The 576716-nt window shown below is 41.4% G+C and overlaps 4 protein-coding genes across 29 annotated transcripts; 2 read left to right on the top strand and 2 right to left on the bottom strand.

Annotated features, from left to right (window-relative positions):
• Positions 1-6697: 6697 nt before the first annotated feature.
• TBC1D4 (TBC1 domain family member 4) lies at positions 6698-181333 on the bottom strand. Of its 7 annotated transcripts, none has more exons than XM_030566539.1 (21): positions 180173-181333; positions 77734-78327; positions 75856-75945; positions 71542-71646; positions 66538-66670; positions 64030-64121; positions 62381-62491; positions 61000-61119; positions 51511-51585; positions 50117-50343; positions 47708-47845; positions 32314-32474; positions 31178-31387; positions 28478-28480; positions 25488-25646; positions 24479-24637; positions 22896-23140; positions 15850-16009; positions 13056-13225; positions 10986-11162; positions 6698-7121 (listed from the first exon to the last, which is right to left on the bottom strand). In XM_030566539.1, exons 1-21 carry the CDS (start codon positions 180647-180649, stop codon positions 6888-6890), a joined length of 3840 nt encoding a protein of 1279 aa, XP_030422399.1. In that variant the 5' UTR covers positions 180650-181333; the 3' UTR covers positions 6698-6887. The 7 variants fall into 7 exon arrangements, with proteins under 7 accessions (XP_030422399.1, XP_030422390.1, XP_030422408.1 ...); XM_030566530.1 differs by having other exon boundaries at positions 61000-61122; XM_030566548.1 differs by lacking the exon at positions 28478-28480.
• An 18737-nt stretch (positions 181334-200070) lies between these two features.
• Positions 200071-208250, bottom strand: COMMD6 (COMM domain containing 6). 2 transcript variants are annotated; one of them, XM_030566608.1, is made up of 7 exons: positions 208177-208250; positions 207347-207405; positions 206637-206702; positions 206434-206510; positions 205849-205906; positions 203597-203749; positions 200071-201261 (listed from the first exon to the last, which is right to left on the bottom strand). In XM_030566608.1, exons 1-7 carry the CDS (start codon positions 208223-208225, stop codon positions 201211-201213), a joined length of 513 nt encoding a protein of 170 aa, XP_030422468.1. In that variant the 5' UTR covers positions 208226-208250; the 3' UTR covers positions 200071-201210. The 2 variants fall into 2 exon arrangements, with proteins under 2 accessions (XP_030422468.1, XP_030422460.1); XM_030566600.1 differs by having other exon boundaries at positions 205738-205906.
• Positions 208251-211582: 3332 nt separating this feature from the next.
• On the top strand, positions 211583-280036 carry UCHL3 (ubiquitin C-terminal hydrolase L3). 5 transcript variants are annotated; one of them, XM_030566651.1, is made up of 10 exons: positions 211668-211763; positions 212006-212017; positions 212424-212515; positions 230790-230918; positions 242382-242538; positions 243125-243210; positions 243795-243842; positions 269720-269795; positions 277801-277859; positions 279812-280036. In XM_030566651.1, exons 4-10 carry the CDS (start codon positions 230844-230846, stop codon positions 279893-279895), a joined length of 585 nt encoding a protein of 194 aa, XP_030422511.1. In that variant the 5' UTR covers positions 211668-211763; positions 212006-212017; positions 212424-212515; positions 230790-230843; the 3' UTR covers positions 279896-280036. The 5 variants fall into 5 exon arrangements, with proteins under 5 accessions (XP_030422501.1, XP_030422482.1, XP_030422511.1 ...); XM_030566622.1 differs by lacking the exon at positions 212424-212515 and having other exon boundaries at positions 211612-211763; XM_030566661.1 differs by lacking the exons at positions 211668-211763; positions 212424-212515 and having other exon boundaries at positions 212015-212036.
• A 19922-nt stretch (positions 280037-299958) lies between these two features.
• On the top strand, positions 299959-497514 carry LMO7 (LIM domain 7). Of its 15 annotated transcripts, XM_030566674.1 has the most exons (34): positions 299959-300031; positions 300717-300787; positions 360917-360987; positions 367179-367248; positions 403345-403451; positions 444308-444338; positions 444766-444879; positions 445360-445558; positions 447860-448112; positions 448524-448823; positions 449153-449446; positions 449759-449896; positions 450308-451027; positions 452327-452356; positions 455325-455442; positions 456979-457121; positions 458566-459016; positions 459787-460104; positions 465182-465296; positions 467828-467989; positions 469082-469272; positions 470762-470822; positions 471926-471982; positions 474149-474174; positions 474504-474608; positions 477886-477978; positions 479619-479950; positions 481627-481692; positions 484133-484179; positions 488920-489139; positions 490428-490727; positions 492272-492380; positions 494027-494129; positions 496740-497514. In XM_030566674.1, exons 2-34 carry the CDS (start codon positions 300719-300721, stop codon positions 496760-496762), a joined length of 5436 nt encoding a protein of 1811 aa, XP_030422534.1. In that variant the 5' UTR covers positions 299959-300031; positions 300717-300718; the 3' UTR covers positions 496763-497514. The 15 variants fall into 15 exon arrangements, with proteins under 15 accessions (XP_030422534.1, XP_030422562.1, XP_030422553.1 ...); XM_030566702.1 differs by lacking the exon at positions 299959-300031 and having other exon boundaries at positions 300637-300787; positions 469163-469272; XM_030566693.1 differs by lacking the exons at positions 299959-300031; positions 481627-481692 and having other exon boundaries at positions 300637-300787.
• The last annotated feature ends 79202 nt before the right edge of the window (positions 497515-576716 follow it).

A 576716-nucleotide genomic window follows, 5' to 3' on the forward strand; every position in this document is an offset into this window, starting at 1 on the left:
CAAATGTAGTTTTGGTACAAAAACTGACACTGACTTTCCAGGTTGGTGGGAGAAACTTACATTTTAAATGCTGCACAATCTCAGATGGCATTGGGTTATGATGGCGCAAGACAACGTTAATTAGTTCAAAGTATTTGGCCTTGAGCTTTTCTAGTGGCACCAAAAATCTAATTCAACTTTGTATTTGCTCCACAAATACTCAATGAAAATGACATGTTTCTTTTTATCATCCTCTATATCAATTTTAATAAAGTTCTGGGAGAGTCTCTGAGTACTGAGTCCAGTCCTCCTAATCTACATCATATGCTTTCATTTTTCCATATGCAGCCATTTTTCTCCGCAGTAAAAAAAACGTTTTTCATTTAGGCACACAGTATGTAGAGCTTGCGGCCGTTGTTTTTAGTTTATCCTTGTTGCCAACATAGTATATGGAGATCCAAGACTGATTAGAACTGGAAAAGGAAATCTTTTATTCTGGTACAGGTTCACAGACCACTAATCAGCCTACATCTTGGGAAAACTTCCTCACACAATTGTTGGAAAAAATTCAGTTGACTCTTAGGGCTTTTTAACAGTAAATAGCAATTCTCACCTTGGCCACCAGGTGGAAATAAGCATACCAAAAATACTTACATTATAGTATTCATCACTGAGCATTTCCACATTCACCACACTAGCAATTCCTAACTTGATTGCTTAATTTTGCAATCTTGCAGTTCTTTAATATGGTAGTTTTATATGTAATTGGCCAAGCATATGGAAGCCCTGCACTCAGCTTGATGGCAAGTCTCCATCAGTATGTAATGCAATAACTTTTGAACTTTGCAACTGATCAGTTGCAACATTGGAAATGTTCTAGGCAGTAGTAGGCAGAACCTCACTGATTTTGGTGAAAATCAGAAAATGAGAAGGGGAAAATGAGGGACAAACAGTGCCTCTGGCATTGGGTTAGCAGAGTGACCTCAACCAGGATATCTGTACAGATCAAAGAGGCTGAGTGAAGGTAGCCATTAATACTTTCTAGCATAACCCCCCCCCCTCATTTTAGCTTTGCCCATTGTCCCAGTAGAGTTTAAAATGCTGACATGCTGAATGACATATTTCCCAGGCAAAAGAAATAATGGGAGAGGGGAATAGAGAGTAGAGGGCACAGAGTCCCTCCCCCACCCATCCACAAGCTCGCTAGGAGATTAATATTGCAAGGGAGATGAAGCACCGTCATATACTGATGGGTTCAATAGCTAGCATCAATATTAAAATCTAAACTAACTACAAAATGTAGGATCAGTTACAATCCTTTACGTTACCTAAAATCAAATTTAGTGCCATCAAGGGAGTGTGGATGCAGAAATCTTCAGGATCTGTGCAATCATCTTTAATAACCTGATGCTGAACCAAGCTGAAGGGGACAGTGGGCACTCAGAATTTGGACTGTCTCAATATGCCCAATTTAGACAAAGTTCTATATCTAATGTCCATGAAGGAAAGACACCAAGCTGAAGGGACAGTGAGTTGGTTCATTATGATGTCTGGTCCAGTGGCAGACACGAGTGGCGGTGGCTTCTGAAGATGCTAAATTCTTGTTCTAGGCAAACAGATGCAATTTTTCATTCTTAGCTGGGATACAGCATTTAAGTATGCAAGAATGTGAATGTCCTATTGTAGACAACTGGGTGCTTCAAATTGCTAGACCTCAGAACCTCTATTATACCCTAGAACGCCTCCATTTAGTCAACTCTGAGCAACCTGGGCAGCATTGCAGTGAGCAGGTTAAGAAACAAGGAAGCCTATCTAACGTAATAGAAGGGATGACCACCACGCTGAAGTTTAACTGAAGATAACAGGTCACTATTCCTGTTTTCAAAGAGGCCCTTCTTACAGCTGGTTGAAAAATGCCCATGTTATTATTTCAAAATGTTAATATTTGTTTTTCAACAAAAAAGTTACAAAACAACTCTTTGGGTTTTTCTTTTGGGTAAAAAAAGTTTGGTTTAAAAGATTTTGGCTGTCAGTTCCATTCTTTTCCCCTAAAAATTGAAAAAAAAAAAAAGGTCAAAAAGCCAATTTTTTCAAACACAAAAGGTTTTTTAGAAAATTCACCCAGCTCTAGTTCTTTTCCAAGATCGCAGCTGGTGTAATTAGAATCCTGGCAGAAGTAAGTAGTTTTCAGTTATAGCTTGTGATCTAAAAATATTTAAACCTTTACAGCCCTTTCAAGGTTCAAGAATTTAGAGTTAGCTCCTCCTAGATGCTGCATGATGTAGTGCTGAAGATACAGTAGCTGCGTTCGTCCTTCTGACCTGCTCTCAGTTAGAGCCACAGCATAGTATTTGCAAGCACTCTGCTACCTGGGCCGCCACATTTCAGGTAAGATGTAGAAATGATGTTCTTATTGTTTGCAGTCAATAAGGATCCCCAACACTTTTCCCCAAAAAGGGGCAAAATCCAGTGCCTGTTCGTATTATATTAGCACTCCCAATGTGTTACATGCTTTCCAAGTATATAGTGAGGCACGGTCCATATCCCAAACTCTTTGGCAACGTTCAGCATTAACAGACTGAGTGGCAAGATGGAGCACTTTCTCCAACACTTCTTACCTTAACTTCCCCATACCATCAGTTTAAACTGCATGAGGCATCATTCACTTCCTGTGGATTTGGCGTGCACTGATCAATAGTTTCAGAATATCATATTAGGAGATGTGTGTGTGTAACAGGTGAACATGTGTGATAAGTGAATGTGGCATACAGGTTCTTTAAACTAACAGTAGCTTTACACATGAAAGTAATAAACTGTACAGACATTTGTAAAAGGGATGCTGTAAGTTTAAAAATCAAGGGAAAAATGCTGCTCTGCTACATTCATACAACATCTTCCACTGGCCTGGGATGGCAGATGCAGCAAGTAAACAAATTGGCCCGGCCTTACCCTGGTGAGCTGCGTGCCAGAGGTTGCTGACCCCTGCTTTAAATTATTAAAACTAAAGGAATTAAAAAAAAATCTAGTTTATTTTTTGGATTTCCCTCATCTTAGTAAAAATGGACTGGCCATTTTCATTTTCTGATCCCCATGCATTAGCTTTGCAAATATTGCAAGAAAATGTTTATGCAATATGCTCAACTCCTTTATTTATTTATTTTCTGCAAACCAGGAACACCTTTTTATTGGTGTTAGGTTTTACTGTTTATTTCAACTCATCTACCTTTTGGGCCTAAACTACTAATTAGATTTAAATAAAAAAAACCAAAAAAACCAAGAATTGATAAAAAGCTAGGAATTCAGGATGTAAACTATCACATAGTGATTTGTTATAAATATACACACTGTGATAGACCCAGGCCAGCTGGGAACAGCAGAGTAGTCCTGTCGGTATCCAGGAAGTGGGCGGGCAAAGCCCGCCTGCTGCTAAAGGACCTTCCCCCAGCCTAAGGGGAGAATCCACAGGTCTGTGATACCAAATGAGTATGGGGGACAACTAATGAAAAAAATAGGATCGAGAGTGAGGTAACAGCAGAGTAGTAGAAGGGAGATATACTGGCCACTGGATAAGCAGTTTTCTGTTCCCTGAGTGACCAGAGCAGGGGCTGCTCCAGGCTAATGAGAACCCCTGACTCCAATTAACCTGCTAAGAGTCAGGTGAGGCTGTTAAGCACCTGACTCTAATTAAGGCCCCTCTGAAGCTAAAAAAGGGCTCACTCCAGTCATGCCAACGAGAGCCAGGGAGCCAGAGGAGAGGAAGTGCAGCTGAAGGGCTGGTTAATGAAGACACCCTCAGGTCATTGGTAAGGGAGCCCTAAGGTAAGGGTGAAGAAAAGAGAAGCAGGAGAGCTGTGGGGAAGTGGCCCAGGGAAATGTAACAGTTATGGCGGTGAAAGGTCGGCTGCCAACAGCTGCTGCCATTAGGGTCCCTGAGCTGGAATCCGGAGTAGAGGGTGGGCCGGGGTTCCCCCCAGCCCACCACTACAGGAACACCTCCTGGGAGGAGAAGGCAGGCCCCTGTCAGGACAGAAGGCTAAACTGTTTTGGTAGGAGGCTGCAGGAGCAACAGAGACTGTGGGAGTTCTCTCATCAACCTCCTTGCTGGCTTATGATGAAAAGGGCTCAGTAGACTGTATCCCTGGCCCTAGAGAGAGAAGGGCTACATCAGGGGTTGGCAGCCTCTGGTACATGGCTCGCCAGAGTAAGCACCCTGGTGGGCCAGGCCAGTTTGTTTACCTGCTATGTCAGCAGATTCAGCCGATCACAGCTCCCACTGGCCGTGGTTTGCCGCCCCAGGCCAATGGGGGCTGCGGAAAGTGGCGTGGGCGAGGGATGTGCTGGCCGTGGCTTCCCACCAGGGGCTTTCCTTACAGAAGTGATGACCTCTGTTTGAGAAACCCTGGGCTAGAGAGATTCAGATTCCTTCCTTTGAATTAAACATAGTTATCACTCCTAACATGTCTGTCTATTGAAGGAATTCAGGCTTTGAAATTTTGAAAAATATATTGCTTGTATAATTTAAATTGTCATTATTTGCATTTTTCCTGTGTCCTTTTGCAAATCCTGTTTTTCCACACACACAGACTAGACCAGGGTTTCTCAAACAGGAGTCGCCGCTTTTGCGGGGAAAGCCCCCGGTGGGCCAGGCCGGTTTGTTTACCTGCCCTGTCCTCAGGTCCAGCCCATCTCGGCTCCCATGGGCCACGGATTGCTGCTCCAGGACAATGGAAGCTGCTGGAAGCGGCGCGGGCTGAGGGACTTACATGAAGACAGCACTGTTCCAAGTGAGAAACTGGTACTTGAAATGTGGAGAAATGAAAAAGCCAGAAGCCATGGAAATGCAGCAAAATTACATTTATTGGAAATTCTCCAGGCATCACATGAAAAAAATTGATATATGTGAAACAGAGGATAAAGCACATTCAGTGCATCTAAAAAAAAAAAAATAGTAGTATGTATCTCAATACCCTTGATCTTGTAATACACTACTGCAGTTCCCTGGGATTAGTTCTGTATATACATATTAGCTAAAATTTACTTTGAACAAACTGCAAAGAATTGCCTCTTCACTTGGCATTTTTCCATCTGGTGCAATGAAACATTATTGAAATACCAAGTCAGATTCCATGTAATTTTATAGACAGCGTAAGAGCTTGCACCCGACTGTAATAAGAAAGATAAATACAGTGATTGAATGAGTACTACCAAATCAGAAAACCACCGTGGAAATAAAACTAAACCCTGCAGCAATGAGCAGTGATTCTGTTGCTCTTTTTTTCCTTGAAATTAACATTCAGCATTGTGAGACAGAAAGCAGCTACATTCAACATTTGCTTTCCAATCAGTCTTACACATAAATGACACTTTGCTGAATTTGGCACTTTGCTTGATTTTTATTCTTAAAAACAAAACAAACAAACCAAAAAAAAACCTGCCTGGAATATAGCATAAATGGTAAGATAACATGATCCATTTTAATGTTCAAGTAACAACTCTGACATGAATTCCAAAATACATGTCTACTACATACAAACCACCTTCTTGCAGATTTATACTAATCACAACTGACTTTTTCAAATCTGTAGGCATCTTACTTATCATCCTTTCGTTGACATACATACACTAAGAAATGACCTGGGCTTACCATCCTCTGTCTAGGACAGATTCACTCATGACAGGATAATTAAAATAAGTTTACAAAGTGGTGGTAACAGAATACAGGAATAGCATGAAAGCATTAAGCTGCATTTATAATACCTCCTTTCAAATGTGTGTTTCAAATCGATGCTTTAAATTGAAAGGTACATGACATTTAAAGTCTAGCTAGCTAATCCTCTCCCTAAACAGTTTCACAGCACAAGCCTGAAAATTATCTGATGTATGGTCTTTATCACGATGTGTTTGGGGATTCAGAATGTTTAGAAATCCTAGCTCCCCACTTTATCCAGTGCCTCATTACACCTCCCACCCCCCAAAAATTAGCCATATACCTGTTGGGGGAACCAGTGAACTGTGTGACAACAGAAGGTCTTACAAGGTTTCTTTTGCAATTTGAAAACCGTGTCCAGTTTTAAATATATTACCACAATATGTCACCTGTTGGAAATTAAGCTCAGAGTACAGACCACTCTGCAGCCCTATTTCCTTCCTTCAACTTCTACTGTCAAACTCCTGGGGTGGGAGAGGCAGGAAGGGAGGTAACAACCATTTTCTGGGTCTTGCTTTTTACTGACTTTTCAGTCTTTTGAGTTTTTTAGGCATAACTGTGACATAATGCCTGTCAATTTCAGCAGGTATGCAGGAATAATGTCCTGACTGGCACATTCCAGGCAGCATATGGCATTATAATTCTTCCTATAAGAGCCACACGGTGACAGTCAGCCTTAGTTATTGTTATATACACACGTCAGTAGAATTAATGACAGACACACAAGTTTACACAGAATTCCACAAAACATGTGAAACATGCTGTTCTTTGGAGGAAAAAATACATTCATCTTTTTCAAGTATTATATATATCTACATATATAGACACATTATCTTCATTTTGCTAGAAGACAAAAGATATGCATCTAGAATGAAATTTTAATTTACCACCACTTTGGGTTTCATTAGTGAAGTTCTGACCTTTTCCTTTAAATCAACACTAAATATACATCTACTTGTCACGATTAAATGCAACAGTCCTTTATTTCCCATTATGATATATACACACACAACCATTTAAAAAAAATCTATTTTGATAACCTGGGATTTGCATAATGAGAGTGACAAGGCCCATCCGCTGCTATGAATGTCCCAGCACCGGTTTTAGGCAAACCACTACTGCTGCTTTCTGAGTTTTTATAGCAGCACATATATCTTTGCTTTCCCTTCATATCTGAAATTCTACCACCTGCAACTCTTACTTATGGCTTATTTCCTTGCTTTGTTCTATTGTTTGGGTTGGCATTTACTTCCTTCAGGAGCAGTTCGCAGTCGGACAGTGCTTCTGCTGGCACGTATTTACTTATTTGCTCAATCGTCTTTTGATATGCCATCTTCTCTTGTTCCAGAGACTGGATTAAGCTCCGCATTTTGTTCTCTCGAGACAACAGGTTTTCCAGGTTGGATTCCAGACTCTGAATTTTAGCATGAGCTAGCTGTAAGAAGTAGGAAGAATAATCGATTTACATGATCTTCTAAGAGATTCAGATGAAGACCTTTATTACCATATGTGGTTGTACCCGTTTGCCTCCATACAACTCATGGACATAATGTGATGATCTGCACAATTGTGTGAGATTGTGAATTTTCTGTATGTATCTTTACAGGCTGCATGTTTTTGTCTTCTATCCCTTGCCTTTCACATGCTAGACTGAAATTCCAAAGGGGAGGGATATAGGGCTGCTAATGGAAGGTCATTAAATTGGGATAGTCCTCTATTCAAATACAAACATACTAGACAACAGACTGGCTCCACCCAGGAGAACTGGTTTGCCAAGAGAGCGGTTGCCTGGTAAGGAAGACACCTGCTAAAGGCAGGTGATCTGAGAGTCACCTGACAGAGGAACTGGAAGGTTATAAAAGGGAAGGAACTGATCTATTTAAGGAACTCTCTCTGCAGCATGGGGCACAGGTCACTTGCTGGAAGATTCTCTGCACCTTGAAGTCTTTAAACCATGATTTGAGGACTTCAGTGGCTCAGACACAGGTTTGATACAGGAGTGGGTGGGTGAGATTCTGTAGCTTGTGTTGTGCAGGAAGTCAGACTAGATTATCATAACGGTCCCTTATGACCTTAAAGTCTATGATTCTGTGAGTCTATTTGAGGTTTTCAGCCATTTGGATTAGCTCAAGCAGAGGAAGGTTACTGCAAGAGTCTGAAAAGGCAGTGGAACCCTACCCACCTGAACATGGATCAATCTGCAAAGGAAAGGTGACCTAGACCGAGGGGCACTGTTTGTGGTTTTCTATATAATCTGGACACTGCATATTTCTTGTGTGATTAAGCAAAGAGCAATGGTGTTAGAATTCCTTATAAAGTGTCTGAGATTCATCTGTTACACTTGGCAGCTCTCACAGGGGGATGCTAGACAAAGGATCTGCATCTTGAGTGTGCCTAGAGGCCCCAAGACAGCATTCAGATTCTGAAGGCTTAAAACACATGGGATCCAGCTGCTGGATCCCCTCACAATAGTCTCGTGAGTGGCCAAGAGGAGGTGCTCAAATGAATCTGTCACGCCTATTTGTACAGACACTGGTTCCATCTCCGAAACAGCTATTTTAAAAAATATTTATCTACATACCATGGCTTCCTCCTAGCCTGACGCTGCCCAAGGAACAGTTCAGATTCTAAGGATTCTTTGAAAGCTCTCTATGGGGGGTAGGCAAACAGAGAGAACTCAGATGAATAACTGTCGATAATAAGAAGTTGCAGCAGCAACAGATAAAGACCCATGATTCAGCAAATTCTGTCCACAAGGAACCAACAGAAAGCAAATCGGAGCTTTCCAAGATAGTACCAAAAGGAAGAGACTGACATTCTTGGCTTTGACAGGTCCTAACAAGCTAAGAGACTTCTATTAAAAAAAAAATAATAATAATAACTGGGATAAGAACAGTTACCAAGAGAATCTAGATATCTGATATGGAAGCCATGTTCCCTTTTCTAAGTGAAGATGGAGGAGGACTACATGTGTGTACAGTATAAACCAGATTTCTTCATGGAGGAAAGCACAGGACCATGAACAGTGGTGAATGTTTCTGGGAGAAATGAAGGAACCCTAACCAGATACTGTGACCGAATGCACCCTGTATTCACACCCTACACACTATTGTAATAATCTTTGTACAAAATTTGCCTTGTGAGGTATCATTTGAAAACTAAACTCACTGGTCAATAATATCATGGCAAAATGCATGTAGCAACATTATATGCAAAGTTATGAACAGAAGCTACGAACATATGAAATTATGACTCAAGGTGTTTACCAGACAAGTCAAAGGAAGCAGCCACTGGACTTTGGAAGAGATCCAACACAATAATGTGGTTAGCCCCATTGCTGGGAGCATGCGGTCAGGGATTCTACCTTGAGCCAAGTCTAGTTTAAATTTTAGTAAGAGAAAGCATTTTATCTTTTTCTCTTGTAACCATTTCTGATTTTATATTTGTACTCATTTAAAATCTCTGTTTGTAGTTAAATAAATATGTTTTATTCTTTACTTAAAACTAACCGAGTGTTGTGAATTGTTTAGGTAACTCAATTTCAGGTAGAAAACTGTTGGATATTGTTCTATTACAGAAGCAATGGACCTAAAATATCTGAACTGCCCAGGAAAGGGCTGGACAGTGCAGAACATACATTTTCGGGGGAAATTTGAGACTGGGAGTGTGTTGGCATCACCCAGAAAGTGTTAACCAAGGCTGATGGAAGCCAGAGTCTGACTGGAGTGTGCTGGCAGGCTGCAGTAACACACAGACATGCAGGGTGTGACCAGAATGCTGGCAAGCTGATTGTGAGTGATCCAAGTCGGAAGCTACAGCAGCAAAGCACTGCGAGGCACTCAACATTGCAGGGCAGGGGTGACAGACCCTCACTAGTCTGGACTGTACCCCAGAATGTCAGATACTATATAAAAAAAAAAAAGGAAACATCAGAAACATGACAGATCTATACACAGGGTAGGATGGTTATAGAGGAACAAGAAAGCAGATGGAGGAATGTTGTAATTAGGTAGAATAATAGAGATATGTACAAGGAAAACATCTATGGCGCTTGTCAAGTCAGTCACCAAAAATAGCTATTCTACCCTTTTTGGAAGAGAAAGAGCAGGAACAGATTGAGAACAGGCCAAAGACAGACACTAGTCCAACCAGTAACCAAAACCAAACTGAAAAAGGACCATCACAAGAAAAGAAAGGTGCAAGTGATCCTGGTCAGCAGATTTAAAAAAAATCAGGGCTGAGACAACAATGGCCCACAAAAAGGTTCATAATAAATATCACAATAAAGGTGCATGATAGCTGGAAAAATTGTGGGGATTTTCCGCTGAATCGTACACCTGGAAACAAACAAAACCAAGCAAAAGAAGATTTGATATCCCAGAATTATAGGGTTAGAAGGGAACGTAAAGGTCATTTAATCTAACCCTCTGCCAAGATGCAGGATTTGTTGTGTCTAAACAATCCAAGACAGTTTGGTTTCCAGCCTCCTTTTGAAAATCTCCAGTGAAGGAGCTTCCACAACCTCCCTAGGCAGTCTGTTCCATTGTCCTACTGGTCTGACAGTTAGGACATGAATTTCTTCAGTGATCTGAAAATGAAAATAGAACTGAAGATGAGGCCTTCTGAGATCCTTCCAGTGCTATATGAAAATAAATAAGTAGATCGCTACTAAAGATTAACTGGTCTGGTCCCATGGAAAGAAGGGTATTGTATTTTGTAATAATGCAAGATAATACAAAGGGGGAAAATAATCAAAATCCAGATAGCCAATGGGAGGTATGAACTTAGAATGAAATCATGCTTTAGAGTTGATAGGGAACATGCAATTGTATCTAAGTTTGCGAGGAGACAGTCAGCCAAAGCCCAGTGTGATACAGAGTATGGATGAGCCAGACATTTGCAAACTGAAGAAAAAACAAAAAGTGAGGGGGCTGGAGGAACTGATTTATCAGAAGATTAAAAAGGTTGAAGATGTACAAATTATCCAAGAGCTAATTAAGAAGGTGAGGATGGACATAATCTACAGGTATTTGGAGAAAGTAAACATCAAGAAGGAAGAGGAATTATTTAAATGGGTACAGAGGACTACAAATGGCGTAAAAAAACCAAAACATCTAAAATACAAAACAAGAACTTCTTGACTGCAAAAGCTTTTAGGCTGTGGAACAATCTCTCAATACCAAATTTTTAAACATTTAAGAAATTGATTTTTTTAATGACTTTAAAAGAAAATTCCCTGTTGGCTGAATTTTAGGAAAAAAGTTAATGCATGGTGATCAAATTATCTTTGGCTATTTACCTCTAGCTTCTCCAGCAAGTCCATATTTTGCCTCTTTAGCTGACTGTTGACCCTCTCCAGTTTCTCCAAAGGTTCACCATCATCACAGGGATTCAAACCTTCCTGCAGCTCATCCTGTAGTACATGGTACTCTACTTCATAGGCATGAAGTTGTTTGGAAATATCCATCTCAAAAACCTACCAGGAGAGGGAAAAAATAGTTTTGCTTACAACAGGGAGCATTAAATTCATTTGATTAATTGGCAATTCTACTTGGTAATTAAAATATTAAGTAAACCTTCTAGCCTAGACTTCATTGCCCTGACTAGAAAGGAACAATATTCAGGAAGATTTAATTGGGTCATTATTTTACGGTGGCCAAATAATGACACCAAATGAGAATACAGCTGATCGGATGTCAGGTTCTCAGACCCTGTAGAATTATTGTGCTGACTCATCCAACAGCCAGACCATGTGGGTCTCATCAGCTCTAATTCAGAAATATAACAGGTGAAGAGGAAGATATTCAAAGACACAAGTGAGAGTTAGACATCCAGCTTTCATTGACTGTACAGACCCTCTCCTGTACGGACAAGAAGGATGATCCAGTAGTAAGAGCAGTAGCTTAAGACTTGGAAGAAATGGGTTCAATTCCCTGCTCCATCACAAACTCCCCATATGCCACTGGGCAAGTCACTTAGCCTCTCTGTGCCTTAGTTCCCATCTGTAAAATGTGTGTGATAGTACTTTTCTCCTCAAAGGGTTGTTGTGAGGATAACTTCATTAAAGATTGTGATGCACTTGCACATTACAGTAATGAGGGCTATATACACACCTAACGGATGGACTGCCTATCTGAGCCTTTGAAATACAGCTTTAGAGAGGCTCTAAAGGAAGAGAGAGACAACGGCTAGAGAGTGACACCAGCCTTGCAGGGGAAAGTCTTAGAAACAGTCAGCTCAGCAGAAAAAACCTCAGGCTCAGATTGACGTTTGCTGTTTTTCAGGTGACTCAAATCTAAGCAACTCTAGATTGTGTTCATTACTGAACACAAACATACTGAGTGACTTCTCCCTCTCATTTAGAGATATGCTTAATACCTGATAACCCAATGAAATTAATGACGATGCATGTTACTATTATGTCTTATTGCTTTTTATCATATATTGTTAGGCATAGTAAGAAGCACACATACCAATTCAATGTTCATGGGGATAGTAAGGCTCTAACATGGTAATCCCAACCAATGAGGTCAGGAATTTGAGAACCATGTTTAAAAAAAGCATACTAGAGTAGAACAGATAGGCTGAGGCATGGGTTGGCTAGCGTTGTTTTCTGGAAAAAGATCCTTTCCCCATCGATCAGGGAAACTGCTAGCAACAGCCATGTCTGAATGGGTTGTTGCTAACATGATTTTAAGCATAGTGCTAACTAGGTCATAAGGATTTTCTAAAATTCTCCCAGTACTTCAACGAAAGCTGCTCTGCGAAAAGAAGTTAGGGCTTGTTGTTAAGATATCGGACTGGGCCTGAGACCTCTTCCCAGCTTTATCACAGACTTACGATGTGAACACCTCTCAGCTACAGCTGCCCTTTGGTAAAATAGGAATAATAATAATTCACAGGGTGTTGGGATGATTTAAGCTTAAAAAGTTTTTTAAGTGCTCAGATGCAGCCCATATAAATTTCTAGATAAATGACGTCAGAAAATCTTCAGTTTAGATACAGCCTCTCTCTCTCTCTCTCCTCAGTGAAGGCTGAATTTTTCCAGTGACTGTTGTCTCAGACAAGAGAGATCAATTTATCCAAAATACCATTTATTTATTTTTTGCCACTCGCTCTTCGTTAGTGATGGATTTTTTTTTCTAAATCAGACTAGAGGCCATCAAAACTATAAAAAATTGATATGACCTACAGATTACAAGTATAGTCTAGAAAATGATTCCTTGAATTTAGTGTCATAGCAACTGAGAGGGGATCTAATTGATATTATATAAATTGAAGTAAGTAACTCATCATTAGCAGAGACCCCTGGATTCATCTTAGGGTTAATATCTTATAAAGAAATAAGGGGGAAAAACCCCAACCTTACCTGGGTAATAATCTTTTCCATTTGAAGCTTAGTCATGTCTGGGATAGTGCCTTTAAGGAAATCAACAATATTCTCAAAACTCTCACATTCCATTACAAGTGCTTCTTGGCTGCTAAGTAGACTCAGAGCTACCTTAAATATGACTTCAGTTCCTTGAAGAAAGATAATGTCTAAAACAGAAAAAAACTGTAAATATATTGAAAATAAGGATTAAAACTATTTGGGTTAATTTTTGTGCTGGGATACTTTCCTTTGCCTTTCTATATTTGAGCAGTAGTAAATTGTGGAGGGAAACGAATATAGAGTCCATCATATTTTGACTATGTTATTTTCGTTATTTAGAAGATACCAATATTTCAGTATCAGCTTAATAAATGAAAAAAATGTACAAAAAATATTTTACTGCCCTTTTACAGATGCAACGCTTTAGGGAAAAAAGATTGTACGCTTGTTGGACAAGCACACTCTGAAGACCTATGAAGTGTGAAAGGCATTTGAGTATTGTTATAATGTATGTGATATTAACCATATTAAGAGGAATGTATATTGTTAATTTAAAAAAAAATCCAAACAGACATTTATTACTAGGAGCTGATCATTAAATGCAATACAGAATGACATAGTTAAGAAATGACTTATCCTACTGTTCACAAGGTAGTAAATTGCTACTTCATTACTGGAAGCTCCTCAAAAGGCTAAAAACCCTACTCATGTATAAAACCCATAGCAATGCTTCAGTTGTCTATAAATTAAGGCCCTGATCCTGCAATCTGATTTGCTTGGGCAGATCCTTATGCCCAAATGGGGAAATGTCTTAGACCCACGGAAGTCAGTGGAATTTTTGCCACTGACCTCCACAGAGCCAGGATTTCACCCAGGGAGTTTAATTAATAAGTAAGCTGGGCTCTGCAAGGGTTCATGAGTCTGAACAGATGAGATTGCAGGGGTGGGAACTAAAACAATGTTTCTGGTGTAGATCCAGATGCTGTACCTTGCTATATTTATTTAGGGAACAATCACCTATGATCCTCCCTCCAAAAAAGGCAACTCCCTGACTTCAAAGTCTATTGGCGCAACAAATCATGAGAATACTATTTTTAAACAAAATGCAAAATAAACCAGAGTACTTATTTTTTACTATTTTGCTTCTGTTAAGACAAGCATGAATGAATGAAAAAAGTATTTAAACACTCACAATCATTATAGAGAAATAAATGAACCGACACCTAATTTTCTGAATTGGCCCCAAAATAGGAAATAAAATCTTAAGTCTATTTTTGTTATAAAATCAAAAAGAGAAAAAATATTAATGACTTAGGAAAAAATAATTAAAAAACAAACAATAGGATAGAAATTAAGCAGACACTTTGAATTGAAAAAAAAAAGTGCAGAAACACTTCACAAATGCTACAAAGGAAAAATCGGAAACAACTTACTATTGATTTAAGAGAAAGTATGTGATATTCTTCTCATTTCTTGATAACTGTAGTATATTACAGTATCTAGATATCTGTTGTATTTTTAGACAAACTCCCACAAAGTTGCATGCATAAAAAGTAATTTTTGAAATGAAGAAATTTGAAAGTATTATTCCTAAGCTATTAATAAGATGCAGAAATTCAATGTGAAATTCAATGTGATCCTATAAACATTTACTACCTTGAGTAGTTCCAGTGAAGTTATTGTAACGAACACTGCCCTATAATGCATCAGACCCTAAAAGGTTATCTAAATAGAAAATGAAATGTACTAAAGTTGAAAACGGTTTAATTTTAAATAATACCTGAATAGCTAAAATATTCATGAAATCAAAACTGAGTATAGTGTTCAAGTTACTGGATTCAATAGCTTACTTTAATGAAATCTACAGAAAGAAATGCAGCGAACTGAAAACCTGTTGTATCATACTTTTCTCCATAATGATACAATTCAGAGTTTAGAAGTCCCAAAACAAGACTGTACCTCTTGAGATATACATACTGCTCTTGAGTAATCCTATGCAAAATAGGTTTAATACTTGTATCATCACTAAGGCTACGTTTTAGTCACAGGTATTTTTAGTAAAAGTCACAGACAGGTCATGGGCAGTAATCAACCTTGGCAGAGGTGTGGCTAGGCAGCTCTGTGTGCTGCCTCTGCCCAGAGCCTGGCTTTGCAGTTCCCATTGGCTGGGAACCACAGCCAATGGGAACTGCAGGGGTGGTGCCTGCAGGCAGAGGCAGCATGCAGAGCTGCCTGGCCACGCCTCCGCCTAGCAACTGAGAAAGGGAGATGTCGTCGCTTCTGGGGAGCTCCCCAGGTAAGCACTGTGCAGAGTCTGCCTCACCTCAATCCTCTGCCCCCAACCCACACTGAAACTCTGCTGTGGGGGAGCGGCACACGGTGGCCCAAGACGTCCCCGGAGGAAACAGCCGCTGCAGAAGTCATGGAACTCATGACTTCTGTGAAACTCGCAGCCTTAATCATCGCTGTTAATGAGTTAAGTTTCTGATGTCTACTTGACATTTAAAAGTAAAGTTTTTTTTAAAGTGGTAGTACAAGTGACTAAAAGCTTCAGCCTTTAAGTCTTTATACTGTAATAATTTCCTGTTGCCCGTTTTTTCCTTCAGTTTAAAAACTTTCACTTTGACTTTATTTAAAAATAATAACAAAAATTGTGGCTGACAACTGGAACAAGTTATCTGGCATTATCTATTAGTATATAAAACAAAGTGCAAAATATTCCCATGAATGTTTTCCCTTACATTATACAGGATATTGTGCTGCTTATGACGGTGATAAAACACTCTCTTACCAAAAACTCTGGCTACAAATCCTAATGGAAACTGAGAAGCAAACAATGTGAGAAACCAGGGTGCAGCATAAAGACTGGGGCTGATTTCATTCTCTTCAAGATGATTATAGAGGTCTCTGTGATAATCATGGAGGAGTCTTGAAAGTTGATACATCTGAATCTATAGTAGGTTATGAGAAAGAGATAAAAAAAATGTTGAGCTCTTCTCCAAATTTTTCAATCACTTCACAATGCACTTCAGGTGAAATCAACCCCAGCACAGAAGGCCCAGTAAAGTAGAGCATAAGTGGAGTATAAGCCCTGTGTGGATCCTCTACCTTTGGGTGAATTTCAGTCTCAATGAATTAAAACCAAACACTTGAAGTAAGAAGGAGCAGTTTGAGCCAGACCATTTACTATTGAAGTACCATCTAAATTCACAGATTCTAGATTTTAAAGGACAGAAAGAACCATTATGATCTAATCTAGACCCCTGTATAACAGGGCATAGAACCTCATCCAGCAATTCTTGCATCAAATCCAATACTCCAAATTACCCTCCAGGTCAGCCCTCTCACAAAAACAAACCCCAGAGAAACCACCCCATCCCATTATGGATAATAGCCCAGTGGTCGGGGCACTCACCTGGAATGTGGGAGAGCCAGATTCAAATCTCAGCTCTGTATGATTTAGAGTACTTGAACCCAGCTGTTCCACACCCCATGTGAGTGCTCTGACCCATGTACTATTGTATAGAATGCGGTAGGTCTCACTCTGTCCCATTGGAGCTTTTGCATTTTGGATAAATAGTTAAATATTCTTTGTGCCAGAGTGTGTGTGGGGGGGGGGAAGCGAGTGATTGACTATAGCCCAGTGGTTCGGGCACTCACCTGGGATGTGGGAGAATCAGATTCCAGTCCTTGCTCCAAAACAGGCAGAGTGGGGATTAAAATCTTGGTCTCCCACATCCCAGGTAACCACTGGGCTGCTGGATAGACTGGGATAGATGGACACATGCATGACAGACAGACCCCAAAATTCTCACCCCATCTGTCTTTTGTGTGCAGCCCAAACCAGTAACTGTGCTCAGAGCACACCTACTGGATTGGGTCCTGCATACGAAATAGGTGGGGGAACAATTAGTTTGAGAATCTTGCTGGGGCTTAGGTATGAGTAAGGGCTCTGAGCAGCTCATTAGCTGCAGAGGCAGTGCCAGAATTTAGGTGACTTTGCACATAGCTACTGGCAGAAATGTGGGTCCCACAGGGATGTAGGTGCCTACAAGGTTAAGTGGCAGCTGAACGATGGTTTTGAGAATGTCAGTGGCACCTTAATGTTGGATTTAGTTGCCTAATTACCTCTTTGAATCTAGCCCTTAAGAGACTAAATTCAACAGGCTTTCAGCAAGTCCCAAATCCTGATGTCACTTTTGAAAATGGGATGTAGCCTATTTAAGGTGCTTCTGAAAATGTTACTCCTTGTTCCTCCCCAAGCAAGAGATGTATTAATCTAGAACTCCTAGAATTCAGTGGGCAAAGGAGAATAATAGAACAGTTAGCAGTGACCTATAAATCCATCAATAATTCTTTCTATGGGAAAAAAATATTGTTCACATCTTAGTAAAGCCTTATGCACGTAAACTATGCAAGCTTTCTAATCCTGCCCAAAACCAAATGGGATTTGGTTTTAACTACATGTTCCATTTAATTTGCTTTTGATCCTCTAGCTAAATCATCCTCTATAATCTCTTTAGCAGAGAAAACTTGTGTATTTTTGTCTAAAATAAGCTATTCACCTAAAAGCCAGTTCTAGTTATCAAAAGTCATTTTTCTTTAATACATGGAAAACAAAGCTAGAAATGATAACACTCTCACATTAAAAAATAAACAAGAATGAGCATGAATGTTCTTCTTAAAAAAGAGGAATTTATGGATATATGTCCATCCTATTTGAGTCCATCAGAGTTCAGACCACAGAAGTTGCAATGGACAAAATACTTTTCCCAGATAAAGTAATTCTTTATTCCTTTTCACACTCTTTGCTTCATTATAAGAGAACCAGCCTGTAGTTTAAAAATAATTTGTCTAAGACTCAAAAAGGAGAAATATTTCTCTTATTTATTAAATGGTACAAGTCCTATGACTGGGGCCTGTCCTGCCCTACCTCTACCTCCTGCCTCCTACCGCCCTCCCCCTCACCCCCCCCCCCAAAAAAATGGGTTAACTCTCAAAGGTATCTACCAATGCGTTGCAGATGAAGGGATAGGGGAAAAATTAACCTAAGTTTTGACTATTGTTTATTAGATGGCCATTGCCAGCTATATATCTGATCGCCAAGCCATTCAGTCAAAGGCTGTCTTCTTCTAGATCTGCCACTTTCATACTTTGCTGAAGTTACACAAAACAAAATGGAAGTTGGTTTTGTACATCTCTGAGCCTCTATTTTCTCAGTTGTGAGAAGTGCAAACCTCATGCTGTCATTATTTCTGATTGCTGTGTATTTACCACCTGCTCCCAAGGTCTCCATATTCTAAAAAACACATTCACTGAGTCAGAACAGACATTGGGAAGAGATATACAGTGTCATCAAGCATAAACCTCACACTATGGTCTGAAATTCCTCCTGCCGAAATATGGAAAAGACAACTCCCTCTCAATGTAAAATTGGCCCAGTCAAACACATGCAGTGCAGGAGGAAGCTCAATTTGAAACTCAGACTTCAGCTTTTGTATGTGAAAAAGTTGAAAATATGACTACTTCTCCCTGTCTGTAGCTCAGACAATTCAAGCTTTAAGGAGAGAATAGGGTTTTGCATTCACTAGTTAGAGCAGCATTCCATGAAATAAAGCACTAAACACCCAATGCTTTCTCTGTGAGCCATATGCAGAGACAGTTCAAGGTTAACTAGGGCCCATATCCACCAGGATGTAGACTAGAAGGATGAATTAGGTAACACAGAGACAGACTAGATCCTTTTCATGAGTCTCTGAAGCAAATTTGTAAGTGAAGGGTCTAACAGCGTGCCCCTCCTACTTTCAATACAGCAAATTCACTAGCCATTCCAGGAAAGAAAATAAATGCATGAATTGTCAGACTTGTCTGAGGGCATATAACGTATGACCTGCTGCTTTTCATTCACCATTGAATAATGGTTCAATTTATGTTCAATAATGAATTATTTCTAATGCAAGCATATGATACCAAATAGATTCAAAGTCTACTTAGTGGAATTACTGCACCAGGTTTCAGTTTTTGAAGCGTCACAAAAGTTCCTGTTTCAGAAAGCTAATAGTCCAAGGCACTCAAAGACAGCCACAGGGTTTTTTAAAAACTCATAATAAAAAAGATTATCAAACTTAGAATACTACAGTTTACATAGATTACATAGAAGAGGGCTCTTTCCTAAAGAGGGGCTGAATTTTGGATAACCGGTTGTTCAGTATGTTTTTAAACTTTGTAGCCTAAACTTTACATTTTTTCATTGAAAATGTATAATATCTATGTGAATACTACAGAAGTGTGCTGGTTATAGCTTGATGATTACACATTTTCCCACATTTCTTCTCTCTGCCATTTTTATATCAGAAAAATCTGTGAATTGATATATCATTTAGAATAGCCAGAAGAGATAATGTCCTATCAGTAGCCTAACTGACCACTGGATGTCACTGCTGATCTAATTTGAGAGAAATTTTATTCTGAGCAAGTTCTGGTATAAAATGCTATAGCCAGTGTGACATGGGCAGGAGTTGTGCATGTTTTCCCATATAGTACAGCTGTGATAGAGCTCATGAGTCTTAACTCACAATTCCCTTGCAAAGAACTTAAGCCTCTCAACTGAAAACTGCCAATCATACCAAATTAGGTTGTAGCTTCAAGATGCAGGCAAATGTCTGCAAAAGACTGAGATGAAACTGAACCCATGCTTGCAATGAAAGCAGAGTTCAGAGCTCCCCTTTCTAAAGGTGAGAGCCAGTTACTCAATGGCCATCTAGCCTCCTTTAAAAAGGGTCTAAAATGTAATCTATCCAGGTGGAAGCCAGAAATTGAGACAGTTTAGTTGAGAGAGGAGACAAATTAAAAGAAAACAGGATGGAAGAATACAAAATAAATTAATAGTACAAGACCATAGATCAGGCACTTCTGTTTACTTTGTCTCACATTACAAGAACAAAGATATGTTCCATGTAATTGAAAGGCACCCGGGGAATTACATTTCTAACAGTGGTCAGCATTTATGAGGCCTATTACAATTACTCTATGTGGGAACCAGTATACTTGAAAAAGTTATCTTTTGATGAATAAGCTGCAGTCTCAGGCCTTTAGTTCCTTTTTTAACATTAGATACAATTGCATTCCACTGAGTTTGAGATAGTTGTGTATCCACATCTCTATTCCAACTCTCAAACTCTCAAATTATCAATCTTTGGCAGAGGCTTTTTGGGCCATAAAATTGTAAAAGGACACCACTGGCCAAGAAAATCCAGGAACTTTCCTCCAAAACAATAAAAGTTCTGGAGGTTCTGGAGCTCCCAATGCATCCTGTCCAAACACATTTGTAAGTAAATGCTTTAAATGGAGATATTTCCATAATCTGGAACAGGGCACACCAAATTGTTGCTGAAGATCTACAAATGGTTTAAATTCATCATTGTCAGTTAGCTGCAACAAAGTTATAATTCCTCTCTCCATCAGATCTCTCCACATTAAGGTTTTGCCACTGATATTAAGGATAGGACTGCCTCTACATGGATGGAAGCAGAGCTTTCTAGATAATTTTGACCAAGCTTACCCCACCACCGTCACTGTGGGAGCTCTGGAGCCATCAAATCCGTAATAATTCGATCCTACAATGCCTGAAAGGGGGAGAGGGTATACCAATTCTTGTTCAATCTGAACACAAGGTGTGGTCCTGGGTGACCAGATAGCAGGTGTGAAAAATCGGTATGGGGGTGGGGAGGTAATAGGACCCTATATAAGACAAAGCCCCAAATATCAGGGAAATAGGGACATCTGGTCACCCTAGGTTCACATGGTCATATTTAACAGCCACAAAGATGCCTGGTTTAACAAAAAGGATATGATAATTTTCCAAGTTGGGAAAACAAAATTCTCCCAGACATATTTCTTTTATGGATGTCCTGGAATATTTTTGGTGATCAATATCCATAAATATTTCATAGAAAAAGACCGTCATTGAAAGTCCTAATTTGAAAAAGTACCTCGGTGCGTGTACTTGTTAATGCATAAGATTTCTGATTTCCCCTCAAATTAATTTTATATCCTGAGAAAAGTTCAAACTTATTAATGGTGTTTAGAAGGCTAAGAATGGTAACCTTAGACTTACATACAAATATAAGAGCATCCTTTGCAGACAGCATAGTTTTGTGCTCTGTTTGGCCTACCGTGATACCATGAATATGTTGATTTCCTTGGATGGCAATGGCTGAAGGTTCTAGAGCTAAATCAGATGGAAGAGGAGAAAGGGGGCAGGCCTGCCTCATATGTCTCTGTAATGGAAAAGGGGCAGAAATGTACTATTGGTAACTACCTTAGAAATTGGGTTACAGTATAAAAAAGTTTAATCCAAGCAAACCCAAACTTTGCTAACACATGACAAAGATAGGCCCAGGCCTCATAAGAAGTGACAGCTAAGGATTCTTTAGAATATCCCGACGCAGCAATATCATCAATCAGTTGAAGCAAATTATCTGAGCTATGCCTTCATAACGAAGGAAGTTACCTGATTTATGCGTATGACAAGTGAGAGACCTTTGTCCCGTCACATAGCAAGAGCTTTAGCTAAAATCTTAGCATCACAATTGATTAAAGAAATAGGCCTGTAATTACTACATAGTCCAACATCTTTCCCAGATTGAGGAATAACTGAAATTACAGCTTCTCTTAGAGCAGACAGGAGAGTTTGCTCATTCTTGGCCTCATTGAATATTCAATAATCTAGGTGTTTAATTCAATTGGGAACCCATCTGTGCCAGGAGTCTTTCCAACCTTCATTTCTTTGATAGCCAGAGTTAGTTCTGCGATTTCTAGAGGAGCATCTAAGAGTTCCTTCTAACAGCCAGGTCTGTGGCAGAGACAATCCACTAAAAAGTTTGTCTAGGGCATCTTTACGGATTCCCTCCAGGTAAATATAGTTTTGAATAAAAAACTTTTGAAATTGTTTATTAATGTCTGCCTTGTATATAATTTACTGCTACTACTGTGATTAGCAATCTTATTTCTGTAAGCCTTTTGCTTAAATCTATATGCCAACAGCTTCCAAGCTTTCTCACCAGATTCCCAGTAGTTTTGCTTCAAACAAAATAAAACAAAATGTAACCTTTTGGGACAGAAGTTTGTTGATTTCATATCTCAGATTGATGAGAGATCTGGAGCTTCTCTGGGGAGGCTGCACAAGGATAGTTTTACATCCAACACCTTAATTTCCTTCACAAGGGTATCAAGTCTATGTTCTCTCCATTTCTTTTGAAAGGTGGCATAAGAGATGATACAGCCTCTGAGGAAGGCTTTAAAGGCTTCCCAAAGTGAAGTAGCAGTTGGAGCACTTTTTTTTTAAATTCTAAATTCTGCTGGATAGAGTTAACAAATGATGTAACAAAACAGAGGCATTTAATCTTCACCTTTTAGTTGGGGGTGTCCTTGTTTTTACTTATTCACTGCATGAATGCAGGGGCAAGCAGACAGATAAAAACGATCATGGTTTATATGGGGTTTGGGGAGTGGTTGTTTTTGCTTTCTTTTGTTTTGTTTTTTTGAGGAGAGGGCAGAAAAATGAGCAGGAAAGGAAGGGATGAAAAGAAAAAGTTTCCAAATGGAAGAGTATTAGGGTTTGTGATGGGAAGAAGTTGACAACTCTGAAGCTTCTATATCAACTTCTAAATGAGAAAATGAGAGGTTTGGCAAGGATAACTACATGCATTTTACTCACCTCTAGCACTTATCATCCCAACAAACTGCAACTTTCCAAGTATCAGAACAGGCACAACCTCTCGGAAATCCTACAGCAGATTCAAGTTTAGTTTGTTTTAGGAGAAAGGACCAACTTACCTGCAGGGACAGCATGTCTGGCCTGTACTGTTTACGGAAGCCAAGATCATACATGAGGAATTTCAGCATTTCAAAGGCTTGCTCCTCACTCATGTGTAGAAGCAGTACTCCAGCCACAAAGCTGATACCCTGGCAATAACCCACTTCCTTGTCCAGCAAAGAATAAGCTTTCAGGAGATTAAAGAGTGACAGCTGCCCTGCTCCCAGTTGGGTAGAGAAGTAAGGGTGTGTAGGGAATGTCCTGCCTGGCATAAAAATAAAAAAGAGAGAGGTATTTAATTCTCAGTTCTCTTTGCTAGAGAGACAGAAATCCATAAAACTCCTCTCCTCTGTATTTGCAGAAGTTTCTCTTATCAAGCCTTCCCAGAACATATCCTTAGAATTAGATTTAAATTATTAAACAAAATTTGGATAATTGGTCATACTTTCTGACTAGGGCAATGTCAAAGTTGTACTGAATAAAACCATATCTTGGGTAGTTCTAGGGCACCCATTGCTGCTGTACCTAAGCACTGGATAATTATTTGTTATACACTTTTTTTTTTTTAAAACAGAAAAAAAAAATCAAGAGAGGTTCTGGAACCTATTGTTTTTTCCCCCAAAGTTGTACTATAGATACTTCAGGTTAGGGCTAGGTTCAAGCTGCAGGATCCAGTTCTGTAAACCTGTGTTACAGTGACAAAGTCTGGCTCTTTAGCTCAAAGGTAGACACTCATAATTTCATTCTGGACATTTCCAGTCCAGTCCCTGAAGTCAGCCTAGATGAAGGCCATCACACTGACTCACACATGAATTTAATATTTCTAGTTCAGTAGCACCATGTTTCCAATCAGATCCCATTACGCTAGATGCTATACAAACACACAGAAAGATAGTCCCTTACAATCTGAGACAAGTAACATACGAGAGAGTGGGGAAGAAAAGAGAAGATCAGTTACATGCATTTGTAATTAAAAAAAAAAACAAAAACAAAACACAAAACAGTTGAATTCATGTTCTCCAAGAATAAATTATTCTTAAGGTTACCCTGATCTCCTCTCTTCCTTTCCCCCTTCATTTTTATTTGCTTTTCTGTCATCTCCCTCCAACCATTACAGACTGTTCCATTGCTTTCTCACAAGCCTACATAGCCCTGTCCTCTCTTCCCACAGCCCTGTTTTTCTTTTCATCCTTCAGGTGAAATCCTGCCCACAACTGAAGTCTCAGTGAATTTTACCACTGACTTCAACAGTGCCAGAATGTCATCCTTCAAGTTCATAGTTCGTTCCTGCTCCACTCCAGTCCATTTTCTTCCCACTCTGCAGTTAGCCTGCAAAATGCACTCACCAAAATCCATGGGTAAGTGTCTCTCATTGCAGACATAGTGTGCATACAGCACGAACAAAAGGAGCAGGAGTGTTCAGCAAAAACAACACTGCAGGCAGCCTAGGCAGAACGTATGTTCATGTACAGTAGCATCTTTCTTTCTGTACCAACATGAAACTCAACCCAAAACTTAAAACTAAAAACAACATTTTCCAGTCACCTCAGCAATAGGACACAAAGTACACATTAGAGTATCTATCAGCCACTATAAAAAGTACCTAGATCTACAAGGATAGCATGTTGCTGAGCTGTCAGCTGCTTCAAGAGTTCTTTGTAGGAGATGTCAGGAGGTTGTTGTTTGCTTGGCAGTCTATGTCTTACGCGATGTTGTACAGCTAGAAATTGCCAAATTTCTCCCCGACGGTTTTTTGGTACACCTAAAATCAGAGGGGAGAGAAAAATGCCCTGAGCAGCTGAATATTCTGAAGGCTTTTTATCTAGATAAAACAGAAGTCACTATTCTAGATAACGTCATACAATGCATTATAGCTAAGGTTCCTAACCCGAAGGCTGAGAACCACGATAAAGACTTAATCTACCTGTAATTCACACTAAGAGTGTAGTCGTTTTGTCACCACGTAATGGCTAGTTCCCACAGAGGTTTATGAGTCTATTACTGACTTCAAGCTGATGGACTTAGCCTTTGTGCTTAAACAACAAAGGCTCATGATTTTAGGTCCAGATATCTCAGATTCAAATCCCAACTGGGGCATTGTATTACAAGGGGTAACCCATATGCGAATTGTCAGGGTGAGTATCCTCAGACAAATGTATAACCCACACTGAGGCACTGTGGCCCCCTGTCCCCTGTCTAGTCAATGTACACAGGTTTATGAGTCTGCTACAGCCTTGAGCTAAGGAACTGGGTTCTTCATCTCAGAGAGTAGAGGTTCATGCTTTTAAATCCAAAGGCCCTGGGAGAAATCCCCACCAATGTTAACCTATCTGGGGACATCACCTTACATACAGTAGTACAACTATATAATCATTCACTTGATCTTTCTGCAACACTGTCTCAATATATTGTAGGCACAACAGAATCAGTATATGTTCTCATTGCAAAATAGTTAGCTGGAGTTTGAAAAAAAAGGCAACAGGCAATTTTTACTGATTTGGTGCTATTGGAACAAGCTTACTGAAGGTAGATTTGGTTTAAATAACCTTAAAGACTGAATAAAAAAAGTCTCCCAAATGTCCCAGCCAAAATACATCCTACATAATAAATACCTTCTTTCAGAGTGGTATGAATATCCTCCATGTCACATCTGATTTTGGCTCTGCAGTTTAATAACTTCTTATCCCAGATATTTATGACATCTTTCTGACATGTACCAACTTCAAGGTAGTCCAATTTAGCTTTTCTTGATTGGAGTTCATCTCTACTTGCTGGAATATTGAACATGAGGGAGAGTATATGAGAGATCATATCAGAAATCAAATATCTCAATACAGCTACGGTAATATCCAGAATCTCTCTTCTGTTACTGCATAAGACACTTTGAATCAATGGATGAATGATAGGAGACTGACTTTAAATGAACTGCTGACACATATGACTCATATTGCTGAATAAAGAACATGATAAACTCACAAACCAACATACAAGAAACAACATAAAAGAAAATAAAAAAAGATGTGTTTCCTCCCATTCCCACAACTGTGCCTTCTCTTAACTTTAGCAAAGCTTTGCTGAGTGAAATTAATATTCTGCAACAGAATCCTCATAATACTTAAACCAATGTTGATGGAATGAACAAGGGATCGTCTTTCCATATTTCAAAAGACGTGATCCTGAATTCTGCTGATGATGGAGAGGTATTTATCAGTTGTCTTTCTGTGGCTAAATGTCGACATCTCAGCAACAAAACTGTGCAAAGCAATTTATCAGATAGTTTTTACTTTGCGTATTGCACATTAAAATAGCTTCACTGTGAGAAATCTCTGACTCTGAATGCTCCTTCTGGAACTATAAGAACTTTGGTAAAGTCTTTTTAGGAACTTCTCTTTTAAATGACAAAGTCAAGATCATCATCATTATATGGTCCCACCAGCTACACTGTTCATAGTGGTCCTAATTGATCAGGGGTGGCCAACCTGTGGCTCCGGAGCCACATGTGGCTCTTCAGAAGTTAATATGAAGCTCCTTGTATAGACACTGACTCTGGGGCTGGAGCTACAGGCACAAACTTTCCAATGTGCCAGGGGGTGCTCACTGCTTAATGCCTGGTTGTGCCACAGGCCCTGCCCCCACTCCACCCCTTCCCTCCGCCCTTCCCTGAGCCTTCTGTGCCCTTGCTCCTTCCCACCCCAGAGCCTCCTGCATGCCATGAAACAGCTGATCAGGAGGTGTGGGGAAGGAGCGGGAGGTGCTGATCAGCGGGGCTGCCAGTGGGTGGGTGGTGCTGGGAGCAGGGTGGGAGAGCTGATGGCGGGCTGCTGACATATTCCTGTGGCTCTTTGGCAATGTACACTGGTAAATTCTGGCTCCTTCTCAGGCTCAGGTTGGCCACATCTGTAATAGATCATGACAGTTTCAAAACAGATGCTTCTCACCGCAATGAGGTTTTTATTTTGGCATCTTTTTCCCTTAACACCATCGCTCAGAGTCACAATGCAGGATAGCAGAAAGTGGTAAGAGTTTTTAATCTCCCTGACTAAGGTGCATCATTTGCTAAATCCAGTCTGATGCTCTACCACCTACTCTTCTCATTAGGTCCTGCCTTATGGTCATTTCTTCTAGCAACTCCTGGAGACTCACTTTTCTAAAACAACTGTCAGGTAATTCTGGATTTTCAGGGAGGCCTAATTTCGATTTCTACCTGGGAATGTCACAGTAGCCCTTTTACTGCACATTTGTTAGCAAGTGGAGGGTTTAATGCGCACACCGTGCTACGGATATTGAGATTTAACCTGCATGCAGTTCCAGAGTCCAATTGTTGCAAATAGAGTCTTTGGTAATCATGTGAGCAGGTTACATACTGCATTATTGCACAATATGATCCCTCATGGATTCCAATAACTCTTAAGTCTTACACATTTACCATGCTCACTGTTGGAAGGAAGTTTACATGGTTCACTGAGGAATCATGATTCTTTAACTGTTTTTGACTCAGATCAGAATGATACAAACCAACACTGGGGATTCTATGGGAACATAGAACTTGCAGAGCCAGATCTGTCCCTCAAACTAGCTACTCTATTTCCAGAAATGGCCAATACCCGATGTTTCAGCAAAATGTGGAAGAAACCCATGACAAGCCTCAGTTAATTGGGACACACACAAGTGCATGCAGGATTAGAAATTAATGTCTAGGCCATTCCACAAGTCTAGCTGCCGAGTATCCCCAAGTGCTTTATAATTTATCATTTTTATCTGACTGACGACGGCCCTATAAACAATTCTTGTAACCATCTGTATTGTGGTAGTGTCGAAGGCACTCAGTCACTTTGTGCTAGGCACAAAGCATTTAGGAGAGCTCCTACTTCAACAAGCTTCAATCTAAACTTGGATATTGTCCCTGGATTTTTTAAAAAAGTTATCTTTAGGCAACAACGGTTGTTCTTCAAAGGCAAAACAACAAACACTGTTTTCATGCAAACTGTTGCATAAATGCAAGACCATAAGAATGTAAAATTCCTGTGCTGCCAAAAAGGCATTCAGTTCTGGCACCCTTATTTGGAGCAGAGTACCACTCAATGTAAAACTAGCCCCACTGAAATCAGTGGGACTGCATGTGGAGTAAGGCACTGCTCAGTGAGAATTGGGCAGCAAAATTAGACTTCTTATAGATTTAATGGCTCACTACCATCCTCCTCAAAATTTTCCTGCTGTGAAATCACCTAGAAATATTGTGTTTAAAAAAGTAGCCTTTAGCCCAGTGTTTCTCAAACTGGGGTGACACTTGTGTAGGGAAAGCCCCTGGCAGGCTGGGCCAGTTTGTTTACCTGCTGTGTCTGCAGGTCCGGCCAATCGCGGGCTCCCACTGGCTGCAGTTTGCTGCAGCAGGCCAATGGGGGCTGCTGGAAGTGGCGACCAGTAAGTCCCTTGGCCTGCACTGCTTCCAGCAGCTCTCATTGGTCTAGAGCAGCGAACCAGTAAACAAACTGGCCCGGCCTGCCAAGGGCTTTCCCTACACAAGCAGTGACCTCAGTTTGAGAAACACTGCCTCAGACACTATCAAAATTAAAACAATGGGTATTTGCTTCACAAATCTTACCTTCTGCAGAACAAACAGCTATTAGCATTCAAATCTCCTCGAAGGCACAAAGAACAGTGGGAGAGATTCTGTTAATATTTTAATCAGTACATTTAATACAACACATTAGCAGACAAGACCCGCTGAGAGCTATTTCATAAAGGGGTGGAAATTGCACATAAAAAACAAAGCAATAATCATCAGCGTGATGAATGTACAACTAAGAATCAGGCTGCCACTAGATGTTTCAGCCCATTCTAGGTTTATGTCTATATTTTCTGAAGTCTGTAATGGGTTGTAGTGTTGGGAGACCAACCACCACTTGAATCAAGGTATAATAATGAAATACCCTGCTCACTTCAATGTGCATCAGCTTTCAATAGGTGCTTTCCACACAATGCCACATGTGCTTGGACAATAATATGCCAACCAAACAAATGCAAAATTAACATGGAGACTGGGAAAATTTCCAGAACAACCTATACCTTGTCTCAAGTCATCCTGTCTCCTCTAACACTAGAAAACCAGTGCTTATGTTCCTTAAGCAAAGTCTTCTACGTTTACTTGGTGAGATTAAGTCTGATGTATTGGCAGCAATGCATTTTCAGCTGACAAAACTCCACAAGTCGGAGAACCTTTTGGGTTAAAAACTGGAATGCAGTTACTCAAGCACCATTACTACACTGTTATTTTCTAGTTTTCACCAGGGAGACCAGACATGCACATTTAGTATTAATCATTAACTAAGAAAGAGGCATTAGCTTTATGTTCTTTACTCTATAAACCACTTATTTCTTTAGCTGTTTTATCATTTGTTCTTGCAGAGGTCAGATTAGTTTTAAGTGTTTGTGATACCTGCAAGGTTTGAGATTTCAAGATACAAACAGCCCTTGCTGCAATACAAAGAATCTAAAGGAATAACCAGTGCTTATTCATTGTGGCCTCTTCTCTTCCCAAACACAGACTAGCAGGTTGCTAAAACAATAGCCAAGAATAAAGGATTTGGTTGGACTGGCCATTCTTCAATGACTAAATAATCAGTAGATGTTCCCTACAAACCCTATGTAGTTCAAACAGGGAGGGTAACACACTATGCGCCAAAGCAGTGTATTCAAGGGTATGAGTTTGCAGTCACATGGAAAGGCTCCTGATATTTTTTTCCTTCCTCTCCCCCAGTATCCTTAGCATGGACTGGTGCCTATATGGCGCACTAAAGAAAAGGAGAAATGGGAGGTGGGCATGAGACTTTCACAAACGAGGATGGTAAGGATATCTATGCTGAAAGAATGAAACTGCAGCATAACGCCAGCCTCTGGAAACTTAAAAGACTGCACAGGACAATATATGCAAATTACCATTTGCAGTTTCTTTAGGGCAGGGGTAGGCAACCTATGGCACGCAGGCCAAAGGCAACACACGAGCTGATTTTCAGTGGCACTCACACTGCCCGGATACTGGCCACCGGTCTGGGGGGGCTCTGCATTTTAAATTTAATTTTAAATGAAGCTTTTTAAACATTTTAAAAACCTTATTTACTTTATATACAACAATAGTTTAGTTATATATAATAGACTTATGAAAAGAGATCTGGCACACGAAACCGTAAATCAGAGTGAATAAGTGAAGACTTGGCACACCACTTCTGAAAGGTTGCCAACCTCTGCTTTAGGGTAAAGGCACTAAGTGTAAAATTAAATCTTTTTTGATTTCTACACGTTTTACAATTAGACCAGGATGTTGACTACTACCTTTTGTAGAAGGAATCCTGAATAACAGCAGTAAGAATCTTGGCCAAAATATTGAAAAATGAATAGAGTGTGCGTCCAACTTCAGACTCTTATCCGGACCTGATTTTCATGAAGTGCTAAGCACTCGTCTTCTGAAAAATGAAGCACCTTTAGGGTATCTTAAGTTGGGCACTCAAAAAATGGAAGCACCAAAATACTAATTGCTTTTGAAAATTTAGGCCCTTAATTACTTCTCTGATAGAGTAGGGAAGACTGGAAAATATACAAGAAACATTCTGCTGGAACATCATATATGTTTTTATGATGTATAACACCTATCTGGACAGTGCAATAGGAAATCATTTGCTACCTTGTTGAAATGAAGGGAGCAGTTTACTGATGTTTTAAGTATTCATGCCAACTTGCTATAAGATGAAAGAGGAATTAATCCTGTACGGTGGTCTGGTATTCCAGAATCTGGTTGCCCAGGATATGTATAGCAATGGTTTATATTAAATATATACACACAAGTATGCTGAATCTTACTCTGACAGAAAGCATGTTTTTAAATTGCAAAAATGACAGATAAGCATGTACTTTTACAAAGAAGGGGAACTTGATGGAGAATGTACTGCAGTATGCTATATCTTTGCTCCATCTCATGAAAAAAGAGTCTGTTTAAATCACGGAAGATTTTGCCTCTATGCCTTTTTTTAAACGACCAGAACAGTAATTCATATGCCAGCTGTGTCATCTTTTAATATGCCCTAACTTTTCAGGTATTTTAATCACTAAATCAAGGAAAAACTGCAAGTTTTGCATGGAACAGCAGCACTTCTAAGACTGTAAACCTCAGTCTTGCACCAATTCTATTTCTGAAACTACTGCATAACTTATAATAGCACTGGCCCTGATTTTTAGTTGAAGTCAATGGGAGCTGCTTGTGGTCTGGACCTCTGAAAACCAGGCCCAGTTGTTTCTCTGAGTGGCTAACCTTCCAGTTTCTGGTTTTCTTTTTCCATTCGAAGCAGTAGGATTTGTTGATGGATAGCTTTTCTCCACAGACTCTGCAACTCTTCCGATTTTTTTCTCCCACCAGCCTTATCTGGGGCATCCTCATTTTGCAATATCAGAGAAAGAGGGTCCTCCTCCAAGGCTGGAGCAAGAGGGGACAGTGGCAACAATTCATTCCCCTCAAGCCCATCTGTAAAGAATCACATAACTATCACTGGAAATCCAAATTACATTGGCTATAAATACCACAGTGAAGACAGCAATTTCTACTATCATAGTCAGCAACAATACACTGATTATAAGCTAAAACCACACTTTTCTAACAGTAGAGGCAACATTTTAAATGAAGCTTTAAGGTCAACAGCTATGTTGAGCACCCTTCCACAAAATTCCCTTCAAGTTACAAAGGGCAGCTTAATGGCTGACCACTCCCACTGCGTCCTTATTACCTCTTTCTACAGTTAAGCTTGTTAACTGCCATAGTTTGCTATATGTTCCACCTAGCAGAGATGTCATGTTTTTCTCTCTGCTATCACATGGTACTCGTGCAATAAATCTATCAGTTCATCTACAATTGCTGAATCTAGAGAACTTCTGTAGTGGATCCACAGCTGTGAAGAATGATATCGGAGCCATATTAACTAGCCAGAATTTTCATTTTTTAGAAGAAACTAAATGCACTAATGCATGAAAGAGACCAGTAGATTAACATCTAGAACTGAAAAAGAAAGGAAATAGGGAAGGGTGCTTAACATCCACACTGTGTTCTATTTGGGACAGCACACTGTCAAAATGCTCTCTTCTTAAAAATAAATATCCTTGTCTCTTATATAAGCAGGGTATGGCAATATTTACTGAGATATTTTGATCACTTAAAGGCAGTTCTTGCAGTTTCTCTGCCCTTGCTGGCAACTATAGCAGAATGCAATTCGTTTGCGTCTACTGATAGAAACACCAGTTCGAAACAAAGACGCAAAGCCACCCCAATGAGATATTTCCCAAATCTGGTTCATGAAGTACATTACAATGTTGCTTTTTGTTAAACATCTACTTTTCTTTCCAGGAGTAATAAGCAATAGCATGTGCGCAGTTTGCCCTCTTTGAAGGCCCACAGACCTTGATGCTGCATTGTTGAGGGAGATTTGTTCATGGGTGAAGCAACCCGCAGGAAGATTCGCTGCCGCCAGGAGATGCGGCGGGGGGTAAGAGTGACCCCACTGGCATTCAGAGACTCGTTGCTGCAGACAGACGAGGTTCTTTTCCTTCCCTCCCCATCACTGGAGGAAAACAAGCAAAGAGCGCAACCAAACCATCAGCTTAAAAGCAAAGTTGATAAAGGTACAGCACAAAAACACACACATGCATATGCTGAGTCAGTGTTAGGCAGATCAAGATCACAGACTACAACCTGAACACAACTGCCAAATGATGCTGCAAAATTCACTCCAGACAGCAGGGAGAAGGAGCATTAGTACAGAGAGACAGTGCTTAGTCTAATGTTCAGAATTAAACCTTATCATTTTTCAAAATTCCATTTGAAAAACTAAGAGACATTCAAGTGCAGGAAAATAAACTAATATTCAGCCTTGAAATGGCTGCAATTTGTTTTCCTTTCAGCCTAAAGAGGATCTGATGCAAAACATCAAAGTGAGGACATCGCTTGAGCACAAAACCCAACAACTCATTTAATTGGCAGGACAGACTAAAAGTAAGCAGGCTCATGAGGCCAAAGGTGGAAGTGCTTATAGCTTCAGGCAACCCCCCTCATGCATCATTCCCTCTTCTCACTCATAAGGGAGATGGCTGGCAGTGACAAGGAACAAGGTGATGACTAGAGAGTGCTCCCCCTCTGTTGCCACTAAAGGGGAGTCTGCATTCTCTACCATCATTCCCAGCAGAAGGAGCAGAGGCCAGGAAAGCAGGGGAGAGACAGATCCTGTTGCAGTGCTCCAAAGGAGACTGATCCATCTCACCCTCAACTGGCACATAGAAATGGGCCACAGGAAGCTAGTTGAGCAGATAATACTGATGGAGGAAGAGGCAGCAGAGAGCAAGGAGGAGCAGGAGATTAGAAGGAAACTTTCCCCTGTGAGGTACAGTGTTCCCTCTAATTTTTCCCTACCCATGCGCAGAACAAGTTTTGTTATGTGCTCCAATATGTACATGCTGTGTGAAATCACCTCCATACTGGTGCACATAATAAAATTCATGTGGTGGGGTCGGGCTGAGGGAGTCGGGGTGTGGGAGGGGCTCAGGGCTAGGGCAGAGGGCTGCAGGAAGGTGAGGGCTCCAGCTGGGGCAGCGGGCTCTGGGGTGGGGCCGAGGATGAAGGGCTTGGGATGCAATGGGGCTCCCTGGGTCTACAGTGGGGAGAGACAGGGCAGGTGCAACCACTGGGTGAACTAGGCAGTGGCCTAGGGCGGCAAGTGGTTCGGGGCACCCAGGGCAGTCCTCAGGCATAGACAGCTGGGTAGGGCACCTGAAAATTTGGGGCACCACTGGGTCTTAGTGTCCACCCTCCTGGTTTTCCTATCCCTGTTCTGACCCTTCCTGCAGGCAAGTCTTCCTGGGAAGGGGATCTAATAGTTAAAAGAGAAAAAATCTCCAGCCTACCAGACCTATTAGCACAACATTGAAACTGTTAAAGAGGCATTCAAGGGGTAATTAAGACATTTAACAGGCATTTGCCAACCCCCAGGTATCTACTGTCAGTTTCTGAATGTACTGACAAAAACAGTTGTGCATGACTAATATTTACTCAGAACATGTCAGTCTACAGGACCTTAGTTTAAAATTTGCTTTAAAAATATTTCATTAGTGAGTTGGTGAAGATTGTAAAATCACATCTCTAAAAAATCCTTGCATAGATTTTTAGATGCACAATCATCTTTAGCCTTAAATGCTTGGATCTTCAGACATATGGTTTTTTAAATAAATTCTTCAAAAGACCATCCTTATCTAAAATACACATTTTAATTACTATAGTAAAAAAAACTTACTTCCAAAGTCTTCCTGTCCTTTCTGTCCATCCATTTCTCCCTTCACCACCACCCCAACCCAACCAATTGAAGGAAGCAACAGCCCTTTGCTTCCAGGTAGCCGGACAAATTTTCCCTCTCTTTAATTCTGACTATCTGATGAACTAGTTTTAAGCAAAATCAGTACCTTAGTAAGATATAAAATCCTTTGTTATGCCTAAAATCTTTGGAAACATATTTTTTAAATTGGTGAAATTTCATAAACATGTGTATTGTTGTGGAGATTACACACAGTAAATTAGTGTTCCCTTTTTCGAAAAGCAATGCACATTATTGTGAACACACTAAACCTCTGTGACTGATTAATTTAAAATAATGTCTGTTTCAATGAGTTAAATATGTTGTAATCTGGAATGATTACTTAATGAAGGCTTAAGAGTACATTTAAAATATAAAATCAGCTTAGAAATACTGATTAAGAAAATGTAAAACAGAGAAGAGCTGTATTATGTTTTCCATAATATTTAATGTTGTATTCAGCAAGACAGCTGACTCACCCTTACTAGAAAGTTTTTGCAAATAAATGTCTGACAAACTTCAGGGCATATCAAAAAACCTGTGACTGACATTTTTTATTCCCAAGTTTAGTGCTTTTAATTAGGTACCTTCTGCATGTCCATTATGCGTGACCGAGAGGGTACAGGGGTCTCTGCGGGGAACTGTGACTCTCCGCCACCGTGAGGCGGGCCGGGCGTCTTGTTATTCTTTCTGCCTTGTCCCTCCACCCCTGCCCCTGCCCCCGTTGGGCTGCAAGCTCAGGCTGCCATCAGGCATAGGGGCACCAGTTTAATAATACTGCATAGGGCCCCATAAATCCTAAGGATGGCCCCGGGGGTGCCAAAAAGCAGTGCCCTGCCTCAGAAGGGAGGAGCCGCCTTCCAGAGACACCAGTGAGCCAGGGTGTCGGCTTGTGGGGTGGCAAGCTGCAACTATGGAGGAGCCAGCGCGGTGCAAGGGGGCAGGAGCCCTGAAAAGGCAGCGGCGGCATTAGTGGGGAGCAGCCACGCCCCCCGCCCCTCCTGCCCAGGCTGTGGCCTTGCGCCCCCCCAGGGGGCTCCTGCAGGCTGCAGCAGATGCATGCAGGCAGAGGTCCTCGTGCGCCCCCCAGCTCCCCCCTCACCATGCTTGGGCATGTGAGCTGCTGCCAGGTGCAGGGCCCTGAGCCTGCCCTGGGAGGGGCAGTGGTGGCAGCGGCTCACACTCCTGGGAGCCGCAGAGCCCGAGCGCGGCGAAGGGGGAACTGGGGGGTGCACGGGGGCCTCTGCCCGCATGCATCTGCTGCAGGAGTCCCCATAAGGAAGCTCCTCCCCGCTGGCACAAGCCCGGCAAAGCCAGTGAGTGGACTTGGGACGGGGGCTGCCAGGGTGGGGTGCGGAGGGCTCACGGGGGGGGTGCACCCTCCAGGGGAGTTCAAGAAGCGGGGGGGGGGGGGGGAATCTGGTCTGGGGAGCAGCCCCTGGGCAGGCTGGCCCCTGGGGTCTATAAAGGCTCGTTGGGCTTTGCCCCTCAATGAACCGATGTTATGGGGGGATGCAAGGTGGAAGTTTCACCTAGGGCGCAAAATAGCCTTGCACCAGCCCTGGGGAGAAAGGGGGGAAAGTGCCTGTTCTCTGGCTGTGGAAGGTCTGGGCCAGGCTGGGTTGAGTCCGGGGGCGGGGCGCCTGTCCCTTGGCCGCTGCAGGTCCAGGGCTGAGCTGGGTCGAGGTCAGGACCGGGGGGAGGGGTGCCGTGACAGATCCAGTCTTGGGGAGAGGCATCTCTCCCTGCCGCAGCCCTGAGCGCCTGTGTGGCACTTAATAGTCAGTTGTGCAGTTGCACAGATTAGAGGGAGCTTAGGTGAGGTAGTTATGTTATAATTGTCCACTATGGTGCTTAAACACCTCTCTCTAAAGCATCTGGCACTGGCCACTGCTGGAGACAAGGGGTAAAATTTTCAGAAGCACTTAAGTCAGGTAGGAACCCAAGTCCTGTGGAGTTTCATGATTTGAAAATTTTCCCAGGACACTGAACCAAACAAATCATTGGTTGAATCCATGAGGGTATTGAATATATCCAGTGTTCCTATGTTCCCAAAAAATCTTGGCTGACTCTGTTGCAACTGATCCTTCCCTGCACTCCTTCCATGGCTCAGCACATGGCAGTTACACTGGCCTGCAGACACCTACTGCTTCATTTGCCAAAGGCAAATGTACAAGTCAAACAAATCTTTACCAATCTTAAGTATTTACGCAGAACACTGCTCGGACAAATCACTTGCAATAGCAGCTGATAAGAACAAATAGCACCAGCCATCCTCAAATGGACTAAAGACAACCCTTGACTACAGAGATGTGACTACACTCCTGGAACAGTCTGCTGGAACACACTCAGCAGAGGGTGAAGAAGGGGTAGAGTGGACCATTCATCTCAAAGAAGCGATGGGGTTTCTGTACAATATGGAAGTCCTCTAAAAAGGGGGATGCCAGAGATTTGCCTGTGCTTGTCACAGGATTACCATGCATTCCATCAGGGTTCTGTTGCAGCACCTCAGAATAATCTGAGATATTCTTCCCTAAAGAAGCTGGGTGGAGTTTCTCAAAGAACACCTGCATAGGACTCTGGGTTACAGAAAGTCTGCAGTCCTTTTCCAGTGCTTTACCCCACACTGCCATCTGGGAAAAGAAGAAGACAACCAAAGCCTCAATATCAAGATAAAATTAAAGGGTTGTATTTTAGAGGTTTACAAAGCTAGCAGGGCAATATCACAGGTAACTATCACTGTGCACTCAACCAGTGGGGTGACAATGCATCAGGAAGACAGGTTGAAAGTGTCAAATGAGGAATACTGCAAGGCTGCAACTTTTATCATGATGGGTTGTCAGGACACTACAGAACATTGCATCTACAGATGCAGCCTTTAGCAGGAAAGTTTTAAAAGAACCAGATCTACAGCAGGGCGGATTGACCTGAGAATGCTGTTTAGTTTTACTGGGATTGTCTGCATGGGGGGTGGAAGAGCAGGGGATGGCTTTAGGTGTGGGAGGGTACATGAGCCTGTAACCTGAGCCTGGAAGAGGGGTGGGGTGAGTCGACACCTTTGCCAGGGAAGCTGGACAAAGGGAGAGGAAGAGGGGGAGAGAGTCTGCTGGAGGGGTTTTTGGATTCAGTTTTGGGCTTGCTGGGAAGAGGCAGAGAACTCCAAGTCTGGGGTCCAAGATCCTTGCCCCCCCCAAGAGGGACCTGTCTGAGGGGTGCTTGTTGTACCTACAGGCCCTGCTTGGGACTGTGTTCCTGTCATCTAATAAACCTTTTGTTTTACTGGCTGGCTGAGAGTCACGGTGAATCACAGGAAGTGGGGGCCATGACTCCCCCACACTCCATGACACTTATATAATTTTGTTAATCCTCCATGGATACTGCTGCTCCAGACTCCTGGATCTATAGAAAAGGGAGGGCTGACAGGTCAACAAGTGCTCACTGTAATACTTAGGAAGTAAGTCTGTAATGGAATGTTACAACAATTTGCCATTTGTAATCAGCATCTCTGACCTCTCAACTGGTAAAAAAGAGAAAGCATGCAAGTGAGCTAGACCATGTCATATTAAAAGCTACAGTTATGTTAGCTATGTTGCCCTAAGCAACATGCTGAACCAAGGTCACAAATATGTACCTTCATCAGAGCCAGTTCTGGTTTGGAAAACTTCAGTTTACTGAACTTTAAAACAGAATGATTATGCAGTTTATCATCTGAACAAAAGGACCACAATAAGTCTGTATGTACCCAATCTATCCTGTTTTTCATTTTATCTGTCCATTCATGGACTGCAGGTTCAGCAGAGATTTATCACCAGTTGGGCAACTCTTGTATCAAATATTGTAAACTGAACAATGATCCATTGTAAAAGCTAGGATTGGGTTTTGGATTAGCTAGTGTCACATCCTACCAAAACAAACACAGAAAAAAACTGGGATTTTTCATTCTGTGGCCCAATAGTTGCCTTACACATCTGCTGTGGATAATAAAAGAAGGAATACTATTTCTATTATATACAACTACAGAGAATGTTATGTGAATACTAATCTGAATGAGGTGATGAAAAGAGTAGTCTGAAAATCATGACATGCAACTGCAGAAGATACAATTCATTTTGGGCCAAAATCTGCTCACTTTATGAGAGCATCAAAGACACAAGTCATGCAGGTAAAGCAATAGGATTCGGGTCTATTTATTAATTTGTTATAGAGGGATTACTAAGGATGCAAACCACAACCACTATTTACATTTAATGTTTGCATCATGCATTAAAACAAAGCTAAATCATTACAGATCTTACAAAAATGTAAGCTTGAGAACAAGAAAAGAGAAGCATAACCCCTTCTGTTTATCATTCTTTATACAAATAATAAAAACAAAACCAATATTCTAGCGCAAGCACTCAAAAGCGGGATGCAGGTTGGGGACATGCAATTCTGGGGCAAATGACTGCGAAGAAAAGTGAAACATCACAAGTATTTAATTTACAATAGTTAACATGCATAGAAAAATTAGAGGTGGAGAGGTAGCTACCATACATTTTAGTCTATGATTTAATATCGCACCTTTCTGACCTTCAGTATGTACAATGTGATGAGTTACTTGTGCTTCACTGGTTGTTTCTCTGTAGACAAACATGGCTACCATTATGCACTTCACACAATAAGTCTCACATCCTTAGACACTTAAGATAATGTTGGTAATTATGCATTATCTTCCAAAATTCCCCTGCAATTCTGAATGACTCTTTTAGTTTCTCATTTCCTTTTCCAAAAACAATTGACTATTGTAGAGGTAGTTGGTGTCAGACTTATGCACACAACTTGAAGCATACAATGGGATACAAGTTGCTATTTAAAAAAAAAGTGTAGAGTATTTTTTCTGATAATCCCTCAAATAAAACAAAACAAAACAAAACATAATATAGAGTGCCTTGGACTTTCTTAAATTCTACTTTGATAGTTTGCCTCTCTGAGCTAACAGGACCTAAATTTAAAAACTGATCTGAAAGGCATGTAAGGATGTATTATAGGGTAACAGGAAAAGTAAGTAACCCATACCTCAAATAAATATTAAATGTTATTTATAAGCTCCACCAGTAAGATGAGCAGATGGAACCAGAAGCTGGCCAAGCTGGGTGCAGAAATGGTCAAATCAGCTCTACCATATGTTCCCAAACTTTCAAGTATGTGGTGATAGATTTCTGTATTGCTAATAATGTTCAACTCAGTATCTAGGCCTACTGGGCTGGAATCTGCTCTCAGTTACACTAAAATCCAGATTAGCTAACTTCAGAGGAGTTACTTCAGATGTGTAATAGTCTAGCATTTTAGTACCTAGGTTAGGCAGGTGCATGCTGGAGGTCAGAAGGATCAACACCACTATAGTCACTGCACTCTGAACTCAGTGGGCAGCCAAACATTAACTCCCAACTTCCCTCAGAGGGAGAAGTTGTCCAGGCATGGACACAGATGCTAATGGCTAGGGTCCTACCAAATTCACATCCCTGAAAAATGCGTCACGGACCGTGAAATCTGGTCTTCCCTGTGAAATGTGTCTTTTGTGTACTTTTACCCTATACTATGCAGATTTCGCAGGGGAGACCAGCATTTCTCAGGCTGGGGGGTGCTGCCCAAAAGGGAGTCATAGGGGAGTTGCAAAGTTATTGTGGGGGGGTCCCGGTATTGCCACCTTTACTTCTGTGTTGCTCCCTTCAGAGCTGGTTGGAGAGCGGTGGCTGTTGGACGGGTGCCCAGCTCTAAGGCAGTAGTGCAGAAATAAGAGCAGCAATACCATATCATGCCATCCTTATCTCTGCACTGTTGCTGGCAGTGGCACTGCCATCATAGCTGGACTTCCAACTAGCAGCCACCGTTCTCCAGCCGCCCAGCTCTGAAGGCAGCACCACTACCAGCAGCAGCGCTACCAGCAGCAGCGCAGAAGTAAGAGTGACAATACCACCCCCACCCCGCATAATAATCTTGTAACACCCTTCCCCCCAAAAACCACCTTCTTTGGTGTCAGGACCCCCACAGTTACCACACCCTAAAATTTCAGATTTCAACATCTATGCGGGTTACATCTCTGGGAATAACTGCAATTATCATGCGCCTTTGGCTGCCTTGCCTGCGCTCTGCCCACTAAATTCATCAACACTGAGGCTCAGGCTACACTACAGAGTCCTGCACTTAGGACGGACGAATCCCAGGCACCACTACAGGCTGGGGACAGATTGGCTAAGCAGCCATTCCCCAGAAAAGGACCTGGGGGTTACGGTGGACAAGAAGCTGGATATGAGTCAGCAGTGTGCCATTGGTGCCAAGAAGGCTAACAGCACATTGGGCTGCATTAGTAGGAGCATTGCCAGCGATCGAGGGAAGTGATTATCCCCCTCTATTCGGCACTGGTGAGGCCACATTAGGAGTATTGTGTCCAGTTTTTGTCTCCCCACTACAGAAGGGAGGTGGAAAAACTGGAGAGAGTCCAGCGGAGGGCAACAAAAATTATTAGGGGGCTGGGGCACATGACTTCTGAGGTGAGGCTGAGGGAACCGGGCTTGTTTAGTCTGCAGAAGAGAAGAGTGAGGGGAGATTTGATAGCAGCCTTCAACTACCTGAAGGGGGGTTCCAAAGAGGATGAAGCTGAATTCTCAGTGGTGGCAGATGACAGAACAAGGAGCAATGGTCTCAAGTTGCAGTGGGTGAGGTCTAGGTTGGATATTAGCAAACATTATTTCACTAGGAGGGTGGTGAAACACTGGAATGGGTTCCCTAGGGAAGTGGTGGAATCTCCATCCTTAGAGGTTTTTAAGGCCCGGCTTGACAAAGCCCTGGCTGGGATGATTTAGTTGGGGATTGGTCCTTCTTTGAGCAGGGGGTTGGACTAGATGACCTCCTGAGGTCCAATCCAACCCTGAAATTCTATGAGTCTATGAAATCATGAAATTTACAATTATAAAAATCCTAAGACCATGAAATTGACCAAAACGGACCATGAATTTGGTAGGGTCCTATTGATGGCAGTATGGCTCCAGAGACTGCTGCCATGGGGATAACAACAGGCCAGCCAGCAGCACGGAGAACTGAAGCAGCAGGTTTTTGCAGCTACCGGGGTTAAGAAGCATTATCCTTATCTCTGTGATCCATCAAACTGCATGTCAACCTGAGGGGAACATTCAAGGGAGTCTTCTAAGGCTTTAATCACAGGAGGGTACCATTGGGCCTTACAGGGCAAATACTTTTACAGGATGGAATGCTTATTCAGGTTCTACTAATACCCCTCCTGGTAAAAACACTAAGGGTGATCACTGTAGTTCCAATTTCAGATTATGCTTAGTCAATAAACATCTGTTAGGAAGAAACTTTTCATAGGAAACAGGGAGGGAAAAAAAAGAAGATTTGTTGCATTTTTCAAAGTGAATCGAAAACAAGTTGCTTCAAGAAGGGGTATTTTATAATTGCTTCAAAAGCTATGGAATAACCTCCCTCTACTCCCAGTTCTTTTCATTGTATCATAACATGTGCACTAGTAAAACTAAAACTACAACTGCATGCTATGCAATATTAATAGCCCACCCACACTTAGGCATGCAGGGATTTGTATAAGCAATTAAAATACATTGCATTTTCAAACATAAGTAGGTAATATCTGACAGTATAAAATGTTAAACAGCCAAAAAGTAGAATCGCTAGAAAGGAAAGGGTTGAAGAATACTGCAAACAGCTGAACTAAAAATGTGGATGATGTTGCTGTGGCACCTGAACAGTTCTCATTAAAAATGTTCAGCATGCATTCTCATAGTAAAGGTTCCATACATAAAGATCTCAATTTGGAAGTCATGCAAATGCAAAGAGATCCCTAAAAATTTAACTGACTAAAGTAAAATAATTTTTTTTTTTAAAAATTTGATATGTTGACTCTTCCTGCCCCCCTGAAAAAGTGTTTTGGATTTTGCTTATAATGGTCCTTTCTGTGTCTAGCAAGCACAAACAAGGCTTCTGGCAAGGTGAAGCATGTTTGTATGTGTTTAGTCATTGCCTGCTAAAACATTTTCCCTAAAGCATGACTTAAAGCTCTGGTTAATATACAGTACAGTATTCTACATTCCGTTTCTACCAGGCACTCTTCACAGCTCACTTCTAAATAAAAATGATTATTCTCAGTAAAACTGCTGAACAAATATACTCTTTGATCCTCAATACTGAAATCCTTTGCATATATATAAACCCAAAAAATGAAATTAGAAATACAATGAAATGCCTCAGACATTATTAGTTTGTACTTTAACTCTTTAACAGATAGAACATAATGTGAAGATAGCTGCCTTGTAGAAACAGAAGGTACAATACTGTATATTAACCAGAGCTTTAAAACATGGGCAAAATTTCAAGTGTCTGTCTGAAGGATCAATAACCCATTTTCTCATTTTGGCAAACTAACTATATTATATTAAAGCACACAAGTATATCTGCTACCTCTTTTTATTAGGTACTACATGCTAGACAGTACATGTTATGTTGAAACTAGACAGCTTCTTGAGGTATCTGTTATGTATGATACACTTTGTAACTTACTGCTTATTTTCATTTAACTGCAAATACAAACTGTTCTTCACTTATCTAAAGCTTACTTTCAAAATAAATCTGTAAAGTATCCTCCCAAGATTGCTCTCCCAAGAAATAAGATCATGTTGAATTACAATACTTACCTGAATTTTTTTGTACTTAAATCCCTTCATTACGACTGACCCAGGAGTGATTCTTTACTCTTGCTGTTCATGTCAAGATTTGCATTTTCTTCAATTTGCTTTCACTTCACTTCAGCTTCTGCTTTTCTTTGATGCAACTAACTAAACAGCAGTTGGGCAAATAGAGAACCCGCTTTGCCGTTTGAAAACTAAATGGACAAACAATCCCAAATCCAGTACAAATGATCACTGGAATTTAAATTCTTGCGACTTGGGCTAGCATACGGTTAAGAAATAAAGTATTCCTCCCTCAGGGGACCAAAAAAAGTTGGTACCCACCATTTTCTCTCTCTATTGGTTATATTTGCTGTTAGTTATCTTTATTCTGAAAGATGATTTTTCTGCTATTTTGTTCAGAGATTGCTCCTAAATCCTTTGCTTTTCTTAGTTCCTAGAGCACTAATAGTTTATTGTTAGCAATGAAATATTTCAAAAAGAATTGGAAATCATATTAACTAGCATTTAAACACTGGTAACTCAATGGTAGCCAGTAAAAACACACAACAGGTAAAACAGCATGCTGCTGGGACACAATTTAAACTGGTGAGCTCTAAACTGCAACTAGCTTCTTTCCTTGTTGCGAAGTCCACGTAATTATTCATGTCTGGTACAGAAAAAATAAGAATCCATACCAATAGTCTAGCCATCAGGAGCAACCCTACAACAACAAACCAAAGATTCCTGAGATCAAGGAAAGAAGACAAACGAAAAACCAGATTTTGCTTTCAAGCTTCAAAAGGGTTAGTCAGTTAAAACATCCCCACCCCCACACTGTTAACACCTAAAAATCGTCTTAAACAAAAAGAGCTCTGAGTACAAATTTTACCCTAAACTTGCACTTGGGCAGAAAGCACTTTACCACTGCAAGCAAAAATCTTTCCATATTGAATTCTGAGAGGTTCCGAGCACTAGCAACTTCCATTGAATAAGGCAGAGTTGTGGGTGTTCTTTATGACTTAGGAATTGTCTCTACAAAGCTAAGACAACTGTTAATGGACAAACCCTGTTAATAATGAGGAAAGTCTGAAGAGCCTTACTCAGTCTTCTAATGAAACCAAGTTTGAAGTATGCTGGAATAAGACATGGATAAGGACCAATGGATTTGTTCTAATGATGGCATTTTAATATAGTACTTCCAATAACAGTGCATTTTATTCTAAAAGGGCCAGATTTTTAAAGGTATTCAGGTGCCTAGTGAAATTTCCAAAAAAGTGTTAGGGCAGTGTTAGGTACCAAGGTGATTTTGCAACTCTCATAAGGTGCCTAAATACCTTTTAAAACCTGGCCCAAAGTGCTAAGCACACATTAATGTTTTTTGGTAAAAGCCAGTAATTATCATCAAGATACTTTCACAAAGGAGATACGTTTGTTGTGGGAAACAGACATTAGGCCTCTAATACCTCAATACAATTTTTTTTTAAATTGACCACTGGTATAGCAATGAAGATGTGAAAAACGAAATACTCAAGAGGATCTCATTTGTGTATCTTTAATTCTCACTTTGGTACCACATAAAATAGCTGCACAGTTTAAGCAGGACTGCTTTTTATTCAAACAGCTGTACAGTTTAACTGGTATTCATTGTATTTGAATAAACCCATCCAACTACTATAAATCAAACATAGCTGTTAAAATTAGCTCTGTAAAAAGTAAGCTGACACACTCCTGCAGCCCATTAAGATTTGCAGTAGAACTGCCAGTAGCACAAAAACAAAACAAAACAAAATCAAGCTACATATAAATTTACATGTAACCTCAAATTGCATAAGAGGAAGACTAACAAGAATTTCCCCAGTGCCATCTATATAAAACATGTCGTCAAAGGTTCCAAAAGATGTGGCAGAGGATACTCCATTTTCTTAATATGGAAAAAGGCATCATGGGCTAAGATATACATGAAAAACTCCTATTGATCTTTGCAAGGATCTCTCTTACAACAACAGCCAGGTTTGTGAAAAGATACAAGTGTTCTGAAGTTATAATTAAGGGCCTTAGAAGTTCAAACAAAATCGACAGCTTTTTGCCTTTCAAAGTATTGGTATTACACTACCTGTTTTATTTTAATATGAAGTTTCCACCCATCCCAGTTAAAATTAAAAAAAAAAAAAAAGCAGACTTTTGCTATGTGAATCTATCAAGAGAGAAAGTTGTCAGCACAAAAGTATATATATCAAACCACAAGAAAGATGTGAACTTCCTCTTTCATGCCTCAACCTGATGGCATATTGTGGTGGTTTCAGTAACACAATTGCAATGTGAATCAAAAAATCTAATCCAGGAAGAGAACGCCATTTGGATGATACACTTGGTTCTCTTTAAACCAATCCAAATTATATGGATTGGAATGTTTGGGTGACTGTGGATTGCTACATAGCTACTTTATCATCATTCAGTTTTAACCGCATAAAGACTAATATCTCATTTTCACAAACATACACTCCAGATCAAAAAAGGAGAGGACTAGAAAGAACAGGATGTGAAATGTTTTGCAGAGCTCAGAGTAATGCAGATGAAACACCATCAGTACAGAATTTTCTAATAAAATTTTCATTTTTCCCCACTGTCTATTTATATTAGATAGATAGATACACACACGAGATAAATCATAATGCTAGAATAGCCACTAATTTTCATTTAAAAACTCCACACTACAGTGCACAATATCCTTTGCTAATGTATTCTTCAAAGTGGTGTTTTACAAAAACAGATTTTGAGACAGAGGGCCACATTCTGATCTATTATACTAGTGTAAATCTGAAACTACTTCATTGACTTCAATGGAGATTTTTACACTAACATTATTGAGATTAGACTCTGGCCCACAACATAACAGAAGAATAAAAACTGACTTCTGGCAGTGACCGTATCTCACTCTGTGTAGAGTTAGTATTCACCTTTCCCCAACCTCCAGAAACATACGTTTATCTGTAGTAAGCCTAGGGAAGGTTTGCATTGTTGTTTACATTTACATGGCCCTGCTTTTCTGTCTGTGAAGTAATAAACAAATACATCTAGTTTGAGGTAGAATTGTGGGATTTATGGAGACTCCTCAGAATTAACCAAAAGTAGATGGAGGATAAAAGACTGTTGAAACCTACTGTCTAACAAAGTTATAACTCCCAAATCTATCTACCTCAGTGAAATAGAAGTAGGATTCTGAGTCCTATGAGAAGAGGGCACTTCATTCATTTTAAAAATTAACCTAAATCAATATATTATTGGAAAACTATGCTAAAGTAAACCAAGGTAAAATGATGGCACTGAGTCAGGATTGTAAAGCTCCAATCAGGATTAGGGCCTCTCTATGTAGAAACTGGATAGATATGCAACTAGATAGCATCCCCTTGCCCCCCAGAGTTTATAACCTAATACAAATGAGTGATTACAAGTTTATTAGAAAGCAAGTGGGAGGATTATTTCCTTTAGTCACCCCAAAAACTTTAAAAGCAACTTCCCCTTATGCATCACATGACTCGACATTTATGTGTAAACATTCTGTCTGCAGACTGACAAATTTCAAATCGGGATTTGACAATAAACCATCTAAGACAACAACTGACAGACATTGGTGCCTGTGCAGCGGAGGAAGGTGGGGGATGGACAGTCAAGATAGCTCCTGTCTTGGCCCCAACAAGAGATTGGTCTCTTCCTCACATCAAGGGGAATCAGCAGTTGTTGCAAAAGTCTGCAGGGTGATAGAAGAAAAGCTAGTAAGTAATGGAGTGCACAGAAGGCTGCTTGAAAGTAGGGTGACCAGACAACAAGCATGAAAAATCAGGAGAGGGGGTGGGAGGGTAATAGGATCCTATACAAGAAAAAGACCCCCAAAAAAATCGAGATTGTCCCTATAAAATCGGGACATCTGGTCACCCCAATTGGAAGAATGGGGACTGGGAGAAGAAAAGGAGTCTGTTTAAAAAGCAGCTGCAAAAATCATGGAATCAGAGCAGGCAACCAATATCTCAATCACTACAGCTCTGATTCAGGAAAACACTTAAGAATTTGCTTAAATGCTCATCTGAATGAGGGCCTATGCTTGCAAACGTAAGGTTTTGTTTCTTTGGTCTATCTAGGTACTTATGTGGCCTTTTTCACATTGCATCGAAAAGTCCTTCCCACAGCATCCTCTTTTAGACAGTAAAACCTTCAGAGCCATGATAAGTTTGTGAAGCATCTAGTAGTGAATGATTTGATTAATTACTGAATGAAACATTGTTAACAAGGTACCCCCTTTCCTACCACACATCAAGGCTGCATGTTAGCAAGGGACTAGCATATTATGCATGTTTTGTGGCTCTCCCCCCTCATTTTAAAGCTTTACAGAATGTTTCATGCTGGTGGTTAGCCAAACATTATGACACTTTCCATGTTGTCCCACATAGCCCAGAAAGGAGAAATTAATCAGTGAAATGCTCACAAAAAATCTTATGTACTGGTATTACAAATCAATGCAGTAGTTTTACAGCACGACTACAACTGTAACTATACGTTGTTACCCCATGAAATTGGATGTGCTTTTTTTACTTTTAATAAGCATTTCTATAGTCAGTTCATCAATTCAGATCAACTATTTAGAAAACCTGTTAGAAAAATGTTAGCACGAGAAGTGACATGTTTCAAAACACCAAAATGCCATTTAGTTGACAACTCCATGTCATAAGCCAGCTGCACCAAAGAACACTCTGCACCGAAGGCACAAGACACTCCTCTCACCTCTTGGAAAGGTCATTTTCTGACTGCTGGAGCAGCCTGCCTGAGCTCTGGTAAAAGCTTTTCAGGAAAGAGGGGGCAGAGAAGGAAGAGGGAAGTCCATTCTCACTACAATATCGGCGTCGAGCTACAGGCACAGGACTGAGTGCAGGCAATAAGACAAAATGGAGCAAATATGTCTAAATGTGCTGGTTACAACAATTCAAATACCTGCATCAGTTATAAATACTGGGCCAGCTGCTGCCTTGACTTACACTGACTGTGGACCCAACAAAGTCAATAGAATTGTACAGGATACAAGTTGGGGTAAAAATTGGCCTCATAAATTAATCAAATTAATGCATTATGATAAAATTAAAGAGACACCAGAATGAAACTAAAGTACAGACAGCCAAGAAGACTTCTTTAGTCTTAGTTAATCTCAACAAGACAGAGAAATACCCAGTGTTTGTAACGTACTTCAGTGGTTCTACTTTTATAGCAAAACTTGCTTTCATAAATAAAAAATACCAAGAAAGATTAGAGTGGGAATGAACCAGGAAAGTGAACACATTATAGAGAAATTTAAGAAGAATATTTTCTCAGCATATTTAAAAGGTGCAAACTTCTTCAAGAAAATTCAAGTGCAAGGTTACTGTAGAAATTGTTACTTAATTACTCAATACCAATTTAAAAAATTTTGGAAGATTGAAATCCTACATATATGTTACAAGGAAGACAAATCACAACACATTTCAATAATTAAGGAAAAAATAAAACCTATTTGAAGACATATTAGAATCATTTTGGTTGCTTTGATATAAATATTTCTAGCTGATTACTCATTGTGACAAAGTAGAACAACCTAAGATCAAGTTGTTGTGAAGCTGTTGTTTTGACTGGAAGCTTGCTGATCATGCAACTTAAGTCAGTGATTTCTTGAAGACTATTGTAAAGCAGTTAAGTCAGCAAGTCTTTAAATACTAATTGCTAATGTTTCCTGTTTGCACACACCATCATCTTGGTCAGTGGAAAAAAAAATACTGAAATTATCTGCCAAACACAGGGATACCATTCTGATGAACTCATTTCAAAGCTTCTTTTTCTTGCTTCCTCACCCCACCTCTATATGAAACAGAACCAACTTCATAAGTAAGAGTCACTTGTGGTTTTAACCTTGTCATTTGAATAAGCACATTGAATGGAACAAAGAATTGCTAGCATTTCACCCAACATGATTTTTAAAAATATATTTCTAAAAATGTAAACCTGTGTAAAATGTAGAGGCCACCTCAGTCGTTTGGGAAAAGAATGTTACCAGGTAAGAGGAATCAGAGTGTAGGGCAGCGGTGGGCAACCTGCAGCCCATCAGGATAATCTGCTGGTGGGCCACCAGACAGTCTGTTTACATTTGCACGGCTGCCCGCAGCTCCCAGTGGCTGCGGTTTCCCCTTCACGGACAATGGGAGCTGAGGAAAGTGGCGCGGGCCACAGGGATGTGCTGGTTGCCATTTCCCGCAGCTCCCGTTGGTTGGGAACAGCGAACCACAGCCACTGGGAGCTGTGGGCAGCCGTGCAAATGTAAACAAACTGTCTGGCAGCCCTCCAGTGGATTACACTGATGGACCATGTGTGGCCCATGGGCCACAGGTGGCCCACCACTGGTCTAGGGCCTGAGCAAATAAAGAAAGACTGAGTGATGTTGAGCTTGTACGCTCACTCCTGGACATGGGGAGAGTAAAGGAGTATCCAGGAAGAACTGGAAAAGAATTGTGGTGGCTCCTTCTGACAAAAATGAAGGAACCATGATTGTCTCCAATGGGAGCACCTCCCAACCATGCTAGCTGGAGCAAAGGTCTCCAGAGTAAAAGGAAAAGAGTTTAAAAGGGAGACATTTGGGAAAGGGCACTATGGAGCCTACACATGCTCTCCTCTCAAAAAAGTTAAATATAGCTCACAATGTGGTAGTAGTATTGAATTCTTACAACCCTTTCCTCAGGAGGTTTAAGTGACCTGGTGGGAGACAAGGAAAGGCACTGGAGCCCTGCCTACATTAGAGCTCCTGCAGTGTGGCCACCTGTGAAGCTGAACTGATGGGAATTTTCCATCCCCTAAAATTCTCTAATGTAGACACAGCTCAAAAGATTAAGTGGTTTGCCCAAGGCCACAGAGCCAAGATGAGAACTGGCTCTTTGGTTAGTTAATTACTGTCTGTGTATCAACTGAGGTACAGCAACAAATACTATTGCTGTAGAGAAATTTTCTGAACAAATTATGAAAAATCTAAACACTGCACAAGCAGCCTATGTGAACATTAACAACTGTGGCTTAAATGCGTGGATGGGCATTATTTATATTATTCATTTCATTCTATTTTTCCTTATCAGAAAAATCTCTGAAAATGCTTGTACACATTTGAATGCCCAAACTCACCTGCTCTGCTCTACAGAATTCTGTCTCAGAAGTGGAGATTTAACACTCTGGGACCTCCCGTCCTGAAAAGTAATCCTCCTCTTGGCATTGGACGTTGGATGGCTGAAAGTATGCGCACGCCTTCTAAACTGAGGAGAATCAGAGTCCTCTTCGGGAAATGGCTGCCAGACCGAGGACACGGGGGAAGCTGGAGGAGTGGCTGGAGGAGAATCCCCGGGTGAACAGTCCTGAAAGGAAATCAGACAGGAGTGACACTTTCCCCCCTGCACTGTACAACTGGTAACATAGTAAACAAACCCTACAGCTCGAGGGTCTGGAAGAACTAAAGCCTCTCCTCTTCTTGGTCATGGCCTATTGTATGCTAATTATCAGCTGCGCAACCAACACCAGACATCCTTTGATAATTAGCTCTGAAATAGCCATGTCCTTTTTAAAGCAACAAAGACGATGCACACAAAGCATTCATAATAGACCAGTCGCTCCTCTCTTGAACACCCTTTGGCTACTAACAATTGCAACTGCTAGACTTCTAGCTCTTTCAGGAAAAAGAAAGTATGGAAAACGTTCACAGCCAAAGCTGGTTTAAACTAGCTTCCTCGACATATCATGAACATATTTCCTGCACTGTCAAAGCAATATCCTGGAAAAACAGATTATTATTACATAGACAGATTCTGAGTAACAGCAGCAGGAAAATCAAATAATAAAAGCTGTTATGGATCCTCCTTCTCCTGGAAAAACAATCATTCATTCAAATGTGTGAGGTAAAAGGAAAGACATTAAAAACAGGAAATAAAATAACAGTGAACATAACTGGCATTACACATGGGGTTTTCAAGTACTTAAAAAAAAGATTCAAGCTTCTCTTTTATTCAGTAACAAATAATTTGTGTTTCAACAGCTTTATGTACATTTTAAAAAACAAACAAACAAACAAAAATGGGGACTGTTACCTAGTTTTATGTTCACAGTTTGAATGTGGTAAAAACAGCTTTTTTTACTTGAAAAAAGTAATAGAATTTTTTTAAATTGTGTTTTCTTTTTTAGTTTAAACATCCCACTGAAAAAAGTTATGAAACAGAAGCAGACTATAAATTCCCTGGTTTAGCTTGACCACAAAAGCAAGTTAAGTGAAGTTTAAAAAATAAACAGCCAGCATGAATGAAAAAGAGCAAGATTTTCTTTGAGTTTGAGCTTTAACAATAATGTGGTTTAGAAAACTGAAATAAGATGCATACTATGTCCAGAGAGGATTATCCTCCACTGTAGATATATCTCTTTGTAATATACATTTGTTCTTTATGTGCCCACCTTGAAATCAAAGGAGAGTTGCTGTGTTACTGCTTCAGCATTAGCCACAGCACATTCCAGTTTTACTTAATTTTGTTACATACCCTGTCAGAAGTAAGGCTGCTGCACCGTTCAAAGCTGTCCATGCTGCCCAGACGGCCTCGCATTCTGCTAGCTCCCTGCAAGAATGAGAGTGTTCCATTTTATCCCAAGTTTTGTTCTTCATAGTAGGATTAAATAAATTGTTTAAGAGACAACTGGAAAAAAACAGCAGAGATCCTGCAGGTAAACAGTGAGGTGCTACAAAGTGCTATCTACAAAAGTCCACATAATAACTGCATGTACTATTCACCTTAATCTAATCCAATCTATCCTTTGATTTCAGAGCACTAAATTCACTCACTGATTTTTTAAATTAGTATGCTATGCAATGGGTTTAAATATTAAATAAAGTTATTCGCAAGGAAAAAACATTAAATTTTATCTTAAATTTTGATGGCATTCATGGATGGATTATAAAATAGAAGCTATAAATGTTTGCGATTTTTATACACATGCATTACATATATTTTTACATTCCAATCCAAGATGACTGCACCCAGAGTAAGCCTCAAATGTAAAGTCTATCACATGTTTACATCTGTATAGTACAGTTCCATCATCTCAGAGTTATATAGTGAGATTTACAGTCCATCAAGCCCCCACTCCATTATGAAAAATGATCACTGGTCTCTTTTTCTGCAGTGAAGAATGGAAAGATTTTGAAGAGTAAAAATCTGTTGCAAGTAAAAAGAATTGCCTGCTTCCACGTCAAGGTTTTTGACAAGGAAAAATAAGCTACTTCTTGGCAGAGGCAAGGAAGAATTTCTGCTATCCCCTAAAGGGAAAAAAATACAACAAACTTTAGGAAGAGGCTCTGATTGCAATAAGGACCAAACAGGGGTATACTCCAAATAGGGACATACCTATGCCTCATCTTCCTGAAGGCAGTACGTGTAGTGATTACCAACTTAGTTTAAACATGCAAAGTCACAAAGAGTTATTTTGAAATCTAAATAAATGACCTACTGCAATCAAAAACAGCTACCAGAAATGAGATACATTTTTTTTATTGGATTCCTGTCCATTCAAACCCACAGAATCTCTCTAATAATCATTAAGATGTTTCTGGAACCTGTCTCCTGCCCTCATGTCATTCCAAAAGAATCTTTTCTTATTTGACAAAACAATCTATACGTTCCTCAAAATTTTCAGACTTAATTTGTTCTCCACCCACTCAGAACCTTTAACAGAGGTAGATTCTTCTCATACAGGGCTTCCTCTCCCATTCCCGGTTCAACAACCCTCTGGAACAACCAGACTGCACCTAATTCCCTGACTCTTCAAATCTTGTTTTGAGAATGATAGATTTATTTGAGTGGATTTGGAGTCACAGACCTACAAATTCTACTGCGGATCTCCCACTCTTCCTTGGAGGTAAGTGATTCCATCCTACACTTGTGTAAGGTTCCTTTCTTTTCTTCCACACGCCATTTACAATTGGTGTTAGCATAATCTATTGGAGAACAGCATCATAGAACTGTAGGGCTGGAAGGGACCTCAAGAGGTTATATAGTCCATCTCCCCTCTACAAGAGGACCAAACATATCTAGACCTTCTCATCTCTAGACTAGACCTGCCCAATTATTCCATACTTTCCCCTAAGAGACACGTTTTCTAAACCTCTTATTTTTGTTTTTCTCTTCTGGGCTCTCTCCAATTTGTCCACATCTTTCTTAAAGTGCCATGCCCAAACACCCAACATAGTCCCCCAGATAAGGCCTCACCAGTGCCAAGTACAGCAAAACAATGACCTACTATGTCTTACATGACACTCCTGTTAATACACTCAGAATGAGATTGGCATTTTTTGCAACAGTGTCACACACTACTGATGATCCTCTATGACCCTCGCATTCTTTTCTGCAATTCTGCTATCTATCCAGTCATAACAACTGTATTTACTGAGAATAGTCAGTGAACACTGCAAGCCTTTGGATGAGCCTCAACTGGAGTATTGTGTCCAGTTCTGGGCACCGCATTTCAAGAAAGATGTGGAGAAATTGGAGAGGGTCCAGAGAAGAGCAACAAGAATGATTAAAGGTCTTGAGAACATGACCTATGAAGGAAGGCTGAAGGAATTGGGTTTGTATAGTTTGGAAAAGAGAAGACTGAGAGGGGACATGATAGCAGTTTTCAGGTATCTAAAAGGGTGTCATCAGGAGGAGGGAGAAAACTTGTTCACCTTAGCCTCCAATGATAGAACAAGAAGCAATGGGCTTAAACTGCAGCAAGGGAGATTTAGGTTGGACATTAGGAAAAAGTTCCTAACTGTCAGGGTAGTTAAACACTGGAATAGATTGCCTAGGGAAGTTGTGGAATCTCCATCTCTGGAGATATTTAAGAGTAGGTTAGATAAATGTCTATCAGGGATGGTCTAGACGGTATTTGGTCCTGCCATGAGGGCAGGGGACTGGACTCGATGACCTCTCGAGGTCCCTTCCAGTCCTAGAGTCTATGAGTCTATGAAATATATGATCAGAGTACATTATGTTACATTGTTTTATTATCTGATGGGAATGGAAATTCCTCAGCTCCTGAAGCATGCTACTTTGATAATTAATCAGATACACAACAGTAAACCCATTTGCTTTCTCTCATGCTGTTTTTGACACCTGAGAGAAGCACCCCATAAACATCCACAAAACTAACTCACTATCCTTCTTCAAAACACTCCTTTTTTCTGTGATGGCTACAAAACTGTAACAGGCTGCTGGTGTGCTGAGACCACAGTCTATCATGCTGACCAATATTGTCTCGTGTTTTTTTTTTTAACTGCCCCATCTGATCTGACTATATTTGTCTATTATCTCATTTTATATGGAGATTGTAAGATCTTTGGGACTGTCTTTTTGTTCTGACTGTATAGCACCTAGAACAATGGTCCTGGTCATTGACTGGGCTTAGAGGTGCTACAGTAATACAATAATAAATCAATATTTTATAGAAATTGTTGGTAGACTTAAGGCATAGTAGCTCCTCTTGTTGTACTCACAGCCATAGGTAATGTTTTACAATGTCAAGAATTGCTTCAGGTTACTTTTTCCTTCCAGAGCTTTAGTCCTGAAAACCACTCTCGGTGCCATGGATGCGCAAACTACCTCCTAAAGCCTGTTACTAACAGAAAGGAATGCTGGCCCTGAAGCATCTCTCTTCAGTGGCATATCACGTAACAGATATGAATGAAAATTCTGTGAATTAACACATTCGTTTAGTTTAGGGAAGGGTAATGTTGTGCTTTTGGCATTAAAAAACACATGACTTCTATAAATATTACATTTCTGAGACAGAGAAAAACCTTTGTTTTCTTAGTCTGGTATGTGCACGAGCACCAAAATTCAAACTATATTTATGAGGTTTGAGGTCAAGCACAGGTTATATTTATTTTTCTGGGATGCACAGCTATGAAGCCACAGCTTGTTTTCAGTTCAGCCCTGGCAACTTTCAGAACATTTCAGCAAAGTAAGCCAATGAGAAAGACACATACTTTTGAGATTTTTATTTTTAATAAAACAAATAGGCTTCTCATTTAGAGTTAGACTGTCAACCCTCTACTGACATTAGTGAGCACCTACTCACTCAAGCAGCACCATTGATGCCAATGCGACTAGCTGGGCGAGCAGCTGTTCACAATCCTGTCCTTACATGTTGCTTGAGTATTTTATAAGTATATATTTCTTAATCCATTATGACAGAGACTTTACAAGTGCATCTTTAAAAAAAAAATGAAAAAAACTTTGCACGTACAATCAGAGGACGAAGAAGGATTTTACATTCCATGGATTTCTTGGTCTTTCCTCTTTCATGATCTACTAATCAAATATGTGAACAGATTTTCTGAGACTACCAACATAGCAACTTTCTGAATAGAAACTTAGAATTTGTTTTTGTGACAACTGCAGCAATGTCCTGTATTATCCTGGACAAACCTTACTGAATTAGGTTTAATATTTCTGAGTTCATCGCATTAAAAATGAAAATGTTTATGTACTGCTGTGGGATTGTATGGAACTTCTTTAGCAGGAAGACAGGATTACTGCAATCTCTGGAAGACATGAGGCACTTCAAAGGATTTTTAGTGACAACCTTTGTAAACTGGATATCCTAGGAAATACCTGGGGATGAATCCATCCTTTTGAAACTATGCCCTGGGGAGAAAGCTCAATTCTTTGCTAATTACCTTCTCCTGGAAACTCCAGATCAAAGACCCCTGAACTGTGGACTTAACATGTCATGAAGCTGCTTGTTCTGAGCTGAAGCTGTGATGAATGTGAAACCACAACTCCTTGGGTGGTGTTTTGAAGGACTGCTCTTGCCAGAGCTCATATTAGGGTTGTGTTGATCTCATGCAAGCTGATTATTATGTTCTGTTACTGTTTTTAATGTGTTTTCTCTGTAGCGCTTTTACCTTAAGAATAAAATAGGCCTGCATAGGAAGTGCTGTGTAGTAACTTATTAACTGTTGGCAATCATTCTGTTATTAGGGAACAGAAGGTAAGAGAAGATTGCTTAAGGCAGCCTGTCTTTGCTGAGAATGACACAGTGGAGGCAGGAAACTGTTCAGCCTGGAGATACTCTAGTCAGAAGGGAAAGAGAGAGAAAGACACATCTCCACCCAAGATTGCTGATAGCTTGGGAGCCAGAAGCCTGAGAACAGTGTTCTTGCTGTACCACAGAGGGGGAAAAGCAGGTGCAGTTGATCTGAACTATCACCGTTTTCCTTCCTAGTTATAAAATTACATAAATCTTTTGTTTACTAAAACTTTACAATAAAGAGGACAAGTGATGTCATCAGTTTTTACATCATGGTACAGTTAAATGACTTGAACCATTATTAGGGCCACACTGTGTTTTTCTACAGTGTCTTACACAGAGAGAGAGATGTTTCCTGTCCCAGGGAGCTTACAATCGAACATGAAACAAGCAGCAGTCTTTTAAAAGGTAGACGGCAAAAAAGAGAAAGAGAAGTTACAATGTATTATTTTTAATAATTTTTATTACAGTAGTGCCTAAAGCCAAGTCCTGGATCAGGGCCTTGTTGCGCCAGGCACTGTACACACGCAACAACAAATCCCTGTCCCATATCCAATTAGATGCAATGTCCTTATCAATCTTTTCCAATTCTTGCATTAATGAAGCCATTGCTGGAAGTGCAAGGAAAGGATTCCCTGTGGACCCATTTCTAGTTTTTTTGGAAGATGCTCTGCAACATACTGATTGTTTTTAATCTATTGTAGTTACATACAGGATACATTTTTGGCACCTAAAATTTGCAGTTTTATTTGGTCATGTAATATATTCATCATATCAGATGAGATTGGACATGTGTAGGTCCATCTCCTTAAATAAACCAAACTACCATATGGATTACTTTATGCAACCCACAGACTCCAGAAAATTCATTCTGCTATATACTATGCAAGGCACTGCTTTATATCACAATGACCCTGCTCAGAAGAGAGACATACCATATTCTAAATGGTGAAATAAGCAATCATGGAGAAAAATGATCTTACCTATAGAGCAATTCTTACCAGTGGTTTCTGTATCTTTAGTAGACCAATTAGAAAACAGCCTACTCACCCCTTGTACCAGTGTAGTGGAAATACTTTCTCACATTGTGAGCTACAACACGTTAATGTGCCCACATACCTGACTGAGTTATGCAGTTAAGACTATGTTTCATAATATTTATTGGGTCATTCCTAGATTCACGTTCCATCTCCAGACATATGTCTGTTCAATAGCAGCATCCCCTAGTGAAGCACTGAACTATCAGAGCCCAGAGTACTCCCCCCGCCCCGTCATATGCTCTATGGGCATTAAACATACAAATAAAAGATTCAAAGCACACAGCACTGCTGTTACTGTCACTATCTGACGATACTTCTAACTGCTGAAATTACTCAGATCTTTCACAGATCATTCCCTCATACTCAGGTCATGGCTTCTAGGATGTCACAATTGCTACTCAACTTTCCAAACATCTTCAGATTAATCTGATCCAAGAATTCATGATAGGTATGGCCCCAATTCAACAAGGTTCTTAAACACATGACTAACTTTAAGCACAAGGACTACAATGGGCTGACTCACATGCTTGAAGTTAAGGGCTGAAGTACCTTGCTGAACTAAGTATCTCCCATTTGTAGTCCAACTAGTTCTGATGGCCCAGGCAATACATTTAGACATATCATTGTCAGCACAATAGTTACACCTCACTAACACAGTCCATCAGGATTTACGGCCCTCGGTCCAATAACTCCTAGACCTTCCTCCCTTGTTCCTCTTTACATCTCTTCTCTCTGCTCCTAGCCTGCCTGCCATCATTTAGTTAAAGTGCTTTTACCAGTCTGAGCTTAAATAGGATTTTAGAACACCACACTGTGGGGGGAAGAAGGCTGAGGGGAGAAGAGAGAAAATACTACCCTACCTTTTAGAATTATTCAGCTTTTCCAATTGTTACTTTGTTTAATTGCACATTGCACCTTGGCTAACATTAAATGATGAAATGAGATGCCATTCATCAATATCCGGGTACCTCTGATTGTATGTAATATAGCCATAATCTTAATATTTTGCAATTTTTGAAACTGATCGTGACACAGTGAGAGCCGTAGCACCCAGGTCGCTTAGCTAATTGTGTGACAGGGAAGATTAAAGGCTTAACTGGAGGCAATTAACCTGTCATGGTGAGATTGTTGACATATGTGGGCAATGACTGGGCTAATGAGATAAATCAGATCAATAAGGGACGATATATATTTGGCAGGAAAAGACAGTTACCTTTTCTGTAACTTGTCTTTGAGCGATTGCTAATATCTATTCCATAATAGGTGTGCATGCTCACCACGTGCATCGGTGCGGAAATTTTTTCCCTAGCAGTACCCGTAGGGGAGTGCCTCTAGCAACCCCTAGAGTGGTGCCTCCATGGTGAGGTATAAAGGGCACAGCATGCTCCCCACAACCTCAGTTCCTTCTTGCTGCCAATGAAGGTGCTTCAGAACTGCTCTGCTCCAGCTTTGCTGCAGCTTCGCTCCAGAACTCTTGTTTGTTCAGTGTAGTAGAACATGTAGTTAGGGTAGCTGAGAGAGTGAGCTGTGTGCGGTAGAGATACGTGAGTAGAAGGCTCCTCCTAATACCTGCCCGTACTATGCTCTGCGAAGCTGGGAATCTAAAGATAAAAGCTATACCTGGGGAAAAGAAATGGCTTGTGTGCATGTTTGAGTAAGAGGCTGTCATAAACAGATAGTTAAGGGTTAATGTCTCTTTTACCTGTAAAGGGTTAACAAACAGTGAACCTGGAACACCTGACAAGAGGACCAATCAGGAAACAAGATACTTACAAATCTCGGTGGAGGGAAGCCTTTGTTTTGGGCTGTTTCATGGGGTTTTTGTTCTCTCTGGGTTCTGAGAGGGACCAGACATGTAAGCAGATATCTCCAAATTTCTGAAACAGCCTCTTCTGTTCAATTTAGTAAATACCAATTAGGAAGGCGGTTTAGTCTTTTTGTTTGGTTTTCTTTATTTGCAAATGTGTATTTGCTGGAAGGATCGTATCTCTGTTGCTGAAACCTGTATTTGTGCTGGGAGGAGGATTTTCTCTAGTGTCTATAAGCTGAAAGACCCTGTAACATTTGTCATCTTGATTTTACAGAGAAAACTTTTACTTTTTTCTTTCTTTTATTAAAAGCTTTTCTTTTTAAGAGCCTGATTGATTTTTGGCTATCTTGTGTAAGACCCAAGGGAAGGGAGTCTGCACTCACCAGGGAATTGGTGGGAGGAAGGAGAGAAGGGGGGAGGAAAAGCCCAATTTCTCTCTGTTTTAAGATTCAAGGAGTTTGAATCACAGTGATTTTCCAGGGTAACCCAGGGAGGGGAAGCCTGGGAGAGGCAACAGTGAGGGAAAGGGTTTACTTTCCTTGTGTTAAGATCCAGAGGAACTGAGTCTTGGGGTTCCCCGGGCAAGGTTTTGGGGGGACCAGAGTGTACCAGGCACTGGAATTCCTGGTTGGTGGCAGCGCTACAAGTACTAAACTGGTAATTGAGCTTAGAGAAATTCATGCTGGTACTCCATCTTTTGGACGCTAAGGTTCAGAGTAGGGGCTCATACCATGACAGAGGCAACCCAAATGGGCCAGGCAGTGCGGCACACAGGCTAGCTGAGGGAACCCTGTGACACTGGCTTTGCAGAACTAGAAGCTATAGCGTTCAAGTACTTATTTCATGAAGGAAAAGAGTTACAACAGACTACACGTGATGCTGTTTTATTACTGCTCTTTCAGAAGGGACTGACTCTGTTTACTTAATGAATGTTGTCACACAGTTCAGGGCAACTGCACCTGTATTTCCCCTCAAAGGTCCAGCAAGGGCAACCATTCCCAGACTTCCTGCTCCCCAGCTGTTGCCTTTCTTGGGTGGAGATCTGCACCTCACTCCTTTCTGACTGGAGTGTTTCCAAGCTGCACAGTTCCCTGCCTTCATTGCGTTATTTCCAGCACAGACCTGCTGCCCAAGCACAGTTGCTTGCTTTCTCTTCAGAGACAATTAACAGTGTGACTACCCCGTCACTGTAAGTTACCATGCCTGTTTTTTTCTTAAGGTAAAAAGTACTACCACAGAAAACTTGCAATAATAAGAGCATCCCAATCTATCCTGGGCTCTGGCAGGAGCAGTCCTTCCAAATCCCATCCAAGGAATTTCCTTATGGCTTCCAGTCCATTACAGCTTCAACTCAGAACAAGCCCCCATCTTATGGCATCTCAGCAAGCCCAGACCTTCCAACCCTCCCTTCAGGATTGGGGCCCTCAGTGAACTAGGAATCCTGTTCGTCTGCTGGATCACAAGATGATTCCGAGCCTGTTTAAAACCAGGCTATTTATCCAAAAATCCTTTCTTTGTCAGCTGGTCCTTGGAGAATCCCGTTTGAACTAATATTAGCCTACCTCTTCAGCAGGTCTTTCAGCATCCCCCTTGTCCTAGGAGGAGTTACATACAATTCCATAACAATGGCATTTTTAACATAATGGACCCCAAAAGGTATTAACCCTAAGTCACTAAGTTTTAACTTAATTTAGTAAAGTTTATTCCATAAGGTTTACCCAGGATATGGCAGGATATTGGTCAGTCTGTCACAAACATAATGCAGAATTATGATTAAACTACATTATATTGTGTCTCAAAATAGCTGGAAATCTTGCAACTTAACTTTGTGCACTACTTGCTGTTGATGGGAACTCAACACATTTTCATAAATATTTGCTAAAAGACTGTCTCTGCTTCTGTGCATGTGTGCTCTTCCTGCACTTAACATCAACATAATCCAGCCAAATTAAACCCATAGGAAGCAATTAAGTTTCATGCATATGATTTTAGCTTGTCTAGTTTTTAGTATAAATCTGAACTATTGTTAAATATGAAAACAAACAAACACTGTATAACCTTATCATTAATGATATCTGCAAGAGCTGTTGACAATGAGCTATTAATCTTACCCTTGAAAAGATATTTTCCAGAGAACTAGTCAAGGATTTCTTGGCCTTGTTTTTCAGAACGTCGAGTTTAAACCGGCCACCGCTGGCAGTGTTTTCTGGGATTGCACTGTTTGAAATGTTCTGCTGAAGTAAGCAAGAACACTTTTTAGCTTTGGTAGGACTCTCGGCAATTGAAGGCCTCTGAAAACTAAAACTAAACCTGATCATATAACAAGCAATGTGCCCTTTACTTAACATAACTAGCCTACAGGACAGGGGTGGGCAAACTTTTTGGCCCGAGGGTCACATCTGGGAATAGAAATTGTATGGCAGGCCATGAATGCTCACAAAATTGGGGTTGGGGTGCGAAAGGGGGTGAGGGCTCTGGTTAGGGGTGTGACCTCCAGGGTGGGGCCAGAAATTAGGAGTTCAGAGTGCGGGAGGAGGCTCTGGACTGGGGGAGGAGGGTCTAAGGTGGGGCTGGAGATGAAGGCTTTGGGGTGCAGGAGGGTGCTCTGGGCAGGGGGGTGGGATCAGGGCTGGGACAGGGTTTGGGGCATGGGGAGAGGCTCAGGGGTGCATGCTCCGCGCGGCACTTATGTCAAGCGGCTCCTGGAAGCAGCAACATGTCCCTTCTCTGGGTCCTACGTGGAGGTGTGGCCAGGCAGCTCTGCACACTGTCCCATCTACGGACACCACCCCTGCGGCTCCCATTGGCTGCAGTTCCCAGCCAATGGTAACTGAGGGGGCAGTGCTTGGGGTGGGGGCAGTGTGCAGAGCAGAGCCCCTGGATGCCCCTACAAGTAGGAGCCAGAGGGGTGCCATGCCACTGCTTCTGGGGCCCCCGACCCTACTCCCTGGCTGGAGTGCTGGAGGGAGGCCATGCCGCTGCTTCTGGGATTTGCATAGAGAGGACCCTGACCCTGCTCTCTGGCTGGAGAGCCAGAGCGGGGCAAACCCCAAACCCCAGCAGGAGCTCGAGGGCCGGATTAAAACACCCACCCCTGGCTAACTTTGTTTTTTGTTATTTATTTAAAAGAAATGAAGCATGTGGCCTAAAAAGGTAACGCTCTGTATATTCACCCCTGTACTACAATTATTTCTTACTGTGTTTAGGCTGGCTAAGGTTTTTCTGGCACTGCTTATATTGTACTAAAGTCTGCAACAAAAATTACCTGTCTGCTTTTTCCAAGGGAACAGAAAAACAGAAAAGCAACCCCAAACATAAACTTTAATCAAACATGCCAAAATGAATTAAAAACAGTATAGTTATGGAAAACAGATAAGAAGGAGTCCTTGCTCATTCACAATATAAAAGGCTCAGTTTTCCCTGCTGTACTGTAGCTTAGCGTTATCTAAGGTTGTATTTGAATAAAGAAAGAAAATAAAGTATAGGCTGTACCAATGGTGCCTCGCCAATATGGACGTGCGTCTTTTGTTTAGTTTCACACAACTGTCGCAGATGTAAGATCACAAGCTCATTTTCTTCCTGGTCACTGACAGGCTTCATTTTCTGTCAAGAATAGACAAATAAATAAAACATCTCTTTCAATACATCACTTTTGCTTTGATATCTGATTAGAAATACTATGAAGGTTCTAAAGGTAAGATATTCCTGATGCTCCGGATGCCAGCAAATTTAGAATATGCATTACATATACACTATCAATACCATTCAACTACTTCTAATAACAACTTGTACAAAAGTTTATGTAGCACTATACAATCATAAAAGTAGTTAACAGGCACAACTTTCAAAATCACCTAATTGGCTTAGGACATAAGTCCCATTTTCAAAAGTTGCCAGGTGCTTTTGAAGAAATCGTAGAGGTGCCTATCTGCACCCTTACCTCAGACTTTTAGAGCTATTTACGCATTGCTCCCATCAGGATAACAGTGCTTAACTGACTTCGGAGCCTCTGTCTCATATAAAGTCAATGGGACATGGCTTAAGTACCCGCGTTACTTTTGAGAAAGAATTAGGTATTGCAGAATCTCATTCTCAAAAGTGATGCAGATACTGTACTTAGAAGCCCATGTCCCATTGACTTTAAATGAGGCTTAGAATTAGGCATTGCAGAGTCTCAAAGTCTCATTTTGAAAATGAGCTCTAAGTTCATTTTAAAAACAAGACAGGCTCCTAAGTCAGTTAGACACTGCAGCATGGAGTGAAGCAATGACTAAAATGAAAATGGGACTTGGGGGAAGATTTTCATAAAGTGCCAAAATGCTCTTACACATTGAACCAATTCTTCATCTGCACATTAAATATACTTGCTTACAGAGTCCTGAAGCAGGACTGGGATCCCAGGGGTTCTGCAGGACCTACTGCCATAATAGCTGGAATAAAATGTACTTTGTTGCAGGTGGGATTGGGTGGGCAAAAAGCCCCAGACTGAGGGATAGGATTAAAAAAAAAAGAAAGTAGCCCCACTTATATGATGAGCCTCCAGAGTCAATAATCATGCGTAGATAATTCTAAGAGGAATTTTGGAACCATGTATTATTTTATCTTATATTAGAATCGCTTTATCTCTAGCCTTTTTGTTTTTATTGCCCACATCACTTCATTATTTGAACGTCTCATATACCTCAGAACTCAGCCCCACATCACCCCACAAGATAGGGAAGTATTGTTTTCCCTATTTTACACATGAGGAACAGAAGCACAGACAGACAAAATAACTTTGCCTATGGTCACATGAGAAGTTTGTAGCAGAGTTGAGAACTGAACTGTTCCCATACCAGCACCTTCTCAAATCACTTTAGACTGGAGTATACTATTGCAGTACAATAGTTTTGAGAAATGAATTAATGCAGAGTATTAAGCCCATGCAGATGACTAAGAAAGAAAGCCAAATACAGCTGAAAGGAAGAACATGGGTTCGGCCCAATTTAAAATATAGTCCACTGATCACAGAAAAAGTCAGCAACCTGAGCACAAAACTTTGCACACACGCGCACATACGCTAAAAAGATTTCCAGAATATGAGAGAAGTCAAAACCTACATAGACATGGGAGGGACACATGAACTGCGTTGACTTTATTACCTGAACACGCTCAAAAATGTCTGCTTGCTCATTATCAGTAAGTGATGACAGGTGTCTCTGAATTACAAGTTTGGCTCTTGGTGGGTAAAGACCTTCAGAAAAAAAAAATATTAAACAGAGCCTTTAACAACTACTAAAACTACATTCATTCACCAGATTATCCTATGATTCCTATCTATGCTGCTATTAAAACTACATAAAGATAATACACTTTTAAAATAAATGAAAGATGAGCTATTTTAGAAGGCTTTCAGTTAAAAAGCTATTAACATATCTACAAAGTACTTTTCAAATTCTATTAAAGTACAAAACTCTTACTTTGTCTACTCTCACTAGATCATACTGAGGTAAGAATTCAGTGCCTTATAAAATTGGGAATCCCATCTGGGAGGGATTTGAATAGAACACAACAATGATAAGTTCTAGGATCCCGTATCAAGATGCAAAGCTGTCCCCCTTCCTCCCAACTTGCCCCTGTCCCCATCTACTTTTCTACATTCAAGTCAGACTGCTTCCTTCTTCCCCGCAATGCTTTCTGAGGTCCAGAAGGGGGAATCACTCAGGAGAAACTGTCTATTCACTCTCAGTTCCTGAACCACAGCAACTTTAGCAGCTGGGAGTAACAACTTTAGCAAAAGGTCCAGGGCACACTATGCTCTGTGAAAGCAGCAATTTTCAGAGGTTTATAACCCAGCCAAAATTGGGTGGATTTTCACTTGGGAGAAGGTCCCAGACAACCTCCATGCCCCTGCTCCAAAGAATAAAAGCGCTAGAGCTTCTTAACTTAAAAGATAAGAATTTTTAACATTGGCCAAACACCACATCTCCCCCCCCCCAACGTCGTTCTCAAGCCGCTGAACCATTTTATTTGAAATTTAAAAAAAAAAATGTTTAGACTGGTGCAGACACCCACCATGGAGGATTTCAACCTGAATAGTTCAAGTTTGGCAGAGTTATAAGCAACTGAATATTGGGTCTTTTCAGAAAAATTGTTAGGCCTCCCTATAATAAACCCTTTGGTTCTGTCTGAAGCCCACCATCCTCAAAAATAAAAAAAGAAAAAGAAAAACACTGTAGCAAAATATTTTACAATTACACCTCTACCTCAATATAACGCTGTCCTCGGGAGCCAAAAAAAATCTTACCGCATTATAGATGAAACCGCGTTATATCGAACGTGCTTTGGTCCACCAGAGTGCACAGCCCCATGCCCCCGGAGCACTGCTTTGCCGTGTTCTATCCGGATTAGTGTTTTATCGGGTCACGTTATATTGAGATAGAGGTGTACTTTGGGAAAGATTTTCAGAAGTGACTGGTGATTGAGTTGCCCAACTTGATAAACATATTAGAAGGTCCTAATTTTCAGATGGTCTATGTTCTGTACTTTTTAAAAATATTGGGCTCTCAATCTGTCTCAAGTTGAGGTATCCAAAAAGCTGAGGCATCCAAACTCATAAGTCACTTTTGAAAATCTAGGTGTTGGCTTCTTTTCACAGTTCTTCCATGGGTATCAGTGGGATGAAACAGCAGCTTATGCATTTGTAGCTTTTCATTGAGAAACAGGGAATTTCCAACTAGGATTTGCCACTTCTGAAAACTCTAGTGTTAACACAGACATTAACCATAAAATTGTATTTCCTTGCCAAGACTTCTCATGCTTTTCACCCACCAAAGGGAACTAATAATTCTAAGTGATAATCATTTTTATTTAACAAATACAAATTTTGTGGTGTTTATTACAATATCTCATACAAAGACAGACAAGTCTGTGTGTGAACACACCACTACTTTTTAGTGAATAGAGCATATCATACTTGATTATGTATGTTGGTTCCATCTGCCAGCTTATGTCATTTTTAATAACCATTCTGTCAAATATTAAAAAGCCATACTGTGGCATAATTAACTGTCATTGAAGTCAGAGCTATGTGTGCAGATCTGAAGTCAGGCACTAGCCCTAAATTCTTTATTATCCTTTTTCAATTTGATATTAACCTCATATTTTATTAACATATTTCACCTAATAGAACAAGGTAATGAAGTACATAAAGCAATCAGCCCCATGAGAAAAATCATCAACAAGATTACAAAATAAGAAAAAGAATAAACAGAAAGAAAGGCTAAAACTTCAGTTCCAGCACTACTGTCCCTTCATTTACTACCATCGAAGTATGGTTCCAAATATGTTCAGAGCACTATGTTGAGAATTTCTATACATACTAAAATAATAGAGCAGAAGGAAGGACAAAAACAAATACTTGAGGAAAATGTAATATTTATGGCAAGAGCTTTAAGGGGCTAGCTGGAAAATACTTATTGTGATAGCCACCACTTTACTCAATTTATTGGCCATTTATCATGGTCATGAGAATTTTTTTCTTCTTTAACTAAACTGAGATTCAAGCAATTAGGTAGGTTTTAATTAAACTAAGAGCTGATGCACGGTGGTGATTCTGGAGTGAAAACAGAAAATCTTCTATATGAATTTAAAATAAACGGAATTGCTACCTTCAATTCTTTCACAGAGTTTATGCAATGAGTGCATAGGACAGGCCTCACACAGTTTAATCTGAGTCTTGGCATTCTGTAGAGCGGCAGCAGTGCTAAAGGCTTGTTTCAGGGTAAGCATTACCTCATCAACCTAGAAGGAAACGAACAAACAAAACAGGCTAAGAAAAGTCTGGGTGTTTTACAAGACAGTATAAAAGTGAAAATATGTCAGATACATCATATCAGACTTTTAAGTCATTCCACAACTGAGTTCTTTTATATTAGGAATGTTGTTTCCTGTTCATATTACATACACTGATCTATCATAAAAGTTTAGTAGTCTAGTGGTCAAGAGAACAAGGTTCTATTCTTAATTTACTACTGATTTCAAGAGGATTTTAGACAAGGGAAATTGAAATCAATGGGAGTTAGGACCTTTTGAAAATCCCACTAGGCACCTACATGACTATCTACATCTTTAAGTGCCTAAACACCTTAAAAAATTTGGCCCTTAGGCACTTTTGAAAATTTACCATACAGATCTCTAGATCCCTGTGGGAATCTAGTGGCCTATTTCTGAAATGTTGCACATTCACAGCTCCCACTGAAAATGAGACCCCCTGGGGGTGGAGGAAAATCAGGCCATAAATATGTAACTAAGCATTCAGGCTTGAAAATTGGGTCTCTTACTGCACCCAGAGATTACAACTTTTTACCTTCCAGTAGCTGCAATGAGCATATTAGGATCTCCACTTCTGCCAATTTGCCTCTATGCAATTTACATTTTAGCTTGGTTGGGTACATAACATGCAGTAGGTGATCCTAAGAGTCAGGGGCTTTTGTTGTCCCCTCTTACAGAGACAGTTATGTATGGCTTTTTTCCTAAAATAGTTTTCATTTGTCCTGATACAAGTCTCTATGAACAAAATGCTTTTGATCTGTTGCTGCAGTTATATCCTGTTGGTATGTCAGAAACTTTAGGGACAAGCCTATTTATTCTCTTGGTCCCTCACTCACTTGGATCAAAAGATTTGAAAGACAAGCTATAAGTTCCTTTGTCACCAACAAGTAAGCCTTATGTATTGTGTTCCAGACTCCAGTCTATGCCCTCCTCTTTCCTCTCACTGCATCACAAATACAGCAATGCAGCGTTCTCACACACTGCAGCACTGGGTAGGGCCAATCTCTATTTTACATGGGAAAGAGGTCAGAGCTGATCATTTTCTCCTCTACTGGGATAGATATTCAAATGCACTTTCATCCTTTGTAGACAGACCTCTCAGAGTCTCCTTCCCCTTTATATATTTAAGGACACACTGCTATTAAAAGCAAACCAGCCCACTTCTATGTTTCAGCCTGGCAGAAGAAAATTGTGTTGAAATTTCCTGTTCAGTTCTTAGAGGGCTTTCAAATATTGTACTTTAGATCTAGTCCTTTGCTGCCATCTATCACTTCTCTGTGAAGCACGTTTGTGAGGGATGAAATGTGACTGCATGTTCAGGTTTCTGTCTACAAGTAGTCTGCTAACATTCAACGTAGGATTATAAAAGTGTTCTGTAGATCATCAGGTCTCCAGCATAATTGTTCAAGCAAAGCTTTGCATGGGCATGGAGGCTTGAATTAGTCAGTCTGTGTGCTGTGGCATGTCATTTAATGTTTTTAAATGAAAATTATTTGATTAATGTTATTGATAGTTTCTGAGTGGGTTTCTCACATCTCACAATTCAATTTATTCTTGTCCTGTCACTGTAAGATTTCATGAGGCTCGTGGAACGTAGACATGACAACAACAGCAAAGCCTACTAGTCGGCTTTTCCGAATGGCAGGGCTCTTTTCCATGGCCTCTGCCCATTAATAATATTACGCTCAAGTAATTATTTAACTCTTAAAATATGTGAGGAAGTTGAGGAGAAGGGTTTTATTTCTTTGTAAACCAACTCCTTTCTTTTAGGTCACCTGTGTATTATCAGGGATCAAATTAATCAAAAGATCATATGAAGGCATATTTTTCTTTAAATGACATTCTGCTGGACATTCAATAGGTTCTCTCTCGCCTCAAATTTTGACAGTGAGTCAGATCCTCAGTTGGTGTAAAGCGGCATAGTTCCATGGACTCCAATAAAGCTATGCTCAGACACCACTTCAAGCCAGAGCTGCTGTAGCATCCCCCCGGTGCCCCTACTTCCAGCACCAATGGCAAATGCTGGTGTCCACCAGCTGAGGATCTACTCCTACATCAGGGATTCTCAAATTGGGAGTCTGGACCTCTCAGGCGGTCGCGAGGCTCTTACATGGGGGGTTATGAGCTGTCAGCCTCCACCCTAAACACCGCTTTGCTTCCAGCATTTATAACGGTGTTAAATATACAAAAAAGTGTTTTTAATTTATAAGGAGGGATCGTGCTCAGAGGCTTGCTATGTGAAAAGGGTTACCAGTACAAAAGTTTGAGAATTATTGCCCCACATTGTTTGAAGCACTGCTAAGAATGCTTAGCCCCATAACTGCTGTGGTCCTCCATAATGCTCAAATAATTAGGAATTGTTTAGTGCTCTGAAGTGAGTTAGAGCTGGTCAAAATTATCTCTGTTAAACACATGGATCAAAAATTTGAATTTAAATGAAAAAAATGTTAAACATTTCATCATTTTCTTTTTGTTTTTCAGGCAGCTAAAGAACTGGTTCAATTTTTTTGATTTTTGAAAATTGTTTAAAGTAAAAAAAAAAAATCTTGAAAAACATTTTAGAGGGTTCCCTTCCCTCCCCCCCCTTTTCTTTTCTAACTGGCTCTAATTATGAGCAGTTAGGCCCTGCTTTATTAGGAGAAATAGTGCATCTCTTCTATAAATTCATGGCATTTTACCTTTCACTTTGAAGCACTAATAAGTTAGAAAGCCATTAGTTAATATGGTTTCTTTGTACCTGACATTAAGAAAACAGCTATGTGCAGCTTGAAAGCTTGTCTGTTTCACCAAACAGAAGTAGGTCCAATAAAAGTTATTACCTCAACCATCTTGTCTCTCTCTCTCTCTCTCAGAAAATATAGCAAAGACATTACTTTATATATGTCATATCTAACAATTGAGTATGCTGAGTCTTGTAATCACAATGGCTAATTGACTGACATCTTTTATATCATACATTTCAACGGTCTATTATGCAGAACAATTATAGATCTAAATTTCTGCTTCAAACCTAATGTTCCTATTTCATTTCTCAGAATAGTTAGGAATAAAAAGAAGAGCAACCACATTTGGAAAATGGAAGGATGTGCGTAGCACAGACAAAGAGTGTGACAACTTACAAGCATGGACCGGAACTCTGTACATCCAAGTTCCATTTCCAGCTCTGTTACTAATTTGGCCCCAGTTCACCAAGGTACTCAAGTACGTGTCAATGGTTATTACAAGAAGGAGGGAGAAAAACTATTCTCCTTAACCTCTAAGGACAAGAAGCAATAGGCTTAAATTGCAGCAAGGGAGGTTTAGGTTGGATTTTAGGAAAAACTTCCTGTCAGGGTGATAAGCACTGGAATAAATTGCCTCGGGAGGTTGTGGAAACTTCATCACTGGAGGTTTTTAAGAGCAGGTTAGATAAACACCTCTCAGGGATGGTCTAAAATAACACATAGTCCCTGTCTTGAGTGCAGGGGACTAGATTCGATGACCTCTCAAGGTCCCTTACAGTTCTATGATTCTATGTCTCAACAGATAAAAATGTGCAAAGTTACTTATGGTCAGATACTCAGCTAAGCCTTTACCTAGCCACCATTTGTGCACTCAAACACATACACTTGAATTTTGCCACTGTAAATTTCTGTGCAAATTCTAACACCTGGACATGTCCAGATACTAAGTATAGCCACGTGTACTTGTACCTGTATATAGGCGTGCATTCACAATAGAGTGCAGAGACTGAATTGCTGAGCCTCAGTTTACCCATGTGCAAAGTGAAGAATCATTAAAAAGGGGACAGAGAACAAGACGGAGAATATATTATTGCCCTTATATAAATCGATGGTATGCCCACATCTTGAATATTGCGTACAGATGTGGTCTCCTCATCTCAAAAAAGATATACTGGCACTAGAAAAGGTACACAAAAGGGCAACTAAAATTATTAGGGGTTTGGAACGGGTCCCATATGAAGAAAGATTCAAGAGGCTAGGACTTTTCGGCTTGGAAAAGAGGAGATTGAGGTGAGATATGACAGAGATATATAAAATCATGAATGATGTGGAGAAAATAGATAACTTTTCCTTATTTACTTATTCCCATAATACAAGAACTAGGGGCCACCAAATGAAATTAATGGGCAGCAGGTTTAAAACAAATAAAAGGAAGTTCTTCTTCACACAGCGCACAATCAACTTGTGGAACTCCTTACCTGAGCAGGTTGTGAAGGCTGGGACTATAACAGGGTTTAAAAGAGAAATAGATAAATTCATGGAGGTTAAGTCCATTAATGGCTATTAGCCAGGATGGGTAAGGAATGGTGTCCCTAGCCTCTGTTTGTCAGAGGGTGGAGACAGATGGCAGGAGAGAGATCACTTGATCATTACCTGTTAGGTTCACTCCCTCTGGGGCACGTGGCATTTGCCACTGTCAGTAGACAGGATACTGGGCTAGATGGACTTTTGGTCTGACCCAGTACAGCCGTTCTTATGACAATACTTATCTACTTCATACAGCTGCAGAGATTCAGGGATTATTAAGTGTTTTGAGATCCTCTGATGAACGAGGTTATCAAAATGTGAAAATCTGAGAGCTTATCTACACTTACAGTACCGCAGTGCACAGTAGTGCCTAGTGATGATGCTACCTACACCAACCAGAGAGCTTCTCCTGTCAGTGCAGGTATTCCACCTCCCCAAGAGGTGGTAGCTTTTTCTCCAGGAGAAGCCATTCTGCTGACATAGCACTGACTACATTGGGGGTTCAGATTTTCCACACCCCTGAGCGATAGGATTATAGTGGCATAAATTGGTAGTGTAGACCAAGCCTAACTGTTTATGTAAATTACTTACCAAAGATTCACTTGCACACTGGAACACGTAGCAAACATACTGGTTTATCCCAGGTTCAACTGATTCCCGACAAATAAAACCAAAGTGATCAACATGTTGTATACCCTGAAAATTTTGTAAAAAGCATTAGTGAAGTATTTATTTTAAAATGTATTTTAAAATCAGTTCAGAAATACAGTGATAATTGTATTTCACTTCTTGCCAGTCATCTCTGAGATACCACCACTTTCCCCATACTGAGCATTTGTAGAGAATAAGAAAGCTGCACAGTCGCAGATATCAAGTATGGCAATTCTCTCTTTTTTAATGGCTGCCACCATCTATCAAAGAAAAAAAGTCATAGGACTTCTTACACACACAAAACAAAATAAAAAATAAAAACAAAAAATACAAATCCTAAAGCAATAGCGGTGAATAAGGCTCAATTTCTTTCCTCATGAAAAAATTTGACCTTAGCTACATTTCTCTTTGACTTATTTCATTCAAATCAGCCCTATCTTCTCATCTTACAACACTCACATATTTTCTTAAAGTGAGCCCCTAGGAGACCAGTTCCCAGACTCAGCATAAACAGTTTTAACACAAATCTAGGAAGAATTACAGCAAAATCTATTGCTGTCTTCTGAATTTTCTCATTTCCTTGCATAGGGGAAGGTGTATGGGGGAGGTGGGATGACACTTGCGTCACTGTACCTGAAAATAGCACAGCAAGCTTGTTTGTTAACTGTACTCCCAGCACTGTTCTCTAACAGGGCGTCTCGACTTGTCATACCAACGGGACATGTGATTGTTTATCGTTCTGGGTTACCCACAAGGTCAGTGAGACTTAACAAGAAACCCACACAGCTGTCCGTGATATATATAGATATATTAAAATTTTTTATATCATTTATATTTGTGGCTTGGTCAATTATATAAATTCAGGACATGCATTTTCCAGTCTGAAATGAAGCACCCTAGTATACTCATGCCACAGAAAAACACATTTACTAGGGCAGAAGTAAAATAACCCTAAATACACTCTTTAGAGACTGCTGCTCTCTTTCATTTTAATCAGTCTTAAGCTCATAACAGTAAATATTCCAAGCTATTACATTAGCTAATAAATCTACAATAAGGGAAAGACTAACACAGGGTGTTTAACAGTGAACAAATGCTGATGAGCTCTGTGTAACCAAGTACTTGGCCTGAATAAATTAATATTTCATTTCTATGGACCATAAGAATTCTCCAGATTTTGTTTTTATTTTTTTGTTTTGTGTTTTTTAAAATCAACGCTTTCACTAATGCCACAGATGTTTTGGAAACACAGAACATTTTGTTAGCACCTACACCTCTACCCTGATATAACGCTGTGTTCAGGAGCCAAAAGTCTTACTGCATTATAGGTGAAACTGCGTTATATCGAACTTGCTTTGATCTGCTGGAGTGCGCAACCCCACCCGCCGCAGCACTGCTTTACCGCGTTATATACAAATTCATGTTGTATAGGGTTGCGTTATATCAGGGTAGAGGTGTATTCAGTTTAGTTCTCAACAAGGCTTTTATTTTTCCCCACCCACTCAAGCCATGTTCTAGTGAAAGATAAACACCAGCATGAAACATAGTCTGAAGTGATTTATTGCATACAAATGCCCAGTTTGGAAGAAGTTGTAGATGTCTCTCTAATATCCTGGGTCTGACAGGGTTGAGGTGAGTGAGGTAACCTTTTACTGGCCCAACTTCTGTTGGTGAGACCAACTTTTGATCTACACAGAGCTCTTCAGGTTTGGGAAAGCTGTGACACTAAGTACAAGGTCCAACAGATAGTTTAGCATAAGTAGTTAGCACACAGCCTGAATGTATGTGCTAACTACTTATGCTAAACTATCTGTTCGACCTTGTACTTGGCTGTGATGCTTTGACTGAGTTTCCCAGACCTGAAGAAGAGCTCTGTGTAGCTCAAAAACTTGTCTCCCTCACCAACATAAGTTGGTCCAATAAAAGACATTACCTCATTGACCTTGTCTCAGTTAAGAAGAAAGCAAGAACAAAGAGGACTGTCTAAGATACCAGGCCAGCTCCTACCATACTTTAAATATCAATTACTTCACTGCCAGTGTTGTTCTCCTGAGCTGCCCATGGGTTCACCTGCTGTCTACCAGGACCCTCACGGAAACTAGCAGCTGCCACTCATGATACTACCCTGGTAAACACGGATTTTGGACCCAGGGCATCCACAGGTTCTCTTCTTTCCTACCTCTCCTTCTTGTGTGCCTGCCTGATCTATGTATGCTACAAATACTATTATTTCATCTTTATCATTTGCCTACGTAGGCCAGATTTCCCTATTCCTCTTGCAGTCTCCTTTTCCCTCCACTAGAAGCAATAGTATACGCTAATCCCAATTTTAATTTGCAAACTATGTAGCCATGCAACACAGATACAAGGGAAGATTTCGAATAGTGTAATTTTAACATCTGAAAAGAGTGCTTTGGATCAGATGCTGGTCTAAGAACCCTCAGAAAATGCATTTGGAGACCTTTAATAGCTCTTGAGCTCACCCCATGGAATTCCCCAGATGCAGATTTATCATGAAACAAACAAACAGTGCGATGGCCTGGGGCCCCCAAAATGCAGGACAAATCTCACACTGCTCCCAAAAGCAGCAGGCTACTGGCACATCTCTACGTGCCCCTGGTGGGGGGGAGGCAGCTCCACAATACCCGCTGTCCCCTCCCCCTAAAGGGCACACAGAGACATGCCAGCAGCAGTGCAGCAGGACTAAGGCGGCTCCCTGTCCACGCTGCCTCCCTCCCTCCATGCAGTGCTGCACCCAGAAGCGGCCAGCATGTCCCTGAGCTGTGTGTGTCTGTGTGTTGCCCCTGCCCTGAGTGCCAACTCCATAGCTCTCATTGGCCGGGGGATGTGGCCAATTGGAGTTGTGGGGGCAGCACCTGTGGGCAGTGGCACGCAGACACACCCTGGCTCCCCTCTGCCTAGGAGCCACTGCCAGAGGGGTATGCCAGTTGCTTTGGGAGCCACGTTGCACAAGGTAAGCACTGCCCCCCGACTCCTCCTGCACACCAACTCCCTGAGTCTCCACCCAAACTCCCTCCCAGAACCCAACCCTCTGCCCCAATCAAGGTACTTCACTTTATTTTCATTTACTTCCTATTACTTAGGATATAGGAGGAGGATGAAGGAAAAAAGAATTAAAAATAGGGGAGGGGGAAATGAGAGAATATTCTTTTTCTTGGCTGTGTCCCCAGAGGGGCTTCCCAAAAAATGAAGCTGCACACAGGGCTCCACTAACTCTAATTCTGCCACTGGAATTCCCAACTTTAGAGTTGCTGCTACTACTAAATTATCCAAATGAGGCAGAAACCATGGCTCTGTCCCAAAACCATGGCTCTGTCTCAATCTCAGCTGCAGAGCTAGTTCCACACTGGGGAGAGGCACACACTTTGTATCCTGTCCCAAGGCGGCAAAACAGTTGTACTCCTCTTACTCGCGAACGCCCTCACTGAAACACAATGTCCCCACTGTAGAGCACCTCCAAACTGGAGACTTCAGGCTACTGACAAAATTGAACCGAGTGGCCCCTTCCTTAACAAAATTCACATCGAGCTGCAGGTGAATGATGACCAGAACTACCGCTACAATTCACAGAAATTCACTAGTCCTGTGTACGTCTTTAGATTGTGAGCACTTTGAGGCAGGGACTGTGTTTTCCTTTATGTTTGCGCGATTCCCAGCACTTTGTGGGAGCTAAAACAAACCAATAAGTGGCATTTGGAGGCACAGAATTTGAATGACTGCTGCAAGGAGGGGTCACCCCTGTCATCTACAATGGTAGCAACTGGATGATTAATCGAATTTTAAAATCCATCTTCCTCCAGTGCTGTCACCAAAACTATACTGTGGTTTATCACTTCTAAACTGTAGCATGTGTTCTTCTCATTCAAAACATGATTACCTCAAACATCACTCTATAGTTTATATTTAACATTTCCAAAGTACTCTGGTGGGGACGAGGGGGTACAGAATAGCTGTCTTACCATGTTTTCATTAGGGTTCTATAGAGAAAGCCAAAAATCTAGTTGTACAGGTGTTAACTAAAACAAAGGTATAATTGTTTAAAAGAGACATATGATATACAACCACTATGTTTAAGGATATTCTGTATTGTGTTTTCATTTAATCTTCTATAATCAACAAAAGCTTTGATTGCTTCTTTCTGCTGCTCACTGACTAAAATAAAGCCATCACAGTATCTCCAGAACAAAAAAGCCCCATCCCAGATGTACTGGAAGCTACCCAATAAATACGTACCTGAGAACATGAGGATATATCTTTAAAATTCTTTTCAAGCACAACAGATTTGGTGTCTGGGCTGATGAGGTTAATTTCAAATCGTCCAATCTTGAAAATAAAATTTAAATCAGACTGTTTTATAAGGCACAAATGAATAATACACCAAATAAAGTTCAATAACTGGTCAAATTCTGCCATCCTTGCTTTAGCTCACGGGTAGGCAACCTATGGCACACAGGGCACGCGAGCTGATTTTCAGTGGCACTCACACTGCCCGGGTCCTGACCATCAGTCCAGGGGACTCAGCATTTTAATTTAATTTTAAATTACGCCTCTTAACCATTTTAAAAACCTCATTTACTTTACATACAACAATAGTTTAGTTATATATTATAGAAAGAGCCCTTCTAAAAACATTAAAATGTATGACTGGCACGCAAAACCTTAAATCAAAGTGAACAAATGAAGACTCGGCACACTACTTCTGAAAGGTTGCTGACCCCTGTTTTACCTATTCACATTGAATAGTAGCTTACTCAGTGAATGAAGATGGCAGAATTTAGCACTTATGGAAAAAGGCAAATAGGGAGGGGAATTGCAGAAAATTTCAACAAAATGGCAAAATATTCAGTTTGGGGGTAAAACAAAACCAAAAAAGATTGCAGGAAGCAGACACAGTTCATGAAAAGTTTTATTCCAACAACAGCCAGTTTTTGACCAGCCCTAATTAAAGCTCTGTTAGACTGACCTGAAACAATCAATCAATGTAAGTTACAAGACTTATTAGACCAAAAATAACCATCCAGATGAGTTTTTTTAAATACAAATACAACAACAGTTTGGGTTTTCAGTTCTTTGCTGTTGTTGTTTGTTTGAAATAAAGGTGATGCATTTAGCCTCTTTTTAATCAGTCATCAACAAAAACAGATTATTTGCTGCAGTGAATTTCCCTTCTGCTTTCTCATGAACTGCTCCCCTATGGAGCTTGAGGCGTTTTTCAGCTAAGACCTTTTCACCACCAGTGATGGGCTGTGGGTTTCTAAATGGCAATATATTTCCTCATATCCGTTAGTGTTTCTCAAGAGGATGAAAATGCAAGTCTGTTCTCTAAAATACGGGGAAAAGAAAATTCCTAAGCATTTAGCAGCCTATCAATTTAAAAAGCAAAAGATCTTTGGTTTTTATGGATCACTTGTCCTAATAACTTTCTCTTGTTTCCTTAGCACATATGTTCTGAAATCTTTAAATGAACTTCAGGGGAGAGAAAAAAAGACTAAAGGGTTTGGGGATGAAGCTATTGAGCTGATCTTAGAAGTATAATTTTTCAACAGACTTTTTGCAAGACAGACTGTTCCTATTCTGGAAATGAGAAACTTCTTAGCATCACTGAAATTTATCATAAAAAGATTATGAGTCAAAATGCACTTTATTTTTCATAGCTTTAACTGCTTGTTCATTTTAGTAACACAAGAGGGAGATTTTGTTCACTCTGTTAAACAATTTTATGGATAGAGAAATCAATCCACAAAAGGGCTTGAAAGAAGTCTGAGTACTAGCATCAGATTCTAAGACAAAATACACTGTTCTCTTAAATATTATGTTTATATTGTCAAATTAACAGATAAGCAATTATATTCCCTTCAAGTTTACTAACTTATATGATTTAAACTTTAGCTTCCCCCAAAATAACTGGGATAAAAATTATTCAATATTGTTTAGAATTTCCCAGTATGGTTTCATGTATTGTAATACAAAATAGAAAACAAAAGTTTTTTGGCTTAACAGAAATAGTTTGCATAAGAAGTTTCAATATGCAGCAGTGACAATAATGGTGTAAGTCAAGCTCTCCTAATTCTATTGTATGCATGAAATTGCAGGTACTGCTATGGAACCTACCTGAAATAACATTGTTCTGTTCTTCTCAGAGTCAGAGGGTTGAACATGACTGGGTGCACTTGCATGTCTCCTGCGTGGCTGTGTTTTCAGGCTGGTATCATGAACCCTCCTTTGCATAACTGCAGTGACGCTGCTGCACCGAGAGCGGAATTCCTGCTGCTCATCAAAGCCAGAATCCTCCAAAATTCGCTCGGGGAAGGAGACACGGGTGCCAGCCAGGTTGGTCTGGCCTCCAATTGTAAGGATCCCAGTGTTCCCGGTGGTGGTGCTTGTGCCATCTAGCTCCTCAAATGGACTATCTGACAGAGAAGCTGGCACGTCTCCTTCATACAAGGTTAAGTCTGAACTGGAATCTGTGCTCCGCTGCTCACTCAACAGTTTCAGGCGCTGGCGCTCATGTAGACTGAATTTCTCAATGCACTCATCAATTAGAGTGGAGGGGGCTTTCTTATGGACCACAGTCACCTTTCCACAGTACAAAACCTCAAATTTTTGGGAATTGTAGAAGGCATCTTCACTATCCTTACCAGGCTTGGCATCCTCTTTCAGGGCTGCTTTGGACACTTGCCTTATGCTGCTGATCACATCAGGAACCTGGGTGACAATTAAAAATCTTCATAAGGAAACCAGACATTAAAGACCAAAGTCACAAATGTCCAACATGCAAGCCCTTTAAAAATGGATTAGAATTCGACTCTGAATAATAGAATGCCAGAGAAAATCATCATTATCCTCAAGTGGATTTGGCAGAAAAGGCTTTGTTAGCACAGCCCCAAGGATGTTCCGAATAAGATTTCAGTCTTAGGCAACAGAAATGTTCTTGCCAGTAACAGTTTAGCTACTGCAGTATGTGCCACGAACTTCATGCCTTGAAATATTTAACGAGTCATTCCTGAATCCTGTATGCACCATTTCAGATGGGTAAACAATGTCAAATATTTTTCTAGAGCCTTACAATTAAGCTACTAACAAACCCTTTAATATAGTAAGTCAGGCATACCAGCTCCAAAGTCTAATTGTGGTGCTTTGTACAGTCACAGATGAAATCATGGGTTTGATTTCCTTGGTAGCAAGCGCACTTCCTCAGATGCATGCGTCTGAGGAAGTGGGTATTCACTCACGAAAGCTCATGCTCCAAAACGTCTGTTAGTCTATAAGGTGCCACAGAATTCTTTGCTGCTTTTACAGATCCAGACTAACACGGCTACCCCTCTGATACGTGGTAGCAAGGTGTACTGTGCAAGGCTTCACATACACAAGGCAATAGAGCAAGATGCCTACATTTCAGGGATATTGATCATACACATGAATTTTGTGGTACTAGTAGGCTACATTCACAACTTACATTATTGGCCACAACATAATTAACTACACTGGAGTTGCAAGTGCTTATCTGAAAATCCTGATTTTTCCATCAGTTACTAACACCTGGTAGCTTTACTAACTAGAGTGAATTTTTCCCCCTTCAGTATGTTAATTTCTTTGAGTGCTCCCAGTTACATTTTGGCCTCAAATGCACTTTGAGCAATGTATGGCAATGGTATTCTTACAGAAATGTTTAACTGTGGAACTTGCTTCCTATTTCTATTCAGAAAACTCATCTGCTACAGTGTTTAATACTATATTCAAAGAAGTATCTCATCACCTTTGAAATTGTTGCTCTACATTATGGTTTACTGTAAAAGCCCTCTGACACCCTGATCTAAGCTTTCAGATCATGAAGGATTAATCTAACTCTTGTCATGAGGTACCAGCTGTTAAAATTTGGCTCTGCAGGGGGAAGGTTGGGGGGGGGGGGGGAAGTTGATGACAATTAGACAAGATAGTAATCAGAATAAAAATTTAAAGGATCACACTTCTCATCTAGTTAGTTAGTTACGGTTTTAGTATTGATAAATCCTCTCAAAAGTACTTTCAAATTTAAATGTTTCCAAGTGCAAGATGACCTACAATGGACAAATGAAATGAAGTGGCTAAACTATTAAGGAAATGGAACATTTTCTATGCTTAGTTTCATATGGCTGTTGTAGCTCCCGTTGAGCCCACAGAAAGAAACTACTTATGAATAGGTGTCAACTGATCTTTCAGATTTTCTGGAGGGGACTGTTTCCTCATACTCCAAATAGCATTTATTTACGTTACTTAAAAGTACTATACTGACAACATTACTAAATTACTTGTCAGCAGTGCTCTTCAGTCCACCAACGAAAATAGTAGATAGACCAGTACAAAACTTGCAGGGCTAGAAGTACGTCCTAGCACTGCTTCCAGGGTCAATCTATGGTGCTGAACTTGGTCATCCACATACAAATAGACTTTACTCTAACAAGGACACCCACCAGAGAAGGTATCTCATGAAATTTCAAGTCCTTTGAAACACTACATGTTAACTGGAAGTAAATTGAAAAGCTGTTTGTCAAGAAACTGTGAGCTTCATGGAATACTGAGTACTAATGATAATACTGCATAGAAATGGAGACTGAAAAAATAAGCTTACTCAGATGTGTTGTAATGGAGAAAGATCATTGTCTGTGCGCTAATATAAAAAAATACCTCATGTCTAAACTGGTAATATGGACTTTATCAGAGGGGTAGCCATGTTAGCCTGGATCTATAAAAGCAGCAGAGTCCTGTGGCACCTTATAGACTAACAGATGTTTTGGAGCATGAGCTTTCGTGGGTGAATACCCACTTCGTCGGACGCATGTCACAAGCTCATGCTCCAAAACGTCTGTTAGTCTATAAGGTGCCACAGGACTCTTTGCTGCTAATATGGACTTTGAACACTTTATATATCAAAATACTGCCAAGTAATAAAGGGACATAAGCCAAAGGGAATAGGGAGTAAGAGCTTCAATGAGAAATGTGCCAGACCAACCCCAAAATGTTCACCAGTCAGCATGAGTGCAGGAACGGGCACATAAAAATTCAGTTTACAACTTGTAGGCTTGCTTAGCCAATCTAAGAGTATTATTTTGAGCGAAGTCCTGCGAGCTCTTAGAGAATATAGAATTAGCATGCTGTATTCTCCTTCATTTATTTACTTTTCTAACTTGTCTAAAGCTGGATGCAAGATCGTTATCTTTTGGAATTATTGACAGGTTATTTGGGGATAAGTGCTAAGAGCCATTCTTCAAAGTCTGGAAAACAAGACTCAGGAGTCAGAAGTCTGACTAAGGCCTGGTCTACACTACGCGTTTAAACCGAATTTAGCAGCATTAAACTGATTTAACCCTGCACCCATCCACACAACGAGGCCCTTTATATTGATATAAAGGGCTCTTTAAACTGGTTTCTGTACTCCTCCCCGACAAGAGGAGTAGCGCTGAAATTGGTATTGCCATGTCGGATTAGGGTTAGTGTGGCCGCAAATCGATGATATTGGCCTCCAGGCAGTATCCCACAGTGCACCATTGTGACCGCTCTGGAAAGCGATCTGAACTTGGATGCACTGGCCAGGTAGACAGGAAAAGCCCTGCGAATTTTTGAATTTCATTTTCTGTTTGCCCAGCATGGAGCTCTGATCAGCACGGGTGGCGATGCAGTCCCAAATCCAAAAAAAGCTCCAGCATGGACCGTACGGGAGATACTGGATCTGATCGCTGTATGGGGAGACAAATCTGTTCTATCAGAGCTCTGTTACAGAAGACGAAATGACAAAGCATTTGAAAAAATCTCCAGGCTATGATAGACAGAGGCCACAGCAGGGACTCAGCACAGTGCTACATGACAAGCGTAATCGAAAGCCGAAGAATCAAATGGACGCTCATGGAGGGAGGGAGGGGGTACTGAGGACTCCAGCTATCCCACAGTCCCCGCAGTCTCCGAAAAGCATTTGCATTCTTGGCTGAGCTCCCAATGCCTGAAGGGTCAAAAACATTGCCCGGGGTGGTTCAGGGTATATCTCGTCAATTTACACCCCTCCCCCTGAAAGAAAAAGGAAAAAAAAATTGTTTCTTGCCATTTTTCAATGTCACTGTATGCCTACTGCATGCTGCTGGTAGATGTTGTGCTGCGGCGCTGAATAGCAGCATTCCCTCCCCTTCCTTTCCCGATGGCAGACAGTACAAAATGGTGGAAAACCATCATCAGCCCATGAGTGCTCCTGGCTGGCCACAGTGAGGTCGGCCGGGGGTGCCTGGGTAAAAATGGGAATGACTCCCTGTCATTCCTGGCAGATGGTATAAAATGCTGGGTAATTGTCCTCATCATAGCAGCTGGAGCCTGAGCTCCATCAGCCCCCCCACCCCTTACGTGTTTAAAGAAAAGATTCTGTATTCCTTGGACTATCATAGCACCGGGAGACTGCGCTCCTCTCCCCCGCACCCTTTAATGTCCTGCCTGGACTATCATAGCAGCTGGAGGCTGCCTCCCCCTCATTTTATCTCACTAAAAAGTCAGTGTTTCTTATTCCTGCATTCTTTATTACTTCATCACACAAATGGGGGGACACTGCCACAGTAGCCCAGGAGGGGTGTGGGAGGAGGGAAGCAATGGGTGGAGTTGTTGCAGGGGCACCCCCTAGAATGGCATGCAGCTCATCATTTCTGTGGGATCTCTGGGGCTCTGACACGGAGCGGCGGAGCTCTCTGGCTCTCTAGTAGACTTGCCCCATATTGTAGGCAGGACTGACTATTTTTAGACAAAACATAAAGAAGGGAATGACCCGGGGACCCATTCCCATTTTTGTCCATGCGCCCCCGGCCGACCTCAGCGAGGCTAGCCAGAAGCACCCATGACAGCAGCAGACGGCACAAAATGATTGTAACCATCATCACCAATTTCCAATTGCAAACCATACAAAATGATTGTAAATTGGTGATGAGATGACGGTTATCAATGGCAGACGGTGCAATAGAGATGGTAACCATCTCTGCTACCTTGCAAAGGCAAATGAATGCTGCTGTGTAGCACTGCAGTACCGCATCTGTCAGCAGCATCCAGTACACATACTGTGATAGTGACAAAAGGCAAAACAGGCTCCATGGTTGCCATGCTATGGCGTCTGCCAGGGCAATCCAGGGAAAAAGGGCGCAAAATGATTGTCTGCCATTGCTTTCACGGAGGAAGGATTGAGTGATGACATTTACCCATAAACACCCGCGACACTGTTTTTGCACCATCATGCATTGGGATCTCAACCCAGAATTCCAATGGGCAGGGGAGACTGCAGGAACTATGGGATAGCTACGGAATAGCTACCCACAGTGCAACGCTCCAGAAATCGACCCTAGCCTGGGTACATGGACGCACACCACCGAATTAATGTGCTTAGTGCGGCTGTGTGCACTTGACTTTATACAATCTGTTTTACAAAACCAGTTTATGTAACATCGGAATAATCCCGTAGTGTAGACATACCCTAAGAACAGAAGATACATCTCTGAAAGCTGTGTCAAAGCAGTGGGCACAGAAACTCTGTCATCAAGGACTGGGGCAGGATGCTATATTCCTTCAGTTGGTACGTGAAGGGTGAGGAGAGACACAGATCAAGATGCGTCTGACGAAGTGGGCATTCATCCACGAAATCTTATGCTCCAATACATCTGTTAGTCTTTAAGGTGCCACAGGTGTCTTTGTTGCTTTTTACAGATCAAGATGGGTGGAAGATAACAGAGATGTAGTCATCAATGAGAACAAAGACCTCTCATACTTTTGAAAAATGTTGGTTTAGAAATCAAGTTAAAGATACTGTACTGTACATTACCACAAGTTCAGGCTTCAAAAAGTGTACAGTGAAATTTAAATGGCCAAGTTTCACTGTATGGGGGTTATGCTGCATGTGATCAGTATATACCAGAATTTGATAGATAAAATACCTTTAAACTAAAAGGGAGGTGCACTTTTAAATCGGTTGGTATATGAAAGGATTTTAATCATCTATAAATATTTTATTAATTAATCCACTACATCAGACTGGGTCTAGTTTCTAGTGTCTGAGTAAGGAGAGAGGAGCTGTGATGTTTTCAGTATGCTAATGATTCTCAGCTCTGCATCTCCCAAAGTCTGCATGAGACAGCGGCTTGAAAGCAGGTGAACTAGCTGCAGCTCAGCCCAGATGAGGCAGCTCTGAAGGCCAACCAGAAGAAAGTACAAAAGTTTAATCAGGGGGACTGTTGTGAGGATGTGTGACTACCTCTTGTACTGCAGGTTTCACTTACAGTTTAGAGCTCATATTAGAGCAGAAGCTGCTGCTGGATTCACAGAAAGCAGCTGTTGTGAAAAAGCACAGTCTCACCCCTCCTGCGCCTAGCAAGGCAAATACGATCTTCCTATGGGATATGGATCTTGTAGGCTACTGCAATGCACTATCCGCAGGCTGCACCTTAAAACCATATACTGTAGAAACTAAAGCTAGCATAGAACATGGTTTCAATGCTCCCCAATGGGAGCATCTGACACCAATGCTCCACCTTAGCCAGAGGCCAGATTTATTAAACATTTTGGACATGCTCCAAAATATCTTTGTTCGCAGGTGTAAGAGTGCAAGCAGGTAGAGAGAGAGAGAGAGAGAGAGAGAGGGGTTAGATATGGGGCTATTACAGGCCTTTTGGAATGGAGGGTAAATACCTTTTTTGTGAAGAAAGTATTATAAAAGGTGTGTGAGTATATATATATATTTATATACACACACACACACACACACACACACACACACACACACACTTTATAGATAGATTTGTATTTTGTATAGTGTACTTTCAAATGGAGTGCTCAGAGCTTTGGATAGGAACTTTAATCTATTGATTTAAGTAAAAGTTAGGAATCTCTCTGTGCTTTACAAATACGCTTTCATGCTGGAATCCTTACTTATCTCAGTTTAACTACCCATTATGGTATTAGATGAAAGCATATGATCATTTTAAAGACAAATATGGTGGGGAAAAATACATGTTAAAACTTACTGGCAGCACTTGCAAACAAGTTCAAGTAGCGTTTGTGAAAGTTTTAGCTGTAGGTGTCTAGCATGAATATCATCAAGTATGTAACAGTTTTGCTTGTCGTTTTTAAAGTGGCAGAGCTGATAAAGTTTAGACTTTGGAGATTACTAGTTTTGATAAATGATGCATGCTGCAACGAAGAAAACAGCACAAAGGAAAACCATTGTTATGGCTCTAGAATGGGACAAGTAACTCCATGGCAACACTGGATCTTCTTTTCAAGAATACAAGGGACAAAAGAGTCCTAGTAGACAAGAATCCTGAAGGGAGAATAAACTGCATTCACTGAATGGAAGAATGGACCCCAAAGCAAAATATAGCAGAAAATCAGAAAAGGTTTCCAGTTTCCACCAAAAATTAATTACAAGCAGGTTATTCACAAAGGTTCAAAAAAAAAACAAATTCATACTTGCTACATATTGGCATAAAAACGGCTAAATGGGTTTTTAAACTTCACTGTGAAATACACCATTACCTCGATATAATGCCACCCGATATAACATGAATTTGGATATAATGCGGTAAAGCAGTGCTCCGAGGGATTGCACACTCCAGTGGATCAAAGCAAGTTTAATATAACACAGTTTCACCTATAAAAAATGATAAGATTTTTTGGCTCCCAAGGACAGCGTTATATCGAGGTAGAGGTGTATATAGGGAAACTGTAATGCCTTATTAAGTTGATTTCTAACTTCATAAAGCTTCTAATGGGAATTTAAACATCACGAAGGCAAACTGTCCCAGTTTATTTAAAAAAGCAAAACAGAAGTCCCCTATTCTTAAGATGTGCAAGAAACTTACAATATAGCAATACTCAGTCTGGTTTAATGTATTGAACACCTTCTGTTGTTAGTAGAGGCTACTCAGCTCTAAATTGAAATCACACATACACGCAGAGCTTTAACTTTACTAGTAGGTCAGATATATTTTCTACACAATGTTGTTGTAGCTATGTCAGTCCCACAATAGTAGAGAGACTATGTATTTTCAAAATAGGTTTGTGACAAGGTGAGTGGGAAGCAGAAAGAACGCCATACATCACCATTCAAAGGGTGGTACCTTCTGGTTTCGATCCCAGTTGAATAGCTGAGGCATTCTCAAGCTACACTGAAGTAAATGACAATGTTTTTAATGAATAGGAGATACCTAATAATAGATTTCTGCTATGAATAAAAGTACAGAAAGTTTCTCCCACTACAGAAGCTGGGAGTAATTTCACTACATTTTCTCAGACAAACTGAGCTCATTATATCATACTCCAGCCAGTCACGAGGCTTCTAGACAGTAACAGTTGGTGCTTCAAAAGCCAAGTGTTTCCTGATTTGGCACTGGAACCCTGGAACCCAAATCCAGGGCTACATAGGATTTGAACAGCCACATTTTTATCTTAAAAAACAAAACAATACATGTTCTGTTTACAGTTACCAGGAACAGAGAAAGATTGGGGAAATAATGGCATCAAAATCATATTTTTAGGGAACTTGTACAGACATATTTACATAACACTTGTGAGAGTCTTTTTATGAGGCTTTCAACCTCAGATTAAAAATTCACAAAATAATTAAAAACCAAGAGAGTGCCAGTATAATGAAACAAGCAATGAAACCATATGATCTGCTGAAGCTAGAAAACTTTCAAAAGAATAACTGGTGAAGATGTGAAATTCTTTTATGTTCATATTCATAGTCTGCTGCACAGAAGCAAGTGAAGACATTTTACAACCTAGGGCTAAAGCAGGCAAGGGCAAACTTTTTGGCCTCAGGGCCACATCTGAATATGGAAATTGAATGGCGGGCCATGAATGCTCACGAAATGGGGATAGGGGGAAGGGAGAGGGTCAGGGCTTCAGCTGGGGATGCAAGCTCTGGGGTGGGGCCATGGATGAGGGGTTTGGGTACAGGAGGGGGCTGTAGGCAGGGATCAAGCGGTTCAAAGGGCAGGGCTGGGGCAGGGGTTGGGGTGCATGGGGGTGGCTCAGGGGTGCAAGCTCCGGGTGGCTCTTACCTCAAGCAGCTCCCAGAAGCAGCGGCATGTCGCTTCTCCATCTCCTAAGCGGAGGCACGGCCAGGCAGCTCTGTGCACTGCCCTGTCCACAGGCACCACCCCTGCAGCTCCCATTGGCCATGGTTCCCGGACAATGGAAGCTGTGGGGGTGGGGCTTGGGGTAGAAGCAGCATGCGGAGACCCTGGCTGCCCCTACGCATAGGAGCTGGAAGGGGAACATGCCGCCTGCTTCCCGGGAGCCACACAGAGACACAGCACATGCGGAGCAGGGCAAGCCCCCGACCCTGCTTGCCGACAGGACCTTGAGGGATGGATTTAAAGGTCTACTGGGCCAGATGTGGCCCATGCGCCATAGTTTGCTCACCCCGGGCTAAAAAGTCTACTCAATTACACTGGTGCAACAGAAGAAGATAGAATTTAGTAAATCAGACTTATCTAAATGAATCATATAAATTATACAGTAATAAGGAAACCCACTTTACAATTTACAAGCTACATCTTCATTTCAAATTTGAATCTGCATGCTAAGAAGTAGAATATAGCAAAATTATTTTTTTTATTTCATGGCTAACCAAAAAAAAATCTGAAGAAAGTTTGATTCATTTAGAACCCAAACTAATTTTTTTTTTCAATTTCTCACCAAAGCAAAAAAAAAAAATTGTTAGCCAATGTAAGGTTTTTATTGAGAGCCTGCATGCCACTGGTCATCATAACCGGGAAATATATGGAAGAATATTATTTTTAAAAAGTTATGTATCTATACTGTGTTCTTAAAAGTATAAAAGAGAGACAAGGTGGGTGTAGCAATATCTTTTAATGGACCAATTTCTAGGGGTGTCAGAGACAAGCTTTTGAGCTTCACAGAGCTCTTCTCTGTGAGGCTCAGAAACTTGGGACCAACACGACTACAACATTGCAAACAACATTCTTAAAGTCTGTTAGGCCTGGTCTACACTGCGGGGGGAACATTGATCTAAGATACGCAATTTCAGCTACGAGAATAGCGTAGCTGAAGTCGATGTATCTTAGATCAACTTAGAATCACTTACTTCATGTCCTTGCGGCGTGGGACAGATGGCCGCAGCTCCCCCGTCCAAGGCAGGCGGTAGTAGATACTTATCACCCTGGCTGGTTATTGTGTATTGTGTCTTACAATGCAAGTCTATTTGCATAGGGAGCCACCAGCTGATCAAGATTGCAAAGCCGACAAGAGATCACAAAATCTGAAGGAAGAACACACAGCAGGAAGGGTGTCCTGTTTATGACTAAGATCAAAAAATTAGTCTGGGGTATCAGGACAATGCAAGAAGTCACATGATATCCTTCACCTAGGGGACAAACTGCCAAGCTGCCTTATGAACAGAGGATCACAGCCAGGTTAGCTATTACATTTTGGGAAAAAGACTTTGGGTGAGCTAAAACTTCATTACACAGTAAAATGTCTCAGTTAAATCTAGGCTCTAGAAAATACTTCTCAAATCTCTATTCTTTGTTCATTAAAGAACTACCCGTTTTCCCTATTAACACATCTAACTGATGCGAGTTAGGCAGAGCAGTAATCCTGAGGTGAAGCTGGTAAGCTGGGAGTACTGTTCCATTGGGAGTGGTGGATCTGTGAATTCTCTGAGTGTCCAGTGGACATGGGGCTGGACACTCCAGGTGGGGTACTTGGAGGATTCAGGGCCTGGAGTGTCCCTAATTCGAACTTGCAGAGCCTGCATAGGCTGAGAGGGGAGTGATTGCATTGCCTGTGAAGTCCAGGAGGTGACCCCTGGCTGGAACGGACAAGGCTTCCTCATGCTAAAAGGAGGTGGTAGCAAAGAGCCTCACAAGCCTGGGCTCCCCCAGGAAGCAGCAACCCCTTGCCCTCCACAAAATGCATTTTTCGGCAAATGCACTGGTCACCAAAAAACCTTCACTGAACTCATCTAATAACCCTATTGGCAACCTGACTGAAGTTACTCAGTGTAATTTTCTGCTTCCTGTCTGTGGTGCAGATATAACTCTTCAAAATACAATTCCACATAGTGAATATTCAAGTCTTTTGGAAGTCTGAAACTACAGAAACCTGCTATATAAAACCTCCAAACACGCTCCGGTCAGTACTCAAAAGTATTGCTACTTATTACTAATTGTGCTGCATTCTTTGCTAATAGCCAGATAAAGGCCTAAATACAGAACTGGTTAAAATGATTTAAATTATACATCAGTAATTTGATGTAATTTATGTTGAGGGGTGGAAAGATGAGGTTGTTTGCGGCGAACCAACCAACAGGAGAGGGATGAAGGATTCCTGTGTTAGATGTTGGTTTTGAAGCCTTCCTCTTATTTTTTGTACAATCTTATTCTTCTACTCCTCATTATATAAAATACAGATTTATCAATATGCAAAGTCTCCTTTTATATCATACAGGAATTTGGGCAGTAGCTGTGGTACAAATCAACAGAAACAAATACAGATCAGAACAAGTATCAAGAAATGTTTGCCATCACCTTTTACTTTGTTCTACTGTCAGTTTGGACTGACAGACAGACAGATAACAAGTCCTGTGTTTTAGGTTAAAGAAAGAACACCAAGGTGCAGTATGAAAATCCAAATGCAGAGAAAAAAGCCCAAGAACTAGGGGTGTGGGTTCTCTGGGATGAGGGGTTTGGGCAGAGGTCTGGGGGCAGGGATCAGAGTTTTGGGGTGCAAGAGTGGGCTCCAGGCTGGGCCAGTGGGTTGGAGTGCAGGGTCCCGGTGGCACTTACTGCAGCTCCAAGGAAGCTGACGCCAGGTTCCTGCGTCCCCTAGGCACATGAGCAGCCAGGCAGCTCTGAATGGTGTGCATTGCCTTCACGCACTCAGGGACCATCCCCTGCAGCTCCCATTGGTTGTGGTTCCCGGCCAATGGGAGCTGCAGAGCCGGTACTTGGGGCAAGGACAGGGAACTGGTGGCCGCAGGGAACTGGTGGCCACCTTCAGTTGCTGCACGGAGCTAGGGCAGGCAGGGAACCTGCCTTAGCCTTGGGTTCCCACTGCGCCACCAACTGGACTTTTAATAATCCAGTCAGCAGAGCTGACCAGAGCTGCTAAAGTCCCTTTTTTGATGGGGTATTCTGGTCAAAAACCAGACACCAGGCAACCCGAGCTTTGCCCCTGGCTTCAAGCGGATATGTTTCTATTCAGGTCTTAACAAAACCGCTTCTCATTTGTGGGCAAGAACTGTTACACGGAGACGTGTCTTCATTATACTACCAATGCACACTCGCACAGTGAGGTTCTACATGCTAAGATAATACAGTCTATTTCCAAAAGCAGAGCTGAGTACTTCTACCATGCAAAAGGGGAAGGGGAAAGAAACATTTTAAACAGGGAAGCTAGAAATTTTAATTGTCATGAAATACTTATTTTAGCTCACTGGTGCATTTTGATACTGTCTGACTGATGCATTTTGATTTTAATGCAACTCTGAGCACAGTCAGACTGTAACTGCTGTATAATATAAAAATCAGACAACAGTATTACATGATTTGCCTCTGGAAACATATGTAAAGCAGCTAGCTTATTTTGAGTGGACAAAGTAAGGCATGTTCCTTCCTCAGAGCTTTTAATCTAAATAGACATCATAAAGTATATAGACTGTAAGAGAAGGAAGTCAACAGGCAAAAGGGATTATTAAGGAGGAAAAGAATACATGGAAGAGGTGACTACTTGGCTGGATGAGTAGACATTGGGTTCTCTCTTTTAAACTGTTTAAGGAAGTACTGTGGCAAACACTATATAGACCAACATACCTAGATAAATTGTTAATAGTTTTCCAACTCTTTACAAGGAATATATACAGAAATATTTCCTTACTGGGGATTCTCTCAATTCTTCCCTCAAAAAGTTCCCTCAATTCTTTCACTCAGTATTTTGAAATTGGCAGCCAGTTTTTGAAATTCAAGTTATATTACTCTCCCTTCCTTCAAACAAAACCAATCTTCCTTTAAGCAATGTTTAAATCAACAGAAACATGTGTCCCACTGGAACAGAAAATGACTGTAGTACTTTAAATACAAGTGTCATATGTGCACGATAGCATTATTTAAATAAGTAAACATCTGAAAAATTTTAAACTATTTATTTTGAGCCTGTGGAAATAAATTCAGGATTTGATTTCCAAAACAGATAAACACTGAAACCTCTCCTTTTCTAAGGGTTTAAGAGTAGCTCATTTTACTTGAAGTTTCATACTGTATCTCCTCAGTCTTATGTCCTCTCGTTTTCCTTCAGTTTTTGAAAATTTTGTGCTTTCATATCTTACACTAGATATTAAATATACACATTGCTAGTGAAAAACAGAGCATTTATTGTTTTCCTTTTGACCAAAGATGCAAGTATGTCATGCTACTCTCAGCCCTCTACCACTGCTAGCATGTGTTTGCTTCTTTAAATCCTTACCTTTTCAGAGATAACTTTTTTTTTTCCAAATTGATCTCCTGAATGGCTAATGCATACGCTGCATTCCAAGTCATAAATTTTGCAAGGGAATGATCCCACTCGGTCCACTGTTCATTACATAATAATGGTGCTATACAGCCAAACTTTATTGAAGTTGTAAACCAGGGGTCGACAACCTCTGGCACACGGCTTGCCAGGGTAAGCACCCTGGAGGGCCGGGCCAGTTTGTTTACCTGCTATGTCCGGAGGGTTTGGCCAATCGCGACTCACACTGGCCACCATTCGCCGCTCCAGGCCAATGGGGGTGGCGGGAAGTGGTGGCCAGCAGATCCCTCGGCCCGCGCCGCTTACCGCAGCCCCCCATTGGCCTGGAGCGGTGAACCATGGCCAGTGGGAGCTGCAATCAGCCAAACCCTCCAGACGTGGCAGGTAAACAAACTGGCCTGGCCCACCAGGGTGCTTACCCCGGCGAGCCGTGTGCCAGAGGTTGCCGACCCCTGTTGCAGAGTAAGCTAACGGGGCATGACAGACAGACCAAAAGATGCATGTATTTTATAATGAAACCGTTATATCAAGATATCAAGGCCCTGATTAAAATTCATCTTCTTACATGAAAAATTGGAAGGTGAGGATTCAAGATACTTCCTGAAAAGAATTGTATCAAAATATTCCTTCCATTCAAGGTAGGCATGGATCTTATTTCACCCATCTCTCTCTTCCCTCCTCCCACTCTTACAGCTAGAATTTCATTAGCATTCCAAGAAAGATAGGTCTGAGACAAATTCACCCCTTATGTACATGGGTACAATTCTGACTTCAGTGGATGCCATCAATGATTTGGTGCCCTTGCATCTTACTCATTATTCCCCTCCTGTCAAAAAGGATTAATGTGAAGAAAAATGTACCATGTGAGTATAGCAAGACCTTCAGACTCCTCATCATCCTCCAGGGATCTCACGAGGCCAATATATTAATGTTGGAGATGCTCTGTTACTATAAAGATGGCAACAATACAAAGCCTTAAGCAGACACAGGACATTCTCCAGTTCCTAGAAAAGTCAGAAACTTTTCCAGTGGAATCATTAACTGTGAGCCTCCACAAAAGGCGAGTAATTCACCAGTGATTAGTAAAGAACTTGGCTCCTCAATCCAAAGAACAATTTCCTTTGACTACTTTACCTGCACTTGCAGAAAGTGAGTGATATCCTTCAAAATTCATCAGTATGTGGCATCAGAGGACCTGCATTGCTATTAGGCAAAGAAGTTATCTACCAGGAGGGAAGCAGAATGCAGAGAAAGAATACTAAGAAGCAGATGCAGACTCTTACTGAAATGCTCACATTTTCAATGTTATATTATGAACTGCATTGCCTAATGACCTTTAAAATAACTTCCCTCTGCCAGGTAAAGTATGTTAACATCTGCCAGTATTTTAAAAATCTTCCTATGTACAACTGTGACACAAGCCCTCGCCTATTAGAAGTTGGGATGATCCTGTAATGTTAAAAATTTACTCAGCTACAAAGTTAATGGCTGAGTTATTACAAACATAGATGACAAGAACATGATACTATAATTTCTTCTGAAACCACTAAAACAGATAGCAAGTGATATAATTCAATGTCAGCATAAGCCTTGTACTGTAACCAAATAACAAGACAGCTATAAAGTTGATCTTGAACAGGGCATTTTGAGCCACATGGGTTCCACTAACAAAAATTTATTATATATATATATATTATATATATATATACACACACACACACACACACACACACACACATACACACACTCTTCCACATTTTTAGCAGATTCTTGCAAAATAGCCCCAAGTGTTGAAACATGAACAAAAATATTTGAGTGTGGCAGTTATTTCTCACTAGGTTGGACTTGCTTCAATAAAACCCTCAATGATTGTGGAGTTTCTATCAGAGGCAAAGGAAAAATCAAATTAGTGATAATGCGCTGTTATTCAATCCGTGATGGAACACCAAAAGCTAAGTGATCTCATTCAAAAACATGATAATCTAGTTACAGCCTTCAATCACTGATTATTATTCCTAAAGTTACCATAGAAAGACTTTCTGAATTGCTCTTAAAGTTAATTGTGAAAGAAATTTTAACTAATACATTTAAAATGAGTTTGAAAGTTCAAAATTACTTCAAGCAAGTCTGCTTAAAGATTTTTAAATGGAGAAATATTGGTTTTTAAATGGTTTTCAGTGATCAAAAACTTGGCCATGATATCATATAATTTTATTTTGTTTTGCTTCTTTCATGGAAGATAAGTTGCAAAGTAACTTTACAGGGTTACTGTAAATCAGTTAGAGAACTGATCAGCAGGAAGAGGAAATGAAGAGTTGCATGCAAAGGAGAGGTGCTACATCTATAAAAGTTTTGAAATGAAAGGAGTTGATGAGACAGACACTAAGGTCATTCCACAGAGAAAGAGACCTATAGGAGAAAACTCTTGCACCAAGTATGAAGAGTTTGTGGATGGCCAAAGGATATTGATGGACAGGTGAAGGAAGTGGGATGAAGAAAGAAGAGGCAAGTTCCTGGGAAGTCTTAAAATGGAGCACTACAATAGTCTGAGACAATTCCTTGTGCAGTTCTATGACAAAAAGGTGCACCGAAGCAAGAAGCATTTGTAGTCAGCACTCTGTAGTAAATACCAGTCTAGGTGAATATTCAAACATTTAGTGCACAATAGTTAATACTGAGATCACAATTGCACAATACTTTAACAATCTATATGTCAGCACTCACTATTCCAGGCAGTCTGGTCTCCTCGTGGTTCAGGGATTGGCAAACTTTGGCATGTGGCTCACCAGGCTAAGCCCCCTGGCGGGCCAGGCCAGTTTGTTTACCTGCTGTGTTCGCAGATTTGGCCGATTGCAGCTCCCACTGTCTGCGGTTCGCCGCTCCAGGTCAATGGAGGTTGTGAGAAACGGCAGCCAGCACATCCCTTAGCCCGCACCGCTTCCCGCAGCCCCCATTGGCCTGAAACGGTGAACTGCAGCCAGTGGGAGCCGTGATTGGCCAAACCTGTGGAGGTGGCAGGTAAACAAACAAGCCCGGCCCGCCTGGGGGCTTACCTGGGCGAGCCACCTGCCAAAGGTTGCCAATCCCTGTTGTGGTTAGTTCTCCACACTATCGTGAAAGATCCGAACTTCTTCAAAGCTTCTGGATTTAGTCATGCTTCCTAGTTCTGCCAGGGATCAGGTGGCTGCAAAGGTCGTGTCCTGAGAGCTTGGTGAACCAGTATGCCACTGATGTAATATGGCAAGTCCCATGTTCCTGTCTAGACATGGATCTAAAAATCCATTTTCCAAAACAAAAAATAGTATGTTATAGTTGTTATGCTAGATTAAACAGCAGCAATTGCATGACATTCCAGTGTGGTCTTTATTTTGAAGCATGCTGTAAATGCCATAGACCTCAAAAGAACACTCTTTGCAAGTGGCAGGGTGGTGGTTGATATGTTTTTCAGAATGACAACAACTGATGTAATGGTTTTCACACTACCCAGGCAATTACCTCAAGTAACTTAAGATGTCAAAACCAGATGTGTGGGTTTTTCCAGTACAAGCCACAATCAAGAAACTATTATAATTGTTTTCTTCCTACAATTATTATTATTCAGTTTCACTTACAGTGTCACTTTGGATGGTGAAACACTTGGCTTGCTGGTCTATATCATGAACATTGGAATGAGGTAACTTGCTTATTCATAAACTGAGAAATTACGATGAGAATTGAGCCATTTATGAAAATGGGAGAACACAAGGGAAGACGAATTTGATGAGATCTTAACCAGCAGAATGTCATCAGAATTTTCATCTTGTGCATGTCTGGAGATCCTGTTCCCACTGAAGTTCTCACTAACTTTTAGCAAGTAGAACTAGGCCTTTAGTAGAAAGAGTCAAAGACTGAAAAATAAGGTAGAATTTCATTGAGACAACAGTTGACAATGAATGAACTCTTTCTAGAGCAGTCAAATTATGTTTCGGAAAGTTACTTCCTAATGTCATATCTAGGAAGGCATGGAATGCCAACCTAGCTGGATTTTAAGGCTCTCTTTCACTAAGTTTGCTGCCTAGACTTTCTTCAACAAGACTATTAAGCATTACTGACCACAAAAACAAGAAATCCTTAGAATAGAACTATTCTAAAATTTATTTCAAACCCAGACATGCTATTATAACATTTTCTCTTCTGTGATCCAGCTTTATGACATATGTTTCAGGTGTTTGAAAGCCAACACCACCAGAGATCTCAGTTGGCACAAAGGAGAGATTATTAGCATTAGCTGATAAAAGTGGAACTCAAGCATGCATGTCTTCAAGTTACAGCTGTGACACTGCCCGGAGGCCCCCATAAACAAGACCAAGACTTTTTTGTGATTTGATGTAGTTAGACAATTACCGACAACCACTAATACACACACTGCAGGACACTGGACTTGTAGCCAAGTGGGGGGAGGGGGAAGAAAGAGACCTACAGTACTTAATTAACTGGGTTTCTAATACTTTACTCCTTTACCATATTTGGCATAGGACATGTGTGTTCTAGTATCTGCTTCTTTCACAAGTCTCAGGAATCTGGGTCTAGCCCAACACAATTCCTAGGGGAGTGGGTTCCTACACTGTCAAAATAAGAAATGTTCTTTCACAGGCAGCTGAAATATTACTGACATACTGCAGCTAGCTTCTTAAAAGGAAATTTCAAAAAACATCAACTGAATTTAACAGTTTAACAGCATTACTGTTTGAAGTGTTGTTGTAGCAGTGTCAGTTCCAGGATATTAGAAAGACAACGTGGGTGAGGTGTATCTTTTATTGGACCAACATCTGTTGGCAAGAAAGACAAGCTTTCAAGCTTTCACAGACCTCTTCTTCAGGTCTGGATATAGAAGAGCGCTGTGTAAGCTCAAAAGCTTGTCTCTCTCGCCAACAGATGTTGGTCCAATAAAAGCTATTACCTCACCCACCTTGTCTCTCTAATGCTTAACATTAATCAAACAAATCAGCAATACTGAATAAATCTTCAACCATTAATGATCCCAACTGGAAAACAAAAATTGAAGAGATAAAAGAAATGGAGGTTAAGTCTAAGAAATAAAAGGAGCATAAAGATTCACAACCTGCAGAAGGAACGTGACGTGCTTGACAGCCACAGTCTATATCAATGCTACATAACAGCTGTTTTCTGCTTATTAGTCAGATGCCATGAAATGCACATCAAGGTAAATTCTAGACACTTTACAGAATTCCTACTCCACACGTATACTTGTGAAAACTACTATTTTTTAAAGGCTGAAGACTATCTGGAGTTCTTGGGGAGGGGAGGGAGAGGGGAGGAGTAATGGCTCTATGCGGTATCAGAGAGCAAAATTGTGCTTCACTACCAAGAGACAGGGACAGGCCCCGCAGCCCCCCCCCCCTAAGAGAATACAGTATTCTATAGTATGGCAACTTTTTTTTTAATGGAAGGGGCCCCCAAAATTGCTTTGCCCCAGGCTCCCTGAATCCTCTGGGCGGCCCTGGAAAGAGACTTTCATTTTCACACCACTATCTCCCCAACCATTTTTTTAAAATGACTAACAAGTTTTAATCTGTTCTTTGGCCTATTCTGTATTTGTCTATAAAAGACAAATATGCTGTGTTCATTGACTTTATTGGGATCCATGATCCTTTCACAACCTGTCACATACTTTAAATTAGATGCCAGATCTGTCAGCACCTGTGGCATTAACGATCCCAGGATCTTCCTACCAAACGTGATGATTCAAAGATTCAGCATGTATTAACATCATGAATAGCCTGACTTAGGATTGCGTAAGGATGCAACTATGACAGGTTGGGTCACAGAGACCCCCTTGGGACTGTCACCTGACATGCTGAAACTACCTCTGAGCCCGTTTTCTCTGCTGGCTTGGGACTCCAGAACCCTGCCCTGTTGAGCCAGACATGCTACTCCACTGCAACACAGACCCAGGTCTGGTCCACGCCCCCAAAACTCCAGACTTTAACCAAAAACTGCTCAGCAAATGACCTATCTCCAGCACCCAGATACTCCGTTCAAAATGGGATCCAAACCCCAAATAAATCCATGCTACTCTGTATAAAGCTTATACAGGGTAAAATCATAAAATTGTCCGCCCTCTATATCACTGATAGAGAGATATGCACAGCTATTTACTCCCCCAGGTATTAATCACTTACTCTGGGTTTACTAATAAACAGAAGTGATTTTATTAAGTATAAAAAGCAGGATTTAAGTGGTTTCAAGTAATGACAGATGGAACAAAATTATCAAGCAAAATAAAACAAAAACACGCAAGTCTAAGCCTAATACATTTAAGAAACTGAATACAGGTAAATCTTACCCTCAGAAATGTTCCACTAAGCTTCTTTCACAGACTAGATTCCTTCTTAGTCTGGGCCCAATCCTTTCTCCTGGTACAGTTCTTGTTAGTTCCAGCTTAGGTGGTAACTAGGGAATTCCGCATGACTGGCAGTCCCCTCTGTTCTGTTCCACCCCCTTTTATACCTTTGGCACAAGGCGGGAATCCTTTGTCTATTTCTGGGTTTCCGTCCTTCCTTCTAAATGGAAAAGCACCAGGTTTAAGATGGATTCCAGTATTATGAGACATGTTCACATGTCCTCTGAGACTTCATTACTCACTGGCTGGCACCCATATACAGGAAGGTTTACAAGTAAACAGAGCCATTTACAGAGGTGAAAGTAAGCCAGTCCGGTCCGGCATACTGGCAAGAGACAGTGCGCCGTACTGGACCAGCTTCCACAGGCCAGTGATTTAAAGGGCCTGGGGCTCCCAGCCGCCGCTAGTGCAGCAGTGCCCCGGGCCCTTTATATCACTAGAGCCCTGGGGGTTCCCAGCTTCTGCTGCTACCCTGGGCCCCAGGGCACCACTGTGGTAGCAATGGCTGGGAGCTCCTGTCCCTTTAAATCACTGCCAGATCCCCACTGCTGCTACCCCGAGGCTTCAGCAGCAGGGCTCAGATGCCGATTTAAAAGGCCCGGGGCTCCGGCCGCCACTACTGCCCTGGGCCCTTTAAATTGCCACCAGACCCCGCCGCACCCCTCGGCTGCTGCTGCTATCCTGGGGCTCCGTCAGCGGGGTTCTAGCAGTGATTTAGAAGGCCAGGAGCTCCCCACAGTGGCTGGAGCCCCGGCCCTATAAATTGCTGCCTGAGCCCTGATGCTGGAGCCCTGGGGCAGCAGCGGCAGTTGGGCTCCATTGGCAATTTAAAGGGCCCGGGGCTCCCAGCCGCCACTACTGCAGCCGGGGCCCCGAGCCCTTTCAATCTTGATTTAAGGGGCCTGGGGGGTCTAAAGGCCCTGCCTCCTCCAACTGAGGCCATGCCCCTTCCAGCTGAGGCCTTGCCCCTAGCTCAGGACTCTGGCGTACTGATAAGTCCTTTAAGTTACTTTCACTCTGGCCATATACAACCAATTGTCCTACTTAATGGGAGCCATCAAGATTCCAAGCCACCATTAATGGCCCATGCTTGCCTAGTTACAATAGGACTTCAGAGTAATACTTTATATTTCTAGCTTCAGATACAAGAATGATACATTCATACAATTAGGATGAACACACGCAGTAGATGATAAGCTTTGTAATGATACCTTACAAGAGATCTTTTGCATAAAGCATGTTCCAGTTACATTATATTCCCATTCCAAGCATATTTTCATAAAGCATATGGAGTGCAACATCACAGCAACATAGCTTGGGGCTTTAGATGGTATCTCTTTTGAAGCTAACCAGGATGAGGGGAATTTTCTGTTTTTCTCCTCATCACTTAGTAGAATAAAGGTCAGAGGATTGCCCATATTGCCTTGGTATATATTAATGATTGTAAGTGGATATGTTTCACCTTTTATATATACAGTCATGGGACTGTAAAAGGACACATTGGCACCTCAGGACTTGATTATTGAATTTTAATAAGTATTTGCCTAATCTTCAGTTCTCCAACTGGCTATAATTTTTATATCCCAAAGCAATACAGTGCTGACTGCTGATTTTCTCTGCTATGTTGGAATACAGTACATTTTCAACATGCACTTCATTTCCACCACACTTTGCTGTTGCAGCCTTTTGAAAAGCAGCAAATAATTTCCTCCAGAGATAAGCAGCAACTGTGATTATCTATGTTAAGCCATATTTCTATATCCTGGCTGTTGAGTACTGGAGTGTATACGTGGCCATACTTTTCCACCTTGTCAGAAATTGTTGTCGTTGCTAGATTCCCAGAAGAAGAAAAATAAAATAAACTAAGAACAATGCCATTGGTTTCATTCTCCCCAAAAAGAAATCAAATAAACCAATCAGCAAAACACTCCACTTGAACAACATCTACTCCTTTGCTAAGATAAAGTACCGGTAAATAGAATTCCCAAGAAAAAAATCTGCAGACCTGTTGACTGAGGCAGCTAACAGACTGACCAAACTGTATGACTAAAGGCCACTTTTGACATCTACCAATCTGGTGTGTGGCTTGTCCAGATTCATTCAAGAGGAAAGCACTTATTGATTCACAATCAGACAAGTACACATTTTATTAAGGATCATTTGAAAAAGACTCAAAGGAATAAAACATTCCTAGTTCGTTGATAATTAAGCCTTGGGGCTTAAATTAATATCAGATTAATATTTGTCCATTATATCAAAATATGAAGCACCATTAGCCACTGCCAAATTAGACAGATGGTGGACTAGGTTGACAGAACTGTCCTTCATGAAAGAGAATACAGTTTAGGTGTGTGTCAGGAGGGGAGGAGACTATTGTGAGACGTTTTTTTAGCATGGAACAAGAGCTGCAGAAAAAACAAAAACACATCAAGCCTTACAGAAATTAGGAATGAAAGTGTTATACTTAGTACGGATTTGAAGATTTACAGTGTAGTGGTTTAAAAACAAACAAACAAACAAACAGTCAAACATCCATGAGTTCTGTTCCCAGTTCTACTGTCTTACATCTTCATAATATGGGGGAGGGGGATAAAAACTTCACAAATGAATTTGCCATCAGAATATAGTTGCTGCAAAGGGATGTTTGTAAAGCACTTTTGAGACTGAAGTGACAGGTGCTCTGTGCATGTACAAAATATTATTCCAAGGATGTGAAAGTAATAAAAACGTATGTTCTCTGAATTTTGCAAAAGTAGAGTACAACACCATAAGATAAAATGTCTCATGAGAGGCACTAAAATATAATCCCTGTGTTAAGGACTCACTAAAATGAGTATCTCTGAAAAGAAAAAGAAGATCATCAGTGGGTTTTAGTTTTTAATTTGTGCAAGTTACTGGATTGATAGGCCTAAAGTCTGTAGCTTTAATCGCAGTTAAAGTAACTTTGCATTCTTTCAGAACAAAGATTTGCAGAAGAGTGCTAAGCCAACTTCTTAGCTGGTTAGTGGTCAGCTGTTCTGAAAATCAGGCATATATTTAGGTGGCTAAAAGGATTTAGGAGCCTAATTTTAGGCATTCAGATTTGAAAGGATTTTAGTCCTTAACAGTTCAGATAGTCAAAGTTTTGATCTGTCATCATCTGCATCATGGCTAAAGTATTAACAGGGCACAAGAACAGAAGGCGGAGGAATATGAAATAAAATAGAACTGAAATATGTACATAGTTAAAAAAACTTCTGCATCCAGACCCGAACGCTGACATGATTCAGGCCCCATGCTACCTGTTGTTGCTTCCAACTAACTTTTCTATTTGCTTTTTCTTCTGCAACTACCATACAGTGATATGAAATGGAGGCTGCAAGCATCACATGCTGTTAAAGTCAGAATATTGGAATACAGTTTCAATTGTAAAAAAATAAATTTCTAGTAAATTATTAATTAGACAGCAGGCTACCCACAGAGGGAGATTGCTCTGGAAGGGAGCCTTTCTAGGCTTTCCGTAAGATTAATTCCTAACTATGCTCATTTACTTGTTGCAGGTTCCTGATTGGTTGGTTTAAGGATTTCCCATGAAGATGTGGAAAAATTTACCACACAAACAGACTTTTTCTTAGTAAAATTCAGGATGCTGAATTCCCACACTCCAGTGTCCATGAGACAGTTCCATATTAGACCAAGTTATCAGAAAATACCAAAGTTCTGTAAATTTCTATATTATGATTTAAACAGAGAATTATTGTGGTGTATTATCACATACAGTATATGAGATCTGTCTATGACATGTTCTATGGAAAGACAATATATTTCTTTTATGATTTATAAAACATTCTGTTCTTTTCATTTATCCTCTAGGAAAGAAAGAAACATCAGCTCTGGGTTTTGAGACGTTATTTATGTACTCACACAAGAATGAGAGAGATTCTCCCCTCCCCCCAAACAGTACTTATTTATATTTTATAACCTTTAATAAACCTATCTGTGAACTTTTTAGTATTTCACAATAATGCTCATTTACATCCAGGCTAATGGAAAACAAAGTTGATAGATCTTTTAAATTACGAAAAGTGTTGTTTTTTTTTAAATTAAAAAAAGGCAGACAGAGAGGTGGAGAGAGAGGGCCAGAGAAAGCAAGGAGATGATATTTGATGGAGGGGAACAATCCTCCTCCACCTATTTCTACCAAGTTATTCAGGTTTCTGTTTAAAAAAGTTTTAACATGCTGTGACAGGGTATATAAACCCCACAGTAAGAGTGAAAAGGTTAAGGAACAACTCTGAGCAAAGACAACTCCACCATGCCATCCCTGCAGGCCATACTCCAGGTGGAGGTGAGGCTTAAGGCTCACCAGGCAGGGAGAAGGACCTGCCGAGTAGCTCCTGAGAAAGGATGCAAAGCTGTTACACTGAGAAGAGAGGAACTGATCCATCAGACTGACTAAAGACACTGCATTTGCTTTACATTCACTTGGTTACAGACTGAAAAGCTTGAACTACAGAATAGAGGGTAGAAGTGGAGGACGGTCTTAAGATGTGCCTAAGTCCCAGACCTTAGCTACCCCTCCCTCATAGGGCCCTGGGGAACCCAGTGGAGCAGGAGAGCCCAGGCGCCTCACCGCCCCCTAACCACTAGGCATCACTTCTGTCAAATGCCTACAGTTACACATGCTACACATCCTGTTTTCTGGGATTAGGGTAAAGCTTATGGGACAACAAAACAGACTCAGGAGGACTAAAAGCAGTACAAAGTTACTTTAAACACATCACCCTCCTTGGGAGGTTGACTGAGCAAATAGACAGACAAATCCAGGACAGAAATTTTAGTAAGAACCAACTATGACCTAGTTAAAGTCAATCAATATCAACAGGAGGGTCACATACCATGATTAAAACGTATTTTATTAAACTTATGTTGACTGCTTGAATTAAGATTTCAGATCAGTTTCCTACTCTGAGAATTGCTGAATCCACAAAGTTCTCTCTGCTTTTCATATTTTTAAGTTGAGAAACACAAATATAGAGAAGATATTTAAAGAGCATATAATATTCAGATACTGGCCTGCCAGATAGTTTAAACAGCTCCAGTCCCCATAAATCACACAGAGTTAGAAAAGGCAAACTTGATGTAGAGGAAGACCTAAATATTTGTGAAATAAACCAATTGGAAGGATGAAAGAACTCAGTGGTTAGGCTAGCAAATCACACTGCTGACAAAAGTTCTCCTGCTTCTGTGCTTCTAAGGTCAGGTCAGAACCACCCAGGCATGCAGGAAACTCAAAGCAGAGAATGGAGGACATGTAAAAGCAGTAAAGAGTCTTGTGGCACCTTATAGACTAACAGACGTATTGGAGCATGAGCTTTTGTGGATGAATACCCACTTCGTCAGATGCATGTAGCAGAAATTTCCAGAGGCAGGTGTATATATTATATATCTTACATATAAACACACACACACTTCTCGTGGATATTCATCCATGAAAGCTCATGCTCCAATACATCTGTTAGTCTATAAGGTGCCACGGGACTCTTTGCTGCTTTTACAGATCCAGACTAACATGGCTACCCCTCTGATAATGGAGGACATGCTTCATGCTTCAGAATGCAAAGGATGTGAAAAACAAGACTTGAACGCATCAGACATAAAAAAAGAAAAACCAGAAATACAACATGGGTTGGTTTGACCTTCCTCTGCCAAAATCCTCCCAGATGAACATCACCCTTACTTTGAAAGAGTTTACCTTTAGACATGGGATAGTTTTTCCATTTGTAGCCCAACAGAAAAGTTCTGATAATCAGACTTCACTCGAAGTTGCCTCCTGGCAACTTTTTGATTTACTTTTCTAATGTTTCAGTACAACGCACTTTGAGGATTTTTATTCTTTCTGGATATAAATTCTCATATTTATAGTTGAATATAAAATGGTTCCTTAGTTTGTCAACTTTTACTGGGTTACGTTAATACCTATACATCTAACCCATCTGGGTTAATAGCTTGCTAAATAATATTTAATTGAGGTACCAGTGTATATGACTCAAAGATTTTTTGAATACTTGATTTTTGTTGTTTTTAAAATGGATACAAATCTTCCACCTCCACCAAACGAGTAACAAGGAAATATAGCCAAATGCGATGTTCTTCAGTTTATTTTGTTATCATGGTATACAATATTAGCATTTTATTCTCACTGCCTTGTTTTGCATGATTTTAGCATACTAAATAGTAAACTGGAAAAAAAATCACTCTCTTAAATGTAAGCTCAGTTTCATCTATGGTAATATTTATGTAATTGTTGTTCACACCCAGTAGCGTAAAGAAAAAAAACTCAGCCATTGCCTCCCACCTCCAATTATTTGACTGGAAACTATCACTGGCTCCAATAGCAGGTCTACCTTAAAATGGGGCTTGCAGATGAAAGAGAGAATATAGATTACTATGTAAAAGTAGATAGCTTTATAATCCCTGCATAAAATGCCAGTTTTTCAAAAGCTGCTTCAAAAATTGTTGATTAAATTCTGCAAAGTTATTTTTTGAGCAAGCATTTACAGAGATGTCATTGGCAGGTTTTCCCTATGCAAAAACTTGATGTAAAACTATGGCCATGTAAACCAAAGGCTGCTTTGAAAAACTTCCCTGAAACACTTGTTTCAAAATCTGAATTACAGTATCTAAAGATTTTTAGATTAAAGGTCACACTGAACACTGGAAAGATCTGTTCTATCTTGCACAAGAAACCCCTTTCACCGTTCCTTTAAGAACGAACGTGTATTTATTACTTCACCGCTTATATGAACTCTACCCTACATTTTCTAGCAAAACATGCACTGCTGTTGCGTGATAAAGAACTCAGCACCAACCTGTGAACATGTTGACTGAACAACTTTAAACCCTCTGGCAACACAGGAATACAAGCTGGTTTTTTTAAACTACTAAATGCTGGTTAAACTCAAAATGAACAAAGAGAAAACAAAAACCAATACACAGAGCTGAGAAGGTAACTCACCATGTCCTTGGCTCTCTAGTTCAGGGATAAACATTTGCAAACAAGCTCTTCTGCCCACTATGCATGGCACGTATTGATGTGAATCTAGAGAGCTCCTAATAACTTCAGCAAGAGATATTTAAAGTTTCTCATTTAAATTAATAGTTTAGCATAACTGCATACAAGGTGGAAGAAAGTCAAGAAGAGGGAAGTAAACTCCTCCAAGATCAATTTACAGTACAATTCACTCCCAAAACTTTCAACCCAAGAACAGCAGCACAAATGAAACCAACATAGGAAGTTAAGTTATACTGTCACAGACCACCTACCCTTTACCTTGCCCTTTCACTGTTCCCATCCATCCCATCCTCAATCAACTTTCAAAATCAAAGCAGTTAAAGAAGCTAGGAAAATAAGATGTAGGACAAAATGTTTTAAGAGAGCCTAAGTAACTTTAGGAGCCCAAAGCCCATTTTCAAAAGTGACATAAGCCTTTGGAAGCTTACATGTGACTGAGGTAGTGGAATTTAGGAGCTTAAATTCCTACATCACTTTCAAAAATGGGAACCATGTTTTAGAAAACATTAACCATATCTTTTCTCCTTTAAAATATTTGTAAACCCTCCCGTCCTCAAATATAGAGCCATTTTTTATGACAGTGACATCCATTCACTATTATGCATTCTTCTCAATATTATTTAATTTATCTAATCTCTGTTTTGGGGGAAGAATAAAACCACTGCAGCAAGGCAAATCTGAAAATAAAGTCCAGAGCACTCACATTTCCTCAACCTCCTCCAATCTGGTTTGAAACCTCAATATATAGAGGCTATACTGGTCTCCTTTTAGTGATGGACAAAGATTAAGTGTCCCTATGGTTTCCTTTTAGTTCTATGACACACCTTTGATATGGTTGATCATCAGGCATGTCTGTTACCTACTCTGTTTGGCTTGACCCATGAAGTCCCACCCCTAAAGAACATTAACTGATGCAGAATGCAACAACCTGGCAGCTACTTCGCAGTGCTTCTTGCAGCATTACCCTACACTTTCGCCCTATGAACAGCACGGTATTGCTAAGGCTGCTGATTTGTTTCTAGATGCACTTCGGTGTTGGTTGTGCTCTATCTATGCTTTGGGTCCTAGCTAGCTTTTGGCCTCATTCCTCATGTTTTATGCTGACATTTGTGATTACCTGAGGTGCTTGAACTAATAATAGCTCCCATATTTAAACAGTTTGGCAATGGCAGTGAGGTTCTTTGTGACTTCTCCAAAACTGAAAGGAACAAGCAAACAAAACAAAACCCCATCCCCTCAATGCTCCAGGCCAATGGGAGCTGCTGGAAGCAGCCGCCAGTACGTCCCTCAGCCTGCGCCGCTTCCAGCAGTCCCGATTGGCCTGGGATGGTGAACCGCGGCCACTGGGAGCCGCGATTGGCCAAATCTGCGGACACAGCAGGTAAACAAACAGGCCTGGCTTGCCAGGGGCTTTCCCTGCACAAGCAGCAGAACAAGTTTGGGAACCACTGCTTTAATTCATAAGCAATCTCTTCAAATGGCCTTTAAAAATTAACTACAATTAACACTTCCTAACGCAGGTGTTTTCCTCATGGATATTCTGTTAGGAAGCTATGAAAAGGAACAGAGGATGGAAGATTCTGCTCCCTTTGGGAGAGAGCACTGCTTGTTTGGGGGAGAGAGGGGAAGGTGCACAAGCGCCCCAGTACTATGGTAACAGGCACTTTACAGATGAATGTAGCTATTTCTCTCCACACATTCCCTGCTCAAGAAAAATCTAGTTAAAGTTTATAAAAGTAGCCTTTTGAACTAGTCTAAAAAATTCTACTGTACATGTTAAACTAGGGTAGGATGAACATACATTATGGAGCTTGCTTACCAACCATAGCCTCAATCCTGAAGTTGGATTTGTGTGAAAAGGACCCTTGTGCAAAGATGAAGCTCAGCTGACTAGTAATAGGCCTTGGCTACACTGGCGCTTTACAGCGCTGCAACTTTCTCGCTCAGGGGTGTGAAAAAAACACCCCCCTGAGCGCTGCAAGATACAGTGCTGTAAAGCGCCAATGTAAACAGTGCCGCAGCGTTGGGAGCCGTGCTCCCAGCGCTGCAAGCTAATCCCCATGAGGAGGTGGAGTACGTGCAGTGCTGGGAGACCTCTCTCCCAGCGCTGGTGCTGCGACCACACTCACACTTCAAAGCGCTGCCGCGGCAGTGCTCCCGCAGCAGCGCTTTGAAGTTTCGAGTGTAGCCATACCTATAGTCTGCCAGTGCAGCTGACTGTAGCACCAACACACAGAGGCCATGTCTACATCTAAAATTTTGCAGCGCTGGTTGTTACAGCTGTATTAGTACAGCTGTATAGGGCCAGCGCTGCAGAGTGGCCACACTTACAGCAACCAGCGCTGCAAGTGGTGTTAGATGTGGCCACACTGCAGCGCTGTTGGGCAGCTTCAAGGGGGGTTCGGGGAACGCGAGAGCAAACCGGGAAAGGAGACCAGCTTCGCCGCGGTTTGCTCTCGCGTTCCCCGAACCCCCCTGCAAACCGCAGGGAAGGAGACTTGCTTGCTCGGGGTTCCGGGAACGCGAGAGCAAACCGGGAAAGGAGACCAGCTTCGCCGCGGTTTGCTCTCGCGTTCCCCGAACCACCCTGCAAACCGCAGGGAAGGAGACCTGCTTGCTCGGGGTTCCGGGAACGCGAGAGCAAGCCGGGAAAGGAGACCAGCTTGATTACCAGAGGCTTCCTCCTTCCACGGAGGTCAAGAAAAGCGCTGGTAAGTGTCTATATTGGATTACCAGCGCTGGATCACCAGCGCTGGATCCTCTACACCCGAGACAAAACGGGAGTACGGCCAGCGCTGCAAACAGGGAGTTGCAGCGCTGGTGATGCCCTGCAGATGTGTACACCTTCAAAGTTGCAGCGCTGTAACTCCCTCACCAGCGCTGCAACTTTCTGATGTAGACAAGCCCAGAGTTTAAACAAAAAAGTGTGGAAGAGGTTTAAACAGGAGGCATTTTACTGCTTCAAAGGAATTCTTTACTTTGAGCAGCCTAGCCAGAAGAGAATGTGTTTTGCCCATGTCTGAGTTATGGTTCCAGGCATGTAAGATCAGAAAAGGGCTCAAGAGTTTACTCATGAACTCGACAAGCTGAAGTACTTTTCTAGGTTATAGAGAGAGGTCTTCTTGCTTAACAAAGAAGTTTAGCAACTACTTTGGAACACAAAAGGGATTTTATACTTCCAACTAAGCTCTCAACAGGTTTATACTTTCTTTACCAGAGCAAGCCAAACAATTAGAGGCAAAGCAGTAAAAATATCCCTATCATTTTTTTTAAATAAAGAGTTAATTTTTTTTTATATCCAAGATGACATTAAGTGACTGACCAATTTTTATTCGGTTGTTAAAGAGACAGGCAATTATTTCTTAATATGGTATTATATGCAATTTTATTCTATAATATACTAATAGTTCTACTAGATATAATCAAGCTATAATATAAGCTTTCATGTTTTCCCTCTGTCTTCTTCCCTCTCCCCAAGATATTTGATTCTCCTTGTTTTCTGTGGTTCAAATATTCTCCTTTAAAATAAAGATCACAGAAAAATTAAAATAATGCACTACTATTTTCTTCCATTCCATCCACCAGTTAATTCCTTTGTGCCAAATAGTTTAAGGTACCTTTAGTTGCATGTCAAGGTTTCCTCAGGCACCATAGTTTTTGCCAAGCTGCAATAGCTCAGACAAGAGGGCTCTCTTGCGTCCAGTTTAGGATTATTATAAATCTTACAAAATAGTTTACAAATCACTCACTTGGAGATTTAAAAAAAACAAAAACAAACAAAAAAAAAAAACCCACACACTCAAAGTCAGAGATGTGGGTTGAGATATGCCATACCTCAGAGATTTCAGTGATGCAGAAAGCCAACATCAAAGTCAGTATGTTTTAGGCAAGCCTTACTGAGTTTGTGCACAACTACTCAAAACTTTGAAGGAGGTGAGTCGGAACAGTAACTAGAAAGACAGCAATAAAACATGCAGTTTCCAGAAAGGACTCGCTGCAAAATGGCACCTGTAATTTCTGCCAGATATTTTCTCCCAGAATCCCTGAAAATACTTCCAGAAAGTATAGTTCTCCAAGTCCCTAGACATTACGTTAAACATAGGCATACTACTGTACTACAACTTCTCCAACTGGGAAGTATGGTAACACTGTAGCTAACATTTTTTAATATGTTGGCCTATTAAAAAAACTACAGATATGTTTGTGACATAAACAGCATTGATTTGGATTGGTGTGATACACAAAACAGGAGTACTCTGATTTGGCAATTCCTTTTTAGGGGTGGGTTTATGGGTCAAATTCCCAAACGGAAACAGTTTCTGGAACAGAAGGTATTAGTGTGTAGACTGCTTGTCATAAGCAGATAGTGAAGGGTTAATATAACAGGAGTACTTCATGTCTCTTTTGCCTGTAAAGGGTTAACAAGTTCAGTGAGCCTGGCTGTCACCTGACCAGAGGACCAATCAGGGGACAGGATACTTTCAAATCTTGAGGGAGGGAAGTTTGTGTGTGTGCTGTTAGTTTTTGGTTGTTGTTCTCTCTCGGTTCTGAGAGGGACAAGACGTGCAACCAGGTTTCTCTCCAAGCTCTTTGATACAGTCTCTTATGTCCAGAATAGTGAGTACTAGGGAGATAAGGCAAGTTAGGTTTATGTTTGTTTTCTTTATTTGCAAATGTGTATTTGCCTGGATTTTAATTTGTATTTGTATACTTAGGCTGGGAGGGTATTCCCAGTGTCTATAGCTGAAAGACCCTGTAACATATTCCATCTGAAACTTACAAAGATAATGTTTATTGTTTTTTTCTTTCTTTAATTAAAAGCTTTTCTTGTTTAAGAACCTGATTGTTTTTTATTCTGGTGAGACCCCAGGGGACTGGGTCTGGATTCACCACGGAATTGGTGGGGAGAAAGGAGGGAAGGGGGAGAGAGAGGCTAATTTCTCTCTGTGTTAGGATTACTTTCTCTCTCAGGGAGAGTCTGGGAGGGGGAGAGAGAAGGAGGGGTGAAGGTGCATTTTCCTCTCTGTTTAAGATTCAAGGAGTTTGAATCACAGTGAACTTCCAGGGTAACCCAGGGAGGGGAAGCCTGGGAGAGGCAACGGTGAGGGAAAGGGTTTACTTTCCTTGTGTTAAGATCCAGAGGGTCTGGGTCTTGGGGGTCCCCAGGCAAGGTTTTGGGGGGACCAGAGTGTACCAGGCACTGGAATTGGTGGCAGAGCTATAAGTACTAAGCTGGTAATTGAGCTTAGAGGAATGCATGCTGTTACCCCATCTTTTGGACGCTAAGGTTCAGAGTGGGGAATTACACCATGACACTGCTTTATCTCAAAACCACAGTCTTTGCTTCTTAAAAAGGTGGTGGTTCTTTGTTTGTTTTAAAAACCAACTAAATAAACAACAAAAAAAAGATTCTACTTTGTTTTCTGTTTTAGGCACTGCATGATGCATTTTCTGTTTCAATGAGCTTTCACTTTAAGGCAAGAAAAAATTAAACCTTTCACCTCTCTCTCTCTCTCAAAAAAGATTTAAGTATGGTTGTCTAAATTTGGTCATTGGGATTGCTGGGCTACATCAGCAGGAGCTATTTTCTTGTTTACACTTTAGTTATAGCCTCCAATTCCTTGCACATTTAACAATCCTGATGCGAAAAAGAGAACGCTTGTGGTAATGGTGGCTTCCACATCCTCCACCACATAAACTCAAGTTCATTTTCGAGGAAACACTGCAGAATTTTCAAATTCTAATCTGTTGGCTAGTTCAATTTTAATTGCTTGAGAACAGGGAAATACAGCAAACTAAGGCCCATAAACAAAAGCCTCATCTAATCACATAAAACAGTGGGAGTATTTGTTCTGTGACAACTCAGACCTTTACATTTCTCAAAGGAGAAAAGCAGCTTGTTTAGTGATACACTTTATTCTTACAAGGCCATTCAAATGAACAATATTTCAAACAATCAATTCTCCCAGTACTTCACTACATCCCCTTTTAAGGAAACTCAGGGCAAAAGAACTATGTTTAGATTACTATTAAAGCATGTTACACAACACAATATTAATCATGGTTTTTGAGACTGAATGTCTGATTTTAACATTCCTAGTAGTGTCTGGATTTGCAAACACTTCAGCATTACACTAGTCGGCTAGTGCATGAAACCCAGACAGACAACAGCACAAAACAGACCACTCTAGTTTCAAAGTGTGAGCTGAGGGAGATCTAAAAGTAAAACAAGCAGCATGAACTGTGAGAAGATATCTGATCTTTTAAAATGGTGCACTTCAATAATCTAAAATATTATCCAAAAGGCTATTATTAAATATTCCTATTACAATAATGCTCAGAGGCACCAATCCAAATGACGGTGTTAGGCATTGGCTGTACACAGTCCTGATCCTGAATAGTTTACAATCCAAAATCCCCAACCCCACAATTGACTGCACATGGATGGATCCTTGCACTGGTGCAGAGCCCCACTGGAGTAATTGAATGGGGCACTGAGCTCAGCATAAGGGTTTTACAAAAGTAAACATTTACAGGATTGGGGCCTAAAATATCGTTAAGGATGAGAAGAGAAGGAGACAAATGCATACAGTTTTCACATATATACAGATTCATTGTTTATTTTAGGAACTTTATTTGAGATACACAAGTCCCTTCCAACCAAAGAAGTGTACAAAAGTGTATATCCATGTTCCTGTACCTGAAATCTTCTCTTATAATTATAGACTTAATATAGATGAACATAGGCAATGCAAGTTTTCCCAAAGAGACTACCAATCATTGCAAAACCTTGACAGGAAACCCTGAAGGGAGGCAGCACATAGTCGACTGAAAAATAAAAATCACGCTGAAACCAGTGGTTTCCCCAGGAATTGAAATTTGGGGTGGGGGTGTTCGAATTTACAGGGGGGGGGTGTCAGGACCAAAGAGATATGAATAAAGTAAATGTTTTGTTAGGATAATGCAAATTTAACATAAGGATAATGCAAGTTACACCAAAACATAACAGGTCTAGATTACTAAAACCATATAATTTTTTTTTTTTTAAAAATACATTTAAAATTGACTTTTGAAAAGTAAGCCATCATGGGATAAGAGGGAAGTCCTCTCATGGATCAGTAACTGTTCAGAAGATGGGAAACAAAGAGTAGGAATAAATTGTCATTTTTTAGAATGAAGAGAGAGAAATAGTGGTATCCCTGAGGGGTTGGTACTGGGACCATTACTGTTCAATATACTCAAATGATCTGGAAAAATGGGTAAACAGTGAGGTGGCAAAATTTGCAGATGATACACTATTCAAGATAGTTAAGTCCCAGGCAGACTGCGAAGTGTTACAAAGGGATCTCACAAAACTGGGTGACTGGGCAACAAAAACGGCAGATGAAATTCAATGTTGATAAATGCAAAGTAATGCACATTGGAAAAACAAACAAACAAACAATCTCAACTATACATACAAAATGAAGGAATCCGAATTAGCTGTTACTACTCAAAAAAGATCTTGGAGTCATTGTGGGTAGTTCTCTGAAAACATCCACTCAATGTGCAGCTGCAGTCAATGATTCCGAACATTTTGTTTGCTTTTTTAAAAAAAACAAGAGTACTTGTGGCACCTTAGAGACTAACAAATTTATTTGAGCATAAGCTTTTGTGGGCTCCAGCCCACTTCATTGGATGTAGCCCTGTCATAAACAGATAGCTAAGGGTTAATGTCTCTTTCACCTATAAAAGGGTTAACAAACAGTAACCTGAAACACCTGACCAGAGGACCAATCAGGAAACAAGACTTTTTCAGATCTGGGTGGAGGGAAGTTTTGGGTGTGAGTTCGTTGTTCTTTGTCTTGGGTCTATGCCATCTCGGCTCTGAGAGTGATTTTTCTATCTCCAGGTTTTCTAATCTTCTGTTTCCAAGTTGTAAGTACAAGGATAGTAAGACAATAGGTTTATATTGTTTTTTTTGTATTTACATGTGTGTAGTTGCTGGAATGTGTTAAATTGTATTCTTTTTGGGTAAGGCTGTTTATTCATTTTTTTCCTTTAAGCAACTGACCCTGTATATTGTCACCTTATTACAGAGACCATTTTATGTCCTTTTTCTTTCTTTTTATATAAAACTTTCTTTTTAAGACCTGTTGGAGTTTTTCTGTAGTGGGGACTCCAGGGAATTGAGTCTGCAGCTCACCAGAGAATTGGTGGGAGGAAGAAGTCAGGGGGAAAATCTCTTTGTGTTAGATTTACTAAGCCTGACTTTGTATACCCTCTGGGTGAGGGGGAAGAGAGATTAGATCTCTCGGTACTTGTGTTTCCAGGACTGGAAGCAGGGAATCTCCTAGGGTCGTCCAGGGAGGAGAGCCTGGGAGGAAGAAACAAGGAAACAAGAGGAGGGGGTTATTTCCCTTTCTTGTAAGACTCAAGGCATCTGAGTCTGGGGGTCCCCCAGGGAAGGTTTTGGGGAGACCACAGTGAGCTAGGCACTGTATAATTCCTGGCTGGTGGCAGCAATTACCAGGTCCAAGCTGGTAACTAAGCTTGGAGGTTTTCATGCTAACACCCATATTTTGGAGGCTAAGATCCAGATCTGAGAAGAAATGTTATGACAAGCCCACAAAAGCTTATGCTCAAATAAATTTGTTAGTCTCTAAGTTGCTACAAGTACCCCTGTTATTTTTGCGGATACAGACTAACATGGCTGCTACTCTGCAACCGGTGTTCTTTTAAGAAAGAGATAGATAATAAGACAGAAAATATCATATTGCCTCTATATAAATCCATGGTATGTGAACACCTTGAATACTGTGTGCAGATCTGGTCACCCCATCCCAAAAAAGAGATATTGGAAATGGAAAAGGTACAGAGATGGGCAACTAAAATGATCAGGGGTATGAAACAGGAGGAGAGATTAAAATGACTTGGGAATTTTTCAGCTTAGAAAAGAGATGACTAAGGGGGATATGATAGAGGTCTATAAAATCTTGACTGGTGTGAAGAAAGTGAATAAGGAAATGTTATTTAATCCTTCCCATAACACAAGAACTAGCAGTCACCCAATGAAATTAATAGGCAGCAGGTTTTAAAAAAACAAAAGGAAGTCATTCTTCACACAACATCAAGTCAACCTGTGGAACTCTTTGCCAAGAGATGCTGTGAAGACCAAAACTATAACAGGATTAAAAAAAGAACTAGATAAATTCCTGGAGAATAGGTCCATCAATGGTTATTAGCCAGGATGGGGAGGGATGCAACACCATGCTCTGACTGTCCCTAGCCTGTTTGCCAGAAGCTGGGAATGGGCAACAGGGGATGGATCACTTGATGATTACCTGTTCTGTTCATTCCCTCTGAAGCACCTGGCCTCGACCATTGTCGGAAGACAGGATACTGGGCTATATGGACCATTGGTCTGACCCAGTATGACCATTCTTATGTAAAAATTAATAATAAAAATGTTTAGTACAGAAACTCCAACATAATGACCTCTCAAGATAGCAACAATGTGAAATAACAACCTTGGCAAACACTGCATTTTAAAAATCTTGGCCTACTAGGAAACATATTTATATAAGTTTCCATTCCCAGTCACAAATCTAGCATTCTGGAGCAAAGTCACTAAAATATAGTCCAACAAACGTTTATTTAACGCGCCCCTTATTTAAGCTGTCAGAGGTGCTTTCACGTGAGTACACCTCCCAGGTGGGGGGCAAGAAAGCATCTTGCTCGTTCCTCCAGCTGCTCACTGTTCGCTCTGGCAATGACTGTTCGTTGTGCCACTGTTCACTCCACCAGTCTGTTGCCAATGGCCCTGCGCAGTCACCTTCTGCTGCCACCTCCCACTGTGACCTCTGCGAGTTGGTCTCTTAAGGTTCCACCTAGCTCTCAGTGATTTCAGCTGAGCTCTCAGTGGGGGAACCTCGCTGCTAGTGCAGTCTGGGCTGTCTTTTACACAAAAACACTGTCCCCACAGGAACACTGTCCCCACAGCAGGACTAAACACTTAGACCTGATTATCAGTTATTTCAGCTGTGGTCACTTAACAGAACAAAAGACTATCTATGGAGCCTAATCAGCTCAGTTTTTAAACAGTGGAGAGGGACAGGTCCCCACCTCTCTCTTGATGCCCTCAATCAGCACAAGCTAAGTACAGTTCTACTGCCCTTTACTCACACAATAAGAACAACAACATTTCATTCCTAACTCCACCCCCCTGCATTCAAGTGATTTGTAACCTAACCCCAGCCAAAATCTATCACTTGGGCAACACAGCTCTGTTTGCTGGCTACCTAGGTAGATTAGGTGTGAATGTAAATACAATCTGGTCCTGAAGCCTTTCGCCCCAGCTTATCATTAGCTGTCAGGGAGAGCTCATTTAGACTTTGCTTACAAATCATCATTTGAAATTATTAGGTTGGCCAACATCACTGAAATGAATGCACTGACATTGTCATAAAAAACAACGGCTGTATAAGGAAGCTAGTCTATGTTCATACTTTTCAAATCTATTATACTTTCAGATAGACATATTTTATCATACACTGTATATGCTTTTAAAGTGTGTATTAATGTTTCAATTTCAATTCAAATTTCCAAACAACGATTAAACTGGCATGTTTCAGAGTAGCAGCCATGTTAGTCTGCATCTGCAAAAACAACACACGTACTTGTGGCACCTTAGATAGAGATTAACAAATGTATTTGAGCATAAGCTTTCATGGGCCCACTTCATTTGATACATAGGATGGAACTTATAGTGAGGAGATATATATACATACAGAGAACATGAAAAGGTAGGAGTTGCCAACCAACTCTAAGAGGCTAATTAATTAAGATGCGCTATTGTCAGAAGGAGAAAAAAAAAAACAATACTTTTGTAGTGATAATCAATATAGCCCATTTAAGACAGTTTAACAAGAAGGTCTGAGGATACTTAACATGAGGCAATAGATTCAATGTGTGTAATGGCTCAGCCATTTCCAGTCTCTGTTTAAGCCTAAATTGATTGTATCTAGTTTGCATATTAAAGTTCAGCAGTAGTTGGAGTCTGTTTTTGAAGCTCTTCTGTTGCAAAATTGCCACCTTTAAATCTGTTACTGAGTGGCCAGAGAGGATGAAGTGTTCTCCTACTGGTTTTTGAATGTTATGGTTCCTGATGTCAGGTTTGTGTCCATTTACTCTTTTGCGTAGACTGTCCGGTTTGGCCAATGTACATGGCAGAGGGGCACTGCTGGCACATATCACATTGTTAGATGTGCAGGTGAACAAGCCCCTGATGGCGTGGCTGATGTGATTAGGTCCTATTATGATGTCCCTTGAATAGATATTTGAACAGAGCTGGCATCAGGCTTTGTTGCAAGGATAGGTTCCTGGGTTAGTGTTTCTGTTCTGTGGTGTGTGGTTGCTAGTGAGTATTTGCTTCAGGTTGGGGGGCTGTCTGTAACCGAGGACTAGTCTGTCTCCCAAGATCTGGGAGAGTGAGGGATCATCTTTCAGGATAGGTTGTAGATCTTTGATGATGCGCTGGAGAGGTTTTAGTTGGGGGTTGAATGTAACTGCTAGTGGTGTTCTGTTATTTTCTATGTTGGGCCTGTCTTGTAGTAGGTGACTTCTGGGTACTCTTCTGGCTCTGTCAATCTGTTTTTTCACTTCAGCAGGTGGCTATTGTAGTTTTAAGAATGCTTAACAGAGATCTTAGAGGTGTTTGTCTCTGTTTGAGGGACTGGAGCAAATGCGGTTGTATCTTAGAGCTTAGCTGTAGACAATGGATCACGTGGTGTGTCCTGGCTGGAAGCCGGAGGCCTGTAGGTAAGTATAGTGGTCAGTAGGTTTCCGGCATAGGGTGGTGTTTATGTGACCATCTCTTATTAGCACAGTATTGTCAAGGAAATGGACCACATGTGTGAATTAGTCTAGGCTGAGGTTGATGGTGGGATGGAAATTGTTAAAATCATGGTGGAATTCCTCAAGGGCTTCTTTTCCATGGGTCCAGATGATGAAGATGTCATTAATGTAGTGCAAGTAGAGTAGAGGCATTAGGGGGATGAGAGCTAAGGAAGCGTTGATCTAAAATTAGCCATAAAAATGTTGGCGTACTACAGGGTCATGTGTTGGGGAAATTTGGGGGGGGGTGTAGGGAAATCACTGGCTGAAACCCTTACAAGTAGAAGGCTCAAGCAGAGACCAATAAGTTACTGAACATTGGGGGTTATGCCATGTTAGTTTCAGAATTAAACATCCATCTTGGTATCTGCTAAAGAACTCAGCTCATGATTAATCATAAGACAACATGCTTTAAACATAACCTGTTCTTGTCTACAGTTGGCATCAAAATTGTACTTAACATCATGCTAGTAAGCATTCATGTGTTAACAAGACATTTCCCCCCTAGTGTAGGCATGACCTCTGAAGATCACATTTATAAAGTGGCTATATTTTTTTTTTCAAAATGAAATCTTAGGTTCTGGAACACAAGATGGCACCTCTTTCACAAAAAAAATACGAAAGCACCAAGCCACCAAAAACTAGCCCAGTTTATTAGCAGGTAAATAGGCCCAATGGTCTGATGGGATGTTAGATGGGGTAGGATCTGAGTTACTATAGAGAATTCTTTCCTGGGTGCTGGCTGGTGAGTCTTGCCCACATGCTCAGGGTTTAACTGATCGCCATATTTGGGGTCAGGAAGGAATTTTCCTCCAGGGAAGATTGGCAGAGGCCCTGGAGGTTTTTTGCCTTCCTCCGCAGCATGGAGCATGCTGGAGAATTCTCTGCACCTTGAGATCTTTAAACCACGATTTGAGGACTTCAATAACTCAGACATAGGTTAGGAGTTTGTTACAGGAGTGGATGGGTGAGATTCTGTGGTCTGCATTGTGCAGGAGGTCAGACTAGATGATCATAATGGTCCCTTCTGACCTTAAAGTCTGAGTGGGTTTCTGTACAGCCTCTTTACGTTTGCCTCGGTAATCTGAGGAAATATGCTGATGCCATTGCCCCTGGTGAACACCTCACCACTGATATTTTTAGTACAAAATCTTTATGCACTTGCACAATAAAAATTTAATATCTCCTGTTCTTGTTACAAGTTGTCTCTGCTATAATAGAACAGGTTTTTTTTATTGAATGTGGATACTTACTGTCAACACAGCAGAATAGGCAGCAGGCAGTATAACCAAAATGTCTGTTATATTGGAGGGGAGGAGCTGGACAAAGGACTTTGTGGGGGTGGGCAGAGAATGGGGAGGGGGAGGTCACGGATTGCAGCTGCAGAGGGGGCAGGAAATGAGGACAGGTGGGAACCAATCCAAGACTTGTGCATTTGAGAAAAATCTGTATTTTACTAGCCCCTTGGGGAATGGGGTGGTAAGTGGCAACTTCCTGACCACAGGGCATACTAACATGGTGTTTCTAAAGGCGAAGTGCAGAGCACAGGTACCTTGAGCGCTGAGTAGGGTGACCAGATGTCCCAATTTTATAGGGATAGTTCTGATTTTGGGGTCTTTTTCTTATATAGGCTATTATTACCCCCCATCCCTTCTCCCTATTTTTAACATTTGCTGTCTGGTCACCCTAGCGCTGAGAGAAAAAGAAATCTGTGCACTGCCAGGGTTACCAATGAGTGGATTCCGGGCAATTCCTGGATCACGAAATTGCTGAGGTTTGTGGGAAAGCAGATAATACACCATGGCATGGTGATTGATGACTATAAGCTGATTTGGGTGGAGACGGTTGGCTGACTTGGCATCAAGTTTTTTCTACTCTGCATAGTCTAACTGGCGACTTAAGAGGTTGTGATCTACCAGATATTGTGCTGATTCACTCAGGCAGAAATGAACTGGGACTTCTTCCAGGTGTATACCTCATATGGTGTCTGACAGCATATTTGATCACATCAGAGATTTGTGTCCATGAGTTCTCTCTGAGTTGGCTGAGCATCTGCATAATTACTACAGTGACCATATAAAAGCTATAAATAAAGTGCTGGAAGAACATTAATCAGGAAATTGGAGGGTTCATGGCTGACCAGAACATGTACTCTGTATGGCACAGCCACTTCATTGAATTGAGTCTCAGAAATGTGGTACATCTATTAGACAAGAGAGTCATAGGATCTTTCTTTCAGGCATAAAACTGTTACTATTTTGGAACAGAAATTTAGTCTGATTTCTCTTACTGGCTCAACCACAAACTCCACCTTCCAACCATTGTGAACACAAGCAGCAATGCCATTCCACTGTAACTGAGATGTCCTTTGCTCTGGGCACTTCAAGTGAGTTAGGTTATAGGAGGAGGGGAAGCAACAGTAATAGAATCCCTTCTGTACCAGGAAGTGAAGACTTCATTACATTCTGTGCTTGTGGGGAAGGAGGGAGATGGCTGTGTACTGTGGTGGGGAGGGGGCCAGGCTGGGAGAGGGAACACAGTGTATGAGTTAGAGGCATGGCTGGAGACATGTGCCAAAGGGGATTCATGGCACCCAGCTGGTGGCAGAGGAGGCAGGTGGACTGGCTGGCTGGGTATGCATATTGCAGAACATGCTATGTACAACTGCCTAAATGACTACTAATTCCTACCAACAACATGTCTTTTTCTATTTAAAAAAAGAACTGAGAAATTAAATTGCAAAAAAACACAGATTTAAGGTGGCTTGGTGGTCTGTCACCCCCTTGCAGAACAATGAGTTGAGCAACACTTCTGGAAACCAGGAAAAGCTAAGTTAAGGTTGCCCATACAACCTTAACGGGGGGGTGGCAGAATAAAAGGTACGTATGTTAAAAGGGCGCATTGGGACGTTACCGAAAGAGGTCAGAGTTAAGGTCGCATGGGCACTTCCTGGTTTTCAGAAGTTTGAGTTTTGCTCAACTCAGTGTTTTGCAAGGCAACCACGTAACACCAAGCAACTTCAACTTGGTGTTAACATAGATTTTTGCTACTGAATTATAAAATTATTGGTTTGGTCACAAAAGAACATAAGAGCTTACACCATGGTATGCTTCTTTTCCTTGATCTTCTGTTCTCCTCTTGCTTCCCATGCCTTTGCTGTTGTTCTAACGACAGCTCATTATTTAGTGGAGGAACTGCCACATCAATGGGAGCTGTGGCCCAACCCGCATTGCTTCCCGCAGCTCCCATTGCCCAGGAATGGCAAACCATGGCCACTGGGAGCTGCGAGCTGCCGTATCTGCAGACACTTAGGTAAACAAAGGGTTTCGCAGCCCGCCAGGGGCTTACCTTGAACAAGCCGTGAACCAAGTTTGGGAACCTCTGATCTAGGTGAAAGTAAAAGCCAATCAAGAGTTTCCTTTGTGAAACGATGTATTCTAGTTTGGAAATTAACCCTCTGACTTGACATACAAGTATAAATGTAAGCATTCTAAAAGGTGATACCCAGTTGATATAAAATAATTTTTAAAAAAGTCATTAAGACAAGAAGTCACCTATTCCCTGTAGAGACTGTAGTTTCACCAGGACCTTGTGGATCTGAACGTACATTATAAACATAGGGTTACCAGAGAGCAACTGTGAAAAAATGGGATAGGGGGTTGGGAGGTAATAAGCACCTATATAAGAAAAAAGTCCCAAAAACTGAACTGTCCCATTTTTAAAGAGACATCTGGTCACCCTATATAAACACAAACTATATATAAAAATATATTAAAAAATGGAGGCTTAAAATCATCTTAACTAAATGAACAGAGAGTGACAAATATTTTATGCAAAAGACCTAAAATCAGTTGTGCTTTATGATTAACCAATGTCCCTTGATGTGACAATTCCTTCCTAAATAATGAGTTGTCGTTAGGACAACAGCAAAGGCATGGGAAGCAAGAGGAGAACAGAAGACCAAGGAAAAGAAATATACCATGGTATAAGCTCTCAGATGGATACTGGCAGTCAGTGTTTTGATCTTAGTTAATCAATTTAAGTATAACTTAAGGTAAAACTCAGCCATCTCCCTAGATTTCATGCTTGCAGAATTAATGGTTCACATAGATATGGCAGACAACCAGAAGGGATGACCTGAGCTAGCACACACACAGAGCACAATATCCCATCTATGGATCAAAGAAGCCTCCCCTGCGTGAAAGAGTATGCTCTGTACCACCTGATCATGTAGCCAATGACTTTGTAAAGAATATAAAGGAAAGATTAGCTAAAAATTGTATTTACACTTTCTTGAAGTGTCACAAAATATCACATGCTGTGATGAGTCCTTCTTGTGTCATTAAGGTATCAAACAGACCTCTATTGCGCACACAAAAACTATGTTACAAGAACATTAAAGATGCAAAGTAAAGCACTCAAAAGTTAGGATGTGATCATGTAATTAAAGACTGTATCATACTGCATAAGCATACACAAACCTTAATTCTGGCATTTCTGACACAGTCCCAGTCTCTTCTGTAATCAGACTAGATAGATGATCTAATGCAGTGATTGGCAACCTTTGGCATGCGGGCCGGGCCAGTTTGTTTATCTGCCACATCGACAGGTTCGGCAGACCACGGCTCTCACTGGCTGCAGTTCGCTGTCCCAGGCCAAGGGGGCAGCGGGAAGCGGCGCAGGTGAGGGATGTACTGGCTGCGGCTTCCCGCTACCCCCATTGGCCTGGGATGGTGAACCACGGCCAGTGGGAGCCACGGTCTGCTGAACCTGCCGACAAGGTAGGTAAATAAACTGGCATGGCCTGCCAGGGTGCTTACCCTGGCAAGCCGCGTGCCAGAGGTTGCCGACCCGATATATATGAATCCTCAGCTCTTAATTACATCCACCCCGAGGCTTCTTTGTCCAATCTATTCCCCCTGCCCCACCAACCTCGCTCCCTCTGCACTGAAAAAATCAGGCAGTTTCTCCCTCCTCATTTCCTGGGCCCACCAGGATCGGATGGGGTTTGAGAATACAGGAGATAAACTTTCTTGGCTCTCAGTTCCAGTCTCTCATTCCAACCCAGAGCTTCAATTGCATGAAAATTACATGTTCCAGCCTGGGCCTGAGCATCTCAGTGCAGACAGAACCCTCTGAGTTTTTAGCTGCAAAGCTCCAACACGTCTCCTGCCTTGTGCAGGAGGTCAGACTAGATGATCATATTGGTCCCTTCTGACCTATGAGTCTATGAGTCTCCATTAAGCATTTGCAAACAGATTCTTCAAACGCTTATAACTTGGCCAATATGGGCACATTTTCACGGAGATGGCAAAAAGCAAACCCCTGACATAAAGGCATCCTCGCCAAATTTCCAGTCTCTGCTCCACAGCAGGAGGGTACTAGAGTTTCCTAAAGAAAAGGTTGCCAGAGTTTAGCATAGCAAGCAAGGGGAGAGGAATGTGTTTTTCACCAACCTCATTTTCAGAAACAGCTAAAAACTGTTTTGGTTCAAATTCTCCAAAAAATGTTCAGTTTAAGGCATACACCTTGCATCTGAAAACAGGGTCTTAGAATAAGAAGTGTCTGACCACTAATAACCTAGAATATGGGGATTTTTGTGACAATTATTTAGGAAAAGCATAATGGTTACTAGCAAGCCATTTAATGTAAATACATTACAATGTATTTCAGTGTAAATCATTAGTTCACAAATTACACAAGTTAGGCCTTCATGGCTTGTGTACTGTTTCATGCCATAGCACGTGTTGCAATACAGGCAAAAAAAAAAAAAAAGAAGTTTTGTCTACAGATTCATAACACAAAATGTAGTCGTTTCAATATGAACTGATTTTTGGCAATAAATTTGTATAAATTTAGTGTTTAGCAAAGGTACCAGACTTCTTCTATTTATCTAGTACCTCTGGCTGGACCAGACATATCATAAGGACAGCCTCTGGTGTTATTCCAACACTTCAAGTGCAAACTAGAACCAGAACTGCAGCTTCAATTTACTTATTGCTATAATCTGAAGGCTGCTGGGAGGCCTTTCAGCCACTAGCAATGAATGCTGTATTCAAACCAAGAAACTATAACAAAAAACTACATATTCCGTTACCAACCCAGAGGCTCTTCACATTCTTCATTCCACATATCTTTTTTAGAAAAAAAGAGCTCTGATAACCAGACTATCACTTCTTGGTCCTCTGAATATCTCCATCTATTTCTAATAGATCATCACACTAATACTGGAACACTTAAATTTCAAGGACTCATTCTGCAGAACACCAGAAAAGGTTACTTGGACCACTGATGAGCCACAGACCATAATCTGAGAACCACTCCCCTGAGCCTCAGCACTTCTGTTTTACTTTTTTCAAGAGCAAGATTCAAAATAAGGCCAGGAACATAATAAGGCTGTCTGACTGGCAGCCACATAATTCCTATGAATGTCATTCGAAAACCAAACACTTTTTAGCTTTCTGCATTACACGTGATTCACATTCAGATTAATAAACCACACTGTAACTAAGAGACAGAAACTGAAAAGCAAAAAAGCAATTTTTTGGATGAATAAGTGTTTGGTGGTGATGTATTTTTACTTAATTTAAAATAGAATTTGATAAAAAAATTTCTGATCAGATTTCTTTAAAAATCTAAATTTGCCAGAAGGGCATGTTAGGGAAAAAAAAAAAAAACTAAAAAACTACCTTTCATTAGGTCTTTCTTTTTTAAAAACATAAAACTATCAGAATATAGGAGTTTTTAAAAGCAAGAGCATGTTATTAAAACAAGAATTCATATTATGCAGGCAAAGTGTGTGAAATGGAAAGATCATAACCTGAAAAGTAGTTGAATATCGCTTTAAAAAAGAAAGCAGAAATTCCATGTTTAGGGCCAAGTTGCAAAAGGGATTTCAATCATCATCAATTGTGGATGCAAAATTGGGGCAATTTGGCCCTTGATTTGTTTTAACAATGTTAAAAAAAATCTCTTACTGAGGTCTAATGAAAGAAGGATGGTGAAATTTTCACAATTCAGTAGAAGGTGTTGATAAGCAAATTAGATGAGCTCACTTATACTACAACAGGATTTAACCCACTAATAGAAAGTCATTGAAATCTAGCTAGCTAATGTGCAAATCTTCTAATCTTATCACTGAATAAACAAAATATCTTAAATTACAGACAATATTCCCACAACAAATTACTTAGTTCTTTGACTAACAAACCCTGTGTTCAGCAGGATAATTAATTTGATGTATTACATTTCACTTATTTAACACTTTCCTGTACTAGCCAGTTAATTTTCCCCATCAATAATTTTATATACATAAAAAAAAATCCTTACCTTAAAGCACTACAGCTTTGCTATATAGAATAAGCTCTATCAGAAAATAATCATATGAGAAAAGTCCACATGACACATTCTGTGCAAACAATCTTAACAGACTTAAAACTACACACAATTCTCTTAACTATAAAGTGATTTAGACTTTCTAAAAATGCAGTCTTTCAATGACTATGGTCATGACAGGGGTCACCAGATGATGTTAAAAAGTTCTGAGAAATATCCGTCTTTTTTTTAAAAGCATGCAAGCAGATTTTCAGTCTTTGAAGAAAACTCTGCGTTGTTCATTTTTGGGTGCAGTTTCTTTGAGGGAGCTGTGTAAGAAGCAAAGGTATTTGCTCTTAGCCTTAATCTCTCTAATAAGAGTCAATTCTTGAGGCATTCCCTGATTTTCAAGGAGCAACTCTGCTTGCTCTGAGATCTCTGAAAAAGGATTATCTGCATGCCGTTAATGGCCACCTCTTTTCAAAGACTGGTATACACATTGTAAAATAAGATAAGCTGTGCTATATATATGTCCAGACTCTTAGTCACTGGTTTCTCTTCCAATAGGATACTGACCTGAAAGGTCTGCTGACACCTGCTGCTGCTCAGCAAAACAGCAAGTCATTATATAATGGGTTCAGAAATAATTACCTGAACACTTCACAACAGAAACCATTTCAGAAGAAGCTGTATGCAACACTGACATTAGCTGCCACCAGAAAATTACTTGCCAGATTTTGCTCTTGAAAATGATAAATTGAGGGAACAACTGTCTTACTCTACTGTGATATAGAACCATAGACTATTAGGGTTGGAAGGGACCTCAGTAGGTCATCTAGTCCAACCCCCTGCTCAAAGCAGGACCAATCCCCAAATAGCCCCCTCAAGGGCTGAACTCACAACCTTGGGTTTAGCAGGCCAATGCTCAAACCACTGAGCTATCCCTCACCCCATATTATTGTTGCCTCAGTGATTCACATTCTGGCTCAGAGATCTCTGTAGCACTGCCAACATTAAAAAAAAAAATAAAAAAAAAAAAGAGAAAGAAAATCTTGCTAATGAAGTACTAGTGCTGATCTAGGTATTCGACATCTTGGCTTCAAGTACAAGAAGCTTGATAACAGGACAGAACAACCTTGCAAGAATATAAAGATAGTTTAATTTGCTCAGAACAGGAATCATGGAACATTGTTAAAGTTTTTTCTTGTGGGTAGAGCGCTCATAGTCGACTTCTCCTGGCATGCTGTGGACTCAGTTAATATGCTTAACAAACTTCATATCGGGGCAGGAAAATTAAACCAGTGCATCAGGCATTTGATGAAGTAATCTTATGCAAAATCCTACAAATGATGAGCCATGCACGGTGTCTTCTAAAGCTTGAAAGGAAGTATGTAAACACTTAGGTAAGAAATAAACAGGCTTTGGAATACATTATTATCTCAAAACAAATGCTGAAGTCAGACAAGAGATCAAGTCAGAAACATAAGTCACATAGGGTAACGAGACTTGTTATTAACCAGTTCCTAATTAAGAAAAGCTGTTTTTTCCCTGGACTATTTTACTAAGGAATCTCATACTAGTTTAAACCTTTAATGCAGGGGTAGGCAACCTATGGCACACATGCCCAAGGCGGCATGTGAGCTGATTTTCAATGGCACTCATACTGTCCGGGTCCTGGCCACTAGTCTGGGGGGCTCTGTATTATTTTAAATGAAGCTTCTTAAAACATTTTAAAAACCTTATTTACTTTACATACAATAGTTTAGTTATATATTATAGAGACTTACAGAAAGAGACCTTCTAAGAACGTTAAAATGTATTATTGGCACACGAAACCTTAAATCAGAGTGAATAAATGAAGACTTGGCACACCACTTCTGAAAGGTTGCCGACCCCTGCTTTAATGCAAAGGGACTGAAGCATTATTTTAAAGTGACCATTAGCATGGCCCAGAGGCAGAACAAAAAAGTCACACATGGGTTCCAAACCCTTTCCTAACACTGGTTCTTCCTGCTCAGAAGTGCAGAAGGGGTCAGCCTGGTTCATCTAAAACAAGGCTGAAAGCTCCATGAATTGTTCAGCAATGCCTCCTTCTTCCTGAAAAGTCAGCTGAAGAAACTGAAGTGACAGGTCATAGAGGGTCATAAAGAGCCAGACTCACCAAAGGTGGTTCTCTGTGTCAGGGACATCCAAGCCTAGGAGACAGTTAAAAAATAAAGAGGGAATGGAAAGAGGAGTCACTAGAGAGTAGAGCCTTCTCCCGACAATAGAATCAAAGATTATGCCCACCCCAAAAAAAAAAAAAAAATCAAATCTCAAAACAAGTCCACCACACAGGTGATTGCCATTAAGCATAGAGAGATTTTTCACATATGGTATAAAAGAAAACAAATATATACCTATTTACTGAAAGACTGCCATTGTAAACTAAAGAAAATCCATAACATCTGAAAGTTATTTTGTCATGTGTTTCCACAAAGTCAACCCCTTGGGTCTGGAAGAGAACACAGCTCCTTGAGAAATAGATTTCTGCTGTATATGCACACACTAAAAGTTCACACTGCATGCATATAACTTGCAGAGGAAAAATAAACATCAGACATCAATTTGCAATCCATCACCAAAAGCTTTGACAAAAAAATTTCTGGCCAACTGCCAAGGCACTGCCAACTTTTTTCCTCCTCTATTTTTTTAATACAATTCAAAATAACTACTTTAGCTCCTACTGTTTGTCCTCTGCTCACCATAGTGAACCGCTGTTTTTCTTGCTGTGCCATGAACAATGAGATCTACTCTTATGCCCAGAACAGTACTTGACTCTGAAACCAACTCTGTTTTCAGCATGAAATTAACTAGATTCTGTAGGATTCTGGACAGACAGAGGGCACACAAGCCTGATTGAGCAGGAAGAAGGACAGGAGACACTGGACGCGGTTTAATTAGGCCGCAACTTTAACATGCTGCAACAGTCTCATTTCCTTTCTTGTTCTCTAGATGACATGTTGCCAATAAAACTTTGTTCACATAACTGAACTAAAACAGACTTTTCTGTATATTTCAGAAAAAAAAAAATCTAAACCAGATCTAAACAACTCAAGGCTGCAGTGACCAGCAATATATGTTATTGTTCTCTATTCTTTACACTTGTACTGAAATGCTGTAACAGTGCAGTTTAATATTTTATTTAGGATGGAGATTCATTCACTTTGTCTTACTGCACCTTTATGTTTAAGGTTTAAGGTTATAAAATGATAACATACAGCACAGAATATATTTTCTTAACTTTATATTTTCATAGTTTTATTATGGCAATAGCAGGAAAGGCAGCTATTGCATGGTCATCAGCTTTTTGGTTTTGTACAAGGATTTCTGATTATCCAGTCATTATGAATATGACTTTGCTTCATGATTCAAGTTTACCTGTCCATCCTTGTCTGACAATCACTGTTTATACATCCATACTTTGTTCATTTTAATATTTTTAAGTACTCATCATGGTGGCAATCATTCTTTGCATCAAAGTAACACTACAGTCTACAGATAGAAAGTTTGTTTTATTTATCTTCAGTAGTTTTACCTGTTCAGGCATGTCACTCTTTAGAGAGATTAAGTCCTAGTGAGAGGAGCGGGGGGTGGGGGGAGGAAAAATAGATGACAACTACAAAATGGGGAGCACAACAGGCATATAGGAAGATACTAGAAACATGCTTCAGCCATTCAGCCATTTTAACTCTGCAGTCTAGTGAGTTAGGGAAGACAGGTGACAGACAGGCAGTGTAGTCCAATGGACAGGACACCCGATGAACTGATGACACCTGGATTTTATTTTGGAGTTGAGATCTTGGACAAGTTACTACATCTCGTCGTGCTGTAGCTGCTCCTTTGACACTTTGTCTATTTAGACGGTAAGCTCTTCAAGACAGGAGTAATCTCTATGTAGTTGTACAGTACCAAGCACAGTGAGACTGTAACCTCATGCATCTAGGCCCAGCTGCAGGGCCGGCGTTTCGATTAGGCAACCCTAGGCGGTCGCCTAGGGTGCCAGGATTCGGGGGGCAGCATTTTGTGCGCTTCCCACAGGGCACACGGGAACTTTCGGTTCCGCTCTCGTTGCGCTGCTGAAGAAGGACCTTCTGCCGATGTGCCGGGGAAAACAGCGGCAGGCAATTGAGCAGCTCAATGACTGCTGCTGTTGCCTGCAGCATTTCGGCAGAAGGTCCTTCTTCGGCGGTGTGACGGGAGTGGAATCGGAAGCTCCCGTGCGCCCTGTGGGAAGCGCACAAAATGCCGCCCCCCAAATTCTGCCTAGGGCACCAAAAGGTCTGGCGCCACTCCTGCCTCGCTGCAGTAATATTAACAACAAAAAAATGAAATACCAAATAAGAGTGTGTAACTAAAAAAAAAACCCCACACCAGAACACCAACACACTGAAGCACACAATTAAGCACAAAAGCTTGTGACTCACAATAAAAAGTTTTCAATGTATAACTAATATATAACTATCTGTAGTGGTTAAAATGTAGCATTTTTAGGAAGAAATTTAGCACTGTTGATTGTATTTGGATTATTACAGGTCAAAGCCTTTTAATTTGATTAAATCACTTACAATATCATTAAAATACATGCTACCTCAGGCTAAAGGAAATTAAGTCAAATTTAATGGGTTCATTTGCATGTAAATATCTGGAATTTCATAGCAGTGCTGTTTAGACCTTGGAAGACAAATGAAAGGCTGTGTGCAGTGCTTCTGACATGGATACATTGTTTTCCTGTATGCTGTGGAAATAAGGAGATGGAAAATAGGTAGCATCAAGGCTAAAAATGGAAACAGCATTTTAAGACTACTTCTGATCTGAAATACTGCCTCTAGTGAGACAGGAGGCAATGCCTCAGGAGGAGCCAACTCAAAAAGACACTGAAGTGATAGGAATGAACTGATGGAAAATAGGGAGTAAGATACTTTTACATTATAACACTTTCATATTGCATCAGTCTAAAATTTTGTTAGAACCTTACCTTCCCAAACTCATAGGATACAACACTTACCAATGCTTCACTTTTTCACGTGACATTTATTTTTCCTTTTCCTCGCCCTCCCTGTTTTTCATTCTAAATCACTTGTAGAACAAGTTGCCAACTATATGCTTTGCTACTGGACCTCTTTGGAATCTTAGCAGCCTTTAAGTATTCCTTTCTTGGACTCTCATTTACATTATTTTATTAAGTGGGCCTAAAGGTCCTTCATTTCAGAGGGATAGCTCAGTGGTTTGAGCACTGGCTTGCTAAACTAAGCATTGTGAGTTCAATCCTTGAGGGGGCCACTTAGGGATCTGGAGCAAAAATCAGTACTTGGTCCTGCTAGTGAATGTAGGGGGCTGGACTTGATGACCTTTCAGGGTCCCTTCCAGCTGTATGAGATAGGTATATCTCCATATAACATTAGAGGAAAGAGTCACTGCATTTGAGGGATGTAGCACAGTTCAGGATACCTGGCTCTTAGAGGTCATACTGATTGGCACAGTAAAAATAGTCCGACAGATTAGAGACAGAGCCAGGCTTGCAGATGGTCTGCAGTGCTTGACAGGTAGTCTGACCTTTAGACCGTGTGGGTTATGTGCAGGCTCCTTCAGATTCACTATGGCCAAATTCAGAGAGGATATAAAATGATGGTGTAAATCAGTGTAAGGTATGGAAAGGTCGTAACAGGAAAAAAAAAAGAACAAACAAGAGATGGCAAAGAAGGGGAATATACATTAATTTTAATATTTTCCTGCTACAACTCCACCCTCTGCATGTAACACATACTACCATTTACATCACTGAACTTCAATTTGGATTCTATGCCCTGTCTCTAAAAAGAGGGCCAACAAAGTGCAGGCCCTGAGCAAGGCTGGGGAGGTTTACAGAGGTTGATGAGGTAAGCTATAGCAGGCTATTGAAATACTGCATAGCAGAAAGTCAGACACCTTTTGCAAAACACTGAGAAAGTACTAAGGTATTAATCTTTGATGAACAGTCTAATTTTTCAAAAAAAATCATTTTCTTGTTTCTTCATGTAGGATTCTTATCTTTCTTTCTTCTGAAGTCTTTAACTGCCCAGAATTAATATTTCTTATTTGTTGCAGTCCTCCTATCAGGGATATATGAATCTGTCCCTCTGGGGACATTAAAAATGTATAGTGTGGAAGCTGAGACCAACTGGTACAGACGTGACCACAGCAAAGTGGAAGTCTTGCCACAGCACAATCGCATATTTGCCATAATTGCAAGATTAGCTCTTTGTGCAGCTAGAGCTCTATTTGTCACTGTCAAAGCCATAAGGAACTCCTTGTTTTGTTATGTTTGCCAATCTTGCAGGAACAAAAATAAAAATACAACAGAAGAATGGTTTAGGTTCCTGTGATCTACAGTGGCTGTTGCTATTACCATCTTACAATTTTGCTTAATCCACACCAGGAAAATAATTTAGATAGCTAAGAACAAAATAAATAGAGAGATCTGTCTTCAATAAGGGCCAATCCTGTAGTTCTGCCTGAGAGACGGCTGCAGGATAGGGCCTACTGGTTCCAGTTTATACATAGTATCAGGTTTCTCATGATTCCAGAGGTAATAGTGAATATACTGTGGCAACAAAGATGAAAATTGTGTATCTGATGAAAACTTGCCAACTTGCATTAAATTTGGTAGCCTATCAGAGATGCATTTTTATGATAAAAGTTTACTGTTTCATAGCACTGCTGGCATTAGAATTGGGAATCCAGTTTTTTCATCTTTTTATGACAGGTCCAGTGGCAGTGAAATAAAACCTCGCATATTTTCACACTACGTTGAATTGAAAAGAGCAATGAAATAAGAAATATTTCAATGAGACCTAGGATAATTTAAGTTGTTTTTAAAGCACATAACCTATGCCAGGGGTCGGCAACCTCTGGCACGTGACTCGCCAGGGTAAGCACCCTGGTGGTGCGAGCCAGTTTGTTTACCTGCCGCATCGGCAGGTTCGGTGGACCGCAGCTCCCACTAGCCATGGTTCACTGTCCCAGGCCAATGGGGGCAGCAGGAAGCAGAGCAGGCGAGGGATGTGCTGGCCGCGGCTTCCCATCACCCCTATCAGCCTGTGACGGCGAACCAGGACCAGTGGGAGCTGCGGTCCGCTGAACCTGCCGACGTGGCAGGTAAACAAACTGGCCCGGCCCACCAGGGTGCTTACCCTGGTGAGCCGTGTGCCAGCGGTTACCGACCCCTGCCTTAAAGCAAAGAATCAAAGAAAAGATTTAAGTGCCAAAGTCTGCCTCCATTACTCATGTGAGTAGTCCCACTGTATTCGGTGAGTGAACAGAGGATTTGCAATATTCTAAGTTCCTTTTGCAGACAATTTTCTGATGAAAGCAAAGTGGGGTACCGGGCTGAATTACTAATGGAACACAATGTAAATCAATGGAGATGCCAGTCAGATAACTATGCACTGTGCATATACCTCCCTTAGAGTATTACATGCAGTATTATTCACACTCCAATTCAGATAACTTGCAAAAGCCCTACGTCTGCATAGTTTTAACTTTGTAATAAATAAAAAAAGCTTTCTAAATACAGATTAAGTTTCCTTACTCAGTGTTTGTGACTTCATCTGGTGAGAAATGGAACTGCTTTGCTGAAAGGACTGAAAAAAGGTTTCTAGGTTAGGTATTATATTACACCATAAGATTCAAAACTCTTTTCTGACTTCATACAGCAATATTCCTCATTGACTCACAGGCAAAAGTCCCTATTCTTCTTATATCAGGGCTCCATGAGGCACTTCCCACACTCCTCCCTGCCCCAAGATATGGACATCATAATCACAATGCTGTCCAAATTAGAGTACTGCTCCTTTCTTCACTGGGCTTGGCTACACTTGAAACTTCAAAGCGCTGCTGCAGCAGCGTTTTGAAGTGTGAGTGTGGTCCCAGCGCTGCACATACTCCACCTCCTCATGGGGATTAGCTTGCAGCGTTGGGAGCACTGTTTACACTGGCGCTTTACAGCGCTGTATCTTGCAGCGCTCGGGGGGGAGTTTTTTCCCACACCCCTGAGCGAGAAAGTTGCAGCGCTGTAAAGCGCCAGTGTAGCCAAGGCCCCAGCAGTCTTGCACTGTGCAGCCCTAAAAGAGACCTAAGTATGCTTAAAGGAGGCAGAATTCCAGACCTCAAGGACTAAGGATGTAAAGAAAGACCTATCACAAGGTAATGATTTAACACTAGTCCTGATTCTCCTGTGGTAAAACAACAGGTGCCAAATAGTTTGATACTATTAGAAGTGAAGGAGACATCTCTGAGACAGTGACCTTCTAAACATTAGATGAATATGGAAGAGAGTGGGGTGAAGATGATGGAGGAAATGTATACCTATGCTAGTAAAAAGGATTTGAAAATACTTCATGGGCAAGAGAAGAAGCTCATGAAAATGAATGTCCTGTCCAATGTAATTAAAAAAAAAATTATGGCTGTACTATGCCAATTCCAGAAGTTAAACATTAAATTGAATAACTTCTTAATGTCCTTTGCCTGGAATATAAAGATACTTTATTGATGCAGACACATTTAAATTCTAGACTGAAAAATAAAACCATCACAGGAAAAGAACAGACAGTACAGGACACGTGAAAAATGTGGGAGATATCTGTATTAACTGCACAAATTTTACATATGTGTATCTATGGACTCAGGAGTCACTGTGTTGTGACTGGCTCTATGGATCTCTATGGGTTAATTCCAGCTGGCACTCTCTCCAGATATCCAAGGACCCAGCAATGACTAATTCAATTGCCTGGTGCTCAAAAAGACAATACAATGAATCTATTGTTTGAAAACTACCTGCAACCCCCTCTGGAGAAATTCCAACTAGTCTGATGAGGTTCAGGATCTCTGTTTGAAACCTCAGGAGATCTTCAGGCAAGAACTCATGAACAATAACAAAAACAATTGAAATGGATAAAAAGACAGGCTGTGACCTGAGGAATACTCACTGTCAGACTGTTAGAGATGCTGTCTGTCTCATCCAGCTCCAGTGCTCAGGGTGCCTGGATCAAGTGGGACTAACAAACAGGCATGGAAGGCTAAGTTTAGGCAAGACAATATGCATGTAGGCTTTTGTTGTTTTAACCCCTTTTCTTTGTTGTTTTCCTATGGACAAATAAATAATGCTTGTTTTGAAAAAGCTATGCTGTGTCAGTACAATTTCATACTAGTCACAAATCCCTGGAGAGAGGCCTTTAGCAAGGGCCAAAGCCAGTTGGATCTGCTGAGGTAATACAGTTGATAAACAGGGTGTGCTGTTCAGCTGGTCAGTGCAGTCCAAAATGGGTTGAATCACAGGATAGGCCTGTGTCATGGTACAATTCCTCACTCTGAACCTTAGCGTCCAAAAGATGGGGTACCAGCATGAATTCCTCTAAGCTCAATTACCAGCTTGGAACCTGTAGCGCTGCCACCAACCAGGAATTCCAGTGCCTGGTACACTCTGGTCCCCCCAAAACCTTGCCCGGGGACCCCCCAAGACCTAGTCCCTCTGGATCTTAACACAAGGAAAGTAAACCCTTTCCCTCACCGTTGCCTCTCCCAGGCTTCCCCTCCCTGGGTTACCCTGGAAGATCACTGGGATTCAAACTCCTTGAATCTTTAAACAGAGAGGACAATTCACCTTCCTCCCTCCTTCTCTTTCCCCCTCCCAGACTCTTCCTGAGAGAGAAAGTAATCCTAACACAGAGAGAAATTAGCCTCTCTCTCCCCCTTCCCTCCTTTCTCCCCACCAATTCCTGGTGAATCCAGACCCTGTCCCCTGGGGCCTCACCAGAATAAAAAAAAAAAAACAACAATCAGATTCTTAAACAAGAAACTTTTAATTAAAGAAAGAAAAAACAGTGAAAAATTATCTTTGTAAATTAAAATGGAATAGGTACAGGGTCTTTCAGCAATAGACACTGGGAACACCCTCCCAGCCTAAGTATACAAATACAAATTAAAATCTTTTCAGCAAAATACCAATTTGAACTCCTTCCAGCCAAATACACATTTGCAAATAAAGAAAACAACCATAAGCCTAACTCGCTTTATCTACCTAGTACTCACTAGTCTGAACTTATAAGAGCCTGTATTGGAGAGATTGGAGAGAAACCCAGTTGCACACCTGCTCCCTCTGAGCTCCCAGAGTGAACAACAACCAAAACTAACAGCACAGTGGAAGAACTTCCCTCCCTCAAGATTTGAAAGTATCCTGTCCTCTGATTGGTCCTCTGGTCAGGTGACAGCCAGGCTTACTGAACTTGTTAACCCTTTACAGTCAAAGAGATATAAAGTACTTCTGTGCTATTAACTTTTCTTATCTGTTTATGACAGCCTGTCACTTGGAAAGAGTGTCCAGCGAGAGAGAGAAATCAACGATACAGCTCACCTCTGAACTGTAGTAGATTGTTGGAGAAAGAGAGTTCAGAGAAGTAGTAAGCAGCTAATAGATTTTTTAAAGTGTGATGGTTGATGTTCAAGACATTACAAGATTTGTATTTACATTTCAGTGTTGTGAGGGAACCCCAGGTCTACTGAAAAAATGCTGTTACTATTGTTCATTATGAAAAACAACCAAGCTGTCCCTGTGAATTACTTTTATAACAGTTTAAAGCATCATCCATTTTCACACCTTGAAATTCAATTTCGTCCTGAGGAGGAATGAATAATCCAGCCCTATAACGTATAATGTACAGTTTTGTCTGTAAATTAACTTTGGAAGTGTGAATGAGTTCTCAAAGCATATTAAATTAAGTTGTTAGTCATAATCTGTTTTATTATTTACATTAATTCATTTTATGAATTAATTCATAAAATGAAGTCACCGACATCTGTGTCTTTTTTGCTGCATTCTGTCCAGACAGCCAAAACTCTGATGTAGGTCCTTATTATTCACCTCTTTATCACTGTAAATTCCTTCCTCTCCAACCTCTCGACACACATATCGACTCCCACCAACCCACTCACAACACAGCTGCTGAGATCATGTTCCTTGCCTGTTGCTTTGACTACCTCTCCCCATCTTTGTGGCTGTCCATGCATCAAGTTCACACTTGTCCTTACCTTCAAGCTTCCTCATGTTTGTCCGCTCTTCTCTTATTGTGTCACACCCCTACTTCCTCTGCTCATCCTCATATTCCTATTTGGCAGCTTATCATAAATTTCTCTTTGCATTCTTCCATGCTACCCTTTACATACGGAACACCTTCCCTGAACTGATGCATAAGTAATTACATTCTGATCCTTCAAATCTCTGGTTAAGATCCACCTCTGCCATAGTCCCTGTAAGTAGTAGGCCAGTTATCAATGGAGAGATAGATGGACATACAGAACTATACTTGCATTTAAAATAGCAAATAATTGATTGTATTATTGTTTCCCCTCCTCTCCCGCCAGTTCCCTTTTTGTCTATCACTTGCCTTCTTAAGTTGCAAGCTCTTAGTGGAAAAAGATGATGTCTTATTTTGTGTTTGTGTTGTAGCTAGTACAATGGGGCCCCTGATTTCAACTGTGGCCTCTGACTGCAACTGTAATACAAGTATTAATTATGTAATAGGATACTTTGGTCTCAATTTGCCATTCAAGACAGCACCTGCAACAGCTCACCCATCAAAGAGGCATCAGGCATGTGCTACCATATACTAACATAAAGCCAAGAACAGATTGGCTTTACACTTTCAACCTCTATGGTGCCCTATGCCTGTGAAATGCCTTGACATGCTTTACAATAAGTTAAAAAAACAACAGCAACAACATCTTTTTTAACTATGTTCAGAAATTTTCTTCTCACATAATAGTTTATAGGAGAGAGAGAGAACTCAGTAGGCAAAGAGAATTGTAACATTCTGAATTAAATAAATAGGAATGTATGACTAATCTTCAATCTCTGTTAGTCCTGAAGACTTATAATAGGTGCTTTGATGAAGGCTTCACACCATGCTAGTAAACATTTAAGAGTTCTTATGTCTCAGGGGAGGACGGCATTTTGTGAAATAGTTAGCATTGTTTTAGGGTTTTTCACATTTGGTTCTTATAGCACAAACACACTCACTATATTTGAAAGTCCAGCTTTAAAGAAGACACTGACTATGTGCTCTTGGGATCGGAGATGGCAGCAGACTAATCAATTTTAGAGACAGAAAGGTTTTAGCTGCATTCAATTATTAAAGTTAGCATTGTCTAAACTAGTTCAAGGTTTTATCTCCTCATGAGATAGGACCCTAGGAGTCAAGGGAACCTAGTTCTATACCCAACCCTGGTGCTGACTCTAGGACTATAGGCAAGCTAATAGAATGAGGCTAACAAATTCAACAGTCTGTAAAAAGGAGATTACATCTGCACGCTTTAAGCTCCTCAGACCCTTTGCGATAGTGAATTATTATTTCAAGCATTATCTGAAAACAAAAGCTGAAACACCCCAACTTTGTTAGTTGCTGAATACCCTGATGAACATAGTAGAAAACACTTCAGTGCATTTGTACTCCAAATATGCTTTTCTTCCCATATATTTTGTAGACTATTAAAGAAACACTTCCACAACAATCACTTCTAGCTCTATGACATGCCTCAGCATACGCTGTGCTTGACACCTAACAATCATCAGCATTTGAACAATGAGTTTGTCTGTAGAGGCAAAGACTGAAATTTAGGGGTGGACTTGCACATACCCTTTGTTTTCACACACATACTCTTCCCACACTTACTGCATTTTTGAAGTTACCCCACAGGGGACTCCAACAGAAGAGAATTGTTCCTATACTGCTGGTTTTATTATTATTCCTATGCTGCTGGTTTTGTCTACATGGGGAAATTGACTGGCAAAGCTATTGCAGAATAGCTCCTCCTGTGCACACTGTATTCCAGAATCAGTCACTTTATTCCCAAGTAATTACTCCACTTTTTGGAGCAATCACTCTGTAACAGTGTCTCCATAGCGGGACATATGGGGAGCTATTGCAGAATAACTCATTTCACAATAGGTATTTAAACAATTTCTCTATCTAAACAAGGTCATAAGGACACATCAGCAGCTCTAGCAGGCAAACAAACAGGTGACTGAGAAACAGAAATAAAGAGAAAGGTAGAGAAACAAATGGGGATAGGGTTTTAATTCCTTGTTCAGCCACCGATCTCCTTTAATATCTTGGGGAAAGTTCTTCTTCTTCCTGCTTCCATTCCCTCATAGGACTTCTATCCTTTACAGGTGTGTTGCCAGGCTAATATTAACTGTTTACAAAGCACTTTAAGAACTTTGCACGGAATGTGGCATAGAAGTACTAAAAAGATGGAGGCAGATGAAAGCAGTGGGGAAGATGTCCCACTATTCTAGTGGTAGCCCATCACCATGACCGAGTTTGATCCCTGCTGCTTGTGCCAGCAGTGGGAGAGGGAGGGTTGTCAGAGTTCTGCAGAGGCAGCGTGCATAGCTCTTGAGGTAAAAGAAAGCTATACTTGCAGTTAGCTAGTTGAGTTACTGAAGGAGTAGCACAGAAAGACTGAAAGAAACAGCTTCCAGTTCACTCCTCTAAAGGAAAAGTCATTGTTATGAAGAAGAAAAAAGAGGAAAAACTAACAGATCCTGGCAGCAACCGCTATAATGGGAGAGAATTAAAGCATGAACAACAGCTCTCCAACTAACAGGTGGGGGAGAATGCTGAAATGAGAAGAGGCTAAAAAAATACATATAAAGTAATGGATAAAGGGAAAACTAGACATTCACAAAGAAATTTTTAAAAAGTGCTTAGAAAAGTGTATGCAAGTGTCTTGGCTACTAACCTCCTTAGTCATTTGGCATAGCTGATTTCTCTCCTCTTTTTAAGTGAAAAAGATGGTGAAGGGAAAATCCCACTGAAGTTAACAAGATGAATTGTAAGGAAGCATTCCTCAAATAGTCAGCAATTTTGCACTTAATGTTTTTATTTAAAACAACATTAAGAAAAAAAATGTATAAAGCTTTGAGCCACCAAACCTAGAGAAGTTAAAACAATATCAATGTTTTGTTTATTTTGAGGGACTTTGCAGCTAACAATAGCAGGCTTTGGATTAGGTTGCTGGGAGGTTCCCCCCCAGCTTTGTTTTGAGGAGTGGGGGAGAGTGCCTCCTTTTGAGAGTAGAAGACAAATCACACTGAGGTGGTGGTATTCTTTATCAGCTGTAGCTGATAAAGGATAAGTTAATGAACAAGAAAAGTTCCAGAGTTAATTTGCCAACAAGCAGAACACTTTATACTAAATACTTGCTCAGCTGAGATGACTACCATAAACTGATACATTTTCCCCCCCAATCTGTATTAGCCCTCATAGCTTTATAGGTATCATACTCAAAACATGGGATACCAGAGCAAGTAGATACTTAAAAACTTACTTTAGGGAATGCTCTTCTTCTGTTTCTAGTTATAAACTGAAATATAGCATACGCTTCCATCTTATCATGAGGATAAATAAATGCAGACAGGCTCCTTTTTAAGGAAGTTTACTTTTACAGAGCATGCCCAGTGGGTTCTCCATTGTCTTCTGAGGGAATGCTGGTAGTGGTCAGACCCTAAAAGAGGTGGAGCTAGGGTCCCATATATTCAGCACCAGACAGCAAGTCCCACATCAGTGTAAAGGTAATATGTGAAATAAGAGAAATTGATGTTTTGGTTAAAGGAAGACTTATGAAAAGGGAGCTCCTTAGAGTTATTTAGCTATTAACTTTTCTTCCTGTATGCTGTATTTTTTACAATTGTTGTATGTAGTTTTCTAGATATTAGATTTATATCAGAAACAACTAGTCCCTCATTCCTTAACCTGACCTGAAATCTTATCACTTGGTGTACTTAGTCTTCATGCTTCTGTTAAAAAAACACAAAACTACTGTTGTTTTTGTGTTATTTTACGGAGGTTTCCTTCTTAATGTTTGGATGACTGCAAGTCAGAGAACTGACTTTACTCGCTCAGATTTTTGTGCAGATGCCATCTAATACCCTGATGCAGTAAACTACTTCATACTAATTAGTCCTTATACTGCAAATTACTTCTTGCAAACTTAAGGGCCCACCATTGTCCTTAGAGATGAACTAAAACTAGTGTTAAGTGTGAAAGTCCTAAATCCAAGTCTCTCTCCAAAACTTAAAAACACTAATTCTTACTACCTTTTAAGAATGAGTGTGTCTAAACTCTGAATAATACTTGCTCATTTGTAAGAATTGGTGTTCATGCTCTAGCCCTTCATGACTTGTTTTATTTCTCCACATCACCCTAAAGTGCCTCCAGCTTCTATGATCAAGCTTACAAGAACTCAAGAGTCTCAGCTGGTTAGACTGCTCTGAAAAAGCCTCTGTTGTCAACGAATAAAACTGTTAAATAAATTCATGTTATCCAAGACTTTGCTTGGCCTTTTATCTAATTTCTTATGAGACTTGATTTGTAATATTCCATATATGGTTATATTAGTTCTCTGCTGTGATTTGACTGGTCATTGGAGCCCATTGGCTCCAGACTTTTTAAATAGGGCTCTCTCCAGGGAAGTGCCAGTCTTAAATTTTTGCTTGTGTGTGACCCAACTGAGGAATTACTTCCTTAAATGTACTTTTAATCAGCCTTCATTGGTCTGATATGATTGTTAGTATTGTTAAAACACTGTTGTGTGCCTGTAATAACTGCACTGCATAAACTTGAGTGATAATGAAAAAACTCAACAACTTCTAACAGCCTAGAAATTAGACTAACTCTAAACCTTTTCCCCAAAGGTACAATCTTGTTTAGACAAACTGATTTAATCCCCGTCTTGATACATAAGATCCTAATCATGCAAACAGTTTGTGGCATGCTCACCTTTACTACCATGAGCAGTCCCAATTATTTCAATAGTCTCTTGTCTTGATGTCCATCTCTGGAAATAAGTGGTCACTTATTTATACTTATGTATGTATTATCATAGTTTAGGTAATGAAAAATGGACACTTCAGGGTTAAACAGAGAACCAGGCCTAAGATTTGATCACTATTTTACAGAAATTTTACATAGAAAAATCTGGCTTTGGAAAATTGAGCAGCTATGGAACAAGATTGGTAAATGTGTGTGTTTGTTTGTTTTGTTTTTTTAAGATAAATTAAGTATGTATAAGCAAATTGTTGAAGTCAGACTTTAAAAAAAAAAAAGGAGTAATACTAATGTTTTGATTTTTCAGAATTGTTGACCACCACAAACCTTATAAGAGTCAACAGAAACTGGTGCAAGTCTATGAAAAAAAATAAAATAAAATCTGTATTATTTTGTTTTCCTAATGTTAGAATAAACTCTTAAGCAAGAGATGGGAAGATTTTAATCACTTTCCATCGAAAAGGCAGGCTATAGCTTTGACACTTCAATTACAAACTCAAGTTTCCATAACCTACAGTAACTCTAAATAAGGATAGCTCTGGCTCTAGTCTCATTCAATTTTATACAGCAGTTTCGGAAATGGATTCTCTCAATTTAGAAGGAAAGAAAATCATGTAGCCCTGGTGGAAATGAGCTTGATTTCTTCTGGGGAAGGGAGAAGGCTTTTTGTTATCTCCTATTATTTTTGCTCCACTTAGTTTCTGTCAGGTTCTTCCAACTACTGAAAGATCCACCTTTAGGATTCTGCAATGAGCTTGTAACCCCCAAAACCTCTCAATGCCAACCGGCAAAGGGTGGGTTCACTGTTCTAGAACAGCAGCTCCTATCAGACCTGGCAAGCTCATGCACATAACACATTGCTTTCATGGCATGTATCCATAAAGAAGGTCATGTAAGATCTTAAATGAAAGCCAAGAGCATGCTGGTCATTAATATCTTTGCATAATGTATGTACAGATGTATGAAAATATATCCTGAGAATCTTTATCAAGGTATGAATCATCAGGAGAGAGAGATTTTCTCAGGCCAGTAGTATTTTTGTCCATACAGTGAACTGACATGTAAATTAAGCATTGTATTGTTTCACAATGGGCCTCTCATCACTGTCTTTAACTGAATGTCAATAAAGATTCTTTCACAAGGATGTGAAGTCAACATGAAAAACAAGCAATGGGGGAGAAGTGATGTATCTGGTGCACTTAAAAGGTTTGCTGGACTATAATGGGAGGACAGGACGTTTTGAGGTCCATTTACCAAAAAAAAACCCTGAAGGGCATGGGTTGTCTATGAATGCTTGGATCCTGGTTTTGACTGAAAACCAGCACCTCTGTCAAAGAATACGTGGGAAAAACTCTATTTTATTAAATAGGAAAGGTATCCACTGATATGTATAGACCCAGGATTGTGTTTTGTTTTATGGGTGTAATCATTTGTTTCCATGTATTATCCTTACTCACTATCTCTTAAATCTTAACCTTTGATGATAGGCTTACAATTGTTTCACTATAAATATATTTGTGCTGTGATGTTATAAAGGTTCTGAGTTGTACCAGCAGGGGCGGCTCCAGGCACCAGCGCACCAAGCGCGTGACTGGGGCGGCCTGCTGGTTGCCATGAGGGCAGCAGTCAGGCTGCCTTTGGTGGCGCGCCTGCGGGGGGTCTGCTAGTCCCGTGGTTTTGGTGGCAATTCAGCAGCTCGTACACGAAAGCCGCGGGACTGGCGGACTTCCCACAGGCATGCTGCTGAAAGTCACGTGACTGCCGTGCTTGGAGCAGCAAAATACATAAGAGCCGCCCCTGGTACCAGTCAAGCTGCGAGTACACTGTTCCTTTGGGGACAGCTTACCTGGTAATTTGTGAGTGTGCAGTGACAGGATACTGCAGGGGGACACTTCAGAGGTGCTCATGGGTAGGGATCTGGCATAAGCCCAGTGAAGACTGCTTGAGTGACTGTGACAGTGTCAGGGAGCTCATACTTAGCTGCCACAATAATGACTCCTTTTTTCTGGAGATAAGGTGGTAATAAGGTGACTAAGTCCTGGGCACCCCACGAAAGCATCATAGAGCTCTGTTTGCCCCAGTATACAGCCACACTGGCTTCACTGGGTCCTTACTACTCTGACAACCTTAAAAATTCAAAGAGAATCACAATTGCTCTGCTGTATTGTAAAAGATCCTGTTTCAAATACTGTCCCCTAACAGCTAGTCTAAATAACCCTTGAAGTTAGAAAATGATAAACTATGGAGATGTAGCTCACAGATTTGTTTCCCAGAAATGCACTGAAAATCTTGGGATCTTTTTTAGTATTCAACCACTAGATTTAATATCAGAGGAGTAGCCGTATTAGTCTGGATCTGTAAAAAGTGACAGAGTCCGGTGGCACCTTATAGACTAACAGATGTATTGGAGCATAAGCTTTTGTGGGTGAATACCCACTTTGTCAGATGCATGTGGGTATCCAATATGTCTGTTAGTCTATAAGATGCCATGGGACTCTTTTTGTAGATTTAGTAGTGTACTGAACTGCTCCACTTCAGAACTGATAGGTGCCTGCCATACTACATCATAGAGATGAAGTGCCAATTTATATTAAAATTGTACACATGCTTTCATCAGCAATGGATCATCTAAGTTGATTTTACTTGTCAATTACTCTTACAGAGCAGCTATATTCTGAAAAATGGTTCTGTAAAAATGGCAGCATGAGTTGACTCTCTGTAATTTCAATAAGGAATGTACTCTTCTTACAAGTCAGGCTGTTACTTCTAATTGCTAATCCTGCAAACTCAACCTGAGATTTAAAAGTCAAGTTGTGTTGTTCCTGCCTTTTACATTTTATTAAAAAGAAAAATTTGCAGGCAAACTTGTACTTTCAATTATAACAGTACAGTCCCCTGACCACCAATTCTACCTTTAGTCATGTATTTATTATTTGTAAAAGCAGCAAAGAATCCTGTGGCACCTTATAGACTAACAGACGTTTTGGAGCATGAGCTTTCGTGGGTGAATACCCACTTCTTCAGATGCGTGTGTCATGCATCTGAAGAAGTGGGTATTCACCCACGACATGCATCTGTCAACCCATGACATGCATCTGAAGAAGTGGGTATTCACCCACGAAAGCTCATGCTCCAAAACGTCTGTTAGTCTATAAGGTGCCACAGGATTCTTTGCTGCTTTTACAGATCCAGACTAACACGGCTACCCCTCTGATACTTTATTATTTGTGTTACTAATGCAAAAAGGACAAAAAAAAACCAACAGTCCCTGTCCCAAAGAGTTGGCAATCTAAGTATATTAGGACAGATACATAGAGGAAACAATGAGACAATATTGGTAAGCACGATAGGCTGTGGTCTCAGCACCCCAACCACTGTCAAGAAGAGTTTGGAAGGAGGATAATGAGGTAGCTTTGCAGATATTTATAGGAAGCACCTCACAAGCATGTGGGATAGCATGGGGAAAAAGCATTAAGATACCTGTTTGAAAATTTAATAAATGGATGTGATCACTGACAGCTTGATAATGAATGAGAGATGAGCAGGGTAGTGGGGACAGACCACGAAAGGCAGTGAAAGTGAAGACAAATAGCTTATGTTTGATGTGATATAGAAAGTGTAATTAAAGTAGAATTAGGCCTTGCTATATGAATTCAGCTGATTCTGCTGATCTGTGGGGGAGAACTGACTCCAACTCACTCTCCCTCAGCTTTTTTGGCCCTTTGGTGGCTAACGAGTAAAATAAAAAAATATATTTGTTTTTGTCGCTAAATAAGCAGAGAGGGCTCTGAATACACACTGAAATCAGATCAGTTGATTGAACTGGTGCTATTTTTCCATGGTCACTTCCTCAAAAGTAAAACCACATTTTCAGGTTTCCATGATCTCCACCACCTAGCCTCCTGAATAAATGCAACAGTTGTGAGTTGGAGCACTGGAATATAATTTAAACTAAAGTGTTTCTATCAGTGTCCTGTAGTTGTTAAAGACCTGATCAGTGTGACCTTAACTTCCATCTGTGAGAAAGTACTGTAGTTGATCATGCCTCGCAGGAACTTCTAGACCCAGGATTCTATACCCCAATCTCTTTCACTTGATGTCAGACCTGGAACAGGTCAAATCCTGCTTCCCCACTCAGTAAAAATAAGGAGCAAAATTTCTTGCGTTCTCAGGCTACATTTTGTTGTTTGTTTTTAAAGCACGGTAGGATCCTAAGTCTTCTGTCAACCTAGCTACTGTCTCTCGGGGAGGTGGATTACCTACTCTAGTGGGAGAATCCCTATTGTCGGCATAGTGTCTGTACTGAAGCACTACAACAATGCAGCTGTGCCACTGTAGCATTTTAAGTGTATACATACCCTTAAATGAGAGGTGCTATGGTATAAAAGCAAAGTTTTATGCTTGTGGTTTAAATAATTGATTTATGTATTGCAGTATGTTTAGGAGGTTTCCATATCTATCAGCAATACAACATACTGTAAATTACAAGTCATTGTGGTCAGGTTACTGCTATAAATGAACTTGTTAAGAGAACGGATGCCTTAGGTACTGATAGTTGGAAAAGCCACACTCTCTAGCTCAGTTATCTGAATCTGGCCCAGGTGGGGAGGGACGAAGTAATTCTCATTGCAGGTTCACTCATCTCCATGAAACAAGCTGATCTCAGTCAAGTTTTTTGTGGATAAATATTTACGTCACATTTATTCTCTCCTTTTCCTCTAAGCCTCAACTCAGAGGCCACGGACTGAATGAAGTTAGAGGTGAATTGATATTTTCTCTCTGTCAGGTTTGAGGTACTGTGGGGTAATGTAGGAAAGCTGATACAGCTGCTGACATTCTACTGATTCTGTGGACATAGGATTTCAATCTCTAGAATTACAGCACTTTTTTAGGAGCACAGAGTTTACTTAAAAATAAGGGTCTTGTACAGAATGGATATTTACCTTGCAGCATTTTGTGATTTAAAAGTGAAGAATACAGGGAAAAATAAACATTCCCTGTTTTTGTTTTGGGGTAACTAATAAAATGCACATCTTGATTTGAACTTCTTCAGTAAGTTACATGGTACATTGCATTATAAAATTCCTGTTTAGCTCGCTAGTTTTGAGAGCTACTTTCTAAAAATATTTCTTAATCTAACATAAGAAATGTATTGGCATAAACTCCTTTGAACAAGTACTCTTCACAGTTGCAGAGACTGAATAGGGAGAAAGCTTTTTACAATGTTATCCTGCAAAACACTAACAGCATGCATTCACATGCAAGCCCAGATTTTTCAGAACACTGGTTGTCTCTGAATAGCCAAAAAATCACTGTAGAGATCCATTTCCCCTAACTGCAGTTTTAATATAGTTATGTTATTTTTTCCAGGAACTAATATCAATATAATATTGCTAAAGTATTGGGTGTCATCTTGTAGTTATATGCAGGAACTTAAGTTGCAACATACAACTAAATATAGAAGCGAAGTGAGTATAAATAACCTAAATGGAATTATTTTACCAGAACGATCTTGCATACTGGGTATGTCTCAATTTGTGCTGCTTTGATTTAAAAAAAAGACATTCTTTACATTTATTTAGCTTAGGTTTTATCTAGGCAGGAAGATGTTCTGATGGTTCTTGAACTTGTGGAATGACAAGTGAAAGCCAAAAAAATGAGAAAGGAAGAGATCTGTACCAAATGCATAAAAGTTACACCAGTTTAACAAAAATCATTTTTTCAAAGAGATTATTAAACTTTTGCAACTCTAAGGCGTAAAACTTTGGTTTTTTTAAAACACAGATTTAACTTCAAACAGGTAACATTTTGGAGAAAGGAAGTCCTATTTAAAGAAATGGTGCCTTGCCCCTTCAATGAGGGTGGGAGAACTAACATATATCACTTGACACTGAAAGCTCTGTCAGGTAAGCCCACACTTGGAAATAAAGAATTTTAAGGCTGCCTTGGTCTCTGAACAAAATGAGCCTAAGCCTATTTTTTTAAAATCTTTTGCATGTCATCATTTTAAACTGGACATCTCAAAAGAACTTTATGATGACTTAATGTTTTTCCATGGCAAACTGATTACTAACAATTTAGTCCCTGTAGATCTAGTTTAAAATGTCTCTATCAAAATTGTGCATGCACTGATTTGCAGGGCTCCTTGAGAATGCTTTTTTTTTTTTAAGCAAACACACTGATATGTTGAAGAAACCTGCTGTGGTAAAAGATAACCGTTATGCTCTTCTTGATACAGGAGAGAGGGAATCGCTCCCAACAGTTAAGGAGGTGAAGCCTCGTAGCCCTAAGGCTGGGAGGTCTGCTGCCACCACTGATAAGAAACGTAGGGTAGTGGTGGTTGGAGACTCTCTGCTGAGGGGGATGGAGACACCCTTCTGTCGCCCTGACCGTTCATCCCGGGAGGTATGCTGCCTGCCAGGGGCCCGTATCCAAGATGTTACAGAGGCATTGTCGAGGATTATCCGGCCTTTTGACTACTACCCCATGCTACTCATCCATGTGGGCACAAATGATACTGCGAGGTGTGACACTGAGCAGATCAAGAGTGACTACAGGGCTCTGGGAGTACGGGTTAAGGAGTTTGGAGCGCAGGTGGTATTCTCTTCGATTCTTCCTGTTGAAGGTAGGGGTCCGGGCAGAGACAGATGCATCGTGGAGGTGAATGACTGGCTGCGAAGATGGTGTCGCCAGGAGGGCTTTGGCTTCCTCAACCACGGGATGCTATTCGAGGAAGGACTGCTAGGAACAGATGGCGTTCACCTTTTGAAGAGGGGAAAGGCCTTATTTGTGCACAGACTGGCTAACCCAGTAAGGAGGGCTTTAAACTAGGTTCGACGGGGACAGGTGAGCAAAGCCCACAGGTAAGTGGGGAACAAGACCTGGGAGATGGCTTGGAAACAAGAGGGAGCACGGGCTATAATGGCAGAGAGGAAGGAGGGCCAGGGCAAAGCTGGGAGGCAAGATCAAACCAGTATCTTAGATGCCTATATACAAATGCAAGAAGTATGGGTAATAAGCAGGAGGAACTGGAAGTGCTAATAAATAAATACAACTATGACATTATTGGCATTACTGAAACTTGGTGGGATAATACACACGACTGGAATGTTGGTGTGGATGGGTATAGTTTGCTCAGGAAGGATAGACAGGGGAAAAAGGGAGGACGTGTTGCCTTATATATTAAAAATGTACACACTTGGACTGAGGTGGAGATGGACATAGGAGACGGAAGTGTGGAGAGTCTCTGGGTTAGGCTAAAAGGGGTAAAAAACAAAGGTGATGTCGTGCTGGGAGTCTACTACAGGCCACCTAATCAGGTGGAAGAGGTGGATGAGGCTTTTTTCAAACAACTAACAAAATCATCCAAAGCCGAAGATTTGGTGGTGATGGGGGACTTCAACTATCCAGATATATGTTGGGAAAATAATACCGCGGGGCACAGACTATCAAATAAGTTCCTGGACTTCATAGCAGACAACTTTTTATTTCAGAAAGTTGAAAAAGCTACTAGGGGGGGAAGCTGTTCTAGACTTGATTTTAACAAATAGGGAGGAACTTGTTGAGAATTTGAAAGTAGAAGGAAGCTTGGGTGAAAGTGATCATGAAATCATAGAATTTGCAATTCTAAGGAAGGGTAGAAGGGAGTACAGCAGAATAGAGACAATGGATTTCAGGAAGGCGGATTTTGGTAAGCTCAGAGAGCTGATAGGTAAGGTCCCATGGGAATTAAGACTGAGGGGAAAAACAACTGAGGAAAGTTGGCAGTTTTTCAAAGGGACGCTATTAAGGGCCCAAAAGCAAGTTATTCTGATGGTTAGGAAAGATAGAAAATGTGGCAAAAGACCACCTTGGCTTACCCTTGAGATCTTGCGTGACCTACAAAATAAAAAGGCGTCATATAAAAAATGGAAACTAGGTCAGATCACGAAGGATGAATATAGGCAAATAACACAGGAATGCAGAGGCAAGATTAGAAAAGCAAAGGCACAGAATGAACTCAAACTAGCTATGGGAATAAAGGGAAACAAGAAGACTTTGTATCAATACATTAGAAGCAAGAGGAAGACTAAGGACAGGGTAGGCCCACTGCTCAGTGAGGAGGGGGAAACAGTAACGGGAGACTTGGAAATGGCAGAGATGCTTAATGACTTCTTTGTTTCGGTCTTCACTGAGAAGTCTGAAGGAATGTCTAGTATAGTGAATGCTTACGGGAAGAGGGTAGGTTTAGAAGATAAAATAAAAAAAGAGCAAGTAAAAAATCACTTAGAAAAGTTAGATGCCTGCAAGTCACCAGGGCCTGATGAAATGCATCCTAGAATACTCAAGGAGTTAATAGAGGAGGTATCTGAGCCTCTAGCTATTATCTTTGGGAAATCATGGGAGACGGGGGAGATTCCAGAAGACTGGAAGGGGGCAAATATAGTGCCCATCTATAAAAAGGGAAATAAAAACAACCCAGGAAACTACAGACCAGTTAGTTTAACTTCTGTGCCAGGGAAGATAATGGAGCAGGTAATCAAAGAAATCATCTGCAAACACTTGGAAGGTGGTAAGGTGATAGGGAATAGCCAGCATGGATTTGTAAAGAACAAATCGTGTCAAACTAATCTGATAGCGTTCTTTGATAGGATAACGAGCCTTGTGGATAAGGGAGAAGCGGTGGATGTGATATACCTAGACTTTAGTAAGGCATTTGATATGGTCTCACATGATATTCTTATAAACTAGGAAAGTACAATTTTAGATGGGGCTACTATAAGGTGGGTGCATAACTGGCTGGATAACCGTACTCAGAGAGTAGTTGTTAATGGCTCCCAATCCTGCTGGAAAGGTATAACAAGTGGGGTTCCGCAGGGGTCTGTTTTGGGACCGGTTCTGTTCAATATCTTCATCAACGATTTAGATGTTGGCATAGAAAGTACGCTTATTAAGTTTGCGGACGATACCAAACTGGGAGGGATTGCAACTGCTTTGGAGGACAGGGTCAAAATTCAAAATGATCTGGACAAATTGGAGAAATGGTCTGAGGTAAACAGGATGAAGTTCAATAAAGATAAATGCAAAGTGCTCCACCTAGGAAGGAACAATCAGTTTCACACATACAGAATGGGAAGAGACTGTCTAGGAAGGAGTATGGCAGAAAGAGATCTAGGGGTCATAGTGGACCACAAGCTTAATATGAGTCAACAGTGTGATACTGTTGCAAAAAAAGCAAACATGATTCTGGGATGCGTTAACAGGTGTGTTGTAAACAAGACACGAGAAGTCATTCTTCCGCTTTACTCTGCGCTGGTTAGGCCTCAACTGGAGTATTGTGTCCAGTTCTGGGCACCGCATTTCAAGAAAGATGTGGAGAAATTGGAGAGGGTCCAGAGAAGAGCAACAAGAATGATTAAAGGTCTTGAGAACATGACCTATGAAGGAAGGCTGAAACAATTGGGTTTGTTTAGTTTGGAAAAGAGAAGACTGAGAGGGGACATGATGGCAGTTTTCAGGTATCTAAAAGGGTGTCATCAGGAGGAGGGAGAAAATGTATTCACCTTAGCCTCCAATGATAGAACAAGAAGCAATGGGCTTAAACTGCAGCAAGGGAGATTTAGGTTGGACATTAAGAAAAAGTTCCTAACTGTCAGGGTAGTTAAACACTGGAATAGATTGCCTAGGGAAGTTGTGGAATCTCCATCTCTGGAGATATTTAAGAGTAGGTTAGATAAATGTCTATTAGGGATGGTCTAGACAGTATTTGGTCCTGCCATGAGGGCAGGGGACTGGACTCGATGATCTCTCGAGGTCCCTTCCAGTCCTTGAGTCTATGAGTCTATAAATTACATGGACTTGTACATATATTGATAATATGAAAAAGGCAGACTAAATTTTGACCCTCCTTGTGTTAAGTCTTTTAAAGCACCAAAAGGATACAAAATAAATATGTCACAGGATCATGGCATCTAACTTGTAGCTATGATGGAGGAAACACTTTCATTTTAATCCTTTATAACAGATTTACAACTTGGGACAGGGGAGGAGTGCTTGAGCTGAAATTTTTATTTTTTTTTGGTTCTTCCCCTGAAGGTGCTGCATTTTTTTCCTTGATCTAATTGCCTAATTTGAGTTTATTGCTTAAAAATGGTTTTGCCTATTTAAAAATGAGTGCTGTTTTTATGCTGATAACTCAAACAGCTTTTTAAAATGTTATTCTCTGTACTTAGTTGTCAATGCTTTTGACTTCTGAAGAAATGTGGCTTAGAAATAAGTGTACTTGCTGACCAATTATATGTTGTGATCTTATTGCTGGGGGATGGGGTGGTCACCTTTTACAAGAGAATTTCAAAATTAGAACTTTTCAATCATTCTATTTCTTACTGTTACTCTTCTTCACCTTCCTCCCATTTTTATACTTATTTAGTGCATCTTACTTTAAAATTACATTGGATTTATAATAGGACCCTGATCCTGACTGGGAGTATAGCGAGTTACCATGATGCAAACAATCAAAATGAAAAAAAATTTCAACCTCTGGACTTTTCTGGTGTACATCAACAAGAATTCCAATAAATGGCTTTATGTGTTTTCAGTATTTTTCTGTTGCCTGATTAATGGATGATTAAACTTTCAAATATAGCAATACATTAATAGTCCCCCCATCCATTTTTTTTTTTTGTTCTTGTTTTTTTTACACTAAAGTTTGTAATATACTCCTGGAAATTCCACACTGAAATTGTCTCTGATGACTGAGCAATTACATTTGCATCACTTTTTCCAGCATTTCTTATGGAACAAACTATTATGGCTGTTAACATTCTACTTATGTAGCACCTTATGGTCTTAATCATATGACAAGTTGTGATTGATTGGTCTCCTGTGCTGAACCCCAGTGGTATTTTGAGTATGCACAACAGTCCATTCACATGGAGTTCTCTGGAAGATCAAATGCTTAGTGTGTGTGTGTTGCTATTAAGCGATTTTAAAAATGAATACACACAGTTTATGCCCAAAGGAGTTTTTATTCTAAAGATGTACCATGCCAAGCTTGCTATTCCAAAACATCTCTCTATTCATCATCTTAATTGATAATTGTTGCTATGCAACCAGCAGAAGTGCAACAATGGTAGGGTGGGGGGGATTTAAAAACAAATTCCTCATCAAATCATTGTAATGAGGCAAATCAGATTTCAGAACTAAAAACCAATTACTTTAAACTCCAAAGCAATTTTTAAAAATATTCCTCCTCTTACCCTAGGCTTTATGTGCCAAGTTTTGGCCAAAAGCAGATTTTTACAGCTGATTCAAGAGCCCTTACAAATAGAAGTAAAAACCAAATGCTTGGAAACTCAAGGGTAAACAGAATTTTTATAAACACGTGAATACACAACAGGCAGAATTAAAGGGGATTTCAGAAAAAAAAAGGCCTACACAAAGAATGGATTCTCCATCACACTATAAATTCCCTAATGGTGCAGCTCTGTAGTTGTTGATTTCTCACTTACAGGCTTCTTAGCATACAATGGACCCGTGACAGGTGTAGCATCAAGAAAGAGCTCAAATGGAGACTGCTTGATGAAGAGAAGGGAAAAAAGGTGAGTGAGATTTTAGGTAATACTGATTAAATTGCTCATACATTTTTTTTAAATGTTCTGATAGAATATTCTAAGTCTTTATTAGTAATAGAAGTATCAAAATAGTCACATTTTCTTTTGAAGTCTTTTATTCATATTTGGTGCCACTGACACCAGTTACTACAATATCCATCAGAACCAAACAAGATAAATATGCAAATTTCAGAAGGGAGGCAATATAGGTGGATTCTGAAATTGATCATCTGAAAATATTTTTTTTTTTAATATTTATTAATGGCTATAAGCACATAGCTGTCTTGGGTGTAGAAGAATGAAGAACCCTCAGCTGGGGGCCAGGACTCTATGCTGATAGGGTATGGCTAACGGAGAGAGACCAAAGTCAGCTGGAGCCCATCAATCTGTCTCTTTCAAAAACTCCAGGCTAAAGTCCTGGAAGACAAGCTGTCAGCTGCTGGGAGTGCCTTGAAAGTCAAGACAGACTACAGAGAAATCCTAAATGAGAGATTTTGGGTTCCTTTATTATTATTATTTTTTAATCCTGCTGATAAGGAATTTGGGACTTATTCTGATCCCCTCTTTTCAGGGTTGAGCTCAGCTTTTCTTAATCATGAGACAAGTGGATTTTAGGAACTCTTTCTCTAATTCTGAAGAGGAAACTTTGGGAACATCGCTACTGAAGACACAACTTGTATTTGTAGGGTTTTTTTTGTTTTCCCATATTGGTTTCCTGGGGATTCTTTTCATATGCAGAGCCATTCACCCACTGGACTTATGCAGTAAGTAAGGAGGAAAGAATGGTAATTTGTACTTATGTAAATTACATCTCCTGGAAGCTAGTACAGAGTAACTGAAGATATCAATACATTTCAAAATGGTTCTATCAAAATACTGCTCTTTCCACGAAAGAGCCTACTCCCAACCTTAACTCAAATGACAGCTTCTAATGAGGAATCAGAGTGCTCAGTTTCAGAAACACACAATCACCCAACAAGCTTCTATAATTTGAAATGGAGAGTCTGACGTTTTCCTTCCACTGAAAAGGTTTCTAAAATGTCCAAAATTCTGCAGCACGTCAATGTGCTACTTTATCATCAGGACAAACACAATTATTTTTTATTAATTCTCTATGGTCTATTCTTTAGATTGATAGCTGAAATGCAATTTCAATAATCTGCTCTATAGAAAATAAGCTTGCTGTGTGAGAGAGTGAGAAAATGCATGTTTTTACTTCAAGATTTTCTCCACCCACTGCTATAATAGAAATATTCAGAATATTGCTTTTCAAATTCCAGAATAATGCAATCCTAGACAATAGTGGGATACAAAAACTACAATGCCACATGTATATTATATAGCTGCACAGGGTCAGCCACACACAAGCCTAGTGTCTCCCTAAAACTAGAATGACTGGAGATTCATCCTTTACTATGCTGGTCTCCAGACTATGCTGCACTATCTAGGCATACCTGATGAGAGAGGAACTGAATTTCAATTTTACCTCTGAATGTTCATTTTGTTAGTTGAAATGTGATTTATTTATTTTTTTAGGCATAGTTCAATGTTGTAATTGTAGAGGTTTGTAAGAAACTTCACTCAAAGACCTGAATAGCTTGATTAGAGCTGTTGGGTAAATCATGTTTGTTTTTTTAAAAGCCCAAGACTAAAATTGGCTGTGGTCTATTGTATAATGTATACTGGAGGAGTCAGCTGTGTACATATTAAGACAGTCAAGCTAAACTCGAAATATTGCATTAGAAATACACTGAATGACTCAGAACTAGAATATGGATCATATCTGTTCATTCTTCAAATTCAGCGTTAGTTACTATTAAGTAAAAGCTATTAGATTCTGACTGCTCTGTAATGTTTGTGAAAATAGTGGCTGGTCTCACACTTGATAGTATACATGTACTCACTTCAAACACTGCTGGCAGTTCAAGTAGGAAAAAGTCTAAATGTAGAGATGACTAAATTACCCTCTCACCACCACCAGCGATCACTCAAAGTCTGAACTGAAATATTTTTACAAGTTTACATTGGAAACTTTGCATGGCTGCTATCTATGTCAACCTGTGCTGTGGATAAATGGAGGCTTTAAGCTCTGGCAGTCCAGCTCCTTTCACAAGAACTAAATTTAAATTTTAAGAAGATATAGGTATATGCACATAATTTCACACATGCACACACCTGCTTTTTAGTGCATATATTAGGCTAAATCCTAGGGAACTAAACTATATAGACTTTTGTATATTTTTAAATATAAAACTAAAACACAATCATTTCCTTTCTGACCCTTTGTCTGCACCATGGAAAACTTTTCTAGTAACAGTGAAAGGATTTAAAAATGAAGTTATTAGCATTTACACTACAAATTTTCAAAATAGCAACATGATTAAGTCCACTTATAATGTACAACTGCATTTAATATAAAGTTTGTTTTGCCCAGTATGCAAAATTAAGATGTTTTGGTAATGGTAGAGATGCATTGTCTAATAAACCTGCCAGCATATAAAATTTAACAGCTCTACTGTTGCAGAAAATACAGTGTGTGTGTGTGTGTGTGTGTGTGTGTGTGTGTGTGTGTGTGTGTGTGTGTGTGTGTGTGTGTAAAAAGAGAAGTGGGGGGACATGAGCTTACACATTTAAAATATCCTCCTAGCCCTCAACATGAAATCAGGTGAGTAGGGAGCCTTGCACTTGGTGCTCATCATCAAACCCGTATCACCTACTTTTCTTTCATAGCTCAATTTTTAACTAGGGCCTGCAACAATGGGTCTTTAGAGGAGCTCACCCACTTTACACGCAAGTTTTCTTGACTGCATAGAACAAGTGCTGAGATTACATTGCCTTTGATCCATAGTCATAGACCACAGCTTGAATTACAGCTTCTCTAGGGATGACCCAAAGACATATGGTGTTGAAACTTGCTCTACAACATGGAACATGTGCCTGTCCTACAAGGTCCTCAGCCATCTACTCCTTGTTCAGCAACAGGGTAGAAGGCACTTTACCCTCCCCATCCCTGGAGATGTTCTCACCTGGTACAAAAGCCTCCATTCTTGGAGCCTCTCCAATCCATTTGGACAGTTTTTCTTTCCCAATCTTCATGGCCTGTCACCCCCGGTGGCTTGCTGTCTGCAGAGGCTATAAAGCTGTCTTGGCTGACAGCCATCATTATTAAGTGTGAGGTGGTCACTGCTTGAGGTGGTGCCAGAGACCATGAAGCCTTTGCCTGCAAGAGTATTACTGGAAACAATCAATACTTCTAAATCATGACATGGGAGCGGTGCTATCTGCTCAGTGCTTAGAGAAGATTGGAAGCAGCTCCTCCCTGATGTACATCGGTAATTAACATGAGGGAACTGTAAGATGGCCTCTCACCCACATTTGGGTGGTGTGTGTTCAGATGACAGTTCCTTCTACTGCCTGCCGGTTCAAAAAACAGAATCTAATCATGGATAAGTGAAACTTGGCAGCTGGGAGGCACTGGTACTGAAAGGCTTTGCCTCTTGCATGAAAAACAATGTGGCTTTTATTCTCTTTTTTTCTGTTCAACTTCAGAACAGTTAACTCTGAATGAGGTATACAAAGACATTTAACCCCCACCTCTTCTTTATCCAAAGGATGTTTACCTATATTGCTTTCCCATGGTTGGGCACACATATCTAATCCTCTAGGCTTTGGCAAAGGTAAACTGCTACTTTCTGCAAGGAAAGTAAAGAGGACTGCTTCCATGAATCAATGCGCCAGGAGAGAAGTCAGAAAGATAAATCACGCTTCCTTCTAATCTGCCCTACTGTCTTTCCACAGAACCCTTGCCTCTTTCAGTACACAGGATGGATATTGCTCACTTAATTAGCCTATTCAATATTTTGGTTTGTTATTATTGTTCGATGTGTGGTCCCTAGGCCTTATTTACTGCACACTACTCACACACTGTTCTGAAAATAAATAATTTTCTCATTTGCTTTTCGATGTCACTAATTACTATTGTTCACAAACATGCATTTCCATGAGATGTGAGGTGGTATTATCCCTATTTGTACAAATATGAAAGTAAGGCACAGAGATTATGGTCAAAATTATCCACTAACTTTGGGTGCCCAATTTGAGATACCTAGGACCTGATTTCTAAGAGTACTTAGCTTTATATAGCACTTCATATGTACAAAGCACAGCTCCCATTGACTTCAGATGCAGTTGTAAGTGTTAAGCACTTCTGAAAAATCTGGTTTAAATTACTTGCCTACTATCACGTAGGAAATCTTTGGCAGAGGCAGGGACAGAATCCAATTCTCCAGGGCAGCATTCTACTGTCTTAATGATTAAGCCATCCTTTCTCCTCCTACATGCCCCTGCGTCAGTCACTACAAGCTGTCGAGGGTTCTCTACTTAGTGTCCCCTTCCCGTTCCCTGATTTTTACCCTATGACTTTCTATTCCTATCCCTGTTTTTTCAAGTTGTTCTCACAACTCAGTTGTAGTCTGAGTTTGACCCCAGCAGCTAATGGGGGGGGAAGATGGGGGGCTTTAGTTTTGGGCAGGCATAGACCTGCCTGCCCCCAATAGTACAAAGAGTACATACCTTCTCCAAGCCGCCAGGGATTCTCTACTCCATGTCCCCTCTGGGTTCCCTGATTTTATCCCTTTGACCGTCACTCCCGGCTCTGTGTTTTCCATTTGCCCCTACTATTTATTTGTGGTTTGGGCTCAATGTCCCCCTTCCACTCATTTGATGAGGAGGGCCTTTAGCTTTGGGCGGTCTTTGGCCTGCTATCTCCTGGCAAATACAACAGGTACACACCTTCTACAACAAATTAAGCAGGTGTCCTATAGACACCTTTCTCTTTCACTACGCAATCTTGATTCATCCTCAGCATGTGCCAATCCTGTGCACTGAGGCAGTGGTCATGTAATTAACAGCACATGTACAAGGGAATGTATCTAGATTCCTGGCATTTCTTAATTTGAGTACTCGAGTTTGCAATGTCAATGCTCTTTTAACAGTTGTGTGTATATTTGTGTTTAATTAGTTATAGAATATGGAGGAAGTGAAACGTAGGAAAGAAATTTTGTCCAGCTAAAGTTTTATTTCTATGAACCTTACATCTTTGACTCTTCTGTTTGTTTTGCAATGAGGAAAGGGGATTTTCAGCACAAGTGAGCATGACAATGTTTGGTATAATCAATGTGAACAAAATCAAAATATAAAACATACTTCTAGTGTGTGTAGTCTCAAAAGTGACAAACTGTACAATATCATTGTTTACAAAGACACATTTCACAGTGAAGAGCCCAATGCAAGATTAGGCCCAAAATCAGATTACTGACCCCTGTAGGAAAGTCAGTTGCTCATTGCCAGAAATGAGCGAGGTATTCATAGCATCAGATAAATCATCAATTAACAACATTTCATTGGAATATTTTTCATAATTAGTTGAATGCAGGCACTACATAATTAAGTGAAACATTTCTTATTTAGTGGGGGGGAAGATTCAAGAAGCGTCCCCAATTAAACCATGTTTCAGAATAGCTGATAAATGGATAAAAACATGAAAACAGAGATCAATCTGCATGTAGACTCCTAAAAAGCTTTGCCTAAGGGAGTTAAAACTGGCAATAGCATCTCTTATGCTTTGTAAGACTCATCTAATAACAGTAAACTCATGTGGAAGTTCATCTTTTTTAAATTACCCTCAGCAAAATTCTAGCCTTAAAGCCTAATCCTGCAAGCCTTATTGGCATGAATAACCCCACTGAACGTCAGTGGGACTAGTTGTGCAAGTAAAGCTTGACAGCACAGGCACTGACTTTTGTTTTTGCGGGTGGGTGCTCCTCTCCGCCTTGTCCCCATCCCATGCAAGCAGTGGGTAAGGTTGGTGGGGGCGGAAGAGGCCAAGCAGGGGCGGGGCCCTGGGGCAGAACGGGGAACAGGGCTATGGTCCGGGCACTTGGGCCCACAAAAGAAGCTGTTCACAGGATACAGTAAGTGGATTTAAATACAGAAGAGTTTGAGTATGCATTTCAAATAATTCTAGATAAAGAATGTGCCTAGGTTTGTGTTAACATGCTTAAAAAAATCCTGGGGTGTACACGTAACGAGATCCGTGCAATGACTTAGTAGCTTCTGCTGTATTGAAGTAAGCTGAAACAATAATCAGAACACTTTTAAGGATAAGTATTTTGAATTTGTAGCAAGTTGACCAGAAGAAGAAAACAGAAAAGTTAATCTTCAGCTGCTTTTAAATCAGCAAGGTGAAACTAAAATGTCTTCTGAAATAAATTCTCAGGCCTTGATATTGAAAATCAAATCAAATTGGCTTTTTAATGTCAAGGAACAAGTCTGCACAACTAAGCTGGTGTTGGCTTTAGGGTAGTAGCTGATCCAATTAAACTTTCCAAAGGTTAAGAGTATAGTTATCTTCGTTTGCTTTTGCACAGCAGTTCAATGAAGGTTCTGGGAAGCAAAAGCAAAACAAACTAGATAACCAAGGAAACCACCAGATCGTTCAATTACATTCATGCAATAACTGGTATCTCTTAGCAGCTCTTAAGTAATTTATTATTGGCTCAATACCAGTGTTTGCCAATTGCAGAAAACGATATAACAAGTAATTTGTTCATGTTGCACTGCATTCCTCCTCTGCAGAAGGTGGCTTAATATCAGATTTTTTCCATGAAGTAGAAGTATTTTACTTACTTTCTTTCCAGAGTAAAAGCAAGATGGAAGTTACCATTGCTATGTTTTCACTTTGTAATACGTTATGAATGGCTGTATGAAGGGAAATGAAATTTCAGTTATCTGCTTTGCATAATGTTGACTTAATTTTAAGTCTAAAAATACCTTAGTCATATGACTGACTAAACCAACAGTAAAAGCAGCAAAGAATCCTGTGGCACCTTATAGACTAACAGACGTTTTGGAGCATGAGCTTTCCTGGGTGAATACCCACTTCCTCAGATGCATGTAATGGAAATATCCAGGAGCAGGTATATATATATGTGTGCTAGCAAGCAAGCTAGAGATAACGAGGTCAGTTCAATCAGGGAGGATGAGGCCCTGTTCTAGCAGTTGAGGTGTGAAAACCAAGGGAGGAGAAACTGGTTTTGTAATTGGCAAGCCATTCACAGTCTTTGTTTAATCCTGATGGTGTCAAATTTGCGGATGAACTGAAGCTCAGCAGTTTCTCTTTGAAGTCTGGTCCTGAAGTTTTTTTGCTGCAGGATGGCCACCTTAAGGTCTGCTATAGTGTGGCCAAGGAGGTTGAAGTGAAGTCCTTGCCCACAGGCAACCTGCCAACCTGAAACATATTCTCACCAGCAACTGCACACTGCACCATAGTAACTCTAGCTCAGGAACCAATCCATGCAACAAACCTCGATGCCAACTCTGCCCACATATCTACACCAGCGACACCATCACAGGACCTAACCAGATCAGCCACACCATCACCGGTTCATTCACCTGCACCTCCACCAATGTAATATACGCTATCATATGCCAGCAATGCCCCTCTGCTATGTACATCGGCCAAACTGGACAGTCGCTACGAAAAAGGATAAATGGACACAAATCAGATATTAGGAATGGCAATATACAAAAACCTGTAGGAGAACACTTCAACCTCCCTGGCCACACTATAGCAGACCTTCAGGTGGCCATCCTGCAGCAAAAAAACTTCAGGACCAGACGTCAAAGAGAAACTGCTGAGCTTCAGTTCATCCGCAAATTTGACACCATCAGCTCAGGATTAAACAAAGACTGTGAATGGCTTGCCAATTACAAAACCAGTTTCTCCTCCCTTGGTTTTCACACCTCAACTGCTAGAACAAGGCCTCATCCTCCCTGATTGAACTACCTCATTATCTCTAGCTTGCCTGCATATATATATATATATATATATATATCTGCCCCTGGAAATTTCCACTACATGCATCTGACGAAGTGGGTATTCACCCACGAAAGCTCATGCTCCAAAACGTCTGTTAGTCTATAAGGTGCCACAGGATTCTTTGCTGCTTTTACAGATCCAGACTAACACGACTCCCCCTCTGATACAAAACCACCAGTGGTATAACCTGTCAAATACTCTTTTAAAAAATGTATATTGGACCTTGACTATTAAGAGATTTTTGAACACATTAACAGAGCATCTTTTTCTCTGTTAGAATTGAAATTCACCATGACTGTGTGCTTAAGCTTTTCACACACACAGTTTAGGAAACATATACTTCAACTATCATTCAATTCAATATACAGTTGTTACCAAATCTCAGATAAAAAGCAATATCAATAATAAGAAAAGGAAAGAGGTCAGCAGTCTATAGTCTCAAGTTTATGCTTCTCCAAAATATGAAAGCTTACACTAGGAATTTGAAAATAAGCTTAAATGTTAAATTGATGCTTTCAGATAAGCCTTACTACACAAATCACTGTTGTGCCTAGTGAGCCCACTCAGGGTGTCCTTGTGCTAGGGATGGCAGATAAACAGTGTTGCCAACTCATTTTATCACAAATCTTATTTGTTTTTTTTGTTTTTTAAGGCCCCAGCTCCTCACATCAAGTGACTGTGAGATGCTCGTATTTCATTCATTAAAAAGGTTCTAGCCCTGGGGGTTTCGGAAGAAACTTTTAAGTGTGAACCCTAAAGACTGAAAAACAGATGAGTAATAAAAATCCCAAACATTTCTAAAAAAAAAGCACATGATTTGGGGGGGGGGGCCTGCCTCATGACTTTGAATGGTTAGAGTTGGTAATATTGCATGAAGTAAGGAGAGTCCCTACCCCAACAAGCATACCATCTTGGGTTGTGACAAAAGCAAAAGGTGGATGAACTAGATGGGGAGGGCAAGGAGAGGATGACAAAAACTATATTTTGCACAGTAAGCAGTCAAGTATTTGGTACACATACCTGAATAACAAGATTGAAAAAGATTCCAAGTGTTCTGCAGACATGCCGTAAGAAAACTGTAAAGTCCCTCCAACCACACCAAAACTTCTAACCTGCCCCTCTGACATCTCAAGAATCAGAAACGTACATGACCTATTTCCACGTATAAGCAACAGAGCTTGTTGATGCTGGTAAAAATACTTACAGCGGGCAATCAATTTCTCAATGGACCATGAATGTTTGCATGGAGATTTGTCTTTATAAAAGATAATGGGCAGCAGCTTGTGGTCTCCAGCCTTATTCACTTTCAGGTTAATTCATTATCTAAAAAATGTGTAGGAGTAGAACTGATAAGCTCAGTCTCCTGAATCCCAAATTCTCCATAATACAAACTGGCTTGACATCAAATCACCACATCATTTGTCCATAACGATACGAACTTTACAAGCTTCCAGAGAATCCACTTTCCATGGTTCCTTCCGCTTTGCACACTCATTGATAGTGTTCTTCATGTTCGTGGGGTTTGTGGATTGTTTGTTTGAAATTCTCAACACAATGCTCCTTGTTACCTTTACAATAATGGTTCTGTTAGCTTCCAGGTGTTTAGCTATGAGGACACACGATGAAACCAGAGTTCAGTAACCAGATATAGCATTTGGTTGAAATGTTTTTGCCATGTGTACCAACTGCTCACTTTGAAAACCGAACAGACCCATCTGCATCCCAGCAGTTGCAAGATTGAGACATATATGTTCTGAGATTCTCTGCACAGTTCCAAAAAGCACTGAGCAGCATGTTCAGATTCAGTCAATCAGGAATCTGTCATACCTCTGATATTAAGTAGAGTGCCACAGAAGTTGGTAGATGGTTAGACATTTTTAAATAGGCAGATCATTACAACAAAAGGTTACCGGTTATTATTTTACTAAAACAGTTCTAGACTATCCTATTTCATCACACAGCAGGCTATTCTAGGATTAATAACTGACATATAACAGGCTGACAGAATGTGCCTGAAAATCCCACCCTGTTAGTCCATGGTGATCCTGCTGAAAAGTGGTAAATGGATTTTCCTGATACACTGTTGCAGCTGGCTTCTGACCCCAACTGAGTGGCTTTCTAGAGAGAGGTCAGAGAGTGTAGGCAGGGCAGTCCTTAGAGGAACCCAGAAAACAACTAAACCTCAATAGAAGGCTTGGACTGTATTTTTTTTTCTTAAATAGTTTCATCCTAAACAACCAACTCACCCCTCCACAAGAAGGGTAAGTTTTGATCCACTACAACTTGCATGAACTGTCTTTAGGCAGTTCTGCACCTCATTCCAATCAAAGTATGGCAAAGTAAATATAGATTCACTCCTGGAATAGGAAAATATGAAATCCATACTTTGGTTCCATAAAACTAGCCCACCACAGTGCCATTAGGAGGGTGGCAGTGATTTTATCTAGAATAAATTCTGTATGATACAGATTTAGCTCCCGATTACGGATGAAAGGGAAATATCTGTACAACTAAAAAGAATGGACTAACCATTAAATGCAATTTAGGAAATCCTGGGTTTTGGTTTCGTACAGACTGTAGAACTTTTCACATCTTCAGTAATCTAACCCTATTCAAATGCATTAAAACTGATACCTCAAAATTTTCACTGACAGGGTGCAACATGTAGCAAATTCAAGACCAAAAAGCATATGGGCAAAATGTGCTTATCCAATGTAAATAAATATATCCTGTGCTGAGCATATGCACACAAGCTGTGGTACTGTATTTCCATGATGAAGACAGTTAACTGTTTCCGCGATCCTAATGAGTATTTTGAGTTTTTTGAAACGCTAAGAAAGGATGTTGGTACTCGACCAAATTATTACCAAAATTTGTAGTTTTCTGCTGACGGCCTACTGCATATGTAAACAGAGCACAAAAAAAAAAAATGTGCAGCAGGATGTTGATAGTTTTCACAGCAGCTGGATTAACTACATACAATCAAGTATCAGATGGGATTTTTACATAAAATCAGTTTTAAAAGGCTTTTTCAAATTTGTCTAAATAAATTGGACAAAATGCACAAATCCTATTAGGAAGACATTTGGGTGAAATTTCAAACTTTAACCCAGGTTATTTAGGTTTAATTTCAGCAATTCCAAAATGGGATTTTTTAGAGTGCATCATGCATTGTCATAGTGCTTGGCAGGGGATGTGAGAAGCAGTAATCCAGATCTATACAGCCTGTCTGAGGCATACATTTTCAGAAAGTGATGAGTGCCCACCCTCTGCAAAAAACATCAGGCCCCTTTAAAGTGTCAAGATGGGTACTCAAACTGCGGCACCCAGAGTCACTAGTCACTTTTGGAAAAAAAAACTTAGGCCTGAACATCAAGAAGCTATATGGAATTAGGGCCAGCTTCTTTTCAGCACTGCTGAAAAGAACAAGAATGAAAGTAAAGAGTTTAAGACTAGGATTTATATATTGATTTGATTTCAGATTTAGCATTAAACACATTTTAATACCAATTAGACCAATACTTTTCACTACGTGCAAATTTCTTAATAGGGTATTTTACACTACTGTATTAATCTGTCTCCAAAAGCACCCTAACAATCTGAATAGAGAGATGTATAAGATAAGTACAGTCAACCGTAGAATGTTGGGGACGTCAATGTCTCACTGTCATCCTCAACGAAGAATAAAAGTAAAAGGATGAGATAGTAAGTCATGTAGATGAAATGCAGGACTGGAGCTGAATGCATGCAAATACCAGAAGCATACATTTACTCTTCTGGGCAGGAGTCCATATTTCTCAATACTCCTGAGTATAATGCAGCAATATTTCTAAGTAAAGAACAAGTTGGTTTGCCCTGCTTTGACCTGTTGTTCTAGGTTATCTACAGAACTGTTCTTTATACTTCACAACACTTTATTTTCTGGAGTACCTTCCATCAAAAGGTATCAAAGGACTTTAACTCATGGTTTGTAAATCTCATAACAGCCCCCTAAAACATGGGCATTATTTTTACCTCCCTCCCTCTCACATTGTACAGATGGGGAAAATGAAGCACACAGAGACTAAGTGCCAGGACGTAAAACCAGCTCTCCTGAACCCCCATCCCATGTATTAACCACTATGGCTTGCTCTGTCTCTCAATCACTTTAAGTTTCCTCAAAGTAGCTTCATATTGCACACATACGCGTTGCAAATGTTTTGCAAACGCCACGAGTGTGTTTTCATGAAGAATTCAAGAAAAGCATGATGTGCTGCTCCCAGTGAAACCATCAGTTGACTCTTTATTTTGGCAGGATTTACTCCCCCAAAATGCTCCTTAACAGTAGCCAAGCTCTTGCCTCTATTTATAGCATATTAGTTCACTTCAAAGGGCTCAGCCCCGCAGTCCTTCTGCAGGGAAAGCTGAATGACTCTCATTGAAGTTTTGACTGCAAAAATCAGGCTGTACGTTTTTACAAGGCCAAAAATTTTGAACAAGTCTATCTTTTAAAAAAGAAAGCCTTAGTCATAAACCTAACCCAGAAAGTAAGATCTTACAATAGCAAAATAATTATTTAGATGGAACTGACAGAACAGTACTTTCTCCTGCAAAGCTGAAAATAAATATAGGATCCGGTTATGAATTATTAGGTCCTACAATATAGGATAGACCAATAGGCCACTATTGAGGCCATATCTACACTTGGAGCACTTTACCAGTATACAAATATTAATATAATATACTGGCAAAGCGCTACAAGCATGGATGCAGCTATGTCAGCACAGTTGCACTTTGTGCTGATACAGTAACTGCTCCCCCAGGAGTGAAACAAATTATGCTGGCAAAAAGTGCAGCTTTGCTGGTATAGTTGCATCTATGCTAGGGGTGTCTGCTGGCCCAGCTATGTCAGTCAGAAATTCAACCTGTTCACACCCCTCACCAACACAGCTATGCCAACAGAAGTCTGTAGTGTAGTTGTGGCTCACAGAAAGTTCACGTGCAAACACAGTTCTGACTGCTCACCTATGAACTGATATCTTAACGCTTTTAGATTACCGCAGTGGTATTCAGTGCAACTTTGAGTTAATTATGTAGCTGGGAATAGTAGTCCTCAGAATCCACACTCAATGCTATCCCTCTAATCCTGATGCCAGTAATAATGAATATAAAAGTTATCTCCCAGGCTGTGTCTACACTTATGGTGGCATGTAGAATCCAGGCACTACACATGCAGCTACATACCACAATGAAAAGCTCTGGCAGCAGGAACAGACTAGCAGTTCCCTGGTGCCAGAGCCTTTCACTGTGGCAGTGAAAGGCTCTGACAGCAGGGAGGCAGTGGGAAGCTGCACTGTTAAAAATAACAGTGTAGCATGGCAGCCACTACTTGGGTGTGTTGAGAGCCATGTAGAGTATACATCCTGTGATTCAGGTGTGTAGAGCTCTATATTTTCTTAAGCCATGTCTCACTGTCTACACTGCTATTTATACCCATGTTAGCAAGGTGTGCGGTATCCATAACCTGACATGCTGCGCTAAGTGTAGATATAGCCCCCAACTCAGACCCTGATTCCACAAAATCATGTGCACAGGTAGACCCCAGTGCCTGCCTGCAGCCCTGTGGACTTCAACAGGGCCCCAAATGGGTGTTGAGGTCTGCCTGCACAAATCAGCTTCCAAGACCAGTATGTTACTCAACTGTCATATGTGAAAGTTTATGTAGCTAGAATTTCTCATATGCCTTTGTCTCTTCTTACTCCAGCAGCAGACTGACCAAAAAAAGGAAACATCAGGCACATGTAACTATTGTTCCTTGCTAGCAAAATACAGTTATTCAGATCTCATCTAATTTCTCCTTTTGTTTAAAAGTCATATTGTAATTGAGGGTCACTTACAGCTTTTAAGTATAGCTCTGAATCCAATGCAAGAAGTGAGATCTAAGAAAACATTATTCATTGTATATGACATATCTTTAAACCTACCAACGTTTCATGATGTTACTACATGTTTAGGGTAGCTTTAAAGAAAATAACCCACAGAGCACTAACTATCCCCAGAATGCTCCTGGGAGAATTTTTTTTTTTTAAATGTATACAACAGGAAACCCCAAATCAACGTCACTGAGTACAAGAATTGCAATTAACATCAGCATTAAAAAAATAGAGTATTTATTAAAATCCTGCTAGAAACAGTTCTGAACTATTTTGAAAAGCATCACTAGTATACCCAGAGAGTAACAGTTCTATTTCCAATTAAATGTTTTTAGACACTTTACAGATCACTCTTTATACAACATGGCTTTAAAAATGTGTTATTGAGCACAGTGGTAACTAGGTTTGTTTCATTTTTTACTTATCATGAAGTTGGTTGGTCAGATAGAAAGAAATAGAATGGCTAGAAAATAAAACCCACTGTTAAATAAAGTAACCACAAAAAGGAAGCCTTGAAGCCATACCCGGGGTGGAGAGCAGAATTATTTTTTTAATATTCCAGTTTTACCTAAATTAGCAGCTTGTAGATTTTTTTTCATACTGTTCTATAACTCACTGAGGTTTTTCTTTCATGACTGTTTAAAATTAATTTAGTGCTTATGAAAAGTGCCAGATAACCAGCCCTAAAGATTGAAGTCTTATTTATCCTCACCAGATACATACAGCATGGGCAGAACAACGAAGCCTTTACCAGGCTACCCTTCCAATGTTCCCTAATACAGACCAGGAGGGATCATTACCAAAGCTAGGTCTAAACTAGCCTTTTTAAAAAAAATTAATAAAGAGAAATCAAATCATGGACACTATGCCAAAGCAACCAAGTAATTAGCTGCAATGAAGACACTGGGGCATTAGGAAGTGGGCTAAAGCTACCAATTTATTTCATACAGCACCAACAAGCCGAAGTGTGGAATGACTTTTGGTTACTAGGCAAGATTTGAACATGGTACTTAAAGTTGAGAGGCCCTGCATCCACTGATTTTAATTCTTTCATTTGTCCTTTGTTGCATCAGTCAAAGTAGTGCACACCACTGCTCTGAGCTGATTCAAACTGAACTAACATGAGGTATATCTGGATAACTGCTTATCAAATTATGAAAGCATTAAAATCTTCAATCTCACAGAACACATTAATCAAATATTTACTGTCAATTTAAGGCTTGTAAAAAGTGTTAAAGATACTGAATACTTAATGTTTAAGTTTCTGGGTTATGATGCTGCATTACTCCATGTTCTAGTACAGGGGTTGGCAACCTCTGGTACGCAGCTCGCCAGGGTAAGCACCCTAGCGGGCCATGCCAGTTTGTTTACCTGCCGCATCAGCAGATTCGGCCAATCGTGCTCCCATTGGCTGCAGTTTGCTGTCCCAGGCCAATGGGGGCAGCAGGAAGTCGCGGCCAGCACATCCCTCGCCCGCACCACTTCCCACGGCTCCCATTGGCCTGGGACAGATCAGCCGACGAGGCAGGTAAACAAACTGGCCCAGCCTGCTAGGGTGCTGTCATAACCTTAGTCCCAGATTTGGACCTTAGCGTCCAAAATATGGGGGTTAGCATGAAAACCTCCAAGCTTAGTTACCAGCTTGGACCTGGTACTTGCTGCCACCACCCAAAAAATTAGAGTGTTTTGGGGCACTCTGGTCCCCCTGAAAAACCTTCCCTGGGGACCCCAAGACCCAAATCCCTTGAGTCTCACAACAAAGGGGAATAATCCTTTTTCCCTTCCCCCCTCCAGGTGCTCCTGGAGAGATACACAGACACAAGCTCTGTGAATCCAAACAGAGTGACTCCCCCTCTCCGTTCCCAGTCCTGGAAACAAAAAGCACTTTCCTCTTCACCCAGAGGGAATGCAAAATCAGGCTAGCAAATCCAACACACACAGATCTCCCCCTGATTTCTTCCTCCCACCAATTCCCTGGTGAATACAGACTCAATTTCCCTGAAATTTCCCAGAAAAGAAAACTCCAACAGGTCTCAAAAAGAAAGCTTTATATAAAAAAGAAAGAAAAATACGTACAAATGGTCTCTCTGTATTAAGGTGACAAAATACAGGGTCAATTGCTTAAAAGAATATTGAATAAACAGCCTTAGTCAAAAAGAATACAAATCAAAGCACTCCAGCACTTATATTCATGCAAATACCAAAGAAAAGAAACCATATAACTTACTATCTGATCTCTTTGTCCTTACACTTAGAAACAGAAGATTAGAAAACAGAACTACTTCTCCAAAGCTCAGAGAAAGCAGGCAGCCAGAAAACAAAGACCTCAGACACAAAATTCCCTCCACCCAAAGTTGAAAAAATCCGGTTTCCTGATTGGTCCTCTGGTCAGGTGCTTCAGGTGAAAGAGACATTAACCCTTAGCTATCTGTTTATGACAGGTGCTTACCCTGGCGAGCCACATGCCAGAGGTTGCCAACCCGTTATAGTACAATCTGCTAATAAGTAGCTGGATTCAACACACATAGCACTCTGCTAGGATACAAGCAGGTGCTTGTTTCCTGGGTCTCCCTGCCCCTCATCCTGCTGTTCCTTTTTTTTTTTTTTTTAATGTGTGTGTAGGATCTGGTCCAGGAGAAGAGAAGGGGGCTGGACTAGATGACCTCCTTAGGTCCCTTCCAATCCTGACATTCTATGATTCTAAGCCATATGTTGTACATAAGACAAATGAAAAGCCATCTTGCAGCAGGATAACAACATTACCTTCCTTCCTTGTTTCTGAACTTGAATGAATATCAGAATGACAAAACGGCAGCTTGACCAGGAGCAGCGCTATGAGATAACTGTCAAACCTCGCAAAATAATTCCATATGGTCAAGTCTTCCTCGGCAGCCCAAAGCAGTGATCATAACGAATTGCATCTAATGAGACACTCCTCACTTTGCAGAATTCACCACTTTACATAAAGATAAAATGGGGTGGGGGGAACCACAGGAGAGGAAAATGGAAACAAGTACTGTATAGGAAAAAGGGGAAAAGTATAAATAGCATGCACTAAAAGCTACTCTATCTGCTAGGGCCAGCAGATGTGCCAGTAGGATGGTGGGATGAGGGAGCTGTAAAGGAAGTTAAGAAGTTATGCTCTGATTCTGCAGGGATGGTGGGTAATGAAATATACCCTTCAGTAACCACTGGCCAGTGGCATTTCAGACAGATTTTTACCATATTTAAATCCAGGCTGTTACCTGTGCCAGTAGATGTTTTTTAAACACTTTGCCCCATCTGCACAGACTGGCCAAACTTTGCTACAAAATATTACTTTAAACTGAAGGGGTCTTCTAATGTGTAAAAAAAGCCAGTGTAGATTGATTCTCCTCCTCAGGAGGAGGCCAAATAATAGTCTACACAGAGCTAATGAACCTACCCTATCTTTCTTCATATGGCTCTATTTTCTAGTCATTTATATTACCCTTAAACACCTTCCAGGGGCATATGACATTCTACCAAGTCTCACCTATGAAGTTATCCCTTTTTTCCTTTTAAATATAAGAAGTCTTCTTTTCAGTGACCCTCCTTCCCTTCCAACTGACAATTAGATGCTGGTGGGAAATTGGAGAGGGGAAAATGACAACTGATGAAGGCAGCAGATGGGAGTTGGCTTTAAACATTTTCCTTCCTCCTGCAAGCTCTCAGTAAACATACCAGGTTAGATAGCAGTAGGAACAGCTGGGAACTTATGTGAGGATTTTTAAATATGTTGTTTAACCACCTTTTTGGTATTTCCTCCATTTGTCTGTCAATGACAAAAGGTGACAAAGGCCGTGATCTTTAGTTATAGGACTCTAAAACTGGACTCCTAAAACCATATGTAGGCATCTGCATGATTTTCAAAAGTAATTAATTCAATACTTTTGAAAGTCAGGCAGGTATATGAATATGGATTCAGAAGCCTAACTTTATGTTCCAATATTGAAAATCTTAACCAAACTCTTTTTTTCAAATATAAAAATAGTTTGCCACCATACTGTCACTTCACTTTACAACTGAGGCTCTCTCTCTCTCTAGTTAAACACATGCTTTTTTTACTTCTGACAGGCTGCAATCAAAATGTTGTCTGGCAACAGAACAATTTTACACTCTGCCATAATGCTTCAGTGTTCATGTTTTGTAGTAAAGGTTCTCAGCTTCTCTTCCTGCATCTTCCCCAAAGCCAACACACTTGAAAAATCCCTTCAATTTTGTCAGTGAAAGCAAAGTTAGGGTGAGGGGCACCAGGGAGGCCACACCATTAGTATGACAGACCTCTTCTTTCCCCTAACTCCTGCCCCAAGCACACTTTGGATATGTTGACAATGTAGCTGGAATTCCCAGCTTAGGCAGGCATACAAGCTCTAGCTCTACTTGAGATAGTGTGCTAAAAAATAGTAGTGTGACCATGACAGCGCGGGCTGCAGCTCAGACAAGCCACCTGAGTACGTGCCTATCATCTCAGATAGGGTGGTACTTAGGCACCTGTCCCAATCCACTGCCCATGCTACCATGGCCACAACTGCTAATTTTTAGTGCTCTAGCTGAAGCAGAACTAGCATGTGTACATCTGCAAGAGCTGGGAATTACAACTCCCCGCTGCAGACAAAGCCTATGTGGCTTATCACAGTCTACTCAACAGTTCAACTATACATCTTACTTCAGGAAGAGTCCTTCAAAACCAAGAACCACCTGTTTATCATGTGTAAAAAAATCTAAATCCAGCTTCCAAACCTCAACATTAATACTAACCTGTGCAACATTCAGTCTCATTTGATGTGAATGTACTTTCCAGGCATTTAATTTGATGCAAGCCATGGGATGTTTTAAGGCGAGGATATATAAATCAAAGTGACAACATACAAAAAAATTCTAAATTTAAGGGTCACTTTCCAATATAATTACAGCTTCTTGTTTATTTGTTTGTATAAGAAATGTCAGGGTAAAGGTCTCCTGGGGTTAAGATAAAAGCCAAGGTTTTCTCCTGACATTTAGTTTCTCAGCATCAGCCATCTTACAGAATTGTTCTAGTGCAGTGCCTTTTTTTTTTTTTTTTTTAAATTTTATCAGACAACTAAGGGCTTGGCTACACTGGAGAGTTGCAGCGCTGGTGGTGGCTTTACAGCGCTGCAACTCACACCCCATCCACACTTGCAAGGCACATCCAGCACTGTATCTCCCTGGATACAGTGCTGGCTGTACTCTACCTCTGCCTGGAGAATAACAACTGCAGCGCTGGTGATGCAGCGCTGTTCTGCCAGTGTGGCTACCAAAAGCACTGTTATTGGCCTCCAGAGGTATTCAGAAGTATCCCAGAATGCCTGTTCAGCCACTCTGCTCATCAGTTCAAACTCTACAGCCCTGGCCTCAGGTGACCCGCCCTTTAAATGTCCCAGGAATTTAAAAAATCCCCTTCTGTTTGCTCAGCCAGGTGTGGAGTGCAATCAGTGAATCTTGCCAGGTGACCATGCCTCCATGTGCCAAATGAGCCCCAGCATGGAGCAATGGCGAGTTGCTGGACCTCATCAGTGTTTGGGAGGAGGAAGCTGTGCAGTCCCAGCTGCGCCCCAGCCGTAGGAATTACGATACCAAGGGCCATGCTGGAAAGGGGCCATGACCGGGACGCGGTGCAGTGCAGGATTAAAGTCAAGGAGCTGCGGAGTGCCTATTGCAAAGCCCATGAGGGAAACCGCAGCTCTGGTGCTGCCCCCACGACCTGCCATTTTTACAAAGAGCTGGATGCAGTACTGCCAATCCGAGGACCATGATGGACAGTTCAGAGCAGGGAGAGGAGAGGGAGGTGGGGGAGGGGAGGAAACCGAGAGTGAGGGTACTAGGGTAGGGGGAGACACCCCGGAGTCCCAGGAAGCATGCAGCCAGAAGCTCTTCTCAAGCCAGGAGGAAGCTAGCCAGTCGCAGCAGCTGGAACTTGTTGGTGAAGAAGAAGCAGAGGAGCGGGTTCCCAGTAAGCAGCTTTTATTTTCAGGATGGAAATGTTTTGGGAGAGGAGGGGGGGTTATGGCTGCATGCATGCATGCCTAGATGCGAATAGCCCATTGATGTGGTCTATCACGTCACGGTAATCAGCCTCAGTAATCTCTTCAAAAGTTTCTGCCAGAGCGTGGGCAATGCACTTGCGCAAGTTTATAGGGAGAGCCACTGTGGTCCTTGTCCCAGTCAGGCTAACGCGTCCATGCCACTGTGCCGCGAGGGGTGGGGGGACCATTGCCGCACACAGGCAAGCTGCATAGGAGCCAGGGCGGAATCCGCATTGCTGTAGAAGACCCTCCCTTGCTTCCCAGGTAACCCGCAGCAGTGAGATATCTTCCAGGATTAACTCTGTGGAAAATGTAGGGATAGTGTTCACTGCAGGTCCCCCCGCAGCTCTCTGCTTTCCCCAACACACAGAAACCCCAGTGCAGCCCTGAACCAATAGGTTTCCCTTCCAAGGTGAGCCGCGGCAGCGAGATGGCTTCCAGGATTAACTCCTGTGGAAAATGTAGGGATAGTGTTCACTGCAGGTCCCCCCGCAGCTCTCTGCTTTCCCCAATGCACAGAAACCTGAGTGCAGCCCTGAACGAATCTGTTCCCCTTCCCAGGTGAGCCGCGGCAGCAAGATGGCTTCCAGGATTAATTAACTCCTGCACTCATTACCCCTTACTCACCATGTCTTCGCTGCTGTGGGCTCTCTGTGCTGTGTTTGGTATGTGGAAATTATGCTAAAGTGAGAATGCAAACTCCTTCACTGTGATTATACACAACGCTGCCTCTGTTAAATGTTTCAATTTTTGTCTTTTTTCTAATAACAGTGTCCTTGACTACTGCTACAAATGGATTGGCCGTATCACAGACTGCTGAAAAGCTACAAAACCTGAGGAAAAAGCCACGAAAAAGCAAAGAAGACATGGTGAAAGCAGTTATGAATCAGTCTGCCAGAGAAAGTAAGAAGCTGCAGGACTAGAGAGAGAAAATACAGCACTGGAGGGAAAGAGAAAGCAGGAGAAAGGAATTGGCTAAGAAGAAAAGCACAAAGCAGCTGATAAGCCTCCTGGCATGCCAAACGGACTGTATCCAGTCACTCGTAGCCATGCAGGCAGAGCACTACCATGCTGCTCCCCTCCCCCAGTTCACAAAGCTCTCTCCCTTGTGTCCTAATGTCAGCTCCGAACCCCCTTCTCCAGAATCCAGGTTCTTACCACCACCAGCTGCCCCCAACACCTGTACGTTCACCCACCAGCCCTGAGAACTACGACCTTTACCCTCTGCACTCAATCCCCATCACCATGCAGCATTTTCATCCTGAAGTGCATCAGTCATTGCACAGCACTCCAGTCAGGACCTATTCAAACCTCTGACTGTACAGTTCATGACCCTACCCCCCTGCCCTTTTCCTTACTTTCTTTTCAATAAATGATTTCTTGGCTTTTAAAACAGTTTTTATTATTGCAGAAAGTGAAAGATACCGTACCCCAAGGAAAAAACAGGCACTGCAAATCATTGTAACCATTACACTTCATTCCCATGCAAGGCACCAAACATTACTGTTGGCTTTCAGCCTCAAATTCCTCCCTCAAGGCATCCCTGATCCTTGTAGCCCTGTGCTGGGCCTCTCTAGTAGCCCTGCTCTCTGGCTGTACAAATTCAGCCTCCAGGCGTTGAACCTCGGAGGTCCATTCCTGACTGAATGTATCACCCTTCCCTTCACAAATATTATGGAGGGTACAGCACGTGGATATAACCGCAGGGATGCTGCTTTCCCCCAAGTCTAGCTTCCCATACAGAGATCGCCAGTGCCCCTTTAAATGGCCAAAAGCACACTCCACAGTCATTCGGCACCGGCTCAGCCTGTAGTTGAACCAGTCCTTGCTCCTATCAAGCTTCCCTGTATACGGTTTCATGAGCCAAGGCATTAACGGGTAAGCAGGGTCTCCAAGGATCACAATGGGCATTTCAACATCCCCTACTGTGATCTTCCGGTCTGGGAAAAAAGTCCCGGCCTGCAGCTTCCTGAACAGGCCACTGTTCCGAAAGATTTGTGCATCATGCACATTTCCAGGCCAGCCTGTGTAAATGTCAATGAAACGCCCACGGTGATCCACAAGCGCCTGGAGAAGCATAGAGAAATACCCCTTCCGATTAATGTACTCGGATGCTAGGTGGGGTGGTGCCAGAATAGGAATATGCGTCCCATCTATCGCCCCCTCCACAGTTAGGGAAACCCATTTGTGCAAAGCCATCCACAATGTCCTGCACGTTCCCCAGAGTCACGATTCTTCTTAGCAGGATGCGATTAATGGCCCTGCAAACTTGCATCAACACTATTCCAACGGTTGACTTTCCCACTCCAAACTGGTTCGCGACCGATCGGTAGCTGTCTGGAGTTGCCAGCTTCCAGATTGCAACAGCCACCTGCTTCTCCACTGGCAGGGCAGCTCTCAATCTTGTGTCCTTGCGCTGCAGGGTGGAGGCGAGCTCCTCACACAGTCCTATGAAAGTGGCTTTTCTCATCCAAAAGTTCTGCAGCCACTGCTCATCATCCCAGACTTCCATGACAATGTGTTCCCACCACTCAGTGCTTGTTTCCTGAACCCAAAAGCGGCGTTCCACAGTGCTGAGCATTTCCATGACTGCCACAAGCAATTTAGTGTCATACGCGTCAGGCGACTCAATATCATTGTCAGACTCCTCACTGTCACTTTGGAGCTGAAGGAATAGCTCAACTGCCAAATGTGATGTGCTGGCGACCCTCATCAGCGAAGTCCTCAGCAGCTCGGGCTCCATTTCCCACAGAAATCGCGCTGCACACAAACTGTTGGGAGACTCACGATGGCACCAAACGTGGATGGAAAAACAGTGACTGATGGGATGTGAAGCGTTGCACCATGGGGCGTTGGGACAGGAGCGGAATGACCCGCACCCTTCCATCCCCTTCCCACAACCTACGGCGCCAAAATGGGACGAGGTGCTCTGTGGGATAGCTGCCCACAATGCACCACTCCCAACAGCGCTGCAAATGCTGCAAATGTGGCCACACTGCAGCGCTGGTAGCTGTCAGTGTGGCCACACTGCAGCGCTGTCCCTACACAGCTGTACGGAGACAGCTGTAACTCCCAGCACTGCATACCTCCAAGTGTAGCCAAGCCCTCAGTATGGCCGCACTGCAGCGCTTTCCCTACACAGCTGTACGGAGACAGTTGTAACTCCCAGTGCTGCACACCTGCAAGTGTAGCCAAGGCCTAACATACATCTGAAGTGGTCTACCATTTTATCTACAGCCTGTACAGCGATTACAGAGCAAGGATCTGGGTTACAACGTGGCTGCCTGAGGGTATGGCTACATTTGGAATTTCAAAGCGCTGCCCCGGGAGCACTGCCGCGGCAGCGCTTTGAAGTGTGAGTGTAGTCAGAGCGGCAGCGCTGGGAGAGAGCTCTCCCAGCACTGCATGTAAACCACATCCCTTTCGGGTGTAGCGTGCAGCGCTGGGAGCCACACTCCCAGGGCTGCTGCCCTGATTACACTGAGGCCATGTCTACATCTAAAATTTTGCAGCGCTGGTTGTTACAGCTGTATTAGTACAGCTGTATAGGGCCAGCGCTGCAGAGTGGCCACACTTACAGCAACCAGCGCTGCAAGTGGTGTTAGATGTGGCCACACTGCAGCGCTGTTGGGCGGCTTCAAGGGGGGTTCCGGGACCGAGAGAGCAAACCGGGAAAGGAAACCAGCTTCGCCGCGGTTTGCTCTCTCGGTCCCGGAGCCAGCCAGCAAACCGCAGGGAAGGAGACCTGCTTGCTCGGGGTTCCGGGACCGAGAGAGCAAACCGGGAACGCCGCGGTTTGCTCTCTCGGTCCCGGAGCCAGCCAGCAAACCGCGGGGAAGGAGACCTGCTTGCTCGGGGTTCCGGGACCGAGAGAGCAAACCGGGAACGCCGCGGTTTGCTCTCTCGGTCCCGGAGCCAGCCAGCAAACCGCGGGGAAGGAGACCTGCTTGCTCGGGGTTCCGGGACCGAGAGAGCAAACCGGGAAAGGAAACCAGCTTCGCCGCGGTTTGCTCTCTCGGTCCCGGAACCCCGAGCAAGCAGGTCTCCTTCCCCGCGGTTTGCTGGCTGGCTCCGGGACCGAGAGAGCAAACCGCGGCGTTCCCGGTTTGCTCTCTCGGTCCCGGAACCCCGAGCAAGCAGGTCTCCTTCCCCGCGGTTTGCTGGCTGGCTCCGGGACCGAGAGAGCAAACCGCGGCGTTCCCGGTTTGCTCTCTCGGTCCCGGAACCCCGAGCAAGCAGGTCTCCTTCCCCGCGGTTTGCTGGCTGGCTCCGGGACCGAGAGAGCAAACCGCGGCGTTCCCGGTTTGCTCTCTCGGTCCCGGAACCCCGAGCAAGCAGGTCTCCTTCCCTGCGGTTTGCTGGCTGGCTCCGGGACCGAGACAGCAAACCGGGAAAGGAAACCAGCTTGATTACCAGAGGCTTCCTCCTTCCACGGAGGTCAAGAAAAGCGCTGGTGAGTGTCTACATTGCATTACCAGCGCTGGATCACCAGCGCTGGATCCTCTACACCCGAGACAAAACGGGAGTACGGCCAGCGCTGCAAACAGGGAGTTGCAGCGCTGGTGATGCCCTGCAGATGTGGACACTCTCAAAGTTGCAGCGCTGTAACTCCCTCACCAGCGCTGCAACTTTCTGATGTAGACAAGCCCTGACGCTTTACAGTGCTGTATCTTGCAGCGCTCAGGGGGGTGTTTTTTTCACACCCCAGTTGCAGAGCTGTAAAGTGTGAGTGTAGCCAAGGCCTCAGGCTCCTGACTCTGCCAGACTACCCACAATAGTTTTTATCTCACCCTTACTTTATAGGCAAAATGCTCCATTATTTCTGCTTTGCCTTAGGCCAGTCTAGTCCCATTAACTTAAGCAGCAACAGAACAACAGAACACTGAAGCTACTGATCACGCTACGCTATACAGAGGGCTGTACAACGGAAAATTTCCTTCTTCCCAGCTATGCGGTCCTTGGGTTATATTTGAAATGCTGGAGAAGTGCACACTTTGATCACTCTTCACAAGGATTTTTAAATGAAACCTAAAATGTATGGTATCATTTTTTAAAATGTCAGCTAAGTACTTGTCTAAGAAGGAATGCCATTGTTGTGCAAGAGTCTTCACTACTAATTATCAATCATAACTATCAGATTGTTTACAAATCAGTTGTATTTGGTACTATACAAGTTACCAGTCTTGTTCATGTTTCATGCAGAAAATGAGAGTTCTACTTCATCATGTGAAATAGCAAATCAGACCCTGAACCTTTTAAGGAAGAAGTATGTGATTTAGGAAATTTAAAAGGATTGTCATATACCATTAATATTTACATTCAGACACCACATCTAAAACAAATATGCCTGCTTTGTATATTTCATTTTGTGAGCTCAGGTGGGGTGTGAAAACTTTGCTGATCAATGTGAAGTTCTCCCAGATGATGAAAAGAGGGAAGTAGGGGCTGCTAAACCATCAATTTCTGCAGATTTTAGATTCCATTCATTTTATTTTTTTGAAAGCTTCTAGTTTCAGTAGTTGCGAAGAAAACATTCTAAATATAAAGTGAGACAGTGCTGTCATCTTAAATACTCAGATAACTCCATGCCTCCTAAATTATTCTCAAGTGAAAGCTGTGTGAAACTAACAACTCTGCTATTCAGTAGCCAGCATTGAAATTAACAAGAATCCTAGTCTATTTCAGTCTGCTGTTTCTTTGGAAAGTTATGAGCAGTAGCAAGCATTGCAGCTCTTCTGAAAGAGAAGAGAAGAGCAGCAGATTTTTTCCTTCCCAAGCCCATCAATCAGAAGGTTCTGGGACTCTTCCCACTCCCATTTCCAGCAGCCAGAGAGCAAAATACTGAGACCCTGCACAGAGGCCAGGGACAGAAACCCTGTAAAAATCTCAGTATTCACCATCATGCTGACAGCTGAGAACTTCTGGGCTAGGCTTCTTGCTAGAGTACTATCTCCGAATCCAGGTAGAGCTCTCCCTCCACCCCATATTTTTCAGATCTGCCTAAGACTAGTGGGTGTTTCAAATGACACCCAGTGACATTTTTCAAGATCTATCTTTAAATCTTCAGCAATCGTAAATAACCTTGCCAGATCTCTGCTGCAGTACAGAACTGGCCTTTATGGAACAGGTGCTTATGGCAACATTTGTTACAAAAATAGAAGGAAGGAGAAAGAAAGGAATTGTACTAGTGGTACTGTACTTCTGAAATGGGATTCTGTGAGCGGGGAAAAAAACTTCACTGCCAGAAATGGGTGAAACTGGCTAAAAAAAAAAAAAAAATCCTTAACATATGATTGTGCACCCTGAAATTTAATTTGTTTGTGTGAAATTTCTAGACCACTGGTGCAGGTGAAAAATCTACAAAGGCTATGTATTCAAATATTCACTCTTTTGAACATTTTACTGTGGGTGACTGCTGTTTGTTACAATATGGAATGGTGTGCCTGCACCTTCCAGAGGCTGTGTGGGCTAACTAGTGGACTGAGCAACAGGCTGGGAGCCACTAGCTTCCATGTTCTGTTCCCAGATGTGTCATTGTTTGGTCTTAACTACAATACTAAGCACTGCCCTCTTGAAAGTCAAAAATTACCATTTTACCTTTACAGTTCATAGAAAGTTGGTTACTTGACTACACTAGTGGAAAGACTACGCTACACTCTGACTCCTTTCCTGCACTCCAGAGTAACTTGACCTGTTGTTCGCACTAACAGTCAAACATTTACAGCAAAAGCAAAGAAGTCTTGAAATAGGAGCATAAAAAACTATTTAGGGTAACGTACTCCATAACCACCACACATCTCAACTATTCCAGAGAACTGTGGTTGTATATTCTACAATCTTCTGATAATATCCTTGCGGTTTCTCAAGTGTAGAACTTGTAATTCTAGGAGGAACACTGTGCTTTTCCAGGTCAGCAACTCACACCCCATTCTCTTCGCTCAGAGCTATGGTTAACTGCTTAAGATCTGCACAGACTTGGCAAATAATATGTTAGCTCAATCTCTCCCACTGGCAGCGGAACTGGGGAGGGAGACGGCTTTCTGCCTGATCTCCATCACGGCAGGCTGAATCCATTAACATGCTTGAAGTCCCACAAATCATAAGGCTGGCCCTGCATCTACGCCAGTTAGTTCTATTCTTTGTCTTCAATGCCAAAACTAAGTAACCTCCAACTGGTAATGAGTTTTATTTTTCAATAAGTGATCACTTACAAAAAAATCTTACTTCTAGGATATATCTTAAGATGACACATAGTCAAAAGTAGATAAGTGTTTTATAGTAAAACTTGTTTCTGTTAATAACTTCCTCCCACAGTATCCATTCTAATTCCCTAACGTAAGAGTGCTTTACCTATACATATTTTTTCTAAATTTAATTCTGTGTTTTCTTCTGTAGAGCACAGTGGAGAATCTATAGAGAATGATCCATAAAAAGTAGCATCCAAAATGCGAATGAAAGAAGTAAGATGCATGTATACATGGAATAATACTGAATGGATATGTTACAACCCCCATTATTTCCCTTCTGTCCCTTTAATAATAGGACCAGCATGGACCTATATAGGAGATGCACTTAATGATTCTGATATACCATTCACTCAAGTAAAAGAGAATCTTTCTGTTGACTTTGATGTGTGCTGCATCAAGCCCTGTATACGAATTAGTATCATGTATACTCCTACACTACTCCACATTAACTACTTCTTTAATCTTAAGCACTTAACCTGCTGAAACCCAAGTTAGTATTCTAGAACCTTGGCAGTTTTACACTCCTCTCTCTCTCACCCCCTTGCTCCCTTCACCTAAAAAAAAAAAAAACTGTTCAGTAGCTCTAGATGTGTTGATTAAATGGCTTTGATAGACTCCAGGGCATATAACCAGTCATATTCCCTCCACCCCCATATACTTATGTAAACCTCTGGGGGAGCTGCTCATGTTGCTCAAATAAAATACTATCACTGAAAGATTGCTTTCCTGCCATTACCATATTAACATAATTATCAACTCTATTTGTCAAGGATGCTATTCCCCACATGATCACCATAGCCAAGAGAAAGGAGTCCTCTGTGCATTAGATGCAACAACCAAAGCTTCCTACAGAGCCTGCAAAAATACATACTTTCAGCTAGCTCTTTCAGTTGGCACCAGCTCAACAATGTCCTCTCCCAGATATTACTTCTTTTATAAACACTCCTGAAAGTGCCTGGCACAGCCAGGTGTCTTTACCATGACTTGAAAGAGAAATATGGCCCTGTTGTCACTTACGGTGATCTGTAAAGAGCAGACAGGGCATATAGTGCTGGCTATTCTGCTTGTTTCTAATGGCTTTGCCACAGATTAAGGACAATTTAAAATACATTAAATATTTTTACTTCTCTTCAGAAGCAATTGCTGTGGTTACCACAGTGATGTTATGTGATTACGAATGAGACCAGTTGGTCCACGAGAAGGAAAAGGTTGAGATGGTCCACTCTTTGCATGACCTCATTATGAAAAGATTGAGAAGCCCTGAACTAGCTCGTGGGCATGCACTACATTATGGAACAAAGTAGATACAAAGTGTTCTCCCAACAACCCTCAACATTATGAAGCCTGCTGCTCACCTCTGTATTAATACCCCCCAGGGTGAGCTTAGTGTTAGAACCTGAACTATGATTCATACACACCAAAATGCAGAGTTAACCAGAAGCTTTTGTGAACAGTCCAATATTCCTTCCACTTTAGACAATGAAACCTTTGAAAAGACCCTCTACCCACAGCCCCCTGGAAAACCTCTCTTTCCCTAGTCCCCTCTACTGATCCCAGGGACACCGCTCAGAATACCACTGCCTAGATCTCAAAGCGCTTGGCAAAGAAGCCATATCCATACCCTGCTTTTCTCTATTATCCTCTTCGACAGCGCAAGTGCCCATATACTAGTGGCGCCTGAAGGCTCCCCATGTCTACAGTCTCTGAAGAGCAGCCTCTGTATTCCCCACCACCCTATCGTCCCCTGAGAAGCCTCCTACTCTGGGCAGCCCCAGCACTTGCCTGGTTGGGGTCAGTGGCCCGGAAGACGTGGCAGGCCACCAGCGACTCGGGATTGTCGGGCTGCGCCTTGATCAGGTAGGCGAAGTAGGTGAGGTCGTGGCTGTTGTGGATGAAGCGGGAGATGTGCTGCGCCTTGTGCTCGAAGATGAAAACGGCCGGGTTGGCGCTGCCCGGGCTGCCGCCGGAGGTGGCGGGGACGCAGCGGAGGTTCGGGGAGCCCAGGAGCAGCAGCACCTCCCGGGCGGGCACCGAGCTACCCAGGGGTCCGCCAGGGTCCTGCCTTTGGCTGCACCTGCGGATCTCGGCCATCAGCCAAGGAAGCATGGGCAGCGTGGTCCGTCTGTCCAGGCAGGACCAACCCACATACCACAACTTGAAGCGCTTCTCCCCTATCGCCCTCCCTGCGAGCTGAGGCTCCGGCTGCGGCTCCAGCTCCAAGGGGTGAGAGAGCGGCTCATCCTGGCCCTTCTTCTCCATGCTAAGTCCCCTGACAGCAGCCGGGGGGTGCAACGTGCTGCGGAACAGCCTCCAGCCGCTGACCTGGGCAAAGGGAGAACGGCCCCCAGGTGCAGTCAGAGGGGCCTAGGCAGGCACAGCTGATCCGTGGAGCGGGGACCCCCTAACCGTGCATCCTGCTCGGCTTCCCCCCCCCCCCGCTACACTGGCAGAGCAGGACTCTGCGGGAGGTGCTGCTGCCCCTCAGCTTTCCTACGCCTGAGCTCGCGGCTGTCACACCCCCTCCGCCCCGCCTGGGCGGTTGCTGCTGCAAGGTCCCCGGCGAGCCCCGCTCTGCAGGCACTGGCACGAGCAAGCAAGCGCTGTTCCTCGCTGCTGTCCCGCCGCCACCGCCTGGCTGGTGCAAAGCCTCCGCCTCTTTCCCCAGCCATGCGGGGTCAGCACCAGTGCGAGCGCGGAGGAAGGGAGGGGGCTGGTTCTCCCTCTTCCTAGTGGCTCTGGGGGTGGAGGGAAGGAGCTATGCTCCAGCCCGGGCTCTCCACTCGCAACCCCAGCCATGGAGGCGGGCACTTGCCCGCCCCATAGTCAAAACAAAACCAAACGTGGCCTGTCCACTCCCCCTCCGCCACCGCCTCCTGGCGCTGCGCTTCCGCCCGCCCCGCCAGGTGTAAGAGCAGGCTCAGCTCCGGCTCCGAGCGCGCCCTTCCTGCTTCTGCATCTGCACATGCTCGCGCTCCGCGGGTAGCCCAACGAGCATGTGTGAAGGGCCTGCACATGCCCACCAGGAAGGAGAAGCTGCTGCCTTTACCAGCGCTGTACTGTTGCCTCAGCTTTCCTGAAACCCACAGGAGCAGGCTGGGAAGGGAGGGACAGGGAAGAGATGGGATATGTGGAGGGGGTGGAGAGCTGAGCTGAGAGGGAGCGGAGCAGATCCGAGACGTTGCAGGGAATAGAAGAAAAAGATTATAAAAAGATGTATAGGCTTTAAAATTTGGATCTCTATTTCCAATATTGGAACCGAAAACATCGAGAGCGATAGAAAAAGTATATTTAGATTCAGGCCCCAATGCGGCAAGCTGAGCTGTGCGGGAGGATCACTGAGGCCTCATGGATCAGGGCCGTGCTAACTATCTCCTTGTGCCTGAACAGTTTCCCCCGCCTCCCCCCCATTAATGCGACTAATTGTTTTGTTTGCAGTATTGTAAGACTTGCCTTTGCACACCCCACACAGTAAGAAAAAGATTTTCCTGTAAAAACGAACCCAGCTAGTAAAGAGCGGTACATAATACAGCAGCATCTCACTGCTGAGTGATTTTCAGGTCAGATTTCTTTTTTTCTTAAATATTTTCATTTTTGTGAGCGTTGGATTTTTTTAGGCTTAGTTTTCTTGTTATAATGATACCTCTTTTGATGTCAAGTTGCCACCTATTGTAAATGTTAATTTTTTTTTTTTTTACTTTAAGACACATATGGACAATTCCTTTTCAATCCCATACCACCCTTGTTCATAACACTGAAATATTTTTCTTGACTATTTCCTTTTGTACATATTTGTGGTATCAAATAGCAATAGTTTCAAGCCCTAGTTAGTTCATAGTAATATAGTGTAATGGTTATCATCTTGACCAACGCAGTTGCTTGAACCAGGAACTTCTGGAGCTGAAAGCTTAAGTGTCTACAACTTGAGCTGAAGAAGCAGTCTTTAGTGCTAGGGAATTCACCAGCCTTACATACTCTGTGACTCAAGGACACGTAACACACATTGAACAGTGGATTATTATTTATTATTTGCATTACTGTAGTGGCTAGGAGCCCTAGTCAAGGACTACTTTGTGCTAGGCACTGTTCAAACAGAACAAAAAACAGCCCCTGCCACAAAGAGTTTGCAGTCTTTAAGACAAGAGACAACAAATGAATACAGATAGAAGGGAGTACAAGGGAACCATGAGACAATATTGAACAGAACTACAGCTAATCAGAAAGGGAGAAGGCAATGCTAATAACATACATCAGAGGGATAGCAGCGTTAGTTTGGATCCACAAAAATGAGGTGTCCAGTGGCACCTTAAAGACTAACAGATTTATTTGGGCATAAGCTTTCATGGGTAAAAAAAACAAACAACCATTTCTTCAAATGCACGAAGTGAAAATTACAGATGCAGGCATAAATATACTGACACATGAATAGAAGGGAGTTACCTTACATGTGGAGAACCAGTGTTAACAAGGCCAATTCAGTCAAAGTGGATGTGGTCCACTCCCAATAACTGATGAGGAGGTCTCAATACCAGGAGAGGGGAAATTGCTTTTGTGGTGAGCCAGCCACTCCCAGTCCCTATTCAAGCCCAAATTAATAGTATTAAATTTGCAAATGACATATGACTCTAATAACATATGAATCTCATTGTTAAAATATAATTCCAAAAGTGGCTGAGATTGGAAAAGGTGCCTCCTCCGAGCAGCAGCAGCAGCAAATCATATCTCCAGGAAGTCTTTTCAATTAGGAAAGCAGAAACTGCAATTATTATTGTTTGCTGGTTTTCCCAACAAAATAGCATTTTGTATTTTAGATACAATTAAAGGGTGTGCCTTTCATCTCCTAAGGACATGCTCCAGTTTTACTGAATGTTTCTCTAAAGCAGAGGGTGAAGACATGAGGAAAACTAAAAATGTGAAACTTGAGACTGAAATTCTGGGGTTTATTCTAATGTGTGCATGTGTGTGTCTTGGTACAGCATCTGTAAAATAGACAGAAATTTCTCTTTTTATTACTGTTGCTACCCCTTATGTAAAGCTATTTGGTTTAATGTTGCATTTGGTTGACTAGCTTAATGTGAAGTTAGATTTAGTTATTTTGATCCACCCAATTTATTTTTAGTGCTAAATTCTTTATAAACCTATATACATTTACATAATTATCTCAAAAGTACCAGTGTTTAAGTTCTCAACCTTTAGTCCAGCTACCATAAAGTTTCAGTTTTCAAAACCACTCCTTTCTCTTCTCAACTTCATTCTTTTACACATCTTTTAGCATCTAGCCAGGCCCTTTCCTGGGCTTCGCCACTGAATGTTTAGATGGTGCAGCCAGTGATGCAATGGTGAGTGACAGGTGCCACTTAATAAACCTGTCTCTCCAGGAGAAGCTCCAATGACTTCAGGCAGAGGAGTGCCTATGGCTGGAGTAGTAGAACCCCTGTGGGGAAGGAAATGTCCCCAGAAAAGCAGATGAGCCTGAATTTTGTTGGCCAACGGTATCCACTCTATTGGGACCATACCCATCTAAAGAAAAGGCGCAGTTGCGGATGCAATAAGGTGGGTGCTTTCTTCAACTCAGAGCAGTGTTCCTGCTAGAAACTGCAGCAGGCCTTGACCTTCGTCTTGCAATTGGAATTCTATAATTCTTGCCAAGAGACAAGGTGGAGGGCCTATAGCAACCCCTTCCTTCTTTGTTTTCTCCAGGCATATGCGTTGAGGGTCTGTGTTCAACAGTTGCTCGTTCAGGTAGAGAAGGACCCAGGTGTTTGGCAGTGGCTCAGATCTCCAATCAGCCCTACTTAGGGGTGGCTTGCTTGCCCCAATCTGGGGAAGACACTAGGAATGGTGGGTTAAAAAGCTCCCTTCCAACTTCTTTCCAGGCTCTAAACTAAATCAGTGCTTGCTGCAATGTTCATACTATGTTAACCAGACTTGAACTGGAAGATTCTGAACTTTGGAAAACAGCCATAACTGATAGAGAACTACATCAATTGGGCATTGATATTACAGCCCTCAGTGAGACAAGGCTTTCAGAAATTGGATCAGAGAAATGATGACTTCTATTCATCTGGGAAACCTGACAATGAACCAAGGATACACAGTGTTGGATTTGCTGTCAAGAAGTCTGACTTCAGTGCATGTGCCCCTCTGGTACCTATCAGTGAGAGGATCATGCAGCTGGACACAAACACAAACTCAAGAACCTGACTCTTCTGTCCATTTATGGCCGAACACTTGATTATTCCAAATAGCAAAGAGAGTTTTAATAATTTGTTCCAGCTGACAATAAGAATGTTTTTTCCAGGGACAGACTCGCTTGTGTGGGTAAGAATTGGGAGCACTGGGAACACATCATTGGTCAATACAGCACAGGTAGCCGCAACAAAAATGGCCGGCTGTCCTTGAGCTTTGTGCCTCTTGTGAGTGGATAGTCTCAAACACCTATTTTGCTGGCAGGTAGCAGCAGCCACAGAAAGGTCACATAGAGGCACCCTCACTCAGCACACTAGCATCAGGTTGACCTTATCCTGATCCGTCACAGAAACATTTGCCAAGTATTGCATGTTTGATCAATGCATAGTGCTGATCGTGACACAGATTATGCTCTTTTGGGGCCAAGCTCCAACTGCATCTTAAAAAGATCTGTTATGCAAAGCGAAAAGTTAAACCTTGCCTCAACATCCCTAACATGAAGGATTCTGATACTTGTGTAAAGTTTCAATGTGCACACGAGCTTGTTTTTGAAAACGATCCACCTGATTCCCCTGATTTTGACATCTTGTGGGAAAATTTTAAGAATAAGACAGTGGCTACTGCCAAGGATGTCTTTGGCACAACAAAGAAAAAATATCTTGATTGGTTTGCAGCATCTGAACATCTGCTGCTCCCACTTATAGAAAAGAAAAAGCAAGCTCATCTAACTTTACTTCAACAACCACCTAAGGCCAGAACTCTCAAGTTTAAAGAGGCTAAGGCTGCAGATCAGAAAACCGTCAAAGAAAGTGCCCAGAAGTAATGGCAAGACCCATGCAGAAAGATTCACATCTGCTGTGAAATAGGGTACCATTGTGGTACCTATAATGGAATTAAAGAGGCCCTTGGTCCATCTTGTAAAAAGACTGCAAACCTGAAAGTGAAAGATGGTACCATATTAACTGACACTCAAAAATTACTTGACCGATGGACTGAGCATTACAAAGACCTCTACTCAGAGGATGTCATTATCTGTGACACTGCCTCAGGGCAAGTCTACATGTACACTGCTACATCGGCTCAGCTGCACTGATGCAGCTGTGCATCTGGTGAAGATGCAGTATGCCAACAGGAGAGCGTCTCCTGCCGACATAGCGCTGGTGTGGACAGCACAAAACTTGTTGCTTGGCGGTGTGTGTGTGTGTGTGTGTGAGAGTGTTTCACATCCCTGAGAAACATAAGTTATGTTGACTTAGGCTGGAGTGTAACTTGCCTTTAGCTGCCATTCCCCAGTGTAGGTCTGGCACCTTGATGATGCTTTCACCAAAGTAGTAATCACCAGCTTCCAACAATGTAAGAGCTGGACCAAATACCAACTCTTGAAGATGTAGAGAAGGCTATCAAAGAGATTACGCCTGGGAAAGCAAGAGGCAACGATCAGATCCCCCGCTGCCTTTAGGAGCTCTGAAGGTAGGAAGCTTGCAAGTCACATCTATGCGCTTCTCTGTGCCAGTTGGGAAGAAAGCCATATACCCCAGGATCTATTAGTAGATGTTTTGTGTGTTTACATGTATACTGTTTAGAGGTTAACAATTTAACCAAACAGTTCCTGTCTATAGCTGTATTCTGTTAATTCAGAGATCAAAAGCAGATGTTAACATTTAAATGTACTGATATCACTGTCTTAATTTCTCTTTGAAGTGTACAGCAAATCACCTGCATATTGTGGGAAATACACATTGTCTTATGTTAATCCATGTAATCAATTAGCAGTGATGCTTAGGAAATAGGTGAACAGTAGGCTTTTGAAGTTACTGGTGTTAAGAGGCTGCAAACACCTCTATAAAAACCTCATGTGACCTGATTCTTTCATCTCAGATCTGCTTATGCTTTATTTGGGGGAAATTTGAGCCATAAAACAGATCTCCAGTCCTATCTGGAGTTTCTATTTCAGATGGGAAAATTCAATATCTTCCATTGGTTGCAGTGTTGTTGTAGTCATATTGATCCCAGGATGTGAGATACAAGGCAGGTGAGGTGTCTTTTATTGGAGCAACTTCATTTAGATACCATTAAGATGTCTGTCTTCTGTTTAATGAAGCAAATAAGTTCTGATCATAAAGAAGATTCAGCCAATCCCTAATTAACTCAATATGCTAGGTCTTCACATGACACTACATCAGCCATCTCCATGCATCAGTCTTGGATTTCCACTTCCTCAAAACCACTGTCGCAGAACTTGATCTTGCAAGGTGCTAAGAAACTGCAGGTCTGACTGACTTAAATGGGACCAAGCCTTAGCCAGCAATGGTTGTTTTTAGCTGCATTTTTAAGTGTGGAAAAAAGTATTAAGTAAAAACAACTAGACAAAGATGTTTGTTTATACTCCTATATTTTATGCATTACCATAATATACCTCTGACCAGAATACCTTAATTCTGTGATATGTCCGTTAATAATAATTGGGATATCTCCTTATCTATCGCCCATCTAGAAAATAACATCCCTCAACTCACATGTATTCCAAAGTCCAATCACTTATTTGCATTATTTTGAACTACATCGATTTCATCTTTAGTCTCGGGTCACCTTCAAGTAACAGCTAAGATCTGAACATTTTTTTCACTAAACTTTTTATTAAATTCATCATCTGATCTTGTTCTAAGAGGCTGTTAGGCTGTCTAACTTTGGCAATTATTATTCCAGTATCATAGAGTAAGCCTGTGTTCCCAATCAGGGCATTAGACATGAATTGTGTTGCCGGAGAAGACTGTAGTGCCTTTTCTGCAGTTCTGACAAGGCAGATTTTTAATCAATGTGTGAATCATGTTGCAGATGTGTATCACTATTATGATTTAAGAAATGAGTACAAGTGTTGAAATTATACTTATATCAGCACTCCACAAGTCAGTATATTCAATTTACCAATTGAACCACTCAACATATATTTGTTCAAAATAAACATGAAAAATGAACCTGATGGAACTTTTATTGCACAACTGACACTAATCTTGCATGATGACAACATTATGATTTGTTCTGCCAACAAGAACCATTCCAAAGGAGATTTAGGGAAACAGGAATGACCAAAATTTATAAACCACGAGTAATTATCTTTGGCTGAGGATCACAAGTCTTTAAAGCCCCAGGGATCCTAGTTAGGATTTCTATGTTCAGTGTATACACAGTCAGTTTTAAAATAACACTAATGAAAACACATGGTTATCACATTCTAATATTAAACGTTTGCTTCAAGGAGGCATTTAACAGCAGCAATGTTTTCTGACATTATTTAGTCAAAGATGGCCCCATGAGCCACATTAACGGTGCAGACTTCGAGGCCACCAAAGAGGAATATTAGCTTTTGTTTACAAAAGAAAGTTTCTAGTAAATACAGCCGTAAAAATGTAAACCAATGCAAAGCATTCTCAAAACTACAATACCCGCATGAGGAAATAAGGAAACAGATCAACAGGGCCAGACGTGTACCCAGAAGCCTCTTACTGCAAGACAAACCCAAGAAAGAAACCAACAGGACTCCACTGGCCATCACATACAGCCCCCCAGCTAAAACCCCTCCAACGCATCATCAAGGATCTACAATCCATCCTGGACAATGATCCCACATTTTCACAGGCCTTGGGTGGCAGGCCAGCCCTCGCCCACAGACAACCTGCCAACCTGAAACATATTCTCACCAGTAACTGCACACTGCACCATAATAACTCTAGCTCAGGAACCAATCCATGCAACAAACCTCGATGCCAACTCTGCCCACATATCTACACCAGCGACACCATCACAGGACCTAACCAGATCAGCCACACCATCACCGGTTCATTCACCTGCACATCCACCAATGTAATATACGCCATCATATGCCAGCAATGCCCCTCTGCTATGTACATCGGCCAAACTGGACAGTCTCTACGGAAAAGGATAAATGGACACAAATCAGACATTAGGAATGGCAATATACAAAAACCTGTAGGAGAGCACTTCAACCTCCCTGGCCACACTATAGCAGACCTTAAGGTGGCCATCCTGCAGCAAAAAAACTTCAGGACCAGACTTCAAAGAGAAACTGCTGAGCTTCAGTTCTGCAAATTTGACACCATCAGCTCAGGACTGAACAAAGACTGTGAATGGCTTGCCAACTACAGAACCAGTTTCTCCTCCCTTGGTTTTTACACCTCAACTGCTAGAACAGGGCCTCATCCTCCCTGATTGAACTGACCTCCTTATCTCTAGCTTGCTTGGTAGCATATATATACCTGCCCCTGGAAATTTCCACTGCATGCATCTGAGGAAGTGGGTATTCACCCATGAAAGCTCATGCTCCAAAACGTCTGTTAGTCTATAAGGTGCCACAGGATTCTTTGCTGCTTTTACAGATCCAGACTAACACGGCTACCCCTCTGATACTTGAAACCAATGCAAGTTAATTATAAGGACTTAAAGGAACAAGTAGCTGGACTATTTCTGCAGTAGAAGGGTGGGGAGGTCCAAAACATCACCCACTCCACAGACACCCACCATACGTAATATGAGGCAGTAATGTTTAGAGTAGATTCCAAAGAGTCTTCCCACTAACTCTCCCAAAAATGTTTAGCCTGGCCTTGTGTATGCACCTGTGATCCTGGTGGGTCTGTGGAGTGGGAATTCGGTGAAATGCTATTTTGCAGTACTCCCCTCCAAAAAAAGAAAAAATGCTAAGGTTAGCTTTGCTTATTAAAATTTTCAGCCCTCTCTGACTCTGGGAGTAAACTGGCTGCTAGACGGCTGCCACACACAGGTATACTTTTTTTACTGCTGCAGTTGCAGCAATTGCTGCAAGGAGAACTCTGCTTCTACATTCCCCACTATTGCTGTTTGGAGCACATGGGGATACATCACTTAATCCCCATGCCCTTCTTCAGCCACTTGAATATCATATGAGGAGGAAAAAGAAAAGAGGAAGGACCAAAATACCAACTGCTACACTGAATGGAAGTTCTGCAGCTCTTGCAGTCCACTTTTCTCTGCCAGTGCTGCCTAGCTGCCCAGCCTCACCTTGAAATTTAGGCGGGACCAGGAGCCTTGATCCCCATTCTGTCTCAAAAGCAGAGGGCATTAGCATCTCTGTCATTGCTGCTGCTCTGCCAAGCCATCATGAGAAGCGTCCCTCAGGTGCTGAGGTGGATAGAGAGTTGAGAAGGACGAGGTAGAAAGACTGGTGGATTGGGGTGAAGTATGGGATTGGGAATAGATATAAGTAACTAAAGCTACCATTTATAAAGTTAGCAGTTGGCAAAAGTTACCACATTATTATATTAGAAGTGCCACAGTGTTTTCCTATACTTAGACTAGGAGATACAGATGGTAATTTTGTGGCAATGGTTAGTACATGTTAAATTGTTATAGGGGGTGCTGAAGTTGCAATACTTCTGAGAATAACTCAGAGGGCAGTGAAGAACCGTATCTCTTGAAGTTATATGGTGCTGGTCACCATCCATTTAGTGCTTGGAAGGGACTGGACAATATTTTACACAGCCACTTAGGAAGTAGGAACATGCCAGCACCTCATATGGGATGTATAACTTGTTTCCTTTGCCAATTTCCTACACATGGTTTAACACCACTGAAGTGTGGATGCAGTATTTAAGAGAAAAACTTTTGCTTGATTAAGAGCTATGCCAAACCAATGCAAGAAAATATCCACCTAGAACATTAGGGATGAAATCCTGGCCCCTTTGAAGGCAATTGCAAAACTCCCATTGACAGAGCCAGGATTTCATGCTAGAACCTTATCCTAAACACTAGGTTCAGCGGTAATTCTAAATGGAACTAAGCTGGGAACAGATGTAACAGTGCCATCTTCAGTAGTTGAAAGTAAAAACTTAGAGAGGGCAGTAGGCCTTAAAATAAACAACCTGAATAATACAATATGCTAGAAAAATAATAGGATGGTTAAATTTCATGAGTGTAGGACAAAGAAATACAAATGTTATTCCATAACATTGAAATATAGGAAAAAAGTATGTTCAACTATATAAGCTAAACTACAGCTGTAACTCTTACACTTTAAAAATAAAATTAAAAGCCAGGTATGTTGCATAACTATTGTTACATGTAATTTTCAGTTACAGTATATCATTTACTGCAATACATAGTATTTATTTTATTATCAAGGCACTGGATTTTTATTAGTATTTGTACATTGTGTGTGTGAATTTTAAATAAATTTAAGTAAGCAACAGGGAACATTTACATAGGTTTCTTCAGAAGTGATCCATATATAGTATACTACAGGTACAAAATCCTGAAAGAATGCAGGACCCACAGGCGTACAAGATAGATAGTTCTCTTGTGTAGTTTTGGGTTTATTTGTATTAGTATACTTGGGATAAAACTATGAAATAAGATAAAACCAAAGGGAAATTTAGGTTGAACATTGGTAAAAATTCTAAAAATAATCTGTTAGACTGAGGAATAGTTTCCCAGAAGAAACAAGGAGCACCAAGACAGACATTTATAAATAGTGTGATACCTTCTTTCAACACCAGTGACCCACTGTTAACATCAACTTTGCCAAATAGTAGCAGAACTGTGGATCCCTACAGAACAATTTCCCTGTGGAGGAGAAATCAATGACGTGGAGTCTGGGTATATTGCAAATGTAACTTGCTTTATTTGCATCTGCACAGTAGTCTTGTAACAGGTAATTACAAACAGCATGCAGGCAATCAATTCCTTCTTCCAGAAATCTCAGCCCAACCCCCCTCACCCTCCCAAGAAGCTAGTCTATCTCAGGAAATGCCTCCACCTATAAAGAATAAAGCAGAGTGAACTCTCCATTGTCTGCTACAGCATCTCTCAAAGGACTACTGCACTGCAACACCAGCACAAAGGTACTTAAAGACTCACTTATTTACATAGAAACAGTTCTTACACTATGTGTAACAGCACCACCTAGTGACTGTTACCATAACATGATGCAAGCATATGCAACATTAAGATGTAGTGCCACTGCAAGTGGACTAAAACTAGTGGTTCCCCTGCCCCCCCCCCTTTTTTTTTTAAATCAAAAAGTGTATTAAAACTCATTGCTTCAAAACTGTATGCTACTTAACTGGACCTTTGCACATACAGTATGAAGTTAATAAAATATTTCCATTTTACATTACAACATGCCATTGTGTACAGCAGGGATCAGCAACCTTTGGCACATGGCTTGCCACGTAAGTCCCCTGGCGGGCTGGGCCGGTTTGTTTAGCTGCCGCGTCCGCAGGTTCGGCCGATCGCAGCTCCCACTGTCCGCGGTTCACCGTCCCAGGCCAATAGGGGCTGCGGGAAGCGGCGCAGGCCAAGGGATGTGCTGGCTGCCACTTCCAGCCACCCCCATTGGCCTGGGACGGCGAACCGCAGCCAGTGGGAGCCGCGATCGGCCGAACCTGGGGACGCGGCAGGTAAACAATCCGGTCTGGCCCGCCAGGGTACTTACCCTGGCGAACCATGTGTCAAAGATTGCCGATCTCTATGTAATAGTAAAACTGTTTTGGGAAGTCTGACACTCATTCTTAACAAGAATTTACTGTAAAAGCAGCAAAGAGTCCTGTGGCACCTTATAGACCAACAAACGTTTTGGAGCATGAGCTTTTGTGGGTGAATACCCACTTCGTCGGATGCATGTAGCGGGTATTTACTGGGATGCCTGGTGAAACTGGATGGAGTTTGTCCTGTACCATTCTCAGCTACCTGACCAGGAAAGGTAACTAGAAAACCTGCAAAAGCTAATAAATACAGTAACTCCTCATTTAACGTTGTAGTTATGTTCCTGAAAAATGCAACGTAAAGTTAATCCAATTTCCTCATAAGAATTAATGTAAATGGGGGCAGGAGGGGGCACTAAGTTCCAGGGAAATTTTTTTCACCGGATAAGAGATTTTTATATATCACACAAACCCAGAGTTTTAAACAAACAATTTAATACTGTACACAGCAATGTTGATTGTGAAGCTTGGTTAAGGTGGTGGAGTCAGAGGCTGCAGTATTTCCCAGGGAATGCCTTAGTGCTGAATGATGAATTAGCACTCAGCTGAGCCCTCAAGGGTTAACACCTTGTTAATGTAGTCTCACTCTACAAGGTAGCACAAATGGCGAGGAAAGGCAGCACGGCAGACAGAGAGACACCCTGTGTGTGTGTGTGAGAGAGAGAGAGATGCGCATTGCCCCCTTAAGTACGCTGACGCCACTCTAAGTACATTGCCTTTTTAAGTAGATGAGCAAGTTGAGACAGTAGCTGCTGCTAGCAAGCTCCCCCTGTCCTGAGCCCTTTCATGTCCCCCCATCCCAGCTCTCTGGAGATGGGGTAAGCAGAAGCAGGGGGACCAGACATTAGCACCCCTTTGCTCCCCCCTCTCTCCCCACACAGCAAGCAGGAGGCTCCCAGGAGCAGCTCCAAGGCAGAGAGCAGGAGCAGCACATGGCAGTGGGGGGGGGGGGGGGGAGAGAGACAACTGAACTGCCAGCAATTGATGGCCTGCTGGGTGGCTGCTGCACAGGGAACTTAGGGGAGTGGGCAGCTGATGAGGGGGCTGCCAGTCCACTCTGGTTCCTAGCCCCCACCAGCTAGCTCCAATGGACTGCTCTTCCTGCAAGCAGTAGACAAAGCAGGCAGCTGCCAAACAATGTTATAAGGGAGCATTGCATAACTTTAAATGAGCATGTTCTCTAACTGACATGCAACGAAACGTAAACTGGGACAGTTTTAAGTAAGGAGTTACTGTAGTAGCTTCTGACAACTGACAGATAATATTCAAATTCCCAAACTGACCCAATCACTAGTGCGAAGAGACAAACAGCTGAAAGCTATTAACATTAAGAGTATCCCATGACTCTCAGTTCAAGAGGCAGTATATTCCCCACCACCACTGCCTTAAAAAAAAAAAGAAAAGACATTTTGGACAATCTGCCAGCATATTCTCAAACTGCACTGTGTTATAAGAGGCTTTGATATGGACATATTCAGAGTCAAACAGTCATTCTTTTATACAGCAATATTTTTTCAGGCAGCTAACCAAGTGCACATATCTGCTCTAATTCAAATGCTGCTTAATGAAATGGACCAAATGGGCTTTCTCCATTTTGATTTCCAATTGATCAATTGGTAAGCAGTTTGTTCCAGAATTTTATGAGCAGACTAGTAAACCATTTGCTAAATTAGGGCTCAACCTTGTTTCCATTAAAATCAGTGTCAATTTTTTGCCACTGACTTCAATGAGAGAAGTCTGCTGAAATAATGAACTTAGATCTTAAAAACTGTTCTCTTACAACAGAAAATTTGATTATAACCCAATTTCTATTTAGCAGGTAACAAACAGAAGTATATAAATCAGAAACTGTTCAATATAACATATTCAGAATAACACCTGAACAAGAAGCCTGGTTTTCCAAAAGGTCCACACAGCTAGCAGCCTCACTGCTATCCTTGGGACCTTCTAGATCAGGGATCAGCAACCTTTGGCATGCGGCTCGCCAAGGTAAGCCCCCTGGCGGGCTGGTTTGTTTACCTGCCGCATCCACAGGTTCAGCTGATCAAGGCTCCCACTGGCTGTGGTTCGCCGCTCCAGGCCAATGGGGGCTGTGAGAAGTGGTGGCCAGCACATCCCTTGGCCCGCGCCGCTTCCCGCCGCCCCCATTGGCCTGGAGCGGCGAACCGCGACCAGTGGGAGCTGCAATTGGCTGAACCTGCAGACGCGACAGGTAAACAAACCAGCTGCTAGGGGGCTCACCCTGGCAAACTGTGTGCCAATGATTGCCGATACCATGTTCTAGATGCTTAGGCTTTTTGGGATCAGGCCTCTCGCTTAGATGCCTAAATAAAGATTTATTCTTTAGACACCCATTTTTGAAAATCTTACCTACTGTAATTTAAGAAGGGAATGTAGAACTGGACAGTAAGAAGACTCATTAAAAAAGGTAAGGGGGAAATGGAACTAGTTATTCTGAAATTCAGAAGTAGTTTCTTTTAAAGTGTCTTTAATAAAAAAAATAAGGGAAGATTGACAGCTAGGAAGTAAGAACTTCCAAAACGTAAAATTTTTATAAGGAACAGGTAAGGAAATATAAACCAGTGGGTCCAGAGAACACACATCCAGCATTACACTCATTAGCCAATAGCGTAATTGAATCATTGACTGTTTTTTAAAAAGTCCTGGAGAACAAAAGATTTTTCAAAAGACTGAAGAGGAAGTGGTGTCAATCTTCTAAGGAAAGAAAGTGATTCTAGAAGTTACCCTCCACAAAGTTTTACTTCAATCCCTCAAAGTAACCTGAAATATACTTAGAACATGATAAAAATCTGAATTTCTAGACCATTAGCGTCAAAAACACTAAGCAGATTAGCTTCCTTAAGAACAAGTCTTCCCAGACGTAATTGCTTTTTTATTTAAGAGAATGTGTGGTAGCAACACAGATTTCACTGTTTTGCTTTTAGTAAAGTATGTGGTAGATCTCCTGCCATCTGACTCAAAATTAAATGAAATTGATTAGGATACACATTACCACATGGATGGAAAATGGCTGAAGGACTGTAAATGAACGGTAACAACAGGCAGTTCAAGTCCCCCTTCTGCCTGAGGAGAAGGATTTGAACAGGAATTGCCACTGCTCAGGTGAGTGCTTTAACCACTGGACTGTAGAGTCATTTTCACTCTCTGTAGCCTATTTAATTATTAAATGATTTAATTGAAATAGAACAACTTCAGTAGGAAAGACTGAAAGGGACCCACATCAGAATATGCTACAATCCAGTAATTAAAAGCACCGCCGATCCCAGTTGAAATTCCTTCTCTTGATCAGCAAAGTACCTTTATGGATCTGGGCCCTACTAGCTGAAGTTACAGTGGATAACTAGAAGAACTTTGCACTCCTATGCAAAAGATTAGAAATGGTCTTTCATATTAGTATCAGGAAGGAGAAATTAAAGAGAACTAGAACGGTTAGAATATATGAGCAGAAAAGTTTATTAAACTTTGAGGATAAAATACAAACTAGTACTTCTGAAGAAAAATAATCCAGAAGTCATTCAAGCAGCAGGAGAAACCTGGAAAGAGGAAAGCTAGAAAAAAAAAAAAGCCAGGAGCGATTTCAATTATATAACTATGTGTTCACAATGCAATTTAGAAAGAAAGGCAATGCAATTTTGGGGATCTTGACTAACACCAAATGGAGCCATATTTTTGCTTTGGCCATGACTAAGATGAAACTAGGACACGCACAGGAACAAGTAGGCAGAAGGGTAATCTAGGCCTTAATGCGTATGCTATTTGGAAAAATATCCTCACTGTCCAACAAAAGTTTGCAAGTGTGGTAGTGCTGTGAAGACGGAACATTGTTTACTTTCTTTACAACAGCAACGTTTCTCTTCCTCCACCCAACCACATTTCTTTCAATACTCTGACTTCCTGTTTTGCATAAGACTGATATTCCCTGCCCTCCCCTATAAAACGTTAAAGTCAGACAAGAATTGAGCAATGCTAATGTGGCCTTTTATTCAAGTCCAATTAAAAAATAATAATAAATCTTTAAATGCAGACACTGTTCATTTAGGTCTCCTATGCCTCCCCCTTTTCCAAAGGTGCTTTCTTTCTTAGGAGCTGGGAGTGGGGGGAAGAGAGAGAGAGAGAGAGAGAGAGGAGAGTGTGGTCGACCCCTGCTCTGTCTCATGCCCCACCCCCACTCCATGCTTCCCCCAAACCCCCACCTTTCTGTCCCCCACTCCTACTCCTCCCTTCAAGGACCTCCTGCACACCCCTGAACAGCTGATCACAGTTGGCAGGAGGCACCTAGAGGGAGGGGGAGGTGCTGGTTGGTGGGGCCCTCTAGTGGGTTTGAGGTATGGGTGGGGGAGGGAAAGAGAAGCTGATGGGGGGGTGCTCTTGGTAGGTGCGGCCCACCCACTCTTTTTTTTCCATGGATGCTCCAGCCCTGAAGCACCCACAGCATCTATGCCTATATCATTTTCCAAGCTCAAATAGTGCATTTCCAACATATTTATTTCTCAGTGGTGTAAATAATCCTTGTAGTCTTTGTAATTTAGCTTTGAATTCCATTTTCCTAATCATTTCAGTGTGTGATCAGCAAGCTAAACAGATGGAAGAATTTGGCAAGTTTTGCCTAATTCAGTATGGAAAGAAGTTGAGTTAGAAGACTACCTGTCTTGTTCTATTAATAAACACAATAAAAAAAAATGTTTGTCTCCTCAAGGGAGTCAGGATAGACTTTCATGCAACAAATTTAAATAACCACTGTCATGAACAAATACAGACCAATTTAAAATTTGTTATCCAAATATTTAATAACAGTTTGTAAACATACAAAAATATGCATGGTATAGAAATCTGTATTAAAATGGAAAGTAATATTAAAGACAAGATGGGATTCCTTATTTTGCTACAAATCTGATTCCACAGACACAATAGTAAAAAATTGCTTTTGTCTAACTTGCCAGTATCGCTATTCCACACAATTCAATGTCTAAAACAATTTAAGTATTTAATTGCTCCATTGTTTAATGCTGTAATTCTTACAGATGACTGAATAAAACATCTGAAATTTGCCTCAATACCCAATTTTCAATCACCATCTATTTAAAACAATATAAAATCAAAAAGGCGTTCACTGAGATTTATCAGAACAGTCATACCAAACACAGGCTTCCGGGGTTCTTCCAGCAAGTTTCAATACCTTGGCATGCAGGGACATTTCACGAAGTATTCATTAATGTTTCTGGCATTACGGTCTCAGGTTGCCATAACGTGACAGTTTTAGACTCAGACTTTAAGGTCAGAAGGGACAGTCATGATCATCTAGTCTGACCTGCACATTGCAGGCACAGAACTTCATCCACCCACTCCTGAAATATAACCTCTAAACTCTGGCTGAGTAAGGGTATGTCTACACTACCTGCTGGATCGATCTATCAGGGAATCGATGTTCCACGTCTAGCTAAGACACAATACATCGATCTCCAAATGCACTCCCCGTCCACTCCAGAACTTCACCAGTGTGAGAGGCGGAAGCAGAGTCGACGGGGGAAAGTAAGTCTACCTAAGTCGATCTAAGATACGTCTACTTCAGCTACGCTATTCTCGTAGCTGAAGTTGCATATCTTAGATCGATCCACTCCGCCACCCCCCAAAGTGTAGACCAGGACTTACTGAAGTCTTCAAATCATGGTTTAAAGACTTCAAGTTATACAGAATTCACTAATTTAAACCTGCAAATGACCCATGGCCGATGCTGCAGAGGAAAGTCAAAATCCCAGGGTCTGTGTCAATCTGACCCAGGGAAAAATTCCTTTCCAACCCCAAATATGGCGATAAGTTAGACCCTGCATTTGTAGGCAAGACCCTCCAGTCAGATACCTGGGAAAGAATTCTCTGTAATAACTCAGAGCCCTCCCCATCTAATGTCCCAAATTCAGCTGTTGGGGATTTTTGCTACTGGCAGTCGCCAATGGGCCACATGTCATTGTGGGCAACTTTATCATTCCATCGCCTCCATAAATTTATCAAGCTCAGCCTTTAAGCCTGTTAGCCTTCCAAGAAGAGTAGTGGGGGCAAAACTATTCCAGATGCTAGTCCTCTGATGGTTAGAAACCTTCGCCTAATTTTGAGCCTAAAGTTGTTGGCCAGTTTATATCCATTTGTTCTTGTGTCAACATTGGCTAAATAACTCTTCTCTCTCCCCTTGGTAATTATCCCTGCAATGTACTTACAGAGAGCAATCATATCTCCCCTCAGCCTTCTTTTAGTAAAGCTAAACAAGCCAATCTCTAAGTCTCCTCTCAAGGCAGGTTTTCCATTCCTCTGATCATCCTAATAGCCCTTCTCTGCATCTGTTCCAGTTTGAACTCATCTCTTTCTTAACATGGGAGAACAGAATTGTGCATGGTATTCCCAATGATGTTTCACCCCGTGCCTTGTATAATGGTACTAACACTTCCCTGTCTCTACTGGAAATAAGGTTGCTGAAAATTGCTCCAATTGCACAGGTCTGCCACATTGTGAAGAGAGGTAAACAGAACTGGTAACCAAATCTCTCAATCTTCACTTGGAGAAGCTGCTATTCATGCTAGTTTAATGTTTCTGGACAAAAAGGCATCAATAACCGAAGTGTCTTTTCTCCACTCATGTTCCAATGTCAGCACAAACACTGTCAGCTATACAAAGTCTGACTAGAGTTTGTAACCGCAATTTAAGTATCAAGTGTCACCCCAAAATTCCTGGTTCAACTTTTTACTTGTGTTTTATTTTACTTTTCTGTCACCTATGCACATGTCTAAGAACAGTCCCCCAAACTCTTAAATGCAGTTACCTACAAAATAAAATAGGTTCCAATTACAAACACCAATTTAGGCTCTTTTAGATGTCCTTCAACTGACCATGTGATGAGACTCTCTGTACCATCTCCCTGAATGCTTATAAAAAGTGGGCTTTGTATGCCCACCCAGGTTCTGGCAGAATGAGGCAGGAAGTACATTCTAGAGGCCGTACAAGCAGATCAATCAAATGCCACATGCGTATGCCTACTGATCTGAACTACACAGACAGTCCCTCAAGTATGGTCCCAAACTACTTAGTTTTAAAAGGTTAAACCCATCATCTTTCAGTTCATCTGGAATCCAGTGCAACTCTGAGTATTGGTGCTATACTCCCTGCATTATGCTCAAAGGAGCAGATACACTCTGCACAGCCTTGAGTTTGAATGGTTCCAGAGTGGAACCACAACACAGAGTGCATTGCAATCATATTGTCCTGAGGTGACAAAAGGCAGCGATCAGGATAGCAAAAGCTGCATCAGAAAGAAGAGCTTGAACTATTCTAGCCACTGCTACTTGATCTTCTAAAAGCAGCTCTTGTTCCAACCACGTTCAATATTGTGAAAGTAGGTCAAATGGTGGATGCAGCCCCTCTGTCAGTAGCACAGAGATGATTGTTGCCAATTTTTTTCCCCATTGCTTGCCTCAGCCTATTTTAATCTAGTCTAATCATCAAGACTAAGCCTGAGTCAGGTAACCCTCCTCCATTCTGTTTTCATACAAGACTTATTTGCTCCACTGCACAAGTAAAGCATGATCTGATTTGAACACCAGCAGCATACTTATTATGTCAGAATATTTTGTTTTCAGTATGTCTAATTCCATTTAGTTGTAATCCCCCATTTTAAATTCTTCTGTTTATATGAAGACACTCAAAAATGGAAAGCCAAATTATTCCATATTTGAAGTTAATGCTCATTCTTGATCACAGATGGCCACGAAGTCAGAATTTTACTGCTGACCAACAGGACAACCAGTCTCTGGACAGACAGCAATGCAGTCCTGTGGACTCCTACCAGAAAAAGTACACCTCTACCTCGACATGGTGCCGTCCTTAGGACCCAAAAAAATCTTACCGCATTATATCGAATTTGATTTGATCTGCCAGAGTGAGCAGCGCCGCCTCCCGGAGCACTGCTTTACCACATTATATCCAAATTCGTGTTATATCGGGTGACGTTATATTGGGGTAGAGGTGTGCTGAAGCTAAGAGACTGTCAGACTCTTAATATTGTCGTAAGTGATGTGTTTAGCTCAGGCTGACCTTTCTTGACTTCAAATTTCCAGTTCAGAATACCAAGTGATGCAACTGCATCAAACTTCCAGTTTAATTAGGAAACAAAACTCAGAATAGTAAGTAAATGCCACAAGTTTAAAGTTGGATTTACTATAGAACATACATAATGTTCTATATGCAACAAAATAATGTGCCATCAACTGTATCTATTTGCTATTTTTTGAACGCACGTTCACTTTTAAAATTTAAACTTACCTACAAATTCTCCTTAGTCAATGTTAACTTCCCTGCACAGAACTAAGATTTTAGATCTTTGTTACTAGAGATATTTACTGCAATAGGAGAGATGGTAAATCTAGATTTATGGAAATATTTCAGTGGTACTAATCTTACATTGAAGTAAAAATAACTTATTAAATAGAATGATGGAAGATGTTCTCCAGTAATTAACAAAAGGGAGTAAACGTTAGGCTTCCAACCTACTTGATATAACTGAAATTTATCAGTTCAGTGACGACACTATTCTTCATGACTAACAATATGCTTGCTGACTGTAATTTTATGTACTCTGATATAATTGATTCCATGTGCACATCAACAGCATGATTTTAGAGAAAAGTGTAAACATGGGGTTTACACTTCTTCCAGTAGTTTCCTCAGTTAGCATTTTGCTGGGTGTTTCCACATTGCAGAGCTTATATACGGTACATAGCTTCTGCTGCTGAACAGTAGGAAAAGTTTTAGGTTGTGCCATGTCCTTAGCTGCGTAGCACAATCTTCTGCCTGAATAGAGCTAAATACACTTTTACTCAGATTGCCACCTTGCAAGTTTGTTCTTTCATATATTTAGAAGAAAAGTTACATAAAAAAAAGCTTTCGGTGTGATCCAAAACAAAAAAAGAAAAAAGGAAGCTGTTGGAAAATATTCTGACAAGACCATGAGAATACATACCTTACTTAAAACATTAACACAATTACTTGTGCAAGATAGGAAGGCTTATTAGGATCAAGTAAAGTGTGTCTTTGAAGTATTTAAACTGTTTCAAGAACAGCTGCCATTTCCTTGAAATGTCTGAAGAAGTCCTGAAAAAGAAGACGCAATATTAAACGGCACTTTAACAATTTACATTGTAGTTAAAGCCAACGTCTTGTTGGAATTTTTTCCTCTATGTTTACAAGTAGCACCTAAGATTACAGTATCTGAAATATAAGAACTTTATTCCAATTTGCTTTATGCATTAGTCACTTTGTGTAAAGTCACTTTCACTATAGTCTAATGCCATATTTGTGTGGCTTTGTCTGATATCTTTGGGAACAGGAGAGAAAAAAAAATGTTTTAAAAGTTGTAAGACCACAGAAATTGGCAGTAGTAGTACCTGAAAGTACTTTTATTCCTAGTTTGAAATAACCTAGATATTCAGTTGACAGTGTCCCTTTCACATAGCAATTGAACAATATATTAAATAGTTTCCAATCTACAGAACTGAGACACTAGTGGATCTAGAGTCAGAAAAAATCACCAGTCATCCCTTACCTTTTTAATACATTTTTCACTAATGTGTTTATCTATCATTAGGGTTGTAGAAGTTTAGTTTCAAAACAAAGGGGGATGTAATGACCCTTCAACATAATTGAACTCTGATAAGCTAAACAAAAGCTCTCACCACCACCCCCAACTTTGCAACTGTAAGCAAAGGAATTAAAGACCACCAATCATACGACTGGTGTGTGTGTTGGGTGGGGTGGGAGAAATAGTATGATTGGACTGGTGTGCAAGTACGCTGTGACTGAACAGAAGATATAGCAATAGTAGAATATAGTGGGGCATCAGAGCTGGAACATTTTTGGGGGTGGGCGAGGGGGGAAAAGGAACCACCATATCATTACTGCTGTTAAACCAAAATTAAACCATCCTTTAATGACTGTTACAGTAGGTCCTCAAATGCTAGCAAAAAAAGGAGTGTTCAATATTTTATGTCAAGAGCCAAGATTTTTGCACCTTAGAGGAACAAAATCAACTTGACTAGTCATTTAAGAACAATGTTTCAAGTATTACACCTGCCAATTTTTGTGGCTTTACAGCCACGTTTTTTACTTCTAAGTTACTTGGTTGTTGTGTGAAAGACTCACACAGTCAAGCAAGAGAATATGACTGACTACCTGATTATATGGGAGACCACGGTGAAACCAAAAACTACACATATGCTGTTGCCAAATACACCAAGTAAACAAACCAAGCAGACACCTTACCCCCCCCGCCCCCATTTATAGCATTAGCAACAAAAACCAACACATCCCCCTACCTCAGAGTGAAGTGCTACTTTTTAAATGGCATTGTTCTTAGTGATTTGTGCTACTTTTTTACTTTTATCAATGTAAGCATGTAAAATGTAGGTTATATAATCACACAGAGGTCGCTGTTCAGCATTAGGAAGTCCCTTGCAGCAAGCTCAACCAATTGGAAGTCGACTTTCACTTCTCCATGTTTATTGCATGGGCAAGGAAGAGCAGCAGGAGAAGAGACTTAATTAGCGGCTGCTGTCAGAAATGGTTCCAAAAGTTAGTGTACATTCAGCTATGATGATTCAAGTGATTTGGAGATCCAGGTTTGTTTTGAAGAAGTGCAACTCTTCTAGCAATTTAATTTTATTTTTTTTATAATTAAATGACAATTCCACTTCATGAGGACTATGTACAAGTCAGTTATGTTTAAAATTTGGGACCATCTCACCAGATTAAACTCTCTTAAAGAGCAGCTAATCCTCTGCCTCTTTAAGTACCGTAAAAGAACCCAGAAAGCTCTTATTAGGCCCAACCTTAAAGAAATGCAAAACAATTTTTAAGGTTAAGGATTTATCACACACTAGGTCCTTACCCATTTGACCTTGGCCACTTTAGATGATCTCATAGAACCCTCCAAACTCCCAGCAACTGACTGCCGGCACTAACTATTGCTCTAAGCATTAAGGATTTTTTTTCTAAAAGTTTTGTTTTAGGCTTTAATTTAAATTTCAGTTTTTAAGGCTAGAGCAGTCCCACGGACCTCTTGAGCTTCAAAACACACTCAGTGATTGCAGGAGAGGCAGCTGGGTAGCAAACCAGACAGATCATCAAGTGAGTTAACATACTAACGGATCTTGTAGTCTTTGGTTACAAGTTTACTCATTGGAATGGGATAGTTTTGATAAGGGCAAAGCAATTTTAAACTTGGAATTCTTAAGTCAGAGTTCTTATTAAATTAACAATCTTTGGGTTCAGTTGCTTAAGCAAATAGATTTTTAATCTCATCTTTCCATTGCCACATATGTAATTAAACATCACAGAAATGTGCTGTCCTACATGTAAACATTTGCATTTCTATTAAGAAAGCAGTGTTGTTTGCAACTCTTTCTGAGAAGTACGAAACTGGATTACAAACCTGGAACTGTGGGATTGTCATTTCAAAAGACTTGCTCATTATCTGGCCCGAAGGCTCTGCCACTTTTAGTGTCATTGTAACGTAAGGGTACTTAAGAGACCTACAGCTGTCAGAGCTCACTGCCATTCCCAGTTTCCACCGAATATCTATAATCTGCAGAAAAGAAAGAGCAATCAAACTGTTTTTAAACACTTCCAATCAATCCTACAGTCACTATACTATACTCAGGGTACACAGAGGTCTTCCAGGGGGTACATCAACTCATTTAAATTAGTTACCTTGTTTTACAACAGGTTACATAAAAAGCACTAGCAAGTCAGTACAATACAAACTAAAATTCATACAGACAATGATTTGTGTATACTGCTCTATATACTATACACCGAAATACAAGTACAATGTTTTTGTAAATAAATCTTCTCCTTGGGCTGCCACCTTGACATAGTGGAAAAGCGTGCGTATATGTAAGACCCCAAGAGCAATGGCGTTGAGAGTCCTGTACTCCTGGTAGGGTCACTCATTGCAGTAAAGTCGAAGGCAAGGTACCAGACAAAGTGCAGCCTAACTCAACACAACCCAGTATAAGACCTCAATGGCAGAACAGGCAGATGAAGCAGGATTACTTCTCAATGGCTGCAATAGAGAAGAAACCCCCAGTTGTCTCGGATTTCTTTGCCACCAGACACAGGTGCCTCTTCTGCCAAGATCTATGTGGCTGTTGGTGCACAACGGCTCCCCCACATTAAAATATTCAAGCACAACATAAGTTTCTGAAAGAAGTATTCTTAACTAACTCTAGACTACCTCCTAAATTCTTGATGAAGCCATGAAGATTACAAAGAATACAGCCATAGCAAAAAGATTTCATATAGGTATTAGTACAAAGTCTTGTATCTCTCATCAGGGACTTAGGCGTGATGTTACCCACCCATCTTTAATTGAAAAAGAAAATTAAGGTAAAATCCTCCTGCCATGAAAAATTGCACTGGCAGCAGAAAATCTGCATTATTATTATCAGCAGAATTACTGATTTCTGATTTTTGTGCATGGAAGTCCATAACATGACCATAGCAGTTTATATAAAGATCCCACATAAGTATTAATGTAAGAATTCATATCAGAATGTTTTGCATTAGTACATGAATGTCAAATTCTTATTGTGCTATACACTAAGTAATAACAAATGTTGTTAAAACTCATGGAAATTAAACTATTAGAGCTCCCTTTTAACTCACCAACAACTGTGAGAAACGTAGTTTGAACAGACTGTCACTTTTAATTGTATGAGAATCCAGACAACACTTTTTTGTAATTAAAAGTGCCAAGTGTGTTTAATGCCAGTCACTTCTTTCAAGGTATAACATATATTTCAATTAAAACCTATATACAACTTCAAGTAGAAATCTATTTATGTTGTCAGAATGAAAATGCAGTATTAATAGAAGTCTTCTAAACTTGTTGGAAAAAATATTTGAACCACCTAGCTCTACATGTTTCTTAAGTATTTGTAACTATTTATAGGTATTAAGGGGAAACTAATACAGTGAAACCCCGCTATAATGCAATTTTGGGGTCCAAAAACTTTGATCGCACTAAATGCAGGGTCGCAGTATAGCAGGGTTTGTCAGTGGTCCGCAATGCGGTGCATTGATGTGCACCGCTTAGTGCCCAACAGGGGAGAGGAGCCACGGCTCCCCGCCTGCTGGGGACAGAGAACTCTGGGGCTGCGTACGTCAGTTCTCTCTGTCCCCGGCAGGCAGGGAACCAAAGCTCCTCTTGAAGCCGGAGAGAAGCCGTGGCCCCATGCCTGCCGGGGACAGAGAGCACCGGCGCCCTCAGCCCAGAGTTCTCTGTCCCCAGCAGGCAGGGAGCTGCGGCTTCTCCCCCCACCATGGTGTGGGGGATCATTGGTACAGTACCGTACTGTATTATATCTTAAAGGGGAGCCAACCTGTGATCACGTTATATGCGATTTTGCATTATTGCAAGGTTTGACTGTATTAGCCAGGTCTAATATCACAATGTGCAGGCATCCAACAGTCCATTAAATATATTATTTGCCACTTTTGCAGCAGTATCCGCCATGAAGTAGACATTTTTGGAAAGTTAATGCTATTGAATCAGAAGTCTGAGCTAGTTACCTGTCCCACTGTTGCCATATTTCTAGCATCTTCTGACATAATGATAAATTTACCCTGTTCATTCCATATATGGCGAATAACCTGAATGGCATGTTTTGGCAGCGTACTCATTGCATTACCCAGACCAGCGGAGAGTTCTTCTGCAGACAGGTTGTTTTTGGCCGCTGTGCTGTAGACAGATTTTAAACAAACAAGATCTGTAGGTTTTTGTAAGAGTGATGCACAAGAAATCCAGATTTTTTTTTTTTAAATAGGCAAACATTTACATTAGTTTTCTCTGTTCATGAATATTATTTTACACTGTAGTAATTGTGTAATGCAACCTACACTCTCTTTTTGCAAAGGACTTTACTTAATCTCCCCCAAAGTAAACTGTGCCAAGAACTTGCATGCAAGGTCCCCACAAGGGAGCAAATTTCCTCTCATTTATGTATACCCCATATATTTTTAATATGCATAAAAATTCTAAGTGGAAAAAAAGATTTTTTATTTCTGATTTATGAATTAATTAAAAAAAGTTTATACAAGTTTTCAAACTCCTTTAGATCCTCTCACATACTCAAAGTCAAAATTTTCTGGCTCCTCCTCAGCCTTAATTTATACCCTTCCACCTTTTATGATCCCCCTCCCCTTTTTTTATTCTATAATGAAAGAATAAAATTAAAAGAGATGTAAGGAGGATGGGTTCTTGCTTACCCGAATAAAAAGGAAACAACATTAATTATCTCTGCCAGGTCAGCAACATTCATTTCAACTCCAGCTGTCTGAAGTCTCTAGAAATAGAATGGTTGAACACAAACAAATGTAAGTCTTAGAAACATTCTATAATTCACATGACATGTAATATATGATGAATGTAAGTGATCTATTTTTGGATGACCACTAATCATAAAACTTACCTGGCATAGTTCTACTGTATCTACACCTGGGCTCTGACCATGAAGATGCTGAATAATTCGCTCACACTACCAAAAAAAAAAAAAAAAGTTACATGAACAGCCAATCACTAGTGAAATTATTAAAATATCTCATGCTTTAAAAATATCTGTAGAGAGCGTGTACACCTGGAGTCATGTGATTTCAATACATAGTGGCCAAGTGAACAAGCTTACTGTGGTAATATACAAATAGTCTGCTACACCACTTTACATATATACCGAGTAAAGAGGAAAAGGATGTATTAAGTCAGTGGCAGCTGCTAAAACTACATTTAAATACCATCAAACCCACAAGAGTGAAAATATATGTTCAAAATTTTTAAACCACTAGCCTACCTGCTTTGCACTGCTTACAAACACAGAGCTGTAACTAAGTGATACAATGCAGCACTAAGGGTGTATTTTTCATGATTTCATAGAAAACATGAAAGGGATTGTTTCTGTAGCTGTTCCCGTGTTCTTCAAAAGCAAAGATCAGTATTTTGTAAAAATACAAAATTGACTCAGTCTCACTAAACACTAAAGGATGGGTTCCACTTACGTAAAGGTAGGGGACATTACTATTACCCTATCAGGGAAATTTGCACTCAAACAGCTAGTAACATAACCACTACTTCAAACATTTTACATTACACAAAAGCATAAGAAATAAATATATAAATATTACTTACTAGCTCAGCAAATAGATCCTTAGGTATTAGTTTAATAATATCAGCAGTACTGCCAAAATCTGAAAAAATATAAACATTATTAATTAGCTGTGAGTCCTTAAAAAAAACAACAACCTCTCAGCTCATGGGAAGACTCTCAGGTCAGCCCCTCTGCACTAACAGTGTTTGCATTTTAAACAAGATCTTCGGTCAAGATATAGGAGTTTATCGCCAGATTTCTGCTTCAAGCAGAAAAACTAACCCGAATCAAAAAAACCTAATGACATCATTAAAGGTAAAATTTAATAAATAAATCCATAGAAACATAGATTTTAAGGTCAGAAAGAACCATTATGATCTCTAGACTGACTTCCTGCATAATTCTCAGAACATTATCTGGTATATCTGCATTAAGCCAATACCTTGCACTTGAGCTACAGCACTACTTTTTTTTTTTTTAAAGTCAGTCCTGACTGAAAGACTGAGAATCTACTACCTCGCTAGGTAAATTGTTCTAATGGTTAATTACACTCACTGTTAAAAATCGGAATCCAGAATTATTCGGTTTCTTCAAAGAAGTGATAGCCACATAATGGCAAGCTCAGAGATAGTCTCGTGTGTGTGTACACAAAACTCCAGCCCCATCTCCACCTTGTGCCCCACCCAACTCCCCCTCCATATACCTCCCTGCTGCCCCCATATAGCACCCCACTGCCCCGTGCTCCCCTTCCCTTTTGCCCCAGCAACTCCTCCCTCCCCACCCGCATCCCATCAATCTCTTCCCAGCCCTCAGACCACCTCCACCCAGAAACGTGCCTCTGCCTCACCCTCCCCTCCCCTCTCTCTCTCACCAAGGGACTCCAGGGACCGCACACCCACCACTGCACCTCTGGCTTCCATCCTTCCGCCCGGCGACCCCGCCAGGCCGCTTCCGCTATCACCCGCCAGCGGCCACCCTCATTGGTTGGCACCTTCAGACCTACCTCCACTATCCAATCATCAGCCATCTTCCGCCGCACTTCGCGCTTATCGGCTGCTGGGCCCGTGGTCCGCCCCGCTCCCGAGCTCTCATTGGTTGCTCGTTATGGCGTTTAAATCAAGCGCGAGCGAGTGGAGTCTGCACGAACCACGCGGCCCCGGAGAGGGCGTTTGTCCGGCAGCTGTTCGTGTGTGTGTGGCTCAGCCTGTCTCGCGGGGCGCCTGGCCTGGGCCTCCCACCCTGTGTCCTTTCACCCTTCCGTTTCTGGCGGCGCTCCCGGGGTGACAGGGCATTTCTTCCCACACACGTTTAAACTTCTTGTATGAGACTCCAGATTTCGGGCAGTACCGTCACAGAATCATGTAGGGGCTGTCGCCGAACTCCGTGCTGCAGCAGAACAATGTCTTCATCTTGCCGTGGAGTGGCAGCATGGTGTTGTGGTCCTGCACTACACGTGCAACGCGATGCTGTGGCACAGTCAAATCACAGCGCCGTCTGATGCACCGGGAGTCATGTTGGTGTCACGAAGCTGCATCAGTGTCAAACCAAATTTGAGACCCTTAAAATATGTCACACCTGGCCTTCAGGATATGCGGAAGACCTGCCCAATTCAGTACAGTATTCCCAAAACCAAAATAGGTCAGAACCCTGGTTATCTTCTCAAAACTATATGTCTAATATATGGAATAACCTGACATATATTCCTTATGATGCAGATTTTACAGGTGTTCCATTCTTAATTTGCTTTTAACGTTATCATATTACCACGATATCAAAATCATGAATTTGAGATGATTTGTTCATATTGAAAATGAACTGATTGGTAAAACTGTAAAACGCTGGCAGTGATGGTTAATCTGCATCCCACAGTTTTGCATCATATTTAACTAAAGCCCCTTTTAGTCAAACTAGACATTATATTTTGCAACCCCAGTCCTAGGTTTGCAATTATTGTGCAGCATTATGTACTTGTTCATTGTTATTAATAAGAAGCACTATACATATATGGATCAGATTCCTGTTTGGTCTTGCCATTTCCCTTCCCAAATATATAATTATTTGTATTTATGTTATAGGAAGGTGGAGATTACACACCTCCATAATCTCATAGTTATCAAAACACCTGCATTGTGCAATTCAGTAAGGTTCTCTTATTCATTTTAAACAGGGGCGGCGCTAGGTATTTTGCCACCCCAAGCATGGCAGGCAGGCTTCCTTCGTTGGCTTGCCTGCGGGAGGTCCCCAGTCCCGCAGATTCAGCGGCACTCCTGCGGGAGGTCCACCAAAGCCGTGGGACCAGCAGACCCTCCACAGGCATGCCGTGGAAGGCAACCTGCCTGCCACCCTCAAGGCGACCGGCAGAGCGCCCCCCGTGGCTTGCCACCCCAGGCACGCGCTTGGCATGCTGGAGCCGCCTCTGATTTTAAATCCATTTGGTCATTGGCTCAAATTGCTGATGAATTGTCACTTACTCACTTTCCCCATTTTTAGTTCAGAACTCTTTATTCTGACTGTGGCTAGGAGTCCTGTGTCCTCTGACGTTTGTTATCCACTCTTGCTGAGTGAGAAGATTGAAATTATTTGTTCGTAAATCAGAAAGAACCCCAAGTAGATCCTCTGCTCTCTTTGGCACAGAGAGATAGACTGGAATGTGAGTTTTTGCTGATGCTTCCTGTTGCCAAGCAAACAGGGGAAGCAAGTGAAGATGTGTCCTAGTCTAGATTCTTTCTATTTATTTCCCTCTCACAAGACTAACAAGACTGGGAAAAAGCTCTCTGCCTAGCTTCCTTCCCTAGCCATCTGCTTCATTTGATCCCACTATCTTTGCGTACCAGATATCACCTTTGAATTTGAAGTTAATGGGATTAATTCAGTGAATAAAATTAAGCATATGTGTAAATCTTGGAAAGATTGATGTATAAAATGACAAAAAAAAAACAAAAAGGGAAAGGTGTACAACATAAGCAGAGAGATGACAGATTCATGTTATGCTTTATTCTATGTGTTTATTTTTAATATGTAAATATTTGTTTTATTACTGTTACAAACACTTAGGTTTATGGAGTGACCATGCTGGTTGAAGATCAGGAAGAGAAAGGGATTGTTCAGATAAGATAGGGATCTGTGTGTGTGTATATGTGTGGTTCTGTGAGGGCATCAGTCATTGGGTTTGTGTGGGGATGTCAGTCACTGGGGTCTATGTGAGGGGTTGGCAACCTTTCAGAAGTGGTGTGCCAAGTCTTCATTTATTCACTCTAATTTAAGGTTTCACATGCCAGTAATACATTTTAACATTTTTAGATCATTTCTTTCTATAAGTCTATAATATATAATTAAACTATTGTTGTATGTAAAGTAAATACGTTTTTTAAAACGTTTAAGAAGCTTAATTTAAAATTAAATTAAAATGCAGAGCCCCCTGGACCAGTGGCCAGGACCCGGGCAGTGTCAGTGTCACTGAAAATCTGCTCCCATGCCGCCTTTGGCACGCGTGCCATAGGTTACGTACCCCTGGTCTATGTGTATGGATGTGTGTGGTTCTGTGGGGGGTCAGTCTCTGAAATGCTTGTGTGGAGGATGTCAGTTACTAGGGTAGTTCTGTGTGGGTGTCAGTCATAAGGTGTGTGTGTGTGTAGGAATGTGAGTGGTTGAGGTGGGGGTGTCAATCACTGGGGTCTCTGTGTATCTGAATGTAAGTCGGTATTTTCAGTGTGTCAGTCTCTGGGGTGGTTGTGGGGGTGTCACTCTCTGGGATCTGTGCGTGGCTGAATGTATGTAGTTCTGGGGGTGTCAGAGTATCAGTCTCTGGGGTGACGGGGGGGTGTCAGTCTCTGGAGCTGTGTATGTACGGGGGGATGGGAAGAGGCTGTGCGGCGCTGCCTGTCTCCCCGCTACTAGCTGGCTTCGGGGGGGGGGGTGCGGCGCTTTGCGTGGTCACCGCGCCAACCGCCCGCCATTAACGTCGCTCGCTGACTTAGGCTCTCGGCTTCGCTCCACCTGCTGAGCCTGGCCGAGCCGGGCGGCGAGAAAGAACAGAGCCCCCCAGCAGCCACGAGCCGCTCCACCCGCCGCCGCGCACCGCCAGCGGGGCAGGAGGGCGGGCAGACTCCGGCCGCGGCCGCGGCCGCGGCCCCGCCCCTGCCGCGGCGGGAGAGTCCATGTTCCGAAGTGTGTGGGGGTGTGTGCGTGGAGAATCTGGTCGGGCGACAAACTCTCTCCCCCCCGCCTGGCCGGCGCAGTGTCCGCCCCTCTCGCCGGGCCGGGGCCGCCCACTCCACAGCCGGGGGCGGAGGCTGACGTTTCCCTCCTCGCTCGCTGTGGTGCGGTCCTGGGGCGGGGCAGCAGCGGCAGCCACGTGAGGCGCTGTCAGTGCCGGGTCCTGCAGGTCCGCGGAAGGAAGCGCTCGGAGCACGCAGCATGGAGCCGCACCGCTGGCTGCCCCTGGAGGCCAATCCCGACGTGAGTGTTGGGGGCGGGGTTGGGTTTTTTGGGGGGGAGTGAGGGGGAGAACCGGGAGACAATAAGGGGAGGGGGCTACGGGGTCAGGTGACGTGGGGGGCGATGGGGGAGGGAGGAGACGATGACGGGGTGGGGGGCTGGAGCTATGGGGAGGGGATGATTATAGGGCACAGAGGGGACTTTGGTGGGTGTAACTGGGCTGATGTGACAACTTACTTGCTTTTTTTCTGTTTTATTTTTAGGTCATTAACCAGGTGAGCACAGGGGCAGCAGGTTTGTATAATTTTTGGTGGTGTCCAGAATGGATCCAAGTCTCTCCCCCCACACACACCTGCCTAAGGCTCTGGGAGGGAGTTTGGGTGTGGGAGGGATGAGGGGTTGGGCTCTGGGAGGGAGTTTGGGTGTAGGCTCTGGGGTGGGGCAAGGAGTTGGGGTGTGGCCTCTGAGAGGGAGTTTGGGTGCAGGGGGTTGGGCTCTGGGCTGGAGGTGGGGGGTGGACCATGGGAGGGAGTTTGGGTGCAGGCTCTGGGCTGAGGCAGGGGGTTTGGGTGTGGCACTTACCTTGGGCCGCTCCCAGAAGTGACCCACCACCCCCTTGACAGCAGCTCCTAGGTGGGTGGGGGAGAGGAAAGAGAGGTCACTGCACTCCATTGCCCGCAGGCACCGCCTCCACAGCTCTCATTGGCTAGAGTTGGCAGAGTCGGTGCTCAGGACGGGGGCAGCACACAGAGACTGCCCACTAGGGGCCACAGGTATGTGCCAGCCGCTTCCGGAAGCAGAGCGGGCAGGCAGGAAGCTACCTTAGCCCCGCTGCACTGCCAGTGATGGTGGCAGGGGTCCTGGCCCCTTTTAAATCACGCAGGGGCGGCTCGGGGGGGGGCATTCCAAAGGAGTCACACAGAGGCAGCAGGCGGAGTCGGGGGTGAGACCCAGCCCCTAACTTTGGTGGAGCCGGGCCCCTCATACTCTCGTATTGGTGGAGCATGGGCACCATGGGCCCCTACAACTCGCCACCCCTGGGTGAGCAGCTTTTTTTCATATAATAACCAGCCCCTTCTCTCTCCACCAATCCCTTTACCATCACACCCAACTCCTTTGGCTTCCCTGTCATTAAAGGACCGTATCCCCTTCACAGCCACAACAAAGTCTGTTTTACCCCCATGACCTTTTGGTAGGGCCTCCCATAGCCCATTTGACCCTGGTGGGGTTTCTGAAGAAGTACAAACATTTTTATTTTCTGTGTGACAGTCCTAAGAGTGCAAATAAGAGAGGATTTTTAAAAAAATGTGAAAGCATTGAATTAATTATCAAGGTATTTCCCACTGTTCATACATCAGTGTACATATTTGGGTCCTAATTCTGGGCTTGGTTGGGTGTGCACTTCTGTATTAATGTAAAGTCCAAGAGCTAGCCCGTGCAGATTCAGTTCCAGAACTGGAGACATAGTCATGTTTTGCTCGGAAAAATGTATGTGAAAATTGCATTGTTTAAAAAATATATCTGTACCTTGCTTCTCATTCTGTCATTTTTGCTCATTTTAGTGTCGGAAATAAGTTTTTGGTTAGGTTTTTTTATTCTGATTTCTCTTGTAGAACCAACACAGCTAAAGTGAGCTCTGTTCTACCTCATGCATCAGGAAAATGACTGGCTAAGTTCTGTTTGTAGGGCCACCTATGTAGCCCTTAGTTGCAGCTGAGAATTCCTTAATAAAAGCAATAGGCTTGCCAAAGGCAGTGTTTGGCTTGTATATATCTTTTGCTATTAATGATGGTGTTTGAGCCAAAAGACATAGCTTGACTTTTGCAGAGTAGAATCACATTTTTAAAATTAGTGGGGTGCTGAAGTCCTATTACTCTGTGAAGTAATCCATTGTGTACCCTGAGTTGATCATGTACCTTGCTTTTTATGTGTATAGAATGTTTAATTTTAGAAATTCCATAATAATGAAGTTAATTTGTTGGAAGATGCAGGACAGGGAAAGTGGCTACTAGATCATTTTTTCAGGTTATTTCCATGTTCCCTACTAAGCAGTTTTTATGCCAATGCTTTAATTTCGGTGCAATGACTTGACAAAAATAGTTTTAAACTAAAATGTCTGAGACTGCACCAGATGTTCTCTGCTTTCCCCCTATGCTTCTAGAATCTTACAGCTTAGTTTATTTCAGGTTTTGTAATACACCTCTACCCCGATATAACGCTGTCCTTGGAAGCCAAAAAATCTTACCATGTTATAGGTGAAACCACATTATATCAAACTTGCTTTGATCCACCGGAGCATGCAGCCCTGCCCTCCTGGAGGGCTGCTTTACCGTATTATATCCGAATTCATGTTATATCAGGTCACGTTATATCAGGGTAGAGGTGTATATAAACTGGATAGCTGGACTGAATAGTCCTTCTGACATCCAAGTTAAGTATCTGGTTACTTTCCAGTTAGAAAGAAAAAGGTGAAAATGAGACAATAAAAGCTTTAAGTTTACAGGTTTGATGCATCTGACATGCATTTAGCATGCACGAATTCAGCTTTACGTGGTTGGCAAGAACAAAAAAAAGAGAAAAATAACAATTTAAATACTGTTCCTGTAGTGCAGGCGATTCCACCTGCCATTACACTCAATGTAATTTTGACTATATACGGTTTTTGCTTTACATGCTGACCGCGGAACGTAAGCCCAGCGTAAGATGAGACAGACCTGTATAAATTTTTAACAACTCATAACTATAACAATTGGAAGCAAAAATGAGAGAGAAGCTTAACATGGTATAGCTTGGGACTAGCTAGCAGTGATAGGATGAAATTGAGGGAAAATTAATGACATTTTTCAAAATGTAGGAATTGTGCCATCTTGTATTTAAAAACTTAATTTGGCTTTTGCACATTTAAAAAAAACTAGCAATGTCTGAAAATGAATTTCTTCCATGTGAAGACTAACTAATGGAAATGTCTGTTTTCCTTTGTAATCAACAGAGGAGCACTCAACTTGAACTTTCTTTTAGGAGTTTCAAAATTTAAAGTGTTGGTGGTATACATAGCTTTGTTTTAAACTACTTCGTTTTTGATTATTTCATAGGCAGGGGAGATCTGTGAGGTGTGGATGATGATGGAGGATACATACTTCCCACTTGAAGTGCTCTTCTCCCTTTATCTTAGCCAAGAAGGGAGGTTTATTTGCCATTCATCTGCTCTTTATTCTAAATGAAACACATTCATTAAGTAGTGAGGAGTAACAAAAACCAGGTACAGCTTGAATGTACTAATCCTATCTTGCATTATTAATCTAGTTAGCTTGTTTTCAGGACTTCTGCTAGATAAATTTGCTTAATTTTCGATGAGTTTTGAGTTAGAGTAAGGTGAGAAGGGGGAAAGAAAACTGTTTTCAGTAGGTGTGGTGATGGTGAAAGGGACTGTGTCCAGGAATGTGAAAACGGTTAATAAAATGTAGATTCTTGAGGGTTCATACCTACCATAACCTATAATTCTTGTAACTTATAAACAAAAACATTTTACTTAAAATAAATTCTCCATTTACCAATATGCTAAGTACATATGGAATGTTTCCTAAAAAATGTTCAGAGTGACATGTTTTCCCCACTGAAATGAAAGCGAAGGAAGGTCTGATCCAGAGGTTGGCAACCTATGGCATGCGTGCCAAAGACGGCACGCAAGCTGATTTTTAATGGCATGCTGCTGCCTGCCAGAGTCCCGGCAGACAGCAACGTGCCATTAAAAATCCTGCCCGGCCTGGCCCGATCTTCTCTGCCCTCCACTCCCCCTGTCCCCCCCCTCTCCCCGTGTGGGGGCAGGGGGCAGAAGCTTGGTCCTGCTGGCTCCCCTGCCTCTTTCCACAGTGTGCTGGGTTCCTGCCCCTCCTCCGCCTCTCCATCCCTCCCTCCCTGCTGGCCAATCAGCTGATGGCCCTTGCGAGAGTGGGGGTCTGGAAGGAGCATAATCAGCGTGCTTGCTGCTCCTGGCGGAGGCAGAGAAGAAGCGGGAGCAGGGCTTTGGGGAAGGGGGTATGTGGAATAGAGGAATATCTCCTGCAGGCCCCTGCTCCAACCCCGCCTCACACACACCCAACCCTCTGCCCTGAGCCCCGCAGCCCCGCACACCCCCGAGGCCTGTGCCCTGAGCCCTGTGCCGCGCACTCCCCCTAGGCCTCTGCCCTGAGCCCTGTACCCTCTTCATACACACCCAGCCCTCTGCTTGACTCCTTCACCCCCCCCACATCCCCAGCCCTGACTGTCACCCCTACACATACTCAGCCCCCCTACCCTGACACCTTCACCCCTTCACATGCCCCCAGCCCTCTAACCTGACTCTTGCACCCCCCACACGTACCCAGACCTCCCCACATACCCAACCCCTCCCTGAGCACCAAATGGGAGCTCATGCACATACCCCTCCTCCACACACACATTCCCACCTGCACCCCTCGCACCAAATGGCAGCTGCCCAGATAAATACCCCACACCCAAACCTCCTGCCCCAACCCTGAGCCCCCTCCCTCATTCTAGCTCCAGGCTAGACCCCTCATTCCCAGCCCTGTTCTCAGTGTACTCCCACCCTCACCTTGGTGCCGAGAGAGGAAGAGAATGGGCCAGAACCAGGGAGAAGGTAGGTACCCACTGTATGTGGGCAGGGCCGGGATCCGAGACTGACAGCGGGCTGAGTGGGTCTGGTTTCCTGGCTGGCAGGAGCCAGCGAACGGAAGCCCTGAGTGGCAGTGGGCTGCCCACTGTCGGTTTGGGATCTCGGACGCTGGCCCCGCACAGCCCACTTCCGATCTGGGGTTCTGGCTGCTGGACCATTGCCAACTGGGGTCCTGGCCACAGGCCCCACTCAGCCCACTGCCGGGCTAGGTGAACAGAAGCTCAGACCAGCAGCGAGCTGAGCAGGTTGGTGGTATGAGATCAACATTTTTTATTTAATTTTAAATGAAGCTTCTTAAACATTTTGAAAACATTGTTTATTTTACAACACAACAATAATTTAGTTATATAATATATAGATTTATATAGAGAGACCTTCTAAAAACATTAAAATGTATTACTGGCACGCAAAACCTTAAAGTGAATAAATGAAGACTTGGCACACTACTTCTGAAAGGTTGCCGACCCCTCGTCTAGTCACTGGGTGAGTGGTAGCTTCTATGAAATAAACTCAATCTACATAGAAATATTAATTTAGGATACATTTAATATTGTGGCTACTGGTGTGTGTGTGTGTGTGTGTGTGTGTGTGTGTGTAATTTGAATGTGTCTAATATTTGATAGAAAAGCGGGGTTTGAAAGCAATTATACTTAATATCAGGAGACTTCCAAATAACAAAATGAAATGACTGTGGAATAGTTTTTATACAGAAGTGCTGGAATTCATACCAGACTGGAAAAATAACTAGATAATACAGTACATTGGCTAACCCTACATTGGCAGTGAAATGGACTAGATGACTTAACTATTCAGAAGGTTAGAAATGAAGAAGTACATGAGTTGCATTTGTAAGGACTGTGTAGAATTTTTTGAGTCTGATTTTCAGCCTAATGACTGAAAGAACTGAACAGATAATCTAATTTGTTAGCCACACTGGGTTTTCTAGATAGAATTGTGTTGTTCACACAGCAGTCTGATGCTAATTAATTGTTCATTTCTTAGAACACAAATATTTTCCCTGCTTTCTCTATTTTAGTTTTCCATATTTCAATGAACTCATTCAAATAAAGAAAACATTTTGTGCATCTTTAGAAGAGGCAACTTCAGATAAATTAGATTTACTGCTTAAACAGTTTCTGCAGCTATGTGTCTGGAATTCTCACCTGTTCAGTGGTTGAAGTTTATTTACAATTTGTATAGCAAATCTGCATTCTTAGAATAATTCAGCTCCACCTCTGAAATGTATCGTGAATGGCATGAGTAGTAGATACCTGTGTCATAGTAGCATCTTCTTTTTTACTAATATTACTCTGTACAAGAATAGGGTGTTACCCACATAATTGGACAGGAGTTAATCATATGCTGCTTACCTAAAATTCCTTTTCAATTTCAAATAAAGTTGAGTTTTACTTTTTTAAAGGGTGGGGGAATTCAGAACCCAGCCTTGTTAATTATTGGTGCGGAATGACTCATGTTATTCCATAGGATGTAAGGATGAGGATACTTGTAGGTAGCCACAAAGTTCGTAAAGTGCCCTGTGATCCTTCAGAATGATAGATATTTTATGTCTATAAATATGGTGTACATTTTGGCAATGATTTATTATATTTATATAATTATTGAAATCTTTAGGCATAAATTTAAAGGTCTTACTCAGTTACTAGAATATTTTTGGAACATGCTGTTGTGTGGTTTTGTTTAACTTTAATGCGGTTGCTTACATAAGTGGCTAAGCAATATAATAATGTCTATTAAATCTGAGGAATAATATTCACTTAGTTTTACCATAATGTAAAAATAAAGAACTGTACACTTTAAGCAAAGCCATGTTTTTTCTTTAACAAGTTTTGAGGAGATGTTGGTAATCGTTTTAACCAATCAAAATTAATTTCAATAAGTAACTAAAAAGAGAGATCTATTAAATCAAGGTAATTTTCAGTAACTTTTAAAATAAATCCACCCTTGCTTTATACACCACATATTAATATCGCTTTCTCAGTGCCTTGTAATTTAAGAGACATTTACAACCTAGTATTTTGTCATGTGAATTAAACTTATCGAGAATATTACAAATGAATATGTCACAGTTACAGGCTATGGGATCCAACATAATGACTGTCAATTTCTTCTCCCATATGGACAGGTTGCTGCACTGTGCAGTTCAGGAAAACATTGTATTATAGTGGTGTTAGGAGCTACCAGTTTCTGAAATGCCTATTTAAATTGACATCTTGTTCCTTACACTATCTATAATGTGTAGGTATTGGAGTATTGATCTAAAAGATTAGAGATCAGATGGTAGGAGGTACCTTCTTTGGCTTTGAAGATATACTCTGTAACATCAATCACCTGATGGCACATCGCCACCAATAAGTAGCGCTATACTTCAGAGATGCAATTCAGTACAATCAGAGCTCCGTACTTACATTGCTGGACCTCTCTAAAGCCTTTTCCATAATGGACCACACGTTACTGCTAACCCACTTACATGCCATATCAGGAATAGATGGCCCAGCACTACAATGGCTCCACTTGTACTTCTCTAGCAGAACATGGAGACTGGTGATGAGGTAATCCTCCCCTCTGAAAGCCCTCACCTGCAAGATCCAATATGGATCTATATTATTCTTGCTTCTCTTAGTATCTATGTGAGACATCTGGCAAAGATGAGCCATAATGGGCTTAGCTGCCAACGCTATGCTGATGACACTACTCAAAGCTGATGACACTGTACTCAGTAGTTATCAGTAAATTGTTGACTGTCAAACTTGGAGGATGTATAAAGTGGGATCCTGCAGGGATCTTTCTTAGGTCCTGTACTAGTCAATATTTTCATTAATGACTTTGATAATGGAGAAGAATATACTTATACAACATGCAGATAATACCAAGCTAGATGTTGAAAGCACTTTGAATTCTAACCCTGTCCTCCACAATGTTCTTGGAGAATTGGTCTGAAATCAATAAGATGAAATTCAGCATAGACAAGTGTAAAGTACTGCATTTATAAAGGAAAAATCAAATGCAAAAACTTCCTTGCCAGCAGTACTACAGAAAAGAGGGTTATAATGGATCATAAATTGAATATGAGCCAGCAAGTGATGTTGCAAAAAAGGCAGGTGTCATTCTGGGGTGTATTAAAATGAGTAGCTTAGGCAAGATGTGGGAAGTAATTATTCCTCTCTTCTTGGTATTAATGAGTGGCTTTAGCTAGGTACTTTGTCCAGTTTTGGACACATGCTTTAAGAAAGATTGTACTAATTGGAGTGTCCAGAGGAGAGCAACGAAAATATTTAGAAAACATGATCTAGGAAAGGTTAAAAAAACTGGGCATGTTTAATCTTAAGAAAAGAGGACTGAGCGGTTGTGAGAAGCTTGACAATTTCCTGCAGTATCCTAAATGAACTTTATTGAATTAAGTTACAGGTTATTGAATTAATTTTAATAATTTTGGAGTTAATTTATATTAAAATGCAGTTATGTATGTGTTGTAGTGGAACTGTGGGTATTTCCATGGAAATGGTAAATAGTAGAACAACAAGGGGTGATTAGGTAAACTCACTCAGGTTGTAACATCTTGAGAGAAGCCACCTGTTGGAAAGATATGCATATACTAGTTCAAACTGGATTCTCCAGGGACCAACAGACAAAGAAAGGGTTTTTGGATAAATAGCCTGGTTTTAAAGTGACTGAGGACCTTCTTCTTTATCCACCAATTGGACAGGACCCCTGGTCCACAGAGGATCACAATCCTTCAGGCAGGATTTGAAAGGATTGGGCATGCCAGAATTTAAGGTTAGGGTTGAAGCGTATTAGTGTGTGTGTTTTCTCTATTATGCTTTTTACCTAAAGAATAAAGTGTGCTTGGATAGGAAGTGCTGCATAGTAACTTATATCTGTTGCCAGTCACTCTGTATCTCTGAAGAGACAGCAAGCAGGAGTTCTTAGGTAGCCTGTTTTGTGCTGGGAATTGTACAATGAAGGCAGGGAACTGTGCAATTTGGGAACACCGTGCTAAAAAAGGAGAGACACATGAGTCTCCACCCAGAAAGGCAATGGCTGGGGAGATGGAAAGTGAGAGTGTGTGCCCTTTCTGAACCACTGAGGGGAAATACAGGTAGAGTTGCCCTGAAATGTGGCAAGGGATTTAAGTCTTCAAATATGTAAAGCTTGTTATAAAGAGGATGGTAATCAATTGTTTTCAGTGTTCACCAAGCATAGAACAAGAAGTAGCTTAATTTGCAGCAACAGAGATTTAAGTTAGATATTCTGAAAACTTTCTAATCACATGGATAGTTAAACACATGAACAGCTTATCAAAGGATGTTGTAGAATCCTTGTAATTAGAAGATTTAAGAATGGGGAGGACTAGGTATGCTTAATCCTGCCCGAGCGGTGAGATGGGGGGATGAATGGACTAGGTGACTGTGACTGATTGCCCTGGGGTGTCACTGAGCCCCCCCAGTCCACCAACCTGGGCTCTGTCTCACCCTGTGCTGCTGTGATAAATTGTCAAGCTCTCCAAACTTGCTCTTGCACGAGCATAAACACAGGTTGGGACACACCCAGCTGCAGTACTTAACAGGCTGCTGTGACCAGCTCTGCATGGGGGGCTACAGCTAAGGAACTGCCCACCTGCTCAAGAGCACGCCCCTCTCTGGAGTGTAAACCCAAAATTACAATGTCTTGCGCTGCACAGAGATCTGTACAGCATAAGCTCGTGAAATTCACCCCCTCTCTCAGTGTGGAAAGGAAATATACAACAGCTTTTTGCCCCAAGTTATGACTTCCACACTCTGGTTTGTAGTAAAGCAAAAAATATTATGAGCTGCAAAAGATAGATTTTAAGTGATTATAAGGAATAGCAAACAGATCAAAGCAGATTACCTAGCAAATAAACAAAAATGTAATCTAGGCTTAATATACTAAAGAGATTGGATCTGAGTAGCAAATTCTCACCCTAACTGTTGGTTCAAGCAGGCTGCAGGCTCTTAAGGGGAAAGCTGCACTTGCTTGCATCTTAAAAACCCAAGGTGTTCCTTTCACAGGCTAAAATTCCCTGTTAGTTTGGGTCCAGCACTTCCCCCCCCAGTTCAGTCCTTGTCCCTCAAGTGTTTCCAAGAGTCTCTTTGGGACGGAGAGTGAGTGAAGAACCACGATGATGTCACTCCCCTTAAATAGCTTTTGCATATGATGGGAACCCTTTGTCTCCAAGCTTGGTTCCCACGTCTTTCAGTGTAAAAACACTGGCATTCCAGGATGGAGTTGTACAGGTGATCTGGTCACATGCCCCTGTAGTGTCATAGAAGCCATGACTCGGAGGTTGTTTGTATCATCTTCAGGAAGACTCCACGGTGGGAAATTAGCTTCTTCTAAGACCTATTGTTTTCCCTAATAGTCCATTGACTTGAATGGGCCCTTTCCAGCCAGCCATCTACACTGACAGTCTTTTGCCTAGTAGGCATTCCCCAGGTGTAAACACATTTGTAATAGATGTATAGACAATATTCCTAACTTCAGATACCAAAATGATGCATGCATACAAGTAGGATAATCATATTCAGTAAATTGTAACCTTTTTCATAATATCTCAGATTCCTTATCTTGCACTAAATACATCATAATTATTCCATACTCATATCACAATAATATTACCATGAAAAATATGGGGTGTAATGTCACAGTGACCTCTTAAAGTCTCTTCCAGACATCAGTCTGTAGAAATTTAGGGATCTTATTCTAAACTATTGCTATCACCACCACTACTAAAATATTAGAAAACCCGCAGCTCTTGGATGATGATCAGCTGACTCAAGCTGAACCCAGGCAAGACTGAAGTGATGCTGTCTGGAAAGGGAAAAAAGTTATCTTCACCTTCCATTGAAGACATGCAGCCCCTATTCATCAAAGTGGTGTGAATGCTAAGGGTTCCTGTTTGACTCCTTTCTAAATTTTTATGACTAGGTAGCATTGGTATCAAAAGTTCTTTCTTTTACCTCCAGCTTGCCAGGAAACTTTGTCCGTTCTTTCCAGACAGTGACATGGCCACAGTGATCCGTATATTTGTGACATCTAGTCTGGAATATTGTAATTTTTTGCATCTGAACCTGAGTGTATGTGACACACAGACTATAGCTGATACACAATGTAGCCACCCTTCTTCTCCATGGTTTAGGCTTCTGTAACCACGTGATGCTTATGTTCACTGATTCATAGTCAGTCTCCAATGTCAGTTCAAGGTTTTACTTCTGATTTTCAAAACAATCAGTGGATCAAGCTCCAGGTGCGTTAAAAACAGAATTCCTATTTATGAGCCACTGTGCAAGCTATGCTCCTTTGGGACATTACAGATCATAAAGCCCCAGATCAAGTTCATGAGAGTTGGGGACAAAGTATTTGTGATCAAGGGGAGTCCAGTTATGGAACAAAGGTAGAGTTGATCAGACAAATTCAGAGTCTAAGCATCTTTAGGAAATGCTTCAAAACCCTCCCCTGTGAAAAAGGCCTTTCCACCACTGCAACACTGACTCTCAGGCCCAGTAAGCCCCTGAAAAAAATAAAAAGAGAAGATTAAAACAAAAAACCCTACCCCATTTAGAGATTCTTATCCCAAAAGGAATTCCAGAGACTCCATGAAGTTCACTAGAGATTTGGTTATTGCTATGATATTTACATGGAAGAAATTCTTATACTACAGTGATGGGTTATAGTATAAAATCTTACGAAATATAGATAAATACATATCTTAATATTTACAATGATGTCCTTCTGAAGACATTAAGTAGTGATTTAAAAGAAAAAAAACAAGAACCTTCAGCCAAACTCTACATTAAATAAGAATAATTCTCATTTGATTTTTGTAAATCTATTCAAAGTTCCGAAATTTCTTCTCCCATATCTTCCTGTCCCCAGAAATACTTTGTAAGATATATCCTTCTTGTGCAGTTGGGTTACTGCATTTATCAAATAAACCCCTTATAATAACTTAACCATTAGTATACCGCTTTCTTAACTTAAGCTCTTTACTACTTCCCCAGTTGGTGGCAATAAAAAAAGTATTGGTGTTTCTCTTAGATACTTACACTATAATATTTGTGTGCTTCACAACCTCAAATGCATTTATTTTTAGAACACCCCTGCGAAGTAGGAACATACTGCTGACCCCACTTTACAGATGGAGAACTGAGGTAATGAGACTGAGGGCCAGATATTATTTTTTTGAGGTACTTAAGTGACTAAAGATGTACATAAACATCTAATAGGCTTTTCAGGTGACTTGCCCAAGGTCAGATGGGAAGTCTGTTGTAGAGCAGGGATTTAAACCTGGGTCTCCTGAGTTTGAGGCAGCACCTTTATTGTTGGACCATTGTTTGTCTACCCCTGAATTATCCTTCCTCTAGATCTGTCTATAGGCATGAGGGAGGCAGAACAAATTCCAATGGCTGGAAGTTGAAGCTAGACAAATTCAGAATAGAAATGTCACAAATTATTTTAACTAGATGTTCATAATGGTTCCTTCCACTACTGTCACTTTAAGTTTGTGAAGGGGACTATTTCACAATCCCTCACAGTTTGTGACAGAGTTTAGAATAAATCTTTTAGGAAACTGATCCATCTGACGTAACTGAAATGTTAACTCATTCTGCTAAGTATGAATTCATTTGCCTTTGAAGCTGCTGCAGTAATGTATCGGTAGTCTCTATTGCATGCTTAACATTCTGGCTTTTCTGCTTTTTTTGCTTTCACTTATCTTTTGTTTCTATGTCCTTGTTTCCACTTAGTTGTTGTTTGACAGTCTCTCTTACAGCTATGACTTGGCTAACAGTCTGACTCTCATGCAGAACTAGCACTCATCTTAGTGAATGTCATACAGTATAATGAAAAGCCAGTGTCTTCCTGGTACAAACAAGTGAAACTGCTTACTGTACCAGATTACACTGTAGCATGACAGAGAAGATGGGATTTTTTACTGCTCTACATTTCTTGGATGAAAGGATCTGTAGGTGTTGCATGTTTTTATAGTACATAGTAAATAACACACAGCTTATTTGGAAAGGTAGGCTGAACAGCACCAGGTCCATTATACATGGTGGTCTAGATTATTGTGACAGCCCTTCTGTGCTTGACAGAAGGGTGGTGGTGAGAAACATGTGACTTTATGCTCTAATCTTCAATCTTGGAGTTATCATGCCAGTTGCAAGACTCAATATAGAGCAGCCTCAGGGCAGCTGCAAATTATGCCCATTTGTAACAGCCTCAGAGTGTTGTTACAACTGTCAGGGATTAGCTGGACATAGAACCTTCCTAGCCCCAACTCCTGTGCTGGGAAAGGGGAGAGAGAAGGAGCCATTCTGCTGGCTGTGTGCTTGCTAGTGATTTCCCCCACACTGAGAATCTGCAGGTTAGGTCACTTTTCCATTTGCTTGGTGCAGTGCAGTAAAACAGGCAGAATGAGGGGCATCAGCATATTGAGTATTAATTGGACTCTTGCTGGACATATATTCCAGAAGTACCTCTCCAATTGCGAAGAGGCAGGGAGTTGGTATCTCTTTAAAGAGTGATGCTGCTTCTACTCAGTGATGAAACTGACACAACTGGAAGTATGAGTGTTGTGAAAACCATTTCATTTGTTGATGCAAGTGAAAAGCTTGCAGTTTTCTCATTGATCCTCCATTGCCATTTTAAATGTACTTTCAATTCTAATTAGGCTATTCTTTGTGTAAATTCTCATGAGGTCCTGAAGCATAGTTTTCAAGCACTATTTAAATGTTTTGGTACCTCTGAATTCTTTAAAACAGCTTTAAAAAAAACTGGACTATTGGACTAGTCCACTTAAAAGTGAGCTGGTTGCTGGAGAAGGGTAATATTCTTCAAACGAGTTTTACTTGCTTTACCCAGTTGTTGCATCATTGGTTACAACATAGAACTAAAACAGCTGTGCAAAACCTGAAATGGTAATGTAGAACTGAAAGGCTATGTATATCACGTTAGCAGTCTTTTGAGCCATGAATAATTCATATTATACATCAAATTAAGATATAGATATGTACAGCTAGTATTTCAAACAACCAGAACAGCCCAGATTCTGCAAAACCTTATTCATGAATAGTTCTTATTGTCTTCAGTGAAATTGGCAGGGTTAGGCACCCAAATTTCTTTTAAGAAGGTTTGTAAGTGATTTTTCTCCCTCCTGTGGCTTTCTAATGATATCACATTTTAAATATGGCTAGGTACAATAACTCCTTACTTAAAGTCATCCCAGTTAACGTTGTTCTGTTATTATGTTGCTGATTAGTTAGGGAATATGCTTGTTTAAAGTTGTGCAGTGCTTTTTTCTAACGTTGTTTGGCAGCTGCCTGCTTTGTCCACTGCTTGCAGGAAGAACAGCCCATTGGAGCTAGCTGGTGGGGGCTTGGAACAGCAGTTCCCCTGTCAGCTGCTCACTCCTCTAAGGTCACTGTGCAGCAGCTGCCCAGCAGGCTATCAGTTGCCATGCAGTTCAGCTGTCCCACCCCCCCACTGCCATGTGCTACTCCTGCCCTTTGCCTTGGAGCTGCTCTCAGAGACTCCTGCTTGCTGTGCAGGGGGGAAAAGGGTGAGGCTAATGTCAGGGTGTTCCTCTCCCCCTGCTCCTGCACCCCGCTTACCCCTTCTCCATATAGAGCATATACACGCTTTATTAGATGCTATAAAGTGGACTTTCTGTCCTCTGCAGAGGCCTCCTTTGGCAGAAAGGTGCTGCAAGTAGTGGTCATTTTGGGCAATTAACTCCAGGAAGTCTTCCCTATCTCATTCTGTTTTTCTTATTCCTCATGTCTGTTCACTACTTGCTACTTCCCATACATATCAGAATTGTGGGAGATGCTGAGCTGCAGAATGGTAAGTTTTTTACCTGATCATTTCCTCTCTGCCAGCAGTGTCTCCCATAATTCTGCTCTCCCTTTAGGCTGATTCCCCACAATCGGGCCCTGCGCTTTAGGCGCCTTTTTTTAATTTTAAATTTTTTTTTACATACCTGGCGGCGGTCCAGGTTCTTTGGCGGCACTTCAGTGGCAGGGGGTCCTTCACTCACTCCGGGTCTTCAGCGGCATTTTGGCAGCAGGGGGTTCCGGAGTGAGTGAAGGACCCACGCCACCAAAGTGCCACCAAAGACCTGGACCACTGCTGGGTATTTGAATCGGGCCCCGCAGTTTCTAAAGCCGGCCCTGCCTGGATGCCTTCCTAGCCAAGGGACAGTATTTAATTTTGGTAGTTATGCTTGTAGGCCATAGCCTATAGTACATAATTTATGAGTTGGCATTGAAGCTGTTGTTACTAATCATATTGTATGAGTTTGTACACAGCTTTGGAATGAATCATGTGGCAGCAGGCTGGAGAAGAGTGTGTGGGTAGCATAGGCTGTGCTACAGCTTTGAACTGTCTCCAGAAACTACAGACAGGAGGGGAATAGCCCACGTATATCAGAATTGTGGGAGATTCAGCTAGCAGAAAGGAAATTGTAATGTAAGACATTTACCATTCTTATGTATCCAGCACATTTAAGGTAGTTTAATTATATTTTTAAGTCTGTTTTTTGCATACTGAAGTCCAGTTTCATCCAAATAAAGATTGACACAGATTATTAATCTAGTAGATAAAAATACATCATGCATTACTTTCTAACAGAATTAAAATGTAAGAATTAAGTGTGCGTAAACTGTAAAATTGCTTAACTTAAATGTGCGTAAACTGTAAAATTGCTTTAAACGTGTATAAATACATACTATTCTCCTGTTTTAAAAAGAAAAACAAAACCAAATTCAGAGTAAAGGGTATAGTAATTGCAAATCAAGTAGTTTAAGATAATGCTTTAAAAGTTACCAACCAATGAGAATCACCCTTTCTCTGGGAACATAACTAAAACATCCAAATGCAAAGTAAGACTAAACTTGATTATTTAAACCAAGGTTTCCTGATTGTTGATTTAAATCATGATTAAAATCAATTATTTAAATCATTTTTACTTTAATCAATCCACTATGTCTAGAGTCTTTTATACTTCCTTTTTAACTCTGAATCTGGTCTCCACTTAACTTATAATGAGAATTTTGGCTAATTGTTCTGCACTATGAGATGGCAAGTGAGGATGTTATGATAGGATAGTTTAATTTGGACAGTTGATCTTGGATCATCACCAGATAAGTCTGCTCAATGGTCTGCGGGGAGATGTTGGATGGGATGGGAACTGAGTTACTGCAGAGAATTCCTTCTTGGGTGCTGGCTGATGAGTCTTGCCCACATGCTCAGGGTTTAGCTGATCGCCATATTTGGGGTCGGGAAGGAATTTTCCTCCAGGGCGGATTGGCAGGGGCCCTGGAGGTTTTTCGCCTTCCCCTGCAGCGTGGGGCATGGGTCGCTTGCTGGTGGATTTTCTGCAGCTTGAGGTCTTCAAACCAATTTTGAGGATTTCAATAACTCAGTCCTGGGTTAGGGGTTGTTATAAAAGTGGATGGGTAGGGTTCTGTGGCCTGCCTTGTGCAAGAGGTCAGACTAGATGATCATATTGGTCCCTTCTGACCTATGAGTCTATAATATTGGGAATAAAACGTTTAAAATGGCTACATGTCTAAGCTTCCCAAAACAGTGGGTGTATATTACATTTTCTTTTAACAGCTGTCATTTACTAAAAATGGTTGGAAGTATTTCATTGCTTTTCCTTCCTTACTTCCTCCCATACATCCTTACAAATAAATTTAGTCTTGTGCACTCTCTTTCTCCAAGGGATAACAATCTTCTCTTATATCTTCAAACATTGGTAATGGGTACCCTGGGCTTCCTATGATGAAAGACACCCACCGTGCCTCCCATCCAGTGCAAGACTAATTTTAATCAGTATTTAAATAAGTTTTCTACTTTATTTCAAATAATCAAGGAATAACTACAGTAAAAAAAATACTCATACTTTTCTTCGGGGGGGGAGAAGGAGGGGACGTGTAAACATCCCAGCCAACATCCTTGAGCAAAAAAAAGTAGGTCAGATTTGAATAAATCTACATAAGTGTACCTACCTTTTAATTAATGTAAATAAATTTGCATAAATATATATGTACCCAGTGGGGGAACTGTGCTAGGGAGGAGAAGGCAGGGAGATGTTTTTAATTTTGTCTCCCCCTTCCTTCCTGCTCTGCTTGCATTATCATGTCATTCCAAAACACCCCCCACTCTAAAGAAACCCAACACAAATCCTCATCTTCAGACAGCTGTGGGGGGGAGAGTTTAATGAAGCTTTTCAAAACACCTCCTTGGTGGGCCTCTCAGGCCTGAGTTTGCAGTGTTGGGAGCTACAGCAGGAGTTGCAGAGTTGCATCTGCTCCCCAGCCAGCATTAAGGACACAAGTTCTCTAGCCTTTCAGCAGGAGAGGGAGAAGAAGCACTAGCCTCCCCATATTTTGAGGACCAGCTTGACCCTCAGCATGTGGAGGGGCTATTACTGGCTGCCCTTCCCCTTCTCCTGCATCCTGAGACTGCAGTCATTTGAATGAGATTTCTCTGTAGGTTAGGAGCAGATCTGTAGGAAGGTGTGAAAATCCATAATCTACATGGAAACCATGTAGTCCCTGCACATTCTAAGGGACAACCATGTAGGTCTGAAAGTTAAATAAACGACTTTTCTAGAGTATGGAAGGAGTGTTCCAAGATAGGGCACTGGCATCTCACAGTGATTTGCTTAGAATAATACTGTGGCAGAACAAAGTCGCTATATTTCGTCTGTCATAGTAACAATTGTTTCTGAACTGTGATTTGATCAAATTCATCTAGTAGTCTCCTCCTTTTCATGACATCTAACAAAATTGTCAATCAGAATGGCAAATATTTCAAAAGTATTAGAAGATTGTGTGTAGGTTCTGAAATCCTCTGTATTTTAGGACTAGACAATTGGAACTTGTTGATAGTTATTTTAGGCTATGTCTACACAACTACTTTTGTTGATAAAACTTGTAAGTCAGGGATGTGAAAAATCACCGACAACAAATTTCACCAGCAGAAGTGCTGGTGTGGACAGTGCTATGTTGGCAGGAGAGGCTCTCTTTGCGACATAACTAGCACTGCTCATTGGGGTGGTTGAATTAGGCCAGCAGAAGAGCTCTGTCCTGCCGGCAAAGAACAGCTACACAGGAGAACTTACAGCAGCACAGCTGTAGTGGAACAGTCACTTGTTAGTGAAGGGGAATGATCTGGGATTCTCAACTGAAAGGATCAGAACCTCTGTTAGAGGCAGGTTCAGCTTCCTTATTTTTTTAATGGCTAGACAAGCGGTGGTTCATGATCCAAAAGCTTTTTTTCTGTTGTAATGTGTGGTCATGGTATGGGAAAGGTTGAGTACCACTGATCTAGAATCTAGTGAATAGCTCTGAAGAAACAAACTGAGAACTATATAAACTGCATTGTTATGGCCTGGCTTTCATTACGTTCTGTCTAAGGGTATGGCTACCCTTGAAACTTCAAAGCGTTGCAGCAGCGCTTTGAAGTGCGAGTGTGGTCGCAGCGCTAGCACTGGGAGAGAGCTCTCCCAGCGCTGCACGTACTCCATATCCTGATGGGGTTTAGCTTGCAGTGCTGGGAGCCGTGCTCCCAGCGCTGCAGCGCTGTTTACACTGGCGCTTTACAGCGCTGTATCTTGGAGCGCTCAGGGGGGTGGTTTTTTCACACCCCTGAGCAAGAAAGTTGCAGCGCTGTAAAGCGCCAGTGTAGCCAAGGCCTAAGTAAAATGGGTACTTTATGCTGGTTGCCATAGGGTTATTTTTATTATATATCATCCTTCTTGGAAAATAACACCTTTAGAGTGTTCTCCGTAAAATACTCAAACATTAATCTCTTTAGTGAAGAAGGTCCTCTTAGGAGTCAGATTGCTCAAGTCAAGTGACTGTAAATGAGTTACGTGCCTATTAGCATTGAATATGGTATCCTTTGAAAAATATATTGGAGGGTTGGGGGGGAGTTCTTAAATCCATGCACTAAACTTTCATCTATTACAGATCCATGTGCTCCTCTGGGATCGTCCTTGTCTCAGTGACTAAAATACAACTTGAAAAATTGTTGGCTTGAACATCTACTTTAGCCCCTCCATATGGCTGTTTAAATATAGTGAAAACTGTTTATGCCGTAACAATGGCTCCTTGGTATATCTTGATTAGCAAAGCACTGCACTGCACTTTTTCAGTTTGTCAGTCATTACAATTTAACCTCACTTCATCCTCCTGTTTACCTCTCGAATATCTTGATCTGCACAAAGTCTATTAAAGTGTATTTAACTTCACAGGTGATCAAACATGCTTCTAATAGATTATTTATTAACAAAACTGTTTAATACTGTGCATTTTTCTTTTCTTTACTAGTTTCTCAAACAGTTAGGTATACATCCTGACTGGCAATTTGTAGATGTGTATGGTATGGATCCAGAACTACTTAGCATGGTGCCAAGACCCGTCTGTGCAATGCTACTTCTCTTCCCAGTAACAGAAAAGGTAAATATTTACTATTGATACTTAGTAATTCAAAATCAGCAGATCAATCAAAATGCCCCATCATACATAATATGAAATCTGTAATTCTCTACGTCAGTGAAATAGTTAATGAGACATTAAAAAAACAACAAGCTTTCTTCAAAGTTCCTCTGGTTTGTGATACATTCTGTTCTTGTCAAATAAGATTATTAAACAAAACTGTACAATTGCAGAAATATTAACAATAAATGTATAAACAAAGGAAATCTGATATTGCTCTCAGTAAGCAATAGATGTGAATGATATTTTAAAAGATTTTGAGATCTTCTCTTAATGGAACTGCAATATTTGTGTTTCCTGTTTTAACATTTATACCACATTAAAGCATGAACAAAGTGGTAAGATGGAATGTGGAAAATGTGGAAAATATCAAACAGCCATTTATAAAACATACATTGATTTTGTAGTATCATAATACAGTCCAAGCTTCAATTACGGTCTGGAGAAGCCTGTAGCTCCAACATAGCTTTCGTTTCTTGGACAGGTTGGGCATGTTTGTTACTGAGGCAGAATTGGGGGTCATCTTTGTTTCTGATTTGTGTTTTTGTCAAGAGGAGTTAAAGCAGGGTGGGCAAACTTTTTGGCCTGCGGGCAACATCGGGGAATAGAAATTGTATGGAGGGCCATGAATGCTCACAAAATTGGGGTGGGGGGTTGGGCTCTGGGGTGGAGCTAGGGATGAGGAGTTTGGGGTGTAGGAGGGTGCTCTGGGCTGGGACTGAGGGGTTGGGAGGATGGGGGGAGGAGGATCAGGGCTGGGGCAGGGGTGTGGGAAGGGGTTTGGGTTCTGGCTAGGGGTGTGGGCTATGGGTTTTTCCCCTGGGTTTATTTGGGTTGGGGAAAATAAAAATAAGTTTCCTTAACTGAACTTTTGTCCAGTGTCTTACCCCATTCCCCAAGATAAGAGAGTTAATCCATTACGAAAATGCTGTTATGGTGTCATATCAATGGACTACTTGTGGCTAGTTTGAGTACTGTACCCATAAGTGTGAAAGGACATGAGTCCTAGAAAGATCTCTTTTATGGCTTCTGTTTGTCACTTTTTTCACTCTACTATAATTTAATCTTAATTTGTTCAGGTTTTCAGGAAAAATAGTGCCTAGATATGTGTGACATTCTGCTGTCCAGTCCAGACCAGTGAGGTGTTGCCTCACCACCTGCCCTGCAACCTTGGTGCTTTAGAATGCTCTGCTGTTGTAACTACCCACCTGAGGCCCTCACAAACAGCATGCAGGTCACACCTAGAGTGTCTGTGTGTGATGGGGCACACTCACCTTTTCCGAGTGCCTCCTGTTGGCTGGTTGTGGAGCTGCAATTATCTTTTTCTCCTGGTGTCCTGCAGGTTGGTTCAGTGGCTCAGCCCTCTGCTTAAGTCTCACAGTCAACAACCCAGGGACCCTACAAGCAGCAGTTGCACACTGCTCCTTTTAACTCTGACAATTAGCTGCTACTGTTTTCCCTGGGCTTCTTCCCACTGGGTCTCTTCCCTCTTAGGATTACTGTTCTCAGGTTCAGTCTCTCCTTTCAGAAAGCAAAATGCAGCCAGAATTCAGCTTCAGGTTATCTCTCAAGCTTCTGTGGCCAGAGCAAAGCACCCTTCCGTATCATTCAGGTCCCACCTGGAAACTGACCTACTGAGGCCCTGCAGTCTTTTACCTGAGCCTGCTGGGCTCTGACTGGCTGCTTTCCTGCAGCTTTTCTAGGCAGGCCTCAAGGACCCTAGGGCAGGGTATGGTAGGACCACTAGGCCTGCAGCAGGGGGCCTCAGAGGGCCTGACGCACACTGTGTGTAATTAGCAAAGAATCCTGTGGCACCTTATAGACTAACAGACGTTTTGGAGCATGAGCTTTCATGGGTGAATACCCACTTCATCAGATGCACGTAGTGGAAATTTCCAGGGGCAGGCATATATATGCAGGCAAGCTAGAGATAATGAGGTAGTTCAATCAGGGAGGATGAGACCCTGTTCTAGCAGCTGAGGTGTGAAAACCAAGGGAGGAGAAACTGGTTTTGTAATTGGCAAGCCATTCACAGTCTTTGTTTAATCCTGAGCTGATGGTGTCAAATTTGCAAATGAACTGAAGCTCAGCAGTTTCTCTTTGAAGTCTGGTCCTGAAGTTTTTTTGTTGCAGGATGGCCACCTGAAGGTCTGCTATAGTGTGGCCAGGGAGGTTGAAGTGTTCTCCTACAGGTTTTTGTATATTGCCATTCCTAATATTTGATTTGTGTCTGTTTATCCTTTTCCGTAGCGACTGTCCAGTTTGGCTGATGTACATAGCAGAGGGGCATTGCTGGCATATGATGGCATGTATTACATTGGTGGACGTGCAGGTGAATGAACCGGTGATGGTGTGGCTGATCTGGTTAGGTCCTGTGATGGTGTCGCTGGTGTAGATATGTGGGCAGAGTTGGCATCAAGGTTTGTTGCATGGATTGGTTCCTGAGCTAGAGTTCCCATGGTGCGGTGTGCAGTTACTGGTGAGAATATGTTTCAGGTTGGCAGGTTGCCTGTGGGCGAGGACTGGCCTGCCACCCAAGGCCTGTGAAAGTGTGGGATCATTGTCCAGGATGGGTTGTAGATCCCTGATGATGTGTTGGAGGGGTTTTAGCTGGGGACTGTATGTGATGGCCAGTGGAGTCCTGTTGGTTTCTTTCTTGGGTTTGTCTTGCAGAAGGAGGCTTCTGGGTACACGTCTGGCTCTGTTGATCTGTTTCCTTATTTCCTCGTGCAGGTATTGTAGTTTTGAGAATGCTTGGTGGAGATTTTGTTGGTGTTGGTCTCTGTCTGAGGGGTTAGAGCAGATGCGGTTGTACCTCAGTGCTTGGCTGTAGACAATGGATCGTGTGATGTGCCCGGGATGGAAGCTGGAGGCATGAAGGTAGGCATAGCGGTCGGTAGGTTTTCAGTATAGGGTGGTGGTAATGTGACCATCACTTATTTGCACCATGGTGTCTAGGAAGTGGACCTCCCGTGTATATTGGTCCAGGCTGAGGCTGATGGTGGGGTGGAAGCTGTTGAAATCGTGGTGGAATTTTTCCAGAGTCTCCTTCCCATGGGTCCAGATGATGAAGATGTCATCAATGTAGCGTAGGTAGAGAAGGGGCGTGAGTGGACGAGAGCTGAGGCAGCGTTGTTCCAGGTTGGCCATAAAAATATTGACATATTGTGGGGCCATGCGGGTGCCCATAGCTGTGCCACTGATTTGGAGATATATATTGTCATCAAATTTGAAATAGTTGTGTGTGAGGATAAAGGCACAGAGCTCAGCAGCCAGTGGTGCTGTGGCATCATCAGTGATACTGTTCCTGACAGCTTGTATTCCATCTGTGTGTGGGATGTTCATGTAGAGAGCCTCTACATCCATGGTGGCTAGGATGGTGTTTTCTGGAAGGTCACCAATGCATTGTAGTTTCCTCAGGAAATCGGTGGTGTCACGGAGATAGCTGGGGACTGGCGACTGTATGCTGGTGGTGTGTTGGTGGCATAGGGTCTGAGTAGACAGTCCACATATCCAGCCAGTCCTTCAGTGAGAGTGCCAATGCCAGAGATGATGGGGCGTCCAGGATTTCCAGGTGTGTGGATCTTGGGTAGTAGATAGAATAACCCTGGTCGGGGCTCTAAGGGTAGGTTGATTTGTTCCGGGTGTTAGTGTAGGGAGCGTCTTGAGTAGATGTTGCAATTTCTTAGTGTATTCCTCAGTGGGATCTGAGGAAAGTGGCCTGTAGAATTTGGTGTTGGAGAGTTGTCTGGCTGCCTCCTTTTGGTAGTCAGACCTGTTCATGATGACAACAGCACCTCCTTTATCAGCCTCTTTGATGATAATGTCTGGGTGGTTTCTGAGGCTGTGGATGGCATTGTGTTCTGCACAACTTAGGTTATGAGGCAAGCGATGTTGTTTTTCCACAATTTCTGCCCGTGCACGTCGGCGGAAGCATTCAGTGTGGAGGTCCGGACTGTCATTTCGACCCTCAGGAGGAGTCCATGTGGAGTTCTTCTTCTTGTCCTGTTGGTGGGAGGGTACCTGTGTATCAGTGCGCTGTTTAGTGTTGTCCTGAAAGTATTCTTTGAGTCGGAGACGGCGAAAGTAGGCTTCCAGATCGCCGCAGAACTGTATCATGTTGGTGGGGGTGGCAGGGCAGAAAGAATCCCCGACATAGCACAGACTTTTCTTCTGGGCTGAGTGTGTAGTTGGATAGATTGACGATATTGCTGGGTGGGTTGGGGGTACCAGCGTTGTGGCCCCATGAGGCAGGTAGAAGTTTAGACAGCTTACAATCCTTTTTCCTTTGTAGAGAGGTGAAGTGAGTAATGTAGATCTCCTGCCTTATTCTAGTGAAGTCCATTTGTGTGAAGTGAGTAATGTAGATTTCCTGTCTTATTTTAGTGAAGTCAGTTTGTGTGGAAGTTTGGTTATTAATGAGAGTCTCCAGGTTGGAGAGCTTTTTTTTGATGTTTTCCTGTTTGCTGTATAGGATGCTGATCAGGTGGTTCTTCAGTTTCTTTGATAGAGTATGGCATAATCTCTCACTGTGGTCTGTGTAGTATGTAGATAGCAGTGGATTTTTTACCTTTAGTCCATTTGGTATGATGTCCATCCGTTTGCATTTGGAAAGGAAGAGGATATCTGTCTGTATTTGTGCAAGTTTCTTCATACAGTCCCCAGCTAAAACCTCTCCAACACATCATCAGGGATCTACAACCCATCCTGGAGAATGATCCCACATTTTCACAGGCCTTGGGTGGCAGGCCAGTCCTCGCCCACAGGCAACCTGCCAACCTGAAACATATTCTCACCAGTAACTGCACACCACACCATAGGAACTCTAGCTCAGGAACCAATCCATGCAACAAACCTTGATGCCAACTCTGCCCACATATCTACACCAGCAACACCATCACAGGACCTAACCAGATCAGCCACACCATCACCGGTTCATTCACCTGCATGTCCACCAATGTAATATACGCCATCATATACCTGCAATGCCCCTCTGCTATGTACATCGGCCAAACTGGACAGTCGCTACGGAAAAGGATAAATGGACACAAATCAGATATTAGGAATGGCAATATACAAAAACCTGTAGGAGAACACTTCAACCTCCCTGGCCACACTATAGCAGACCTTCAGGTGGCCATCCTGCAGCAAAAAAACTTCAGGACCAGACTTCAAAGAGAAACTGCTGAGCTTCAGTTCATTTGCAAATTTGACACCATCAGCTCAGGATTAAACAAAGACTGTGAATGGCTTGCCAACTACAAAACCAGTTTCTCCTCCCTTGGTTTTCACACCTCAACTGCTAGAACAGGGCCTCATTCTCCCTGATTGAACTACCTCATTATCTCTAGCTTGCCTGCATATATATGCCTGCCCCTGGAAATTTCCACTACATGCATCTGAGGAAGTGGGTATTCACCCATGAAAGCTCATGCTCCAAAACGTCTGTTAGTCTATAAGGTGCCACAGGATTCTTTACTGCTTTTACAGATCCAGACTAGCACGGCTACCCCTCTGATACTGTGTATAACTGTAGCCTTCCAGCACACTCCAGTCGCACACTCTTTCACTAGCCTTGGTTACCACTTGCAGGGTAACACTAGCACACTCCCAGTCGTAAATTTCACCCCAAAACATGTGTTCTGCACTGTCCAGTCCTTTCCTGCACAGTTTGTATGTTCCCTTACAGGGGCAACGGACCTAAAATACTATTGATCAGTTTGCTACTTGAAATGGAGTTACCCAGGCCTGGTCTACACTACGGGGTTAGGTCGAATTTAGCTGCATTAGGTTGATTTTAAAAATGAATGCGTCCACGCAACCAACCCCGTTCCGTAGACCTAAAGGGCTCTTAAAATCGACTTCTGTACTCCTCCCCGGTGAGGGGAGTAGCGCTAAAATCAAATTTGCTGGGTTGAATTTGGGGTGGTGCGGACGCAAATCGATAGTATTCGTCTCCGGGAGCTATCCCAAGGTGCTCCATTGTGACCGCTCTGGACAGTACTTTGAACTCGGATGCACTAGCCAGGTACACAGGAAAAGCCTCAGGAACTTTTGAATTTCATTTCCTGTCTGGTCAGCATGGTGAACTCAGCAGCACAGATGACCATGCAGTCCCCCCCAGAACCATAGAGCGTAGAATGTTTCTACGTTCCCCTTATCGTCTCCGTCCCTGAGGTCATCGCAGATTAGAAGGCAAAAAACCTGCACTTGTGATGACATGTTTTCCGAGCTCATGCAGTCCTCCTGCACTGATAGGGCACAGCTTAATGCATGGAGGCATTCAGTGACAGAGGCCAGGAAAGAATTGAGTGCGAAGGCAGGATGCGATGCTGAGGCTAATGGGGGAGCAAACAGACATGATGAAGCGTCTGTTGGAGCTGCAGGAAAGCCAACAAAAGCACAGCACCCCTGCTGCATCCACTGTATAACCGCCTACCCTCCTCCCCATGTTCCATAGCCTTCTCACCCAGATGCCCAAGAACGAGGGGGGCGGGGCTCCAGGCACCCAGCCACTCCACTCCAGAGGATGATGCAAGCAACAGAAGGCTGTCATTTAAACAGTTTGATTTTTACTGTGGCTACAGTAAGCAATGTGGCCTTGTCCTTCCCTCCTCCCTCACCCCCACCTACCTTGTCTGTTATCTCTCTCTTTGTTATTTTAAAAAAAAAAAGACATGGTTTCAAAACAATAGTTACTTTATTTCAAAGTGGGGAGGATGGATGGCTTATGGGGAATTAAAATCAACAAAGGTGGCAGGTTTACATCAAGTCAAAACACACACAACTGTCACATCAAAGCCTGACCAGTCATGAAACTAGTTTTCAAAGCCTTTCTGATACGCAGCATGCCTTGTTGTGCTCTTCTAATCGCCTTGGTGTCTGGCTGCTCAAAATCGGATGCCAGACAATTTGCCTCAATCTCCCACCCCAACATAAACGTCGCCCCCTTACTCTCTGAGATATTATGGAGTACACAGCAAGCAGCAATAACAATGGGAATGTTGGATGTGCAGAAGTCTGACCAGCAGTGCCAGCAAGTTTTTAAGCGTCCAGAGCACGTTCTACCACCATTTTGCACTTGCTCAGCCTATAGTTGAACTGCTCCTTACTACTGTCCAGGCTTCATGAACGGATCCCCCAAACTTGTTGCTGGGGAGCAGGAGAGCAGAGTTGCAGCAGAAGCGGTGGATGATGACGGTTAGCAGTCCTACTGCAATGTCTGCTGCGAAGGCAAGGAGCTGCTGCTATGTAGCAATGCTAGCTGCTGTAGGTGCTTCTGTGTCGAATGCTTGGAGATCCGGGTAGGGCAAGGTACGTTGGCCAAAGCAAAAGAGCAAGAGCCCTGGAGCTGTTACATGTGTCAACCACAGAAGTGCTGTGGGGTCTTGCAGCCATACATTCCAGTCCAGTCGGCGCTGTAAGACTTCTTCACCAGTGACAAAGGACAGGAATATGATGCACTTAATATCTAAAAAGGCCCTCACATTTCCCTTTATAACAGAATGTCACTCATTGCATTGGCTACTTGGATCACAGCAGCCCCCACAGTAGACTTGCTCACAACACCACAGTGATGGTGATCTGAGCGGGCTCCATGCGTGCCGTGGTAACTGCATGGGTAACCCAGGAAAAAAAGGCGCGAAACGATTGCCATTGCTTTCACAGAGAGTGGGGGTGACTGATGGCATGTATCCAAAACCATCCACAACAATGTTTTTGCCCCATCAAGCATTGGGAGCTTAACCCAGAATTCCAAGGGCAGAGGAGACAGCAGGAACTGTGGAATAGCTACCCACAGTGCACTGCTCCATAAGTCAATGCTAGCCACGGTAGCGAGGACGCACTCCACTGGCTTAATGCCCTTAGTGTGGGCATACGCAATCAACTGTATAAAATCGGTTTATAAGAATCAACTTCTATAAAATCGACCTAATTTCGTAGTATAGACATACCCCCAGACAATTCAGTTTGAATACAACACTAGATTAGCTTTTATAAAAGAATAAGACACATTTTATTTAACTACGAAGAAATTTTAAGTAAGTACAAGTATAAGGCATTATAGTCAGCAACGGCTACGAGAGAAATAAAAAATAGAACACTTTCTAGTAACTAAAACTTAACAAACTAGTCTTGGTTCAAGGAGAAATCCTTGCCACATATTTCCAGCAACAGGGCTGAACAAATTATCAGCTCAGAACCCTTCCCAAAGGTCTGGGGATTTTTGTCGTCTTCAGCGAAAGGGTGAGAAAGGAGGATAGAGATAGAGAATGAACACCTGGGGTGTGTTTTCCCCTCCATTTTATAATCCAGTCACCCTGGAAATGCCTTTTTCTGAGGGTTACGCCTAGATAAAGTTCCTTCCAGCTGTGAGGATGCAGACATGAGGTCTCATGGTGAAAAATCTTGTTGTTTGTTAAAATCGATCTGTTCCAACCCCTCTTCATTGCCAAAGAATGGCTACTTGACCAGTGATCACCAGTCAGCTTTGACCCTTGGCTAGAGTTGTGCGTTTGTCCTTTGTCTTCAAGAAACTCCCCACTCCCCAGATTTGCCTGGTTAAACACCGTGAATCAATTTCAGCTTATGTTCATAACTCTACATACAATGTTGCTATGTATATTTCACCATGATATAATTGTCCAGCGAGTTTTTAGTTTTCAAATGATACCTCACAAAGCATATTTTGTACAAAAATTATTACAGTAGTGTGTAGGGTGTGAATACAGGGCTGCTTCAGTGTACATTGTGGTATATATTAGTGTGACTTCTTTTTGAGCCGTTCTACTTTTCCAAATGGGTGCTGCTTCTTGTTGTCGTCAGATCCTTTCTTTATTTTCTGATATTTCCACATCTCTCAATCAAGAGCCTTTACATCAGTACTAGTCCTTTGACAGAGGGAGACTGAATAAACCTATGTTTAGAACTGTTAATGCGCCTCCTTGAGGCCTCACAATTAGTGCTGCATAGCTTGCTTTGGTAGCCTGGAATGCTTACCGCAGAGAAGGCATTCTTTCCTTCTTGAAGGCCAACCTGGCTGTAATGTGTAATATTCCTAACTTCTGCTGGCCAATTCAGTGAGTAATAGTGCCCAGAAATTGAATATGCCTTAAGAACATTATTGCTAGTTCATTGTACCCAGAAGTAACTTTTTAATCCCATAAATGCATTTTTGTAGGGTTCTGCTTAAAGACACGTAATGGATTTTTTTTGCTGCAGCATTGCTGTAAAAAAGTGCACAATAGAGCATTTTAGGCATGTATAAACCTGATATGGCTATTTCCTAAGAGATTTATAACTATATTATTTATTATAGCCCTCTTTATTTCTCTGATTAACCAAGTAGTTAAAGGAGGGAAGCATCATATTTCCAGAGCGAACAACATTCCAGCAGTAAATAAGAGAATGGAATGTTCTGTAATTGACAAAACCAGCTGTCTAGTGCTTTCAGATTTGCTGTGCTGACTGATAAAAATCAATCATCAGGGCAGCATATTGAAAAGGTGGAAAGACTTAAAATCAGGATGTACCTTCATTCTTGTAGTCCAGATTGTCTATCTGATAACCCTTCTACTCTGTTCTACTTGCAAACAGTTGTTTCTGATTTATTTGTTTTACCAGTTGTTGTAAAAGCACAGTGTATTTTTTTTTATACTTCTTTATTGGTAAACTTCGCAGCAGAGTCGATTACACCAAGAAATGAAATGATACTGTAATATGTGTATACTGGGCTGAAAATCAGCAAAAAAGCCTCCCAATTCCATAGTTGTAGAGTACTTTTTCAAAGCAAAACAAACTTTTTTGGTCCTAAAGGTATCTTCTCTTCAGCAGAAATCCGGAAACTTGTACTGAGACCCAGAGTTTGCTTCATTTTCTCTGAGAGGTTCTCAGTAGCTCCAATTCCTTCAACAGTGTCTTTCCTTCTGAATGGAAGGAAGCTGCTTATATCCTTTCCCAGCCAGCTTTGGTAGAGCGACCTGCAAACACCACTAGACCTTGAACTAAGACTTCCAGTAGTTCCCTACAAAGGAGAGTCCACCCTAGTACCTAGGAGCTCCATCATCATACTCTAAACAGCAGAAGTAATGGTCTGGATATACACCTCTACCTCAATATAATGCTGTCCTTGGGAGCCAAAAAATCTTACCGCGTTATAGGTGAAACTTTGTTATATTGAACTTGCTTTGATCCACAGGAGTGCACAGCCCCGCCTCCCGGAGCACTGCTTTACCGTGTTATATCCAAATTTGTGTTATATTGGGCGGCGTTATATCGAGGTAGCAGTGTACTTCCTTCCTGAAACCATTTCTTCACTCCTTGTTGGCTACCTTCTTTATCCCAAAGGTCTATACCGGGGTAGGCAACCTATGGCACACATGCCGAAGGCAGCAGATGAGCTGATTTTCAGTGGCACTCACACAGCCCAGGTCTTGGCCACTGATCTGGGGTGGGGGGGCGGTCCTGCATTTTAATTTAATTTTAAATGAAACTTCTTAAACATTTAAAAAAACTTTATATACAACAGTCGTTTAGTTATATATTATAGACTTGTAGAAAGAGACTTTCTAAAAACGTTAAAATGTATTGCTGGCATGCGAAACCTTAAATTAGAGTGAATAAATGAAGACTCGGCACAGCACTTCTGAAAGGTTGCCGACACCTGGTCTATACAGTAGTTGACAAACTCGGGAATCCTCTTGTGCACCCCAGGATGCTTCCCTCACCACCTGTTAAAACATGAATACATGTATAAATTTTTCAGATTACACAACCAAACTCTGTGTCATGGAGTAAACTGAACAGAATAAACAAAATTGTTGTTGTCTTATTATTATTTATTATTATTATTATGGCCTCAGAAGGCCCATTTGCAAAGTTCAGTACCACTCTAAAACATATAAATGACTCAACTTTTTCCAGAAAAAATAGGACTGTATTGGAGCTTCTACAGTGCTTCATTTTTTCCCTTTTAGCATAGTTATTTATTGTACTCTAGTTTGCTTGCCATAGATCTAAAACTTCCATTACCTACTCCAAGGCCTTTTGCTGGATTGCAGGGAGACATAGGAGGCTGTGGTAAGGGGGACTGTTTCTCTAAAAGTGAACCTAGCTCATCTATCTTCATTTTTGAACATTCTTAGCATAGCACTAGATGGCGCAAAAAGTTAAGTGATTCAGAATATTGGATAAAAGACACTGATGTTTGGCTGGTGACAAATACTGATTTAGGACTTGACTCGCAGATTTATACAAGTGAATAGTCTCAGGTACAAGTGAGACTGGTCATGTGGATAAAGGCTGCAATCATTCACTCACTTCTGTTCTGCTTTCAACTACTATTAAATTTTAATGGAGCTTTGTTTTTGCATGGGAAATTTGAAATAGTTCTACATGCAAGACAGTGTTGATTTTCTTTTCCAGTATGAAACATTCAGAACAGAAGAGGAAGAGAGAATAAAAGCCCAGGGACAAAATATCAGATCATCAGTATATTTCATGAAGCAAACCATCAACAATGCTTGTGGAACAATTGGACTTATTCATGCTATTGCAAACAACAAAGATAAAATGAACTTTGGTAAATCTTTTCTCTTAATATACTTAATATAATTTTTTGGAGGGTAGGTGGCGCAGTACTCCCTTCATAGTGTTGACTCTACGTGAAAATTCTTTAAAAGACCCAAGTAGAAATTTGCCATTTGTCTTCTTGTCTTAATTATACAGCAGCAATACAACACAGACTTTTGTTAGTTGGTAGTCATTAAGAATTTTCAGTAATACAAAGGACAGTAATACAGCACACAGTTAAATGAATAAAATACAACTCCAAATTCAAAGTAGCAAATACCGTATTAATATTTCACACAAGAATAAGAGTCTGGTGACTTTTAAATTGTTTTGTCATTGTATGCAGTGGAATAGAATGTGTTGCATTACAGGCTTAAATCTCCTGTCTGGATGTAAATAGACTGTATGCCTTGTGTACAAGCTTTTTGACAATGTAATGTTTAGTATTAGCCTAGAAGAAAAGTAAAGAAGAAATAATACAAATCAGAATTGTTCCTTATGTTGTAACCTTTCAGTTTTCATCTATTTTTCTAAGTTGCTGAGATCAGAGAGAGGAATTGAATGATTTGATTTGATTTTATTTATTTATTTCTAAGAATCAGATTCCACATTGAAAAAATTCATGGAGGATTCGTTACATATGAGTCCTGAAGAGAGAGCCAAATATTTAGAAACCTATGAAGTTAGTATCTTTTTTCTTTTTTTTAATATAGTAGAATTGTTAGCAGGAATAGTCTTGCATCTAAGCCCTGATCCAGCAAACACTGATGTGCTTAAATAGTCCCCTTGTTGTAAATAATGCTGCTCACGTGTTTAAAGTTAAGCATGCGCTAAAGTGCTTTGCTAGATTAAGACATGAATGTTTTATCATAAATGTTGCTTGCTACTAGTGGGGAATTAGTAATCTCACTAACGTGGACAACTTTAACAAGTGTTATTTGATTTTTCACTTTGCATGAAATAGCATTACAGTTTTAAAAAACTCTTAACACTTTTCTTAAAACACTTTTAAAATACTGTCTTTTTTTAAAAAAAAAATTGAGATCTTGAGGTTAGTTAATGTCTAATCAGTACTTCCAATAGTTACAACCCTAAAAAATCTCACACTGTACTATAGTATATAACACAACTTTACTCTACTTTGATGTAAACTTCCATAACCTACAAGTTAAAATGAAGAAAATGGAATGCGTCTTTAAATACCTGCTATTTTAAGAAATTATTTTTTTCTTTTGAAGCCTAATTAAACATATGTTCTAATTTCAGGCTATTCGTGTTACTCATGAATCCAGTGCCCATGAAGGTCAGACTGAGGTATTCCATTTTTTAAACTTTTTTTACTAACATAATGTTTTTGACAGAATGTTTCAAGTTATTCTGAATTCAGACTTATGGGGAAACCATAAATTCTTTCTAAATAGAGGTTTTCATTAATAAAGTATTTTTATTACAGTTTTTTTGGAAGATGAAAAAACTGTGTCAGAGAATGAGCTAAAAACCTTGTTTAAAATCTATTGTCACCACCTTACTTCACCAAATTCGAAACACAGCTTTCCAAAGCAGAGAAGAAGATTCAAGACTGACTCCTGAAATAACTTTGACTGGAATAGATATGATTAAGTAATAAGCTGGTGGCTGTCCACAGAGTTTGTCTAATCTAAGTAAAAGCAGGCTGTAGAACCCTGCAGCACTTAGAGTATAAGCTCTAGGAAACCTGTACATGTAATATGTGGAAAATTTTTGTAGAAGACTGAATTCTTAAAATAACTGTAAATCAGGAGCTTTGGTTACCTTGCTACTGTAACCTCAAAGAAAATTTAAGTGAAGTTGACTTTGGCATAACGAGCATTGCATAAAGAATGATATGATGATGATGATGATGATGATTTTGGGTTAAAAAAGTGAGTATTTGCAGCTAAACATCACATGACCTTCTCCTGTATCCCTAGGCAATGATCCAGAAGATAGGTCATTGGACTAGGTGTTGGGAGGTCTGAGCTCTGTTTTGTTCTATTACTGACTGCTCTGTGACACTGCATAAGTCATTTCACTTGACCTCTGTTTCCCCATCCATTCTTTGTTTTTAACAATATTGTAATATCTTTGAGGCTGGAACTCCCTTTCAGTCAGTGGCTAGCACAACTGAGCCCAAGTCTCAGTTGGTTCACTTCTCTAATACAAATAATTGATAAAGGCATAACATAAACTAATTGTAAATGCACAATTATTATAAATACATTTTCTAAGACTCTTAATATGAGTAAACATTTTAATTATAATTTGAGGGGACACTGTCAAGCACCCTAATTGGGCACCAAAGTTTTAGGTGACTAGAAAGTGCTGTATTCTGCTAGAAAGTATCATCCTGACTATAACAGACATAGTCTTCAGCTTGATTTTCTCAAGCTGTGAATACGACATTTACTGCATTTGTTGTCAGTGTCAAACAAATGTGGGCTCTTGGTGATCTATAATTAGTTGTGTGCAGAGCTTTCCTGTGGGATCTTCTGTGTGTTTAACTAAATACTGTTACATAGCTGTAATGTAAGTAGCAGGATTTTTGCAAACATATTTTAATTACATTTTAGCCCCTCACAACTAACCTCCAAATCCTAGTCCTATACAACATTGCTTAGTTGTATCTTGGCTTTACAGTATGAGATACAGCTTTCCATTCCTCTAGTATAATCTAAAGTACTCCCAGCAAGAGTAATTAGCTGAAGTTGTGAAAGCTGTCGAAGAGAATTGTCTCCATTTAATTTCCACCTTAATAAAGGTATCAAAATGATATTTTCCTTTTCTTCATATGCAATGTGGCACTGGCAACTTTAACCTGAGTAGTTTATGCTGATCAGACAGCAGATATCGCTGTGGAGCTATGCTCTACTAATACGCCTCCAACTTGTGAAGTATTAAACTTTACAATCAAAACTATTCAATAATACTCAGAGCAGGAAGTAGTTGCAGAAGCAGAGAGCAGTTAGAACTTACAGTAACATGATTCATTCCATTTTTGTTATTCATCTAAAAATGAAGACATTTCCAGGAGAAAAGGCATATCTAAAAATATTGGTTGACTTCCACTGATTTTGATTAAGAAATTGCGATCTGTTGGGCTGAAAACTATTGCAAAATTTTCACAAAAACATAACATAGTATCATGTTTAGATATTCCACAAACACAGTTACAGTGATACACAATTATCGTTTAGTAGGTGTTGTAAAATGATTTGTGCATTTTTGCCTAGCTGCGTATGGTTAACAGTGTACCCTTGTAGTTCAAGCATGCAAAAAGGCCTTTTCTAATTTTAGTGCTCAGTAACTTTGTAACGTGGCATTTATTTATTTTTTTTAATTGGCTGAATGAATATGGAGGAAACCTAGATGAGCCATTAAAATGAGTGAGGGATTGATAAATGTTACATTTTAAATGCTTTCTTTCCTGCTAAAATCTAAAGCATAATAAGATCACTTCTATGCCTATCTTGTTTGGTTCTTTTTTTCTGTTGGAAGCTATTGAGAATGCTTAAGAGCCTAGTATATCATTTTTTAAAAGTGTTACTAGTTGCTACGGAAGACAGAGGAAAATAAATAGAACTCTAGATCAAAATCATTGCAAATATATAAAATGCCATTGCTGTTGTATTGCAAATGCCTCTTAATTGTATCAGAAAAGTTGTGAATGTGTCTACAACAGGGGTCGGCAACTTCTGGCACACGGCTCGCCAGGGTAAGCACCCTGGCAGGCCGGTCCCATCTGTTTTACCTGACGCATTGGCAGATTCAGCTGATCATGGCTCCTACTGGCCGTGTTTCACTGTCCCAGGCCAGTGGGGACTATGGGAAGCGGTGTGGGCCGAGGGATGTGCTGACCGCGGCTTCCCAGAGCCCCCATTGGCCTGGAGCAGCGAACCATGGCCAGCGGGAGCCGTGATCATCTGAACCTGCCAATGCGTCAGGTAAACAGACTGGCCCGGCCTGCCAGGGTGCTCACCCTGGCAAGGCGCATGCCAGAGGTTGCCGACTCCTGATCTACAAGGTTATGTCTACACTACGAGCTAGGGGGTGTGATTTTCCCTGTTTGTATACATGTACTTGTGCTAGTTCTTACCAGGCTAATGCTAGTATAAATAGCATTGTCGCCACGCTAGCAAAGTAGTGGCAGTGGAAGCATGACTGAGTTGTGTGTATACACTTGGCACTAATTTCGGGTGGGTTTGTAGTCAGCACAGCTCAGTCATGCCTCTGGTGCTGCTGTCAGTGCTAATGCAGCTACACTATTATCAATATTCATAGTAGATCATTGAGTGCTAGCACAAATATATAATATGAACAGGGGAATTGTACCCCAAGCTCATAGGGCAGACATAGCCTAAGAGTAATAGTATGAGAGAGATTATTTCTCGATATGCTAAACTGAAGAGCACCAAAAATTAAGTTCATCCCAGAAGAAAACATTACAACTCAAACCACCATTCTGTATTTTGACTAGGGATACATAACATGCATGAGAAGAAAACAGTCTAAAGCAGTACAGAAAACCAAGTAGTGGAAGCTTTAATGGTGTTAGCAAAGAGTTTAAAACCAAAGTGTGGGAGATGTCTTTATAAGGCTTAAGAGAAAATGCAGGAAGCAGTGTGGGCTGAGGGATGTGCTGGCCGCAGCTTCCTGCCACCCCTATTGTCCTGGGACGGTGAACCACTGCCAGTGAGAGCTGAGGTCGGCCCAACCTCCTGATGCAGCAGGTAAACAAACAGGCCTGGCCTGCCAGGGTTCTTACCCTGGTGAGCCGTGTGCCAGGGGTTGCTGACCCCTGCACTAAGCCAAAAGCCCTTATATGCCCATCTTGAATCGAAGGCAGGTGAGAGAGAAATATATAGACTAACAAAGACCCGTGATAAGAGAACTAAAGAAGTGGTGAGATCCAAGTAATTAAAGATAAATGTAGAAATACCTTAATAAATGAAAACCAGATTAAGGAACAGTGGAGAAATTGCGTTGAAAGGCTTATGAATGAAGAGAATCCAAGAGAACCATGCCATATGATTAAAATCAAACTGGTGGCATCAATCCAGGAAGTAGTTGCAGAAGCACTGAGCAACATGAAAAATTAAAAAAAAATTCTGCCCTAGTGACATACCAATAGAAGTATGGAAGGTGTGAACATATTGACACAACAGTTTAATTTTGTCATGAAGACTGAGATGATGCCTGGAGAAGAGCACCATACCAATTTATTAAGAGGAAAGCAGACATAGCAAGACTTGGGTAACTAATGTGACATTCAGCTGGTGAGCTACACACAGAAGAATTGGGAGAAAGTTATGGATAAGAGACTATGAAGAGAAGTAAAGGTCACTGCCAGTCAGTTTGGATTTTCTTGCCAGGCAAGTCAAAAATGGATGTGATGTTTGCTTTAAGATTGCTTGTGGAAAAATATAGAGAAAAGAGGAAAATCCTGCACATAGCATCAATTGATCTTTGAAAAATCTTATGACCACATTATGAGAGTGGTCATCGGGAAGGGTATGAGAAGGAAACATATACCTGAAGGCCGTAGGTAGACAGTGAACACGTTCTAGTAATAGAGTATGTCAGGGCTCTGCACTGAGCCTCTTTTTGTTTACACTGATGCTTGCTGCACTTACAGAAAACATCCAGAGAGTGGCACCCTAGTGTATGCTTTTTGTAGATTGATGTGCTCATGGGGGAGAGCGAAGAAGGGGAAGAAGATTTAAAGATATAGAGGTGTGTACTTGAGAGAAATGGCCTGAAAATCAGCAGAAATAGAACAGAGTATATGGTTTGTAGATACTTTGCAGGAAGACAACAAAACTGTATCAGTGACAGTCTGGAGGGGCAGCCACTATCAGTTATGAAACTCAAGTACCTAGTTTTGATAGTACAGCTGAACTCAACAACAAACTAATAAGCAGAGAGGCATGTACTAAGTGGAGAGAAATGAGCAAATTCATCTTTAATAGAGTGCCTATCAAATTGAAAAATAAGTTCTACATGATGGTAATTAGGTTTGTACTTGTGTATAGATCCAAACGCTGGGCACTGATGAAGAGGCAGGAGCAAATCTTAAATACAGTGGAAATGAAAAGGTTAAGATGGATGCTTGGAGTTAGAAGAATAAACCATGTTAGGAACAAATGAATTAGGGGAAGAGTGAAGATGATACCAATTATAGAAAAGCTGAGGAAATCCAGACTTACATGGTTTGGGCATGTGAAAAGATCAGACGAATATATAGGAAACAAGGTGTTAATCTTAGAAGTAGAGGTAGGAGAAGGGTTGGAGGACCCAAAATAGATAGATGGATGTTATACAAAAGGGTTTGATTAGCTGCAAAGTTTCTGACAAACTGCTTCAGGAAAGACTGGAATGGAGAAGGACTCAGAGCCAGCCCCATATCAGTGGAGCTAAGGGGAGGAGGAAAAGAGAAGACAATGACAGTGGGGAAAATATACCCTAGTATACCACCTGTTATGGAAGTACAGAAATAATCTCCTACTGTTTGACATTGTACCACTTCTGGTTTTCTTGTATGCTTCCTACTTCAGGCTACCAGGTGACAGCTTCAACTACAACTGTGCATGTTTGGCTAAGAAAGATGAGAGAGATCCTTGAACTGAGTAATCCTTGAATTGTTGTGCTTTGGTTGCTGTGTAGTGGCAATGCTTCTAGTGACATCGCATAACTTTCCGTTGAAACTTGACCAACAGTTCTGGCAATGAGAAATTTAATTTTGGAAAATCAGAATGAACTGCTTTTAGTTACTCGTAAATTGAGAGAATTGGTCTCAAATTCACAGTTCAATTATGGATTCAGCATTGTGACTAGGACCAGTATTTTTTAGAGAGATTGTAGTTGTAGTAACTCTGAAGTCTCTTGAAAACCAGTAGTTCAGCTGGACTTCTTCCTTATCTTGAACCACGACTGCCAACCCTGGGCTATAAGAGGTTTTTTAGCATGCCATCAGAACTGTAAACTTGTTTGGAATGTAACATGCTCAGGCTTCAATTGTGATCACTGTGGTTAGCCTTGGTAATGGTAAACTAAAGAGTGAAGACATTCCGTTTTCAACCATTGTGAAATGTAGGCTTTCCAAGATCTTTGGTTTCCTGGGTTATTATGATTTATTGGTTGAGAAATAACATGAAGGAGCTTGCCATTATCTTTTTCCATGGAGCGTATAATGGTATTTTGTGTATTTTGACATATAGTCCCATGTTTTTGCTCTTTTTTTGGTGGGGGGAGGGGAGGGCAGGAACCCATATGACCTCCTTAAGGAATGGTTTTGCAGCTTCTCCAAGGTTCCAGTGATACTATTGCTGCCATTATAAATATGGGTCATGATAGTGTTTTTTAAAAGTTTTAATACTCTAAAACGTACCCTGTAAAGGAAATGAAATTTTAAACATTGTATAGCATGACCAAAATATTCTTAGATATAAATTGTTTTTTCACTTTCTATCTTACATTCTTACTGAAAGGTTGGGTATACATCTTCTCTCTCCAACTATCTAGAATACAAGAATAAATATTTACAATTACTTTCACTCAAACTCTGATTCACTGTGTTCCACGGTCCCTTGCATTACAGTGGAGTATTTGAGAGAGAGAGAGATGTTCGGTCCAACTCTGATACTCCAGTTGCAGTACTGGAAGGAATACAAGTAACTTCATTATTGTAATAAAAGTATGCTAGTATTGAGCTAGCACCCGGTTCCCCCATCCGAGCCCAGAGCCCACTCCTGCACCCTGAACTCATTTCTGGTCCCATCCTGGAGCCTGCACTCTCAACCAGAGCCCTCATCCCCTCCCACACCCAACCTCAATTTCGTGAGCATTCATGGGCCACCATACAATTGCTATTCCCAGATGTGGCCCTCGGGCCAAAAAGTTTGCCCATCCCTGCCATAGAACCTCAGCCTCTTCAGGAGGATTCCAGGTTGATTTGACTGAAATAACTTCTAACGAAGTTTACAGTGGAGGTGAATTAAATATGGAAGGGTATTTAGGACTTTAATCTGGACACTACTTATTTTCAAGGCCCTGTGTCTGAGGCCATTTGTCTGGCTCAATAGTACTGTCAGGTGCTTTTCAAAATATGCTTACCTCAGTTATGGACTGGATTGTAAATTGCAGGGAAATACACTGTTTAAAAAAAAAAAAAAAGTTTTACCAGTTACAGAACCTGTAAGTAATTCAGGCCAAAAACTTCACGTGTTGGAGGGATGCCTTCAAAATTGTAGAGATGTTGGATTTTAAATCTGCTATTCTTAAGTACCAACCTGTAATATTTCCTTCTGTCTTCATTACAAGCAGCTATTCAGTAAGCAGATAGAGCACAGGTCAGCTAACAAATCTTCTTCCCAGCAATATTGTGCTTACTTTGATATTCCCAGTGTTGATAGAATGAACTTTTTTTTATGCTGGGAAAAATAGTTGATGAAATAAAAGCTACACAATCGATAGTAAAATGTTGTAATTAAGCTTTCCTAAGTAGTTAGTTGGATAACTAAAAATAATGTACTCTTTATCTTCAGATAGTACTATTCTGCTGTTAAATAAAATGTGATACATTGCAGGATAACTGATGCAAAAGCTGTTTTTAAGCTTCAGTTTTGAAATTCAGTTATTTGATAAAAGTGTATTAACTATATGAAGATTAAGTTCAGATGTCGTCTTCGATGTTCTCTAACAGCTTTCATTGGAAAGTGCATGTGGAGATGTTTTTAACCCAACAGATGTTCAGTAAAGGTTTAAAGTTGTAAAATGTATTTACATTAGCTACTATATGGATTTTGTCACTGTAGTGTCTGAGTGCAATTTGGGAAGTTTGTGGGGAAAAATAACATTTTGAGGTTATTTCTCACAATTGGACAGCGTAGTGTGAAGTATTCTGTCCCTACATGTGTTGAAATATTCAATCTGCTTAATGTAATAGCTTCCAACCCATCAATTTAAGTCTTCAAACAAAATTGTGATAAATTGTGCCCAGTAGTTTAATTATAAATACGTGCTTAGAAACAATTTTCATTTTGATCCAACATTCTAATACTTCTTAAAAGGCACTGTGCAAACATTGAAGAACACAATGCCCATATACAGTAGGTGTATACACACTATACAGATGGGGAAACTGAGTCTCAGACTAGTTAAGTGACTTTGCCAAGGCTTGCCAATGAATTGGTAGTGGTGCAAGAATTAGAATTCAAGAGTTTGTGGCTTCAAGTTTTGTTTTCAGTCCCCAAACTGTGCTGTCTCAACACTACTACCTTACAATTTGAGAGAAATTTCTAGGTGCAGGGTAGATATCCTTCAGAGAACTTGAATTTCATTGTACACGTCATATTTATTATGCAGTATTATTCTAGTATCATTCTTATGTTTCACTTCTCAAATACGATCATCAGCATTTAAGTGCATTTTCCTCTTGGGAATAAAAACCTTTTTCTGATTTTTATGTTAGTGAAGTTGGAGGCAACTTAATGTAAATCTTGTTGACATTTAGGTGGTAGTATTATGTCTGAAACATTTTACAGTGTGTTCCTATATTAACATACATACTTATTCAATAAGTCTGTGTATACAAAATCTGAAATTAAAATTAAACTTTTATTCCAAATTTCTCATCCGTGGTATAACACAAATGATATCAGCTCCTGTGATGATTCTGTGATTCTGGAGTCTATTTGCCACAGATAACAAGTACACCAGCTTTTTTTTTTTTGTCATTTTAATTTGTAGTTTCATGAAGGATTTTAACCCTCTAGAATTTTCAGCATTTTGCAGTAAGGTACTTCAACTACAAATTCTTTCATCTTGTGTAATTGCATAGCCCAAGAGTCTCCTGTTTTCCTTATGCTTGCTGATTGCTATTATGGGCCTTGGTAGAGGATACCATCTAGAACTGTGTTTGTGGCTTCCAAATCGCCAGTTAAAATGGAAATGTCATACTTAATGGAATCCTTAATAAGGAGGTGTTTTGGAATAGCAACAGTCAAAATAATCTGTATTGGCTCTTTATATTAAACAATAGAGAGCTCAGATCATTTAAACAGTAGATGGAATTTAAAAATATCAGACCTTATAAAAATATTTTAAGATACTTATGCATTGAATTAAGTGACTGCAGAAAGTAATGTTCTTAATCAAATACTGGCAATCTGCCTTCTGTGGATTTCCTGATACCTAGTAGTCCAGACATCACTCTTGTCTAATTACTCTTTTTTTTAAAAAAAAAAAAACCCTTAAACTTTTCTTTGATAGGCCAAAGAAATTCAAGAGGCAAGCTGATCATGATCATGAGGTCCGAATACAGGGAGAAGCGATCTCATACTAGAGGGCTCTTTAATATAGCAGACAAATGCATAACAAGATCTAATGGCTGGACATTGAAATTAGAAAAAAATGAAACTGGAAATAAATTGTAAATTGACTAACAGCTTACCAGGGGATAAGGTAATTCTCTATCACTTGTAGTCTTTAAATCAAGATTAGGTACATATCTTTCTAAAAGATCAGACTGTTTGGCATTAGGGACGAATTACTTAGTGAAATTCCATGGACTGTTATTCAGGAAGGGTGATTATATGGCCTTAGTAGTCAGTTGTCCCTTACAGACTGGAAGAAAGGGAAGATGTGAGGGATGTGCTTTAATTAGACTGCACCTTTAGTAATTTAACTCATTTGGGAATAATTCAGACAGCACACATCCTCATACCTTCCAGTACACCCAGAGGGTCTGGATGGCTGCACAGCAAGTTCCAGCAGGTAGAAGGGGATGCCAGATGAAGATTTGAGCCCTGAGAGTGTGCTTAGGAGACCCCAAGATTGGGGTAGCATCTGGGCTTGAAATACTCCTGGGATCCAGAGTGGCAGGGGCTTGGATTCCCCTTACAGTAGTCCTAGTGGGAGGCCAGTAAGGGGTGTTCCCTAAAATCTGTGACATCTGGTCTGTCTGCAGGGCCAGCCTTAGTGGTGAGTGATTCTGGGGATTGCTCAGGACGCCATGATTGGAGGGCACTGTCCAAGTGCTGCAAGTTGGCGGGCCGGGGCTGCTGGAGCGGGGGTGAATGCAGGCAGTGCTTATCTTATAATGAAAGAGGTGCTGATGCTCAAGCTGGGTGGCCAGAGAGCAGTCGCTGCTGGCCAGGCACCCAGCTCAGAAGACAGCGCCACTGCCAGCAGCAGCACAGAAGTAAGGATGGCATGGTATGTGGTATTGTCACTCTTACTTCTGTGCTGCTGCTGCTGGTGGCAGCTGCTGGTCAAGAGTCTAGAGGTGCTGGGGCTATGAATTACAAGCCTAGATGTGCTGGGGCTAAGTCTCAGCAAGTCCCAGCACAAATTAAGCACTAAGTGTGAGCAAGCCTGGGTCTGGAGCCCCTGGCCAGCCAAGCGGGGCATGGGCCATTTTGCCCAGAGCTGCTAGCCTGGTGGGGAGGCACATGCAGGAGGGTTTGCTCCTGTGGAGCCCCAGGTTCCCCGTTTCCAGGGGCAAGGCCGGGGGCTGCACACTTGCTCTCCTCCTGGTAGGTTGTCAGGGGCAGTATGGCCAGGGAGCCTTTGGACTTACAGACTCCTCCCTGTGCAGACCTTCTGGGCTCCAGGGCCAAGAGCTGGTCCTTGCGCCCTGTGCCCCATGCTGCTGTTCTCAAATACAAAGAAAGGGCGCCAAAATACAAGTTTGCTCAGGGTGCTAGTCTTCCTAAGGGTAGCCCTGTCTGTCAGGAACCAGATTCCCTATGGAATGAGTACCTGCACCAGACACCTACCACTTGTTAAGTTGCAGCTACTTGGACTGTGTCAGTGACTGGGACGTGGGCAGTCTTAGTGGTTAGAGTAGGAGTCCATGCTCAGCACAAGGACTGGTAACTTGGAGTGAGGCAAGGCAGGAGCAGGGCTGGGAACAAGCAAGCACAGGAGCTACCCCTGCTGCTGCTGGGCTCCAGAGCTACTCCTGATTCTTCCAATCAATCACTAGTTGTAGGCAATCTGGCAGCCTACTAGATACCTACTGCACTTGGTTGCCTGGACACTGGCTCTGCTGCAGGTCCTGCTTCCTGACAAACTATGCCTCCCAACTTATCTAGCTAGATCCTGGAGCTGCTTTGGGAGGGTGGGAAAAAAACACTCCAGCCAATCTGGCAGTGAGAGAAAAATTAGTTTCCAGTTCCAGAAAAGTCAACAAATATGATGCCTACAGCCAGCCACAAAAACCCAGTCTACTTTGATCCTATGGGTAGGAGGGTAAGAACTGCTGATCTGGGCATGAGAGCACATTAACCTCTACATGGTGCACAGGCAGATAATGGCTTACATGAGTCCTTCTGACAGGCCCCCAGCTCAGGTGATGTCCTCCCCTCCCATCCCAAAGGAAGGGGAATCCTTAAAGGAGCCATGACCCCATTCTTCCTGCTTGACCAAAAAAAATTCCCTTGCCTTTATAGTTTCCCATGTTGCATTCTGGCCTTAAAGCCCATTCAGAAACACTTACCTGAATTTATTCACAATGTTCTTAAAACAAAAAAAGGAACAACTGGGAAACTCAGAAATAAGTGCCAGTCATTGAGAATGGTAAGATGATTTAGTTGGGAATTGGTCCTGCTTTAAGCAGGGGGTTGGACTAGATGACCTCCTGAGGTCCCTTCCAAGCCTGATATTCTATGAAGGGGGAAAAATTCCTGCTTCTTAATCAAAAGTCCCTTTGTCTTAAGTCTTGCCTTTCTTAGACTGTAGGATTTAATATAAGGTGTATTTAAAATAATGGTAAATGAAGGAAAAAAGGTCATAATTGAGTCATGCAACTTGCCTAAGAATGGTTTTATATAAACTTTTGATTTACGCTAGCAGTTTTAGTAAGTCTTGTATGTAAATCTCAAAATATTGGGTCAATCTCTACTCCTTTAAACAAATATCCAAATTCAGCATCCCTTATGGGTTGGCATTACCAGTGTTGTCTTGACAGCTTTTATGCTATAAAAATACTACACTGTATTTTTTTTCAGAGCAAAAATATACATACTATAAGGCAATTTCCTGTCAACTGTGTTTACTCAGCCAAAAATAAATTCATGCCCCATAATTTGTAAAGCTTTTTGTTGTTGTTGTTTGTTGTTATGTTGCTAGGTAAACAATTACTATACTTGAAGATTTAAGAAAGAAAATACAAACCTCTATTACCAAAATAGGCAAGAGATTTGCAGAATTCAAAATCTTCATAGTCTGTTGTGGGCATTCCATTGTGGAGGGAGGGCACTGAGGTCTGGAGATATTGAGATCTTGATCCTACAGCTTGTTCTGATCAGCAGACTCGTGCCTCCACATGTAGGTCCATTGACTTTGGAGATCTCTGCAAGAAACTATGGGAGTAGTTCTTCAGGATTTGATTAAAGATTTTGTGTATTTTGCTGTGTTCTGAAGCTTTGTGGTCCTTCTGATATGTTATAAACATTTGAAGTATTTTCCTAACTCAACAGCAATCTTTTATCTCAATACCTGTTTAGCATGAAGAGCTGAGAAATCACAGTAGTGTAACTGAAGCATAGCAGCCATCAGCTCCTGCAAACTTTTCCCTCACCCCACAAATATTGTCTGATTCTGCTGTTGGATTGTATCAGTTCCCTCTTCCTTTAGCTGGGTATTCATTCTCCTTTCCTGTAGAGCTGCTAACATCTAGGGCCTGATCCAAAACACATTAAAGTTATAACTTCTGGATCAGACTCTAAAGCAGACGTTGGGCAAACTACGGCGGCCCACGGGACCGTCCTGCCCAGCCCCTGAGTTCCTGGCCGGGGAGCCTAGTCCCTGGCCCCTCCCCTGCTGCCCCCTCTCCCTCACACAGCCACCCTGCCATGCTGGCCGCGCTCTGGCCCGCCGCTCCCACTGGGCAGTGTGGGGAGCGCAGCTGGCTCTGGCTGAGTGTCGCGGCTGCGAGCTCCTGCTGCCGGTAAGGGGTGGGGAGAAATGGGGTTGGGTAAAGGAGCGGGGGTCCTGGGGGGCAGTCAGGGAGGAGGGGATGGTTGGATGGGGTGGAGGTTCTGGGGGGCGGTCAGGGGATGGGGAATAGGGAGGGTTGGCAGTGGGAGTCCCGGGGGGCCTGTCGGGGCAGGGATGTGGATAGAGATCGGGAGGGCAGTCAGGACAGGGAGCAAGGGGCTTGGATAGGGGGTCCCAGGAGAGGTTGGTCGGGGGACAAGGAGCAGGGGCGGGTTGGATGGGTTGGGGGCTCTGAGGGGGGCAGTTGGGGTGGGAAGTGGGAGGGTGTGGATAGATGGCGGAGGCCAGGCTGTCTGGGGAGGCACAGCCTTCCCTACCCGGTCTTCCATACAGTTGTGCAACCTTAAGTGGCCCTCAGGCCAAAAAGTTTGCCCACCCCAGTCTAAAGGTAAGGAGCATATTACAAACTTCTACATGACTCTTCCCCCTTGGCCCTAGGGTGACCAGACACAAATGTGAAAAAATGGGACGAGGTGGGTGGTAATAGGAGTCTATATAAGAAAAAGACCCCAAAATTGGGACTGTCCCTATAAAATCAGGACATCCAGTCACCCTATACATGGCCCAGATGCTGAAAATCCCATGACATCCCAGCTATACTCATCTCTGAGTGAGTGAGGTTTGCAGTTGTACTTAGTGCTTAAAGGAAGAGTCTATTTGATTGCTTCTTGCTCTGTTCTAAGTGTGTAAGGCAGTGGGTAAGGCACAGAAATTTACTGGACCCTTCTTTTGTGGGAAAATCACAGAATGAATGTAGACAAAAAAAGCAAAATGGCAGGAGGAAAGTTGTAAAAGCAGAAGGCAACACTGCTGTGGATCTGTGACACGGGATATAAGCATCAACTTGACAAAAAGGAAAATTTCTATTTTGCAGCTATTTGCATAACTAACTAATCACATTATAGAGTGGGCCTTTGTAATCCATTAGGACTGTTTAATACTTAGTGTACTATGTTGAATATACGCTTATTGACTGTATCTTGTGGAATTACATCTTGTATTCTGCATACATACATATTCTGTAAAATGAGAGACCGTTGTGCTTGAGTCACTTTGTTATTTCTTCTGTGGTCTTTCTTCTAGTAGCAACTATTTGAATCATTTAACATATTCCTAGTGCTTCCAAAGATATGAAAAAGAACAGAACCAAGATTTCAACTTGTGTTAATGGTAGTACTGCCATTGACCTACTTTAGAAGAATAAGTTGAACATGTATCAAGTTGCATACCTTACCCCCACAAGCCTTTCCAGTTTGCTATCCTTCTACATTAGGAATGTGCCAGTATGGAAACTTGGGCTTGCGCTGCAATAATGACTTAATCCACTTTAATCAGAACTATACCATGTGGTTTTCTTCTAAAATACATGAAAAACTGACTTTTGGGCTGCGTATATGAGGACAGGATAGATCCTTTTGTGTCTTCTAATCTCTCCCAGAAGTAGTAGATACGATTTCAATCACCTTCCTCCTTTCTTCCAACAATTGATCTAGGATACATTTGTTAAACTTGTCTTCATTTTATGAAATTTATTGGGTGTGAATAACTCAACTGTTCTGTCGTGTTCATATCTGTCTAGTGGGGAATTTCTTCAGATTTGGAACATATCGTTTGTTAATTTCCATTCTTTGTTGTCCTATTATTGTTCAAATCCAGTCCATTCATATGCACGAATCTTCCATGCTGATGCTTATTAAAGCAATACACAATACAGAAAGTTACAGACTTTGCAGTAGCCTAGACCCTAGATATGTTAATTCAAGTTTAAGTGGGTTAAGTTTTTTTTAATATTTATGAAGTCATCATTGTCCTTGCTGTCCTTACCATCATTGTCATTGCAACCTCAGTTAAGCCTGTGCAGAACGAAGGCTTCACCATTGTATCACTCTGCATCTCTCTCCTAGGTCAAACATAACCATGTAGGTCCTGCACAGGCTACCAATGCATCAATCCGTCTTCATTGTTGGCAGCCATTGATACGCCTTCCTGTTGGGCTCCGTTCTGTTGTAAGTGTAGTCCAGCTTCAGTCTCTACACAGCTGTTGCTTTTTCTCTTAACCATTCTTAGGGCTCTTTTCCCTGTGGAACAGCAAGCATGCATCAGTCCATGCTTTGCCTCCTAAGTTTTTTTTGGGGAAGGTGTTGTTTTTTTATTTGAGATAATCTGGCGTTTGTGAGCTATTTTTCCAAGTACACAAGAAGCTTGCCCTTTATGGAACTGCTTGTTCTTCCATAAGCTCTTCTTCAAACCTCTGTGTTCTTTACCTCATCCTTATGGTCTTTCAGTTGGTTCTGCTAAACGCACTTCTTAGTAGCTTCTAATTCTTTGCTATACAGCGTGATTTCCCCTTCCTGTGGTTTTATATCCTGAGCCCATTTTCCTTCTTATTTTCAGTTTTGAGCCTTGCTTCACAATCCTTTAAGTGTTTCAGCAAAGATGAAATATCTTCTGTAGTTCTGAGGTGGCTTAGATACTTTCTCCCTTGACATCCTATTATTTTAGCTGCAAAGTTTGTAAAATTCACTTTTCGGTTGAAAATTAAAATGTTCTGTTAGATGGTGGTTCCTTATCAAATATTATGCTTCAACTTTTTTCTCTTCATTCAGGAGGCTTGAATATTCTTACACTAATTGTTCAATCTATATTTGTTTATTTAATATGCAACGTTTTTAGATAATTGGCTGGTTGACTGACTGAACCCTCAAAAGCACTAAATTGAAATAGAATGGTGGAGTGGAAATTCACAAAATTAAAGCCTACTACTTTCCAACACATGAAAGCTACATATCCTGAGATGGATGCTACCAAGTTACAAATGGGATATCTATCTCTCTGTTTCAACCAGTATAATCACATTGCTGTCACACTGCTAGAAATTTGCATTTGATTAATGTGGATTCTGACTAAACTGAAATAATTCTGACTGTGAGTCAACTGTAAACTAAATAATTCCCCAGTCCGAATAGGGATATGGAAATTCTTGTTGTTGTTGTTTAATGGCACAAACATAGTCACCTACAAAATACTTCCATTTCTTTTAGTGTAATTATTTTGTTCATTATGATTTATATACCTCAATGTTGAGTCCCTTCCCCATGTACCTTTCCATTTACTTGGAGAACTACTCTTCAGATACTTTATTTTATTCTGTGACATAGATATTGAGTAGCTCAGACTGTTGCAAATCAGTGTTTGAGAATTTTATGAAACTTTATAGATTTTTATATTCAGGGCTTTACCTGGTTTCTAACAAATATAATTTGAGAACGTTATTCAATGGAAAACACACAAATTAAAGGAAAAGAGGTTATATCCCCCTTGGCCTTCTCATTAGCATTGGTAAATCTGTGCCATTCATCGGTCTTAGTATTCAGTGAGGAATATTTTTACCTTTAAGGTTTTTTTGTATCTTTGTCTAAAAGTTGCTAATGAATATTTGTATATCCCCCCCCCCAATAAACATATAACGAGTGAAATCAAGGATGCAATTAAAGCCATTTCTAGTGCAACTAGTATAGTACATCGAGCCTAAATGTTTTTGGATCAACAGTGTTCACTCTTTGTGCACATGGGGAATCCAATCATCTATTTCATTTACTTGGGTGGACACGCACACAATGAGTTCCACAGGTTGACTGCACATTGCAGGAAGAAGTACTTCCTTCTGACTATTAATTTTTGTTTGGTGACACTAGGTTCTTGTGTTACTGTGAAGGTAAAAACTTCCTTATTCACTTTCTTCACATTATTCATGATTTATAGACTATTATATCTCCCATTAGTCATAGCTTTTCTAAGGTGAGCAGTCCCAGTCTTTTTAATTACTCTTTGTATGGAAGATGTTCCATACCCCTAATCATTTTTGTCCCTTTTCTGTACCCTTTCCAGTGCTAATGTATCAGACCTACATACAATATTCAAGGTGTGGATGTACCATGGATTTATATAATATCTATCCCGTTCCTAATTCTATTAGCTTTATTTTTGACGACTGCTGCATATAGAGCAGATGTTTTCCGAGAACTATCCATGATGACTCCAGTCGTCTGGTTTAAGTGATAGATTACATATTACAGTTAGTAGTTCTGCAGTTTCATATTTGAGTTCCTTCAGAACTCTTGGATGAATACCATCTGGTCTTGGTGACTTATTACTGTATAACTTATTTATTTTTTCCAAAGCCATCTCCATTGACACCTCAATCTGACATTTCCTCAGGTCTCTCACCTAAAAGGAATGTCTCAGGTGTGGGAATCTCCTTCACATTCTCTGCAGTGAAGACAGATGCAAAGAATTGACTTAATGTCGCTACAACAGCCTTGACTTCCTTGAGTGTTCTTTTAGCACCTCAGTCATCCAATGGACCCCCACTGCTTCTGATATACTTAAAAAAAAAAAAAAAGACTTGTTTTTTTTTGTCAATATTGCTAGTTGCTCCTAATTCTTTTTTGGCCTGCCTTATAATAATTGATTTGCCAGAGTTTATGCTCAGTTATATTTTCCTCTATAGGATTTGACTTCTAATTTTTAAAGGAGGCCTTTTTGCCTCTAATCACCTCTTTTACTCTACTCTTCAGCTATGGTGGCATTTTTTGGTCCTCTTCCTGTTTTGTTTGCTTGTTTTCGTTTTTAGTTTTTTTTTTAATTTGGGGTATACATTTAGTTTGCTTCTCTATTATGGTGTTTTAAAATAGTCTCCAGCAGCTTGCAGGCATTTCACTGCTGTGACTGTTTCTTTTAATTTCCATTTTAAGTAGCTTCTTCATTTTTGTGTAGTTTTCCTTTTTGAAGTTAAATGCTACTATGGTGGGTTTCTTTAGTCTATTCCTCCCTACAGGGATATTAAATTTAATTACATTCTGGTTGCTGTTAGCAACCTCCTGGATATCTGTTGGAAATTTTGCTACCAACATTCTTTATTCTCATTGTTTAACACATTGTCTTTCTTCCAGTTACTATAGCCTATTATCAGGGGTTCATCTCTGACTTTACACAACCGGGCAGGTTTTACAATGTTGTCCAAGAACCAGTCTTTTCTTTCCATATTGCTAAAACTTACAATCAGGCCATTATCTCCTGCTTTGTGATCTCCCTGACGTTCCACAATCCCCTTTGAAGTCTTTTCCATATATGGAACATTTGTCCTGAGCTGGTCCACAAGGCTGTTACCCTCAGGCAACTCCCCCAAGAGATACATATTCCCACCAAGGAGTTAGTCAACTAATAAAGATTAGGCAGAGGAGCCAGTTAGAAATCTGCTGTATCATGATAATAAACAACCTTGCTTGTATATTCTGTCCCGTTTGCTTCATCCTCCAGGTATGTCTGTTGTCCTTATAGTTTATAAGCTCTTTAGGATAGAGACTGTCTTTTCTCTCTCTCTTTTTTTATCTTATTTTTCAGAACTTTAGCATATCCATACAGACACATTCAAATACAATGACAAAGAAAATATAACAGGAATATGAATTTAACAATATGAAATATTCATAGATAAATACTCCTGAGTATTATTAGAAATAATTCCCTAACTTCTCCCCATGACGCCTCTCAAAAATGAGAAGCACAAACTGATTCCAGGTACTTTAATTCCTCACTTAAAGTCATCTGGGTTAACGTTGTTTCATTGTTACGTTGCTGATCAATTAGGGAACATGCTCATTTAAAGTTATGTAATGCTCCTTCTAACGTTTGGCAGCTGCCTGCTTTGTCTACTGCTTGCAGGAAAAGCAGCCCGTTGCAGTTAACTGGTGGGGGCTTGGAACCAGAGTGGATTGGCAGCCCCCTATCAGCTCCCCCTGTCAGCTCCCTGCTCCCCTAAGTTCCCCAGGCAGCAACTGCCTGCAGTTCAGCTGTGTCCCTCCTCCCACTGCCATGTGCTGCTTCTGCCCTCTGCCTTGGAGCTGCTCCTGAGACTCCTGCTTGCTGTGTGGGGGGAGGGAAGGAAGAGGGGGGCTAATGTCAGGTTGTCCCCTTCCCCCCTGCTCCTGCACCCTGCTATCCCCATCTTCCGTAGAGCAGGGGAACATACCAGGGCTTAGGCAGCTGTGATCTCAGCAAGCTGATCTAATTAACAAGGCAGTACTTAAGGGAAATGCGCATATCGCCCTCCAGTTCTGCTGCCTTGTATAGAGAGAGAGTTAGCCCTTGAGGGCTCAGCCAATTGCTAGTTCATCATTTAGCAGTAAGGGAAGTATCCCACCCTCTGACTCCTCCACCTCAACCAAGCTTCACAGTCGTCACCACTGTGTACCAGTATTAAATTGTTTGTTTTAAAACTTATATACAGTGTGTGTATAGTATGTGTGTGTATATATATTTAGTCTTTTGTCTGGTGAAAAAATTTCCCTGGACCCTAACCCCCTCAGTAAGGAGCACTAAATAGGGATGACCATGTCACATGCTGTTAATGTGTGTACAGCAGGAAGTATATTGCAGAAGTCAGGAGTGAGTGTGTCACCAGTTGCGTGCACACGTATGAAACAATGCTTGTCAGTTGTGCTGGTCTTGGTGCCTGTTTAAATCCAACAGGATATCTCTGTGTTCCATTTTTGGAAACAGATGAACAGCAAAGGCCAAAACATCAGTGTCGGGTGACCTAACTACTACAGTTCCTTTGACACCAAGAGACCCTGAATCATCCTTGTGTCCACTTCCTCCCTAGTACTGTGTAAGTCTTGGGCTTTTTCAGCACTTCTACTGGGGATAGATTTTGCTAATTTCCTTTGGAAAAACCTCCAGCAAGAGGGGTGTTTGTGCTGTGTGTATGCCTGTGCTCTCAGGTGCATTTTGAACCATATCTTTACAGAGAAATTTTACAAGTGACTGCTTGTTCGATGCCACGTTTAGAAACTCTTTCCATTAAGACCACCAATCAACTGGCATTTCTTGCATCCAACTTCAGATCCTGTCCAGTGCTGATATCTCTCAAAAACTTCAGTTACAGAATTAGGTTTGTCAGATCCTTTAGGACTTGCCTCTAACGCCTGGTCTACACTACACGTTTAAACCAATTTTAGTAGCATTAAACCAATTTAACCCTGCACCCGTCCACACAACGAGGCCCTTTATATCGATATAAAGGGCTCTTTAAACCGGTTTCTGTACTCCTCCCCAATGAGAGGAGTAGTGCTGAAATCGGTATTGCCATGTCAGATTAGGGTTAGTGTGGCCGCAAATCGACGGTATTGGCCTCCTGGCGGTATCCCACAATGCACCACTGTGACCGCTCTGGACAGCAATCTGAACTTGGATGCACTGGCCAGGTAGACAGGAAAAGCCCCATGAACTTTTGAATTTCATTTCCTGTTTGGCCAGCGTGGAGAGCTCACCAGCACAGGTGGCCACGCAGAGCCCATCAGCACAGGTAACAATGCAGTCTCCTGAGAATTGAAAAAGAGCTCCAGCATGGACTGCACGGGAGGTACTGGATCTGATCACTGTATGGGGAGAGGATTCTTTGCTAACAGAACTCCGTTCCAAAAGACAAAATGAAAAAACATTTGAAAAAATTTCCAAGGCAATGATAGAGAAAGGCCACACCAGGGACTCAGTGCAGTGCAGAGTGAAAGTTAAGGAGCTCAGACAAGCCTACCAGAAAACCAAAGAAGCAAAGGGAAGGTCCGGGGCAGGGCTGAAAACATGCCGCTTCTACACTGAGCTGCATGTAATTCTAGGGGGGTCCGCCACCAGTTCCCCAGCCCTGTCCGTGGATTCCGAGGTGGACGTGGTAATCTCAGCCATGGCTGAGGATTCTGTGGACAGGGAAGATGAGGAGGAGGAAGAGGAGGATGAGTTTGCAGAGAGCGCACAGCGCTCCATTCTCCCCAACAGCCAGGAGCTTTTTCTCACCCAGACAGAATTACCCTCCTAGCCCTCCCAAGCCACTAGCCCAGACAGTGAAGCCACGGAAGCGACTTCTGGTGAGTGTACCTTTGTAAATATAAAACATGGTTTAAAAGCAAGTGTTTTTAATGATTAATTTGCCCTGAGGAGTTGGGATGCATTGGCAGCCAGTACATTATTGGAAAAGTCTGTTAACATATGTGGGGATGGAGCGAAATTCCTCCAGGGACATCTCCATGAAGCTTTCCTGGAGGTACTCCAAAAGCCTTTGCAGAAGGTTTCTGGGCAGGGCAGCCTTATTCCGTCCTCCAGGTAGGACTCTTGACCACACCATGCATGGAGCAAGTAATCTGGTATCATTGCATGACAAAGCCTAGCTGCGTATGGTCCCGGTGATTGCTGGCATTCAAGCAACATCCGTTCTTTATCTCGCTGTGTTATCCTCAGGAGAGTGATATCGTTCATGGTAAGCTGGTTGAAATTCAGGAATTTAAGTAAGGGGACAGAGATGGCCATCCTACTGGGCTGTTTGCCTGTTGCTTAAAAGAAATCCTTCCTTGCAGGTAGCCAAGCAGGGGAGGGGGGAATGGCTCTGAGCTTTTTTGTGTTTGGCTAGCAGGGATCTTGCAGCAATAACAATGAGGACATTGGTTTGGCTGAGGTCTGAGCGAGTCAGTAATGTGCGCCAGCACGCCTTTAAACGGCCAAATGCACATTTTACCACCGTTCTGCACTTGCTCAGCCTGTAGTTGAACAGCTCCTGACTACTGTCCAAGCTGCCTGTGTATGGCTTCATGAGCCATGGCATCAAGGGTAGGCTGGATCACCCAGGATAACTACAGGCATTTCAACATCCTCAACTGTTATTTTCTGGTCTGGGAAGTAATTCCCTTGCTGCAGCCATTTAAACAGAGTAGTGTTCCTGAAGACGCGAGCGTCATGAACCCTTCCTGGCCATCCCACTTGGATGTTGGTGAAACGTCCCTTATGATCCACCAGTGCTTGCAGCACCATTGAAAAGTAACCCTTGCAGTTTACGTACTGGGTGCCCAGGTGCTCCAGTGCCAAGATAGGGATATGGGTTCCATCTATAGCCCCACCACAGTTAGGGAATCCCATAGCAGCAAAGCCATCCACTATGACCTGCACGTTTCCCAGAGTCACAACCTTTCGTAGCAGCAGCTTAATGATTGCTTTGGCTACTTGCATCACAGCAGCCTCCACAGTAGATTTTCCCACTCCAAATTGATTGCCGACTGACCGGTAGCTGTCTGGTGTTGCAAGCTTCCAGAGGGCTATTGCCACTCGCTTCTCACCTGTGAGGGCTGCTCTCATCTTGGTATTCTGGCGTTTCAGGGCAGGGGAAAGCAAGTCACAAAGTTCCATGAAAGTGCCCTTACGTATGCAAAAGTTTTGCAGCCACTGGGAATCATCCCAAACCTGCAAAACTATGCGGTCCCACCAGTCTGTGCTTGTTTCCTGGGCCCAAAATCGGCATTCAATGGCTCGAACCTGCCTCATTATTAGCAGGATCTCCAAAGCGCAGGGGCCCGTGGTTTGAGAGAATTCTGTGTCCATGTCCTCATCACTCTCATCGCCGCGCTGCCGTAGCCGCCACCTCCTCGCCTGGCTTTGCAGGTCCTGGTTCAGCATAGACTGCACGAGAATGCGCGAGGTGTTTACAATGTCCACGATTGCAGTCTTGATCTTAGTAGGGTCCATGCTTGCTATGCTATGGTATTTGTACAATTCACCCAGGAAAAAGGCGCGAAATGGTTGTCTGCAACTTTCACGGAGGGAGGGATGAGGCTGTACCCAGAACCACCCGCAACAATGTTTTTTGCCCTATCAAGCACTGGGATCTCAACCCAGAATTCCAAGGGGCGGGGGAGACTGCGGGAACTATGGGATAGCTACGGAATAGCTACCCACAGTGCAACACTCCGGAAATCGACACTAGCCTTGTACATGGACGCACACCGCCGAATTAATGTGCTTAGTGTGGCCGCGTGCACTCGACTTTATACAATCTGTTTTACAAAACCGGTTTATGTAAATTCGGAATAATCCCATAGTGTAGACGTACCCAAATATCAGCAGCCAGTTCACTGAATGTGTGGAATTTTGTCTCCAGCCATAATTTGTATGACAGCCCTGGCACCTATGATATACGCTGTCGTTTCTTTGTTGCATGCTCTTAGCTCATATATTCTTTCAGCTTAAGCCTCCAGCTGCTGCTGTAATTTAGCTTTGCCTGTTCTGTTCATTATTCCATGAGCATGAAAGAGGGACATAGGCACAGATCCCACTGGGTGACTAATAACAGTCAACACTGAAACATTGTCTCTGGATTTTGCTAATGACAGGGCTCTCCAGAAGACAGTTTCTGGACTGATGGCTGCTGTGATTGTCCATCTCCTTCCTTGCCAGACTAAATGTGGTCATCTTGGCCATGTCTGCAAATGTTTTGATGCTAGATTTCTTGACTGGGCTGAAAAAGCTACATATCCCATCATAATCAAGTGCACCTCTCACAAATCTCTCCATTTCTTCTTCAAACCAACATTTGCTATTTTCAGTAGAGACTCTTGTACATTTACTGCATCCAGTCTAGTAAGTATGTCGATAAGCACCTCTGCATGTGATTCAGGGTCTAATGAGTTTGCCAGATTATTGATGACATGGTTGGTAAGAGCTGTAACATGCTTTTCATTCCTCTTCATTGCAGAGGCTTGGACTTGTTTGTGGCCTTTGTCTTCACTACTTCTTTTTATGTCACTTCTTTCTGTCATAGCTTTTGCATATTCATAACATGAAGCTGTGTATTGCCATCTCTAACACTAATACTGACCTGTGTGTAAGAGTCACTAAAAACTCATTTCTAGAATATTTCAAAGGCTAGTACTGCATTCATAGGCAATTAGAAATTAAAACAGGTTACCAGGCAAACTAGACGGTACATAGTATGTACATAAGCTTACAAATGGAGAAGCATTATGTTAGGAATTCATGTACATTTATATCTACTCACTGTGCAGTACAAACTATGGGAACAGAATGTACTGCTATTGATGCACAGTCTTCAGTGTGGATCTGATCTGATCAGCAAATTTCAACTGAAAATATAGAAAACTATTATCACTTGTGAAATACTTTGACAATTAAGAATATAAGATGTGAAAACATTTCATGTTAATATACTGCAAACAGTTGATATTTGCCATTTTTGCCACATGTCAAATAGCTTCATTTCGGGGCAGAGGGGATCTTTCCCATGCAAAAACAATAAAAAAATATTTTAATACATTGTTGTTCAGTAGCTTTGGCCAACAAATACCACACTAAGCTGTTGAAATTAACTGAAACCATAACAAGGGTAGTTGTCATGTTAGTTTTTACTGGAACTGTGCAAAAAGACACTTTTTAATTTTGAATACCATTGTTTCACCTTTTCAACAGGCTTATGGCACCAACTGACAGCTCCACATCACACCTAATCAAAATGTACATAAAATAAGCTTTAAAATGATGTGGATTTGTATATGAAGGGTACATTAAATTCCAAAAATATGACGCTTTTTGGAGAATTTCCACATGCCTACAGATTTTGAAATGACTAGTGCAGGGATCAGCAACCTTTGGCACACGGCTCACCAGTGTAAGCACCCTGGTGGGCCGGGCCAGTTTGTTTACCTGCCGCGTCAGCAGGTTCAGCTGATCACAGCTCCCACTGGCCGTGGTTCGCCGTCCTAGGCCAATGGGGGTGGTGGAAAGTGCCGCGAGCCGAGGGATGTGGTGGCCGTGGCTTCCCACCACCCCCATTGACCTGGGACGGCGAATCGCGGCCAGTGGGAGCCGCTATTGGCCGAACCTGCTGACATGGCAGGTAAACAAATTGGCCTGGCCTGCCAGGGTACTTACCCTGGTGAGTCGCGTGCGAGAGCTTGCCGACCCCTGGACTAGTGGCTTCCAGCCACCAGAATCCAGTAATAGTGACAGCAGTTTGAGGCTTTGGAGCAGAGGGCAATTTGAGAAGATAGACTCTTTTCCTTCCCCCTCCCTCCAAACTCCCAGTGCCCTGAAGAAGCTAGAGTTGCATGTTTTAAGGAATAAAACTGTTCAGACATAATATTTTTAATCTACAGCCAATAGAAAATGACTGACTAGAATATAATATTACATTTAAAACAAAACTACATTAACAGAATACTAAAGTTGCAGAATCAATTCCTCAGAAGTTAGCAACTTCCAGAATTAAGGTTACCTGTGCAACTTTAATTCAGCCTCCTTTTGAGTATGCATTGTGATACAGTCTTTAATTACAAAAACATACTTTTTCCACAGGGCCTCTGCCTCTTTCATCACACAGGATGGTCGGGGCTCAGGGAATGAATTAGGGGTACATAATAAATAAAGCTGTTGTCTGTAGGATTCCTGCCTCCATTTGTTGCAGAAGTTAGACATGAATGGTGCAGAGATTGCAGGAAGAGGAAGGATGGTCTCATGAATAAGGCAGTTGATTGTTCCCCCAGATCACTGAGTTCTGCCTGTCCCTCTGGCACAGAGTTCTTGTATGGTAGTAGGCATATCACTGAAACCAGATTTTTCACAAGTGGTCAGTAATTGTGTACACTTAACTTTCTGAGTGCTCCGTTTGAGATCCTGGAGTCTGACTTGCAGAAGTGCTGAAGAAACAAAGCACTTTAAGTTTATGTTAATGGGAACTGGTACACTGAACATATAAAGTGCTATATAAAATGCTAAATACTTAGAAAAAAGAGGGCTTAGTAACCTAGATATCTCAAAATGGAAACTCAAGTCAAAATAGGGGACATGACAACTTTGGTCTTAATCTCTCTGTACTTCAGTTCCCCATCTTTAAAACAGGAATAATATCACCTTGATATTGACTGTGTGAAGATACATTTATTCAGATACTTGTATTTAAGTTAAACTGTATAATTGCTTAAATAAATGTGTTAAGATATAGTATGTCCTCCTGGTTAGCAGAAAGCACCAAATTTAGTGTAAAAGCTATATTTAGTTGCATATCAACATGTCTGATTGGTTACTGACCAATGAGAACCAACCTGTCTTTAGGAAAATACCTAAAAAATACAAATGGAAAAAAAAATAAACTACTTAAATGAAAATTGCCTGACTGTTGATTTAAATCATTCACTTTAAATCAATCCAACCTGGTTTTTAGGGCTTCTCGGCTACCAGTCCCCTCCTTTTATAGGTCACACGCTTTCTATATTGGGGGATTGTATTTTTAGTATCATAAGAGATTTGGTGTTCGTAATATTATACTGTTTGTTTTCGTACAGGCACCAAGCATTGATGAAAAAGTAGATCTTCACTTTATTGCATTAGTTAACGTAGACGGTCATCTCTACGAATTAGGTAAGAACACTTTGTTTCATTGCTCTGGAAACAGGTCAGTGTGGTGAACTCGTCCGTTATAATCAAGAATATTACCATTAAAGTTACAGTAGATCGTTTGACTTTGCTTTAAGATAGGTTCAAGTTGTGTTAGCTGTATTATAATTATTTCTTGTGTTTCTGCCAAAAATAATTAAACATTCTTTCTGTTGATTTCTCCCCCCCTCTCCACCCCAAGAAAAGAAGGTTATGTAATCAGGGCCAGATTAACTTTCTCTGGGCCCGGTGCCAGACATATTTTGAGCCCCCATGGGGCAAGGTGCAGGGGCAGGGGGCTGGGATGCAGTCTCCAGAGTCAAGGCAGGCTGGGGGCAATGGGGCACAGCGCGGCAGGAGCAGCCCCCTGCTGCAGTCCCCCTCAGGGGAGTGGGCTTGGGAGGGAGGAAGGGGCAGAGTGGGGGTGGGGCTGGGGTGGAGCATGGGTGGGAAGGAGTGGGAGTGGAGCAGGGGTGGGGGCATCTTTCTCGTTGACTCAGCCACTGGGGGATCGAGCTGGCTGAGGTCCCTTCTGATTTTGGGCCCGGCGCCATGGTAAACCTGGTACTGTAGATAATATAAAGGGCAGAATACAAACTACCATTGCTGGAAACTCGTCTGACTCAGCAAAATTATGGTCCTAATCAGGAAAACACTTTTTTACTTGAGTTCTGGGGGTGGGGTTGGGATGGGGGATTGGGTGGGGAGTGCAGGGAGGGAGTGTGGGGGCTTGGCTTCTTTGATGAATGTCATTGAATTATTTATTATTTTCTTTGATTTTTTTTTTTTCATGCTGAACAGTGCAAATTATAAATTCTGGCTAGAGCCATGTTACTGAATACCAGTATAGTCAGAATCAAAACGTGCTTTGTGAAGGATAGCATACCAATAGATATTAATGCTCTGTAATTCATTCATCGCAGGGTGATTTTAAAAAGTTTGCTTCATATTAAATAGATAATACTTCATTTGCATCTGAGCATTAGCTTCTGCATCTGAATTATTTTTCACTATTTGTTTCTGTGCTGGTTGAGCAGCACTAAATTCTGCTCAGATATTCTATAATGCTCCTAGTCTAAAGCATGTTGCTGGGCAACCAGATTTTGCTGTAGACACTTCTGAAAACTAGTTGAAGTAGTTTTTAAATAGGTTAGGATGAAAATTTCAAGTCACACAGACATCTTCCCAGTATAATACTCCAATACAGTATAGTGAGTGTACACTTGCCGTATTTCATCTGACTACTTTACTTAACTTTTTAAAAACATATTCTTAATGAAGCAATGCTCTCTCACATTTGCCTCCAAACTATTAAAATGTAGTAGAAAGGGCATGTTCAGAATCAATATGAAGGTGACCCTAAGAATCATCACCATCAGCTGTACTTCATGAATGATGTACAATGTTCTCCATAAAGTGTGTTTTATGAGCGTATATTTTAGATGCTAGTGACTAACACTAAATAGTGCGGTAAAAGCTGTACGATGCATCACAGATAACTTTTGGCTTTAAATTTCAAAATATGATTTTTTAAATAATGATTTAAACATTGTTTTAAACTCTCTCTTCTCTGAAGTTTTGTGTCACTCTGTCCATGTTGCCTTTATATTTTGTTGTGTCATTTACATGAGTTTAAAATCAGTGCAGAGCATATGATTATCAGCTTTGCATATTGTACATGCTCTAAGAATAACTAAGTAGGTATGCTTGAATTAAAAATGTGTAAGATGTTGATGGTACAGTTACACAATAGAATGCTAACACCACTTCCTTTACAAATACATAAATAACATCTTTACAATAACCCTTTCCTGTACCACCATAAGAGATTAAAAATGTATTTTCCCTTTTTCTTATTTCTCTAAATTATAATAATCTGTAACTCTTCTCTTGTTCAACTAATTTATGGAAGTTCCTAAAATCTGTAATCATTGTGATTCCTGTAAATCTGTTCAAATAATTTTGGCTGAGTCATCAGCGTTAGCCACGGTGGTGATTATTTGGACTCTGGCAGTCAGAAAGCTATGGAGTGCCACATGAACATAAATGCTCACACGACTGCCATCAAAAACATGATATTCATAGATAAATTCAAATGCTTTTGTGCCAAAATGCTTGTAAGAATTCAGTCAAAAACACAGCTTGCGAAATACAGTGGCATTCAGTTCTGTTTTCTGGAATGTGCTGAGGATTTTATCTTAAAGTTGCAGCTTCAGTCATTTCTGCTATGTACAAGAGGTTAGTCATTAAAGTAAAGATAAAAAATGCTTTAACATATATTTCATAAGAGCCTACTTAGCTTTTTTAGGTTAATTATAGGTTAGAAGTACTGCCAAATTTAAGAAAATTATGGCAGATTTTTAAAAAATGGTTTGAGAACTAAAGAGAATTTGGCCTGGCAAGCTCAGTAGGCCACTGCTGCGGGTGCTGAAGTATTTCATGCCTTAACACATGTTTAGACATTCATAGTTTTTCATAAATAGCTTGAAATATTTGCATAGTAAGCAACAAATGAAAATATTTGTTGAGAAATACCACACTTAATGGACACTGTTACACATCACAGTTGCAGGGTTAACTGTACCTTTGTCTCCTCCAGGGTCTCCTCAAGGGCACCCTTTTAATTCTCAGGTCTTTAGCTGTCACCTCTGACTGTGGGTGGGGACCCATGTTCCTCTGCCTCAGGATCAGAGTTTTAGATTAGTCTCTAGCAATTCACTGCGTTAATCCCAGCATGCCTGACTTTACTCCAGCGCCTGCAGATCTCCTCTCTTCCAGGAGCTATGATAACATTTACCAGTGGTTTCACAAAGCACAGTACATTTACTTAGAACAACAGCATTATAAAGGAAACATATCATAAAACAATAAATGGTCTGTATGCATGCTAAGCTTACCAGCTGTCACCCATCTTCCATGTGGAGCCCCTAGGAGGTTTCAGAGTTCTTCAAACCCTTCCAGCAGGGTTTTGCCCTCTTGGTTGAAGTCTGTCAGTTCATGGATCAAATTAATGTTATTCTGAGTAAGTTCAGGATGACTCTATCATTTTTCCTTCTTGGTTTTCTTGCTCTCTTAGACCTACTCAAAACCAGTGTATATAATGGTACAATATATACAGTTGTCTGTCTCAGGATTTGCAGTAATTCTTTCCCAAGGATTTTAATTCTTGCAGGAAGTTCTGTAGCCCACCCCTATTGAACCAGACTACAATCCCTAATTCACAGAGATACACATACCATTTTATAGCTATAAAACTCTTTGAAACTGCCCCACTTTCAAGGTCTCATGTCGCATCTTCCCCAATGGAAGGTAACAGTACAAACTGAGCCACACATTTTTTCATAAAAAATAAATCAGAAGTTTCCCAGTTCTGCACAATACAGTTAAAGAAAAAATTGAAAACTTTTGTAGCCCACTTCTGATATGGTGCTAAACTAGTATTGTGAATCACGCCTACATTAAATGATCAGTATTAATTTTACTGTATTTCTGTGGCTTATATATCCTGCTCTTAATTGAGTGTAATACTTCAGTTACATGTAACTTGACCTTTAACCCCTTCAGAATTGGTGGGTTTGGAGTTCCCTTTTTAGTGCTTACCCCAGAAACCTTAGTTTCGTTTGTCAGAGTATAAATTTGTATTCTCCTTTGAAATGACTCTGCACATATTCATTCCACTTGAAGTGTATGTGCACCTGTAGTGGAGACTTTTACCAGCAGTACCACTAAGTGGTGCATATGCCTGCTCTCCTTTTACACTGAGCTGAGAACATAAAAGGAATGTGTCCGCCACCTCTCTCTCAACTCCTTCTCACTGCCCATGGTGAGAACTGGAGCTCCTCATAGTTTTTACTTTGGTTCTCCAGCTTTAAATCTTTAGTGCATATAGTTCTTATAGTTAGCCTTAGAATACTTAGTATAGTTACTAATAATTTTAGGTAGTCTGAGGCTAAAAATCACTAACCTTTAAGCAGTGTGCCACATGCCGGGCCATTATCCCTGTCATGGATAGGTACAGAAGCTGCTTAATTCCTCTTGGAGAGAGGCATGTGAGGGCTAGATGCCCTATTTGTACCTCTTTCCCTTTTTTAGTCCTCTGTTAGGACTAAAAACCAGGAATTTTATGCCTCAAATTTCACCTCATGAAGGAGACTGTGTGCCTCCTTGGAACCAGGCACCCATCACAAGATGATGGACTCTGAAACTATGAGAAATGCTTGTCCAGCAGCTTCAACTTTGAAGCATAAATCTGGAGAGAAGCATCACTTTTCCTCCTTCCTGATGGCCTCTTTAAAGAAATTCAGGCATTCTGACTTGGACAAACAGTCAATGTTCTGATCTTCTCTGCACAACAAGGCTTCCAGTAAGTCCTCCGGTGCTGAGTTGAAGCCTTTGAATAAGCACAGATGCTCACTGGATCCATCTGAGGTGGCACTGTCAACTCTGGTTCCTCTGGGGTTGTTGAGACTGATGCCTACATCTTTGCTGTGTCCTTTGGCTCCACTAGAAGAGCACCTGGCTGTCCTGTTGTTTTCAACTCCATAAGCCTATCTTTCCATAAGGGATCTCCTTTGTGTCTTATTACCTGAGTTTCTGTTGCTGCACCTGGATTTGGTCACTGTCAGCACTGTTGATGTGTGGTATTCTGCCAACATACTCTGTACAGTACTTTATGCCAAACGCTGGCACCAATTATGACTTTGGCATTCCAATCACCTCTTTGTTCGGCTTTTTCGGACCAGATGGTCTCCCTAATATCAGTGCCCCCCCCCCCCCGACCTCAAGGGTGAGTACTCCTCCCTTTCCAGATGATTCCTACATCTCCTCAGACTCTGAGCATGAGGGGTCTGTATTACCATCAAAGTCTTTTCATTCACTTCATAGACCTTAAAGTCTATGAGACCTTGTCCAAGGGTTGCGAGGCAGAAGAAACAGGACTGGTACTCTCATAAAGAGGCTCCTGTACTGTATCCTCCATGACTCTACAGGTCTTTACCTGCTCCAAAGGAGTCTGGACCTCCATTGGAGTTACAGTCCAACAGGAGATCTCAGTCTTCATGCAGGAAACCTCTAGAGAGGCTCTTTCCGCCATCCCTCTGTTGGCTGTACTGGATCCTATTGAGGAAAGGGAATTAATGGAGGAATCCCTAGGTGTGCCCTCCTATCCCCATATTTCATCCTCTTCCTTGGACAAAGCCATCACCCTGGAGTCAATATTCCCTTCTCCAGAGGGCTTTAAAGTCTTTCAGGACAGAGTTGCCCTTCTCATTAATGGAGCCCAGCTAGAGATGATGAACACCCTCGGGCAAACCCCAGTCCCTATACCACGTACAATAAAGCAGCTTATTGGCTGACCAACATTCCCTGAACATGTGGACTTGCATACCTGCATGAGGTCAGTCGAAGTCTGCAGGTCCATTCACCAGTCCACTGTGCAGAGGGGATCACTTTCTGTACTCCATAAATGACTGACTCTGTCTACCAGAGCTGGGAAACCCATCTTAGTCAATTTTGAGCACATGCTCTCTGTACACTCCAGGAGGTCTCACTCCACATAAATATGAGGACCTCAGAGCTATTTATCAGGCCTGCAAGATGTTTATGTTCACCACTAAGAACCAGGTGATACAAGTTTTACAGACAACACAGCTGCCATATTTTATCTGAACAGGTAGGGAGGTGCAAGTTATGCCAGAAAGCCATCCACCTGTGGAATTTATGCATCAGAAATGTCTTCCTGAGGTTATTCCACTTTGCAGGAATGAGAAACATAATTGCAGATTCCTTCAGCAGGATTTTCATAGACCAACACAAGTAGTCAATCAGAAAGGACATTGTCCTCCAGATCTTCTACTAGTGGAGTTCCCAATAATAGACTTTTTCGCAACCAGCCTGGACCACAAGTGCAGGATATTTTGTCCAGGACATGCTGCAGCCCATATTCCATCACAGATGCTGTCCTCCTCACCTGATCAAGTCATCTCCTATATGCATTCCCTCCAGTTCCTCTCGTTCCCAAGGTGGTTAGGAAACTGAAGAGAGACAAAGCAGCGTTAATCCTATTGGAACCAGTCTCACCAAGGCATTACTGGTTCATGGATCTACATCAGTTTTCAGTCAGATTACTGATAACTTTGCCCCTAGTCTCAGAACCAGCGTAAGTCTCTGCATCCCAACCTCCAATCTTTTCACCTCATGTAATGGATGAACTTTGGTTGAATGTTCACAAGAGATCATGCTCCTGAGATCTTCAGGTCATCTAGATGAGCAGCAGGAAAGAATCCACTAGAGCGATGTACATACAGAAGTGGAGAAGGTGCTCTGTTTGGGCACAATTTCAACATTTACTGACCCGTTACAGAGAGATCTCACGTGTATTGGACTATTCATTGCACTTGAAATCATCTGGCCTATGGCCTATCAGTTAGTTCTGTGAGATTCCACTTGGCAGCAGTATCTGCTCTGCATCCACCAGTGGACAGGTTTTCCATCTTCCAGATTTATTTTAAAAAAATTTTGTCCAACGTCTACCCACATGTGTCTGATCCAGTACCTTTATGGAATCTTAACCCAGTCTTCTTTAGACTAATGGGTTCTTCCTTTGAACCTAGGATGACAGCCTCACTATCGCTAGTGTCTATGAAGATGGCATTCCTAATAGCAATCACCTCTGCAAAGGAGAGTTTTGGAACTTTATGCTCTCTTAGCTGCTCTTACTTTCACAGTTTTTCATAAAGACAAAATTTCTCTTAAGCCATACTCTGTTTGTCAAAAGCAGTTTCAGCTTTCAACCTGAATCAAACCATTCGTCTTGTGGTGTTATTTCCAAAATCTCGCTCTTCCGAAGAGAAGCACACCTTAGATGTTCACAGAGCTCCAGCATTGTGTCTGGATTGCACTAAGTCCTTCGGAGCCTCTCTCCCAGGCTTATTGTAGCCTACAATAGGAGAGTTAGGGGCCAAACAGTAACAGCTCAACAAATTTCTTATTGGGTTTCTGACTACATTAAGCTGTACTACAACTTTCCTAAGATCTCCTCCTCCTCCTTTTCTCAGGACAATAGCTCGCTTTACTAAGGCTCAGTCTACTTCATCAGCTTTTCTGAGCAACATCCTGGTAAAAGATATCTGCAAAGCAGCAATACCTTTTTCCAGGCATTACTATCACTCAAATCTTCAGTAAGTTGGTGCTACAGTCTGTTTCAGGTGATCCAGTGTCTCGTCACCTGTAAGGGAACTGCTGATGAGTCATCTAAGTGGAATGTATATATGCACAATCAGTTGAAGGAGAATAAACTGTTACTTACCTGTATAGTAACTGTTGTTCTTAGAGATGTATAGTAACATACATTCCATGATTCTTCCTCTTCCCTGCTATTTCAGACATTATATATACAGAAGTGTGAAGGAATGGAGAGGGAGGCAGTAAACATGCCCCCTTTATGTCCTTGTCTCAGCATATGAAGAAAGCAGGGGTGCATTGTGTGCATATACACCTGAAGAGGAATGTATATGTGCACAACACATCTCAAAGAACAAAAGTTTGTGTACAGGTAAGTAATTTTTTTTTGTTGGCTAAATGCACTAAAGAACTACATTTTTTTTTTCAATGAGCTATTTGGAAAACCCAAAGAGCTTAAACATTACCAGCAACAAAATAATTAGAACTCAAGGTTTCCTCTTGGCCTGAAAGTTTTGTGTATTAAAAATCTATGTTCAACTAAAAAGTGTTTTATTATTTATTGTCACTAATTCTTTGTAATACTGTAATACTATTGAAATACTCGGTGTAGAGGGGAAAGTGCTGAATAGTTCGATATTACAATTAGTATGCTAAGTTTATGAAAAACTGAGCTGATCTTGGCGGCATGTTCTTCTATGAGCAGGGAATTATTTAATGCTTTAGATTTATGTTCTTGGCTTTTTCTCAGACAAGCTTTTCAGTTTTCATTTTACAATTATATTTTGTATAATTGCGTGTATTCCAACAGATGGGCGCAAACCTTTTCCAGTAAACCATGGACAAACTAGTGATGACACTTTTTTAGAGGTAGGAATAGAAAAATCCTTTAAGTTTTTGTGCACTTGAACTTTATGCATTTCCTGGGTATGTAGTTGGGTGAGGGAAGGGATAAGAAGAAAAGGCCTTTAATTAGTTCTCAACCAGGAGTATTTCAGAATACCCATGCCATTACTTCTGTGTGTAACGGAACATTTTAATATGGCGGACAAGAGCTGCTTGAGCAGAAATCTTGTATGGGTACTATGCCCATAGATCAGGTTGCTTTTTCTCCCATGTTGAGGTGGTGGTATGCTTCTGCTGCTCTCAAAACATGCATACATGATGGGGGAGCCCTGAAATGACCAATCTCTGAGGACTTTTGAGTGAAGATATATTGTTTTTCTTCCCCCTTATAATTTGAGAGATGCCATGCTAACAAAGTGTGCACTCTCTCTTCCAGCATTTATAGTCTTTGCCCTTGTTCTCAACCCCTAAAATTTGTATCTACCTATTCCCTTCTAACCTCTTTTATCTTAAACGTACTTGCTCATTGCTGATTTAATGTGCTACTCCTGGGGGTAATTCTGCACTACAAAATCAATAATTCTGCACACTGTATTTTAAAATTCTGAGCAATTCTGCATATTTTGTGAAAAACAACACAATATAATCATGCCAGTTTCAATTATTTTGGTAATTTATTTTAAAATATCTGTCAGCAAGTATGTCTGTAACAATACAGACACACACACAAATTCCCCCAGAAGTAGAGAGTTAAAGAAACCTCTACGACAAACCGGTTCCTGCTTCTCTGCCTCTTCTCTCCCAGAACCCAGACGAGGGGCCAGACACACCCCCTTCTGCCCAGAGCTCAGCCATGGGGCCCTCCCTGGCCCAGAGGCTCATCCCCTACCCCCTAGAGACCAGCCCCCAGACATTCACAGAGCCTACCCTCCTAGAGTCCAGGGATCCAGATGGAGAAACAGCTTGATGATGCTGGGTCCCAGGCTTGCATGGAGTTTCCTGTGCACCACTGCCTCCTTCCTTCAGGGGGTACTGGGAACTGCAGTTGCTGGGAATCCTCCAACTTGTCTCTCCCCACCCCCACCCTCCCTTCCTTGTCTTCTATTTGTGAGCTGGGCTCTGGGTCCAGTGGCCCCTAGTGGTGGCCAACATCTCTGCAGCCCATTTCTGTGGGGGGAAAAACAGAAATTCTGCACACCCAGCATTAATGTCTGCAAAATTTTGCATTGCACAGTGGTGCAGAATTCCCCCAGGAGTACACCACGCATAGCAATCTAAAATTTGTGGTCACTTTACATAACCTTTGGGGAAGCAAGAGGCTGGAGATGCACAGGCTGCTTCCTTTAAGCTGTCCAAAGCCACTTTTTCTTAATTATACACAGTGTGTGTGTGAAATGAGTGCATATTCTCCTTTTTTTATTCCTTCACATGCCTCATATTTTCTAACAAAAATAACAAGTACTGTGTGGTGCCCTCTCAGTCTAGATTAGACACAGGAGTTATTTATAGTCTTCCACTTTCCTAACATATAAAGCTGGTGATGTTGCTTAAGAGTTCAGTGACATCTTTAGGTGAAGGAGAAAAGTTTCTGAATGCAGCAGTACTACTAAAGGCAAATATGAAGAGAAAATTATCCAACTGCCTCATCTTTTGAAATGTAACCCATAGTGTTCCAGACTGTTAGAAGCAACAACTACATAAATCATCATAGTTCTTGAAGTTCAAAACACTTACACTGGGCACAGCAAGTAATATTTAGCCATGTCAACTCAGATCAGAAATTAATTCCAGTTCAGTTTGACACAAGGTAAAGTTTGTGCAGAAAGTGAAAGAATCACAAGGGACATAACTGCTGTAAATCATAGTTACAATACTGCATTTAATTCATGTGCCAATTGCTTTTTTTTTCTTTTTAGTAAGTGTGTTTTATATAATAAGTGGTGATTGTGTGTTTTCATATCTTATTTTTTAAATAGGATGCAGTAGAAGTTTGCAAGAAGTTCATGGAACGTGACCCAGAAGAATTAAGATTTAATGCAATTGCTCTGTCTGCAGCTTAATTATCCCATTTGAAAAAGCTGCCCCACTAATATATTGTAACAAAATAAAAATATTGCCATATATTATGTACGATTTTTGATACTTTCACTAATATGTTGATGAATTTGAGATATGTGGATTAAATCTTGAATTAGTCTTTACTGCATCTTGTTGCTTGTTCCTGTATCTTACATACACCAAAGATCTTTCATGAACTTGACTTTCATATTTCCTTTTAGTTATTTTGAATTATTCCCTATGATATTTTATCCCAGTTCATCAACTGAGTAAAGAGTAGATAACCAGAAGACCAGAACTGAACGCATGAATTCAGACACACTTCAGGGAGTACATTGTACATTGATGAACAACGATAGAGATGCAAAATGTTGGACTCTTGGTTTTTCAAACGTTTTCTAATGATAAATTAACATTAATACACTTAAAGAACTTTTATTCAGGTCAATCAGAAAACCAAAAAGTAGTTTTCATTAAAATATTTATAAATGCAAAGAGATTGAAGAGACTTTTTCCATACAGTTACCATCAGTTAGTAGCCATAGCTGTTTTTCTTTGGATAGTGACTGTGAAATGCTCAGGGTGATTAGAGAGACTATTAAAATAAAAACTCTATTATAATAATAATAGGGGATTTCAATTATCCTCATATTGACTGGGTACATGTCACCTCAGGGCAGGATGCAGAGAAAGTTTCTTGACACCTTAAAAGACTGCTTGGAGTAGCTCGTCCTGGAACCCACCAGAAGAGAGGCAATTCTTGATTTAGTCCTGAGTGGAGCACAGGATCTTGTTCAAGAGGTGAATATAGCTGAGACCGCTTTGTAATAGTTACCATAATATAATTAAATTTAATATCCCTGTGGCAGGAAAAACACCACAGCGGCCCAACACTGTAGCATTTAATTTCAGAAAGGGGCACTACACAAAAATGAGGAGGTTAAACACAAATTAAAGGGTACAATGCCAAAAGTGAAATCTCGAAGCCGCGTGGAAACTTTTTAAAGACATCATAATAGAGACTCAACTTAAATGTATACCCCAAATTAAAGAGAGAACCAAAAAAGCCACGATGGCTAAACAACAAACTAAAAGAAGCAGTGAGATGCAAAAAGGCATCCTTTAAAAAGTGGATGTTAAATCCTAGTGAGGAAAATAGAAAGGAGCATAAACACTGGCAAATGAAATGTAAAAATACACTTAGGAAAGCCAAAAAAGAATTTGAGGAACAGTTAGCCAAAGACTCAACAAATAATAGCAGGGTTTTTTTTTTTTAAGTACATCAGAAGCAGGAAGCCTGTGGGGCCATTGGACGATCGAGGTGCTAAAGGAGCACTCAAGGACGATAAGGCCATTGCGGAGAAACTAAATGAATTCTTTGCATCAGTCTTCATGGCTGAGGATGTGAGGGAGATTCCTAGACCTGAGCCATTCTTTATAGGTGATAGATCTGAGGAACTATCCCAAATTGAGGTATCCTTAGAGGAGGTTTTGGAACAAATTGAGAAATTAAACAATAAGTCACCAGGACCAGATGGTATTCATCTAAGAGTTCTGAAGGAACTAGAATGTGAAATTACAGAACTACTAACTGTAGTCGGTAACATAATTTAAATCAGCTTCTGTACCAGATGACTGGAGGATATCTAATATGACTCTAATTTTTAAAAAGGGCATGAGGGGTGATCCTGGCAATTACAGGCCTGTAAGCCTGACTTCAGTACCAGGCAAACTAGTTGAAACTACAATAAAGAACAGTATTGTCAGACATATAGATTAACATAAATTGTTGAGGAAGAGTCAACATGTTTTTTTGTAAAGGGAAATCATGCCTCTCCAATCTACTAGAATTCTTTGAGGGGGTCAACAAGCATGAGGACCAAGGGGATGTAGTGGATATAGTGTACTTAGATTTTCAGAAAGCCTTTGACAAGGTCCCTCACCAAAGCCTCTTATGCAAAGTAAGCTACCCTAGGATAAGAGGGAAGGTGCTCTCATGGATTGGTAACTGGTTAAAAGATAGGAAACAAAGGGTAGGTATAAATGGTCAGTTTTCAGAATGGAGAGAGGTAAATAGTGGTGTCCCCCAGGGGTCTGTTCTGAGACCAGTCCTATTCAACATATTCATAAATGATCTGGAAAAAGGGGTAAACAGTGAGGTGGCAAAATTTAGATAGATAATACAAAATTATTAAAGATAGTTAAGACCCAGGCAGACTGCGAAGAGCTCCAAAACTTGTAGCATGTCTAGATTTTGGTAAGCTGTTTATTAGACCTTATCAACAAAACAATTTTTAACATTGTCAAGATGTATTTTCCCTAATCTCATTCTTGAAAATGGCATTGAAAGGCCTTAAGAGTTCTCTCCATAGGCATGCTCTTGCATGTCTAGCTGAGTCATAAGATGTAGTCCCTGACCCTTTCAATGGGTTCATTGTACAGTTGACGTCCCTTGATGGGCCATCAAGCAGGCTAGGCAGTGCTGATGCCAGTCTGTCTGGGGGAGTCACCTAGATGCACAGCACAAGTTTGGAACTACAGACCTAGCATACATATTTATAATTTACAATACAAAGATGATACAAACATTATCATACTTTGCAAGTATAACATTTTTGCAGATACCTTACATGGCATAACTGGCACAACTCATTGCAATTTTACAGTAGGGATATTCATAATATCCTAAAGTGTTCCCCAGATTCCATACAGCATCATACTGCCATACTCTCCAAATGTGGAAACATACCATACAAATGTAACTGACAAGGTAAACTTTACAAATACTGCTAATACTGTATTAGTCCCAATGCAAGTCTGCTTACTCTACTGCAAGTGACTCCAACCTGACCCTTTTTTAGATTCTCCCTATTGGAACTACTGAATGTCAAATATTAGATCAATGTGTCTGGAAGAGTGTGGAAAGGCTTGCTCGTAGGTGTGGTATCATCTTCATTGCTTATTACCCCCAGTTCCTTCCTGAACATAGATTTAACTCATATTGTGACATACCAGGGTACAATCTAGATTAATGAGCAGCTGTATCACCCCTGCCGTGCATCTTTGGTTGCCTTGCAATGCCTTGCTGAAATAGCTCCCACTTTGGTCATTCACAAATACCTTCCAGCATGCAAGCAATACCCTGAGTATCTGTGAAACTGCAGCCTGCCAGCCACAGTAGGGTTACAGTCTGGCTCTTAGCAGCCTTGGTTATACTGCAGGGTGACCCCAACACACACTCAGTCCTGTAATGCCCATCCCTCTCCTGGACAATACAAAGTATGTTACTTCTATAAAAATAATATGCCAGCTTATTTCAAATAATTTTTCAGATACTTCAATTTAAATACACTGGATTCAATAAAACAGTAAAACAAGTTTATTAACTCCAAAGAGAGAAATTTTAAGTGAGTACAAGTAATGAGGCATAAAAGTCAGAAATGATTACAAGAAAAATAAAACAACTTGTACTTAAACTGTTAAATTCAAAGCAAAGTTTTCTCACCACGTGCTTTCAGTAGTCTTACTGACCAATTCATAGGTCCGGACCTCTTCTCCTAGAGCCCAACAAAGGTTCAATGAATGCAATGGGCAGGGAGAGAGAAGGAGATCCCTTGGGCTGTTTGTTCCTCCTTTTTATAGCTTAATTCCCTCTCTTGAAAAACGTTTCCAGCTGCGTGCCAGGAGACAAAATGTGTGTGGAAGGATGTTCCATGCTGCTTTTTATCACCTGTTTGAGCTTCCTTTGTTTCCCTTCTTTCTTGATTACTCTGTTTACTGCTTAAATGCAAATTAAGCAGGCCATCCATTCCATGGTTTAAGACAGACCTGTTTGCCAACCTCAGTTTGGAACACGTGTTAACCCCATATAGCAGAATCTTATAAATTCATATACAATGTTGCCACACATATTTTATCAGGATGATATTGATCAGCAAATTATGAGTTTTCAAATAATACCTTACAAGGCAAATGTGACTGTAGTGCCCAAAGGGGCCACACTGAGAATGCTTATTTAGGGCAAACTGCAAGGAACAGGGCAGACAATCCCCAAATACTGGTGGTTTATTCTAAAATTAGATTCACCAAGCCAGTAACCAAATAGCTTCTGTATTACCACACTGGTTACCAAGAATCCAAACTACAGTCCCCTTTAAGCAATCCAACTTTTAGCTCCCATCCAGACAGCAAATTTAGCGTAGTGAGATATTAAAAATCTTATTCAGCAAACTTAAAGTTCTATCAGATCCAAGGGACCGGACACATTGCCCACCGAGTCAATGAATATTTCAGATCTTACCCAAATACATGCTTACAGCCAATTCTTATGAATAGGGGTGTCAAGTGATTAAAAAAAAATATTGTGGTTAATTGTGTGATTAAAAAATTTCGATTAATCACACAATTAATTGCACTGTTAATAGAATACCATTTATTTAAATATTTTGGATGTTTTCTAAAATTTCAAATATATTGATTTCAATTACAATACATTATACAAAGTGTAGAGTGCTCACTTTATTTTGATTACAAATATTTGCACTGCAAAAAAAAATAGTATTTTTCAATTCATCTAATACAAGTACTGTAGTGCAATCTTTCTCATGAAAGTTGAACTTACAAAGGTAGAATTATGTACCAAAAAACTGCATTCAAAAGTAAAACAAATGTAAAATTTTAGACCCTGCAAGTCCACTCAGTGCTACTTGTTCAGCTAATCGCTCAAACAAATTTGTTTATGTTTGCAGGAGACAATGCTGCCCACTTCTTGTTTACAATGTCACCTGAAAGTGAGAACAGGTGTTTTCATGGCACTGTTGTAGCCGGTGTCACAAGATATTTATGTGCCCGATGCGCTAAAGGTTCATATGTTCCTTCATGCTTCAACCACCATTCCAGGGGACATGAGTCCATGCTGATGAAGGGTTCTGCTTGATAACAATCCAAAGCAGTGCGGACCGACACACATTCATTTTCATTATCTGAGTCAGATGCCACCAACAGAAGGTTGATTTTCTCTTTTGGTGGTTTGAGTTCTGTAGTTTCCACATTGGAGTGTTGATCTTTTAAGACTTCTGAAAGCATGCTCCGCATCTCGTCCCTCTCAGATTTTGAAAGGCACTTCAGATTCTTAAACCTTGTGTTGAGTGCTGCAGCTATCTTTAGAAATCTCACATTGGTACCTTTTTTGTGTTTTGTCAAATTTGCAGTGAAAGTGTTCTTAAAATGAACAATGTGCTAGGTAACCATCCGAGACTACTGTAACGTGAAATATATGGCAGAATGCGCGTAAAACAGAGCAGGGGACATACAATTCTCCCCCAAGGAGTTCAGTCACAAATTTCATTAACACATTTTTTTAATGAGCATCGTGAACATGGAAGCATGCCCTCTGGAATGGTGGCCAAAGCATGAAGGGACATACAAATATTTAGCATATGTAGCACATAAAAACCTTGCAATGCCAGCTACAAAAGTGCCATGCAAATGCCTGTTCTGACTTTCTGGTGATATAAATAAGAAAAGAGCAGCATTATCTCCTGTAAATTTAAAAAAAATTGTTTGGCTTAGCGATTGGCTGAATAAGAAGTAGGTCTGAGTGGACTTGTAGGCTCTAAAGTTTTACATTGTTTTGTTTTTGAGTGCAGTTATGTAATAAAAAATATATATATTTGCAAGTTGCACTTTCACGACAGAGATTTCACCTCATACAATAGTGTAGTGCATTGAAAAATATTATTTCTTCTGTTTATCATTTTACAACGCAAATATTTGCAATAAAATAATTACATTTTGATTTCAATTACAACACAGAATACAATATATATGAAAATGTAGAAAAACACCCACAATATTTAATAAATTTCAATTGGTATTGTCAAACAGTGCAATTAAAACTGTGAGTAATCACAATTAATTTTTTGAGTTAATCACATGAGTTAACTGAAATTAATCAACAGCCCCACTTATTAACTAAATCTAAGATTTATTAATAAAAAGAAAGAAGAGAGTTGCTATGGTTCAAAGGTCAATATACCTACAGATATGAGTAAAGTTCTTAGGTCAGTTTCATAGCAGATATGGTAAGGCTGCTGATTTGTAAAAGTCTTTCTGGAATTAGTTTAAAAGGTTATAATCCAATAAGTAGTCCACATGCTGAATTTGTTCAAATTCTTCCCTGAGAATTCCAGGGTGAATCCAGAGTTACGTGGAGAACTCAGGCCTTGGCTACACTGGCGCTTTAAAGTACTGCAACTTTCTCGCTCGGGTGTGAAAAAAACACCCCCCTGAGCACTGCAAGATACAGCGCTGTAAAGCGCCAGTGTAAACAGTGCCGCAGCGCTGGGAGCGCGGCTTCCAGCGCTGCAAGCTAAACCCCATCAGGATGTGGAGTACGTGCAGCTCTGAGAGAGCTCTCTCCCAGCGCTGGCACTGCGACCACACTCACACTTCAAAGCGCTGCGGTAGTAGCCATAGTGTAGCCATACCCTCAGTCTTGTTACTTAGACTTCACCTGTCAAAGTTTAAGTTGATCTGAGATAAAGAGGATCAGGCCAGAATCGTTCTTTATGGTTGCAGCCAGCCATCATCACAGCAGGGCCTTTCTTGGGTGAAAAATAGGTAATGTATGTTGTTGCTTTGAAGCTAATCTCTGTTTCCTATGCATACATAGGTAACTAGTTGTATTCATTAGCATACAGCAATTAACCATTTAAACAGTTCACGGGTAGTTTACCATGTGGAGTTACACGTTTCAAAGAGAAATGAGGACAGTAACATTATTACACTACAAGTTCCATCTATAGGATAATATCCCATTTGGATCTCTGAATCAACAGAATATAGTCATGAAGCATTATGAGACAGGAACAGAACTTTAGCATCTACAAGCTAATTAGTTCTTCTTCGAGTGATTGCTCATATCCATTCCAGTTAGGTGTACGCGCCGCGCGTGCACATTCGTCGGAAAACTTTTACCCTAGCAACTCAGTGGGCCGGCAGGTCGCCCCCTAGAGTGGCGCCACCATGGCGCTCCATATATACTCCTGCCGGCCCACCCGCTCCTCAGTTCCTTCTTACCGCCCGTGTCAGTCGTTGGAACAGTGGAGCGCGGCTTAGCTGACCTCCACTTCCCTAGCTACTCGTTTTCTCGTATATAATTATGCAGTTATAACACTTTTATATATATATTTGTATGGTTATACGTGTTTTCTTTGCTAACATGGTTAGTTTAGTTAGCGGGGTTCAGGAAGTAGCCCCTTCCATGAGCCCAGTGCCGGAGCCATGCATGGCTCACCGGGTTTTAAAAAGGGGCCCGGCTTGCCAGAAGCCGCGGCCGAAGAGAGATCTACATGACTCCTGTTTGAAGTGCCTCAGGGAATCACACTTGACAGATAAGTGCCCCATTTGCAAGGCTTTTAAGCCGAGAACAAAAAGGTGCGGGACTTTCACTTGCCCCTCCACCTTGGGCGCGGAGCGATGTTCAAGCGGCGGGCAGAAGCGCCTCCTCGGCACCGGACCCCGCCGGTACCACCAAGGCCTTTCGGCACCGACCGTCGCCGGCACCGATGTCGACTCGGCACCGCTCCCTTCTTCCGAGGTCGAGAGAGTCTACGATTCCTGCTGGTGCCTGGCGGCTCCCCGGCACGCGCCGTGGTTGAGCCCCCTGCTCCCGCTACTTCCGTGCCACCTGCATCGCAGCCAGAGAGCTCGCCTCAGTTGCGTTATCCGGCACCGTCACCTGCAGAGGCACCGATGACTTCGGCTCCGTCGATTCCAGTCCCCCAGGACCAGGGAATCCGGTGCCTGGCAGCTCCCCGGCTCGCGCCGTGGTAGAGCTTACTGCTCCTGCTGCTTCTGTGCCAGCTGCACCACAGCTAGACAGCTCGTCTAAGATGGCTCGCCCGGCACCGACGACGTCGGCACCGTCGATCCCGGTCCCACGAGGGCCGTAGAATCCGGTGCCTGACGGCTCCCCGGCACGCGCCGTGGTTGAGCGTATTGCTCCTGCTGCTTCCGTGCCAGCGGCACCGCACCAGAGAGCTCGTCTAGTCGGATCGCCCGGCGCTGACACCTGCTACGGCACCGATGACGTCGTCACCGTCGATCCCGGTCCCATAAGGGCCGTAGAATCCGGTGCCTGACGGCTCCCCGGCACGCGCCGTGGTTGAGCGTATTGCTCCTGCTGCTTCCGTGCCAGCGGCACCGCAGCCAGAGAGCTCGTCTAGTCGGATCGCCCGGCGCCGACGCCTGCTACGGCACCGATGACGTCGTCACCGTCGATCCCGGTCCCACAAGGGCCGTAGAATCCGGTGCCTGTCGGCTCCCCGGCACGCGCCGTGGTTGAGCGTATTGCTCCTGCTGCTTCCGTGCCAGCGGCACCGCAGCCAGAGGGCTCGTCTGCGTCGGATCGCCCGGCACCGACACCTGCTGCGGCACCGATGGCGTCAGCACCGTCGATCCCGGTCCCACACGGGCCGTAGAATCCGGTGCCTGACGGCTCCCCGGCACGCGCCGTGGTTGAGCGTATTGCTCCTGCTGCTTCCGTGCCAACGGCACCGCAGCCAGAGAGCTCGTCTACGTCGGATCGCCCGGCACCGACACCTGCTGCGGCACCGATGACGTCGGCACCGTCGATCCCGGTCCCGCAAGGGCCGTAGTATCCGGTGCCTGACGGCTCCCCGGCACGCGCCGTGGTCGAGCTAATGCTCCGGCTGCTTCCGTGCCAACGGCACCGCGGCCAGAGGGCTAGTCTAAGTCGGATCGCCCGGCACCGACACCTGCTGCGGCACCGATGACGTCGGCACCGTCGATCCCGGTCCCGCAAGGGCCGTAGAATCCGGTGCCTGACGGCTCCCCGGCACGCGCCGTGGTTGAGCTCCTGTTCCGGCTGCTTCCATGCCAACCAAAGCCTCTGAGGCACCGACAACATCGGCACCGTCGATTCCAGTCCCACAAGGGCTATCGAATCCGGTGCCCGACGGCTCCCCGGCACGCGCCGTGGTTGAGCGTATTACTCCCGCTGCTTCAGTGCTGACGGCACCCCAGCCAGACGGCTTATCTAACTCGGTTCTCCCGGCACCGGCACCTACCGAAGCTCTGATGACCTCGGTACCATGGATCCCGGCCCCACGAGGGCCGTCGAATCCGGTGCCTGACAGCTCCCCAGTACGCACTGTGGTTGAGCCTGCTGTTCCCTGCACGCCGGAGATGTTACCAACGGCGAGGGCTCTCAGTGCCATGACAGAGTCAGTGCTGCCTGACCCGGGCACCGCCGGTACGGGTAATACAGTCTCTTCAAGGGACTGTCCCCTGTCAGTACAGCAGAGCGGCACCGTCCATGATCACGGTCCCGCAGACACTCCAAATCCTGTCGGCACGCCGGACACCACTGGCAGTCCCGGTACTGTTTTCCTCGGTACTGGTCACACTCGCTGCACCGGTCGGTATCCCGTTCGCCGACCCGCTATCGGCACCGTTCCGACATCTGGCACCGGGGCAGGTACCTTGACTCCTGTAGCTCTTCTCCGAGCCTCGAGATCTCGGTCGACCTCCCGACACCGTTCTGGTTGCGGGTCTGGATCTCGTTCCAGGTACCGATACGCCTCCCGATGCCGGTCCCCGGTGCCGAGTTGGGCAAGGTCCGAGTGAGTCAGAGACTCGGCCCGTGCCTTCTTTTAGTACCTCCATGGCCGTCCGGACACGCATCCGTGTCATCCTATATGCGCAGATTTTATGCTCAGGACCACGATCCTGATATGATGGCCAGCGGGCGCCAGCCCCGAAGCAGAAAGAGCCTTGGCGAATGCAAGGTGTACTCTGCAGGGGCCCTGCGCCTCTGGGTAGCAAAGCAACAAGCCTTGCTTAGCTGCAATAATTATAGCACCTGGGTGGAGGAGTTTCTCCCTCGAACCTCCCACCTAGAGTTCGCTACCGTCTTGGAGGACGGGGGAAAGAATTTACCCTTTGTTGGTAAAGGCATCTTCGCGGCAGAGACAGCCCCAGACTGCGAAGCCTGCTGGACAATAGGGTCCTAATGCGTTTCAGCATGTATACGCCTGCGACCAAACGCAGGCCTTTATGGCCCCAGCCGCCATACTCTGTGCCTAGCCAGAGGCAGAACTCTGGAAAACGGCAAGGCCAAGGTGGTCGCAGACAAACGTCAGGCCCCCTAAAAAGCCAAAGTCAAGGTCCCTCGCAATTACCACTGGGACCAAAGACGGACCTTCCAAGGTTCGCCGGAGGGCGGTGTACCAGTCGCAGGACGGGATCCTGATCCCGCTTTCTCCTGGCATGGCCCCAGTTACTTTTAGATCGCTGGGTCCTGCGCACGATGGAGCATAGGTACCACCTTTAAATTGCTCCAGCCTTGTCCCCCCTTCAGCGGACGAAAGGGGCTAGGGGTTTTACTCCCGTTATGCCCTAGTCCCCCACTCGAACACAGGTCTCAGACCTCCCTGGTCCTGCATGGACTCAACCGGTTTGGGATAAGGTTGAAGTTCTGCATGGTATCCCTGGGAACCATTATTCCATCCTTGCCTCCTGGGGGCTACTATGCCGCCCTGGATAGGAAGGACGCGTACTTTCGCAATGCCATCTTCCCTCTGCACGGGAGATGCCTCCGCTTTATAGCCAGCGGTGAATACTCACGGTTTACGGCCATAGTCGCCGCCTACCGTAGCTATGTCGGATATGCGTTTTTCCGTATTGGGACGATTCGCTTATCCGAGGAGACTCGGACACACAAACCACTCAGCCCGTGGGCATCGTCACGGTCTTATTCACAGATCAAGGCCTGATGATTACTATAGAGCAATCCACTCTGGTTCCCACGCAGAGGTTGGGCTTCCTAGGGGCTATCTTGGTCTCCTACCTAGCCGGAGCCTGCTTATCACAACTGCGGTTTTAGGCGATGGCATCAATCATCTGAGGTCTGAAGGCTTTCCCAACGACCTCAGCTCGTTCTTGTCTCAGTCTCCTGGGTCCATGGTTGCCCGCAAGTTTGTAACCAAACACGCCAAGCTCCGCCTCCGTCCTCTCCAAGTCCGGCCCACCTCGGCGTACCGCTTGGACAGGGAGCCAATGGTCATGGTAGTCACCGTTCCCTCGAACGCCTTAGGCTCCCTAGAGTGGTGGCTAACTCCCTCCTTGGTGTGGACAGGATGCGGTTTCATCCGCCCCAGCCCTCACTGCCCCTGACGGCGGACGCATCATCTCTCTGCTCGAGTGCTCATGGTCACCTCCGAGCTTAAGGCCTTCGGTCTTCTAGGGAGCTGGCATTCCTCATTAATGCCCCAAAATGAGAGTAGTCCGCCTGGCATGCCAGGGGTTCCAGCGGCAGCTGCGAGGCCGTTGTATCTCGGTGTTTACAGCCAACACAATGGCCAGGTGCTTCATAAGCATTCAGGGGGGACATAGTCCTCCCCCCTTTTTTGTCAGGAGGCCATCCATTTCCGGGTCTTTTGCATGGCCCACTCGATGGAGCTGGCGACGTCCTTTCTCCCAGGCGTTCGGAACGTCTTATCTCTTTGACTCAGCAGGTCTTTCCTGTCTTACGAGTCATCACTCTGCCCCATGTGAGGCGTCCCGCTTTCCGGAAGTGGAAATGGTTCCTCACACAGACCTGTTCGCTCACCGCGAGTGCAGGAAATGCCAGGTGTTCTGCTCCTTCCAAGGTCTCTCCTCGGAATCGATCTTGGACGCATTCCTGATGCCGTGGAACGGCCAACTGCATTATGCCTTCCCGCTGTTCCCACTGGTTCGTTACGTCCTGCTCAAATTCCGCAGGGGCGGAGCGTGCATCATCATGATCACTCCAGAGTGGTCCAGGCAGCACTGACATACCAAGTTGCTCGGCCTGTCAGCCCAGACCTCATCACTCAGGGCAATGACAGGCTTCGTCACTCGGACCTGCAGCCTCTTCGCCTCACGGTGGCTCCTGCGTACCTGAGTCGGGGTGACAGGCAGCCTTCCACCTGGTCAACGTACCGAGCCAGGTGGAAGCGTTTCCTTTACAGCTGCAGTACGCTCGATCTTGCTCCTGCTGAGGTCTCGATCCCCTCTATTTGGCCTGCCTCTGGCCTTCAGCGGCAGGATCTGGCGGTATCATCGCTGAGGATACTCTCAGCAGCCATCCCTACCTTCCAGCAGGCTAAGATGGACGTTCAGTGTCCCACGCTCTATGGGTTCGAGGTCCCTCAAGGGCTTGGAGCGCTTGCACCCTCGGGTGCGCCGCCCAGCCCCGCCCTGGGGCCTCAACCTAGTCTTGGCCAGACGGGTCTCTGAGATCAGAGCTCTTACGAAGGTTCCACAAAGACAAGGTGCAGTTATGACCGCACCCGGCTTTCCTCCCTAAGGTGTTTTGGCCTTTCATGTTACCCACAGCTCAACGCAATGGGCATAACCGTTGCACTCCTTGGACATCTGTGGAGTGCTCGCATTATATTGTGCTGACAGAATCATTTCCTAAGGTGCCCCAGCTCTGCCCCGGTAGCGGGCCAAAGGGAGGGCTTGCTTGTTTTCCTCTCAGAGGATCTCATCTTGGGTGATGGCGGACATCCCCACTTGTTATGATTTGGCTCATATTTCCCCAAGCCACATCACCGTGCATTCTACCAGGGCTCAGGCTTCATCTGCTGCCTTGCTGGCTCGTGTTTCTACCCACGAGACCTGACGCGAAGCTCCATTGGTCCTCGGTCCTTACCTTTGCTTCGCAGTATGCCCTGGTTCAGCAGTCAAGAGAGGCTGTAGCCTCTGGCTCGGCAGTTTTATTCTGCCACATTTCACTCCGACCCCACCGCCTTTGTAAGGCTTGGGATTCACCTAACTGGAATGGATATGAGCAATCACTCGAAGAAGAAAAGACGGTTACTCACCTTTGTAACTGTTGTTCTTCGAGATGTGTTGCTCATATCCATTCCGCACCCGCCCTCCTTCCCCACTGTCGGAGTAGCCGGCAAGAAGGAACTGAGGAGCGGGTGGGCCGGCAGGAGTATATATGGAGCGCCATGGTGGCGCCACTCTAGGGGGCGACCTGCCGGCCCACTGAGTTGCTAGGGTAAAAGTTTTCCGACGAATGTGCACGCGCGGCGCGTACACCTAACTGGAATGGATATGAGCAACACATCTCGAAGAACAACAGTTACAAAGGTGAGTAACCGTCTTATCACATTGTTAAACTTCTAACAAAATATAAGTAAATGTAGATAACTACAATTAGTGTCTAACCTTTCATTCTCTAACAATATAAGCAAATGTATTAAAATTTCTAGTCCACTTAACATGTCTTTGATAACTATCTGCAAGGAATGGCCCTGTTTATCATTGCAATACCTCCTGTTAAACTGGTATGGGTCATACACTGCTTGACCAGTCTGTCAGTGTTACAGCATACTTGTACAGAGATTTTTACAATGGTGTAGGGTGTGAATACAGGGGTACATTCTGTCACAGTGTGGTATCATCTTCATTGTTTATTACCCCTAGTTCCATCCTGAACATACATTTCACTTAGATTGTGAAAGAAAACTGCTCTGCCTTTTTCATTTGTAGTGGAATCTGAAATGGCTACCTGCACAGGCAGAAGTCATGCTACAGAAATGTGTCACACAGCACAAGTGCATAATGATTCTAGCTGTAATGGTACAAAGCCTCTACTCCATGAAATTGCTTCACATCAGAGAACTATCAGGAGTATTGACTCTGTAGCCACCATGTGTGACATATTTCCAGTGGGTGACAATACCTTACCTGAATCCATACATAGATTACTACCTCTCATTTCATTGTCCAGAGCCAATGGTAAGTTTGAAGTTAAACAGTTTGGACTCTCAGCTTCCATTCCTGCAACAGCTCTGTAATATTTGTACCTTTTTCTCCTGTACCATAATTTTTGCACAATGCTGCATATAATGTGATTGGAAGAGTTGTATCAGTAATAATTGTAAATATTACAGTAACAAAAACACCACAAGCATGTGAACTTCCCTTTAGAAAGCCCAAATTCTGAGTGCAGAAAATTTGAAGATGCTTCAGCAAACTTAGAGAATATACTGTGTTGGAATTTGTTCCATGAATCAATGTCCCTAAATTCTGCCACATTTTGTAGCAACTTCACCTTAAGGTGTATAGGGCCACTACTGCTGAAACCCTAAAGCTTGTTTCTGACCTGATGCCTAAGTGAAGCTATTTCTACTGAGTTCAGTGTGACACAGGTGAAGTGTAGGAGCCATTTGTTCTCCTTTTACTGCTTGCTGCAACAAAGGTGAAAGATGTTCCTGGACCTTGAAATAACTGAGTTTCTGGCAAGGTATTATTCTGGTCCTTTTGGTAAAGAAGATTTACCTCTAGATGGCATTATCTAGTTGATTCCACTTATTCCTGAAGCTCCCTGTTGTATCCTCTCTGTTAGTTGCTGAAACCATAATCTTACTCTATGTTTTAAGTCACTTTTGCCTCAAGATCCTTTGCTTGTCCTATTAGTGTGGCGTCAATGCCAGCTTCTTTCACTATTCAAAATCTCAGCATATATAAACTGCTATTGCACTGTGTTCCCAATGTATGATGACTGGGATGGAACTGCCTTTACCTCTTACAGTGGCAACCTAGTTGTTCTGTGGTGAGTGTTCTTGGGAGAGTGTACTGTGGCACTCTCCCAAAAAGTTGCTTGGGAGATATGGACAAAGATAGCATGTCTGGTTTGCCAGCAAAGAGAAAGTGACCAACATGCAGTATAAAAGGCAGCTTGATCCAAAAGACTCTCAAACTGGTCTTTTATTGAGTGAGAATTTCAATAAAGAAATCTTAAAAAATGAACAGATGCAGGTACTTGTACTTGGTTTAAATGGTGCAAATTATCTGTTGTCCCACTACAGACCTGTTGCTGTTCACCCAGCTTGAAATGAGGGAAATTGACACATCAGGTACTTGTTTATTAAGGCCCCATTTTCTCCCAGCTACCGTGTTAACATCATAAAAAGTCTGTGAGAAATGTTGCCTGTGCATCTAAAACTCTGATCTAGTTTACAGCTAGAGATCAAATATATTTTGTGGAGCAGCCAAAATTAAATTTATAATTATGATATATGGATTAGGACAATTTGCTACCTTTAGTGAAGTTGTACCAATGCTAGTCAAACAGAAGCATGAATAGATATGCTAAAAATCCAATTTGTGTATCATAGATTTGAATGTAAGGGATCAGATTTCATAATAGATATATTAGAAAGAAGCTCATAATACCTTGAGGCAGGCAATTTGATTTTTTCAATATGCAACTGACTGAAATCCAAGTATGCTTTTTACATGCAAACATATTTCAGTAAAAATGGTTGGAATTTCTCTCTCTCCTAACAATAATATTGTTCATCTAGTATGGTATGGCTTTCATTTATGTATACTCCAAAAACTTTTATCTAAGGAAGTTTTACTGCTTTCAGACTAGCCATACTATCATGAGTTAGTCTATTTGTTAACAATTAATAGGAGCTGAGGATTCACAGTACTTTGTAAGATCTAGCTTTAAATGATTACTATTTATGCTTGGTATACAACTAAGTTCTTAAATGTATTTAAATCTAAAACCTTGATGGATGCTCAGTCTTTGTTTAATCCTGAGCTGATGGTGTCAAATTTGCAGATGAACTGGAGCTCAGCAGTTTCTCTTTGAAGTCTGGTCCTGAAGTTTTTTTGCTGCAGGATGGCTACCTTTAAATCTGCTATTGTGTGTCCAGGGAGGTTGACGTTTTCTCCTACAGGTTTTTGTATATTGCCATTCCTAATATCTGATTTGTGTCCATTTATCCTTTTCTGTAGGGACTGTCCAGTTTGGCCGATGTACATAGCAGAGGGGCATTACTGGCATATATTACATTGGTGGACGTACAAGTGAATGAACTGTCCACTAATGTAATATACGCCATCAGCTCAGGATTAAACAAAGACTGTGAATGGCTAGCCAACTACAAAAGCAGTTTCTCCTCCTTTGGTTTTCACACCTCAATTGCTAGAAGAGGACCTCATCCTCCCTGATTGAACTAACCTCGTTATCTCTAGCCTGCTTCTTGCTTGCATATATATACCTGCCCCTAGAAATTTCCACTACATGAATCCGACGAAGTGGGTATTCACCCACGAAAGCTCATGCTCCAATATGTCTGTTACTCTATAAGGTGCCACAGGACACTCTGCTGCTTTTACGGATCCAGACTAACATGGCTACCCCTCTGATATCCTTAGTAGATACACCAAGCAAATTAACTCCCTTCTATTGCTTAAGGGGATTCCTATAGGTCAGGGTTGAAGCAGAGTGGTGAGACTGTAGGGAAGCTTGCTACTGGAACATGCACCATAATCATTGTGTGTATAAAATGAGCAGTTCAGACTCCAGTACAGAATTCAGATCCTACCTAATGTAAGTGGTAAAAAGCCCTCCCCCTTCCTCAGATATCAAATTAACTGGCATCTTTTAGAATCAGTTAAAACCCTCACCTCCACAACATTACACTCATGATTAAGTGTATGAAATACAACATAGATTAAAGAAATGGAAAATGTCCATTCAGGACTGGCTTAGGGGTGGACAGGCTGGCTGGTGTCCCAGAGCCTGCTCCAGAGGAGTCCATATGCAATGTTTGGTGCCTGAGACCCACCTGACTGCCAAGAGCCAGCTTGGCTTATAGAGGCAGTCGGCAGGCGAGCAGAGGCATCTAGAGAAGGCAAAGGAATCCAAGCTGCGGGGGGGAGCAGTTGGACAAACAGCCAGGTCACTCCTTTGGAACAGGGATGCCCTTCCTCCCCCTACTCCACGGCCTTGTGCAGCCGCTGCTCCTGTTTCCCCACTTCTTCCTGGCCAAGCTGATCACTGGAAGCATCCTGTCTGCTGTGTAGAGCAGTGGAGGTGGAGAGGAGGGCTGATGTCGCAGTTTGCCCCTCCCCCTGCCCGTGTATCCAGTCTCCACTGAGCTGGATGGCAGGAGATGGGGGAACCTGTCTGTGTTGCTGCCTCTCTGGGTCTGGAGTGGGAGCTGCCAGTGGCTGCTGGTGTCTAAACAAGCCTTTACGCTCCTGACTCTGAGTGATTTCTTAAAGATATAGCGTACTGACACACTCACTCAAGCACACACACACTGTCTCTCACATGCACACACATATGCTCTCTCACACACTCCCCTCAACAGACACACTCATATGCTCTCTCTCACCACTCCCCAACATACACTCTCTCTCACATGCATGCTATCTCTCCACACATGCACGCTCTCACACACTTCCCCAACACTCACATTATCTCACATATTCTCTCCCAAAACACACACATACTCACAGTCTCCCTCGCACAATCCCCCCAACACACAATCTCTCTCAGATGCACTTTTGTATTATTATTATTGTTGTTATTTCTTGGTACTTCCTTTCAAAATGTGCAATGCACATATATTCTCTGTAATTTTATTCTTTCAAAGTTCATTAAGGATTACAGTACTGTTATTTTATTTTATTTTTGACTGGTCTGTGCATTTCATAATGTTATTTCTCTCTTATGTTTAAATTTAATTTTTTGAGTAGTGAGTTCTAAAATGTCTAACCCGTCCTGGCTAGAGTAATTATTATTACTTTTATTACCATATTGTGCTTTGTCATTCATTATTTAAAATGGTAAAACCAACTAATAGTGTCCTTCTATAATGTAAATTTAGCTTGTACAAACCTTAGCAGTGCCAGTTTAAAAAAAATAGCTAAATACATAACTTTAGACACTAGGAAAGGGTGGGCAAATTACGGCTCAGGGGCCACATCCGGCCCTTGAGTTTCCACCGGAGAGCAGGATCCGGGGTTCCGCTGCTTCTGAGAGCTGCTTGAGGTAAGCACCGCCCAGAGCCTGCACCCCTGATCCTGCGCCCCAACCCCAATCTCCCTCCTACCTTCTGAACCCAGCTTGGAGCACCCTCCTGCACCCCCAACCCCTCAGCCCCACCCCAGAGCCCGCACCTCCAGCCAGAGCCCTCACCCCCTGCTCCCAGATCCCAACACCCTGCCCCAGCCCAGAGCCCCCTCCCACACCCTGAACTCCTCATTTCTGGCCACACACCAGAGCCTGCACCCCCAGCTGGAGCCCACATCCCAACGACCAATTTTGTGAGCATTCATGGCTTGCCATACAATCCGTACTCAGATGTGGCCCTTGGGTCATAAACTTTGCTCACCCCTGCACTGGGAAAATGAAGGTTGCTTATTTTTAAATTGTATTTTTAGTTATATCTGTAATATAACTTAAAATTTGTACAAAAATGTGGTTCCAAGTCTGATACTAATAGTAATGATGGAGTCAAATGTTAGTGACTTATGTATACGATTGTGATCAATAAACATAAATGCCAAAATAATTAGAAAAATAAATTCCCCCTTCTTAATAAAAGAGGAAAAAAATCCTTAACTGAGTATGTTAAAATTAAGTAAATACGTTTTTAGTGGAGTGAAAAATTGATTAAAACAGAGTAGATAATGGCAGTAACACAGAGCGTGCCAGAGAAAGTAAGCCAATTTTATTTATATTTATTTATCTCTTCTAAAGATAGTGTACAAAGTATTAAATTTGTGTTTCTGATATCTGTGTTAAAGCTCCAGGCTTGGGATTGGGCTGTCTTCATGTATTATCTCCAGATTGTTCTAAATTTGCATATAAATTTAAAATATGGTTTAATAGGTGTTTGTATATATATGTTCCCTTTCTTTCTATAGGAATTAGATAAAGAGTTTCAGTCAGCTAATTTCTAAGATGCTATCTGCGAAAAAAAGAGTTTTTAGGGGCTTAAGTAGCTCCTGGATAAAGTTGCCCCTGGTGAGCTAGGAGTGGCCACAGGGCTCTGGGAGAGCCATGGGCTCTGGCAAGATGCAGCCCCTGCATGCAGGCCAAGCAGCAGGAACCTCAAGCCACAGCAACAGTGCAGAAGTAAGGGTAGCAATACACTATATACCATGCCACCTTACTTCTCCACTGCTGCTGCTGGTGGTGTTGCCTTCAGAGCAGGGCACTCACTCAGCAGCTACTGCTCTCCAGCCACCCAGCCAGTGCTTAATTTATGCTGGGGCTGAGCCCTGGCACCTCTCTCAATTTAAATTAAGCATTAGGGGAAGGCAGCAGGGCCCAGGGGCGCCAAATTACAAGTTTGCCCAGGGCACCATTTTCCCTAAGGCTGACCCTGTGTCCACCCTAACTAAAGGAGTTCAAAGAGTTGTTATGTATCAATTAGAGCTAAAAGGGAAAAACCTTTCAATTTGAAACGCAGGGGGATGGGGTTGGTGGTCCCAGGATACTGGAATCTTGCCTCTGGCATTTTTACTTGTGCCTTTGGTGACAACACAAGGAATGACTGACAGAGAGACAATACAGAACGCCGTCCCCTTCCCTTTGGATTGCCACACAAGTCCTTACTCTCTCAGATTCAACAGGAACAATGATTGCAATCTGTACCCTAACACCACCCTAGCTCCCACGGGTGATAACCGACATGGGCCCTACGCATCTGCACTTCGGGCTTTTTGGAAGAGTGTATGAGGGCTGAACAGTAGCTAACAGCTTAGCACCATTTCATGCGAAAGGAATCCAAACAAGTAATCCGTGTTTGGAGCCCGGCCCGGCAGTGCCTGGGCTGGGGGTGGCCTTTTCTTGGCCAAGGAGGCAGTGGCACACCCCTGCTCTTAGGAAAGACCCCTGGGGCTTCTTGGCTCCCCAAGCAGCGCAAGGGAAGCGGATGTTCCTTTTAAGGACTTTAGGAGAAAGACGCGCCCTGTGCCTATAGCAAACTGCAGGGCACTCAGGGTCTCTCCACCTGGGCACTCGGCTGAAGGTGCGGGGAGGAGGGCTACTTGCCGGGTCAGTTCGGGAGCGAGCCCCGCTTCGCTCCCCTGGCGGCGCTGCGCGGGGAGGGGGCGCTGCAGAGCACCTGCAGGCGCGGCACAACCAAGGTGCCAAGGCGAGGCCGGCGCGTCCTCCGGGGGCGCTTCTTTTACCTGCCGCCAGGTGGGGTCGGGCCGCTGCGTCCCGGGAGCTAGAGGGACGCTTGGAGCCGGGGCGTAAAGAGCGGAGCCGCCAGACTGCGCTGCAGCGGGGGCGAGCCGGTGCGGGCGGGTAGCCGCAGGTAAGAGCCGCTGCGGCTGGGAAAGCGAGAGCGGGGCGAGGTTCAGTCCCCGCTCGGCATTTGTGGGTGGCGAGCGGCGCCGGGAGGTGCGGCTGTCGGGAGCTACCCCCGGTGCGTGCCGGAGCCGCTACGCGGGGCGTGGGCTGGGCGTATGCAGCCAGCCAGGGCCCCGCTGCTAGGGCTGTGGGGGGAGCCCCTCCGCCGCCCCCCCCCTCCAGCCAGGCTGCAGAGGGCATGTCGCAGCCCCGGCCTTTCCGGACACTCATCCCGGGGGACGCGGAGCTGAACCCCTAACCCGGGCGTAGCGAGTTCGTTCCCCCGCGGAGAGGAGGCGGCGGCTCGCGGCCCCAGGGCTGGAGCAGCAGCCAGAGGCTGGCTGACATTCTGGGGGTGCTGGCGGAGGGGGGAAGAAGTGCGGTTCAACAAACTTTCCCGCCCTCTTCTCAGCCCCCCCCCGCGCCGGCTGCCTCGGGGTGACTCGGATTTGGTCTCCAGACAGCGGCTTCTTCAGATTCTTGTGGTTTTCGGAGCCTTCCCAAGCTCCCGGGGAGGGGGCGGGGAGGAGCCGACGGGAGCGTTCAAAAGCCCTAGCGGAGTCTCCAGCTCCAGTCCCACCGAAGCGGCGGCGTTGCTGGGGGTTGCCACTGATCTCTCGCTTCCTCACCTCTTTTCTCTTGGTTCCCAGCTATGGAGGGGAGAGAAGATGCCGAGGGCAGCTGCGATGTAGCTTTTGCTGAAGCTCAGAGATGGGTGGAGGTGAGAGCATTTTTTTTTAAATTGTCTTGATTGGTTGCCTTGCTTTATAGCTTAGGTCTTATACACTAGCTGCTAAACATTCCCCATAGACCTGGGGACTCCCCTTCGCTGATGCGGTGGCGTCCAGCGCTGATGGCACTTAGGCGCTTGTAAACTTTAGCGTTTGTCCGTCTCTAACTGCTGGAGGAAGACATGCCCACTGCTCTTCAAGGTGAAGGTATCCCTGCTCCCGGCCTTGCCACACGGGTTATGTTTGTTTTCCACTGATGCTGTCTGGGGCGTTTCAAAGGAAACAATAGGGTCCGCATTCTTCTAGTAGAGAATCTGATGAGTTCAAAGCCTGGGCGGCGGGAGAAGGAGGCATCTGTGGGCAGGACTGAGGTTGTCTGACCCACTTGGTTTGTGAGAGCTGCGAGTTCAGAGCAAGTGACTGAAGAGAAGCTACATTGTAAACCGAAGATGTTTGGTTTTTTTCATGTATTTGTTTTAGGGGGTAGTTGAGGGAAGCTTGGCCTGCAAAGGACTTGCTTACAAACTTTCTAACTGCGTGAATAGCTGCAGTTTATTATAGGTAGAATGTGTTATCAAAAGCTTCCCGGTTTCATAACCAGTTAAACACAAAAATAAACCCTTCCATTAAAGGATACCAGGGCTTTACTCCTCTGATTACCATTTACAATTTTTTCGTTCTTTTCCTGGGACAGCTAGATCTAATCGCTCCCCCCCCCCAGTCTACTAGAAATTACGGGTAACCTATGCCTGTGTGAGTTGTAAACTCAGATTCTTTGTTAACAGAACTTTGTTTATGTATAGACTGATACCAGGGATTCTCTGGCTTATTCCTGTGGTCACTGTACAGAACAATATGTAAAGGGAGGGTTGTTCAGTGGATGATCTAGAGTTTACATATTGCTAGTGTGAATTACAGTGATAAACTACACCAATCGCATTACTCGCTGACATACAATTGCAAGGTATGTGTTCAAGGCAAGTTTACTGTTTAAGATGAGTACACTAACTTTAGTACATTTCTGTAAACTCTACAGAGGCCAGTACTCTGGCTCCATCTTCAATCATTTTGTACATTTATAAAGAACTCTCTTTTTTAAGTGTATATAGTAACTTATAATTTTTTGACTGTACACATTCTTCAAAATACTTATTTTTTAAAAAACTAATTAGTCAAAGAAACACCTTTAATTTTTCCTTTGCTTACTTGTCAAGTCCTGGTTTCAGCATTCTCTTTCCTGTTTGCAAATTGATGACATCCTAGTGCCTAAAACTATGCAGAGGTTGCACAGGCTTATCAATTCAGGACATGGCAAGTAAATGAGATGGATTTTTTTAAATTAATGTCTAGTTTGCATCAATTTAGGGGTTTAAAGTAATTTTTAAAGCATTTCTGTACTCCTGCTTTAAGAATAGCTATTTTAAAGTCAGTGCAGTTTATACTTAATTACATTAACTCACTTGAATAAAAACATATTTGAAAACCTAACTATTAAAAAAAAATTTCCATTTAACATTGGCTAGTCATACCAACTGAAAAAAGTCTTCTCTTCTACTGGTAACAGCAAACAGAGAGGAGTAGCAAGTGTTAAGTATTCGGTGGTACTTGCATAGTGTAAAAACAGAGCTTTAAACTTCTATTTAGCTTGTGTGATGTAATATAAATATGATTTGCTTCTGAATTATGAATTCTTTCTTTAGCGCTTAGTAATCTGACCTGCCTGGATAACATTCAGATTTTAATATAACATGTTTTCAACACCTTTATTATAACCTATTTAAAAAATCATTTTATGTTCCAGGCAAATGTAAATTTAAATGTATTTACTTTGAAATTCAAGCTTTGCTTTAAACCAATTATAGTCTCTTTTGCTATCTATTGTTTTTAATTAAATCCAGTTACAAAAAATACAGAGAAATCACTTGGTACTAGCAACTTTGCCTATATCACTTAACTTTATGGGGCCAATAACTAAGAGAAAAGTTTCCTGATAAGATAAACTTTCAACAGTATTACACACTAGGGAACTTTAGTGTGAACCAATAGGCCAGTTACACAGATCAGTCAGCGTTCAACATGTTGTTGCACGTTAGAATTCACACCCATCTAGTGTGTATTGCTGCACTGTGTAGACAAGCCCTTTGATCTGAAACTTGTGTTTGGTTAAGTTAGTACAAACAATTCCTTACTCTGTGAAATCCTAGTGAAATGCAGCAACATGAATCTATTAGACAGTAACATTTAAAAATAGATCAACCTAGGTGGATGCTGTTGGGTGCTCTACATTTCTGAAAATCAGGCAGGTTTGCAAATATGTATCCAGGAGCCTCTAGTTAGGCTTCTATTTTTGAAAATCTTGCCTCATCTTTAGAACAACAATTTTCTTGCAGTTTAAACTCAGTTTCTTTGTTAGAAATGTTTGCTTGCTTTGAGGCGTTTTTTTTTCACTTTGCAGTCTTTTTACGTGATGAGGAGAAGAACAAAGGAAAGGTGTTTAAAGTAGTGCTAATGCTAGTAAAGGGAAGAGGTCACCTTTGACCACTGAGAAACAGTACATTCATTGAGAATGCAGTAAAGGACATATATATTTCACCAAGTGCAATTTTCAATGAAATCTGGACAGAGTTCCGTGTTCTAAAATGTTTCTTTGCTGAGCATAGAATTCAATATTCTAGCAGGAGATTGACCATTTTCAGAGAGAACAGAAGAACAGCCATACTGGGTCAGAACAAAGGTCCATCCAGCCTGGTATCCTGTCTACTGACAGTGGCCAATGCCAGGTGCCCCAAAGGGAGTGAACCTAACATATAGTGATCAAGTGATCTCTCTCCTGAATTCCCTCTCCACCTTCTGACAAACAGAGGCTAAGGACACCATTCCTTACCCATCCTGGCTAATAGCCATTAATGGATTTAACCTCCATGAATTTATCTAGTTTTCTTTTAAACCCTGTTATAATTCTAGCCTTCACAACCTCCTCAGGCAAGGAGTTCCACAGGTTGAATGAGTGCTTTGTGAAGAACTTCCTTTTATTTGTTTTAAACCTGCTACCCATTAATTTCATTTGGTGGCCCCTAGTTCTTATATTATGGAAACAAGTAAATAACTTTTCCTTATTCACTTTCTCCACACCACTCATGATTTTATACAACTCTATTATATTCCCCCCTTAGTCTCTTTTTTTCCAAGCTGAAAAGTCCTAGCCTCTTTAATCTCTCCTCATATGGGACCTGTTCCAAACCCCTAATCATTTTAGTTGCCCTTTTCTGAACTTTTTCTAATGCCAGTATATCTTTTTTTGAGATGAGACCACATCTAGACGCAGCATTCAAGATGTTGGCGTACCATGGATTTATATAAAGGAATAAGGTTTTCTCCATCTTATTCTCTATCCCTTTTTTAATGATTCCTAACATACTGTTTGCTTTTTTGACTGCTGCTGCACACTGCATGGACATCTTCAGATAACTATCCATGATGACTCCAAGATCTCTTTCTTAATTAGTTGTAGCTAAATTAGCCCCCATCATATTGCATGTACAGAGCTAGATGGTTTTTGGAGCCTCCTAATTTTTTCAGTGGCAGAGAATACTTTGTATGAGTACAAAATGAAAACCATTTTCAGGCATCCTTATGCAGACAATTTTTGAAACCAAAGCACAGTAGAACATTAGGTTTATAGACCATTACAGCTGAGACCTCTGGAATCCCCCGAATCTATGCAATAACAGCCATTGCCAGTCATGACTACACAACATTTGGTTTTAATTTCACATCTTGGTTGGATAGATGAGTGCCAATTGTAGTTCGCATAAATTACTGATGTGAGAAACACCATCTTCAAAATATTATTACAATGGGGTAGAGGTATCCCTTCCCAAGGACAAGATCACACAGCAAGTCTATGGCAAAACCAGGAATAGTGTAGAACTCTGCTCTCTTAACATCCTGAATTTTAACCACAAGACTATCCTTCCTCTCTTCTAACTAGGCAATAATCTGAATAGCTCTGCTTCTCCTGTTGAACTCAGTATGGTTCCTGAGATGCCTGCTAGTGTAAAGATAGTCTAAGGGATCAAAGGATTGGACTGAGTTTGATAGATGCAAGCTTAAAACCCTTTCCTTCCCCACTGCTTCAAGATGTGTGAGTAGACCACTTCCCTCCTCAACCTAAAGACTCTTTCTAATGAATCTGAGTGGGAAAAGATGTCTACTTACCACTACAGATTGTAATGTCAGGTGTGGGGATAGGAGGTGAGTCTTTGGTCTGCCCATCAAAAATTTTCAGAGGGAAGGGTGGTTCTGGATTGCTAATGACTCCACTAGAATATATGTGGGTAAAGCAGCGGAGATATCAATTGTCTTATAAAACTATTATTTTATTTGTTCCACATCTGTAATGAAACCAACTCTCCAGGTGAACTTCTCAGTTTGAAATTGTTCACTGAAACGGTTTGAATCCTTACCAGCAAAGGTCAAGTATTATTTGCCTTATGGGTGTCTAACTAGAATATAATGATTTTTAGTAGTAAATCTCTACTTGGCAGTAATCCATGCAAATCTTGGTGATTGGTTGTTTTTTGTTTGGGGTGGGGGAGTTCTTAAAAGAACGAAGTTTCACTTCAGTGGCTTATGTGACCTGTAGATCTATAACACAACTTTGACTGGTCCACTTAAGTGAACATAGATGGGCCAAGGAATGTTCAGCACTGCAAAATGTCAGGGGGCCTCTTGTGACCTATGTCCGTGGATTTTTATCCCCATTAATGAGTGGATCTAGAGTTCTGAAAATAGTTACACATTCTGAGAACCATTAACTGAGTTTATTAGATGTATGGTCACCAAGAATTTTAGAGTTATAAGGAAAATCAGTTCTGTGCTACACTTCTTGTGCAGGAGTATTGCAGTGTATCAGTGATGTAAATCAGTGATCTAAATTTTTATTTTAGAGTACTTTTTATACTACAGGTATCATAAAACAAAATCCTATGTATTTCATTTCAATATTAGTGGCAGAATGTTTCATCTTGAAGATAGAACTTACTCTTAAAAAGACGACCAGAGTTAGTTAAAATAACCTTCCAATTTGGGCATACTGTCTAAGGATTGAGTCCAATGAAATCGTCGTTTAACATGTGGTCACCAAATGACTTTGTTTGTGGAACTTGTTATAAAGCCAGCATGTCTACCGTATATTTTCATGACTTCTGCCAGTGCAGCAAAGATGACTAGTTGGGATGTATTTCCTGCATTTTCTTAAAAATCCTCCCTCACTCATTCTTTTCAAGCATGGATCTAATATATACAGTCTGGTTCAACAGATGGGACAAATGAGTGTGGAGATGTTAGGCATTCCTGTCTCATTTCATTGCCTAGAGGTACGTGATCTGAGCAAACTATTAGTTACCTCAATTGTGCTAACCATGGTATAAAGGTTTTGCCTGGCTCCAAATAAAGTATGCCCAGGTTGCATGCTAAAAGCTCATCAATGTCCTGAATGTTTTCAGAATGAAACTGTATAGTTGAAAAGTAAAATCTGTATGTTGTGCTGCCTGTACTATATCTATTATTGAGTAATTCTATGATCAAACCATAAAACCTGGGTGGGCTAGTTTCTGGAGACCTTTTTATAGCTGTGCTGTCAAGTCTTGGCTGGGTTCTTAATGTCTACATAAGGGATGGATTTAAGCCTCTATTAAGTAAAAGCATCAATATTTCATTTTTTTGTGTAGACTCTTGGCCATGGGTACTTGCATGGAATAAATCTAAATTTATCCAAATTAAGGTATGAACGTGGACTGCCACTGCAAAATATACACTTTAAAGTAAATAGTGATGAAAATAAAATTTTAAAAGTAACCTTACTCTGATCTGTTCAAAACTATGAAAGTGACTGTCAAGAATTTCATACAGCAGAGATGGTAAGAATATTTCAGAACATGATGGCTCAGCTCTTCTTAGATTTAGCTGAAATTCTCTTTTCTGAGTAATGCAGTGTCAGTGCTGTGTGTGTGTTTGGAAGTGTCAGGGAGAACTATTGGGATGGTAATTTTGTTGTTTGAGAATATAAAGGTATTTTAGTGAATTGGTAAGATTTTTTTATGCTTTAGTCAGGATTTTGTATAATGTTTGTTCCTTTCTTCACAGTTCTGTAATATGTGTGCATTATAGAACTTTAGTTGAATTTGCAGTGCTTCTCAGTAGGTTTTGCAGACATATATTGGTTTCTTTTATTCATTATAGTTGCCTTTGCATTTTTTGGTATTTCTCTGAAATCTTACCACCAGATGCTAACATTCAGCATTTTTAGTGATATTCAGCAGCTTTAGGAAATCTTCCTACCTGTACATCTACACTTTCTAATATTTGGTTTATATAACATTCTTTCTTTAGTAGATCTTTTGGACTAGACCGATGTGTTTAGATTATTTACTTTTAGTTTTTCTTTTGTTCTGAGTGACTTAGCCAAGCTACCAGCTACAGTCAATCATGGAACTATTATTACTCCTCTGCTTCTGTGTTCTTGAACTGTGACCTGAATCTTTCATCAGTTTTGTGGGGCCACTTATATTTTCCTTCCATGGTTCAGGAGTGAACAGACATCAGATAATATCTTCCATACTCAGTGCTCTTGTTAGTTTTTTCTGTACTGGAATAACTTTCTTCATTTAACTCTTTTTTTTCTCTATCAAACATACTACTTTTTTCATCCAAAGTTTTGAAGTTTTTAATGAGCACTTGGGTGTATTATATTTAATACAACCTTGCAGAGTTGTGGAAAACGCTTGGATTCTATTGTGTTATAGAAACCAGACACATTCCAGCTGTTCTCGTAACACTGCTCCCTTGCTCTAGACTTCCTTATAGCAGTAAAATAATCTACTGGAGAACAGGAGTGAAAGGCAAAAGTGGTTATGAGATATAATATGTGTGGAGAAACCTTTTTTTAAAACATAACTAACTTTTCCAGGTTTTAAGTTACTTACTGTTGTGTAAAAACTACCAATATTCACAGAATCAATAGGCTACAAATACTTCTGTTAGTTTAAGCAAATGTACTTTCAATAGCCTGTATGTTGGAGAAATTTTCAGGAAGCTGTTTCAGTTTTGGGATCCTTGCACATTGTCATTTAAAAATGCATAGCTTTACAGGACTACAGTGTATACTCTTATTTTAAACAGTGATTTTTCCTTTTACCCTTTGAATTCTGTAAGCAAAAGTGAGTGTAGCTAGTGCTAGGAGCTATTAATGAACAGGAAAATCTAAGATTTAACTTTGGTGCAAGCCATGACACAATAAAGTAGGTGCTAATTTTGGTTGATACTTGACTATAAATCTTTATTTGTATATCTCATCAGTGTCCTGGAAAATTACTGTTTAACCTTCCAGCACAGTTGTTTTGAGTGTGGGGTCTGAAGTACTTGGTGTTCTCTAAAGGATAAAATCATTGTGAGGGTCAGCTTGTTTGATGGTGAGTGTGCTGTGTGTTTCAATGATGTATTTTTATAGCAGCCAACTGGAAGGGCCCTAGTTGTTCTCTGGAGAAAATAAAGCCAGTATACTGTTTTGAGGAAATAGCTTTTCATTCCATTAACCAGAAGAACCAATCTGAGAGTCTTTAAGATCAGTGGCATCTAAAATGGACACACAAAATATTCATATAATAAATTTAAAGTAGATTTATATTTTTGAAGCTTTCTGAAGCATAACATATTCAAGTATTATTAATCCAAAGTTCTCAAAGCATCTGATTCACTTATAAATTGGCTTCAGCTATGGCAGAAGTTGAGTTGCTGGATTTTTTTTTTTTTTAACTGGAATCCCTTTGTTTAGGAAACGATGCATTCTTCTATCTGGCTTGCTGGTTCTGAATGGATCATTTCCAGGGCCCTCAGATCTAGTCAGCAGTCTTCTTTGCTACTCTTCATTATCAATACCTTCTTTATTTTTACATACATTTTTTATGCAGAAATATTAAATATAAATTTTATTTGTGTAAATTACCATTCGGAATGGAAGCTTAATACAGTTGATTGGAAAATATTCCCCTCTGGCCATGGAAAACTTTAACAATTTTTTTCTTAGCAATCAAAAATTGTTGTTTTACTGATGGGAGGAGTGAAAATCAATTTTCAACTAAAGCAGATGATTTCAGTGAAAAATTGTCCTAGAAAAAATTTAATTTGATAAAAAAAACACATTTTGCGTTGAAATTTTTTGGAGAAAGTCTTATATCATTTGATTTGTTCTCAGTCCAAAGATTGAACCTTGGTAAAGCAGGAATGTCCATTGTTTTTTTTTTGGGGGGGGGGCGGACAGGAGAGGAGAAAATAGCTCAGTGGTTTGAGCATTGGCCTACTAAACCCAGGGTTGTGAGTTCTGCCCTTGATGGGGCCATTTAGAGAACTGGGGTAAAAATCTGTCTGGGAATTGGTCCTGCTTTGAGCAGGGGGTTGGACCAGATGACCTCCTGAGGTCCCTTCTAACCCTGATATTCTATTATTCTAATTATGAGCTACATAGGAAATAAAACCAGCAGAGAGATAATGAAAAGGAAGAAAACATTACTGTGACAGTAGCTCTTCTTGCTGCTTTACAGGTATGCTCAGTGACAAGGTAGCCTGTGGAGGAGCTGTGTAACCAACCAACTTAATAATGCTTTGGATTGGCACACTAGCAACCACTGTTGAAACAGATGAAGATTCAGTTCTGGAGGTGGTAATTTAATATATTTGTTGCATTTCAGTACAGACTGGGGGAAGATGGCTATTCCAACCTCAGAGATCTCTGGTGGTAACTCATTTAAATGTATTCTCTTCCCTCTGTACCCAAACAGAGAGACTGGGTTCTCCATCATGTATGGCAGGGTGTTGAGGTGAGCACTAGTTCCCCATTCATGGGAAGTAGTAGGATATCAGGAAGGGAGGGAGAACTCTAAGGGAGAGGTATGAAATCAGATTAGCCTAGACAAGTAAATTCTACCTGTAGAATCCCTGTGCTTTATTGCCGTCACTTGGACTGTTTATTTTGTATGGGAGGTGATTGGGTTTAAATGTCTTTAGAAGCACATTTAAAAAAAATACTTCACATTTTACTGTGAAACTAAGTTCATGCTTGGCTGCATGTCTACTGTATTTTGAGTGTCCTTGGTCACAATTGGCATATAGTTGCAGCATGTGTCCCTGGGTCACTTCCTCCTATTATTTCAGTCCCTGCAGGCACATAGTGGGTAAACATTGAGAGATAGGGAGGGACATATTTTACACATGTTATACAAGGACAAAGTTTGAATTTGTGTAAGGGAATGCAAATATAATGAAGGCATTTATAGAGGGAGTGATGTGATCTGAACAACAAGTGAGGGGGATTAATTTGGCAGCAGCATTGTGGATGAACAGGATAGAGTAAGTTCGGTATTCTGCAGATCAGGTAAAACCTACCTTTTCAACGATGTTGCTGCCTTCCCCGTAGCATTGCCAATTTTGGTTGGATGTATTCTTGGAGGTTTCATCACATGACATAATCTCTAATTAAAGATTAATCTGTAGTTCCTGGAGACTTCAGGGCAATCCTGGAGGTTTGGTGACTCTACTTTCCCATGAATTGATGTTTTAAAAATAAAACCTGCACGTGCAAAATTAGCCCAGTTGTCTTTCTGTTCTGGGATTCTACACTCTTACGTTTTCTGTAGTAGTTAAACAGTGCTGAACTTTGGCTGTAGAAATGTCTGTGAAAGAGAAAAGTAAGTTGCACTAAACTAGTCAGGGGAAGACCAAGTTATGGGAAAGGGGTTTTAAGTCTGGCAAATTCCTCTGTCCCCTTCCTTTTTTGTGTCTGTCTTTGAATTAATACAACACATTCTTATCTTTAAATTAGGGTCTTGTATTTCCCTGAATAATAAGTTTGATAATGAATTTGATCAAAATAAAAATATCCACTGTTATGCCTCTAACAGAACGTGGTGGTCTCCTTATTGGTGGGTTAACATATCCATGCAGAGTTCCTGGAACAATAAGACTGGCATGAGCTCAGTTTACTGTAAGAGGGAACAGAAGCAGTTCCCCTCCAGGTGCTGGTGCAAACACTTGCCCTCCTTCTTCAAGGCAGGAAATGCACACACTTCAGCTTCCTCTGTTTCTTTTTGAGACTGGGTGCTTTCTGTCTGGTAGGAGCCATAATCTTGAGAGAGAGAGAGAGTGTGTGTGTGTGTGTGTGTGTGTGTGCGCGCGCGCGCCACACACAGAGGCCCAGTCAGCACAGTAAGTCTTTTTTCTGTGCTTCAGGATTAATCAATCTGGGTAGCGACCACAGACAGCTCCAGATGTTTAAGATTTTGTTGAGATCTACTGATGAAAAGCACTATATAAGAGCTAGGTATTTTTATTATATTGTGATAGCCAAAATTTGAGGCCCTTGATTCTTTGAGATTTTTGGCTTTAGAAACTTAATGTTGACGGGATATAAAATAGCTAATTTCACTCCTCTCAGGAGTCTGGCTCATAGGAAATGGTTCCCCTGTTCTTGGTTACTTTGGGTGAAGAGTTTTAATGTATAGAACTTTTATGTCCAAGCTATCAGTTGTCCTTTTTTCTTCGGTTACCAGAATTGTTAACCCAGAGCAATAATACCGACTTTTCAATTGTGGCAGAAGCATGTCACAGACTTTTTCCTTTAGAAGTTGATATTGTTGATTGTAAAATGGATTATTTTGACCATGAAATGGAATATCTGATAATAGTTTCTTTTAAAAAGATTGCTTGAATCAATTCTTCTTTTGGGGTATGTTTGTAATTGACTTTCCACGCCCTTCCTTCCCTATGGCATGTGGATAGCTCTGTGGCAGAGGAAATAAGAAGTCTGTAAACATTGCTAAGATTAAATTCCTTCCCTTCACCCCTTTAGTTTCAAAATAGTGTCATAATGTTGTGATATGGGAAGAAAATAAGTGAATTTCAAGGAGACGTGAATAAATGGAGCATTACTTGCTCATTGCTAGTAAGATGATTAGCATCATGACCTCATAAAATCTTTATACACAAAGTAATTTTAGGGCATTTGACACAATCATGAAACTAATGATCAGATAGCAGATGATGTTGCAAATGATCTATTTATCATTGTCACATTCCCAACTAATGTGTGAACTTTTAGAAGTCTACTTACTTCTGTGAATTTAGGCATCTCCTGTTTGTTGGATTAGTTTAAAGGATTGGTCCTCTCTATTTTAGTGTAGGTTTTATGAGCATAATGATATTTAGTCTTTTGCCAAGGGAATCTGGTTTTAATCCGGGATTCTTCCAGTGTGAATTCACATCCACTCTGAGTTGTGCTTTGGGGAGCCTTGAAGTAGTAGTTGTGATTGCTCAGTAAGAATCCTATTTTTGATCACCTCCTGGCTATTGTTTGCCAGGACACGTTCTAACCGATGGTGAATTTTGGCTAGAGATGATGGCAGCAGCTTCCAATAATCATTAAAACTCACATCTGGTGGTGATTCATTTTTACATAAAATGAATTGGACCTAATGGAATATTTTCATAATTCAACTCTTTAACTTTTTGGTATAAATAGCTCTTTATTGCAGTGCCACAGGCTAATATCACAACTAATGTTTAAGAGCTTTCCTTAAAAGTTAGTTAACCAATGGAAAATTGTGCAAGCCTAGTTAAATCATAAACTACCAGTTTGGAGTCTCCAGTTGTCAGGAAAACCTTCCAAAAGCCAATTGTTTCTATTCTGTCTAGTGTCAAGCAATGCCTGTTGATTATTATGCTAATATAGTGCTTTTGTAGCAGTCCCAGAATATCTGTAAATTGGAAAACTGCTGCCAAAAACAAAGGGTATGTTTACACTACGAAATTAGTTCGATTTAATAGAAGTCGATTTTTTTAGAAAGCGATTTGATACTGTCATTTGTGTGTTTCCCCACTAAGTTGGCAGCATGCATCCACAGTACCGAGGCTAGCGTCAACTTCTTGAGCGTTGAACTGTGGTAACTATCCAACAGTTCCCGCAGTCTCCGTCCTCTATTGGAATTCTGGGTTGTGCTCTCGATGCCTGATGGGGCAGAAACGTTGTGGGTGGTTCTGGGTACATGTTGTCAGTGCACCCCCTCCCACGTGAAAGCAACGGGAAAAAATTGCTTCTCACCTTTTTTCTTGGGTTACCTGTGCAGACAACATACCACGGCAAGCATGGAGCCCACTCAGCTCACTGTCACCATATGTCTCCTGGGTGCTGCTGACTGATGCAGTAATGCAGTGCTACACAGCAGCAGTTCCTTGCCTTTGCAAGTTGGCAAAGATGGTTACCAGTCCTACTGTACCATCTGCTGCTGTCATGGGTGCTCCTGGCTGGCCTCAGTGAGGTTGGTCGGGGGCACTTGGGAAGACATGGGTGCTCCTGGCCGGCCTCAGTGAAATTGTTCAGGGGCGCCTGGACAAAAATGGGAATGACTTCAGGTCATTCTCTCTAAGTTTTGTCTAATTTTGTCTAGAATATCAGGCAAGCCTACTAAAGAACCACAGATGCAAACGGCTGCTCTGGGTCAGAGTCCCAGACATCCCACAGAAATGATGAGCTGCATGCCATTCTAGGGGGTGCCCCTACAACAATCCCACCTGCTGCTTCCCTCCTTCCCCACCCCTCCCAGACTACCTGGACAGTTATCCCCCCATTTGTGTGAAGAAGTAATAAAGAATACATTAATTTGAAACAACACTGACTTTATTGCCTCTGCAAGCAGATATCAAGGGTGGGGGAGAGCAATTGGCTTACAGGGAAGTAGAGTGAGCCACCATTCTGCACTTGCTCAGACTATAGTTGAACTGCTCGTTACTACTGTCCAGGCTTCTTGAGCCATGGGAGTAAGGGGTAGGCTGGGGCAGGTGTGACTGCATGGTGCTGCCGACTGGGAGAGCAGCCTGAGGCTGAAGCCTCCAGCTGGCATCACATTCCAGGCAGGACTGAATCTCCATAACACACAACTTAGAGAGAATGACCTGAAGTCATTCCCATTTTTGTCCGGGTGCCTCCGACTGACCTCACCGAGGCCGGCCAGGAGCACCCACGGGATGACGGTGACGGCTACCAGTCATAGTGCACCATCTGCCATCAGCAAGGCGAGGCAAGGGGATGCTGCTATGTAGCGCTGCAGTACTGCATCTGCTAGCAGCATCCAGTAGACATACGGTGACAGTGAAAAAAGGCGAGAGACAATTTTCTTCCGTTGCTTTCATTGGGGAAGAGGGGGAGGCCTGATGACGTACCCGGAACCACCCACGAGAATGTTTTTGACCCATCAGTCATTGGGAGCTCAAGTCAGAATTCAAATGGTTGGCAGAGACTGTGGGAACTGTGAGATAGCTACAGTCGTCAGTTGACCCTCCCTCCGTGAGAGCAACTGCAGACAGTCGTTTTGTGCCTTTTTTCTGTGCAGATGCCATAACATGGCAAGCATGGAGCCCACTCAGATTGCTGTGGCAGCTATGAGCACTGTAAACGGCACACACATTATCCTGCAGTATATGCAGCACCAGAACCTTCAAAGGCAGGCCAGGAAGCGACGGCAGGGTGGTCATGAGAGTGATGAGGACATGGACACAGACTTCTCTAAGAGCGCAGGCCATGGCAATTTGTCTGTCCTGATGACAATGGGGCAGGCTCATGCCATGGAATGCTGATTCTGGGCCCGGGAAACAAGCACATACCAGTGGGACTACATAGTGTTGCAGGTCTGGGATGATTCACAGTGGCTGTGAAACTTTTGCATGCGTAAGGGAGCTTTCATGGAACTTTGTGACTTGCTTTCTCCTGCCCAGAAGTGCAAGAATAGCAAGATGAGAGCTGCCCTGACAGTTCACAAGTGAGTGGTGATAGCCCTCTGGAAGCTTGCAACGCCAGACAGCTACTGGTCAGTTGGGAATCAATTTGGAGTGGGCAAATCTACTGTGTGGGCTGCTGTGATCCAAGTAGTCAAAGCGATTTTTGACCTGCTGCTATCAAGGGTAGTGACTCTGGGAAATGTGCAGACCATAGTGGATGGCTTTGCTGCAATAGGATTCCCTAACTGTGTGTGTGTGTGTGTGTGTTTGGGGGGGCGATAGATGGAACGCATATCCCTATCTTGGGACCGGACCACCAAGGCAGTGAGTACATAAACCGAAAGGGTACTTGTCACTGGTGCTGCAAGCACTGGTGGATCACAAGGGACGTTTCACCAACATCAACATGGGATGGCCAGGAAAGGTACATGACGCTCGCATCTTTAGGAACTCTGGTCTATGTCAACGGCTGGAGCAAGGGACTTACTTTCCAGACCAGAAAATAACCATTGGGGATGTTGAAATGCCTATAGTTATCCTTGGGGACCTGGCTTGCCCCTTAATGCCATGGCTCATGAAGCCATACACAGGCAGCCTGGACAGTAATCAGGAGCTGTTCAACTATAGACTGAGCAAGTGCAGAATGGTGATAGAATGTGCCTTTGAATGTTTCAAAGCGCGCTGGAGCAGTTTACCGACTCGGTTAGACCTCTGTGAAACCAATATTTCCATTGTTATTACTGCTTGCTGTGTGTTCCACAGTATCTGTGAGAGTAAGGGAGAGACATTTATGATGGGGTGGGAGGTTGAGATATATCTCCTGGCTGCAGATTACGCGCAGCCAGACACCAGGGCAATTAGAAGAGCACAGCAGCGTGCAGCGTGTGTCAGAGAAGTTTCAAAAACCAGTTTCATGACTGTTAAGGGGGCTACGGTGTGAAAGTTCTGTTTTTCTCCTTGATAAAAACCTGTCCCCTTGATTCACTCCACTTCCCTGTAAATTAACTATCCTCTCCTCTCCCCCGTTTGATCACTGCTTGCAGAGGCAATAAAGTCGTCGTTGTTCAGAATTCATGCATTCTTTATTACTTTGTTACACAAATAGAGGGATAACTGCGAAGATAGCCCGAGAGGGGTGGGGGTGGGGGGAGAGGAGGGAAGGACAAGGCCCACACTGCCCTTCAAAATGTATTGAATACCAGCTTTCTGTTGCTTGGACAGTCCTCTGGGGTGGAGTGGTTGGGTGGCCAGGGCGCCCTGCCTCCCCCACCCACTGAGTTCTTGGGTGTCTGAGTGAGGAGGCTATGGAACTTGGGGAGGAAGGCGGTTGGTCACATAGGGGCTGCAGCAGCAGTCTGTGTTCCTCCTGCTGCCTGTCCTGCTCAACAATACACCGGAGAATGAGTTTGATCCTTGAGTAGCCTGAGCATTGCTTCATGCCTCCTTTCATTGTTATACCAATAAAATAAAAACCAGCAGGATCTTATTAAAGGGGATAAGACATTTATGTCCCACTACCCCAAATTGAATCCAGCAAGGTCAATTTCAGTGCTAATCCCCTCCTTGCGTAGGAGTACCGAAATTGATTTTAAGAGCCCTTTAAGTCAACAGAAATGGCTGTGTCCTGTGGACGTGCAGGGTAAAATCGATCTAACTCTGCTAAATTCGACCTAAACTCATAGTGTAGACCAAGACATAGAAAATATTAGTAGCTCATTTTCTCCTTCTCCTCCAATGCTTTGTTCTAATCCATTTACTCATAGATAGCCATCATGCTATTGCCAGCCAACAGCTTTAAATTTTTTTGCTGTTGATCCTATTTGAAAATTTAAACACCACATTGTATTAACATGTTCCATGTTAGTTGATTCCTGTTTACAGTTGGCATCTTTCCACTTAAATATCTGCAATTTTAATTTTACACCAGACTCTTTTAACCCAAAAGCTACTGGCATATTTCCGTTCTACCAATCAAATGAATGTGATAACAAGATTCCTGTGGTCCTACAGAAAGCCTAAGAGTTAGCAATACATTTATTTCACAAGAGGCCTTAATGTACAAGTCATTTAGTACTGACTCCAGGAATTTAATGTTGATTCTTGCTTGCTTAGTGGGGAAATGAGACACTTTCGATGTTGAGCACTAGAAACAAGATGTTAGTCTGTGTATACTTGTGTTGGAGGAACTCATTATTTGCTTTAGTCAGTAAAAAAACATTTTAGTGTATACTCTGTTGGAATCCAGTAACCTCTTCTCCCCAATAAGTCTATTCCAGCTCCTCCCTTTTTCTGGGTTCTCCCATCTAAGAAACCTATAGACTTTGGTTGAGTTCCTTTCTAAACTGATGTCATTTCTGGGTGGGGCAACTATTAGGTATGATGAATCAAAAAATGTATTTGACATATTTAAAAACCTCTTCTGGAGTTCATTGTTGGCTTCTTTCCTGTCATCAGTTTAAGAAAATTTTATGGTTTAGAGATCAGTTACCTATAATTTTAATAATTTTTGCTGTTAAATGATGTTAATGGAGATAAGGAAATCTTGTCTTATGGCAAGAATGTATCCTAGAGTCCAATGTAGTGAAGACCACTTGGGTCTTCTAGCCTCACTGCTGCATGTGACAGGATTGCTAACTACCTTATTCCCACTAACCACGTTTATTATGGCTTAGATTAGGAATCTGTTTAAACTAAACTGAAAAAACCTGCACTGAAACTGAAATAAGTGTCCAGACAGGGTGTTTGTACTGGCTTAACTTGAAATCTGTACAGCTTTCTTGTGGAGACAAGTCCTTACATTTCATCTGTATTGAGAAATGGCCTGAAGTCAGAAACTAAAGTAAATGGTTGCCTGTACTTTAGTAAGACTTAAGTTTCCATTATCAGTATCTGTCTAGGTATGGAGGGAAAGAGCGAGTGGGCACATCTGCCATAGCAATTTTTAGAAATAATTGTAGCCAGAGATTATTCTTTTTTTTGCTGATCTTTAGTCTAGGAAAGTTTACTGGTTGTAAAAATGGGGGCTAGATTACATTTTGAATTTGTGGTCTGTGGGTTGGGTTTGAAAATTTAAGATCCTGTATTGCTATCAATTCGTAGTAGAGATCCCTCTGTGAATAGATGCTAGCTACAAAGATTGAAAGTAAAATGTGTTCCTTTTGTAGGAGTATACTGACCTTTTGTAGTAACTAAATTAGTGAAGTTTCTGTTGAAGTCAGCAGTGCTCACTTAAGTATCCAGTGACTCTAAGAGCTAGGAAGGATAAATCTTTAATCTACACCTGAGAACTGAGATATACTTTCCTATGGCATAAAGCATTAGTTTCTAGTTTTGGCTATCATGGTAATTTTGTATTGCAATACACATTCAGATTAAAACAATTAATAATCAGAGTGTCAAGATTTTAAGGTCCAGAATTTCCAAACTACCAGGGCTTGAAACAGAAAAATGCCACAGCTTTCCAAGAGCACATAGCATTTGTTTCCTTGTGGACTGTGAGGGTATGTCTACACTGCAATTATAAACCCACAGCTGGCCCATGCCAGCAGACTTGGTCTTGCAGGGCTTGGGCTGTGGGACTGTTTAATTGCAGTATAGACCTCTGGGCTTGGGCTGGAGCCTGGGCTCTGACCCTGTGGGATGGGAGGGTCCCAGAGCTCAGGCCAGAACATCTGTGCCTCAGTTAAACAGCCCCTTAGCTCAAGCCCCAGTCAGCTGGCATTGACCAGCTGTGGATCTTTAATTGCAGCGTAGACATACCCTGAGGTACCTCGGCTTATATCTGTAATTAGCCCATAAGTCTAGCTAGTGTCTTTTAGCCATTGACTAAGACAGTGGTTTTCAAACTTTTTTCTGGTGACCTGGTTGAAGAAAATTGTTGATGCCCATGACCCAACGGAGCTGGAGATGAGGGGTTTCAGGGGGGCTCAGGGCTGGGGCAGGGGATTAGGGTGCGGGTTTACCTCAAGTGGCTCCCGGTCAGCGGTGCAGCAGGGGTGCTAAGGCAGGCTTTGCCCCAGAAGCCGACGCTGCGCCCCAGAAGCAGCCAGCAGCCCCAGATATGGCTCCTAGGCAGAGGCGTGCAAGCAATTTTGCGTGGCTCTTGCCCTCAGGCCCCGCCTTCCCTGGCTCCCATTGGCCAGTTCCTGGCCAATGGGAGTGTGGAGCTGGTGCTTGGGGTGGGGACAGTGCATGGAGCCCCATGGCCCCCTTGCCTAGCAGCTGGGCCTGCTGCTGGCACTTGTGGGGTGCAGGGCCGTAGCAACAAAGAACGTGGCCCACTCATAGACTCTAGGACTGGAAGGGACCTCGAGAGGTCATCGAGTCCAGTCCCCTGCCCTCATGGACCAAATACTGTCTAGACCATCCCTGATAGACATTTATCTAACCTACTCTTAAATATCTCCAGTGATGGAGATTCCACAACTTCCCTAGGCAATCTATTCCAGTGTTTAACTACCCTGACAGTTAGGAACTTTTTCCTAATGTCCAACCTAAATCTCCCTTGCTACAGTTTAAGCCCATTGCTTCTTGTTCTATCATTGGAGGCTAAGGTGAACAAGTTTTCTCCCTCCTCCTGATGACACCCTTTTAGATGCCTGAAAACTGCTATCATGTCCCCTCTCAGTCTTCTCTTTTCCAAACTAAACAAACCCAATTCCTTCAGCCTTCCTTCATAGGTCATGTTCTCAAGATCTTTAATCATTCTTGTTGCTCTTCTCTGGACCCTCTCCAATTTCTCCACATCTTTCTTGAAATGCGGTGCCCAGAACTGGACACAATTCTCCAGTTGAGGCCTAACCAGCGCAGAGTAAAGCGGAAGAATGACTTCTCGTGTCTTGTTTACAACACACCTGTTAATGCATCCCAGAATCACGTTTGCTTTTTTTGCAACAGTATCACACTGTTGACTCATATTAAGCTTGTGGTCCACTATGACCCCTAGATCTCTTTCTGCCATACTCCTTCCTAGACTGTCTCTTCCCATTCTGTATGTGTGAAACTGATTGTTCCTTCCTAAGTGGAGCACTTTGCATTTATCTTTATTGAACTTCATCCTGTTTACCTCAGACCATTTCTCCAATTTGTCCAGATCATTTTGACTTTTGACCCTGTCCTCCAGAGCAGTTGCAATCCCTCCCAGTTTGGTATCGTCCGCAAACTTAATAAGCGTACTTTCTATGCCAACATCTAAATCGTTGATGAAGATATTGAACAGAACCGGTCCCAAAACAGACCCCTGCGGAACCCCCCTTGTTATACCTTTCCAGCAGGATTGGGAGCCATTAACAACTACTCTCTGAGTACGGTTATCCAGCCAGTTATGCACCCACCTTATAGTAGCCCCATCTAAATTGTACTTTCCTAGCTTATCTATAAGAATATCATGCGAAACTGGATCAAATGCCTTACTAAAGTCTAGGTATATCACATCCACCGCTTCTCCCTTATCCACAAGGCTCGTTATCCTATCAAAGAACGCTATCAGATTAGTTTGACACGATTTGTTCTTTACAAATCCATGCTGGCTATTCCCTATCACCTTACCACCTTCCAAGTGTCTGCAGATGATTTCTTTGATTACCTGCTCCATTATCTTCCCTGGCACAGAAGTTAAACTAACTGGTCTGTAGTTTCCTGGGTTGTTTTTATTTCCCTTTTTATAGATGGGCACTATATTTGCCCCCTTCCAGTCTTCTGGAATCTCCCCCGTCTCCCATGATTTCCCAAAGATAATAGCTAGAGGCTCAGATACCTCTTCCATTAACTCCTTGAGTATTCTAGGATGCATTTCATCAGGCCCTGGTGACTTGCAGGCATCTAACTTTTCTAAGTGATTTTTTACTTGCTCTTTCCTTATTTTCTCTTCTAAACCTACCCTCTTCCCGTAAGCATTCACTATACTAGACATTCCTTCAGACTTCTCAGTGAAGACCGAAACAAAGAAGTCATTAAGCATCTCTGCCATTTCCAAGTCTCCCGTTACTGTTACCCCCTCCTCATTGAGCAGTGGGCCTACCCTGTCCTTAGTCTTCCTCTTGCTTCTAATGTATTGATAAAAAGTCTTCTTGTTTCCCTTTATTCCCATAGCTAGTTTGAGTTCATTTTGTGCCTTTGCTTTTCTAATCTTGCCTCTGCATTCCTGTGTTATTTGCCTATATTCATCCTTCGTGATCTGACCTAGTTTCCATTTTTTATATGATGCCTTTTTATTTTGTAGGTCACGCAAGATCTCAAGGGTAAGCCAAGGTGGTCTTTTGCCACATTTTCAATCTTTCCTAACCATCGGAATAACTTGCTTTTGGGCCCTTAATAGCGTCCCTTTGAAAAACTGCCAACTTTCCTCAGTTGTTTTTCCCCTCAGTCTTAATTCCCATGGGACCTTGCCTATCAGCTCTCTGAGCTTACCAAAATCCGCCTTCCTGAAATCCATTGTCTCTACTCTGCTGTACACCCTTCTACCTTTCCTTAGAATTGCAAATTCTATGATTTCATGATCACTTTCACCCAAGCTTCCTTCTACTTTCAAATTCTCAACAAGTTCCTCCCTATTGGTTAAAATCAAGTCTAGAACAGCTTCCCCCCTAGTAGCTTTTTCAACTTTCTGAAATAAAAAGTTGTCTGCAATGCAGTCCAGGAACTTATTGGATAGTCTGTGCCCCGCGGTGTTATTTTCCCAACATATATCTGGATAGTTGAAGTCCCCCATCACCACTAAATCTTGGGCTTTGGATGGTTTTGTTAGTTGTTTGAAAAAAGCCTCATCCACCTCTTCCGCCTGATTAGGTGGCCTGTAGTAAACTCCCAGCACGACATCACCTGTGTTTTTTACCCCTTTTAACCTAACCCAGAGACTCTCCACCCTTCCGTCTCCTATGTCCATCTCCACCTCAGTCCAAGTGTGTACATTTTTAATATATAAGGCAACACGTCCTCCCTTTTTCCCCTGTCTATCCTTCCTGAGCAAACTATACCCATCCACACCAACATTCCAGTCGTGTGTATTATCCCACCAAGTTTCAGTAATGCCAATAATGTCATAGTTGTATTTATTTATTAGCACTTCCAGTTCTTCCTGCTTATTACCCATACTTCTTGCATTTGTATAAAGGCATCTAAGATACTGGTTTGATCTTGCCTCCCAGCTTTGCCCTGACCCTCCTTCCTCTCTGCCATTATAGCCCGTGCTCCCTCCTGTTTCCAACCCATCTCCCAGGTCTTGTTCCCCACTTACCTGTGGGCTTTGCTCACCTGTCCCCGTCGAACCTAGTTTAAAGCCCTCCTTACTAGGTTAGCCAGTCTGTGCGCAAATAAGGCCTTTCCCCGCTTCGAAAGGTGAACGCCATCTGTTCCTAGCAGTCCTTCCTCAAATAGCATCCTGTGGTCGAGGAAGCCAAAGCCCTCCTGGCGACACCATCTTCGCAGCCAGGCATTCACCTCCACGATGCATCTGTTTCTGCCCAGACCCCTACCTTCAACAGGAAGAATCGAAGAGAATACCACCTGCGCTCCAAACTTCTTAACCCGTACTCCCAGGGCCCTGTAGTCACTCTTGATCTGCTCAGCGTCACACCTCGCAGTATCATTTGTGCCCACATGGATGAGTAGCATGGGATAGTAGTCAGAAGGCCGGATAATCCTCGACAAAGCCTCTGTAACATCTCGGATACGGGCCCCTGGCAGGCAGCATACCTCCCGGGATGAACGGTCAGGGCGACAGATGGGTGTCTCCGTCCCCCTCAGCAGAGAGTCTCCAACCACCACTATCCTACGTTTCTTATCAGTGGTGGCAGCAGACCTCCCAGCCTTAGGGGTACGAGGCTTCACCCCCTTAACTGTTCGGGGTGATTTCTTCTCTCCTGTATCAAGAAGAGCATAATGGTTATCTTTTACCACAACAGGAGGGTTCGCAGCAGCGGTGGAGCACTGCCTGCTGCTAGAAGTAACCAGCTGGCTGTGTCCACCCTGAGCCGCCTCCTCCACTGGTGTGTCAGATACACCCTGAGGCATCTCCTCCTTCACTGGAGTGTCAGTAGTCCTGTCAACTGGGACAGCACCATCAGCTGTCTCCACATGGATACTGTCCAGGAATTGCTCATGGACATAGATGTTCCTCAGCCTGGCCACCTCCTCCTGTAGCTCTCCCACCTGCTGCCTGAGAGATTCCACCAGTAGGCACCTTTCACATTGGATGCCACCCCCAGCCTGGATATCAGTAAGTGGTAATTGCAAATTACAGTCTTTGCAAGCCCACACCAGAATCTGGGTAAAAGCATCCATGCTTTGGTGCTCTGTCTGGCTACAGGCGCAGGTGGAGGAGACAGAAGCAGTGCTGGCACAGGTGTCGCGGGTCCTCCTCACCATTGTAAGCCTCCCTCTGTCAAACTCTCTCAAATTCCTGTCTACAGCTCCCTATCCGCTCCTCTCTGCTGTAAACAGAAAGGTTTTCGATGTGGCTCAGGTTATGGGTTCAGGGGACCAATGAGTCACAGATGAGACTGACAAGGGACCCCTTACAATGCAGAAACTGGAAGGCGGTATTTATTTTATACAATATACAGGGTTCATATTATGTATACATAGGCCTACAGTGTACATGTATTCCATATTTACACAAAGCGCTTCTTTCGAGCCTTGTTCTCCGCAAATTGGTTAATCAATGCGTCATATCCAGAGATCTGGCAATCTTGTTTTCGATTGAGATAACTGCAAGTGCAGAAAGCCTGTCATCTGTCATGGTTGAGTGCAGGATATTCTTGATCAGTATCATTCTGCTGAAGCTCCTTTCAGCACCAGTGACAGTAACTGGTGTGGTCAGAAGAATTCTTATGCAAATGCAAAGATTTGGATATATCTCCTGAAGGCTGTTCTTGTATATGTACATTAAAAAATTGTTTGCCGTGACAAGTCGTCTTTCTCGATGACATAAAAAAATGATTCAATTCCATTATGAGTTTGTTGGCATCAGTGTCTCCCATTTTTCTTTCAAACTTTTGCTGTGATTCTCCAGTTCATTTTCTCTGTGACACTGCTTCAGGCTGTTAGCGTTGTACAGAAATCCAAACAACTTATACCACGTCACGAGTTGGTCAAATTGCGACGAAACAGAAGATATGGCCTGATCAGTGAGAACAAGAAAGAACTGTGCTTTGAATTTTTCTTCGGCAGAAAAACGACTCGAATCATAGCACATTCGTAATCAAACATTCTCTTCTTACATCGCACCCTGGTTTCTGGAAACACCTGCTCAATACCCATATGCTCTGCTATTTCACGTGCATTTGTGACCACGGAGTCTTATCCTGTATTTCGATAGTCTTCCAAAAACTTCATTATAACACTGACTTCTGCCTGCAGTACGTCAATTGACACATCTGGTGACTGTATTAATTTGCTGGTTTTATTGACGTGAAATAGTATATCGTACCACGTGTACACAGTCAGAAAAAAAGTCCACGTAGTAACATGGTCTAAAAGCGCACCGGCTTCTGTTGCTGTATTGCCATCTTTCTTTTCGAGCGCATATTCTCGCAAAGATGACAAAGCATTGCACAATTCTTCAAGGTGATAATGCAATGGCTTCACAGCATCAATTCTCGACTCCCAACGAGTGTCCGATAACCCTTTAACAGATATTGGCATGTGTTCTTGGAGTATATCCCAACGTGAAGGTGAAGAAGAGATAACGTATATTCTGTTAATCAGATCGAAAAAGTCAACGGCATATTTCGATGACTTTGCCACATCTGAGATCACAAGATTCCAAGTGTGAGCTCCACAGAGTACATACAAGGCACGGTCATTTATTTCTAGCATGTGGGCTTGAACTCCTTTATTCTTTCCTCATCTTTGCGCCATTATCATAAGCTTGGCCTCTCATGTCAGTAATGTCTATTCCTAAGTTGTTTGCCTTTTTGAAGAAACGCTTCCAATAAGCCCTCGCCAGTTGTATCATGAACATTAAGAAAACCAACAAACGCTTCACGAATATTGAAACCATCTTCACCGTTGCATTCAACAAAGCGTAACACCACAGACATCTGTTCTTCATGTGACACCTCGGGAGTACAGTCCAAAATAACTGAAGAATAATTTGCTTTTTTAAGCTGCGCTATGTTGGCCTCTTGAATGTTACTGGCAACAAGTTGAATCAGCTTGTTTTGGATCTGTGGACTGAGGTACTGAACATGTGTCTCTGCCTTCTTAATCCTCTGTAAAAGTTTGCTGAGGACAGTATCATACTTTGCAAGCAATTCAAACAGTCCCAAAAAGCTGCTATTCGAAGGATCGCCGAGCTTTTCATTACTTCCTCGAAATGCCAAGTTTCTTTGTTGTACCAATTATATTTGACCAGTAAAAACCAGCAGGATCTTATTAAAGGGGACAAGACAAAGATGCCACATTTATTGTGATGATTTGATTTATGACTAATAACATCTTAATTCTTATACACACACATTATACCTATTACCTATATATATATATATATATACACACACACACACACACACACACACACACACACACACACACACACACCATCCATCAGATGTTCTGCAGCTGCTGCATAGTTACCAGTCCTGAAGATAGCTTTAAGTTCATAGCTTGATTTTGTAGCTTGGGTTCGTAGCTTGTGGCGGCTAACTGGCCAGGAAAGCCAGGCACAAGGACAAGCTGGATCTCTGTTGGGCAGGCACTGATGTCCTTCCATGTTGGCAGCAGAATGTTACCCAGAGTCTCTCATCTCACCCTTCTTTTTTTATAGGCTTTTAGTTTGGATTCAAAGTCTATAGGTCTTGCTGTGTCACGCTGCCTCTGGGTTTAGATTGATCACCCATCAATTGCAGGTGTGACTTTCAGCCTTGAATCTGGCTTTGATCTTCCTTCTGTTGTTCTGTTGTCCTTTTCTTTTTAGGATGGATGCTTCTTACTTTGTTTAGGGCTGTTGTCTAGGTCTTCAGCCATTAGTATTTGAACTTTATCTCATCAGGACAGGCTGGGGCTGGAGGTTGATTCCATCATTCATACATACCTCATTCACACATCTAAACTAAACTAATAAGATTACAGCAGGGTTTGCAAAAATGAAGGTTGGAGGAAGCTTTTACAAAATGGAGTGAGTGTTTTAAAATGGGGTTTGAATTACAATATGGAACAGAAGTTACAGTGTAGGCAAGTGTAGTGAATGGTGAACAGAAGTTACATTAATAAAGTGAACAATTAAAAACAATTTCATTTATCAGTTCTACATCTTTCGGACAAGAAAATAATGACATCAACCATGCGTTTGACAACACTTCTCCAGAAATCTTTCTTTCAGAAAAACCTGCAATTCGAGTTGGTCAATAGATGTACGGTTTACTATGCCTGACCAAAGGTCAAACCATTTCACCATACAGTCTTGATGACCTTTGCCTGTTTCATGCTGCTGAAGTCTTTTTGACAGTGCTTTCCAAGCAGATGTTCCACGACGTAGCGGTATGTCGCCAGTGCCAAATAATTGACAACAAAAACAAAAAATGGCATCTTTCTGAACTGAGTACATTAACCATGAACATCTTATTTTCTCGCCATTTGCCATGGTTCGATAGAAATGAGTACTTGTGAACCTCCGTCTTTCCTCGTTAAATGCAAATTCCTAACTTTCATTCTGCTGCGGTGGGCCACGTGCAACAATGTCACACACTTGCCTGTCCGATATTATAGACGGCCAATCTCCTGGATCATCAGTCAGTGGTTCAGATTCAGATACTTCTTTCCCGACAGCAGCTGGAATATCTGTCACAGTTTGTTTGGTAGAACAACTGGCTTCACCTTCGACCTCACTTGAAGCACTTCTGGATACGATTCGTCGCTGCTAGCGCTGTCCGTTTCATGTGCCTGTACTTGTACGTTGGATTGCAGCGCAAAATACGTTGACAACTTTGGAATTTTCTCAAGTTCCTTCTCTGCATCTTTTGCTGCCTTTCGTTTACTAGCTCCGCTCTTATAAATTCTCTTAGACATCACAAAGCATGCTTCTCCGTTGGAAATGATGATAAAAAACTAAACAACTAAATTAATAACATTTATCCGCCGACCACCATTATGAACGCAAATACACATTCTTTGAATGGGTCCAACTAAAATTCGAAACTGACCAACAGACAACTGATGTAGCCAATAGCATTATGATGTATCATAATGACTTCACGGTTTTGTCAGTAAAACCGACATGGATTGTGCAATAGCATCAATAAATGTCACTTACCTAGTTCTTAGATTTTTTTTTGCCACTTTTAGGGGCCCCCTTCCTTGCGGGGCCCCCTCCAGTTAGAGGGTACGGAGGGCACTCACTACGCCTCTGCTGGGGTGCAGCGCAGTGTCAGAACAGGTAAGGACTAGCCTGCCTTAGCCAGGCAGCACCACTGATGGGACTTTTTACAGCCCAGTCGGCAGTGCTGATCAAAGCTGCCGTGACCCAGTGCCTTACATTCCGTGACCCAGTACTGGGACGTGACCTGCGGTTTGAAAACCAGTGGCCTAGAAAAGGCCCTGATCTTCAGGCTAGTGTTATCTTCAATTTCTGATGAATTGTTCAAGGTGAAAAATATAAATAATAGAAATAATTGTGTTCTGTACTAAATATCGTAAAGTATTTTTAACGTATGTTGTTGCAAGAGTGACTAACTGAACATGGGAGTTCCATACCTAACGCTGACTTTTGTAAATGCAGTGTGTTTCAGTTCTTGTTTTTAACCTGGGTCAAAGAAGCTCCATGACCTCTTGAGGAATTAAGCTCTCACTAGGTCTACAGTTACTGAGCTATTGCATTCCTATAACCCTCCTGCAGCCTAGTCTGACCATCACATGTACCCAAACACTTGCCAGATCTGACGCATTATTAATGGCATCCATCATAGGTGTGACAAGAGTTCAACATTATGTGCCTCTTTCCGTTTTTTGAAAAGGGCAATGCCCATGTTAAATAAGCATTTTTTTGTGAGAAGGAGAATATGAATTTAAATGGTTTTATATTTAATCTAATTCCTGTATATATTTTGTCATGCTTGACAGTGCAAAGCCAAGTTCATGACAGCAAGAAATAGTGTAAACAAATTTGAACTTCTTTTCAAGGAGACATTAATGAAGGAAACACACATTCTTGTTTGAAACCTGTATGGAAGTTGGTCTAAAATACCGTTAGTTGTAAGCATAAACCTCCCTTGCTCTTGCTCTGCTGGGGATGCATATTGCTGCATCTCTCTAGCTTTTTTCTTATTACTTGCTTTATGTTTAATTCCTCTTGTTTAGTAACAGGTGCTGAGTTCTGGCAATAGGATTTGAAAACTTATTTAAATTAAATGCTAATAGTCAAATGAAATAGGTTTAGTCAGGCTTTACTTTGTATCAGTGCCTTGGAGCTAATCATTTACAAATTACTGAGCTAAGGGGCACAGATTAATGGCATTCCATCTTAAAATAACCCTCACTATGTCATAATGGAAGAATGTGTAGTTGAAGTGCTATGAATTTTAACAAATATCTCACTTGTATGAAAAATGTGACCTAGACACAGAAAGGAATTGAGCTGAAGTTTAATTTTAGTTTCATGTGAAACTCAATAGGAAATATTTATATACAATTTTCAAACATTTGTAGTTCCTTACAGTGGATTTTCTTATCATAACTACTTTTGTTGTTTATTAGAAAACTTCACCAACCATACTTTTACAGGAAGTAAAATATCTCAGCAGCCAGTAAAAATGTTAGTATCACAAGTTCAATCACAAGATCTTTCATGAGTCTACAAAATGCTTATCATTTAATCCAGTCCACAAAGTTTTCAGACTTGATTAAAATAACAATTTCCTCCATTGCAGTGTATTGTGGCTTTATATAATCTAAGTCTCCAGGGAATGTACTGCATTAATTCTACACTTTTTTTCCTTCATAATCACTCTCTTAAAGATGGCATTTCTTTTTGAAGGGTACTATTTCAGAAGCTAACCGTTTCACTCCCAATATTTTGCACATCTGTTCTTTTGCTTTGAGTAAAGCACTTTAGGAAAGCTTCATTGTAGACTTTTTCTGCAGTCATCGTAACAATGAGCTAGCAAGCATTTGTGTAGGTTTTCAAGTGTGACTCTATTTTGATTGCATATTTGTAGGAGTGAATTATTGAATCAGTCAGAGCAGTTTGGTAATTCACTTTAATTTGTTTTATTGACACAGAAACTGTCCTTTGGACAGTTGATTTGACATTTTTACATGGCATTTGGTCTGAGTTGATATATTTTCTGGGATTGACAGTGGCTTTTCCATCAACTAGCATAGCTTAATTCTGTGTCATACCACGTATATGGCTTTCTTGTTTTAAGTATCTTTGGATAGTTGTTCTTGTAGCTATGAATTAGAGTCAAGTATCTTGGATTAGGAGTTTTGGCCCAAGGTGACAGTATGTTATCTTTTGGATTTTCTGCATTAATTTGGTTTACTTTTATTCATATCCGTTTCAGACCTTGCTGACTTGAGTGTGAATTAAATTGCAGTCTCCTGTTTGGCAGGGCAGAGCGGTACTATTAATCCACCAGAATGACATTTGTAATACTAATATTTTTTTCCTCTTGGCATGTTTTGTATTGTAGTTACTACTGAACAGGCTTTAACAAACCTATTAGGCTCTCAGGTGACTCTAGTGGTTGCGCTTAAGATGTTAATTATGGAATCTGGGGTTGAGGTGGGAGATGCGGTAGATCCACCAGACCTCAATAGCTAATTAGATAACCAGACCTAGGTTTTGTCTAGACAAGGATAAGAGATGTGGCATTAGAAAGTGTTAACTAGAATCCTGTGCTGACTTTAGCACATGCAAAGTTCACGTTAGAGTAGTGCCTTTAGTATTTTTCAAACTTAATTCCAAGACAAAAAAGTAAATCTTGGAGAAGACAACACTTAAAATAGGAGCAGCTTTGGAATCCATTGAATGGCTCACAACCAAGTGAAGTGTTGTGTATGAGGGTGGGAAGCCTGGGCAGATAGGATGTGTGCCTGCCGATTGTGTGTGTGGGAGGGGAGGGGGCAAGTGAGGGCAGGCGGTTTCTGCAGTGTTACTAAGCATGCTCAGTACAAGCCAAATAGCAAATCTCGGAGGGAATGGGACAGGACCCCTCACACACCCCCATGTATCGCCTCTAAGCCTGGGTTTCAACTAACCAATTTAGCATATGTAAAGTATTCACTGCCTTCCCTACGCTATGCTTTTCAGATGCATGTCCTGGAACCCATGAGCTAATACTCTTTTAGAGCTTGGTCTAGCCAACACCTTGGAAAGAGAGCTCCAGATTTGACACGCCAAAGACTGGTCAACAGATCCTCATCCCCCCCACCCCCCCGAGTTCCCATTCTTTTGGGTTTGTCTTCATCCTTAATGTTCCCTTAAATCTAATAGCAGTTTTCAGCAGGTCTGAATCTTTGAAGTACCTACCATAATGGTAGCCCTTCCATACAGGTACATAAGACTTCTTGTGATTAAGAGCTGTTTAATGAATTCCAGATCTGTTTTTATTTCAAGTCTTCTCTTTCACAAGATGTTTTACTTTTTGTTTCTGATTTCCAGAATCTTGAAGACCAGAAATGCAACAGTAGCAGTTTCCTTTCTTTTTCTTCTATTTTCACTTTCCCCATGTAATCCTGTAATTCTAGTTTTGCATGGAGATCCATTGTCATGGCTAGATCAGGATTAACTCTTGGCTAGAGGCAGGGGAAACCGGAATTCTTCTTGTTTATCTATCTGTTCATCGTGTGATTTTTCCAGGGAGGTAAATATGTAAACAGGCCCTGGGCTTCCTGAGCATCCTGTTTTCTCTACATTCCTCCATGGAGAAAAACCTCTATAAATAAACCTTGCCCCAGCATCCTGGGGTAGTCATTACCACACTGATGCATGAAGACCTGATATAAACCATGGGAAAGGAAAAAAAAGAAGTAATTTGAATCTTGCACATCACATTGTGAGATGATCCTTTGCAAGGGACAGGAATGAATTTTCTCTAAACACAGCATTGATCAATGGCTTGGTCTTTGATTTCCTCTGTTGCATCAAATATTGATCTAGTGGTCTGTTACACTATGGTAAATCTGTTCCCTGTATAATGTATACTCTGGTCACCAAGTGACCTATAGAGAAAATGCAGTTTTAAGGAGCAGTTCTCTATAGGAATCCAAACCTTTTTAGATTATGGCTTTTTAAGTGTGACTTGCATTATATAATTTTGCAAAGACAGTAATAGTTATCATGATCCATATAATTGTATTCAGCCGTATGGAAAACAATATTTTTTCATTTCTGGATACACCAGAATTGTTGGCTAAACAATACCAAATCATCATACCAACCTGATTTCCTTCCCAGAGTGCATGTCATAGAATAAACCCATCTAGATGGATATTTTTTTCTTGGTTCATTTATTGTATTTTCAAACAGCAGTCTGGGAGAAATACACAAAGATCATAAAGTGAACTTTTATTTTCATGCCTTGGGCCCTAAACCTCCAAACATTTATGCATGTACTTGACTTTACCCAGATGACGTTTGAGTAGTCACATATCAATGGGGCCATGCACACGAATAAATGTTTGCAAGATAGTGGCCTTAAATTGACTCTTGGTTTTCATAGAAATGTAGGGTTGGAACATAAGAATGGCTGGCTATACTGGGCCAGACCTATGGTCCATCTACCCTCCCAACAGTGGCCAATGCCATATGCTCTAGAGGGACTGAACTGAATAGGCAATTGAGTGATCAATCCTGTGTCATCCATTCCCAGCTTCTGGTGAACAAAGGCCAAGGACACTCAGAGCATGGAGTTGCATCCCTGACCATCTTGGCTAAGAGCTTGGAAGGGATTTTGAGAGGTCGTCTAGTCCAGCCCTCTGCTGTGAGGCAAGTCCAAGAATACTTAGACCATCCCTGACAGATGTTTGTCTAACCTGTTCTTAAAACCTCCAGTGATGGGGGGAGGGGTGTTCCATGATCTCCCTTTGTCGCCTATTCCAGTGCTTAACTATCTTTATAGTTAGATTTTCCTAATAGCTAACCTAAATCTTCCTGGCTTCAGATTAATTATTTCTTGTCCTTCCTTCAGTGAACATGAACAATTGATTACTATCCTCTTTATAATAGCCCTTAACACATTTGAAAACTGTTATTAGGTTCTCCTTCAGTCTCTTCTTTTCTCAGTACTAAACATGCCCAGGTTTTTTAGCCTTTTCTCGTAGGTCAGGTTTTCTAAACTTTGTATAATTTTTGTAGTTCGTCTCTGGACTCTCTCTCCAATTTTTCCACATCTTTTCTAAAGGGTGGTGTCCAGAATTGGGCACAGTATCGCAGCTGAGGCCTCACCAGTGCTGAGCAGAAGATAATTATATCCTGAGGTATTACACATGACACTCCAGTTAATAGAGCCCAGAATGATGATAGTCTTTTTTTTATGTAACTGCATCACATTGTTGATCAGTATTTAATTTGTGATCCTCTGTAACTGTCAGATCCTCTTCAGCAGTACTATTGCCTAGCCAGCTATTCCCCATTGTGTAGTTGTATATTTGATTTCCCCATCCCCCTTCAGAAGTGTAGTGCTTTTCACTCTATTTAATTTCTTCTTCTTGATTTCAGACCAGATCTCTAATTTGTCAAGCTCATTCTGAATTCTAAACTTGTTCTCCAAAGTACTAACAGCCCCTCCCAGGCACGTGTCGTCCACACATTTTATAAGCATACTCTATTGCGTTATCCAAATCATTAATGAAAATATTGAATATTAATAGACCCAGAGAGACTCCTTGTGGGACCCTGCTAGGTATGTTCACCCAGTTTGACAGTGAACCATTGATAACTATTCTTTGAGTACAATCTTTCAACCAGTTGTACACCCACCTTATAGTAATTTCATCTAACTCTCATATCTCTAGTTTGCTTATGAGAATGTCATCTGAGACTATCAAAAGCCTTCCTGAAATCAAGATATACCACATCTACAGCTTCCCTCCATCTACTAGACCAGTAACCCTGCTAAAGAAGGGTTTTGATGCTCAAATAGAGGATGGTTGAGCAGTAAGCTTTTCAGTATTCAGTTTCCCATAACTTTCCTGATAGCATAGTATGACACAACTATATTAATATTTGTATATATTTTATGCTGTATATACATGTATATTTCTCACTCTGTTTTTTTGTATCTTTTTTCTTTCTATGTGTATGTGTATTTGATATAGTTCACTCTGCTAAAAAGGCCTAGTGGAGCTTATTTCCTTGACATAAAAAGAAGACTTAAAAAAAAATTGGGCCTGATCCTGTGTGGTGCTGAATGCCTTGTATGTAGATCTGGCTACCCTTCTCTCCCATAATTTATTGAACCTTTAGTGACTAGGATATGACAAGCATATCTCTTGAATAATAATAAAAAAGATAATGTTGCCTTCTTACAGTGTTCCTATAAATCTTTGAGAATTGCTTGATTTTTCTTCCTAAAAAAGAAATAGATCTTTTTTTCCTTTTTTATAATGAGCTGTGCTGTGCCTAGCTATAAGCAGTAGTATTGGTTCCTCACTTTAAAAGAAGAAATTAACTGAAATACGTAGGACATTATTGATAGGTTGTATGAGGTACTTTCTAGTATCTTCGCTATTTTATTAATAACCCACATGGCACTACTGGAGCCCCAGTGGCATTCCTTGAGCCCCTTTCTGTTTTTAGTTTCTCGTGGATGCTGGTTGCAACTTAAAAGTGAAAGAAAGCATATGAAGATTAGTATTGGAATGTGTGAACTAACAGGATATCCTTGTGGTATCTGTGCAGAAGACGCAGGCGAAATGTCAAGTTGTAATTTGACTGTTTTACCATTTTCGTCGAAGTTCTTTTCAGGTTTAATGGCTTTATTTATTGATTGTGCTTAAACTCCGTATTACTTAAGGCATATTGACCAAAATGAAAATCCCTGTGTGCAAAATCTTAAGAAATTATGACTAAAAGCTTGTAACTATACTATATTTTTTTCTAATCCAAAATATAATTCAAACTGATCAGCTACCGTATTTATTAACATGATACATTTTTTTTTGCTTTAGTATATAAAAAAAACGATTAGGGGCATTTTTATTAACCATTGTTAAGGAACATATTTGTAACAACAGCATGATTATCTTAAAAAGGACTAATACAGGGGTAGGCAACCTATGGCACGCCTGCCGAAGGCAGCACGCGAGCTGATTTTCAGCGGCACTCACACTGCCCAGGTCCTGGCCACTGGTCCAGGGGCTCTGCATTTTGTTTTAATTGTAAATGAAGCTTCTTAAACATTTTGAAAACCTTATTTACTTTACATACAACAGTAGTTTAGTTATATATTTATAGAAAGAGACCCTCTAAAAACATTAAAATGTATTACTGGCATGCAGAACCTTAAATTAGAATGAATAAATGACGACTTGACACACACCACTTCTGAAAGGTTGCCGACCCCTGGACTAATATATGAATAGAAGGAGATGTAGGCACAAAGAATAAACAAAACTATTTTCCACACATAGTCTAATAGCAATTGTGAAACTCTCATCTTTAGACTATCAAATAACTCTTCAGAGGTAAGTTTGTGTGCTCTCTGGTTAAACATAAGATGTGAAGAGAGAAGTGCTTCCAGAGAGCATGCTCACCGAATGCTACTGTTCGGCAGTCTTTCTGGGTATGCCATCTACACTCTCAAAGGGAGAGTGCTGCCCCAGATGCCCACTCTGGATAATATTCAGTAAAATCTCTTTCCAACTTTCATGCTAAGAGAAGATTGAATCTGGGATTTGCATGACTCTCATCTGAATTTTTCTGTTTTATTTTGGAGTGTGTCCAACTGAGATGGTGGGAATGCCAGAGCATCCCTCTTAAAAGGTTCAGTGTCTTCACCTTACAGATCAAGGTGTACTGGAAATGGCTCCTTCCAGAGCTCATCAGCTAGGGTTGCCAGGTGTCTGGTTTTTGACTGGAAATTCCAGTTGAAAGGGGATCTGTGCAGTGACCAGTCAGCATTGCTGATTGGATACCAGAAGTCCGGTTACCGCAGTAAGTGCAGTCAGCCTCTGCCACTGGGAGCATGGGAGAAGTAGTTGCTGCTGCAGGAGGAGGGATCCTGACCCTGTATGGCACTTGAGGAATGGGCCCAGCAGTTGGACTTGCCATTAGTGATGGCCCATCTCGCCACCTCAGCTTCCCAGGGCCCCGGCCCCTTGCTCCAGTGACACTACCCCTTCCCCATCCCACTGCATTCCCCATCCGCTCTTCCTACCTTGGCTCTGCAGGTGGCGGGTGAGTTCCAGGGTGGGGAAGTAATCGAGGGTCCTGTAGTGTTTGGTTTTGGAAAAAATGGAAAATTGGCAACCCTATGATCAGCACTACTCTGTGTTTCAGCAAGAGGGGACAAGGAGTCCTTTAAAAACCAATACTAGGGAAGAGTATATTCCAGCTTGAGCATGACAGACAATCTGTTTATCTTCCGTGCTTCTCTACTTCAAAATGATGGTATGTGCAACTGCCACAAGACAGTTTTATTAAGTGTGGCATTAATTAGCTCAGATGTTTATTGTGTCACGAATTTGCAGGACTTTTGGAGCATCCACCATGTGCATCAGTACATATAAAGATTTATTAGAGACATTAATATGGATTGGTATTCGGAAAAGAAGCTGTTGTGGCAATTTGGTAGATGTTTGTAAGGTCCAGTGATTTAAAAACCCTTAAGTGTAATAAAACCATAGGCACTTTGCAAATGAGTTGTTAATATTTTTCTTCTATCCATATATATTTGTCAATGAATGGGGATTAATTTCACATGACTCTTTTGACTTGTTTAAACAAAGGTTTGGAATGATGGAAACAATACATACATACATTGAAAAAAACCCAAAATTTAACTTGCTGGAGTAAAAACTCTAAAGAGTCATTTTCAGTTTTAGATTAAGAATCCTATTACAGTTACAACTCAGAATGAATTTGTATGGGTGCTCTTTTGGAAAAATGGGGGTCATTTCTAGACCTATTAGAAATACAGTATCGTAGTTTTTCAGAAATGTCTCTCTGTTTCTGACTAGCTCTGCGATGGTTCTAACACTATGAAAATTCATTTATTCTGTTGAAGCAACACATTGAGTATATATGATTTGGTTGAAATAAATTCCGCTTTATAACACAAGATGTCAGGAGATGCACAGGATCATTGCAAAGCAGAGAGACTACACAGTGACTATCTCTGAACTGAAGCGCTCTTCTTCCATTAAATATAATGTACGCAATATGAATTAAAAAAATCAGGTAGAAATAATGCAACATGTTTCTCTTATTATCAAATACATCCCAGCCTTTATTAACTAAATCATCAAGGAAGTGATCAAATAATGTGTAAATGTTGGTGGAAAATGTATAGATGAAAGGGATGAACTCTTTGCACAAAATAGTGATGCTTTTGGCTTCTATAAACAGTTGTTACTGTCACAAAAGCATATGGTAAAATGGTTCTGTTAAGTTTTAATGCAAACAAATGCCTCATTAATATAGCCTAATATTTTACAGAGAATCAGGATAGGCATCTGAAAGAGAAAAAAGTTTACTGGGATTAACTTTCTCTTAAATATGATTTTGACTAGTAAATAATACTTCATGTACTGAAGTAAAAGATGAAGAAACCACATTAATTTAGGGAGGGTGTATTCTAGTAGACCACTGTTAGCTTGAACCCATGCATTTTCCTCATTTTTTGGAGTGTAGGGGCCAGACCAGCAGTGTAAGGTATCAAATCAGTTAAGGTCTTTCAGTATTACTTGACATTAATGTATGCCTCTCCTTAAATAACTGTGTGCTTATTATTTTATTTTAAACCTATGTTCTGGGATGTAAAATTACAGTAAGTAAGTACTTAAATTCCTGCTATCTTACTACTTTATTGCATAGTAGTAGGAGTTATTTCAAATATTGTTAGTATTCATGCTGTAGACTAAAAATACATCCATTGGTCCCACCCTTCAGAAATAGCTGCCTCAGCTTTGGTTCCTGATTTCCTATTTAGGCTACTAAAGGTGAGATTTTCTCATATGGCTGAATGATTTAGGAGCTTCAATAAAGGCTTTTATTATTTGTCCTCTTAAATCACTTAGGGTGGGATGTGTCTCATACACCTTACTTGCCTAAATATGAACGCAGGAACCTAAGCAAAGGCACCTATTTTTTAAATTGGCCAATATATGCCTGTGCATTTTTTTTTGTACTGTCATCATGGCTACATCTTTCAGTTTAAAAATCAGCATCTGGAGTAGTCTAAAATAAGTTTCTTTAACTCTCATACTACTTTATTCAGTAATAACATTGGATAATCAGATGAAAAAAATAAATGACGATAGTTTTTGTTTTCTGAAAAATGAATTATCAGTATTTTGGGGATGAAACTGAATTCAGAGAACTTAACAGAACTTATGCAGAGTCCTTGTGTAACCTTCGAGGCTAACAACTTTATCTGACCATAAGCTTTCATGGGCTAGAACCCACTTCATCAGATGCATAGAGTGGAAAATACAGGAGCAGGTATAACTATATGAAAGGATGGGGGTTGCTTTACCACGTGTGAGGTCAATTTAATGAGATAAATCAATTAACAGCAGGATACCAAGCGAAGAAAAATAACTTTTGAAGTAGTAAGAGAGAGGTCCATTAGATAGTTGACAAAAAGGTGTGAGTAACAGTAGGGAGAAATTAGTATTGGAGAAATCAGGTTTAGGTTTTGTAATGACTCAACCACTCCCAGTCTTTATTCAGGCCTAATCTGATGGTGTCCAGTTTGCAAATTAATTCCAGGTCTGCAGCTTCACGTTGGAATCTGTTTTTGAAGTTTTTGTTGTTGAAGAATTGACACTTTCAGGTCTGTTATTGAGTGACCAGAGAGATTGAAGTTCTTACTGGTTTTTGAATGTTATGATTTCTGATGTCAGATTTGTGTCCATTCTTTTGTGTAGAGACTGTCCGGTTTGGCCAAAGTACATGGCAGAGGGGCATTGCTATCACATTGGTAGATGTGCAGGTGAATGAGCCCATGATGGTGTGACTGATGTGGTTAGATCCTATAATGGTGTCCCTTGAAAAGATATGTGGACAGAGTCAGCACCGGGATTTGTTGCAGGGTTTGTTTCCTGGGTTGGTGATTTTGTTGAGTGCTGTGTAGTTGCTGGTGAGTATTTGCTTCAGGTTGGGGGTCTGTAAGTGAGGACTGGCCTGTCTCTGAAGGTCTGTGAGAGTGAGGGATCATCCTTCAGAGTAGGTTGTAGATCTTTGATGTGCTGGAGAGGTTTTAGTTGGGGGCTGTGGGTGATAGCTAGTGGCATTCTGTTACTTTCTTTGTTGGGCCTGTCTTGTAGTAGGTGACTTCTGGGTACAAATCTGTTAGTCTCTAAGGGTATGGCTACATTTGGAATTTCAAAGCGCTGCCCCGGCAGCGCTGCGGGAGCGCTGCCGCGGCAGTGCTTTGAAGTGTGAGTGTAGTCAGAGCGGCAGCGCTGGGAGAGAGCTCTCCCAGCGCTGCATGTAAACCACATCCCTTACGGGTGTAGCGTGCAGCGCTGGGAGCCGCGCTCCCAGCGCTGCTGCCCTGATTACACTGACGCTTTACAGCGCTGTATCTTGCAGCGCTCAGGGGGGTGTTTTTTCACACCCCAGTTGCAGCGCTGTAAAGTGTGAGTGTAGCCAAGGCCTAAGGTGCCACAACGACTCCTTGTTGTTTCTACTGATTAACATGGCTACCACTCTGAAACCTGTTAACAGAACTTGAATGTAACACAATGGGTGTATGATAAATGTTTGTTTTGATGAAAATGGTCAAGAGTTGAATAAAAGTTGAAATAAAGTGGTAAGTTTCCATCACTGAGTTCTAACATGTCCGTCTTGTTTTGGGAAACATTTTACTAACATTTTGTAAAGTACTAACTTCATAATACATTTAAAGTTACATTAAGGAACTCCTGAAAATGTACTTTAAACTGTATTGATGGGAAGCATAAGGTTATGGTAGCAGTATATTCTCGAGGAAGAGATTCTTGCACAATAGACCACATCCTGTTTCTTCAGTGCTTAAATTTAAAAAATGATACTTATTTGTGTAATATTGAGTGACCAGGGTTCCTTTGATGTGTTTCATGATTTTTTACTTTGTTTTTTGATTTTGGATGCAGTATTCTTGGAGGAAATGTGATTTATATTAATGCATGTATTATTCCATTGTACAAAACAAAACTACAGCTGAACAATGTAAATATTTCTGACTTTGAGTAAATTATGCAGAGGCAGGAAGGTGAGGGGCCTGTTTCACTACATAAGATCCCATGTTCATAAGTGAATGAAAAGGCTGAGGACTAACTTGATTCCTTGTACTCATGAGCAAACTCTCTCCTTCACTTTGCCTTCTCTAAATTGGTTGTTAAATTTTTGTCACTATATAAACTATGTGATACTTTAGTAAACAGAGCAAGGCACATTCCTTGCTCTGTAGAGTGACATTTTAACTGTGCAAGCAAATGCAGGCAATTAAAAAGAAAATTGTGTGGTGGGTTTGTGAATACTGTTAAGTAAGCTGTCTGGGCAATGAGACCTATTACATGCCCCTGGATGTGATAAATAGTGACAGCTGAAAAGTCATATCAGCTGTGTCTGTACACAAGCTTCTCCACTGTCTTGTTACACAAGAAACAAATACAGCAAGTACCCTGAACTCAGGTGTAGGAGTGGTTATTTGCTATGTACCAGGAAAAGGGATTGTTGAATACCTTTCCTCTCACTATGGTGATTGCCATTTCCTGGTGACTTCTCTCCAGTAACAATGTTCATTGCTGTCTAGCTGTTCCTTCCATTACACCATACCATTAGACAGAGAGAGGAAGAGTCTTCCACCACAAAAGGCAGACAAACTGTACAAATTCACTAATAGACTTTTGCTTATTCTGAGGCATCTGGTACTGGTCACTGTCAGTGATGTGACAGCAGGCTAGATGGACAACTAATTTCCTGCTGTACAGTAATTCCTTTGTCCCTCTGTAAATGTTATGCAGATGGTTTGTGAATATTTCAGCCCTGAGCTTACCCCAGCACACTTTATTCTAAATATAGATGATGTAAGGTTTAATGTTCAAGAAAGTCTTCTGAAAAATGTGCAGCATGCATGGTTTATAATAGACAAATAAGATTAAATCTTGCACAGAAAGGCAGTGTAGTCAAAACTGTGACTTAGTTAAAAGGGAACATTATTTTTCTCCCCGGTTTTAAATCAAGAATATGAAGCAGTGACCTAATGTTCAAAGTATTTATCTGCCAATCTGTTTATTTAATGGTAAAGTATAGGGTGTCTTCAACTGCTCTACTGATTTGCAAATAAAATGAAACTTATCTTTGCTTAGAAAAAGTAATTATTTACTAGATTAAGTGGGAGAAATGCATGCTATCATGAAATATATATATATATAAAGGAAATATGTTTATACACTAAGGAGTCTATGCTTTGTCTAAGTTGCTAGGCAGAACTTTAGGCATTCTTAAGTCTGAACATTCTAAAAGGTATTTGATCATAGAAATCATTGTGGCTTGAAAATAATGCTTCAGGCATCTTGTCTATCCTATGGAAATCTGAAATATTTTTATATTTTTAGGCATCTTCCTACATTAGTTGTTTGGACTAGAAATAATATTATTCCAGATTAGTGCTTCAGATTTATTATACCTAAAGACAGAACAGTAAAGTAGAAATGCAAGAATATCCCAAACATTTGCATCTACTTTTGTAATCCAAAAAATGTGTGTTTGCTCTTGGGTAAAAGCTATATTCTTGCAAGATTTAGTGTCTGCCACTGGCATAACTTAAAGACTATTCTTTCCTATTTAGTGCTTTTTTTTGCATTTTCATTAATTATTATAGTCAAATATCTCTCCTGAAAAAAAATATTGAAAATGGTTCAGCCTAGAGGTGACACAAACTAACATAGGTTTCTGCTACACAGAACTATCCTTGCCTAGCTAGTTTTAAATCCAATATCCAGACTTCTCTTTGAGATAAGCATTATCAGATAAATTAGTTTTGCCAAATCTTCTTTTTCTTTGTAGTCTCTTCCAAGGAAAATGTAGATATTAAAACCTTGGAAAATTATCCATGTTTAAGTGCATAAAGGGACAATTTTCATACTAAGTCTATTATGTGAAAACTGTCTGATATTTTAAATTTTTGGTTCCCCCCTCTCCCCCTTGCTGTAGGATGTACAGATTTCTGCTAAAATACCTTATTAAAAATAAGACACTAATAAATGGCTTGTGCAATGGGAGAGAAACTATATATAAATATTAGTAATTTAAACTCACCCTGTAGGCAGTGCATGTAGCAACTAATGTGTATGTAGCGAGATAGCCAAATCTGCCTATGGTTCCTCTAAACACGCCCTGGTTAGGGGGTCAGACTGGTTTGACGGAACTCTAACCTGTCTCAAAACCACACATTGCTGTAGTGAAGCAACAAAATAGTAACTGAAAGAAAGAGAGTTTCACATTGGAGATCAGAATCACACAATAGAATAGAGGTGTGTGGGTGGGTGGGCAGGTGATGGAACAATGGTTTTGGGAATGGGATAATGCCACGGTTAGGAAAGATATTACCTTGAGATGTCACTATGCTGTAGTTGCTGCCCATTGTTTACTTTGTGGGCCAGATTCCTATTTCCTTCCCTCACCTTAATTCTTAAACCAGTGGTACCCAAACTTTTCCTCTCATGTCCCCCTTATACAGTAATGGAATGTGTCTGCGCCCTACCTGGGTTGGGGGCCATGGCCAGGGGCTGAGCTGCATGGCACTCCTCCTTCTCCCTGTTGTCTCTGTGCTGGTGTTGCTGCACCACAGACCGTCATAACCATCTCATTACATATAGTCATGCCCTAAATTTTAATTCCCACCCAACAGACTTCATTGAAAAATAGGTTGCCAGTGCCATGTTGGACTTTGCTCAAAGTCAGTTTATGACTTGACTCAGACATTCAGATAGGGGAGGGACAGAGAACAGAGTAATGTGGGACATATATGGAGAGGTTAGAGCAGGGTGTTGGTCAGTGATAGGGTTAATGGGGGAGAGGGGCAATAACTGTGCTCTCCCCTACACCAGCAGCTTTTTTAGGTCTATGTGTGGCACCTTTTCAAGCAGATTATGCAACAGAGAAATGGTGTACAGTACAAATTTTCATATGGGGCTTGACAGTGAGTCTGCCCTGAACTCTTCTGGCAGCGGTAGCTCCTGTCCCATGAGGTGGGTCTGGCTCTCCACTCTGGGTGTTGTGATGTGATGCACAGGGTTACTTGGTGCTGTGAACCCATGTGCAATGTCACACTGCCACTCTGTTGACTGATGGAGGAGTGGCTGGGCCAAATCTGAATGGTGCTGTGACCTTATGTGCTGGGTCACAATGCCCAGAGTAGGAGCTGGGCCCAGCCCTGTAGGACAGGAGCCACTGCTGCCATGTGAGTGTGGGATAGGATAACTTTTCAGCCCCATCACTCCTTCCTCTGCATGGCAAAATCTGGTTCCACCAGTGGGGCTGATGGAAGTAGATGGACTCTGTTCTGCTTGCTTCTAGTTGTTTCTGCATCTAATGCTGGCTTCATTAAGCCTGGAATGCCATAAACCGGGGTGATGCTGGTGACCTAAGATATATGGTCACCCTGCCTTTTTGCTGATCAATCTGGGAATTTCATTTTTTTTTGTGGGTTTTTTTTTTGTATACAAAGAGTTAAAAGTGAAAGGATGGAGGAAAATTAATCAGTTTGAAAAATGTGTGGATACTTCTACCAGACAGCTGACAAATTATTTAAAAACCTTCTTAACACTGTGGCTGTTCGAAGCCAACTGAGAAAAATCCAATATATTAAATGGTTCAGAGAGAACTCCAAATGGGGTTTAATAAGAGAATCTGCATGGCTGATATACATATCCTTAAACATGTCCTATAAAACGTTATACAATACACCTAGCTTGATACGCATTTTAAAGCACTTCAAAGTGTTCTTGGTCTCTAGTATTCATTACAGCTACAGTAAGTTTTATAAATAGGGTTGACAGAAATCAGTTTTTTTATAATTTTGATATCAATATTTGTTACTTTTTAAATTTTTTTTATCAATTTTAAATTTTCACAGTTGTAAGGAATCCTGGGAGTGAGTTTTAGACAATAACTAATGACAGTAAACGATGAGATTCAAAAACTTAAAGCTTTATAACTGTTAAAATACAAATTGTCAACATTGCATGTCAAAAATATACAAAGTAAATATCTTTAAATAAAATTCTAAGTTTTCAGGCAACATTTTTCTTATTTTGCATATCTGTAAATTTTGATTATTATTAATGGAAATACTTTTTTGTATGTGTGTGGTGAAACTGGTGTTTACTAATATTTACCAATAAAAATAAAATCCTTTCTAGTTATAAAGCTAAAACCTGAATCTTTTATCTATAGATGTGAGGCTAGGATGCACTTTAAGTCAAAACATTTGTTTTTCTTAATGGTTGCTATTTTCACTAAGCCTTGCCTTGCGGATGCTCATCTAACAAGTGGTTGTTTCATTCTCATATGACTATATAAATCACTGCATTTTTTTTTTTGTGTATAAGATTTTTTTTTTCCTGGTAAGATTACATTTGTAGTGCATGGGGCAAAGTGTACCTTAAAAATAAAATCTTGGAATTAGAAAAATGGTCTACAACATTTGCATGGATAAGGAAGAGAAATCCTAATAACACTGTTTGCCTCAACCAGGCAAGAAATCCCGAGATATCTTAAATCTAAGAAAACTATGTATTTACACACACAGATCTACCATTTAAACATTTTCCCTATCCCAATAGGGCAAACTTTCTTTCAAATCCCAACTCAAAAATATTTTTTTATTTCATTCACATGACTCGTCAGTTAACTCATCTAAGGGCGCTAATATCCATGCAATGCTAATTCCATCAGACCTTAACCTTCATTTGGTAGGATAGGTCTTAATAAGTACTGGCAAGAGTTAACCTAACTTGTCAAAATCTATTTTTAAATTGCTTGTTGAAATATTGTTGTAACTTGAGTTAGAACAGCCTCTTCTGGAAAATCCTGCATAGCTGGCTAAAGTGTTCCTGGAGAAGGGCATGCAATGAGCATGTAAAGACCAAGATACTTAATTTTCCTTGTGCCGCTTGTCTCAAACCACTATTTAAGTAAGATGATCGGTTAGGAGGCGTGGCATGCTGAATTCTTTAGTCAATACTCTTTGTGTTTGAGTGTCTTCAGCTCCTAGGGATCATTTGTTCAGCTTGTTTTTTTTATACAAACTTTCCTTTATCAGTAAACTAACCTATGACGATTAGACAGGATACACCAATTTAACTTTCTGGGATTCTGTTTCAGCTTGCCTAAACTCTTTGCTGCAGTAAGTGGGTCTCTCTCTTCCAGAACATGGAATCTATCTTAGATTCTCTCAGCAAGGTAGACACAACAGGAGAAATTATAATGGAACACATCTGTTTTATTATCTCCCTTTGTTTCTTAGTATCGTACAATCAGTTATTCACAATTTAGAGTTCTCCTGCTTTTCTGAGTTGTTCCCTCAGGCATGCATAGAGCATTTGTGACATTGTGGGTCCCACCCCTGAATTTATATTGCAAGAAATAATTAAATCAGCTACCTGCTCCTTCTCCAGATCACTCTTTGAATAATTTTTGACAGTATTTTTTTGTCATTCAACGTCTTGTGTAAAACCACTTATTCAGTGGAAATCAGGTCCACTTAATGAGAGCAAGAAACCTGAGAAATAATACTTAGAGACATGGGGGAACATCTAGACAAACCCTACCTCAGAATTATTGATTGGAGCCCCAGTCCTGCAATTGTCTCTACAAAGTTGCAGTCCAAACTTCTATTAAGCTGCAATCCAGCAGCAAGGAGAGGGGGAGGGGAAATGTGGATGACTGCATGCAGAGAGCTACTACCTCATGCAACAGGGAGATATAGCCACTACATATGACTCTAGGGTTCGTCCCCATCTGGAATATTGTGTTCAGTTCTTGGCACTTTTCATTACCAGAAAGATAATGACAAATTTATGGGAGTTCATGAAAGGGCAACAAGAGTGATCAGGTCTGGAGCAGTTCATTTAAGGAAATATTTGAGTTAAATTTGCTTAGGCTTGGCTAACAGTAAATCTACAAATAAATGAAAGGTGTAAACAGTAAGGAATCCTGGTCCTCACTGAAGTCGATGAAAGGCTTGCCACTGACTGCCAGGATTTCCCCCTATGGAGGAGGAGAAAGGTAAGGTGGTACAAGAACACATAATTAGGAATAATGGATTAAATTAAAGGCAAAATTAGGATGAATAACTGAAAATGCTAATTTCAAGAAGCTTACTTAAGCATACAGCTTTCTCAAAAATATGATGATGAGAAATTAGTCTAATTTGAGAATTAATTAAGGAATAGACTCATAATTAGAGGAAAAATATCTACTGGAGACCTGTGGAATAATCTCAAAAGTGAAGTGCTAAAAGCAGGGTCACTTGTAATGTTGGCAAGGAGATGGGAAAAGCACGTATACCATAGGGAACAGCTCTGATTACCAGGGAGATGAAATGAAAGACCTAACAGGCCTCTTCCACTTCTGATTTCTAAATCGGAGGCAGTTGTATCCTTGAATAAAAACACAGTTGCTATTTTGAGATAATTATATTAGAAAACATTTTAATTAAAGGGCAGTAAACAAAGTTTAGACATGTTAGACCCAATGAATAGTTGAACAGTGAAACTAAAGACAAACCATTCAGGATCAGCCTCGAAAGTATGTTGAATGACAGACAGTTGATATTTTGAGACATTCGGAATTCCACCTGAGCCCTTAAAAATGTACCTTAGTAGTAGTGCCAACTAATTACAGCTAGATGAGTGATGTTACCAATGCCAACATTTCTGATTTTGTAAGCAACGTAAATTCTGTTTTTAACATAAAAATACAAACGATCCCCAAACCTTGAAACTTCCACAAAGACCTTCCTCAAAATTTCATATCAAGTGTGCTAATATCAAGTGCCGATGATTGCCAGCTGCCTCTTCTGCAAATTCTCATTACTGTTTGTCAGGGTTTTTTCCCCACTTTGAACTTTAGAGTTCAAGAAGTGGGGACCTGCATGATTACTTTTAAGCTTAATTACTCGCTTAAATTTGGTATGCTGCCACCAGCCAGAAGTCAGTGTCTGGCGCACTTTCTGTTCCCCCAAAACCTTCCCTGGGGAACCGAAGACCCAAACCGCTTGGGTCTTAAAACAAGGAGAAATTAACCATCCCCCTGCTTTTCCCCCCAGACTCTCCCCTCCCTGGGTTGCCTTGAGAGGCTTATACAGATCCAAACTCCTTGGATCTTAAAACAAAGAGGAATTAACCATCCCCCTCCTCTTCCCCCACCAATCGCTAGTGAGTTCAGACTCAATCCCTTGGATTCTAAAACAAGGAAAAATCAATCAGGTTCTTAAAAAGAAAGCTTTTAATTAAAGAAAGAAAAGGTAAAAATTATCTCTGTAAAATCAGGATGGAAAATGCTTTACAGGGTACTCAGATTCATATAGACTAGAGGGACCCCGCCTCCCCAGCCTTAGATTCAAAGTTACAGCAAACAGAGGTAAAAATCCTTCCAGCAAAAACACCATTTACAAGTTGAGGAAACAAACAAGACTAATCTGCCTTGCCTGGCTATTACTTACTATTTTGAAACATGAAAGACTGATTCAGAAAGATTGGGAAAGCCTGGAATGATGTCCCATCTCTCTCAGTCCCGAGAGCGAACAACGAACAACACAAAAAGCACAAACAAAGACTTCCCTCCACCAAGATTTGAAAGTATCTTGTCCCCTTATTGGTCCTCTGGTCAGGTGTCAGCGAGGTTCACTGAGCTTCTTAACCCTTTATGGGTAAAAGAGACATTAACCCGTAACCATCTGTTTATGACACTGTTCGTTACTATTGGGCCAACTCTTTACTTTCTTCCTATCGCAATCTTCCCTTCAGGTCTTCAGATGTGAATGATCCTTTTAGATTTTTTTTTCCTCTTGATTTCTAATCTTTCTCTGCTGACTGTAATTATTTATTTAATGTATTTTATCTCCTGCCAGAGAGAGGGCCTAATGTAGGCTTGAGGTCTACAGTTAAATGTTGGATTATGTATCTTTCACTAGCTTTCCGTCTTGCATTTTTAACGCTTTTTTCTAAATATAAATCTCATAACTGACCGGTAAACACATTTTTACAAGCCATAAGAAATAGAAGTCCTGAAATCTCAGTCCTGAGTTTGTTCATTTGTTACATTGCGTCTGTATCTCATAGCCAGTCCAATACAGAACTTTTAAGTTAGTGTTTGAGTTAAAACACTTTAACTTGAATAAGCACACATCTTTGTTCTTTAGGATTTCCTCTTCCACATTTTAAACTTTAATCATTCGATTTTAAGGTTTCTTTGCCAAAGCATTGAGTAGCTTGCTTTCCTTATACCTCTAAAACCTGACTTGTAGCTTCAAAAAATAAAGCAGTATCTAATGGTTTTATAGACTTAAATGTATAGGTGTGGTGTTTATTTTTAATTTCTTTAATTTTCATTGGTGTGTAATGTTGTTATTACTGTTAAGTTTTCCTGAAAAACCAGTAAATACAACGTTTTGCAACTAAGCACAGATGTCTTCCCTTTCTTATACTTATGTTTAATAATTGAGTCTGCATGGCTATCGCTAGGTAGATGTACTGTTGAGAGTTCTGCAGGGTCAGACCCTGGAAACAAGTCCAATAATTAATAGAAAGAGCAGTGATGCTGGCTGTTAACCCTCAACTATGATGATTTCCTCAGGATTTTCACAGACTTGTGTGCCTTTATGTACCTGCCCTACCTATTATGAAATGTTGTTTGCCATCCAATTTCTCTATCTGTCATCCATATGCTAGTCTTGCACATGGAATCGATTGGAAAATATTGAGCCCCGAGGGAGATGAGAAAAACAGGAGAGAGAAGAGACAAGATGGGAAAACCATCAATGCTCAGAAATCTTGTGAAAAATAGTCTTTTTTTTTTTTTTTTGACCAGCTCTACTCCAAACTGCATCTGTTGTGAATACTACATAGGGAATAATTCCTCCAGAAAAGCATCGTCTTATGATGGGGAAACTGTCCAGTAATAATAAATATACAGACCACCTCAGTGTAGGTGACACAACAGCTATACCAAAACATTGGCTTCTTATTGTACACACCTCTTTTTTTTCTCCTGGAATTCCTCCCCACCCCCACCCCCAAGTGATTCTAAGTTACACCCTTCAAAGTAGGGACCTATTATATTTGGCACTCAACTGCCAATCTAGGGAACCGTGTACATTTACTATCATAAAAGATTTAGAGTGTCTGAAAACAGAAAGTAGTAAAACACTTCCAGGACTACTATTAAAGCACTATTTTTCAGAGAAGAATCGCTGCAACCTATACTTCGAGGAGATTTTAGATCTAAAGTGTGGATACTTTCCTTCCTTTCTCCTGCCAGTCCTGAAATGTTGCAGTTGTGATTCTGCCTGCCTAAGGATTCCCGACTGGGTTTTGCTGATAGATAGCAGTGGAGATTTATTTAGCATGCTGTTCTCCTCTACAGTAAACAAGGCTACTATTCTTAATGCTCTTCCCCCAACAAAGAATAAAAATAACCTAAGAGAGGCTATACTGGGTCAGACCAAAGGTCCATCCAGCCTGATATTCTGTCTTCTGACAGTAGTCAGTGCCACATGCTTCAGAGGGAATTAGCAGAACAGGACAATTATCAAATGATCCATCCCTGTTGTCCAGTCCCAGCTACTGGCAGTCAGAGGTTTAGGGACATCCAAGGCATAGGGTTGCATCCCTGACTATCATGGCTAATAGCCCTTGATGGACCTATCCTCCATGAATTTAATTAATTCTTTTTTGAACCCAGTTATACTTTTGGCCTTTCACAATATCCCCGGCAACGAGTTTCACAATTTGACTGCATTGTGTGAATTAGTACTTCCTCATGTTTGTTTTAAACCTGCTGCCGATTAATTTCATTAGGTGACCCCTGGTCCTTCTGTTCTGTGAAAAGAGAAAAAACAGGGTTTTTTTTCTCCATATCATTTGTGATTCTATAGACCCCTGTCATATATCTCTCCTTCGCTGTCTCTCTTCTAAACTGAACAGTCCCAGTTTTTTAAATTTCTTTGTATGGAAGCTGTTCTATACCCTTCATCATTTTTTGTTGATCTTCTCTGTACCTTTCCCAATTCTAGTATCTCTTTTTTGAGATGGGGCAACCAGAACTGCATGTGGTATTTGCAGTAGGGGAGTGCCGTGGGTTTATATCGTGGGATTATGATATTTACGGTCTTATTACCTCTACCTTTCCTAATGATTCCTAACATTGTTAGCTTTTTTTGGCTTCCACTGTGCATTGAGCAGATGTTTTCAAAGAACTACAGTGACTCCAAGATATTTGACTCTACAGCTAATTTAGGCTTCATCATTTTGTATGTGTAGTTGGGATTATGTTTTCCAAAATGTTACTTTGCATTTGCATCAACATTGAATTTCATCTGCGTTTTGTTGTGCAGTCACCCAATTTTGTGAGATTTCTTTGTAACTCTTCATAGTAAGCTTTGGATTTCACTATCTTGAATAATTCAGTAGCTTGTTTGAACTTTTCCACCTCATTGTTTGCCCCCTTTATTAGATCATTTATGAATAGGTTGAACAGCACAGGTTCCAGTACAGATTCTGGAGGGACCCTGCTGTTTACCTCTTTCCTTGTGAAAACTGACCATTTATTCCTATGCTTTGTTTCCTACCTGTAACCAGCTACTGATCCATGAGAGGACCTTCCCTTTTATCCCATGACAGCTTAGTTTGCTTAAAAACCTTTGGTGATGGAGCTAGTCAAAGACTTTCTGAAAGTCCAAGCACACTACATCAGCTGAATCATCTTTATCCACATGCCTGTTGACACCCACAAGGATTCGAATAGATTGTTGAGGCATGATTTCCCTTTACAAAAGCGCTGTTGACTCTTCCCTAACATTAGGCTTACAGGCCTATAATTGCCAGGATCACCCCTGGAGCCTTTAAAAAAAAAAAAGAGAGAGAGAGAGAGAGAGAGAAAAAAAGGCATTGTATTGGTTACCATCCAGTCATCATTCAGAGGCTGATTTAAGTGATGAGTAACATACCACAGTTAGTAGTTCTGCAATTTCACATCTAAGTTCCTTCAGAACTCCTGGGTGAATATCATCTGGGCCTGCTGAGTTATTACACAAAATTTTATAAATTAAACAGTATCAGTTATGTATTGAAAGTTTGTATTGCAACTTCAGTTATAACACACATACGTTCTGGTATGGAATGAACATTTGTTTACTGCATAAAGTTTAAGTCCAATCTTTCATTGTCTGTCTGTGTCGCAAGAGGTTGATGGCAGTTTGCACAAGCCTCTTCCGTCTTAAGGTATGTCTACACTGCACACCCCTTTCAGCAGTGTATAGAGTACGTATACTACATCCCCCCCCAACTCTCAGCATAGCTATAAATAGCAGTGTGAACAGTGAGGCACTGCTTAGGCCAGACCCTTGCACTGATATGTGTTGCTATGCACAGCAGTGTGGGCATAGCTTGTTTTTCACTGTGGCATATAACTACACATACCCTACATGCCACTGTAAGAGGTGTGGAATGTAGGCATAGCCTTAGAGGTGTTCAAATTTTAAAATCACAGTTCTGCATATAAACTTTATATGTATTAGTTTTGCAAGTAACCTAATCTTACTATAATTGAAAGTGTAATTCAGTATTTCCTTTTTTCTCCTTTTCATTTAAACCAACAGTAACAAAAGTGCTGTCACTGTTTCCCTTGTTATAATTAGTGACATTTTCTTGTTTCTGCATGGAAGACAAATGTTAAAGTGATGACAAAAATCCCAAAGTAGTCCAGGGGACTCAGGCAGGTGTGGTATCTGAAATTACTTTTAGTTCACTGTGTAAACTGACTAGAGCTCTGTGAAGCTCGTATTTTTGTCTCTTTCACCAGCAGAAGTTGGTCTAATAAAAGACATTACCTTACCTACCTTGTGAGTGTTATATTCTGGGACCAACACAGCTATATAACAACAATGGTAGATTTCAAATTGTCAGCATCCCATTAATACATATCTTGAGCTGACAAGGTGAGTTATGGCAATCAGACAGAATTTAGTGAGTCACGATTTTGTTATGGGCTATTTACAAATTTGTTTTCATTCTATTCGTATCTGAGATGTACCATGTGACGATGTACTACTCACAGTGAAACTCTACCCTATTATGAAACACACATAGCAAGTTTAAACAATAGTGGGTAGGGCTGTAGCTAGGAAATTGAACCTTGTAAACATATAATGGCAGATCTATATTACCCCATCCATAGTAAACTATAATTTGTGAAGATAGACGTATCATCCCACGCAATGGTCATTAAAATAGAAAATGCAGCTTAAGGAATGATCAATGTGATGTTAATTCTCTGTGTGTTTAAAAATGTTGCCAATCCTTAGCAATGTTGCAGCCAAGAGACTAATTGTATGCATCTAATGCTGGGATGGGCTACTAAAATAGCACAAAAATAGCACTTCTAGTGAATCAATGCAGTGATCTAAAATGTTATCTATTGAAGTTTTAGATAATGTAGTTCTGAACTGTTTCCTATAGACTCTCAAAATTAGGTACTTGGTAAACGTGCTCTTCCTGTGTTTTGCTTCTGGCTGGGACTTAGCATACAAATTGTTGCCTCTTCTGGAGCAATTCTTACCCACATTCCAACTTCAGCTGAGTGTGTTTGCGTATATTGGCTGAGAGTGGGAATGAAAGTGTGAAAATGGCAGTTTTGAATGTATTTGTATTTACAGGATTGTTGGAAGCTTTTCAAATTATGATTTGAAAGGATAACACTTGTGCACTTACGTACTATGATTATGATGAAAATGTCTATTCCCTTTTGGCTATGCTAAATTAAAGTGTACTTAAGTAAAATGCTCAAAGCTACACAAAAAATGAAATTGGAATGTCTTGAGTCACACCCTAATTTCTGTTATTTCAATTATTTGTGTTTCTGGGAAACCAGATTCTGTGTAATATGTATTCTTCATGTGAGTTGAATTTTCCTCCTGTGGCAAATAAAATGTACCCTTTAGTGTATCATCACTTCCACTTGAGTGGAATGTGTCACTCTAATGAGATCAGCCTCAGGAAGCCAAATGTTTTTCCTGTTTCTTAAACTGAATTTCTTGTTGCATTTATGGGATGGTCTTAACTACTGTGGGGTTCTGTGGCCTGCCTTGTGCAGGAGATCAGACTAGATGATCAGATTGGTCCCTTCTGACCTATGAGTCTATGAGTCTATGTTGTGTTTGGCACGATTTTCAGCCGAACTCTTTGCAACTGGTAATACTACCAGATAAGGTCATAGATGGTGGGTTTTTTTTGTTTTTTTTAACTCCCCTCTCTTACAATGGCAATCAGAAATAACCAGTATTGAGTAAGTAGGTTTGCTAATTTTTGCTTAGAGTGGGTAGGTGTTTTGGGATGAAAAGTTTATTACCAAAAAATGCAGTTTGGGGCTGAAAATATTTGTGAATTTGGGTTGAAATTGGTGAATTGTTTCAGATTTTAAAAAAGGAATATTTAAAAAAAAATTTTAAATGTTTTTGTTTTGACTTTTAAAAAAGAGACGTTTAGGCTTTTTGTTTTAAAACAATATTTTGTTTGGTTTTGTTTAAAGAACCAAAGAAGGGTTAAAAAAAACCTGAAAATTAACAAGAAATTCTCACTTCGTGTTCAACAAAATATCTTGTTAAACCAAGAGGGTTTTTTTGCTTTTTCATTTTGGCCAGACATTAATTTTTTTCTCGTTTTAGCTTGACTTGAATTACTCCCCGCCCCACTCCCCCCAGATTTTTTCACCTTGGCCAGAAAATGAAAAATCAGGTAGTTCAACTCTACTTGAAACTTTCAATTTACCAATCTAACATTAATTTTCTGCAATAATAAATGGTTTATAAAATAAGACAATGCTTCATTTTAAAAAAAAGTTAGTTGCAGAGAGGTGTAAGAATAATTTAATGTTTGAATAAATTTCGTTCAAATAGAGTGGCTACTTTTGAACTGGATTCCTATCTCAATCTCAAGAAGCAGAAGCTATGTAATATTTATAGAATAAATAGGAAAATCTGATCTCTTGGGATATAATTCCATTGGGGAGGAGGGGTCTGAGTAATATCATAAAAGCAAAATTTGGATGGATTATGCCCTCATAATTTCAGGTTTTAAATATTCTCTCAAACAAGGACATCTACTGCTCTTTTATGGGGTGAATTTGCATAGGCATGGGTCACTTCTCACGTGACAAATGGGAATACCATATATACTCATTCATAAGCTGAATTTTTTAGTAAAAAAGGGAAGCACCAGAGAAGGGGGTTGGTTTATGAACAGGTATAGAGAGGGAGAGGTGGGACACAGCCCCTCCCCCCAACAGAGGGAGCAAGGAGAGGCAGTACAGTCGGCAGAGACAGAAGGGAAGAGGCGGGGCCAGGGTCTGTCCACTTCTGCCACGCTGCTCTCCCCCCAGCCTCCGAAGCAGCTGCAGCTTCAGGGCTGGCAGGCTGTAGACGTGCCACTTGGCCCCACCCTCCAGAGCTGGCTATAGCCATGCTGCCCGATCCAGCCTGCTGGAACATGCTGTGGCTGCGCCGCTGGGCCTGGCCCACCAGAGCAGGCTGCAGCCATGCTGCCCAGCCTGCCGGAGCAGCTCCAGCCAGGTCAGACACATCATCCCCAGATAAGGCAGGAAGGGATGGGGTGGGGAGAGTGTGAGGGTCCCGGGCTAGGGGTGGGGTTATGTGGGGGGTGGTCACAGGGGTTACTCCCCTATTTCCAGCTTCTCCCTGCCTCCAAAAAAAATTCCTCACCAGTTGCTGTGCTGGCCCAGCAGCCCCCTCCTGTACCCCAAACTCCTCATCCCCAGGGCCCACCTTCAAACCTGCACCCCCAGCCAGAGCCCTCACCCACTCCCGCACCCCTACCCCAGCCCTGTGAAAATGAATGAGGATTAGGGAGAGTGAGTGACCAAGTGAATAGGAGTGGGGCCTCGGAGACAGGGTGGAGGCAGGGCAGGTGTGTTTGGTTTTGTGTGATTAGGAAGTTGGCACCCCTATCTCTTATGCATAGGAAGAGCTCCCCATAGATATCCACAAATCAACTTTGTCATCACCCTTGAAGTCCCTCTTTAAGACTTTTCCATGGGTGTCTCTACGCTGCATGCTTCTTTTGGTGGCATGTAGAGTTCATACCCACGTAGCCCCCTAACATGGATATAAATAGCAGCAGTGTAGCTGATGGGGCATGCCTAGGGTGACCAGACAGCAAATGTGAAAAATCGGGATGGGGTTGGGGGATAATAGGAGCCTATATAAGAGAGAGACCCAAAAATTGGGACTGTCCCTATAAAATTGGGACATCTGGTCACCCTAGGCATGCCTTAGGCAAGTGGCATAAAGACATGCCTTAAAGATGTGGATATGTATGCGAGTACATACCCTACGTGCTCTCTACTCACCCAAGCTGTTACTACCTGTTTACAGTACTATTTTTAGCAGGGTAATGTCCCACTGCCTCCCTGCTGTTGAAGTCTTTTCCCTCCCACAGAAAGAGACTCATCCAGAGGGGAAATGCTCTGACAGGGAGGAAGCAGAGAGGAAAGACTCTGCCAGCTCATTGTTGCTGGAGCCTTGCTTGCAGCAGGGAGCTGCTGAAGCCTTTTCCAGCTGCCTCTCCTCTGCCAGAGTCTTTCACTGACGTGTAGCTACACAGTGCAGTGTGGGTGCAGCTTTCTTTCATGTAGCTACTAGGGCTGTCAAGCGATTAAAAATTTAATTGCACTGTAAGCAATGATAGAATGCTATTTATTTAAATATTTTGGATGTTTTCTACATTTTCAAATATATTGATTGCAATTACAACTCAGAATACAACGTGTACAGTGCTTACTTTATATTATTAAAAATATTTGCACTGTATAAAAACGAGAGTATTTTTCAGTTCACCTCATACAAGTACTGTAGTGCAATCTCTTTATCATGAAAGTTGAACTTACAAATGTAGACTTGTGTACCAAAAAACCCCTGCACTCAAAAATAAAACAATGTAAAACTTCAGAGCCTACAAGTCCACTCAGTCCTACTTCTTGTTCAGTCAATCGCTCAGACCAAACAAGGTTGGTTACAATTTGCAGAAGATAATGCTGCCCACTTCTTGTTTACAATCTCACCTGAAAGTGAGAACAGGTATTTGCATGGCACTGTTGTAGCCAGTGTCACAAGATATTTACATGCCAGAAGCACTAAAGATTCATATGTCCCTTGATGTTTCAGCACCATTCTAGAGGATGTGTCCATGCTGATGACGGGTTCTGCTTGATAATAATCCAAAGCAGTGTGGACCAACTCATGTTCATTTTTATCATTTGAGTCAGATGCCACCACCAGAAGGCTGATTTTCTTTTTTTGGTGGTTTGGATTCTGCAGTTTCCACATCAGTGTTGCTCTTTTAAGACTTCTGAAAGCATGCTCCACACTTCATCCCTCTCAGATTTTGGAAGGCACTTCAGATTCTTAACTCTTGGGTCGAGTGCTGTAGCTGTCTTTAGAAATTTCACATTGGTATCTTCTTTGCATTTTGTCAAATCTGCAGTGAAAGTTTTTTCTTAAAATGAACATGTGCTGGGTCATCATCCAAGACTGCTATAACATGAAATGTATGGGAGAAAGTGGGTAAAACACAGCAGGAGACATACAATTCTCCCCCAAGGAGTTCAGTCACTAATTAACCCATTATTTTTTTTTAACAAGTATCAGCATGGAACCATGTCCTCTGAATGATGGCCGAAGCATGAAGAGGCATAAAAATCTTTAGCGCATCTGGCATGTAAATATCTGGTGACACCAGCTACAACAGTGTCACACTAACGCCTATTCTCACTTTCAGATGATATTTTAAATAAGTGGGCACCATTATCTCCCATAAATGTAAACAAAATTGTTTATCTTAGCATTGGCTGAACAATAAGTAGAACTGTGTGGACTTGCAGGTTCTAACGTTTTACATTGTTTTGTTTTTGAGTGCAGTTATGTAACACAACCTACATATGTAAGTTGCACTTTCATGAGAGAGAGATTGCACTGCAGTACTTGTATAAGATGAATTGAAATTAATAGGCAGCAGGTTTAAAACAAATAAAAGGAAGTTGTTCTTCACACATGCACAGTCAACTTGTAGAACGCCTTGCCTGAGGAAGTTTTGAAGGCTAGGACTATAACAGGGTTTAAAAGAGAACTACATAAATTCATTGAGGTTAAGTCCATTATTGGCTATTAGCCAGGATGGGTAAGGAATGGTGTCCCTAGCCTCGGTTTGTCATAGGGTGGAGATGGATGGCAGGAGAGAAATCACTTAATCATTGCCTGTTAGGTTCACTCCCTTTGGGGCACCTGGGATTGGCCACTGTCGGTAGACAGGATACTGGACTGGATGGACCTTTGTTCTGACCCATACATAGTGGGTGAGAACATAGTTCTTATGTACTATTTCTTTTATTTATCATTTTTACAGTGCAAATATTTGAAATAAAAAATACTAAGTGAGTACTAGGCAGGGGGGCCATGGGGCTCCAAACGCTGCTTTTGCCCGCAGGTATTTGTGTGGTGCCAATGGGAGTGCGGAGTCGGTGCTCGGGATGGGGCAGCATGCGGAGCACTGTGGCACCCCTGCCGAAGACCTGGACCTGCTGGCTGCTTTCGGGGTGCAGCACGGTGCCAACCAGGACAGGTAGGGACTAGCCTGCCTTAGGCCCTCAGCACCGCCAGTCAGACCTTTAACATCCTGGTTGGTGGTGCTGATCGGAGATGCTAGGGTCCCTTTTTGAAAACTGGACACATGGTCACCCTAATTGCAGATGAGATTTTCAATTAAGAAGTTTGAAATTCCAAGCAAATTTTGACATTTGGATGTGCTTGGTTTGTGGGTTATAGGTAAATATGCCATTGCAACTTAGTGACACACCAAATGTAGCCACTTTGCTGTTGACTAGAAGAAATATCACATTTACAGTTCCAATTGTGGCTTTATGAATAAACTATCCATATTGAAATCCAAATTCTGCCTTGATGTTAAGGATGTACATCATAGGAGTAACAGACCAAGTGAGGATAAAATTTGTCCCCTAGGTATTTTACTCAGTAATTAACTAAATGAGTAAAAGCAGCAAAGAATTCTGTGGCACCTTATAGACTAACAGACGTTTTGGAGCATGAGCTATCATGGGTGAATACCCACTTTTTCAGATGCATGTAGTGGAAGTTTCCAGGGGCAGGTATATATATGCAAGCAAGCTAGAGATAATGAGAGTAGTTCAGGGAGGATGAGGCCCTGTTCTAGCAGTTGAGGTGTGAAAACCAAGAGAGGAGAAACTGGTTTTGTAGTTGGTAAGCCATTCACAGTCTCTGTTTAATCTTGAACTGATGGTGTCAAATTTGCAGATGAATTGAAGCTCAGCAGTTTCTCTTTGAAGTCTAGTGCTGAAGTTTTTTTTGCTGCAGGATGGCCACCTGAAGGTCTGCTATAGTGTGGCCAGGGAGGTTGAAGTGTTCTACAGGTTTTTGTATATTGCCATTCCTAATATCTGATTTGTGTCCATTTATCCTTTTCCATAGAGACTGTCCAGTTTGGCTGTGTACATAGCAGAGTGACATTGCTGGCATATGATGGTGTATATTACATTGGTGCAGGTGAATGAACCGGAGATAGTGTGGCTGATCTGGTTAGGTCCTGTGATGGTGTCGCTGGTGTAGATATGTGGGAAGAGTTGGCGTCAAGGTTTGTTGCATGGATTGGTTCCTGAGCTAGAGTTCCTATGGTGCGGTGTGCAGTTACTGGTGAGAATATGCTTCAGGTTGGCAGGTGGTCTGTGGGAGAGCACTGGCCTGCCACCCAAGGCCTATGAAAGTGTGGGATCATTGTCCAGGATGGGTTGTATATCCCTGATGATGGGTTGGAGGGGTTTTAGCTGGGGACTGTATGTGATGGCCAGTGGAGTCCTGTTGGCTTCTTTCTTGGGTTTATCTTGCAGTAGGAGGCTTCTGGGTACACGTCTGGCTCTGTTGATCTGTTTCCTTATTTCCTCGTGCGGATATTGTAGTTTTGAGAATGCTTGGTGGAGATTTTGTAGGTGTTGGTCTCTGTCTGAGGGGTTAGAGCGGATGCGGTTGTACCTCAGTGCTTGGCTGTAGACAATGGATCGTGTGATGTGCCTGATATGGAAGCTGGAGGCATGACGGTAGGCATAGCGGTCGGTAGGTTTTCGGTGTAGAATGGTGGTAATGTGACCATCACTTATTTGCACCGTGGTGTCCAGGAAGTGGACCTCCTGTGTAGATTGATCCAGGCTGAGGTTGATGGTGGGGTGGAAGCTGTTGAAATCCTGGTGGAATTTTTCCAGAGTCTCCTTCCCATGGGTCCAGATGATGAAGATGTTATCAATGCAGCATAGGTAGAGAAGGGGCATGAGTGGACGAAAGCTGAGGAAGCGTTGTTCCAGGTCGGCCATAAAAATATTGGCATATTGTGGGCCATGCAGGTGCCCATAGCGGTGCCACTGATCTGGAGAAATATATTGTCATCAAATTTGAAATAGTTGTGTGTGAGGATAAAGGCACAGAGCTCAGCAGCCAGTTGTGCTGTGGCATCATCAGGGATACTGTTCCTGACAGCTTGTATTCCATCTGTGTGCGGGATGTTTGTGTAGAGAGCCTCTACATCCATGGTGGCTAGGATGGTGTTTTCTGGAAGGTCACCAATGCATTGTAGTTTCCTCAGGAAATCAGTGGTGTCACAGAGATAGCTGGGAGTGCTGGTGGCATAGCATCTGAGTAGAGAGTCCACATATCCAGCCAGTCCTTTAGTGAGAGTGCCAATGCCCGAGATGATGGGGCATCCAGGATTTCCGGGTTTGTGGATCTTGGGTAGTAGATAGAATAACCCTGGTCGGGGCTCTAAGGGTATGTTGATTTCTTCCAGTGTTAGTGTAGGGAATGTTCTGAGTAGATGGTGCAGTTTCTTAGTGTATTCCTCAGTGGGATCTGAGGGAAGTGGCCTGTAGAATTTGGTATTGGAGAGTTGTCTGGCGGCCTCCCTTTGGTAGTCGAACAGGTCTCCTATGGTACATTGATGACATCTTCATCATCTGGACCCATGGGAAGGAGACTCTGGAAAAATTCCACCAGGATTTCAACAGCTTCCACCCCACCGTCAACCTCAGCCTGGACCAATCGACATGGGAGGCCCACTTCCTAGACAGCACGGTGCAAATAAGTGATGGTCACATTACCACCACCCTATACCGAAAACCTACCGACCGCTATGCCTACCTTCATGCCTCCAGCTTCCAACCCGGGCACATCACACGATCCATTGTCTACAGCCAAGCACTGAGGTACAACCGCATCTGCTCTAACCCCTCAGACAGAGACCAACACCTACAAAATCTCCACCAAGCATTCTCAAAACAGGTTGAAAGAGAACAATGTACTAAAATAAGGTTAAGTGTATCCCAAATGCCTAAGAATGTTTGGGGAGAGGGCAGGGCGAGTGCTACTACTTGAACTTGCTTTCAGATGTGTTAATGGGTAAACTTTAGTATCTCTTAATGTCACTAACTGATCAGCTATAAGTTGATAGGAGTCTCAAACACAAGTATACACTCAAACCGTTTTTTAACAGGAAAATGACACACTATCTAGAAGAACCAGTTTCACTATTTTTGTTACAAGATTGTTTTCTGAATTTTGAAGTTTCTTATCTAGAAATGAACACTCTCTATCTGTCTTCCTGCTTGAATATTTGTTGTTAAATTCTGGAATAACACATGACACCCTACCAAACAAACCGGAAGAGCTTCATAATGTACTCATTATATTTGATCTGGTTTTTTTGGTCTCAATAACCTTTTTGGAAATAAAAATTACATAAGAGTTTACAAATAATTTTAAAACTTGACTTTTCTGAAAGTTTTTTAATGTAAATTATTTGGTTATGTAGGAATAATGATTTGAAGATAGTGGAACTACTTACATGTCTCAGAGTAGCAGCCGTGTTAGTCTGTATCTGCAAAAAGAACAGGAGTACTTGTGGCACCTCAGAGACTACCAAATGTATTTGAGCATAAGCTTTTGTGGGCTACAGCCCACTTCTTCGGATGCATAGAATGGAACATATATTGAGGGGAGATATGTGATGCTTTCTGTATGTGTATATATATCTCCTCAATGTATGTTCCATTCTATGCATCTGAAGAAGTGGGCTGTAACCCACGAAAGCTTATGCTCAAATACATTTGTTAGTCTCTGAGGTGCCACAAGTACTCCTATTCTTTTTACTTACGTGTTGTGCACATTTATTGTTGCAGGATCAGGTCCTTAAAAGCTTGCTTATATATATATAATTTCCATTTCCCCTTTAGTTTACTTACCTTCTGTTTCCCCACCTTTAATTTTTTTTTAAAAAGTCACATCAATTAAGATTCATTTCTCACCCTAGAAGTAGGTGTCAGTTTGGATATATTGGGTAAAGGCTGGATAGAATAAGTCAAAAGTTGTTTGCAAGCCTTAACTTCTCTAAAACTACTATACATAGTACAGTGCAGAACTTTCTAGAAAGGGTTTTTCAGCTATATTTGTAAAGAGAAGTGTGTGTATGAAAACTGTGAAAATAACTCAGAAACATGGAACTTGTTTAGTTCTTCTGTTTCAAATTTACCATGCTTTGCACACTTTGCAGTAATCGTTTACATTAGAAAATAATGGTAGCTATTCCCAGTGTGTAGTTGATGATTGGTTCATGCTGAAGGAGATGGATTTACTGATATGGTTAAATGTAAACTCTTCTTATGAGGCATAAAAGTCAAAGGAATGCAAGTTTGATCATTTGTTTTTAATGATATTACTTCCAAAGAACTCTTTCTGACTGTGAAGTCCTGAGTCTCGTAATACTACTTATCAATCTGTTGCTAGCCCGGCTGTAACTTATTTTTAAAAGACAAATTAACACTGTTGTTTTCTTTATAGGCAGTCACCGGGAAAAGTTTTGGAACCAAAGATTTTCGAGCCGCTTTAGAAAATGGAGTCTTATTGTGCGAGTAAGTATGGAAAATGTACTCTCTAAATGTAAAAACCGCACAGCTTAAATATATCACCTATTCACTAATGAAGAGAAAATTGGCCAGTTTTCTCTCTTAAATATCTTGTTCAACTGATGTTTCTTTGGTTGCAAACAATATCTGTCAGAACAAATCAGATTAAATATACTACTTGTCAGTCTCAGACCACACTATTGAAGATGAAAGCTGATGAGGGAGAAAGTAATATTCTCCAACTGGTATTTGTTATTAGAGCTGGGTGAAATTTTCATTCAAATTTTTTTCAGCAAAAAACGCTGATTCAGAAACACCAAAATAGTTCGTGAATCCTTGTTTCTGCCAAATTGTTCGTATTTAAGAAAACCAACCAAACACCCTACCACCAGAATTCCAAGAAAGTTGCAAGCAGGTTTCAGGGGGTCCGCCAAGCAAGTTAGCCTTGCGGGGGCTCAGGGAAAAAAGCCAAAGCCCCACTGTGCGGAGCTGAAGCTGAGGGCCATGAGCCCTGCCACCTGGCCCTGAAGCCGAAGCCTGAGCAACTTAGTTTCATGGGGAACCCTGTGGTGTGAGGCCCCAGGCAATTGTCCTGATTGCTCTCCCGCCACCCCCAACACAGGTCCTGGCTTTTATATGCAGAAAATCAGTTGTGGCAAAGGTGGGCTGTGGCCTTTTTTTTTTATGTTGGTGAGGGGCTCAGAAAGAAAAAGGTTGAGAACACCTGCAGTAGAACAAATGGGAAAAATCATGGAGCAGGTCCTCAAGGAATCAATTTTAAAGCACTTTGAGGAGAGGAAAGTGATCAGGAACAATCAGCCTGGATTCACCGAAGGCAAGTCATGCCTGACTAACCTAATTGCCTTCTATGATGAGATAACTGGCTCTGTGGATGAGGGGAAAGCAGTGGACGTGTCATTCCTTGACTTTAGCAAAGCTTCTGATATGGTCTCCCACAGTATTCTTGCCAGCAAGTTAAGGAAGTATGGGCTGGTGAATGGACTATAAGTGGATAGAAAACTGGCTAGATCGTCAGGCTCAGTGGGTAGTGATCAATGGCTCTATGTCTAGTTGGCAGCTGGTATCAAGCGGAGTGCCCCAAGGGTTGTTCCTGGGGCCGGTTTTGTTCAATATCATCTTTAATGATCTGGAGGATGGAGTGGACTGAACTCTCAGCAAGTTTGCAGATGACACTAAACCTGGGGAGTTGTAGATATGCTGAAGGGTAGGGATAGGATACAAAGGGACCTAGACAAATTAGAGGATTGGGCCAAAAGAAATCTGATGAGGTTCAACAAGGACAAGTGCAGAGTCCTGCATTTAGGACAGAAGAATCCCATGCACTGCTATGGACTAGAGACCGAGTGGCTAGGCAGCAGTTCTTCAGAAAAGGACCTAGTGGTTACAGTGGATGAGAAGCTGGATAGGAGTCGACAGTGTGCCCTTGTTGCCAAGAAGGCTAGTGGCATTTTGGGCTGTGTAAGTAGGAGCATTACCAGCAGATCAAGCGACATGATCATTCCCCTCTATTCAGCATTGGTGAGGCCTCATCTGGAGTAGTGTGTCCAGTTTTGGGCGCCACACTACAAGAAGGAGGTGGAAGAATTGTAAAGAGTCCAGCAGAGAGCAACAAAAATGATTAGGGGGCTGGAGCACATGACTTATGAGGAGAGGCTGAGAGAACTGGGCTTGTTTAATCTGCAGAAGAGAATAATATGGGGGGATTTGATAGCTGCTTTCAACTACCTGAAAAGGGGTTCCAAAGAGGATGGATCTTGACTGTCCTCAGTGGTACCTGATGACAGAACAAGGAGTAATGGTCTCAAGTTGCTGGGGGAGGTTTAGGTTGGATATGAGGAAAAACTTTTTAACTAGGATGGTGGTGGAATCTCCTTCCTTAGAGGTTTTTAAGGTCAGGCTTGACAAAACTCTGGCTGGGATGATTTAGTTGGGGATTGGTCCTGCTCTGAGCAGGCGATTGGGCTAGATGACCTCCTGAGGTCCCGTCAAACCCTGATATTCTTGGATTCGAAGTGCTGATGCAATAAAATACTTGGCTTATATCTTTTTAAAATTTACTTTTTACATTGCAGTAACAACCAATTAGTTCAAAATTATCATGAATTGGAAAAGTTTGTTTTAAAAAACAAACTGAACAGTTAGATGAAGTCTTGTAAATATAGTGGGAGAGAAGTGTGGATTCAAAAACTAGGTATGAGTTTTTTTAGAAATGAAGCTAAAATGTTTCTTTCAGGGTTAGAAATCTAAACGGGTATTTTTTAAAAAAACCTCTGCTAGCTTCATTATCCAGATATACCGAAAGAAGGTTAGGAGACACTTGATATGGTTTTAATATGGTCACAACTTTATTATTAGACGTCTGGGACTACCCAGCAGATAAAATTGTACAGTGCAGGTAACTCCATGTTCATTTAATACCCGCTGCTTCCCACAGCCCCCAGTGGCCTGGGATGGCGAACCATGGCCAGTAGGAGCCATGATCGGCCAAACGTGTGGATGCAGCAGGTAAACAAACCAGCCTGGCCCACCAGGGTGCTTACCCTGCCAGGCTGCATGCCCAAGGTTGCTGATCCCTAAGGTAGTGTAATGCCCACAGCAGGTCCTCACCAAACCTTGTAATTTTTGCCACCTTAAGGACGGAGAGGGTGGGTGCTACTCCACCTGGTCTGGGGAAAAGGGGATTCTCCCAGTGGGCTTGACCCTTTTGAACTCCCTAGTCCTTTACATAACATAACATAAGAACGGCCGTACTGGGTCAGACCAAAGGTCCATCTAGCCCTTTATCTGTCTACTGACAGTGGCCAATGCCAGGTGCCCCAGAGGGAGTGAACCTAACAAGCAATTATCAAGTGATCTCTCTCCTGCCATTCATCTCCATCCTTTGATGAACAGAGACTAGGGACAGCATTCTTTACCCATCCTGGCTAATAGCCATTTATGGACTTAGCCACCATGAATTTATCCAGTTCCCTTTTAAACATTGTTATAGTCCTAGCCTTCACAACCTCCTCAGGTAAGGAGCTCCACAAGTTGACTGTGCGCTGCGTGAAGAAGAACTTCCTTTTATTTGTTTTAAACCTGCTGCCTATTAATTTCATTTGGTGACCCCTAGTTCTTGTATTATGGGAGTAAGTAAATAACTTTTCCTTATCCACTTTCTCAACATCACTCATGATTTTATATACCTCTATCATATCCCCCCCCTTAGTCTCCTCTTTTCCAAGCTGAAGAGTCCTAGCCTCTTTAATCTTTCCTCATATGGGACCCTCTCCAAACCCCTAATCATTTTAGTTGCCCTTTTCTGAACCTTTTCTAGTGCTAGAATATCTTTTTTGAGGTGAGGAGCATGGGTACCCTTTGTGGGGCACGGGTCACTTGTTGAAAGATTTTCTGCACCTTGAAGTCTTTGAACCATGATTTGAGGACTTCAATGGCTCAGATATAGGTTTGATAGAGGAGTAGGTGGGCTGCGTTCTGCAGGAGGTCAGACTATATGATCGTAATGGTCCCTTCTGACCTTAAAGTCTCTGATTCTGGTTCCTGGGGATGAGTCAGCATCACTGCTATGACCCACTCTCCCTTTTGCAGCAGCTTCTGAGCCTCGCTCACTCAGCCTGTAAAGAGCTATTCCCTTTCCCCCTGCAAGCCAAACAATGTCCCACCACCCACTTAAAGGTGCAGTGTGGTCATTGTTGTCATATGTTTGGCAAAAGAATGGAAGACTAACTTGCACTTGGCATATGGCAGCTCTCTTCTGAAGCTGATCGGCTTAATTTAACTCACATTAATAGCCGTATGCAGTAAAATATATCTCAAAATTAATTCTGCTGAGCAGGTTGACTTAGCATATAACTTTCTTTTTAAAAAAAAATGCCTTCTGAAAATGTAGTTACATTGCACTAACTTGTTCCAGTCCGCATTTAAGATTTATAGATAATTTTAAAGCTATCTCAATTTAATATATTGAGAGGTAGAAGGAAAGGTGGTTTCATGAATAAAATGGGCAAAATTTTCCAACTACAGTATTTCCCCTGTGGTATAATAGGGGACAAAAATTATAACGATAAACTAAATACTATACTAGTAAGCTGTTTGAGTGGCTCTGCTGCAATTGTTGAGGTAAAGAAGACTGAATTCTCATTGTAACACGTTGAATTTTTTGTGGGTAGTCCAGAAAGGTAACTTCATTTAAGTCATACTTCTTGTAGACCATCCCATGTTCTAAACCACCTGCACCAAAAACATAGACAAATGAAAATGTTGTATGCAAAAGCTAAATAATACTTTGAAAACCCACCCAATAGGTTTTTTTACTGTAAATCTTCAAATACTCCTATTTTTAGTGACTACTTATTGAAATGTTGAGATATTAATACCCATAGTCCTGGAGCCTTACTTTCCCTTCCAGCAAATCAGGTGGAATTTTATCTTTCTTCCTACCTTTTCCATCTCATTACTGGAATTTAATAGGTTTCTATGAAATCTATACTGCAGGGGCAAGTAATCTGTGCAGAGCAGGTAGTTTTAAGACCTTAATTCTGCAACTGCATCTTTAGTTCTGTGTGATGCACATACATGGACTAGAGCAGGGGTCTCAAAAACGTGGCCCGTGGGCCACATGTGGCTGGTGGAGTTATTTCCTGTTGCTGCCAAGCTCCTCTCACCCCCTCCCTCCCATGTGCCACATCCCCACTCTTCTGCCTACCTCCAGCTGTTTGACGGTGCTTAGCGCTTTCCAGGAGGGAGGGAGAGGAGCAGGGAGCCGTGCGCTCAGGGGAGGAGGTGGAGAAGAGGCGGGATGAGCGGGGATTTGGGGAAGGGGTTGGAATAGGGACAGGGAGAGGGTGAGAGGAGGCAGGCTGGGCCGGGGCCTCATGGAAGGAATGGAGCGGAGGCGGGGGGGGGCTTTTATATCTTTATATGAAAAGGTGTTATTGATGCGGACCTTGGGCCAATGTACTAGTCCTCATGTGGCCATTGTCATGATCTGAGTTTGAGATCCCTGGACTAGGGTGACCAGATGGCCCGATTTTATAGGGACAGTGCTGATTTTTGGGTCTTTTTTCTTATATAGGCTCCTATTCTCCCCTCCGCCCAACCTCCTTTCCCGATTTTTCACATTTACTGTCTGGTCACCGTAGTATGGACATCACTGGTGCTCTGTGCAGATGCAGTGATCTGTCCACATGAATGCAGCAGCAGGATGAGGCCCCCTTAGGGTCTGTAGGACTAATGAATTTTATATTGAATAAACCAGAGAACCATTTCCCCCCCCACCCCCGTTATTCCAACCCTTAAAAAAAGAAATGTTTTGCTATCGTAATGATTTGTTTAACTTTTATCCTAAATAAAGTACAATTGCGTGACATTTTTTATGATAAAAATGTTACTTAATTATTCTCCGAGGGAGTAATTGCCTCAGTTGCTTGACTATGTAAGCATGAATACCTGACTTGCACGTACATGCTTAAAAGTATGCTATTGCTTGCCTTTGATTTTGTAAATCAGGTTCTTGAAGCCTATTTTGTATTGTGAATGACATAATGTATTAAAATGGAGCCTTCCATTGGGTGTGTCCTTTAGACAAACATAAACTTTGAAGTATTTAACATTGAGTTTTGACCACATCTTAAAGAAATGTTGATGCACTTTTTTTAAGTGATAACCCTTTTTTCCTTTGTGCTGATTATAAGAAACTAACCATTTGTGTACAAATAACCATTTTACAAATATTAATTTTTTTCTGTTAATCTGTTGGTGGTGTTTATAGTGTTTGCAGAGCAAACTAAATATTTTTCAGCCTGAAAATGAAAATACTGGTATCTTCTCAACCAGAAGAATTTTTTTTTTTTAACAAAAGAGCTTAGATTCTGGTGAAAATCTCCACTTTTGTGGCAGGAACCTAAATCCATTTCTTTCCCTTACCTATGCATTTCTTTTGTGCCTTCTGTCTGCCATTCTCAGCCATCTTGCCTCTTGATTATGTTTGTGACTGATTTTTATATTTGGAAAGCTGAGTATCAACTTTTTTTATATCATGTTTTAGTAAGTTCAAATTTAAATCGGAAATATGTAGAAACAATTTTTCACAAACATTTGATTTTTTGTATGCCTAGAGTAAAATGTTAACGTTATTACATAATAGCATCGTGGTTAATGTTTTCATTTATTTTTAGTTTGATTAACAAGATCAAACCTGGCATCATTAAGAAGATCAATCGTCTGTCTACTCCAATAGCTGGTTTGGTAAGTAATAAAATCATTTCCAGTGTAAGATTTCTCTCTGATTTTAAAGTAACCTTGTCCTGTACTTCGTGTTTTATTTTTCAATATATAACCATTTTTCTCTTAACTGGTGTACAATAGCTACTGTTCTGCAATGTCTGTTGTGCTATGCATAGGTCTGTCTATTATTTGTATTGCATTTTGGCACTATTCTCCATCCTTGGTGCCCAAAAGAAGACTAAAAAGCATGACTCCCCGGCACCGAGCAAAAGCGTCATAGGCCATCGGGCAAAGGACTCACTTTGGGCTCCCCAGCCACTCTGGAGCCACATGCTCGCTCCTTGTCAGCTGGGGCCTTTAGCCTTGTGAAAAATCCACCACTGTCTCCCAGGAGTGGCTTGGGACCAAAAACCCTGGCAGCACCAACGCCTTCACAGGCTCCCCCAGCGGCAACAGAGTACAGGCTTCCACCCACAGCACTGATACAGCATGTGCCCGAGGAATTGGCAAAGGCTTCCCAAGAGGGCAAGCCAGCCACTAAGATCTCTTAGAGGGCAGTGGAGTGCTGCCAATCCCCTGAGACAAAGCAGCGCGCTCCACCTCTGCACCACAGGTCACCAGAGTTGCAGCCCAGACACTCTGGGACTCATCCTCAGTGAACATGGCACCAGTGACCATCACTGCCATCTTGATGCTGATCGCCTAGAGCAAAACACCGGTCTCCATACTACCAGCACCACTCATCCTCCTGCAGATTCTCCTCTAGGTGCGGGTCCTAATGGCCTGCATATTGGGAGTGCTCCCTGTTGTGTCTCCAGTCCCGGCCCGCCCCCCACGCACACACCAGTCCCCTTGATACTGGTACTGATCACCTTGCTCTGGGCATCGGTCCCCAGTGACAACAGTCGGCAAGCAGACCCAGTCATTGACAGTTCCACCGTGGTCACCAGAAGGGGATTCCTCTGGTGATCCCTTGCCTAGTCTGCACTGGTGTGAATAGGCACCCGAGGCTGCTTCAACGGCGCTGACTTGGTAGCATGGCCAGTGGCTTTATTGAGGTGCATGAGGAATGCCGGTTATGCCAATGGCTCCTTTTCACCGTTCATCAGCTGCCACCTTGGAGCAGTAGCTGACATCACCGAAGGAACTGGGCTCGGTGCACAAGGCGTGCCTGGTGGTCAAAGCAAAAGGAACAGCGCCTACCCTTAAGCCACCCTCCCCCGCAGGGGAAGATGTCCTGGAACCTCTCCACCGTGATGCAATCATTGTCCTCATCCCCAGATGAAGCGGTTGCGGGACTCTCGAGGGCAAGCCCGCTGAACGATTTCAAGGAACATCAGGCCTTGCTGCGTTGGGTGATCGAGAACTTGGGCCTGGAGGTTGAAGAAATGAGTGAACAGACATACATCTTGTTTAATGTTTTGTCAGCCTCCACTCCAACACATGTCGCACTACTGGTGCACAACGGTGTCCTTAAGGTTGCCAAGGGTCTCTGGCAAACTCCGTCCTCCATTACTCTCACCTCAAAAAAGGGCCGAAAAGAAGTACTTTGTTCCAGCCAAGGGGTTTGAGGACCTCTATACCCACCCTCCCCCAGGCTCACTGGTGGTCTCTGTGGCCAATGAAAGAGACAAGCAGGGGCATACCAGTTTGATCCCCAAGAATAAAGAGCCCAAATGGTTGGATCTGTTTGGAGGGAGAGATTTATTCGACGGCCAGTTTGCAGTTCTGGTGGCTAACCATGAGGCCCTCTTTGGCTGTTAAACTTTAACTTATGGGACTCTCTCCATAAATTCAAGGAGTCCCTTCCACATGGTTTTGCCCAAGAATTCGGCACCCGGGTGGAGTAGGGCACTGCGATTGCCAAGTGCTCCCTCCAGATAGCATGGGATGTGGTGGACTCTGCAGTGAGGGTAGTCACTCTGGCGGTGGTGATGAGGCACAGCTCCTGGCGTCAGACTGCAGGTCCATCCCAGGAAATGTAGACTTCCATCCAAGACCTCCCATTTGATGGGAACAGTCTTTTTTCAGGCTACACGGATGTGAGGCTGCATGGGCTGAAGGACACCAGGGCCATCCTTCGCTTGCTGGGAATGCGTACACCAGAGCCTATGATGAAGTAGTTCTGGCCACTGCCTAGGCCTTGGCAGTCTCGATAGGGACCTGCAAGCAGAAGGGACAGAGATGCTAGTTTCAGCCACCATCCTTCTCCTTCCTCCCACTCACCCATGCAGCCCGATCCGCAAAACATTCCAGGGGCCAGAAGCTCTCGTTTTGATGATGAGGTCAAGAGCAATGCCCCAGTTACCTTCCAGGATCCATCACACTCCTTCCTCAACCATCTTTGTCCCTTCCATTTGGCCTGGTCCCAAGTCACCTCAGACCATTGGGTGCTAGAGATAGTGTGTCATGGTTACACCCTACAATTTTCAGCCTCCCGCGCCCCTTCCCATCCCTCTTCAGGGACCCTTCTCATGAGCAAGTCCTCATTCAGGAGGTCAAGAAGCTCCTGCACATGGAGACGGTGGATGAGGTCCCTTGGGACACAAGGGGAAAGCGGTTCTACTCCCGCTATTTCCTAATCCCAAAAGAAAAAAGGGGCCTCAGACCCATTCTGGACTTGTGATGCCTCAACATATCTCTCAAAAAATTGAAAATTCGCATGGTCTCCCTGGCATCAATCGTCCCCTCTCTGGATCCAGGAGACTGGTACACCACCTTCGACTTGAAGGACACCTATTTCACATCTCTATTGTAAAATCACAGACGTTTCCTCTGTTTTTATAGTGGGTGAACCCCATTTCCATTTTACAGCACTCTCCTTTAGCCTCTCATTGGCTCTAAGGGTTTTTATAAAATGTACGCTGCCGGTGGCCACTTACCTCAGACACTGATCACTGGCTCATCAAGGGCAGGTCTTGGAACAAGTACAGAGAAGTCTCGATCTGGTGTGTTCCATCTGCCACGACCTTGGCCTCTTTTTAAATGAGAAAAAAAAATCTACTTTAAGGCCGGTTCAACATACACAATTCATAGGGGTGGTTCTCAACTCCATGTGGGCCAGAGTCTTCATCCTGGAGGCATGTTTTCAGGCTATGTCGGACCTGATCTCCCATCTGAGCAATTGCCCCCTCACCACAGCTTACACCTGCTTGCGATTGTTGGCCCACGTGGCCCCTGTACTTATGTGGTCAGTTACGTCCAGCTCCACCACTGGCCTCTGCAAATGTGGCTAGTGTCAGTCTATGCCCCCAACAGACACTATCTACAGTGTGTGGTCAGGATGCCAGATCACATCCTGTCATTCCTGAATTGGTGGTTTGACGCGTGGTTGGTGTTGCAGGGAGTCCTCTTTGTGTGCCCATCACTAACTCTGATGCTTCAGACCTGGGCTGGGGAGTCCACCTGGGCGAGCTGAGCACCCAGGGCCAATGGTTGTGGGATGATCTGGTCCTCCATATCAGTGTCAGGGAGCTCAGAGCACTTCACCTGGCCTGCCAGGCCTTCTTGCTCCACCTATGGAACTTTGCCAGGGGATGCTGTGAAGGCCAAAAGTATAAGACTCAGAAAAGAACTAGATAAATTCATGGCACATAGCCCCATCAGTGGCTATTAGCCAAGATTGTCAGGGATGCAACCTGTGTTCCCTGTAAACTGCTCACTTTGCACAGCTGCTCAGGAGAGATTCAAATGCTGCCCAACTGATTAGCAGAGTGCATGCAGCCAGTAGTGTGTATTCAGGTGCCCCTCCCCGCACATTGCTCCATCCTGCAGCTGCTCCCAGGACCCTCTTGCTGGCTGTGTAGGGCAGGGGTGGAGTGGGGGATGATCAGGGTGTCCCCCTCCGCCTTTCCCTGTACCCCCATCTCTGCAGAGCAGGGGAGAGGGGACACTGTGATTCAGGACTCAGTGCTCCTGCAATGAAGGATGAGTGACTGAGGGCCTTTTTTAAAGACAGTGCAATGTTTCTGAGACTTCCCCAGTAGCCAGCTCACACGTACGTGTGTGTGTGTGTGTATCTATATGTCTCACTCATTTGCGCTCGTGCCCCCCCACACACATACTCTCACTCTTTCATGCTCACCTTCCAACACATACTTGTATCATAACCTAGTCCCAGATTTGGACCTTAGCGTCCAAAATATGGGGGTTAGCATGAAAACCTCCAAGCTTAGTTACCAGCTTGGACCTGGTAAAGCTGCCACCACCCAAAAGATTAGAGTGTTTTGGGGCACTCTGGTCTCCCCAAACCTTCCCTGGGGACCCCAAGACCCAAATCCCTTGAGTCTCACAACAAAGGGAAATAAACCTTTTCCCTTCCCCCCTCCAGGTGTTCCTGGAGAGACACACAGAAGCAAGCTCCGTGAATCTAAACAGAGGGATTCCACCCTCCCCCGTTTTCAGCCTTGGAAAACAGAAGTACCGAGAGCTAATCTCTCTTCCCTCCTCACCCAGAGGGAATGCAAAGTCAGGCTAGTAAATTTAACACACACAGATTTCCCCTTGACTTCTTCCACTCACCAATTCCCTGGTGAGCACAGACTCAATTCCCTGGAGTTCCCCACTAAAGAAAAACTTCAACAGGTCTTAAAAAGAAAGCTTTATATAAAAAGAAGGAAAAATACATAAAAATGGTCTCTCTGTATTAAGGTGACAAATACAGGGTCAGTTGCTTAAAAGGAATATGAATAAACAGCCTTATTCAAAAAGAATACAATTCAAAACACTCCAGCAACTATAGACATGTAAATACAAAAAAACATATAAATCACTATCTGATCTTTTGTACTTACAACTGGGAAACAGAAGATTAGAAAGGCAGGAAATAGAAAAATCCTTCCCATAGCCGAGAGGGACAGGCAGAAGACCCAAGAACAAAGGACTCACACACAAACTTCCCTCCACCCAGATCTGAAAAAGTCTGGTTTCCTGATTGGTCCTCTGGTCAGGTGTTTCAGGTACTTCTTTCCAGGTGTAAGAGACATTAACCCTTAGCTATCTGTTTATGACAACTTGTATTATTGTTACTGCTGCTGCTACTGGGTACTTTTTGCAATGCACATATATTCTCTATTTTTATTCTTTCAATGTGTGTTATTTTTGTGTTTTGACTGATCTATGCATTTCATAATTATTTTTCTTACTCTTAAATTTAATTGAGTAGTGAGTTCTAAAATGCCTAACCTGTCCTGGCTGGAATAATTATCCTTATGGTAACTTCTTAAAATATAAATCATATCTAGGTTTTTTGTTTCTACTCTTGGTGCATATCTGCACGTAACAAAATTTATTTCGCACATGGATGGAAAAAATTAGAGAGAACATTGGATGCAACCCCATGCTCTGGGTATCTCTTAGCCTCTGTGTTGCAGAAGCTTGGACATGGCAATGGGATGGATCACTCAATAAATTGCCCTCTTCTGTTTTTTTCCTTTGAAGCACCTGGCCTGGACCGCTGTCTGAAGATAGGATACTTGGTAGATGGACCAATGGTCTGGCACAGTATGGCCATTCTTATGTTCTTTCTTGCAAGTGGAATGCAGAATGTCTGCAGTTACTTTCTATATTTAAAAAAAACATAGAATTGTAAAAAAATCTCAGCAGGTTTTTGGGCAAAGTATGTAGTTCTTAAGTCTCGAAAGGAGGAGAAGGAGCTACGTAATTAATTGGTTAAGATGCCATAAAGTTGGGATAGCTTAACATGTACTTTTGAAAATTATGGAAAGCCAATATATCTGTTTCCGTATGAGATAAGTGCATAGCGCATTAGTGGCTTTCATTCTAGAAAGGCTTTGGGTTTTACTCACATAAAAAATTTTGTGCTGAACTCTTTTCCTATTAAAAAAAAAATCTAAGAAAACTTGAGTCAAACCAAAATTATCCTTGTGGAAGACAGTACAGTTACTCTGTTAGTAGCTTGACTGACTAAATGGCATTGGAAGCAGCCAATAATGCAAACCAGAAAACCATGGAATTGATTTCATTTTTGTGGTGGCTTAACTTCTGGCTTGAATCATCACTGAAATATTTAATAGCTAACACATTTAAGCTGGTATATCTCTTATTATTTTAGATCAGTTCTAAGAACTCAGGGTTTGCAGGCATATTTTTTTGTTTGCTAGCATAAAAAGTGGAGTGTCACATTGTTTTTAGGACTATAGCTCTCCCTGACCCTGCACACACGCACCAAGTTGTGTTACCATTGCCAGTGAAGACCTTAACAAAGAGTTTGAGGGGGGAAAATTAACATCATAAAGCAAAATTAGCCATAACATGGGGTGAATATAGGCACAATGCAGCTGGCTAAAATTATATTAAGAATCTCTGATAAATCCTGCTTCTTTTTTAACCTAGAAACACTTTATTGAGAGACCCTTTTTTTAATATGGGATTAGATCATAATTACAAATGTACTGCCCTGTTAATCAGTACAGGCCTGATGTTTTTTTTAATTAGGCCTTTTGCTGATCTCCACTAGTAAACAAGCTTTTGTGTACACACTTTATTGTAATAACACCCTAAATCCTAAACCCTATCTGTGCATGTGAAATTCACACAGAGAACCAGTCATGTTTATCCAAAGGAAGGAGACTATATTGAACATGGTCACTTGCCACTATAGGGGTTCATGACAGGTCAGTGAAATCAAAAATGTAGACATTAAAGATAGAAAAGAGCTACTGGTAATCAATGCTCTATCCCGCCAGTTGTGGATTACTCCTTGCAATATTTACATGTGCATTGTCCAGTTTACTTTAAAACTTTCAGAATAATGGGACTTTCATTGCTTGGAAGCACTCAAAGTATTAGAAAGTTACCAATCAGTCTTTCCTGTTGTGTTATGAAAATGTCATCATAGTGCCTATTACTCCTCCAAGGGCTCTTCCTCCACTTTATATTGCCTATTGGAGTATGCTGTATCTTTTTTTTATATCTAATATGGCCCCCATTACTGTAGTATCAGAGTGCCTCACAATCTTTTAACATATTTATCTTCTTCACACCCCTGTGAGGTAGGGAAGTACTATTTATCCTCATTTTACAGATGGGTAACTGAGGCACAGAGAGACTAAGGCCTGGTCTACACTATGCCTTTAAACCGATTTTAGCAGCATTAAACCAATTTAACGGTGCACCTGTCCACACTACGAGGCCGTTTATATCGATATAAAGGCCTCTTTAAACCGGTTTCCGTACTCCTCCCCAATGAGAGGAGTAGCGCTAAAATCAGTATTACCATATCAGATTAGGGTTAGTGTGGCCGCAAATCGACAGTATTGGCCTCCGGGCGGTATCCCACAGTGCACCACTGTGACCGCTCTGGACAGCAATCTGAACTCGGATGCAGTGGCCAGGTAAACAGGAAAAGCCCCGCTAACTTTTGAATTACATTTCCTGTTTGCCCAGCATGGAGCTCTGATCAGCACGGGTGGCGATGCAGTCCCAAATCCAAAAAGAGCTCCAGTATGGACCGTATGGGAGATACTGGATCTGATCGTTGTATGGGGAGACAAATCTGTTCTATCAGAGCTCCGTTACAGAAGACGAAATGCTAAAGCGTTTGAAAAAAATCTCCAGGCTACACAGTGCTGTGTGACAAGCGTAACGGAAAGCCAAAGAATCAAATGGACGCTCATGGAGGGAGGGAGGGGGTACTGAGGACTCCAGCTATCCCACAGTCCACAGCAGTCTCCGAAAAGTATTTGCATTCTTGGCTGAGCTTCCAGTGCCTGTAGGTTCAAACGCATTGTCCGGCGTGGTTCAGGGTATAGCTCGTCGATTTACTCCCTCCCCCCACCACATGAAAGAAAAGGGAAAGAAATCGTTTCTTGACTTTTTTTCAGTGTCACCTTATGTCTACTGAATGCTGCTGGTAGACGCGATGCTGCAGCAGTGAAGAGCAGTATCCGCTTTTCTCCCCTCCCCGGTGGCAGACGGTACAATATGACTGCTATCCGTCATCACCATCAGCCCATGAGTGCTCCTGGCTGGCCTCAGGTGAGGCTGGCCGGGGGCACCTGGGTAAAAATAGGAATGATTCCTGGTCATTCCCAGTAGATGGTACAGAACGGCTGGTAACCGTCCTCATCATAGCAACTGGGGGCTGAGCTCCATCAGCCCCCTCCCTTTCCTGTGTAAAGGAAAGATTATGTACTGCCTGGACTATCATAGCAGCGGGATGCTGGGCTCCTCTCCCCCACACCTCTTAATGTCCTGCCTGGACTGTCATAGCAGCAGGAGGCTGCCTCCCCCTCATTTAATCTCACCAACAAGTCACTGTTTCTTATTCCTGCATTCTTTATAACTTCATGACACAAATGTGGGGGACACTGCCACGGTAACCCAAGAAGGTTGGGGGAGGAGGAAAGCAACGAATGGGGTTGTTGCAGGGGCACCCCCCCCCGTGAATGGCATGTAGCTCATCATTTCTGCGGGATCTGATGCAGAGCAGCTGTGCTCTCTGATATACTAGAGAATCAGTGTACTTGCCCCATATTCTAGGCAGGACTGACTCTATTTTTAGAAACCGTAAAGGAGGGATTGACACGGGGAGTCATTCCCATTTTTGCCTTTGCGCCCCCAGCCGACCTCAGCCAGGGGCATCCATGATAGCTGCAGACAGTACAGAACGACGGATAACAGTCATCTTATTGCCAATTTACAATGGCAGCAGACGTACAGAACGACTGGTAACCATCTTTGCTATCATGCAAAAGCAAATGAATGCTGCTGTGTAGCGCTGCAGTAATGCCTCTGTCAGCGGCATCCAGTACACATATGGTGACAATAAAAAAAAAAAAAAGCTGAACGGGCTCCATGGTTGCTGTGCTATTTCGTCTGCCAGGGCAATCCAGGGAAAAAGGGTGTGAAATGATTGTCTACCGTTTTCCCGGAGGAAGGAATGAGTGATGACATTTACCCAAAACTACCCGCGACAATGATTTTTCCCCCATCAGGCACTGGGATCTCAACCCAGAATTCCAAAACTGCGGGAACTATGGGATAGCTATGGAATAGCTACCCACAGTGCAACGCTCCGGAAATCGACGCTAGCCTCGGACCATGGACGCACAGCACCGAATTAATGTGCTTAGTGTGGCCGCGTGCACTCGACTTTATATAATCTGTTTTACAAAACTGGTTTATGTAAAATCGGACTAATCCTGTAGTGTAGGTGTACCCTAAGTGACTTGCCCAAGATCATGTGGGGAGTATGTAGTGGTGCTGGGACTTGAACCAAAATATCAGGCTAACACCCTACTGCTGGAGATCTTCTAGTCTCATACTGCCACAGCCTCTTTATCAGTTGCACCCTGTCATACTCAAACTCTAGAACTATATTTCCAAAATACTTCATGCCATCTTCATCTCAGGCAACTCACATTGGTCTCACTCATGGCTTTACTGATAGAAATGCAGTTATTTTTTTCAAGATTGTGGCCATCTGGGAATCATTTTCCTTTGGAGAAAAAAAACCTAGTGACTTGAATGCTCATTTCCCCTTTGCCTTTCTCACAGAATTCCTTCACAGGTTTGTTTTTGCTCTGATAGAGCTTGGCTGATCTGAAATGCAAATATGGTATGAAGCTGACATGCTTAGCTGTGCTTAAAGAAAGGGCTGGTGATAACTGTACTAAATAGTTGCACAGAAATTTTTTCAATAGGATGTTTTAATGAAGGTCTGAAGGTATTGCATGTGCTTGACTGTGCAGCAGGATTTTATGATCAGTAGCTTTTAAGATTATTTTGAAAAGAAACTTATTGATTATGGTAAAATAAATAGTGAAAGCCAAAATAATGTTCTAAATTTCACTTGAAATATATGCTGTTGTGTTCTGCCTGTAGAAACAGGAAATTGATGTGCGTATTTTTATGTACCAAATTCTTTTCTGAATGAACATCAGTCAGTTGCTATTGTAATGTTTTAGCTAAATTCTACTTAACTAATCCCATCTTTTTTTTTTATTTAGTGGGATCACATATATTTCCAAGCGTTTTTTAGTCAGTTGAAAAGAAGCTATAATTTTCATGTCTAGTTTCATTATATTGCTGCTTAGAGAATTTGGGTGTGCCCCACACAGTTCAGGGATAATCATGATGGAAAGATAAATGAGACAATACATGGTATGCTTGAATGATTAACCAGTGAAATGAAAGTTGGGCATTCAGGGTATGTCTACACTGCAAATAAAAGACACATGGCTGAGAGTCTCAAAGCTCAGGGTCAACTGTCTCTGTCTGCAGGGCTAAAAATAGCAGTGTAGACATTCCAGTTCTGGCTGGAGGTCAGGATCTGAAACTGATGAGGGAGGGATGGGGGTCTCAGAGCCCAAGCTCCAGCCTGAATAGGCGTGTCTACATCGTTATTTTTAGCCCCATAACATGAGCCTGAGGCAGTGGGCCCAGGCTCTGAAACTTGCTGCTGTGAAGTGTTTTGCCGTGTAGATGTACCCTCACTGGTCACAAATGTCTTATGTGGTATTCAACATGCTTGCAATAAATGTTATCTTTGTTACAGAGTAAGATAAAGGGTAATTCAACACAGTGTAACTTTAGTGCCGCTGTGGCCAAGATGAGTCTGCTCGCAGAAGTGAAAGTTCCTTCCATTCCAGGGGCATCTGTTTCAAACCCCTCAGAGTGAACACACACACACACACACACACACACACACACACACACACACACACACACACGAAAACTACAAGGAATGTAGGAAGGGGAAATAGTTATTCACAGAAGGATGAAAGGAGAAAAACAGGGAAATATTGGAGGAGCAGTAAAACAGGGTTTCATTAAACTCAAGGCCCCACAGGCCCAATGGTAGCACAATCTGAAAGGGCAGACACCGAGCAATGTGTCTGCACACAGAATTCAGGAGTACTGGGCAAAGTTCCAAACTGCAGTGAATCTTGGGTGCTCCTAGTTGTCTTTGGCGTCAATAAACCACTCCTTACAACCTCCTCCGGTGCCCTCTTCTGCTGCTCTCTGCAAAGCCACACAGAGAGAGAGACCACTTCCGCACTCAGCTAGCTAACAGCGTCCCTCCTTATTCCCAATGCAAAGTCACAAGTCTCAGTACTCCCAACCCCATGCAGCTTTGGGCGAGAGTGATGCTAGGTCCAGCTCCAGTCTGTCCTCATCAGGCGATTCCTTCCTGGCACAGTGTTCCCCCTGGCTCCTGTCCTGGGGTGTCCCTGATCAGCCGCTCTGTCCCTCCCAGGCTTCAGGCAGGTTTTTGTTCTGCTTTGCTCTGTGAGGGCCTGCTTGCTGCAGCCACGTACCCCCTCTTGCTCTCCCCTCTCCCGCTCTGTGTACCCCTCCCAGAACTTTCTCCTTCTGAAACAATCACCACTTCCTCCCTCAGGAAAAAGATTTAAAGGGGCCATGCTCTCTAAACTCCAAAGCAGTTATGTTAGTATTTCTTGCCTCACAAAGGTTTGAAAGGCCTGAGCTGCAGCTTCCTAGGGAGATTCCATTAATGTTGTTTTGGGAGGAGGAAACTTGGGTGAAGGATTGAGGGAAAGGTTCAAACCCTTAATGTAACGATTATGGCAGAGTTTCCCAAGGTGTGGGGCATGTCCAGGTGGGGTGAATGCCAGGGGCAGCTCCAGGCCCCAGTATGCCAAGCGTGTGCTTGGGGTGGCATGCCACAGGGGGCGCTTTGCCAGTCGCTGGGAGGGCAGCAGGCAGGCAGCCTTCTGCGGCATGCCTGCTGAGGGTCCGCTGGTCCCGCGGCTTTGGTGGAGCCGTGGGACTAGTGGACCCTCCGCTTGCACGCCTGTGGGATGTCCACCGAAGCTGCGGGACCGGTGACCGGCAGAGCGCCCCCAGCGGCATGCCACCGTGCTTGGGGTGGCGAAATGTCTAGAGCTGCTCCTGGTGAATGCAGAGAACTAGCTTGCAGGGGGAGAGGATGTGGCAGATGCAAGAGTAGGCCTTTAACGCCACATTTCAGGGTGGAAGGTGGGTGCAATTAGTTTAGGCTTCCTGAAGGGGGCTCAGCTGTCAAAAATTTCAGATGCACAATTAAGGGATGGGTTAAAATACTGAGTTCAGTAAGGGGCTACCAGTTGTTGAAGTGATTGGAAATGAACCCCAGTTATTCCCTGGTGTAACTCCATTCTAAGTTACCAGCTAAGGTAAGAAATATCCCAAAGTGCTTAGAAATCAGCACTGAATTAAAAAAATAGTATCAGACTGGTGTGTAACTTTTTTTGTGTATTTTCACAATTTTGACTTGATGTAAACTTCCTACCTGATTTCTGAGTTCTTAACTCAAGAAACAAAAGGGCAAGCTCATTCTTTTCCAACATCTGCAGAATGAAAGTTATTCAGTATATTTTGTGGAAAAAATCATTTTTTTTCCAACCAGTGCTAGTTAGCAAGCTTCACTGTGTGGAAGCTAACAGCAGAGTATTCAGCACAGTTCAAGGGGAATGACTGTACTGTACTCCTCCTTTCCCTGTGTGCTCTGAGGCAAAACAAAACATATGTTTAAGTTTCAGTTTTGAAGCTTTGTATTGAGGGAGTGCATTGAGCGAAGATTGAAGCAAACACAGGACAAGGGTGTGGATAACCCAGAGTATGGGTGGAAAGAAAGGCCTCTGGAGCTGGATGGGGTATGGGAGAGACTAGAATTCAGCCCTGCCTCTGGCATTTCTTGTCCAGTCCCCTTTCTGAGCCTGCCTGCCTTTCTCCAGAAATCTTATTGGGAGTGCAGCACACTGCCCCTGCTGCTGATCAAGATGCCTCTCTGCATTTGGTGAATGCATGGCCAAGGCAGAGGCTAGACTGCTGTGGTTAACATATCCTGCAGCTCTTTTGGCCATGTGTTTCAAGCAGAGCAGAAAGCTATTTCTAGTGATTAGAATCCTGTGGCACCTTATAGACTAAAAGAGGTTTTGGACTACATGCATCTGACGAAGTGGGTATTCACCCACGAATGCTCATGCTCCAAAACCTCTTTTAGTCTATAAGGTGCCACAGGATTCTTCGCTGCTTTTACAGATCCAGACTAACACGGCTACGCCTCTGATACTAGTGATTAGAGTATACCAGTCGTAGCTCTTCCGTTTTGTTGATGGGGGCTATTAATTGGGAGGCAGGGCAGAGATTGTTATGCCTCTCCAGTTCAGTCTCTGTGAGAGAAACGCATCGTCCAGAGGTTGCAAGGAGAAACTTGGCATAAAACATCTTCAGATGCATTTTTCTCTGATTTTTTTTGTTCTTGCTTTTTTTTTAACATCAGTCCATGTTTAGTGGGCTTTTCTCTGGCTCACAGACAAGAGGCACGCTCATCAATAAAACTGCAGAATAATTTGGCACATATAGATATTGTCCCTTCTCTCCTGACTTTCCCCAAGTTTGCTCTTCCTCACACAGAAGAGTGCTTAGCTGGACACTTTGCCTTGTTTAACTAGATTTTCCAGTTAGTGTAATCATGTGCTCTGGCAAGGAGTTCTCTGCCCTCTTCTTCCCCACCCCAGAAACAATAATCTAAATGCTCAACTTTTTGGGAAAGCCTACAATTTTGCTGCTGGTGGTGGTGAGAAGGGTCTTGGAGTTTCTTGCCCATGAGTCTCTGACCTTTGAGGTCCAAGTTCATATTACTTCTCTGTGCTTATCTGTGGAGGAAAACTTTTTGCAGTTTCATCTAGGTCAGTCATTCTTTGACAAGCTCTATTTTCACAGATCACACCTCCCAAACACACTCATGACAATCTGTCCTGTTTTCCTGTTGGCCAAGGCATTTCTGGAGGTGCAAGCGCAACTAGAAATTCCCAATACCCACCCACCAGCCATTAGGGAAAAAAGATACAAACACAGCTGCAGTTAAGAGGGAAAAGCCTATCTTCTTTAACCCTATCATGCTCAGGGCAGCTCTGGCTCACTCTGTACCCACAGTTATGGGCTTATATGTTTTTGGTGAATCTCTTGAGGATTGAGATCAAAGGGACCCCAAGACACTGATATTTTCAAAGGAGCCTAAGAGTTTGGTACTCAATTCAAATTCAGTTGTTGGGCACCTAACTCCTTTCAGCTCCTTTTAAGGTTGCAGCATGGAGAAAAAACCCACTGGGCAGGCCTGGACAGGATAACCACCTCTCTCTCTGCTGTGAAATTGTTGACACACTTTACTTCTAAGTACTAAGGTAAAAGTTATGGGAAAAGGAGTGAGCTGAGGCACATATGGTGCAGCCGTTTAACAAATGAGAATCGGAGCAGTAGAATAAAAATCCCAGAACCCTCAGGAGAAATGGGCATAGCTTTGATTCAGAGATGGCTAGTGCAGTGGCTCACAACCTTTCCTGACTACTGTACCCCTTTCAGGAGTTGGATTTATCTTGACTACCCCTAAGTTTCACCTCATTTGAAAACTACTTGCTTACAAAATCAGACATGAAATTTCAGAAGTGTCACAGGACACTACTAATGAGAAAGTAAGCAATTTTTCAGTATTACCATATAATAATAAAATCAATTGTAATATAAATATTGTACTTAAATTTCAGTATATAGTACAGGGGTCGGCAACCTCTGGCATGCGCCTTGCCAGAGTAAGCACCCTGGTGGGCTGGGCCAGATTGTTTACCTGCCACATCGGCAGGTTCAGCAGACTTCAGTTCCCACTCGCCATGGTCCGCCATCCCAGGCCAATGCGGGTGGCGGAAAGCTGCAGCCAGCACAACCCTCAGCCCGCAGCGCTTCCCACCATCTCCACTGGCCTGGGACAGCGAACCACAGCCAATGGGAACCGCGGTCCGCTGAACCTGCCGACATGGCATGTAAACAAACTGGCCTGGCCTGCCAGGGTGTTTACCCTGGCGAGCCGCGTGCCAGAGATTGCCGACCCCTGGTATAGTACATACAGCAGTATAGACAAGTCATTGTATGACATTTTAGTTGGTACTGACTTGCTAGTGCTTTTTACATAGCCTGTTATAAAAGTAGGCAAATATCTAGATGAGTTGATGTACCCCCTGGAAGACCTCTGCGTACATCCAGGGGTATGCGTACCCCTGCTTGACAACCACTGGGCTAGTGAACTTAATACTCTATTGGTATTACGTTGTTTATTTAGGATGACCTTTCTGTGTGTGTTTGCTTATATTGGTTGCATATTCCTTTCCCCTTGACAGAAAAGACTTACAAGTTTCAGTTTCTTACACTGACTGGTTTGGAGCAACTTTTTTGTTTTTTTAAGTGTTTAAGCAACCTTAACTACCCGCATCACTGACTATAATAAACTGAGGCAGCCACTGGATCTCTGATACAAACTCTTCCTTAAAACCCCCTTCTAATAACCCTCGCATTCTCCTTCTCACCAGAAAAAATCTTCCTTCATTTTCCCTTTCCTTGACTATTGAGCCATGCCTTGTCTAGTGGTTTTGACTTATCTTTTGGGGAATATCTTCACTGCAGATTTACCTAGCTGTTAGCCCAAACTCCTCTACTGCCCCCACACACAAACCCTCTTAACCTGGGTTTGGAAGCACTTTCAGCCCAGGCTAGCTGACCCGACTGGGGATATAGGTTAGAGTGTGGCCTTCACTTTAACTTGGGAAGTGAGAATACAGAATAAAAAACTTGAGTGCTGATGGTCCTCTACTGTTTTCCCCCAATTCTCCTGATAGACACATTTTCCTAGTATTGATACAAGTGACTGGGAAAGAATTATCCAGCATCTCAGCACAAAGAGCCATGGGAGATGCCTCCAGACAAGCACAGGGCAGGGCAGAAATGGTGAGGTCTCAGGTAGGGTTTTGTAGTATAACTGCTCACACCTGGCTTAGGCTGATTCAGGTGCTCAATTCTGGCTGCTGATCACTTGGGCTAACTCTGCAGGGAAAGTACCCTTGAAATGTAAAATCTCTGGGGCAGGGGGGTATGTGGCTTGCACTGTTTGCAAAGTGCTATGTGATCTGATTTACTAAAAATTATTGTGTTTAAATTAGCAGTTGGTTTACTCAGCTTGTTGTTTTGTATTTGCCACAGGGCAAGACACAAAATGATAGATCCTCCTCTGAAGAGTTTACAGTTTAAAAGAAGCTCTTGGACAGGTCGAACTGAGAGAAACAGTGGTGGGAGTTGCTATTGTCTTTCCCTCCAATATGATTCTATTTGTGCACACTCTTGTGAAGTTCTTATAGCCTGATAATTTAACAGATACTTAATTGGTAGATTTAACATTTCTATTTAAATGAATTAACACATTTCAGTTACTGCACCAGCGGTATGTTTCATGATCAACTTCAGTCTGTCTATAGCAGTCTTGCTAACAGGCAGGCAGAAAGTGAATGCTGTACCACACCCATCTCTCTCAGGCTGTGTTATTTATGCCCCTGGCCCAGCCCATATCATATGAATGCTCCTCTCCTCTCTTTATGGCCGTCCTGCTTGTGAGTTCCCCTTTAGGAAGTGGGAAGAGAAGATGGTTTTTAAGCATCCATGATCACCTTTAATACTGTATTTTAACACAGTTCTAGCCTTCATATATGAAGGCATGTATGAAGTAAGCATATTTTAAATGGCAGTGATGAGATTAATTCCCTTTACTTCATCTCTTTATCAGTGATACCACAGCACAAAGTTTCAGAATATAACAAGATTTGCTAGTCAATATAATGTAAGGTCCCCCGCCCCATGAAAGCAAAGTGTGTGTGTGTGTGTGTGTGTGTGTGTGTGTGTAAAAACATTAAATACCGGGAAAGAGAGTGACTGCAAATTTGTATAGTTCTAAATACTGCTGGTGTTTTTACTACATGTAATAAGAACAAGTACAGTATACGCATCACACATCTCTTTAGATTTTGTTCCTGATATTCTGGTTTGAGTTATCTTTTTGATTTGTGTTGACACAAGACTACAGATCGAAGCCTTTAAACTTACAGTAAAGTCACTTTGATGAAATAGTAAGAGCACTTAGCTACCATGTTTCAGAATGTGCAGTTTTAAATTAATTGCACGAATATCTTTGGACTTTGGCTCGCAGGCCTCAGGGTAACAGGCTGTTCAATTGCAGTGTAGACTTTTGGGCACAGGCTGCAGCCTGAGCTCTTGGCCCTCCCAAATTGCGGGGTCCTATAGCCTCAGCCTCAGCCTCAGCCTGAGCCTGAATGTCTACACTGTAATTCAACAGCTCCTTATCATGAGCCTGACTGAGCTGACACAGGGCAGCTGTGCTTATCTACTTGTAGGGTAGGCATACCCTAACGCTTAAGACATGGATTTCCCAAACCTTGTCTATGTTTAGTCTAGACCTAAAAGCATATGTGCATGTTTAAAAATGTAATGTAGCTTGTCCTCATAATTAAAACATGGAAGCAGGGGTGGCTCTAGACATTTTGCCGCCCCAAGCACAGCGGCATGTTCTGCCAGTCGCCGGTCCTGCAGCTCCGGTGGATCTCCTGCAGGCGTGCCTGCGGAGGGTCCGCTGCTCCCACGGCTTCGGTGGACCTCCCACAGCTGTGCCTGCGGGAGGCCCACTGGAGCTGCGGGACCAGCGGACCCTCCGCAGGCATGCCGCCAAAGGCAGTCTGCCAGCCGCCCTCCCAGCAACCAGCAGAGTGCCCCCCGCAGCATGCCGCCCCAAGCCCGCACTTGCTGTACTTGGGCCTGGAGCCGCCCCTGCATGGAAGATTAAACATATTTCTTTGTGATCAATGGTCCAGTACGAGGGCCTGAATGCATTTCCTGGCCAGGAAAGTGTTTATATCAGTCTTAGAAAATGTCCCTCATACTGGCAGTGTCAAGTGTAAATATAAACCAATTTATTATTAACTTATTAATTTTCATTATTATTTTGGTTAGTAAATCTTATTAATGTGAAATCTCTCAATATTTCTACAAAATGTAATTACAAGTTAGCACTTGTTTCTGGTGTGGCTTCCTCTCATAGCAGAATCTGAAAGGCTTTGAGTCCCATGATATTTCTGCCCTCACAAGCAGTTCTTCTTCCACATTTAAGAAGCTTTATGAAACAAACAGTCCTTAAATCAAATGTTGAAAATATGGATTTTTTTATTCTTAACAGACAAATGCATTAGCTAAGAAAAATTATCATCTTTCAGAATGAAAACTAAGAAAATAAACTAAAACATGAATATCGAGTTTAGCTGAGAAATACATACTATCTGCTTCTAACCAAAAGAACCTCAAACTGTAGATTTAAAAATAACACTTGAAAGATGAAAGATTGATATGGCTATTTGTGGAATCATAACTCACTACTTTTCCTGTGTCCCACCCACAGTCTTACACTGAATAGGTATATAACAAGTATTAAAATAACCCTAGAAACTGTGCACGTTACTGAGTAACAAAGAGAGAGTTCTAAATTCATACACATTCTGGGTCTCAATGCTCTTCCCGTGGAAAGAAGTAAGTGGTCTTAATATTTAGAGATGAAGCGTGCTATATATCCTCCAGTTGCTGAACTGGGCATATTCAGTTCTTGATGTGGTTCACTGGTGTCTTGTGTTCTTCTGCTTGAGGATATGTGGTATGTTTCAGCCTTGACTATATAAACTTGTTTAGGCAGTAACAAAGAATTAAACACTTTGAAATGCAGGGTGTGTATGTAAAGGGCATGGTGATATAAAATCTATGGGATATTTTTAGTAACTGTACTGAAATTCTAGCAGGGTAAAACCTAGCTTCACAGTAGGCTGTGATATAACCTATAGTTTAATAATCGAATGTCAGTTAAACTGTGCTGATCTAGGTATCTAAAAGTAGTCATCTGCTTGACCAGATAGGGATGTATGGTTCAGTTCCAAGTCCTCTTTACGCTGGGCTAGTAAATGCTGTGCATGTTTATGAATTGTATAAAAAACCACGAAGTGTAGGGTTTGGTGGGTTTCTCAGGGTGCTGGGGATGAGAGCTTGCATGTTAAACTGAAGCTTCAAGAGAATTTATTGGTGCTCTGCTAATGGACCCCTAATTAAATGTACAAACATGACTTAAAATAACCTGTAAAGTAAATTTTAAACTAGTGCCATACTTAAATCCATAGTAAGACACCACAGAAGTCTGATTTCCTCCTCAGCCCCCAAGAGGCAGGGCTGCCCAGAGGGTTCGGGGGTCTGGGGCAAAACAATTTTGGGGGCCCCTTCCATAAAAACAAGTTGCAATACTATAGAATACTATATTTTTGTGGGGGCTCCTGTGGGGCCCAGGGCAAATTGCCCCATTTGCCCCCCCCCCCCCTCCCAGCGGCCCTGGGAAAAATAAACATTTAAAAACCTTCTGCATCTTGGCACAAACCCAGTTTTCAAAACTTCTTTTCAAGTCACCTTTACAAGATATCACTGGTTCTCAACATCAGCTAGTGCTAAAAGGCACTAAAGCTCATTAAAAGGGTTGGACAAATATTTTCCATCAAAACTTCTTTTGGATTGAAAACTAGGGGTTTTTAAAAAGCAGAAAAAATCAGACTGTCTGCTTTCCTTCAAAATTTGCTGTGGTTTTTTTAATTGAAAAGCTGAAGTTAGTCTGCCAAAACCCGAACATGGTTTGGGGTTTCAGAAATGTGTAGCCAAATATTTGCTGCTTGCTGTGTTTGATTGTTTAAAAAAACCAATAAAACAATAAAAAAAATTCTGCTTTAAAAAAAAAAATCCAAAACTTTTGAACCACCTCGGCTTGTGACCAAACACCTGAGCCCATCCAGTCAGAGATTTTTCCAGGTTTCTGATACTCTGCTGGCTTCCTTGACTCTCATCTGTCTCCGTAACTTTGGGTTCATTTAGGTTAGAACTTAAGAACAGCCATACTGGGTCAAACCAAAGGTCCATCCAGCCCAGTATCCTGTCTGCCGACAGTGGCCAATGCCAAGTGCCCCAGAGGGAGTGAACCTAACAGGTAATGATCAAGTGGATCTCTCTCCTGCCATCCATCTCCACCCTCTGACAAACAGAGGCTAGGGACATCATTCCTTACCCATCCTGGCTAATAGCCATTAATAGACTTAACCTCCATGAATTTAATCTGTTTCCTAGAGACTGGCTCCATGGGGTCCCCCACAAACTGGAGATGGTTACTGTGGGTTTCTTTGGTATAGCTTATGTATGTATTCCACAAACTGAACATTTGAGCTTGTTCCAGAATCTGGGATGAGCCTATGTTGTGAATACTGAAATGCTCAAAATAGCACATGCATGTGAATGGACACAGGGTGCTAAAATTAAATTAAACCAGGGGTTCTCAAACTGGGGATCAGGATCCCTCATGTGGTCGCGAGGTTATTAGTGGGGGTTGCGAGCTATCAGTCTCCACCTCAAACCCTGCTTTGCCTCCAGCATTTATAATAGTGTTAAATATATATTAAAAAAGTGGGTTTAATTTATAAGGGGGGGGGTTGCACTCAGAGGCTTGCTATGTAAAAGGGGTCACCAGTACAAAAGTTTGAGAACCACTGAATTAACCCCTCTGGAGCCTTGGGGAAAGGAGGGGGAGGGTCTCCCTTGATAGGGTTGGGAAGGAGGTAGGTGGTGTAGGATACTGCTCTTGTCTTGTGATCCCTCCCCCATGTCTCTCTTGGCTCGATCACTGTTAAACTAAAGTGGCTAATTTTAATGAAGCTACCCTTCCCTGACATGAACTTCCCTATGGCACTGAAATTAATTGTAGACTATAATTTGGCATTTGAGAAGTGAAAGGGATGGTAGCCCTAAGGGAAAAGATAACAGCTTGTCTCTTTGTGTTAAATAGCTGTCTGCAAGCCTCAAACTGCTGAATGAGCTTTAGGGAAGGGAAGGCTGTGCCTCCCCAAACAGCTTGGCCCTGCCCCCTATCTGACCCCCACCCACTTCCTGCCCCTGACTGCCCCCCCTCAGAATCCCTGACCCACCCTGCTCCTTGTCCCCTGACCGCCCCCCCCACGAAGGAGGCACCGGGCGATGGGTGGGGGGAGCCGCTGACATTCTCATTGGGGCCCTGGGCCGGGGCAAATTGCCCCTCTTGCCCCTCCCTCTGGGCGGCCCTGCCAAGAGGTGCTAACATTTGCACATCTTGCAAAGCATGTTGCTAGATAGGCTGCATTGTCTGACTGTTTACCTAGCAACACAGTCAACTGTAGTCTGATATGTACTGTTTTTTTGTATGCTATTTTTATTTCCTTAAACATTTTATGACTAGCAATATGTTTGTAAGGAAACATTCCTAACTAAATTATAATATGACAGCTTACACTTTTCTGCATGATTACGTTAGTGACATTTTATGCTTTAACTTAAATTCCAAAATATCTTCTGAATTTTTTTAATATTGCAGCAGTTCATAGTATCTGTGCTAAACTAAAAGGATATTTATAAGCAGGACGAATGTTATTCTCTCTCCCGCTTGTCACAGGCTCTTTTGTTGAAAGATTCATATCTATCCGCTTTTTGGTGCAAGGATAAATTTAAGTGAGTTGCAAGAGGTGATAGTTTCATTAAAATTCAGTGCTTGAATTGGACAGATATGCTGCTCACCTTTCTATTCTGTTGAGATTCTCATACCATTTCTATCACTGTGATACAAATACCTAAACGTCTTGCCTTAGCTATATACTTCCCTGTGTCATATTACTTATTTCTGTGATGGCATGTGTGAAAAAGAACTAATCAAGAATCTGGCAGCATTAATGCTGCTTTGAGAAGTTTGAGTTGCTGCTAGACCTTACTTTTCTTGCTACATAGCACAAGAATTAGGCTGGACCTGTGAGAGCTTGTTGCTAGCATAAGAGCTTAGATATTGCTGAGATGTGCAGCCCTCTCAGTTCCTGCTCAGTGGTCTGCAAAGCCTTGAGAGTCCTACATACAACATCCAGTAAGCTGCAATCCATGGAGTGCAGCTTGTACAAGGCAAGCTAATTCAGAAGGTGAACTGAGGTGGTTTGTTCTTTTTTAAAGAAAGCAGGGGTACGAAGTGGGAGATCTCAGAATTTTCTTAAATGCAGGGGGAGCAGTTACTGTCTTGCACCTTTAAGCAGGGAGTGGGGGCTGTTTGGCTGGCTGGCTGAGTGAAGGGACCAGTGCTTTATAGTTGGGGGGAGGGGAGCGGTTGGGGACTCCTATGATTGGTATGGTAGGGAGCCAACCCCCCCCTCCATTCTTATAGCCCACCTTAACTCTCCTACAAAGAGGAATGGATGATAAGGTCCCAACAATGGATTTGTTGGAGGGACCTGTAGGGAAAAAGAGAAGGAGCTGATGAAAGCCCCCCAGGTAATTATGGAACAAACATGGGTTACTTGCACTGTACCCTGTTATCTGCTGGGTAGTCCCAGACATCTAATAATAAAGTTGTGGTCTGATTAAGCCCATGCCAAATGTCTCCCGTACTTCTTTCGGCATAGCCAGACAATCACAATCTGGAGATTAAACGAGCAGAGAATCTGTAACAGATACTGTGTTGGTATGTGAGAAGAAGGAGCAAGCCAACATTTCTTTACTGCTACAAGTACTGTGTAAGAATATAGTAATTTAGGGTCAGTTCTCTTGTGGTGAATTATAAACTATATCGACAAAACTGAAAAGCCTGTTTGTGTGATGGGGACCCCTGGGGTGCAGCCTGGACTGTGGGACCACTGAGACATCCAAACCCAACAGCTTGGGCTGTGTCTCGCACTGTGGTGTTGATGTCAAGCTACAAGTCTCTGACAGACACTTAACTTACACAGCCATCCACAGGCAGGGACAAACCCAACTGAGTTACTTGAATCATCTCCTAACCACTCATGAACCATCAATAGAGAAGCTTCAGCCAATTCCCCACCAAATCCCCAGGCCTTGCACCCAGAACTGTACCATCTTGCACTGCTCAAGGCTCCCTTGGGCAATGTAAAATCATGAATAAGTTCACCACTTCTTCATAGGAAAGTGGACATTCATCAGCCTTTGTAATCTGAGCTGCAATTACCCAAGCACTTCAACCAAACACACAGTTTTTAGGTAAAATGTAAAACAGATTTATTAACCACAGACAGATTTTAAGTGATTATAAGTAGCAGGCATAACAATCAAAGTTGGTTACATAGGAAAAAATGTTAATTTACACTCTCAATTCTAACTTAAACAGACTAAGCAAGATATGAATCAGTCTCACCTAACTGATGGTACAAGCATCTTGCAGTTCCTCAAGACAGACTGGACTCCCTTACAGCCTGGGATGTCTTCCAGACACTGAGATGGAAAGGGGTGGGTGGGCAGAGGCCAAGTGATGTCATTGTCCCTCTTTTATACTTTTTTCCAGCTGCTAGAGAGATCTTTGCTGTGACGTGGATTAGTCTGCCCTCATTGCATACGTGCCTTCTCTGAGAAGTGTCTGTGATACATGATTTTTCTTGATGGGCCATTAACGCTGTCCGTCCCTCTTTTGTTGCAACTGACAGGTTGGCTGTGGGTATTTCCAACCCTCAACATATTTCAGTAGCACGTAAAGTAATACTTCATATACAATGATAGTATGTACAATCCAACAGGATATTAAGGTTCAACAGTGACTTTTTGAATGCCTCACCAGGTATACTTTGTATAAAACACATCATAATCATATGACAGTGGTGAATATGCAGGTTCCAGGGTGCTACTTTGAGGTACAGAATATCACAGTACGCAAAAGTGGGAAAAAAACCTAATCTCTTTGCCAGCGCCATCCATGTTTCAGTGGCAAACTGGAAGGTTTTTTTAATCTCCTGAGACTTTGAGTAACAAAGTTTTAGCCTTCAGGTGGATTACTGTCATTCTGACTATGTGTAGTAGGTTGTAGTAACCTGGTGTCCTGTTAGCTTATGCACATTTAGCTTGTAAACTCATGTTTTAAAAAACTGTCAAGTGAAAAATACATGGTTTGATTTTCTTTACTCCCACATGCATGCAAGTAACTGGCAGCAAAGTTTGTTTAAAATGTATTTATCAGAACAAGCAAGGCTCAGTAAGTTGTTCTTTATCCACTGTATACGTTACGTATTGGTTAAAAACTTTTTCAAGTGTGTATTTCTTATCCTATTTCTTACTTTATAGTATAGTACCTTGTTATAGGAAAGGCCTAGGATCGCTACACAGAATCAATGTGTTCAGCGTAAAATACTTGATTGAATTAAGTCGCACATGTAAATAGTGATTTTAAACTTTAATATTTCCCTTTGAAGTATTAAAGTTCACAAAACACATTTTTTCCATAGTGTATCATGGTGGTTCATATTGCAGGTTAGATTAAACAATATTGTTACCTAAAGCACTGAGCTAATGGAAGAATTTATAGACTGCAAGAATTTCTGTTTATCCTTTAGAAGATCGTGAACAATAAACGTGAATGTACTTTCTAGAAGTTGAATGCTGAAAGTAAATTTGCCACATATTGTACCAGCACTGGGTAGAATCAATCATGTGTCCTGAATTCAGGGGATTCCTCAACTGGCAAGAGCTAGCATAAGCTGTTCTGTGACAGTCACTTGTCCCCATGCAGGCTATGCAGGGGGCATGCAGAGGGAGGGGAAGAACACATGGCACTTCATCTGATCCCTGACCTGATCACTCCCTGTTGGACCACTGCAGCTGGGATAAGTTAGGTCAATCCTTTGTTGATCTAAGCTATGTCAGGCATAATTTTGGCTGCAGTGGTACAGAACTGGAGGGGAGGAGGAAAGTCATTCCGCTCAACCCCTTCGGTGTTTAGTTGCAGCTGAGGATTGTGTGCATTAATTACATTGTACGACACCATTCCACGGTAAGTAGGTGATAGTATGCCATTTTTCATAGAGTCCAAAATCAGAAGGGGCCATTGTGACAATGCGGTCTGATCTCTGGTATAACACAAGGCATAGGACTTCCCCAAAATAGTTCCTAGAGCATAGATTTTAGAAAAGCATACAATCTTTACTTAAAATTTGTCTGTGATTGAGAATCCACTACCACCCTTGGTAAGTTACTCTCATTATTGAAAATGTTCACTTTGTTTCCAGTCTGAATTTGTTAGCTTTATCTTTCAGCCATTAGGCCATGTCGTGACTTTCTCTGCTAGACTGAAGAGTCCATGATTAATTATTTGCTTCCCATATGGGTACTTATAGGCTGTAATCAAGTCACCTCTTAACCTTTTCTTTGTTAAGCTAAATAGATTGAACTTACTGGGTCTATCACTAAAAAGCACGTCTTGTAATCTTTTAATCGTTCTTGTGGCCCTTCTGTGAACCCTCTCCAACTTATCAACATCCTTCCTGAATTGTGAACACCAGAACTGGTGGTCACATCAGTGCCAAATACAGAGGTAAAACAATCTCTCTACTCCTAATTGAGAGTCCCCTGTTTATGCATCCTAGAATTACATTAGCCCCTTTTGGCCATAGCAACGCACTGGGAGTTCATGTTCAGCTGGTTATCCACTATGATGCCAAGTTCTTTTCAGAGTCCTTGCTTTCCAAGATAGTGTCCCCCACTGTATAAGTATGAGCTACGTTCTTTGTTCCTAGATGTATATGTTTACATTTAACCATATTGAAACATATTGTTTGCTTGTGCCCAGTTCACCAAGCGATCCAGAATGCTCTTTATCAATAACCTGTCCTCTTAATTATTTAGCCCTTCCTCAATTTTTGTCATCTGCACATTTTTTTTAGCTTTTATGGTTTCTTCCAAGTCATTGATGAAAATCTTAAATAGCATAGGTCCAAGAACAAATCCCACTAGAAACACATCCGATAGATACTGATTCCCAGTTTATAATTACATTTTGAGATATAATTGTATATAGTTCTAGTTTTTAAGTCAAAATGTCATGCTGTGCCAAGTCAAATGCCTAAAAGAAGTGTAAGGCAATGACTACACTATAAATTACTTCGGTATAACTTGTGCTGCTCAGGGATGTGAATTATCCACACCGTGGAGTGATCTAAGTTATACTGACCTAAGCGCTGGTGTAGACAGAACTATGTCAGCGGGAGAGCGTCTCCCACCAACATAGCTACCACCTCTTGTGGAGGCAAGAGTTACGCCAACAGGAGAACTCTCTCCCATTGGCTTAGAGCATCTTCACCAGAAGGATCGGTGAAGCTGCACCACTGTGAATGGTGTAATGTAGACATAGCCTCAGTATACTATATCAACATTATTATCTTTATCAACCAAACTTGTAATATCAAAAAAAAAAGTTAGTTTGACAGGATATATTTTCTATAAACTCAGGTTGATTGGCATTAATTGTGTTACTCTTCTTTAATGCTTTATTAATTGAGTGTCATGCCAGTCACTCCATTATTCTACCTGGTATTGATTTCAGATGGACAAGCCTGTAATTACTGGGCCATCCCATTTATCCCTTTTTTTTTTTTTTTCCAATGGCACAACAGTAGCGCTCTCCCTTTTTTTGTGGAACTTCCCTGGTGTTCCAAGGTGATTGAATATCAACATTAATGTTCCAGCGAGCTCCTAAGTCAGCTTTTTTTAAATTCTTGGATGCAAGTTACATGGATCTGCTGACTTTGAAAATGTCTGCTTTAGTAGTTGCTGCTTAACATCCTCCTGAGATGATGTAGTTATAAATGATAACGTTTTCTACTCTAACATCATTTGTTTTTCCCCCAAATACACAATAAATATTTTTTTCAACACTACTACCTTTTCTGCATTATTACTGACAATTCTACCATTTCCATCTACTAATGGATCAATACCATCGTTAAGATTCTTTTTGTTCCTAATACTCTTTAAAAAGTCCATATTGTCCTTATCTGTGCTGGCCATAGATTTCCTCTTGTCCCTTTGCATCCCTTGTCAATAGGGGTAAGGAATGGTCCTGCTTTGAGCAAGAAGTTGGACTAGATGACCTCCTGAGGTCCCTTCCAACCCTGATATTCTATGTGAATCAGATATTTAGTAACCTGTTGAAAGACACAACAGACGAGCATTCGAATTTAGGAATTCCTGGCTCCTGGTCCTGTGATAACATCTTGAGGCCAACCCCCTCTTTACATATAATATGAAAACTAATAATAATCTGAACACACCTGTGATAAACAGCTAGTCATCCATCTTGTTTATCAAGATTCTTTTATGGATTTCTTCCCCCCACCCCGCTTATTAATTTAAATGTGTTGCTATCATATGGTACTATTGCAAAATGCAGTTCCAAGTTCTGTCTTAAATTAAATCCAGTAACATGGCCTTATGATTGGCATAATTGACTTTAGGTGTATGGAAACAAATATTTATACTTCTTAAATACCTTATTTGTGGCTGAAATATGCCTTTTTTTGACGGAATATTCCCAAGTATCTGCAAGCAGACTTCCTGTGGAACGTGCGAGTGGCATGGCTTACACCTCCAAAGCTGTGGATGTAGTTAGAGTATCATAAATACTGTACTAAGAAATAACATATTTAGTGGGTAACATGATGCCACTGGCCTGTGTGCCTGTCTGAGTATATTACAAAAGTCCCATTGTGACTTCAATAGTTTTAAAGTAAAAATGTTTTCATTATAACCCTCTTTCCGCTGCCCCCATGCCACACTTGTTATTTTCCAATACCTTTTTAGAATGAAATTGTTCATGCTTGATTTCTTCCCAGAGGTGAAATATATGGAAGATTTGAGCTAATCCTGTTCATCTGTTTGTTGCTGTGTGATCTGGTGAAAGGATTGTTTTGTTCCTGCTTTTAAAATTTGTAACCACTGTGTTTTGGGGGAATAACTCAAATTTTTGCATCTTGAAACTACCCACTGTGAATTCACATCTGTACTGTAACTAATGAATAATGCTTGATTAGTTAAGTTCTGGAGGCAGACAAAACGTTATATGTTTGTGTAATTGTGGGAGCTGGCCCCAATTGCAGACTTTAAAGCCTGCTGGTGAGCTCTCTTAGTCCTGACTGTAATAGTGCGGTCCTCAAGAAAGAGTGCCTGTTGAAAGCATTCCTGATGAGCAAAGTGTCCCTTATACCTAATTCATGTAGATCTTTAAAGCATGGCAGATTTTTAATCCTGCAGTTGTTGTTGCTTGACATAGCAGAACTCTAAGCAACCCAGAACTGAATGCCTGCCCAGAAGACCTTTCCAAGTTCTGCAAAGAGACCACTCTATCACTCCCACCCAGTTGCACATTTCCTGAATTTCAGGTGCTTCATTGTGCAATGTTAGCATCACTTTACCTTTTTTCTTTGCAGTTGAGTAGAAATTAAAGAAGTTCTGTTACTAACTCCTCATCCAGGTGAATATGTGGTACTTTAACACGAAGAAACACTGGTTCATAGTTCTTAAGGTGGTGTGTTCCTTTATGAAAGTCATAAATTGGCAAAAGAAACTTGAGTTCAATAGGTCTAATTCTGTGTTTGCTTGCATTTCAGTTAACTGGAATGGCAGAAGATCCCAATCTATGGGTTGGAGGATTACATACTCTTTTTGTATTGTCCTGTGGAAACTGTTCTCCCCCTCCCCCCAAACTCCAAGTACTTTAACTAGACTGCATTTTCCCCACACCCCTATTTTTTAAAGAGCCCTTGAATTCTAAAGACGTGACAACTTGTGTTTCTGCTACTGTTAAAAAGCTGTTTGCCTCGGCTAAATAACAGGATCTCGCTGCACTTCAGTATATGTATAAAACGTCAGGTGAACATATGCTTCCCACCCAGCATGACTAAACTCCAAGGAAAGCAAGTCTGTTTCAATGTAAATAAGCTCTGGATTCCCTTCCCCACATCATAATCATAATCAGGGAGCCATAACTGTAAACTGGATGATTTTTCTAGTTTAAGTTCAGTTCATAAATGTAAATTGATGTTAATGTAATCAGCATATTTCCTTATGTCTAAAAGCCACAAGATAAGTCAAATTAAGATAGTAGTTCCAGCCTCTCTTATTTAGAGACCTTTTTGTAACAGACTGGAGCATGAGCCCACTCTAACTCCCTTATTTCAAACCCTGATACAAGTGTTCTATTTAGCTTATTTGGTTTGTCTTTATCTTTCTATTCTCTTATCCTTCAATTGCTTCTTTCTTTTTTTATGGATTTTTTTTACTGTGCTTTCCATTTCTCAGTCCTGTTTATTCCTTTCCCTCCCTCTTTACAGTCCTTTCCTGCCCCTCTCTCAGTTCTTTTGTTCTCTGCTTTATGTTGCTCCTCTTATTTGCTCTTGTTCTACTGTACATCTCTGCTCCCTAGTGCTGCCACCTGTTTCCCTGTTCATCCATGCTGCTCGCTTCCATTTTAGGGGCTTTCTTCCCCTTCTCCATATTTTAGCTGAAGGCTCTGTTCTCCCAACATCCCTACTGCTGTTTGCTTCACATATTCCCTACCACAGTGCTACATAGTGCTGCTTCCTGGCTCTTACCATAGAGATTGCAGAGAGCAGCACTAACACAGTACCGTATAGCAAAGCCTCAGCAGCAGAACCACAGCAGAAGCAGGAACAACTGTGTGGCCAGCAAATCCCCTGGGGCAGAGCAGAGAGACAGGTGCACCCCTGGAAGGGTGTGGCATCTTCCTTCATTCCTGAGATATGTAGCATTTAAATTCCTGCTTGTGGGTGACAAAAGCATAGATTATATTTCTCACTACAGGTTGGGAATCTGCTATTAGTATCCCATCGGATTATCTTGGGATGTGGCTTACTTTGAGTCAGGCAAAATGAAATTGAATTCTAATATTTCCATGCAAGTCAGCATTTGTGGTGTCATCTTTATAGTTTTTGTGAAACTTGAGTCCTATGTGAAGCAGCTGAATTTTTGCTTTGTTTCCTTTTTTGCATATAACGTCCCACCAAACTGCATTTGAATTTCATGCCTGACCTTCAGTCTTAAATTCTCTCACAATTAAGCCTCATAGTTGTATAAAATGGTGTATAACACCAATGTTGACCTGAGATAACTTCAGTATAATGGGATTAATATAGTGCACTTTTTCTAGGATTGCAATCTTTCAGATTTCAAGTAGTATCAAACCTTAATGTTGTTAAAATGCAGTTAAGTTATGAAAAGTGACTCCCTAAAAATAAGTTTATAGGCACCATTTGTCTGTGTCTTTCACATCCATTTTGTTCAGTTGCACCAGTAAAAAGATGGCTTTCTAACCACATGCTCTGCAAACATTAATATGGGATTTGATAGTTAAAACATTATTCTCTCTTGCTGTGCCATCTGTTCAAGATGTTGCGCTTAGAATTTAGTTAATTCATTTTAGTGTAAGAATAGGGTTTTATTCTGCCTTAATCTCCCATATCTGAATTTACCTTGCAGTATAAACAGGAGTAAAAAGCAGCATAAACTTTTTTTTAGCTAGAAAACTACACAGATGTGACATGAAATAGACACGCAGTACGTCTATTCAGTAAACTGCTGTTTTACTTTGTTGTCTTTCTAACCATAAAGAGTCAAAAAGCTTAAGATCATAAGGGGCCACTACATAATGTAGTCTGACTTCCATTACATCACAAGCTACCAGCACCATCCAGCCACCCCCACACTAAACCCAGCAACCAAAATTAAACCCTCCAGGAGACTACTGTGTGCCCCAGGCACAGAATGGAAGATACTGAGCTGCACCAATGACAGGGAATTAAATGAGATACACACAGACTATCTTACCCCATGCTGCAGATGAAGGTGAAACCACAAGCCCACTGCCAGTCTGTGGTGGGTTAAAATTCCTTCCTGGCCCCACATAGGGCAATCAGTGAACCCTGTGAATGTGAGCAAGAACCAGCCAGGAAAACAGCTGAGGCAGAGAATTCTTAGTACCACCTCTCAGCGTTAGCTGACCCTGTCCAATGTCCCTCTCCCACTGTGGCTATCTCAGATGCTTCATGGGAAGAAAACCTACCCATTTTTTGGGGGGGCGGGGGCGTAGGATGGAGGGGAAAAGAAGAGGGAAAGGAAGGGATAGCTCAGTTGTTTGAGCATTGGCCTGCTAAACCCAGGGTTGTGAGTTCAATCCTTGAGGGGGCCATTTAGGGATCTGGGGCAAAAATCTGGCTGGGGATTAGTCCTGCTTTGAGCAGGGGGTTGGACTAGATGACCTCCTGAGGTCCCTTCCAACCCTGATATTCTGTGATTCTAGAAAGAGGGAATCCCTTTCCCTGACCCCTGCAGGTGACTTGCGGAAGTCCTGAAGCTTGAGGAATGGTCTAGATAGACTCTAGATAATACTTAGTCCTGCCATGAGTTCAGGGGGACTAGACTAGATGACCTCTCAAGTTCCCTTCCAGTCTGATTCTTCTATGAGATTTTACAAACAAGCTGTGAACCAGAAGGGACAAACAGGACTACTGATTTCTGCCTCCCACCGCAAGCAACCCATCATGCAATCACAAGCTTGTCAAGCTATCTTAAAACTAGTTAAGTTGTTTGTCCCCACAACTCCTATTGGGAGGTTGGTTCAGAGCCATAGAGATACACTGCTATCTTTGAGTTTTGGTAATTATTTCTTACAACCTTGTTTACTGATTTTTTTTATTTATTTTGTAAGGAGAGGTGTTGATCTAATCACATAATATCCTTAGTTGCTACACATTTTATCTGACCAGATGGATCCCATTCTATTATAGCATCACTGATGTTCCTGCTCCTACATTTTAAGGAGATGCTGTCAAGCTTGCAGTTAGTTTAGGTCACTTTCACTTATTTTTAATAATCCCGTAGGAACTTGGATAAAAATTAATTAACTGATTTTAATGTATTTTATTTGTGTAAGAATTTAAAATGGCTGCTAGCTACTTGGAAAGACATTTCTTGGCTTTGGTGCACTAGCATGATGACTTTCTAATGCTCGGCAATCTTATAAGAACAGCCATACTGAGTCAAACCAAAGTTCCATCTGGCCCAGTATCCTATCTTTTGACAGTGCCCAATACCAGGTGCTTCAGAGGAAATGAACAGAACAAGTAATCATCAAGTGATCCTTCCCCTGTCGCCCCTTGTCAGTTTCTGGCAAACCAGGGGCTAGAGGCCCTTTAGTGTACGGTTTTACTCACTGTCCATCCTGGCTAATAGCCATTGATGGACCTGTCCTCAGTGAATTTATCTAGTTCTTGTGAATGTTGTTATAGTCTTGGCCTTTACAACATCCTCTGGCAAAGAGTTCCAGGGGTTGACTATGCACCCTGTGAAGAAATACTTCCTTTTGTTCGTTTAAACTTGCTGCCTGTTCATTTTGTTTGCTGACCCCTAGTTCTTGTGTTATGAGAAGGAGTAAATAACACTTCCTTACTTGCTCCACACCAGTCATGATTTTATAGCTTGTATCGTATCCACTCCCTTAGTAATCTCTCTTTCAAGCTTATTAATCTCTCCTCATATGGCAACTGTTCCATACCCCTAATCATTTTTGTTGCCTTACTCTATACCTTGTCCAATTCCAGTATGTCTTTGAGATGGGGCAACCAGATCTGCATGCAGCATTCAAGGTGTGGGCATACCATGGATTTATAAAGAGGCAATATATTTTTTGTCATCTTATCTATCCCTTTTTATTGATTCTCAACATTCTCTTGCTTTTTTTGATTGCCACTGCACATTGAGTGTACATTTTCAGAGAAGTATCCACAATGACCCCAAGATCTCTCGAGTGGTAACAGATAATTTAGACACCATCATTTTATATGTATAGTTGAGATTATGTTCTCCAATGTGCATTACTTTGCTTTTATCAACATTGAATTTCATTGCCATTTTGTTGCCCAGTCACTCGGTTTTGTGAGATCCCTTTGTAACTCTTCGCAGTCTGCTTTGGACTGTCTTGAGTAGATTTGTATCATCGCAAATTTTGCCAGATCATTTATGAATATGTTGAACAGTACAGGTCCCAGTATAGACTCTTCGGGAACACAATTGTTTACCTCTCTCCATTCTGAAAACTGATTTATTCCTACCCTTTGTTTCTTGTCTTTAATCAGTTACTGATCCATGAAGAGACCTTCTCTCTTATCCCATGACAGCTTTATTTTGCTTAAGAGATTTTGGTGAGGGACCTTGTCAAAGGCTTTCTGAAAATCTAAGTACACTATATCCACTGGATTCCCTTGTCCATGTGCTTGTTGGTCCCCCTCAAAGAATTCTAATAGATTGGTGAGGCATGATTTTCCTTTACAAAAACCAGGTTGACTCTTCCCCAACAAACCGTGTCCATCTATGTATCTGATAATTCTGTTTTTTGCTATATTTTCAACCAATTTGCCTGATAATGAAGTTTAGGTGTACCTATGTGTAATTGCTAGGATCACTTTTGGAGCCTTTTAAAAAAAATAGCGTCACATTAGCTATCCAGTCATCTGGTACAAAAGCTGATTACGGTTAGTAGTTCTTCAATTTCACATTTGAGCTCCTTGAGAACTCTTGGGTGAATACCATCTGGTCCTGGTGACTATTTATTATTTAATTTCTCAGTTTGTTCCAAAACCTATTACATATTACTGATTGATTTATCAATTTGTTCCCAAACCTCCTCTAATGACACCTCAATCTGGGACAGTTCCTGAGATTTATCACCTCAAAAAAATGTCTCAGGCTTGGGAATCTCCCTTAATTCTCAGTTGTGAAGACCAATGCAATGAATTCATTTAGTTTCTCCACAAAGGCCTTATCTTCTTGAGTGCTCCTTTAGCATCTTGATCATCCAGTGGCCCCCCTGGCTGTTTAGCAGGCTTCCTGTTTCTTATGTCCTAAAACATTTTTTTTGCTGTTACTCATTACAATGACTCAAAAAGTAAATATCACCCAGCTTCTTCAGAATTAATTTTGTGTGTGTACACAGCTTTTCTCCTCTCCCAACCTAACCAGCAACTTTGGCTTTTCTGTTTGTCAGCAAGACCCAGTTGTCAGCAAGACCCAATTTTCTTTTCTCTGATCCCTTCCTTCTTTGCTTATCTGCACATTCTGATCCCATTTCAGATTTTATTTGGAAAATCCATTAATTTTGGTTTGTTTTCTGATTTTGTTATCTCCACCCAGTGAAAAGATGCCACCTTTTGTTCAACTCCTGAGTCCACCCTTATGACGCCAGCCTCCCCCAGGGTAACTGCTCATTCTTTCACAGCAGCTCAGTAACAGTTTGATGCCCATATTTTTCTTGGACTCCCTAGGCCTTTAAACAATTCCTAGTTTAGTTGTCTAGTCTCTCAGCTCCACCTATCTTTGTGTCATTCTTCAAACAGAGTGCATCATGGTTACTCTCCTTCCAGCTGTTGTACTTTTCAGGGTAATGGGGTCCTTTTTGGACACTTCTGTCCCTAAAGCATTCTGCAGGCCAATGTACAGTGTTTGTTCTCCATTTCATTGAAGCTTTTGAGGCTCCATTCAGTTTATAAAAATCACTGAAGGCAAAGGTATGCTCTGAGTTTAGATAAATTTGTAGGCCTGAACAAACTGGCAGTGCACCTCAGGTGCCAGATTGAAGCTGCCTTTTATGTGGGTGCACTGGATGGAGGAGAGAGAGCATGAGAGCCTTTCCTCACAGTGCACCCACCCAAGAGGCAGCTATAATTTCACTGCTTGTACAGCAGTGCACTCAGTTGAAGGCTTGGGATTGGGGGTGGCAGGGTTGTGATTATGGCCCTGCCTCTTCCCAACTGTGCAGTGGCGATGAACACTTTTTATAGTGGTGGTGCTGAAAGCCAGCTAAGGAAACTCTAAAGCAGTGGTCCCCAAACTTTTTACCTCATGCCCCTCCCATCCTCAGCCATGGCTCCGGAAGGGGGGATACAGTCAGGGGTAAGGGTGCCAAGGCTCAGACCACAGCTGAGGGTGTGCCTGGGGCTGGCAGCCAGGGCCTAAAGCTCAGGGTGCTGCAGCACCTCCCTCATCCTTCCTTCCTGTGCCTTTGCCAGTGTGCCACTCTTTCCTCTGATTCCACCCTCTCCCATCTGCAGTAGGGGAACAGCCTACATTTGGAGGCATTATGCTTCTGATTCCATGGGCCTCCATGTCCAGTGAAGATTGGGGTCTATGACATATGGTATAAAACAACACTGTCTACATGTTAAATGTTATACAAGCATTTTCCTGAAATGAAGCTTGAATTTATCCATTTATAAATATGCTAAGACATACTAGAGTCTAAAGACCTACAAAAACTGTAGTTCACTTATTAAACTGCTTTGTATTAGATTCTACTGACACTTTTTTTTTAAGTGGGGCGGGGGGGAACTTTTATAATGTAAATTATTGAGCTCTTGCCTCCAGGGAGAGCAAAAAGGGGGAAAGGCTGTTTTAAGATGGTACTGAGTTGATGAAATGGCTGTTTTACAGAATGTGCAAAGTCTGACCTAGTACTTTAAGTACAGAAACTTTGAATGACATAGCTATATTACCTTATGAATTAAGTAACATTAGCCTCCCCTCTCCTATAACCCTTTTTCCCATGTTGAGTTGTGAAGTGTGTGCAAAGGGAAATTCTTCTGTTTATATAATAGTGTTTAGTATTAATGAGAAGGAATTTCTTGTAAATTCCCTGTTGATTATGAAGTAGAAAGTGAATTAATGAATTGTGCAATCTTTACAGTTCTATTTTGGTTACCCTGTCTTTACTAGGCAGTTGTCTGTAGCAGGTGCAATGAGTGAGTACTGTACCACTCCTATATTTTATAGTTCCATACTATAAAAAAAAAAATATTTTTGCTGCTTCCTTGATCATGCAGTTTGGTTTCTTTCTCTCTCTCTCTCTCAAGAGCCTGCTCAGCAACCAAACCCAGATTCCAGGTGCCGTATTCCACAATCATTCTGTAATCTGTAATCATAGAAACAGAATGTTCCTCCTCCTATTCCTCCATTGCCAACAGTTTCTGGGTGGGTGAATGTCAGTAGCTGGAGTTATTTTTAAAGACGAGAGGTGAGGCTTGTCGTGCAAAGCTAGAAAGAGGGCGTTTGTTTGCAGAGCAGAACTGACATCAAAGTGCAGATTACTGCCTACTGGCTAGCCACTTGCCTTATACCAGGTAATCTTTAACGTATGTGTCAGTCACAAAGATCGCAACTAGCCCAGCCACGTATATGAAATATTGCTAGTATTTATGATCCGGAAGATTGCGGTTTTTGTTGTTTTTTTTTCTTTCCGTGAGCTGGACTTTGAAACTTAGGCGTTCATACTAATCAACTTGCAATACCTACTCAGTGCTGCTTAACTAAGCAATCACTTTCCACTTTTCTTCACAGGATAATATAAATGTTTTTCTGAAAGCTTGTGAAAATATTGGATTGAAAGAAGCTCAGCTTTTTCATCCTGGTGATCTTCAGGATTTGTCCAGTCGAGTTACTGTCAAGTAAGTTTTTTCCACCTAATATTTTTAAAGTTAGCTAATATGTTTTACAGTCAGAGTTTTTAAAAATGTTTGACTAGAAAATTCTTTCTTAAAACAGCTAGCAACAGAGCAGTTTTGAAGCAGTGTAGCTCAGAATGGTCTTAGCTTTGTTAAAGTCATTAGGTTAGGTCTGATATAATTAGTGGAAATATATCCTGTAGAGAACCTTAGTTTGTAATTAGTATTTTTATACCTACCAGTATACTGGGTTGCTAATTAAGATGTGAAGCAGAAACTGTTCTGCTACAATTTAATTTTAGAATAAACTCTGTAGGTGAATTGTGTACTATAATAACCAGAAGGTGCTAAAATAGATTTTAAAAATATTTCTTGATTTATTTGTTTAAATTTTGAAATTGGTAGTTTAAAAAATATCTCAAGGATTAGACTAGTAATTTGTGGCATTCAGATGAGTTGCTGTGGGATATGAGTATTTTATTTCTGAAGGACCACACTTCTCTCCAATTCAAAGATTACTGAACGTCACACTTCAGAGTGGGGAGAGAAACAGGAACTAAGTACAATGTATTCAGACCACTAGATGTTGGATTAGACTCAGAGTAATTGTTATGTTTATAGATGACAATATTTTCCCATGAAATAGACATGTTTGTTCTTGCAATATAACTCATTGCTTCCCATAATTTTAGGACTCAGGCTTTTCTCATTTGAATGGGAGTTCTGTTATTAACTTCAGTGAGAACAGGATAGAGCCCTTAGTAAGCTTCCAAGAACTCGGTAATTAACAGGTGTTCCTAAGGTAAATATGGCATGCAGCAAATCTTTCCTTGGGCTGTTTAGCTTTGTAGTGCTTGGCACCTTTGTTCTATTCCAGTAGGGGAAAGGGGACAGTGGGTGGGGACAGAAATTGACTAGCTTAAATTCTAGGATACTTACTGAATACAAATGTCCTTCGATTTTGTAGAATTGATGGAGTTGGTGGGAACCCTCTATTTTATTTTTATTTTCAGGTTTTTTAAAAAAAATCTTTTGTAAAGGTGATGAGGAAAAAGTGTGAAATAACCCAGCTTTTTCAATTTGGAAGATTTTCGTATAGATTGCAGGCATGGGAATATGCTGAAATGTTCTTCATGTCCATTGCAAAATGAAACTTAATTCGGGATTAAATTCTTGTGCTTATGATAGCAAGATGCTTCTAAAATATTTGAGGATTTATTTGGCCTGATGATTTTGTGGATGATGATTTAGCTGCTGGGTTTCAAAATGTTAGCATACTTCTTGACTGACTTTATGCAGTGCAAATAGCTAAGATGTTTGTAAACTCTGCCTTCCTGTAATTATTCACAAGTCTCCAAATCCCTATTTTAGTTTAGATTGACTTTAAAATATAGCTAAGAGTAATTTTAAATGGTGTCTGATTAGTCAGTCTTCAGCAAAGTAAATTCTGACAATCTGAAACCTGAGGGAGGTCAGACAGTAAGCTAGCAAACTGTTGTGCAAGGTATGTTGTCCAACTTGTCTGAGTACTAAGCACAAGTCACAAAAGTAGCAGGTGTGCCTGGGTGGTGGTGGTCAGCCATGAAATGGAAGACGTACTTATATGGCACCCATTAGTATCTGTGATACCTGAGGATGTCAGTCTTTAATGTATTTGTTCTCAAACACCCTTGTGTGATAGAGCAGTAATGTTAGACCCATTTTACATATAGGGAACTAAGGCACAGAGTGGCTAAGTGCCTTGTCCAAAGTCTCTCAGGAAATCTGTTTTCACCAGCAAGGTTAGTAATGACGGGGACCTCTAACAGTGAACGCCAGTGAAAAAGAAATAGGGTCTGAGGATAAAATTGGGAAAGAACAAGTTTAAAATTACTTTGACAATTTAGATGTCTTCATCTCACCTGGGCCTGATGAAATACCTCCTCAGTCAGCTGCTTGAGAGTTCCAGGATGTATCTGAGCCATTAACGATTATCTTCAAAAGCTCATAGAAGACAGGAGAGATTCCAGAGGACTGGAAGAGAGCAAATATGGTGCCCATCTATAAAAAGGGAAATATAGAGAACCCAGGGAATTACACACCAGTCAGCTTAACTTTGGTACCCAAAAATGGACTAAATAATCAAGCAATCAGTTTGCAAACACAGAAAAGATATGGAAATGGGCAACAAGGAATAGATCACTAAATGATTACCTGTTCTGTTAATTTCTTCTGGGGCACTTGGCATTGGCCGCTATCGGAAGACAGGATATTGGGCTAGATGGATCTTTGGTCTGAGCCAGTCTGGCCATTCTTATGTTCTTAAAGTGATAAGTAATAGTCAGCGTGGACTTGTAAAAACAAATCATGTCAAACCAACTTAATAGCTTTCTTTGACAGAGTTACAAGCCTTATGGGTGCAGAGTGTGGGGGGGGAAGCAACAGATGTGTGATGCATCTTGATTTTAGTATGGCTTTTGATACTGTCTAACACGGTTCTCAAGACACAATTTTTAGTGGCCTCAGAGTGCAGCCAACAACTTTGGCTGGTGGCCGTTCACACTTAATTCACTCTAGGAAAAACAGTTAAATATGCACATATACACATCCAAATCGTTGTAATTTATTCATTGCTAGCTAGTAAGTCTGCTGTGAAAAGTGATACTTGTATGTTTGTAAATATCACTTTTCACAGCAGATTGTCCCAAGGCTTGACAGGGCTGAGTAAAATTAAGCCCTGGATGGGAAGGCTGGGGGAGATGGGGTGGGGGAGCTGGAGCCTGAAGCCCTGTGGCCAGAGCCTGCTGCCCCACTGCCTCGCCACCCCAGGGCTGAAGCCCAAAGCCTTAACCCCACCACCCCTGGGAAGGTGGGGAACTCACTGGCTGCCTGGTCCTCCAGCATTGTGCCCCAGGTGTCTCCACAGGGGGAGTAGGGCCCAACCACTGCTAGCGGCAGCAGCAGCAATCAACACCAAGGCAGTGCATCCAGAAGCAACAGGGAGGGACTGCTACTTTGTCCCTCCCACCCCCCAATAACAGCCCAGGAGGCTGTGGCTGCAAAGAGAGCCATTTGAGAAACTCTGGTCTAGCATGAACCTCTCATAGGCAAACTAGGGAAATACAACCTTAGATAGAGCTACTATACAGTAGGTGCATTATATACCTCTCCCTTGATATATCTGAATTTGTGTTATAACGCTGTAAAGCAGTGCTCTCGGTGGGGGTGGGGTAGAGCTGCGCACTCCGGTGGACCACAGCAAGTTCAATGTAACATGGTTTCACCTATAATGTGGTAAGATTTTTTTGGTTCCTGAGGACAACGTTATATCAAGGTAGAGGTGTAATCTCTGGAACAGTTTTTCATCCAATTATCAGTGGTTCACAGTCAAGCTGGAAGGGCATATTGAGTGGGGTCCCAAAAAGATCGGTCCTGGGTCCAGTTCTGTTCAATATCGTCTTCAGTGATTTAGATAATGGCATAGAGAGCATACTTATAAAGTTTTTGGATGATACCATGTGCTTTGGAGGATAGATCATTTTGCATTTTAATCCTAGGCAAACTGGAGAAATGGTCTGCAGTAAATAGGATAACATTCAATAAGGAGAACAGCAAAGTACTCCACTTATGGAGAGCAATTGCACACATACAAAATGGGAAATGATTGCCTAGGAAGGACATTAGAAAAAACTTTCTTACTGTCAGGGTAGTTAAGCACTGGAACGAATTAGGAAGATTGTGGAATCTCCGTCGTTGGAGATTTTAAGAACAGATTAGACAAACACCTGTCAGGAATGGTCTAGTTTTTATTTAGTCCTGCCATGAGTGCAGGGAACTGGACTAGTTAACCTCTCAAGGTCCTTTCCAGTCTTACGATTCTATGACTTGAGCCCAGATCTCCCAAGTCCTAGGCTAGTTCTCTAACCACTTGTCTATCCTTCCTTTTAATTGGCTTTGAGAACTTTTCCTTTAACACCCCTAGTTCCTCTCCTAGTTCCTGGAGAAAGAAAAATGGGATCAAATATGGGTATGTCATATAGTAATGTAAAATTGTATCTTAACCCCACCACGCAACAGGGCCCCATTTATTCAATTAGCAGGAAAAGTAGGTTTAACCATTGATCATTTTTATGATTCACGTACGAATATACAGAAAGATTAGAGCAGAATGGAAATACTTGCATACCATACCATCATGCTTTTTTAATTTATTTCAATACAAGTTCAATTTTCTGTAGAACCTGTATCATATGATAGCTCCATAATATGTCTAAAATGCTCAGACATTTCAGTCTGACCACACCGTCAAGCAGTAAATTGAATATCCTGGCAAATTTTGGCACACTTAAAACTTAAGTTAGAAGAGAGAGTGAGTGAGTGGTCATTTCCTGCCAAACTTCTGGTAGAGCTTTACACTAGGATAACTCTTCATCAGAAAGTTGATCGAATGTCATGCAATCACCCTGGAGGCAAGGCAGTCTCTTGCAGAGAGTTCCCGGATAAAATAGTAAGGTTGTCAACAGATTAGCAGTATGTGCTGAATAAGTGACTCTCTAAATGGTCTTTTAAAAAATATTAGAAACATTACATACAAGTGACAGGTTTCTGACATACACTGTATATAATTCCACCTGTGAGTGTGTGCGTGTGTGTATACACATACATAATACTTGCCTCAAATTGGTACACTGTCATCGTCATGTTAGGAATTTCAATGCTGTTTCTCATATACCATATGAGGTGAGCTTGTTCCAAATTAGTATGCATTTCGTTTTGATGCTAATGCATTATTCCTTGTTTACATTGTTTTGTATAAAGTTTTTTTTATACAATAGAACCTCAGAGCCTTGGATTTATCAGTCAACTAGACACCTTGTGGAACCAAAAGTAATCATTCAGGCAGCAGTGGAGACAAAAACAAAACAGCAAGTACTGTAAGGCCTCAGGACTTCAGCCATGGAGGGTTTGGGCTGCAGGGTGCAGGGGATCAGGGCTCCAGGCATGGGGAGGTCGGCTCAGGGCTTCTGACCCTCAGTAGCACCAGGGCTCAGGGCTTTAGAACTGGGGGAGTGCTGAGACTCGGGGCTTCAGTCCCTCAGCTCCGTTCACAGCTTCTACCCTGTGGGGGTTGCTAGGGCTCAGTGCTTCAACATTATCCAAATTCTGGTATTTATATGTATAGGCGATTGCAAATCTCTTCATACCATGGCAGTTAAGTAACTAGAAGAGCAGGAGTATGACATGGGAAATGTATCGGCATGAATGACTTTCTGCTAGTCAAGATGGGAGCAGGGCTACTAAACCTGATATTTATGGCTCAGTTTTTCTGTAAATCTCTAGAAATTATTGGCTATTGGTGTAGTATAGCAATGTGTCATGTCTAAAATAAATGATCGAGGTGGCACCGTCCATCATACAGCGTCCCAAAGAGTTGTGCATTTCTTCTTCTTTCATGGTTATTTAGTTAAATGTATATGTGTGTCTATTCATTCTCTTCACTGTGTGTAATTTATTGCCACAATTTTTTTAGCCTAAACGTTTATTATACTTTAGAACTAAATGAGATGGTAGTATTCTTAAACCCACCAACTTCTCAATTGTTTTTAATTTGAAATAGCATTGGGTTGCCTTTTGGATTCATTTGGTTCTTTTCAATTATATCAGCTTGAGTGTAACATGAGCTCAGTGACTTTCATTTAGCAACACAGTTACTATTTAAAAACCTTGAGTACTTCCTACCAAGTTCTTTTTTAAATGACACACCCAGTTGTTCCCAGTTGTAGCAGGGTTCTTACAAAAATAGTTCAATAGCTTTAAAATTACCAGAGTTACCGCAGTGAGATGTCAAATTTCAAATGTTCTTATTGATACTAGAAATTCTAATATTGGGCTTCCTAGTTATTCAACTGCTATGTATGATAAAGAATAGGGATCATCTGTCTCATGTTGACAAATGCTTCTATCAGAGTAAAATGCTTATCCAGTAGTGTATGGCTGCTTAAAAAAATGAAGACCTTTTATTTCAATTGTGTGACTGGTAATACAAAATAAATGCTGGTGAATAGATAAATTAGGAAAAAAGGTAGTAAGCCAAAAATTTATGAAATAATTTGCTGTGTTGTAAAGCTTAGCATTAAAGAATCTAATTTATCTCAAGCTCCAAAACCTTGTGCTGAAGGTAGGGTGACCAGATGTCCCGATTCTTGAGTCTTTTTCTTATATAGGCTCCTATTATCGCCCACACCCATCCTGATTTTTCACACTTGCTATCTGGTCACCCTAGCTGAAGGAGTAATGTCAAACTTTAATATCCCCCTTCTAGCCTTCTGCAAGGACTGAATGAAATATGTAATAAAATATTTCACTAACTTAATTAAAGTAAGTAATTTATAGGATTCCATTTTAAGCAGAAGTTGAGTCAAATGTTCATGAACATACTGAGCAGCAATAGTTAACTAGGCTTCATGCTACTTAATGGTCAGATCAGCATGTTCAGCTCTCGTTAAATTATATTGATTGTGAGGTTCCTCAGTACAAGGGGTTCTGGCCATAAATTAGTGCATTAGCCTCAGTGGAATATGTCTGTTTTTCTGACAACCCTCTGCCTCATTCACTGTCCATTCTGTGCACTGAATAAAGCAGAATGAAATATATGATGTTATTAAAGACTAGCTTATATGTATATAAAGGGGCTAAATTAAGGTTGCATGGGCAACTTTTATTTTGGTATTTCCTAATTCTTTGAGTGCTTGACTTCATAACCTTATCGTTCTTTAAACATGGGGGATGGGAAATGGCTTGGATGTAATTTCTTAGATTTTAAAACAAAGTAACTCAGTACTTACAACTCCATGGCATAGAGCTCTACATCTTGAATTAAGAGAGTAACTTATAGCAGTAGAGGGTATTTGTGTTTCTGCTCCTCTTCACCCATTCAAAAATCTTTGCACCCTGGACAATCTTTAAAAAAGGCATTAATGAATAAACAGACCCATCAATTGTACCATGATCAAATCAAATAACCTAAAAATGCAAATTTAATTAACCTCCCCAGAAATTCCTCCCCTTTCCCCCCCAAGTTGCACTTCACTGCTACCCAGTCCTACTCACTACCCATCTCCTTATTGGAGGTAGAGAAAAGAATGGCCTTGTCATGCACTAAAGATTATCAAACTTTTATGGACTAAGGGAGGAAGTGAATTCCAAAGGAACAGGGCTCTAACAGAGAGCACCCTGCCCATCGTGCCTTCCCACTTGTACCAGTGGTGCTCCAGCTCAGGTATCTTTGTGGACTGCAACTGTGAAAGTATGTCACAGGGAGAGAAGTGCTCTGATAGATTGATAACACTGCTCCCATACATGCTATCAAATGGGAAACATACAGTTTGCAATGGAAACAGTAGCTGAGCATATAATCCTGGTCTAATGATGCCCATTCCTGTGCTCAATTAACAAAAGGAGAGTGAAACTGGCACTGGTGTAAGTCTCATCCATGCGACTGCTCCTCTATGCATCAATAAGGAAAGCATTATACTTAGAAGTATTCAGAGTGTGGTCTTTGAGGCATGACTGATGTTACCAACTTCTCGTAGTTTTATTGCAAGACTTGTAGTATTTGGTGGTTTTAGTAAAGCTCTGGCTCCTGGAGTCATGTGATTGTGAGAATCTCAGCTTTCATTTAAAAACATCAGTTTCTCGCCCTCATGGTAGCTGTGAAAAACCTGAAAAACTTGATTCAGGTGTACTGTAAATGTTCTAAAACCAAATGGCAAGTAAAACAAGAGGACAAATCTAAACCTTACAATTTTTTCAAAAATTTTGTGATTTTTAAGCCAATTTTCTGTGGGTTTTTTTTATTATTTTAATTTTTTTCGGGGAGGAGGGGCTGATTTCTTTTCAATAGTTGTTCACGCATAAACATCTGACAGAAAAAGAAAAGAGGAAAGATTATCCTAATATAGAGAATAGAGAGAAATCTCTGGTTAGGTGGGAGAACTGCACTCGTGGTCTGTTGGCCTGTGTGTTAGTATAGGAACAGTACCATTTTCTGCTCCCTGGCTTAGCATTTTGAGAACATTGTGGAGGCAAACTCAGACTGTCTCCAGCAAATGATGAAAGGGGCCATCTGGCCAGCTCAAGGTGCATTGATGACAAGCTCTTCTAGGAATTGCATCTGGTTTTCTCTGCTGTAGGCTACTACAATTGGATTGGAGAATTCAGAATTAAATGCCCATAAAATAGGGATCCTAGAATATCTGTCTTAAAAAGAAAAGACTTCAAGCAAATGTGTGACTAAGTGAGTCACTTATTTAATGTGCTATTGTTTCATTACTAGCAACTTTGAATTTAAACTTTGGTCTTATTGGTAACCACTACACAATGGTGCATTGGTGGCCATTTACATGACAGGATTGAGATATGTTGGTTGAGTTGGGTGGGCCCTGGTTTTGCTGTAGCTCCTTACTTTCACAGGAGCAAACATTTTAAGTAAGATGGGAAATAGAACCTTTTAGCTATTCAAAGAACCACAGAACTGCAATTTCATACTTTTTAAATTTGTAGAACAGCGAAAATTATGCAATTTATGCATGCCACGTACTTCAGGATTACAAGTGGTATAGTAAAAGCAGCAAAGAATCCTGTGGCACCTTATAGAGTAACAGACGTTAAACGTCTGCTAGTCTATAAGGTGCCACAGGATTCTTTGCTGCTTTTACAGATCCAGACTAACACGGCTACCCCTCTGATAAGTGGTATAGTAGTTAACCTCAATAGTTATTCCAATTTACTCCAACATAAATAAGAACAAAATCCCCCTTAGTGGTAAATTTAATGGGGAAGAATCAACCGGAGAAACTACAGTTTAATTCATTTTAAAAAAGAAAAGTTTAAAGGGAAAGATTTCACTGACTTAATGATAATTGATATGTTTATACATCAGAATATTACTTAACCTGAGACTAGAGTGCAGTTGTTGAAACTTCATTCCCTCTGGGGCACCTGGCATTGACTACTATCGGAAGACAGGCTGCTGAGCTAGATGGATTTTTGGTCTGACCCAGTATGGCCATTCTTCTGTTCTTTAAGTTTCCATTCAGATGAGAAGGAAAAATGTTTCTTACATGGTTAAAATATATGTTCATTGTAGTAATTAAGCTTCCCAGTCACACTTCAGCTGTAACAAAAAACTCAGGAACCCCACTTCAGAACAACTCCAGAAACATCCTTAGGATTGAGTGTTTCTCTTCAAGTCATTTACCACTGGTATTTTCGTAAAAACCTACAACTTTAATACTTTGGAGTTGGTAATTCTGTTATGTGTATCAATGTCCATGGCATTTGAATCCTTGTAATGTGTAATTTTCATTAATATCAATGAAGTATGCACATGTCAAGACTGTAACTCATTGCACTTCGTGTTGTCTAATAGTATAATAAATCATAGTAACATTGGGTAAAAAAAATATTCAAAGTTCATATGGTTAACATGCTTAAGTTTTGAATCATTTGCAGTAATAGGTAATAAAATATGCTCTAGACTTTGGACATACATGTCAGGAATTAAATCTAGCTTTTCAGAGTAAATGGTATAGATATTAATCTTTTAAACTATTTAATCTTATTTATCTTATCTGAAGTCTCTTATAATTAAGATTGAGAAATTCTTAAGATTGTTGGATTTAGATCATTCTGTAGAGTAACTTACTAGTTAGTGATTCTTAGTAATATCATGCTTATCTTGTGGTTTTTGTAAGCGATCATAGTCTGTATATTGTTTGGTTACCTTGACTGTTATGTAAGAGTGTTCTGCTGCAAAAGCTGAATACCGCAGTAGTTTAGTTGACAGCCGGAAATACTGAAAGGTTGGCGAGGTCTGAAAAATTCTGACATAAAGTATAGATTGGGAATGGATGAGAGAGTAATTCAATTACTTTTAGTGAGGTTTATGGTGCTACCAATCAACCCTTATTGGTCTTTAAATAGCTGGAAGTTATTCAACCAAATCTAACTGACATATAAGAAAAAAGAGTAACTTCCTGCAAGAAGGAAATTTATATGTTCAGATCAGGATTTCACACGTTAACTTTTAAAAAGTACACTGCTGAGAACTTTAATTTAGGTAACATCACTATTACTAATTGGCTTTTATAGTGAATTTCTTTCATGAAGTCAATTGGAATTAGGTGCCTGACTTAGGCTGTTTTGTGAATCCCACTAGATGTATATCTGCATCTTTAGGCACCTGAATACACGTGCAAATTTGCCCTTTGGTCTCTTGCCATCCAAAAACAAGTGGTATTTATAAAACAATATGGGAGAGACGTGGAAAGAGAAATCTGGAATGGAAGCTAATTACTGAAGTGTGCAAAGGTGCATTATGGAAGTTGTAATCTTTTGGTGCTGGTACCTTATTTTAAAAAAATACATTTCGTGCCTTTGGGAGTTGGTAAGTTGAGAGTCTACATTATCTTTACAGGAGTCTATCAACTTTCTTGGTATGCATGCCAGATTACATATAAACTCTAGATACAAATTCATTATCAGATTATCTCTAATTGTAAATTACCCCTAAGTCCCTGAATGATACGGTTCTCTCTTCAATAGACAAGCTCACATGCAACATGAAGAACTTATATATATATATATATATATATATAGAAATTTTCTAAATCTACCGGGAGCTATTTCTTGCTTTGAGGAAAGCAGGGAGTAGAGAAGGAGGAGGAAAGACACTTGCATTATTTTCTGTACCTTTCTTCTCTGCAGAGTAACAATGAATAAGGTCCTATACTAGAGGACAGTAACATTGGCCAACTAAGCTAAATGGTATATGTCTTCCATTTGCAACACATTATTTTCTGCTTCTAGTAATCAGTTCATAGTTATTGTGTTTTTTTAGTTAATTTTTCAAAATGCTTTCAGAGACCAAATTCTAACAGAAGTTTCTTGTAATTTTTAGGCATATAATAATCACTAAGACATCTAGCATGATTTCTGTTTCTAGTACTACCTGAAATAATTGGTATTACAAGAATAGCGTACTAATTATTTTTTGTAGTACAAATTGAAGGGGACTGAAATTTCTGTTCCCACCCTATTGCTGTTACCTTATCATGAGAGTGTCTCACAAATGACCAAAAAAACCCCAACAACCACTGTTGTGTAAATGAAGGTTGCCAAATTGATAGAAACATATAAACAACCTGAAGGGGCTCACTCTTTCATTGTCACTGCTTTAAGAAAGGGCAGAGACATGTTGTAAGGATAAGGCTAGAGAACTTGTAACAGGTGTTGGATATAGAGGCACTTGATTCCTGTAAAAATGGGTAAGGTCTGATATTGAGTCAGAATTGTATTATAAGCAATGAAGCAGCTAAGGATGATTAGTTGACTAACTTTTCGTGAGAAATATGGATGATATTGCTTCTCTAATTTCCTGTGAACCCGATGTGGTAGAGCTGCATATGTGCCATTATTAACCTCTGAGCTGTACATAACTAGATATATTTAACTGGAAAAAAATACTGAGTCTGAAATATTTACACTGTTACATGGAATATTAAATTACAGCCAAATTTACTGGAGCCCAAGCTGGGCAAATCCATGAGCTAATAGTGTATCCATTTTAATTCAGTACCCATGTCTAAGACTGTTTTCAAATGTTGCAGCACGTTGCAGAAGATACTTTCAAATACTGACTGTCCTCGGGGTGATCAATATATTTATATAAAACAGTGGTCAAACATACCTAGACTAGTTGGAAGTCAGGGTTTAGTTTCACAGTATTAAGGCTAGTAGCATTTGACTTTAAGATGTGTTTTCATCACAAATCAGAATAGCAAAGGCATTATCCCATACTTCTGTAAACTAATACTAATCACGCCTTCTTTAGTGTTGACTATGTCAGTCAATAGCTCTGTTTAACATTCTTTCACAGGGTAACTTTCTGAAATGGTAGATATTTTTCCTCTTTAAAGGGAAACAATCCCTGATGAGATTAGTGACAGAAAAACACAGAAGTGGAACACGTGTATTTCAGCCTCCAGTTTTCCCCACATTAATTGCGATAATAAATTTCTCTGTGTAAAGATTTGTCTTCAATAGTATTATCAGAATTAAAAACCAGAATCTTCTGTTATAATAGTTGCTAATGTGACAACTGTAATGAACTGACCTTTTATACAGTGTCTGTATATGTATTAAATGCAAAAATATCTACAGCAAACTGCACATTTGAAACCAAATGTGCAGGTCTAAGGATGGATGTGTGCAAGAAATACACAGGAAGAGAGACTGAAGTAATTAAATTAGGAAAAAGCAGTAGGGGATCAAAAGTAAGATTTTGGAGGGAGATGGAAGGAGAAAATACAGTGGAGAATATTGAACAGAAATGAAGAAGAAAATACAAGGAGGTGAAATGAGAAAATATGTAGGAATGAGAGAACAGATGCTGAACATAATGCAAGAAAAGATGTCATCTTCTTCGAGTGCTGTCCCTGTGGGTGCTCCACTATAGGTGACGGTGCGTCCCGGCGCCGTTGATCAGAGATTTTCGGTCGTAGTGCCTGGTCAGGACGCATGCACTCAGTTAGGAAGATTCCAATGGGATGGGAGATACTGAGTGTGTGTATCTCACACTCTCCTCAGTTCCTCCTCAACCATCCTCGGCCCAAGACAGGACTCAGAGTAGTGCTGGTCCTCTTCCCTGGTTTTTGAAGGAAACAATTACAAAAAACATGGAAAGAGTTAGTTTGTAACATCCCAGTTTCCCTTCCTTTAGAAAAGTTACTTAGTTTAAAAAAAAAAATTTTCCCCTCAAGTTTGTCTCCCACTGAGATGCTCTCCCCTGGCATTACTAGTGCAATAATGCCAAGGGCTTCAGAGACACTCAAGAGGGTAAACGATCTCCTGCAGGGTCTTTACCCTTGGTGCTGTCAGCCCCGAGATCAGGAAACTCTGACGGCCCCCCTGCACTTTACAAGCAACTCTCACAGGGCTCAAAAACAGGGACCTGATTTCCTGCAGTGGGAAGCTCTCCTTGGCACTGGTTCCCCTGGCACCGACAATGGATCTGGTGCCGACAACGCGTTCCACTTCTGGCACCAAGCCTGCCTGCTACCCCCGAGCAGATTCAGACCCCCTGTGGGGCTCTCACAAAGGGCTCTCAGCTCCTGCCAAAGTGAAACTAAAATCACTCCAGGCTGCCACTCAGACTTCACATTCTGCAGCACACCAGCCTAGGGAGCAGCAATAATTCCTGTATCAGCAGGATATCTCTGTGGCCCCTAAGCCTGACTCTCCGCTCCTGGACAGGGAGCACTCACTGTTTGAACAGCAGCTGTCCCCATGTGACCTGGATACTTTCACTGATAGTGAGAATGGCACACAGTAGCAGGCAGAGTTCTCCATGCCTGAACCTTCCCCTCCCACCCCACTGGAGCCATACATACCCCAAGACATGGGGCATTATATGAATCAGCATCAGTTTCCCTACTTTCTCCCCCAGTGGCCAGGACCCATCTTTTTCCTACCCGGTGCCATGGCCTCAGTGGTACCCATGGTCAGCTCCTGCCACCACTCCTCCTTGCGCCCCTTCTACCGGGCCACAAGCTCGTCCTATGTCTATACCCCAGCTCTATCAACATCTAGAGCTCCTGAAGACATGGGCTATGAACCCTTCCCTGTTTTATTGGCTTCTGCCTTGCCATCAGCTGGAGAAGTCGCCCTTATGCCTCCACCTCCACAAAACATGGATGACTTTATGCAATTCCAGGAACTTTTTAAGAGAGTGGCAGTCAGCCAGGACATCCCTTTGGAGGAAGCCCAGGAGACACAACATAGGCTTCTCAAAATCCTTCAACCCTCTGCACCTTCAAAATTAGTATTACCCATAGAGAAAGCTCTCTTAGAACCAACTGGTACTCTCTCACAGACCCCGCCAACATGCAAGAAAGCTCAACATAAATACTATGTGCCCAGGAGGGACATCAATTTCTTTTTTTCCCCACCCACAACCCAATTCTATTGTGGTGGATGTAGCGACACACAGAACAAAGCAGCCACACTACCTGCCCACTCTGCAGGACAAGGACCTCAAACGTCTTGACCTCCTGGACTGCAAAGTTTATACTCTTCTACTTTGCAATTTAGAATTGCAAATTTATTCCACCCTCCTTGCAAGCTATGACCATGACAACTACAACAAGCTCTTTGATTTGCCTCCCATATACCGGAGGACAGGAGAGCAGACTTCCTGTTAGTCCTCGTCGAAGGTCAGTTGGTGTCTAGGAGGACACTACAAGCATCCATAGACATGACTGATCCAGCAGCCTGCACCACTGCAGTGGTGATGCGCTGGTCGTCTTGGCTCTCGGCATCCAGTGTCCCCGAAGATTTGCAGTCCAAAGTGGAGAGTCTCCCCTTTGACAAAGAACCTCTTTTTTTCAAAACAAAACAAAACCAAAAAACCGCATGAAATCTTTCACACTATAAAAGACTCCAGAGACACTCTGCGCACATTGGACATATACCCGTCCCTCCCCAAGAGACAATGGTATCAACCTTATCAGAGGCACCACGCACAACAATACCACTGACCCCAGTCCAGACCCTATGACGCTGGGAAAAACCACAACAGACCTCCTAGACACAGGCAAAACCAGGTGCAACCAACTACTTCTCACCATCGGGTAACAAACAATTTTGAAGTGCTGGTCGGGGGTCTACGCAACCACCTCTTGACTCAGCCGCCTATTTGCCCATTTGGCTACTGCCTTCAGACTTTCCACCATGTCTGGCAACAGATCACGCAGGACCACTGGGTCCTGGAAATAGCTCAGTCAGTTCACTCCATCCCTTTCCTATTTTTCCCTGCCCACCCTTTTTCCCTCCCTCTTAGGGACCCCTCTCACGAGCACCTTCTCTTTGTGGAAATAGCACATCTTCTCCACCTAGATGCAGTCGAACATGTGATGATGCAACATCGGGGTAAAGGATTCTACTCCCAAAAGAGAGGCAGGGAGTGGAGACCTATATTGGATATACGCCAACTGAACAAGTTTGTACACGTACAAAAATTCAGGATGGTTGCATTGGACACAATAATACCTGCTCTGCAAAAGGGGTCTGGTTCACAGCCCTCACCCTACAAGATGCCTATTTCCATATATACATTCATCCAACCCAGCAGACATAGTTTCTGCATAACACTAACTCCACCACTGAATGTATTGGCCTCCCTACATTGGTAGACAAAACCAGAGAACCTATGCATGGATGTTCCCTTCCATCCACACTTCCCAGTACTCATGCTGACCACGGTCACTTTCCAGATAGATCGCGGAGCGCACTTAGGTGACCACAAGGCACGGGGCCGCTGGTCCCTATCAGAGACGTGTCTGCACATCAATCTCCTAGAACTCGGAACTGTCAGGCAGGGAGGAGCACAATCTCACTCCCTATCAGGGGCGGCTCCAGGCACCAGCACGCCAAGTGCGTGCCTAGGGCGGCAAGCCACGGGGGGCACTCTGCCTGTTGCCGTGAGGGCGGCAGGCAGGTTGCCTTCTGCAGCATGCCTGTGAAGGGCCCGCTGGTCTCATGGCTTTGGCGAACCTCCCACAGGCATGCCGCCAAATCCGCAGGACCGGGGACCTCCTGCAGGCAAGCTGCCGAAGGCAGCCTGCCTGCCGTGTTTGGGGTGGCAAAATACGTAGAGCCGCCCCTGCTCCCTATGCACAACAGCCATTAAACTATGGAATTGGTGCATACATCACATAAAAGTCATCGTTTCCTTCCTGCCCACGTGTCACAACACTACTGCTGTCACACTCAGCAGACACTTTTCTGAGAAGTATGAATGGGAATTACATACCTCGATAAAACGACAGCTCTCCTTCCACTAGGCATTCGGTTAATAAACCTGTTTGCCACTCCTCAAAACTGCAAATGCCATCTCATTCCTTGGAACAACACCCTCATGTACACTTATCCACTGATTCCGAGCATACACAGGGTTCTGCGCAACATCACAGAGGACAGGGCCCGGGTCATACTTATTGCCCCAGCTTGGCCCAAGCGGACATGGTTTCCTTACCCGCTACGCATGTCCATCCGTCCTCCCCGTACTCTCCCCAAAAGACCACATCTCCTATCCCAGCACTGCAGTCAGCTTCTTCCTCCGCAGCTCTGGAAACTCCATCTGATGGTGTTGTTCCTTCATGGTTTTAATCCCACAAATTAGCCTGCTCAGAACAGGTCTGACATGTCCTCCTGCACAGTAGAAAGGACTCCACTTGTAATACTTACCTGCAGAAGTGGAAATGCTTCTCCATCTGGTGCTTCTACAGATGCCTAATACCCCAGACTGCCACGCTCCTTGACATCTTAGACTATCTTTTCGAACTAAAACAGGATGCGTTTTCACTCAGTTTTATCACAGTACACCTCGCAGCCCTTACCACCTTCCATGACACTCTGGACGGCTATTCACTTTCGCACACCCCACCATGAAACGCTTCCTCACGGGCCTGCAAAATCTCTACCCTGAGATTCATTCACCAGTACCCTCCTGGAGTCTCAACCTAGTTCTCTGCGCTCTTATGAAACCCCTTTTTGAGCTCCTGGCCGCCTCATTCCTGCTCTACATGTCCATGAAAGTGGCTTTCTTGGTTGCCATAATGTCAACAATAAGGGTTGGTGAAATAAGCACCCTGATGGCCTACCCTTCCTACCCCATTTTCTCTAAACACAATCTTACCATACAAACCCACCCCAAATTCCTCCCCAAGGTGGTGTCTACCTTCCACCTTAAACAGTCAAGACACTTACCTGTATTCCATCCCAGCCCTCACACAACTTCACAGGAAGCTGCATCACATACCCTCGACATACGACAGGCTCATGCATTCTACCTTGACAGAACTAAACCGTTTCCTGAATCCCCTAGGCTTTTGTTTCTACTACCAAGAGATCAAAGGGTGATGCTATCTCTAAGCAAAGACTCTCCAAGTGGATCTCTGCCTTTATCAGATCCTGCTATCAGGCCCAGAATGTTCAACCACCAGAGGGTCTTAGGACTCATTTTACTAGAGTGATATCAACATCCATTGCCTTCCTCCACAACGTACCTGTTACAGACATACGCAAGGTGGCCATGTGGACATTTGACCACACATTTGCCAAACATTATGCTATCACATGGGATACTACGGCAGACAGCATAGTCAGCCATACAGTACTGTCTAGCTTTGTTCCTCACATAACTCCATAATCCCACCAACCATAGTGGGTACTACTTCATATTCAGCTACAGTGGAGCACCCACAGGGACAGCACTTGAAGAAGGAAAGAAAGTTACTCACTTTTCAGTAACTGAAGTTCTTCGAGATGTGTGTCCCTGTGGGTGCTCCACTCCCTGCTCTCCTCCCCTCTACTTTGGAGTACTAGTATTATTTATCCACGGTAGAGAAGGAACTGAGGCGGGTGTGGAACGCACACACTCAGGAAGATTCTAATGGGATGGGAGATACCAACTGAGTGCGTGCGTCCCGACCAGGCACTGCTACCGAAAATCTCTGATCAATGACGCCATGATGCACCGTCACCTACAGGGGAGCACCCACAAGGACACACATCTCGAACTTCAGTTACTGCAAGGTGAGTAACTTTCTCTTATGATCTATTCTGGGAAAGAAAAGGTTGAAGTGAAGCCAGGAAGGGAAAGAGGTATAACAAAAAGCAAAAATTGACTGACTGTCTTGAAAATATGGTAAATAAAAATCCCATAAGCAAGATGCTACAACTGTTGTTCGTTCAAAATTGCAGAAGGGATGAAGCTGAATGAGCATTTTTCATGCTAATTTTACCCTGGTGACTAGATTTGGTCTTCCAGCTATGGGGTATTGGTACAGGTCCTGCATTAATGTAGTCCTTTTTAAAAACATTTTTCTTAAAAATGAGTGAGAAGGGACAGGGAAAGGTGAATGGAAGAACAAACTGGCACTATGAAAGTTGTATGACAGTGCTCAGCACCTTGCAGGAAGGATGGCATAGCAGCTGGAGACTCTTCAACACTGACCACCAGCATAGCTACTACTAGAGGAACTGAACTGGTGTTAGTAATAGCGGGAAATTTGTGAAAAACTTCCATTATGTGTAGGTAAGGCAAAGTGTGTAACTCCACAGTGCAACAGATGTTAACAGAAATTTAAAAACCCAATAGACTTTTTGTCTGTCTGCTTATTCAAAGAAGCAAACTTAATTGCTCTTCCAGATTTGCTAACTTTTTCATGCAGACAAAATAGATAACCCTATTGGGTTTTTCGCTTGTGTATAACTTGTTTTTAAATGAAGAAAAGCTTAGCTTAGCTACTATGTGATATTTATGGAGTAAGAATCAGACAAGCTAAATATTTAAATTCACAAAACCTTAATTCACTGCTGAGCTAGTGTGCTTCTAAAAAACTTTATGCTTAAATTTATCTCTTTTCCTCTGCTTCTTTATGATTTGTTCTGTATCTTTGAAAACTATTGCTGCTGATCTCTGGCCTTGATGCTACTATGTGAGCTCTGAGAGTTCTGGCCTAACTTTGAGTGCTGATGAATGTCTGTTTCTTATCCTCTTCCTATTTTCTATCTCTCATCCTCAACTCCCATTTGCTTTTAGTCCCTAATAGTCCATATAAAAGGGAATATTCCTATTAGGAGACAGACATGCATGGTGTCTTTTGAGCTGCCTTTTAAAAAATAATAATTTTTTTTTGCTTCATATTCAAAGCTTTTTGTTGGCTAACTTTCTGGCTTTTAACTCTCATATGAAACTCTAGGAGGGCTATTTTGGGGCAATATTATCTTATAGGCTGAAAACTATGTAGGAAAGTGTGTAGCTTGTGTTCCACCCTCGCAATGTTTTGTAATACTCATCACTACAGTGACTAAGCCATCACACATTTGCCACATTGGTGGGCATGGCGTCACAACCTAGATGGAATGGAATAGAAAGGTAGTTGCATGGGTAATGGCTGTTTTAACTTTGATCACTGAGCTTTTCATGTGCAATTTTAAATTGATATTAATAATAGATGCAAAGTACGTTTTCTGTATTTTCCAACTGTTTTACAGTGGCAATAGATTCCTTATGTTTTCCTTCCATTTCTCTTTTTAAACTTCTCTCCTTTCAAACTGTTTTGGTGGTCTTCAGACTAACTGATACCTTTATTAACATGGATCTAGGAACTAGAGGTAGTCAGATTGTCCAATTAATGTAGCCCTTTATGCTGTTTGCGAATCCATTCTGATTTCTGTATACCAAACAAACAACAAGCAATGAGGTTTTCATGAATTGTTCTTTCAATGTATGCTATTCAATAGTCCTGTTGCGAAACTGGCCAACTTAATTGCTTGTTAATTTTCTGGATCTCTATTGGATGACTGAAACATTTAAAAGAAAATTGTTTGAGTGACACATCCAGCCTAATGAAGCCAGTACAAGATAGGTGGAAGAATGGACTAAGCAGAAAGAGAGGGACACTCAGGGGCCTTCATGGAACTGGAGGCATCTACTGCACAAGTAGGGGTCAGACTAGGTGAGGGGTGGGATTTTCAAAAGCACTTAAGTGATTTAGGAGCATGAGTCCCTTTGAAACTTATGACTTGTGCTTTAATGTCACTTACAAGATATTGAAAATCTCATCCAAGATGTTTTTCAACTCTAACTTCTGTGGGTATGTCTATACAGCAGTGGGGAGGTGTGATTCTCTGCTCAGGTAGACATGCTTCAGCTCTTTCCTCAAGCTGGTGTGCTAAAAACAGTAGCATGACCATGGTATAATGGGTGATGGCTCAGGCTAGTCACCAAAATACAATCCCACCCAACCCCCAGGTTCATATTCCAGCAGCTAGCCCGAGCCATTACCTGTGCCACCATGGCTGCACTGTTATTTTTAGTGCACTAGCAGAGCTAGCGTATATATGTCTACCTGCAATTGTTAAATGTTCCACAGTATTAAGAATAATGGGATAGTTGTCTTTAACGATCTGAGTAAAATCCATGTAGGGAAGGAATATAAATCTCTCAATCGAGACCAGTGTGAAACTTTTTTGTTAGTAGGTATGACTGGCTCAGAGTCGCTTACAGGAAAGTGAATGTTTGTCATAAACTCATAGAAATGTAGCTTTTTAGAAAGACTTTCTTTTACAAAACCATTTTAACATTTTATTTATTAAAGCTAGAGAATACCAATAACAAATTAGCAGAAGTGGCTGAGATTACTGTCTACAAATAAGCAAAAAACTATTTTCACATACTTTGCATTCAACATCATAACTTGTAATAAAGTTTGCTCTTATAAAGTGCAGTGATTTCAAAAGTGTTTAAAAAAAAAATACCAAAACCAACTTAAGCACTGGGTAGACATTTTCAGATCACACATCAGATGGTTAAGCAGAAGGCACACCCACGCAGACTGAATAAATACAGAATAGGATGCATTGCTAATGAAACATGTCTTCAGTGCTGTCATTCTGCAATCCACCAGTCACTTTTGCTATCCAAAGTATTTTACTGTTTGAAATCTAGGCTGTGCGCGCTTCTGTTGGGTGTCAATTGCTGATGGAAAATCCTATAAAGGTTACTGAGCTCCAAGGATTTACAAATAGTATTTGCCATTTCATTCTCTTCTCTCTGCCCCTTTGTGGGTGAAAAGCCTTGCAACTTTTTCACAGAAATAGCTGGTTTAACTGTTCCTGTTCTTACGTGTTTCTTATTTGGCCCATTTTTGTCTCTACAAACTGACCATGAACCAATCTGATTTCCTCAGTTTATTCTCACAAAGATGAATGAATAATATATTCAACAACTTTGTTCTTGTTAATCATAGCAAATCTGTTCATGAATAATTTATTCTCTGTATGAGCTAAATTGAATAGAGTAGTTGTCACAAATTGTGAGTCACAAATTTATTTGTAAATGTTTTCCGTGATTCAAACAGTTCTTTGCAATTGTTCATATAGACTCAAATAAGTTTGCAAAACTACGAGTTCTAAAACTGAGTTGTTCATGAACTGCTTGCATCAAATACATCTTAGAGTATTTGTAGTTAGAATTCAATACTCTGGCTGTGTGACTTGACCACCTATGTCATATAGGATGACTTTTGTTCTCTTTTGGATGATATAAGCTTGACACATATGAGCAATGCTTGAATAAGTCACTGAGCCTTTGGCTCTTTGAGAGTGTTTGTATGTACCTGGGAGAAATCACTTCATTGTGGGAAGAGAGGCCAAGAGATAGGAGGCCTGAAAAATTTGGAGCATTTTGAAATGTTTCTTGTCCTCTGTTCCCCAAGAAAAGGATTATATTTGCTATGTATTTGAACTCCATTATTTAAAATGGCTGTTTCTTCCTGACTGAACAAGGGAGAGAGGAGCTAGATTTACTGGTCACTGGGTGTAGGGGCACTGTTGGTGGAAATATGATAATTCTTGCAAAATATCTGTAGTCATATGAATAAAAGCTCCTCCTAAAATTTTCACAGAAAAGCAACTATGTTTAAGGCCCCCACTTTTTGATCAGATTTAATGGCATGTAGGTTTGGCAAGTAGCATTTAGTGATCACGTTCACTAATTTTCCGACTATTTGCCCAGCTCTATTCAGAGGAAAATGGACTTCTTGCAAACTAGAATGAGGTGTAGAAGGAAACTTGTTAAATATTTTCTGGCTTTATACATCATGGAATTTTTGTGCCAGTTATTTCAGGTTACTTCAAGACTGGTACCTGATTTATTGTTAATTCTGACATGCTAGGTGTTTGACAATGGGGACTTTTTGAGTACCTTGGGTGCCGAAATTAATTTGTTAAAATACTGTAGTCTCTTAGTATCACTCTTAGATTTTACAAGGGGCAAAGGTTTGTGTGAAATCATTTCGAAATCTTGTTCCAGTTCTGCCCTATATTCCCCTCCTTGTGTTCATCTCAGCCTCTTGAATCCTTACATGTAATCTAGCTACAGTTTCCAGTAGCCTTCTCTGTTCCTCCCGCTGTCTGAAATAGCTTTCCTGTATCTCTCCATATCTTTTCAGATCTCTGCTGAAGATGCATCTCTTCTGCTGTTGTTGGTTATTCTTCAAGAGCCTGGACATATGCTAGCCAACTCACAAAACAAGTAAAAACATGGCCCCAGCTTCAAAGAGCACACAATCCAAGTATAATATGAGACAAAAAGTGAAGGATGCAAGCAACAAGTGTTTGAAGGATATTACAGGAAAGAGAGAGAGAGTCAAAAGATCACATAGTTGCTTGTTAAGACAGGTTTATGAATAGATGTTAAGGATCACTTTTTAAAGAAAAAAAATTACCTCTTTCCCAGAACTCACTATAGAAGAGATGGTAAGAGTAAGCTTGTAGGCAGGATTTGAAAGTTATGAGTAGTGACTTTGGAAGCAGTTTGAAGGAGTGTGTTCCAAGCATGAGGGACAGCTTGGGAGGAGGTATCCACATTACAGCTGGATCACAGGGAATGCAGGGCCAGGAAAGGAAACACCTTTCTTGATGTGAGCTGCAGATCCTCTGGTCTGTTAATCTCTCTTGCTGTTGTTTAACCATGTAAAGAGTTTTGTAATGCAATGAATTTGAAAGGCATTAAAAATAAATGTGTAAATACTGTAGTATATTATGGTCACTGTCCACTAAAGAAATGAGTTCTAGTAGTCCATGGAAAATAACTTTTTGGGTGTGACTTTTACTAACTGCCATACTAAAAGCCTATGCTGTCACTGTAATATTATCTGAATATTCTTTTGATTCAATGAAAAAGGTATATCAGGAAATTTTAGGCTTAGGTTTTCTGTTTGCAGAGAAGGAAGCTTAACTCAAGAGCATAATTAAGAGCTTTTCAAAAAAGGCCTAATGCGTTTTCATTTGTTTTACCAGGAGGATCTCAAAATTAATTTTGTCTAATCTCAAATTTTAAGCATTTTGAGGATAGTATGAATTTTAAGTAGGTTTAAATGAGCACAGAGTTAAGTTAGATCTCTGATGTATTCAAATTTGCATATCTTAAATACTCTAAATCACATACAATCCAGTGATTCAGAATGAGGCTTTAAAATCCACAGTCCTGTCTGTGTGTATGCTGAAGATCCTATAGCACTACTTACAAGGGTAGGAGTTTTTGTCATAGACTCATAGGTCAGAAGGGACCAATCTGATCATCTAGTCTGACCTCCTACACAAGGCAGGCCACAGAACCCCACCCATCCAATTTTATAACAACCCCTATCCCAGGACCGAGTTATTGAAATCCTCAAAATTGGTTTGAAGACCTCAAGCTGCAGAGAAACCACCAGCAAGCGACCCAAAGTACTTGGCCACAATTTCTCCTTTTGCCCTCACCCAGGGTAACAACTGCATCCCCACTGGCTCTGCTTTCTTGATGGTGGTAGTTTTCAAAACAGGTTGCCTGGATTTCAGTGGTACTCTATGTATACAGAACAAATTTTCAAAATGTGGGGTGCCTAAAGAAAGGCACCTGAATAAAGGGTCTGATTTACAGAGATGGTCAGTGCCTGCACTGCCTTTTGAAGTCACTAAGAATTCAAGTGCCTAAATACTTGAATTCATTGTCCATAGTTTGTGAAACAACTTGGGATTCTTTAGGGTGAAAGTCTTCATGCAAATACAAAACAGCTTAATAATATGTCAGGTAGTTAGCTGCAGTATATGTTTTCTAAAATATACGCTGCACTATATTTTTCCCACGCAAAGGGTTTTATGTGGAGTGTTCAGAAATATAGATACATATGGAAGTTTTGTCTTGCATTCATGCCATCGAATTATATATAACGCTTTTATGTTACTCCCTAAATTTGCACTTCAATCTTGAAGTTTCATGTAGTTTCATATTCAAATTTATGTTGAAGGGGCTATGATAAGATAAGCAATTTTCATCATATCTTGTGGAATAGTTTGCGTGCCAAATATTTTTGAGGCATATATCATTCCATTGGTCCAATATTTTTGAAACCTTATTCTTTGAATAACTCCTCCTGAACTGTGATGAGGGATTTAACACTAGTCCCCTTTGTTCTCTAAGACACCATATATTCCTTGCAAACTCCCAATAATATCACACTGAACAGATGGTTTGTTATATCATGAGCTGTTCTGCTATGAGAAAACATTCAAATGATAAGTGATGATGCTTGCATGTTATACTGCAATCTGGGCAATCCTTTGAGAAGATGGAAAATAACCATAATCTCTAAAACTGGTAAATCATGCTGATTTCTCTCATTAATATAATCTATGTTGATAATGGTTATATCATTCTTTTGGTATATAAAATAATTGCTGAATAACCTCTAGAATTTTAATTTCCATATGTTTTCAAAACTTTTTACCATAAGCCCGCATTTCAGTACATTATTTTTAAAATACACTACCGAACCCAGCGTGGTGACATTTTAGAGTTGACTAGCCAATCTACTAACAAGTGAGGAGCACACCTGCCCTGGCAGGAGCATGGGCTAGATAAACAAATAGATTGGAGGTGTCATGGATCAGCTCTCCACCCGTTCTTTGTCATGAAACAGGAAAAGGAGGATGTATTAGGCAAGTATTGAATACATTTTTAGCATTTAATTTAATTTAGTGGCTTGTAATAAGGAAATCCAACACATTTGTGACCAGTCAATTCTTTTTACAAAAACAGTGGTCCATGTACCACTGTCTGAGAACCTCTAGTAACTATTTTCCTTCTCTTACTGCTGCGATTGTATGTGGTGACTGTAAATCAATCATTTGAAGAATACAGCATTTGTTCCTAATGAACATGTAGAGAGAACCTGGTTAATGCTTGTGTATGTATATTAAGATTAATCTATCAAGATGACAGTTCTTGTATGTTTGCTTTTCTTCCCAAGTTTTTTTATGGCACCGAGAACTTCCCATACCATTCTTTCCTCATGCACTTTATGCACTTCATCCTTTGGGCCAAGAAACATAATGGGTTCTAGCTGGAGCCAGACAACCTTATTCCTTAATCTGCTTTTAGAAGTTAAAATTGAGTGACACCATACAATTTATTTTCCATTGCGCTGGTTGAATTTCCTCTCTGTAGCACTTCCAGCCCAGTGGGTAAAAGAACAGAGCTAGAATTTAATCCAGGTCTACCACAATGCAGAGTACTTCCTGGGCAAGTAGGTCTCTGAGCTGGCCTCCCTGTATTATTTCCAGAAATACAATTTTGTTTTAGATACATTTAGAGCCAAAGTTGTAAGTCTAATAAGAGGAAAACAGTGGATTAGTTTTATCAGACTGGATGTATTTTCAGGCTTATGATCCGATCTCGGATTAGAAGTTTTAAATGACTTTGGATGATAAGAACTTGGCTGTTACTCACTGATCCCATAACAGGAGTATTGGCCCAGTAGCATATGGGTGACAAACCATTAATTACTGATGGACTAAAAGTGGTAAATGGTAGATGCCAGAGATCTTGTGCCCCTCAAAACACTTAAATAGGAAACAAGGCTGAATTTAACTGCATGTGACACTAATCCTTGAATATCCTGAGCTCACCCTCACCTATTGTAATTTGTGAAAAGCAGATTTTGCTGTTTGCTCTTCTTTTGGTTTTATTTAATTTAGCAATTTCCCATAAATAATGACAAAATTCACAATTTTCTAAGGAAGCCCTGAATCTTTCTGGGCCCGTAGTCCCAGATGGGAGCCTTGGGATGCCTCTGGCTCTTAGCTGCATAAAAAGAAACTCCATCTTGCATGTAGAAATGTTATTTGTATGTTGTTGGAAGAAGACTTTATGCCTCCTGTCCTTTCCCGCTTTGCTTGCCATAGACTAAGGGCTTGTGTACATGGGAAAGCTAGTACATGACAAGCTAGGGTGTGACTTGAAAACTACTTGCTACGCCACATTAACTCCCTGCGTGGACACTTTTTGCACACTGAGTGACCTCATATGGTTTAGCTTAAGCTTCCAAAATGCATTAAGTTAATGTGCATAAAGGTACATAGTGTGAGTAGTTAGTGTGCACCAGCATGTTTTCCCAGTGTGGGCAAGCCCTAAGTCTCACCCAGTCTCTGGCTGTGAACGATAAAGCCACTAAGGAAGCTTGGCTTTTCGGAAGGTTAGCATACACTTTCCTCACAAATGTGTTTTTGCTCCAGTGAGCTTGCAAGACCTATTTTAGTTAGACTTTGGTAAAAGCTTGCAGATGACCAATTGTAGCTTCTGTGTAAAGTGTGAATGCTTACACTACCTTTTTTCCATTGGATGAAAGCTTCCTAATTTAAGGCCCATTTTGTGCTCCCATTGAAGTCAATGGGAGTTTTGTGTTTGACTTCTGTTAAAACAGGAGCAAGACCTTGTGTTCCACTTCTTTCGCAGGGCAAGTAGGAATAGCCTGTTAAAGCTCTTTTTAGTGGTGTCTTAATTATGATGTTAGGTTTTTTCTCAATCAGCACTTTTTTGGTCCAAATTACATGTTTCACAAGTACCAATGCAAGTAAGAGTGTGAGATCATCCATATTTATTTGGCTGGGTCTGTTTGCCCATGCTAATAAGTTGGTTTAACTATTTTTGTTACACTTTTCACTTTACAAAAGATACTCTCGTGTGACTGACAGCATATTTTGGTTTCAGTTGTTTGGGGTGCTGAGAATACATATAGTTTTGCTTGCTATAACTCTAACTTTGAAGGTACATGGCCAGACTAGTCCCCCCTGTCCCCCACACACCACTTTCTGGCAAGCTGAAAAGGCAAATATTTGGACTTTTACCCATTCTCTCACTCTTTTAATAGAGGAGCATTCATTTTTCCAATGTTGAGAATTTGGCCAGAAAACCTGCCCCTCAAATTTTAACATTTGGAGCTAATGTTAAAAAATATCCTTTATCTGACTGGGTGGTTTAAGTCAAAGCTAAGTGTTTCCATGTACCCTGAAGCACTTCAGATTGCCTGTTTCACTGGAGAGCTTATTATATTTCGAGTAGAAAAAGAGTAACTTTCTCAGTGACAATGACCAATTAAATTTAATAATGGATCAAATCCAATAATGGATCAAATGTTAGAACTGACTGAAAACTACAGAAAATTCAGCTCAGGTTGCTCACTTCTTTAACTTGCTCCTTTACACACAGATGACGCAAGGGCTGAGATCAGCATGTGAGATTTGCAGGAAATGTGGAAAATATTTGCTTATTTTTGCTTGTTCCTGTCTAAGCAAAATGGGGCATGATAATTGTTCTCTGCCTTTTTTAGGGCGATTATAATTCATAGTTTTTGTTTGTGCAGTAATTTTACTGTGTACATTATGATTTCTGCATGAAGCACTTCAGAGAAACAATTTCTGTCCAAAAAGGAAGTTGAACTCAGAAGGCAAGTCAATGAAAAGCTGAATTGTGGAATGTCTGATTCTGACTCAAGTCTCTGCCCATAAATAAAGAGGCAAACAAGGAAAACCTAAGGCAATATGAAACTTGAATACTTTCCTTGTGGTCAGTTACTTTATGCCTCACTCTGTGCATATGTGATTGAAACCAAATAATTTGGTTCTTTTTTTAGCTTACCGAGCTAAGGTTCAGTTTGAGCTTGCCTTTACTTTGATTATTCTGACCTCTTTCCTGCTTGCTCTCTTTCTCTTTGACTATATGATAACATATAGTGGTTGCTAGAGTAACTCAATGAGTAAACATGAGGAAAATAGGGGAAAGATTTGAAAAAGGAACTATAAAATTGTAAATACTTTGCCAAAATATTACATGTCAAATTTGGAGATTAAATTCAACAACTGAAGTGTAGAACAGGAGAATTTAACCCTGACACAAAGATAAAGCTCAACACAACCTTAACTATGGAGTTGGTTTTGATGCTTCCATATCATATTGTCATGACACTTGTGGAATAAATTATTTACTTACCATCCTTGACTTAGGACAGAGGGCAGGTGGCACTTCTTTAAATAAACCAGATCGACTTCCAAGATTCTTGTTCTGTCAAGAATTTTCCCACAGCTGTCATAATTTTGGAAGAACCTATCACAAAAATGTATTTCTTTATGTGGCAACAGCCTAGATTTCAGTAAGATCAGGACCTGAAAATTACATTGTCCCATTTCTGGGACTCTTAAATTAAGTCTTTGACCAATATGCCTATTCAATCCAGTATTTCATGAACCATCAGCTGCTGTAAATAAATCTTTCCTGGAGAGTTGGGAATCTCGGTTTTCCAATAGTATAAAACGTTCATAGTTAGCCAAGAAAACAGTCTCCTCTGAGCATTTAAACTACTGTGCTGTCTCTACATAAATTCGTAACTACCCAGCAGTGAAGCAAAGAACAGTTCAGACTCAGCAACATTCACTATTGCTATAGTCCTCCTATGTGCAATAATAGTTAATACAGGTTGCCATCAACTGCCACTCTTTTACCTACAGAAATAAAATATAGCAGAAATTGTCAATCCAAATAAGCAGCCAAATGCTTATAACTTACTTTTAGAATAGTTTTTCAAGTTGTAAGCAGTGATTTTTCTTCAGTGAGGGCTTAACATTAAAAGTTTGAAACCTTAATCAGCTATTTTAGTTGTGTAAAAAGATATTAATAATGTAATGTGTATATTCCTTCACCCTGCTTTCCTACTACCAAAGTAACAATTAACAAATCTACATCTGGGTACAGACCAAGCAAGGAGCCTCAACAGATTTTTTTTTTTCTTTAGTCTAATCTGTCTAGGTTCTGATATTATGCTTGTCACAGTGGTATCTGAACAACTTTTAGTGGATATAATGAAAGAATATAGGTGGATGAAAGGAAAGCAAATTTGCAGTTTTAACTGTAGTATCCATCCCATTCAAGCACAATCAAAATCTAAGAGCAGAAATTAAAGTAAAAGCACAGCACTTGTATTTTCATGATTTGGAAGAAATGTTAAACTTTAATATAATGGCAGAAAAACAATGCCATCTGGTAGAGAAATTGAATATTGGGATTGTTTTGACAACTTCTACCTGCAAGTTGCCATGGTTACTCTAATTTAGACAGATTGTAAATGTTTTTTTCTTACTCAGAGTTCTCTTTTTATGATATATTGTGTTGAACTTCTGTGCTAATTCACAACCATACCTTTATGGGTTATAGTCAGTAATCACAGTACCTGGTTTAACACTTAATTTGATATTTATAGTTTTCGAAGAGGCCACATAAATAAGTTTACAGTCTGGTTTGGGAGGACAACAAAGCATTGTAATTTAGATAGTTGCACTACCTTGTGTGGATATCTACAAAGTCTTTAGATGACCAAGTTTTTTTTATGTCAATAGTGAATTATACTGTCTAGCCGGAAAACATACCTGAGAAAATAAATACAAGGAAAGTTAACATGGGTGGAGATTAGTGGAAAGCCATAAGGATCTGTATTGACATTGAGGAAGGAATATGGAATCTGGTTATATAATTTGAAAATCACTGACAAAGCAAAAGGCAGTCAAAAAAAGAGAGATAGGAAATAAAATTTAGGGTAACTTAAGATGCGTGGGAAGACAGGGTTTATCCAATTCAATACAGAGAAATGTCAATAATCAGAGGAAGGGCCAAAAGAGAAAAATATCCTCAAATAATATTCTACAAATACTTCGGACTAATGTTTTAAAGTTCTGTGAAATAAAGGGATGTACCAATAATAGTATGAAATGTAATTTTATTGGAGCTAGTTAATAAAACATTAAATGTTATTAAAATTACTTGTTAATAGAAGTTTTGACCAACTGTTTTATCACTGAGTAGACAACTAGTGAGTATTATACACTAACATGAAGTTCAGATATGTCCCATAAAGTTAAACCGTTTCTCTGAAATATGGAGCGCTCTTAATCATCCATGCAAGCCTGAGTCATCTTTCCATCTTTTAACTTGCTATCTTTAGGAGGGGGCATTTCTTGTGAAGGTAGGGTATTGTACTGGTGCTGTTGGCCAAAATGACTGCCGTGGCTGACTGCAACAAGGAACCTGGTAGTTACTTTATTGAACTTTCTTCTGTTTCTATTTGACATAAATACTAGGTTTCATGGGTTTCCAGAAGTTAATGTTAATAGGTCCTGTGCTCACAGAGCAGAGAGAAAAAGAGCACATGATTTTGAGTATTACTATTACATTCACAAAGATCTTTGTGTGTCAGAAAAGAAAAATTAGACAAAAATCAAAGCAGAGATGTAGATGGGCACCAGTTAGGGTTGTGTGAAATGTGAACATTTTTAAAATATTTTTACTCATTTGTTTCATATGGTTTTCATGAACAAGCGGTTTCCTTGTCACTGAATTTTGGGGGGGCCTGAAACTTTTCATAGTGCTGTCAGTCACTAAGCATCAAGACATCATCAAAACTTGGTAGGCCTAAAATTAGGTGCTTTAGCTTTGTGGAGGTGACTGTTCTAGGTAAGCCTGCAGATGTTGCCTCATGATGTCTCCGCATATTTTCAGGACCCGAGTAAGCAGGCAGAGCAGGGGGAATGAACAGCTTAACTATGCAGGCAAATCTGTTTAGTTCACTCAGCTGAGAAGCTGTTTTTTTCTGTAGGAGTCTCAAGGTCTGCATGATTAAGAAAAATATATAGGTTGGAGCCAGTCAGTGGTATTGCATTAACCACCAATATAACTTTCATTTTAGCATGCTTTAACATACCTTAAAATGTTTATGAAATTATAAACCCTATCAATCAGTTGTCCTACTAGTTGTGGCTTTAGGTATGTGACCTATAGGGCCTTGTTTTACCAGGAATCCTAACCTTGCTCACTTTGTCAGCCAGAATGTCTAGTCTCTGGCCATAGTCCTGTTTTATTGGCACTGTTGTACTATATAGTATCATAGATATGCTTGGCACTTTGCAATATAGATAAAGGTGGATTTTGATCCCCATAGAGCTCATAATCTAAATTAAGATGTGAACAAACTATAGGGGATGACTACACAGGGAGGGATAGGAAAGGAGAAGCATGAGGAAGTGGATAAAATTACTGTGCTGTTCCTTGCCAGATTTAATGCATGTATCTAGAAATAACTCTATTCACTTTGATAAGGGATGTAAGAAAATGCAGCATGAAGGGTCATAGCAGAGAGGTAGGGAATAGGAAGAGTACACAAAGACTTTAAATCTGCATCATCTGGTTGCCCCCTCTCACTTTGGAAATTCTCTGCTCCATCATCTAGCTTTTCCAGCACTGGCTGCTCAGTCATCAGAGGCAACAGAACTTCACAAATAGGTTGATGAGGGATGTTTGTCACAGTCTGAGGAGGTTGTAAGGACACAGAGGTTGGGGGAGGGGAAAATGTAGCCATAAATACAGTGGGTGTTTGAAGGGGAGACTCCATTACTTTACAGATGGCCTGATATGCTGTTACATGATGCATAGCATGGAGACCAGTGGGCACATTACTCTCTAAGTTGAAACATATTTGTGGGTTTTTTATATGTAAAGAATGACCAAATCTGCAAGTTGAATTTGAGCTCAAATTCAAGTTGGGTATTGGCTGTAATCACAGGATAATGTTGTTTACGCTTGGCTGAGCTCTGAAATGAGGTTACTTAGAGTTAAATATCCAGATTATGAAAAATTCAGCTGCTAGAAGTGTCCTTATATTTCTGTAACCATGTAATTGTGCCATCTTCCATTGAAGCTCTTCTATTCTTAGCAACATGTGGGAGTTCAGTGAAATCTGATAGTCAGAATATTATTAGCAATTGAGTAGGTGTCCAAGGAGGTTAAAATTTAGCATGAGCGTACTGCCATTTGGGCACAGAGACTGAACAACTCACTTGTGCAGCATACCCCGGGTGGGTGGAGAAACCTTCAGATGCTTTAACATCCTCCTCATAAGCGTAAGTTGAGTCTGTCATCTGTTTAAGTCGGTTAATGAGTGGTTCTTTCCAGCACACTTAGGGGGCCTGTGCATTCTGCAATAAAGTGGGCCTGTAGTCTGCAGCCTGCATCTGTGAAATGAAAAGCCGCTGATGATAGAAGGTGAAAAGGAGAATATGATGATACCTTTTTAAAATAAATTTGTTTTCTATTTTTATGATAAGTTGCATAGTGACAATATTTTAGAGTATGGGGGACTGAGTAGGAGGGAGATAGGTTTGGCAGCTGTCAGGAGGGGTTCAGGGTATTTGTCACTGAGGCATGGGCTTAGTAATGGCCCTGCAGCATTTGTCAGTGGTGAAAGGAGTAATAGTCTGTCTCCTCTAATGGGTGTTTTCCAAACCTCCTCCTGTTGGGGGATTCAAACTGTTCTTTCTCCTAAGCAGTGTCCATTTGGCTCCCTCAACAGTATCTTCCTTATAGGAGATCTGATGTGGATCTTACAGCACCATTCTACCAGTCTTGTTTCTGACAAAGGCATGCACCTTAGTTTAGCATTGGAACTTGCTCAGCCTGAAAATGAGTAGAGTGCCCTTCCTAGAGCTGTCGTGGTTCGTTAAGACAGATGGTTGTACTCCTGTACAGTGTCCCTAATAGAGTACAAGTCATTGCTTTCCCCACTGTGTCAGGTAATGCGAGATGCTTTCGATGCCAGACAGAACAAGGAAAGATTTTACATGTGGCCGCACACATTAGACGTTCAGAGGCAAGTTCAGCAGCCTTGGATGACTGCAGAATACACTGGCCTAGAGCAGAAGTCTATCCATGCATGAATTTATCTACACAGCAGGTCTGGAAAAGAAAAATAGCAATCTATATTCTGAGATACAACTGAATTTAAAAAAAAACTTAATAAAGATGGATTTCTTCCCTCTCACCCCCGATTCAGATATAACAGATAAGATAGAGAGAGAGAGAGAGAGAGAACTATGGATCAGATTTCTATATTTGTAACTAAAAAATAGAGGAAATTAGAAAGCATTTTAATGCCTTAGTGCAGGGGTAGGCAGCCTATGGCACGTGTGCCGAAGGCGGCACAGGAGCTGATTTTCAGTGGCACTCACACTGCCCAGGTCCTGGCCACTGGTCTGGGGAACTCTGCATTTTAATTTAATTGTAAATGAAGCTTCTTAAACATTTTTAAAACCTTATTTACTTTACATACAACAATATTTATATACTATAAACTTATAGAAAGAGACCTAAAAACATTAAAATGTATTACTGGCACGCAAAACCTTAAATTAGAGTGAATAAATGAAGACTCGGCGCACTTGCTTTAGTGGATGCCATGAAATCGGCAGCAGTAGTACTTCCCTGACCTGAGAGCTCTTTGTTTTGAGTTTCATGTCACTTGTTGCTGGGGAGTGCATGGCATTGTTTTTGAAGTGTCAAACTAGCCATAAACTCATGTATTGGTGGTACCTAGAGTTTAGTGTGTGTGTTATCAGGGAGACGGGGAAGGAAAGTAAGTGTTGACATCAAAACAGACCAGAGTTAAGCTGAGTACTTACTAAGGTTTTAAGAAAAAATGTTCAAAACACATCAATTTTAAATATAGCTGATACAATTCTTTCTTCATATGAAAAAAAGAACAGGAGTACTTGTGGCACCTTAGAGACTAACAAATTTATTTCTTCATATGAGTAACTGTAAGGAGAACCTTGTGAGATAGATATATACCTGCCCCTGGAAATTTCCACTACATGCATCTGACGAAGTGGGTATTGACCCACGAAAGCTCATGCTCCAAAACGTCTGTTAGTCTATAAGGTGCCACAGGATTCTTTGCTGCTTTTACAGATCCAAACTAACACGGCTACCCCTCTGATACTTGTGAGATAGTGTACATATTGAAGATACAGTAATTTTTTTTTAAAAATAACTATTTTTGCTTTCACAGAATCTTCACAAATTTTAAGCACTCTAATCAATAGCTACTGTTGCTTAGCTCCGAAAGCTTTAACAGTTAGTGTTATTTCCCATTAAAATGTTTGGGAACAAGAAGTAAGTAGTGTTTGATAATGACATTAGGCAGTCCTATAAATTGAAACTTCAATAATTTATATTAGCAAAATTATGTTACTGGTGATTTGGCTGGCATATAGCAAGTCATAGTAACACTTTTGTCCCAGCATGACTATTACAAATATCTCATAGCTGCAGCCTTGGGTTGTGTCATTGTGTTCTTAGTGAGCAAAGGAGCAGCCTCATTACAAATTTAAATATAATAGAATTTGTTTGCATTGATTAACATACTGTGAATTCTGTTTGCTGCAGTAATTAATTTGCCACTTAAATTCCTTGGATTGGCTACAGGAGACAAGTGTTTGTTAAATCAAGGCTGCATATGTACTTGGGTACTCTATCTTCACATTCAAGAGGAGGTTATAATTATCCAAGAATGTTAAGTGATTTGAAAAGCTACAGTGTCAAAATCAGTGTACTGTTCTTTTTCTAATTCCATCAAATGCAGTATAGGAGAATGGAAAGTTAAGGAAAACTTGTTCAGATCTAAATTGTGGCTAACCCTTATGGGGCTGCATGGAAGAGTAGAGGTGAACCTTAATTGGCTGCATTAGAGCTACCGAGAGCTAAGTTCAAAGAACACAGAGGCTGCATGTCAGATAGGAACAAGTGAGTGGAGAGTAGGCAGAGCTATTATGTCTCATGCACTGGCCACAAAGCTGACTAGCCATGTGGGGCTATGAGGTTGAGATGTGTGGCACCCCAAAAAAAGATGTGTCAAAGTCCTTTTTCTGGCCCAAGTGGTACAGTGAAGTCTAGGAGGTATTGTGCCTAAGACTTCATATGCCCCACCCTAATTTAGGTCTATACTAAAGACAAAATCCAGCCTATGATGATTAACACTGTATTACACTAACATTTCAGTAGGAGTGCTTTATTAAAGAAAACTAAATGCAATGTTAACTTGGAGTGCTGCTATTTATTCCACACTTTCATTAATAGCAACTGAATTAAAATTCCACGCTTGTATAATCTGATACAGGCCTGGAAAAAACACCAGCACTCTTAGTAGTTTTTCCTCAGTTCACAATGAGTCCATACCAAATGGATATAATCTTTTCCATCAGTATGTTTAAATGAAATGTATCAACTATTAATATAAAGTAGTTTGTGGATTTTATACTTGGTCACAAGTTTGGCTACTATGTTCATGTAGGAGGTTCTTTAATAGTTCAAATGATAACAAGTGCCTTTTGGAGTGGGTGAATCTGAGTCACATTCCTGTTGCACCCGTCTGGTAAAATAACCATTGAGCAGCAACTCTGGAGTTCTTAAGTGATGATTGACTTGTTACATTGTTAATTCCATTCAGTAACATGGTGATATTGGCACTTTTACCAATATTTCATTAGGCAACTTAAATAGTTTACATTTTACTAAAATTCAAGGTTTTGGATACCCAGGGCTGGCTCCAGGCACCAGCCGACCAAACACGTGCTTGGGGCAACACCTTATAAGAGGCAGCCAATCTTGGGTCGACGGGGTGGGGAATTGATTTTCTTTTTGGTTCGGTAGGGCGGCGCTCGGGGGGGGGGTGTGGAATTAATTTTGGTTCGGTGGGGCGGCACTATTATTTTGCTTGAGGCGGCAAAAAAGTTAGAGCCGGCCCTGTGAATACCTATTTTTATTGCTATTGTTACTCCAGCATTGATACAGGCACTTTGAACAATGTCTTTTTGTAAACATGTACACCATATTACTGGAAAATTCCTTCAGGACTTGTTTTGTCCAGGGCCACGCGGGGGTGGGCAAATGGGGCAATTTACCCCAGGTCCCGGGCCCCAGAGGGGCCCTGTGAGCCCTGGCCCGGCAGTTGTCTGGGTCTTCGGCAGCGGGGAGGCCCTTCAGTTGCTCCAGGTCTTTCGTGGAGCGACTGAAGGGGCCCCCTGCCACCTAAATGCCACCGAAGACCTGGACCACCGCCTGGTAAGTACAAGCGCCGCAGCTCCCCCGCTTTGCCTCAGGCCCCCTGAATCCTCTGGGTGGCCCTAGTTTTGTCATATTAGGATGTTGGCAGGTTGTGGCAAGCTAGGTTGCTAGCCATTTTAAAAAATAAAGTTATTGCTAGTTTCCCGTAATGTTGCTGCACTGTGCAAAATACAAATATGAGTACCACCTGCACCAGAGATTTACAATACAGAAGAGAGAACATCGAAATATGAGACACAGTGGAAGAACCAGAAACAGTCTAGGGAGATAATAAAAAATTTCTCATAGGTTTTATTTCTGGATTTTGCGTCTTTGGGTGGTATTTAAATGAGGAGGCAGCTATCATATTGGGGTTGAGAGGTTATTTTCCCTGCCCTCCTGATGCATCCATTGTAACAGGCTGCTCAAAAGTACCAGTTGCTAATAATTCAAATTCGAGGAAGCAAAGAAATGATGCAAATGCCAGCACAGAGTGATAGAAAAACTACTGGATAGGTCTGAGCAACTCCTTGACTTTTCTGTTCATTAGAGCAGCAAACCTAAGGCAATTTCACCTCATTAAACTAAGTTTTCTTGGGATTTTCATGCGTTTTCTTCTGTATTGCTTTAAGTATTATAAAATATTTAGTTAACCTACACAGGGGTTTCCTAATGATTATTAAAACTTCCCAAATAGCTGAATGTTTTCCTGTTTCAAAATAATTGGCCTGAAGCAATCCACTAAAACCAGTGAAAACCAGAAGTAAACACTATAATATTCATTGAAAAGCCTGACTGGAAAAAAACATCTGTGACTTGAGCCCCAGAAATACGCTGTGGCAGACGATAAGAAGTCAGGCCTTCAACTGTACACACGGCTGCCAATCCCAGAAAACAAAACTTTAGTTTTTATCAGGCAAGACACCCGAACTGACTTCAGTGGTTGCAATGGAAAATGGAGATAATGGCGGCCTGGTCTACACTACGTGTTTAAACTGATTTTAGCAGCGTTAAACCGATTTAACGCTGTACCCATCCACACTACAAGGCCCTTTATATCAATATAAAGGGCTCTTTAAATCGGTTTCTGTACTCCTCCCCAAGGAGAGGAGTAGCGCTAAAATCGATATTACCATATCAGATTAGGGTTAATGTGGCCGCAAATCGACGGTATTGGCCTCCGGGTGGTATCCCACAGTGCACCACTGTGACCGCTCTGGACAGCAATCTGAACTCGGATGCAGTGGCCAGGTAAACAGGAAAAGCCCCGTGAACTTTTGATTTTCATTTTCTGTTTGCCCAGCGTGGAGCTCTGATCAGCACGGGTGGCAATGCAGTCCCAAATCCAAAAAGAGCTCCAGCATGGACCGTACAGGAGATACTGGATCTGATCTATCCGAGCTCCATTACAGAAGACGAAATGCCAAAGCGTTTGAAAAAAAAATAAAAATCTCCAGGCTACACAGTGCTGCGTGACAAGTGTAACGGGAAGCCAGAGACTCAAATGGATGCTCCTGGGGGAAGGGAGGGAGTACTGAGGACTCCAGCTATCCCACAATCGCCAGCAGTCTCCGAAAAGTATTTGCATTCTTGGCTGAGCTCCCAATGCCTGTAGGTTCAAACACATTGTCCGGCGTGGTTCAGGGGATAGCTCGTCAATTCCCCCCCCCCCAACGTGAAAGAAAAGGGAAAGAAATTGTTTGACTTCTTTCAATGTCACCCTATGTCTACTGAATGCTGGTGGTAGACGCTATGCTGCAGCAGTGAAGAGCAGTATCCGCTCCTCTCCCCTCCCTGGTGGCAGACGGTACAATATGACTGATATGTCGTCACCATCAGCCCGTGAGTGCTCCTGGCCTGCCTCAGGTGAGGTTGGCTGGGGTGCCTGGGTAAAAATAGGAATGATTCCCGGTCATTCCCAGTAGATGGGACAGAACGGCTGGTAACAGTCTTCATCATAGCAACTGGGGGCTGAGCTCCATCAGCCCCCTCCCTTTCATGTGTAAAGAAAAGATTCTGTACTGCCTGGACTATCATAGCAGCGGGATGTTGGACTCTTCTCATCCGCACCACTTAATGTCCTGCCTGGACTCTCATAGCACCGGGAGGCTGCCTCCCCCTCATCTAATCTCACTAACAAGTCACTGTTTCTTATTCCTGCATTCTTTATAACTTCATGACACAAATGGGGGGGGGGGACACTGCCACGGTAGCCCAGGAAGGTTGGGGAGGAGGGAAGCAACGGATGGGATTGTTGCAGGGGCAACCCCCGTGAATGGCATGTAGCTCATCATTTCTGCGGGATCTGACACGAAGCAGCCGTTCTCTCTGATACACTGGTTCTCTAGTACACTGGCCCCATATTCTAGGCAGGACTGACTCTATTTTTAGAAACCATAAAGGAGGGATTGACTCAGGGAGTCGTTCCCAGTTTTGCCTTTACGCCCCCGGCCGATCTCGGCCAGGGGCACCCATGATAGCAGTAGACAGTACAGAAGGACAGATAACCGTCATCTCATTGCCAAATTACACTGGCAGCAGACGGTACAGAACGTCTTTGCTATCATGCAAAAGCAAATGAATGCTGCTGTGTAGTGCTGGAGTATCGCCTCTGTCTGCGGCATCCAGTACACATATGATGACTGTATAAAAGAAAAAAAAAGCTGAATGGGCTCCATGGTTGCCGTGCTATGGCATCTGCCAGGGCAATCCAGGGAAAAAGGGCACAAAATGATTGTCTGCCGTTGCTTTCCCGGAGAAAGGAATGACTGACGACATTTACCCAAAACCACCCGCGACAATGATTTTTGCCCCATGAGCCACTGGGCTCTCAACCCAGAATTCTAAGGGGCGAGGGAGACTGTGGGAACTATGGGATAGCTACCCACAGTGCAATGCTCCGGAAATCGACACTAGCCTCAGACCATGGACGCACGCCGCTGAATTAATGTGCTTAGTGTGGCCGCGTGCACTCGACTTTATACAATCTGTTTTATAAAACCAGTTTATGTAAAATCAAAATAATCCCGTAGTGTAGACGTACCCGGTATCTTAATAAATAGTTCTTAGATTTTATTAAGTTAACACTTTTTGGGTTGGACTCAGAACTGATGCAGTGGAGAGCATAAGAATTATATGCTCATAGTGGCTCACCATACTCAGAAAGTGGGTTTTCATATTCTTTGCTTTATCAAAAGTTTCTGAAGGCTTATCAGGTCGCCTTCCTGTTTCCAAGTGAAGCACATTAGCCATCCACCCTGATGTTTTCCAGAGCACAAATACTGTGGTGAAATCTACATCTTGGCAAAAAGATCGTAGAGCCCTTGTCAGATATAAATAGAAAACATGAATTGTAAGGCCCCACTTTGAATGAAGCAGCAAAGGATCCACTGGGACCCCAAGAGTATAAAATATACTGAAAATATACTGGTTTCAGAGTAGCAGCCATGTTAATCTGTATCCACAAAAAGAACAGGAGTACTTGTGGCACCTTAGAGACTAACAAATTTAAATTTGTTAGTCTCTAAGGTGCCACATGTACTCCTGTTCTTTTTGCAAATATATAGCATCTCCATCTGAAATTGAAAACAACATTGAGATATCTTAGACAAAACCTCTGTTGTCATGGTATATACTGGTATCAGTAATACAGGAAAGTGTGAGAGGTCCCAGATTACTCTCAGAAAGGCTTAAATTGGTGTTCCCAGGGTAGCTTTTTTGTTTGAATTGGCTTGATTCTGCTTGTAGGGCCATCAAGACAGGGAACCTTGGGGAATAGATGTGTGAATGAGTGGGTGTTTTAAATTTATTAGACATGTGGAATGTTTTAGAGAGAGGATCATTTTTGTACAGAAGGGAGAAGTTCCACCTGAACCAAGGTGGAACCAAACTGGTTGGTACAAAATCGGTAAGATTTTGGGAGACCATATAAACAAGTCCTGACAAAAAGCAGACATGGCAAGGAACACTTAGGTCAAAATAGCTGTTAACTTTGTATCACTGACAACCTAATGTACGTATGCTGTAAAGGACAGGAGAGATAATATAGTTGAACTAGATGAGGATAGACATCTCCCTGGAGCCAAGAAGAAAAGGGGAAAAATCCCAGTCTCTGGCCAACAATTACATTAGATGTTTTCATAAGGGATTTTGGCAGAAATTTCCCCTATAAGCAGATTACTTCATAGATGTCCTCACTTGAAGTTTCTGTTACTGAAACAATATGATCTTATATGGAGACTTGGAGAGCATCCCCAGAGAAAGAGGAGTTTCTCCTAATTTTCCTCCTAAAAATTTTATTGGAGGAGCAGAACCCCTGCAAGTACACCTTGAGTCACACACCAAAGCAGTACAGGCAAGCAGTTTTAAAACAGGTTCACTAATATTATTGCTTGCACACTTCAAGTGCATTCTCTGAAGTATGGCCTTCTCCAGATGTTTCCAGTTTCAGTTGCTCAAGTTCCTGAAAAATTCTTTCTTGGCAGAAAGTTGCTATGCATGGTTGCAGCTCAGAGGCAAATATTTTGGATAATATACACCAAAAATACCTTAAAGTTACAATTTGCAGATGGAACTAGAGAGACCTGTAGATCTTCCAGATTAACAGGGAGTGTATCCCCAGGAAAATTAGGCTGTTTGCCACTTTATCTAAAGCTTTCAGTTTCCCAGCAAAAGTTATAATACAAAACCATTCAGATTTTTACTTTGGTGTGGTTTTCCCCTAAAGTCAGAAATTCTGATTATAATGAAGGATACATTCTCTTTTACAGAGAGAATGGTCTAAAACCTCAGACCACTGTTTCTGCCTTCAGCTTTGTTCTTGTATGTAGTGGCTGAAGTAGTAAATAATTGTATTTTATTTTTAAAGAATCAAATCTATCCATATTTCATGGCAACTTTTAACTGGGCTTAAGAAACCATAGCTCTGACTTTTAATACTACATTATTTCAGATTAAAATGGCACTGGGGTTCTAGTCAGAAATACTGAAATTCTTTTTTTTTTCTCCTTTGCAGGCAAGAGGAGACCAATAGAAGACTCAAAAACGTAAGACATGTTTACCTTCATGCTTTCTGAAATTATTTCACACTTGCTCCAGTTTACTAATTTAAAAACTTCTCTAGTCATGTTACTGTCATTCTTAGCTGAGTCTTAAGCTGTTCATGTGTCTAGTGTACATTAGTACTACCTTACTGTGTGTCTCTTCCTGACTTACTTTACTAAAAAAATGAATTAAAAACATTAATAATTTAATATTCTGTCACTGACACACATCTGGATGGAGCACAGTGGTAACTTTTCAGCTGATTTTGATTGAGACAGCCTGGCAAATATGTGCAAAAAAAAATGTATTTTACACTTCTTTATGGAAAACCTGAAAACAACCGCAGCAGTTTGTGTTCAAACATTTTTGCACTGGCATGCTGTTTAATAGTTAACTAATGAACTTCTCAATTTGTCTTTTTGGTTTTAGGTTTTGATTACATTATACTGGCTGGGGAGGAAAGCACAAAACAAGTCTAGTTACAATGGTCCACACCTTAACCTTAAAGCATTTGAGAAATTACTAGGACAAGCTCTCACCAGGGTAAGAAATCCAGATGGAATAGTAGCTGCTATGTACTTTTGTAAGGCTGAGTATTAAATGTATGCTGCATAGTTTGCCATATGCCATGCATTAGAGATGTCAACTCCAAACATCTCTTTGGGGGTTAATTATATTTTTCGTCTAGAAAGATGGCAGATATTTCTCATCACATTTTTTTTTCTAATGTGCTTAAGATACTTCAAGAATATTTGAGTTCTTCCACTACCAGGTTAATAGTGGATTGTAGACTTCATCTTTCCTCATTTATCTGAGAGAACCTAAAGAATTTTTTTCTTTTTTAACCAGAGAAAAATTAAAGCATTGAACTGGGTCTCCCTGTCCTAAGTTCTGTATATTATTTGAGATTCTTAAAATATGTTTGTCTGAGCTTCAGGGTGCATTTAAAATTGTGTATTGCATTATGTAAAATAGTACCTGCTTCTTAAATTGCTGAAAAAAATAACTAATTTATTTCTTTAGGCCCTCGAAGAATCTAGCAGTCTGAAAAGCAGTGGCAGGGACAGTGGGTACGGTGATATTTGGTACATTGACCGTGGAGAAGCATTTTCACCTTCCACTAGCCATAAAAGAGACGATTCTTTCGATAGCCTGGACTCCTTTGGTTCAAGATCCTCCACAAGCTTTTCATCAGATATAACCTTGAAGGGTAGCAGTGAAGGTATTTTTGCTTGTTAGGGTTCTCTGTTAATTTATGGATTGTCAGAGACAGACTGGGGGAAGAAAGTGTATGGACCTAATATTGCAGTTGCTCAACATGTTAAATTCCCACTGATTTCAAAGGCAGCTCCAAGTCAGAAGCTGCTGCAGTAGCATTGGGTGCCATATCAGGATGTTTTTGCATGAAGAGTTATTGACTAGCTAGCAGCTGGCTGAAAACAAATAATCTAGACACAAATGTGTCTCCAGTTGGACTTTTGGGACTTTTGCCCCACTGTCCTCCCTCTTGCTCGTTTTTAAATTGTGGGGAGGAAAGTGTAGGGGTTTGGCTACTGACCACTTGCCTATAACCAGGTTTTTCTCCTATCCCACGCTGCTTTGCTGGGAAGTGGGATGGATTTTTCTGTTGAATGACATGACTAATAGTGATGTGTGTTTTTGTTTTTGTTTTTTTTTTTAAAGTGTATGGTACAGAGTTAGGCATAGAAGTTTCTGGTGATCAGGGAATAATGTACAGGCCTTTTGGCTAAAATGAAAATCTGTATGTTATTCCCTGATCACCAGAAATGTCTATGACTAATAGTGCTTGCCAAAAATTTTGATTTGAAACTTTTTGATCAATAATAAACCTTCATGGAAAACTTTCATTTTTTTCCAAAAACTTTCAACATCATAACCCAAACTGAAAAATAAAAAGTCTCCTATTTATTTTAATTAATACATACCTAACATTTTTCAGCCAGCACTGATGATGGTTTTCAGATTTTAGAATCTCCATAGGTGTGTCTAGTTTCAAAGGAGTTGCTACATGAGATTGCTTTCTGTGAAGAACTGGAATGCCTATGATTTATTTAAAAATCCCAAACAACTCAAGGTGTAAATATTCGACATGTTAAGTTAAGGCTGTTCTACTGTGTATTCACTGTTCCAATGGCTAGGGCACTGGACACTACCACTGATTTGTTGTTTACTCTTGGCAAGTCACTTTACTTTTCTGGGCTTGTTGCTTCATTGAGAAAATGGAGATAGAAATGCTCTGTAAAGAACCTTTTTAAAGCACACTGAGAAGAGCAGGTGAAAAGTCTAATTATGCAGTTTACAAATAATGTAACACATGCATAATATAATACTTATATAAGAGTATTCTAGCTCATTTCCAGCTAGGGAGGTAATTTTCCAGCTCAGATAGATGTATATGTGCTAGCTTTGAGCTAGCCCACCAAAAATAGCAATGTAGTCAAGCCACTACCCTTGGCACAGTAGCTACACTGCTGTTTTTCACAGCTTGGCCAAAGGTAGCACATGTACATCTTCGCCAGAAGGAAATTACACCTCCAGCTCCAATGTAGATGTACCCTAAATGTGGGACTTAAATCACTAACAGCCAAGAAGATGAGAAATGAAGCTTTGTTTCATACTTAACGCATCCTGTTCTCCTTTGCTTGTATATTTCAACACTTTATGTAAGATTATTTAAAGATCTTTAGACAGATCTCTTAATTACAAGTCTCTTCTACCTTGTTCTCTTTGTAGGCATAAGTCAGATCACTAATATTTTTTCACATTCCCTCAGAAACCAGCATTGAAGTGAAATACTTTAAAAGGTTTTCATCCCAGTTTGAAAATAGATGTAATTTCATTTTGGCATTCTAGTTTTTATGAAGAAAATTGCCAAGAGCAAAGATTGTTAAATCAGATTCCTTCAGTTATTTTTGAATGTGGCATATCTCCTGTAGTTGAATGCTTTTAAATTTCAATAGTAAAGTAAAATTGATTTTTATAGTTGTCCAAGTTTGCAGATCTGCTTGAACAGTATAACTTACAAAATCAAATGTGTAAATTGTATGAGCTGCTTGGTCAAGGTTTCATAGATTTTTCTGGCCTCAACCAACCTCTTTGGAGTTGTGTGTTAATCAAAAGTATTATATTAAATTTCTCAGTAGTACATGAAATGTGATAAGTCTTTTTGACTAATTTGAATGGCAAATGCACAACTTTAAAATAAAATTTAGTTCTGGAGATTAGCACTTCGCTTTCAGCCTCAAATGGGGACAGTAAAACATTCATTACATTCTAACACTAGTATGTAAACCAATTTCAACCTAATGCATCCTATCACAGCTTCATGATGCACTTCTAAAAATGCCTCTGCTATTACGTTAGTAGCTTTGCATGTTTTCAGGTGAAACTTCTGAAAATACATAGCACAATCAACTTTATTTTTGTTTATTTTATTTTAGGTTTTAGTCAGAGTAAAATCTGGAGGATAATCTCTGTTTGTGCTTTTGGCTTTTTTTTTAAGCTTGTGAAAGTGACACGGACTCTGAACTGCCTTACAAAATGCATGATTCTGGCAAAGATAACATGTCATATCGCAGGATTGCTGTGGTTGAACCAAAACCTACTACAGAGTTCAATCGGTTCTTACCTAGCAAAAGTAAACAGCCATCATATATGCCAGCACCACTCAGGAAAAAAAGGACAGAGAAGAATGAGGACAACAGAAGAAGCTGGGCAAGTCCTGTCTTCACTGAGCCAGATGGAACATTTTCAAGGTACTAGGGTGATATCTAATTAGAACAAACTTGATTTATGGCAAATGGAAAAGACATATTCATTAAAGCAAGAGAAGCTGACCTTACTTTTAATTAAAGTAAAGTATTTGAAATTTACAAAATAAAAAACATTGTTTCTTTGCATAGCTGGTTGATGAATAACATTGTGACATGGATAAAACTTTAACAGTGGGAATTTATATGATCTTAAAATGCAGAATTAAAGTGACTGGAACATATGTTTAACCTCTTTGGTTAAAGCCTATCCAAATTTTGTTGTTACTAATCTCTGCTGTCTAGTTTTCCAATTTGTAAATGTACATACTTGAGATTAGCAGCTATTTTTGGGGCTTCATCACAACCTAGATGATTTCTCTGTCTTCACTTTGTTCCTGTTTTGGTCAGTCTCAGTGAACGAGGAAAGAATCCTTTAGCTTCCTGTCAGAATAGCAGAGCAGAATGTGGGTTTACAAATCCAGCTTCCGTGCAGATGATCCATGAGTATGAAAGTGGCTCTGATTCAGAAGATGAAAGAAGACTGCCTGACGTGGTTATGGATGATTTAGCAAAACGTAGATTCTTAATAAAAAAGAGCTCTGTGAGTTCCGCTGCACCTGGACATCTTTACATCTTGCACAAGGACTCTCCTAAATCTTGTTTGCAACAAAATTATCCAGCTGGTCCATTAGCTGCTGTGCTTGAACCGATGAGGTCAGAGATACTAATTCTAGATCCAAATTATTGTACTACCAAAATTGCAATCCATAAATAACTGCATCAAAAAGCAAACCTTTCTAATCAGCATTTGTTTAACTCTGCTGATAAATTACTACGTTCTTTGTAGTCAAATTCCTTTCTTTTTATCAGATGAAATAAGATGCTGTTATAACCACTTAACTTTGTTCTAGTGCTGCAGTAATGGAATTGAAAACTAATTTGCTTCATTCACAAATTTGAACTTTTGTGCCAAAAAGCATGTCTCTTGCGTATTTTGTGAAGTTGCTCCTAAAGTATCTTAATTGATTGGATATTTTGAACAGTAACCAGAGGAAGCAGAGGCATTTGGACCCTAAAGAGGAAAGCAAGCGAAAAGTTAACATTTCTTCAAAATTCTCCGGCTATTCTGATGATGAGGAAGAAAAGGCAGTAGGCATCCCAAACATTGAAAAAGATGATCTCTATGTTCGCAAACTAAATTCTGCAGTTTCAAACCCAGTGGTTTCTTTTGACAAGTTTCTACCTAAGTTTTGGACTCCAGAAGAAGAATTGCATTGGAAGAACATCAAAAAAGGATACTCTTCCAAACCATGGTATAAGGAGCTTCAGGGATTCAGGTTTGTGTGTGCATGCTCCTCTTACATCTCATGCATGCACACCATTTGAGTACACTGTAGCTTTAAATGCATCAAGAAACCTTGTTTTGGCCTGTTTTTTTTCAGCTCCACTGACTGTTTCTTTAAAGTTTAACAGCTGGCTTATTTTGTGTCTTATTTGTTGCTCAAACAGAGGTTTTTGCAGGGAAATAAACTGATGTATTATCTACAATAGACAATTGCACCTCTTATCTTTTTGTGCTTTAGTCCATAATTACTCTAAATATTTCTTAACTTCCGCTCTTTTCCATTCCTCATGCTACTCTACGGTAGAATGAAGTCAAAGTCTGAGTCTGAGGATGAAGATTCAGTCAATAAACAAAGCAATGCCAAACCGACTGCTGATTATGTGGGGAAATCATTGTCCCAAATTGCAGAAGGGGGAATCACATATGCCTCTGATCAACCCAGGTTGATATAATTGCATGAACTGTACACTCTTGCTGCATCAAGGGAAACTACTAGTAGTGCAACAGTTGAGTGAATTAAGAGTGCAACGTGATGTTGCTGTTATCTCTGTACTTAGTCACAAGTTGCTAGTTTACTGACAGGCATAACAAACTGTAAAGGATCGTTGGCTTTGTGTATGAGCATGTGATCTTGCTGTTTCTACCAAAGTTAATCTGCTGTACTATCATTTTAGAGGGGTGGATATGTGCTGCATTATAGCAAATACTGAATTGTATGTGTGCTTCTCAGAATATTCCAATTCTAAAACAAATGCTCCTCTGAATACTTTTTGTCTGCAGTCTGAGTCTTCTAGCAATTAATGATATTCTACCTTCCCTTTGTTTTGTTTTGTTTTTGTTTTATATGCTTCAGTCAGTTTTCATTACTTCAGACCCTCCAAAAATATTCTGATGACTACTTGTCTTCTGAAATGAAGACCAAAATTGATCCTACTTCTGGCCCTAGGGTCATAACATGCAGAAAGAATATTTTTTTTACACCAGGATGCAACCAGAGGGAAACTATGAATGGAGACCTATATCCAGACTTGGAAAATGATGATTTGTTTGTTCGGAAGACTGGGGCTTTCCACATGAATCCAATTGCTCTCCAAGCTTTTGAATACTTTAGAAAATCCTCTGAGCAAGAACCTCTTCTAGAGGGTGAAATAATTCTGCAACCCAGAGAAGGCCAACCTGTTATTCCAGACTTAGAAAAAGATGACATGACTGTTCGTAAAGTGCAAACACAGAAAAAAGGGGTGCCTTTATCAGGTGCTCCAGACAAATACCATCCTGCACTCTTTCCTGATCCTTGGAGCCTCCCACCAGAAATCCAATCCAAATTTCTTTGTTTACTTGACAAGACTATCACAACAGAAGATGAAAAAAATGGTGGTAGAGTCTTATCACCCTCTTTGCAGCAGAAGAAGGATGATATGCTGACTCGCAAGATTGAGTCTTGGAAAGTAGGAAGTGTTCCGCAGCCAGTCAGTTTTACTCCAGGTCCATGCAGCGAAGAAGACTGGAAAAAATGGGAGGCTATCAGAGAGGCCAGCAAAGTTAGACACAAGAAACGCCAGATGGTTGAGAGGTCAGGTTATGTCCCTCTGTGGAGAGTGCTTGTGTCTGAGTATTTGATATCTTCCCATTAAGGAAAGCATCATCTTGTACTGAATGGAACCATGCATGCAGTGTGAAACTGCCATGTATTTATTTTGTGTAGTTGTGGAAAAGCTTATGATGGGGCAATACCGTATTTTCAACATGGTTTAGATTATTCGATTAGTGCTAGTAATGTACACTGTATAATTTGAGACTGAAGATAACATGATTGAGCAGGAATATGAGCAATTACTCAAGAGACCATGGAAACCAATAAGGCATTTCTCAACACCGGTGTACAAACATTCCTAAATTATCTGTATACTTTATTGCAGGATCTTAGGGAATAGCAGCTCTGTTAATACTGCTTATGAGCTAGGTTTGAAAAAATTCCCAAATTCACTCAGAGCCTTGCTGTCCTATCTGCCCTCGGTTTTAACTCCTGCCCAGCCCTCTTTCAAACTCTGTGTTCACTCAAGGACAGTGGGGTTTTCTCAAGTCCTCCTTGTCACTGAAAATACGGAATTGCAAGTTGCAATTTTTCTCATTCATCATCCTTATTTCATGACTGATACAATTTTATGTTCCAGCTAATATTGTGTATGTCATTAATTTTTAAGCTTAACACAGCTAAACAAGCCTTGCATTTGGTTAAAAGTATTTCTAAAACACCTAAATATAATTGACTTCTTAGACTATTTCAATCAATGAAAATTATACTTTATACTTAATCTTCTCTAAGTATTTTAAAATTTTAAAAAAATTAACTCAGTGCATCATATTGAATGCATCTGATTCTCCATCTTAATGTGTTAAGCTGAATGCATTTTTGGCATTCTGTTCATTCATTCCATTTGTTACCTTAGGAATGGGGAAATTAATTTGAACAAAAATATAACCTTTCTGAACCAAACTTTGTCTTAGGACTCATTTCAAAATAGTCATCATTTCTTTGTCTGCACTTTCTGGTGTTAGATAGCACTGGAAGAGGCAATGAGTAATAACTATTAGACTGTTCGTGCATGATTTCCAAACTGAAAATACTAGGAATTGTGATGGGGACATTTTCGTATTGTGAGACTTTTAAGCTTGACTTCCAGAATACACGGTTTCCGGTAATTTTCTGATTTGCATCTGAACTTTGAGGTACTGATCCAAGCCTGTAACTCCTGATCTTTTGATGTTCTCCCAACACTTTAGTCAAAATGCTTCCACATCAAACTACTTATGTTCTCTTACATATAGAAAACCCTGAAATGAATTTATTTTTGGTTTTTTGATTTCTCAGACTGTTTCAAAAGCTTTCTGATGAGGATGGGTAAGTTTTTATGATAAAAATATGAAAATTTCACCATATCATTTGTTTTGTGCATCTTATTAAACTTTCCCAGTAATTTTTATGCATGCATAATAGCTCAAAGCTGTTACTCAAAGCACCATGTGCATGTTGCTCCGTAGTTCTGTACTTGAGGAATATTCATAAGTTATCGGAAACACAATAGCTATGCTTCTGATAGAAGCTCACTGTGCTATAAAGTATTGCATATATAGTAAATAAATTGCAATGGCTGCTGTTGTCAGGCTTTTTGAAATCAGCCGTGAAATTTCACTCTTGCTGAAACTTGCATGTTTTTTTTTCTCCACTGTATTCAAATTGGATTTTTAGAGGTTTAACAAATCGAGAGTAAAATTAGTAGTTGATGTGAATTTAAATATCCATTTATCCAGATAAGAAAGTATAGGAAGACATCTCAACTTGCCAAGGTCCAAATGTGTGGAATAAATCACCTAGAATGAGAGAGAGAAGAAAATCAAGAGCAGCTTAAATTAATGTGAAATTAATTTAGCATAGCATTTCCTATTATTTTGGATATCATGTTTCTGCATCTGAGGTTAACAGTCTTTGTCAAAGATTGCACCAAAAATCCAACTTAAAAAGAAGGCATCTTAAAATAAAAATAGGTAGGCAAATGAGGGTAGCTTTTCCTTTCCAGGATTATTTAAGGGTGTAGTTTCCACTAGAGAGGTTGGGCTTTCTGGATATTGTATAATTTATTGACTCTATTTATCCAATGCTAGGTGACTGAATACTGAGTGTAAACCTACTCCATGTTCTACTGCAGCAGTACGCATTAAAGCACAATTTTGTCATTTAAGTCTTGCTTTTTACTTGGCTTACTATATGTGTTTGTTGGGAAGAGGAGTGGGAGAAGAGGAGTTCACTGATTTTTGCCTGAATATACTTTGTAGATTTGCATATGCACTAATGTTTGTGTTTTGCATGCTTTACTAATTTTTTTTCTAGTTTTCCCTTTTGAAATCTGTGCACTTTTTTACCATTATCTTTATTTCAGATTTTGGTTCATTTTTAAAGTTGTATGCAACACTTTTTTATAATTGGTTAAATATTGCCAAAATCAGCAAGGAGTGAAAACTGGTCCCGGAGAGAGCTCTGCTGCATATTCAGAAGAGGGAGAATATGAGGGTATATCCATTAGATAGGTTTTTGATGTTAAGATGATTACATACAAATTAACACACTTTTTATGTGTAGGTTTTAATCAGGTATATAAATTTAAATTATTTACATTTTCTATCTTGTTCAAGGAGAATATAGAAAAGCGAGAGAGGGGAAAGCAGTTCATAATAATTAGTGTATATTCCCTCAACCAGTGTTGAACACTTTTGGTGCTTTGATGTTTTGTAATACAAAAACAATTTCTGTGCCTGAAGTAAAAATGAATGATAAAACCAAGGACAGGACAGAAAACTAACCAAACAAACAGCGCCTAAGGTAATAACCATAGTATTGTTGCTAGAATTGGCATGCTTCCCATTTAAAAAACAAAACAAAACTGGGACAGTAACTGAGTGCTCTACCTTTTACATGCTGAAGAGCAGCGTCCAGAGTCGTAGGTTGCCACTGAAACTCAGTTTAGCCTCTTCCTAATCCCTAGTTGCATACATTATACAACCACCACATAATTTTGTACAGCTCATATCTGCTTGGCATAAGCCCAAATTTGGAGGAGCAGATCAGGACTGACTGATTTTGGCAAAAAATAGGTGAAACTTGTACAATACCTTTTTGTGTTATAAGTGGCTTAAGTGAGTACTGTTAATTCCTCCCTTTCAGAAGCATTTAATATGTTCTATTGGCCTGGTGGTATAGTGGCCATTCACTGTCATTCAGGTCATCATACAATTGGTTCCTTCTTCAGTCACTTTGCTCCCTGAGCTGGTGGGGTGGGAGCACATCTCAGGCAATCAGCTGAAGCACTGTAATGGGAAGGGAGGATCCCATGTCACTCTAAAGGTACATCCATGGCCAATCCAGATGAGGCTTTAAAAAAATTTCAGGAACTACAGGGAGAAAATTATAATGCACTCTCTCTCCATGAGATGGCCAAACCCTGAAGTCAGGCTACAAGGAAACTTGATGGATTTGGGAATTTAGCAGCGGCCTTCTGAATCCAGGTAGTACTAAAGAGGATAAAGGATATGAAGACCTCACAGACCTATAGGGCTTTGTTCTGAATGGGAGAAGTAATTTTTTTAAAGATGACTGTCCCTTTTAAATATGTAACATAGAACCTGCTGTTGCATAGCATTTTAGAAAGATTAAGAAAAGACACTGTCCATGCCCCACAGAGATTACAATTTAGGCAAATATAGAGCATGGAATAGACAATGAATGGGCGGGGGCAAGAAAAGAAAGGGCTAGAACTAACACAAATTAATGTGAGTCCTATTCTATAGTAAGTGAATCATAAATTCTAATATTAAATGGGGGAATAAAGGTAGGGCAGGAGCAGATGAGACAGTAGTACAGGTGTGGAAGTCAGACATGGAAAGCAAGGTGGAAGAAGCCAGTGTTGAGGAATTAGGAAAGAGGGGAGAGAGGGAGACAGTGAACGTACTGGGGGAGAAGGGTTGCATGGTTTGAACACATGAGGAGAGTTAAAAAATCTGACCAGAGGGAGAGCATTGAAGAGCAGAAAAGTGCAGTTTGAATTATCAGAGTAAAGCTGCTAGGAGACCATACGAGCGGATTCTCACCTTTCCTATTCATGTTTGACCAATGATGCTGTCATTAATGTTTGTTAGCACCACTGCATACAGGATCCTGAAAAATAGCTAGTGTATGTTTTTCCTGCTCTGTTTAAAAATGCACGATAGGACAGCTCAGGTTATATTAATATAAATTCCTTCCTCCCTCTTGGAAGTCTTACTTGCATAAATACTGGCAAAGACTACATTAAGCAAAACAATGTTTTTGGTCCTAGGAGCAAGTCTTTGAATGATGTCAGTATAGACGAGCCCCAGGTGCTGCGCCAGGTTCGTTATGAAGAGCTGCAGAAAATAAAATCCAAGCTACAGGAACAAGATCAACAGTGGCAAGATGTGAGTGTTCCATTCTGCTCCCCCTAAATTCGCCACGAAGGGCCCAGTTCTGTAATCTAGTGTCACTTTTCACTCAAGCCAAAGGGCATTGGGTGTCAGCACCTCACAGGATTGGGTCGTAAATGACCAATTTAAACATTTTGTAGATTATCTGGGTGTGTGGAATGTAAATCCTTAATGCTTCTGTGTTATCTGTTTGTTTGATCAACTCTGCAGAGGAAGATTTATCTGTATGATAGCTTTTAAAGAGTACATAAGTAAAAAACAGCTTCAGACCCAATTTATGTGCAGGACTATGAAAGATAAGGCACTATAATTATTATTATTTATTTCTCTCTTTTTTTATTAATGTAATGGCAAGCGTAAATTTCTTTAAATCTAAGAAACAGACAATGTATTGCAATACAGTAATCTTATAAATTAGTTTATAGGAAGGGGTACAAAAAAAGGCTGCATATCAGATTAGCAGAACAAAACCAAACATCTGTGTGTTATGGGGGAAGCGCCATACTAACGATATTGTGAAATCTAATGAGGCAGAATGTGTATTTTTAATTTAGCACATAAAGTCACATGCAGTGAAATTGTAAAGCTATTTGGATGACTTTATGTTTAAATGTTTAGTCATTTGGAAAAATATCCCATGTGTTTCCTCTCTCCCAATTTTTTTTTAGTTTTTCTCCCTTGAAAAAAAATGTCCTTGTTCAAATTTACCATGAAAACTAATATCCCAGCTTTGAGATAATTAAAAATGCTTATCTATCCATACATTGGGGCATATCAAAACCTCAGATTTTTCCTTCAGATGTTGAAATGTAATGATTATCGAAGTGAGCGGTTGGTGTTAATAAGCACTGGACACTGAGCAAACTTTCAACATTGCTTAGCTAATGCATCTTGGTTCTAAACATTCAGTACTTCTGCTTAAACTAGTTCTGGTATTTTATGGGACAGACACAGCTGACTGCTAAACTGCATTGTGATTTTAGAACATGAGCAAAATATGAAATAGGTTGATACTTCACTTCACACTTTCCATTTAGGATTTAAGGTAGGTTTTATGCTCAAGTCTCTACATCAATCCATTCAAATGTTGCTTTACTTTTCTGTATTTTACACTCACTCGTTCACTCACTCAAAGTTAATATCCAGTTAAGCATTGCTGTTACATTTTAGATAAATATTGAAGAGGTGACTGGAAAGAAGTTAAAAGAAAAACTGCACTTTTTTTTTAAATGGCATAAAATTGCAGTTGTTACCCTTACTTAATGATAGGCAACAGGCCACCTTACTTGAAAAATACAAACACAGTCTGTCTCAGAAACATTTAGGTCAGAAACATTTGGGTCAGATTTTGCAGGAAGACACATGAGACTCCTACCCTTGGTGCAGACAAACAGGCTTTATAAAGCAAAATTAGGACACACTGGTATCCAGTTGGAATGAGCAGTCTTAGCAATGTAATAGGGTAGTCTCAGTAGTTGTTAAAGATCACTAGAAAATCAGATCTGCATACATTAATGTGATTTGTTTTAGGATCTAGCAAAATGGAAAAATCGTCGAAAAAGTTTCACTTCAGATTTGCAAAAGAAAAAAGAAGAGAGAGAAGAAATCGAAAGGAGAGCCTCTGAGAATTCTGAAAGAAATAGCAAGTCACTGAAAGAAATGCAGCAGGACAGGTAATGCACCTAATGGAGATGTTGTATGCACTACTTACATTTGAGCATGTGTGTTCACTCTAATCTTAGAACAGCTTTAACTAGCATTTTAATTGTGCTCATATATGAAATAGAACTAACTCGATACACCTTTTTTTGAAGAATATATTTTGATAAAGCTACTCTTTACTGACCTTTGGGTCCATTTATACAATGCAGAAATCTAAACAATTGAAAGGCAGATAGTAGTAAACTCTGTATAGTGCAAATTAAAGCAAGTTAGAAAAGTAAAATGTAACTTACAGAATGAAACAATGTAGGAATAAATTTTGCTTTGAAATCAAACTTCATTCACTTTAATGGTATATTTTTAAACAGGTCTAAAAACAATTGTCTAGAATGAATAATCTTGTTTGTCTGATTTACTATGATTGTATATTTTTCTTTGCATTAGTATTGCAACTAAAATTCTTTTTTATCCATTGATGAGTAAACATAGCCAGTGCGTTTGTTTATATTGCAAAACAGCAGGATTAAAATTTCATTTGAACTTTCCCCTGTGCTGTTGCTATATGAATCCTTCTGGTATATACAGAACAAGCAGACAGTAAATATTTTTAAGACTTCTCTATAAATAAGTAGAAAGTAAATTGATAACACCACCATTTCCCTATAAGTGATGGCTTTATAAATGCACTGACATCCATTTTTAAATCAATGGGATCAGTGTTCATATATAATGCTGCATACATTTACAAACCAAATTTAAAGGATCCTTTTAAAACATAAATATAATATTTTGAGTGTCAGTAACTTTTAATTTCCATTGTTATGTTATTGAACAGATGTCATTTTTATCCTAGAAATAAAAACAAATGCTCATATTTAATAGCAATATTACCAAAACTTAAAAAAACTATTTTCTAAATAATATTTTTGTCTCATTTCACAGTATAAGGAAATGTATGTGGCAAGGAACTAAGCCTCCACTTAAGCACCAGCAAATGCCTAAAATGTGTTCTCCATAAATCGGTACACCATTCTAATACAGTAGCTAGATTAGTAGAACTCTATAGTTCGGCTTACATTTTTCAAAGTCCTCCACCCTACCAGATCTAACTAGGCATCCACACCTTGCCTAACATCCAATAAATAAATAAATAAATAAAGATGTAAAAAAATCCCTAAAAATGAAAACTTAGCCTTCCAAGCATTTTTACGTGAACTAGTTGTATTGCTTTCTCAGGGTAAAGGTCATTCTTGGCGTAACAGTTTATAACTTGAAAATGTCATCAGTCATTTTAGTATGTGGGAAGAGAGAATTTGAATTTTTGATTAGAAGTAGATTCATTTTCATTTAAACAGACTTCCATAGCTTTGATCATTTCACAGCTGAAAGACTTCTTAAAGTCCATGTATTCTCCAGGTCACTCCTTTGGTATGTTAATGAGTTCTGTCTCCTTAGGGAGAACAGAGATCAAGGATCCTACTGGGACATCCAGCAAAAAAGTGAATGGAGGCGAATGCATTCATCAGATGATGTATTTAGTGAAGAAAAACCCCCTTCCAGCTCATCAGTAGCAAAAGATTACCTTGTTGAAGAAGATGCCTCTTACAGCTTTAAGAAGAATGAAGAATCATATGGTGCACAAACTAACGAAGAGAATTTTCAAAAGCCAGAGATCTATGCAACAGTTGAAACTCAAATTCCATCTAAAAGCCTATTAGCAGAACAGAGCTCAGTCCCTTTGTCTACTCACCCTTCGGTGAATGCACAAATGGGGTCAGCTCGAGTTTCAGCTTCTCTCCCCAGAAATTACCAGAAAACTGATACCTTTAGGTTAACATCTGTGGTTACACCAAGACCTTTTGGTGTCCCCTCAAGAGGAATCTCATCACTTCCCAGATCATTTACGGTAAAACTCCTTCAATTTCTTCATGTTTGTGAATGTTACTATCTTGAATAGTTAACCCAATAGCCATTGGAACTTTTTAATGCATTTAGTTTTAAATTTCCTGCCCCCGTTTAACAAAGGAGGTATTAATAATGAAGCAAATAATTCTGCCAGTTTCCTAAACAATTGTTGATCTATTTCCTATGAACAGACATCCGATAAATATATTGGTTTTTGGTAGAAGTTCATGTTTTCTTGTTAGAAAATTTATTGACCTATCAGTACATTTTTCTGAAACTTGCTTAGCATAATTATACTTTTAGCTGATGTAAATTGTCATTCCATCAAGGTCAATGGAATGAGAACCATTTTACACCAACTGAGCATCTAGCCCTTAGTATATTGTTAATGAATCCTAATACGAGCAATCAGCATATCTGCATAAATTGTATTCTTTTCCATAATTCCCTAGCTACCCTAAATTTGAAACTGATGTGTCTAAAAGCATGCTATTTCTTTTCAATCCAAACCTGAATTAGTTATCCTTCTCACTTGCATCTGAGAGGGAAAAAGCCCATCTTGCTCTTCTAGTAATAGTGGATAATAGGGTAGCAGGTGTGTCAATGGGAAATTGCATTGAAAGGAATAGGTGGAGAAAAAGATAGAACTTCTGTGGCTGAGCTCTCTGGACTATTTAGCTTAGTTTGCTGAGAATCAAACTTGAGGCTTTTATACTTTTTTTTTAAATAAAGCAGCATGTGCTTATATAAACAGCAACATTTTTATTCCAGCTGGACGATGCCCAGAAATATAATGGAGAAGTAGATGGAGCCAAGAGATCTCAAAGTTTGCTCACCAGCTATTCATTTTCAACACTGGAAGCAGGACCACTTCTCTCTGCAGATGCAATGACAAGTGGTGGCAAGGAGGAAAAGGAAAGCATTAAAATAACAGAGTCTCCTACATTGAGAGCCTCCGCTACATCCCAATACCAGGATGCAGTGTCCCCTGGTCTTAAATCAGACTATTATTCTCATCCTGACCCTATTACAGTTGCATCTTCTGCAGAAATAAGAAGCCTGCCAGAGCCAGAGGTTTCAGTGTCACAGGTGAGTTTGGAAAGTATATAATTACCCACAGTAACCTAGTAGTACTAGGACAGTGTGAACAAAGGTTATTAAATTCGTAGGCTAACATGCTTCACCAATGAAAGAGGTATTCAAAGAAACAAATAACCCATTTCACTTAAGAAGCGCTTCTCTTTCCCGTGGAGTATATGAAAAAGAAATACTTGGCCTGTGTAATTTGTTTTTTTGATTACTACAATCTTTCTAAACCTCTTTTCTGTTTTGAGTTTGACTCTGTCTGTTTCTTGTAAAAATTGAGCCGAATTTTCAGTTTAGCATTAAGCAGGTTTCTATTATTGTAGTCACAATTATTTGCAGCAGCTATTAAGGTCACTAGGACATTGAAGAATATGGTTTGTGGGTTTAATTAGACTAGTTGCACTAGCATTTATTTGCACCCTCAAACTTTAGGTGGCAAAATGAATGCCAGCTTCTGAAAATCTAACCTTTAAATGTGCTAAGCATCACTCCAGGTTTCACTTTTTGCTGCAGTGCTTTGAGGCAAGGGTTTTTTCCTCCAACAATTCTTTTGTTTGCTTTACTCTGTATTCACTAATTACTTTTAAAAATAAATCACTTCCTCAGTATTTGCCTGTTTAATGGAAAGTTTCCAACTTCGGTTCAGAAGTTAGGTCCTGTGCTCTACTTTCAGAGCTCTGGGGCACATAAGGTACCATAATCCTTCCACTGCTGATTGCTGTTTCCTGCCCTCAGTCCCTTGTTTCAAATGTAACCCGAATACCAATAGTGTCAGCTGTCAGTAGCTTCTTTCAACAGTTGACAACATCACTAACTCCCAAGACCATGCTGGGAGTCACATTATCTACATTGTTTATGCTACTGTAGATAGCAGTTATGTCAGCTGTTGGAGAGAGAAAATACAAGACCCTGAATTCCAGTTGGTGCAGTCACTTCCTGCTCTATTTTTTTGTTTTAGAATAGATTTGCAAATATTATTTTGAACAGTTTTTTTTTTAAACCAACTTTGAAATATATTTTTCAGTTTACACCACAGGCTCCTAGCTTGCTGCCTGGCCTGTCATCCTACTTTGTTTAATCAAAGGTTCTGACAGCATGATTGTTGCATGTAGGAGGAGATGTTTTCAATGCATTGCAGTAAAAGGAATTATATTAGGTTAGATATGGGTCTCTTTTTATGGCTTATGTGAGCTGAATGGAAGCAAAATGTTCTGAGTCAGATTTCATTCTATTCTCTCTATCAAAACTCAGACAGAGCCTAGATGGGCCTTGGTTATCAGATATGTGATATAAAACTCTCCCGCCTGGCAAACGAGGAATTTATTTTTTTTTCTAATACAGCATGCATCAAGCTATAGTTAAAGAGGGAACTCCTTTCCCACAAATTGAGATGTCCACTTGTGTGCTGGTAAGGCATTTCACAGCCAAGTGAGAGACTGGTATCTCTGTGACCCACTGAACTATTCATGTGGCATTTGTCGAGCACTGTAGGAATTGGGGGATACCTGTCCAAATGGTTCAGATCAGTGCATGCAGATGGATTGCCCTTCTGTTGAGAGCTGAGCTTGAGGAGGGAGAACACATCTTCAGATTGACGAGATGAAAATAATAGACATGAGACCTTCTTGCAGCGTGGATTGATATAAATCTGAGCAATTTAAATCACTGATTTAAGTAATCAAGTTTAACTGGTTCTGCAATTGTAGTTTTCAGTTCTTTTCTTAAAGAAATGTTGATTCTCATTAGTTTATTTGCATATCAGAATGTGTTGATATGCAAATGAATCTTGTCTGTACACTAAATTAGATACTGCTTTTGCTAATTAGGAGAATACACTATGTACGTTTTATTTAAGTAATTATATAGCTTAACATACATTCATTCAGGTTCTTAATTGTTAATTTTTATTGTGATAGAAAATGGTGAATGATGCATTTCTTCTTTATTAGACTGATTTGCAAGGAAATTGGAATTCAATAAAATAGCTCTATTTAAATAATAAAATACTGTCTTAAATATGCTGGATATATAAACTTTTTTCCTTATCAAAACATTAAAACAAATTGATTTATTGAACAAAAGAAGTAGTATATGTAGTTTAGTAAATTGAAGTGATTTGTTTCTGATCACCATGTCAAGCTTTCCTGTATTTTCATTTGTCATTGAACTGAAGTAGTTGAATAAATTGAAATGAAAAAAATTCTCTCAAGGTGACCAGATAGCAATTGTGAAAAATCGGGACACGGGGTCAGTGGGTAATAGGTGCCTATATAATAAAAAGCTCCAAATATGGTGACTGTCCCTATAAAATCGGGACATCTGGTCACCCTAATCTCTCTATACTTGCAAAAGAGACTACTGTTGTCAAATGCTAGTTTAGTACTTCAACAAACTCTCTTATTCCAATGCTTAGCCAGTGACTTCTCTTAGTTCAGCAGTTTGATTTTCTTTAAAACTTTAAATGTTTTTTTATAAATTATAGTAAATTTGTGTTAGCATATGTTGTCATAATTTCAAATTTAACTTTAAATACATTTTTATTTTTATAAATAAACCTATTTAATTTAAATAAAAATATCCATTGATTTTTATCCATCCTACATTTATGGAACATTTAACAGCCTAATGCTTTCTTAATATAGAATACTGTATTGAACTTACTCAGTTTACTATATTAAATTTAGTATAATGGTCTCCTTCTATTCAGTCAGATCGGTTGTATAGCAAGAAAAGTAAAAGCCTATTTTAAATAATATAAGGGCATTTACTGGTTTATAAGCTAATAGCTGTATCTTAGACTAATAACTAACTCAGAAATATCTGTCCTGGACTTATATACTGTGAGTGTCTGTGACTTTATTGGCCAAGATGATTACCTGGTAAACAGGGAGAAATGTAATATTAGTGTATTGCAGTATGTTCCTCTTCTGCACCCTGGGCTCTGACTATTGTAAACCCCTCTGCACAACTGCCTATTGTTCTCAGACTTGCCCAACCATGTGGCCGCCTCGGCTTGTAACCTCCTCTTCATCGTGTCATCCCAGCCAGTCTTATTACTTGCTATATTTTCCCTGCTCCTCCTTGCTTATTATAATTTAGCTCTTCCCAATCACTAATTAGAATAATTATTCTGATTTAATTGTTTTGATATTGTATATGGGGTTAGACAGTGACATGATGAGGGTAGAGGCCAGAAGTTAGGATGACAAAATTTGTAAGTGTATGGATGGAGATTTGAGGACAGTTGCTACTCAGAACAGTGTAGAATGTCCAGGAATTATATAGATCTTTGTATTCTTCTTCGAGTGCTTACTCATGTCCATTCAGCTTAGGTGTGTGTGCTCGCCACATGCACCGGTGCTAGAAGTTTTTCCCTCAGTAGTATCTGTAGGGGACCAGCTCCAGCACCCCCTGGAGTGTTGCGCACATGCCGTGGCATATAGGGCACCACCAGTTCTCCTCACCTTCAGTTCCTTCTTGCCACCAGTGACGGTGCTGGAACTGTTGCTGGTTCAGCCAGTTATGTTGCTGCTCATTCGTACAAACTAATTATCTCCTGAATTATACTGTATATAATACAGTAATAGTGGCCTACTCTGCCACAGTAAAGGGTTTAGTATTAACATACTTGTTTTGTAGAAATTTCCATTTTAACATTTTCAGTCCAAAAAAATCTAAATGAAGAAGTGTTATGATTTTCTCATTTCGATAATGTTGAAAAACATTTCACTTTGACTTTTATAATGTCAATTAAGTTTGTTTCAGCTTTTATATTACATTATATTGTTTCAATATCAACATGAAATAATATTTTTCATAGTTCTGAGTTGAATTTTTCAGAATTTTTGTTTCATGGTAAATTTTGAAATGTTAGAATTTCCCAGGGAATGGAAATTTTGATTTCTGAGCAGCTCTAGTAATTTGTATACAATTTAAGACCCCTGTGTTCACATAGAACCCATTCATTAGAACTCCACACAGAGACAGTGGTCCACACCAATAGATCCCGTTACAGGATTGGGGCCTAAAGGAGCATGGCTTACCCCTACCTTAGTATGCATAATTATAGATGAAATGAGTCATTTTATCCAGCTTTTTTCAAATTCCAGTTAGGTTATGAGCCTCAGTCTCATGAGGCAGTTAATTCCACAGATTAACTATATTATGTATGACTGGGGTGACCAGATGTCCCGATTTTTATAGGCACAATCCCGATATTTGGGACTTCCTTATATAGGCACTTATTACCCCCCCCCACCCTATGTCCCAATTTTTCACATTTGCTATCTGGTCACCCTATGTATGATGACCTGTTTAGGGTTTCCATTTCTTCAAATCTTTCATAATTAATTTAATAAATTGCTCTCTTGAGATACAATTTGTGTAAACTAGCTGTCCATTTCACCTTTCATGGGTGTCTCACTGTCATCTAATTACTTCCTATAAACCAGGGGTCGGCAACCTCTGGCACGCGGCTCACCAGGGTAAGCTCCTTGGCAGGCTGAGCCAGTTTCTTTACCTGCCACGTCAGCAGGTTCAGCAGACTGGGGCTCCCACAAGCCGCGGTTCACTGTCCCAGGCCAATGTGGGACGGCGGGAAGCGCCGTGAGCTGAGGGACGTGCTGGCTGTGGCTTCCCGCCACTCTCATTGGCCTGGGACAGCAAACCGCTGTCTGTGGGAGCCGCAGTCCACCAAACCTGCCGATGCGGCAGGTAAACAAACTGGCCCGGCCCGCCAGGGTGCTTATCCTGGCGAGCTGCATGCCAGAGGTTGCCGACCCCTGCTATAAACTCTTATTAAAGCATTTTGCACTGAACAGCTTGCTATGACAAATTTAATAATATCTACAGACCGTTAAATATGTATATGTACACGAAATGTCTTCTATGTAGCCTTTAAAACATAATTATCTAAGTAAAAAACCTAATTAGCATGTTCTACAAAGAAAACCGCTCTATAGTCAGTTAATAGATAATTAAAGTGTACATTGTTAATAGCCTCACTTATTTAGTGGATAAACTTTCCTTCATGTAGATGCCTGTGACACCAGATAGTGCAGTGTCATGTTTTATTTTTCAGGACCTGTGCAGTGAAATGAGAATCAGTATAAACCAGAGACCTGGTAACAGTCGCAACTTTGGGTTCACCACAAATTGGAAACCTTCTGGTGTTTTTATACAAACAATTGAAGAAGGTAAACTAATATTTAACCCTTTTATGAACTTTACTCTTACTGTTAATGGATTGAGACTGCTAGACAAAGTTATTTAATTTTAATGATGAATGAAAATCTTCCAAAGAATTTAGATGGAAAGAAATTGAAAAGAAAACAGTATTTGACTGCTAAAGGCTAAATACGCTATGATTCCTGTGTATTTTCATCCACTAAAACTGGTTTAATTTAAGAAATATCTGAAAATGTATTTTGAAGTAAAGAAGTCTTAAATCCATAGCAATGGTGTAAATTCTGGTTTATTTACCAGACATTATTCTAAGGCTTCAGAATGTCTGCTAAATACAATTGCTTATTTAGGGATATCACAGGGGCATGCATATAACATAGAGACTGCTGCTTTCTTGGAGCATATTTTAAAAGGTTTCACTTCCTACAACTTTAGAGACAGATGCATAGGAAAGCAGACTATTTTTTAATTTCAGGTTTCCTTTCCTCCCCTATGTTAAAGATTGTAAAATATTACCTCCCATGAGTAACTGTAGCTTCTAAATGATCTGCATGAATATTTTTTTACTGAAGTAACAAAAAGGAATTAGTCAGAGTTTTGTTTGGTGTTAGAATAAATACTCACAAATTATAGTGCCATTTTCTTCAAATATTTACTAATATCCAGGATTAATATTTTTTTCCCTGTGGAAATGAATCTTGCTCTAATCAATATCTCTCAAGTTTCTTGTAGTTTTGTTTTAAAGAACAAATTAAAATTTGTATTGCATTGCTACTTATTTTTAAAAATTCAGCTATAAATTGTTCAACCACCCCTTCCTCCAAAACTATAAACTGTCAAGTCTTATGGAGTACACTGATATTTTTTCAGTAACATTCACCCCATATTCAATAATGTCCTTGGTTACAACTAAAATATTACCTTGCAGTAAGACAGGCTTAAAACCAGAGCAGAGAAGACACCACTGGAAGCTTCATATTGGCCTGGCACTTCATTGCATTTCTTTTCACAGAAAAGTAATTGTGTAACAATCACCTTACACATTGACTTTAAAATGAAAGCTAAGGCCAGGTTTTAAATCACTGTTAATCATGGCTTGCTCCTTCCAGATAAAACAGGCTAAAACTGTTGATAGCTGCTTTCTCCAAAAGGCAATTTAAATTTGATTTCACTGCCACTAAATCTGTTTTACATCAGTTACTTTGTGCAAAGGGCTGTCTCTATATGCTCTTTAGTGTAAATCAGAAATATTTTAATTTTACCCTATGAAGCTAGCTGAGCATTAGTTTGCTACAATAGTCAAATAGAACTAAAGAAATACTTGTATAAAAAATAAGAGTAGAAAAATGGCAATATTTACACTTCTTAGAAAGGAAAATACTTTTATCTGCAGGAAAAATTATGAAAAAAATACCTTAACTAAGTGTTTCAATCTTCATCTAAAAGCCTGTGTACTGGAATGAAAAAATGTTCACACAAGTGGTCATCTGGTGTATGTCTTCAGATGTAATCTGGAGACCACAGCAAGTGCCATTGGTTCAAATTTGGTTGGTTGGTCTGGTCCTGGATGTGTTACCTTCTGGTGGTGGTATGGGAGGATTTGTGTGACCTTGAATTCTTCAACTTTTTTCCTGGAGGCTTACTTGGGAGTCCAGCTTTTTCCCACATGCAATTCCATGCACTCTTTTACTACACCAATTGAGTAGAAGCACACCACTCACTTTGCAGACAGACTTCAGCTCAGTCAAGTCTTTTGATGTCTAGTTCCCTGCCTGGCAAAACAAGGTTTACAAAATAAGGCTGGAGACAAAATTCAGGCTTTTTGAAGCTAACAGCTGTCCCTCATTGTCTTTCTAGTGCATACTCAGGTATTCTTATATGGAAAGCCATTGTGTTGCCTTTCTATATGCTTCCCATTAACTTAAAGCAACGAGGGAGTATAATAAACATAGTGTTAACCCTAATGCAAGTTAAATCAGTTCATTCCCTCAGGAAAGTCTTCTAACACAATAAGGAATAACTGTACTTCACTGACCAGGTCACTTGAACTGTTGATACCATGACATCAATATTCACCTATTACATAGCGATTCCTGCATCATTCATAATCTTGTTATGTTAGCTCCATTTATGTCACCGCATCAGTTAAAATTCAGTTTATCATTATTGACCGATATCAGGATGCCTGCATTGGCTTGCCCCTCAGAGCAGGGCTAGTGAGAAAGAGGCAGCAAGAATTTTGCAATGAACTGCTAGCTGCAATATGAAATGCAAATCTGAAAGTTTCTTGTTCCCCTCCAACTTCCACAGATCTGTTTTATAATAGAAAATTATATAGTACTTCTACACTAGCTAAGATACGCAGCATTACATACCCCAGAGAGGCCAGTGTACAATAGCAAGTTTTACTAAGTTTACTTAAATTTCTAGCTATAAGCATTGTTCTCAGGAAACAAACTGAATAGCCACTTTCCCCATCATGACTGTGATAGAAGTGTTTAAGTATACGCAGACATGAGGAATTTTTTGTCTGATCTGTTAGGTAGCACTGCAGACCTTGGCCAGCTGCAAGTAGATGATGAAATCATTGCTGTTGATGGCACAAGAGTTTCACAAATGGACCATAATCAGTGGGAGAAAGCCATGGCCAATGCACTAGAAACTGGAAACCTGGTCATGGATGTCAGACGATATGGAAAAAATGGTGGGTTGTTTCGCTGGGCAACTACAGCATGTTGTATAAGGTCAATAAGCTTTGTTTAGTGAAGTTGCTCTGATGGGTTGGGGCCTGTAGTCCTTGTTTCGGCAACACCTTTTCTGAACCTACATGCTTTGTTAGTGTGTGTATTTTATTATAACGTAACTTGGGGTTTCTTTTTTATATGGATGTATCGCAAATAACTTAACTAGCAAGTCTGCTAACCTTAAACTGATGACCACTCTGTTATGCATTGGTCTAATTTTTGAGGGAGTGCATAGTTGCATATACGTCCTAGATTATTTTGTTAGATACATAAGGGCACCACAGAAAGGAATTGAAAATGCCCCCTTCTTGCCACCTCAGTTTAGGGGTGGAGGATAGTTCTGTCAGACCAGGAGGTGATGTCCATTCCTGGGATCCTTGCTGGCATCTGAAAGAGGCAGCAGTGTCCCCCTTTTCTGATATAACATTGTACCCTGTAGAGGTTAGGCCAGGGGTAGCCATCTCCTTACCCATTTTGCTGCTTTATTTTAGTTACGGTGAGGACAATTTCTCTTCCTAGTTACTATACAGTTAAATGTGCTGTCTGCCACTTAAAACTCTTTACCTGTGTGGTCTAATCAATTGTAGTATGGATTATAACATCCATACATAAATTTGCAGGGACAAATTTTGGTGGATTGTACTCCTGTAAAACTTGTAGATAATGTTCCAGGAGCAGTGTGTCTGTCAGTTAAAACACAGCTTACTGCTCACTCCCCCTATGGCTTGATTATAGGTGAAAGAACTTTTTTCCTTACCAATGACATTGTTGTGAAAAAATAACTTTCAATTAATATTAATATTTATATTTGTAATGAATCTTAGTAAACTTGCTAGTATTTCTCAAGCCCATCTTTTGACTAACTCTTGTTATGGGAAGCTGGTCTGTTTATAAAAGCTCTAACCATTTCCTGTCTTTATGAATTCTACCTGCTTCATCTTTCTCTCTTCTTGTCTTTTTTTTAAAATGAGAATGTGTTTTCACTAACTTTTATTCTTTATACTTTGACTTTTCTGTCCACATTCATTTCTTGATCTCCATGTGCTGATCAGATTGGGGCAAAGACCAGCCTTCCCTGCCATATGTAAGGCATAAAATCCTCAATCTCACCAGTATGGCTACCAACATTGTAGGTACACCTGAAAATAAATGGATTGATGCAACTTCTGGAGATCAGAATTCTACGAACTCCTCTTCAAACATATCAGCCAAAAGAGATTTCTCCTACAGCCTTCAAAATTCTGTAAGATTTTTTTTTCAGAGGGTGAACAGTGTTTGGGTGTTGGGAGGAGAAATGAAGGAAAATCTTTAAGGCCTCACAGAGGAATAAGAAAGTAATTGTAGTAATTCCAGGAAAGCAGTTTTAATTTTGCTTTCTAATTAGAATACTAGAATCTCAGCTAAATATATTAATTCCTTGTGTCTAACTTATTTCTGTATAAAACTAGTATAATATTATGTGGAGTCACAGAATCACATGATAGCAGTATTTTTGTTCTGATAGCAATTAAATTTTTAAGTAACTGATTTCTGCATAACTACACAAAAACTGCATGATATAGTAAAATTATTTGAGCATTGATGTAGTTTCAGACATAGGGGCACATTCTCCAGGATGAGCGGCATAAAGGAGCCATATTATGGCCATAAATAGCTAGCGGACAATGCCCCTTGTGGGAGGAACTCTCCATTCATCTAAACCTAGTGGTGGCAGCTCTTGTGCTAGATGACACTTTCACCCCAGGATAGGAGTGGGCTGAGGACTTGGCAGATTGGATCTCTGTTTTTTCAGCCCTCCACTGATATAATTTAGAGCAGCCACTAGGCTGCTCTTGATGTCTGCACAATGCCGGTACAGAATCAGAGGGTTCCCTGATTCCCCTTTGCCCTCATTAGATGCAGAGGAGAATCACCCCTAGACTCAGTTTAGATTTACTAATTTATTCAGAATGACATCATACTGTTTGATCTTCCTGGCTGCATAATAAAATAAGCATGAACATCTTTACTGAATGAAGATTGATGGCTTTTTTCAGTAGACAAAGAGTAAGGAGCAGTTTGGTTTTGTCATTATATTGTTTGTGTATTTGAATTATTGTTAAGTTATGTACATGCAGTGGTCACCTTTAAAAAATTGCCAATTTTGCCTTAAATAAAGTTACTGCAGAGTTTGCTGTATTCTCTTTACTTCCATATGCTTATTATAGGAAACATGGGATACTGCTAATACTGAGATGTTTTTAAGGCCAGTAACACATTTTGAGTAACTTCTGTATGCCCAGATGAGTGTGTAAGCAATTAAAAAAAATGTACCAGCTGTTTAATCAGAACATAATTTTGATTATAATAAACCTTATAGAGCATGAATTATTTAGAAATGCTCAGTACAAGGGATTTCCAGTGACTATTTAAATGAATGCTGCCATTCCAAGAAACCGAAATGGTGTGCTTTTATTTATAAACAAAACATTGGGGTATCCATCTTGGCTCATGGCGCATTTTCTGGTGAATTAATGGTTTCCTTTCGGCCATCATCTTGCAACTGGTCATTAATCCCAGCTAATCCCTAAAGTCGTCGTTTTATATAAAATATAGGCAAGAAGATTTAAACAATTTCTTTAACTTGAGGAATTTATAACAACCTGACACACTTTGCTGTGTGGAATTTCTGTGGGAAGAAATGTTAAACTTGATTCACATGAAATTATACTAAAATTGTTTTCTATTTGTAGGATCCTGGAGCAAAAGTGATAAATGGAATGGAAGCAGATCTGAGCTCTAATGAACAAAAAGGTAAACTGCCAATATTTTCAGCTGCTAATTGAGAGGAGAGAACATGGATTGTATCTGTAAATATTACTATACAGTGAAATAAATATTAGGCCTCTGAGAAAATGAAAGCTGCAAGTGTAGCATGTAGGTCCAATTGCATCTGAGGGGCATGGAGTTCTATTCCAGGGAGCATTGAATGGTTTAAGAACCGCCAACAGAGTGCTGATAAGTTCCTAGTCTCAGCATGACTGATTGTGGACTGACTGTGTGGTAGGGATGAAAGAGGAGAAACAAGATGACACAGAAACTTAACTCCACTTATTCATTCTGCAACGGTGGTTATAACATAAAGATGCTTTATGGTGATCAGTCTTTCCTCTGCCTTTAAGAATTTGAATGTGTGGTTTCTCTCCCTTCCAACCTCCTTCCTGGAGACACGGGATGAAAAGCATCCAAATATCTGTTTTGCTAGAACTCAAATGTGATACTTCTTTGGTATGTGGACTGCATATTGTTGGCTCTGTGCCATAACTGTTAGTGACTCTGTTAACTAAGGTAGCCTTGGGGGGAGGGAAGAAGGGGAGGGAATGTAGGCACTTAAACCACCTAATAGAATTTTAATTCCTAATGGGAACCACTCATGCAATTACATTGCATAGTATTGTAAATGTGCATGGTGGAACATAGACATAGGCAAAGGTACGATTACATTTGACTCACAGTTAAATTGAGGGTAGTAGAGGAGAAGAGATGCCAAGGAATCTGAATTTGTAAAATCTGTCAGACTTTTAAAATCTGGGTGGGGATCTTAGGTAAGAAAAATGATGCTGCCAGACTTCCAGGCCCACACAAAGTGGGTCAACCATGCTGTTATACTAGATGGATAGCAGTTGTACTAAAATGAAGTACTAATCTCTGTGTGATGTAACCTGCTAAAAAAAATCTGCATTTATTATAATAAAAGACTAGCTTTTCTCTATCCTTCAGTTTTTCCAGGTGATGTTACTGTAGATTGGAAAGGTCTGATGAATGTCTTTTGTTATCCAGTGGTGATAGTCATTAAAAAATATGTAGTTAGACAGCACTGTATTGACTTCTTTGTATTCTTTGTATTTTTCAAATAGAATCTGAATCTATTTCTTTGAAAAACTTAAAAAGGCGGTCACAATTTTTTGAACAAGGTAAAACAAAAAGCTAACGTTTCATGTACTTTCATGAAATTGTTCCCACTGTACACTCTACCTAATAAGTCTCTGGTGCTGGGTACTAAGACTTTTCAGTGTTGTTTGTTGCAACCATGACAAAGCAACATAATCCATTTCCATTCTTTCCCCAGGGTCATCAGGTAGTTGTTACAATTCATGAGTCTACCTTTGTGGTAATGGGTCTTTGTGTGTGGGGTGTTTTTTTGTATATGTAAAACCTTTTAAATCTCTGATATGCTGTTCAAAACACTTTTCCACTTGTAACAGATTTGTTTCAGGTTTGCAACTCCCTACAAAACAGCTTAAAACTGACCATTCCAGCACACTTCTAGTGCAGAGGCTAAAGAGCTGTTAAAATATTTAATAGTAAATTCAGTTTATTCAAAGCTGCTGCTTTATACCGGTGTCCAAATTGATAGAATACAATAAAATGGATAACTTACTATTATAAAGTAGGTAACAATGACCAAGTCCAAAGAAAAGCAATACAAATTTTTTTAAAAAACTAATTGTATTTTTATTATTATTATTATTTATTATTATTATTATGCTTTAAGGTGTGCAAAATAAAGCTCTCATTACAGTTTTGTAGGCTTGCTTTTCTGGTGTGTTCTGCATGTCACATCTCATATTTTCACTAATGTCAAATATCTAACACTGTCTTCAAAACAGTTTTGTATGCTTCAGTATTTTGCTGTAGACCTTGAGGATGAAATTCTGGACCCATGGAAGTCAATGGCATTTTGTCATTGACTCCGGGAGTTAGGAATTCACTGAGTGGTTGTCTTTTTAAAGTGACATTTGAAATACCACTGCACACTTCATGTTATTCATTTCTAAATTTGTGCTTTTTATTTTTAAACGTAATGAAATTTTGAACAAACTGTTAAGATAATACTGTATTTTCCTTGGTTAAATATTTTTTCCTTATTTTTGTATAATGAATTTAATAGCAGTATTTTATTTGCAGTCCTTTTTCCCTCATTTGCAAAAGAATCTTTTATATAGTAAAGCATACTATTAATATCCACATACGTATTGTATTAATAGTTAAACTATTAACATACCATATATTTTCACTTAAGGAGCTTTAATTTATCACTAATTATAAATTCCTGTTTTTGAAGATATATAATTAATATAAAAATGAACATCTATTAATTTGACATAAGACCTTTTAGCCATTATAAATTTTTTTGTACACCAAATTTGCTCCACTTTCTCCACCTTGTTTTGTTATAGTGTAGGAAAATAATAGGTTCCAATATGTTGCTTTCCTGTTACTTTTTTCCACCAATTAAATTTTGCAGATGAATAACATGATCTAAACTATTGGTTATGTGGGACAATAAAATTAAATGGACAAGAATTTGTGTTTTAAAAAAACCAAACAAAACCAAAACCTGAATCGGAAGTGTGTATTTCTTGTAGTTTTTTCCACAGCGTTTAGTTTATCAGTGCAGTGCATGCATTTTTTTTATCACTGTGGCATAAGCTCAGAGCTATAGTGACAACCTTCAAATATCAGGTTTGACACACTATCAAGGATGGAAAAGTTGAAGATTCATTCTCTCTCTCTCTCTCTCTCTCTCTCTCTGGGAGTAGAGTAGGAGGTATTTATGTTGGTTAGTAATGGAATATTAGTTGCTTTTGGAAGGCCTATTGGTATTAATAAATGTAAAATGAGTCTCTAGCATCCTGAATATATAACCAGTATAACTGAATCCTAACAAAACTGTTTAAGAGAGTAGCTTATTTGATTATAAAACAGCATTGAGTAGTTTTTTCAGAGTAGCTACGGAAAACTGTAATTAGTCCTTCATGTTACAAGGCTGGGGATGTACTGCTAATTCAAGACCAAGTAATTATAGATAACATCTGAAAGATTTGAACATGTTATAGGGTTATTCTATTTTCAAAAACTTCCTGGATAAATGTGTATTAGTTTGAAGATACTTAAAGATTCTTTGACCTAAATAAAGGGAATAGGGTCAAATGAAACAAGTATGGTTTAAAGTTTAACAAATTTTATCCTGGAATTCATACAAGTGAAACTTTCCACATTTAAACAAACCTCATAACACATAATCGTAATGTTTTTTTCATTTTTTCTATTTCCCCTCTCTACTCTAAATCCTACAGGAGGCTCAGAGCCTGCAGTGTCTGATGTGAGTACTGCTTACAAACTACTTATAAATTAATTTAATGAAAGAGGTTATTCGTTTGTCTGGCTTTGTTCATTTCAGGGAACCCTGCTTTAACATTTCCTATTGTTCTTATATTACATGCTCTTATTTTGGTCAGAAACCTATCCAGATTGCTGATTAAACCTTTTTTAAAGCTGGTAATAATGGTTACAATTTAGCTGTTGTAAGTGTGTAGGTTCTTATTGCACTAAGGTTGTAGCTAATGTTTGTAAATGTGTTTTTATCTAGCTTTTAAAAATGTATTTTTAAAATGACAGTGGATTAATCATCCTCTTTTTGTGATGTTTTAGCTCCAAGTTCCATCTGTTAATGCTCCTAGTCGCTGGACTTGGGACCAAGAAGAAGAGAGAAAACGACAGGAAAAATGGCAGAAAGAACAGGAACGTTTACTTCAGGTACAGTTTAACTACGTACTCATAGACAGGGATTCCCTTGTCTGAGGAAAGACTGCCATTCAGTAGACTGCCATTCAGTAGACTTACACCCTGTTCCCAGCGCTGCCTCTGAGATGCTGTATAACATTGGATGAGTGGTTTCACTTCTGTACACTTCACTGCTCCCATTTGTACAGTGATAATTCCACTCATTCCAGTTTGTAAGGTGCTGTGAGATCTATGAATAAAAGCATTTGCAGAAGTATTAACAATTATTATTATTAGACTTTGGATGGCCTACTTTTCTGAACCTATCCAATTCTGGCAAAGTTACACAATAGCAGAGTTAGTTTCATTTTTCCTTTTGCCACTCTGTAACTTTTCCAAATTTAGAGAGAGTTTGAAAAGTTAGAGCAGAAAAAGTGGTGGTGGTGGTAGAGGGGGAATAATAATAATAATCAGGTTTTTATTGCAGTCAGTGGCAAAAAAAGAGGGGGAGGGGAGAAGAGGCTGAGGGGAAAAAGCGCCAAAAGTCCCCAAACTAACAAATCAAAATGTGCTGTTTCAATTCACCTTTTGAAACAAAATGTTGATGTGATATACATTTTGTTTTGAATTTTCCCTGCAAAAAATTCAAATAAACAACTTTGAATGAAATTTTTTTTTCATAATTTTCACTAGAAAGAAATGGTTTTTCAACCAGCTCTACTTACGGGTCTATAACCCAGCTAATTGATTTCAGAATGATTTGTTTACAATTAAACTTAATTTTTAATTAATATTTTTTAAGAAGGCTCAATTTTAAGAACAGTTCATACATATTTGTAGTTTGCCAAACTGAACATACTTTTTAAATGCTGTATATGGACTATACAGGATATCTTTTAGTCTTCATTCATTTTGATTAAAAATTTATTTTTCTATAATAGGTGACCCCCTTCACTTCCAGTTTTGTTGATTGTCAGTCACAATAGAAAATTTAGCAATGGAATATAATATTTTATCTGAACTAGGATACTGGTAATATGTATTAAAACAAAAAAGGCAGCCACTATTGTACTAATTTTTCCAACAATGGTTTGTATTGGGAATTATGCTTCTGTGATAAGTTGGTGTTATATACCCAATATTTTGGGATAGCAGTGGACCAGTCACTCTCAAGAGAGATGTAGAGGCTCAGAGAATAGAGTGACTTGGGCACTTCTAACCTCCCTTTAAAAAAGGAGAAAATAGGCTTCATGTTCTTTATGGCCAGCTTTAGAGAGTGTTAAATATTTAGGGCCACAAAAAGCTGTTGTTAAAGTAGTCTTAACGTACAGTTTGTTTTCCTTCCACGTTGAAAGAGGTTTTCTAAAAATGGCTTTGTGAGAATGTCAGTGAATGAGCAAAAGAAATACTTTTTCTAATTGCTAATCCTGCATATCCAGCCTGGACTTTGGCATTAAGCTGGGAGGTTTCCTACAGTTGCCAGGTGTTCAGTTTTTGACCAGAACATCCAGTCGAAAAGGGACCCTGGCTAGTCCAGTCTGCACCACTGACCAGGCTGCTAAAAGTCCAGTTGGCGGCACAGTGGGGCTAAGGCAGGCTCTCTGCTGGCCCTCGCTTCTCATGGCTCCCAGAAGTGGCCAACACGTCCGGCTCCTAGGCACAGGGGTGGTGATGGGGGCTCTGCACACTGCCCCCATCTCAAGTGCAAGCTCTGCAGCTCCCATTGGCCAGGAACTGTGGGCGTGGGCAGCTCACAGATCTCCCTTGCCACTCTACCTACAAACCAGGAATGCTGGTCACTTCCAGGGCACATGCGGAGCCAGGGCAGGCAGGGAGCCCCACTTCCTTAGCCCCACTGTGCCACCGACTGGAAGCTGCCTGAGGCAAGCACCACCTGGCTGGAGCCTGAACCCCAAATCCCCTCCCACATCCCAACTCCCTGTCTCAAGTTGAAACTCCCTCCCAGAGCCTGCATCCCAACCCCCTGCTGCATCCCTGAACCCCCACCCAAACTCCATCCCAGAGCCTTCACCCCAACCTCCTGCCCCATCCCTGGGCAGAGGGCTTCACCCCCTGCCCATCCCTGAGCCCCCCCACACCCAAACTTCCTCCTAGAGTTTGCATCCATCACCCCCTCCTCACACCCCAACCCACTGCCCCAGCCCTCATCCCCGGCCCCACCCCAGAGCCCACACCCTCTGCCACAGTCCAGGGCTCCCTCCTGTACCCTGAACCCCTCATCTCCCCACCCACACCCCAACCCCCTGCCCCAGCCTGGTGAAAGTGAGTGAGGGTGGAGGAGAGCGAGTGACAGAGGGAGAGGGGATGGAATGAGTTGGGGTGGGGCAAGGGTGTTCAGTTTTGTGTGATTAGAAAGTTGGCAACCCTAATCTTTCCATCTCCACGCATCACAAGAAAGAGAGATTCTTTAGGGCAAATTATAGACTTCAGTTTAGTAATGCACTTAGTGTGTGAGTAGTCCAAATGAAACTAACCGAATGGCACTACTTATGCGTAAAGTTGTGGTGTGTTTTAAGTGCTTTGCTGGATTGACGCCTTTTCTCTCAAAAAACATGTACAACCTCATTATCTTCAAATTACATCCTTAGCACTGCATGCAGATTCATTAACCATCAAAAGATTATTGGTTGCACTGAGTATAATTTAACCCACAGAAGCTCTGTTAAGGGGGATGAGGAACCCAACATGAAAACAAAACAGTGTGTATATATATATTACTTTCATCTTTCCAAGGCAAGGCCTGTGCCTCCCTAGATGTTTGTACCGTGCCAGTCGCATTTTGGGTGCTTCTGGAGATATAATAATAATAAATTAATTAATTAATACATAATCAGAGTCACAAGATGGGTGCGGTAAGTTGGTCAATAAATGATTAGTGATTTTTTTTTAAGGAACCTAATTACTAACTTGTAACCAACGAAAAAATTTTTAGTCCTGTTATAAATAGTTAAGATTTGATATTACTGTAGCTTAATAGAAGTAAGTTCATAGCTAAACCAAAAACAAATCATAAGATAGGAAATGTAATAGGTTGGTGAGTCTTCTGAGGCTTAGGGTGAGATCCTGGCTCCTCTGAAGTCAGTGATAAAACTCTCTTTGACGTCATTAGGGTCAGGATTTCACCACCTGCGATCTATTAGAATTCTGTGCTACTTGTGTTTTTATTATACTTGACGTACTGCTTTGCACAAGGTTATTTTGAAAACAAATATTTTAATACAAATGAAAGTAGTGTTTTCCTGTCCCTTTTTAATTTACTTTTAATATAATCAGTGACTCTTCCCATCAGGAGAAATACAGACGTGAACAGGAGAAATTGCGTGAAGAATGGCTACAAGCTCAGCAAGAAGCAGAAAGAGAGAGTTCCAAATATTTAGATGAGGTAGGTGGTGCATGTTTGTTCACCTTTCAAATTTCTCATGATTCTTTTATTGAGCAGTAGTGGAAGTAGGTACTTAAATATGCAAATGACTTTTTTGCTTTCTCATTTGCCCAGTGCAGAGAATAAATGCTTCTAGAATAAAAATAACTCTGTACAAAGTCAGTGGTTTACTTTTATGATCAGTTGGGTTTAGACTCATTCAAGATAGCAGGACAACATGCCGCCAAGCTGTATGAACAGAAGAAATGTATAAGTTGGTAACTAGCTTATGAAACAAAACAATATCATTGTGACCAGAGTGAAAACGACCAACTTCAGCCCTGATTCAGCATAGTAATCAAGCATGTACTTAACTTCTAGCCTATGACTAGTCCCATTGAAGTCACTAGGGCTATTCCATACTCAAATTAAGGCGTGCTCAAGTACCTTGTTAAATTGCAGTCTTAAGGCAGAGCCATCCTACCTCTGAAGAATTTAGAAAAGAAATCAACTACGGCCTTGGTAATGAAAGTCTTCCATATATCTCAAAATGACAAGGGTGTGTCTAGTTTCTTTAGCTGCCTCCTTCTGCAGCTGTAGTCTGTTCTACAGCTGAACAGGCTATATTCTGGGTATCCAGATGCTTTAGAGGCATCATTGTTCTCTGTTCCTGTATCAGCTCAGGGAGCACTTCCTCCTCCTTCAGGTATACCAATGAGCGTATTTATGCTTATACAGTAGTAAACAGAAAAGCAAAACAAATCTAAAGCTCATATCACTTAAACAGCAAGACTGGTGTCCCTTAATTAAGCTGTTGAGCGCCTCGTAGTGAAGGACTTAAGGACCTCTTGTTTTAAACCATAAGTGCTGGGAGTGTGATCTGGGCTAACCCATTATTCCTTCATTTGAAAGGGTTATTTTGCTTCCTGCATGGAAACAAACTATTCAAAGATCTTTTTCAGAGGAGTGCATATAAAAATAGAATGTCAGAAATGACTGCTAGAAGCTGAGAGTGGATGATGGGATGAATCACTTGATTGCCTGTTCTGTTCATTCCCTCTGAAGTGCCTGGAACTGGCCACAGTCTGAAGACAGGATACTGGGCTAGATGGACCTTGGTCTGACCCAGTAGGGCCATTCTTATATTCTTAAATTTTAGATGTTGGGGGACGTTGAAGGATGATGATTACATCAGTACAGTTAACATGGATACTGAGTTTAGATATGTGCTCACTGTCGTTCACTTAAGGTTGTTTCTAACAACTTGTAAAATAAGGAAAAAAAGTGAGTGAATATTCACTGACTCACTTATTGTGAAAATTGTGTAGGAAATGAGTTTTTAATAGGGACTTAAGAGGAGAAGGAATGACCTGAAGCATAAGTATAGGTTGGGTGTTCCATGCATAAAGATGGTTTAAAAAATAAAAGCTGCAGACTCTTTTGGAAAGATTAGGCAAAGGGGTAATAAAGGCTAGCAAATAAAATGGAACTTCTCACTTTAGAAGACTGTGTTTGTAGACATCCCTGAAGCACACTCTTTGTTGCCACCGAGAGTCCCCTGAGATTCTTCCCCTCAAGTCCCTGGTCACAAAATAAAATGTTTCCTAAATAGGTAACCTACACTATCATGTTTCTAAAACCATTATTTTCCTCTCCTACAGGAGCCGACTGCCCTAACCTTAAACACAGTATCGGTAACTGCACATGCACCACCTGTTTCTAACTGGAGAACAAACATGGGAGAAGACACTGATGCTCCTGAAGGAGGCAGAAGACATGAATGGGGCGAACAGCAGCAGAATGAGCAAGAGAAGGAAATGGAAAGGCAGAGACTTCAGGAGGAAAAAGCCCTGTATTTGGAGCAAAAAAGGAAAGCCCAAGAACTAGAGCTTGAAAGAGAGTGGAAAGCAAAGGAACAACAGTATGCCGAGGAGCAGAAGCGGCGCATGGAAAAAGAAAGGGAGATACCAGTGCAGATGCCCCAATACCGAAGGTCGGCACTCACAATGGGAGAGAAGCATTTACTTTTCAAAAGTATATTTTCAAAGATAATGCAGATATCCTGAAGTATGTGCATATTAAACATATGTTTCTGTGACTATCAAGAGAAAAGACAGACATGAAGTCACTAAGCAGAATGCATTCTGTGACAACCTAAACCTATGTCTCATTACACTACCAATACACATTTTGTACCTCAGTCAAACATAAGGGCCTATCATCCTTACTTCTATTGAGTGATACCTTATTTCGCTCATCATCCCACTGAGTGTCAGAGTAAAGCGCTATTCACTGTTTGTAAGGGTGTGACAGAATCAGGCCCATAATTAAAGCTTGTGGTTTTGTCTTTTAATGACATTAGTTTATTTGCTTTCATAGGTTTTTGTTCAAAAGGGTTTACGCAAATCAACATGGTGACTGATAAGAGCTGGGCCAAAAACTTGAAAATTAACCATGAAAACTTCTGAGGTTATCACCTAGCTCTATTGACAATATGTAGCATTAATGGGGAATTTGCAAGTCTGTGTTTCAACACATATGTAGAGATTTATAATTCAATACTGAGTTAATTATTTCCTACCAGCTGCATGTCTGTATTCCTAAGTCAAACACTTACTGCTGTTATCTTGTAGTGGTTGACCAGCACAGCAATATGTTTCTATTAATTGTGGAATAAAGATACTACAGCAGGGATCAGCATCCTTTGGCATGCAGCACATCAGGGAAATCCACTGGTGGGCCAGGATGGTTTGTGGGAAGCAGCAGCCAGTACATCCCATAGCCTGCACTGCTTCACACAGCCCCCATTGGCCTGGAACGGCAAACGGCTGCCAGTGGGAGCTGCAGTCAGCCGAAAGTGTGGACGATGCAGGTAAATAAACCATCCCGGCCCACCAGCAGATTTCCCTGACTGGCCATGTGCCAAAGGTTGCTGATCCCTGTACTACAGTATCTATGAGATAATTTTATATTAGCTTAGATACCACAGCATTTTAGAAATACCTAGTCTAAATCTATTTATTTCAGACAATCTCGTTCCACTATCCTTTTCAGCAGTCTATTTTAAAGAGTAAAGAGAGTGGGAGAAAGGGACACATTAACTTATAAATAACATTCCTTTCTGAAAATATTTTACCTTCTAGTGTTACAAGTAACACAGAAGTGCCACTCTCACTAAAATATCAGAGAAACAATTTTTGTTTTGAGTGTACTCTTAAGGATTTGCCAAACAGGGTTGGGCTTAAGCATGTGCAAACTGCTTTGCTGAAGTAGGACTTTAAATGGATTAACAACACTTTCCAGTCCAATTGGGATGGTAGCTTCATTGTGCTAGGCACTATACAAACATGTATGAAGACATGGCCCCTGCCCCAAAAAGCTGTAGTCATATAGATATACATATTCTTCTAATGTTAGCGCTTTGGTATCAGTGTTTGATAATTATTGTCATTTACAGACAGTGGTCTGACTGGCTTCATAAAAGATTTTAGAAATGAAGTTGCGTGACAGATACAGCTTTCAAACTGAAACAGGAGCTGAGCCTCCTAGAATTTCAGTTTGCTGTGTACATGTTGTTTGTACCTTATTTCTTCATATCTTCCCAATTTGGGTTTGATATTTACTTAATTCACTTTATTTCATATATTTTATTTTATTTTTTGCTTATAGACATTATGACCATTATGAAGTATCTCAAAACTTTGAAGATCCATCTGGACACTTTCTTGCTGACAAGTTAGTATTATACTGAATCTCCAGGCAGGTTAGAATTTCACCTTTATATTACAGAGCCTTGGATTTGACATTAAATTTTAACCATTTTGGTGTGGTGCCGTTTAGAGTCCTTACCAGCAGTATTGTTTTGCAGTCCTTGTGCTATGCTTTCACCTACAGGAGCTTTGGCCACTGGTTTCTTTAAGCCATACTCTGTTTGTAACATAGAACATCTTTCAGTCAGTAGATCTTTCTATAAAGAAAGCCAGGAAGTGTGAGGGGGTGAATTTGTGGGTGGGACTGGACTAATGAGACTGGAAAACAATCTCAGCTATTACAGTGGTTGTCATAGTGTTATACAAGCGGGGGCATGGTTCCCACACAGAAAACTGTGCAACATAAAAGATAAGCAGGGAAAGGAGGAATACAATGAAAGTACAAAATTATCAGAAAGATGGTACACATCTTTTTAGTTTTCCTTTTTTTAAACTTTGCCTATTTTCTGTTTTGTTTTAACCCATGCCTGTTTTTTTGCTATCCTCTTTTCTGCTTTTAATAGAAGCTTTTTTATAAACAGTGCATTGGTTCATTTAAATGCACAGTTGTATTTTCTTTCCCTTTTAATTATTGGAATAACCCTATAAGTACTAAATTCCCCATCTCCGTAAAAAATCTTCTATCTATAACTCTCCCATCCAACATTAATTCAGATACAATCAGCTGTGGGGTACCAAGAGTCATCTGTATACCTTTTTCAGCAATTAGTCCACTCTTCCAATAGAAATAAGTAAGGCACTTGTGATGTAACAAGAAGAAACTCCAAGACCTGCGATGGTGCATCTGATGCATGGAACTGCACATAAATGATTTTTTTAGTTCGCTAGCAGTTCTAAAACTTGAAAATGAAATTCAGGTTTCATTGAATCAAAACTTAAAACTCTGAATTTTTTTGGTGAATCAGAAATGGTTATGGCACTCTTCTGAGAGGTTGAAGCTTCAGTTCAAACCCCTTCTCTACTTTAAATAAAAAGGGGGGTGGAGGGTGTTTCACATCGTGGGTGAATACCTTCGCCCAGGGCTAACAGTTATGTGGGAGGACTACCACTAGCTCTCCTCTTCTTCCCCACCTCCCCATTTTGTGAATGGTCTTTAAATCCTGGAAAAAAAATTGGCTGAAATTATTTATTGAACTCCTGTCAAATTGACAGTTTTGAATTGACCAAAATTGCATTTTTTGGCAAATAAACTATTCGTCCAAAATATTTCGCCAAGGTCTACTGATGTGTATTTTGTCCTCTTAGTGCTCTGCCCTTAGAAAGTGGTGAGGGCTTTTGCACCAAATGGTTATGCTGTGGAGGCATGGGGAGAGGCCAAAGGTGCTAGAGGCATAAGCCCAGGTCTAGCTTCCTTGTTCCATGTTGTATCTGCTTCTATATGCAGTTGAGCATTTGTAACACCCAGCTCTTGACCAGTGCAAGATCTGATCAGTCAGACTATGTTAGGACAAACAGTTAATATGGGGAGCCAGAAACTGTATACAATTAAGAATATTGCATGCAAAGGCCGTATTGGTTTAATACGGTAGACTCATTTTGCACTGGGTAGTGAATGCATGCAGTGATGCTGCTGTAACAGCCATCAGTAGTTTAAATATTGAAGCTGCTGCCCAAGAAATGAGCTTTTTGTTCCTTTTCTAAATAAACACCATATTTATATGTACAGTCAGAGCCTCACTTTCATGAGCTAGAGCTAAGCATACAGCAGCCAGGTGCTATGTTAACTACCACATTGGGCAGCCAGAACACTTTCACCTACTGTTCATTTTCTTGTGCATCTCATGACTTTTTTGTCAGCTAAAACTCATAGGCATTTTCCCCTGCATGATAGGATCAATGAACCACAAGGATTTCCCGAGAAACATCCTCAGGTAGCATGTAAGGCCATACTTTTCTTTCAGCTGCAATAGCACTTCCAAACTAGGAAGTGGTAAGTACATCACCATGTAACAAACTTAAAAATATAAGCATGCACCCAAAAAATTGAAATAGTCCTCCTTAGACTGGTATGCTGCACTGTCTGATCTTCATTGATATTCCAGTCTAATGACCTAGGGGAATGAGGTAGGGACTGTGTTTTCAAATATTTGTACAGCACCTAGGAGAATGATGCTCCACTCTGTAATTGAGGTCTCCAGGTATTACTACCAGATTAATACTAAATAACAATAGCTTATACTGCTGTCAATGCTGAATAGTGTTGCTTCATTATTTCCTTGTACTCTCCTATGTCTGTCTATCCATCTGTTGTATCTTCTCTTATACTTAAATTGTAAGCTCTTTGGGGCAAGACCATCTTTTTGGTCTCTGTTTGTAGAGTGCCTTGCACAACAGTGTCCTGCACCGTGACTAGAGCTCTTGGGTGCTATGGTAATACAACTCATGCATGTTTTCTGTATTTATAGAAATAAATCCAGATCAACATCAGAACTGGATGATTGCCCCAGAAATGGTGAGCACTTTAATTGCTATTAGATCTTTTAAAATTGATTATTAACCGCATGAAAACATGAATACAATCAAAAGGTAGTTACAGCAACTAGATACTTGAGGGTCAAAAAAAAATTAGATTTTTGATTGCCACTCATAATTCAAGTATACAACATACTATATCAGATTTTTAGTAGTGTGGAAAATTAACCACTGCAATAGATTATCTAAGGGATGTGGTAAATTATCCAAAAGTCAGTGGGTTTAAATTCAGAATGGATGCTTTACTAATGTATACTTTATTTCAAATTTATTTTAAAGTGGTATGATTAGTCATATTATAATCATAATCTATATAGTGCATTAATACTTTTAAACAGTTATGTGTAAGGCTGTATTTTAATGCATTTTCTGTGGTAGATTGAATATAGAAACAATGGAGCTAATGTGGATAATAGATGTACTATGCTAGTATGTTTGCACTGAGAATAACAAAACTCAATGCTACTGTCATGGTATAATTCCCCACTCTGAGCCTTAGCCCACGTCCAGACTGCTCCACCGTATCGGCGGGTTAAAATCAATTGCTCAGGGATCGATATATCGCGTCTAGTCTAGACGCGATATATCGATCCCCAAGCGCGCTTACATCGATTCCAGAACTCCATCAACCCGAACGGAGTTCCGGAATCGACACGGAGAGCCGCGGACATCGATCCCGCGCCGTCTGGACGGGGTGAGTAATTCGATCTTAGATATTCGACTTCAGCTACGTTATTCACGTAGCTGAAGTTGCGTATCTAAGATCGATTTTCCTCCCCTAGTCTGGACGAGGCCTTAGCGTCCAAAAGATGGGGTACCAGCATGAATTCCTCTAAGCTCAATTACCAGCTTAGTACTTGTAGCGCTGCCACCAACCAGGAATTCCAGTGCCTGGTACACTCTGGTCCCCACAAAACCTTGCCCGGGGACCCCCAAGACCCAGTCCCTCTGGATCTTAACACAAGGAAAGTAAACCCTTTCCCTCACCGTTGCCTCTCCCAGGCTTCCCCTCCCTGAGTTACACTGGAAGATTACTGTGATTCAAACTCCTTGAATCTCAAAACAGAGAGGAAAATCCACTTTCCCCCCTCCTTCTCTCTCTCCCTCCCAGACTCTCCCTGAGAGAGACAGTTATCCTAACACAGAGAGAAAATTAACCTTTCTCTCCCCCTTCCCTCCTTTCTCCCCACCAGTTCCCTGGTGAATCCAGACCCAGTCCCCTGGGGTCTCACACCAGAATAAAAAAACAATCAGGTTCTTAAGAAAAGCTTTTAATTCAAGAAAGAGAAAACAGTAAAAATTATCTTTGTAAATTTAAGATGGAATATGTTACAGGGTCTTTCAGCTATAGACACTGGGAATACCCTCCCAGCCTAAATATACAAGTACAAATTAAACTCTTTTCAGCAAAATACACATTTGAACTCCTTCCAGCCAAATACACATTTGCAAATAAAGAAAACAAACATAGGCCTAACTCACTTCATCTACCTAGTACATACTATTCTGGACATATAAGAGACTGTATCAGAGAAATTGGAGAGAAACCTGGTTGCATGTCTGGTCCCTCTCAGAACCCAGAGAGAACAACCACCAAAAACTAACAGCACACACAAACTTCCTTCCCTCAAGATTTGAAAGTATCCTGTCCCCTGATTGGTCCTCTGGTCAGGTGACAGCCTTGCTCACTGATCTTGTGAACCCTTTACAGGCAAAAGAGATATGAAGTACTTCTGTTCCATTAACTCTTAACTATCTGTTTATGACAGCTACAAACACTGGGGCAATATTTTTAACACAATTATTTTGCAACATTTACTCTGTATATATGGGAAGAAAACAACTGGAGATGATATCATGATGGTATAACAACAGCTTCAATTTTCTTAAGGAGCTGCCAAAATATAAGATTTCATAGCATTCTCTTTAGAAATTATATTCTAGATACTTTAGAATCTGCTTCGAGTATAGTATGTAAGGAAATGTGGGTGACTTATTAAAGACAGTATGATGAAAGATACAACAAGCTACTTTTAAAAAAAATATTTTGTACAAGTGATAAATGGGTTTGTGTATGCGAATATGGAAAAACGATAGGTTAGTGGTCCCCAACCTTTCTGTTGCAATAACATATTCATGTTCCCAGAAGTGTACGGCGGGCGCCGGATGACCAGCCGCTGAAATGCTGCCGAGAACCAGCGTCATCAAGAAGCGTTGCCGCTGAAATACCGCCGAGAAGCAGCAGCATTTTGGCAGCAACGCTTCTTGGCATTGCCGCTTCTCGGCATTTGGTTGCCTGCGGGCCGCACTCCTTGGCGGCGGGTTTTCTGGCGGAAGCGCTCCCTTGTCAGTAGATGGGCGCACATAAATGCCCTGGTGAGTGCTATAGAGACTCTGCAAAAGGCAAAAGAATCAGAGCTGGAGACTACAAGAAAACAAATGGTTTATCAGATGGAACATGCTAACCCAGACCAAGGTGGGAATGCAGCTCAAATCGGCAAGATCACTTTCTCAAATCACATCTCAATCACCAAAACTAATGAGATGACTAGACTTTCAGAAATATCTGACAAGTTAATCGATACCAACAAATCCAATAGTAAATCTGTGGTCATAGCAGGATTAGAAGAGGGAATATTAAAACTGAAGTGACTTACTGTTTTGTTCACTTAAGTAGGCCTAGCACAAAGAGTAGCTGAATAACAACGGATTTCCTTTTATTTTTCTTAAACACAAGTAATTCTGTTCATTTGAGGAGAGTGGCATTTTTTTTCTACCTTTTTAAGATGTCAAGTAAGAACCGAAGGATGCCTTACACCAGATGTTTGACCTTTCCTTCAATGGCTAGATATCCCAGTAACTAGGGGGTAGATAAAATGCTTCCAGCAAGGGGTGTTTTTGAAGCAGATATGTTTATAAAACAAGACTGTCTCCTCTTAAATGCAATCAATTTGGCATTTTGAACAGGGAATAATTCCCATAATTAGAGGGGGTGTGGATTATAAATTTTGAAAGGGGAGAAGGAATTTGCGATGCAGTTGTGTATTCTGGCAGGCTTCCATCTCATTATTGGAGAAAAACCTCTTTCAAAGAGGGAGGGGAGTTGAGGCTGTCATGGTAAAATTCCCCACTCTGAACCTTAGCGTCCAAAAGATGGGGTACCAGCATGAATTCCTCTAAGCTCAATTACCAGTTTAGTACTTGTAGCGCTGCCACCAACCAGGAATTTCAGTGCCTGGTACACTCTCTGGTCCCCCCAAAACCTTGCCCGGGGACCCCCAAAACCCAGACCCTCTGGATCTTAACACAAGGAAAGTAAACACTTTCCCTCACCGTTGCCTCTCCCAGGCTTCCCCTCCCTGGGTTACCCTGGAAGATCACTGTGATTCAAACTCCTTGAATCTTAAAACAGAGAGGAAAATGCCCCTTCCCCCCCTCCTTCTCTCTCCCCCTCCCAGATTCTCCCTGAGAGAGACAGTAATCTTAACACAAAGAGAAATTAGCCTCTCTCTCCCCCTTCGCTCCTTTCTCCCCACCAATTCCCTGGTGAATCCAGACCCAGGCCCCTGGGGTCTCACACCAGAATAAAAAAACAATCAGGTTCTTAAACGAGAAACTTTTTAATTAAAGAGAGAAAAACAGTAAAAATTATCTTTGTAAATTTAAAATGGAATAGGTACAGGGTCTTTCAGCTATAGACACTGGGAATACCCTCCCAGCCTAAGTATACTGGTACAAATTAAAATCCTTTCAGCCAAATACACATTTGAACTCCTCCCAGCCAAATACACATTTGCAAATAAAGAAAACAAACATAAGCCTAACTCACCTTATCTACCTAGTACTCACTATTCTGAAACTCATAAGAGCCTGTATCGAAGAGATTGGAGAGAAACCTGGGTGCACGTCTGGTCTCTCTCAGAACCCTGAGAGAACAACCACCAAAAACTAGCAGCACACACACACAACTTCCCTCCTCAAGATTTGAAAGTATCCTGTCCCCTGATTGGTCCTCTGGTCAAGTGACAGCCAGGCTCACTGATCTTGTTAACCCTTTACCGGCAAAAGAGATATGACATACTTCTGTTCTATTAACTCTTACTTATCTGTTTATGACAGAGGCTTTTAGAGCAAAGGATCTTTTTGGCTTTTATCTGACCATAAAAGTGCAGGGAATTTGTTTAAAAGTAGTGTGGCATTGTACCATGGTTGATAAGCAGTTTTTGCTTGTCTCTGTTTGATTTTTTTAAATTGTAAATTGCCACATTGTAAATTATGATTTATTGCTTGATTTGACACTAGTCATGTGAAAAGCTTACATCTGTAAGAAGCAGCCTAGGGATATTTATGTTGTGAGGCAGGGGAGGAAGGGCAAAATAACACCTACCCTATTCTGGCACTATATCCTAGAAGTACAGACTACTTGATGCTTGCTTCTGTGCTTTAACTTGGATATTTGATAGTTCGCTGCTGGCTTGACACTGGATATTTCCTTTTTAGTCTTTAATGCTTCTAATATGCATGTTGTCTGGTAATATTTGCTTTTGTAATGGCAATCAGTACTAAAATGGTGAAATTATACTTCATCAAATATTAACAACACAAAGGTGCATATGTTGCTTCAGATATGGCAATACTAGTTTAACGATTTGCTTTTTAATTTTAGCTTTTATGTTTTATCTCCCTCAAACTTGACAGATGTATGTATTTTTCAAATTAGGTACAAACAACAAATATTTGGAAAGGTCCTGGAACGTCAGTGATTCACAGAAGGGGTCTCAGAAAGAGCGTGTCCTGTCTTCAGCAGAAATAGAGAGACAACATATTCTTCAGGAAATGAGGAAAAAAACGTCACTAAATACTGACAACAGCTGGATTAGGCAGCGTAGTTCTAGTGTGCATAAGGACCCTGTTAATCTACACAAGAATACAATGAAGAGGTAGGACTCTTTTTGAAAATTGTAAACTGAACTTTGCCTCTAGATAAATATTTAGTTTTGGGGCATTCGACCGTTGCTTTGCAGCACAGATTGTAGAGCCAGTAAAGATTTTGAGCTCATTTGAGTCACAACATAGTGGGGTAAAACTTGCTTGTGTTATAGCTGAAATCAAATATTTGCAAGTATGGAGTATAAAGGTGTTGTTGTATGGACTGTAAATACTTCCTCATTTGCTTATTTCTCCTTTGATGTACCAGTAATGTGAATTAATGATTAATGTGCCTTGTCATTTGCACATCTATTTGAGAACCTCAGTAATTTAATTTGTTGTGAAATAAAGCTTAAATATAGGTTCTGAAGAATAATCTTCAGTAATTTCTAACACACACAAATACCTTGTAGGAAACTTCAGAGTTTCTGTGTATGTTGCTTGTGTAGGGTCTAAACGTTGGGTTTGTCACTTAGGAAACAGTAAGATATTGATCATGAGGTCATAGCTGTTTTGCCATCAGCTGGTTTCTGAACAATGTGACTATCTAATAAGGGGAGGGATTGATCTATTTTAGAACTGGTATCCCTTAGAGAAAAATACAAACACCACCACTGTCTGGTGTCATTACTAAATAAAAACAATTTGATTTCATTCACTCTGATAAAGCTGTAATGAAGTGTATTTGCTGTTATCTTTAGTGCTTTAGCCTCACCTTCTTTGGTCCCTTTTCCCCCCCCTAAGGCTAGTGATGCCCAGTTATAATAAATAGTTTTCCACTTCAAATATTTTTAATAAAGGAATATAATAAAATATTCTTCAGGTTATAAAAAATAATTATGCTTAGAAAATCAACCTTTAAAATAGATACGGTGAATATTTTGATACCCCATGTAAAGTGAAAACTTAAATATTTCCTTTTTGTAAAATCAAAGCATGATAAAGGGTTAGTTCAGGGGTAGGCAACCTATGGCATGCGAGCTGATTTTCAGTTGCACTCACACTGCCTCCGATCCGAAGGGCTCTGCATTTTATTTTAAATTTAAATGAAACTTCTTAAACATTTTAAAAATCTTATTTACTTTACATACAACAATAGTTTAGTTATATGTTATAGACTTATAGAAAGAGACCTTCTAAAAACTTTAAAATGTATTACTGGCATGCGAAACCTTAAATTAGATGAATAAATGAAGACTCGGCACACCACTTCTGAAAGGTTGCCGACCCCTGTGTTAGTTCATAAGAAGATATGTTTCTGGGCAGTAATATTCTGCACATAACAATTATACATTTCAGAGGTGAATCATTAGATAATCTTGACTCCGCAAGAACAAGTTCATGGAGACGTTCACCTTGGACGAATCAATCTTCCTTTTCCACATCATCTAGTCAAGATTTTGGTCGCTCTGCTGCTCCACTAGTGTCTACTTCGAATCGAGCTTACATGCGTACCCCCTCCTCCAGTGTAGCACCTCCTTCAGCCAGCTCTGGAAGATCAGCCACTTCTTCCCACGCTTTCCCCTCAGCACCTTCTTCTGTACCGCGTGCTCAGTCTCCTACCTCTGCTTCCCAATCAGGAGCCCAGCAGCGGAACAAGTAAGTAGTTGCCCATTTGTTGAAAATTTGTAAATTGCCTGCTGAATTGTGGACACTTTCATATAGTAGTTGCAGCAGAGGAGTTGGAACTAATTAGTCTTTTACAAGCTTTGCCACTGGCTGGCTTTGATCTTAAACAAGCTACTTGATCTCTTAGAACTGGAGTCTGTGTGTGAAACAGGTATAATTATATTGTTTAATTATATTATATTGTATAATATTCCACATTGGAATGTTGTAAAACTTAATATTTGAAAAGTGCCTTGAGTTATCTAGCTGAAAGGCACCATAGAAGGACAGTGTTATCACTTTCATGTTTCTCATAGCTGTTCAGAAAATTTTCCAGGGTTTTGTTGCTACTGCCTTACACTGGTAAAGAGAAGATGAAGCAATACATCTTTAGTCACTCAACTCAAAATTATTTATGGGTTACAAAAATGATGATAAAAGTCTCCTTGTACTTTCCAGAAATCACTTCTGACATTTATTGGTTTTGCAAGAATCTTTTGTTTAAAAAATAAATACACAACATTTTAAGACTCACATTTTATTGACCACATCTCTCTTGCTGACATGTGGTCAACATCATCTCAGGGAACTCTCAGAAATGTTCATGGCTAGTGATCCTGGGTAGGATAGGTCATTTCTTTTAAATTTTAATCCATTATTTTAATCCAGAAAAGGAAGTAATTAAAGTTTTTATTTTGGAGTGAAGATAACCATGCTCTTTCATATTTTTAAAACTTTTTTAAAACAAATGTGTGTGTAAGATTTTGGAAACTCATGCACACAGAGTTACATGCAATAGGTGTAATGAGACCATTCCAAAAGCATTCCTTCAATCTTCCTAGCTCTAGTGTTCATGAACATGCTGATAAATTGATGAATTTTTTTAAAAGCTAGACTACTTAATTTTTTTTAATAGTGTAAGAAAATGACCCCTTTAAAAATGGCTGCTTCTTTTGTTCTCTTCCATTTTCAGATTTCAAATAATCTGGTTGGCCTGTGGAAAATGACCTCTATAAGGCACATGTTCAAAGGAGTTAATATAATGTATTTCCAGAACCAGACTTCAGTTATCTAACAATCTACAGAGGGTGGTACTTGGCAAAAGTTTTAGTAAAGTGTAGCCCTAATAATACTTTTTTTCAGATAAGAAATGAGACAGGAGAACAAAAACTATGTATCAGTAGTTTCCAAGCTTAGCAATATCTGTTTTTGATTCCTCTTCAACCAGCATTTAACATGATAAAATAGTGTGCAAGAATGCAACATACAATCTTATGTTCACTTCTGTTTTGTCTTTCTGTATATTTTTTCTCATTTAAATTTTAGATTTTTATAGCTTACAGATTTAATTACATAATATTAATTTTGATGATGTTTTTCCCCGATAACCTAATTTTCCATTCATAACTGCAGCATACAATCCTCTGTTTCAATGCTTTCTCTCATGACATCATGTTCTTGATCACTTCCATCTATATTTTAAACCTTTTCAAGTGGTTTTGAGGACTTGAGCCACATTCTTGTTCTGTATCTAGGTCAGTCAGTGGGAAGAAAATATGTTCATACTGTAATAACGTTCTGGGCAAAGGAGCAGCCATGATCATCGAATCTCTTGGTCTTTGTTATCATTTACGTTGTTTTAAGGTGAGAGCTGGAGAAACACTGTGAAGAACGGGAACTAACTTGAAGCACGCATGGCTACTTGGAGTTCTGGTTATAAAGGCTCTACTAATCACATGCTACTAGCTCCACTCATGTTGTGTGCTACATGCATATATCCATGCAACAGTCCTATCCACAGGCATTAAGCATTCACCTGAATACTACTCCTTGGATTGTTATTCAAGTTTTAACATTTACACTCCAATTTTCACTTTTTAAAAAAAGGCATTTTCAGAAAATGATGAGCCACCTGCCCTCTAAAAATCAGGCCACTTTATGGTGTGTCAAGTTGGACACCCAAAAATTGAGTCTGCTAAAATCACTGGTCACTTCTGAAAATCTTGCCACTTTGCCATAAACCCCTTAGTAAGGGACAATATATAAATGCACTGCTCCAGGAATAGATGAGAAACTAGATTAAAATCTTAAGTGTATCTGGTCATTGGTTCCACCCAGGCTGAAGGGAAGAAGTAATCTGTGCCAGCTGAGTTGGGTGGCATGTTGTAGGGGAAGGAGCCACGGCTCCACCTACTTCTGCATAGAAGGAAGAATAGTAATCCACAGAAGCGGCTCTCCGCTGCCTTTCTTCCATGTTATTTTCTGCTACATGGGTAGTCAGCACAGAGGAATTACCCTTTTGCGCTGGCACGTAGGAGGAATTATGATCTCTCCCAAAGGCAATTGTTTTAGGATTAGTGCACCATTGAACAAAGTACTGCAGAGTTGAATTTATTATTTTAGATGTTATATAAGGGCTTTTATGAACGTGTGTAAAGCCCTGTGGAACAGCTGAATGAATATATCTTAATTCTAGAACCTTTTTATCTCCTGATATCCTTGCTAGATGCCATCCTACTGTAGCATTTTCCACAGAGGCTACAAAGCCTTAACCCCCTTGTTGTGTAGTGTTCATTTTATTTTCTAAATCCAGCATGCACATACTATGAACTGTGATACAAAGACAGTCCATCCAGATACCATGAGGTTTATATGTGCGTGTGTCACCTCTGCCTACTTGGAGATTCAAGAGCTATTGCTTAGTTCCCACTGTAGCAATGCATTGTTCACCCACTATGCTTAAACATTTTAATATTAGCATAAGAGAGAGTGGCAAGAATTCTGTTTTGGCAAAATGAAGGAGTCTGAAGCTCCCAAGAATTCTTTTAAATTATGCATACGCACTTAGAATAATTGGGCATAAATACTTCCTGTTTTGAAAATCAAGGTAGCAGAATGAAAAGCAGATAGTGTTGCATGGAATCTGCAAGTGGCACACACGAATGTTCTGTGCCAAAATTGCTGTTGCCGTTTCAAGAACAAGTTATTTCATGTTGTGCCATTTTTTAAATTTTGTTTCAGAGAAATTGAAGCTTAAACAAGATTTCATGAGCTAATCTCTGAATCATTTCTTTTTTATATGTTTAGAATGTGCATCTCTATTAGTTTGCTAGTCATCACCTTTAAATGGGCTCCCCTAATTGGCTGCATTTGAATCTGCAAATCGTATGTTTGCTTTTGGTAATATGGGTTTATGGTTCAAGCTTCACTGGTTTTTACTGTAAGCTGCTTCTCAATATGTTGTCTCCCACTGTTCGTAACAAGTTGCTAATTATTGGTGTTTAATACAGTGCGCAGCTTGTGCATGTGACCTTGGAGGCTCACACTCAGGAGCTGAAGTCAGGATCCGAAACAATGAACTCTTCTGCAATGACTGCTATGTCAGATTTAAAAGTAAGGAGACCAGACTGTAATAAGTGTGTGAAAACTTTATTTTCTACTTTTGCTCTGGGGCTCCCAGAGTCTGCCTACTGCTGTACTTAACAAAGACTCTTGTGTTTAGCGCTAACTTGGTATATTAGTGAATTGATTCATAAAGGTTTCATTTCTGTTTCTGTTTGTGGGCTGTACTCTCCATTCCCTTAACATACTGTGCAATGATTTACCACCCCGTTATTATAGATTTGCTTCATTCTTTACAAATTTGGGAAAATGGCATTTTAGGGTATGGCTACCCTGCAATCAGAAGTGTGACTGCAGCATGTGTAGACATAGCTGAGCTAGCTTTGATCTAGCTAGCTTGACTAACAATAGCAGTGAAGCCACAGAATCACAGACTAGCCACTTGGGTGGTCCTGGATGGTGTGTACAGCCCATACTGCAGCCTTTGCTTCTGTGGCTTCACTGCTATTGTGACTGCAATGTGCTCAAATAACACCTTTTGGTTTGCATTGTGGGTATACCTTTAAAGTCATTACTGTACACTAAATAAAAAATCGGTCATGTTGCAAAATTGCATCTACTTATAAAACTGATCTATGCATATACTAGGAAAATCCTAGGTTTATCCTAATTATAGGATGTTGGTTACTATCTCCAAAGCTACTCTTTTGAATTAGAGCCTCATGATTGGTTATTAATTTGGGAGGATTAGATCAGCAGTGGATTGATTTACTTGCAGGTTTTAATTAAAGGATGCAATGTAGAATTTTTTCTTTATTCCTATTTACAAAAATTCTAACTTAATGAACTTGGTGCTGGTGCTTTGAATAAAAAACATTTTTCTCTTTGCTGCTGCATAAAGTGCTAGACAACTCCTTAATTCTGAGGCGAGTTCTCTACCCAGAGTTTTTCCTATATCACTACTTTTATGTGACAAACCCAAACTTCTTTAAATTAATAATTTTGAGAGGGGTGTCAGAGTTTCTAAGAATGAATGATAGAGAGACAAGCACTCAAGCTTTTCCGTTTAAATTTTGGTCTGTATGGCTTACTGAGGTTTGGAAAGCAATGAGGATATCCTGGGCTACAAGTTGTGAGCTGAACCCGCAGGTCTTTTCTGGATGGGGGAGGTCCAGCAAGAGGAAGGGAAAAGTGCTGGTTCCTTTGTTTCCAGATCGGGGTTTTTTTTTTGTGTGTGTTTTTGAAAAACAATTGTGATGCCTCTGGTAAAGAAACCATTTCTTGTCACATGTGCTCTTGCTGACTTATCTTTGATCACTTCCCCTCTTTGGGGAAAATTGCTGTTAACTGATATAACACTGGCATTTGGAATCCACAGATTTTCTTGACTATAGCTAGCCAGTATTTGAGTGGTGATGGAAAATTTGCTGCTGTGGATGAGGATGAAGTGCCCCTGCTAATTTTTAAATCTGAGATCTGCCTATTATAATCTGGTCCCCAAAGCTGTGGTGACATGTAGCCATCCCTGGACAGAATTACTCTGAAGTGGGTCTCCTCTTCACCCTTCTTAAAGACCTGGACGGTAGTTTGGAGAAAGGGAGCTCTCATGTAGGTTTACTGTAGGATTCTAACTTGTTACCCAGTTCACTGTGTATGTTAAGTCATTGAAACGGTAAGTCAGAGGAGAGGACTCTATATCTTCACCACTTTTCACCCCATCAGTGAAGTGAAATGAATAACACATGTGGCTATGTGATCACTTAAGAGAAATATTATGCACAGAGTGCCAGTGCTCCTGGATCTGCAATGGAGACCAATTTGCTTCCTCGTGGACTCTTGATTTTAAGATAAGAAGTCCAGTTCTCTGAACCTAGATACCTGAGAAGCTGCCTTTCCCACGGTATGTTGTTACAGCAGTTGTGATCAGTGGAGGCACTTGAGCTAAACCTCATCCCATTGTAGACATGAGAGTGCTGTTTATAGTGCACTCTCTATAAAAGGGCCTTGACTCTGGAATTGATTAGTCTCTTCCGTCCCTCTTGGTCTGTAACAACCTGTAATTTGTGAAACTTCCAGACATACTGTACAAGTGGCCCATTTTCTTCCTTATATGTTTGGTTAGAAGGTTGGTTAAGAACCTTGGAATGGTAAATTGTAGGATTATTATGATAGTGACGAAAATAAACAACTTTGTACAATAGATTTACTTGTAATATTTTGTAATATTGCAAAAGCAGCAGAGTATTGGATGGATACTTTTTAAATGTTAATTGAAAAGATTTGTGATTGTTAAGGGCTTAGATATCTAGCAAACATTTATTTGACAACAAATAAAAACCTGACCCTGGCACCCCTCCCCCCCAATATTTTTGACTAAGAACAAGTTTTAAAATGATAGATTTGGGTGGATTGTATACACCATTGAAAATCCAGTTGTTTTAAATGGGAATTTAGATTTACTCTCACAGTATAACCAGTGTTGTTGTTGTTCATTATAGTTTGCATATTGATTCTATCTTGTATTTAGATGTAAAAAGGAACTGCAAACCGATATTGATTGATATTATTTTGACAGACATTTTTGAACTCAATATCTTACATTTACTAAAACACTCCAGTAAACTCTTCATTAATTAAAACTTTATTCTATTTCTCCAACAGCTGGACAGCCAACCACCATGTGAAGCAACCATAAATATAAAACCATTGTTGCAGATAGAAGAGGAGGTGGTTGCTGGTGATGTAGATTTATAAATATGTATTTTGTTTGTGTTTTTTAAGGGTAACCTTTTTGCCTGTCTAGATTATGTAGAAGATGCATTGTATCTTTCATTCAACTTTAGTTATTTATGAGAATGTAATCACAAGGAGGAAATCTCTTGGGGTAGGGGGGGAACACATTCACTTTTTGAGTTTAATATACTAAAAAGCACAAGGGAGAACAAACATTTATCAGTAATAACTTCAAAACATCTTTGAGGCTGATAATCAACTAGCAGAGTTTCGAATGGTATATGAAGAGGGTATTTTGTTTGTTCTTAAATGAGCACTATTGAAATAGTTAATATAAATATGTATTTGTAATTGCTGTCTTATTACTGACATATGCTGCGAAGTGAATTCTCTAGAATAATATGAAGCTGCATTAAAATGTACACCAAAATGTTTGCTTTCTGTATTCTGGTTTCTAAAACTGTTTACTATTTGCTTTTTGAAAATAAAATACAAAGTATAGTCTGTTTGTTTGCTCAGTGGTGGTGGCATAATGTTCTGCATAAGAACAATGGAACCAGTTTGGAAGAAAGGGCTCTCTCTCTTCTTTATTATTGAAAAATATAACTATCATTTTCCCCTCAAACAAGTTAATCCAGAAAGTGGAGAACTTTTTGTTGAATTCCAGTATATTTGTAAATAAATGTTCTGATGCTGCATTTAATAGGTAGTTCCTTCTCTTTCCTGCCCTTCAAAATATCCAGGGCCATGAATGGTGCATAGGGGGATTTGCTGAATAATAAATATGAGTGTTTGAATTTTGTTTTGATAAAACATTTCTTGTTTAATATTTACAATGCCACCATGCAGGCACAGGGCCACCACTGGCTTACTACTTGCTATATGCTGTTTCACTCACTCCGGATTTAAATGTAGTAGCATTTTTTCCCGTCAAGCTCCATTTGTTTTTTCTTTTCAAAACTTAGTACAAGTGACCTGACTGAATGTGTGTGTTGCATAACATGTGCTAGTTAATAAGGAGAGTTGGAAGCTTTGCTGAAAAGTTTTATTGGGGCCACCAGATTCTTCAGAGAGAGTTCCTGAACTTCACTAAATTGCTGCTGCTGCATTAGAGAACTCTGGTGGGATGTGTACTATGCAATTGTGGACAGTGGTTCTCAACATTTTTTTTTTTTGTCAATGACCCGAAGTGGTAGAAAAATAATAGTTACCAGTCATACGGCACAGTCCTTGGCAGGTGCAGCAATATGTAGGATTTGGCTCAGTTTTTTTGACCATTTGGTGGGTTGCCTCAAAAAAAGAGGGGGGGGGAGGCACAGACTCAAGTCTTGGGCAGTACCACATCAAAGGGCACCAAATCCCATGTCAAAGCCCCCAAAATGTTTCTTCATCTGACTGGGATCTGAACTTAGTTAGGATAAGGAGAGGGTGAGGGTGGTGTAGAGAGAGAGGCTGCAGCAGAAGGAAGCAGGAAAGGGATCCTTCAATAAAGGAGATGTAACCTTTTCTTAAACTGAGCTCAAATCTAGGCAGTAATTTTCCTCCATTTTATCAAGTGCTGTTTATCTTTCGTCACCAACATTCTAGCTTCAGTCAGGGCCAGCTCTAGCCATTTCGCCGCCCCAAGCACAGCGACACGCCGCAAGGGGCGCCCTGCCGCTCACCGGTCCCGCAGCTCCAGTGGATCTCCCGCAGGCGTCCCTGCAGAGGGTCCGCTGGTCCCGCGGCTCCGGTGGAGCATCTGGAGGAACACCTGCGGGAGGTCCACCGTAGCTGCGGGACCAGTGGACCCTCTGCAGGCATGCCTGCGGGAGGTCCATCAGAGCTGCCTACCGCCCTCCCGGCAACCGGCAGAGCCCCACCCCCCCACGGCATGCCGTCCCAAGCATGTGCTTGGCGTGCTGAGGCCTGGAGCCGGCCCTGGCTTCACTGAACTTTTTCCTCAACTTCTGTTTGATTTTGACCCAGATAATTGCCTACTAATCTTACTATGTATTGTTTAATAAAAGGTTTCCTTTAGTAATACCTGACCACACTGAAGCTTGTAAATTGCCTGTTCTGCTGTCCTTGTGGACCTATTGACTTTGACTTAATTCATTTGGTATATAATGTAAGTGCCTTCAAGGAAACAGGGATGACAAGGCTAGTGCATGCTAAAGCTCTTTATCGTACTGACCAGTAAATGTGAGTCTCATTGCAATAAGAAGTAATTTGTCATACTATAGATGAGCAACAAGAACTGCAGAAGAAAGCAGTTAAAATTTATGCACTGTGTGGCCACTTCTGTTCTCCACACTAGACTCATTTGAAACTCAGGCAACTGAATTTATCATCTGACTTTCTTTTATAGTATGGCATTTCAGATTCTGCAAAATTACATCTTTACCATTGCTAAAAACTTCTACATCTGTGAATGGGTTGAGGAGCCATCTCTACAATTAAAGGGCCTTTTCTAGGAAAGAAAGTGGAAGCTAATGCCTCCAGCCAAAACTTGGATTATCTACATGCATTTCTTACTTGAAGTCTCTCTAAATTTGACAAGAAACAGTTAATCTAACTGAGCAAATGAAACTGAGGGGAAGTATGATTGTGCTTTCTAAATATATTGGAGAGGTAAATACCAGGGAGGGAGAAGAGTTATTTAAATTAAGTGCCTATGTTGACACAGGAACAAATGGATATAAACTGATCATCATCAAGTTTAGGCTTGATATTAAATGATTTCTAACCATCGGAGGAGTGAAGTTCTGGAACAGCCGTCCAAGAAGACAAAAAAGAAAAAACCTATTTGGCTTTAATACTGAGCTTGATAATTTTATGAAGGGGATGGTATGATGAGACTGGCTACGTACCATTGTGGGCAATCTGTGATTGCTAGTAGCAAATATCCTCAATGGCTGGTGATGGGACACTGGATGGGGAGGGTTCTACAGAGAATTCTTTCCCAGGTATCTGGCTGATGAGTCTTGCCAAAAAGCTCACTGTACAACTGATCGCATGTTTGGGGTCAGGAAGGAATTTTCCTGTCAGATTGGCAGAGACCCTGGGCCTTTTTTGCCTTGCTCTGTGGCATGGGTCTCTTGCAGGTTTAAACTGGAGTAAATAGTGGATTCTCTGTAACTTGAAGTCTTTAAACCATGATTTGAAGACTTCAGTAACTCAGCCAGACTTAGGGGTCTATTACAGGAGTGGGTGGGTGAGGTTCTGTTGCCTGCAATAAGCAGCAGGTCCCTTCTGACCTAAAGTCTGAATCCATGAACTAATGGAAAAGGTCATTTCATAAATTAAATGGTAGAGCCATCAAATTTTACTGACCAGCATCTCATATAAAAATCTTTAGTCATTTGCATTTTTCCCACTCTACTTTACTTGAAGGGAAAGAGACCAGAGAGGATCAGGTTAACCACTAGGCACAATAGGCTCTGTTTAGGGCCTTGATTGTAATTCAGCCCCTAGTACCTAGGCCTAAACAAGTTGTCACAGCCTGTCTTTCTAGCCAGCCTCAACGTTTGATATCTGTTCCAGATGCTTCTTCTGCTGCAACTGCTGCTGGGTGGCTCTCTTCATACTGTGTTGGGTGCATGAGCAGAAATCCTCTGCACCACACACAGCTCACCCAGGAGCTTCAGATTCCACTCCATATGTTGGACTATTTCCCTTCAATATAAATATAAATACATGGTACACCCACATCTTGCATGCTGCATGCAGATGTGGTTGCCCCGTCTCAAAAGGCAATATTGGAATTGGAAAAGGTTCAGGAAAGGGCAGCAAAAATTATTAGGTGTATGGAACAGCTTCCATGAGAGGAGAAATTAATAAGACTGGGACTTTTCAGCTTGGAAAAGAGACAACTAAGGGGGATATGATTGAGATCTATAAAATCATGACTTATGGAGAAAGTAAATAAGGAAGTGTTATTTACTTCTCATAGCACAAGAGTTGGGGTCACCAAATTAAATTAATAGGCAGCAGGTTTAAAACTAACACAAGGAAGTATTTCTTCACACAACGCACAGTCAACCTGTGAAACTTTGCCAGAGCATGTTGTGAAGGCCAAGACTATAACAGTGTTCAAAAAAGAACTAGATAAATTTATGGAGGATAGGTCCGTCAATGGATATTAGCCAGGATGGGCAGGGATGGTGTTCCTAGTCTCTGTTTGCCAGAAGCTGGGAATGGGCGACAGGGGATCAATCATTTGATGATTATCTGTTCTGTTCATTCATTCTGAAGCACCTGGCATTGGCCACTGCCAGAAGACAGGATACTGAGCTAGATGGATCTTTGGTCTGATTCAGTATGGCTGTTATGTTATTTTTACTCACTCTCTCTCTCTCTCTCTCTCTCTCTCTCTCTCTCTCCACTTAGCTCTTTAATGAAGAAACAAGGAGGAATTGGAGTCTTGGGGAGAAAGAAGGCTCAGGGAGAGCAGAAGAGATTAGGAAAGCGAAAAGGAAGGGATGAAAAAATTGGGTGGGAGGAAGGGAATCTGAGCAGGCGCAAGATTTGAGAAAGGAGAGATCATGAGGGTTGGGCAAAATAATATCACTGAGGCCCATTGAGAGAGATGTTTGGACAGGAAATAAGATGGATGCCAGTTTCAGAGTGTCAGGATGTTGATTGGGGTATGGCGTAGGAGCGGGAAGGATCTGGATCAGAAGGAGCCCCTTAAGGAGCATCACAGTATCCAGTGGAAAAAATGGAATTGGAGTGATAAGGTGATTTGGGCTGGAGATTGGGGGGAATCTCTGTGGGGATGTTACTGACCCCACCTCCCAGGACAATGAACTGTGTTTAGGGCTTCTCTACACACCCTTCCTGGTGTAGTGGACTGTTCTTGGCTGCTGGTGCTTTTTCCCACCCTTCCCCTTATGTGGTGGACTCTGCTGGGCCGTTGCTGACCCACCCTTACCCATGACTTGTGAGGCTAATATTCCATCCTGCTCTTCTAAGCAGCACGTGCAGGTTTGGCCACAAAGGTACAGGGCTGTGGGGATTCAGTGCAGAGTGGAAGACAAATTTTAAAGTTTAACAAATGGATATACTCTAAAACACAAGATGGCAATGTTTAAATGAGACTGACATGAAAGAAAAATGCCTGTTTTTAATCAGCTGAAGAATCCTAAAATCACCTTTTGAAATTAAAACTGATGTTACTTCCCTGTTAATATTCTACACAGGAACCAGTGCTTGGTCACACTGTAGATCAGCAAGAAGAATAGTAAACCCAAGTGGTCACAGCCTGGAGAAGAGCAAATTGAAATTGTTGCTGTTTTGTAGTACAGTCCAGTGTCATCTTCCAATGGCTAAGATAGTATCTATGGCTTTTTGTCTAGGGAATGGAACTGTGTACACATCTCAGTGCACAAGAATTGCAAATAGCAATTATAAGTGGTGAATAAAAATTAGTTTTATGTAGCAGCTTCATAGTCAGTATCTTAATCAGTTATACTCCCAGTACAGTGAGTATTTCCAGGTAAACGGAGCAGCAATCTCTCACGCAGTCTTGAGTCTTACCACCTGTTGGTATTGTGGACGTGGGATGTTTAAGATCAAAGGATGATGCTTGTATCCAGGTTGACTGCCAACTGGATATTTAACTGCTACCTGGAAAACCACCAGATAGACAGAAGGGAGCTGAAGAAAAGGAGGAAACTTGATATGCAGTGGCAATTCTCAGTGTGACTTTTGGAAACCCATGTCCCTAGAAAATAAACCTACCACCACCGGCTGCAGCTGCTGAAGTGTGAGAAACCATGACTCACTTGAAGAGTCACCAGTTCTAGATCTGTGCCAGCTTTATACTTGTGTCTCTGCCAGGCACTAACTGCAATGTGCAGTTGATCCTGCCAGTGAAACTGTGATCTACAGTCAGAGAAGCCTGATAATGGTCTCCAGTTGGGGAGCATTTACGTAAAATATGACATCAAAAGATAAAAATAATCCTAAAAAGAGTTGTCAGCGTAAATTTACTAATGGTCAGTTCCAAAAATCTATTGTGATGTTGTATTTCTAGCTAATAATAAAAATCTCCAAGTGGAGCAGTTTGAAATATTGTATATGTTTTTAGTTTAACTGGCGAGTGTGTGTTTGTATGTATTGTAGCAGAGCTCCGCCCTTGTCCTCGTGGGTCCCACACTTCCAGGTGGTTTATGCTAGCCTCAGAGGCTCATTGCGGCCCTCCACATAGCCCTTCTCTCTCTAGGGCCAGGGATACAGTCTACTAAGCTCTTTTCATCATAAGCCAGCAAGGAGGTTGGTGAGAGAACTCCCACAGTCTCTGTTGTCCCAACTGGCGTGTTCTAGAACAGTTTAGCCTCCTGTCCGGACAGGGGCCTGTCTTCCGCTCCCAAGAGGTATTTCTGCAGTGGCGGGTTGGGGGTAACCCGGGCCCACCCTCTACTCCGGGTTCCAACCCAGGGACCCTAATGGCAGCAGCTGTTGGCAGCCGACCTTTCACCACCAGAGCTGCTACAATTCCCTGGGCCACTTCCCCATAGCTCTCCTGCTTCTCTCTCTTAACACCTTCTTCACCATTACCTTAGGGCTCCCTTTCCAGTAGCTTGAGGGTATCTTCACTACCCAGCCCTTCAGCTGCACTTCCTCTACTCTGGCTCTATTGGGTCTAACTGGAGTAAGCCCTTTTATACTAGCCGAGGGGGTCTTAATTAGAATCACATTTTCACAGTAGCTTAGCATCCTCACCTGACTCTTTGCAGGTTAATTGGAGTCAGGTGTTCTCATTAGCCTAGAGCAGCCCCTGCTCTGGTGAGTCAGGGAACAAAAAACTGCTTATCCAGTGGCCAGTATATCTGCCTTTGAATACTCTGCTGTACCCAACTGGACTGCGTCTATAACAGTGTGTGTGTGTGTGTGTGTGTGTGTATATATATATATATATATATACACACACCCAATAAAAGTACCCCCTTTACAACGTATGGATGTATACTGAGGTAGGTAGCCATACTGCTGGGTCTGCTAACAGATGGCCAGGCTTAGCAGACTCTATTACCTGATGACTGGACTTGGTGCAAGTTACAAGAGCCAAAACAAGGAGGATAGTTCTTTGAAGGAAGTCACTTTGTCAGGTGAGCCATGAGGAAATTTCTCTTTAGGTTGAAACAACAGGATCTGTGTTAAACTAGTTCCAGCTAAAAGTTGTTCTCTGAATATCTTTAAACTGACCAGGATCATTACTTAGAAAATGTAAAAGAGCTAGATTCTGCTATTTCCAAATGGAAAAATTCAACATCGTTACTAGTTGACTGAAGGAATTAATATGTCCTAAGCCAGCTGTTTGTGTTGGACTAGCTATGGTTGTTAGCGGTTTTTAATGGATAAGCTGTTATGGCACCAACAGCAGCTCTGAGCTCAGATTGTTTTAGCCTGGAAGGAAGTGGGAGTTTTTCCACAGTTCTTTTATATGAGGAAGAGAGGTGGCATTTTTAATAATATATGAAGAGATGTAGAGTCCAAGGGAGAATAATCTGGAATGATCAGTAGGGTACCCAGTTTAGTAATACTGAAGAATCCTCTTAACTGGCACATCCTACTGGAAAGAAACTTGCCAATTAAGTAGCTGCTAGAGGCAACCAATGTGTTATGCTGTGACATATTCAGTTTTATGTTATGAATGTGCTTTAACAATTAACATCGTACAAAGCATCAAATTTATAAAATATGTATATATTGAAATGCGTAAACACTTTTTTGAGCCACAACAGACTGGAGAAAAGAGAGTTCATGGATTAACAGACTGCCAAGTAGGAGGTTTAAGCTAGGACCCACTAATACCCAAATATCAGCCACACTGATATGTCTAACCACATAGTTAGACATTTTAAATTGCATTTTCACAAGTAGTCATGTCATAGCAACTGTTTTTAGTCATTGAATTGAAATTTTTCTCAGGCAGTTAACTAAATGTGCCATTTATCACTGTTTCAATTTATCTGGTGCTTCCAGGGTGGAAAGTGGTAGATTTTTTTTTTTTAAGGATAGATGGCATGATTATAATTATCTAGTCTGATGTCCTGCAAACCACAAGCCAAAAAAACCTCACCCAATAATTTCTGCATCAAACCCATAACTTCTGTTTGAGCTATAGCAGGATTTCTCAAATGGGTCGCCACTTCTGTAGGGAAAGCCCCTGGCAGGCCAGGCCGGTGTGTTTACCACCACTTCCAGCAGCTCCCATTGGCCCATAGTAGCGATCCGCGGCCAGTGGGAGCCGCAATCAGCTGGACCTGCGGATGGGGCAGGTAAACACACCAGTCCGGACCGCCAGCGGCTTTCCCTACAGAAGCGGCAACCCCTGTTTGAGAAACCCTGAGCTATAGCGTAGTTTTTAGAAAGAGATCCTGTCTTGATTTAAAGACGGCCAGTAATCGAGAATCCACTGAATCCTTTGGTAAATTGTTCCAATAGTTAACTACTCCCACTTTAAAAAATTGTGCCTTGTTTCTAGTCTGTGTTAATTTAGCATCAGCTTTCAACCATTGGATCGATTCTGTCTTTTTTTCTGCTAGATTATAAACAGAGTTTTGACATTAATGACTTATCAATTTTAATTTTTGCATATGCTTATAGAGCTTTTTACTAACATACTTTTTTTTTTACACTGAAATTTGGAAAACTGGTCACTTCTACTCTGTGCATGTCACTCCATAAAATACACAACAGTGTGTGGTACAATAAAGGTTTCCAAGGGTATGAGTTTAGAATGGCCTCATGTTTCATGAGTTACATCTCAACTTGCTGACTTTAAATGCTTGGTTCAGCAATGTTAAACTTACAGGTCTCCTTCAAATCTGACTTAAATTTTCAGTCTATTTGAAATCCGCAAAACAAAATAATCTGAAGACAATTGCATTCTGTAGTTGCAAAGTCCTGAGTGTTTAAAACAATCAGTCACATAAATTGAAAGGTCTTTTCAAATGTATATAATCAGTTTGAAAATTTCTCACCAGTTTTTAAAAGGTACATATATGTGACTGGCAACTTTAAACATTCACAGCAAACTACTGAAATGATTTTCTTCCACCATGGTTTGAAGTTTAAATCTTAATAAGATCTGTGAAACAAACCATGTTTAAAATATCCTCTGCTCAGAATTTGTAAGGATTTGAACATTTTAAAGCTGACTAGTTGAAATTTTTTCGTTAAGACATAAGTATGTCTCAAAATGAAGGAGTGTAGCTGATTTTCATTTTCCCAAATGTTCTCAAAGAAAACTCCCTGGGAGGATAAAGGCAGGTTAATATTCTTCTCCCCCTTCCCACCCACTCTTTTAAATCTCCCCTCTATTCCCCAGTAATGGCCACCAGGACTGAGTCTTCTGAAGAAGTTCAGGTTCATCAGGACATAACTCTGAAGTGACACACTCATTACTATTTGTCTTGTCCTCAGTGGTTAAGGAGAACATTTTATTACCCTAATCTTTATAACAATCTTTTAAATACTTGAAGACTGTTGTCATGTCCCCCTTCAATCTTCTTTCCTCCAAACTAAACAAACCCATTTTTTTTTCAATCTTTTCCCCAGGCCATGTTTTCTAGACCTTTAATCATTTTTGGAGAAAGTCCAGAGGAAAACAGCAATTTGTCCACATCTTTCCCAAAGTGTGGTGCTCAGAACTGGACACACAAGTCCAGCTGAGGTCTTATTAGTGCTCAGTTGAGTGGAAGAATGACACCTCTACCCTGACTTTGTCCTTGGGAGCCAAAAAATCTCACTGCCTTATAGGTGAGACCACGTTATATCGAGTTTGGTCTGGTACAGCGTACTGACAAGAGCTGGTACGCCATGCCACACTGGACCGGTTTCCCCGGTGGGGATTTAAAGGGTCCAGTGCTCCAGCCGCTGCGGAGAGCCCCTGGCCCTTTAAATCCCTGCTGGAGCTCTGGCAGTGGGGCTTGGGCGGGGATTTAAAGGACCCGGGGCTCCCTGCAGTGTCTGGAGCACTGGGTCCTTTAAATCTCTGTTCAAGCCTGGCTGCCAGAGCCCTGGTGGGGATTTAAAGGGCCCAGTGCTCCAGCTGCTGTGGGGAGCCCCAGGCCCTTTAAGTTCCTGCCCGAACCCCGCTGCCAGAGCTCCGGCAGTTATTTAAAGGGCCTGGGGCTCCACACGAATTTGGATATAACATGGTAAAGCAGCGAGGCTTGGGTGATGCTTTAAAGGGCCCGGGGCTCCCCGCTGCTTTACTGTGTTATATCTGAATTCATGTTATATCGGGTCACATTCTATTGGGGTAGAGATGTACTTCTCTTGTCTTGCTTACAATACTCATGCTAATGCATCCCAGAATGATGTTTGCTTTTTTTGCAATAGTATTATATTGTTGACTCTTATTTAGTTTGAGATCCTCTATAATCCCCAGATCCATTTCTGCAGTACTCCTTCCTAGTCAGTCATTTCCCATTTTGTATTTGTGCAATTGATATTCCTTCCTTAGTACTTTTGTCCTTGTTTAATTTGGTCCTATTTATTTCAGACCATTTCTCCAGTTTGTCAAGATCATTTTGAATTCTAATCCTGTCCACTAAAGCATTTGCAACCCCTCCCGTGTTGGTATCATCTGCAAACTTTATAAGTGTATTCTCTATGCCATCAGCACCAGTTTCTTCTTGTATCCACCCCTTCTGTTAACGTTGGAGGGAGAGAGGTTGGACAATTACTGTTTGTTTGTTTGTTTTTTGAAATAAACTGGTATATTTTGGGACAAGGATGTAACAGGATGTTAAAAAAAATCTTCTATTACAATGGCTGGAAACAAAGGGGAGGGTGGGGGAATTATTGAAGACTTTCATAGCGCGCGCGTGTGTGTGTATATATGTGTGTGTGTGTGTGGGTATATAGTTATTGAGTTTAAAAGCATCATCTAGGACATTACTGAGGAAACAAAGGAGAGAATATTTAGACACTACATAAAGAAGGACAATAAACCAGAGACTGACCCAATCACAAATTGGTGGATAATATCACCAGACTCCCAGAGAGATACTAAGCCATGGAGTGCAGCTGTTAAAATAAACAAAGAATTTAAATCTTACTTGGCCAATCCATTGTAACTAATGGTGTGTCTACATGGTGAAATTTTACTGGCAGAATCTCTTCGTGTTTGTGCATTACACCAAGTAACCTGGCCTCACTGCTGGTTCTGTTCAAGATTGTCCTTCAGATATCAGGAGACCTGGAGAAATTTTGCTCCTTAAGGCGCATGACGTGCCACATCTACCCCAGTATGAAGAGATGTTTAATCCACTATGTGAGCTCAAGGCATCCTGCTTGGATAATTCCCATAAGGAACCTTAATATCAGGGCATATAAAGTGGCAAATGCTTATCTCATGAAAGATCCAACAGTTCGCTCCCTGGTTTTGACCTTCCAATGCCATCTTTGAGTAAAGCTCAATTGGTTGCTTCATATGTAGAGGGATCAGATGTGCTCCTAATGACTATAAATGGAGCCTTTGTGATACCCCCACCCCCCTTGCCACTGTGGCAGTAAGGAGATCTCGGCCACATACTTTCAGTCTCTATCAACTGGCAAGGGCTGTCTGGTTTCTTCATGGACTTGCACAATGCTCTTCCATCAGTTGTTGAGTGGGTAAGTGTCTTAGACAGTCAAATCAAGCATTAGTGTATGTAGATACAATCACAATAAATGCATATACACCTCTACCCCAATATAATGCTGTCCTTGGGAGCCAAAAAATCTTATTGTGTTATAGGTGAAACCGCGTTATATTGACCTTGCTTTGATCTGTCAGAGTGCATGGCCCCGCCCCCCCAGGGCGCTGCTTTACTGCGTTATATCCAAATTCATGTTATATTGGGTCGCATTATATCGGGGTAGAGGTGTACTGGCAGAATTATGCTGATATAGTTCTGCTGGTAAATTTCCCCATGTAGGCAGGTCCTAAGAGGTTGGGCTATGCTTAGCAGGGTTAATCTGCCTCCGTCGGATAGGATTGAATTCCATTTTTAATAATCAGCCTGCTGCAAAATTACAGTTCTCTCAGAATGTGTTTGGCAAGTACTGACAAAGGGTGGCCTGTCATTCCAATGCAGGACATGAAGTTCAACAATGTTGCCAATTGCTGCCTCTGATTCTCACATGAACGTGTATTGTGAAGAGACATGACGCTGGCACTGGCATGTGATGCTCCATCTCAGGACTGGCCTACAACATTTTGGCACCTGAGGCGGGGAGCTCAAATGACGCCCCCATGCCTCCTCACTTGAGCTAAAACTTTGAAAGGTCTTAATTCTGCCATCTTCCTGTTTTACTCCTCTCATGGTACTGCTCTGCAACCTACCCCAATAAAGGAGAACTAACAACTTAAAATGCCTTCTTCAACAATTTTAAGTAACACTTAACTTTCAAATGCCTGAACAGCAAATATAACTTTTCTTGTCTACATAGTAAACACTGGCATTTTTATCTGTTTGAATAATCAAAGTGGTGCTTTCTATGCCTTCTTGGTTGCAAAGATTTGAACTACTTCCTGAAAGTCCACAGTCTGGGCCAGCTCATGCTCTATTAAGATGGTTGCAACGCTGACCAGCCTCTCCTGTATCATTGTGGAGCACAGATGTGTTTTTATGAACTTCAGCTTAGAGAAGCTGCGTTCTCCACTGGCAACTGTTACAGAAGGTGTTAGGTATGCGCAGAGCAACAAAAACATCTGGAAAGAGGGTGGTCGTCTTATTTGTGCACATACATTCCAGAACAGCCTTTGGAGTTGATCCTGCTGAAATTTATCTTGAAAGGGCTTTCAGTTCATCACCTAAATCACTCTCATCAATATCACACTTGTCATCCTGTGTCAGCACTGTCTCTAGTGCCCTGCATTGCTGATGTAGGTCGTCTTCAGATATAGTGAGGAATTTTGGAATATCATACACCATCCCAAGTATATTGCTGTGTTCCTTGAGCTATATGAAACGTTCTTCAACTGACTGTTATTGCACAATCTAGCACCTGGTTAAAGAATTCAACTTTGAATCATTGTTTGGGGTCTGTTATGGGATTATCCTGTGCCTCATAATCAAAATGTCTTCGGTGACTCTTGTATTCTGAAATGGGTGGGAAAACAGCTTCAGTGTGAAGTTCCTCTGCCAACTTCTGTGCACTCTTCAGAACGTTTTGAAATCCCACATCTGACCAGTAAGACTGTAGATATGACTTAGCTTTATCCAGTTATTTCATTGCTCCAGATATATCAAGGTCAACACCTTGGAGTCTTGCTTACAACATTTATTTCAAGCAGTATGTCCAGTGATGAGCTCCCAAAATCCTAAGAACCGGTTCCCTATAGGGTCATTGGCAGCACTTTGGTGGCAGGGGGGTCTTCACTCGCTCCGAATTTTCAGCGGCATTTCGATGGCCGGTCTTTCACCCGGAGTGAGTGAAGACACCCCCCCCCACCCGCTGCTGAAGTACCACAGAAGACCTGGTAGGGAACCGCGCAGTGAGTACAGTACAAGCCCCACGTGCCTGTCTTCCCCCCCAACCCACGTCCTGCCCTCGACTGCCTCCCTCAGAACCCGCAAGTTTCTCCTCCCCACACCCCCACCGGGGTAGCAGCAGCAGCCCGGAGCTCTGGGGGCATTTAAAGGGCTGGAGCTCCCCTGCTTCTACCACCCCAGTTCTTTAAATAGCTGCTGGAGCCCTGGGGAAGTGGCAGGGCTCCCGTGGCTATTAAAAGGACTGGGGCGGCAGAGGCAGCTGGAGCCCCCTAGTTACCTGGGCTCTGGGGTCTATTTAAAGGGCCTGTGGCTCCCCTGTTTCTACCGCCCAGATCCTTTAAATAGCTGCCGGAGCCCTGGGGAAACAGCAGGGCTCTGACAGCTATTTAAAGGACCAGGGCGGCAGAGGCAGCTGGAGCCCCGGCCCTTTAAATTGCTCCCTAGGGAAGCCAGGCCACCCTTTTAGCAACCAATTCTACACCAGCTTCTAAATTTAACAACTAGTTCTTCTGAACTAGTGGGAACCGGCTCCAGCTCACCACTGAGTATGTCATGCCACAACACTAAGCCACACAGAAATTTGAAGTTATGTATGTTTCTGGTGATTCCATTTCCCTCTGCCACTGTTCTCTCACGAACAGTTCCTGCCATAGCATTTTCCTCCATAATGTCAACTGTGGCATCACCTATCTTCCCAATTTGGTGTTTGATAGGCTTTATCATCTCCACTCAACTTTCCCATGATGAGCACTCCGTGGTTTCAGTGTCAGAGAGCATGTTCCCAGATGTTGCTTCAAAATTTGCCATTGATGAGTTGATGCAGAGAAAAATACATAAATGTTTTGAATTACATTAAAAAAATTCAGTAGTGTCACTAGAAGCTGATGCTGCATCATTGACAACCAAGTTCAATGAATGAGAACTGCATGAGACAAAAAAAAAAAACTCGAGAATTTAACTCTGATCTGTGTCTGCACTTCTCTGTTCTTTCCTCTCATGGCACCATTATCGTACCCCTGACCTCTCATGTCAGCTATCGCAATTCCCATATCTTCCAGCTTTTTAAGAAGCACATTTGTCATACCAGCTCCTGTAGTATCATCAATGTCAATTAATTCTAGAAAATGCTTTGTGATGATCATCAATGTAGGGACATTTTCATTAGGTTCTGTTGTTGCAAAACGCACCATTAAAGTAATTTGTTCCATATGGCTAATGTCAGGAGTGCAGTCCAGAATAACAGAGTAACATCTTGCTGACTTCAGATCTGCTACAATCTTCTGTTTGACTATTGTTGCCACTAACTGTATGATCTCATTTTGAATTGTTTTTCCAAGATAGTGGTATGTGTACATTTCTTGGGTGGTGACTCTTACATGCTCCTGGAGTACAGCATCAAACTCAGCCACCAGTTCCACAATTTTAAGGAATTTTCCATTGTTTGGCACATACAGCTGATCTGAAGTGCCACGCAGTGCTAGGTTTTGAATAGCAAGCATTCTCACAATGGCAATGAGCCTTTTCAGAACATTTTGCCAGTAAAGAGACTCTGATGCAATCTTCTCTTGATGCTGATCATCTATGGTGGCCTTTAACCTTAGTCTCGTCTCAAGCTCTTTCCACCTATGGAATGCTTTGTGGTGATTTGCTGCCTTCTCATGGCATGCCAGATTTCTAGCCAGATTTTTCCAGTCCTTTGTTTCTGTAGTACCCAGTGTGGCTGGAACATTAAACTGAAAGAGTTTGCAACAAAAACAGTATGCAGCATTCTGGGTTTTTGAGTACATAAGTCATGGCCTCTCCACTTGGTCACCATTGGGGATTTCACGCTAGTAATGTGTTGGATGGAAACTTCTATTTTCATTGTCTTTGGGGAATGTGAAGTTTTTCACTTTCTGTGGCCCATGCAGTACAAGGAAGTCCCTCAGGCTACTGCACAAGTGGGTCCACAGTCCTGGATCATCTAGACTTAAGGAACTAAACTCGGCAGCAGCTGTTTCTTGCACCTCCACCACACTCTTCTCTGATCTACACTTTTCTTCAGGAATGTCCATTTGAGATGGAGATATGGATGCTGCAGTAGCTGCCACGTCACCTACACTCTGACTAACTGGAAGATCAGGCATCTCCTCATCACTCACATTCTCACAGGGGCCAGAAGGCTCACTGTGAACATTTGTGTCTATGTATCTCAGGAGAACTCCTTCCTGCTTAGATAGAAAAGCTTGCTTTGCTTGCTTTCTTTTTTCTGAATGCTGCCCCAGAGGGGTGTTTTCTTCTTTCACTCATGACTGCTGTTCTATACCAGTTATAGTCACACTCAGCACTCAGTTGAAGGGGACAAATAAGCAGGCTGGTAGCAGGGCCTGAGTGAGGGATATCATCAGCGTCTTAAGGGCCTAACTGGCTCCTTCTACTTCAGTTGATTGCCTATTCTCCTCAAGTGGGCTTAGGGAAGCAGCAGGAAACAGGAAGCTCTCTGAGAAGCTGGTGTTAATCAGTCCAAGCTCCCGGGGGTGCTAGAGAGGTACATAAGGGGCTCCTCCTCCTCTCTCTCCCTGCAGCTCCTGCTGCTTTCTGTTATCCCCTCTCACCTTTTCTCCTGCCTGCCTGTTATGTCTCTTGTGCCCTCCTTCCTCCAGCATTGCACTCCATCTCTGTGCATCTAGAGCAGAGAGAAAACATATGCACCAGCAGCAGATACAATCTTCTACACTCTGGGCCTAGTGGCGCCCCCAGCCCACGCCCCCCATAGTCAGTTCACCTCATAGTAACGCCAGCCCTGCTCCATCTTAAGCAGCCTCCAGTCAGATCATGAGGGAGTATTGCATACATAGGACTTAGATTCTACACAAGTCACACCTGACTAATAATGATGGCATTTATATCAATACTCTGTTTTATTGCAAATTAGGGGGCTGATCCTGCTCCTACTAGAGTCAATGGGAAAACTCCCACTGACTTCAATGACAGTAGGTTTGTGTCTGACCAAATTACCAATGTGCAACCTTCAACTGGTCACAGATCTTTATCTTTGGTGGGACTTCAATGCTTCACTAGCAAGATATGCTGCATAAAAATGTGTGTCTGGGAAGCTAGTCAGAGTAGTTGTTTTACTCAGAATTAACATTAGCAGCAAATATGACAACCGAGTGTGTGATTCTGTCAACAATGACAATATAAACATCTCTCCAATGGATTTTTTTGTCATCAACAAATGAAAGGAGTGACAAATTTCCCCTATTTCATCTCTGTTGGAGTAATTCATCATTTTATATCTTTGAAAGCAAGAGGAATTCAATCCTCCTCTGCAATATGTCATGTTTTCGTTTCTATCTCTGCAGAGCTTTTTTTTCCTGCCTTGATGGTGGTTGTTAGAGCCTTACACCTGTAAAAATAACATTGAGCCTTGGGATTTCACTCTTCCTCTCAGTAAGACACCCTGGTGGGGCCAAATGAAAACTCTCTGGATCCTTGTGTGTTGTTGAAGAGTCCTGTCATTCTAATAAGCAATGTAAAACGTGCGGTGAATCATTGTCTATAACTTTCTACATAACACATACCTATCTGCCTTTATTTCACCCACCCAACCCTATTTAATTTCATTCCTTCTCCTCATTTCCTCCTTATCCTACTTGCAAAATGTGAAGTCCAAAATGTTGTTATAAGTACATACCCAATATCAAGGAAATGGGAGTGTAACATAGAAATTTGGCCTATATCCCTATATACTCCTCCAAAACTGTGTTCCTCTGTAGTTTCTCAGCCTGATTGTCAAGTATCCATCTTGTCTGGAAACTCTGCATATAGTCTTTGAATCTTTCTTAAGCAGATGTTCCAAACCATGAACGATTACATAGGGGAACTTGAAATGGGAGAATTCCTCATAAGAAACTAATTGAAGTTCCTAAACTCATAGAGCTTGTGAAATCAAAGCATTGTTTTCATCTGAGTTGGAAGGCATTTTAATTCTTCTCCTAGTCTCTCAAGGACATGACCTTTAGAGTACCCTAACAAAACTATCTATCTCTGTGGACAGAACCAGAACAGCTCCCTGTCCCTCAGGAAGAATATTTAAACCTGGCACTCTTAATTTTCATAGTCGAAAGAAGATTTTTCTCATAGCTTCAGTTCCACTGTGTCTCTACATGGGAACAGGGGTTATGTTGTTCAGCAAGTATATTTATCTTCCAATCATGTTTCATGCTGGGCCAACGAAACAGATGCACATATAGTGCTGCTTTAATGCGCATAGGTTGATTGCCACTCTTCAATTCCCACCAAGTCTGTCTTGTGTGGTTTGCAGTGCAGTGCTAAATAAAAGTAAGTCTGGGAGGCTTTCACCCATCTGTAGCCTCCTATGAGCGGGCACTCTGCAAGAACACTGCTGTTATCCAGCTTAGGAGATGATCTCTGGATCTAATCCACTGGCACCAGATAGTTTTTGCTGAACATCAGTGGCTTGCATGGAATGGGAGCATGTGCAAGTGTTTGCTAAAAGTACAAAAATATATTAAGGCTCCAGCTCCAGTGGTGATTTACTCCATCATAGAATAATTAGAATTTGAATTGTGACTTAATTCTGTGTGGCCTATTTGTAAGGCAGCTAAGTGGTAATTTTGGCTAAGCTAAAGGCTAAGAGCCGATTTTTTTTCAACTGGTGTAAAAAAAAAAATCGGCATGACTCCGTTGTCTTAAATGAAGTGACACTGATTTACACCAACTGAGGATCTAGCCATGACTGTAAAAATGTGTGGGTTGAAAAAACAAAAGCAATGACTTGTAGTTAACTAAAGCTATTTCCTGTCTCCCTGATTCCTGATGGATAGCTGCGTAAGTATCACCTTCTAGTTAGCATTTCTGGAAGTTTGAGAGAGGCACTGGGAAAGTAACAGTGTGTGTAAAAACAAAATAAATCCATCCTTTGGAGAAGCTGTTGAGTGCCCACACATTTTGGAGGCTTATAAATCATCTTTGTGGTGCTCATGACAGCTCTAATTTAAAGAATTCTGAGTTTCTGGCAATTTTTTGTATATCAGGTGACTTGTTTTGATGGAGGAAAATTAGAGTAAACCAGGAATTTCTATACAAATTAAATTCAGCTGGCAATTTTTCCGCTAACTGTCTCTGTGAAAAGCCATTTGTTCCTGATTAAATACAGTGATTGCTTGGCATAAAATGTCATTGCTGTATTGGGTTCTATTATGATCTAATGAAGCTAGGACAATCTCTACTGATACCAAGCTCTGACAGGCAGTGGGTTTGTACTTTCCTCATTAGATTGTAGTGAAACAAATAAGTCCTCCTTTTTATAGAATTTTCATGCAGTATTTTCTAGCTTTCTTAGATGATTGTAGTAAGTGTCTGTGAAGTTACACTGACCTGTATTTTCAACCTGAGTGGTTAGGTTTAAATCTTTCAGATACATGTGATGTACCCCGCAGTTGTCTGTAAGCATCAATATTGAACTATATAAGTGTAAAGACAAAAAATGCATTTATTTAATTTTAGATTCAGTCCTGGTATGATATTAACTTTATCATTGCTTGGACCATGGTTTTCCTTCAAGGAGCAAAGTCATTGTGGCACTTGGAAGGTGGCACAGAGAAATAATTTCCAGTAACAATGGAAAGCTTCAGGAGTTACCCCATTTTGCCTGGACTTGTTTTGCTATCAGATTGGTGCAATCTTTAGTGGAGAGTTGATGGTTCCTCTGGGGCTAGTGTCTACAGGATCGCCAAAGGAATCCTTTCATCTCACTTTCTCATCCTCTCCCTGTTTCTTTTTTTAGGTTTCAAAGAGCTTTGTGTCACACACCATATTTTTGGGGGGGCTAAGTACAAATCCTATCCAGTTGAGAAGCACTCTCACAGGTGGTATCTGTGTTCTCAAAACAAAGAAGAGATGGACAAAGAGAGAGAGGCAGACTTACATAGAGGAGGATTCTGCAGTCATTCTTTCAGGTGCAGGAGTTGAGTTGGGTGGATCCTATCTTACATTACACTCCAAATGGAAAGGAAGTATTTGTACTTTTGTATAACCTTTTCTATTGACTTGCCCTTTTCTGCCTTTAAAAGTAACATATTTTATGTATATACTGAAGCATCTTTCATCCCAAAGGTCCCCGATGTATGTTACAAACTGTTCATTCGGGAATTACTTGATCCACAACTGACGTGCAGCCTCCTCTAGGGTGGAATATGGCAGTTGTTTGACAGTGCACAGCTATTTAGGACAGGAAGTGCAGAATACTCATTTGAAGGGAAATGGAGAATTAGGACCAGAACTATTCAAGCTACAAACTATCCAGGAAACTGGACCCTCTACTCTTACGAAAAACTGCACAGGATCTTTTAAGTGGAAGTGGGCAGGCCCTTGTTTTTACATGTCCAAAATATGGACTTGTGCTGCAGAATCAGTGCAGAACTGACTCAGAGGAAAGTCTCTCTGAATTACCAACATCAGAGCTAGTAAAATAAAAATGAATTTTTAAAATAGTCTTTGAAAAACGGAGACTAATTTTTTCATGAAAAATATCCCTGTGCTTGACCAGCTCTCACCAGCACCACTTCTTCTGGGGCATGCTTTTTTCTCGGAGGTCTCACATCCGCACTTTCTTTAGGCTTGAACCTACCTCACTTGTGAGATTTATTGAGGCCACTGCCATGAACTCCAGGCCCAGACCATGACTGAAAATGTAGCTTCACCTTCACTTAATGAAACGTGAATGTGAAGGGGGGAAAGCAAGACCTAGAAAACCAAAATTCTGTGGTCTGTTCTTCACTTGCTTTTATTCTCTTCATGCTCGAGAGCTGCAGTTTATTCAATCTTTTTAATCTGGCATGTACTTGTGAGCTAATCATAGCCTAGTGTGAACTGACATCTTGTGTAGAGGACATCTGCTTTTAAAGGCCTTTTACTGCTACTGTCTGTCTAATTTTTGTTTGGTAATATGGTCTGAGTTTAAGCAGCACTCAAAAGTCACGGGTTAGAAATCAAGATCTGCCCTGTTGTCACTATTATCTACAAAGGGTCATGCAAGGTCCAGTCACTTAAGGAAATATTTAAAGCTACAATCATTTTATGAAACACATAAAACAACAAATGGAGATACATTTATTCCCATTATAGTTAACCTCCTTTTATCTTTTCATAACACTCAAAATGTTAGTCAGTCAAGGACAATGCTAAGCAATCAAGAAAAACACAGCAGAATGGTGAGAGCATTTCCAAAAAATGATCTGCTTTTTTCCTACAAATGTCATTGGAATAGTTTTTATTGTGCATGTTTTGTGAAGCTATTTCCTTCCATTTCATTGATTGATGTGCTTAATTAAATTTTCATGCTGTACATCTTTATGAGAGTGAATGAGCTGCTTTCATAACTGTATAATAGAGAATTTGGTGACTCTACTGCTGCTCCGTTCATTTACTACGGATAGTAATTTTAAAGCTTGGGGCTATTTAAGTTTTCATTCAAATAGTCAGTGAACAGATTTCTTTTTAAAATAGGTTTCGGAATCCTAAAAATCAAAAGAGAGAGAGTTTAGAGGCCCTTGTAGAGCAGAATAGCTCCCTACATGTATATTCTCCAGAGCAGTTTTAAGTAATTTCATAAATGGGGCTATTGCTACTTAAAATGAAAAGTGCTCTCGCTGGTAGGGCAATTTTTTTTCTGATGATCTAAACATTTGTCATTCTATCTAATTTTGTAATTCTACCTAAAAAGTTATCATATTGCCCAATGTATTTTATATCAGCTCTAATCAATTACTTTTTAGATGCTTACAGATCTTAATATTAATTCCTTTTCTTTGTAGTGTTAACAAAATGCACGATCCTCAGCTTATGTATGTGAGGTTGTCACGTTCTGAGGTGCAATTCAGACCAGTGAGAGGTTGTCACTTCCTGCCCTGTAACCCTGGGGTGCCTCACAGTGCTTTGCTGCTGTTGCTCACAATCTGGTTTGCTCACTACCAGCCTGCAGGTCACACCCTGAGTGTCCGTGTATAGCTGCAGCCCTGGTCCAGCAGCCTGCCAGCAACACACCAGTCACACTCTGGATCCCACCAGCATTGGTTACAACCAGCAAGAGGACCCCAACACATTCCCGGTCCCAAATTTCCCCAAAACCATTCGCCCTGAGATGTCTAGCCCTCTCCTGGACAGCTCAGAGAAATAATAAGGTTCGTTGCTCCTGCAAAGAGACCAAACCATATCAATTTATTAACTTAACTGAGGGTAAATGCACCCTTCCATTTTAAATACAGCACTGAATTGGTTTCTGGTAAAAACTAAATAAATTTATTAAGAAAATATACATAGGATTAAATGAGTTCAAATGTAAAGAATGAAGATAGAAAAAGTTACAAGTAAAACAAAACAAAATACTCTTCTAAAAGTCTAAAAGGTACAATCTTTGCCTGAGCAGGTTTCTCACCAATTAGTTCCCAGTGACTCCAACCCTCTCTTGGTTGAAGGGCTCTATTCCCTTGTGTCTGTCTGGGGATGGATGCCAAAGATGGCTTCTGTCCTTGCTTATATCTCCCAAAGTGCAATGACTTTGCTTTAGGAGGCTGGAAGCTTGTTGTGTCCACCAGAAAGCTTACCTCATGCTGCTATTTACTTCCTGTGGGCTTCCTATCCTACTGTATGTAAATGAACCTTCCATTGTTTTGATCTACCATGCTTAATTTACATAGGCCCCTACAGGTAAATAGTTGCCCCTCCCCGTGCCTCTGCCGACCGCTTCCCTTACTCTGGGCAGGAGATCTGCTCTTTCCTTTTTTCAGTCACACACTTTAAAACATACCAGTGAGTTTTCATAATTCTTCCTATAGTGTTAATACAGACATTTCACAACCGTATTAATCATTAGTGTATTTGTGTTCAGAAAAGATCTCACTCTCTATATATTGTGGCAAACTCAGGACAAATGGCTACAAAGGGAGGGGTAGTAATTAGTCCCAGGGGGTTAAAAGGCCTCTCCCAATCCCCATGGCTATCTCTCCTCAGTGGAAATAAGGTTCAGCTGGAAAAGGAGTTACCAGGGAACTAATTAGGTCCAGCTAGCTCCAACTGCTGGAGACCTTTTTAAACCTTCCCTGGGCATGGAAGTGGAGGGGGCGGGGGAGTGAGAGAAGCAGGGAAGCTGCCAGCAAGTTAGGTGCAGCAAGGCTCTGAACCCTTCCGGCAAGGAAGGCTGCGCTCTGTCCCCAGAAGGAGAGAAAACAAGCACAAGGGACTGACTGAGGGAAGGATTAGCCAGACCCTATGCTACCTAGAAGGTTTTGCTTTGCCCAAGCCTGTGTCTCCAAGGCTAAAAATGACCAAGCCTGCTGAGGAGAAGGAGGTACTTTGCTACATGTGGTGTCAGGAGTGGGATGATATAGTGAGTGAGGCTCTGTGGCAAGCCATCTCAGAGCAAGGTAAATCACTAAAAAAATAAAAAAATAGAGGATATAGTGAAGGCGTTGATACAGGCCACTGCAGCTCAACAAGAGGCTACCAGAGTACAGATGGCATCCCAGCAAGAGTCAGTACATGTCCAACAGGAGACAAACCAACTGCCCAAGATCAAGCCACCCTGAATGAAGTAGTGAACCAGTTGAAAGCCCTGACCACGCTGATGCACGGGCCCAGGAGACCCCGCCACTATGGGCAAGCAACTATTTACAGAAGATGACAATGGACAACAATATAGAGGCATATCTCCTTGCATTCGAGAGGACGGCACTGCGGGAGGCCTGGCCCCAAGACCAGTGGGCAGGTATCCTGGCTCCATTCCTGTGTGGGGAGGCCCAGAAGGCCTACTTCTACATGGCCACAGAAGCAGCTATGGATTTACCCCCAGCTGAAGGCGGAAGTCCTGGCGAGGGTCAGCCGTGACGCCAGCCATAAGGGCCCGACACTTCCACGAGTGGAAATACTGGGATGACAAAGTGCCGAGGTCCTAGCTATTTGACTTGATCCACCTCTCCTGGAAGTGGCTCTGCCCCGAGACCCATGGGCCAGAGAAGGTAGTGGAAATCCTGGTGTTGGACAGGTACATGAGGGGGTTGCTACTGGACATACGAGGGTGGGTCGCCAAAATGATCCCTTCTCTTACAATTAACTAGTTACCCTCGTAGAGAGACACTTAGCAGCCCAAGAACTTTCTTACACCACTGGGGAAGGAAGGCACCAGAATCGGAGACTAGTCTCTGCTCTGAGGCCCCGGTTTGCCCTAGTGCCAGGCCGGACAATGGAGGGGAGGAAGAGCAGCCGGAGGTCCTGGAGAGACTGGAGGACTGGGGGATAAAGCCCAGCAGCCCAAAAAATAGGGGGTTGCCCTGAGCAAGGTACTGATGATATGCCTGTGACGAATTCGGGCATGGGGGGTGGGATAGCTCAGTGGTTTGAGCATTGGCCTGCTAAACTCAGGGTTGTGAGTTCAATCCTTGAGGGGGCCATTTGGGGATTGGTCCTGCTTTGAGCAGGGGGTTGGACTAGATGATCTCTTGAGGTCCCTTCCAACCCTAATAATCTATGATTCTATATCACTCCCCAAATCTAGGAGAGCCTATGCAATGTGAACCGGGAGATATAGGGGGACCTTGTGATCTAATAAGTCTAGCTGGGGTTGCAATGGTCCCTCATAGATACACTAGGCCTGTTAAGATGAATGGTATACAGACCACAGCATTAGTAGACTCAGGAAATGCAATCACGTTAGTCTCGGGGAAGCTGATCAGGCAGGACCAACTAACCCGGGCCAAACGCTTGGGAATATCCTGTGTGCAGGGGGACATCAACTATTATCCAACCATCCTCTTAAAATAGAAGTTCTCGGAAACCCCACAGAGTTGACGGTGGGAGTAGTTCCAAAACTCCCCTGCCCTGTCCTTATCGGACAAGACTTCCCGGAGTTTGACAGCCTACTCCCCGCGGAGGAGGTAGAAGAAAATAATGACCCTGGTCCCCAGGGTGTGGCCCAGATAGGTGACCCTCCCCTGGCATTCCATGAGTTTAGCCAAAAGTTGTTCTCCCTGCTGGGGAAGTACAGGAAGACTTGGAGGGAACGGAGGGCAGATAAAAGGAGGAGGACGAGGATCCTGACCCAGTACCAGAAGTCTATGCTTGTAGGGGGGAAAAGAAGGGACTCAACTGACAGCAGGACTGGGTCAGCTATCAACAACCCTCTTGTTGGACCTGGTTCCCCAGGGGCTTTCCCCGAGGGGGAGACGGAGGTAGACCCCCCAGAATTTGGACAAATGGGGACCGCACACGGGAATTTTGGTCAGGATCAGGCCAATGATCCCATGTACCACAATATTCATAAAGAAGTAGCCAAGGTAAATGGGGTCCCTGTGGAGGGGAGAGTTAAGGGCCCAGGGCCATATTACATGATTAAGAATGATCTGCTATACAGAGTAGTCCGTGTCCAAGAGCAAGTCATAGAACAACTCCTGGTCCCCCAGAAGCATCAGAGGGCTGTAATGGATCTGGCCCACAGTCATCTGTTCGGGGGCCATCTAGGAGTAGATAAGAACCTTGATCGGATTCTACAGAGGTTTTTTTGGCCTGGCATTTATGCGGCAGTCCGGCGATATTGTACATCCTGTCCGGAATGCCGGATGCGTGGGCCCCAACCACGCTTAAGGGCCCCTCTGGTACCTCTGCCAATTATCGAGATCCCATTTGAGTGAATAGCTATGGACATAGTAGGGCCATTGGACAAGTCAGTCCGGGGACATCAGTGCATTCTGGTAGTACTAGATTATGCCACTCAATACCCCGAGGCCGTACCCCTACGGAATACAATGTCCAAGACCATAGCCAAAGAATTAGTCCAGATTTTTTCCAGAGTAGAATACCTAAGGAGATCCTGATGGACCAAGGGACCCCCTTTGTGTCTAAGCTGATGAAGGACCTATGTGTAATGCTCCACATACGAGCCCTTAGAACATCAGTCTACCATCCCCAGACCAATGGGCTTGTCAAACGTTTTAATAGGATGTTGAAAAACATGTTATGGAAAGTGATTAGTCATGATGGGAAAGATGCTCTGCTGCCTTACGTGCTTCTTTGCCATAAGGGAGGTTCCTCAGGCTTCCACTGGATTCTCTCCCTTTGAGCTGTTATATGGTCGCCACCCCAGGGGCATACTGGACCTGGCTAAAGAAGACTGGGAAGAACAGCCGAACCCAGGGAGAAACATTGTTGAACATGTGCTGCAGATGAAAGACAGAGTAGCCGAGTCGCCCCCCTTGTGCACGAACACATGGAGAAGGCCCAAGGGGCACAACGGACGTGCTACAATCGCCAAGCAATGACCCGGAAGTTCCAGCTGGGAGACTGGGTCATGGTGCTCATACCCACGGCGGAGAACAAGCTCCTGGCCAGGTGGCAGGGGCCGTATGAGGTAATAGAAGCAATAGGAGAAGTAGACTATAAGGTCTGACAGCCGAGTTGCTGGAAGCTGGAGCAGATCTACCATATAAATCTGCTGAAACCTTGGCAGGATAGAGAAGCTCCAGTGGTTGCGCTGGGGGCACCATCCCCTAAAAGCAAGCAGCCCGACCTGGTGGGAATATCCTCAGAGTTGACTCTGGAACAATGATCAGAAGTGATCAACCTTACTAAGGGCTATTGGCAGATCCCCCGGCCAAGGCCGACAAGGAGAAGACAGCTTTTGCAACTTCAGAAGGACCATATCAGTACACTGTTCTCCCCTTTGGGTTGCATGGGGCCCCCACTACTTTCCAATGGCTAATGGACAAACTGTTATGACCCCATGGAAAGTACGCAGCAGCCTATCTCAACGATGTCATCATATATAGCACCAACTGGGGGAGACACGTGGAGAAGGTAGAAGCGGTCCTGGATACCCTGAAGAAGGCAGGACTGACTGCAAATCCCTCCAAATGTTCGATCGGGTTAGCTGAGGCCAAGTACCTTGGGTATATAGTGGGGAGGAGTGTGGTGAAGCCGCAGCTCAACAAGTTAGAAGCTATACAGAAGTGGCCCTGACCACTCTGGAAAAAACAGGTCAAAGCATTCCTGGGACTAGTGGGGTACTATAGGTGGTTCATTCCCCACTTTGCCACCAGGGCATGTCCATTAACGGACCTAAGCAAAGCTCGGGGCCCAGACACAGTAAAATGGTCTGCTGTGGCCGAAGCCGCTTTTGCAGATCTGAGGACGGCCCTCTGCACAGACCCTGTATTAGTAGCCCCAGCCTGGAGGAAGGAGTTTATCCTACAAACTGACGCCTCTGAAGTAGGGCTGGGAGCGGTGCTTTCACAAATGGTTGGAGATGATGAACACCCCGTCCTCTTCCTCAGTAGGAAGCTCTTATCTAGAGAACGGAAATACGCCATAGTGGAGAAGGAATGCCTGGTGGTAAAATGGGCCATAGAAAGCCTCCGCTACTATCTACTTGGACGGAGGTTTACCCTTGTCACGGACCATGCCCTTTTGCAGTGGATGCACCAAAACAAAGACAAAAACACGGGAGTAACAAGATGGTTCCTGTCGCTTCAACCCTTCCACTTCACAGTACGGCATAGGTCTGGAACCTAACATGGCAATGTGAATGGCCTGTCGAGAGTGCACTGCTTTCCGACCCAAGTAGCCCAACCCCGTAGTGTTGAGCAGGGGTGAGAGGGAGGGGAGATATGTGGCAAACCCAGGACAAATGGCTACAAAGGGAGGGGTAGTAATTAGTCCCAGGGGGTTAAAAGGCCTCTCCCAATCCACTGAGGAGAGAGAGCCATGGGGAAATAAGGTTCAGCTGGAAAAGGAGTTACCAGGGAACTAATTAGGTCCAGCTGGCTCCAACTGCTGGAGACCTTTTTAAACCCTCCCGGGTGTGGAAGGGGGTGGCGGGGGGAGAGTGAGAGAAGCTGCCAGCAAGTTAGGTGCAACAAGGCTCTGAACCCTTCCAGCAAGGAAGGCTGCACTCTGTCCCCAAAAGTAGAGGAAACAAGCACAAGGGACTGACAGGGAAGGATTAGCCAGACCCTGTGCTACCTAGAAGGCTTTGCTTTGCACAAGCCTGTATCTCCAAGGCTAAAAATGACTGAGCCTGCTGAGGAGAAGAAGGTACTTTGCCACAATATAATACAGCAACGTTGTATAGAACCAGTTGATTCAGTTGGTTATCGCTTGAGGATCAGCATCCTGTCTTTGTAGTCCAGTAAACCCTTGAAATGGATTCTTCTGAAAAGTAAAACCCAGACCAAGCTTCTTGTCTGCTGGGTGTAGACCCTGTGCTGTCTATTCTCCCTCTTGCTAGTGTGAGGTTTGCTTCCACCCCTTATTAGCTTGATGAATCTAACTGCTTAAATGTAAACTGAGGTAAACACACATTCCTTTGTTTAGAAGAGACCTGTTTAACAACTCCCCCTGACATGCCTGGTTTATACACCCTTTAGTTAGAACTCCAGCATATATTCATAATTCTTTCTATCTATCACACACATACCTCACTTAATGATCAGACTACAATGTTGTGTAGAGTGTGAATACAGGGGTGCTTAGTGCCACAGAAGTCCATGGAGTTTTTGGTGGTGTCTCACTGAAGGCTAAGAGAATCAGAAGCAGGCAGTATGGATATTGGCAACTAATACTTAAGAATTTATGATTTCTTTAAAGCAACTATACAGTATTACTGAAAGGTTTAGTTACAAAAATTCTAAAATCCAGCAACCAAATAAGTTCCATTTAATTTTTTTAAAAGAATGCTGTTAAAATCCCATGTCTGTGTTACTAACAAGGATGGTGATTATTATAACAATTTTTGTAAAGTCAATTTACATTTGGTTGATGTTTACATGTTTGCGCTTCAACTTAGACAATGAAAAAAGATGTCCATATCTGTTTTTTAAGAAATGACTACATGAAAATAGTTTTTAGAGAGTAGTACCATGCTTCAATATAATGACTAGGAATATTTAAGTTCAACCCACAAAAAGGCAAGTTGTTTTGAAATTAAGATTTCATAAAAAAATTCAGGGCCATATTCTGAGTGCCTTACTCATGCTGAATAGCATCTTTACTCCACAAGTATTCCTGTTAATTTGTCAATATCCTACCCAACCTAAGCATCCTAGAATTTCAGTCTTAGTAATAGATTTTGTAAAATTTTGTTTTTTAAACTACATTTTAAGACAGACTGGTAGAAAGTCACTGCTTAGACTTCTGTGCAAAATTAACTGATGAGCTCATCAAGTTGTTCTGTACAAAGTTTAAAATTTCTAATCAGCAGTTTTCTGTTTTAAGGCACTTTAAGGCAACTACAGATGAGTTCTTTCAATTTTGCTATTTTAAAATGAAAGATGTAATGAATGAAAATGATAGAAGTGCTCTCGTCCAAAAGAACGTGAATAGTCATTCATTTCAAAACACAGCCACCCAAAACAACTGCTAGATGATTTGGCTGAGATCGCTGAGCTCCAGTAGTTTATATTTCTTTGGAATTAAACATGAAACCAGCCCACTGCTCTGGGGCTTCAGAAAATTCCTGGAAAACTTGTAAATCCTTGTGATGATGAGTTGGGGATGAAGCTCACCTGGGCAAAAACAGGCAGAGCTTCTATAAAGCTGGGGAGCTGACAAAAGAGAAGTGTGTTGTAGTGAGGAAATCTGCAGTCAGGCTCCCTGATACAAGGGAGGAAGAGCAGGAACCTGTAATGGGAATCTAGGAAATAGTCCAGCAAAGCAGCAGTAAAATCTGGGAGCATATAGATCTGAACGGCAGATTCGAGGGTCCCAGGATTGGAACCTATTGGAAAGTGGAGAGGGTGGTCCCGGTTTCTCCTGACTTTGCCACTTCCATAAGGACACTGTGGAAGTGGCACAGTGAATGCCATGGATACGGAGACTGCCTGAGACTGTGTAAAGAGAGACTGTGGTGAGACCCCAGCAGGGGAAGACAGTTGTGATTTGGCCAGAGGGCTAAGCCATGAAGAAGAGGCAATACAGCTCCTGACTAGCAAAAGGGGCCACAGAGTGAGTGACCGAAGCAACAGGCTGCGCAACTTCAGGCTAGAGCATGGACAGCGATGAGATAATTCCCCAGATGAGCCACAAGGAGCTATCGATGAGCAGGGAGTAGCACAACCCCATCACAATCCCTCACAAAGCTATTTTACTGTGGAATTGATATAAATTGTTAGGCAAGTTGCTACTCGTTTTAAATCTTAGTCACAAGGATATGATCACTACCCAAAATGTTTTTCTCTCTATTTTTAGCAACTTAGGCATTAGTTAATTCAGCAAGAGAGAGTGTGTTTTAATTGGTTGTCATGGCAATACACTTGTAAAGAAACCACCATTTAGCATGTCAATGTGGTTTTGGGCAATTTTCTGTGCTATAATGGAATAGCTTTTCATGTCATGTTACCGATTACCAGTATTGAGTCGATGCTTTTTGTTTGTGACCTTGCAGTTGGACTCGTTGGCAAAAGGATGTCAATTCAAACTAGCAAGAATATTTATAGATTGTATTAGTATTTTTATTTTTTTTAAATCTGCTTCCATAGACTACTTATTGTATATCCCTAATTTCTATTTGACATCTTCCCAAACATAGGATGCCACACTGCTCCTTTGCTGAGGTCACTTGCATTCCTTCTATTCTGCCTAGTTTCATTCTGGCTCAGCTGGTACATTATCCATAGTACCTCCCTCTGAGATATTTACACTAAAATTATCAGTGTGCAGTGATGTTCTAGTGATGAATTGGAGAGTGGCATGGATTGGTGATGTGTAATGTCACAAGCCTGGTCTATGCTACACTACTAGACTGACATAAGTTGCCTTGCATTGGCCTAGTTGTCCATGTGTCTATGCTCAAATTTGCCTCCTGCTGACATAAGTACCCCAGGATGGCGATAACACCACCTTCTCAGATTGCATTAAATGGTCAATGTACTGTGTGACTATATCGACCCTACCAGCCCTTCAGAGCCTGTCCCATAATGCCAGACACTGACCATTTTGGTAACAATTGTGAACTCTATTGCCAAGGGTCATGGAGACCAGAAGCCTGTTGCCCCTCATACCCTTTGAAAAACCCTGCATATTTTTGAAATGCCTTTCCTCGATTGCCTGGCATGGATAGCATTTCTAGCAGCTCTCCCTTGTTGTGTACAGCTGCTCAGCCAACCACACTGGCTACACACTCGAGTAGTGTTCCTGCCTGGAGTCCTGGGAGGAGATTGGGTCTCTTGGGCCTGTGGGAAGAAGCTAAGGAGCAATCACAGAAACATGGACCTCTATGAGCAGATCACTCACTACTTACACTTCAATATTGATCGCCAATGGTTATCTGCTGGTTGGGAAAGAATGTCCCTGCTTGCACCTTTCTGAATAGTCCTGTGTCCTTAAAGATGCAAGTACATCTTTCCTGACCAGCCAATATTGAAGTCTGTGATGTGTCTCTAGAGATCAACCAATGGTTGTGTAACCATAGAGAAGTAGGCATTTCTGTTAATGTACTCTATGGCAAGTTAGGCTGGTGCCAAAATAGGGATATGAGTGCATATCATCACCCCACCACAGTTCAGGAACCCCATTAATGAAAATCCATCCACTGTGTCCCGCACCTTGCCTAGATTCTCAGTCCTTCATAGCAGGAGATAGTTAATGGCCCTACACACGTGCATGATAACAGCCCTCACTATGGATTTTCCAACTCCAAAATGATTCCCCATTGACTGGTAGCAATCTGGCATTGCAAGCTTCCACAGTGCAATCACCACTTGCCTCTCAACTTTCAATGCAACTCTCATTCTGGTGTCCCTGCGCTGGAAGTTTGGTGAGAGCTCAAAACACAGATCTAGGAATGTGGTCATTCACATCCAAAAGTTCTGCTGCCACAGCTCATCATCCCAAGCCTGCATTATGATTAAGGCTAAGATTTTGTTATGGTTACTCTTAGTAAAAGTCATGGCAGGTCATGGGCAATAAACAAAAATGCATGGAAGCCTGTGACTTGTCCTTGACTTTTCATAAAAATAACCTGGGGGTAGAGAGGGCTGGACAAACAGTGTGCTGCCAGGGCTTGCAGCTGCTCCAGTCCCACTACTGTGGCAGGGGCTGACTGCTGCTGCTCCAACCTCAGGGGCACTTCCCCAACCCCAGTCACTTCTCTGGTGGGCTGGGGATGGTTGCTCTGGTGGTCCCAGGGCTGGCTGCTGGTCAACTGCTCCCGCCCTTCTCCAGAAGAAATCCCAGAGGTCCTGGAAAGTCACAGAATCTGTGACCTCTGTGACAGAATCATAGCCTTAATTATGATGCAATCCCATCAGTCAGTTCCAGGGCCACCCGGGGGGCGGGGGGCAGGTGGGGCAATTGGCCCCAGGCCCCGGGCTTCACAGTGGCCCCCAAGAGAACAGCTGAGGCTCCTGCCTCAGTCCAACCCGACCCCGTCTTCACCCCTCTCCCGGAGCCTCAGCGCATCCAGGGCTGTCCCTGAACAGCTGCAGCCTGACTCCGGTGGGGCCTGAGCTCCGCCCTGCTCAGAGCTGCGTGGTAAGGGGGCAGGGCTGCGAACTCCAGGCTGAGTGGAGGAAGTTCACAGCCCCAGCCCCTTTACCCTGGGGCTCTGAGCGGGGAGGAGCTCAGGCCCTGCCAAAGCCATGCACCGCTGTTCAGGGGCGGCCCTGGGTGTGATGCGCTGAGGCCCCGGGTGAGTGGGGAGCCAGGGGTAAGAAGCTGGGGCCAGGGGGGTTGGCTAAGGGGCAGTGAGGCTTGGGGACAGTCAGGGCACAGGGAGGGGGCAGAGGTTGGGGGGGCGGTCAGAGAACAGGGAACGGGAAGGGGTTGGATTTGTGGGTGTTCTGGGGGTCTGTCAGGACTCAGCGGGGGAGGGGTGGATAGGGGTTGGGGCAGTCAGGGGACAGGGAGGAGGGGTGGGGTCCCGGGGTGGTAGTGGTGTCTCTGGGAGATGATGAGGGGACAAGGAGCAGGATGGGTTGGGGATTCTGAGGGGGGGCAGTTGGGGGGCAGGAAATAGGGGGGGGGTCAGGGCACAGACTGTGTCTTCATGTCTGTACAGAGCCTAAAGGTCACATTAGATTATGTGGTAGGAAAATCATGCTCTAGGCAGCCTTCCCTACCCTGAAGCTCATTCAGCAGTTTGAGGCTTGCAGAAGAGTCAAGTTGTTAGCTTTTCCATTAGGGCTACCATGCCTTTCACTTCTCAAATGCCATGGTCTTCTTCGAGAGATGTCCCTGTGGGTGCTCCACTCTAGGTGTCAGTGCACCCCTGCGCCTTTGAGCGGAGATTTCTGCAGCAGTACTTGTACCGGCCACGCATGCTCAGAGCCTTGCCCCCAGCTCTGAGTATACCTCTAGGGAGCATGCGCAGCCAATTCCCTCAGTTCCTTCTCTACTGTCCCCGGCTTGAGACAGAGCTCAGCAGACTTGTTAAAGAATTTCTTTCCTCATCTTAAAATAACTTGTAGTTAGCCAGTTTCTTGTTAGTTAGTGTTACCCCTTTTTCTACCCTTTAAAAAAATTTTTTTTTCTCTCAGCCGCTTCAGACATGCGTGGCTCCACAGGCTTTAAGCGCTGCTCCTCCTGTAAGGACACTATCCCTCTTTCGGATGGACATTCACAGTGCATAAAATGTTTGGGGGAGACCCACATTCCCCACAAATGTGCTCACTGTACTAAACTAAGCTCCAGGGTGAGAAAAGACAGGGAGCTAAAACTTAAACTTATTCTACTTCAAAAATCCTTAGGGTCTGCCTCAGACCCTGGTGCGGACTCTGCTTCCGCTCACCGACACAGCTCTCCCGCTTCTAAAAAGCAGAAGAAAACAGCAAAACAAGGGCACCTTCTGTCAAATTCAAAAGAAGCCCTCAGACACAAACCTTCTCTGGTCAGATCCACGGTCTCCTTACCGGTGCTCCCCCGCCTGAGCACTTTCGATGAGCCAGGCTCCTCCAGCACCACTTTAAACCTGCCTGTGCTTTTCACGGCAGCGCGAAGCTCTGGTGCTGAGACGACAGGCTTTCAGTTGCCTGCCTCGATTATGGCACCCATCAGCACCGCGATGAATGTGGTGCCAACATATCAGGACCCCCGTGAGGCACCGCAGCCTGCTATTAATCGTGTGGCACTGGCTCCAGCACTGGCATTAACAGCACTACTTGGCACGGAGGCAACACTTAGAACTTCGGTGCAAGCCCGGGTTCCCTCACAGCAATTCTATCGCCTTCACCTTCAGCTGCCTCAGAGCTGCCGTTTACCCAGTCAAGTGACCTCTAAGTGTCACCTGTGCTGCAATCACCCTTCCTTAAAGACTGCTTCTCCCTTATGAATGATTCAGGGTCCGAATAGCCTTCCTCCAGTGAAGAGGAGTCTGAACGACAGGGTGATGTTTCAATGCAATCAGAATTCCATCCTGGGACTCCTATCACGCACGGACACAGGAAAATTGTCTCAGACTATTCTCAAGACCCTGCCTCCTGGTGTGTTAACCCCTGGATGGCACCGCCTATGCCTTTTCCGCCACCATGGCAGTATTGGGCCCCATGGGCATCTTTCCCTCGGCAGCACATCCTCTATTCCAATTCAACGAGACGTGAACGTCCAAATGATATGACAAATTTGTCGGCACCCTCCCATTCTCAAGATCAATTAATTCCTGCTCCTGACCCAGTACCAACTGAAGTAATGCCTGAAGAAGCCTTACTTCCCTCCCCTCTAACGTCCTTAGACGATTTTTCAAAATTCCAGGATCTCTTTAAAAGGGTTGCCAGTGAACTTAGAATCAATCTAGAGGAAGTACCGGACCAACAACATGAGCTAACGAACATCCTGCAACCCTCTTCTTCATCCAGACTGGCATTACCAATCAATGCAGCCCTTCTGGAACCGACTAAGTCCATTTGGCAGGCTCCAGCCACAAGCCAGCCTACCTGCAAACAAGCGGACTGTAAATACTTCATTCCCTCTAAGGGCTCTGAATTCCTTTTCTCACATCCTGCGCCAAACTCACTGGTAGTGGACACAGCCAATCAAAGGAACAAACAACAATATTTCCTCCAAACCCCAGTCAACAAGGAAAGCAAATGCTTAGACCTGCTGGGTCGCAAAGTGTATGCCTTTTCAACCTTACAATTTCGAATTGCCAATCATACTGCAGTTCTGGCAAAGTACGACCATAGAAACTATAACAAGTTCGTGGACTTTATTGAACACATTCCAGACCAGAGGAAACAACAGTTTACAGCTTTAGTTTCCGAGGGCCAAATCATATCACGCATGGCTCTTCAAGCAGCTCTAGATGCAGCCAATACCGCAGCAAGATCCACCTCTAAGGTGGTCATGTGCCGAGGCTCATGGCTCTCCTCTTCCCTTTTTTCCTCGAGAGGTTCAGAGTACCGTAGAGGGTCTCCCTTTTGATGGTGATAAACTCTTTGCTTCCACCACAAATGAGGTGCTTCACTCAATGAAGGAGTCAAGGGCAACTCTTTGGTCCTTAGGAATCCAAACCCCTACGACCAGAAGCTGACAGTACAGATATCAACCTTACCACCGTCCACTCTACCAGCCATATACTCAGCATTTCACAAGATCTCAGGATCAACAAAAGCAACACCAATGCCAGAGATCCAGATATCAGCGGCATCGCCCCCATTCTTCCAATGTGCCCCAACTTCCTCCAACTAATAAGCAGATTTGAACCTTTGGTTGAGAGTCTCGTAAACTTCGTCTCAACTTCAGCGTATGCACCACCTACAACTATCTTTGGACACCGCCTGTGGCCATTTTTGCACCGATGGCAGAATATTACCACCGACAAGTGGGTTCTAGAGGTCATCACAACTGGGTTTTCTATCCCCTTCCTCTCCTTACCTTCCACCCACCCACCCTCCCTGTCCCTCTTCAGGGACCCCTCTTACGAGCTACACCTCCAGCAAGAAGTACATCATCTCCTTCATCTGGGGGCTATCGAACTTGTGCCCAAATGCCACAAGGGGAAAGGGTTCTACTCCAATTATATTTTAACAGAAAAGAAAACTGGAGGATGGCGACCGATCCTCGACCTCAGGCGGCTCAACAAATTTATCAAAAAGCAAAAGTTCAAGATGTTTACTCTCACCACCATAATTCCAGTCCTGGAGCAGAGTGATTGGTTTTCAGCCCTCGACCTACAAGATGCCTATTTTCATGTCACTATCCACCCGACCCACAGATGTTTCCTTCGTTTTACCCTTGACTCAACGCATTTCCAATATAGAGTTCTACATTTCCACTGCCCCTCGAGTTTTCTCCAAGCTTCTAGCGGTAGTCACTGCCTACCTCAGGAAAAAAGGGGTCATAATATTCCCTTACCTCGACAATTGCCTTCTCAAGGCCTCCACGTTCAATGAAGCCCTCCACTTCACACAACTCACCATTGATTGCTTCCAATCTCTGGGCCTGCAAATAAACAGAAGCAAATCCATATTAAGTCCTACCCAGCACCTGGAGTTTATAGGAGCGAGCCTCGACTCCACAACCGGGCTGGCATCTCTCTCACCCGACTGATTCAATACCATAAAACTGCTGGCTACGAGACTTCACAACAGCCCCCGGATCACCACCCGAGACTGCCTCCGACTACTAGGGCACATGGCCTCATGCACCTTCGTGGTCCAGAATGCACATCTCTACATAAGGTGCTTCCAAGCTTGGCTGGCCATGGTTTACAAACCAAACGTGCACTCACTAAAGAAACACCTGGCCATACCCTACCGAGTCAAAGACTCTCTCCTATGGTGGACAGTCCCATCCAACCTCTGCTCTGGAGTCCTCTTCCTCCAGACCGCCCCAACTCTGATAATGGCGACCGATGCATCTCTCACTGGCTGGGGAGCCCACATCTCTCACCAAACAGTCTCCTTCTGAGACCTCCCTGCACATAAATGTTCTAGAACTTCGAGCTATACGGAATGCCTGCCACCACTTCCTGCCACTAATCAAGAATCAGCATGTATGCATAATGACAGACAACATTGCCTGCATGTTCTACGTAAACAGGCAAGGAGGGGCTCACTCCCACTCTCTTTGCTCAGAGACCATAAAACTCTGGAATTGGTGCCTTGCGAACCACATCCACATATCAGCTGCTTATCTCCCAGGGGTGATGAACACCACTGCTGACGAGTTAAGCAGACGTTTCCCTTCGGAGCATGAATGGGAGATAGATGAGGGAATCATTTACAACATATTTCGCACTTGGGGTCACCCAACCATAGATCTCTTTGCAACTCCAAAAAACACGAAATCCCTCAATTTTTGCTCCAGGGCGGGACTGGGCAAACACTCCCTCGCAGATGCATTCATGATCCCCTGGCACCGGGACTTACTCTATGCATTTCCCCCAATACCATTGCTCAACAGGGTCCTCATAAAGATACAAACGGACCTTGCCAGGGTGATCTTGATTGCACCTTCATGGCCGAGACAACTGTGGTTCCCTTTCCTCACCAGAATGTCAATTCGACCACCGATCTCACTGCCTCTCATCCCGAACCTTTTATCACAGCAACACGGCCGGCTTCTTCACCCGAATCTCTCCATGCTTCATCTCAAAGCCTGGTATCTTCATGGTTTTTCCAACAAGAACTAGACTGTTCCGACCAAGTTCAGAGGGTGCTTCTACACAGCAGAACACAATCCACCCGTACCACCTATCTCCGAAAGTGGAAGTGATTCACAGAATGGCGTTCAACTAAACAACTGTCTCCTACCTCGGCACCTCTTCCCTGCATACTCAACTACCTATTGGACATTAAGCAATCCGGCCTTTCCTTCAGCTCCATCAGAGTCCACTTAGCTGCCATCACAACCTTTCATGATACAGTTGACAATACCTCGGTCTTCACTTATCCCATCACCAAGCGTTTCCTGAAGGGACTCCAAACCTTATATCCAGACATTAAGCCACCTACACCTCCATGGAATCTTCACCTAGTATTGTCCTGTCTAACTCATCAACGCCACCTGCTCCCTATTGCACCTCTCGATGAAAACAACCTTTTGGTGGCGATTACCTCCACCAGACGGGCAGGAGAGATAGCAGCACTTATGGCAGATCCACCATATACGCTCTTCTTCAAGGACAAAGTTACCCTACGCCTACACCCGAAATTCCTTCCAAAAGTTCACGCTTCATTTCACATCAATGAACCAATACATCTACCAACTTTTTTTCCGAAACCACATGCAAACTCCTTCGAAGCCACAATGCACACGCTTGATGTACGCAGGGCCTTATCCTTCTATTTGGACAGAACCAAACCTTCAGAAACTCTCTTAGACTCTTTGTCTCCATCACGGAGTGCTCCAAAGGCATGCCCATCTCTACCCAGAGACTTTCAAACTGGATCTCCAACTGCATACTACTCTGCTATCATATAAAAAAATTACACCTCCAGCATCCATTAGAACACATTCCACTAGATCTGTATCTACCTCTGTAGCCTTCTTATGTAAAGTACCATTGATTGACATTTGTAAAGCAGCCACTTTGTCCTCCGAGCACACATTTGTCAAACACTGCGCCCTTACTCAGGGTCCTCTCTCTGACACTCTATTAGGCAGAGCAATATTATCTACTACATTCCTACCAGATCCGAAGTCCCTACCTGCTTGAGATACACTGCTTCGAAGTCACCTAGAGTGGAGCACCCACAGGGTCATCTCTCTCTCGAAGAGGAGGTTACGCACCTTGTTCAGTAACTGATGTTCTTCAAGATGAGTGTCCCTGTGGGTGTGCTCCACTACCTATCCTCTTCTCCTCTACTTTGGAGTTGGGGTAGCCTCCGTTGTAGAGAAGGAACTGAGGGCACCGGCTGTGCATACTCACTAGAGGTATACTCAGAGCAGGGGGGGGGCAGGCTCTGAGCATGCATGGCCAGTACGAGTACTGCTGCAGAAATCTCCGATCAAAGGTGCAGGGGCACACCGACACCTAGAGTGGAGCACCCACAGGGACACTCATCTCGAAGAACGTCAGTTACTGCACAAGGTGAGTAACCTCCTCTTATAGTCTATATTTAATTTCAGTGCCATAGGGAGATTCATGTCAGGAGAGGTAGCTTCATTTAAAATTAGCCACTGGGGGAGGGATCCCATGAGAAGAGCAATATCCTTCCCAACCCTACGAAGGGAGAGGCCCCTCCCCTACATTCCCTGAGGCTCCAGAGGGGTTAATTCAGTGGTTCTCTAACTTTCATCCTGGTGACCCTTTTCACATAGCAACCCCCCTCCCCCTTATAAATTGAAAACACTTTTAAATATATTTAACACTATTGTAAATGCTGGAGGCAAAGCGGGGTTTGAGGTGGAGGCTGACAGCTCGCAACCCCCAGTAATAACCTCGTGACCCCCTGAGAACACCTGGATTAATTTAATTTTAGCACCCTGTGTCCATTCACATACGTGCTCTTTTGAGCATTTCAGTTTTCACAACATAGGCTCATCCGGGATTCTGGACCAAGCTCAAATGCTCAGTTCGTGGAGTATGTACATAAGCTTTACTAAAGACAAACCCACAGTAACTGTCTCCAGTTTTTGAAGGACCCCATGGAGCCAGTCTCTAGGAAACAGATAAATGCATGGAGGTTAAGTCCATTAATGGCTATTAGCCAGGATGGGTAAGGAATGGTGTCCCTAGCCTCTGTTTGTCAGAGGGTGGAGATGGATGGCAGGAGAGAGATCACTTGACCATTACCTGTTAGGTTCACTCCCTCTGGGGCACTTGGCATTGGCCATTGTCGGTAGACAGGATACTGGGCTTGATGGACCTTTGGTTTGACCCAGTATGGCTTGTCATAAACAGATAGTTAAGGGTTAATGTCTCTTTCACCTGTAAAGAGTTAACAAGTAGTAAACCTGGACCACCTGACCAGAGGACCAATCAGGAGACAAGATACTTTAAAATCTCGGTGGAGGGAAGTCTTTGTTTGTGTGTTCTTTTCTTTGTCTGTTGTTCTCTTTGGATTCTGAGAGGGTAACCAGACGTACCTACAGTCTCTCTCATTTTCTATTCAAATAGCGAGTAACAGTAGAAGGCGGTTTAGTCTTTTTGATTATTTTCTTTATTTGCAAATGTGTATTTTGCTGGAAGTATTTTAAATTGTATTTTGCTGGGGGGAGGCTTCTCTCTAGTGTCTATAAGCTGAAAGACCCTGTAATATTTACCATCTAAATTACAGAGACAACTTTTACTTTTTTTCTTTCTTTTTATTAAAAGTTTTTCTCTTTAAGACCTGTTTGATTTTTTCCCCTTGTTCAGGCTCAAGGAAATTGAGTCTGTACTCACCAAGGAATTCGTGGAAGACAGGGAGAGAGAGGGGAGGGGGGAAAGGGTGGAATCCCTTTGTTTTAGATTCACAGAGCTTGAATCCGTCTATCTCTCCAGGATAGCCCAGGGAGGGAAAGCCTGGGAGGGGGAGAGAAGGGGGAAAAAAACCCTGATTCCTCTGTGTTGTGATTCAAGGAGTTTGAATCACGGTGATCTCCTAGTGTACTCAGGGCGGGAAAATCTGGGAGGAAAAAGGGAGGGGGAAGGGAAATGGTTATTCTCCTTTGTTGTAAAACTCAAGAAATTTGGGTCTTGGCGTCCCCAGGGAAGGTTTTTGGGGGGACCAGACTGCCCCCAAAACACTATATTTTTGGGTGGTGGCAGCCTATCAGATCTAAGCTGGTAATAAAGCTTAGAGGAATTCATGCTGGTACCCCATCTTTTGGACTCTAAGGTTCAAATTGCGGAATTATACTATGACATGGCTGTTCTTATGTTCTAACCTAAATGAACCCAAAGTTATAGTGACAGATATGAGTCAAGGAAGCCAGCAGAGTATCAGAAACCTGGGAAAATCTCTGACTGGATGGGCTCAGGCGTTTGGTCACAAGCTGAGGTGGTTCAAAAGTTTTGGATATTTTTTAAGCAGATTTTTTCTATTGTTTCTTTAAACAATCGAACACAGCAAGCAGCAAATACTTGGCCACACACTTCTAAAACCCCAAACCATATTCAGGTGTTGGCAGACTAATTTCAGCTTTTCAATTAAAAAAAAACACAACAAATTTTGAAGGAAAGCAGACATTGTCCATGCTTTTTTTCTGCTTTTTAAAAACCCCTAGTTTTCAAAGCAAAAAAAGGTTTGATGGAAAATATTTGTCCAATCCTTTTAATGAGCTTTAATGCCTATTAGCATTAGCTGATGCTGAGAACCAGTGATACCTTGTAAAGAAGTTTTCTCAAAACTAGGTTTGTGCTGAGATGTGGAAGGTTTATTTTTCCCAGGGCCGCACAGGAGGGGAAGCAAGTGGGGCAATTTGCCCTGGGCCCCGCAGGGGCTCCCATGAGAATATAGTACTACAATTTTTTTTGTGGAAGGGGCCTCTGAAATTGCTTTGCCCCAGGCCTCCTGAATCCTCTGGGCGGCCCTGGTCAGTGCTCGTTTTTTGGTGCAGTAGCAGTGCTCCACTATCTGCAGCTGCTCTGTGAAAACCACCAACCACCTTGAACTGATTTTGGTACATCCCACAGCAATCCATCCTTCACAAAATCGGCATGTTACGAGTTGCTGCAGTTCTTCTTGGGGCTCTGCAATACCAGAGGATTATTCATCTTGTGGTTGCAACATTGATGGCAATAGTTCAGAGCTGTGCAGGCTCCATGCTTCTGTTGGACATGGCAGATAGCGAGAAGTGCTGCATGGGTTTGTGGGCATTTTTAAAAAGGCATGAAAATGATGGGATATGGATGGCATCATGGGACAGAGAAAGTTCCATGATGGGAACTTGACCCCTCGTTCCCATCACCCATGCAGGACTCATTTCCACCCCATCATGCATTGCCAAAAATTTCCAAAAGGCAGTGTGCCAGACATGTCAAGTTGCACACCATGGGTAGGGATGCCTACCCATGGTGAACCACACTGTGCATTGACATAAGTACTCCTTGTGAGGCCATGTGGTGCAAATATAAGCAGCCAAGTGTGCACATGCATGAGTGACATACTGTGGCAGATTTAGGCCAAAATAACTTTAATCAACCAACATTTGTAGTGTAGACAGAACCTCAGAGAATGCACTTCTGAAGAAAGCAGTAGGTGCAAAAGAAAGTCCATACAATCAACAATTGTTGTGGAAGATTATAATATGCTGAAAATTGATTTCCAAGTAGCAGACAACACTGGCATTTTCTGGCACAGTTTATTCTTCCTTGGAGTAGTTTTAGAATCCACTGTCTCAGGTTTTTAATCCTGACCTAGACCACTTCATTTTAGAAAGCCGAAAAATCACAGTACTGGAACCCAGATGATGTACAAAATATCTACTACCTCAGCAGAAATATGGATTTACAATAACACTTCCGCACAGTGGAATGGTATGTTACCATCTAAACTTTTGTACTTAGGACTGTACTCCTGTAAGCAGAATGCTATAAACAGGTAATTCATCAGTGTATAAAATATCTTTAATTTAGCCAGGACACAATTGTGATACTTGTTCTATTCAATGTATGCACTGACAAACTCAGTTTAGTGCTTTCAGTAGCACATCATCCAAGTCTGTAAACTGCTTGGCTAGTTACAGTAATGTTGCATACAGAGGAGCTATGCTCAGCACTGGAGGAGGCTCTCTAAACCACCTTTCTTTCTCTCCCATGCCATCCTAAAAGCAGTTTGGATCCTGTTCTGTCCAAAGTCTATATGAAATCAAAGATGTATATGATTCAGTATCACTAAAATATCATTAGAAAATTAGTCCATCCATTAAAATGAACGGGGAAAGTGTGGCTAAATTCCCTCTATTGCTTCAAAAATCTCAACCACACTATTTTACCCAAGAAAATTCTTACACATTCCTTACACCATGACTTTCATTTTTTTCTTTCCTTTTTGGCTTGTGGCCTCCCCTTCTTTCTTCGAGTTGCTAATTGTGTTTTACTGTGCTGGCCAAGCTTTTCTAGTTGATCGCTAAAGGTTTTTCTTCTTTGCTGGGGTTTGGTTTCAAGTGAAAAAAAAACCAACTAACTCTTGATAAATGTACCACATCTTTTCTCTTGAGGCTTTTCCCAACAGCATTAGGGTATTGAGTATCATTGGGTCTTCAAGGGTGTCAGCTGTTAGTCATGTCTTCATTCAATTTAAAGTGTCACACTGGAAGTGTCTCTCATGGTAGACACGGATACAATAAAAACAAAGTGTTCTTTATTGGAGCTACTGGACACAGGCAAACTTTGTTGTTGTCTCTGACTAACAGCCAAGCTAACTAAACATAGATTATGCTGCCTAGAGTTACCACACAGGATCTCCCTGTATCCTGACAAGGATAAGCAATCATATAAAGACTCCTGGCTATGCCAAAAACATAGAAGTAAAGTGCGAATTAATAATCTCAAATATTACTTTGCATTTTGTGATCCTACTCTTCTGCTTGATTTATAATTTGATTTATCCTAAACTACGTCATACCTACATTTTATAATAAAACTTTGGAGTGGAGTCTCTAGTTCACTGGGCTAGAGTCACTGTATTAGTTACTATTTACGGTCTTTTGCCAAACACTGCTTGCTTAAACAGCTTAATATCATTTTCCATGTAGCATTACAGGCTGGATTCACTCAACAGCCTCTCTGGAGCAGAAACTTCCGGTAAAAGATTTAGTAGATAATAAGAGAATGTATGAAGTGACCCTCCATGCTTCTTTTCCTTGATCAGTCTCTCTGGGGGCTGGAATCTTCAGGCAGCTGTTGGGGGAAATCTGTTATTGCAGACTCTCCAGCAATAAGATATGAGCTAGCTGCAGCTGCCTTTCATAGAATGACCTGTTTTTTGTGCTGACTAGGTGAGCTGCCTTTCCTTGGTAGGTGTTAGTGGAAATTCTGGATAGAGAGAATGCAGTAGAGAGGTCTGTAATGGTTGCATTGCTATTGAAATAAAAATTCAGTCATTGCCATCTGTCTTCATGTGACTAATGTCCTTGTCTGAACAGGACTGAATTCTCTACTAGCGTTTTATCTATTAGGATGGCGTATCCCTTTACAATGTGACCACATTTTGGCCAGGTGCAGCATTGCAGGTGAGTCCCAACTTAACTTTCCCGCAATTGGGTGTCAACCCATCTGCTTGCAGAGACCAGGGAAATGAGATGCCAAATGAAATTAATAAAAAGAACTGTTTCTTTTAATGAAGTTTCAGATAGAATAAAAGTTAAAGGCCCTTAGCTCTGGATCCAAGTAAAAATCCAAACTAAAGTCTCTGTGTCTGGTCAGGCTAACCTCCGGGAGCATAGAGGAAGGGGAGCAGGGTATGGGGGTGGAAAGAGAGATCATCACCCCTTGTAAGTTGGATAGTTTCTAGTCTCTTGCTCAGGTTTCTCACCCTGTTTAAATAGGTCAGCCCTAGGGCAGAACAGAGTCTCCTCGATTGTACCCAGGCTGTTCTGACTTTGAACTTCACATTGTATATTTCAATAAAGCCTTCAGAAAACAACAGCACAAAACAATTTCAGAAATCAATGTCTTTCTGATGGTTGTGAAAGCACTGAGGAGTTTTTCAAGTCATTGTATGTGTGAAGGGACACGCCCTCACTATGGCGGAGAGGAGACTAGCCAGCTGTTCTGGGTCTGCTCAGTACCAATAAAGTGAACTGGCAAGGCTTGTTCTGGCTCAGTGGAGGAGCTTACTCAGGGAACATCTGCCAGAGGAAGGAGTGATAAACAGGAAGACGGCTGCTCCACCTCAGAGACTGCTGAGAGCAGAGAGAGGCCAGCCAAGAGGGAGACAATGGCAGGGCTCACTGCTCCAAAACTGCATGGCCCAGTTACAAAGCTGTGTGCCCCAAGAGGGAGGGGCTGGAAGTCACCCCCATTAAAAAGACAAAATAAACCTGTTAATGATAAGACCCAAATCCAGAAAGACTGGTTGATAGCCAGGCCACCTTTGCCTTTCTTTGTTTTCACACACATTCCCTTCCCTCACGAGAAAAAGGGAAGAAGATCTTTCTTCTGGCTGTTTGTTTTACTTAAAGAACCCTGTCTGCTGTGAACGGCAGGGAAGGACATTATAAATGACTGGCAGTGGCATCTGGAAGGGACTTGAGAGAGCCCCTGTCCCCCACTGTATGCAAAAGACCAACGCAAATTAAAATTAGAAACATACATCCCACACCTCGTGTTATGTGACGCTAAGATTCTAGTGTAAAGAAATAGTATTGAAAATTATTACTGTTGCCAACTTTCAGGCTGAAATTTTGGTCTCACTGAAGTCAATGATAGTTTTTCCATTGACTTCAGTGGGATCAGAATTTCACCCAAGTGTTCAAAAATTGTAAATCAGACCCACCCCCCCAAAATAATGAAACTGAAAAATAATGGAGTTTGCATTGTTTTTAGTCTCTCCTCTGATTTTGGGGCCTATAGGAGGAAGCTGTCTACCCTCAACATCTGTGTGATCATTACCGCTATCAAAATGAGGTACGTGTGTGTGTGCGCACGGGACAGAGAGACTCCATTAACCCTCTGCTGATGGTGAGTGTTTCATTATTCTCTTCTCCATTTCCATCTCTGTGCCTGTTTTCCTATCCCTTTCCTGCCTTCCTTCCTGCCACACCCTCCAGCTTCTTGCTCCACCCTTATTCTTCCTCCAAGAGCCCATCCCACTTTCCTATCCTACACTTCCTCCCTACATTCACCTGCTCTCGGTTTTCTCTGATTCTCCCTTGCATTCATCATATTTTCCTCCTTCACCTTGGTTTCCAAACCCCAGAGTAAAAGCAGTGAGGGCAGCCTGACTTCAGTTCCATTAGACACTACAGAAAATAACAGCCAAATGTATCTACGGCAGCCTCTCTTCCAGCTGGAAAATCTGTAGGGAAATCGCCAGCTTAGCTGAGGCACTTTGGCATCAGACCGGTTCAAAGTAATGGGAATTGGTGGCCATTTTGAGAAAGGTCAAGGATGCTACAGGAGGAGCAACAAACAAACAAACAAGTCCCAAACTCCTAGAAAGCTATGACCTGCAATAATAGTGTGGGATCTGGAAATTCTGCATTAAAGCACTTCATTTGGGCAGATTGACCCAGGGAAGGGCTTGGCTACTGGCTGACCTGCCTATTGCAGAAAGGGAGCAGTCCCCTACCCCAAGTGTCAAATGAGCCATAGAGTGTGGGGCAGCTTTCTCTACCCTTCTTCTCTAGCTGTAAAGCATCATCTCACCATCATCTTTATTGTTGGCCATTGTTTGACATTTTCCTTCCTTGCTTAAGCTGTTGCTGCCCTTGTGACCTGCAGCTGAGGCAAAGTCCCTACCCAGGGAACGAAACAGTATTAGCCCCCACACCTCCCAGTCCTTGCTTAGTCTTCATGAGACTGCAGAGTACTTACCAAAGGGAGTCACTGGTTATTATTTCCTCTAGTGATTCCCCAGACTCAGTGTATTCAAGGGCAAGGATCCCACAGGAGCATGGCTTCTAAGGAGAATTGTGCTGCTATGAAGGATGAAGGGTACCGGAAATTAGTGTGGAAGGATAGGAAAAGTGATTTTTTGAGACACAAATGAGAATTAGAGCCCAAGTTTCTATTGACTCGTACTGGGCAACTAATTGCCCTTTGTGCCTTCAAATATCAAACCACTAGTCTCTGCATGACTGTGGTGGTCCCCTGGGGTACCAGGGTTGTGAGGCACCTCACCACTACCTACCTTTACCATGAAGCAGTTTTGTCTGTGCCTGATGTGCATGGGCTCCCTGAAACTAACGGCCCTTGGCAGGCCACATACTCCTTACCTCCCAGGCCTTTGCTAGCCTTGCACTCTCTGTACAGGTCACCAAAGGCTGAATACTGAATATTCAGAACATTCCCTGCAGTATCCAGCCCCTTATCCACTGCACACTGAGAATTAGCAGTCCTGCGGTTCCCAAAGGAACATACCTACTAGCTTATAAGATTCAACTCAAGGTCATCACTGTGCTTAACTCTACAGCACTTAGCTATATTTGTAGCAAAAATAAGCATACGTTTATTATTAAAGAACAGAGATCCACACAAAAATGAATACGAATATTGGAAACAAATGGTACCACATAAAACAAAATCATAGCATGCTGTCTAGTGCCTAAACTAACAAGTTACTGTCTTGTCTAAAGAAGCTTTTCTCATGCAAAATTCTCTCCAGCATTTTCAACCAAGCTTTGCTGAGCCCTCTTTTTCAGGAAGCAAAATTGCTGTCCTTGTACTTCCTCAGTGAAGGTGGTCCAGTGGTCCCCTTTGTCCCCCTAAATATACTCAAGAAAACACTTGATATGCACCTCAAGATAAAGTTCTCTTCTCCCACTGTTTTTCTCATCCTTTTTCCTTCTTTCTGATGTACTTACAATCCTTCATTTGCATTCAGTTCAGATTTGGTGATAGGAGACCCTTGAAGGAGACAATACTCAATTTACATGTAAACAGCTAGATGGCTTGACCTCTATCTGACAGAAAACCTGTTTTTACCATTGGTAGTGACTAATACTTTGATACAGACTTTAAGAACATACTTGAGTATACATACATAACTTCTTACATAGTATCTGTACATACATTTCACATGGATATTGATTACCATTGTGATGCCAGCTTTCATTCGAAACCTCACATGACATTTTTTGGTGAACTAGAATGTACATATCAGATGCAGGAGATTCCTGTAACCCCTCTGGCCCCCCTACCCAATTGGCATTAAGAGGTTCTTGGGTCACAATGATTGCTCCCCGCAGCCTTTAGGATCTAAGGATGGGTATGATGTGTCTCACTCCTCTCCCACAGTGGAAAAACTTGAAGACAACTCATAGCTGAAAGTCATGGGGTTTTCCTGCCTAGTGGACAATTTGTCCAGTACTGAAAATGTGCCTACTTAGGAGAGCTACTTTTTGCGCTTCAGTACATTGCAAAGCTATATTACAGTTATTCTTGTTCCTTTTGTTTTATCAACATCCAAGACTTTAGCAAACATAGTTTTTCCATGCATTGCTTACAGATTTAGAATTCAAGCTTAGTGTATGGAAGAAGAATGCTACTTTTAATGCTCACATCAGCCAAACGTTAGTGAAACTAAAGATGTTCTCCCACACAATGGCTTTGGATGTATATTTTAAGGCATTTTTGAAAATGCAGAGAACTAGTTTTGCTGTGTACTGAAAAGTCTAACCACATGGTTTATGCTTCCCTGACACTTTAGTTTGTTCCTTTTTCCAGTGTTTACATATTCCTCAGGAGTTCATGCTCAGTGCTTGGAAAATAACTGCCACATTCATTAGGTGAAACAATCTTGAAACCAAAGGAGGTGATGTGAAAAGCAAGCTAGTTTGCTAGTGCAGCATTCATAGCGCTGTAGTGAGTGATTAGGGAGGCAATTTTTCTCAGAGTCACATGGTACATCTCAGCACTGATATTCTGCTTGGCTTACCTATATGTCTGAACTACTTGTGTGCATGTGGAGAGAACAGTAGAGTCTATGTGGATCTCAGAATAGAAATGTAGTTTTAAGGTTGCTGTTGACATGAAAAACCCTGTTGGCTAAATTACCTTGTGTGAAGAATCCATGTGAATAGCTGACTGATGTCATCTGATGTGATGTCAAAGATTGACACATGGAAATTGTGTGTGAAGATATTTATTTTATATTTGTGAGACATTAAAAAGGGTCTTTGACATATGTTAAAAATTCAGTCATACTGGTGCAACCCAGGATAATCTGATATGGTCCTAAAAATCAGAAAATTATGAGCTGAAATTAAAATTAAAATCCCCCACCCCACTCGTAAATACTCTCTCCCTGCTCCTAAATACTCCTTCACTGTGATGTCTTCCCAAATACCTGCCAGCAACGCACAAATATCAAGCTTCCTAAAAGGCCTGGGACAAGACCTTGGAGGTCAACAGGTTTTGTCTATTTTGGACCAAAGAGAGCTAGTTCCAAAGCTGAAGCTCTCTCTCGTTTAAATTCAGAAAGATGTAGCTTGAGCACCTCCACTGACCCCAGCTGTGTCAGTATTGCACAGGGTGAGGGGCAGCTCCTATGCTGTTTGGGACTTTATAGACATTGCCAACACCTTAAACTATCTAAAAACCAATCAGAAGTTAGTGGAGATCCTAGAATATAGATGCCATGAGGAAATACTCCATTTAACATGAGCTGCCATATTAGGCACTCAGGTACTACAATTATGGGCACAAAAGGAGATCCTAGATGGATAGATTCTGCATATAGACAGCTAGTCCTCATTTATAAATATATGGAGATACACCTATCTCATAGAGCTGGAAGGGACCCTGAAAGGTCATTGAGTCCTGCCCCCTGTTTTCACTAGCAGGACCAAGTACTGATTTTTGCCTCAGGTCCCTAAGTGGCCCCTCTTAAGGATTGAACTCACAACTCTGGATTTACAAGGCCAATGCTCAAACCATCGAGCTCTCTCTCCCCTGCTGCCTAAATTTATACTCTAGTATCTATGGCAAACTTTTGTGGCCTCATCTGAATCTGTGACATGCTATAGCTTTTCCCTGGCTTTTCATCTGTGAGTGTGATCATTGGGTCTCCCCTTCAACTTTCACTAACTTGTGGCCCTGCACCTCACATTTCTTTCAGCAGCCACACTTAGATCCTGCTTATCACACCGCTACTCTGGTAGAGATGTTAGCGATGGCTATAATGATCTGACCACATTCCTCCATCTCAGCTATGATTTGCAAGATGCTCTTTCTATGCAAAAGCAAGGACAGAAGGACAAGGTATGTACAAAAAGCTTTGTTAAAGAGTGATACAACAGCAGTGCAGAATCAGAGCTGATCTTGGGATTTTAGAAGATCTTACTGCTCCCTCCTGCTCATGTGAACTGTCCCAGAAGAACACCTACCTTCACTTTGTGTACATGCAGTGAAAGTTCATCCCCACTGAAGTCAATGGGAACTTTGCCATTGACTTGAATGGTGCCAGAAGGTCTTTCTGTGACCTGATGTTTATGCAGCTTGTACTTCACAGTCATCTTCATGCTCATCAGTTATGCATAGACCCTGGCAAAGTCCAGTGAGAGCCAACCCATGTGTTTCTCAAAGTTCCCGGTCAGCTGGGACTTAGTTGTGATCAGCAAGTCAGTAGATTTTCATGTGAGTGATCTTTGCAAGGGAACCCTAACTTCAGCAGGACCAATGGGAGCAAACATGTATTGCCAGCAAGCAGGAGTCATTGAGATTTGTGTGCTGAGGACAAAGAGAGTGGCGATTGTTACTGTTGGTCTGTGATCGCAATTATTTGAGCACTAACAGTTCCAAAACTGACCTGTTGGTACTTAAGTTCATTTTTTTATAATCAGCCAGAGCAGAAAACCTGCTTGTGAGAGAGTTCACCAGAAGCCTTCCCCTTTCACTTTAGCTAGGCCCACTTTTCAGGCCTGTTCTCTGTTGCATCATGTGGTGCACTGAAGGAGCAAGAACATGACTGACACACACGTGGGGATTGAAGGGGAGTTGACAATACCCCCAAAAGGGGCCTGATGCTCAGTGGCTTAAGTTGGGTACTCAAAAAAATGAGGCTCTCCGAAATCATTAGTCACTTTTGAAAATTTAGGCCATTGTGCTCTAGACAAAGTGACTACCGACAACATGAATGGTAGGAATGAGTATGATACTGGTGCCTCTGACACTGCAAGAATTGGGACAGTCTAGGAGAGCAAAAAATCAGGAGGGGTGTGACTGTTGTTCTGCCTATTGAAATGAAAATGTTACCTGAAGCCTTCTCTTTCTGCTTCCCTGATTAAAATGACCTGTTAAGATCTTATTTTAGCACAGCATTGGCACAACAGTTCCCTCTGCAGGGAAGAGGTCAGACTTACTAACTTCTCTGTGCTCACAACACAACACAGCAGCACAAATAACCAGAGATTCTGCCATGAAAAAACAGGACATATGGCTTCAAAAGTTGTGAGAGATGGAGCCTGAAACCTCCTTTGAAAAACCAGAATATATTCTAACGCCATGTGGAGAAGTGGAAGAAAAACATTGCTGTTTGCTCTCAACAGCACATCAAAGGAGGAGTGTGATGTGTGTGTGTGTGTGTGTGTGTGTGTGTGTGTATGTGTACACACACACGAGAGACTGCCCACCATCTGTATCTATATCTATATATCTAAAGCTCTTCTATATAGCTGAAAACTGGAGAGCATTTTCCGTTTGAAGCCTGGTGTACCATAGTTCATCTCAGCTGTGAATACATTTTTAATGCTTTTCAAAAACAGATAACTTTGGCTGTTTTAAACTTTTAAGATAGTAAATAAAACTCTTTAAAAGTTTGATGCTATTATATTCTGACTTCAAATGTTGGAAATAAAGTTTGTCTAGCAGTTAATCTCAAGTTATGATATCAGTCTTTGTGCTATATTAAAAAACAATCATAGGTTGGCCAAGAACTGTAATTTTAAATTAGTTGATGAACAAGGACTTATTCCAATTTGTAATTTGAATTTTCTGTGCAGAACTCTGCCTTTTTAAAATGTCTAAATAAATACACCTCTATCCTGATATAATGTGACCCACTATAACATAAATTCAGATATAAAGCAGTAAAGCGGTAAAGCAGCGCTCCAGGTGGGCGGGGCTGTGCACTCTGGCAGAGCACAGCAAGTTCGATATAACGCGGTTTCACCTATAGCACGGTAAGATTTTTTTACTCCTGAGGACAGCATTATATTGAGGTAGAGATGTATAATTAAAGGGTCTTTGTGGCCTATCTGATATTAAAAGGTATCTAGCATTAATATGGGATTCTAACTATGCAGACCTGTTACATTCTATTGGGTGGTTAAAATACGTTGTATCAATTCTGTAAATATCAATGCACAGAATAGATGCTAATGGCTCTGAAGAAGCTGTTATAATTTAACAGCTCAATGACCCAGTTTTTTTTAAATCCCTAAATATGTATTTGCATATTTTGCTTTTTCATAATCTGCTATTTGCTGTAAATGTAAATTTACAAGCTTGAAATTGGTCTAAACTTCTTGTGGTTTGCAGATGTATCAGCATACTACTCCCCTCAGTGTAACAGAATGAAAGTTGATGATAGAGGGTTCTCCAGGAGATTGGGTCAGCTTCCACTTGTGGTCACAAAGAGTCCAGGGTTCTTGACCTTCAGGGTATGCTGCACAGTCTTTTTGCCATGGAGGGCATGGGGAAGGGGACTACATGAGCATGAATGTTATGGGGAGAGGGTTTGGTGGGGAAAGTCCTATCTATTGGGTTCTGCTGGGGATGGCTTGTGCTGAGCATTTGCTTGCAGTATTCTGTTGCATTGCTATTTTAAATGTCATAGAATTATAGGGTTAGAAGGAACTGTAAGGGTCATCTAGTCAACCTCCCTGCAAAGATGCAGGAAGTTGTGTCTAAACCAGGGGTTGGCAACCTCTGGCATGCAGCTCACCAGGGTAAACACCCTGGTGGGCCTGGCGAGTTTGTTTATCTGCCGCGTCCACAGGTTCAGCCGATTGCGGATCCCACTGGCTGTGGTTCACTGCTCCAGGCCAATGGGGGCAGCAGGAAGTGGCATGGGATGAGGGATGTGCTGGCCACGGCTTCCCGCCGCCCCCATTGGCCTGCAGCGGCGAGCCGCGATCGGCAGAACCTGCGGACGTGGCAGGTAAGCAAACTGACCTGGCCTGCCAGGGTGCTTACCCTGGCAAACGGTGTGCCAGAGGTTCCCGATCCCTGGTCTAAACCATCCAAAACAGAGGGCTATCCAGCCTCCTTTTGAAAATCTTCAGTGAAAGAGCTTCCACAACCTCCCTACTCAAACAAATAGAGTGTTAATGGACCTCACTGGCATATCAGGAATCAAAAGAAATACTGTGCTAAACATGAGGAAAGATAACATTATATCAAATCTGTTACACCTTACACCAAGGGCCAGATTCTCAGCAGCTATAAATCCAATTAACACTAGAAACAAGGAACAAAGTTTTACCACTCAGGGTAATTAACCACTAGGAACAGCCTAGCTGGGGATGTGGTGGAGTTTCTATCACTTGAAGTTTTAAAATTAAGATTAACAGCTTTCTAAAAGATACGCTGTAGCTGAAGTTATTGGATTTGATGCAGAAATCACTGGGTGAAAGTCTATGAACCAGGTATGCCAGAGGTCTGATTAGACGATTATAATGAGCTTTTCTTAAAATCTATAAATCTATGAAAAAAAATCAGTGTAGCTCCATTGGTCCAAAACATCTAATCTAGATTGAAAGCCCCTTATAGAAGGCATCATGTTATTCACTGGGTATCCTTCATGTCTACTGCCAATGCTCAGTAATGTGTGGATGAGGCTTATAATATGTATGGGTCTTGCCTCATTTGTGTGCATACAAATAACTCCATTGGATTGTCCTGGACTTTTCCATGGAAAAAAAGGACTGGGGATATCAATTTGGGATACCATGCCTCAAGTTGTCTAAAAGATGCAGACATGCTGAGGTCTGGTATAAGAAAGGAAGGAAACAGCTGTTTTTACTCAAATACTCACTATATTCCTTGCATATATCAAAGAGGTGGGAAAAAAAGAAAATTAATTTATTCATCTCTATTTTACTTTTCCAGCAGTCCTCTCCATCCCTATTTTTAAAAGTGATCAAGCTATTACAGGCCTAACAAACAGAGCAGCAAAGTGACTGACCTAGTGAAGAAAACTTGAAGATGAGTAAAGGTCTTTTTAAGGATTTATTCTAGCTGTAAAAGCAGAGATAATTATGCTGATAGCAACAGATTTGAGCACTAGTATCACACCTTATCTTTCCCAGTTAAGATATCCATCAGAGAGCTGAGCCTCAGGTCTCTGAGATATTGTTCAGAGTCTATAAATTCCTACATTCCTTGTTTGTGTTATTCCCCATACCTTTCCTTTTTCATTTCCCTTGCAAGTGTCCTCAGTGTTAAGATGTAAACACAGAAAATGCATCAGGAGTCCTGACTAAATTTAACATTCCAGCATAGCTTGATTTGTATAAATTATTTTTTTCCATTTTTAGAACATACCATGCAGTTGTCAACCTGCCCTTGTGGGGTGGACTACTTGATTTCTAATTTCTCATGATAATGTGAGCAAGAAACAGCATGCTAACTAACATTTGGACCTTTTGCGACTGATATTAGGATGACCAAAGCCCTATGTTAATGACAATAATTTGTTATACAGTCTCTGTAATCTCATTTCAAAAGCCTTGTGTTTAGGCAGAAAACATAAAATATGCAACAAAGAGTCCCATGGCACCTTATAGACTAACAGACGTATTGGAGCATAAGCTTTCGTGGGTGACTGCCCACTTCGTCAGATGCATGATAGTAGAGGTCCTTCCCATTTAAAGTCGCTACAACAGTTTCTGGAGGCTACTGGTCTCTCTGCTGAGCAAGAGAAGTGTGAGACAACTTCCTTCCCCTCTATGGCTGAGCTGGGTGTGGTTATTAACAAGGTGGCCACCATATGAAACTGAAAGGTATAGAGGGACTTTAAATTTGTTTCAATCACCTTAAATCCATAGACTATAAACACACAAGTATCTTTACCTATTTTACATTTTAGACTATTAAGGAGATTAGTAGATTAAATATTAAATAATCAAATATGTAAGTAAATACACATTAGATGATACCTTGTACCAACTAACTTAAGGGCTGACATACAGCTCATTGAAGTCAATGAGAGACTTTTCACTGACTCCAATGGGTTTTGGCTCTCAGGTGACAATCTGAACATTTAACAGTTCATTTTACCCTTCAATATATCTGCAGCTTGTTTTGTTTTTCCATTCTCTCAGTTTGGACGCTGGGGTTGGTTTCATTTTTGTTTACAATCAATTTCACCTTCAGATTCTCTGTGCTAGGCTGTTCGGATTGCAAATATTACAGGGGACTGTTTGTTCAAAACTGACTATTTCCATCAATGTTTAAAAACAAAACCAACTGTCTTTCTCAGGGGTTGTAAAAACATGTTTTAACAACCTTTAAATGTGGGGCCATATTGCAGAAGACAATATTTCTTTAAGGCTCTGCTATAAATCCTGTTGTATGCCTGTTTCAACTAGACTGATCTTCAGTGACTTGTGTGTGTCCAGGAAATGGGCTGGCTAGGTGTTAGCTTGCAGACTGTTGCAAGTGGAACAACAGGGGCCTCATTGCCCTCCTGTATCTGAGGGCTTGTCTACATCACAAAGTTGCAGCGCTGGTGAGGGGGTTACAGCGCTGCAACTTAGGAGGTGTACACATCTGCAGGGCATCACCAGCGCTGCAACTCCCTGTTTGCAGTGCTGGCTGTACTCCCGTTTTGTCTCGGGTGTTTTTTAAGACTGCCCTTAAGAGAGCCTATTTCTTCCATTTCATGTCTCAGAAATGTATTAGTCTGTGCTTTCACTGGCTGACTTTGAATTTGCTCGCTCTCTCTTTCTCTCGTTTGATCCCAGCAGAGTAAGGTTTTTGATCATCTTTTATTTTCCTTTACACCCTCTCGGTCTTACATCCCACACTTTTTGCATGAGTGAATATTAATTTTTATTTTAAATGTGGTCTTCCCATCACTATGTGCATGTATATATACACATGGCAAGATCCTCAGCTGGTGTCACTTGTTTTATTGGAACAATGACAATTTACACCAGCCGAGCTTCTGCTTCATATCCCTATCAAGTGCCCAATTTGCCAGACCTACACATGTGGAGCGAATGTGTTACATATACGTAGATAGCAGCTATTTTCTCACATATGTCTACAAGGGTGTATGCATTCAAAATCTGAAGATGCCCCCTTTGCATTAATTTTGTGAAAGATTGATATGATCTCATAAGTTCCATATATAAAACCTGTGCTACGTCGTGAGTTTGAATGTGAGATATTTTATAGAAAGGTGCTGATTGTGACTGGTTGTTTTTAATTTTACAGTTGGCTTTGTTTGAAAATTGTATACTACAGCTTCTAGTTACTTCTGTCACAAACATACATTGTGAAAAGTTTGATCAATTAATGACACTCTACTTCCCCTACTCCTCCAGAAGCCGAAGTCCAAAAATAACACACAAATCATAACACATATACAGGGTTACACGCTCACAAAAAAGTCAGCAGGGAACTAGAGTTGTGTCCAAACAAATGCCTGGCAGTCTGTCAAGTTGTTTGGCTTCAGCCTATTGACAAGACGTTACAAATGAGCTGTTCTGTGTGATTTTTGTTTTTAATCTGAACTTGGGGCAATGGGGTGGGGAGGCAATAGGGTGAGGGGTGGAGAGCCTGGGCAAGCAGCGGGAGCCCAGAGTGCTAAAATCCAAGGTTGCCTAGGGTGCCATTTTCCCTAAGGAGATGCTCTGGAGAAGGACAGTATAGTATATTTTGTGCTTTTGGAGTCTTTGAAATATCTATGAAAGCTGCTCTCAGCACAGAGAAACCTTACAGTTTAAATATGTGTACTGCTCAGCTATCGTCACACCTGCCCTCAGGTGTAAAGCTGTCCTGAAATCCAGGTGACACTCAAGAAAACACATTGAATTACATGGTTTTTAAAAAAAAAACTTTTGTTTTCATTCTGCTGAGCCCTGCTCATGATTTCCTGGATCATCCAATGCACGCAGGGTAGAGTAGTAGTTCTGCTTGAATTGAAACAAGGCTTCCAGGACTGTAGTTCTCTGTTTTGATATAGCAAAGTCTAGGTCAATACTCTTTTTACTGCTTTTGATGATGAGACATGTTTGCCCATTTCACTCATTAGCATAATTATGAAAGTGGTGTTTATGTGAAATTCACAGGCGATCTAATTAACAGTAGCTAAAGCCAGCAGCGCTATTAACTGAGAAATGGCAACAAGATGTAAATTTCCTTTAAAATGTAAAGATCACAGAAGGGAGCTGTAGGTGAACACTGACATTTTGTTATCAGTGGGGAGGGAAAGAGTGTGGGAGAGACATCTGGATCATTGTAATCTATTATCCTATTATTTTAATTTTACACTTAACTAAGTCCATTTACAAATGTTGTTCTTAACTAAATCTGGGATTCACATTGATGCAAAGTTATCAGATCTCATGAGATATGAAGCCTGATGATGCCAAAAAGTCTCTATCTCCTTCATCTAGGAGTTTCATCATTTTGATTGCCTTGCAAACCATCATTGTTTGTTCAGAATAAGAGATCACATATATCAGCTATGAGTTTTTCCCTAGTCATTCCTTTGATCCCATCTGCTATTACTACTTTCAGATAGAGAGTTTAGTTAGCCCCTAGAAAGACTGAGAACTAAATTTGTCTCCCATTTACGACTGTGTTTTCTCATTGAAGTCTCGGGGGTTGCACTGGCATAACAGAGCAGTTTGGCCCTATGATTTCTTCTCCAGTAGAGATCTAATGTGATGAGTGTGTTAAAAAAATGCCTCATTGAAAGCAAGAAAGCAAATAGAAGTAAGATGAGAAAAGTGCATGTCAGGTGATAGAGATAAGCCTGCAACAGCAGCTCAAAAGAGTGACAGGTGAAGATTAAAAAATGTAAATGAAGACAGCTGCCAACATTCCTCAGAATCTAGGACACGAAAAGAGTTGAAGGAAATAAATTAAAAAGGGGGACGTACCATAAGTGATAAATGTGATTTTTTAAAAAAAGAATGAAAACAGAGCTGCCAGGAGGGTTTTAATATTTTTTAATACTGGAAAATATTTGATAACCCTCTAAGGGGGGAAAAAGAGAGAAGAACCACCAAGTTCAAATCAAATAGAGGAATCAATAGGGAAGGGAAGTAGGGTTTCTGAATGAGGTTCCATTGAATTCTAAAGTTCTTCGGGTAGAAATGAAGTGAAGCGGGTTCAGTGGATTGAAGTTCTATTCATGAGGAATTCTAATCCGAATTCTATTGAGAAATTATAGATAGACTTCTAAGGATAGAGGCATTGACAAAACCCACAGCTAATTCCTGATTTTATAATGCAACTAATATTATTCAGATCTTTCCTTCACTATTTTCTTTAATCTGGCTGTTAAAGGTGTTTCATAAATCCAAATGTACAATTGGCCTATACTTTTGGCTAACAAATCTGAAAAGAAAAATGTTGGCACAGACACAGGATGCGTTGAAGTCATTGTGGTACAGTGGTTCTCAAACTTTTGTACTGGTGACGCCTTTCACATAGCAAGCCTCTGAGTGCGACTCCCCTTATAAATTAAAAAACACTTTTTCTATATATTTAACACCATTATAAATGCTGGAGGCAAAGCAGGCTTTAAGGTGGAGGCTGACAGCTTGTGACCCCTCCTGTAATAACCCTGTGGCCCTCTGAGGGGTCCTGACCCCCAGTTTGAGAACCCCTGATGTAGTGGGATGCAAATGAGCAATAGCTGGCAAACTCAAGGGAAAATCTTGTATTCCTGCCTGAACGTTACAGCATATTCTATTTGAGATGGAAATGGAATTAAACATTTAAGGTAATTCTTCCTCCCTTTCATAGGGCTCAAACACGCATTTTAGGGATTACAGGGAGTTTTCCTTCAGGACACATGGGCAGGGATTGGAGCAGAATGTTTGCCTTCTAGCAAGAGCACAGAACTGGAGAGTCATCCATAAGGATCATGAGACTCTATTCCACAAGATCAATCTCATGTGACTTCTAGGAGTCATAGGGGACAGCTACAGAGATTGAGTGTCTCTCTGTCTTTCCCATCTTCCCTTTCTGTATTTTGATACAGCACTAATATTCCATCCTATTCCAAGGGTCCAGCAGTAGTCAGTCACAAGGAACTGAGTTCAGGAAAGAGGTCATGCTTCAGCCAAGCACTTAGGCATGTGCTTCATTCCCATTGACTGAAAGTTAAGCAAGTGGGTAAGAGCTTTTCTGAGTCAGTGCCAGCCTGCCATCCTAACCCTTTGCATTTCCTTTCATTTATCACTCTTTACCAAGCAGCAGTATTAAACTTAACTTTGGTATGTTTGCGTCTCTTGCAGTTCCTCCCCGCCTTGAATACTTCCTGAAAAGAAAAAGTTACCTTCTGCAAATATCTTATGACACATATACAGAACACAGCAAAGGTAATTGATTTATGATTCTAACAAAGTTCCCTGATTGCAATGTTAAAAAAAAAAGACACTTTGTGTAACTTTTTACTGTCTTCCCATGAACTTCCCATTTGGTCCAAAATAGCCTGTAACTGTTCCCGTTCAGGGGTCACTCTGAAAAAGCTCATCTTTGGAAAAGATGTTGGGGGAGGAAGTGCTGTCTCCTTTGGAGAGTCAAGGTGTGGTGAGATTTTGTTCTGCAATTTTTAAAAATTGCTTGAGAGTTGCATTTTAATTGATGGCAAAAGTGCCTAGAAGAAGGGCAATGTGGTCTTTTGTTTGTTTAAATGAAAATCTATAGTAAACTCACAGTTTACTAGGGGAATTCAACTTTAAATTGATTGTTATCATAGAGGAAAACAATGTTATCCCTGGCTCCTTCTGAAAAGTACCATGATGGGATCTGTCTTTGGCCTTTGGAAATCTACCACAGGGTCTTGGATTAAAATCTTCAAACAAGCCCTGCCCCACTGATGCCACACTCTCTGTCAGGTTGGTGTGCTTTTTCATGTCTGCGGTCTCCTCCTCCTACAAGTTACCCTATGCCATCTCTCAAGTCAATTAATGGCCCCAAAAATTCAATACTAATCTACTTATGGACGTCTGAGTGTTTCATTCTTCCGGTTTTTTACAATTACAAAATCAACTAGATAATGGTGAATAAACCACTGTGGGTGGAATTTCAAATAGTGCTCAGATTTGGCACTAGAAGCAGAGTTATCCCAATGAATAGCCCATTTGAAAATCCCACCCAATAATTTTATTGGAAAAATCCCATCAAATTCTTGCCCTTTCATCTGGTATATTGTAATTCAGCTAAGTATGCATCAAAACATCTCAGAAATGCTGTTAAAAAGGGCCTAACATTGGTATTGTCTTCACTAGACAGCTTCACTTTCATTTCTCAGGTGAATTTTAGACTCATTTTAAAAGTTCATCTTTGAAGATTAAAACTTGTGCTGCTTAAAATGTTTTATTTGAAATTACTTTGTCGCTGGGTAACTGAATATAGTTTGCACATTTTTGTCTTGGCATATTGAATGATTTTCAACTGAGGTGTTAAGGATTCTTTTAAACATACAGATTGATCCTTTCTAACCTTTGCCACAAAAGATCTTAAATTCTACATATTATCTGGGTGGAAGTGTTGGAGTAAATGGAAAAAATCACTTTGCTTGTATGTACTTGACTTTTAGAGCTGTCTATCAATCACAATGATTATTGGGTCTTAGCAATTCTGACAACCAGTTTTGTAATTGATTGCAAGAGAAAAGAGCGACTCATTGACACCAGTTAACTTCTGTCATTTTGTTTTTCACATGCAATATTAACCTTGTTGGCTGCTCAGTCTAATGCCATTCTTAGTAATTTTCAGTTTCAGAAGGGCATGTTTTTCTCCAGTGTTCATACTGGTAAGGTATAGTGTCTCTATTTAAAAAAAAATGTATTAAATTATTTTTATTTGATGTATATGGATGACTTTTCTGACTTCTTCCAGGATTGTAATGACTGTGTTTTGAAAGTCTTTGGAACTGGAGCTTCCACCCCTCCATGGTCTGACATGACTATTTGAAAAACAGGAGATATACAAGAAAAAAAATTAAAATGACTTAAAATCATGCAAATTTAAATGTGATTTGACAATAATTAGTAAAGAATTGCATGATTCAGCTTCCTTTTCAAAACAGGAAATGAGTGTATTTCCTGTCAGAGCACATGCATATCATCACTATTCATTTTAGTTAAGTTAGTTGAGCAAAAAGAGAATAAATCCTCAAATTCTGCTTTGTGGTGTGCAGTAGAAGGCTTAAGAGAAGTCTCCTGAGCTCAGAGTCAGTTTCCTTTGCAACACTCTCTACTTACCTATCTTATGTCTTTCTATAGAATTTAGTATCATTTTATTATCTTGGGACTGATATTGAGCTCTCTGGTTTGTTAAGTCACACGTTGTAAAGATAAGATGCAATTCTGATCCAAGGTCATTAGCCATGAAGACACTATACTAACTGATCCTTGTCAGCCAGATATTAAGAATGGTCATATACAGAAGCAAAGATAGAGAGAAAATTTATTCTGACCGCACAAGCACCTTGCTTGCAAACCTCCACATTTTATGGAGCAACACCAATTTTAAAAGTATTTTTAATGAACTGTCTGCCAATTTCTGGAAGGGGTTGACTAAAATTAACCAATTCCTCATCCAGCAACTGCTAGATTCAGTGGGCCACATTCACTTGTAGCATAAGCCAGTGCAACTCTCTTTAAGTTTGAAGTTGTTACTGATTTATGCCTATTGTGAATTTAGCTTAATATATGTGAACATCCTAACTAATGCTCAACCTGAGATGTTTGATATATGTATGCATTTTAGCCAAGCTGGTAGAAAAAGTTTTACCAATTGTGTTTTAGATGGAAGCCCTCTTGCATACTTTAGAGACATTAGCTCCTGGCTTAACAAACCTATAATAACTAAACAGAAAAAGTAGTACATGCAGCATTAACTGTGTGGGGGATTTACATGCATATAGTACATCAGATTTTCACTAACAGGATATATATTATAGGAAAAGATATCTTGCACATCAAGAGAAAATATAGGGGCAGATCCTCAGCTGAGGGGAATCAGCATAACTCCTTTGTCTCTGGAGTTAAGCTAATTTCCACCAACAGATGGTCTGACCTATGATTTCTAATGTCACCCATATAACAGCATACAAGCAACTACAGGACTATTTGATTGTAATTAGAACAATGGATAGAATATATCCAAAACCACTGAAATGTACATTTCAACAAACGTGGTTGGTTTGTATTTTTTAAACTTAGAAAAGTATTTTTGTAATGGAAGAGGAGGCTTACTTTTGTCTTCATAGAAGAAAGTCCCTGACAATTATTAAATTATGAGTCATTCTTCTAAATAAAACTTCATGCCATGCTGGAAAATGTATCAATCTAATTGAAATAAAAATCAATATGGCATGATGCTTCTCTTCAAAGAGAAGTGTAAAGGAGCATTAATGAATTTTTTATAGTTCAGTGACAATCTTTCTCCCCTTCATACCCCTCCACTTCCTTCAATAGTTCCATGTGATCTTTTCCCCTGGAGACGTAAAGAGCTGTAAATAGTAACCTTTTGTTCCCCGGCTTTATAATTTTGTTATGGCCATACGTCTTTGTTCGCTGGGCTCCATAAGTGATGGACTGTTATAGCTATTGCTTTTAAATAAAGAACCCACAAACGATACCTGAAAAGAAATGAAATAAAGTACGTCCTTGAAAAAGCCATACGGTGCATAGAGATACAGTGGGAGAGATGACAAATTAAAGTGCTGGAAACATGTTTGTCACCTGTCACAAACAGGGTCCAGGCAGCCCAAGAAGAGAACAGAATGTTTAAAACCAAAAAAATTAGCAGATAAACCAACTGAGTACTATAAAAAATATATTGAGTAAGGGCGTTTATGAAAGTTTGTAATGTTCTGAACTTGATGGTCATTATGAAATTATATAAACTGGGGTGATGAATTTATATATTTGTGTATATAGAAAACAGTGCTCCTAATCAGCCCTACAACTCACAGCAGGGCAGGGAGCAGTCAGGCAGGGAAGTCAGGCTTCCCAAGCCAGTTGTTTACACACAACCAGCTTCAAGTAACTCTCCACTGTCCATCCCAGGAGAAGACAATGGTGGATCACTACAGTTCAGGGTTTCTCAAACAGGGGTTACCGCTTGTGTAGGGAAAGCCCCTGGCGGGCCGGGCTGGGCTGGTGTGTTTACCTGCCCCATCTGCAGGTCCGGCCGATCGTGGCTCCTACTGGCTTCGAGCAGCTACCATTGGCCCAGAGCAGCAATCCGTGGCCAGTGGGAGCCGCAATCAGCCGGACCTGTGAATGGTCCATAGTTAATGGAATAGTTAATGGAAATGCCATAGTTAATGCCATAGTTAATGGAAAGACATTGAGACAACTGAAATTGAAAAGAATATCTGGGTTTTCAAGTCAAGAGAGAATTTCCCCACTCTGGAGGAGCTGCTGTTGTTACTCTGCAAAGAGTAACTAGGCTGGTGAGAGCCAGAGTAAGACCTTGTGCTTGAGGGCAAGCTAGTGGTGTCAGGGTGAGAGATGTGAACCACAACTACACAGCACAAAAGCCCCCAAGGTTAATAGTCTGGAGGGTTCTCAAAACATCCCAGTACTACTTGTCAGTTTTAGTGGACTGTTCAAAACAGTGCATTGGGTTAGCTTGAAATTACCAAACATGCGCCCACCTTGCACAGTCATTGACGGTGTTTATTATGTTTATAAGTTACTTCAGCTCAGACATGAACTGATGCTAATGCAATTGATGAGCTACACCTTGAACAGATAATTGGCCATGTGAGATTTCTCATCTGGAAACTGCACCTCCCCACAAGCTCTCACTGCATATTCCTGAGAGCAAATCGGTATACAGTAAATTAGACCTTCTCAGGCTAATTTGAAATGCTGTCACCATGCAGCTTCTGGAATGACTCCTGTATGTAATGACATGATAATTTCCCCAGGCCTGCTCAGCTGACTATCATGAATGACAGCTTAGGCAGGCGAGTAGTCAGGACTTCTTGACAGAGAGGGGATAAAAGAGGAGAAATAGTCAACTGGTGTTCAGAGTCTGCACGTTGCCTGAGCAACGGTGAGCCATTTTCAGACCCTGATGGTGTGCTAGGTTTAATAGGAACCAAGCAGAACTGCCTGCAGGAGGATTCCTGGCCAGAATAATAGAAACTGATTTTATTCAGGGCCTAGAGTCTAAAGTGTGCTTTTAGCTTTTGTGGACTGTGTCATGCCACACAACCTATTTTTGTATCATTTACATGAGTTGTTTTTGGTAACATGGATACCACCTGCAATTCATACACTTTAAAGTCAGACAGAGTTGTAAGATGTAACATAGAGGACCTGTGCCTGTTGATGGTGGGGGGGTAGGGTGACCAGATAGAAAGTATGAAAAATCGAGGTGGGAGTAATAGGCCCCTATGTAAGAAAAAGCACAGAATATTGGGACTGTCCTATAAAATTGGGTCATCTGGTCACCCTGGTGGTGGGGTACAACCCTGGAACAGCTTGCATCCCCCCGCCCCTTCCAGAAAGCAGCTCCCCACTCTGGGAAAGCAGCAGCCCCTCCATACAGCTCCCAGCTGTTCTTCTGCCTCTCCCGGCAGAGTTAAGATAGCAGCGTCTCCAAATAGCTCCCAGCTGTTCCTTCACTTCTGTCTCTGCCTCTCCCTGCTCAATACAGCTCCCCAGCTCAGCTGCCCAGCCATACCATGTGCCCCCACCCCTATGCTTGCAGAGTTACACAGATATAATGAAGGTGACAGTGGTCTATGATATAACAGTTCCCTCATGTCCTTAAAGTTAAATGTATTGTTTCTCTTCTTGGTTACACTAGTGTAAATCAGGTGCAACTCCACTGACCTACAGTGGTGTAAGAGAGAGGTGAATAAGGCCCTAGATTTCCATTCTTGATAATATAATTAATGTTATAATGTTACCTTATGACAATGAAGCAAAAATAATCTTTACAGAGGTTAACAGCAGATAATGCTTTTGTAAATTTTCTGGCTTTCCTTTTTTGTTGCTAAAGAGAAAAATGGGTTTCACATATATCTTTGTGACCAGCTGTGAAAACTGTTTCAACAGACACATGTCCCAAGTAATAGAGCTCATACAGTTGTGTCCTAGTGATAATAGCTTCTTGCTTGAATATATATCAAAGCACACAGTGTACTGTCTACTTCAGAATTATTAGTTTGAGAGATCTTAAAAGCTTGTTACCTCTATTTATAGAGGACCCCAATATTTGGGATGAACCAAAAAGGGTTATTACAAACTGGCATATTTAACATCACTGCTATTATCCTGATCTACAAACTCTGAAATCAACTGTAATGTATTTGATTAGTTTTAACCTCTTAATAACTCTCTTCCTTTTCTGAATATTAATAAACCTTTAGATTTAGCGACTAAAAGATTGGTTATTGGATATTTTGACCTGGGGGGGGGCTGGTTCTTTGGAACTGGAAAAACCTAATATATGTGATTTCTGGTTTCAGTAATAATTTATTATGGAAGTCTGGTTTGTCTGGGTAGTACAGGAGGGGCTAGAGGACCTGAAGGGGACCATCTGTGGCTTCATAATAACTAGTATATTATTTTGAAAGCACACATTTTCTACTGGCTTGGTGAAATCTTACGATAGAATATCCACCAGTTTGGGGGTACATGCCCTGTTTTCTGGTAGTCTGACCTGAGATTGGCATTGTTAGCTATGTCCCATACCAGGCAGTGTGACAAGGCAATGGCTCATTTAAAGGAGAATCCACGCCCAGTACAGAGTGAGAACTGGAGTGAAGAATAGCTAGAATGCAGGCTGCCTATCCCCATAAAACTGGGGCCACTTACCAGGAGAAGGGCTTAACAACCTGTGCACCATGGGCCCTCTGGAGACATAGAGGGACCATCCTTACTTTGCTTTGCTTTTCTTTAGAGCCCTGGACTCTAGGGTGACCAGACAGCAAGTGTGAAAAATTGGGATGGGGGTGGGCGGTAATAGGAGCCTATATAAGAAAAAGACCCCAAAATCAGGACTTTCCCTATAAAATTGGAACATCTGGTCACCCTACCAGATGCTCAGCCTGGTCACCCTACTAGATGCTCAGGTACTCAAGAGGTAGGGACCCAGCCTGCTTCATAGAGACTTTTTACCTGCTGCCTTGTGAGGAACATCAGGGTGAGCTCAGACTGTTGGACTGTAGGATTAGTCAATTTGCCCCTCCCCCCCACACCTCCCTAAGATTTACAACTGGGAGACTGCCTCTCTCACCCCAAGCTGGCTCTGCAGTTACATCTACACCCACAGAGGGATGTCTGGGATGAGAGAGGTGCCCATCCTCACCCCAGGGGAGCATGCAAGAGGTACAACCTATGACAATGAGAAAAACTGGAAAGAAGGGACCTAAAATGCAGTTTAGACAGCATTAGTTTACCCAGTGACAATTTATGCAGATTTTTCAAGCCTAGCAACCACTTGGTTGCCACCAAAGCCATGTTAATACCAGCTAGATGTTGATCATCATATGATCTACCTTTGTTTGAACAGAAAGAACTTGTTTTAAATGCTCAGGTGCTGTATTTGTTTCTAGCAAATAACTGCCATCATGTAAACCTTTACTGATGTGGCTATTCTCATACACACACACTCTGTAACAGCACTAGCTTTTAATCTTAGATCTGAAATCATATTACATCGAATTGTTGATAGTACAGGATATAACTATAACAAGATTAGGATAGTCACTAGAATGCAACTGCAAAAAAATTTGAATACTGTCTTGAAAAATTAGATTATTTAATGCCTACAGGAGGAGGGTTTGGACTAAAATAGAAGAAAAGAAAATGTAGGAATTCCACTTTTAAAATTATTTCTCTGCCTCACCGGAAAAAAGGTAGATGATGTAATTTTGTGATTATTATTTAATGTTTATTTTGCAATAGTACTCAGATGCCCCAATTATAATCAAGGCCTCAATGTAAAACAAAGATAGACCCTTTCCCTGAGTGTCTTACAATCACATTCAGTCTTGAACCGTTAAAAAAAAATATTGTTATGATAAAGTCGTAGAATCGTCAAGTTTTGTTGCTGTAAAAAGTGAATAGTTTTGAAATTATCATTAAAGAGTGCTGATAAAATGCTGATGCAAGCCTGGTTAAACTCATAGGCTGTACTGTTCAATTTGTGGTGTAGAATGCAGTTCATGGGCCAGCTCCTTAGCTAGGCTGCTCCGCTTGCCATCACTCTGCATCCCAGCAGTCTCCAGCTGCTGAAACAGCCCATAGGCACTCTTGGCAGCTGACCCAGATTAGAAGACACTTTGTCGGTGGACCTGAGCCAGCCAAGGATGCCGGGCTGAAATAACACTTTGGCACATTCTTGTGAGCTGCATTGAGTGCTTGTCTGCCACACCATAGAATCTGGCCTTGTAGTGGCCAACAGAAACTGGATAAACAGCAGTTCCTTTCCCTCAGTAATGTGAATGTTATTCTTACTAATTGTTATGGAATTATAACTCATTTTGAACAGTCTTTCTTCAGCATTTCTGTTTTCTACTCTTTCTCAATATAAACTCCCAGAAGTGTGAATATAGGAGACTTCTTCCTCATTTACAAGAAGACTGCATTTCTCCCCTGAACAGTGCTGCAGTATGCTCTTGTGCCAATACTCCATCACTGTGAGTGAAACATGGGCCAGTTTTGGTATCCCCCTTGATATCTACTGGCTGAGGCCCTGGTCCTGCAACTGATAGCATCAGCCTACTCCTGCCCCTGCTCGCAGTCACTTGCAGGATCAGGCTTTGATTTGCTATCTTGGCTTTAACAGTCACACTGGATATAACCAAGAAGGTAGCGAACAACTCAGAGCAAGAATGTGGCTGAGGTTATTTTGGTCCCCATGAAAACCAGGACTTCTAGTGATGTAGTGCAGACAAAAAACATACACACAGATATGTGCACACACAAAAGGTCAAATGCTGCTCCCATTATTCAGGAAAATAGATACATGAACTCATGTGAGTAAAGGCTAATCGGATTCTGCCTTGTATCTGATAGCGTTGTAATGTATATATTTCAAATAATCTCTCCACCTCTCCCCTCCTTTCATCAACTGACCTAAGATGACCTCTGTGCTATACTGTCCATATATTTGATGTATTTTTTTCAGGAACAATGTTAAACAGATGCAGTTGTAAAATGATGCTTTGGGCCCCTGGTGCCACCTGTACTTCTAGGTGTCATTGAGGATCCAGCAGCACCCCAAATTGAAAACTTCTTATATGAAAGGAAGATAGGAAGTACAATCACCCCACTTTCTCTTAATACATTATCAGTGCCGCCCTTATGTCCAAACTAAGCTTCTGCCAGCTTGCCTTTGTCTAAATATTGCTCTCTGCCACACACTAGGAAAGCAAAGCTGCTGTGCCGTCTGGGTTTAATGGAAAAGAGGCTTAGAACTGTGTGTGCCATGTGCATCTTGATAGAACTACTGTCCAAACTGTTTTATTATTTTCCTCAGAATGACATAGAGGAGGAGGAATCAAAATCAGCCTGGCAGAAAATGCATGAGAACTGCTTATCTGTCCAGAGGCAATCTCAGATAAGCAATTGATCAAAATCACGTTCTCCGATATCTTGGAGGCAAATCCTGAAATCAAAAGGAATTTTGCTGTTGAGTTCAATGGGAACAGGCTTTGTCATTTGGAGAGAAAAGAATAAAACCACACAAGCAAGGGCTATGTTGCATACACGACAGGTATCAAAGGCTGCTGACCCATGTAAGAAAATCAGCAGCCATCTGATCTTTGTCTATTGCAAGGCAAGGGAGAAATCAGCAATCAATGAGGCGAGAACAGTCTCTGTACCATATCCAACTCATGAGTCCATCTGCGAAGGATCAAGGAATAGCAAGGCTGCAAATTACCTTAAAGTTCTCAGTCCCTTTAGAATGCTACCATTGATGTATGTTCATAGTCCAGAGACTGGAGCAGGAAAGAAGCAAAATGAAGATGTTACTGGCGTCTTTTAGCTTCTGCAAAGTGAAGGGAAATCTGTTCTCACTGTGAAAGATGGTGTTTTGAGTCACATGGGCAAGTTACATGTCTATCACCCCAACCCATATTGTAGTTCGAACGTTCAAAGGAAAAGTCCATTAAGTGTAGACAGGTGTTTTCCAAGGTCCATTATGAGCTAAGTGTTCCTTAATGGGCCATTCAACCTGACTTGTCTCTCCATGCGCTATCTAAATACCTTGTGTGCATTACCACAGGAGCAAATGTAGTAAATATAGCTAATGTTCATAACTTCAGATATTAAGATGAATATACATGCATAGAAATAGCATAATCATAAGGACCAGCCATTTCACGTACATCATTATTCCCAAAAAAGATTCTGAAAAATCACACCACATATCTAAGACCCTATGTGCCAGCACCATGCCCCACAGCAGTTTTGTTATCTGTTATGAAACAACAGAAGATGGAGCCAGTGACATGACTGTGTTCAGCCTACAAGGGCAAGGTTAATTTTTAGCTTTTCAGGTGTGACTGAACCTTTGAGCCCAGTCCGTGAGGGCATCCTGGCACACATTCAAGTTAACGGGCATCAGTGTTTCTTTGCAGTTAATTTTTTAATGTTCATAAACCTGGTACATGATGAGATAGTTTAAAGCATAACACGGGTTTTCAGGCTTGCAAATCCGTGAACCACTGCCTCTTTGAGATTTGATTATTTATTTATTGCTGGTCATAATGTAGGAGGGTATCCTCTCCACCCTCTGCTCATGAGGTTATGTACGTTTCTTGTAGCACTTTTCGGAACACAGGTTGGAAAGAATTTTTTTTTCAGTAAGTGCGGACTGATTCTTTTCTCTTAGAAGGCATGTAATTTTTTAAGGTACACACTGATTAACACAGAAAACATTTGGGGTTGTTAAACGTTCTTCAAATTCCATAGAAAATTAAGTTCAACTATATTTTCCAGTACAGTGATTAAATGGGTTTTTGTATATACAAACATCAACATGCTTAACTACTCACCTTCCTCTCAAATATGTAGTATCCATTCCATCTGTTTATATGGAATATGGGTGTTGGATGAGGAGCCATTTCAGCATATATATGACTTACTAAAAAACAAATTTTAAGTAGAACTGTATCCTAAACTGCATTAAGGTATTGTACTCAAACATTGCATTTCAAATGGGGGGATTCAACTTCCTTTTCAGGAACAGACTGCTGAAACTCTTACTACAAAAGTGGTCCATAGTCATACAAATATTCCATGATCTTCAATGGGACTGATCAAATGATTAAGGGTTTACAGGATTAGGTTCCAAGATTGCAAATTGTTCTGGATGAAACTGACAATGCCTGAGCTGTCAGATCAGAAGGAGCTTCATTTGAATAAAGGTGGGCAGATGTGTGATAAGTCTTAGCTTTGTTGCTAAGATGAGGAACATATTTTCACAAAGTTCTTGGCAGATTCCTGAGCCAGCTGGTTTAAAGCCATCAGTGTCCAGCAGCATTATAATCTTCACGTATAGTTCTGTCACCCACAAAGCTGAAAAATGAGGCATTTGTTTTCTTTGTTTTGCTGTTCCAGTTCCAGTTAATAAAATGCATGTTAGACTAGTTTGGCTGTGGAGAAGAATTCTATGTTTAATTACACTGGGGACAACACCACTGATTCCTGTCAGGCTGCAGAACTGGACTGACATCAGAATCCAAACACCCTCTGGTCAGTGCAAGCAGAGTCATTTCTTTAATGATTTGAACTTAATGCAGTTTGAATGTCATGGATAATTCAGAACACTGGGGAAAAACACAATGAAACACACTGTTTTATTTAAATACCTCCCACCCCCTCACCCCTCTCCTGTTGAGGACTACTGAAGAATATAAAACAGCAAATACATATGCTAACAAACTTAAACAAAGCCTTTGTTTAAGTTTGTTAGCATATGTATTGTGCTGCTAAAGCCATAATAATGAATGCCATTTAAGAAGCAGAGTGCAATCCCACACCCCCATGTCATAAACAGATAGCTAAGGGTTAATGTCTCTTTCACCTATAAAAGGGTTAACAAACAGTAACCTGAAACACCTGACCAGAGGACCAATCAGGAGACAAAATACTTTCAAAACTGGGTGGAGGGAAGTTTGGGTGTAAGTTCTTTGTTCTTTGTCTTGGTTCGGTGGCCCTCTCGGCTTTGAGAGGGATCTCTCTATCTCCAGGCTTTCTAATCTTCTGTTTCCAAGTTGTAAGTACAAGGATAGTAAGACAATAGGTTTATATTGTTTTTTTTTGTATTTACATGTGTGTAGTTGCTGGAAGGTTTTAAATTGTATTCTTTTTGGATAAGGCTGTTTATTCATTTTTTTAAGCAATTGACCCTGTATATTGTCACCTTGATACAGAGACCATTTTTATGTCTTTTTCTTTCTTTTTATATAAAGCTTTCTTTTTAAGACCTGTTTGAGTTTTTCACTGGTTAAGGCTAAGGACGAAGGGAGGGGGAAAATCTCTTTGTGTTAGATTTACTAAGCCTGACTTGGCATAACCTCTGGGTGAGGGGAGAGAGAGATTTGATCTCTCGGTACTTGTGTTTCAAGGACTTGAAGCAGGGAATATCCTAGAGTACCCAGGGTGGGGAAATCTGGGAGGAGGTAAAGAGGGGGAAGGGAAGTGGGTTATTTCCCTTTGTGGTGAGACTCAGGTCTTGGGGTCCCCCAGGGAAGGTTTTGGGGAGACCAGAGTGAGCCAGACACTGGAATTTTCTGGCTGGTGGCAGTGATATCAGATCCAAGCTGGAAATTAAGTTTGGAGGTTTCATGCTAGCTTCTCATGTTCTGAACTCTAAGGTTCAGATCTGAGTAGGAAAGTTATGATACCCCGGCCCTGTGCTCTGGCTTGGGGAGCGGGGGAGCTGGCTCCACATCTTTCTAGTACCGGCTAGAAATCTCTTGCAGGTACTGGGTACTGCCCTACTTGCACTCCTGCTTCTGTCCTTCCTGTGAGACTGCCCCTTAGTTGTGGTTAGACGTATGACTGATGTATAACTTACAAGATTTCCAGCCATTTCCTGTTTGAAATCAAACCATATTTTCCATTTGCATTGGGGCTGTCTGGTGTTCTTGTCCTTATATTCTGGTCAGAGGTTTTCTTCCATTGATTTCATTAGGTTGTGGATCAGGCTTGTAGTGTTTTGCTAACTACTTCAGGATTACTAGTCTTTGGGCCGAGCATCTGTTCACTATGGGTCTCTCTCTGTGCCCAGTCCAGAGGATATGAAGCTGTTACTGCTTTCAGTATAAGACTTAGCTCACATTGTAAAGGTTTCTGCTTTTCTTATGGCTTGTGTTATGCAAGAGATCCGACTAGATAATTGAAATGGTGCCTTCTGGCCTCATAATAGATGAATTATGACGAGTGTTGTGGTATGCTACTGAATAGCCAAAATGAACTGGTTGTGAAGTGAGGGCCATTATCTTCGATCAGCTTCTCTGGTATCTCACTACAAGCAAACTGCAATTTACAATGTATTATTCATTACATTGCTATTCAATATCGTATTCAAGATATTTTTTTAAATAGTTCACTGCCAAGAGGTATTCTTGAATCTTTGATTCTATTGTGTCAACTTTGGACCCACGGTGATGTGGATTTTTAGGTGTTTTCGATGCTGCTTTTGCACTTTGTTTTCTGTATGTGTTATAGATTTCACATGCACCATGGGTCAGGTTTGTACAGTTCTTAGTACCCCGATGGTTCTGTGAATTATGCACAGCATTTCTCGCTTCATGCTGTGAACTATTACAACATGAGGTCATTTGTACAGAATCCCATCATGCTCAGCAATTTCATCTCAGAATTCCCAACAAGCTTTTATGCTTAGAGGTGCCTTGGCACTTTCGAATATTGCTGTAATATCAAAAGGGCTGTACTCTAATTTGTGTAGAGGAAATATGATTACATTTTTTTAACCAAGATCATTCCAATTTAATTTCAGCACCCTCCTGTGATATTCCCCAGCCCCAAAACATTCTGGAGCACAAACATAAAAGTTTGGCTTGCGTTAGAAATCCTTGTAGCTGAATGGTATTAAGTCCCCTTAGTGCACACACAGTGCCTCCTATTAATGTGTTCTTCAACAAGAAGATTAAAATAACTTATTTTAAGGATCATTTTTACTGTGTAGTTCAGATGTCAGGAAACAAGAGGATTTTTTAAAAAAGCTTTTATCAACATTTAAGAAATAATGGTCAGTGTTCAAGCTATTCAGCACAATTTCACTGAAGTTCTAATTAAAAATGATGATGATGATAAACCAGCAGTTCTCAAACTTCATTGCCCTGTGAACCCTTTCTAACAATACAAATTACTACGCAACCCCAAGGTAGGAAACTGAAGCCTGAGCCGGCCCGAGCCCCACTGCCCCAGATGGGGAGGCCAAAGCAGAACCCAAGGAATTCAGCCCCAGGTGGGGGGCCTGTAACCTGAGCCCCACCACCCAGGTCTGAAGCCCTTGGGCAGTGGGGCTCAGGCTTTGGCTTTGGCCCTGGACCCCAGCAAGTCTAACACCAGCCTTGGCAACCCCATTAAAACGGAGCTGTGACTCACTTTGGAGTCCTGACCCACAGTTTGAGAACCGCTGTAATAAACCATTGTCCAGTAAACAGATGCTACAAATGCTCAGTTTCTTGTGAGGTCTGAGAAGAATTTAAAATACAATGTCATTAGTTTTGTCACAGTGTATTCTAATATTACTGCAGCAAGGCTGAATGTAGACTTTATGATATTTAAATTTTAATTAGGCAACCTTATTTTATTTTGTTTACAGGGAAATCCCAATATTTTAAAAATCTCTAGAGATTTGTTGGTCAGAGACAATATGAAACTGACCAACTTCTCTAGGAGTTCATGTCCTGGAGATGATTCAGCTCATCCTCTACTTGTCCCTTTTTGGTTTTGCTACCAGATTTGATTTCCAGTGTCTCTTTTGATGGGTGTTTCTCCTCTCTTTTCCCATTAGCTGTAAAGGTTTCCCCAGGGCTTAGTTCTTGGCCCCCTGCTATTCTTACTTTGCCCAGGGACAGGATATAATCTCATCTGCTCATGTAGCTTCAGATATTGCATCTATAACAACGATTCAAAAATATCTCCTTTTACCACTAACCTATTTTCTTTCATCCAATCCTGCATCTTGGCCTCTCTCTCTGATATCTCCACTTAAAGTTAGCATGGCCTAAACTCAACTTCTCTGGGTCACTCATGGATTATTTTTGTCCCACGCATCTAGGTTAGATACAAATCTTGTTGTTTTTAATTCTTCAATGCTTCCAAGATCTGTCCTTTTCTTTCCATACCTATGGCCAAATCTCTCATTCAGGCCTTCATTATTTCCTACTTCAAATAGTGCAATGTTCTCCTCTCTGGCCTCCCAAACCCAGAAGTGTTCCTCTTTAAATCCATACAAAATGCAGCTGCTATGGTCATTTTGCTTGCCCATTGATGTGATCATGTCAAAAAGTGAGGCCTTGTCAAGCTCTTTTTTGTCCCACCACTCTGCCACGTTTCTACCCTCAATCGCCTGTTTGTAAGCTTTTCACACAGGGAACCACTTTCAAGAAGGCACAGAGGCAACTATCTTTGGTATGATCTCTTTGAGCTCACCTGTATGGCCTCAACTCTTGCTACATTTAAGTATTTTATAAAGAACCATTATGCCTTGCTAGTTACAATGAACAGAGTTGATTTGAATAATCTCACACTCCTTCCCGCTTTTTTTTTGTATTGTTATCCTTCCTTTAATCTCTGTGTGTGCATTTATAGCCTATAAGAAATATACGCAGGGACAGTCCTTTACTGATTGTCTGGAAAATGCCTACCACATCATTGGCCCTACGATAAGCAAATAATTATAATTCTGTTGAAACAGGATACTGTTTATGTTTGGCTGACTCACCTACATACTACAGTAGAACCTCAGAGTTACGAACACCTTGGGAATGCAGGTGGTTTGGAACTCTGAAATGTTCATAACTCTGAACAAAATGTTATGGTTCTTTCAAAAGTTTACAACTGATCGTTGACTTGGTACAGCTTTGAAACTTTATTATGCAGAAGAAAAATGTTGCTTTTAACCATCTTAATTTAAATGAAACAAGCACAGAAACAGTTTCCTTATCTTGTCAAATCTTTTTTTTTAAACTCCCTTTATTTTTTTCAGTAATTAACATTTAACACCATACTGCATTGTATTTGCCTTTTGGGGGGGTCTCTACTGCTCCCAGTGGACTTCTGGTTCCAAATGAGGTGTGTGATAGGCTAATCAGTTCATAACTCTGGTGTTCAAAACTCTGAGGTGCTAGTGTAAATTGTAAGCTGTTTGGAGCAAGGACTGACTTTTAGTTGCGTGTATGTGCATGGTGCCAGTATAACTGATTAGGCCCTCCAAAGTGCTGCTGCAATAAAATATTTAATAATATTTATAATAGTAATTAGATTATTATAGTATTAACACACATGAAAGCCCATTTTACAGTATATTGTTTTTAATAAATCAGAGATATAGTTGGTGGATCTGTCCATGCAATATTGTCATAGTTTATACATCTCCTTTATGACTACAAACTAGCTCTCAAATTCGGAGACTTTATCTGTACTTCTCTGGGCCTGGACACATCCTTGTCTCTGGTTCTGGTAGTCCTTAATTTAAACATATTCCTTTTGAACCTCAGTGAAGAAGTTTATCTTATCATTTTCTCAAAGAATAAATCTAGCAGGAATCAAGTATCAAAGGGGTCGCCGTGTTAGTCTGGATCTGTAAAAGCAGCAAAGAATCCTGTGACACCTTATAGACTAACAAGACGTTTTGGAGCATGAACTTTCATGGGTGAATACCCACTTCATCGGATGCCATGCACCCACGAAAGCTCATGCTCCAAAACGTTTGTTAGTCTATAAGGTGCCACAGGATTCTTTGGTGCTCTAGCAGGAATGTGATTTTTTTAATTAAAAAAGGCAGGTTTTATAGCCCAGGTAAACAAAGGAATCTTTTCATAAAACTCAAATCATAAACCACACACACTTTCCAATATATCACAAAATCAGGGATAGGAGATAGATGCAAAGGTTTAGTGTTTTTCAATATACCGGTAAAAACAATGGCAAGTAGAATACAACAATTGTATTACTAATTACTTTAAATTTCCTGTGCACGTCGGTGGAAGCATTCAATGTATAGGTCCAGACTGTCATTTCGACCCTCAGGAGGAGTCCATGTGGAGTTCTTCTTCTTGTGCTGTTGGTGGGAGGGTACCTGTGTATCAGTGTGCTGTTCAGTGTGCGCAGGCAGGAATTGTGGAAAAACAACTTGCCTCATAACCTAAGTTGTGCAGAACACAATGCCATCCACAGCCTCAGAAACCACCCAGATATTATCATCAAAGAGGCTGATAAAGGAGGTGCTGTTGTCCTCATGAACAGGTCTGACTACCAAAAGGAGGCCGCCAGACAACTCTCCAATACCAAATTCTACAGGCCACTTCCCTCAGATCCCACTGAGGAATACACTAAGAAACTGCACCAGGTACTCAGGACATTCCCTACACTAACACCGGAACAAATCAACATACCCTTAGAGCCCCGACCAGGGTTATTCTATCTACTACCCAAGATCCACAAACCAGGAAATCCTGGACGCCCCATCATCTCGGGCATTGGCACTCCCACTGAAGGACTGGCTGGATATGTGGACTCTCTACTCAGACCCTATGCCACCAGCACTCTCAGCTATCTCCGTGAAACCACTGATTTCCTGAGGAAACTACAATGCATTGGTGACCTTCCAGAAAACACCATCCTAGCCACCATGGATGTAGAGGCTCTCTACACAAACATCCCGCACACAGATGGAATACAAGCTGTCAGGAACAGTATCCCTGATGATGCCACAGCACAACTGCTTGCTGAGCTCTGTGCCTTTATCCTCACACACAACTATTTCAAATTTGATGACAATATATATCTCCAGATCAGTGGCACCGCTATGGGCACCCGCATGGCCCCACAATATGTCAATATTTTTATGGCCGACCTGGAACAACGCTTCCTCAGCTCTCGTCCACTCACTCCCCTTCTCTACCTACGCTACACTGATGACATCTTCATCATCTGGGCCCATGGGAAGGAGACTCTGGAAAAACTCCACCACAATTTCACCAGCTTCTACCCCACCATCAACCTCAGTCTGGACCAATCTACACAGGAGGTCCACTTCCTAGACACCATGGTGCAAATAAGTGATGGTCACATTAACACTACCCTATACCAAAAACCTACCCACCACTATGCCTACTGTCATGCCTCCAGCTTCCATCCCGAGCACATCACACGATCCATTGTCTTCAGCCAAGCGCTGAGGTACAACCGCATCTGCTCTAACCCCTCAGACAGAGACCAACACCTACAAAATCTCCACCAAGCATTCTCAAAACTACAATACCCGCATGAGGAAATAAGGAAACAGATCAACAGAGCCAGACGTGTACCCAGAAGCCTCCTGCTGCAAGACAAACCCAAGAAAGAAACCAACAGGACTCCACTGGCCATCACATACAGTCCCCAGCTAAAACCCCTCCAACGCATCATCAGGGATCTACAACCCATCCTGGACAATGATCCCACACTTTCATAGGCTTTGGTGGCAGGCCAGTCCTCGCTCACAGACAACCTGCCCACCTGAAACATATTCTCATCAGTAACTGCACACCGCACCATAGTAACTCTAGCTCAGGAACCAATCCATGCAACAAACCTCGATGCCAACTCTGCCCACATATCTACACCAGCAACACCATCACAGGACCTACCCAGATCAGCCACACCATCACCGGTTCATTCACCCGCACGTCCACCAATGTAATATATGCCATCATATGCCAGCAATGTCCCTCTGTTATGTACATCAGCCAAACTAGACAGTCTCTTCGGAAAAGGATAAATGGACACAAATCAGATATTAGGAATGGCAACATACAAAAACCTGTAGGAGAACACTTCAACCTCCCTGGCCACACTATAGCAGACCTTCAGGTGGCCATCCTGCAGCAAAAAAACTTCAGGACCAGACTTCAAAGAGAAACTGCTGAGCTTCAGTTCATCTGCAAATTTGACACCATCAGCTCAGGATTAAACAAAGACTGTGAATGGCTTTCCAACTACAAAACCAGTTTCTCCTCCCTTGGTTTTCACACCTCAACTGCTAGAACAGGGCCTCATCCTCCCTGATTCAACTAACCTCGTTATCTCTAGCTTGCTTATATATACCTGCCCCTGGGAATTTCCACTACATGCATCTGACGAAGTGGGTATTCACCCACGAAAGCTCATGCTCCAAAACGTCTGTTAGTCTATAAGGTGCCACAGGATTCTTTGCTGCTTTTACCATAAGTGTGCCTCTAAAATACCAAATAACTTTTCAAACTAAACGTACTCCTGGTGTAAATCAAATGTAACTAGAAGTTACACCTGGGCTGAATTCAGCCCCCTTGATCAAATTTTTGAAAAGGATATGGTGAGGATTCTATACTAACAAATCTGCTTATCCTGTCAACATTGTGCACCACTCCTGAAGTGCACAGTTAGTGATTTTTGTAAACATTCATGCAAGGGTGCGTCTATTATGGGCCTGATCCAATGACCATTGAGGTCATTAGGAATCTTTCCATTGGCTTTAACGAGCATGGGATCAGGTCCTTTTTGTGCAGTCCTCAATCTCTACTTATAAAATAATTACCTACTCTAAATCCTTTTTTGAATGGTACTGTAATCCTTTTTTTTTTTTTAAAGTAAGTAGCCCCCATGGCTACTTATGGAAATAGCACAGCGTATTTCTCAAAACCACTCACTTTCTTCTTGCAAAAGCCTTGTTTGAATTGTGCTCAGTAATGGTTAGAGTTTAGAGATGGGAGGCACGACTCCTGGTTTCTTTTTCTAACTCTGACATTGACTAGTGGGGTGGGAAAAATCATTTAATTTCTCTGTGCTTGCAGTTTGCCCATTCGTAGATGGGTATAATAATACTTACCTAACTCACAGGGGTGCTGTAATGAGTCTTACAAATAAAAGACTAAAAATCTACCATAATTCAAGAAATATGAAAGGTGAGTTTGATCCAGTAACCTGAATTAGAGCAGTTCAAATGGATGTTCTCAATATAGACTTCAGAGCAGCATGGATTCAGCCACAGCCTCTTTTTCTTTTTCTCTCTGTCAGTAAGCCATAAACCTCCTGATGAGCACTAAAAGCAATAAAGGCTGAAATGAAACCAGTATTGCAGTTTCAAAACGATCTTCAAAAGGGCCAGGCTTTCAGCAAACAGCAGGTGCATCTCAAAGTCCATATTTTCTTTGCCACTTTCATAGAAACCTGCAAAAAATCCACTCTCCTCTGTAATTTTCTAAACCCATGATCACTAATGGCCAGAATTCCTAAAATCTACAAGACTTTCACAGTTAACTGATTCCTGCAGGCCTATGACATCATGGTGTGACAGCTTTGGATCTCACAAGCTGAGTAGGGTTGGGAAGAAAAATTCAGGTCTGCATAAAATAATACTGGTGATGCGCTAGGTACCACTCTTCAACGTGAGCATATACTGAACCAATGGCCCAGTGTGTTGGGACTACGTAGCCTATTTTCTGAGTACTGCATCTTTAAAAGGAACTAATTCTACAAAGGTTTTACTCTTGCAAGTTTAGTTCCAACAAACCATACCACATACTGCGTTCACTTCCTACTCCCAAGAGAATTCCCAATTTTCATAGTCTTTTCTGCATGCTGGTGCAGGGCCGGCTCCAGGTACCAGCTTAGCAAGCAGGTGCTTGGGGCAGCCGCTCTTGAGAGGGGCGGCACATCCAGGTATTTGGCAGCAATTCGGCGGAGGGTCCCTCGCTCATGCTTGGAGCGAAGGACCTCCCACTGAATTGCCACAGATCGGGTTCGGGATTGCGGCTTTTTTTTTTTTTTTTTTTTTTTGGCTGCTTGGGGCGGCAAAACCCCTGGAGCCGGTCCCGTGCTGGTCAACTTTATGATGTCCACAGCGCCACAGCAGTTGGCAATTACTGAAGCATTGTAATGTGCAGGCCACATGCCCATTTCCATAACCACAGTTCATGTGCCAAAGGTTTGGAGAGGGAGTGATGGTGTCACCAAGGCAGATCTATCCCATCTGGGGATTCCCCTACCCAGGGTGAATCTTCAAATCACTGTTTAAGTCTGTGTTGTGCTGCTTAGGATCCTAGCCCCAAATATCCAGAATCTGCAAGATTCATTATTTAACCAAAATTATCCTTTATACTGAAAGTTCCCATCATGTACCAAATATTATTTAAATTATGAATAAACATAACTCAATTTTTTTTATCAATGGCGACAACTAGTTCTCGAAGGTTTATGTTAGATTAGCTCAGAAAGGCATCTGAAGTGGTTTACTTGGCACAGAGGAACTACAGAAGCAATCACATCTACTCCTGTAACCATATAGTGTTTTGGTTGTGATGAGTGTCACTCTTCATAACCATGCAAGTAAGTGTGCAATATTAGTTATGTGCTGGATGGGAGGAGCTTCTCAGGAGCTCCTTATTAAAATTCCACCACCAAATTGAATGGCAAGATGGAGTGATTTCCCTGCTTCTCATATGGAATTCATCCTCTTTCCTAT

This window comes from Gopherus evgoodei, chromosome 1, assembly GCF_007399415.2.
Source record: "Gopherus evgoodei ecotype Sinaloan lineage chromosome 1, rGopEvg1_v1.p, whole genome shotgun sequence".
In the NCBI taxonomy this organism is placed as follows: Eukaryota; Metazoa; Chordata; order Testudines; family Testudinidae; genus Gopherus; species Gopherus evgoodei.

What these genes read in the sequence shown, in the direction of transcription:
- TBC1D4 (XM_030566530.1), bottom strand. Translation starts at nt 180,649, where the DNA reads ATGGAGAAGAAGGGCCAGGATGAGCCGCTCTCTCACCCCTTGGAGCTG. An exon ending in AATTCTGTAGAGCAGAGCAG is followed by an intron (nt 47,846 to 50,116) that starts GTGAGTTTGGGC and finishes GCCTGCACTCAG; the next exon opens with TCCTGTGCCTGTAGCTCGAC. An exon ending in ACTTGCTGGAGAAGCTAGAG is followed by an intron (nt 7,122 to 10,985) that starts GTAAATAGCCAA and finishes TACTTCTTACAG; the next exon opens with CTAGCTCATGCTAAAATTCA.
- COMMD6 (XM_030566600.1), bottom strand. Translation starts at nt 208,225, where the DNA reads ATGGAAGCCAGAGGTGCAGTGGTGGGTGTGCGGTCCCTGGAGTCCCTT. An exon ending in GTTGTTTCCTTTTTATTCGG is followed by an intron (nt 205,907 to 206,433) that starts GTAAGCAAGAAC and finishes ATCTGTCTACAG; the next exon opens with CACAGCGGCCAAAAACAACC. An exon ending in TGACAATCCCACAGTTCCAG is followed by an intron (nt 201,262 to 203,596) that starts GTTTGTAATCCA and finishes CTTCTTTTTCAG; the next exon opens with GACTTCTTCAGACATTTCAA.
- UCHL3 (XM_030566622.1), top strand. Translation starts at nt 211,722, where the DNA reads ATGGAGCCGCACCGCTGGCTGCCCCTGGAGGCCAATCCCGAC. An exon ending in TCTTCCCAGTAACAGAAAAG is followed by an intron (nt 230,919 to 242,381) that starts GTAAATATTTAC and finishes TTTCTTTTCCAG; the next exon opens with TATGAAACATTCAGAACAGA. An exon ending in CGGTCATCTCTACGAATTAG is followed by an intron (nt 269,796 to 277,800) that starts GTAAGAACACTT and finishes GTATTCCAACAG; the next exon opens with ATGGGCGCAAACCTTTTCCA.
- LMO7 (XM_030566674.1), top strand. Translation starts at nt 300,719, where the DNA reads ATGGAGGGGAGAGAAGATGCCGAGGGCAGCTGCGATGTAGCTTTTGCT. An exon ending in TAGGACAAGCTCTCACCAGG is followed by an intron (nt 444,880 to 445,359) that starts GTAAGAAATCCA and finishes TTATTTCTTTAG; the next exon opens with GCCCTCGAAGAATCTAGCAG. An exon ending in TATACAAACAATTGAAGAAG is followed by an intron (nt 465,297 to 467,827) that starts GTAAACTAATAT and finishes CTGATCTGTTAG; the next exon opens with GTAGCACTGCAGACCTTGGC.